General features: G+C 49.5%; 6 protein-coding genes and 3 long non-coding RNA genes across 43 annotated transcripts; 4 read left to right on the top strand and 5 right to left on the bottom strand.

Moving 5' to 3' along the window:
* Positions 1–70,932: 70,932 nt before the first annotated feature.
* CASTOR2 (cytosolic arginine sensor for mTORC1 subunit 2) lies at positions 70,933–154,659 on the top strand. Of its 3 annotated transcripts, XM_003481005.5 has the most exons (9): positions 70,970–71,362; positions 130,121–130,191; positions 139,008–139,201; positions 139,864–139,996; positions 140,489–140,612; positions 141,365–141,475; positions 141,887–141,969; positions 149,006–149,100; positions 149,180–154,659. In XM_003481005.5, exons 1-9 carry the CDS (start codon positions 71,250–71,252, stop codon positions 149,243–149,245), a joined length of 990 nt encoding a protein of 329 aa, XP_003481053.1. In that variant the 5' UTR covers positions 70,970–71,249; the 3' UTR covers positions 149,246–154,659. The 3 variants fall into 3 exon arrangements, with proteins under 3 accessions (XP_084873077.1, XP_003481053.1, XP_084873076.1); XM_085016950.1 differs by lacking the exons at positions 149,006–149,100; positions 149,180–154,659 and adding an exon at positions 144,173–147,410 and having other exon boundaries at positions 71,016–71,362; positions 141,887–142,229; XM_085016951.1 differs by lacking the exons at positions 130,121–130,191; positions 139,008–139,201; positions 139,864–139,996; ... (3 more) ...; positions 149,006–149,100; positions 149,180–154,659 and adding an exon at positions 75,856–76,654 and having other exon boundaries at positions 70,933–71,362.
* A 7,599-nt stretch (positions 154,660–162,258) lies between these two features.
* On the bottom strand, positions 162,259–213,225 carry RCC1L (RCC1 like). Of its 7 annotated transcripts, XM_085016924.1 has the most exons (14): positions 213,006–213,225; positions 211,745–212,243; positions 206,109–206,271; positions 196,060–196,262; positions 184,542–184,671; positions 182,629–182,757; positions 181,985–182,051; positions 181,319–181,370; positions 179,605–179,689; positions 175,579–175,760; positions 172,712–172,799; positions 171,728–171,901; positions 167,970–168,055; positions 162,259–163,122 (listed from the first exon to the last, which is right to left on the bottom strand). In XM_085016924.1, the coding sequence occupies exons 5-14, from the start codon at positions 184,594–184,596 to the stop codon at positions 163,045–163,047; spliced, it is 996 nt and encodes a 331-aa protein (XP_084873050.1). In that variant the 5' UTR covers positions 184,597–184,671; positions 196,060–196,262; positions 206,109–206,271; positions 211,745–212,243; positions 213,006–213,225; the 3' UTR covers positions 162,259–163,044. The 7 variants fall into 7 exon arrangements, with proteins under 7 accessions (XP_084873050.1, XP_084873051.1, XP_084873049.1 ...); XM_085016925.1 differs by lacking the exons at positions 206,109–206,271; positions 213,006–213,225 and having other exon boundaries at positions 211,745–212,014; XM_085016923.1 differs by lacking the exons at positions 206,109–206,271; positions 211,745–212,243; positions 213,006–213,225 and adding an exon at positions 197,873–197,987 and having other exon boundaries at positions 196,060–196,492.
* Positions 212,810–268,662, top strand: LOC100620992 (general transcription factor II-I repeat domain-containing protein 2). 4 transcript variants are annotated; one of them, XM_003354512.5, is made up of 16 exons: positions 212,810–212,997; positions 226,572–226,675; positions 228,197–228,335; positions 239,107–239,226; positions 240,652–240,835; positions 241,003–241,031; positions 243,062–243,116; positions 243,705–243,748; positions 247,540–247,617; positions 257,412–257,468; positions 258,638–258,700; positions 260,389–260,466; positions 261,323–261,406; positions 262,595–262,778; positions 263,109–263,137; positions 266,853–268,662. In XM_003354512.5, exons 2-16 carry the CDS (start codon positions 226,577–226,579, stop codon positions 268,454–268,456), a joined length of 2,847 nt encoding a protein of 948 aa, XP_003354560.3. In that variant the 5' UTR covers positions 212,810–212,997; positions 226,572–226,576; the 3' UTR covers positions 268,457–268,662. The 4 variants fall into 4 exon arrangements, with proteins under 4 accessions (XP_003354560.3, XP_084873025.1, XP_084873026.1 ...); XM_085016899.1 differs by having other exon boundaries at positions 241,003–242,445; positions 242,485–243,116; XM_085016900.1 differs by lacking the exon at positions 241,003–241,031 and adding an exon at positions 241,043–241,328 and having other exon boundaries at positions 240,652–240,934; positions 242,973–243,116.
* On the bottom strand, positions 235,464–265,674 carry LOC102167472 (uncharacterized). 2 transcript variants are annotated; one of them, XR_014840347.1, is made up of 7 exons: positions 265,539–265,674; positions 264,948–265,061; positions 263,214–263,377; positions 246,773–247,206; positions 245,136–245,339; positions 241,934–242,071; positions 235,626–237,179 (listed from the first exon to the last, which is right to left on the bottom strand). It is a non-coding gene; the product is annotated as an uncharacterized LOC102167472 (long non-coding RNA). The 2 variants fall into 2 exon arrangements; XR_002342329.2 differs by lacking the exons at positions 263,214–263,377; positions 264,948–265,061 and having other exon boundaries at positions 235,464–237,179.
* Positions 268,663–271,911: 3,249 nt separating the features above from the next.
* LOC146404394 (uncharacterized) lies at positions 271,912–278,203 on the top strand. Its single transcript, XR_014840346.1, has 2 exons — positions 271,912–274,814; positions 274,990–278,203. It is a non-coding gene; the product is annotated as an uncharacterized LOC146404394 (long non-coding RNA).
* NCF1 (neutrophil cytosolic factor 1) lies at positions 276,392–290,451 on the bottom strand. Of its 2 annotated transcripts, NM_001113220.1 has the most exon segments (11): positions 276,392–276,516; positions 276,764–276,909; positions 277,494–277,601; positions 279,068–279,185; positions 279,911–280,018; positions 280,496–280,618; positions 282,454–282,509; positions 283,535–283,700; positions 283,822–283,897; positions 286,065–286,145; positions 290,350–290,421. In NM_001113220.1, coding segments are annotated over 11 exon segments (1,179 nt in total).
* An 8,911-nt stretch (positions 290,452–299,362) lies between these two features.
* On the bottom strand, positions 299,363–404,683 carry GTF2I (general transcription factor IIi). Of its 9 annotated transcripts, none has more exons than XM_005661989.4 (35): positions 404,323–404,683; positions 385,179–385,282; positions 379,354–379,492; positions 377,028–377,162; positions 374,940–375,123; positions 374,745–374,773; positions 369,164–369,218; positions 368,681–368,724; positions 360,344–360,421; positions 352,617–352,676; positions 350,181–350,237; positions 348,226–348,288; positions 338,797–338,907; positions 336,890–336,955; positions 333,040–333,223; positions 329,598–329,656; positions 328,790–328,861; positions 323,392–323,575; positions 322,014–322,072; positions 318,641–318,712; positions 317,244–317,427; positions 316,563–316,621; positions 316,137–316,211; positions 311,268–311,369; positions 310,480–310,545; positions 309,814–309,997; positions 308,186–308,244; positions 307,767–307,847; positions 307,256–307,339; positions 306,906–307,089; positions 306,042–306,070; positions 303,630–303,671; positions 302,088–302,129; positions 301,228–301,303; positions 299,363–300,514 (listed from the first exon to the last, which is right to left on the bottom strand). In XM_005661989.4, the coding sequence occupies exons 2-34, from the start codon at positions 385,275–385,277 to the stop codon at positions 301,245–301,247; spliced, it is 3,000 nt and encodes a 999-aa protein (XP_005662046.1). In that variant the 5' UTR covers positions 385,278–385,282; positions 404,323–404,683; the 3' UTR covers positions 299,363–300,514; positions 301,228–301,244. The 9 variants fall into 9 exon arrangements, 7 of the variants coding, with proteins under 7 accessions (XP_005662046.1, XP_005662047.1, XP_005662049.1 ...); XM_005661990.4 differs by having other exon boundaries at positions 352,617–352,673; XM_005661992.4 differs by lacking the exon at positions 348,226–348,288.
* LOC102167397 (uncharacterized) lies at positions 404,072–407,638 on the top strand. The gene is made up of 2 exons (XR_302120.4): positions 404,072–404,450; positions 404,720–407,638. It is a non-coding gene; the product is annotated as an uncharacterized LOC102167397 (long non-coding RNA).
* Positions 407,639–455,995: 48,357 nt separating this feature from the next.
* GTF2IRD1 (GTF2I repeat domain containing 1) lies at positions 455,996–573,042 on the bottom strand. Of its 14 annotated transcripts, none has more exons than XM_021086348.2 (29): positions 572,706–572,807; positions 543,460–543,586; positions 542,997–543,198; positions 538,311–538,439; positions 534,841–534,982; positions 531,984–532,139; positions 530,059–530,242; positions 528,994–529,304; positions 527,637–527,726; positions 525,751–525,834; positions 520,662–520,845; positions 515,627–515,652; positions 514,282–514,390; positions 513,538–513,575; positions 512,980–513,060; positions 512,286–512,375; positions 507,716–507,763; positions 506,737–506,802; positions 505,492–505,675; positions 497,550–497,599; positions 497,266–497,322; positions 495,719–495,802; positions 490,114–490,297; positions 489,544–489,572; positions 466,679–466,756; positions 463,833–464,025; positions 460,015–460,052; positions 457,693–457,829; positions 455,996–456,237 (listed from the first exon to the last, which is right to left on the bottom strand). In XM_021086348.2, exons 4-29 carry the CDS (start codon positions 538,431–538,433, stop codon positions 456,169–456,171), a joined length of 2,835 nt encoding a protein of 944 aa, XP_020942007.2. In that variant the 5' UTR covers positions 538,434–538,439; positions 542,997–543,198; positions 543,460–543,586; positions 572,706–572,807; the 3' UTR covers positions 455,996–456,168. The 14 variants fall into 14 exon arrangements, 12 of the variants coding, with proteins under 12 accessions (XP_020942007.2, XP_084872974.1, XP_084872977.1 ...); XM_085016848.1 differs by lacking the exon at positions 572,706–572,807 and adding an exon at positions 561,885–562,046; XM_085016851.1 differs by lacking the exon at positions 497,266–497,322.
* Between the last annotated feature and the right edge of the window lie 327 nt (positions 573,043–573,369).

Raw genomic sequence — 573,369 nt, 5'->3', positions numbered from 1 at the left:
AACAAACTGAAGCCTGAGAGGTGAAACCAGCAGAGAATACACACTGGGTTTGGCTAAATCTCAAATCATCAAGCTGAAACACCCTACCCAGTTTCCGTTGTCCCCTGGGGCTGGGCCTCCACCAGTCACCACTTCCGGTCCAGGGGCCAAACTTTCACTCTACTTTCTGCTAAGTGTCCTCACACAGGCACTGAAGTCCTTTTGACCAACAGCCAAGCACACCTGGCAGTGTTTCTTCCTTGCTTTGGCCACTAGGACACTTAGGGCCAGTTAGCAGTGCCTGCCCTTGGCTCCCACCTTAGTAAAACTATCCAACTTTATAGTTTGTACCCCTGCCAATTATAATTTTCATTCTCACTCTTTCTCTTCTCCTTTTATTCTCTCTTTATCCTGATTCATTCTTCTCTTTAATTTTATTTTAGTGGGTTGTTTTTGTTTTCTAAGCTGCCTCGGACATTTTCGTTTGTTTTGTTGGAGTTGTTGGTTTTTTTCGTTTTTTGTTTTAGGTTTTTAGGGATGCAGGTGTGGCATATGGAAGTTCCCAGGTCAGGGGTCAAATTGGAGCTGCAGCTGCTGGCTGCCACAGCCACAGCAACGCCAGATCTAAGCCCCATCAGTGACCTAAACTGCAGCTCTTGGCAACGCCGCAGGCTTTAAGCCATTGAGCAAGGCCAGGAATCAAACCCACATCCTCATGGATACTAGTCAGGTTCTTAACCCACTGAGCCACAGTGGGAACTCCCAACTGCCTCAGACATTTTTGGAAGAAGATGGGGACCATGTAAACCAGTAACTAAGGAGGAGCTAAGAATAGCAGCCAGCCTGCACGGAGCCTTCACCATGAGATGGCACTAAACTAAGCCCTTCTCTTTTCAGCCACTAATTCCTTTGCTCTTCACAAGGCCTATTCCACAAACATAACAGAAGACTTGGGGTTAGATCTATTTTATAGGCCCAAAAGCATAGGCTACAGCATTGAACCACGATCAGACAGTGCATGACAGGCCCTGGGCTTACCCAGGGGCAGGCAGCTCCAAGGCAGGCTCTGGGCCATCTGGAGGAACTGCCAACTCCCCCCCTCCCGCAGGCGCGTGGAAGCAACAGCAGCTCTTGAGTTCCGACCTCTTGCCTGCCCTGTTTATGGAGACGACTTCTGAGAAACCATTTCCCATGTTCTCAGAACAGATAGTTGCAAGAAGAGGTAATGAAAGTATGGAGCTCGCAAATGTCACATTAGCGATAGAAGGAAGTACGCTGGTGAGAATCAGTCGCTGCAAAATTAATCACCCCGAGTGAGCGTATTAACATTTATAATCACAAGTGTCTTGCAGATCAGGTCTGCAGCAAACTGATTTAGCTGTAACCTGTTTGCCACACCATCATGTTTGCATTATCCAAGCGGCATGCTACAGGCTTGCCTCTGGCAGGCCGGGCTCTCCTAGTCTTGCTGGTGTGAAATGCTAGGCTCTAGCAGCCTCCAGAAGCCCCTTTTGCACCAGTCTCTGCACTTATGGGCTCCTGCCCTCCACACTCCACACCAGCCAGGTATGGACAGGGCTGGGGACTACTGAGAAAGATCTGGAACCCAGGCCTTCTGCGCTGTCTAACTGGGAGCCAGGAGATGGTGTTCCACTCATCCCAGACAAGCGAAAGCTCCTAAACCCCTAAGGAAATGTCAAGTGCCTTCCAAGTGCCCAGCTCCATCTTTCCCACAGAGCCAGCTTCCCTCCCCTCCAAACCCATGAAGCCCCCGAGGGACTGGTTGCAAATAACAGAATCTGCCTGGGGACTTACTGAGTTTGCAGGTGCCCTCCCACGCTCTTCCAGAAGGCCCGCCCCACCTCTGTCTCACACACACATATGCCTGTGCCTGTGTTCACACATGCACAGGGCATACACACACACACACGTACACGTGCATGCACACGCCACACACACATGCACACTGCATACACACATCACCCACACGCCCTTCCCCTTTGATGCCCTCCCAGGAGGTGGACCATCCATCCACAAAGACCCTGGAAAGTACTAATTACTAAAGATACTAATTACTAACTGATCTGCCCAAATTCACATGAAGAGCTCAGGCAATGTGGAAACCCGATCGAGCCCTGGAAGACGCGCACAGAAAATATACATAGGTCACGGCTACACCGCGCCAGAAGCCATTCTCATTGGCCCACGGAATCCTTAGCTGGAAATAGGTCCAAAAATAAACAGCGCTGGTGGGAGAGAGTCCCAGATAGGTTCAGATCCCTTCCAGCTGGTGTGCAGATGTGAGCAGCGGACGAGCCAACAGAAAGGGGGCTCCTTTACTCCAGAGTGGACTGCGATTCTGGAACAGGAGGAGGAGGGCCTTTGCTATTGTCCAGGCCAACTGGCTCCTTTTACAGCTGAGGAAACAGGCTCAGAGGCCTGCGGTGCACTGTCTGCAGCCTGGCAGGCTGTGTCTCCCTGCAGCCCCACCGGCCTGGGGCCTCCCCCACACCCAGGATACCAGACTTCAGAGGACTTCCAGAAGCTTCTTCCAATCGGGGGGCCCACCTCACCCTTCCCCTGCTCCCAGTAAATCCCTCACCCTTCCCCTCCTCCCAGGATATCCCAGCCCCGAGCCTGACAGCCTCACAGAAGCAGGGACGGAGGGAGGACTCAAGGAGGTGGAGTCCTGACGTGGGCAGTTTGCACCCACCTCCAGGCCTTGGTTTCTCTTCTGTAAAATGGGAGGGTTGGATAAGTCCCTTCCAGCCCTCCTGCTCCCTGGCCCCGAACACTCCAGGGAGCCCGCAGAACCAGGATGCTCAGGAACTTGGCCCTGTGCTGCCTTTACACCCCTCTTTTCCAGGACCGGCTTCCCCCCCAGCCTGCTCCCACCTCAGCAGAAAAGCCCAGAAACTATCCCAGTTTCTCGCATCATGGGGAAAAAAAGCAAGAGTTGTTCACGACGAAGGATAAAAACCGATTCTGGAGAAGGCAGTGCTGAACCCAAGAGACGGGCAGGGAAGCTGAGCCCAAGCCTAAAGCTGGGTCATGTGACCCACAGCTCAGCGCCCTCCCGGGGTCACCCGGCTGCCCCAGGGGAGCATCCCCTCGGGGATGGGATGACCCCACATTCAGCTTCTCCTGCCAGTGGCTCAGCGGCCTGGCACTGTGTCTCTGGCACACACAGGGTCCTGAATGCCTTGTGTGGGAGACACCGCTATGTGCCGAATCTTCGCCAAGTCTCAGTTGCCCCTCGGCGCCATTCCTGCCCCAGCAGTGACCCTCCGCATGGCCTGAGACCACCTTCAAGGGGCACCATCCCCTGTGTCTCAGCAGCCCCACTCCCCTCTTGCCTCCTCACAGGGGCTCCCTCTTGCCACGTGGCACAGGATACTGGAGAGCCAGACCTTCTCCAGCCCCACACACGTGACACCTGGAAGGAAGGACAGTGCGTGTCCCCTCCTGACCCACAACTTTCCAGGGAAAGGGCAGAATCCCCACCCAGCACGTGGAGCCCTGGTCCCCTCCTCAGGGCATCTCCCCCATCCCCACTGCAATCGACACCCCACAGTCCTGAGTCACTGCTGTCACCACCAGGCTCTTGCACAGGCAGTGTCCTCCTCCAGGAATGTCCCCTCTGCCTCTAGAAAGCCTTCCCGTCCCCAGTATGAGCCGGCTGCTCTCCCCCTGGGTCCCCATAGCCCTGAGCATGCACTGTCTCAGCATGTTATTTGGTGACCGCTGGCTTCTCTGGGTCCCTGCAGGACCATGAGACCCTCTTCCAGGCTGAGGGCCCCACCGAGGACAGGGACCCTGTCCTCAGTGCCCTGCACAGAGCCTGGGCCAAGATCGTGTCCTTAGTGTTATCAGGGTCACGGCTGTCACACCTCAAGAGAAGAGGAAGAACTTGGCACTTCCTCGCATACAATGTGTTTTGCCCATTTTTCTCCTGCTCATCTCCAGGCCAAGGGAAAGCATTTCCAAACCATTTTCCAGGGACAAGGGGAAGGTTCTGCCCTCAGAAAGGAAGAGCCATCCAAGTCAAAGATTCCCTCGAAGCAAGTGATGACTGAAGTTATCACCCAAACAGGGACACACCTGAGAGGGAAGGGGCCACACAGGGACAGCAGCAGCTGTCCAGACACAGGCACCGGCCTGAGCAAACCTGCCTATGCAGAAGTCCCACCACAAAGCCAGCTGAGAGGGTGGGCCCCCCACTGGGGCTGGCAAGTCACCCAGAGCAAACCTGGCCGCCAGGGTCCTTGCCTAGGTGGAAGTGACACGGATCAGAACCCATACCCTGTTCTCCAGGCATCTCCACGTCGTAGCCAGAAGGGACAGTCTCACCCACAGAGCTGCTTTCTGGAAGGAAAGGAGGTCACCCAGGAGCACTGAGGCCTCACTGTGGGAGGCAAAGGATTTCTGGAGGCCAGCCGTCTCAAAACGAGGCTCTGAGGTCCTGCAGGCGTGAGGGAACCAGGCCCTCTGCAGGCGGATCTCAGCCCGGACACCTGCCTGTGAGGAGCCCTGGTGTCCTCAGGCTGGAATGGTGGCCCTGCAAGGTCCCTCCAGGAACATCTGCTTACACACAGTGTGAACCTATGACCATGAGACCCCATCAGCCTCAGTAGTTTAGAAGGAATGTGCCGTCACCATGTGAAAGACACTGAATACACTGGTGCATTTATCGGTCTACTGTTTAACGTCGGCTCTCCTCCCGGCTACAAACTCCTTAGGAGCTGATCCTGTGTCCGTCCTGTTTACTGCTGGGCTACCAACACCTAGAAGGGTGCCTGGCACACAGTAGGCCCTCAAGGGCTGAATACACAGGCAGACTCAGGGCTGCTAGGCTGTTCTGGCAGAGTGGGGCAGACAGATAGCGAGTCTTTCTAGAACAGAAAGAAACAGACACCACCTCCCCATCTACCCTTCCAAGCTGGTCTGCTGGGGTGGGGGCGGGGTGGAGACACAGGAGGAACGGGAAGGGCCTGGGTCTCCGACATCCTCCCCACCGGCTCCTCGAGCCCTGGAATCCAGACCTGGGAGCTGAGCCTTCATGACGAGGGCAGGCAGCGGGAGGAGGGCTCTGGAGGGGCCCCATCCAGGAGCACACAGACCAAAGAACCACCGCCCTTCCCTCCACCCGCCACACAGCAACGCCCCTGCAGAGTGGGGCACTTATTCTTTGGACCGTGGATGTGCCATAAAGACCTGTGCCTTCCAAAGCACACACTCCGAGCTGAGGCAGGACGTGTCACTCTGGCCCCCTGTGCTTTGGGATCCCAAATGCTCATTGTTCCCTTGACGACCAGGACCTGAGCCTTGACATGTGCCAGGCCTATGCTCTGCAGTCCGCCTGTGCAACCCCCTTTAATCCTCCCCCGTATGCTGGCCATGGGCACTGAAGCAAGGGTGGCAGGGCCAGCTGCCCAGACTACCAGCCAAAACAGGGCCAGGTGGGAAGCAGCAGGGGCTGCCCAGCTCAGGGTCCCTGGCAGGGGTAGGGGTACCGCCAGGTGTGTGGCTGCCCAGCTAAAAAGAGAGCCAGCCAAGCCCTCGTTCCTGCCGCACCACCAACCACCAAAGTCCATGCATGCTGGGGCCTCCTCTGGCTGCAGACAGGCCTGTGCACAGGAGCCTGCAAACATCTTACACGAAGCAAGGGAGACACCTGGTGGCTGTCACAAGTGCTCCCGCTCAGGCCTACAGTGCCCATCGGCCTGGACTCTCCCAGGTCCTCTGCCCCCCTGGGCACCCGGCTAGCCCGGTGGGCCCACCCCCTCCTTGAGGTCAGCTGTCTTCCCAGAGCATCAGGGATCCTGCCTTGCAGAGGGGACCTCAGCCCTGGACGCCTGCCCCCGTGAGCCCTAGGGGCCTCCCGCTGAAATGTGGCCCTGCCCAGGGGCAGAGGGACTAGTTAAATAAGATAAATCAACCTCTGGTTCATAGAATTTCCCCCGGCAGGGACCCCTCAGAAGCCTTGCTTAGGGCCCAGGAGGCCTACACACCCCTCTGTCCAGACTTCCACCACCTTCTCTGCAATTGCAGCTGGAGGACCAGCTCCCCTGAAGCCTCCCGGGGCCCCCGCCCCGCCCCCCAGAAACACATCTCCCTGCAGGCACCACGCCCTCCAGCTGAATCGAGGGACTCGGGTCAGATAAGGACTTGGTTCTTCATCTTCAACCGGCTTAGAACTTTCTTAACGTTTCTCTTAGCATTGTCAGAAACTGGGAATTTTTTTTCAATGAATGGTTTTGAAAGCATCGATTGACTGACTGGTGGGTTCTGCAGAAGAAGTTTTATTTAGATATAGGGGATTTTTTAATTGTGGCAAAACGCTCATGACATACAATTTACCATCTTAACCCTTTTTAAGTGCACAGTTCAGTGGCACTCAGTACACCGTCAACCATCTCCACCATCCATCGCCAGGATGTTTCGTTGTCCCCAGCTGAAACTCTGTCCCCATTAAACATGAGCTCCCATTCCTCTCCCCAGCCCTGGGCAACCAGCCCTGCCCTTTCTGTCTCTGGATTGGACTGTAGAAACCAGGAATGAATTGGCAGTTTTCTACATTTTGCGTGGATCTCTCTCCTCCACTCTGAGAGGGAATGGGGGGGTGACCCCCTCACACCAACATGCTTCATTTCCAGCACCAGCAATGCCCGGCCCACAGAAAGGGGCCACACGGGGAGCTAGTCTATCCCTGCTTCTCACCTTCTCTGAGCCTCTGCGGGGTCCCCATCGGTGGAGAAGACAGTCAGGACCAAGACCAGAACCAGCGAGGAAACATGAACCAGCCTTGATGCCAAGGTTTGCATAACTTCACCACTGGGACGCTGCTCTTTGAAAACATCCAGGGAGCCACGAGGGGGTATCTGGTCGGGGAGACCTGAGGGGCTTCCCTGAGGAAGTGACATTTCGACCAAGACTTCCAGAAAGAGGACGGGCATGGGAGGAAGGTGGGAGAGCAGAGGAAATGAGAGGTTTCAGCCATGAGGCTGCCCCCGGTGTGAGCTCCCCGGACAGTGAGCAAGTTGGGTCTCCTTAGTGGTTTTCAAACCATGCTGCACACTATCTGAAAGCAACTACAGAGGAGCCACGGGCCGCAGTGCTCGAGGCAAAGGAAGGGCCACAGACGGGGGTGGGGGGGCTCCAGACCCCACCCCGCTCCCGCGCTGCTTCCTCCAGAGCATCTCCATGCACCCTGGGAGCCCATGTAAGAACTATAAGGAGGGGCAACGAACGTCGACAGCCTCCTTTGCCTCCAGCTGCCACCCTGACCACACTCCGTGCAATAAGTTCCTCTTCCGGCCCTCCAAGGACTTCCTGGAGGATTCCAGGGTGTGCCCGACACTTCCAGGCATTAATCACATACCACCGGCAACACCTGTCTTTTCTGCTTCCCCAGAGCCTTGAAGTGGCCTCCATGCCCTGGAGCTCTGGCCCCTCTGCTGCGTCGGGGGCGGAGAGGAGAGACGGTGAGAGGAAGGAGGAGGAGGTGCCTGGGAACGGCTGCCCAGGTTGGAGAGCCCTGCCCTGCCCTGGCCTGGGTCGGCTGTGGGGGGCCTGCAGAGATGGCCCTGCAAAGCGTGTCCAGGATGAGGGTGGTCTCAGCCGCAGGAGGCCAGCCCCGCCTCGGAGGCTGCACCCAGCAAGGGGCAGCTCCTCTCACGTCACAGGCCAAGGGGTGGGGGCCGTCCTCCTCCGATGGGGAGGACACCCTCTGGATGTTACTCCCACAGAAGAAAAGAGGGAGAAAGCAGGCACCCTGGTCTTCACTGCCTTGGCCCAGAAGTGACAGTCACTTGGCCAGAACTTGTCAATGCCCCAACGCCACTTGGAGGGATTATCGGAACCGGCTTGAGGGCTGCTGAGTGAATCCTAACTGCATTTGCCCAGTGTGCATGGTTTTCTTGGGGTGCAGATCCTCACACAGTCTCCTCCATCCTTGGGGACCCCCCACCCCCCCTGCTTAGAGAGGGACAGCCAGTGGGCTATGCTCCCAGCCCCTTTCTGGGTGTGATGGCCTCTGGCCTCAGACTCCTTCCCCCATGGAGCTACAGAAATCCTGAGGTCTTCTCCCAGGGCTGCAAAGAACTGGGGTCAGGGGTGGTTAGAGAAGAGTCGGGGTGTCTCCAGCCAGGCTGGCACCTGCAGAATTCTCCAGACCACCAACAGACCACAGTCATGCCAAACTCTCCCTACAAGCCCGTGGGCCCACTGCATGCCAGTCTGATGGTGAGGCCCGAGCACATGTGCTGACTCAACAGCCTAGCAAGAACGGGGGCAGCGAGTCAACCAAAAGACCCTCCCAACCTCCTCCAGAGACTCCTTCCCACTCTCTCACTTGCTCAGGGGGCAGGGGAAGGAAATGCCACAGGAGAAGCCGGGAAAGCTCTTGACCTCAAATCCTCCTCCTCCCTCTCCATCATCAGATGCCACAGTCCCTGGGAGGCACGGACAGCAAATTACTCTTTGGCTCAGAGGGGCTGGGTGGCCCCAGAATTTCTAGCTCTCTGTGCAAGGGAGGCTACCCAATAGCTTTCTGCCCTGGTCAAAGCCTTCCATCAGGGTGAAAACATTCTGGAGGCCAATAATGGTGATGATTTCACAACCTTATGAATATACGAAAAACCACGGAGTTGTACACTGTAAAGCGGTGAATTTTGTGGTTTGTGAATTCTACCTCAATTTTTTTTTTAGTAAGGGAGGAAAAGAGCTCTCATCAGAAAAAAAGGATTCCAAGTATGAAAAGAACACAAAATCACTAGATGGCTGATGTCCAGGGCCCTGCCCCCAGGGCAGCCTGTACTCTGGGGCCCAGGGACAGCCTCCTGAGAGCTGGGGTTCTCTGGGTTATTAATGGGGAACCATTGCCACCTAGTGTTCACCTAGTGGATAAACAGCAAGAAAATGAGGCCAGTGGAGGAGAGGAGGGCTGGAGAGAGGCTGAGACACCCCATCCTGCCCAGGAACAGTCCCACCTTCCCTCCTCCCAGAATCACACACCAGCGGGGGCAGTTGTTCAAAAAGAGCCAATGCCCCATCCCTGCGTTAATAAAATTTGAAAAGTAAAATTTGAAAATGCGTTATACTAACAAAATGGGGGGTGCTCAAGGTCCAGAGGGCCCCTGGACCAGCTGTGAGCCCCCAGATCACTCCCTGGCCCTCAAGTAAAAATCAAGGGGGTGGTCCCATCAGGAGATACACACAGTGCCTACATGGCCAGGTGAGGGGCTGACACCCTGGGGCGCCTGCCCCATCGGGGGTACCCACCAAGCCAGCTCCAGCAGGATCCCAGGCCCAGGGGCCCAGAACACAGCTCTTTGTTCATGGGAGAATCCACAAGTCGAGACGACATCTAAAATCTCTCAGGGTTTTATTTGCAACTGGTTCCATTTTATTAAAAGACTATGAGCAGAAGACACAACATCACCTATGAATTACTCCTGCAAGAGATGCAATAACCTGTCTGGGAAAGATCAGACGAACCCATATTAAGGGACATTATACAAAATAACTGGTTTGTGCTTCTCAAAAACATCAAGGAGAAGAAAGACAAAGACTGAGTGATCATTCCAGATTTTAAAAAAAAAAAAAAAAAAAGGTGTTCCTGTTGTGGCGCAGCAGAAACGAATCCAACTAGGAACCATGAGGTTGCAGGTTCAATCCCTGGCCTCGCTCAGTGGGCTAAGGATCCGGTGTTGCCGTGGGCTGTGGTATAGGTCACAGATGCAGCTTGGATCTGGCATTGCTGTGGCTCTGGCATAGGTCGGCAGCAACAGCTTCGATTAGACCCCTAGCTGGGGAAACTCCATATGCCGCAGGTGCGGCCCCAAAAACCAGAAAAAAAAAAAAAAGTAATGAGACAGGACAACTAAATGCAGTGCATGGTCTTGGATTAAATACTAGACGCAGCAGAGGGAAAAGGACTGCCAGAAAGGATGGTATTGGAACAACTGGCAAAATGCAAATATGTCTGTAAATTAAACAATAGGATTGTATCAGAATTGAGTTGCATGAGGGCACTTTGGTAGGGAATGTCTGAAATACTAGGGGTAAAGGGTATGATGTCTACAACTAACTCTCAGTGAAGGGGAAAAATATGTTATAATGAAAGCGAGAGGTGGCAAAATATTAAGAGGTGGTCTTCAGACTGTTATTGCAAGGCTTGGTCTTTGTACAGTTGTTGCATACTTTGTACTACTGTTGTTACATTGTTGTTTATGTGTTTGTTCGGAATTACTTCAGTGTTTCTTAAGAGGTAAGATCTAGCCAAGGACCACCCGTTTCTAGCGTCAGGGGTTGGATGCCTCCCAGGGGCCTGCAGCTCTGACGCAGGGTGGAATGGGTGGTGCTGGCAAAGCCCAGGTGCGGGAAAAGCCTCTGCCGGCAGCTCAGCTCACCCGCGTCTCTGTTCATCTCTGTTCCCTCCCTTCTCTCCGCCGGAGGTCAGCCTCCTTCTGTCCTTTTCAGATTCACTAGCAGGGCCTGGAGGACGAGAGCAGGGACAGTCTCAGACCACCATCAGCTGTGGTTCCAGTCGCATTCCAGTCCCAGCAGTGTCCCCCAAGTCCCTGGGTGACTTCGGTGATTGGCTCAGCCTCTCTGAGCCCCGGTTTCCATAGTGATAAGATGTAACAGCAGCTATGACAAGATGTCATCCAGGGATGAGGGGCAGGAGCTGGGGCCGGGCAGGGAGGACCTTGGAGGAGCCGGCTCTCCCAGGAGCCTACATGGAGAGCAGGGTAGCTGGAGAGGGGCGCCTTGGTTGCCTCAGTAGGATGTGTTGGCTCAGAAGATAATGCTGACTAAGCATGCACCTCCCTCACTCCCCAGGCTATCTTCTCATTATCTGCCATGCTGTACTCACCCCAAATCTCCTTGGCTTCCAAGACCCAAAAATCTACACGCTCAACTCCACGGGTTTCCTTTGGCTGCACTGTTTCAAAAGCATCTGAATGTGGCCAGTGAGTTCCTTACAGGCCCACCCTTCCTCGCCTCCTGTACCAGCCACTTGTTCACACTTCCTGCTGGCACGGAGGCCACTAGAGCTGGGGTCCCCGCTCTAAGTTCTTGCACTTCAGTTTTCAGTGCCCCAAGCTAGAAACCAGGTCAGCCCAAGAAGCTCTCCCCACACCCCATCAATCTCTCAACTATTCCCCAGTCCAGTTTTCTTCTGCATCTGCACCATCCTTGTGCAAATCTTTCACAACCATCTCAGCACCACCCTTCTGGCTTCCCGCCTCCAAGCTGCCTTCCAAGGGCTGACAGCATGGTCCATCTAAAAGCACGTGTCTGACACTGTCCTTCTTTCCCTTAGAAATGCTCACACTTCTCCTGGCGCTGGCTTCCCCACCACCCCCCACAGGGTGCTCCAAACATCTCATTATAGGACGGAGGAAAAGACTACCAACTCTTTTTACATTTGTATCTCACTCCTTATTAATTGCTTTTGGGGGTATTTTATGTTGAGGGATATGTGTATAACTTAGAGACTCACACCATGGCTCACGGCAATGCCAGATCCTTAACCCACCGAGCAAGGCCAGGGATCGAACCTGCGTCCTCATGGATGCTAGTTCGTTACCGCTGAGCCACCATGGAAATTCCCAAGGATACTTTTCAAAGTGGCTTCAGTCCACCATGGAAAATAGTTTGTGACATAGACTATCAACACCAATGCCCATCCATGCATGTTGACGCTTGCATGCAAACATGCTAAGCATGTCATTTCTGCTTGGCTTCCATTTTATACCTTAACCTGTGGGCCAGATAGAAGACAAACAAACAAACAATAAAAGATAATTTTCAAATTTAATTTTAAATGATTTTTTTTAAGTAGTGACGCATAGGGAAGTCTGGGGAGGGGCTTTATGTGCCTCTATCACTCCCCCCCCCTTTTTTTTTTGTCTTTTAGGGCCACACCCGCAGCATTTGGAGGTTCCCAGGCTAGGGGTCCAATCAGAGCTACAGCTGCTGACCTACACCACAGCCAGTAACTTGGGATCCAGGCCCCGTGTGCGACCTACACCACAGCTCATGGCAATGCCAGATCCTCAACCCACTGAGCAAGGCCAGGGATCGAACCCGCAACCTCATGGTTCCTAGTTGGATTCGTTTCCACTGCACCATGACGGGAACTCCCTAAATGATTTATTAATTTTTCCTTTTCCCACAGACAACACACAAATATAGCCTGATTCAAAGACCCAGTGTGGGGCCACCCCTAGTGCTAGCTGAAGGGAACAGTGCTAGCTGAATGCCTGAGGGCATTCCAGGAGGATTCTCCTCTCTGGCTCTTGCCCATCCCCAGCTGGGCTTCCTTAGTTCAGACTCCAGCCTGGGGGCTCCCATGCCCTGTTCTGAGAGGTAGGGGTGCTGCCCAGATGGAGGCCAGAGGCCTGGAGCAGCGTGAATGCCAGTGTCAATTTTCCTTTTTCTTCAGCATATATTGTATGCGGCCACTGCACCTGGGTCTGTGCAGTTTCTGATGTTACAGCTCTGCTCAGGCATTGGGACTTGCAGGGAGGACACCAGTGACTCTGGGTGGGCCTCCCGGGGCAGGAAGGACAAGGTTCTGCCCTTATCTCATCACTTCAGCTCTGTGGCCAACCTGGTAAGAACCATTCGAGCAAGATGTGTCCATTTGCCCATCTACAGGGATGGACCCGTATCCCAGAGCACAGAGACTCCAGAGACAGATGGAAAGACAGACATATGCCTACACAAACTAGCCCTACCCGTCGTGGCACAGCAGAAATGAATCTGACTAGGAATCATGAGGTTGCGGGTTCAACACCTGATCTTGCTCAGTGGGTTAAGAATCCGGCATTGCCGTGAGCTGTGGTGTAGGTCACAGACGCAGCTGGGATCTGGCATTGCTATGGCTGTGGTGTAGGCTGGCAGCTGTAGCTCCAATTAGATCCCTAGCCTGGGAACCTTCATGTGCTGTGGATGCAGCCCTAAAATGCACCCCCCCCCAAAAAAAAAGTCCTACCCAGCAAATGTCCACCCTAAGAAGGAGGTTCTACTTATCCCCATCTTACAGATGAGGCAAGTGGGGACAGAGAGAGGTTGCATAACTAGCCCAAGGTCACACAGGCTCAGCAAGTCTGCTTATCACCTCCCAAGTGATGCCCCCTCCTTCAGGAGGCAGGATGTCATCGACCCCTGACGCCTCCTCCCTCACTCAGCCAAGGATCTGGGAAGCGCCATTCTTCCCAGGAGGAGGCCACAGCATGAGATGGTCCCCAAAGATCTTATAAGGTACTTTATGACCAGATGAGACTATTCCCACCTTATACCTGGGACACAGTTTACACCCAAAACTTAAGCCCTTGATTTCTGGAGCTCAGGGGAAAAATATCTCCCAATCCAGCCCAGAATTCAGTCTGAGCCCAGAAGTCATCTCTGCCCAGGAAAGAGATCACAAGAGTACAGCCAAGTCCCACTCCCTGCCCAACCCAGCCCAAGACCAGATCAGGAGCCAGCTCATCCAAAGGCATGCAGGACCAGTCCACCCGGTCCTGCCAGGCCAGAGCCATCCAGCGTAGCCCACAAGAAGCCCAGAGCTCAGCCTGGCCCGTCAACCAGCCCATCCCAAGAGCTCAAGAAGCTTGGTAGAGAGCTTTCCAGAGCCCAGCCCTACGCTTAGCACAGCCCACGGACGAGTTCAGCCAAGAGTCAGAGCCCAAGGCCAGGCCAGCCATAAAACCTGAGCTCAGCTCTTGATCTTAGCCACTGCCTAGCAGGCAACATGTTCACCCCAGCCTGGAGCCACCACCTCCTCCTAGGACCCACAGCAGCTCAAAGCCTCCTCAATGCCTTTGCTGTGCAGCCCAGCCCAAAGGCTCCCCTGGGCAACCTAACAAAATACCCTAGCAGAAACTAGCCAGCCTGGCCCATATAGCATTGGGGCCTCCCTTCAGGAGTCAAGCCGGAGGCCTGGGTCCCTGGGGGAGAGCCAGCGGAGCAGAGCTCCCTCCAGGCTTCCCCTGTCACTCTACCAGCAGGCTGCACCATGGTGGTGCCACACACTATCAAAGCAGAGTGGCTGTGCCCCTTCCTCCCCAAGGTTGTGCAAGTTCCTGAAAAGAGCTAAGAATAGCAGAGACATCCAAGAAGACCAAATCTTAGACTCTGGAGGTTGTTTTCCTTCTTTCTTTTTTTTTCTTTTTTTTTTTTTTTTTGTCTTTTTGCTTTTTCTAGGGCCGCTCCAGCAGCATATGGAGGTTCCCGGGCTAGGGGTCTAATCGGAGCTGTAGCCACCAGCCTACACCACAGCCACAGCAACGCGAGATCCGAGCCGCGTCTGCAACCTACACCACAACTCACAGCAACGCCCTATCCTTTAACCCACTGAGCAAGGCCAGGGACCAAACCTGCAACCTCATGGTTCCTAGTCGGATTCATTAACCACTGAGCCACGACGGGAACTCCTGGAGGTTGTTTTCTCAGTAAGGACTGGATGTCCAGCAGCTTCATTGGGTGGGGAACAGCCGAGGGAGAGGAAGTCTTGCATCTCAGAATCATCGCAAGAATCTTGCTTCAGAGACCCTTGACTCATCACTGCTATAGCTAAAGCTCTGAGACCCCAAAGCCCAGAATGACTTGAGAAGGTTGAAAGGCCCAACCAACTGGCTTTAAGAAATGCCACCAGTGACCACACTGTTGAGTTCCTCCTCCTAAATCTGGGGAGTAGATGGTTAACAGGACTGCATCTGGAGCCAGAGCACCTGAATTTGAGTCCTAGCTCTTCTCCTTCTACTTGTGTGCCCTTGGACCAGTGTCCCAACCTCTCTGTGCTCTCATTCTCTCTTTTGTTTTTTGTTTTTTGGGGTTTTTTTTTTTTTCATAGGCTCATTCTCTCCTTTGTAAGGTGGGAATAATCAGTATCTCCCTCTAGGAGTGCAATTCAAGGTATTTTATGGCCGGTGTTGCCCAGTCGCCAACCATGCAGGACAAACCTGTGCTGGGGCATGGCCCCCACAGTGGTTTTGCTGGGCCAGGGGTTGACCATTCTGGTGGTGGACTGTGGAAAGTCCAAAGGCCAGGATAGCTGGGGCCACATGACCCCGATGTGAATGGAGGTATCCAACACAGAGGCCGGGTCAGCTATGACTACCACACTCATCCCTAAGCCAAAATTAGGTGTTGTCTCTGATGCACAAGGAAGTAGTATTAGCATGAGTTTACAGTTGAGCAAAATCAAGGCTCAAAGAGGATAAAGACTCCAAGAAGAGGTGAGGTCAGGAGGTGAACACACATCTATCCAACTCCATGTTGACTATGGAACATGAGAACAGGGCCAAGACTAGTTGCCAGGAAAGAGGGGATTTTTCTCATGCTGTAAGGTGAGGGGCAGAGACAGGTACTGACCTATATGAAAGGAATTCACCAAGGAAGGATCCAGGTCCCTCTGAGGTAGAAGGGAGTCCCTGTACCAGAGAGGGTGAGTGACCCCATTCAGCTCATGTGAGAGGACATATGGGAACTTTCTCTCCATGTGTCCCCTCTGGCCTGGACAGCCTTGCCCAAAAGCCCTCAACTTCCTGGCTTCTGAGTGCTTTCAGGATCTGGAGACAAGTGGCCGCCACTAGCCCTAAGGGAAAGGCCAGGGGCAAGGCTGAGAGCCTTAGAGGCACAGGACAAAGCTTCCAGAAGCCACAGGGGAAGCAGCATGCTGGGGGCAGGACCTGAAAGCTGGCAGCAGTGATCAGGGTTGGCCCTGATGTGGAGGCTGACATGACAAGAGCAGCAGGCTCCATAAAAAGAAAACATTTGATGTGGTTGGAAAAGGGAGAGAAGGGGAATTAATGTCAGTAACATGCTTAGAACAGCGCCTGGCACCTGGTAAACATGCTCAATGATAGTTGGAGGTAGAGGTGGAGATGCCAGAGATGGTGGATCAGTGAGGGTTCTCAAGAGAAGCAGAATCAATAGCATGTGTATACACAGAGATTTATTTTAAGGAATTGGCTCACACGATTGTGGGGGCTGCCAACTTCAAAGACTGAAGTATGGGCCAGCAGGCTAGAGACCCAAAGAAGACCCCAGACCCCAGCAGGCTGGCTGCTGCAAAATTCTCTCTTGCTCAGGGGGGGTGGGGGGGGATGTGTCTTTCTGTTTCAAGTGATTGGGTGAAGCCCACCCACCTTAGGGAGGGCAATCTGCTTTCCTTGAAAAAATTTAAATGTGACTCTCATCCAAAAGTACCCTCACAGAAACATCCAGAATGTCTAACCACACATCTGGTCACTGTGGCCTGCCAAGTGGACACAAGAAACTAACCATCACAGATAGACATGAAAAAAATGGGTGTGGAAGGCAGAATAATGGCCCCCCACCAAATAGGTCCACATCCTAATCCCCAGGACCCAATGAATTTGTTACCTTACACGGCAAAAGGGACTCTGCAGATGTGATTAAGATTATGGGCCTTGAGATGGGAGATTATCCTGAATTATCTGGATCAGCCCACTGGAATCGCATGAGTCCTTTCAAGCAGAAAGCTTTCCTGGCTGAGTCAGAGAGACTCTAAGTAAGAAAGATTCAATCTGCCATTGTTGATTTTGGAGATGGAAGAAGAGGGTCGTGAGCCAAGAAATATGGGGCAGCAGCTAGGAGCTGGGAATAGCCCTAGGTCTCAAGGATCTGAATTCTGCCAACAACCCAAATAAGTAAGGAAACAGATTCTCCCCTAGAACCTCCAGAAAAGAACACGGCTTGCTGATACCTTGATTTTAGTCTGAAGAGACCAATTCCAAATTCCTGACCCAAAAAACTATATGATAATAAATGTGCATTGTTTAAGCAACAAAATTTAGGATGCGCTATTGTGAGAGCAGTGGAGAACTAATACAGTGAAGATACAGAGACAGGTGATAGAGGTGGAGGCTAGAAACATTAACAATATGCACACCCCTGAGATTTGCCCTTCAAATGTCCTAGGACCTGGTTCCTTGGGACTTGCTCAGACTCCCTTGAAAGCCATGGTCACAGAAATTCCAGATCAAGAGTTGTCCTCAGTAGAGGAAAGGACAGCCTCAGCAATCCCCACCAAAGAAAGGATAGAAAGATAATCATATTTGGCAGGTGCCAATTATACGTCAGTGCTGGGTTCTTTGCCCATGTTCTGTCATTTTATTTAGAGGGTTCCTGTAAATAAAATGATTTAGGCATTCTTGTGTGCATTTTATAAATGAAGAAAGAAAAAGCCACTTGCCCCAGGTTACACAGCAGGGCTAGAGTTCAGGGTCTACCAGGACTTTCCATGGCCTAAGATCTGCAACAGAGACTAGGGAACTACAGGGAAGGGCAGTGCTGCTGCTTGCACTGACAGAAGCAATGGACACAGCTGCCTGGAGCCCAGGTGGTGGAACAGAAGCACAGAAAAAGCTGTGGGTCTCCTGGGTTCCACCACGGGGTGAGAGCTATGGGCTCAACTGTAAAACTAAAACTAAATAAATAAATAAATAAACCTCGCATGTTAAAGTCCTAACCCCTCATACCTCAGAATATGACCATATTTAGAGAGAAGTTGTTTAAAGAGATAAAACGAGGTAATCAGCATGTGCCTAATCCTTCAGGACAGGTGTCCTTACAAGAAAAGGAAATCTGGACATAGATACACACAGAGGGATAAACATGTGAAGCCACAGGGAGAAGGCAGCTACCTGCAAGCCAGAGAGGCCCCAAAAGAAACCAACCCTGCCCACACCTTGATCTCAGACTTCTAGCCACCAGAACTGGGAGAATATAAAATTCTATGGCTTAAGTCTCCCAGTCTACGGTACTTTATAAAGACAGCCCGAGCAGATGAATGCAGTGAGGATGGCTTAGGGTCAAGGACCCCTGACTTTGCTGCCCACATCCCCAGAGAGTCCCTGAGGCTGGTGTGGCCAGAGGAACAGGGCACTATTTTAAGTGGCTTGTCTGGAATAAACACATCCCTTCAGAGTGTCCTCGTTCATTGCTACCTCCATGAGAATACATGAAATTAGCATGCAGCAGCTGTGACACTGCTCATCCAGCCTCTAAACAAATAGGCCTAGCACATGTCAGGACTTTCATGGGGGCAAGAGTGATGGAGAAATGAAGAGAAATTGGTATTTTGGGGCATGCTTGATACATTTTAATTTGTACTCAGCATCCACTTGCAGTATCTTGTATACTTCCGCATCCCCTCATTCAAAGGGAGAGAAAGCTAAAATCTATATTCCCCAGGGCTCCCTAGCTGCAAAGGTTCTGGATATAACTGAGGGTCAGCCAATGAGACCCAAATGCATGAGATATGCAAGATGGAAGAGAGGCAAGAAGAAGTTTCAACAACCTGGCACACAGGCTCCAAGAACAAAGGCTTTGTACCATGTCTGGACACCAAGCATCACTGTCTCCCACAGCCTCCTGACCCTGAAGAAGCAGCTGCCTGACCTCAGAGAGATCACAGCTGCAGTGGCAGCCCCTCAGTCTCCTTCCTCCAGCCCTTCCAACATTTTTATAAGTATTTAATAACTGTATTAAATGCCTTTCTGTTTGAAATACCCAGAGCATGGAAAGACCAATCAACCACAGTGAGAAAAACGGCTGTGAGGCCCCTCAGTCTGAATGAAATACTTGGGATGATGTTCAGACCAGAAATAAATGTGACTTTGGGCTTGGTGCCATTTGCTGAACAAATAGAATCCTTCAGAACCCCCTGGAAAATACCAGGAGAGGAAAGGAAGTGCAGAGAAAATAATTTTTCATTGTCTTTTCTGAAGGGACATAAAACATTTCAGAAGGTTAAAGCTTTGCCTAAAGAGGAAAGGGGAAAAAAAAAAAAAAAAAACTCTAGTTCTTGTCTAAAACACATTTATCGAGCACTTACTGGTTAGGCCATAAATATTTATTGAGTACTATGTGCTGAATTTGGTTCTAGGACAATTACAAAAATTATGTTAGAGATAAAATACCCTATTACTCATTTTAGAGTTTTTCCTTCAGATGTTTTTTGTTATGTGGCTTGAATACATACAATACATACCTAATATTTTCCCAAAGTGCTAACAAGCCCTTCAATACTATAAATTAAGTAATTCTTCTCTCACTATTTGTGATCTCTGCTTTAGCATACGCTTTGTTCTACTAAACAACTGGCTCTAATTTGAGTTTAACTATTGGGTCCAAAATGTTTCATAGCTTCCAACGCTCTTCTTTTCTTATGCGGAAGGAAAACCAGAACAGAGGCAGCATTGCTAAGAGAGCTCTCTACAGCAGAGCCGGGAGGCCACCAAGGAAGGGCAAGGCCATGTAGGCATATCTCAGCCTGGTTGGATTCTGATGTTCTGACCGCTGGACAATGGCATCCAGAAGATCTGCCAGAAACTCAAGATACTTATCAGACCCTTATCCTAAAATCACTCGTGATAGCCTATCTACATATCAGACCCCTGCCCTAAAATAGCTCTTGATTCCTTAAGGACAAATATTTCCTGACTGAGAAAATATGACTCAGAAAATGTGTCAGAGTCGATCACAGTTCTCACTGAGCAACTTTAACAACCCGGTAGTTTTTGGTCTTTATCAGCCCCTGCCTCTTTCTCTTCTCCAGAACACTCGGTTTTCCCCGAATCTGGGTCTGCTGAATTGCAATTCTTATGCCCCCAAATAAAGCTCTTTGTTCTTTGCAGCCTGAGATTTCTTACTGCTTGATGCTTAAAAATATTATTTTATGGTCTAGCCTTTTTGTTCATTCTATTAGTCAGCTTTTGCTAGATGGTGCTACAATAACAAATAGTCCCAGTGGCTTACAATTGCAAAGGTCAGCTAGGGTGGTTCCTGTCACACCTCCATGAGTCTTTGCCGCCCAGGCCCCAGGCTGAAGAAGCAGCCCTCCTTCCCACAGTGCTAGGCTCAGAGTAGAGGGAAAGAAGTAAAAGGGTATTAGGGACTCACAACACCTTATAAAGCTTCTGTTCACACACCATTGGCCAAAGCAAGTCACATGACCAGGCCCAATGTCGATGGATATGGGATGTATCCATAGGAAGGCAAGCAAGCCACATGGCAATGGACAGGATGTATGGTTCTCTTACAGAAAGAGGAAATGCTTCACTGGGAACAAAAATACAATCCACCAGCTTCCTCCAGGTGAATTGTAACATTCTTTTGCTAAAAATCCACTAAGAATGGAGTTTCTGTCATGGCACAGTAGTTAACAAATTCGACTAGAAACCATGAGGTTGCAGGTTTGATCCCTGGCCTTGCTCAGTGGGTTAAGGATCCCGCATTGCTGTGGCTGTGGTGTAGGCCGGTGGCTACAGCTCCAATTCAACCCCTAGCCTGGGAACCTCCATATACTGCGGGAGAGGCCCTAAAAAAGACATAAATAAATAAATAAATAAATAAAAATCCACTAAGAATGCCTTTGGAATTTTTAATTTACGTGACATTGGATATATAATGTACAGCTTATTGACTATAGATAATAATATTGTATATTTGAAAGTTGCTAAGCAGAGCTCCTGTCATGGCTCAGTGGTTAACAAATCCGACTAGGAACCATGAGGTTGCGGGTTCGATCCCTGGCCTTGCTCAGTGGGTTAAGGATTGGGTGTTGCCGTGAGCTGTGGTATAGGTTGCAGATATGGCTCGGATCTGGCATTGCTGTGTCTGTGCTGCAGGCCAGTGGCTACAACTCTGATTGGACCCCTAGCCTGGGAACCTCCATATGTTGTAGGTTCGGCCCTAGAAAAAGACAAAAAGACGAAAAAAAAAAAAATGTTGCTAAGAGAGTAACATCACCAGAAAAAAATGTCATTATTCATGGTGACAGATGTCAACCAGATTTATTGTGGTGATTATTTTGCAATATATACAAATATTGAATCATTACGTCGTACACCTAAAACCAATATAATGTTGTATTCAATTATATCTCCATTTTAAAAATGCATTTACATTTATTTAAATTTACATGATATTAAGTATTTACACTAATTGAAAATAATATACTTCTCTTTTTTTCTTTGCCGTACCCACAGCATGAGGAAGTTCCCAGGCCAGGAATTAAACCTCTGCCACAGCAGTGACTCAAGCCACAGCAGTGACAATACCAGATCCTTAACCCAGCAGGGAATTCTTAAAATAATATAGTTCTTATATTAATCTACCAACCAGAAACATGGCATTTCCCCCCATTCATTCATGACCTGTGGTCTTTTCATAAATATCCTGCCTCTCACATTCCGTGTGTGCGTGTGTGTGTTTGAAACCACCATAAACACTGTCGTTTCCCCATGTAGATTAAAGAGCTAAATATAAAAATATCATATAATAGAACTAAAAAAATAAAACTGAGTAATTATCACTTCTTTGATGGCATTATTACTTTTTAAGCTTTGGAGTAATAGAAGAAATCACAGATGAAAAGAACATCAGTGTAAAACACATAAAAGACGTGAAAGTACTACAATTAAAATTAAAAGGGAGCTACATAATTGCTTGAAATATGACCAATAAAGTGTTCATTTCCAAATCTTAAGCATATGTTTATTGGTGGGCAGTTCACTGGGGAAAGGAACGTTCCTCAAAAGAGAAAATTCAATTCTCAGAAAAGGGAATGCCTATTTTAAATGGTTCAGCCTCACAGCAATCAAAGATATGCAAATTAAGCTAACCACAAAAAAATCATGTATTCATTGCAAATGAGCTCAAGAACCTTTTTCATTATAGTATCCAATGTTAGTGAGGTTGCAGTAAAAAAAAAAAAAAAAAAGACTCTAGTGTATTCTTGCTGGAACAATGTACATGAGAACTGCTTGAAATCCCTTTGCAAAAAATATTTTGACAATGCACCTGGAGAGCCTCAAAAAATGCTCATGCCCTTTGACCCAACGATCCCACTTCTAGGAACCCGATCTCAGGAAATTATTCAAAAGAAGAAAAGAGGCTAATTTAACATATTCACTGTAGGAAGTTCCCTTGTGGCACAGCTGCTTAAGGATCCCACGATGTTGCAGCTGAGGCACAGGTAGCAACTGCGATACAGGTTTGATCCCTGGCCTGGGAACTTCCGCAGGCCTCGGGCACAGGAAAAAAATAAAATTCACTGCAATTTTATTTGTAGAATATGAAATAGCAATATAGTATTGTGAACAAAGTAGAGAGTTTGGTTTCAAAAAGATGGACTCAAATTCTGTTTAGCCTTAGCCTCCTTCCTCCATTATCTATGGTCTCATAAACTGCTAGAAGGACTGAATGAAACACATATACCTAACTGTTATGTAACTGAATATAAAAGGACAGTTTTATCATTTCTATCATCCAAATGAAGACTTTGGAACAGCCCACACCAGCAACCACAGGAAGAATGTTCTGTGAATTAGGGTCCATCCACCCCGTGGAGAAGGGTGCAGCCGTTAGGGACCGTAACTATGAAGATACTGGCGCAAACGGAAAACATTCCTGATTTTTTTCAGGCAGAAAACAAAGAGATGTTATAGCAATGTAAACACCGCACACGTGAACGAGAACAAGGAAGAAAGATGGGGGGCAGGGGGATGAAGATGGCTTCCACATTAGGGTGGTAGATTATCAGCAGTCTGCTTTTTTTTAATATCTCTTATTATCACTATGATTAGTTTGTGCAACGAATACAAGCCGGGCATGGGGAGAATTGCCACTGAATGACATCGCATGCCTCCTCTCTTCTTCTGAGACGACTGTGTGCTGATTCATTGCCTTTCCTGTGGATGGGGTGGATTATGGGACTAGCTTTCCTGCCCTCACCCCAACCCTGGTCCCCTAGAGGAGCATCTGCTAGATCGTCATGTGTTCCATTTCATTTGATTGGAAAACTTTTTTCTGAGCTACTACTTAAGACCAAGTTCTTCAATGAAGAAAGAGGCGAACGGGGCATGTATATTGGTAGGGGTCCAATCTTGCCGCCCCCACCAGGAGTGGAGAAGGGGGTCCATAGGGTCAAGAGGGGAGTGGAGCCTTCACAGAAGGAAGGCAGGATGGCCAGGCTGAGATATGGGTGAAACTTTGCCATGGGGAGTTCCCGTCGTGGCGCAGTGGTTAACGAATCCGACTAGGAATCATGAGGTTGCGGGTTCGGTCCCTGCCCTTGCTCAGTGGGTTAACGATCCGGCGTTGCTGTGAGCTGTGGTGTAGGTCGCAGATGCGGCTCGGATTCTGCATTGCTGTGACTCCTGCGTAGGCCGGTGGCTACAGCTCCGATTCAACCCCTAGCCTGGGAACCTCCATATGCCACGGGAGCGGCCCAAGAAATAGCAACAACAACAACAACAACAACCAAAAAACAAAAAACAAAAAACAAAAAAAAAATTTGCCATGGGTGTCAGAGCCCAGCAAGGGTGGGGGCTCAGTAACTATTTACTGGATTGAATGGAACTGAGGGAGCCTCATTCCTGTCTCCACCCTTTCCTAGTCCAGCCTAAGGTCAAGGATAAGTCCCAGTCCTCCTGAAGAGCCCTTCACCTTTCTCCCAAGGGACCTCTTCACCCCTAAGACCAAACCAGGCTTCTGCTCTTGGCAAGTGTGCTAGAAAAAGGCCCTACCAGTCTCCTAAAGACCTCCAGGTTTTTTTTTGTTTGTTTGTTTGTTTGTCTTTTTTGCCATTTCTTGGGCCGCTCCCTCGGCATATGGAGGTTCCCAGGCTAAGGGTCTAATAGGAGCTGTAGCTGCCCAGCCTACGCCAGAGCCACAGCAACGCAGGATCGGAGCCGCATCTGCGACCTACACCATAGCTCACGGCAACACCGGATCCTCAACCCACTGAGCAAGGCCAGGGATCAAACCTGCAACCTCATGGTTCCTAGTCGGATTCGTTAACCACTGAGCCACAACAGGAACTCCAACTTCCAGGTCTTTGATCTCTGCTAGACAAAAATTCTAGACCTGGGGAATGCTTCTTTGTCTTTCTTTATGGCCTTTGTTTTAAAGTCTATTTTGTCTGATATGAGTATTGCAACTCCTGCTTTCCTGTCTTGCCCATTGGCATGAAATATTTTTTCCCATCCCCTCACTTTCAACCTCTATGTGTCATTTGCCCTAAAGGTGAGTTTCTTGTGGACAGGAGATTGAAGGTTTTTGCTTTTTTATCCCATCTGCCACTCTGTGTCTTTTGATTGGAGCATTCATTCCATTGACATTTAAGGTGATTATTGATAGATATGTATTTATTGCCATTTTAAACTTTGTTTTCCAGTTGATTCTGTGTTTCTCTTTTCTTCCTTTCTTTTTTTGGTTGGATGATTTCCATTTATTTTATGACTGAGTACTTTTCAGTTTTCGTGAATGTAATGTTTGGTTTTGATTTGTTGTTGCCCTGTTTTTTAAGTATGTTAACCCATTCCTATATCTGCTAGCTTTAGCCTGATAGTCATATAGGCTCAAACACATCATTAAAATTAAAAAAAAGATCTATATTTTCTTACTTTCCTTCCCCACATTGTATGATTTTGAAGTCTTTTTTTTTTCTTTTTTTAACATCTTCATGTTTAGATCTCTATGCTGGCTTATTTAAGGGACTGCTTTCCAATTGTGGTTTCTTCCATCCTAATTCTTCCTCTTTTTTTTTTTTTAATTTAGAGCAGCCCTTTCAGTATTTCTTTTAGAATGGGTTTAATATTGCTGTACTCTTTTAGCTTTTGTTCGTTGGAGAAATTCTTTATTTCCCCGTCTAGTTTAAATGATATTCTTGCTGGATAGAGTATTCTGGGTTGCACATTTTTTCCTTCCAGCACTTTAAATACATCTTGCCACTCCCTTCTGGCCTATAGTGTTTCTGTAGAGAAATCAGCTGATAGCCTTATGGGGGTTCCCTTATAATTAAGGCTTTGCTTTTCTCTTGCTGCCTCTGGAATCCTCTCTTTAACTTTTGCCATTCTTATTATAATATGTCTTGGTGTGGGCATGTTTGGGTTCAACTTGTTTAGGGCCCTCTGTGCTTCTTGTATCTTGATATCAGTATCCGTTAGATTTGGAAAGTTTTCAGCCATAATTTCCTCAAATATATTTTCAATCCCCTTCTCTTTTTTTTCTTCTTCTGGAATTCCTATTATGCATAGATTGGCCCACTTTATATTATCCCATCAGACCTGGGGAATACTGACAAAGAACACTCACCAATTGGTAAAGTCATTTGTTGAAAAAAGGCAGGTGTGGGGGAGGGGCCCCATAAAGAAACAAGAAATGATCACATTTGGGCTCAGATTTCATCAACCCCTTTTACAAAAAGATGCTAAAATAGGGGAAGATGCTAAAATTGCAGGGTGTCTGCCTGGTCTCCTCTGTCATTCATCTTCTGCAGAGGCTGAGGATACATCGCCCCACTCCGGTTTGTGTGAAGGCCCCACTGCAATCAATAACGGCTTATTTTTCTTAATATTTTCAAGCAGTGCCTCTTGAGAAGCCGTTAAACAATTTGTTTGGCCAATCAGTGGACATTTTCCAGCCCGCTTTGGGAGAGGCGCTATCCTCTCCCCTACACACTGTATGGAAATGCTTGCATGGGGATCAGCTTTTAAAAAAAACAAAACAAAAATTCCTCCGCACAGCTAGGCAGGCAATAGGTTTCCCATCCTTGACATTGTTATTCATCTTGATGCTTCAAGCCACATCACGTCACAAGGTCAAGTCAGGGAGCAGTCAGGCTCCAATGGGAAGACAGGCTACCAGGGTCCCTCACACCTGGTGGCCTCAAGACTTATTCCTCAACTGCCTGTGTTTTGTGCCAGAGCCAAGCTCCTGACTCTCCTACTCGAAAATGCACCCCACATGCTCACATCCACAGGTGCACCTCTGCAAGTCATTGATGTGTGACTCTGTATTTTACCTACAATGCTTTATTCATCCAGGAATGCATTTTGTGAGACATGGGGCATGTCAGCCATGTGCAGAGTCAAAGGAGGGAATGGGTGAAACCAAAAAAACTGTTTAGAAGATTCGGTGCGTAGGGAGGTAGCAAACATGGTGTCCTTGCTCCCATCTTGGGCACAAGGGACACCTGGGGACCAAATGGCACATGGAACTAAAGTCCATCCACCCATTTCTCTATCAGGGGAGAAGCATTGGTTGGAAAAGTGACATAAGAGTCCATAGAACTGGAACTATATGGGAGTTCCCATCATGGCAGAGTGGAAAAGAATCCAACTAGGAACCATGAGGTTGTGGGTTCGATCCCTGCCCTTGCTCAGTGGGTTAAGGATCCGGCATTGCTGTGAGCTGTGATGTAGGTTGAAGACACAGCTCGGTTCTGGTATTGCTGTGGCTGTGTGTAGGCCGGCAGCTGAAGCTCTGATTAGACTCCTAACCTGGGAACCTCCATATGCTGCAGGTGCAGTCCTGAAAAGACAAAATGGGAAAAAGAAAAAAAAAAAAGAACTGGAACTATATCTAATCATTTGTGATGGAACATGATGGAGGATAATGTGAAAAAAAATGCATATAAATGTATAACTGGGTTGCTTTGCTGTACAGCAGAAATCGACAGAACATTATAAATCAACCATAACAAAGAGATTTTAAAAAAAAGAAAAATAGGAGTTCCTGTCACGGCGCAGTGGAAATGAATCCGGCTAGGAACCATGAGGTTGTGGGTTCAATCCCTGGCCTTGCTCAGTGGGTTAAGGATCTGGCGTTGCCGTGAGCTGTGGTGTAGGTAACAGACATGGCTTGAACCTGGCGTTGCTGTGGCTGTGGCGTAGGCTGGCGGCTACAGCTCCGATTAGACTTCTAGCCTGGGAACCTCCACATGCCATGGTGTGGCCCTGAAAAGACAAAAAAAAAAAATTAAAAATTAAAATAATAAAAAAAGAAAAATAAGATTCAAGAGAACTGGACCCTTCTTGGCTCTCTCCAGGGGTCTGAAATGATTCCTCGGGCTGGAACGTCTTTTCCCATAAGAACAAAGCTGGGGGTCAGAGTGAAGTTGGCTCCACAGGGCAGGTTCCATTGGTGACATAAACAAAAGGTCCAGTTCCAACTGGCTACTGCCGTGTAACAAACAACCCCCAACTCAGTGGCTTAAAACATCTTTTTTTCCCCTAATGAATCTGCCATGTGTGCAGGACTTGGCCAGGGTGCCTCGCCTCTGCTTCGCTCAGTGTAGCAAAAGGGCTGGGACCACCACTGCCAAATCCTGATTCCAGCCTCTTCCTGATGACGAGTTACTTTTCTGGCCTTCTTGGGTTCTGGGAGATATGTCCACAATTTTAGAACAAATTCCAGTTTTCTGGTATAAAAGGAGATTTCCCAACTCCAGTGGAGACCGATCCCATAGGGTCTCAAGGTAAATGTCCTTCACATGTCATACAAAGTGAATAGTGCCCCCTGGAGGTGTGCAACAGAGGCCCTGGAGATGGCCAGACCTAACATCTGGCCTGATCACCCCTCTTGACAAATGACGGAAACAGAGACTTGGACTCCAGTCCACCCAGTGACTTGGAAATTACTGAGATCCCCTCTGGGGTCCAGCCATCCACTTGTCAAAAGAAGAGCTGCTGGGGGGTGTGGCCTGAACGTCCCTTCCAGCCCTGGTGCTCGTGATCCCGGTGTTCATTTGGAGACAGTGTCCTGGTGACAATGCTGGGTGCCCTTATCTCAGGAAGGATTCCATTGAGTTCCCTTGTTAGAAAACCTGTTGGCCTTCTCACGGGGTGTGTGGGTTGAAAGTACCTCTGCAGCAGGATGCTGAGGTTCCCTCTCTGCCCCCATTCTTTCCAACTCCCCTGGGAGCAACAGGATGGAATGGGGACATTTAATAACAGCCTCCCCAGGCTCATTTTTCAATCCCCACTTAGAGGTGGCCTTAGGGTTAGGGCTGGGGTTAGGGTTGGGGCTAAGGTTAGGGTTATGGCTACTTTTAGGATTGAGGCTAGGGTTAAGGATAGGCCTAGGCTAAAGTAGGCTAGAATTAGGTTGGCACTAAGGCCAGGACTCAGGCTAGGTTTAGGTTTATCATCAGGGTTCGTCTTAGAGTTGTGGTTAGGGTTAGTATAGGACTCATGATAGGTTTAAGGTTACGTACAGGCTGAATCTTAGGATTACACACAGGCTCTATGACGCTCCCTTTGCTTCTACCCATCTCACTACCTTCCTAGTCTCTTCTGCACGTCTCTTCTTCTTCCCAGTGTTTCTGGAGCCTCCATCCACCCCGTTGGCTTTGTTAAAAGCCTCTACCCTGTGTTGTGCCTTTGTACAAATTAGAAATAGTGGCTCCCATTCAAGTTCCTTCACTTCCTTCTGTCTTCCAGAAAAATGTCTTGTCTAGTTTACTGGCTTCTCTCTTTAGAAATTATTTACTTACAGCTAAATACACAGATCTTCAATTTACAATCCCATTATTTCCAACAAATTCACATACGCAGGTAACCTGCACCTCTATCAAGACCCAGAATATCCCACCACCCTTACGCCAGAAGCAACCATTGATCTGATTCCCATCACTCTCTACTGGTCTCACCTGTTCTTAGAACTTAAATCATATATTGCATAGCTTTGGTGTAAGGTTTCTTTTAAACAGCAACAGTTTTTCAGATTTATTCATGTCGTTGCACTGACTTTTTTTTTTTTTTTTTTTTTTTTGTCTTTTTGCCATCTCCTGTGCCACTCCCGTGTCATATGGAGGTTTCCAGGCTAGGGGTCCAATCGGAGCTGTAGCCACCAGCCTACACCAGAGCCACAGCAACGTGGGATCCAAGCCGCATCTGCAACCCATAACACAGCTCACAGCAATGCCAGATCCTTAACCCACTGAGCAAGGCCACGGATTGAACCCGAAACCTCATGGTTCCTAGTCGGATTCGTTAACTGCTGAGCCACAACGGGAACTCTACACTGTAATGACTTTTTTAGTACAAGGCTGATATTCTGATTTTTTACTGTGCAACACTTTATCGCTATGTGGCTAAGGCTTGTCACAGTAAATGCACAGATCTAGCCCGGCTACCGTGTTCGCTCTGACCTCGGCCCCCATGTAAAGGGCTCCTCTGAACAATCTTGAGTTTCAGATGTTGCCTGCTCTCAAATTTGCTTTGATTGACTATAAGGGGGACCCATCATTTATTCCAACCATAGTTGGTGAGAAGAAACCAGATGTCAGCTCCTTCCGCCTGTCCAATTTGCACCAAGAGAAAGTGGAACAGGACTTGACAGGGAAAGGCGGGGAGAGAGCTCTTTGGCAGGATGGCTGGGGTATAGTATCTTTCTGGAAGCCTAGAATTTGACCAGAGACGGTTTGGCATGATGGAGTGACTGGCCAATTTGGAGCTGGGGGAAAACACGTTTGCGACCCAGCGTGGTCACGTGGCTTCACAACATTAGGCTAATCACTTAACCTCAACTCGTCCACAAAATGTGGAGAACACTCTTGCCGTAAGAATAATGACTGGTGTTTGGATATTGCCACAGAGCGCAAATGAGACACTGAGAAATTGCAGGTACCTGGTAAAAGTTAGATAAATGTAATCACTGGTGTATTATCTACTATGAAGTGCTTGTTAAAGCCTCTGCGCATGGCCTGCAGGGACTCAGACAGACTGCACTGTCACTATTCAGGAATCCTGCAAGTTGGCCTCACAGAATGATTCACCCACAGCCCTTCCCTAGTCTGCACTGTCAGCCCAAGTGGGTTCTCCAAACCTGGCCCCACTGCAGACCTGCCCACTAGAATCTCCAGGCTCTGGCCCACAGCCTGTTGTTTTTAAGTTTCCCAAGTGATTCTGATGTCCCATCTTGGGGCAGCACTATGGAACCTTGCTCCTTATTAGGAGAGTCACTCCCCAGAGGAGAGATGCCCCCGGGGTCTGCTCACTGATTAGTGCCTCTCATTACCTTCCACAGGTGGACTGACTCCTGGAGGCCAGATGGTGGACACCACCCCACAGTGGTGCAGGGGGTCCCACCATTGCGGAGAAGAAATGCTGTGACAAAGGCATCAGTTCTCACCAAATATGCCACATGTGCCCCTGTGTTTCCCAGCCTCACCTACAGATAAGTTGAAAGGAGGTAAATGGTTTTGACCAATGGGCTGTGAGTAAAAATGACCCATGTCGCTTCCAAGTCAAGGCAGCTGAAGCTAGTGTGCCACATCCACCCCTCCCTTCTCCTTCCACAGAGAGCACAGAGATGACGTGTCCTCAATGACAGCTCCCTCAGCCTGGATCCCTGAGTGTCTTTATGGAGCAAAGGCTCCTGTCAGCTCTCACTGGAGGTGTAATAGGACTGAGGAATAAAACTTTGTTGTCCAAGCCACTGAGCTTCAAGGCTCTTTTGTGGCAGCAGTTAGCAATAATCGTCCTGACCAATACAACTACATATCAAGCAGTTTCTATTCACAGTATCCCCCAACCCCTTACCCATGGGGAAACATTCCAAGATCCCCAGTGGATGCTGAATCTGCAGATAATACCAAACCCTATATATAATATATTTTCCTATGAATACAGACCTATGATAAAGTTTAATTTATAAATGAGGCACAGTGAGAAAACATCTGAATTGCCAGTATCATGACTCTTGAGCATTGGAACCATGATTAACAAAAGCCCTGTGATAGATACCACGGCAGACGATCCAATAACTCAGACAGCTACTAAGGGACTAACAGGCAGGATATGCTGGACAAAAGGATGATTCATATCCCAGGCAGGACAGAGCAGATGGCGTGAGATTCCATCTCACGCTACTCAGAATGGCGTGCAACTTAAAACTTATGAATTGTTTATTTTTGGAATTTTCCATTTAATATTTTCATGCTGCAGTTGACTGCCAGTCACTGAAACCACAGGGAATGAAACCACAGAAAAGGAGGAGAAGACGATACTTCCCAATATCTCCCAGAAACTGAAATGCTCTGCTTCAAAAAACTAAATAGAACTACCACACATTCCAGCAATTCCACTCCTGGGTATTAATCTGAAGAAAATGAAGAAAACTAAAACACTAATTCAAAAAGACACATGAGGTGAGTTCCCTTCGTGGCTCAGCGGAAATGAATCTGACTAGTGTCCATGAGGATGCAGGTTTGATATCTAGCCTCCCTCAGTGGGTTAGGAATCTGCCATTGCCTTGAGCTGTGGTGTAGGTCGCAGACGCGGCTCGGATCCTGTGGCTGTGGCTGGCAGCTAAGCTCCAATTCAACCCCTAGCCTGGGAACCTCCATATGCCATAGGTGCAGCCCTAAAAACGCAAAAAAAAAAAAAAAAAAAAGACACATGACCCCAAATGTTCACTGTAGTGCTATTTACAATAGCCAAAATATACAAGCAACCTAAGTGTCCTCAACAGAGAAATGGATAAAGAAGATGTGGTATGTATGTGTGTGTGTGCATATATACATATATAGTGGAATACTACTCAGCCATAAAAAAGAATACAATTCTGCAATTTGCAACACCATAGATGGACCTAGAGGGTATCACGCTTAGTGAAATAAGTCAGTTATCACTAATATGTGGAATCTAAAAAAATGCAACAAACTACTGAATATAATAAAACAGAAACAGACTCATAGATATAGAGAACAAAGTAGTGGTTACCAGTGGGGATAGGGAAGAGGGAAAGAGAAAGATAGGGGTAGGGGACTAAGAGATACAAACCACTATGTGTAAAATAAATAAGCCACAAGAATATATTATACAGCACAAAGAATATAGCCAATATTTTGTAACTTTAAATGGAGTATGATCTATAAAAATATTCAATCACTACATTGTACACCTGAAACTAATATAATATAGTAAATCAACTACAGTTTAATTTAAAAAAAAATACAGCATCCCCCTCCTTGAGAGTTCCCAGCAGTAACCAACACAACTTGTATCCATGAGGATGCAGATTCAATCCCTGGCCTTGCTCAGTGAATTAAGGATCCAGTGTTGCAGTGAGCTGCAGTGTAGGTCACAGATATGGCTTGGATTTGGTGTTGCTGTGACTGTGGTGTAGGCCAGCAGCTGCAGCTCCAATTCGACCCCTAGCCTGGGAACTTCCATATGCCACAGGTGTGGCTCCAAAAAGCAAAAGAAAGAAGGAAGCGGAGTTCCCATCGTGGCACAGTGGTTAACAAATCCAACTAGGAACCATGAGGTTGCGGGTTCAGTCCCTGGCCTCGCTCAGTGGGATCCCGCATTGCTGTGGCTGTGGTGTTGGCCGGCAGCTACAGCTCTGATTGGACCCCTAGCCTGGAACCTCTATATGCCGCGGGAAAGGCAAAAAAGACAAAAAAAAAAAAAAAAAAAAGAAAGAAAGAAAGAAGGAAGGAAGGAAGGGAGGAAGAATATAGCGCCCCCCAAAAGGACGAAATTGAAATGCTCTGAATGTTAGCAGAAGAAACTGAGGAGGTTTAGCCGCCTCGATAACCACCAGCAAGAATTCCCAAGTAAATAACCAAAAGCTCTGGAATGGCTGTGAAAAAAAGGTCATCTGAACACTCAACATCAGCAATTTTTAGGACACCTCCCTGCCTAGGACCCCGTAGATGTTAACGGCAGCTCAAAATCAAGCAACTGGCTGCCCGTTCAGTCTGGGGACTGCACCTAATAAACATTTTATGGACCGGTTCAATTGCGGAGCGATGCAGGCAATTAACTTCCATCGTGGTTTTATTGTGGAAAGATGTTGCAAGCTTGGGCCATGAAAGTAGAGCCATGCATCAGTTCAGGAAACAGGGCTGCCAAAGCCCAGTGGGGTCCATCGTCAGAGCAGGTGCAGAGCTCAGATGGGCTGCTCGTGGCTAATGAGCCGCTCTCGATCTCGCCCACGGTCAGCTGGCACTGAGCCAGAAGCTTCATTCTCCTAGCAAAGCTCCTGGAAAATGCTGGACTGAACCAGCCCCCCACATAATATGGGGTGATACTGAATCACCCCAGAGGGATACATTGGGTATAAAAATCTGGTATGTCAGCCTCGCTGGCCTAATCCTGTGCCTACTACAGACTCACTTGCTATGACTGCTGATGTAATGTCACACCAGACATCTGTGGGGGAACATCTATTAGAGATTGGGAGAGGAGAGAGGGAGAGAGAAATAGGACTTGGGCCACTGAGAGGCCAAAAGAGGGGTAAGAAGAGGGCAGGCTGACTGATGCCCTCTCTTCAGTCCAGAGGAATTTGCATAGTGCCATGTTTCCCCAGCAACAGGCTCTGATTGGTCCCCATCTGTCCAGCAGCTGATCTGGGTCCTGACCAGTCTGTTCTCAGTCCCCCTGCTGGGCAGAAACATGCAGATGAGGCTGGGAAATCCAGCTCAGGCTCTCCCTGGCCTCTTGAGGCCCCAGGAGCAGAGCAGATCTGTAGAGGCTCTGGATATTGAAGAGGCTCATGCCCAATCTACTTCACAATTCACAACGATACAGTGCTCTGGGGAATCACACTAACCTGCATTAATACTAGAATTCAAATAGATTTTTCCTTGATTTTCTGATTGCAAAATTCTGGGTAAGGCTGTCAAAAGTGAGCTCTTCTCTGCCTCTTCATGTGTGTGCCTTTAGGGGAGCATAAGAGTGCTCATCTGGGTGTGAGTGAGGGAGTGTGTGTGTGTGTGTGGAGGGGGGGTTCTGCCTTGTTGGGCTCCTAAATCTGTTGCCTCACCCCTGCAGGCCTCCTCTCTGCCAAAGTATCTCCCCCTGTGGGGGGCCCCAGACAGGCTCTGACACCCCAGGGAAATCAGGTAAAGCCATGGTTTGAGGATGTGGCTGGAGGGCCAGGAAAGCCTGCAGGGCAGATGCCTGCAGGGGGTAGGGGAGGAGTAGAGGAGTGGGGCATGGAGGCAGAAGCTGGATATGAGGGGGGAGGTCCCGAGGTCTATCAAGTGATGGCACTTCCCTGGATGCCGGTCCACCCCTGTCGGGCCCAACGGCACAGGTGGGCTTAGACCAAGGGCCCAGAGCCACCACCAGTGTTACTTCCACCACTCCATCACCGTAATGAACTCCCACTCTATGCCAGATGGTTTGCCTACATTGCCTACTACAATTCCTAAGTGCTCTTGTCCCCAATTTTACAGATGAGAACTGGAAGCTCAGAGAGGTTAAGTGACTTTGCCAGAGCCACACAGCTAGTAGGTGGGAGGAGCCAGGATTCAAACTTAGCACTTGAAGGTGCTCTTTCTGCTAAGTCACACTCCCTCCAGGGAATAACAAGTCAGGGATCAGAGTGGCAGGACTGTAGAGAAGCCAGAGCCAGACGTCTGGAGGTAAGTGATTTCAGGAACAGTGTAGCAGCTGGACAGTATCAGCAAGGACTCTCTCTCTCTTTTTTTTTTTTTTTTTCTTTTTTTTTTTTTGTCTTTTGTCTTTTTAGGGCCACACCCCCGGCATATGGAGGTTCCCAGGCTAGGGATCTAATTGGAGCTGTTGCTGCCAGCCTAGCCTAGAGCCACAGCAATGCCAGATCTGAGCCACGTCTGTGACCTACACCATAGCTCACAGCAACACCAGATCCTTAACCCACAGAGCGAGGCCAGGGATCGAACCTGCAACTTCATGGTTCCTAGTTGGATTCGTTTCCACTATGCCATGACAGGAACTCCTCTCTCTCTCTCTCTCTTTTAACTCCACCACATAGTAAAGAATCTAACCTTGTCCAAAGAGATCTTGATATTGCCCTCAGTTTCTGGAAATTAATCTCTAATAGGAGAGTTTTCATTTACCTGAGGGCTTCAGGCCAACACAGGCAGTAACAATGGGATTTAGGGTGGGGACTTTGGGTCACAGGGTATCTGTTGACCTCCATAGGGGCTGGAGATTGCAGACTGATATCAACTTCAATTATGCCTACATGATGGAGCCTTGACAAAAACTCATGGACACTAAGGCTTGGGTGAGCATCCAAGGTTGGCAATACTCTGTATGTGCCGACACACATCGATGCTGGGAAAGTAACACTGTCCTGACTCCACAGGAAAAGGACAATTAGATGTTCTGTGTATGAAACCCTCCTGGTCTCAGCCCCATTTATCTCTTATTGGCTGATGTTAATCTGTATCTTTTCACTGTAATAAACCATAATTGTGAGTACAACAGCTTTCAGTGAGGTCTGATGAATTATCAAAGCTGAGGATGATTTGGGAGTTCCCTCTGTGGTGCAGTGGGTTAAGAATCTGACTGCAGTGCCTCAGGTCACTGTGGAGGCATGGGTTTGATCCCTGGCACAGTGCAGTGGGTTAATGGATCCTGTGTTGACATAGCAGCTGCAGCACAGGTCACAGATGCCCCTGAGATTCAATCCCTGGCCTGGGAACCTCCATATGCTACAGGTGTTGCCATAAAAGAGAAAGCTGAGGGTGATTTGGGGGAACCCCCTCAAATATGCAGTTAGTGTCAGAAGTAAGGGTGCTCATGAATGGACAGTTCCCTCTAAATTTACAGATTTTCACATCTACCATCCTCATTACACTGGCTTTTAATCCCAGACTAATTACCTCAGGGTCACAAGATGGCTGCTGCTGCAGATGCCATCACATCCTTACACAACCAGATGAGAGGGGTGAGACAGGAAAGGTCTCATAAACACCTCTTCTTTACCAGAGAGAAAAATCTCTCCATGAAGTCCCAATACACCTCCCCTTACTTATCACTACTCTTAACTGGATCACATGGCACCTCTACATGCAAGGGAGGCTGGCGAAGCAAACGTCTGCAATTTTCACCTTCTATTATGGAAGAGAGTCAAGGAGGAAAGAAGAGGGAAGGTGAAGGATGTTGGTAGGCAACCAACAGCATCTGCCATCAGAAGTTACTAGTGTTTGGTGCTGCTTGTAGCCAGAGGAAGGAGGTCACTGAGAGAGGGTACACAGCGGGAAGAGGAGAGAGCTGAGGACTGAGACTTAACAACTAATGCATGAGAATCAACAAAGGAGCCACTGCACCAGAGAGGAAAAGAACCATCAGAGAAGTAAAAGGAAGCTGGTAGTGAGTGGTGAGCATATAGCAAGAGAGAGAAGAATTTCTAGAAGGATAAAATGGCCCTTGGGATCAAGTGCTGCTGAGAGGTCTTAGAATGGAAAGCCTCAGTAGGTTCAGCTAGAAGGAAGATTTTAATGGATATATATGTGTCTGCATGGCGGATTCACTTTGCTGTACACCTGAAACTAACACAACATTGTAAGTCAACTACACTCCAATAAAATGTATTTTTTAAATATATATATACAAATTTTTTTTAAAAAGAGGGAGGCTTTTCAGAACCTCAGCGAGGATGCCCTGAGGGCAGGGAGGGAGCAAATGCTGGGCTTCTCTGGGCTGAGGAGTGTCTGGGAAGCACGTCACAGGGAGCCATGCACAGAGACAACCCCCCCAGGTCCACGCTTAGGGAGGAAGGAAAAAGAGGCAGTAGCTTGAGTGAAACCTGGGAGGAAGGGGGGATTTCATTATCTAATGTGGGAGGTGTTTGAGACTGTTCGAATGATGGGGAAGGGTGAGTAGAGTGTGGGAGGTTTTGACAAAACAGGAGGGAAACCACATATGCTTCTAAAACCCACTCCAAGAAAACCTTGAAATATTCAGGAATCCACTTGATTATTTATCAGACATTTACTTTTCATAGATCTTGCCTTCTCCGAGGCACAGAGCAGCCCTAGGTCTTAACCACTCTGCAGCTGGATGCTGGTCTGTCTCCAAGAGAAAGCTAGAAACACCTTCGCAATTTTTCACAGGCACTGAAGGTGAAGCCCCAGGGCTGAAGGGTTCCATAAAGGTATTTAAATGGGGACGGGGGTCCCTGTGTCACAGGCTTTTTAAACCAGCACAACCCACCCCTCATATCTCATGCAAGAGCAAGCACCACTGAGCCTCACATACATAAGCCGGTTCAGCCAAGACCCTCCCCAATTACTCCTTCCGTGTTCCAGCTCAGCCCATGTCCTCTGGGCTTTGACCCTTCATCCACAGCCCTGCCGTGCCCCTGCCTCGGGACCCTCTGGACTTGATCTCTGCAGGCTCCCACGTGCCCCCATGACTCCCCATGTCCACTCCTCTGATTCTGTTCTCACCGGAGTCCTCGCTGACCTGTGCTGCACTGAGAGGACCAGCTGTTCCTCAGCTTTCAGCCCCCCAAGTGGACCCTGGTCCCTGGCCAGTGCCAGCAGGTCCAGCGATGCCTGCCCTGTGCCCCTTGACCCACCTGTTAGAGAGACAGAGAAAGGCAGGTGGTGTGTAACAGAGCCCACCTCTCCCCAGCTCCAAGGTGGGCCCCAGAAAAAGCTCCTTTGCCTGCTGAATAATGAAGTGATTTGGGAAGTACATGCATACCGGGGAGGGCGTGGCAGGTTTGATTGATCTTCCCAACAGCACGGAGATGCGATCAAGTGAGGCATGGGTCCTCCAGAGCCCACAGCCTGGGTTCAAATCCAGCCTCCTCTACTTCATACTCAGCAAAGCTACTTAACCTCTAGCTTTCTTATCTGTAAAATGGGGATAATAATAGAACTGGCCTCCCAAACTTGCCTCAGTGATCAAATGAGACATATCTATATTTTACTTCAATTAAGTGAAATTAAATTAATGTAAACGATGTATATTTTGGAGTTCCTGTCATGGCTCAGTGGTTAATGCATCCGACTAGGAACCATGAGGTTGCAGGTTCGATCCCTGGCCTTACTCAGTGGGTTAAGGATCCAGCGTTGCCGTGAGCTGTGATGTAGGTCGCAGACATGGCTCAGATCCCATGTTGCTGTGGTTGTGGTGTAGGCCGGCAGCTACAGCTCTGATTGGACCCCTAGCCTGGGAACCTCCATATGCCACGGGAGCAGCTCTAGAAAAGGCAAAAAGACAAAACAAAACAAAAAAAAGATATATATTTTAACAATGCCATTACATAGTAGCAAGAGCTCAGTAAAAGCGAGTCATGATTATTGAAAGTATCGCTGAGCATTTACATATCACTGTATTTAATCCTCATAATAACCCTATGAGAGGATCTCCATTCTTATCTGCATTTCACAGAGAGGAAACTGAGACACAGAGAGGTTAAGTGCTTTGTCCAAAGTCACACAGGTAGGAGGTGACGGGACAGGTCTCAATTAGGTAACTGACTTCAGACTACATCACTAACCCCTTCATCATTCCACCTGTCACCAAGCACCAGTCATGACGAGATGCCCCTGAACTAGTCCCACATGACACAAGCACAATGCCTACTCCTCGCCTCCAGAAGCTATGATCCCCTGGATCAACAAAACTCATAAATTCACCAAACATCAGAGCATCTCAGAAATCATTCACTCTAAAGGCTTTGAGGAAGGAGGTCTTCCCATTTTAACAGGGTCTTCAAGGATGAGTCTTTGAGAAGTTTCTGGTCAGAAAAGGTGAGAAAACATTCCAAGCAGAGTGAATCCCATCTGCAAAGGTTCAGAGATGTGGAATCCACGAGGAAGAGTCAGCTGTGAGGCACGGAATCCCTTAAGCTTACACTTAAGCAACAGGGACATAATTTAAGAAGCCTACATGGAGTTCTCGTCGTGGCGCAGTGGTTAACGAATCCGACTAGGAACCATGGGGTTGCAGGTTCGATCCCTGGCCTTGCCGTGAGCTGTGGTGTAGGTTGCAGATGCGGCTCGGATCCTGCATTGCTGTGGCTCTGGCATAGGCCAGCAGCTGCAGCTCCGATTCGACCCCTATCCTGGGAACCTCCATATGCCGCAGGAGTGGCTCAAGAAAAAGGCAAAAAGACAAAAAAAAAAAAAAAAAAAAGAAGAAGAAGAAGAAGAAGCCTGGGTGTAGAAGATTTCAGACTAGGAGAAGCCGGTTGGTGACATCATCAATGCCCCAGGATCTTTCTGTCTCCCCCTCAGCCTGGGACTTTCTGTCCTTCAACGCTTGACCTCCTGGTTCCAAGATGGCTGCCACAGCTCCAAACATCATGTCCTCACACAACTGTTTCAGAAGTAGGAAGCAAGAGGCAGGCAGAGCCTACTAGAGATTTCCTTACATGAGTTTCTCCTTTTATTAGGAAAGAAAATCCTTTTCCAGAAGCCCCAGCCAACTTTCTTTGACATTGGCCAGCACTGTGTTAAATTTCAACCTTAGACCGATCACCGGCAAAGAGAAATGAGATTGCCATGGCTGATTCGGACCAACTATAAATCATCTCTAGGGCCTGGAGGGGCTCCCAGGTTCCCCGAGCACTTTGTGGCCTCTTGATTCTGGGGCCCCTTAGTAAGAGGATGGTCAGTTGAGCAGGGCAGAAGTGATGCTAGCTCTCCAGAACATTCAAGCTGCAGCCCTGAGCTGCCAATGTAAACAGTCTGACTGCCCTGAGGCCACCAGACGACAAGGAAGCCTGGAATAACCCTGTGATGTGCCTACATGAAGAGCCATTCCCAGAGAGCCCCTGGCTGCCCCAGCTGTCCCCGTCCCCCATTTCTGCCCCTCCCACCCCCACCCCCTCCTGCTCCCCCACCTGCCTGAAACAGCATGAGAGACTTGTCTTGCCCAGCCAAGCATTTCCAGATTTCCTGACTCAAACAAGTCATGACAGGCACAAGGTTTGGGGTGATCCACTTTGTTCCACTCCATTTTGGGGTGGTTTGGTCAAGCAGCAAAAGAGATAACAGAACACTCCTCAAGGTCATACGGTGGCCAAGCTGTGATTTGAACATGACCTCGCCCTGCTTCTCAGATTCACAAGCAGGAGAGGAGAAATCCCTCTTTGAAATGCCAGAAAGAATTTTCACATCATTATGGATCATGGGGTCATGTGCCTCAGAGGGAGAAAAAAAGCCCTGTTAGGGAAAGGGGGGCAGGGGGAAGGGGTCAGCGGGGAGACAAAGGAGGACGCACCCAGGAGGCGGCTGACTCGCCACGAGACGCTGTGAAGGGCTGCGTGGCTTTGGAATAAAAAGTAGGTTAATAAAGCTGATCAATGCGAGGTGGGTCTGAATGCATTACCCCATGAAGTATGGCTGCTTTAATGAAGGGAGAGGCTGAGAGAGAGGCGGGGAGGAGTCCTGCAGTCAGGCCCCAAGCTCTGGGTCAGTGTCCAAGCGACCGTTGTCTTTGGAGGAAACCAGGGCAGGGTCAAGGCGTTAATGATCCATGCCTTCTGCTGGGGAGGCTCCACATGCTGCCAAGTCAATGGTGGCGGGGGTGCAGGGGCGGGGGGGGTGCGGTAGCAGGTCTCATTGGGAGAAGGGGGACAGGGCCAGGCTTGCAGGCTGTGCCATGACAGAAGGCACATTGATCACTCTCCCATGATAAAGGAGAGTCCCTGGAGGTTACAACCTGCTGAGGGCTGAGGAGTTTGTGAGCTCCCCATGAAGCCAGCCCCCTGGAGGGCAAAGGACAGATAAGGGAGGTGGTGGGGGGAGTGTCCCCCAGCATGCTGAAGCCGCCCCCATCTCACCCCTGGCCTCAGCTTTCTGCTTTTTCCTTCGGGTCTCAGACTCAGCCTTTCTGGGAAGGCTGGGGGCCAGCCAGCTAGAGCACTGCCCTCTGCAAGCCCCAGCAAGCTTCGGCAGCACTGAACAAGCGGGTGACCATGGAATCCAGCCCACACTCAAGCCCTGGATTCAGTATGGATTTGGGGGGGGGGCTCTTTATGATTGTTTTAGTGTCTGTATCAATTTCCAGTTGCTGCTATAACAAATTATAACAAACTTTATGATTTAAAACAACACACTTGGGAGTTCCCATTGTGGCTCAGCAGGTTGAGAACCTGACACAGTGTCCGTGAGGATGCGGGTTTGATCCCTAGCCTCGCTCAGTCGGTTAAGGATCTGATGTTGCCACAAGCTTCAGCATAGCTCCCCAGTGCAGCTCAGATCCTGCGTTGCTGTGGCTGTGACATAGGCCGGCAGCTGTGGCTTCAAATCGAGCCCTAGCCCAGGAATTTCCATATGCCACAGGTAAGGCCTTAAAAAGAAAAAGAAAACATTAGAAGGGAAAACAGATAAACAAATGCTCGTACCCAAATGCCCATAGAAGCACTATTCACAATAGCCGAAAAGGGGAGACAATGCAGACGGCCATCAACTGATGATGGGATTGACAAAATGCCATACAATGAAATATTATTTAGCCATAAAAAGGAATGAATTCTGATATGCGGTACAACTGAACCTCAAAGCATTATGCTAAGAGAAAGAGGCCAGATCTAAAAGGTCACAGACTATGACTCCTTTTATACGAAGTGTCCCGAATAGGGACATCCATAGAAACACAAAGCAGATTAGCGGTTGCCAGGGGCTAGCAGGAGAGGGGAGTGAGGGCTTAGTTTTGGGGATGATAAAAATATTTTGGAAATTGACAGAACACTGCAAACCAGGTATAATGGGAAAAAAATAAAAATCATTTAAAATTTAAAAAAGAGGAGTTCCCGTTGTGGCGCAGTGGTTAACGAATCCGACTAGGAACCATGAGGTTGCGGGTTCAATCCCTGGCCTCGCTCAGTGGGTTAAGGATCCAGCATTGCCGTGAGCTGTGGTGTAGGTCGCAGACGCGGCTCGGATCCCATGTTGCTGTGGCTGTGGTGTAGGCGGGTGGCGGCTACAGCTCCAATTCGACCCCTAGCTGGGAACCTCCATATGCCGAGGGATTGGCCCAAGAAAATAGCAAAAATACAAAAAATAAAATAAAAATAAAATAAATAAAAAAGAAAATTTAAAAAAGAAAATTAAAAAAAGAAAATATTTTGGAACCAGATAGAGCTGGTGGTTGCACAACGTTGTGAATGCACTAAATGCCCTTGAACTCTTCACTTGAATATGGCTAAATTTATGTTCCATGAACTTGGCCTCAATAAAAATAAATATAGACATAATCTTTTTTTATTATTATTAAATCTTAGAGTTCTGGAGGTCAGAAGTCCAAAATTAGTCTCATTGGGCTCAAGGCAAGGTGTTGGCAGGGCTGGTTCCTTCTGGAGGCTCAGGAGGTTGCAGGCGGTGGGGGGGGGGGGGCCCTCCATTTCTTTATCTCCTTTCAGCTTCTAGGGGGCACCTGTTTTCCTCAGCCCGTCCTCCACCTTCACATCCTGCAGTCTAACAATGTCCCTCTCCCTCCACTTCGCATCACCTTCTCTTGACTTTGACCCTCTCACCTGCCTCTTGGAAGGACCCTCATGATTACACGGGACCCACCTGAATAATCCTCGGGAACGTCTCCATCGCCCGGTCCTTAACTCAATCACGTTTGCAAACCCTTCTGCCATGGAAGGTGACAGTCACAGACCCCAGGGATTCGGAGGTGGTTATCTTTTTTCCTGGTCTTTTCAGGGCCACACTTGCAGCACATGGAGGTTCCCAGGCTAGGGGTCTAATCCGAGCAGCAACCGCTGGCCTACACCACAGCCACCGCAACACCAGATCCAAGCCACATCTGCAACCCACACCACAGCTCACAGCAATGCCGGATCCCTGACCCATGGAGCGAGACCAGGGATCGAACCCACGTCCTTACGGATACCAGTTCGGTTCATTACCAGAGACACAACGGGAACTCCAGGAAGTGGTTATCTTTAGGAGGCCATTACTCTGCCGCCCATGCAGTCAGAGTGTTGTTTCCTTGCTGCTTAGATTCCCCAGGAGCAGAGCCCCTGCCTGTCTTTGGGCACCAGCCTATGCCAGCTTTGTCCCAGCCGGCAGTCTGGTCCCTCTTTCCAAGGCACCAAGGTGAGGCCTGAAGGGCCAGGTGGGAACTGCTTGGTCTCCCTGCAGGGCCCAAGGTGTTTCAGAATTCAAACTGGTTTTCATTTTAGAAATATAATACAGTACCCATATCACCGGGGGCAGAGTGCCCCCGGCAGGGTCTAGGATTGCCTCCCATGACCTATAATACATTGACGGTCCTGCAGGAAAAGGCATGAATAGCCACACGATGCAGGACACAGAGGACTACAAACGGCCTCACGTCAGTCCCACTTAGGTGGCCCTGCCTGATGCGTGAGAAGAAAACATCATGGTGAAAGAGCTCTCTGGGCTTCAGAGCTGACAAGGGATTTTAGGCCTGTAATGGATGTTTTGGGGGAGATGTGACGAAAAATGGCAGCAGGAGAGGGGAGTTCACAGAATAGCTGCTCAAAGAAGACAAAGGAAGCCTCTCTGTGCAACCGCTGTGGAAAACAGCATGGAGGTCCTCCACAAATTAAAAATTAGAGCTACCATAAGATGCAGTAATTCCACTTCTGGGTATTTATCCACAGGGAGTGAAAACAGGACACCAAAGAAATATCTGCCCTGCCGTGTTCATGGCGGCATTATTCACCATGGCCAAGACGTGGAAACGACCTAAGTGCCCACGGCGGATACACGGATAAAGAACATATGGTGGCGTTCCCGTCGTGGCACAGCAGAAACCAGTCTGACTGGGAACCATGAGGTTGCGGGTTCGATCCCTGGCCTTGCTCAGTGGGTTAAGTATCCAGCGTTGCCGTGAGCTGTGGTGTAGGTTGCAGATGCAGCTGAGGTGTAGGCCGGCAGCAACGGCTTCAATTCGACCCCTAGCCTGGGAACCTCCATATGCCACGGGTGCAGCCCTAAAAAAGCCAAAAAAAAGAAGAAGAAGAAGAAGAAGATCTGGAATATACATATGATGGAATATCATTCAGCCATGAAACAGAAGGAAACCCTGCCACCGTGACCACATGGATGGAACCTGAGGGGACTGTGCTGAGTGAAATGTCAACAGAGACAAATACTACAAAGTACCACTTACAGCTAAAAAAGAAAATCTTGAAAAATAAAAAGTCAAACGCATAGATACAGAGAGTAGAAAAGTGGTTGCCAGGGGAAGAGAGGTGTGGGAAATAGGGAGAGGTTGGTAAAAGGGTACAAATTTTCACCCATAAGATGAATAAGGTCTGCGGATCTAATGTATAATATGGTGATTACTGCTGATACTTAAAATTCACTAAGAGAACAGAACTTCAATGTTCTCACCAAAAAAAAAAAAAAAAGATAAATATGAGATAATAGGTGTGTTAATTAATGGATGGTGGGAATCCTTTCACAATGCAGTATTTATATCAAATCACTACAATGTATACTTTAAATATCTTAAGATTTTATTTGCCAATTAAGCTTTAATGAAGCTGCAGGGGGGAGAGGCCTCTCTGTTGGTTCTATCATGTTCTAGCTCAAAGGTGGGTTCTGGGGACCATCTCTGCCTCCCGGGTCCCCAGCCCATCCCAAGGAGTCTCCCCATGACCCATCTGGCACCTGCAGTGGAGGCTGCAGACTCAGGAGGTCTGGCCAGTGATGTGGGGCCACAGAACCCTGCCCACCAAGGCCACTGCCCTCCTGTGCACTGGCGCCTGGCCCTAGGCAGCGAGAAAGTCCCTCCTCTGCCTCCATCTCCCACAGACCCTCTCTGTCCCCATCTGGGTAGCTGAGCCCCTCTCATGCCACCTCTCAATCATCTGGTCAGCGTCTGGGTGTAGGCCTGGCCTCTGAGGAGCTGCCTGAGCCCAGGGAGCCCGAGCAAATCTGAGTCAAATGCTGAGACACAATCAGACCGGAGCCCAGACAGGTCAGGTAGAATCTACTGTGGCCCCCCCCTCACCTCCCAAGCCAACCTGGGGACAGACTGGGGGCAGTGCTGACTGGATTCTAACACAAGGACATTAGCAAAAATCTGAAAACACCATTGCATCCAGGCTGTGTGATATTTTGCCTCTAAAAATTAAAAAGTCAGCAAGAGATAATTCACTGGACTGTATTAAAAGTCAGAGAGCGTGGGAATTGGGGGGGGTTTCTGTGTAGAGTCTGATGTAGACACTTTAAAAACACTGTGTGGTCTTAAGCAAGTCCTTTTACTTCTCTTGCCTCCATTTGCACATCTTTAAAATGGGGGCAACGATGCCCCCCTCCCCGAGCTGTGCAAGGATTAAATGAAACACTGAGTGTGAAGGACACACTCGGCGCCCACCCCTCTATGCCACTGCTAACCCCCAAGCAGGAACCCAGGTGCCCCGGGAGGGGTGGGGGGCACCTTTTAAGGCTCTGAAATCTTGTAGCTCTTTTCGGCCTCAAAGCCTTTATGCGACCTCTCCCCGGCTGCTTCCTACAGGCCAGGTCTCTGCTCTAAGGCATCTGCATCAGCGAAGGCTTCTCTGACTCCAACTTGATTGGGCTCCCCACCACGGTCACCCCCCATCACAGTCACCCCCACCACAGTCACCCCTCTGACTACAATTCCCTAGCCTGGGTACCTCCATGTGCCGCAAGTGCCACCGCTGTAAAAAGACAATAAGTAAGTAAATATTTGGAGTTTTATGGCCATATGGTCTCTGTCACAACTGCTCACCTCTGCTACTGACATGCAAAGGCAGACACAGACAACACACAAGCAAGTGAGCATGGCTGTGTCCCGACACTGTTTTATTTACAAAAACAGGCAGAGGCCGGGGCTTGGCCCACGGGCTACTGTTTGCCAGTCCGGATCCAGGTATCGGGTCGAGGCGTGACATCATCCCCAAGGAGTGGATTCCCAAGATCCAGGCGTGCGGAGGAACGACGGGAAAAGAGGGAGGCAAGAGGAGAAGGGATGTAGGGAGTCAGAGAGGTGCGACAAAGATCTAAACATGCCTTAAATACACATCCGGGCACGGGCCTTGGGTCTGCTCCCAAGCATTTCCACTTGGTCTTTTGGCCAGCTTCTTTTCTGGTACCCTAAATCTTATTTTAGAACAACGTTAGTATGAAACACGAAGGTACGATTTGATTTACAGAAACTTATTTTACAGTCAGCTCTGTTAAGAGCCACGGTAGAATTGAATTTCCAACCACCTTCAAAATCAATCAGTGTCTGAATTCCTCCCATTGAACCCCTCTCAGGGATGGTCGAAGTGCACTTGAACAGGTAGCGGCAGGAAACTTGCATCCTCGCAGTCGGGTGCTTGCCTTTCACTGGGCCATTTCCCTGCATCTTTTTTTTTTTTTTTTTTTGTCTTTTTGTCTTTTCTAGGGCCACACCCATGGCATATGGAGGTTCCCAGGTTAGGGGTCTAATCAGAGCTGTAGCCGCCAGCCTACACCAGAGCCACAGTAATGCGAGATCCCAGCCGCGTCTGCAACCTACACCACAGCTCACGGCAACACCAGATCCTTAACCCACTGAGCAAGGCCAGGCATCGAACCTGCAACCTCATGGTTCCTAGTCGGATTTGTTAACCACTGTGCCACGACAGGAACTCCGCTGCATATTTTATAGATTGATGCCAGTTTGATGCTCTGTGGCCTGTGTTTTTTGGCATGATAAAGGAGTATCTTCAAAGCCTGAAAGACCTTCTCCGACTACCCAAAAGTTTACTCCTCCCACTGTTAGAAACATCTCAGGAACATCAGGCAAACCCTGGCTCGGGTAGCTTGAACTGACCTTCGGTGGCTAGACACTAAGACGTTCTCAAGCCCATCCATAAAAGAGATCAGTGATCAATATTTCCAAATTCCTGTCTGGAAATTACAGGAGTTGCCCATGAGAGCAGCAATCTTAGTGTTTCCCCAAGCATTTAAGCAGAGGCAGGAGAAGCATCTGTTAGAGGTGGTGTGCAGTGCACGCCTATCCTGAGTAATAAGTTTGTATTAGTCTGTACCACTTAATCACTACTGCGTAACAAAGTACCCCCAAAACTTGGTGGCTTAACCAACAATCAACATTGATTCTCTCTCAGGTCCTAAAGGACAAGAATCTGAAAGTGCACTTTTATGCAGAAACGTAAAAATACAACAAACTAGTGAATATAACAAAAAAAAAAAAAATAGAAGCAGATCACAAACCAGCAGTTACCAGTGGGGAGAGAGAAGGAAATATAAGGATGGGGGAGTGGGAGGCACAAAGTATAGGGCATAAGATAGGCTCAAGGAGGTATTATGCAACATCGGAATACAGCCAATATTTTGCAATAATTATGTACGGAAAGCAACCCTGAAATTGCATTAAAATGTTTTTAAAGTATTTCCAATTTTTTTAAAAGAATTTGAGGAGTTCCCATCGTGGCTCCGCAGTTAACGAACCCAACTAGCATCCATGAGGACGGAGGTTCGATCCCTGGCCTTGCTCAGTGGGTTAAGGATCTGGCGTTGCCGTGAGCTGTGGTGTAGGTCACAGACGAAGCTCAGATCCCATGTGGCTGTGGCTGTGGTGTAGGCAGTGGCTATAGCTCCAATTCGACCCCTAGCCTGGGAACCTCCATACACTGCAGGTGCAGCCCTAAAAAGACCAAAAAAAAAAAAAGAATTTGAAAAAGGTGCTGGTGGGAGTTTCTGGTATGAAGGGGCAATCAAGTTGTCAGCTGGGCCTGTCATCATCTGAAAGCTTGAGTAGGGCCAAAGGACCGGCCTGGCAAGTTGGTGCCAGGCTTTGGCAAAAGGCCTTGGATCCTTCCACCATGGACATGGTCACAGGACAGTTTGCATGTCTTCACAACACAGGAACTGGCTTCACCCAGAGCAAATATCCAACATGAAAATAACCAAGGTTTTTTAATTGACCTAGACTCAGAAATTACACCAGGGTCACTTTTATAGTATTCTACTGGTCACCCAGGCCAGCCATGAGCCTGCGTGGGGGAGACAACACAAGGACATGACATGAAGGTGTCCAGTCCCCATCCAGTATGCCAGGAGCCTGGAAGTCCTCAGTCCCATTCCTACAAGAAAAGTGTATGCATTCCTGAATAACATCATGTCAGACTTAGGTGCATAAAATCCCATCGTACACACTCTTTTGTGTCGTATTTCTTTGCCTCATCATCATGTTTGTAGGATTCATACATATTGCTGCATGTAGCAGTGGTTTGGGTTTTTTTTTTCGTTCCATGGGAAGAATACAGCACAATGCATTTGCCTGTCCTCCCGCTGATGGACACTTGAGTCCTTTTGGGGACCACTACGAGCATCCCTGTGATGCACACACGCGTCTCTCTACAACACGCACCAGGAGCAGAGTTGCTGGGTGTGTGCAGGGCCAGCTCTAGTGCTGGTCTCCCTAGAGTTTGTACCCCTTCCATTCCTACCAACACAGAGGAGAGATTCCTTGGCTCCATGTTGTCAATACTTAGTTCCAGTGAGATGGACCTTTCTGAAAATGTGCATCAGATGAGCTTCACTCTCTTGCTTCAAGACCATTTTACTTGCAATAAAATCCAAATATTCGACCCTGGGCCTCTGGGCCCCGACTCCCTCTCCACCCCTACCCATGACCACCAGGGAGGCGCTTACCACCTACTATGATTGAGACACATCAGCCTCGTTTCTGTTCCCAAAATTACTAAGCTCAAGTTGGGGAACAGATGAGGCTGGGGAAGGGGGCCAGGCTTGGAAGTTGCTCCAGGAACTTGTTCGAATGTCTTTTACACAAGATATTACCCACCCCCCAGGGAGTCCCAGGCTCCATCCCCTTGAAATGTGGGCATCTCCTTAGCACAGGTTCTATGAATTCTCCTTATAGCACGGCCCTCAAATTTAAGTCAACCATGTCACCAGTAACAGATCAGCCCCAACTCTGATGCAGGAAGAAAACCTGCTGCTCAGAGAAGAAAAGAAAAATAAGGAATAATTGAGCGTATTGATGAAGCCAGAGCAGAAAAAAACAGAGTGAACAAACATGCTAGTCAGGAAGCTTTAAAAGCAGAACCTGGAGTTCCCACTGTGGCTCAGCAGGTTACAAACCCAACTAGTGTCCATGAGAAAGTGGGTTCGATCCCTGGCCTTGCTCACTGTGTTAAGGATCCAGCATTGCCGTGAGTTGTGGTGTAGGTCGCAGATGAGGCTCAGATCCCATGTTGCTGTGGCTGTGGTGTGGGCTGGCTGCTGCAGCTCCGATTCGACCCCCAGCCTGCGAACATCCATATGCCGTAGGAGCAGCCCTAAAAAAAAAAAAAAAAAAAAAAAAGATGGTATCTGCAGAATTGATACGGGAGATGTGGCATTTCCAAAGACAGCCACAGTGATCTTCCCATTCCATATGCCCTTCCCCCATGTGGCCTTGCCACTCCCCTGTCAAAGGCAGGGGGCAGAGGGGCAGGGGTTGTCCAGGTCCCCGCCCCTTGAATCTCATAGGGTTTGTGAGTGCTTCTACCAACACAATTGGTGGAAGTGACTATAACTCTCCAGGTTTAGTCAGAAAGAGCCATACAGCCTCCATCAGGCTTTCTTGGGATGCTCACCCTGGAGGAAGCTAGCTGCTATGTAAGACATCAACCACCCAGAAGCTGCCACACTGGAGAGGCCACCTGGAGCAGCCAACAGCCAGTGAGCATCAACTGGAGGCCACATGCGTGTGCCATCTTGGATGGCCAGCAAAGTTGCACCTTTGGATGCCTGTGCTCCAAGCTAGCAGTGACCTTAACCAAGCAGGAGACCCCAAGCAAGAACTGCCCAGCCTAGCATTTTCCCAATTCCTGACCTACAAAATAGCAAGCAAAATAAAATAGTTATTTTAAGCTGCTCCATTTAGGGGTAATTTGTTATGCAGCTGTAATAATGAGAACCAAGAGAGAAGGAGAAGTTACGGCGGCCTGGGAGGCATGGAGAGGAGGGAGCGTTGGCCACGGCAACTTGGAGGACATGGAAGGAGAAGGAGATGGAGAGGAAGGTAAAGAAGATGAAAATGATGTGAGGATAGGGAGAAGAGAGAGGACAGATACGACGCCGCTGGAGTCCAACCTTTCTTTTCCGACTAGCCTTTCTCATTTCCTCCGGGCCCTAACAGCAAGCGGATGATCTGCTCTTTTCTCTTATTCATCCCCTGGCACTCCTGAATTCTCTCTTCTGATCTCCTTACACCTTGATACACTATTTCTTTGGGGCAGGGAGGTGGGAAGTCATTTTATGTTCCAACTCTCTTTTTATCCCTTCCTTTCTCAGCAAAACCCTTACAGAATGCATACACCCCAGTGCTCAATGGGAGAAAAAGATAACGTGCACTCCTGTGGCCCTGGAGGCCTCCAGGTACCTGCGGGGAGGCAGGCAGAGCCCCAGCATTCTTCTTTCTTTCCCTGCAACTACATCCATGGGAATATGAACACGGAACAAATACCAGCGCTTAGAGCTCTACTCTTTCTGTGCAAAATAAGAAAAGCAAGATGCAAGAAAAATCAGCAAAAGGTGGTTTGAGATGTTTGGGAGGGTTAAGTGGGCATGTTGACAACATAGCTTCTTCGTGGGTGACGCTGAACGGATGTTCTCGCTGTTGAAACTGTCGCTTTAAAAATAAAATCCTCTCCTAATGATGACTGGAGCCCTGCCACTTGACAGAGAATCAGCAGAACGTAAAAGATCTTATTTGGAAATGACATCCTGCATTGTAATTTTTGTTCTGTTTTATTTTTAAATTTTCTTTTTATGACATGTCTACGATGGGTTTTAAAATATTCCAGCCAAGGAGAAGAGGGGATGGGGAGAAGAGATGAAGCAGGATTGGCAATACGGTGATCAGGACTTCAGCTGGATGATGGGTCTGTGGGGGTTCGTTGTACTATTTGCTCCACTTTTGTAAATGCTTAACATTTTTCCATTATAAAAAGTTTGTTGTTTTTCTTTTTGTTTCACTGGAAAGGGAAAAAAAAAAAGATATTCTGTTTAAACTGTGCACGTTGCCTTGTTACAATAAACCCAACGTGTACACAAAGATTTCCACGCCTCTCTCTCAGAACATATTCTACTTCAGACCTTCTCTCTCTGATTCACTTAATAAATATATTGTCAAACTTAGTGTCTCTAAATCTAGCCCAGTTCTGCCCTGCGCACATTGCGGGGCCAATATGGATTGACCCAATACCGCCTCTCAGAGAGTGTAATTCACCAACAATTATGTCATCAATACACCTCTGGGGACACCACATTGCTCAACATTGAGGCTTGATTTTTTCTTCTATTTTGCTGATGTTTTTTTAGGTTTTTATTTTTTTTTTCTATTATAGTTGGATTTACATCATTCTGTCCATTTCTGCTGTACAGCAAAGTGACCCACTCACACAGATATACCTCTACATTCTTTTTCTCATATTATCCTCCATCATGTTCCATCACCAGTGACTAGATAGAGTTCCCTGTGCTCTACAGCAGAGTCCTTGGTTTTTATATTTAATTTTTATCTCGAACTGCTTTTTTTTTTCTTTTAAGGACCATTATATCCACAGAGATGCGCAGATGCACTGCCACTAGATGGGTCTTCAGCACGCTAACGCCCAGGGATAATCAGGGTGTTTGTTGGCAGGTCTTCCTCTATAAACCATGTCTGGGGAGATAAAGAGGCTCTCAAGAGCAAGGAGTCAGTGTTGGTGAAAGAATTTGGGTAGAGATGGAGTTCCCGTCGTGGCGCAGTGGTTAACGAATCCGACTAGGAACCATGAGGTTGCGGCGCAGTGGTTAACGAATCCGACTAGGAACCATGAGGTTGCGGGTTCGGTCCCTGCCCTTTCTCAGTGGGTTAAGGATCCGGCGTTGCCGTGAGCTGTGGTGTAGGTTGCAGACGCGGCTCGGATCCTGCGTTGCTGTGGCTCTGGCGTAGGCTGGCAGCTACAGCTCCGATTCGACCCCTATCCTGGGAACCTCCATATGCCGTGGGAGTGGCCCAAGAAATGGCAAAAAGACCAAAAAAAAAAAAAAAAAAAAAAAGAATTTGGGTAGAGAGTACTTTCTTTCCTTTATTTAGGTGCCAACTATCAAGCACAAAGCAAAGCCAAATGGACGTCATTCCCATGACCTAGTTGAGGTGACGGCCCTGCTTGGGCTGCTACATGCCGTTGTGCATACACGAAACATTTTAAGGAAGGTGCTACCAAGGGCATAAGCTTTGCAAGCTATACAGTTAAGAAGCTGAAGTTCAATGCCACTTGACTTTTTCTTTTTAGGGCTGCACCTGTGGCATATGGAAGTTCCCAGGCTAGGGGTCGAACTGGAGCTGCAGCCATTGGCCTATGTCACAGCCATAGCCACGCCAGATCCAAGCTACACTGCAGGTTGTGGCAACACCGGATCCTGAACCCATTGAGCGAGGCCAAGGATCGAATGGGCGTCTTCATGGACACTAGTCAGGTTCTTAGCCTTAACTCTGAGTCACAACAGGAACTCTCCACTTGATGTTTTTGGAGATGTGTTTTAACACCAGTTAGTTGTGGACTGTTATGGGCTTGGTCATATCGCCACCCCCCCCCCCGCCCCCAAATTCACACATTGAAGACCTAACCCTCAGTAACGTGTATTGTATTTGGAGACAGCCTTTAAAGGATGACTAAGTTAAATGAGCCCTTAGGGTGGGCCTGAGCCTAGTAGGATTGGTGCCCTTGAAAGAAGAGGAAATTAAGACACAGATGCACACACAGAAGAGACCATGTGAGGGCACAGGGGGGTGATGACCATCTACAAGCCAAAGAGAGAGGCCTCTGGAGAAACCAACCCTGCCAACACCTTGATTTTGGACTTCCAGCCTCCAGAACTGTGAGGGAATACATTTTTTGTTGTTAAGCTCCCCCGTCTATGGCTTTGTTACAGCAGCCTGAACAGACTAATACAAAGGCAAAGGCTTTTGATGTATAAAATGTAATAAACATGGATTATATGAAATGTCTTTCCAGGACTGAAAATATTTTCTCTAATAATCTGTTGATATAAAATATTGCATTGAGGAGTTCCCGTCGTGGCGCAGTGGTTAACGAATCCAACTAGGAACCATGAGGTTGCGGGTTCGATCCCTGCCCTTGCTCAGTGGGTTAACGATCCGGCGTTGCCGTGAGCTGTGGTGTAGGTCGCAGACACGGCTCGGATCCCGCGTTGCTGAGGCTCTGGCGTAGGCCGGTGGCTACAGCTCCGATTCGACCCCTAGCCTGGGAACCTCCATATGCCGCGGGAGCGGCCCAAGAAATAGCAACAATAACAACAACAACAACAGCAAAAAAAAAAAAGACAAAAAGACAAAAAAAAAAATTAAAAAAAAATATTGCATTGATTAACTTCTTGAACCATATCTGCATTCTTATATAATAAACCCTATCTGCTAATAGTGAATTATTGTTGACACATTGCTAAATTGTATTTGTTACTGTTTGGAAATTTTGCATCTGTATGAATATGTGGAATGGGTATATATTTTTCTTTCTTGATAATATAAAGTTTTGCTATTTAAGTCACTACGACTTCACATAATAAATTGGGGAGTTGTTCATCCTTTGCTTTGCCTTGGAATATCTGAAGTAACTAAAATTATGTATTATTTAAAGCTTAAATAAAGCTTTCTCATGAAACAAAATAATAATAACACAAGACTAGTCCATCAAAAGATAGAACAATGTAACAAAACCTACTTAAATGATAGAATGGAATTTCTCTACCTGGATCAGGAATTTTTGAAATATTGGAAAATATTTTAAATAAAGAAAAGGGAATCCTTTCATCCAATAAAGGAAAAAATGTTTGTTTTGTGTGTGTGTGTGTGTGTTTTTAAGACAGCAAATACACTCTGCTTTAGCACTTGAGGGCGCTCTGGGGTTTTCTATATCCCTTGTCACTGTCTGAATTGCCTTATTTATCTCGCTTTTTCAGTCACCATGACAGCAGGGCCTTTGGCTGTCTTGTCCACTGTTGAAATCCCAGCACCTCCACAGGCAGTGAGTTGGCTCTCAATAAATATTTGTCTGATGAATGAACCAGGCCAGTGTTCCTCTCATTCAGGAGCTGCTAGTCACATGGAGCTATTTATATTTAAATTAATTTACATTTAATTAAAAAAAATTTTAACTGGCCACCATCCAAGAGGGCCTGGCCACATGCACTCAAGCAGCCAGCATATTGGGCAGCTCAGACCTCGAGCATTTCCATGACTGCAGAAAGTTCTTCCAGGCAACACTGTCCTCTGGGGTTGGGATGTGGGGCTCACAGCAGCAGAAGCTCTCAGCGTGAGCTGGGAGGCAGAGTGATGGATAAGGCTGTTACCAATACCAGGAATGATCACGGCCACCTCTCACAGAGCACTTGCCCTCTGCCAGGGACGGGGTTGGATGCATTAGAAATATTTTCACTGTCCTTTGCAACAACTCCGCAGGGCACCTGCTAACACCCCATCAATGATAAGGAAACTGAGTCTCCTAGTAGATGACCAAGGGCAAGGGGCTAGTCCCCATTCAAGGGCTGGCAGGAGTTGGAGTGGGGCATCAGGGGTCCAGCCAAGGCAGCTGACCTCTGGGAGGAACAACAGCCCCGGTGGGGCCCTAGAGCATCATATGGGAAACCAAAGCAGGGGTTGCACCTGTCAGTGGGGTACATGGCAAGGGAAGTGGGGCCTCACACAGTGGGCCCACCAGTGCCCAGGGCTCACCTACTCACTGGGTACCAGGCATTAGAGGCCATGAGACCAACGCCAGCCCTACCTGCTGGAGAAGCCGAGGTTGCTGATCCTTGCTCTGCCCTGACCAGGACTGGGCCCAGCACACCCACCCCCAGTGAGGAGGCCTCGGTGGCCCTGGATAAACATAACAGAATAGTCAGAGTGACAGGGCACCCTTGAGGGCCCAAGGCAGCAATGCCTGGGCTGTTCCTGCTGCCACACTTCACGGTTGGTTTGTAAAGTGCCTGGGGCAGGCAGCCTCCTGGAAGCAGAGCAGGCAGTGGGCCTGGATTCCATGAGCCTCAGTATCTCTGAAGCCAAGGGCCTCTATCTGATGGTAGAGCCACCTTGCTCTGACCTCGAGGGTATGCTCTGAGTTGTCACCCAAAGCAGCCCAGGGGCTGGAAGAGCAAAGCACAAAACAACCACCGAGGAGGCATCATGGGTGTCAGCCTTCGGCAATATCAGCAGTCCATTGCAGGAGCTCCACGCCACACAGAGCTCGGACTCCTGGCACCTCCCCCTTCCACAGGGGTGGGGAGTGGGGTCGGGGGCCATGCCATTCTTGAGAAGCTCCCTTGGACTGGTCCTCACCCTTCTCCCAGGCTCTGGGAAGCCAAGCAGAAAGGCAGAGGCTCTTTATTGTGCCAGACAAGACTGCTGTCAAGGGACTGCAAATCTGCTTGAGGTGCTATATGTCTGTTTTTAGAACAAGAATGTCACATCAGCAGGAACCAGTGGCCAGAGATGGAGGTGGGGGCAGAGCAAAAGAGATTACCGTCTGTCTCAGAGCTTTGGGTCTGCTGCCCACGTATCTAGGGCACATTTGCACAGCGCAGAGAGCTACTCGCCCTCCTCAGCCTTCTCAGGCTGCTCTGTGCCCAGCATTGTTGGGTCCTTTCCCTGTGTTAAGTCACAGTGTACCCACAGCAAGGTGACAGGCAAGTAGCATTGCCTCTGCTTTGCAGTTAGTGGAACGGGAGCTCCAGCTACTGGGTTAGGCTGAGAGGGTGCCCCAGCTTCCCCATCCCAGGGCCAGGATCCAGCATCTACAGCTCTTTGCTAAAACTTGGCCCAGCCTCTGAGTCTGCTCTGCCAGGGGACGGCAGGGGCACATGATGGGGAATGAAATGTCCCAGGGGCTGCCCTTCACCAGTGACCCATGGGAGTTGGTACGTACACACATGAGCAACCTCTCCCCACAGGTGGCACAGTTCCGAGGCCCTGCATCTACCCTGCGCCCTGGAGGTGCCCACTGGATTCGGCTCAGCTGCCTCTGTGGGGGCCGGCTTGACAGCATCCCTGTGCAGGCCGCCTTCCCTTCCCCATCTCGCTTCTCCTCACCCTGCTTGGGTTCCTGGACAACCTGCACTTGAGTCCTTGTCTCAGGGCCTGCTTCTGAAGGAACTCAAACTAAGCAAATGAGGAGGGAAAAAGCTGAGAACCAGTGGGGCTACTTGCAGCCACCTCACTGTATAGCCTGGGTGGAGGTGGTCCAGGAGTGGGGGAGCCAGGCTAGTCACTGGAATGTGTGGCCCAGCAGCACAGTCTCCAGAGAGAGAAGCTGCTCAAACTGATGCTGGTGTAGGATTCTATTCCGGGTAGCCTGTCCAGACTAGAGCAGGACCTGAAGATGTGTAATCAGGGTCCAGCCCTGGCAAAGGGGTCTGGCCAGGCCTGGGGGCTGAACCAGGGCTTGGAATAGAGGGATAAGCATGGTGTTCATCTTGGCTGAGGCGGAAGCCCAGAAGGATCCTTCAACACACCCAGTGGGTCAAAGGAGAGGCTAGTGCTGGGTGGAGATAGGGTTCTTGAGGCCCATAGGACCTCCGACCCACACAAGACCCCACCCCTGGAAGCCAGTCTAAAATGGCTCAGACAGAGAGCAGATTTATTCTGTGCAGGAAGGTCTCACCAGGACAAGGATAAGCAAGACAAGGATTGTACCCAAACCTCCATGCCCTCCTAGTGGCAGCTGGGCCCTGGATTCCCTCATCACCACCAGCCTAATCCTGTGCAATCCATCACTGCCCAGCTTGTGTCCTAAATATCTTGTCATTCACCCTCTCTCTCCATCCCCACTGCCACCTGCTGGTCCCAGCGACCACCACACTTTCACCCAGACTTCAGTAGCCTCTAGGCTGGTCTCCCCACTCCTGCCTTTGCCCTTCTCCTGTCCTCTGCTCCATAAGACAGCCAGAAAGATCTGCCAGTGGATCAAGTCTTGGCTTAAAGGCTTTTGGTGGCTTCCGATTTCTAACGCTCTCTTGCTCTTTGTGTCACGTACCTTCTCATCCTGGGACCTTTACAAACCCTGCTCCCTCTGCCTGGAGGAATCGCCCCTACTTGTCCTTGCTCTGTTCCTAGGTGACATTCTTCCACCTTTTGTATCGCAACTCAAACACCATTTTTTTTTTTTTTTTTTTTTTTTGCTTTTTAGGGCCACATCTGTGGCGTATGGAGGTTCCCAGCCTAGGAGTCTAATTGGAGCTATAGCTGCCAGCCTACACCACAACCATAGCAACACCAGGTCCAAGCTGCATCTGGGACCCACACCACAGCCCACAGTTTTATAGTTTTATACTTCAAAATATGCATGTGCATATGTATGAATGTATACATATGTAGCCCACAGAAGACAGAAAGGAAACAAAAGATAAATTAAGAAAAAAATATACATACAACATGGCAAATCAACTGTATGTCAATAAAATTATTTAAAAAATATATAACAAGGTGGTATAATAAGTCCAAAGATATTATTATTCACAATATATGTTATTTGAACAATACAAATAAATTTAATTATATGTATGATGTAGAAGGAAAGAAAGGAATACTGTATCACCTAACATATTGAGAAGCGAATAAATTGAAAATATTCATAATTTTCACACACATTAAAAATGAATAATATTAATCATTTATTAAGTCATAAAGAGAGCGCTGACAAATTTTTTTAAAAGATGTTTATCATCTAGACCACATTCTCCAACCACAACTTAATTTAAATGGGATTCAAGAATTAAGGATTTTTTTTAAAACTTTGGAAATCTAAAACTTCATCCTAAATACCTCCTGGATAAAAGAGGAAACTGTCCTTAAAAGTATAAATGTTTTGTAACAAAGTCACAGTTACAGTAGCACTTGTATAATGCAACTAAAATAGTTTTTAGAGGTAAATGTTTAGCTTTATATTCATGAATTTAAAAATCAAGATTAAAATAAATAAGTTATGTGATCAAATAAAGGAACTATTAAAAAAAAAAAAAAGGATACCAGAGCAAACATAAAGAAAATACAAAGAAGAAAACAACAAAAATAGGTCAGAAATAATGAGCTAGGAAACAAAGAAGAAATAGTAAGGAATTAAAAAAAAAAAAAAAAAAACCTTGTAGCAGAGATTTCCTCTGCTCCCCACTTTCCATTCTCGTTTTCCTACAATGTAACAGAATCTTTAGGAGCTGCACAGGCACCCAGTAACCTTTGCAGCCAGATGTAAAACATGGAAGTGGGTGCAAGTACCGGGTCATATCTCTAGAATGAAGTGGTGTGCACTCCCTTCCCCTCTCTCTCTTCCAGATGGTTGGGATGCAGGCATGAAGGCAGGGTGTGTTGAGGATGGTGGAGGAACAAGCTACAAAGAACCTGGACCTTCAATGACTTCCATAAAAGTTGGGACTTCATGTGAGATAGTGTGTTAGTTTGCTCCGGCCGCCATACTAAAATAGTTACAGTCTGGGTGGCTTGAACAATGGAAACCTATTATCCCATAGTTCTGGCTTACAGATGGCCCCCCTTCTCTCTATATCTTCACATAGACTTTTCTCTGGGCGGACTCATGTCTAGTGTCTCCCTGTGTCCAATTTCCTCTTCTTATGAGGACATCGGTCAGATAGGATTAGGGCCCATCCACCAGAATGGCGCCTCATTTTAACTTAATCACCTCTTTAAAGGAGCTATATGCAAATACAGTCACATTCAAAGGGCTTCGGCAGGTGAATTTGCAGGGAGTGAGGGCTGGGGAACACAATTCAGAACATAAAAGGTAACAATGCATGCCTTAAGTCCTTAATAATCTTATGTTTCTGTTGTAGCAGTCAAATTTATATCCTATCCAGATACAAAACCAAAAGCTGGCTCTTTGGGTGGGGTGGGATACTGAAATAAGGATACCACTAATTAGCCTATGCAAGAAGAAGGAGTGTGGGGGGGGTGGAGACGACCAGATATGCAAAGTAAATAATGAAAAGGAAGCTATTCACTCAAACAGTAACTACATTAGTAAGTAAGTTTAAACAATCCGGAAGTGGACCTCCACCATCCCAAGCTCAGATAAGTTTAGAGGCAAATTTTCTGAAAATTCTGAGGACGAGAAAATAGATACTTTTTATAAAAATGTTTCAAAGACAGAAAAAGAATGCAAGCCACCTATTTCATTTTATGAAGCCAATATAGCCTTGATGGCAAAAACAGACAATGATCATTTTTAATAGGCCATTATAGATTCCTTATATACTTATGAACATGAATTTTATTATTTTTTATTATTTTTTTTTATTTTTTATTTTTTTTTGTCTTTTTGCTATTTCTTGGGCCACTCCCGTGGCACATGGAGGTTCCCAGGCTAGGCGTCGAATCGTAACCATAGCCACCGGCCTATGCCACAGCCACAGCAACGCATCGGAGCCACATCTGCAACCTACACCACAGCTCACGGCGACGCCGGATCCTTAACCCATGGAGCAAGGCCAGAGATCGAACCCGCAACCTCATGGTTCCTAGTCAGATTCGTTAACCACTGAGCCACGATGGGAACTCCAGGCCATTATAGATTCATTATATACTTATGAACATGGATTTTAAAATCTTAAAACATCAGCAAAATTAACTTAGCAACAAATTCAATTTCAGTGAAAAAAATATACATGTAAAATAATAGTTACTGGACAGGTGGGATCTAGCTTCTGAATAATAAGTAAATCTATTAATGTAATATGCCATGTTACAGGATTAAATGAAAAAAAGAGCAAATGATCATCTCAATAGCTGCAGGAAAAGCATCTGATAAAATTCTATATTCATTCATACTATCAAAAAGATTTTTAAAAAGTAATCCAGAAATAGAATATAATGTCACTGATGTGATAAAGAGTATTTGTTCAAAACTTACTGTGTATATTACACTTAAGTGTAAAATTTTAGAGGCAATTCAATTGGGACAATAACGGGTATCCTCTATCACTTCTTCCTTTCAGCATTAAAGTACCCAGCTAATGAAATAAGGCAAGTAAAAAAAAAAAAAAATAAAAAGGCATTAACTGAAAAGAAAAAGTATAACTATATACACAGAAAATCCAAAAGAAGGAGTTGCCATCGTAACTCAGTGGTTACGAACCCAACTAGTATCCATGAGGAAGCAGGTTTGATCCCTGGCCTTGTTCAGTGGGTTAAGGATCCACCATTGCCGTGAGCTATGGTGTAGGCCGGAAGCTACAGCTCCATTTCGATCTCTAGCCTGGGAATTTCCACATGCCTCAGGTGCATCCCTAAAAAGACAAAAAGAAAAGAAAAGAAAATCCAAAAGAATCTAGACATAAATCTTGTCATCAGCAAGACTGCTGTACATGAAACTGACATATAAAATTCATAAACATTTCTATGCACCACTAATAACTAGAATATATTATTTTAAAATTCTGTTTACCATAGCAAAAAATAAAAGACGCTTTTTGGTTTAATACTTTTAGTCTAGTTTATTGAGATATAATTTGCATACAGTAAATTTTCATCTTTAGGGTACAGTTCTGTGAGTTATGGTAAATGCATACCGTTGTGTGGTCACCATTACAATTAAGATATAGAATAGTTGTATCCCTCTAAAAAAATTTCTTGGCTCCCCTTGGTAGGCATCAAACCCCTTCCTCCCACTTCCGGCTCTGGCAATCACACAGTGTGTAGCCTTGTGAGTTTGGCTTCATCCACTTAGCACAGCATGTGTGAGGTTCATCCACGTTATCGAGTGTATCAACAGGTTTTGGGTTTTTTTTTTTTTCTTTTAAGGACCATACGTGTAGCACATGGAAGTTCCCAAGCTAGGGGTTGTATCAGAGTTGCGACTGCCAGCCCATGGCAATGCTGGATCCTTAACCCACTGAGCAAGACCAGGGATCAAACCTGCATCTTCATGGATACCAGTCGGATTCATTACCACTAAGCTACAATGAGAACTCCATCAAAAGTTTTTTATTGCTGGAGTTCCTATCATGGCTCAGTGGAAACAAATCCGACTAGGAACCATGAGGTTGTGGGTTTGACCCCTGCCCTCAATCAGTGGGTTAAGGAGCTGGCATTGCCGTGAGCTGTGGTGTAGGCTGGCAGCCACATCTCTGATTCGACCCCCAGCCTGGGAACCTCCATGTGCCTCAGGTGCAGCCCTAAAAAGACAAAAAAAAAAAAAAAAAAGTTTTTTATTGCTGAATGGTATTCCACCGTATGGATATACCAATTTATTCATCCGTTCATCAGTTACAATGGATTTGGTTTATTTCCAGCAAGAACAATTATGAATAAATCTGCTGTAAACATTTGGGAGTCGGTTTGTGTGGGAACATGCATTTTCATTTCTTCTGGGTAAACACCTGGGAGTGGGATTGCTGCGTCACATGGTAAATATATGTTTACTTTTATAAGAAGCTGGCCAAACCATTTTCCGAATTTTCTGTATCATTTTGTAGGAGATCTAGTTGCTCTGCACCTTCACCAGCACTTGGTAGTGTCAAGTTTGTTTTCTAAGTTATTGTAATAGGTAAGAAATAATATACCATTATGGCTTTAAATTGCATTTTTCTGATAGTTAATGATGCTCAAAATCCTCTCATGTGCTCATTTGCCATCCATATATTTTCTTGCCTGCAGGGTTTGTTCAATTTTTTTGATCATTTTTAATTAAGCTATTTGTTTTCTCGTTATTGAATTTTCAGGATTCTTTAAAGTCTGGATACAAGTGCTTTATCATGTAAATATTTTCTCCCAGTCTGTAGCTTGTCTTCCTATTTTCATAAGAATGTCTCTTGAAAATAAGATTTTTTTAATTTTGATGAAAACTAATTTAGCATGTTTTTCTTTTACAGCTCATGGATCTAGAAGCTATAACTAAGAACCTGAAGTCACAGAGGTTTTTCTCCTGTTTCCTTCTGGGAGTATTTTAATTTTAGGTTTTGCTTTTAGGTCGATGATCTATTTCTGAGTTAATTTTTGCATAAGTTGTGAGGTATAGGTAATCAAGGTTCTTTACTGTTTCTTGCTTCCTTGCTGTTCCATCAATATTTGTTGAAATGATTATCCTTTCTCTATTGAACTGCCTTTGCACCTTTGCCAAAAATCAACTGGCTATATATGTTTGGAGTTGTCTCCAGTTTATGTTTCAAAACGTGAAAGACAGGATAATTTTTTTTTTCAAGATATCTCAGCCATTCTAGTGGATGTGTGGTTGTCACTGATGCAGTCCGCCTGGAAACAGACTCAGAGATGGAGTTTGCATGCAGGATGTTTACTAAGACGTGTCCTTGAGATCTACACCTGTTGTCAGAAAGGAAGCAGGTACAAACAGAGGGAGAAGGTGAGCCCCCACTCACCCCGGAGGGAGCACTAAAGCTGGAATGGCCCAAGTTGGCCAAAACAGCCCAAGGGGACACATAGAGTGGGGACACCAATCCACGGAAGGTGGCTTGAGAGATGTACCTTTGCATTCAATCACAGTAAGGATAAGCCCGGGGTTTTAATTTGCATCTCCCTGCTACTAACAAGGTTGAGTACCTTTTCACATGCTCCTCAGCCATCTGAACATACATCTTTTTTTTTCGGGGAATCTGGGAGAATGACGAAGTGTCTTAGATCCTTAGTGAAACAGAAGGGGGCCCCTCTGGAGCATCGGCCACCACACACAGCACAAGGAAGCAGCCCCCAGGGTAGCAGAAAGCCAGAGAGACATGTATCTAAACCTCGGTCTTCCACTTCCTAGCTGAATTCCCTGGGAAGAGTGATTCAGCTTCTCAAGTTCCAGTTTCCACCCTCGTAAAATAAGTGAGATTGTGATTGGGGTGGCGGATAGGAAGGACATGGAGGAGATGTTCTGGCTGTAAGGAACACTCTGGCCCTCCAGGATTTAAGGACGGCCAATCAATTCCAGAGGACAAGTTGCCCCAAGCATCAGTTAGAGAGAGGGACCCAAGAGGTTCCCAGGAAGAGGCTCAACCTGAGAGAAAGGAAATGTAATTTCCAAGTGGATGGAGCCAGATCAGTCCTTTGGGTTGACCCTGGGCTCAGTCCTATGGCTCCAGGTCTGAGTCTCAAGGAAGGAGAATACAAAAGAAAACTGGAGAAACACCGTGCCTATTGTCGATCACAATGAAAAAATAAATAAACCATCCAAATTTGGTGGCTTCAAACAACAGCAAACATTTATTCTTCTCATGAATCCATTGTGGGCAAGGCTCAGGGGGGAGCTCCTCTCTGCTCCAGGTGGCACTGGCTAAGGTGGCTGACTGAGGCTGAACCATCCACTTTTCAAGAGGGTGCACTCACATGGCAGAAAGATGGGTGCAAGCTGTAAGCAAGGAACCTCAGCTCCTCTTCCTGTGCTATTTGGGCTCCCTCATGGCCCTGTGGCCGGGTCCTCTGAACAAGCAACCCAAGCAAACCAGTGGAAGCTGCATCACTCTTTATGATCCGCTGTGTCCTTTTGGCCACAGTCACAAGTCCATCCAGAACCAAGAAGAAGGAGTATCAGAGTCACACTGTATGAAAACCATAGGATGGAAGACGTCACGGCTACCATTTTTCAGAGAATATGGTCTGGGGGGAGCTCCTTCCCTAAGAGGTCTACACAGTACTGAGAGCTGACAGTGCACATTTTGTAGCCCTGTGACCATGGACAGCGAGCCTGAAGGGACAAGTGAGGAGAGGCAACTCCCTTTTAGGGTGATGGGGGTGGCTCAGAGGCCTGGCCTACAGCCAAGCCAACCTTCATCTTGGGGAGGACCTCAGCCTCCCAAGGAGCTAGGGCCACAGCAGGGGAGAAGGAGGCCGGCAGCAGAAAGCTTGAAAGCAGCCATCCCAGCTTGAGAGTCAATCACAGGAGGAGGAAAATGAGGCAGAAGAATGTTCGTGAGTACTAGTGAGACACCTTCTGGGGCTCTAGGAAATAAATAGTAAAATCTTTGAAAGGCAAAGAGGTCCCATTAGAGCAGGAAAGAAATAAGCCAGAGGAATACTTTTTTTTTTTTTTTTTTTTTGGCTGTTTGTGTTTTCTTGAGCCGCTCCCACGGCCTATGGAGGTTCCCAGGCTAGGGGGCTAATCGGAGCTGTAGCTGGCCTACGCCAGAGCTCACAGCAACGCCGGATCCTTAACCCACTGAGCAAGGCCAGGGATTGAACCTGCAACCTCATGGTTCCTAGTCGGATTCATTAACCAATGCGCCACGACAGGAACTCCCAGAGGAATACTTTTTATTACCATTGATATTGCCCCATTTTTACTTCCAGACTAGAGAAAGATAACTTCGACGAGGTAACAAGTATCAGGTGCCCATCACATAGCTTAAGACACGGTAGGACCTCAGCAAATGCTCTTTTGAACAGTCTGATCTGTTCCCCACCCATAACAAGCCTTGATCATTTTATAGGGGAGAAAAGATAAGATTAATGTTTTCTTAGGAGGTCTACCACCCCGGGGGCCCTGTGGGAGATCGCCAGCAGATAATGCCTATGCAGTTGATACAAAGTTCCCCAGGCTCCCCCACCTGGAGTGGGATCTGGCATTGCAGCATCTGCACCCAGGCCCCATCTGAAGGGCTAGGGAGCTCCTTTCAGGGCCAGGACCATGGGGACCAGAACAGAGTCAGGGCCCAGAGCTAACCTAGACCAGGCAAAAGGTTTTCCCAAAGAGGATGACAGAACTAGTTTCCTACGACTGCTGTAACAAACGAGCACACAGTTGGCGGCTTAAAACAACAGAAATTTATTCTCACACAGGTCTGGAAGGCAGAAATACAAAATCTGTATTACCCAGCAGAAATCAAGGTATCATCAAGGCTGTGCTCCCTTCAGAAGTTCCAAGAGAGAATCCTGGTGGCTGGATTCTGATGGTGGCCAGCATTCTTGGCTTGTGGCCACAGTACTTCAACCTCTGCCTTTGTGGTCACATCAGCTTCTCCTCTTCCATCTGTGCCAAATATCCCTCTGTCTCTCTCTTGTAAAGATACCATGAGTATATTGGACTCACCTGGCTAATCCAGGCTACACTTCCCATCTCATTCGCTTTTTCTTTTTCTTTCTTTTCTTTTTTCTTTTTTTTTTACTTTTTTTTTTTTTTTTTTTTTTTTTTTTTTTTAGGGTTACATGTGCAGCCTATGGAAGTTGCCAGGCTAGGGGTCAAATCAGAGCTATAGCTGCCAGCCTACACCACAGCCACAGCAACATGGGAGCCGAGCCACATCCGCAAACTGTACCCCAGCTCACGGCAACACAAGATCCTTAATGCACTGAGCAGGGCCAGGGATCAAACCCAAGTTCTCAAGGATACTAGTTGGGTTCATTACCACTGAACCACAATGGGAACTCTGCAAAGACCCCTTTTCCATAGAAGGTACAGTTTACAGGGTCCAGGGATTAGCACAAGGGTATCTTTCAGGGCCGTTATCAGCCAACGCAAGAATAGACATGGGGTGCGTGTGCATGATGATCAGGAGGGGGGCTAAAGTCGGAGCAAGCGGAGCAGGGTAGAGACGTATGTGTTCAGAGTGAAGGGAGGACGGAGATGTCAGCGGGAGCCAATCGGGGGTCAGGAACCAAGCAGACAAGAGCAGGTCAGGAAGCCAGGCTGGAGTGAGACCAAGAGTGCAAGTCCTGGCTGGTCCCCCCCAGGCAGGAAGCAGAGGACAAATGCCAGAATCCTACAATAAGGGGAAGGTGGGGATGAGCAGAGGGAAGCCACCGGAGCAGCGCTGGAAGGAGAGTAAAACATCCATCTACACTGACCTTTGGGCAAATGAGAAAACACACCCCTTACTGGGATGCTTTACTGCCATGCTTGGAAAATTATCATAATACACTGATATTGTCAGAATGAGCAACTCTATTGCTTCGGGGTTGGGGGAGAGACTATTGTAATTAACGCAAATCTAAGGAGGCCCCCTTAGGTATACCTAGAGCCTACTCCACCATGTGTGTTGGAATACACATGCCCACAAGAGGGTGAGAACCAGGGCAAGTGAAGTGGAGGAGCTCCCAGGTCCAAAAGGGAGGCTTGGGCAAGGTGCAGGGATAGGCTCTGATGCTGCCCACGGCTGGGCTTTTACAGCCATCCATCTACCTTCTATTTGTCTGATAGACAAAGGCTGGCTCCACTGAAACAGTCAGGATGGGACAGGCAGACGAGCAGGGGGTAAAGGCCTTGAAGGTTCTTTTATTTGGTGCTGTTGCTGTGATTCTAAGGCAGAGTCGTGGACATAAGCATTCCCCAGGACCAAAGGCCAGCACGGTCTCCTCTTGGGTGTCAGGGCTGTTTGACCACCCAATGACAACTGCCATTTATGGAGCATCTACCCAGGCCAGGCACTGCCCACTTAGCCACATCACCCTTAATCCTTACCACAGCCCTGCCGCATCAGTGCTATCATTCATCTCCCCTCTACAGATGATGACACCGAGGCTTCAACAGAGTAAGCAACTTGCTTGGGGCTACACAGGAAGGAAGCTGCAAGGCCGGGATTGACCCTGGGCTGCCTGGGGCTCCGTGCCGCCTCCCACCAGGAGACGGGCAGTCCCAGGCCAGGTGCACTTGGCCTCCTGAGCCTGGGTCCAGCCTTCCATCTCCTCGGGCCTGACCCACTCACTCTGTTTGGGAGTTGAACAGTAAATTAAAGGGCTTCATTATCTCATTTGAGAGTGGAATAAAAACCCTTTGGAAAGGCAGGTGCATTAAGTGCAATCAAGTTCTGAAAGGTTCTCCGTCGCTGGAAGGAACATCCTCTGATAAATTGCTCTTTTCACCGTGATGTGGCTAATATCTCCTGAGCAGTCCCAGCAGTGCCCACTGCAGATGTTCCTGCATCTTCACAAAGGATTTTAAAGAGACCAGATTCCTTCCTAAGAGAGCAAGTCACTTTTGCAATGTCCAAAAAGATGTCCTGGGTACAGCCCCCTCTCCTGTGACCTGCCGAGAAGGAACTCAGGGGCTGCTTTGGATCTGCTGTCACTCAGGGCCCCCAGGCCACCCCCACTGGCCAGCCACCACCTGCATTGATCCTGAGTCATCGCACAAGTCTTGAGTGAACAAGGCCCACATCATCCCAGCCCTCCCTCCCCTGTGCTTACAATCCAAACGAGGCTGGGTGTTAGTTCTGCAGGACTCAGCTACGGTTTTCCTGTCCCAATGACTTAATGACCAACATCTCACCACCTTCCTGGGAGGCAGCCCTCCAGACATTAGCATTTTAGGGATCAAGAAAGTGATGCACAATTTGTCCCAAATCCTACCTTTAAAATCTCAGGCCCTGATGCTCTCCAGAATCAGTTCCCAGGCTATCAAACAGCTGCAGTAAGGCCGGCCTGGGGCACAAATGAAATAACAGCAACAATTCATGCCTATCAGGCTCTTCCCCTTGGCCAGGCCTGTACTCAGCACCTACACATACCACCTTGAGTTCTTAAGGCAACCCCAATTTACAGATGAGGAAACTGAGGCACCAGGATGTGTGAATGGTAAGGGTGTTGAGGCCCCTCAGCCTCTTATCTTTCACTGTGTCAATCTTTTGCCCCCCCCCCTTTTCTTTTTTCTTTTTTTTGGCTTTTTAGGATGCACCTGTGGCATATGGAAGTTCCCACACTAGAGGGTGAAAAGGACCTACAGCTGCTGGCCTACACCACAGCCACAGCCACAGCCCCACTAGATACGAGGCGCATCTGCAACCTACACAGCAGCTCATGGCAACGCCGGATGCTTAACCTTTTGAGCGGGGCCAGGGATTGAATCTGCATCCTCATGGATACTGGTCGGGTTCTTTGCTGAGCCACAATGGAACGCCCAACCTTTTGCTTCTTAACCCGGACAGATTACAGGAGGAAGAGGAGATGGCCTGAGGCGGGTAAGGTGATGAGGTAAGGTTTATGCAGACTGGGTTGGCCCAAGCCTGTGAACATTTAGGTGGATGTAACCCACCACTGGGAAGTTAGAAAGGTGAATCAGGGCTTCGGAAACATGTTCTGAGCTAGAATTGTCAAATTGAGGGCTGTCAACGCGTTAGAAGCCAGGGATTAAGTCCACCCATAGAGTGAGAGAAGATGAGGGTTGAGGGAATGTATCAGGCACGGACTTCTGCACAATAAACCCTTCCAAATCTTAGCAGCTAAACACAGCTACAGCTGACCCTTGAGTAAGGTGAGGATTAGGGATACTGACTCTCTGCCCAATCAAAAATCTGCTTATAATTTCTAGTTGGCCTTCCATATATGTGGTTCCTCCATATATACAGGTCCATCCACAGAGTCCACCAACCATGGATCACATACCACTGCCTTATTCACTACTGGAAAAAAATGAGCGTATAAGTGAGTGTACCCGAGCAATTTTAACATGTGTTGTTCAAGGGTCAGCTGTGTTTTGCTAATCCTCTATAAACTGGTGGGGCCGTTCCTCTTCTGGTTTCACCTGACTCATTTGTGTGGCTGCATTCTTCTGGACCATGAGCTAGAAGGTCCCAAATCAGCTCACTCACATGTCAAGTTGATGCCAGCGGTCAGCAGGGCGCTGGGTTCAGCTGAAACACTTGGGCCTCTCTTTCCATGTGCTCTTTCATTTGGGCTTCTCTGCACTGGCCTCAGGGCAGCATCCTAAGTGGGCAGTCTCAGTGCACAGGACTTCACACATTTGCTACCAAGCTAAGACCTCATGGGCCAAAGAGAGTCACGTGGCCAAACCCAAAGTCAGTGTGGGTGGGATGCCTCGCCAGGAGGCATGATGTGCCGGCAGCCACTGCTGTAAAAATGCATTATGGGAAGAAGCACCATGAGGGTTTCCATTCATTTTAGGGTTGGGCAGAGAAGAAACCAAAGATGCAGAACCAGAAGAACCAGCAAAGAACCAGAAGAACACAACACGAAGGAATCAAGAGAAGAATGAATTCCATAGGAACGTGCCTAGCCAGGACTTGCACGACCTTGAGAGTGAATGTCTCACCCAAGCCCCAGTCTGAAACCATCCTCTGGATTGGGCAACCTAGAGGTCATTTTCCTCATTATCCCAGCATTCATTTCAGGAGTCAGTATCACGAAAATCTTAAGCACCAAATACAGCTCAGCGAAAGCAATTCTGGAACTCCAACCAACATGGTCTAAATTTGCAAACTTTACAAGAGTCTGGCTTGATTAACTAGAAAGTCTGGTGGTTTCAAATGTTTTTGACCAAGACACACAGAAAGAAATACCTTGGCATTGAGATCCAGGGCATGCTCACAGAAGCACACATGCCTGCACACAGGTACATATGTGGCCAAAATGAAAGTTTCCTGAAACATAGAAAAGATCACAGTAACCTACCCACACTATGTGCAAAGCTCTGTATCATTTCCTATTGGCTTTTCCTTATTTATTTTTATGCTTTTGTCTTTTTAGGGCCACACCCGAGGCATGTGGAGGTTTCCAGGCTAGGGGTCAAATCAGAGCTGAAGCTGCCAGCCACAGCCAGAGCCACAGCAAAGCAGGATCCAAGCTGAGTCTGTGACCTACACCACAGCTCATGGCAATGCTGGATCCTTAACCCACTGAGCGAGGCCAGGGATCGAACCTGCATCTTCATGGACGCTAGTCAGATTCGTTTCTGCTGAGCCACAACGGGAACTTCAACATATTTATTTTTTAATGCTAGTCATGCCCTGCTAAATTGATTTCACCATCCTCTCATGGGTCATAGCCTGCAAACTGAAAGACAGTGACTCAGCCATCCAGAGCAGAAGTCAGAAAACTGACCAAATCCTGCCTGTAGCCTTATTTGATTTTACCTGTTTTTTGTTTGTGTTGGGTTTTGTTTTTTTTGTTTGTTTGTTTGTTTTTGGCTTTAGCCTATGGTAGTTCCCAGGCTAGGGGTCGAATTGGAGCTGCAGCTGTCAGCCTGTGCTACAGCCACAGCAAATCAGGAACCGAGCCATGTCTGCAACCTACATCACAGCTCACGCCAACGCCAGATCCTTAACCCACTGAGCGAGGCCAGGGTCGAACCCACGTCGTCATGGATCCTAGCCACTGAGCCATGAAGGGTCCACTGGTTTTGTTTTGTTTTAATTTAAATGAATTTTATGCCTTCCAGCTGGCCTCCCTTCTTCTCTACCATTCCAAGTGTCTGAAACCCAACTGCTTCACACATCTTCACACTTGCCTGGCCTCTGAATGCATTTCTGTTGGGGCCTTCTAGGTCTCTAGATTCTAAAAGAGCAGAAGTTGCATTTATGTGTTCCATGAACATTCAAAGTGTGTTTCTCACCTGCCAGGCACATTTCAGGCACCCGGAGTACAGCAGAGAAGAGACACGTCACTGACTTCATGGAGTTGAGATTCTAGAAGACGGAGACAAAGGAAACAGAAAAGGATGTTCGTATCAGATGGCGATAAATTCTTTAGCGAAAATAAAGTGGGAAGGAGATCAGTATGCTCGAAGAGCTGCCTGATTGCAGGCTTCAAACCCCTTTGTGGAAGTGAGGCCTGATGGGTCCCTAACAGAGGAGGGCTTGGAGAGGAATATGGGAGAGGAGCATGGCCAGAATCTTCCTCAAAATGAGAGTTCCCAGGCAGTCCCAGCAGGTAAACCTGACTGATCACATCCCCAAATTACTCTGCCAAAGAGCAAAGCGCTGGTAACTTTAACCTAGAAAATTTCAAAACCAGTCAGCCATTAAGGGGGAAGCCCTTCGGATGCATTTTCAGACGCCTCTAATTCGCAGTCCCCATCACGCTCCTCTCACTCCTCTCCCGCCGGATAAACGGCCACCTCATTAGCTCTGCACGCATGACCCTCTTGACCAGACTCCTGGCTACTGGGCCCGCCTTATCTCTTGCCTCTCCTCCCTCACATTTTCCGCTTCAGCAAAGCCAAATACAGCACCGTGGGGACTTTCACGCTTCTGTGCCTTTGGACACGAAGTTCCTTCTGCCTGGAAGGCCGCTGGCCTCCGTCGCCGCGCGCCCCCTCCCCCTCCTGAGCGAGCTCCCATTCATCCTTCAGAACCCATTCTGCAGGGCCCCTCCTCCAGGAAACCCCCTGAGGCCCCAACTCTGTCCCCGGTACTCCTCTATTTTGCTTCTCAGCACTGTAATTACCGGTTTCTCCAAATCTCTCCCCTCCCAGACTCGGGCCTCTTCTAGCCAGGGAGTTGTGTGGGCCACTCGTTTTGCACCCAAAAGCGCCTAGTCCCGAGCTCTGAGTGACAGAGCTTACACCCAAGCTTAGGCTGGCTCCAACGGCCCCCGTTTCTGCCCTCCGTCTCCCCAGTGGCCCCGCGGGGGCTCGCGCTCGAACATTTTCCCCCGCACCCGGCAGGCCACTCGTGCGGCAGCCCAGCCCCTGACATCAGCTGCCGCGGGCGCCTGGGCTCCGCGACTACAAGTCCCGGCACGCCCCGCGGCGGCCGCGCATGCCCAACGGGCCGGCGTTTGAGTGGCAAGTTGTTTGTTACAGCGAACACCAGCTGCTCTCCGCGCCGGGCGCCGCGCGCCGCTGCTCCGCCAGCGCTGCCGCCCTCGCCCGCCGCCCGCCAGCCCGCCGTCCGCCGCCCGCGGCCCCTCGCGGTTTGGCGGGTCTCCTCTTTGTCCGCCCCGGCCCGTCCGGCGCCGAGCTCCCGGTCCCCGGGCCGGTTGCCCGCGGCGCTCGGTGCCGGCTGGGCGCGCAGGGGGCGGGGGCCGCGACTCGCCCCCCGCGGATGAGCAGCCGCGGAGCGCGGGCGGACGATGGAACTCCACATCCTGGAGCACCGGCTGCAAGTTGCCAGCGTCGCCAAGGAGAGTATCCCGCTCTTCACCTACGGCCTGATCAAACTTGCCTTCCTGTCCTCCAAGACCAGGTGAGCGCGCGGGGACGCGACGCCGGCCGGGGAGAGACAAAGAGGCGCACCCGGGCGGCTGTCCTCGGCGCCGCGGCTCGGAAAACAACTTCCAGCCCCGGGGAGCGCCCCCGCCCCATCGCTCTCCTTGTGTTTGACGAAGCCACCCAATCTTCCCTCCAACAGGGTCCTTCCACCCCGACCCCACCCCCAAGATGCACCCTTGCCGCTGTCTCCCCCATCTCAGCCTCCTCTCATCCTCTCCCCAAGATTCAGAAGCCGGGTAGGCAGCTGTGACGAATCTGTGAATGAATGAATGAACGAACGAATGAATGAATGAAAAACAGGTGTGGAAACGCGGCAGTGTAAAATAACAAACTAACGCCCCCCATCCCCCAATCCCTCGGTTGGGCCGGCCCGCGTCGCCAGGGCGGGGGGAAGGGATTCTGCTGAGCGCGGCTACCCAAAGCTGAAAATCATAAAATCATTAGTGGGTGTTTATCTCCAGGTGCCTGCGATGATTGCAAACGACGCGGGGGGCTAGGGGAGGGCAGAGGAGGGGGCTGCGGCTGAGGTTCGCTGTGGTTTTTTTTCTTAGGGGTCCAGGAAGGTTGGGGGGGGTGCCGAACCATGGGAGAAGGAGGAGCAGGCATGTTTATGGCTCTGCCTTGAGGCTGGGCTTGGATGCTGCAGGGGGAAAAATAGTTGAAGGTCTTGGGAGGTTGAAGAAAAAAGAAGGAGGAAAAAAAAAAAAAAACAAGTTGGATTTTTCCAGTGCCGTGTCGGGGTCCGACTTTGTGAGTCTCGGTGGGTGCTTGGATTAGGATGTGTTTTTGGTTTTGGCTTTTAAAGAGCTGGAGCCCGGTGGAGTGTGAGTGCGAGCTAGCTGCTGTAACTTAAATCCCTTGTTTGTCCACCATTGTGACTATTTTAAAGGATGAAGTTGTTGCTGCTTGGGTTGGGGGGAGGCAGTGGTTAAGGTGGAGGTAGTTCTCCTTCTCAGCAAAATGAATGAATAAATTACAGGTCAAGGTTAAGGTTAAAATGACTGGCCCCCTAGGCTGCCCTCTTGGGCACTGAGCTCAGGGGAGGTCCAAGGATGTAGGGAAATAATTCAATCGGAGCGTCTTATCTGCCTGTGAAAGTTCTTGCCTGGAAATCTCATTTTGATGTGTGTGTGTCTGAGCAGGCAGCTCCGTCCCACCATTGTTTGTGAGACCCAAGAGAGAGCTAGTAGCATCTTGTTTACTTTCTTCTCTGGCTTCTCAGTGGGGTATGGAGGGTTGAAATCCTCACCTTCTTTGGGCCCTGGCTCCTTTTATTGCAAAGGTAATTATTAAACAGGTCATTTGAAAACAAAAGCCAACAGCTCAGATTCTGAACCTCTCCCCCCGCCCCCACCACTGGCCTCCTCAGAGCCCCCTGCCTCCCTGTCCTCTCTGGCTGTTGACACCACCCATCCTGCATCTACCTGCCCTCTGCTCCCCACCCCCTGTCCTATCTTGAGAGTCCAGGGCTGGAGGTAAGAGAAAATGGCCTTGTTTTTCCAACCCTTGGCTCTCAGCCCCAGGCAGCCCCCCGGCTGATTTCTCCGCTACCATTCCAACCACCGAGATGATGACTCAGGCTGCTGCTGTGCGGGGCCTGGGTGCTGGGAGGAGGGGGCATCTGGGGGCTTCTTAGAAAGGCTGTGAAGGGCCACTCCCTTTTGCCTTTGTAAAGGGACTGGCCCTCTTCCAGCCGCCACCCCCAGAGTCCAGCTTGGAGGATTCAAGAGATAGGCCTCTGGGGTGGGGGGGGGGCGAGCCCCTGCTGACCTGTCTGACCACAGAAACCCACCCTCAGTGGGTCCTGCTTCTCCCTCTGCTTGCAAGAGGCAGCTGCTCTGAGGCCCAGGTGACCAGTCTAGTCTCAAGATGACTCAGAGGTCAAAGGTCATCTCCATGTCTCCAGGGTCTGGCTCTGGAAAGTGCTGAGCACATTGGTCAAATGGCCAAAGGCCTGCCTCCCTCCCTCCCCATCATTCTGGGCCAGAACACTGGCTTCAGGTTGTAACTAGCCCCCTTATTGCCTGTGTGACTGTGGCAAGGTCCCTTTGCTCCTCTGGCTCTCACTTTGTCTGTCAGTAATGAAGACAGCACCACTTGGCCCACTAGGTTTCACAGAGCTGCTGGATGTAGCATGGAATGATGGTGGAAATTGGCTTTTCTGCAAATAATAAGGGGCGGTGGGTTGTGGATATCTTATTTAAGTGAGTTTTCAATGATCAGTCATCCAGGTAGAACTTTTGGTCCTTTGTGATTCTTTCAGCAATACCTGCCCCCAAGTGGTGGCCCATGGCCTTATCATTTTTGGTCAGTGTGCAGGGTTTTTTGCAGGGTTTTGATTGCTCCCTGTGGGGGTGATCCTTGGCTTGGCATTTGAGACCTTTGGGAATCTGGATCCAGAATCTTCATCTTTAGTCACTCTCTGGCAAATACTCTATGACCCACAATTTACTTCCCTTCACAACCTCCCTGCTGTAGTATTTTCAGCTCTGCCTGGAACCTCCTCCCCCCAACCCCCCACTAGTAAATTCCTCGTCAACCTCAAGGTCTAGTGCTGTCACCCGAAGCTTTCCTGAACCCCCCTTCCCTCCACCCCCGGCAGACTTAGTCACTTCCTCCCTCTCGTGTCTACCTGGGTGGAGGCTTGGGGAGGGATGTGGTGTCAGTAGATACCCATTCGGTGTGGGGATGCAGCTGGGTTCAAGAGATGCTGAGGGAGTTCCCGTCGTGGCGCAGTGGTTAACGAACCCGACTAGGAACCATGAGGTTGCGGGTTCGATCCCTGCCCTTGCTCAGTGGGTTAACGATCCGGCGTTGCCGTGAGCTGTGGTGTAGGTTGCAGATGCGGCTCGGATCCAGCGTTGCTCTGGCTCTGGCGTAGCCCGGTGGATGCAGTTCCGATTAGACCCCTAGCCTGGGAACCTCCATATGCCGCGGGAGCGGCCCAAGAAATAGCAAAAAGACGAAAAAATAAAAATAAAATAAAAAATAAAAATAAATAAAAAATTTAAAAAAAAAAAAAGAGAGAGATGCTGAGATACCCTGCCTCTTCCTCTGCAAAGCTCAGAGCCTGGTAGGAAAAAAGGAAGAGGTGATCACCAGACAGCAGGGAAGGGAATGTCTCAGGGGTAACAGAAGGATCTGGGGGGCTGCCTAAGGGAGCCTGAGGGGCTTCCTGTAGGAGGTGGCACTGCATCTTAGGGCTTTAAAATAGGAATTAGCTAGATCCTGGCCTGGGATTCTGTACAACTCTGTGAATTAGGTTTTACACCTGCTTTGCAGTGAAGGAATCTGAGGCTCAAATGTTAAGTGACTTATTCAAGGTCAGACTATAAGTGGTAGAGTCAGGAGTCGAATCAGCATCGTTCTGGCCCAAGCTGAGAGATTTGCTCTTACAGGTTCCAGTGACACCCACATTCAACAGTTAGGTCCAGCCCTTGGGTGTGCAGCGTGCTCTTCTAAAGCTTTAGGAGCAGAGGATGGAACCTGTAGGCTTTCTGCATCCCTTCTGCCCTGCCTCTGTGGGGCTTCTCTTCTGCCAGGAATGCTTGTGCCTCATCACCGCCCATCTGGACTCCCCTGAACCTTTCATCACTTCTCACCTTTTGTTCATAACTGTATATCGTGTGCTCGTTTTATTCTCCCACCACCTAGATTATAGAGCTTACTCTCAGGAAACTTTTTGTGCATCTTTTTACCCTCTCCCCCCCCACCCCCAAACCCCCCTTCCAGTATCAGAGATGATGGAGCTACCATTGATTCAACCGTCTGTTCCAAAGAGGTGAAGGCGGCAAGTTTGAGAAGTGGTTTGCTCAAGGTCACACAGCTGGAAGGAAACAGATTGGGATTTGAACCAGGTCCGTTCTCCACTGTGCTTAGCACATTGCTTTGTAGGCACTTAGTAACTGCCTGTTTGATGGATGTCCGACTTGTGCAGAGTGACCCAGATTCCAGCCAGAGCCTCTTCTCAGTGCCTTGGGGGCTGGAAGAGGCTCGGCAGGCAGAATCACACGTGGAGAAACAAGGCCCAGTGCCCCTGCTCCGACTCCGGGCAGGATCTGGGTGTGGCTGGAACAGGGGGCAGGAGGCGGGCTGAGTACACTAATTCTAGGCACCAAGTTGGATGGGGAGACCCTGGGGGAGCAAAATCCAGGCTGTTCGCAGAACTTCCCTTTAGCCCTTGGATAACCTGCACTTGTGTAGCCCGGCTGAGGGCCTGCTGCAGCCCACCACACCACTCCAGTCTCATCTCTCACGGCTCCCAGCCACACAAAGTACTTCTTCCCCGTGCATACACACCTTACAGTGTCTCTAGCCTCAGGCCTTTGTCTGTCTGCCTGGAATGTTACTCTTTGCCCTACCCTCTTTGACCACCTGCTCCTTTTAGATTCCATTTTACCCTCACCTCCTCTGGGACGTCTTCCCTGGGTGCAGAGCTGAGCTCAGTCAGACCTTTCCTCTCTGCAGATGGGCTTTATCTCAAGAAGATGTACTGTGACCAACCTTGGAATATCAGCAGGATCCTTTGGGCTGCAAACAAGCTGGCTCAAACAGCAAGAAGTGTGAACTTTGCACGATAAGAGGTCATGAGTCAAACTGCTCAAGGGTTGTTAACTTAAAGGCTTGATGTCATCAAGGACTCAGTCTTTCTCTTTGACCCCATGGAACGGCTGGGTCAGGTCCAGGCATTATGAGCAGTGGTAGGAATGGGTTGCAGAAGACCCAGTGGACAGAAAGGGCTCTTGCCTCCAGGGTGTCGCTCTCTGAGAAAACCTTTCCAAGAACACACCTCCCTCCTATGCAGACCTCTTCATCTCATTGGTCAGAACTGGGTCACATGAGCATCCCTCCACCAATCACCAGCCTAAGAAATGAGACCATCACGGACCAATCGGGATCTACCACTGCAGCTGGGGCCAGCTGCCTGGGGTCTTGTGGACACTGGGAGGTGGGACTCCTCAGGGGCTTTAATTTGCTAAGATCCCAGAAGGCACAACTGGGAGTAATTAATAAGTGTATGGTTAAAAACAACAATGACAATAATAGCTGACACTTACAAAGCATGTACTAGAGTCCAGGCACCATACATCTATTAGTTCCTTACCACAACGCTCTAAAAGTGGAGCAGGATTGCCCCCACTTTTCAGATAAGGAAACCGAGGGACTTGAGTGCCCAGGGACACAAAGAAGTGTCAGAGCTGGAATTTGGACCCAGGGACTCTGGTCGTAGAACCTGTCTTGAGACAACTCAGCCAGGTCTAAAATCACACATGTTTGGATCCCACCCCACCCCCCGCGCCCCGGGGCCATTTAGCAGAGGTGTCATTGAGAGGCCATAGCAGTGAAGCGGGGGTAGAGGCAAGATTATTATCCTGAAATGCACGTTCAGGTGTCAGGAGGCTGTAGCACCCTCTTTTTCTGCCTGTTAAATGCTCATATCTAGAAAGTCCATCTCATTTGACTGGCAGAAAAAAAAACCCACCTAAGTAATATGAAGTAAGTGCCTGCTCACAGAAACCCACACGCCTGCCTGGGCCAGATCTGCTGTCTGCAAGTTTCGGGTATGGTTTGGCCTGCAGTCATTCATCCGTGATCCATTGGTGCTGCCTCTGGGAAATCTTGCCAACAAGGCCTTCGTAAGCACTAAAGACTTAAAGAGGCATTTAGAGGAGAAAAGCTCAAAATTGCAAAAAGTCCATCCAGAGACAGCTGTTTTCCTGAGTGCATTGGACTGGGGCCACTGTTTGATTGCAATAGGGCAAGGTAGGTAGGCTGGCAGGGGAGTGAGAGCCTCGGACCTGGCACCTGGGGTGCAATCCCAGCACCCCTACATCCTGGCAGTGTGACATTAGGCAAAATGCTTGACCTGTCTGTGCGCTCCGTTTCTAAAACAGGGCTAGTGGGCATGCCGACTGCCTAGGTTGTGGTGAGGCCTTAGAGATACAAACCTTGACAAGCACTTCAAAAAGAGCCTGGGCCCCTGAAACCTCCAGTGTTAGCCGAGGGAGCACATGCCCTTTAAGCTGTTCTGTGGAGGGTTAGAAGGAGACGTTCTCAGGTCCTTAGGCGCGCACAGTCTCACTCTGATTCAGGAAGTGGAGATTCTGTCACTGCCCTCCGGGATCCTGGTCGAGGACCCCAGGCCTTTAGGACCTTGGAAAGGAGCAGCCAAAATGCTGTAACATCCCAGAGCTGCAAGCAGGTAAGGCTTCCTAGAGGAGGCGGCACTGTGAGCTGAGCCTGGGTGGAATGGGAAGCTGTCAGAAGGTGAAGGTGCTGGGGATGAAGGAAGACAGGCTGGGCAGGGTGCAGTAGTGGGTGGGCATGGATGGATCCAGGGAGGGGTGCAGTGGGGCGAATCCAGGGTCAGCGCCAGAGCTATCTCCCACGGGGGCCCGGGGCAGCCGTGGACTGCTGCTGCCCCGGGGAAAGAAGCCGGCTTCACCGCAGCTCCCAAGCACCAGGTATGGAAAGCACAGGGTTGTCCTGGCCTTGCCTCACACCCAACCCCTTGGCCTGGTGCACCCCTCCTCGCCCAAGCCCACTGCCTCTGCCATGGCCAATCCTTATTACCCACCTGCCTCCAGGGCAGTGCAAACGGTCAGCACCGCCAGCACCCTCGGGGCAGGAGGAAGGCTGAAGCAAAGGCCTGGAAAGAGAAGGCTGTATGCAGAGCACAGGCTGGGAATGGTGGCTGGTGTGACCACAGCGTGGGGTTGGTGCAAATTGGCAGGATTTGTTCATACAGAAACCCTGCAGTGTGCACCTACTGCGTGCAGGGCCCCATGGGAGACACAAACGGCGCTTCTGTGCAGTGGGAAGAAAAGGTGTGTTCTCTGCCAAAGGTAGAGGGTGTGAGGCCCAGAGGCCCAGAAGGAGGGGACAGCTAGTACCGGGGTGGGGGGTGAGGGGCTGAATGGAGGCCCCGTGGCCCCACCAGAGGTCCGTGTCATGGCTCACGTGGAATCCCTGACATAACTGCCTTGCTCAAAACCTGCCTCGGATCGCCCTCTGATCCTCCTCCACTCTCCTTGTCTGGCATCGTGACTGTTCCTTGGTCCGACTTCTGTCCTCTCTGGCTTTGCCCCATCTCTGCACCACCCATGCCCTAGTGTTAGAGTAACTGTGCTGGTTTTTAAATATCCCAAATTCTTGAACACTCTTCCCTTCAAAAGTTAGCGCTCCCTTGCCTTTAAGGATGGAGTCTGGATTAGTGACTGTGTGCTAAGGAGCAGAAGGGGGAGAAGCAGTGCTGCAGGGCTTCTGAGGCTCGGGGCATAAAGGGATAGCTTCTGCCTGAAGCCAGCTGCCACGTTGTAAGGACCCTCGGGCATCCCCGTGGAAAGGCCCGCAGTGGAGTGGAGCTGAGGCCTCCCACCAGCAGCCAGCCTGTGCGGGACCACCGTGAGGACACATCTTCCCACCCCAGGCAAGCCTTCCAGGAACCGCAGCCCCAGCCAGCTCCGGGGCTGCCATTTCCTAAAAGACCTTCAGCCAGAAGTGCCCTGTTGAGCCCCGCCCAAATTCCAAGCCCTTAGGCGCTGTGAGAGTTAAGAAAAGTTTGTTGTTGTTTCAAGCGACTAGGTTTTCGCAGTAATTTGTCATGCAGAAGGTAACTGATACAGTGACTATGTAATTTATCATCCAAATGGGGACACTTCTGAGAATAACAGGGAGCACTAAAAATAATTAACCCTGACAACAGGGCAAACCAGAGGTGAGTGTCCTAGCTTTTGTCCAGCCAGACAGCTCTTAAAGCTCCCCCTGCGGCTGGGTGAGTGGCTTCCTGGGGTCACCTGGGCTTCCCGGGGGAGGTTGGGAGGGCTGGTCCCCCTCTGTCCTCCCTCCAGGTGCGCATCCAGCTTCAGGGCCAGTGCCCTGGTCTTTCGGGGGTGGAGCGAGGCCGTCGGAAAGGCCCGAGGTCGTCTCTCCTGTATCTTCGCGAAGCTGCCAAGTTTTCTTTCTTCTAACAGACTTCTGGTCTGAGGAACTAGGTCTGAGTAACCCAGCCTGATCCCACCAGTGCTGAAGCAGGTTTTGGTTGTCCAAGGCCCAGGGCTGCACCTCGGCAGAAGCAGACAGGCCCACCAGCATCTCCCCCAGCTGCCAGTTCACCCAGCCCCTCAGCCACTCAGTTTGTCATCTGCTAAGGGGAGTCATCGTTGTCATCCCCCCCCCACCGCATACTTTACACACTTCCAGGCCTGAAATATAACAGGTGGGACACACTCTGACCTCTGATCTAGGCTTAAAAGCTTGGGGTCTTATCTGCCCCCCCGCCATGTTCATGGCAGCATCGTTCACAACAACCAAAAGGGGTGGCAACCCAAGTGCCCATCGACAGATGAATGGATAAGCAAAGTGTGGTCTGTTCATCGAATAAAATACCCTTCAGCCTTAAAAAGGAAGTCCTGACACCTGCTACCACGTGGATCCGCCTTGAAGACGTTATGCTAAGTGAAATCAGCCAGTCACAAAAAGACCAGTGCTGTGCCATTCCGTTTCCACGAGGTGCCTGGAGAGGTCAGATGGATCAAGAAGAAGGTCGAGGGGGTGGCTGCCAGGGGCTGGCAGGGAAGCACCGGGGAGCTGCACTCAGGGGGTATAGAGTTTCCGTTGTGCAAGATGAAAAGTTCTGGAGATGGTTACACAACAACACGAATGTACTTCTGACCTGTACACTTCAAAATGATTGATGAATATGATACGGTGTATGTTTTGTGAAAAGGGGGTGGAGCGGCGATACGAGCCTGGCGAGCGTGCAGTGGATGGTAGTGAGCCAGGGCCCTGTGGGCAGCAGAGTCACCCCGAGGGAAGGCGCTAGGACCCAGAGAGACAGCTGCTCTGAGGACGTCTCTTGTTGACTCATTTCATCCTCACAACAGCCCTGAGCGTGTAAGTTAAAATTACTGGCCCCATTTCACAGATGGAGAAACCGAGGCACCGATCATCTCTTATGCCGCAAATGAAGAGTAAGCGTTCACACACCATACAATTCACCCTCTTCACGTTGACAGCTCAAGAGCGTCTTGTCTGTTCAGAGTTCTACAGGCATCACCACTTATGCCAGAACACGTTCATCATCGCCCCCAAAGAAACCATGCCCTGTAAGCCGTCATTCCCTGGCCCTGGCGGCGCGCACCTGCTTTCTGTCTCTAGGGATTTGCCTGTGCTGGACGTTTCGTATGAATGGCAGCGTGAGCTGTGTGGTTCTTTGGGATGTCCTCTTTCACTGCGCATCTTGTTTTCAAGGTTCCTCTGTGTGGTGGCAGGTGTGTGTCCGTGCAGGACGAGGTCGTGTTCCGTTGTGCACATAGACCCCCATTTTGTTTATTCAGCCATTGACGGGCGTCGGGGTGGTTTCCGCCGTTTAGCTGGGGTGAAGGTCACTGCCGTGAACCTCCGTGTGCGGACGTTGGTGTCAGTGGATGTTTTTGTCTCTCCGGCGGGGCTCCAGGGGTCGACGTGCTGCCTCACATGGTAACTCTGGGTTTACCGTTTTGAGGACCTGCCAGGCTGCTTTCCACAGCAGCTGTGCCGGCTCACATATCTGAGGAGTCGGGATTTGAACCCAGGGTCTCCGGCGGCAGAGTCCAGGTCGTAAACCACCACACTCGCTCAGCGTGGGTACGAGCCTGGACTCCCTCACCGGTTGACAGTAACCGTAGTCTGAGTTACTGAACCTCTGGGAGACTCGGTTTCTTTGTGGGCAAACAGGCTTAGGGTGGATGGAGAGCCCGGGTACAGCGCCTGGCCACACACAGCAGGCTTCCCTCACGGTCCTCCTGGCGCCGAGCACACCAGAATTTGGTGTAACCTAAGCAGGTGCATCTGGGAGTGAAGGCCAGGAAGCATCATGTGTAGGTTCCGTGGCTCTTGGGGGGTCAGGGTGGGGGTGGTGCTTGGAGACGGCTCCCAGGTGCCTCCTGCTTCTCACCTGTCTGCAATGACTGGTTGCTGGAGTGATGGGCTCCGATAGGGTAAGGTGGTGCCCAGGTGGCCACACCTGGAGGAGGGGGCGGGAGTGGGAGGGAGGGTAGGCTCCCTCCCCAAGCCAGCCTAGGCTGTGGCCCCTTGATCTGAGCTGGGGCTGCCAGGAAGGGGAGGCCTCCTTCAGCTCCTGCGCAGGTCCGGGACCCTGGACTGTAGCAAGGTGCTTACGTTCAAGGTAGGGTGAGTTTTCCCTCCAGGCTGGGCCCCTGGACACTCACCTGGACTTTCCTCTCCACCTTCAGGCCCTCTGCACAGGGCCTGCCTTGCCTCTGAGCCCCTCCCCGTCCCAGGGTCCCAGGATTTACTCCCTTGAGCAGGAAAGGCAGGGGGTGGAAATTTGTTCTCAAAGTTCAGTCTCATTCCTGCAGAGCTCAAAAGTCACTGAGGCAGTGACCGATAGGATGGGTTTAGAACAACGAAGCTTAGCCTCAGAGATCTTTCTTGAAGCCTGAGGCATGCCAGGCTGCGCTGGGCGTTTCTCTCCTTTCCTTGCCCATTCCTTTCCCGTGCGAAGGAGGGCTCGCCTGCCCCAGCCGACAGGGAAGACAGCTGCTCGTAGCTGGCCCCAAGTCACGCAGCAGACACCTGGCAGATTGGGGTTCAGGCCCGTGCGAAAGCCCGTTTCTCAGGAGGTGTGCACCTTTGTAAGAGTCAAGAAAATATTTTTAATTTTTTTTCTTTTTTTTAAAGTTTTATAGACATGTCACTAATTTACAAGGTCGTGGTAGGTTCTGCTGTACAAGAAAATGACCCAGTCACATACACGGATCCATTCTCTCTGATTCTTCTCCCACACAGATGACCAATACTGGGTAGGGTTCTCTGTGCTATGGGGCAGAGGCAGGTCTCCGTTGGCCAATCATTCCAGATACCTCAGTGTGCATGTGCCAGTCCCTATCCCCCAGGCCATCCCTCCCACCCCAAGAAAACATTTTTCATGCAAAGATCAGGTCTGTGATCTTGGGCAAGTTGTTGAGAGCCTCAGAGGAGGCTCAGTTTCTGCATCTCTAAAATGGGCACCATGACGTCGAGCTCTTTGGGTTATGCTGAGGATTAAATTGGAGATTTTACGTGAAGGATTTAGGCATCCGACACACAATGAGTTATTTGTATGAATTCAGCGGATATTCATTGAAGACCAAAGAGCCCCGGGCTGGACTGCCCACCTCGGCAAGGGGGTAGGGGTGGCCTTTGTCCCCACGGCGCTGATGGTCTGTTCTGTTGGGGAAACACTGGCAGGGCCGAGCTGGGGGCTGCACAATGGAAGGTCTCATTCTCATTTTTATTTCATGAGGGGTGTTTTTTTCAGATTGAGGGAGCTGTGGGGACTGACCGACTGGCCCAAGGGCTCGGGGAGGGGGAGGCCAGCAGGAGAGGGGGGCGGTCTGCAGGCACAGGGACCAGGGGACCTTTGGGGTTAGGCAGGCGGCCCGATGTAAGAGCAGCTTGTCTGAACCCTGAGCGCTGGTGTCAGAGTTCCCGTTGTGACTCTGCGGGTTAAGGACCAGACATTGTACCTGTGAGGATGTGGGTTCAATCCCTGGCCTCGCTCAGTGGGTTAAGGATTCAGTGTTGCTGTGAGCTGCAGTGTAGGTCGCAGATGCAGCTCAGATCCTGCCTTGCTGTGGTATACCTGGGCAGCTGTAGCTCCCATTCGACCCCTGGCCCCCCTGGCCCTGGCCCGGGGAAATTCCATATGCTGGAGGTGTAGCCATCAAAAGAAGAAGAAAAAAAAAAGAGTGCTGGTGTCCTTTTCAAGGCATGAGCTCTCTACTCCCAGCAACGTCCTGGGAGCTGTTCTCTCTCTGCACCCTGCATCCAGCAGCTCTGCCTGGCTGATGCTCAGACTCCCAGACTTGGCATGTCCCACACAGTCCTCATCTCCCACCCGGACCTGCCCTCACCCTCCTCTGCAGCCGTACATCCCTCCATCCAGCCCATCTCCTGGCCCTTTCTCGGGGGGAGGGTTTCTCTAACCCCCTTCTCTGCACCCCCCACTGTCTCCCCGGGCCCCTTTCATTCAAGCCCCCTCACCTGACCCTGTAACCCTCCCGTCCCCTCTAGGCCCTTTCTTGGCAGGAGGGCAGCTTTGATTTGCACGGAAATCTAATCCCATCCCCGCACATGTGTGAACGGCTCTGGGCTGGAGTCCAGGCCCTGAGCGAGCCCCCGAGGCTGTACCCTCTGGACTCAGCCTCCCCGCCTCCCTGAGCTCTTTCCTGCCTTCTCTTCTTTCCTGCTTTGTCCTTGCTACCCCTCCCCTGCGTGCCCCACCCGCTTCTCTGCCCAGGACAACCTCTCCTTTGCCCAGACCTTCCCGCCATCCAGTGCCCCCACTCCTCCAAATTCAAGCTGTGCAGCCTCCACCTGGCGCTTCCCCTCTCTGAGCCCTATGGTTCTTGCCATAAGATGGTGGGTGAGCGACATAGGGCAAGGCAGTCGAGGTTTATGCAGCCGGGAAGGTTTGACCCAAGTGAGCCTGGGTGCAGATGAAGGAGTGGGGGGCCGGCTGGGTTTACAACCTTAGGTGGGCTCGGGCATGGTGAGGAGGGGTCCTCTAAGTCCATTTTCCTCCCTCCTGCAGGGAATGGCCCTTCTCACCATTCAGGGCACAGAGAAGGTGTCTATAGCCTGCTTTCTGTGGGCGAGTTTAAAAGTGGCCTCAGGATAGGGACAGAGTTGTTACCCCAACTTTGGGGAATGAGCCATAGAAGTAGGAAGAACCCCCGCCCCAGCCCCATGCTTTGCAAGGGTTAGGATGTGGAGTCTGCAGTGGGATCTGCATCGCCGACACGGGGGTGGGGGGTGGGGGGTGGGGGTGAGGGGAGAGGTTTCACAAGGGTCCTTGGACTCCACCCTCCTCCAGCTGCCTCGGAGTGAGACCCGCTCTCAGGGACCAGAGCTGGGACCGGTCTCCCCTTCCCACGGCTTGGCCCCAGGCAGGAGAACTACCCGGTGGCACTGCACCCACCCAGGCTGGATGCCCCCGGGCTGAGCGGCCTCTGGGGATGCACAGTCCATGTCATCCCATAGAGCCAGGTCAATGAGGGCCCCAGGGGGCAGCCCAGGTGTACCGAGAACCTGCTCCTAGGCAGTGAAATCACATTTCCTTTTTTATCTGCTCTTTTCTAAATACTCTTTAGAGTAGTTCTATTCAGAGTGACTCCCCCCCCCCTCCACTTTCCCTCCCGCCGCTTCCCTCCCCCAGCTCTTCAGTCCAAATCCACCTGGTTTTTAAGGGCCTCCGGTTGTCAGTTTCCGTTGAAAAAACACAGAAGGCGCTTGCACTGGGTCTGAGGGCTGCTCCAAGGATTAAATGAGATCCTACAGATCAAGTGCTTAGATCGGAGCCTGGTTCAGGCGCCGAGGGCCCAGAGGGTCACGGGGCTGGAGGCAGTGGTGGTCATGAGACCCCCTCAGTGCTCCTGTACTGCCGGCCTCGCTGGCACATCAGCTGTGCTGCTGAAATGCCCCATGAAAAATCAAACCATCGGAAGGTTGCCCTGTGTTAATGCCCAGCCGGGACCCCTGAGTCCTCGAGCAGAATGAAGGTTCGTGCATCACACACACCCCTGACCCCTACCCTGCACATACACCTCTGCCCTGTGAGGGCAGGTTTCCTCTGAAGCTGTGTTCCTTCTCCCGCCCAAGGCAGAGACAGGCCAAGAAGGGGCCCCCGGGGAGCAGTGCAGGCCAGTGTGTGGCCTGGGAAGCTTGTGCCACCAGCCTCGGAGGGCTTGTCCCTTACCCCCAGGGAATCGGGCTCAGGGGGAAGCAGAGGCTGCACAGTGGAGATGGTTTGTTCTTTCTCTCTGGGCTTTCCTTACACTTGACCTGGACCCTCAGCCCTTGAGGCTTTCTCCATCCCTGCTGGTTCCCAAGTATGTCCTGACACCCATCCCGTGCCACGTGCTGGCGCTTTGCAGACTTGGACCCGGGACTGGTTGTGGACGGCGCGGTGTGGGAGACAGCACCCCACGCTCTCGGTTACACGTGTCTGGGGAGAGGAAGGTCCTCGAGGCCCAGGTGCAGGAGAGGAAGTACAGTCGAGTCCACGTGTGTTGGGGAGAGCTTCCCAGAGAGGTGACATGGAGCCAGGCCTGAAGCATTAAGGTAGGGAAGGGACTTCCGAGGAAGAACAGCATGTGCTAAAGCGCAGAGGTCTGGCCCACGGAGCCCATGGTGAGCTGGAGCAGCGTGGGGGCTAGAGAGGGCCCTTGTTGTGAGGAGAGGGCGGGGGTCTCTCCAGCCTTCTTGGTCAGGATCTGGTCACGGGCGTAATCCCAGAGCCAGAGAAGGCTCACGCGGGAAGGAAGGGCCAGCAAGGAAGAGGACAGCTGGAGGAAGTGCCCAGAGAAGTGGAAACGGGAATGAGAGCGCGTGGTATAGAAAATGGGGCCTACTGAAATTCCACTTCTGGGAAAAGACCTGGAAGCAGGGTCTCGAATACTTGTACACTCGTGTTCATAGTAGCTTTATTCACAATCGCTAAGCAGAAACAACCCGTCTCCTTCCACTGATGAATGGATAAGCAAAGTGTGGTGGGTGCCTACAGTGGAATATCATTCGGCCTTAAAAAGGAGGGACAGTCTCACACCTGCTACAACAGGGATGAACCTCGAGGATGTTATGCTGAGTGATATACACCAGTCACAAAGGATAAATACTGATTCCACTTATAAAATTTCGTGGCGACAGAAAGTAGAGTGTTGACTGACAGAGACTGGTGATGGGGGAATGGGGAGTGATGGTTTTCTGGGCCCAGTTTTAGTTTTACAAAATGAAAAGGGTTATGGGGATGGATGGTAGTGATGGTTGCACAACAATGTGAATGTATTTGATACCATTGCTTTCGTTACTTATTTATTCATTTTGTCGTTTTAGGGCCACACCTGCAGCATGTGGAGTTTTCCAAGGTAGGGTTGAATCGGAGCTGTACGTGCCGGCCTCCACCACAGCCACAGCCACGCCAGATCCAAGCCGAATCTGTGACCTGCACCACAGTGCACGGCAGTGTGGGATCATTAACCCACTGAGCGAGGCCAGGGATTGAACCTGCATCCTCATGGATCCCAGTCAGATTTGTTTCTGCTGAGCCACGACAGGAACTCCATTAAAACCACTGCTTTAGAGTGAGATAGCTGGCTTCAGGGATAGCAGTGTGTTATATTTGGTTAAGATGGAGTTCCCGGAGTTCCCGTCGTGGCGCAGTGGTTAACAAATCCGACTAGGAACCATGAGGTGGCGGGTTCGGTCCCTGCCCTTGCTCAGTGGGTTAAGGATCCGGCGTTGCCGTGAGCTGTGGTGTAGGTTGCAGACACGGCTCGGATCCTGCGTTGCCGTGGCTCTGGCGTAGGCTGGCGGCTACAGCTCCGATTTGACCCCTAGCCAGGGAACCTCCATATGCCGCGGGAGCGGCCCAAGAAACAGCAAAAAGACCAAAAGACGGAGTTCCCGTTGGGGCTCAGCAGGTTAAGAACCCAACTAGTATCCATGGGGATGCGGGTTCAATCCCTTGCCTCGCTCAGTGGGTTAAGGATCCAGCATTGACGAGAGCTGCGGTGTAGCTCACAGATGCAGCTTGGATCCGGCATTGCCGTGGCTCTTGTGTAGGACGGCGGCTGCAGCTCCTGTTGGACCCCTGGTCCATGGAACTTCCATATGCTGTGGGTGGGGCCCTTAAAAAAAAAGGAAAAAAAATGGTTAGGATTGTAAATTTCTTGTGTATTTTAATACAAGCAAATGTACACTCAACAACAACAACAGATCTAGGCTCGTGAGAATGAGGAGAAAGTTGAGGCACAGGGGTGGTGCAGGGATTGGGGGCAGGATAAAAAGGATTGTCCGGGAGAAGGAGCATATATCCTCGAGTCTTGACACAGCTGAGTTGGACCCCTCCCTGTGCCCCCTGTCCTTGTCAGCTTGGGCTGCAGTAACAAAATACCGCTGCCTGGGCGGCTTGAAACAACACAAATTTATTTCTCCGTCTTGGACGTTGGAAATCTCACGGTCCGGGAGCCGATGGACTCACTTCCTGGTGGGGGCTCTCTTCCTGGCTTGGAGACAGCTGCCTTCTCCCTCTGTCCTCACGGGGTCTTTCCTCGGTGCACACAAAGGACAGAGAGGCAAGCACTTCCTCTTCCTCTTCCAGGGCACTAACCCCAGCGTAGAACCCCATTCCTATGACCTTGCCCAACCCTAACCACCTCCCAGAGGCCCCACCTCCAAATACCATCCCCTTGGGCATTAGGGCTTCAGTGCATGAATTTATGGAGGACTCAGATATTCAGTCACATGCCCTGTTTGGAGGTAGTTCACATCAGTAAGTCTCAGTTTTCGTATCCGGAAAGTGCTGCTGAGCCTCAGAGTGCTGTAGGAGTCTCGTGTGCTCCTGGGGGTCCATCACCCGGCCTCCAGGTGTTGCTCAGCAGGCATTGGCTGTCACCGGCGAGGCTTCCCTCAGCACCTGCTGTTCTCCATAACCCTTGGGTATCTCCAGACAGTCTGGGGCCCTGGGAGATGCTCATTTCCCCCCCGTCCAGGCTGTGATTTGGGCCTCTGACTGCGCCTGGTGCTCTAGTCTCTTAAGTGGGATGGGGGGTGGGGGGCACAGACCAGGTCTCGGGAAGGCTTGGGTGGCTGTTTGTCTTCCTGTTGAGGCTCAGATGTTGGGACGCCTCCCCCATCTTCATGTACCTACCCCTGCAGGGCCCCGGCTTACTATGCGGGAGGGGTGGGACCCAGCGGCTTCTGTGGGGAGCCCTGCATGGAGAGAAGGCAGAACTCCAGGGTCTGCTTTAGGGTGACAGGTCACCTGGCCTCTTAGGTGGGTCAGGGTCAGCCACCCCTCCCCTGAAGAGATGCTTGCAGCTGGGTGAAAGGCTGCACCCCAGCCCGGGAGAGGCAGGAAGCCCCATCATCCTCTGATTCTCCTCTGTCCTCCTGGCCTCAGGCTGTGTCTGGGCTGTGCCCTGGGTCCAGGGCAGGAAGGAGGAGAGAATTGTGACTGCCAGGGCCATGGCACAGGTCAACAGCAGGGCTGGGGTTTGACCCCCAGGGACCATCTGGCTCCCGACACCATGCCCCTGAACACAGCACCCCCTCCTTCCACCTTCTCAGTGCCCCCTTGGCACCCCACTCTGAGCTGGCTCCCCCGCCTTGGCAGTTCACCCCAGTCCTGCTGCCTCCTTACCGCTGGGTTTTTTTTTTTTTTCTTATTTATAAGTTTTGAGTAGATGATAAATTCAGTCTATTAGAATTCCAAAGATACACAAAGGTGCCCAGTAAAAGCTCCCTCCCACAGTTGTTCTTCAGCCACCCCATTCCCGCCCCCACAGACAAAATTAGCGGAGATCTTGGTGATATTTCCTGGGTATGTATACACATGTGTGTATGTATATCCATATATGCAAGTATGCATATGCGCCATTTTCCATCTTTTTTTTTTTTGCATGAATTGATATTAAACCATGCTCACTCCAGCTGAGAAAACCACAGTGCAGAACAGCGAAAGTTCATCCTAGCAGTGATTCGCATCTCCCGCCGCCCCGCCAATGGTTTTTTTTTTTTTTCCGCATCCTTCATTTTAACTGTTGCACAGCCTCCCAAGAAACAGGCGACCATCATATCTTTAAACTGTCTCCCACCAGTTGGGATATTTGTTCCCGACTTTTTTTGTCCCTGTTATTAACGCTATAACATGTAACTCGGGGCAGAGGCCTTACTGTGCTTGCAGGCAACGCCTAGAGGTAGAACCCTGGGTCAGAGTGTGTGTGTTGGAAGAGTCCTCCCATGGTGCCTGCGGAGAAGGGGAGAAGGGTTCCCGCTGACATTCCTGTCTGGGTGTCATCAGACAGCCTGGTAGGTGAAGGACCCCTTTATGTCACCTTCCCTTCTGGGGGTGCGTGTTTATGCACCTCCATGTGAGCCCTGAGGCATTTGCTTGTCTTCTTCTTTGGGGCTCTTTGTCACCCTTCATTCTATCCCCCAGCCAGCTTGCAGGCCCCCAGTGGGCTGTGGCAGGGTCTTAACCTTTCACCTCCAGAGCACCCAGCCTATAGTTAAAGCCCTGATTTTATTTACTCTTGTATCTGAGCGTTTGCCCATCCCTTTCGCCAGCTCCCCTACGGCCCCCCCTCCCATGCAGGTGAAGTCACCTGTCTGCCAGGCCCTGGGGTCCAGGTAACCAGACCCACACTCAACCATGCCCAGTGTGCCCAGCCCTCAAACCCAGGTCCCCGCCTCCAGGGACTGCCCCCTCCCAGGTCCAGAGCTCTCTCACCTCCACGAATGTTGGAAGCTCTCACAGCATCTCAGGCCTTCCCACCTTCCTGCCAGCTTTAGCTCATGGGGAGACTCCAGGCTCTGGGACCAGCTGGGCCTGGGTGTCCCCTCCCCTGAGGACTGGGCTGAGAGGGAAAATAACAAACCTTCCCACCCCAGGGTGATGGCTGGGCAGCTTCTGGCCCCTGTAACCCTCAGAGGACTCTGGAAGCTTCTCCCTGCTGCTGCCAAAGATGTTTATCCCTGAGGTCACTCACATCTTGTGTGGGCAGGAGGCTGGCACCACAGAGGCCCACTGCTCATGCTTACTGGTCACACACGGCATATTCTCCCCACTTCGCTCACAGCCTTTGGGGTAGTGTTGACTTCTCCAAGCCTCAGTCTCTTCATCTGCAAAATGGGATGATAGCGCTGACTTGGCCAGCTCATCAGAAATGCATTTTTACATGGCTATGTTCTGATTCCTTTCTTTTTCTAATGTCGCTGTCTCCCTTACTTTGTCTGTCTCTAACTTTGGCAGCTTGGACGTGGCCCGGGGATATTGGCCACGGCCAAATGAAAATTTTAATAGAAGTGAAATGTTTGGCCCAGAGTCTATAGAAAGCCCTTGGGGCCTGGCCCTCCTCACCGTGGGTCAGGGCCCCTGGACTGTCATTAAGCTGCTCTTGGGCAGCTCAGAGACGTAAGGACAGTTAACAAACCCAGCAAAACAAAGCGCTGTGTCCTCTAGGAGGCGTTGGCGGGAAGGTTGGGTGGTGGGGAGCCGACAGTGGGTGTCTGTGTTGATTTCTGGCCCCAGTCCTGACTTCAGGAAGTTGATGCCACTCTCAGCTGGGAGTGCAGGACATGACAGCTTGGGGTGGGGCTTTGTTCGCAGGCGTGTCTCAGCCATAGCTGGACCCCCAGGCCTGTGCACAAGCACTTTGGAAGGAACAGGAGCTGATGACCCCAGTCCAGTCAGCCCTGCTGCTGACTGAGGCCACCCTGGACTGGGGGAGCCTGGGGCTCACTGGGGAGAGCAGACTGGCCGGAGGGTCTCTGCCCCAAGGCAGGGGGGTACAGGGCAGGAGGTTGGGAACAGAAGGGTCCCTTCCTGCCCTCTGCTGCCCCAGCCTGATGTTGGAGTGTAAGCAGCAGTGCTATCTCTGGTGGAAAATGTTAGCACACGCCGAATACCTAGTTCCCAGCCACTCTTGGCTGGACCCAGCCTGATGTCTTTAGTTCAGCTCTTTTATTTCATGGATTTGGAACTGAGTCCCTAAAGCAAAGGACCAGCCAAGGTACATGGCTGTCCACTGATCCCGCGGGTGCAGACAGGCTGTGGGTCCCCTACTCCCTGCTCCATCAGCCTCCTTCCTCTCAGCTCTGGGGCCCTTCTGTACTGTTCTCCATGGATTTATGTTCATTTCAGCCCTTTCCCCATCATCTCGGGTCATTTGTCCAGTTGCTTCACAGGTCTTTAAAGGTGTCTTTAAGGGTTTGTGGACTGCATATTTGTGCCTCTCCAAAACTGTGCTTAAGCCCTAACCCTCATTGGGAATGGATTTGGAGATGGGTCTTTAGGAGTCACTTAAGGTTAAGTGAGGTCATATGGGTGGGGCCCCGATCCTATAAGATGAGAGTCCTTTTAAGAGAAGAGATGCCAGAGAGCTCGTTTGCTTTCTGTCCGCTTTCTCTCCACGTGCTTGCAGAAGGAAGGCCATTGTCAAACCCCTGCCCACCCCTTCAATCTGTTTCCAGCCTCCAGAACTGTGAGAAAATAAACTTCTGTTGTTTAAGGTCCCCAGTGCCTGGTACTTGGTTCCAGCATCTGGCTATTGTGGCCCTCCTGGGCCCCGAGAGTGAGGACCGGCAGATAGTGCCCTGACAAGACTGTCTGGAGCCTCCAGGTGCCCAATATGGTAGCTGGAGGGTGAAGAGAAAGGCAAGCAGGTCAGGCACTCGTGGGCGCAGTAGCGGTTTTCCTGCCCTTTTTTCCTGGCTCAAGGTCAAGCCCATTAAAAGAGCCAAGTGTCAGTGCTAAACATTTTCTCCCCTGAGCCAAGTGCACAACAAGGGGGCTTTTCCAGGGAAGGGGGCTGGTAACCTGGAGACCCCGCCTCATGCCGGCAGCTAACCCTTCACTCTGGAGGACCTCAGTGAGATTCCAGATAGCATGGAATCCCAGCCTGGAATGGTCCCAGTGCCAATGGCTGCAGCCAAAATCCTGGAGCTGCCAGCCAAGGAGGGAACCTGGGTTTTGTTTCAGGTGGAGGCTGCTTGCATTTGAGTGAGTGATGGGTAGGAAAGTTCTAGAACTGCGCTATCCAAATGGGTAGCCTCTGGCCACACGTGGCTCCGTTCAGATTCATTAAAATTAAATAAAATTAAAATCAATTCTTCAGCCTCACTGGCCTCATTTCAAAGTGCTCCATCGCCACACGTGGCTCATGGCTTCCCAACGGGATAGCGCAGGTGGCAACCGTTTCCATCATTCCAGGAAGCGCTCCTGGACAGCACTGTCCTAGAAGGTTTGTTTGGACTCTGTGAGAGAGAATGTCAGGCTCATTTTGGTGATGACACCGCAGCCATTCTCACACTTAGCTCTGCTTCACCTTTCTGCTCTGGTGCCACCACCTCCAGGGTGCCCTCCGTGAGCCCCAGCCCCCCAGCATCTCCCCACATGCTCTTTTCTGCTTGTTCCCTGCATCACCCCCTTTAGGCAAACGCGCCATCACGCGTGCCGTCCCTGGCAAGGGCAGGACTGGGCCCCGAGGAACCGCAGTGGACAGGGCAGCGGCTTGGTGGAGCTGGGGCTCCCATTCTTCCTTCTGAAGCAGGCTCTGTGCTCTGACTCCGGAAGTGACAGGGCGCCGTCCCAGAGCACAGGGAGGCGCAGAGCATGCCCGGGTCACCCAGCCTGCTGGGCGTCAAGGTGCCCCTCCCCAGGCCCCTGGACTTGGGCCCTGGGGAATTCCAGAAGGAGCCAGGCCACAGCCCAGTTGGAGCGGGGAGCAGCCGAGGCTCCCGGGTCAGCGTCCAAAGCTGGCAGGTGGTCACGGACTGCTGTGGCTTTACCTGGTTTACGTCTTGCTTAGCCTACTCCTGACCCCACCTCAGGCAGCTGAGGAGACTCTCGAGAGTCCCAAGGGCCCTTTGCTCAGGCCCCCCCCCACCGGCACTCTAGGCACCGATCCCTTGACACCCCTTCATCCAGGAAATCGCCCCTACATCTTAAGACATTTGAGAGCTTCATGGGGCCTGGGAAGGGAAACTGGGAGAGCTATAGGCCAGACGTGTTTTCTTTGGCCCACCTGGTATGTTTTTTGAAAAAATACACCAACATTTAAATATTGAAAGAGATGGCAAAAATCTGGATTTCCCGCTTTTCTGGAAAAATTGGAAGATTTTGCCACCCAGAGCCCACGTATAGCAGTTTATCGAAGCCAAGGGGCAGCTGCCCCTCTTTGGGCGGGGAGGGAGGCCCCTACCACACCCCTCTCCAGGCCGCCTCAGTCCCTTCTGCTGCCCATTGTCCCTGCCCCCACCCCCACTGAGACCAGGGCCCAGGCCCATTTGTCATCATGCTGTGACGGGTCTGTTTCTTGGGTGCAGAAAAATATGTCTCTGCTCCTCTTTCCTAAAAGTGCTTAGGAAGAAAAGGAGGCGGGGGGGGGGGAGGGGGGGAGGCGCGTGCCTCTTGGTGCCGGGGAAGAACAAGAGCGTTTCTGGGTGTTGAGCATGCAGAGTGGGTCTGACCTCTGCTCCTCTTCACCCGAATGTCTTGCAGACCTTTGAGCTCTATTCTAGACAGTTCTTTCTGTTTTTAGTTTTTTTTTTGCTTGTCGGGCCCACACCTGCAGCATATGGAGGTTCCCAGGCAAGGGGTCGAATTGGAGCTGCAGCTGCCAGCCTATGCCACAGCCACAGCCACGCAGGATCCGAGCCATGTCTGCGACCTCCACCCCAGCTCACAGCAACCCTGGATCGTTGACCCACTGAGCGAGGTCAGGGCTCAAACATGCATGCCCTTGGGTGCTGGTTGTGTTCGTTACCACTGAGCCATGCCGGGAACGCCTTGGCACGTTTCTAAGCTTCCTTGACTGGGTCCTCCTCCCATCTTCTCTTTGGTTTCTCGTCCCTGGGATCCTTGCAGAAACACGTGTGTGTCTGTGTCTGACTCCCTGCCTTCAGAGAACTCAGCCAGATAGTCGGCAGCAGCTGAGCGAGCCTCCTGGAGGGGTGGGGGGGGGGCTCTCCTGACTGTCCCCCCAAGGCTCCTACCTGGAGGGGCGCAGGGGCTGGGGTCTGACATGGCCAGGCTCCCAGGCTTTGCTTTCTGGGTCCTGCATCCCCTGAGCATCTCCCCACTTCTGCCCCTGGGCATGCAGCATGAGCCCAGCTCCCCCACCTAAGAGAAGATGGGACTCCAGCAGGCACAGAGGGTGGGGTGTTGGCTTCTCCGCGCAGCCCCCCACCGTGAGCTGCTTAAGACATAGACCCTCCAGCAGTTCCCATGGTGGCACAGTGGGATTGGCAGTGTCTTGGGAGCACTGGCACACAGGTTCAATCCCCAGCCCAGCACAGTGGGTTAAGGAACTGGTGTTGCCCCAGCTGTGGCTTGGATCTGATCCGTGGCCTGGGAGCTCCATATGCTGAGGGGTTGCAAAAAAAAAAAAAAAAAAAAAAAAAAAAAAAAAAACGTAGATCCTCCAGTATTTCAAATCCTTTTTTTAAACGTGGACCTCGGTGCACAGAATGCAGTTACTCATCATCCTTGTTCTGCAGCATACTTATCCATCCTACCTTTCAGTTCACCTTTGTTTATTGTTTGAATCCCACTGCAACCGTGACTTTGATGGTACCCACTCTCCACCCATGCTTATCTTTCCCTTGACTCTTAGAACCAGTTTTGTCCTGTGTGTACATCTGACAAGGGTATCTGGCTATGTGTTATCTTCTGGGACGTGGCTTTTTCCCACTCAACGTTGTATTACAAAGTATAGATGATATATTCGACGTCTCTGCGGCTGTAGACAATGGGACCACAGGGCTGTAGAGTGTTTCTTTTCCGTGAGTGAAGGGTCTTTTCTTTATGGTCGCTTGTGTATGCTGCTTCCCCTGCCTGGCTCTCTCCCCAAGCCCTTCCCGAGCACCCCAACCTTAGGAACCTATGCCATTACTCCTTTTTTTTTTTGTCTTTTCTAGGGCTGCACCTGCGGCATATGGAGGTTCCCAGGCTAGGGGTCTAATCGGAGTTGTAGCCACTGGTCTTACACCACAGCCACAGCAACGCCAGATCCGAGCCGTGTCTGTGACCTACACCACAGCTCACAACAACGCCAGATCCTTAACCGACTGAGCGAGGCCAGGGATCGAACCCGCAACCTCATGGTGCCTAGTCGGATTCGTTAACCACTGCGCCACAAGGGGAACTCCCACCATTACTCCTTTTTAAAACCTTTCCTTGTGTCATGGCCCTTAATGCCATCAAACTATGCTTCCTGTGCTTGTTTCTGCCTTGACCCCACCCCAGCAGGGGCCCTTCCCCATCTCAGCAGGTGCTTGAACACCCTGCCTCAGGACCCAGCTCATGGAGAGGGCAGAGCTCAGGCACGCCTGGGTGGGCTGAGGTGTGCAGAAGAGTTCTCTGGGGGCAAACTTGAGCTGCTTTTGTGGAATTACGGGAATTGGGGGCAGAGGGAGCCAGCCAGGACATCTTTTTTGAATAAGGATGTTTATAGCAGCTTTATTCATAATAGCCGCAAACTGGAAACCATCAAATTTCATCGACAAGAAAAAGGATAAATTAAAATATATTATAATGCATTACAAGTATATATAAAAACATGTATATATATTCCACCATAAAAGCAACTACAAATGATATAAAACAGATGACTCTCAAAAACAATACATTGAACAAATTGTGTTTTGCCAGACACAAAACAGTACACACTATACGATTTCATGGCTGTTAAGTACCCACACCAGCAAGCAATCTGTGATGCTAGAAACTGGAGCAAGGGTTGCCCCTGGGTGGTCATGGGGACCCACAGAAAAGGGACAGAGACTTCCTGCAGTGATGGGAAAAGTCAGTATCTTGATTGGGGTGGTGCTTAGATGGGAGTGTATACATTGATCAAAACTCATCTAACTGTGCACCCCAAATCTGCACATTTTATTATGGTAAATATGCCACAGTTTAAAAAAAAAGTTTTGGTTTGGGTTAAAAAAAAAGTCATCAGTAAGAAATGATGATCCAAGCCCAGGCCGGAGCTCACTGAGAGCATTTCTCGCCTAAAAGGTTGAACGGGATTCAGGAGTTGGTTGCGCAAAGACAGTGTCACCAAGGGGACGCTGCAGAATCCTTTCTCCTCATCCATCTTCACCTCCTCACACCTTTGTCCTGAGGGCCCCCGAGGGCTACTTGGTGTGTGGACCATGTGGCCACCTCCAAGCAAACCACTTGGCCCACCTGCTCGACTGTAACAAGAGAAGACCCAAGGTAGACAGGGAGAAAGGCAAGTTCTTGAACTTTGGGCCTCCACCCAGCCTGCCCCCCTTTCTGGGACTTTTCTTCTCTGTCTGTCTCGCTCCTTTTTTGGAGGGGGAGCGGGCATGCCCACAGCATGCAGAGGTTCCGGTGCCAGGGATCCAACATGAGCCGCAACAGTGACAACGCTGAGTCCTTAGCCACTAGGCCACCAGGGAACTCCCAAGGCTTTGAGTAGCAGCTGCGTGCATGGAGTGTGCCCAGTGTATACATGCATGACTCAGTGAATTCCCATGGACTGACCACGCCTGGGGAGCCAGCTCCCAAGAAAAACCCATAGAGCACGTTCTCAGGATCCTGGACGTCTCCCCGCTCCTGTTCACTACCCTGACTTCTGTCACCTCTCTGTGACTCTGCCCTTTTGTTTTTTAATTGAAGTGGTTTTTGTTTGTTTGTTTGTTTTTGTCTTTTTGCCATTTCTTGGGCAGCTCCCACAGCATATGGAGGTTCCCAGGCTAGGGGTCTAATCGGAGCTGCAGCCACCGGCCTACGCCAGAGCCACAGCAACGCGGAATCCAAGCTGCGTCTGCAACCTACACCAGAGCTCACGGCAACGCGGGATCCTTAACCCACTGAGCGAGGCCAGGGATCGAACCTGCACCCTCATGGTTCCTAGTCGGATTTGTTAACCACTGAGCCACGACGGGAACTCCTTAATTGAAGTGTCGTTGATTTACAACTTTGTGTTGATTTCTGCTTTACAGCAGAGTGATTCAGTTATACACACACACACATACATACTTTTTTGTATGCATATTCTTTTCCATTACGGTTTATCATAGGATATTGAATATAGTTCTCTGTGCTATACAATAGGACCTTATTGTTAACCCCCTCCACGCATGCTAGCTTACATCTCCTACCCCGAACCCCCCACACCACCCATCCCTCCCCCAACCCCTTCCCCTTGGGAACCACAAGTCTGTTCTCCTTGTACATGAGTCTGTTTCTGTTTTGTAGATAGGTTCATTTGTGCCATACTTTTTTTTTTTTTTCTTTTTAGGGCCGCACCTCCAGCATATGGAAGTTCCCAGGCTAGAGGTCAAATAGGAGCTATAGCTGCCAGCCTACACCACAGCTACAGCCATGCTGGATCCCAGCCGCATCTGCAACCTACACCATAGCTCATGGCAGCACTGGATCCTTAACCCACTGAGCGAGGCCAGGGATCAAACCCGCATCCTCATGGATACTAGTCGGGTTCATTACCACTGAGCCACAATGGGAACTCGCATTTGTGCCATATTTTAGATTGCATATATAAGTAGTATCATATGGTATTTGTCTTTGTGACTTAACTCACTCAGTATGATAATCTCTAGGTCTAATCTTTGTTGCTGCAAAAGGCATCATTTCAATCTTTTTTATGGCTGAGTAGTATTCCATTGTATGTATGTGCCACATCTTTATCCATTCATCTGTTGATGAACATTTAGGTTGTTTCCAAGTCTTGGCTATTGTGAATCGTGCTGCTATGAACGTAGCGGTGCATATATATTTTTGAATAATTTTGTCTGGATATATGCCCAGGAATGGGATTGGTGGATCATATGGTAACAGTGTCCTTAATTTTCTGAGCAACCTCTATACTGTTTTCCACAGTGGCTGTACCAATTTACATTCCCACCGAAATTATAAGAGGGTTCCCTTTTTTCCACACTCTCTCCTGCCTTTGTTGTTTGTAGACTTTTTGTTGTCGTCGTTGTTATTTGTAGACTTTTTAATGATGGCCGGTTTGAAGTGGTACCCCATTGTGGTTTTGATGTGCATCTCTCTAATAATTACAACGTTGAGCATTTGTGTGTGTGTGCTTATTGGCCATTTGTATTTCCTCTTTGGAGAAATGTCTTTTTAGGACTTCTGCCTATTTTTTGATTGGTTTTTGTTGTTGTTGTTGTTGTCACTGAGTTGTATTGGAGCTTTTTGTATATTTTGGAAATTAAGCCCCTGTCCGTTGCAATGTTTGCAAGTATTTTCTCCGATTCTGTAGATTGTCTTTTCATTTTGTTTATAGTTTCCTTTGCTGCGGAAAAGCTTGCTAGTTTGACTAGGTCCCATTTGTTGATTTCTGTTTTCTATTGCTTTGGGGTGACCTAAGGAAACATTGTTTTATGTCAGAGACTATTTTGCCTATGATCTCTTCTAGGAGATTTATGGTGTCTTATATTTATAAGTCTTTAAGTCATTTTGAATTTATTTTTGTGTATAGTGAGAGGGTGTGTTCTAATTTCATTGATTTACATGTGGCTGTCCAACTTTCTCAACACTACTTGCTCAAGAGACTCTATTTTCCCAATTGTATATTCTTGCCTCCTTTGTCAAAGATTAATTAACCGTAGGCGCATGGGTTTATTTCTGGGCTCTCTGTTCTGTTCCATTGATCCATATGTCTGTTTTGTGCCAATACCATGCTGTTTTAATTATTGTAGCTTTGTAGTATTGTCTGAAGTCTGGGAGGGTTATGCCTCCTGCTTTATTCTTTTTCTTCAGCATTGCTTTGGCAATTATGAGTCTTTTATGGTTCCACATAAATTTTAGGATTATTTATTCTAGTTCTGTGAAAATTCATGGACAGTGTGATAGGGATTGCATTAAATCTGTAGATTGCTTTGGGTAGTATGGCCATTTTAACAGTATTAATTTTTCCAATCCAGGAACATGGACCATCTTTCCATTTATTTGAATCATCTTCAATTTCCTTTATTAATGCTTTGTAGTTCTCAATCTATAAGCCTTTCACCTCTTTGGTCAGGTTTATTCCTAAGTATTTTATTTTCGTGGGTGCAATTTTAAAAGGCATTTTTTTTAACATTCCCTTTCTGATATTTCATTTTTAGTGTATAGAAATGGGACCAATTTCTGTATGTTAATCTTGTATCCTGTTACCTTGCTGAATTCATTTATCAGTTCTAGTAGTTTTTGTGTGGTGTCTTCAGGGTTCATCTATATATAGTATGTCGTCTGCAGAGAATGACAATTTTACCTCTTCCCTTCCAATTTGAATACTTTTTATTTCTTTTTTCTTGTCTGATTGCTATGACTAGGACTTCCAATACTATATTGAATAAAAGAAGTGAGAACAAGCATCCTTACCTTGTTCTGGATTTTATCAGGAAAGCTTTCAGCTTTTCACTGTTGAATATTTTATTGGCTATGGGTTTGTCCTAGATAGCTTTTATTGTGTTGAGATGTGCTCCCTCTGTATGCACTTTAGTAAGAGTTTTTTCATGAATGGATATTGAATTTTGTCAGATGCATTTGCTGCATCTGGTGAGATGATGGTGTGGGTTTTTCTTCCTGTCTTTGGTGTATGTGGGGGATAACACTGACTGAACCATCCATGTGAACTAGGGATGAATCCACCTTGGTTGTGGTATATGATCCTTTTTATGTGTTGTTGGATTCAGTTTTACTAATATTTTGTTCAGAGTTTTTGCATCTGTTTTCATCAAAGCTATTGGCCTGTAATTTTCTTTTTTGGCAGTTTGTTTTAATAGCAGGATAATGGCAGCTTCATAGAATGTTGTTGGGAGTGTTACTTCCTCTTTAGTTTTTTGGAAGAGTTTTGAGATGGATCAGTATATAACTTCTTTGTATGTTTGGTAGAATTCACCTGTGAAAGCACCTGAACCTGTACTTTGTTTGTAGGGGGTTTTTTTGGTTTTTGTTTTGTTCTGTTATTTCTTTTTTGGCCTCCCTGCAGCATATGGAGTTCCTGGGTCAGGGGTTCAGATCTGAGCCACAGTTGCAACCAATGTCACAACTGTTGCAATACCAGATTCTTAACCCACTGTGCTATGCTGTGCATGCTGCATCCCTGCACTCCAGAGGCAATGCCAATCCTGTTGTGCCACAGTGGAAACTCATGCAAGGAGGTTTTTTTTGTGTTTTTTTTTTTAATTTTTTATTACTCAAATGAATTGATCACATCTGTAGTTGGATAATGATCATAACAATCTGATTTCACAGGATTTCCATCCCACAGCCCAGGCACATCCCCCCACCCCCCAAACAGTCTCCTCTGGAGACCATAAGTTTTTCAATGTCTGTGAGTCAGTATCTGTTCTGCAAAGAAGTTTAGTCTGTCCTTTTTTCAGATTCCACATGTCAGTGAAAGCATGTGATGTTGGTGTCTCATTGTACAGCTGACTTCACTTAGCGTGATAGTTTCTAGGTCCATCCATGTTGCTAAAAATGCCAGTATTTCGTTCTTTTTAATGGCTGAGTAATATTCCATTGTGTGTATGTACCACATCTTCTGGATCCACTCCTCTGTCAATGGACATTTAGGTTATTTCCATGTCTTGGCTGTTGTAAATAGTTCTGCAGTGAACATCGGAGTACATGTGTCTTTGCGAGTCGTGGTTTTCTCTGGGTAGATGCCCAGGAGTGGAATTGCTGGATCAAATGGTAGTTCTATGTTTAGTTTTCTGAGGAATCTCCATACTGCTTTCCACAGTGGTTGCACCAATTTACAATCCCCACCAACAGTGTCATAGGGTTCCTTTTTCTCCACACCCTCTCCAGCACTTATTGTTTGTAAACTTTTTGATGATGGCCCTTCTGGCTGGTGTAAGGTGGTACCTCAGAGTGCTTTTGATTTGCATCTCTCTAATAATGAGTGATGTTGAACATCTTTTCATGTGTTTCTTGGCCATCTGTATGTCTTCTTTGGAGAACTGTCTGTTTAGATCTTCTGCCCATTTTTTAATAGGCTTGTTTGTTTTTTTGGTATGGAGCTGCAGAAGGTGTTTATAAATTTTGGCGATTAATTCCTTGTCAGTCGATTCATTTGCAAAGATTGTCTCCCATTCTGTGGGTTGTCTTTTTGTGTTGTTTAGGGTTTCCTTTGCTGTGCAGAAACTTTGAAGTTTGAGTAGGTCCCATTTGTTTGTTTTTGTTTTTGTTGTCAGTACTCTGATAGGTGGACCGTTGCTGTGGTTTATGTCCGAGAGTGTTTGGCCTGTTTTCCTCTAGGAGTTTTATAGTGTCTGGTCTTACATCTAGGTCTTTAATCAATTTTGAGTTTATTTTTGTGTATGGTGTTAGGGAGTGTTCTAAGGAGTTTTTTTAATTACAGGTTCTATTTCACTTCTAGTGATTGATCTGTTCAAGCTATCTATTTCTTTTTTTTCTTTTCTTTTTTTTTTTTTTTTTGTCTTTTTGCTTTTTCTAGGGCCGCTCCCACGGCATATGGAGGTTCCCAGGCTAGGGGTCTAATTGGAGCTGTAGCCACTGGCCTACGCCACAGCTCAGGGCAACGCGGGATCCGAGCCGCGTCTGCAACCTACACCACAGCTAGTGGCAACGCCGGATCCTTAACCCAGTGAGCAAGGCCAGGGATTGAACCTGCAACCTCATAGTTCCTAGTCGGATTCGTTAACCACTGCGCCACGACGGGAATTCCTCAAGTTATCTATTTCTAATTGTTCAGTTTCAGTGGGCTGTACATTTTCTAGAAGTTTGTCCATTTCTTCTAGGTTGTCACATTTGTTGGCATATAATCGTTCATAGTATTCCCTTATGGTCTTTGGTTTTTCTGCAGGGTTGATTGTTATGTTTCCTTTTTCATTTCTTATTTTGTGTATTTGGACTCTTTCTCTTTTCTTCTTGGTGAGCCTGGCCAGAGGTTTGTCAGTCTTGTTTACCCTTTCAAAGAACTAGCTCTTGGCTTTATTCATTTTTTTGATTGTTTTTTAATCTCTATTTTATTTATTTCCTCTCTGATCTTTATTATTCCTGCCTTCTGCTGACTGTAGGTTTTGTTCTTTTTCTAATTCTTTTAAGTGGTAAGTTAGGTTGATTATTGTAGATGTTTCTTATTTTTTAGAAAGGCCTTTATGACTATGAACTTCCCTCTGAGAACTGCTTTTTCTGCATCCCATAGGTTTTGTATGGTTGTGTTTTCATTATCTTTTATCTCAAGGTATTTTTATTAAATTTTCTTTTTGATTTCATCATTGACCCATTGGTTTTTTAATAGCATGTTATTTAGTCTCCAGGTAATCACTTCTCCTTTTTCTGTGGCTGATTTCTAGTTTCATGCCATTGTGGGCAGAAAAGACACTTGAGATAATTTCTATGCCCTTAAATTTGTTGAAGCTTTTTTTTGGTGCCCTAGTATGTGGTCAGACCTAGAGAATATTTCATGTGCACCTGAAAAGAATGTGTATTCTGAGTTTTTTGGATGTAATGTCTTGAAAATAATCGATTAAATCTAACTTTTCTATTGTGTCATTTAGGATCTCTGTTGCCTTATTGATTTTCTGTCTAGAAGATAACATCCATTGATGTGGATGAGGTGTTAAAAATCTCCTGTTACTGTATTCCCATTAATTTCTCCCTTTACGTTTGTTAATATTTTATATATTTGGGTGCTCCTAGTTTAGGTGCATATATATTAATGAGTATAAAATTCTCTTCTTTGTATTGATCCTTTTATCATTATATAGTGTTCTTCTTTATATTTCTTTATGGCCTCTGTTTTGAAGTCTGTTTTGTCTGATATAAGTATTACTTGTCATTTTCTGTTTGCATGAAATATTTTTCCATCCCCTCACTTTCAATCTGTGGGTGTTCTTTGCCCTATAGTGGGTTTCTTGTAGGCAACATATTGTAGGCTCTTGTTTGTTTTATCCATCCTGCCACTCTGTGTCTTTTAATTGGAGCATTTAGTCCCTTGACATTTAGGTAATTACTGATATGTATGTATGGCCATTTTATTTTTTTTTGTCTTTTTGCTATTTCTTTGGGCCGCTCCTGCGGCATATGGAGGTTCCCAGGCTAGGGGTCGAATCAGAGCTGTAGCCACCGGCCTACGCCAGAGTCACAGCAATGTGGGATCCGAGCCATGTCTGCAACCTACACCACAGCTCACGGCAACGCTGGATCGTTAACCCACTGAGCAAGGGCAGGGACCGAACCCGCAACCTCATGGTTCCTAGTTGGTTTCGTTAACCACTGCGCCACCACGGGAACTCCTGTATGGCCATTTTAAACCTTGTTTTCTCATTGATTTTATATTTTTTCTTTGTCCCTTTTTGTTTTTCCTTTTGTGGTTTGATGATTTTCTTTTGTATTACACTTCTATTCTTTTATTGTTGTGAAGCTATTATATGTATTTTATCTGTGGTTACCCTGTTTTTCAAGTATGTTAACCCCTCCCTCTATCAACTTGCCTTAGATTGGTAGTCATACAGGCTCAAAAACATTCTAGGGGGGGAAAATATCTACATTTTCTTACTCTCCTAGTCCACATTTCATGATTTTGATGTCTTCTTTTACATCTTCATTTTCATCCTTTTGCTGTTCATTGTGGTTATCATCACTTTTAAAAATTTTTTTTAATTTTTAAAAAAATCTGTACTGGCATATGTGACTTGCTTTACAATTGCGATTTTTCTCTTTCCTGTAGATGATTACCTCTTTTCTACTTAGAGAAGACCTTTCAATATTTCCCTTAGGGAGTTCCCTGGTGGCTCAGCAGGTTAAGGACTCGGCATTGTCATTGCTATGGCACAGGTTCTGTCCCTGGCCCAGGAACTTCCACATGCCAAGGTTGTAGCCAGGAAAAAAAAAAAAAAGGGAAGAAAAAATTATTCTTTTAGCATAGGTTTATTATTGCTCAATTCTTTTTTTTTTTTTTTTTTTTTTTTTCCTTTTTTGGGCTGCACTCACGGTGTGTGGAGGTTCCCAGGCCAGGGATTGAACCCAAGCCACAACTTCAACCTGTGCTACAACTGCAGCAATGCCAGATCTTTAACCCACTGTGCCAGGCCAGGGATCAAACCCACTGCACCATAGCGGGAACTCCTAGTATTTCTGTATTCTTTTAGTTCTTGCTTGTCTGAGAAATTCTTTCACTCTCTTTCTATTACAAATGGCAGTCTTGCTGGGTAGAGTATCCTAGGTTGCAAGTTTTTCCTTTCAGAACTTTGAATATACCTTGCCACACCCTTCTGGCCTGCAGTATTTCTGCAGAGAAATCAGCTCCTAGCCTTCTAGGGCTTCCCTTGTCATTAACTCTTCGATTTTTCTCTTGCTACCTTTAGAATCCTCTCTTCAACTTTTGCCATTTTTACTATAACATGTCTTAGTGTGGGTCACTTTGGGGCCCTCTCTGCTTCCTGTATCTGTTTACTTCTTTAGGTTTGAGGAGTTTTCAGCCATAATTTCTTCAAATGTATTTTCGATTCCCTTTTCTCTTTCTTCCCCCCTCTGGAATCCCTATTATGCACAGATTGGCATGCTTTATATTATCCTATAGGTCTCTTATATTTCTTTCAGTTTTCCTTTTTGTTTGGCTTTCTAGCTGCTGTTCTGATTGGGTGAGTTCCATTATTCCATCTTCCAGGTCACTTATTTATTCCTCTGTGTTATTCATTCCACTTTTCATTGCCTTTAGCTCAGCTTTCATCTTAGCAAATGAGTTTCCTAATTTTTCTTGGTTCCTCTTTATAGTTTTTAGTTCCTTTTTACAGTACTCTGCATTTCTGTCGGTAGCCTTTCTTAATTCCTTCAGTATTTTCATTATCTCCTTTTTGGACATTGTTGATTAGACCAAAGAGATCTGGTTCATTCTTCTTTCATGGGAATTCTCTTGGTCTTTTAACTGGGAGTGGTTCCTCTGCTTCCTCATTTTGCTTGTATTTCTCTTATTCAATGAGTTGAGGAGAAATAATTGTCTGCTCTGGTCTTGGAGGGCTATTTATATGTGGGAGCAAACCTGTATAACTTGTGTGGGTTTAGTGTTTGTGGTGTGAGATCTGTTTTTAGTATGGACGCCTGTCGCCTCTTTCCTCAGCATGTGCCAGCCATTATCCCCTTGATAGTAGGCATGCGGATGTGGCGGCTGGTACCTGGTCCTGAGGTTCTCAGCAGCAGTGGTGGTTCACATGCGCCCCTGAAACATAAGATGGGAACAGAGGCAGCTCACAACGGTTACTGGAGTCCAGGTGGGTGGCAGTGATGCACGACTGCTCCTGAGGCCTGGCAGTGGCTTGTGACTGCTTCTGTAGCCTGGCAGTGCCCAGCGACCACTTTTGATGCCCAGGAGGGCAGCAGTGGTGCCTTGCACCCACTCCTGGAGTCCAAAAGGGTGGTGGCAGCAGCAGCAGCAGTAACAGCTCATGACAACTCCTGGTGCTTGTATAGACAGTGTCCTGCCGCCTGAAAGCACTTGCAGGGAACAGGGCTGTGATGGCAGGGCCCACCACGCCCCTGGCCTGGCACACCCCCAAGCAGTGGGGGCTGTCGCACTAGACCCCGGTCCCTTAAGGCTGTCACTGCACAGCCAACCCCAGCCCTCTCTCCGGGTCTTATCTCCAAAGCCCAGGCTTCAGCCACCAGCCCCCTACACCTGCCTGCACCAGCAAATGCATGTCTTAGGCTTGGGAGCGTAGGGCGGTGGCACAGACCGTCTCTGCTGGTCTGGCTCCATTCTGGCTGCTGCAAACTGGTTGCTGTGTTCTCTGAGGCTCTGAAGTCCCTTTCGGTCCCGTCTGGTCTCCCTGAAGGTGAGGGGACTTCCTAGGATGCAAGAATCTTTCTTCTTTCATTCACAGCTCCCTCCTGGGGGTGCCAGGCCTGCCCTAGTTCCTTTCTCCCTTTCTTTCTTTTTTCTTTTGTCCCATCCAGTTACGTGGAGATTTTCTTGTGCTTTCAGAAGCCTGAGGTCCTCTGCCTGCAGATGTTCTATGAGAATCGTTCCACGTGGAGGTGTATTTTGGGTGTATTTGTGGGAGAGGGTGAGCTCCACGTCCTACTACTTCCCATCTTGATCCAATGTCCTGCCCATTTTTGAAGCATTTTCCGTACCCAGGCTGGGACAGTCCCAGGCGAACCAAGAAGTTCTCGCCTTCCATCCCCTTCCTTCTGGCATTTCATTGAACAGCTATTGTTGGAACTGTTGCCAAAACTCAGCCTCTGGGCTGAGGAGAAATGCAGAGATAGAGTTTTGGGTGAAGGCGAAAAAGATAGCTTTGTTGCTTTGTCAGGCAGAGGGGGCCCCAGCAGGCTAAGGCCTTGAAGACTGTGCCCGCCTTGGAAGGGATTAGGAGGTGGCTTTACAGTGTGGGGAGTGGAAAAAAGGGCCACAGATAAGGAGTGGGGTAGAAGCAAGCGTGCATCGTCTTTCAAAACTGGTGTTTTGTGGCCCCCAGGACTGGTCCTGGTGGTCCTCCTCCTTCCCGAAATGAAGAATGCTTCTTAATCAGGAGTTCCTCCCTTTGTTGGGGGTTTTAGTTCTGCAGAAAGGCTCCACGATATTCTGTATATTCCTTGAGGAGGAGCCAGGACCTGCCCTAAGGCTGCACTGCTGGCTCTTGACGGCTCCTCCCTGGTCTCTGCATCCCCTCCCTTCCCTGATGAGCAGCTGCCCTTTGGAACGCAGGGAAGGTCACGGAGGCCCAGGCTTATTCCCTAAAAACAAGAAATGGAGGACACGGAAAGGTCTGTGTGCCTAGGAGCCCACAGGGCACTACCTGGGTTACAGAACCAGCTTAAACCCGCAGTCCTGGCTGCTGACATTCTGGAAGGCAGTGGTCCCTGTGACTTAGGAAGCGGCTTGCTCCATGGGGTCAAACAGGCATTTTCAGTTTGGTCTTAGAAGGCCCAGAAGTGCTGTGCCCACGGCTACCTGCGGGAGTTGGCAGCATAAAGATGGCAGAGTAGGTATGAGGCAGCCCCAGGAGCGGCAGGCAGAGCCTCCCTAAGTAGACACTACCCCGCAGGTCAGCGCTCTCCCAGGCTGAGCCCCCAGAACAAGCTGGCTGATGTGCCATGCTCAAGCCCCTGATTAGGCAGCTGGCTGGCTGCCTCTCCTGGCCGGGAAGGCCCAGGTATCCAGCGAGGGAAGCTGGCCCCCTGGGCACTTTTTCGAGCTTCCCGGGTGTGTTCAGTGTGCAGTCAAGGCTGAGAACCAGTGCTTTAAGCAAACAACTGGGTTTTGTGCCACGTTTTGGCCCGTAAGCACTGTTCCTCCTGTGGGACGAGGTGATGGTCCTCTTGCCGCAACTCAGCCTCTGCTCACCTGTGCCAAATAGACACTCCGAGACAGGGTTTTGGGCAAGGAGAAAAAAATCGCTTTATTGCTTTGTCAGGCAAAGGAGGGTCACAGCGAGCTAATGCCTTAAAGACCCCCGCCCCCTTAGGAGAGATTGGGAGGTAGTTTTATAGTTTTGGGAAAAACCTGCAGATACAGATCAGGGTTGAGGCCAGCTTGCATTGTTTTCAAAGCTGGCGGTCTTCTTTCCAGAATAAAGAATGCTTCTTAACATCGTCCTTGCATTGGGGGTTTTAGTTCTGCAGAAGAACTCAAAAGATACCAGGACCTGCCCCCAGGCTGCGCTACTCTTTCTGGACGCACCTCCCTGGTCTCTGCCTCGCCTCCCTTCCCTGATCAGCAACTGCTTGAACCTGCTCTCTGCAACTCAGGGAAGGTCATGGAGGCTGAAGTTTATTCCCCAAAAACAAGAAATGGGGGACACAGAAAGGCTGTGTGCCCAGGAGCCCCCACGGTCCTGCTCAGTTTCAGTCCTTCTGGGCTCTTTTCCTGCCATTTTCCCAGCTGGAGCGAATATTCCTGGGTTCCTGATGGGCAAAATTAAGACTGACCAGGTGGCCGTTATAAGGAGGCCACACTGATAAAGCTTTCTAGAAATAAGCTTCCTCAGGTTCAAACAAATTGCCTCGCAAAAGAGTGAGCTCCCCGTCCCTGGGGGTATGCAAATAGAGGCTGGATGGCCAGGATTCCATTACCAAAAGAGGCAGTTCACAGTGGCCTTCCTATGCCCCACCTTTCTGTCTGGGTGACTCTAGGAAGACCCCCCCCACACCTTGTGCTTTTAATGGGGAACCTGTGCAAACTGCTCCAAACTCTTTGCAAATCTCTTTGCTGATCTATCAGATTCGTAAATCTGAGCTCTCAGAGTGGGTCTGCTAGACGACTTTACCTGGAAATGGCCCTCCCCCTCTCCCAGGCCTTCTCCCGCTCCTGGTTTAAGGTCCACAGGACTCTGAATGGCCAGGGCTCATTGCCCAGGATGCCCAGGAGAGGCCGGGTGAGGGCCTCACTCTGCCGGGTTAGGAATCCGAGAGTAAACAGATCAAGTTCCCCAGTTCCTGGTATCAGCCGGGCTGCCCATAACACGGCCACAGCCATTGAAAATGAGAATGGTCTGAGATGACTCAGCCTCTCGGCCCCAGGGTAGGGCACCCCCAACTTGGCTCTGCCGGGTGGTCGGCCGTTGGCCACACCCAAGGGGAGTTGCAGTGGGTTCTAGCAACTGGTGTGCAGTTCCATTTCGTCCCTTTGGGGCTGAGGGCATGTGCTGTGACCTCAGTTGTCTGCTAGGTCGCTGTCCTCAAGTTTCCTCATCTGTGAAATGGGCATCAACACTTCCTCTCTCAGCAAGTGGATGCAAAAAATGAGTCTGAGACCGTTCCAGCCGGTGGTGGGGGCGAAGTACGAGTCTGAGGCTTGGGGAGAAAGCCTGGGCCGCCATGGCTGCGACCCTGGAAGGGAGAGCATTGAGGGGAGGGTGTGATGTGAGGAGAGCCTCTGACATGGGGGCGGCTCAGAAGAGAAGACACTGCAGGAAGCAAAAGAGGAGCGTCGACGTCCCAAGACCCTACCTGGGAGTTCCCGTCGTGGCGCAGTGGTTAACGAATCCGACTAGGAACCATGAGGTTGCGGGTTCGATCCCTGCCCTTGCTCAGTGGGTTAAGGATCCAGTGTTGCCGTGAGTTGTGGGGTGGGTCGCAGACACGGCTCGGATCCTGCGTTGCTGTGGCTCTGGCGTAGGCTGGTGGCTGCAGCTCCGATTCAACCCCAAGCCTGGGAAACTCCATATGCCGCGGGAGCAGCCCAAGAAGTGGCAGAAAGACAAAAAAAAAAAAAAAAAAAAGACCCTACCTGCTGGCGCCTAGGGCAAGGCTGTGGCCAGTCGCGTAAGGTGCAGCCAATAGGTCAAGGCCAGGAGGACGTGAGGGAAGAAGCTGTTAGCGCTGCTGGCGGAGGTCACTGGTAAGCTGGGCACGACCCTATGGAGGGTTGAGGCCAGCAGTGGCCGAGTGCTGGTGCTGGTGGAGGGAAGAAAGTGATGGGCATGAGGGAGCCTTTTTTTAGGATGGAGGAAACTTGAGCCTGTTTGTCACCAAGACAAGGAAGACCTGAGATAGATTCCTGAGAGAGAGGCACTTAGGAGAACCGAGACGTACAGGCGGCCCCCTGGGGCACTGTTTTTCTGAGGCCAAGAGAAGGGATGAGATGGATGGAAAGACAGAGAGGTTTTGAGAGGGGGCCCTCACTGGTCAGCCTGAATCTTAGGAAACCAGAGGTGGAGCTTGGGGTGCAGAGTCCAGGGAGCTGGTGCAGGAGGGGAGGAGGGACTGGGTCGCTGCTGCCAGGCCCTGGGGGATTTCTACCATGCAAGTCGCTGCTGAGCTGGGCAGCGCTGACGGGGGTCATCTAAGGATGGGGTCAGCCAAGGGGGCCGCCCAGGACACCCTGTCCCCAAGCCGCGGCAGGCGGTACAGAATTGGAGTGGCTTCAGGAGCTAGGAGAGGCACTGGAGTGACCCGGGAGCAAGGGCATCACAGAGTTGCCAGGCAACAGGACAGCAACTCCATCCAGGCAGCGCCTCAGCGTGGCTCCAAAGTCCTGTAACAGCAAAGCCTCTATAGACCATTGGTTCCCAATTAATAGTGTCAGGGGCTGGGGGATGAGGTTCCCGGATTGCTTGAGGGTCGAATCTTTTGATTATCGTTTTCAGCCTGCTGACCAAAAGCTGTTAGCATCCTCGGAGAGGGTGTGTCTGTCTGTGTCTCTGTGTGTTCTCAGCTGTGGTATGAGCACAGGGAAGGCTGAACGAGTTTCTGGTTATGTCGGGGAGAAAACTAGGGGAATATCAGGGCCATTATCCAAACCGAAAGGAAAGAAACCAGTGCTGTTTGAGCAACTGTTGGTGCCTGGTGGGGGGTTTTTTGTTTTTTGTTTATCTACAAATGGATGCCGACCCCCTGCCCCAGCCCTTTGATGGTTGGGGTACCCCCCTCTTTAGGAGAGAGGACACAGGCTTGGGGCAATGTCAATGTCTGGGGCCACCAGGGCTGGCACTGTAACTGGGACGCAGAGCAGAGCATTTGCCTGATATCCACGGCACCCTCAGAGGAGCAGATAGAGGCTGGACTACGGGGACCACATTGGGAAGCAAAAATATACATCTGTTGAGCCGAGGTGAGCCCCCCAGTCACTGACCAGCCAAAGCCAAGTTGAATAACCCAGATGGGGGTGAGCTGTAGCCTGGGGTCCAGTCTGACCCATCCATCCTGCAACTCCTGCCTGATTCTGCCTCCTGGACCCCTTCAAGCCACCTCCTCTGGGTTCCTCTTTAGCTGCCTTTCCTGCACCTTTTTGTAGCCTAATGGCTTCCCCGGCTCCTGTTCTGTGGCTGAGTCCCTTCTGCCAGACCCCAGTCCCCTTCACTGCTGCCTAAACTTCCACCGGATCCAGGTTCCTTAAGAACAGTGTCTGCCCGAGTTCCTGTCCTGGCTCAGAGGAAACGAGTCTGACTAGTATCCATGAGGATGCAGGTTCCATCCCTGGCCTTACTCAGTGGGTTAAGGATCTGGCGTTGTCGTGAGCTGTGGTGTAGGTCACAGACGCAGCTTGGATCTGGCGTGGCTGGGACTGTGGTGTAGACCAGTGGCTACAGCTCTGACTCGACCCCCTAGCCTGGGAACCTCCATATGCCGCAGGTGCGGCCCTAAAAAGACAATAAATAAATAAACAAGCAAAAAAAACAGTGTCTGCCTTTAGGACTCGCCTGCAGCCCCTCACCCTCACCCCAGTGGTCTCAACTCAGATCCAGAACCCTCACCCATGGTGTGTCCTTGCATGGCCCGCCTTTATTCGTCTAACTAGTTAATGTTAGTAGTGCCAAGCCAGAGCAAAAGTAGGATGGAGACCGTACTGTCCATGTCACCAGAAGTCTCCTGTGCCCATCCCCAACCCCAAGTACTGTGTTCTTAATTCCCTGGCTCCCTTTACATGTGGTTATATTGCAACTCCGGAGTCTTAAAGGTGTTAGGGTTTTTTGGTTTTCACTGTAGCTGCTTTTTTTTAATTTTTAATTTTTTCTATTATAGTTGATTTACAATGTTGTCAATGCCTGCTGTACAGCAGAGTGACCCAGTTACACATGTATATACCTTCTTTGTCTCTCATTGTCCTCCATCATGTTGCATCACAAGTGATTGGATGTAGTTCCCAGTGCTATACAGTAGGACCTCATTGCCTGTCCACTCCAGATACAATAGTTTGCATCTGCTAATCCCAAACACCCAATCCATCCCACTCCCTCCCCGCCTGGAAAACACAAGTCTGTCCTCCATGTCCATGATCTGTTTCTGTTTGGTAGATAGATTATTTGTGCCCTATTTTAGACTCCACGTGTAAGTGATACCATGTGGTGTTTGCCTTTCTCTTTCTATCTGACTTCACCCAGTATGAGGGTCTCTAGTTCCATACATGTTGCTGCAAATGGCATTGTTTTATCCTTTTTTATGGCTGAGTAGTATTCCATTGTATGTGTATAACACATCTTCTTAATCCATTCATCTGTCATGGGCATTTAGGTTGTTTCCATGTCTTGGCTGTTGTGAATAGTGCTGCAATGAACATAGGGTGCGTATATCTTTTTCAGTGAAAGTTTTGTCCAGATATATGCCTAGGAGTGGCATTGCTGGGTCATACAGTAGTTCTGTATTTAGTTTTCTGAGGTATTTCTATACCATTCTCCATAGTGCTTGTACCAATTTACATTCCCACCAACAGTGAAGGAGGGTTCCCTATTCTCCACATCCCCTCCAGCATTTGTTGTTTGTTAACTTGTTAGTGATGGCCACAAACTCGTGTGAGGTGGTACCTCATTGTAGTTTTAATTTGCATCTCTCTGATAATTAGTGATGTTGAGCATTTCTTCCTGTGTCTGCTGGCCATCTTTATGTCTTCTTTGGAGAAATGTCTATTCAGCTTTTCTGCCCATTTTTCACTTGGGTGGTTTGTTTTTTTGTTGTTGAGTTGTATGAGTTGTTTATATATTTTGAAAAGTAAACCTTTGTCAGTTGAATCATTTGCAAAGATTTTTTTCTCATTCTGTGGGTGGTCTTTTCATTTTTTTAATGGTTTCCTTTGCTGTGCAGAAGCTTTTGAGTTTAATTAGGTCCCATTGGTTTCTTTGTGTCTTTATTGTCATTATTCCAGGATGTGGGTCAAACAAGATGTTGCTGTGATTTATGTCAAAGAACATTTTTTTTTTTTTTTGGTCTTTTTGCCATTTCTTGGGCCGCTCCCGTGGCATATGGAGGTTCCCAGGCTAGAGGTCGAATCAGAGCTGTAGCCACCAGCCTACGCTAGAGCCACAGCAACGCGGGATCCGAGCCGCGTCTGCGACCTACACCACAGCTCACAGCAACGCCAGATCCTTAACCCACTGAGCAAGGGCAGGGATCGAACCCGCAACCTCATGGTTCCTAGTCGGATTCGTTAACCACTGAGACACAACAGGAACTCCTCAAAGAACATCCTGCTGGAGTTCCCATTCGACCCCTAGTTTGAGAACCTCCATATGCCGTGGGAGCGGCCCAAGAAATGGCAAAAAGACCAAAAAAAACCCCAAAACAAAACAAAGAATATTCTGCCTATGTTTTCCTCTAGGAGTTTTATAGATTCTGGCCTTACATTTAGGTCTTTAATCTCTTTTGAGTTTATTTTTGTGTATGGTCTTAGAAAATGTTCTAATATCATTCTCTTGCATGCAGTTGTCCAGTTTTCCCCGCACCATTTATTGAAGAGACTGTCTTTCCTCCACTTTATGTTCTTGCCTCCTTTGTCATTAAATTAGTTGACCACAGGTGCTTGGGTTTATTTCTGGGCTGTCTGTCCTGTTCCATTGATCTGTATTTCTGGTTTTGTTCCAGTACCACACTGTTTTGATAATTGTAGCTTTGTAGTAGAGTCTGAAGTCGGGGAGCCTGATTCTTCCAGTTTTTTCTTTTCAATATCGCTTTGGCTATTCGAGGTCTTTTGTGTTTCTGTACAAGTTTTAAAATATTTTGTTCTGTAAAGAATGTCATTGGTAATTTGATAGGGATTGCATTGAATCTGTAGATTGCCTTAGGTAGTATTGTCGTTCTATATATATATATATTTTTTTTTTTTTTGGTCTTTTTTAAGGGCCACACCAAGGCATATGGAGGTTCCCAGGCTAGGGATCGAATCAGGAGCTGTAGCTGCTGGCCTATGCCACAGCCACAGCAACGCAGGATCTGACCTGTGTCTGCGACCTACACCATAGTTCACAGCAACACCGGATCCTTAACCCACTGAGCAAGGCCAGGGATTGAACCTGCATCCTCATGGATGCTAGTCAGATTCATTTCCGCTGAGCCACGGTGGGAACTCCTTGCATCTTACAGTTTTTAGAGTACAAGTCTTTTGTCTCTTTAGATGGGTTTATTCTTTAGGTATTTCATTCTTTTTGATGTGATGGTAAATGGTATGGTTTCCCTAATTTTCTCTTTCTGATCTTTCGCTGTCAGTATGTAGAAATGCAATCAATTTCTATGTATTAATTTTGTATCTTGCAACTTTACCAAATTCATCAATGTGCTGTAATACTTTTCTAGTAGTGTCTTTAGGATTTTCTAGGTATCGTATCATGTCATCTGCAAATAGTGATAGTTATACTTCTTTTTTCCAATTTGGATTCCTTTGTTTTTCTTCTGATTGCCGTAGCTAGGACTTCCAAAATGATGTTGAATAACATTGGTGAAAGTGGACCTCCTTGTCTTATTCCTGATCTTAGTGGAAATACTTTAAGTTTTTCAACTTTGAGAATGATGTTAGCTGTGGGTTTCTCATAAACAGCTTTTTTGGTCTTTTTTAGGGCTGCCCCCACAGCATATGGAAGTTCCCAGGCTAGGGGTCAAATCGGAGCTGCAGTGGCTGGTCTGCACCACAACCACAGCAACATGGGATCTGAGCCACATACATGACCTACACCACAGTTCACGGTAACGCTGGATCCTTAACGCACTGCGAGAGGCCGGGGATTGAACCCACGTCCTCATGGATGCTAGTTGGGTTCATTACCTCTGAACCATGATGGGAACTCCCATAAACAGCTTTTATTATATTGAGGTAGTTACCCTCTGTGCCCACTCTCTGGAAAGTTTTTATTAGGAATAGGTGTTGAATTTTGTCGAAAGCATTTTCTGCATCTCTTGAGAGGATCATAGGGTTTTTGTTTTTCAGTTTGTTAATGTGATATATTTGCAGATATTGCAGAATCCTTGCATTCCTGGGATAAATCCTACTTGATCATGGTGTGTGATCTTTTTAGTATGTATTTGTATGCAGTTTGCTAGTATTTCGTTGAGGGTTTTTGCATCTATGTTCATCAGTGATATAGACCCGTACATTTGTTTTGAGACGTCTTTGTCTGGTTTTGGTATTAAGATGATGGTGGCTTCATAGCATGAGCTTGGGAGTGTTCTTTCTCTGCAGTTTTTTGGAAAAGTTTCAGAAGAAGAGGTGCTAACTCTTCTCTGAATGTTTGGGAGAACTCAGCTAAGAAGCTATCAGCTGAGTTTTCTGAAGTTTTTTATCACATTTTCAATTTCAGCACTTTTGATTGGTCTATTCATATTTTCTCTTTCTTTCTGGTTCAGTCTCAGTAGGTTGTACCTTTGTAAGCATCTGTCCATTTCTTCTAGGTTGTCCATTTTATTGGCATGTGGTTACTCCTAGTAGTCTCTCCTGACCCTTTGTGTTTCTGTAGTGTTGGTTGTAACTTTGCCTGTTTCATTTCTAATTTTATTGATTTGAACCCTCTGCCTTTTTTTCTTGGTGAGTCTGGCTAAAGGTTTATCAATTTTGTTGATCTTTTCAAAGAACCAACTTTTGGTTTCATTGACCTTCTCAATTGTTCGTTTTGTCTCTGTGTTATTAATTTCTGCTCTCATCTTTATGATTTCTTTCCTCTACTAATTTGGGGCTTTGTCTGCTGTTCTCTAGATTAAGGTGTAAGGTTAGGTTGTTTAAGTTTTTTCCTTTTTTCCTGAGATAACGATTGTATCGCTATAAACTTCCTCTCAGCACTGCTTTTGCTTGTAGTTGCATTTAACTCTGCAAGAGGAATATCATGCCGTACATAACAGTTGGGGACTTATTTTTCTGTCCACGATGATGTTGCTGAGACTCGTCCGCAGTTTTGCACGTCCCCGGAGAGTGTTCATTCTGACAGCTGGCTAATAGACTTGTGTCATCATTCCTCTCCTCTCGGGGTGATGGGCATTTGGGTTGCAGCCAGGTGTTTGTTACCGAGAACGGGCTGTTATCAGTTCTCTCCTGTGTCTCTGGTTACCCACGTGGAAGGGGGTGGATAACTCCCAGGGGAAGAGCTGAGTCATAGGGAATGTGTCGCAGGCCCCACCTGCCCCCGGGCTGCCCCCCACCTTAGAGACCTCACAGGACTGGAACTGCCTTCACATGAGTGTCCGTTTTCCCAGCTGTGAAGTGGGAGCCATCACTGACACCTCACGTTCGTTCAGGGAGCACTGATGGCGCACAGACTCAGCCCGCAACCAGGTGCAGGTGTCTCGCCAGCAGAGACAGCCCGGGAAGTGAGTCATCTCAGCGCTGCAGTGGATGTGGTCATCGCTGGGGAGGTGAGGGGCAGGTGGGGTACGGGTGCCCTGGAACGGCGGTCGGGGGGCCTCTGGCCCGCCTGGGGGACCTGGCCCGGGCTCTTGGGCCGCTGAAGGAGACGTGGCCGTACTGCTGGTGAGGGTCGTGGTGGACACCACAAGGAATGGGGAGATCCGAAGTCGGGCAAGGCCAAGAGCTGCCTCCCACATCCACTTCCGCCTCAGTCCCCAGGCCAGTGCACTTCCTCAAGGGACTGCACCTGCTTAGAAGGGCTCCTTAAATCCTCAACAGCCCTGCAAGAGCAGCGTCTCCAAACCTCTCCCTCACATAAGGAACCGGGGGCGATTTGAGGACCAGTGAGTTGCTCCATCCTCACCTTGGGTAGGTGGTCAGAGCCTGGATGCCCACGTAGGCCCCTTTCCATCTCAGTCCCCCCAAGGAAGAAGGGAGCCACCAGCCAGCACCTCACCTGTACCCTGCCCTCGGGCGTGTCTTCAGAAGCTGGAAGCTGGCCTTCCACGGACAGTGTTCCTACTCCAGCTCCTATTCCAGCGTGAGAACCTTTCCAGCTGCCCTAGCACTGGGACGGCCTTAAGGAAGAGCCAGTCTGAAGCTCTCTGTGGCTTGTGGCGCTCAGCCCACAGCCCCTCACCAGCTCCGGTCTCCGTGGAGGAAAGGCCCAAGAGGTGGGGCCAGATTCAGATGTAAATTCTGCCAGTTCAGGGCCGCCTCTGCCTGCAGGCCTCTCTCCTGGTGCCTCTGACCAGCTCGCTGGCCATGGGAGATGCTGGCTCCCTGCCTAGGCAGGTGTCTCACCAACCTCATTAGCCCCAATTTGATGAATATTGTTTCCTGGCTGCAAAGAGACCCACGCCCACCACCACCACCGGGCTGGTCCAAGCCCTCGTCACCCCTCACTGGCCTCCTTGAAGACAGGTGTCCTCCTTAGAGGTCTCACTGCCCTGCTCAGACCTGACAGAGGCTGCAGGCACATCCCTCCCCCATTAGCCTGACATCACCTGTCATTTCCCCTCCCCCACCTCACGGCCACTCTGGCCTCTGTCATTCCTAGCATGTCCACACCTGAGGGCTTTGGGACAGCAGCACACCTGCTCTCCCACCTTCTGTGGGGACCATCCCTGCTCTTTTTTTTTTTAATTGTGGACAAATGTATGTAATATAAAATACACCGTTTTAACTATTCGTAAGTGTCTTTCGCAGTGGTGTTCAATACTTGCATTTATATTCTGCAACCATCACCGCTGTCCACCTCCAGAAATTTTCATCATGTCAAATGGAAACTACACCATCTAACAACTGCTCCCGTTCCTCCTCCTCCCAGCCCCTGGCAACCACTCCCTGCTCTGTTTTAAATTGCAAATCCACCTTTTTTATTGGCTCTGAAGACCACACCACCGTCTGACTCACTATTATATGTATCTAACCCCCATGGCAGTTCTAATTGTCCAGTTATCTAAGGTGTGCCTCCAGCACCTGAAGCAGTGCCTATATGCTTTAAAGACACTTAACAAGTTTGTTGAATGACTGAGTGATCTAGTTCCCTGCATTAGGCTGTTGCCTGGGTCTCAGGGGCTTTCTCCAGACCTTACCCATTTCTTCTGCCCTATCCAGCCCCTTTTCCCAGTCCTGCCTGCACATGTCACCCTAGAATTTTCTAATGCTGTTACTCACACTCTCTGATTCTCCTGGCCACCCAAGGCATAAGCAGATATTTTTCCATCTTATCAGAAAAAAATGTTGTTCAGGATCGCCCTTCAAATCACAGCACCAACACAGGGCTTTTTTTTTCTAAATAAACGTGAAAAGGCAGCTTTTAGTTGTTAAAGATGGTAGAAATGAAATGTAAGTAACACAGGAGACATATTGAAGACCCAGGAGAAGCCGATGAAAAGGCCATGGCTGGTTAAGAGAAAAAAGCCTGGCACACACCCTCCACCTGCTTGTCCTTTGGGAAGAAGAGCCCGGGAAAGCGTGAGGCCAGCGCATCTGTCACTCTCCGTGTGGTTCAAGGTTCCCGTGCGCCAGTGCAGAGAAGCACTGAGGCGGGTGGTCCCCCAAGTGAGTCAGACCCTGGCCTCTCCATCTTCTTGCTGCAAAGATGTGGCTAAACCTCCCTCATTCCAGACTGAATGGACTACCCTTGATGCATGGCTTTCCGGGGTTGGTACTGAAATTCAACATGGGTACTCAGAGGTCCTGCCTGAACAAAGGAATAACGGCTTACAAACAGGTACTTGGAACCTAGTGGAAGCCTGTTCTCAGGCCTGTTTGCAGGGCCCGTCCAGTGTGTGTGAAGACTCTGAGCTCATTTCATAGCCTGGCTGACCAGGCTCTCATTGCAAAGGACCAGCCTAGTTCTTGTTCCGACTGGCACAGGGACCCTGCAGAATATGGGCCCCTGTAGAATATGGGCCCCAGTGCCAGATGGGCTCTGGCCCACAACACTAGCTCCCATCTCCTGGAGGCCGAGGGCTTCTACACAAGATTCCACAGAAAAGCACCTTCTGCTGAACTCTGACTAGGTAAGGAGGTTTTTGTGGCATCTGGAGATGAAGAGCGCGCAGGGCAGCTTTGGCAGGGCCATCACCAGGCCAGCGGGTGGATGGAGGGGGCCAGATGGATGCTGATAGGTGCCCCCACCCACAGGTGGCGCTGCGTCAGGCCACTTCCCTGGCTCCCCCGGTCTGGACGTTCCCTGTGCTCAGGCATGCCAAGTGAGGTCTCGGCATGGTGTGTCAGGGAGCTGGGAGCAGGTTCAGCTCCAACAGATCCACTGGGAAGTTCAGGCTGAGTCGGTCTCTTCCATCAGAAACCATCAGCCCCTTGCCAGCCACCTGATGGGAGCAGCGCTGCTGGGAAGATGAATGGAAACCTTTCAGCCGAAGCTGGTTGCTTGGGGTCACTGTGTAAGAACCAGGCGTTTCAAAGAATTGGAGACTCCGTGCTCCACCTGGGAGTGGCTTACTCCATCCTCTCCATCGAGGCAGCATCACCCTTGCAGTCTGCCTGCCTGCGGCTCAGCCTCCCAGACACTGACCTTCACCGCCTCCCGAGCCAGCCCATCAGCCCATTTGGCTTTGGAGCTTTTCTCACCAAGAGGGCAAGCCAGCCTCCCCTCCCCGCCCCCCACCCTTTAGCTGTCTCTGCCTGCCAAGGAGGAAAAAAAGCCAACAAATTGAGTGCTTACTGTAGTCATGCTGGGTATTTATTCTTCAATAGTAAGAGGAATCTATGAAGTAGATGCTGTTACCATCCTCACTGTACACATGAGAAAACTGAGGCACAGAGAGGTTAAGTAACTTGCCTGAAGTCGTACAGCTGTAAGCAGCAGCATTGCTTCCATTCCTATGGTCCACGACAGCCACAGATACATAAAGGTGGCACCTGGAGTCTTCTTCCAGGCTGAAGGGGGTACAGTCTAAAGTCCCCTCAGTCCCTCTGGGCATGCTCCATGTGGGCCATGAGGCTCTGAACAAATACGGACTTTCTGACGTGTCCTCCAGTACGGTCCAGCACCTGTGCTCTGTTCAGAGTTCAAGGACACGTTGGACTTGCATGATTCTCGGGCTGTGTCCAAAACCATAGTGAACCAAGGGCTTTTCCCAGAGCAGCTGTTCCCCAGTCTCCCTCCTTCATTGATCAGTTTTGTGCCCTATCTGCCTACTTGCTTCTCCAGGACAAGCCACACACAGTTGCACAGGTTGTGCACTGCCCAACTCTAAGGACACTCATCACACAAACTGAGATGAATGAGCTTCAGAGTTGATGCAACACCTGCTCAGCCACCTGGATGGAAGATCTGTCTTAGGTTCTTGTTGGAACTGGTTGGGGCTTTTGACTGCCCTGGAAGGTCATTTTCCAGACAATGGTTCTGGGATTGTCTCTCCATGCCTTGTTGCCAGGCCTCTTGAGGTCTACCTTGCAGTAGAGCGGGCAGGGTTCCATATGGCCCGGGCCTAAGCTGGAACTGAATGGAAACTAGTCCACCTCGAACCTGTCCCTCATTGTCCAGAGAAATGAAACAGCCCAGGGCTCATCACCCCCGGGTGCCAAGTCGAGCCTGGAACCTAGGTCTCAACTCCAGGACCTCAGTTCTCTTCCGACTCTCCCAGGCTGCTCTCTCTGTCCCTGTTATTTTATCCTGTTCCTAAGCACATGAGGGCATCCAGAGGGCAAACCCTTCTCCTCGGGTTTCCTGACAGCACTTGGCAGCAGGCCAGCTGACTGCTGGGTTTTGGTCCTCTCTCCAGCTCCCTATAAGTAAGGAGAGGCCACAAGTACTGGAGGCCCAGCATCTGGGGTGCAAATCTAGCCACGACTCATTAGGAAGCATGGAGTTAGGACTAGAGACTTGAGCATCTCTAGTCCCAACGAGAGGTACGTCAAGGCAGTGCCACACAAGGGCAAGCAGAGTTTATTTTGATTGGAACTTCTTTTAGACATGTGGCCATAGTCTGTTCTTTTGCTCATCAGACAAGTGTTGATTCTCTGGCCAGCCAGTGTCAGGTACAAGGTGTATGTACAGAGAACCTACCATCCTCGCCTGTGAAAGCTCATGGTCCACTAGGGGAAAACAAGAATGACTTGTCATAGATGGTGGAAAGCACTCAGGACCGTCATGTGCAGTTGTGCAGGTTGCACACTGCCCAACTCTAAGAGCATACTTCACATGCACTGCACTGGGAGATGAAGGAACTATCCCCTAGAGGTATGATTTCGCAGCCCAGCTGTGCACGGTGGCCTTAACGTCCTCTCACAGACCTACTGTCCAAGGAGTGCAACCTTGGAGGTGGGAAGTGAGAGAGGAGACGTCGTTGGTGCCAACCAGAAAAGGTGTCACCCCAAAGAAGGTGCTTAAACTAGAGTCTTAAAGGATGAGGAGCACATCTCCAACCAGAGAGGAGGGAGGGAGTTCCCGTCGTGGCTCAGTGGTTAACGAATCCGAGTAGGAACCATGAGGTTGCGGGTTCGGTCCCTGCCCTTGCTCAGTGGGTTAAGGATCCGGCGTTGCCCTGAGCTGTGGTGTAGGTTGCAGAGGCGGCTCGGATCCCGCGTTGCTGTGGCTCTGGCGTAGGCCTCTGGCTACAGCTCCAATTCGACCCCTAGCCTGGGAACCTCCGTATGCCGAGGGAGCGGCCCAAGAAATAGCAAAAAGACAAAAAAAAAAAAAAAAAAAAAAAAAAAAAAAAAGAGGAGGAGGGAAAAGTGTGCTGGGCAGGGGAAAGAACATTTGCCCAACTTTGGGGCATAGGAGTGGGGGGGGCGAGACGAGGGGAGGCTGGTTCAGGCTTGCAGGCAAGCGTTGACAGGGAGGGAGTGCTGGAGAGGGGAAAACAGACCTCAGAGGTCGGGCGGGGTGAGCGCCGAGACACGTGGGTTATGAGGGAGTAATGTTAGGAGCTCAGGAGGCCAGCTCCCGAGTGGGGTGAGCAGAGCAGGAGCTGCAGGCCCCTCAGCTGACTGGCCCTCCCAGAGGGCGCATTCCAAGATGGATGTGCAACAGCTGGCACTCGCCCCCGGAGACAGGTCACATCAACAGCATATTTATACCCCATTTAGGCAGAGACCTTCGTCGCCTTCTGCCAGTGTTTGTGCCCTCGGGGTAGTTTAGATGGTCTATTTCTGGAGCGTCCCTCACTACAGAGAGGGCACCGGGAGCAAGGGCCACCTCCGTTTGTTTGCCTTCTCTGGGCTCTCAGATGAGGAGGTGGCTGCTCCCTCGCCCAGGGAATGGAGTACCCACTCGTGGCAGTCTGGTGACTTGTGGGGGCTTTCGAGGCTCTTTCAGAACACACAGGGGTCCCCAGGACAGGGCTAGGCCAGATCAGCAGTGGCCACTCACAAGGGTGATAATTTGCCGTTGTCCCCCAGCAGTGATAGATTTCATTCATCCAGGCAATAGTTGCAAATTGGATATGGGACAGAGAGATAATTTGACAACCAAAGAGCTGGAGGGAAATTGAAGTGTGTGCTGCTGGTTGAGCAGAATGTTAGGGGTGGGGGAGGGGAAGTCCACTTGGTTTACGACTGGCACGAGCATTTTCCTTGAAGCCCGGTTCGTTGAGATATAATTTGCATGTACAGTTAAAGTCACCTTTTTTAGGGGACAGTTCTTCAGGTTTTGACCGATGTATATCATCTTGGATGCCAAACACTCCCTTCACCCCAAAAGGTTCCCCAGGGGCCCTCAAAAGTCAACCCCAGCCCAGCCCCTGGGACCCACGAATCTGTTCTCTGTCTCTACAGATTTGCCTCTTCCAGAATGTCGTAGAAATGGAACCATATAGTGTGTCACCTTTTGAGTCTGGCTTTCACTTAGCAAACGCGCTCGAGGCTCTGATGCACGTTGTCGCAAGAGTCCGTGACTGCCTCGCCTTCATGGCTGACCCGCACTGCGCAGTGTAGCTGTGCTGCAGTTTATCCATTCCTCCAGCTGAAAGGACAATGTTTGGGTGGTTTCCAGTTGGGGGGGCTTACAAATAAAAGCTGTAAACCCTTGCATACAGGCCTTTGTGTGGCCATATGCTTTCATTTCTCTTGGGTAAATACCCAGGAGGAGGACTGTGTGTGCTCATGTATGTTTCACTCTATAAAAAACTGGCAAACGGTCTTGCAAACCCTGTACCATTTTGCCCTCCTGCCACGTCTAGTCGTTCTCACTCCTTGCGAAAAATTTAAAGACGATAGCGAAAGGGGTGCTTCCGGGGTTGTTTTGTTCTAGCCGCCCCCATACCCTGCGATATTATATCCACTCCAGGGCTCCTTTCCCAGTTTAATCTTCATTGAAGGGCTGTTCGGGCTCTCGTCGGGGTTACTTGCCGGGCCTCCTGTCACGGCTTCCTGGGGTGGATGGGTTTACACTTTGGGCATGGAGCCCCAGCCAGGCCTCACACGAGGTCAGTGATGCCAGGTAAATAAATGACCCTGGGCAGTTTCCTGCACCTGCTGCCTGTGCATGCCATCTCTCCATACAGCTGCCCCCCGGGCTGTCCCGGGGGCCATTCTGGCTGGATGAGGGATGGGGAGACAGGCATTGAGGGGTGGTAACCTCCCTCACCTGGTGATGGGAAGCCTGGAAGCCCAGCCCCAGGGCTGTCTAGACATGGAGCCCAGCATGCCTGCCAGGTACCAAGAGCACGCATCAGGCTGAAACCAGCAGGGACGGAATACAGACAGACGGAGTGATCACTGGACCCTTGGCCTTGGGAAACTGATGGTGGCATTTGCAGGGAAAGATGAGCAACTTAGACCCCAGGCTAAGCAGTATTATCAAAGGTGACTTGTGGTCGTTAAGGATCAGTGCCCCAAAGTGGCACAGATGGGCACACACCTCTCTTGTACAAGGAAGAAAAGCACCCTCAAGGCTGGGCTGTTACTCAGGTGATGTGAATTCGGTCTTTTTTTTTTTTTTTTTTTGGCCTCACCAACAGCATGTGGAAGTCCCTGGGCCAGGGGTTGAATCCATGCCACAGTTGGGGCAACACCAAATCCTTAACCCCCCTGAATTAGTCTTTTTTTTTTTTCTTCTTTTAATGATGAAACAACTTTTTTGTTTCGTCATATTTCTTTTTTAATTTTTCATTATAGTTGATTTACAGTCTTCTGTCAATTTCTGCTGTACAACAAAGTGAACCAGTTACGCATATATATACCTTCTTTGTCTCACATTGTCTTCCAGCATATTCCATCACAAGTGATTAGGCAAAGTTCCCTGTGCTATACAGCAGGCCCTCATTGCTTAGCCACTCCAAATTGCAGTAGTTTGCATCTACAAACCCCAAACTCCCAGCCACTCTGCCTTGGCACCTACAAATCTGTTCTCCATGTCCATGAGTTTGTTTGTTTTTTCTGTAGGTAGGAGCATTTGAGCCATATATTAGATTCCAGGTATGTGATACCATGTTATTTGTTTTTCTCTTTCTGACTTACTTCACTTAGTAAGAGAGTCTCTAGTTCCATCCATGTTGCTACACATGGCATTATTTTGTTCTTTTTATGGCTGAGTAATATTCCATTGTATATATGTACCACATTTTAATCCAGTCATCTTTCACTGGACATTCAAGTTGTTTCCATGTCTTGGCTATTGTGAATAGTGCTGCAGTGAACATAAGCGTGCATATATCTTTTTCAAGTTTTGTTCAGATATATGCCCAGGAGTGGGATGGCTGGATCATGTGGTAGTTCTATATTTAGTTTTCTGAGGCACCTCTACACTGTTTTTTGTTTGTTTGTTTCGTCTTTTGTCTTTTTTAGGGCCGCACCCGCAGCATATGGAAGTTCCCAGGCTAGGGGTCTAATCGGAGCTGCAGATGCTGGGCTATGCCAGAGCCACAACTACGCCAGATCCGAATTGTGTCTGCAACCTACACCACAGCTCACAGCAACACCGGATCCTTAACCCACTGAGAAAGGCCAGGGATCGAACCCACAACCTCACAGTTCCTGGTCACATTCATTAACCGCTGAGCCACGACAGGAACTCCTATGGTATTGTGTTTTATGTTCAAGTCTTTAAGCCATTTTGAGTTTATTTTTGTGTGTAGTGTAAGGGTGCGTTCTAGTTTTGTCGACTGACTTAGAGCTGTCCAGTTTTCCCAGCACCACTTGCTGAAGAGACTCTCTTTTTCCCATTTTATATTCTTGCCTCCTTTGTCAAAGATTAATTGACTGTAGATTTCTGGGTTCTCTATTCTGTTCCATCGGTCTATATGTGTGTTTTTGTACCAGTACCACACTGTCTTGATTTCTGTAGCTTTGTAGTATTGTCTGAAGTCTGAGAGAGTTACGCCTCCTGCTTGGTTTTCGTTCCTAGGGGTTGCTTTGGCAATTCTGAGTCTTTTATGGTTCCATATAAATTTTTGGATTGTTCTAGTTCTGTGAAAAATGTCATGGTTAATTTGATAGGTATTACATTGAATCTGTAGATTGTTTTGCATAGTATGGCCATTTTAATGATATTAATTGTTTTAATCCAGGAGCATGGAGTATCTTTCCATTTCTTTGAGTCCTCTCTAATAATTTCCTTGATTGATGTTTTGTAGTTCTCGGCATATAAATTTTTCACCTCGTTGGTCAAGTTTATTCCTAGGTATTTAATTTAGGGGGTGCAATTTTAAAAGGTATTTATTTTTAATATTCCTTTTCTAATATTTCATTGTTGGTATACAGAAATGCAACTGATTTCTGACTGTCAATCTTGTATCCTGCTGCTTTGCTGAATTCGTTGATCAGTTCAGTTAGCTTTTGTGTGGAGTCCTTAGGTTTTCTCTGTGTAGTATCATGTCATCTGCATAGAGTGACAGTTTTACCTCTTCTCTTCCAATTTGGATGCCTTTTATTTCTTTTATTTGTCTGATGGCTGCGGCTAGGACTTTCAATACCATGTTGAATAAAGTGGTGAGAGTGAGCACCCCTGACTTGTTCCAGATTTTAGCGGGAAGGCTTTCAGCTTTTCTCCATTGAGTGTTATATTGGCTGTGGGTTTGTCATAAATGGTTTTTATTATGTCAAGGTATGTTCCCTGTATACCCATAAGAGTTTTTATCGTGAATGGATGGTGGACTTTGTCACATGCTTTTTCTGCATCTGTTGAGATAACTTTTCTTTTGTTAATGTGGTGTATGACGTTGATTGATTTGCATGTGTTGAACCATCCTCGTGAACTTGGGATGAATCCCATTTGGTGGTCATGTGTGATCTTTTTTGTATGTTGTTGGATTCAGTTGGCTAAAATTTTGTTGAGGATCTTTGTGTATATACTCATCAGACATTGGCCTATAGAGTTCCCTTTGTGGCTCAGCGGAAATGAATCTGACTAGTATCCATGGGGATGCAGGTTTGATCTCTGGCCTCGCTCAGTGGGCTAAAGATCTGGTGTTGCTGTGACCTGTGGTGTAGGTCACAGATGCAGCTCGGATCTGCTGTTGCTATGGCTGTGGTGTAGGCCAGCAGCTAAGCTCTGATTCGATCCCGAGCCTGGGAACTTCCATGTGCCACTGGCTATGACTCTAAAAAGACCAAAAAATAAAATAAAAAGATAATGGCCTATAGTTTTCTTTTCTGGTAGTATCTTTGTCTGGTTTGGGGGTTAACAGTGATGGTGGCTTCATAGAATGTCTTTGGGATTATTCCTTCTTCTTCAACCTTTTGGAAAAGTCGAAGGAGGATGGGTATAAGTTCTTTGTATTTTTGGTAGAATTAACCTGTGAAGCCAGCTGGTCCTGGACTTCTGTTTGTAGGGAGTGTTTTTATTACATATTCCGTTTCATTTCTAGTGATCGGTTTGTTCAGTTGATCTCATTCTTCTCGATTCAGTTTTGGCAGGCTCTGTGTCTCTAGAAAGTTGCCCATTTATTCTGCATTGTCCAGTTTGTTGGCATGTGATTGTTCATAGGATTTTCTTATGTGTTTATTTATTTGTATTTCTGAAGTATCCATTGAGATTTCTCCTTTTTCACTTCCTATTTTGTTTACTTGCGTTCTTTCTCTCCCCTTCGTGGTAAGTCTGGCCAGAAGTTTGTCAATTTTGTTTAACCTTTCAAAGAACCAGCTCTTGGTTTTATTGATTTTTTTTTTCCTATAATTTTTTTGAATCTATTTTATTGATTTTCTCTGTGATCTTTATGATTTCTTTCCTTCTCCTGACTTTAGATTTTGTTTGTTCTTCTTTTTCTAATTCTTCTGGGTGGCAGGTTAAGTTGACGATTTGAGGTTTTTCTTCTTTTTTGAGGAAGGCCTGTATCGCTATGAACTTCCTTCTAAGAACTGCTTTTGCCAAGCCCATAGATTTCGAATGGTTGTGTTTTCATTATCATTTGTCTCAAGGTATTTTATTTTAATTTCCCTTTTGATTTCCCATTAACCCATTGTTTTTTGAGTAGCATGTTGTAGTCTCCATGTAGTCAGTTTTTTCTCATTTCTTTTCCTGTGATTGATTTCTAGTTTCATGCCATTGTGATCAGAGAAGATACTTGAAATATCTTCCATACGCTTAAATTTGTTGAGGTTAGTTTTGTGCCCCAGTATGTGGTCAGTCCTTGAGAATGTTCCATGAGCACTTGAAAAGAATGTATATCATGATTTTTTAAAGATGTAATGTCCTGAAAATATCAATTAAATCTAACTTTTCTATTGTGTCATTTAGGATCTCTGTTGCCTTATTGATTTTCTGTCTGTAGGATCTGTCCATTGATGTGAGTGGGGTGTTAAAGTCTCCTACTATGATTGTATTCCCATCAATTTCTCCTTTTATGTCTGTTAGTATTTGTTGTACTATTTGCGTGCTTCTATATTAGGGGCATATATATTGACAAGTGTAATATCTTCTTCCTGAATTGATCCTTTATTAATCCATTAAGTAGTGTCCTTAGTCATTCTTTATGGCCTTCATTTTAAAGTCTATTTTGTCTGATAAGAATATTGCAACTGTCTTTTCCATTCACATGAAATACCTTTTTCCATCTCCTCACTTTCAATTTATGTGTCCTTTGCCCTAAGGTGAGTCTCTTGTAGGCAGCATATTGTATGTAGCATGTTGTAGTTCTTATTTTTTTTTATCCAATCTGCCACTCTTTTGTCTTTTGATGGCACATTCAGTCCATTGACATTTAAGGTAATTAACTCTTTGTTTTTTCTCTTGCTGCCTTTAGAATCCTCTCCTTATCTTTTAATTTTTGCTATGTATATTATAATGTGTCTTGGTGGGGGCCTATGGATTCAACTTGTTTGGGGTCCTCTGTGCTTCCTGTATCTTGATATCTGCTTGCTTTAGATTTGGGAAGTTTTCAGACATAATTTCTTTTTTTTTTTTTTTTTGTCTTTTCGCCATTTCTTGGGCCGCTCCCTCGGCATATGGAGGTTCCCAGGCTAGGGGTTGAGTCAGAGCTGTAGCCACTGGCCTCCACCAGAGCCACAGCAACATGGGATCCAAGCCACGTCTGCACTCTACACCACAGCTCACGGCAACGCCAGATCCTCAACCCACTGAGCAAGGCCAGGGATCGAACCTGCCACCTCATGGTTCCTAGTCAGATTCATTAACCACTGAGCCATGTCGGGAACTCCCAGACATAATTTCTTCAAATATATCTTCAATCCCCTTTTTCTTCTCCTTCTGGAATTCCTATTGTGTGTAGCTTGGCCTGCTTTACGTTATCCCATAGATCTCTTCTGTTGCTTTCGTGTTTGCTCATTTGGTTTTCTGTCTGCTGATTGGGTGATTTCCATTACTCCATCTTCCAAGTCACTGATTCGTTCCTCTGCATCATTCATTCTGCTCTTTAGTGCCTTTAGCTCAGTTCGTGCCTCTGCCAAGGAATTTTCCAATTTTTCTTGTCTCTTCCTTGTGTTTTCTACTTCCTTTCGGAAGTAATTGGCATGACTGTTCATATCTGCTCTTAATTCCTTCACATTCACTTTTAATTCCTTCCGTATTTTCACCATCTCCTTCTTGAACTCCATGTCTGTTAGACTGCAGAGGTCTGCTTCATTGTTGGCGCCTTCAAGTGAATTTTCTTGTTCTTTGAACTGGGAATGGTTCTTCTCATTTTGCTTATCTTTTTCTCATGCTGTGAGTTTAGGTACAACAACTACCGCAGTCTTGGAGGGCTATCTATATGCACAAGTGCCCCTGGGTATTTTGTGAGGGCTTAGTTACTTTTTTTTGACATTTGGGCTGCTTTTTTGGATGTTTGCTCTCTCTTTCCTCAGTGTGTGCAGGCTGTTATCCCCTCGATACAGTGCCGTGTGTGCTTCTGTGCTTCTAGGAAGATGGAGGCAGTGGGCAGGGCTAGTAGCCAGTTAGTAGCCAGTGCCTGGTTGCTGGGCCCTTGACAGTGGGAATGTGGCACAGGCTGCTCCTGGTTGCAGGGCTCTGGGCAGTTGCAGTGACCCTCAGGCAGGTGTAGGTGGCACCTGGAGCATTCGACAGCGGCAGCAGCAGGGTGTGTGTGTGTGTGTTCCCAGGGGAGTGAGAGCAACAACGGGTAGTGCTTGGTTGCAGTGCCCTCCTCTGTGCTGACCTCTGAGGTGCCTGGGGCACAGATCCCTAGTGGTGGCAGGCTATGCCCACCTCTGGAGCCTGAGTCTCAGCACCCAGACCCTGCCCAAGCATCTCAGGCTGTGGTGTCCGGGGCAGGGGAGGGAGGTGGTCTGTGTGGCTCTCACTCTGCTTTGCCCCCCTCAGTCTAGCTGCGGTGCTTTTCTCTGAGGCGTTGAGGTCCCTCTGTCTTGGCTGATCTCCTGGTCAGTTAGGTGGCTTTGCAGGGTGTGGGTTTCTTTCCTCTTTGACAGCTCCCTCTCAGGAGTGCTGGTCCTATCCCAATTCTTCTTCTTTTTTTTTTTTTCCCAGTCCTTTTTTGGGGCCTCACTTGGGGCATATGAAGTTCCCAGGCTAGGGGTTGAATCGGAGCTGTTGCTGCCGCCTACCCCAGAGCCACAGCAATGCTGGATCCGAGCCACGTCTGCAACCTGCACCACAGCTCAGGGCAATGCCGAGTCCTTAACCCACAGAGCGAGGCCAGGGATCGAACCCGTAACCTCATGGTTCCTAGTCGGATTCGTTTCTGCTGCGCCATGAAGGGAACTCCCCGATTCCTTTTTATCTGTCTTTTTTTCTCCTTTTGTTCTAGCCAGTTATGTGGAGGGTTTCTTGCCCTTTTTGGAGGTTTAAGGTCTACCCGTGTTCAGTAGATGTTCTGTGTCAGTTGTTCAACATGTAGACAGGTTTTTTGGATGTGTTTGTGAGAGAACATGACTGCCACATCTTACTCCTCTGGCATCTTGATCTCGCCTCTGAATTAGGCTCTTTAAGTGACAGCTCGTGGGGAGGGGGAACCAAGACACAGATGGGCAAGGACACAACAACAGAGACCCAGAGGCCAGAACTGAGGGCGCGGGGCACAGAAAAGGCAGTTCCTCTTGCGGATCCCTTTCCAGAGCTGCCTGGAACCTGGCCGGCTCAGGGGTCCCCAAAGATTGGGGGGTGCAGAAGGGACACACTCAGCGTCTCTGGGCCTCTCTGAGGCCTCCTGAGTCAGAGCTGGGCAAGTGGAAGGGGAGATGAACAGCCCCCGAGCAGCCTGGGGCCAAGCTCTGGGTAAACCCAGGCATCTCCCCTGGGTCACAGGCGGGTGGCTGCTGCGTCCACTGGACTTACAATGTCCTGTGTCTGTCTGTCTGTCCGCCAGGTGCAAGTTCTTCAGTCTGACCGAGACCCCGGAGGATTACACCATCATTGTCGATGAGGAGGGCTTCTTGGGTAAGTGCTTCTCCCGTGAGGGGTTTGGCTGGACGCTGGCCTGCAGCCCCCTTATTTCTCTTCCCCCCTGCTGGCAGGTTCGAAAGTCAGCAGAGCTTCCTGCTCTCCCCGTGTCCTGACCCATCCCCTCCCTTTCTGCTCCGGAGACTTTTCCCCCAGGAGAGACCCCAGAGCTGAAAGGGGGCCATGCTCACCGCACTGGGAGCCGGGACGGCAGGGGCCTGTTCTCTGAAGCACCTGCTGGGAGGGAGGCCCCGCAAAACCCCCTCAGGCCTTGTTCATGGGAGCAGGCCCCGAACCGCCATCCTTTTATGCTTTTCCTTTTCTTGCTTCAGTTTTTAGCTAGAGATGTAGTTCCCGTCCCGTAGAATTCATCGTTTTTAAATGTACCGCAGTTCAGAGGCCTTTGATGTTCACAGGGTTGGGTGGCCGTCACCATTACCTATTTCCCACACGTTTCCAGCACCCCGGAAAAGACACCCCCCTCCCTGCCCCTCCCCAACATCCTTTTAGCTTTATTCTTCGTTAAAGTTCATTGTCCTGTTTGTCCTGCTCGAAAGTAACAGTGAACGTCCCTGGGTGCCGAGTGCTGGACAATCCGTGTTACCTGATGCGGAAGGGCCGTGGTTGGTTCTGTGATTATCAAAGAGAAGCTGCAAGGGGGGGGGGGGGAGCCTCATGTGTCCAGATTCACCAGCAAGGGAGCTGGACCCCCTGCCCAGAGCTGGTGGTCATGCGGGACCGCTAAGCCACAGCCTGCCAAACCTGCGGAGGATGCAAAAATCTGACATTGTTTAAAACCCTCGTCCCACCCCCAGGACAACCTCTAGTCGCTTTTTCATGATTTTCCTTCTAACTTTTCTCAGGTGGTCTCTTTACAGAAATATTTTCACTCAACAACTTAGAATTTCCTGTATCCCAAGCCTTGCAGCAGCATCCTGCTTCCTTGCCATGTCCCCCATAGTTGGCATTGAAGTTGTTTTAATTGTCCTCCAGTGAGAAATTTATAAAGTCTGTAAACATTTATCCTTATACAGGTGGGTTTCCAAAACGGGGTCTGAGATAGGGCATTGTGGGGTCAGGAGTTGACTGTTTTATGGTTCTTAACTCAGGCTGCTGCTGCAACAGCCATCTGTTGAAAGCGTCTTTACTGGGGAGAAGGTGAATCCCCAGAAAGCAGCTCCCACAGCTCTGGGCCGTCATCCTTACACGCACATGGTCCAGGGCACCAAGCTTGTATGGGGGGGCCGGGCCCAGCCCCCCCCACATCCCAAGGGGCACTGTGTCCCTCCCTGCCTCCAAGGAGCAAGCTCTGTGGCCAGAGCAGGGACCGAGCAGACCCGACGGGAGGCCCTGCCCCATCATCAAAGGCGCCCATGGAGTCACTCACTCACTCATTCATCAGACTTTTCTGCGCACAGAAGCCACAGGTGGGAATTTTGCTTTAAGTACAAAGCACAGTCCCATGAGGAGTGTCTGCTCAGGCAGCCCAAGCACGTGTGTTTCCTTATGGGCACTCAGGCCTTTACGTAGAACGACTGGGAATCAAGGCCTCTGGGATGTAGAAGGAACACCACAGGGAGTTCCCTGGTGGCCTAGTGGTTAAGGACCCAGCATTATCACCGTGGTGGCGCAGGGTCAGTCCTTTGTCTGGGGGACTTGTCCATACCATGGGCCTGGCAGACAAAAAAGAACACCGCCGATTATCTGTTCTCTGGGAATAGATACTCTCTAACCTGCCTCCCCAGAGGAGACTAATTCTCTTTCTCTACCTCTTGAGGCAGCAAATGAGAAAACACCTTGGGAGGGAGAGAGGGAAGCTGCAGGACCTGGCCTGCTGGTTTTGCAGGCCTTGGAGGCTGTGTTTGGGCCTTGGGCTGCCTAGCAGCTGATTATTCTGAGGCGGGGGTGGAGGGGGTGGCGGGCAGTGTTTCCTGAGCCCCTGCTCTGTGTGGGCATCTTGCTGGGCCCTGGAGATGGGGCTGGAATGAGCGAGACCACCTCTAACTCCGTGAGCCTCAGGGCCTGTCCGCTCAGTTTACCATTAACTGTCGGGCTGTCACTGCGGTCGGGGCGTGCAGGGAGGGTTGGATGCTATAGAGCGAGTCACAGAGGACACTCTGCCGTGGAGGAGACCCCACAGGAGAGGCCCTTGAAGGCAAGACCAGAGAGCCAAGACTTGACCCTGCGTCAACGGAGATTAACGTTTCACCAGCCCTGATGGTGCTTCGGTCTGCAGACGCTGTGCATAGTGCTGGGAACGACTCTTATTTAGATGCAGAAACGGAAGCATAGGCGTGTGATGCAGCCTGCCCGGGGCCTCACCGCCGGGGTCACGTATGGGTCCTGGGCAGGGTAAGGCAGGGCAGACCAGGAGGTATAGGGACCCAGCCTCAGACCCTGCGGTGCCTGGCACCATTAAAAATGACCTCGGAGCTTCTGTTTCTCCCTGAGCCTTTCCGCTGGGGAGGAACAGAGCCGATGACTAACTCTTTGATCCAGGGCAGGTGGTACATGGGAAGGAGGTTTAAATTATTAGCCCAGGCGCGGCCCAACCACTGGCTGTCATTAATGCTGTGACTTCTGAGTCAGGGTCTCCCTCCCTTCCGGGCAGTGATTCCTGGTCAGCACCCCAGGCTGCTGGGATGTTCCCTATTACCCGAGAAACGACCAAGTATGTTTGTTGAAATAGTAAATCTCGGGAGTTCCTGTCATGGCCTAGCAGGTTAGGAACCCGACCTAGTGTCTGTGAGGGTGCAGGTTCGATCCCTGGCCTTGCTCAGTGGGTTAAGGATCCAGCGTTTCCGTGAGCTGTGGTGTAGGTCGCAGACGCAGCTCGGATCTGGCGTGGCGGAGGCTCTGGTGTAGGCCGGTGGCTGCAGTTCCAATGCGACCCAAACCTGGCATCTCTCTCCTAGCTTCCATATTCCAGGGGTACGGCCATTAAAAAAAAAAATTAAAAATTAAGTAGTAAGTCTCTCTGATTCACCCTATAGAGCTACAGGGGGCAGAAAATAAGACTCTCATTCACCTGCTGCTCTCATTGTTAACTGGAGCTCGGCAGAGATGCATCATCTCTGGGGGTCCTTCCCGTGGCCTGAAGGGGGCCAGGCCCAGGGCAGTCTGCTCTCAGACGGCAGGATTTGGGGTGATGTGGGGGCGCAGTGAGAAGCAGCGATGGTGAGTACCACTGTCCTGCCTCAGCTCCGGGGAGGGGGATTCTCTCAGGAGCCTCCTGGTCAGAAAGGGAGGCTGGTCGTGTGGCTGCCCCAGGGGTGCCCGGGAGGGATGCTGGCCGTGCTGGTCTCTATGAAGGATGGTGCCCCGTGTGCCAGCTTTGCCAGTCTTGCTTCTCACCCCAGGGCCTCCCTTGACCGCTGTAACGTCAGCCAGGGTGCCTTGGTTGTTCGCTGGCAGAACCTCCAGCGTGAAGTTTTTGGGGCTGAAACCAGCGGCTGTCTGCAGTTCGCTGTGTCTGTAAGATGCTAGACCCTTCCTGGGAGGGGGGGACGATTGTCAGAGATGTTAACCAGACAGCTCCTTGTTCACTGTGGGATTTTAGAGGTTCCTGTCTCAAACGGATGCTCTGTGTCTGTGTGGCAGACAGAAGGGACGGGCCTGTGCATTTGAGCTTTTATATATTTAATGAGCACTTCCGTTTGCAACGCCAGGTGTTAGGAGGGACCCAAGGTAACAGCAGTAGCCACACCCCGGCTCTGCGTAGGGGGCAGTTAGAAGAATCCACTGCACATCGGGGACCCCACCCCTCACTGTCTCTTTAAGTGTGTCAGTGTGATCTGTAGCACTCTTGAGGCTCAGAGGGCCGTGCTTAGTCAGAAGATGGAAGAAGTAACTCCTCGCTTTACCCAGGGCTTAAGAGGGGGGCACCCAGGTTCAATCCAGCCTCCGATAGCTTCTGGGCAAGTTGCTTAGCAACTGCGGCCTCTGGGACCCCATCCCTGACGTGGGATCGCCTCCCTTCTTCTCAGTTCCGTAAGGCATGCGTGTGGCCATGTGACACCCACCAGGGGATTGCTGCATCCACCAGGGCAACCAGTGCAGTGCCTGTCGGCGCTCCTGGCGCCTCCCTCCTAGCTCTAAGCTCTAATTTCCTGTTTCAGGAAGCCAGGGGGCAGAGTAGGCCCCCAGGTGAGGGTCCTCCAGGTCAGTGAAGGAGCTCAGATCCTGGGCAGGGCTAGGTCTTACTGTCCCCTGAAGCCAACCCTCTTGCCTAGAGCTGAGATTACCTCCCCTAGGATGGGGAGAGGCAGGAGGGCAGCAGGGGAGGAGGTGTGGGCTTTGAGAATGGAGCGCCACTGTGGGGGTGCCCCTGGAGAGCCCCCCCATCCTCTCGTGGCAGAGTCTTCTCGTGAGATCCCCCCCATTCTGCACCCACACAGGTGGATATTGTGCAGCATTTTGGCCCGTAGTGAGTATGCTTCCTAGTATTCCACCCACATAATTTCCCACCGACAGGTAGCCTTCCAAAGTGGGCTTTCCCGATACTTTTTGTATTTTGACAGTTTTCAAACCTACATGACGTTGAAAGCCTGCAGTTAACCTCCCTGGTCCCTCCACCTGGAACTAGACTTGCCAGCCCATCACCTTTGAGGACACCTGTTTTCACATCCTGTCCGTAAACAGCACACACATACATTTATTATTTACTGGACCATTTGAAACTAAGACCTCAGGACAGCTTACCCGAGCACCTCAGAACTTATCAGCTGAGAATAAAAGCCCCCCTTATACCTACGGAATGAGACCTAATTCCATCATTAATCTAACATCATCTTTACATTCTGATCTTCTTAATGATTGGAAGACGTTTTCGATAGCTGGAAAACAGGTTTCTTTAGCAGATGTATAGTATTCTATCATGGATGAACTGCCATTCGTCTGTCCAGCCTGGCATTGACTCGTAGGGAGCTCCCAGGTCTTTGTTTTAAATCCTTTTTGGTTGAACACTCATACCCTTGACTCTTCATCTCATGAGTAACTACTCTTTATGGTGAAATGGCACGTTTTAAACTCTTGATGCATTTCCCCTGACTTCGCTCCAGAAACCAGCAAAACTCCCACCAGCAGCATCATAACAGAAAGGCCGTGGCTTTCATCAACGCTCAGACGCCAGGCACTTAACTAAGCGCTTGATGGGGATTATCTCGTGTAATCCTCCAAGCGTCTTCTGGAGTCGATCCTGGTTTCATCAGCCCGCATTCGAAAACTAAGAAACCGGGGGGCGGTGATTCCGCCGAGGATCACCCAGCCGGGATGAACTGCCGGACCCCAGGACCCTTGACCCTGCTGCGCGGGGGCGGCAGGAGGAGACTCTGTGCAGAGGGCGTGGCCACGTAGCCCCGGGGACCACAGGTCCTGCAGCCAGAAACGGTGACTCCTTGGAGGGGTCGGGGGCTCTCAGCGACAGAGCCTCCTCCTTTGTGTCTGGGAGGTGGCAGGTGTCCTCAGCGACCCACCAGGGGGCGTCCTCAGTTCTCAGAGGCTATTTTTAGGGCCTTGGGCGATAGGCAGTAGCAGAAGTGATAATCCCTGTCAGTGTTGGAACAGGTCCACTTTTCCTCTAGGGAAGGGCAAGCTGGCTCCAGACGGAGCCAGGGCACTGTCACTGTCTGAGCCCGAAGCCTGTGTTCTCTGCCACCACCCCCACATGCCTGCCGAGGACCCCGATGCTAAAGATCAGGCCCAACTAGATGACTGTATGGTGGCACGCAGGCGGGGGACGGAGGGCAGGGCCGAGGCCGAGAGGGGCCACCTGCCAGATGAAGGCCTTACAGGACCAGTGGGCCCCTGGGGTCAGAATGGGGACAGTGAGACCCCAGCTGCCCGGACGTCCCCACCTTACCGTTCTAAACCAAGTGCCACCAGAGGGGTTTTCTTGACACCACAGTGCAAGCTGGTGGCAAAGCGGGTCTAGAAGGCATGCCACAGTGCCAGAAGGAGGCGTCCGCATTTTCCACACTGTGACTTTGAGCCAGTCGGCGTCCCTCTCTGGGCCACAGTTTCCTAGTCTGATGTGGGGGAGGGGCTGGCTTCTCCGAGCCAGGCCTCTAAGCAGATGGACAGCTTTCTGCCCAGTGCCCACTGGGGGGGACTGAGAATTCAGGGAAGTGGGCGATGTCTGGGGACGGCCCTGAGCCCTTGGCCCGATCCTGGGAAGCCGGGTGTCGGAGCGCTGGGTGACGTCCACAGCCCCCCGCCCCCGGGGTCTGGCAGTGTGACCGCGCCCGGACCAGAGACTGAGCTGGGGGCACGGGCTGAACAGATAAGTTAGATGCATGGGAACAGGGGCCTGGGCAGAGTAGAGAGGCAGGGACAGTCACCCTTGTCCCTCCTCCTCCATTCATTTGGAGCCTCCGTGTGCCAGGCGCTGAGAAGAGCAGAAAACAGCTGAGCAAGGCCCTCACCCGAGGGGAGCTGTGCTAGTGGCGCCAAGTGTAGACTTGAACTAGCCACTCGGCTCACGCAGCTATGGGAGTTTCAATGAACCAAAATCAAATTAAACTTCTTAATTAAAGCTGTGTTTCTTCTGTGGCACTAACCCCATTTCAAGGGCTCCGCAGCTGCGTGGGGTGGGGCACTGCTGCTTGGGTCCATCAGCCTAGAAGGCCGGTTCCGACGGCACTGGTTCCATCATGACCTTGGCTTTTACTCCAAAGGACGTGCGAGGCCGTCGCATGGTTTTAAGTTGTGGGGAATGTGCATTAGGCCGGCAGCAGGCAGGTCCGTCGATGCGGACACAGTCCTGTTGCATGCGCGTGTGGTGACGTGAAGGGACCCTCCAGAATTTTCCCAAGGAGGCTTTCGGGGTTCTGTCCTCCCTCATGAAAAGGGGCATTTACACATTTTGTCATTAAATATATTTATTAATGTTTTATGTATTAAAACATTTAACACGGGAGTTCCCGTCGTGGCGCAGTGGTTAACAAATCCGACTAGGAACCATGAGGTTGCGGGTTCGGTCCCTGCCCTTGCTCAGTGGGTTAACGATCCGGCGTTGCCGTGAGCTGTGGTGTAGGTTGTAGATGCGGCTCGGATCCTGCGCTGCTGTGGCTCTGGCGTAGGCCAGTGGCTACAGCTCCAATTCAACCCCTAGCATGGGATCCTCCATATGCCGTGGGAGCGGCCCAAAGAAATAGCAAAAAGACCAAAAAAAATTAACACTATTAAAACTGGTACTTTAGGTGATGGGAGCAGCAGGGCATGGGTGGCTCCTGGGACAGTGTTTGCTTAAGATGGCAGGGTGAGGGGCTCACAGCGCTGCCCCCAGGACGTCCCCTCCCTGACCCGGTTCAGACCCCTTAGAGTGTCAGAATTGAGCTGAGACTCCGGGTTGTGGGGAGCGTGGTTCCCCTGGTGGTCCTGGGGACCCCCTGGCCGACAGGTGGAGGTCTGGATGTGGAAACCAGGGCCCTTTAAAGCCTTGCCTCCTCTCCTTCCCAAGCCCTTTCCTTCTCCAGGAAGCCGCCCGCCTCCCCAGCCAGCCTGGCCAGGACTGGCCCTTCTCAGCCAGCAGGGCCAATGGGCTCCCTGGGCTGTGGTCGCCCCAATGACTGTAGCTGGGCACAGTCATGATCATCACAGCCCCCCTAACGTGCCAGTGGCCCAGCCCCTGTTTGTAGCTCCCACCCCCGCTTCCCGTGTGCCCAGCACAGAGCGTAGGGTCTGGTTATAAGTCAGACCTGGGTTTGCATCCTGGCTCTGTCACTCCCAAAGGGGTCTTGGGCCCGTCTCCAGCCCCTCAGAGCTGGTTTGTAACACGAATGGTGGGAATAGCAGTCCTGATAGGGGCGGGTTTGAGCAGATGACTCTGATGTGTGGAGAGTCCCGTGCGCAGCCTCTGCTCCATTCCATGGCTGCCTGTCTACGTGGCCACACACACGTGTGTGTACCGTGTCCTGGCGGTCTCTCTGCGGGGCAGGGTGCAATGGGTGGCCTTCATGAGCCAGTCAAGGGCAATGGCTACCACTTTGAACCTCCCCCACCCTGCCTCTGCTGGTGCCAACTCCCAGGATCCCCAGGCTCTCAGGTGGGACTTGGGTGACAGTTGTTGCCCACTGGAAGGTGGCTGCCCCAGGAACCCCCCTGGAGCTCGAGCGCTTCCAGAGGAGCCCAAAGTGCAGGTCTGATTGAAGCAGGGAGAGAAATCCCAGGCCCCCACCCTGTCCTCTGGCCTCCCCTCCACCTCTAACCCTCCACCACTACCAGGAGGTTCCTTGGACCCCAGTTTGAAAACTGAGACCTATTCCCCTGGTATGAGGTGGTGATGGCTGCACTGACCCCGAGAAGGGTGGTGAGAACCAGAAATACCAAAAGTCTTCCTGGGGGAGGAGTTCCCGTCATGGCTCAGCAGAAACAAATCCGACTAGGAACCACGAGGTTGCAGGTTCAATCCCTGACCTCGCTCAATGGGTTAAGGATCTGGTGTTGCTGTGAGCTGTGGAGTGGGCCGGCAGCTGCAGCTCGCATTGGACCCCTAGCCTGGGAACATCCATGTGCCTCAGGTATGGGCCTAAAAAGACACAAGACCCCCCCCCAAAAAAAAAAAGTCTTCCTGGGGAGACTGAGGCCCAGCACAGTTAACCGCTTGTCCCCAGGGTTCCCACCCTGCTAAGCTGCCCGGCACCTCCAGAGTCTCTGAGAACCTTCCCTGCCGGTCCTCCCTGGATGGGACTTTTGAGGCCGATCCCATCCTCCTCGGACAGATGAGGACGCTGAGGCCCAGGGGGCGGGCTGGCTGAGGTCACCCAACCAGGGTCCATCAGTCACAGACCTGCCTTCTCTGTCCTCCCCCGCAGAGCTGCCCTCCTCAGAACACCTGAGCGTGGCCGACGCCACCTGGCTGGCCCTCAACGTGGTGTCAGGAGGTGGCAGCTTCTCCAGCTCCCAGCCCATCGGTGTGACCAAGATCGCCAAGTCCGTCATCGCCCCGCTGGCCGACCAGAACATCTCCGTGTTCATGCTGTCCACGTACCAGACGGACTTCATCCTGGTAAAGCCGCAGCCAGGGCCTTGGGCCGCGCGGGCACCCCCAGACGCAGCTTGCAAAGTTTATTCTGTCCCCCCCCCCCCCCCCCCCCGCTTTCCGATCAGCTCAGAGGCCAAGGGGACCTTGGGGTCCTCAGTCCAGCCCCACCCCACTGCTTGCCCTTTGCATGGCTCATGTTGGTTTGCGCTGGACGCCAGGAGTGGGCTGGGGCCGTGTGTGGGCCGGGCACCCTCCCAGCTGGACCTCCGGCTCCCCGATCCCATACCCTTCGCCTGGGGCAGCAAGTGTGTCTGGTCATGGAACAGATGGCAATTCCTGGACACCGTGTCACTCGTGCACTTCTCCCATGGGGCACGGCCACTTGGAGAGCTTGGGCCTGGGAGGAGCAGGGACAGGCCTGGGCACCAAAGTTAAAAGGGAGGGGGTCGTGGACCTGCACCTCCTGACCCTCAACACGGCATCTTCTCCCCTCTGCATCCTCCCTGCTGCCGCTAAGGAGTCCCGTGCCTGTTGGCCCAGGCTCCTGTCCCCAGCCAGGACATCAAGAGGCAAAGATGAGGAAGCTGGTTCTGGGGACAGGATCTTAGTGTGCAGGGGCTGGTGCCCCCAGGCCCACTCCATCCAGCAGCCAGGGGACACTCACGTCCTTGACTTCCCGTCCCCAGGTGCGTGAGCGGGACCTGCCCTTTGTCACCCACACCTTGTCGTCGGAGTTCACCATCCTGCGGGTCGTCAATGGCGAGACCGTGGCAGCTGAGAACCTCGGCATCACCAACGGCTTCGTGAAGCCCAAGTTGGGTGAGCTGGGGGAGAGGAGCTTTGTGCAGAGAAAGTCCTGCTCCAGGGCAGCCCCGTTCTCAGAGCACTGGTCGAGGGCCGGGCAGAGCACAGTACAGCAGTCCCGATCAGACCCTGCTTCTGCATCTGGCAAAGGCAGTGGATGTGGATGCCCTCAGCCATGGCCAGAGGCCCCTCCTGACCTGGCCCAGCGTTGTCAGGGCGGGCCTCCTAGAGGCAGTGACTCAAGCTGAAGCTTGAGCACAAGCGGGAGCTAAGCCAGGTGGTGAAGGTTGGGAAGGGCACACAGCCTGGCATGTGCAAAGGCCCAGGGGCCTGGGGGTGAGCCTAGAGAACACGGAGAGCTGGAGGTGGCGCAGGAGACTGGAGGCCTGCAGCCAGGCCTCCCCATGCAACTGCCCACTGGCCCCAGCCCTCTCCTCCCTGGGCCCTCCACCAGCCCCTGGCTTCTCTCCTCCAGCCTCAGCACCTGTTGTCTTTGTGTCCTCACAGTCCAGAGGCCCGTCATCCACCCGCTGTCCAGCCCGAGCAACAGGTTCTGTGTCACCAGCCTGGACCCCGACACGCTGCCTGCTGTTGCCACGCTCCTTATGGACGTCATGTTCTACTCCAACGGGTAGGACCCCTTCCCCTTGGGGTGAGGGACTGCACAGGGGCTGAGGAGAGGCGCTGCTCTTCCCAGGAGCCCCAGGCCGTGGGGCAGACACAGACGAGCCCCTTGGGAGCTGGTCTGAGGGCGGAGGCACAGACGCAGCCTGGGAGCTGGTTTGAGAAGGGCGACATCCATCCTTCCTAAAACTCGATGAAGCCCCAGGCCCACACGTAGATGCGGTAAACACCCACGCCCCTGTGCGCCAAGGGCGAAGGGCAAGCCCAGTCACTCGAAAAGCCCAGTCACTTGAAAAGCCAAGAACTTGGGTTTTTTTCACTGGGTGGACGACAGCTTTGCATTTTTCCTCAGGACAGATTTTAAGTTTAGGCCAACACCAAGTTGGGTGGGAGCCAGGGGCCAGCAGCCTGGCAGTGACCACTGACCATGCCCTGAGATGTGGGCCCACAGAGGGACAGAGAAACCCTGCCCAGGACGGGGCAAGTGTAGCCTGCGCCAAGGGCCGCCTGGGCCTCCAGCGCTGTGAAGTGCGGTGCTCACCTCTGCGAATGCCATGGCGTCAATCATCCCATCTCACAGATGCAGAGGCCTCTCGCTCAGGGTCCCCCAGCAAGGCAGAATCAGAGCCAGGGCTTCCGTGCTCTTCCTGACCCACCCCCCACCCTCCCCGAGGCCAGTGGGCAGGCCAGGCGGGCGAGGTGGGGGTCGGGGTACAGTGGGGCCCCACGCTGCCCCTCACCAGCTCCCTCGGCCCCCAGAGTGAAGGACCCCATGGCGGCCGGCGACGACTGCGGCCACATCCGCTTCTTTTCCTTCTCCCTCATCGAGGGCTACATCTCCCTGGTGATGGACGTGCAGACCCAGCAGAGGTGAGCGGGGCCCCGGGGGGGGGGCTTTCGCACTTGGTCCTAGAGCGTCCCCGCCGCAGCCCTTCATCGCAGGTGACAGGCCGCTCAGAGACCTGGGCCCCGGCCATCCAGCGCTGTTTGTCCCTCAGCACCCCTGGCTGGCACTGGGGAGGGGCATGCTGGCCAGCCTGAGCCAAGGGGGCAGTTGTTCCAAAGCCCAGTCCCAGCCTTGCCTTCCTGCCCCCAGACGAGGAAGGTGCAGAGCATGTGGGCCGAGGGCTGGGGAGGGTCCTTGGGCGCCTGAGCTGGGGCCGGCCACCCCCTCACACTGACCCCCCCATTGGTGCCCCAAGGGTAGGGACGCTCCAGGGAGGGCAGGTGGAGGGACCGTCGTTCCCGTCCGGGCTTTAACATCTCTTGCTCCCTTTGAAGGTTTCCTAGTAACTTGTTGTTCACAAGCGCATCTGGAGAGCTCTGGAAGATGGTGCGGATCGGAGGACAGCCCCTGGGATTTGGTGAGGCCCCTGGGGCCCCACACTGGGCAGGGGGAGCAGGGCCAGCCATGCCAAGTGCAGTGCATCTGTACACTGGGGATAGACAGGTCCTCACTGCCTGTCATCCCCTGACCAGTGAGCGACAGGAAGCACTGGCTTCCGGAGTCTGGCGGAGCAGCTTCTTAATCCCCTACTCAAAAATTATAACCTGCTCATTATTAGAATTCGGGAGGCATTCCTATTGTGGCTCATCCTACTAGTGGAGTTCCCATCATGGCTCAGTGGTTAACAAATCTGACTAGGAACCATGAGGTTGCGGGTTCAATCCCTGGCCTTGCTCAGTGGGTCAGGGATCCAGCATTGCCGTGAGCTGTGGTGTAGGCTGCAGACTTGGCTCAGATCCCACATTGCTGTGGCTGTGGTGTAGGCCAGTGGCTACAGCTCCGATTAGACCCCTAGCCTGGGAACCTCCATATGCGGTGGGTGCGGCCCTAGAAAAGACCAAAAAAAAAAACCGACTCATATTCATGAGGATGCGGGTCCAATCCCTGGCCCCACTCAGTGATCCGGCTTTGCCGTGAGCTGTGGTGTAGATTGCAGTGGCTGTAGCATAGGCCAGCACCTGCGGATTCAACATCTAGCCTGGGAACTTCCATCTACCACAGGTGCAACCCTAAGAAGTTGGGGTGGGGGGAGAGAATTTTGGAGACATGGTAAAAATTGAAGAGGAAAAAAAATCATTCCTTGGTCCCACCGTTGACAGGTAGTAACCATTATTATTTTTAATGAGTTTCATTAACATAATTGCTGAACACCTTACAGTAAAATGCAGACCTCTCACCTTTTCTGCCCCGGGAAAAAAGCACTTTTCTCTTTGTAAGCACAATGGCCTGATCCCACTGTGTTGAGAAAATTCACAAGAATTCCTCTCTGTTTCCACAATTGTCCATGCAGCATCTGATTTTGTTTGTTTTTTTTTCCTAGGGCCACACCCATGGCGTATGGAAGTTCCCAAGCTAGGGGTCAAATCAGACCCTCAGCCACCAGCCATAGCCACAGCCACAGCCACGCCAGATCCAAGCTATGCCACAGCTTGCAGCAACTCCGGGTCCTTAATCCACTGAATGAGGCGAGGGATCGAATCTGCATCCTCATAGATGTTAGTCAGATACATAGCCTGCTGAGCCACAGCAGGAAGTCCAAGTGTCTGTTTTGTAGGCAGTTTTTCCCATCAGCATTTTCCAGGGGGCACAGGTAGGGCTCAGACTCCTCAATTAGAAGGGCTTCAGGGCTCAAATTCTCCCAATACTGAGTGTAGGCTGAACTTTGCCTTTTTTTTTTCTTTCAGAAATTTTTTTATTACTCAATTTTATTACATTTATAGTTGTACAACAATCATCACAACCAAATTATAGCATTTCCATCCCAAACCCCCAGCTCATCCCCCCACCCCCCAGCCTGTCTCATTTGGAAACCATAAGTTTTTCAAAGTCTGTGAGTCCGTGTCCATTCTGCAAAGAAGTTCATTGTGTCCTTTTTTAAGATTCTGCATGTAAGTGACAGCATGTGATGTTGGTGTCTCACTATCTGACTTACCATGATAATTTCTAAGTCCATCCATGTTGCGGCAAATGCTGTTATCCCTTTCCTTTTAATGGCTGAGTAATAGTCCATTGTGTATGTGTAACCACATCTTCTTGATCCACTTCTTTGTCGATGGACATCTCAGTTGCTTCCCTGTCTTGGCTATTGTATATAGTGCTGCAGTGAACATAGGAGTACATGTATCTTTTCAAGTTATGGTTTTCTCTGGATAGATGCCCAGGAGTGGGATTGCTGGATCAAATGGTAGTTCTATTTTTAGTTTTCTGAGGCATCTCCCTACTGTTTTCCACAGTGATTACACCAGTTTACATTCCCACCGACAGTGTCATAGGGTTCCTTTTTCTCCACCCCCTCTCCAGCACTTATTGTTTGTAGACTTTCTTTTTTTTTTTTTTTTTTTTTTTTTGTCTTTTTGCCATTTCTTTGGGGCGCTCCCACGGCATATGGAGGTTCCCAGGCTAGGGGTCCAATCGGAGCTGTAGCCTCCGGCCTACGCCAGAGCCACAGCAACGCAGGATCCAAGCCACGTCTGCAACCTACACCACAGCTCATGGCAACGCCGGATCGTTAACCCACTGAGCAAGGGCAGGGACCGAACCCGCAACCTCATGGTTCCTAGTCGGATTGGTTAACCACTGCACCACAACGGGAACTCCTGTTTGTAGACTTTCTGATGATGGCCATTCTGGCTGATGTAAGGTGGTACCTCAAAGTGGTTTCGATTTGCATGTCCCTAATAATGAGTGATGTCAAACATCTTTTCATGTGTTTTTTGGCCATCTGTATGTCTTCTTTTGAGAACTGTCTGTTTAGATCTTGTCGATTTTTTGATGGGGTTGTTTGGTTTTTTGGTATTGGGCTGCAGAAGATGTTTATAAATTTTGGAGATTAATCTCTTGTCAGTCACTTCATTTGCAAATTTTTTCTCCCATTCTGTGGGTTGTCTTTGTTTTGTTTAGGGTTTCCTTTCCTGTGCAGAAACTTTTAAGTTTAATTAGGTCCCATTTGTTTATTTTTGTTTTTATTGTCGTTACTCTAGGAGGTGGATCTGAGAAGATATTGCTATGGTTTTTGTTGGAGAGTGTTTGGCCTATGCTTTCCTCTAAGAGTTTTTAGTATCTGGTCTTATATTTAGGTCTTTAATCCATTTTGAGTTTATTTTTGTGTATGGTGTTAGGAAGTGTTCTAATTTCATTCTTTTACATGTGACTGCCCAATTTTCCCAATACCACTTATTGAAGGGGCTGTCTTTTCTCCATTGTATATTCGTGCCTCCTTTGTCATAGATTAGTTGACTGTAGGTGCATGGATTTAATTCTGGGTTTTCTATCCTGTTCCACTGATGTATATTTCTGTCTTTGGGCTAGTGCCACATGGTTTTGATGATTGTAGCTTTGTAGTATAGTCTGAAGTCAGGGAGCCTGATTCCTCCAGCTCCATTTTTCTTTTTTAAGATGTCTTTGGCTATTTTGGGTCTTCTGTGCTCCCAAACAAACATTAAAATATTTTTGTTTGGGTTCTGTGAAAAATGTCCTTGGTAGTTTGATAGGGATTGCATTAAATCTGTAAATTGCCTTGGGTAGTATAGTCATTTTGATAATACTGATTCTTCTAATCCAAGAGCATGGTATGTCTTTCCATCTGTTTGTGTCATCTTTGATATCTTTTATCAGTGGCTTAATAATTTTCGGAATAGAGGTCTTTTGTATCTTTAGGTAAGTTTATTCCTAAGTATTTTATTCTTTTTGATGAGATAGTAAATGGGATTGTTTCCCTAATTTCTCTTTCTGCTCTTTTGTTGTTAGTATATAGAAATGCTGTCAATTTCCATGTATTAATTTTGTATCCTGTAACTTTGCCAAATTCGTGGATGAGCTCTAACAGTTTTCTGGTAGTGTTTTTAGGATTCTCTAGGATCATGTCATCTGCAATAGTGATAGTTTTACTTCTTCCTTTCCAATTTGGATTCCTTTTATTTCTTTTTCTGCTCTGATTGCTGTGGCTAGGACGTCCAAAACTATGTTGACTAGTAGTGGTGAGAGCGGACATCCTTGTCTTATTCCTGATCTCAGCAAGAATTCTTTCAGCTTTTTACCATCAAGAATGATGTTAGCTGTGGGTTTGTCATATATGGCCTTTGTTATGTTGAGGTAGTTTCCCTCTATACCCACTTTCTGAAGTGTTGTATCAGAAATGGGTGTTGGATTTTGTCAGAGGCTTTTTCTGCCTCTATTGAGAGGATCATATGGTTTTTATCCTTCAGTTTATTAATGAGGTGCGAACTTTGTCTTGATTGGAAATGACTTCCTCTGGCTAGACTTGTCAGACCCCAGAACTTAATCAGAAGAGGCTCCTGATAAATCATAAGATGGTTGTTTCTGGGGAGCACCCCTCGGCCAGCCCTGCTGGGATCAGTAAACCCTGATTTCCCATAGACAGAGTGCAGAATGTTCCAGATAAAGCTCAGACTGTTCCAAGGGCTGTCAGGTCAGTCCTGTGGCCAGTGGGTCTGTGAGGGAGTCAGGTTCTGCTACCTGCCTGTGCCTTTGTGGATAAGCTCACAGAGGGATGGTAATTCAGAACTGGATAGCAGCTCTAACGCTCCTTTGCATCCAGCCAAAGCCAGAGCCGTCCTCTGGGCAGGAGAGTGAGCTGCTCTCTGGACTACTGAGAAATGTACACTGATGGCTCCTGGTCCAACCCCGCACTCCAGCCTGTCTCTGGGGGCCACCTTCTCTGCAGACCCCAGCATTTCTCCTGCCCATGTTTGCTGCTCAGGGCAGGGCCGTGGGGATGCGGGGACTCAGTGGCCTAGAGGCAAGTACTCCAGTGAAGGAGGCTGAAGGAAACCACGGTGGCCTTGGGCGAGTTGCTTACCCTCTGAACCTAAGTTTCCTGATCACACAGGTAGTAGTAGATGCAGCTTCAGGGTTGTGCCGAGCCCTCCATGACCTGTCGGTTACACCAAGTGCTCAGCAAGCAGCAGTTGCTGTCACTGGCCCATGTGAGGGTGCCTAAGGCTTGGAGAAGGTTGAGGAGTGGAAGGCTTCCCAGAGGAGGTGGCTCTGGGGGTGACCGTGGATATCCACCCAGCCGATGGGGCAGCGAGGACAGTACCAGCAAGGGGGCATGACACAGCAGCGCCTCTGAACAGCAGAAACAGTGGGGAAAGAAACAGCTCGCCAGGTGATCACAAGCAGAGGCGCGGGCTCCTGACGCCAGACCAAGGGGTCTGTCACCGTTTCTTCCTGAAGGTAGAGGGGACTTCGGGGCAGAGGGGGTTCAGCCAGGCATCTTTGAGGAGGAGACTCGGGCAAGAGGCAGGAAGATGTGCAGCTCAGCTTGTCTTTTTCGCCCCAGCTTGGGTTCAGAGTTGACCACGATACACTCAGTGTAATAATATTACAGAGAAAAAGAAAGTCAGGCCGAAGAGAGAATCGAAGCGGGGGAGTAGATGACACGAATCATCTCACCATTGAACGCTGCCCTGGGCCCTTTCGAGTGGCCTTGTGGGCAGGCGACAGGGGAAGCAGTGTGAGAAGCAGCTCTGTGGACCTAGCAGGTGGCAGCGGGCTCTACCTTCTCAGGATGGGAAGGTTTCTGCACCAGGCTCGTAGCGATAAAGAGCCCTGCAAGGAAAATAACTTACTGGGAATCTGAATGCTTCTAGACTGGTGGATTCCTTGTGCTTTTGGCCACAGTTGGCCATAAATATGGTTTCCATCACAACCCAGCAGACATGTACAGAAACAACTCTAGGGTTTCGCAAAACTGAACTTGCCCTAGTGCCATGCCCTGCTGTTTGCCCTTTGCTTTTTTTTTTTTTTTTTTTTTTTTTTGCTTTTTAGGGCCACACCCCAGCGTATGGAGGTTCCCAAGCTAGGGGTCGCATCGGAGCTGTAGCCACCGGCCTACACCACAGCTCACAGCAACGCCGGAACCTTAACCCACTGAGCGAGGCCAGGGATCAAACCCGAAACCTCATGGTTCCTACTTGGATTCGTTAACCACTGAGCCACGATGGGAGCTCCTGCCCTTTACTTTTCTGTTGTTATTTTATAAAACACTGGTCTCCAACCTTCTAAATTGATGTCCTGGAGTTCCCATTGTACCTCAGCGGCAGTAAGTCTGACTAGCATCCATGAGGACGCAGATTCGATCCCTGGCCTCGCTCTGTGGGTTAAGGATCAGGCGTTGTCGTGGCTGTGGTGAAGGCCAGCAGCTGTAGCTCCGATGTGACCCCTAGCCTGGGAACCTCCATATACCGCAGGTACGGCCCCCAAAAGACAAAAAATAAAAAATAAAATCGATGTCCCAAATGGGTCACCCACGGTTTGAAAGGCACCATTGTAGACAGTCATCTCCTACCTGCTGCTTTTTAGAGGAGTAAAAATGAATGAGTCTGTAGCTATAGGCTCTTAGGACACAACCGGTTTCCACCACGGAGTAGCACTGTCACCAGAAGTACAACCACCAAAAGGGTCCAGCCAGGAGCCCCAGGGGACCAAGCAGAAAGCAGCGCTTGAGCGCTTCAGGGTCACTGCCCAGATCCCAGTGTGGGCGGACAAGCAGGACCAGCGCCAGGGAGAGACGGGGGAGAAGGGATGCTGGGAGTGACGACGGTGAGGGCAGGGGACGGATGGAGCCCAGGTCGATGCCCCAGCTCTGGCCTCAGACTCCCGTGGGGAGCTGGTGGCCAGGTCTGGACTCTCCCTCCTGGTCAGGACAGGGTTGGGGAAATGCATCATCGCCAGAATCAGCACAGTAGCTCTGCGGGATTGCGCTGATGGAGAGCAGTGGCCCTCAGATCCCGGAGAGCCTCCCCAGAGGAGGCAGCTTTGCACGGTGCCTTCAAATCGGGGAGGACCATCCCCAGGCAACCCCGAAGCCACCTTACTGGCCAAGGTTTGGGGGAGGCCAGAAAGCGCCCCTGCTTTGGAGATCGAGAGAGAGAAATCACATTCCTTGGGATGAGATGCCTGCCAGTGCCTCTGGGACAGGCAGGCACCGTGACCCAGTGGGGACTCCGATGAGGAAACTGAGGCTCAGAGAGAGGAAGGCACTTGGCCACTTCATCTGGCTAGAGGAGAGTCAGGGCGACAGAAAAGAGGGCTTGAACCCATGTCCTCTTCACGCCCACGCTGCCGCCAGCCCTGCCTTAGAGAACTTGGCGATGGCGGGGAGGAGGAATCAACCTACAAGGCTTGGAAATGGGGTGATGACAGACAGAACCAGGTTCCATGGAGCCCCGAGGACGGGGAGCTTGTTGCTGGCCAAGCCTGGAGATGCTGCTTGGTGGGGGGCCCTTGCACGGAGCCTTCAGCGGATAGAATGGGGCGTCTCTGGGAAGGTACAGGTGCAGAGCAGGCACTGCCTGCAGAGGGAGCAGAGAAGCCGAGGGCGCACTGGGTGACGGGGAGGGGACTGAGACGGTCCCTGGCTCTGTCCCCAGACGAGTGTGGCATCGTGGCCCAGATCTCCGAGCCTTTGGCTGCTGCCGACATCCCCGCCTACTACATCAGCACCTTCAAGTTCGACCATGCCCTGGTGAGTGTCCAGCACCGACCCTGGGGCAGGGGAGGCCGCTTCCGGCGGCTCACAGGTGTTTGCTTGCTGCCCTTCGCAGGTTCCAGAAGAAAACATCAACGGCGTCATCAGTGCCCTGAAAGTCAGCCAAGCAGAGAAGCATTAGAAGGGCCTCTTCCGCTCCTCCCTGTGCGCCCCCTGGCCTGGGCCCGGCCCCGCCCTAAAGACTTTGTTGCAGTATTTCTCACCAGACTAGAAAATCGGCCCCGGGCCCCCAAAGAAGGGGTGTCTAGGAGACGCTCCCGATGGCTGACCCCACCAGCCCCGAGGCCCAAGCCAAGGCCTCCCCGTGCCCTCCTGCCTTCCCGGAGCCCCCAGACCCTCCGGAGAAGCTCCCCTGGCCTCCTCCCCCCACCCTCACCCCCACCCCCACCCCCACCCCAGGAAACACTGTCTGCGGTCCAGGGAGCCTGTGAGCTGACCCACCTTGTCATCTGCCAGAGGGACCTGGCGCCTTCTCCAGGACACTGGGGTACCGATTCTTGTGTCATCTGGGGGGGGGGGCTGCGTGGGGCCGAGGTCACGGAGCCCGGGAGGGTCCTCGTGAGGATGGGGGCTCTGGGTACTGGTCGCTGGTCTCTGGTTCCATCGGCTCCGGGCTGGTTCCTGCAGAGTGGAGGCCAGTGGGCAGCCCTCTCGTCACGTGCTGGTGAGGCTCTGAGGGAGCATGGGGGCGGGGGGCCTGAGCTGGAGGGACCCCCGGCCACCCAGAACCTTGCCTGCCAACCACAGGGCCTGCGCCCTGACTCCCAGCCAGACTGCCAAGAGGGCCCTGTCCAGACCATCCCCATCACAAGCACCTAGTCCTGGGGAGAGGGGGTCCCCAGGAGACCCACCAGCCTGGAGTACGAGCTCCTGTCCCCTCTCCTTTTCCCCTGGACCCTCCCCAGGCTGACGGAGCCTCGGTTTTTCCCAAGTGGGGGTGGCCCTGGCATCCCAGGCCTGGGGTTTCTTAGGTGACCCCCACCTCCCCAGCAGTTGACTAGACCAGCACAGGGCTCCCCTGTCACCCTGCCCCACTTTGGGGGGACCGTGGAAGGCCTCTGCCCCCAACTCACCCGCCTACCCCAGCTGGGGGACCGTGGCGCTCACGAGTACTTGACCTGGGAGGCAGCTTGTCTGAGCCTTAACAGAGAGAAACCGAATCTTGTTTTAGTTTCTTATCTACTGTATTTGCACCCGGGCTGCAGTCAGCAGGAGTTTCAGGGGACAGGGCTGCTGACGCTTTCGGGGACCCAGAGCTCAGCATCACTTGGTTGGCAACCTGTGGCTCCAGGGACAAGCGTGCGAGTGGGAGCCCCTTCCCGAGGCCTTGGCCCTCCTTTTGGAGTGGGATGCTGGGAGCAGAGGCTGGTTATAGACAGGGCTCCCCAGGGCCCCCCCAGAGGCTGCCCGGCCAGCCCCGTGGATGGGCGCAAGCAGAGTGGTTCCATCTGAGCATCAGAAGGGACCCAGGGGCCACGGGGAGGTGGACATCCAGGTGGCAGCCCAGCCTTCACTCCTATCTGTGCCTCCTCTCCCGCTGGGGGTGTCTTCCGAGTGAGCAGGACCTGAGGGACCCGCCTCGGTGCCTGGGCAGCAGGTGACACATGCTGTCCCTGAGAAGCCCAGAGGAGAAGGGGCATTCTTTTGGCCAAGCCCCACCTGCCCCTCTTCTCCAAGCCGCCTGGGGGAGCTGTGCGCTGGACCCTCACAGAGGTTCAGGGCCCAAGCACTGATTCGGAACCCATGGTTTTTGGTTTTTAAGTTAATTCATTTTGCACAAAACTCCCAAACAACCAAAACATGTCAAGTGTTTGCTGGTGGCAGAATGCAGGGGGGCCGCCTGGGCAGGGCAGCACGGCAAGCCCCAAGTCCCCTCTCTGCCCGTGGAAGGCCTCGGGTTTTCCGTAGTGCACCTCTCCCAGCCCCTTCCTGTCCATTCCCCTCGCCGTGTCACCTCTCTGCCCCGTCGAGCAAGTGTGTCGGCCCCTTGACCCCCCCAGAAACGTGTGCTCCCCCTCCCCCTAGGACGTATATTGTACACACCTATAAATAGTTGTGTTTTATGTTGATATAGATATATACTGTAAATAGCATATATACTTGAGCAATATATATGTTAATATATACTGCGTGAGTGCACACGTGTGCGTGTGTGTGTGTGTGTGTGGACGTGAGGGCCTTCGCTCCGCTGTGTCTGCCGTGCACACAGGCACGTTTTGAGCCACCGTGTATTTTTAATTCAAGTATATAGGCAATACGATTATTAGAGACGCCGGCTGGCTCCTGGGCCCTGACTTGAGAGAAAAACTAAACCAGCAGCCCAGGACCTGAGCCCTGGGGCGGGTTCCGGGAGTCCCTACCCCCTCCTCCCCCAGTCTCCCCCAAACGCTGGATTCGGCCCCTTCCCATGGGCAGGGCCCCTGGACACGCTTATCTTATTTGGGGGGCAGTGGAACAGAGGGAGGAGCCGCTGGGTCAGAACACCCCCTGGCCGGAGCTCTCAGGTGGCAGCCGGCCGCCTTGCCATCCAGGCCCACTCCCCACCCCGGCCCCGACCCCCACCCCACCCCGACCCCAACCCCTGACTTCTTTGACCTGCAGGGGTGGGAACCGCAGGCTCTCTCTCTCCCCAGGTCTCCTCCTGGGGACCGTCCCCGTCTGAGAAAAGGACGGATGCCCTTGGTGTGGTTCGCAGGAGGGGTTGGCACAGGGACACCATGGGCTGGCTACACAAGCGTGTGTCCAGCTGACGAGGCGGGAGCCGGAAACCCGCTCCCTCCCCTTCCCAGCCCCCACCCTCCTGCCGTGTGTGGAAGCAGGGCGCAGGGGTTTGGTCCCCACAACCTGGGGCAAGAGTGAATGGTTTTCCTAGTGGCTCGCTGCCCCATCTCAGCTTGGCTGGGTGCAGGGGACCCCAGACCCACAGAGGAGGGAGGGCGCGCTCGGCTCTGTCTGAGGGGTGAGCAGGTGGCCCTGGAGTAAGAAGAGCGCAAACCGTCCCAACGCCACCCTCTTGTCCCTCGCCCACCCGTGCCTGTGCACTGCTGGGCGCTTGAGCGCGGGCAGAGGACACGGGGAGCCAGGTCTGCCCGCTTAGCCCCCACCCCCAATTATAAAAATCTGCCTCTTTGGTTCAGCCCTCAACATGGGCTCCCCTGGTTCCTAAGAAACCCTTTTCTCCCTGAGCCCCGGTCCTGACCCAGCAAAGAGTTGGGCAGTGCCTGCTCTGTACCTCTGTCTCTAAAGCCCCCAGGAGGTAGCACGCACACCAGTGCCCTCAGCCCTGGGCACACTTCCAAGCAGGAGAGGCACGCAGACCTTCCTTCCCAGGATTCAGGGGTCCAGAGCCCCTCAAGCACCAGCATTCTCCCCCTCCCACCAACTCCTGGCCCCAGGTGGGGAGGGAGGGAGCCAGGTGATCTGGAGTGGCTGCTGTGGCCTCCCTGTGCAGGTGGCATGGGCCTCGGTGGCCAGTGTGTTACACAGAGGATGCATGGTCGGTTGGGGCTTGTTCCTTCTGAGGTGACAGAGGACGCCACGGAGGTGAGGGGAGACAGCTTGGGGAGATGGGAAGGGCCAGGCTCCTACCCCAAGCCCAGGGCACCGTTTGCCTGATAATCAGAGATGGACCTGCATCCCCCCCACACACACCAGCCCCCTCTGGCCACAGTTCCCAGCCCCCCCGGGCCACCTTTCTGAGCCTCTGGATCTGGATGTGGGGACAGCTGGGAGCCTCCCAGGGTGTCCCACTCCAGCCCCTTGACTGAGGCATTTGATGCCCCTTCCTGTGTGAAAGCAGTGGGGTTTGGGGAGAAAGCACCCCCAATATATCTGCCCACCGTAAGCCAGGACTGGGGAGCAGCAGGCCAGTCACTGCTGTCGCGGGCCCTGAGAAGCGGAGCGGGTCTTCGGCCTGGTGAGCGGAGCTTCGGGGAGGATGACGGCATCCCCAGTGCTGGAAAGACAAGGACCCGAGCTTTTCAGGTTTCCCAGTGCCGAGGCCGGGGCTGGGCCTGGAGGGGGCGTGGCCTCTATTCAAAGAGGCCACCTGGGAGGGGAGTGGCCGAGGTGGTGGCCCGTGGTCAGACCTGCAGACGCGGGCTGTGGAAGAGTGGCCGGGGCACGTCACGGTGGGGGGGAGTTTGAGGCTGGGAATAGCTCGATACCTTTCCTACATCTAGGAGCCCATCCCGGCTCTTTTTCTTTTCTCTTTTTTTGCCTTTTCAGGGATGCACTCTCAGTGTTCTTTTCTTTCTTTCATTTTCAAATTAGAGGCGGCAGAAGGATGTTCCCTTAACCCCTTTCCCCCCGGGCTACCAGGGTGCGCCCCGTGGCCTCCAGCTTTGAAACCCTTGTCCTCCCAGGAAGCCTGCTTTCTTGGGAAGGGAAGGCGGAAGCTGTTGGCGGAGGCAGCCTGCCGTCCTGGGGGCTGAAGGCACCAGGAGTGGCCTGGAGCAGGGGTAGTCGCATTGGACCTGACCTGGCCCGTGGGCAGCCTGGCCCGTGGGTAGCCTGGTGGGGAGGGAGCCTGTGGCTCTTGGTTCGAGTTGAGGGGAGGTGGTGAGAGCGCAGAGTGCTGGAGTCAGGACAGTGTTCTGGGCGTGACCACACGCGTGTAGACGTGAGCATGAGCGTGTGCTGTGTACACATGAGTGTGCATGTGAGCCCACACGAGCAGAGTCCAGATCCGAGTGAGGGGACTGGCTCATTCAGTATTTTGAGGCCTCGGAACCTTCTTACCCGGGGGCCACACGCTGCCCGGCCCCCCCTCGACCCTGTTAAAACTGTTCTGGCGAGGAGGGCAGGCAGAGCTGTTCCTAAGGAGCTCTGATCCACTCTGCAGGGGGCCCGGCGGTCCACGCAGCCAGCCCCAAGGGGCAGACCTGCTGGGCCAGCTCTTCAGAAGCAGCCGGTCCTGAAGAAGCTACTTGCAGGGAGTGGTTTTGGGCACCGGGGCCCCTCGCCTGCTGGGGCTGGTCCACAAAGAGCGTCCAGCAACGTTGGCAGCGAGGGTGGATGAGAAACAGACCAAGCCCAGTACGTTTTCCCGTCTGTCGCTTCACTTTGCCTGTTCAGAGCACATGGTCCGGGAAGAACTGGTCGAGGTTGGTTCCAAAACCGGGGGCGGGGTTGGGGGACGAACAGCAGCAAAACCCCGAGCCCTCCTCTGCTCTTTGCCAAAATCATTTCCGTTATCCTGAGCTGGGTGGGGGGAGTGGACGTTGGCTGCACAGCAGGGCTCGGGGGCCTCTGCCCTGCCCAGGGCCACATCTTGGGGGTCTGGCCCTCCCCGGCACACCCGGGTCACCAGCAGCAGCAGCGGCACTTAGATCCATCCCAAGTCTGGGCGAGGGGAGGGCCGTGCAGCCTGCGCCCGGGGGCCCCTTGCTTTCTTTCCTTCTTGAAGAAACACAAACCCCGCAAGATTCATGTACTGTATGACGGAGAGATAAAAAAGTACCTGATGTTCCCCCCAAAAGACAGTATATTTTGTACTTTGTAAAGTGTTCATTAAAACGGAGGGAAGAAAAACGATGCTGGCTGTCGGCTGTCTGATTTTTGCGCTGACCCGGGGCTCTTGTCATCTTCCTCCCGGCTCCGTACTGTGGTTGGGGGACCACAGGCCAGAAGCGGGGAGGAGGCAGAGCAAGGATCTGAGCGAGAACCGTCAGAGCCAGAGGGCTGTGTCAGCTACCTGGGGCCGTGTAACAAGTTGCCCCAGAACTTAAGGCTTAAAATGTGTCCTGGTTTGTGGGGTTTGGAATTCGGGCGCAGTTGGAGCAGTTCTGGCTCCGTCTCCAGAGGCTGCAGTCATCGGAAACCTTGGCTGGGACGGGAGGGTTTTCTCAAGGTGTTCAATCCACACGGTTGGGAAATAGGGCCCGGCTCTTGAGCGTCCTTGTGGTAGGCTGCCTGGCTGCCCCCCGAGCAAGGGATTCAAGGGCCAAAGTAGAACCTAAAAAAATAAGTTTTCCTTCTAGCCCCAGAATTCATGTACCATCACCTCCGTCATAGTCTGTCGTCGCGCAGCCCAGCTCTGATTTGACGCCAGAAGAGACCTCACGAGGGTGGAACACCAGCAGGTCCAGGTAACTCGCGGCCCATCTTGAGAACTGGCGGCTCCACTCACCATTCCTCCCCGCATCTCTGGCAGAGGTGAACCTGGGGTCCAGGGGCCCCTGGAGCAGGGCAGGGTCTTGCTGGTGGGGGGAGGATCAGGGGCTGGAGCCCTGCTGTGGGTGTCACACCCCCAGGAAGGTTTTGTTTTTTTTTTTTGGTCTTTCTGGGGTCTCACCTACAGCATATGGAGGTTCCCAGACTAGGGGTCAAGTTGGAGCTACAGCCACAGCAACGCGGGATGCAAGCTGCATCTGCAGCCTACACCACAGCTCACGGCAACGCCAGATCCTTAACCCACTGAGCGAGACCAGGGATCGAACCCTCGTCCTCATCGATCCTAGTCGGGTTCATTACTCCTGAGCCACAACGGGAACTTCATCCCAGGAAGGATTTCTTGTCGATGCCTCCAGTCAAGACACCCTGGGGCAGGAGGGAGGGCACTGTGCTTGGTGTCCCTCCCACAAGCAGTGCTGGGCGCCAGACAAGAAAGAGGCCTGAGAGCAGCCCAGCAGTCCTGGGCTTGGGACACCCTTCACCCTGTCCCCCTCTGGTTTCCAGGGAGGCCAGGGCTCTGCCTACATGGGGCCCCACCAACCCTTATCCCCTCACCCCTGCCTCACAGGCACTGCAGCCCTGGAGATGGAAGGGAATGAAAATGGGAGCTCAAACACTCACCAACCTGTGTGCAAGAAAGTTCTGGCTGCTATGAAGGCATTTCTTTCTGGGCTGCAGACCTGGCACCCCCTTGGCACCTCAGATATCCCACTGGAGCCATAACATCCATGGGGACTTTTTTTTTTTTTTCCTTTTTAGGGCTGAACCTGCAGCATATGGAGGTTCCCAGCCTAAGGGTCAAATCGGAGCTGCAGCTGTCAGCCTACACCAAAACCACAGCAACACAGAACCTAAGCTGTGTCTGCGACCTACACCACGGCTCACGGCAATGCCGGATATTTTAACCCACTGAGCAAGGCCAGGGATCGAACCCGCATCATGGATTCTAGTAAGGCTCTTAACCCGCTAAGCTGCAATGGGAGCTCCCTTGGGGACTCTTGAGTGCTCAGAACTCTCAAAAGAGTGGCAGAGGCCTCCTTTCCCCACTGCTCACTCACATTCAGTGTCTCTAGGGGGTCCAGACCTTGTGCTGGAGACCCAAGTAGCCCCTGCCCCGAGTTCTTCCAGGAGGTTTAAAGATAGGGAAACAGGTTATTCCAGGGAGTGCAGTGCCGGGCTCGACCACCAGGGGATGCTGTGCCCTAGGGCCACGACCACTGTCCAAGAAGCCAGGTCATTAAGATTGACCCTGGTAAGACAGGGGGACCCATGCAGGGGGCCTAGAGGGAATCGGAGCTGGAATGGAGAAGCACAGTGAGGGAGGGAGGACATGGACGAGGCTGGTAGGAGATGAGGCTGAAGTTCAAGGTGGGTGCTCAGGCCGCCTGGGGCCTCACACTGCTACAGACCCTGAGGACCTCGTGCGCAAGACCCGACTTGGCGTCTGAATGGTGAGTCTGGGCTATTGAACACGGCTGATAGAAGGAGGAAAGGGGGACCAGCAGGTTCCTGGCTTCGTTTCCCTGATCGACACAAGGGCCTGCCCAGCACAGTCAGGAAGGGCAGGGGCCACGGTGGGTGGAGGGGGACAGGCCAGCGCCCCTCCCCCAGCCAGGGCATAATTCCTCCTGCGAGCAGCTTTGGCTGCATCGTGGCAGGGTTCTCACCCCCTGGAGTGGGGGGTGCAGGGCAGTTACCTGAGCCAGGACTCCGCCCTGTGGAGTCTGACTCAACTCATGTCAGCTTCAGTGTAGTTGTCAAAGCTCTTAAAAAAGGAACAAAAAGCACGAAAGGACACAGAAGGAAGGAGCAACCTCTGTGGTCACTGTGCCCCCCCGCCCCACCCCAGTTTGACATGTGACATTCAGCTCGGGGCAGGGGCGGGGGATGCGGGAGCTCCTGATCGTGGAAACCCGGCTCCAAAGGGAGTGATGGTGAGATGGTGGCGATGGTTGAGCTGCATAGACAATGGGCTGCAACCACTGAAGTGTACAAATGGATTTACGGTATGTGACTCGTCTCAATTTAGAAAAAAAAATGAACGCGGTAGAGAAGCCAACAAGGTGTGAATGCACAGCGTGAAGGGCGGCCAAGTGAGCGTGAGTTATCCTGCCAGCCCTTGACTGACAGCTGCAGCAACGCCAGATCCGAGCCACGCCTGCAGCCTACGCCGCAGCTCATGGCAACGCTGGACCCTTAACGCACTGATGGAGGCCAGGGATTGAACCCGCCTCCTCATGGAAATGAGTCAGGTTCTAAACCTGCTGAGCCACAGCAGGGATTCTGCCCTTGAGTGTTGAGAGAGAGCCCTGTAAACACCGTGGAGGGTGAGTAGCACAAAGGGAAGGCCACGGAGGCCTTGACCTTGCAGAGCCTGGTCACAGAGCACCGTGTCTGAGATGTTTTTCCAGGAGCTGTCGACCTGGCCTGGACCAGTGGGCAGCTCTGGCGGTCACCAGCTAGAGGGCCATCCATCTCCCCGCACTGATAAGCACCGGGCACTGAGAAGGGCCTGATGTAGAAAGAACTGTGGAGAAGCAGGCAGATCGCCCCTCACGGGCCCGTAGGAAGCAGCCCAAGGTGTGTTCCAGGAAAGAAATTGTCAACGTCTGGAAACTTAGGGTTACAGTGTGCTGCAGAATCCGGGACGCAAGTGACAAAACTTAAGACTTTTTTGAAGGACCCAGCAGTCCCACTCCTAGGTATCCACCCAAGACAACTAAAACCATCTTCACACCCAAACTAGAATGGGAATGGTCCCCCCAGATCAAACGCTGGGCCAGTGCAAAACATGAACCTGAATGTTTTGGCCTTATTCACAGCAGCCAAAACAGCAGAATCAACCCAAATGCCCATCAACCTATGAGTAAATAAAAGAAAAAATGTATACCGGGGAGTTCCCCTTGTGGAGCAGCGGTTAACGAACCAGACTAGTATCCATGAGGACAAGGGTTCAATCCCTGGCCTTGACTCAGTGGGTTAAGGATCCGGTGTTGCTGTGGCTGTGGTGTAGGCTGGTAGGTGTAGCTCCGGTTCAACCCCTAGCCTGGGAACTTCCACATGCTGCGAGTGCAGCCCTAAAAAGCAAAAATAAATAAATAAAGTGTATCAGAAACAAAGCTGTCCTCAGATGATGCTGGCACACAGCTGAGGCGGAGAAAGCCAGGCATAAGGGGTGGAATCTGCCAAAGGCCAGAGTTCCCATGGAGCACAGCGCCTCCTCTGGCTGCCCCGTGGGGCCGTGGCCTCATCCTGCTTCCTTCCATTTGGAGGCCGGACTGATGGGGGCAGGCAGCCCCCCAGGCACCTGCCGCGGTGAGTGCATCCTCCTCAGGGCTGCATCCCCAGCCCGGGCAGCCCTGGCATGGTGTGCGCTCAGGAACGCTTCCCAATCAGCCTCCGCTTGCTCAGTGTTCCTCCAGCAGGAGGAGGGGCCGCTGCAGCTGCGGAGCAGCTCAAGGTCAGTGTTTGCCTCAAATGGGGCATTTCCTTTTTTCTTGAATTGAAGTATAATTGATTTAAAATATTGTTACTGTCAGGTGTATGGGGAAGTGATTCGGTGACTTTTTTTTTTTTTTTCGGATGATTTTCCGTCCTAGGTCATTGTAACGTAGTGAAAATAATTCTATGCTATGCAGTGAATCCTGGTCGCTTAGCTATTTTATGTGTAGTATTTGTATCTGTTCATCTCATACTCCTGACTTACCCTCCCTCCTCTCTTTGCCCTTTGGTAACCATAAGTTTGTCTTCTGTCTGTGAGTCTGTTTTGTGTATAGATTCACTTGTGCTATTTTTTACACTCTGCGTATAAGTGGTATCATATTTGCCTCATACTTCACTTAGTCCGATAATCTCTAGGTCCATCCTTGTTACTGCAGTTGGCAGTGGTTCATTCTTTTTTATGGCAGAGTAATATTCCTCTGTGTGTGTGTGTGTGTGTGTGTGTGTTTATACCATATCTTCTGAAAAACAACCATCTGTTGTTGGGCACTTGGGTTATTTTCATGTCTTGGCTATAATGCTATGAACATTGGGGTGCATGTATCTTCTCAAATTAGTATTTTTGTTGCTGGATAGGTCCCCAGGAGTGGAATTGCGAGATCATATGGGTAGTTCTAGTTCTATTTTAGTGTTTTAAGGAACCTCCAGACTGTTTTCCATGGTGGCTGCCCCAATTTACATTCCCACCAACAGTGTGGGAGGGTCCCCTTTTCTCCACACCCTCTGCAGCAGGTGTTATTTGGGGGCTTTTGGGATGATGGCCGAATGACTGAGGTAAAGTGATGCCTCACTGGGTTGGATTTGTATTTCTCTAGTCATTAGCGATGCTGAGCATCTTTTCATGTTCCTGTTGGCTATCTATATGTCTTCTTTGGAGAAATGTCTGTTTAGTTCTTCTGCTCATTTTTTGATTTTTAGAGGGAGTTGTATGAGCTGCTTTTAAATTTGGGGTATTGGAGTTCCTGTCATGGCTCAGCGGAAACAAATCTGACTAGCATCCATGAGGACGCAGGTTCTATCCCTGGCCTCTCTCAGTGGGTTAAGAATGCAGCGTTGTCATGAGCTGTGGTGTAAGGTCACAGACTTGGTTCTGGCATTGCTGTGAGGGTAGCTGGGTACTGCATCCTGGGAGAAAGGCAGGTGTGCAGTTTTGGGGGGAGGGGATACGTCCCTGGGGGACAGTCCTGGCACTGGGCGGGTGCTGGGGCAATGGCTGCCTTGCAGAGCCAGGCCCGTGCTGAGTGCTGCCCCAAGGCCATCTCAGAGGCTCTGTCTGTACGTCACACCACATGGTTAGGCCAAGGCAGCCGATCAGCTAATACAGCGACTGCAGAAAGACGGGCCCTCAGGATGGGTTGAGTCGCTCTCGTTGCTGGTCAGGAGGCGCTGAGATGGGGCGCCCAGCAGGAGAACCGCCGAGCTTGCGCTCTGTGCCAGGTCAGCAGGGCACCGTCTGCCGGGCACTCAGCCAGAACGTCACCTGCTGTGCCAAGTCAGCACTGTCTCGACTGCGTGGTTCTGAGCATCTGTCACACAGAACACAGTAAGTGCATAACAAGTGTTTCCAAAATCGTGGAAATAGAGGCCGACCACATATTCCAGGGCCAGGCGTGGCTGGGACAGGATCCTGAGTGGCTCAGGGCTGACGGCCAGGAGTGGCTTTTGGCCGAGCAAGGCTTTGCGCCGAGAGCTGCGTGGGGCGTGGGCTGCCCGGGGCTCGGGCGGACGCGGAGACCCCAGCGCCTGGGAAGCAAAACTGTCCACCGCGGGGACGGTGGTGGAACCCCTACGCTGCCCGCGGGCTCCGCGCTGGCCCCAGGTACACGAATGGGCGGTCTGGGTGCACGGGGCCCTCGAGTGGGAGCTGGCCCGGGGCCACTTGCTTCCTTCAGGGCGTCGCCACCTGCTGGCTGATGAGGTGAGAGGGGCTCGCAGGCCGCAGACGCCGACTCTTCGCAGGACCAGGAGGCAGCACAGCAGCCGAGCCGACGGCTTAGAAGGCCTGTCTGTTAAATGCCAGTAGAGGCTGGGGACACGGGGACGAGAGCTGAGAAAGGACACAGAGAGGACAGCCGTAGGAAGGACCCCCAGATGCCAGGAACCCCGCTCCCCACGAAGGCCATAGTCGTGTCGGGGGCAGACCAGACCCCACGGGTGACACTGGACTTTAAGACAAATCCGAGGCCACCCCCTAACATATTCTGTCGCTGTGTCTGAGCTGGAGGCAGCTACTGAATCTGAATCTTGGTCGCCACTTGAGGGGAGGCTACGGAGCACCCCCCTTTGCAGAGACCCTCCATCCCCCCCTATCATCTGAGCACCCCTGGGGGCCGCGGCCTGCCCTTCAGGGGCATCGGCCTCTGAAAGGCAGAGTGTGCTTTTCTCCTTTTGACTGCAGCTGCAACACATGCACGTCCCTGGGCCAGGGCTCAAACCCTCACCCCAGCAGTGACCCAAGCCCCTGCCGTGACCACACCGGATCCTTAACCGGCTGCACTGCCAGAGCCTGGCAGTCAGCACGGGCGCTCGGGCGTGTATCTCACGGAGGGCGGGTTACTCTTTTCCATCGCGGGGTGACGTGGCCCTCAGCCCAGCTGGGGGCTTCAGGAAGAGCGACGGGTGGTTTTCCATTTCGAGTGTATAGCAAGGCTGCCGTAGTAAACACAAGAACTGGGTCCCCTCCCAGAGCTGGGAGGGCACGAACCCAGGCCAGGGGTCCCAGGGCCACTGCCCCAGACACGACCAAGCCGGTTCCCGTGGCCCAAGGGCACAGCGAAGACGTCTGCTCGGTGGCTGTTCCACTTTAAACCACCCTCCTGGCGTCGCCTGTCCCCGCGCCTTTTTCCCCACAGCCCACCCAACTATCTGAGGTACTTTGCTTGCGGATGGCCTGTCTTGCCTTTTTTTTTTTTTTTTTTAATTTAATGTCTTTTGAGGGCCGCACTTGTGGCCTATGGAGGGTCCCAGGCCAGGGGTTGAATCAGAGCTGCAGCTGCTGGCCTGCGTCCCAGCCGCAGGGGTCAAGCCTGTGTCCTCATGGGTACCAGCAGGGTTCCTTACTGCTGAGCCACAGTGGAACTCCGTTTTGCCTCCTTGAATATATACGCATGAGACCTGCCTGTGGGGATATCTCGTCCGCACGGGGTCCAATGTGAGCAGCAGTCCGGGCCTGCTCAGAGCAGCACCACAGTAAGTGTGGGTGGCACGAAGGAAGAAAAGGCAGGGGATGAGGACAGACCACCAGCAAGGTCCTGGTTTCCACAGGATCACCTGCTCTTCGGCCTCGTGTTCTTCCAGGTGCGCTGTGCGAACAGACTGTTCAGAAAAGTTCTCAAGCAGGACTGTTTTCGAAAGTATTTTTCACTGGCTTCCAGTTGCCTCTTGCCCAAAAGCCTTGGTTTTTTGAAAGCTCATCTCTAAATGATCAGGTAAAATAAAAAGACCTCCAGTTCTTGAAAATGAAAAGGCAAAAAGAAAAATAGACTTTATTCCAAAAGAGATTTTTAAAAGATGTTTTTAAAGAAAAAGACAAGGTTACGGTACCCAGGGGTTTTTCACCATTTCTGAATCTTTCTCCTCCAAAGCTGGCGCTCCAGCCAGGCTTTGGCAGGATGTGTTCAGAGCCCTCGGCCCCCAGTAACTTGGGCTCCATCTCCTTCCCCAGGCGGCTTCTCACATCTAAGCCAGGCAGGAAGGATGGCTACAAAGTTGGGGCAGCCATGGGCCCGCAGGATCCTGGGCTGGTGCCCACTGGCATTTCCAGGAAGAACCCCAGTGCAATGAAGGGGTGTCCCAGCAGCGAGCAGGTGGGGGCAGCTGAGTGGAAACAGCTGAGCGGACGAGGGCCTCCAGGAAAGCCCCCAGCCCAAGCCCACCGCCCCCTGCGTCAGGCTGGGGCTCGCACCGATACCCTCGCACAACTGCCCAGACTCCAGCGAGAGCCCCGCCGTGCCCAGGGCAACAGAAGCTCTCCTGAGCGCTACACTCTGCCAGGCACCTTTTAAGAGGCAGGAACGTGGCCTGCTGCGAAAGGTAAGCTTTTTCTCAGACCAGATGTAGCACCAGAAACCGTTGTGCAGTCCCTACGAGGAGCCAAGGTGAGCATCCCGAGTGCAGTGCGGCCACCCCTCCTGCGACAGGCAGCAGGAGAGCGCGCACGCTGCATGGGGCCCCGCAGCCGCCTCTGCTGAACTGTCCCAGTGGTCCTGAGGCCGGGGCTGGGCTCAAGCGGGTCAGAGAGGCGGCTCAGACGAATGACTTGGCCAGAGTCACCATGTGATCCACACCACACGCCACGTCCACGGGCTCCCCGGGCATCGTCACCTGAAAACAAGACCCAGCACACCGTGAGGGAAGGCGGCCTGCCCTGCCCTTGGGTAATGGGGGGCTTGCACCCACCCGGCAGGTCCGCAGAGGGGCTGTCCCAGCTCCCCACCCAGGAAACAGGACACAGCACAAGGCGCTCTGGGCACAGGCACAACCTGGTGCACTGTCCCTGGACGTGCATGTCCCACAGAGGCTGCTCCTCTCCCAGTCTGACTCCCAGAGGTCAGCACTGTGCCCGGGCCAGCTGCTCCGGGGCCTTGTCTGGCAGGCACCTGCATGGCACTCTGACCCGTCCTGCCTTTGGGATCCCCTTGGGGAAGGAGGCCCCCGGCCCTGTGTCCTCACCCGCTTTACGCAGGCCAGTGCTACCCGTGCGCCCTCAAGGGGGGCATTTACTGCATCTCAGAAGATGCTAGAGGCCTGGCTGGCAGCCCTGCCGTCACTGCCACCCACACTGCCACTTGGTCACGGGCGGGCCCCACCTCCCAAGCGACAGGCAGACGGCCTTGTATGGCTCAGCCGAGTGGCCTTTCAGGTGACTCTCCCTGTCCCAGAGTCAGGCCTTGGAGACAGACAGACACACACACTGCCCAGCTCCATGGTGCCCCCAGCTGCTGCGGGTCCACAGAGCCACCCAGGTCTTCAGGAGAGAGACACTGCTTTCTCCTGTTGTTGCACTGTTAGCGTTAAATTACTATTAGGGCTTTGAATAGGGGATAGTCGCATGGCTATAAAATGACATTCTGGAGTTCCCGTCGTGGCTCAGTGGTTAACGGACCTGACTAGCATCCGTGACCTTACTTGGTGGGTCGGGGATCCGGCGTTGCCATGGGCTGTGGCGTAGGTCGCAGACGTGCCTCGGACGCCACACTGCTGTGGCTGTGGTGCAGGCCGGCAGCTGTAGCTCCCATTGGACCCCTAGCCTGGGTACCTCCACGTGCCACGGGTACGGCCCTAAAAAGACAACACACACACACACACACACACAATGACATTCTGTAAAAAGGAACAAAAAAGGTGTTAAACACCTTGGACACCACCCCTGTCATCAGCTGCCCCGCTGCCCACGCTCCCCCTGAACTGGAAACGACTTTTAACTACTTTCTTGTCTCTCCAGAGTCTGGGTGCAGAAGGCCGGGGTGTGCGGAGCGTCTTCTCGGGGGGCGAGTCCTAAGACAGAGCCGCCGCCAGGACGCCGGTGCTGCCCCGCGGACCGGATCCGAATCCTGCCATCCCTCTGAGGGGCCACACTCCGAGGGGCCACGTGACAGCCTGCGGAGTGTACTTGAGCGGAAGAGGGGCAAGGCCGCGTCCAGATGGCCTGGCCTAAGAGCCCGGAGGAGCAGCGCGGCCGCTGGGAGACCGGCCCATTAAGGGCTCCTGGCCACGAGGCAGCGGATGCGAACCAAGCCGCGCTCCTGACGCCTCTTCAAACAAACGCCTCTCACACAACCTGTCACCGAGATGGCTGAGCAAACACGCAGCGGCGCCCCCAGCTCGCCGCAAGGGCCCGGAGCGGCAGAAGGCGCGCCAGGCTGGCCCTGGACGCAGAGGAAAACGTGCTGCCCGGGGCCCGGCGGCTCAGCGCCCAGCAACCGCCCGCGCCCCTTCCCCGGGAGACCGCCGCGCCCCGCGCCCCCACCCCGCGGCCGAGGGCTGCCCTTCGGCCCCTCTGTCCTTGCTCCCCAAGGGCTGGGCCCTTAGGGCCCCCAGCAGAGGGGACCCCGTGGTCCCAGCGGCCTCTCTGGGGAGCGGCAGGCGGCTGCCGAGGCCCCAGCTCCCCCTGGCGAGCCCACCCTCAGCCTCAGCCTCTGACCTGAGTCCAAGAGAAGGCTGCCCCCGGCTCCCTTTTAGTTTTGTCCTCGTCAAGGTGAAAAGGGGTTTCTATTCTCAACCAGTTGACTCACGTTATTACTGCAAAGGCAAACAGTTCCACAAACGGAACCATACTTGGCCCGAGTGACTGAAAAGGGAGCTGAATCAGCGTGGGGACATCTCTGCACAAGGACAAGCTCCTGAAACACGCCCACCAGGGGAAGGACAGAGGAAGGCTGAGGAGGAGCACTGGGCCAGCTGTGACCAGGCCACCGACTCGCCGCGTCCCCTACTCTGCTGCATGCCGAGCCCCCCACGGCACACCCGCTCCTGGGGCGTCGGAACCGCTGAGGGCCAAGGCCCTCCAGATCGCTGTCTAAGCAAGAGGCCCAGAAGTCACAAGATCCCCAGCCCGACCTGACCCAGGCCCAACCAGAGGAGCAGAGTCCACACACGGAGTCCCACGTTCGCGTCGCAGCCCAGCCCACGGAGTGGCTAAGAGGCAGCCCAGTGGCTTGGACGCCTGAACCACATCCTGGGTGGTTCTGAGGATAGAGATGCTACAAGGCGCTGGCGGCGGCTGCCATATCCGCCTCTGGAAAAGTGAGTGCACGGGCCGGGCAGGGTGTGGGGGTGAAGGGGTTGCGGGCCCTCGAAAGCTCCCCTGAGCAGCCCGTGCCCAGGCCTGTGGGTGCCACCGGGCAGAGGGTCCCCCTCTGCCCACACCCTCCTCTCCATCACCAGGGAGGCAGGCCCTCGCAGAGGAGGGGGCACATGGTGACAAGAGCATCGTCTAAGCCCGAATCTTGGCCCTGCTTCTTACTAGGTGTGGGACCTTGAAATCAGCAAACCTCTCTGAGCATGAGCGTGGATGGAGCAGGAAGACATCCCGGGAAGCTTCCAGAAGGAGGCGTGGTCTAAACATCACCTCCTGGGCCTACAACCCAGCAGAAAAGCCCAGCCTCTGTAAGTCTAATAACAATGAGTTAGGAGTTCCCGTCACGGCTCAGTGGAAACGAACCCGGCTCGTATCCATGAGGACGGGGGTTCGATCCCTGGCCTCACCCAGTGGGTTGAAGATCCAGCATTGCCATGTACTAAGGGGTAGGTCACAGACGCGGCTCGGATCCCACGTTGCTGTGGTGTAGGCCGGCAGCTGTAGCTCCAATGTGACCTCTAGCCTGGGAACCTCCATAGGCCGTGAGTGGGGCCCTAAAAAGACAAAAAAAAAAAAAAAAAAAAGAAAAAGGAAAAAAAAAGAATAACTGGTTAGAACAACTATCAGAGCTACAAGTAAGGTTTTATTCTTCTTTCCTGGGATACTTTTTAAATGCTGTAACATACCCCATAATGAAGATGAATAAGAAAATACAGTTTTTTAAGGAATAAAAGTCACCTATACTCTTTAAGTGAGACACAGAATGGACTGAAAAAAGGTTCAGCTTCCTTAATCTAACCTTTAAGGAATCCAGTCTAGGGGATCAAAAACCTGGGTCTTGCCACCACCGCTCTCCCCGAGCCCCAGCCTTGCATCTTCAAGCTGCATGAAAGGGCAGGAGAGGGACCTCAGCGCCATGCTCCCAGGCCCTCTCCCACACCGCGTCCTCCCAACCCCGACCGAAAGGTGACAGGAGACCAGGAGCTGCAGACACCGAGGGCTCCAGACAGCGGTGTGGCAAGAAAGCAGCCATCGCAGGAACATGAGGGCACAGAGGCCGGGAACCACGTTCCAGAGGGACGCTTGGCAAAGAAGTCAGCACCGCAGGTCCAGCCTTTAGTCCAAGGGCGTCCCCCTCCACACCCCCCGGACCTGCTGCTCCACCCCAGAGGCCAGGCTCGCCCCAGGCAAGCCCCACCCCATTGCAAACCGTAATTCACGGTTGATCTCTGCTCTACTGCAGCGGAAATGCAGGCACGAAGGAGCCCCTCGTCACCACGGTCATTATCCACAACCCAGGTGCCTGCCTGTTTCCCGAGCTCCCCCCTCCGAAGTCCCCTGGATGGGGCTGGAGAGAGGCCACAGAGGTGTTCCCAGGAGAAGCGGGACCCGAGCTGCTCCTGTTCACGTTCCCCACACTGCCTGCCTGCCTTTCCTCCCACGCCGGGGGCTCCAGGCCCAGGGCACAAGCAGGTCAGCACTGACCAGACTGGGGACAACGCAGGGGTGCAGTGATTTTTTCCTAAGAAGGTTCGTCTCCCTTTCGACCTGTTCTCTTAGAGAAGAAGTGACCACTTTTATCCAGGAGCCGGGAAGCCGGCAGCCCAGGGGAGGGAAGGGGAACAGCCCCTAAAATACGAAGACGCCTCGAAACGTTTTCTGAGGAATTCTGACCAACAAATTTCCCTGTTTGTTTAAAACTTACCCATTTCTCTTGCATTTTTGCATATGTCTCTAAAAAATGCTTTACAGAACTTCAAAACACACCATTGAAATCTTCAAAGGAGACAGGCACACGCCCGCGCACAGGCCCCCGCCTCCTCCCGGCCTCTCTGGATGGACGGCAACACACGAACCCCGCACTGCTGGCTGCCTCTAGGCCGAGAGCTGGGAGACCCATTTCTCCCCATGCATTTTGTACCACGGCCATATGTTCTATATTCAAAAAAACAGCCTTTTTTTAAAGAAGAAGAACGTAAAGAATGGACTTAACAAAGATAAACTACAACTTTAGAAGGACTCTTCCTTCCCCTTCCATTGTGAAATGAGCCTTTTTTGAACAAGTCCACCCTCCCCATAAGAAGGACCTTTCTGTTTTCACTCTGGTGGCCGTGGCAAGGCCGTCTAAATACGAACCATCCTGCTTTCTCTGAAAGGCGCTGCACAACATTCCCCTCCGCAGGCCTCTGAAAACAACCTTCTCCTGCTCTCAGAGCCTCACAGGACCCGGCCTGTGGCTCGCCCCTCCCGGAGGCTCCCCGGTGCCAGCGGCTGGAGGCATCTGACTGGCACCCGGGCCTGGAGGCAGGGACCCCTGCTGGCCCGCGGCGCTGTGGACACGCACCCCCCACCCCGCCGAGCGCAGCCTTACCCTCCACGGGAAGTACTGGTCCTCCAGACGACCGATTCCCAGGCACCCTCGGATGTTCTTCCCCCACACAAACAGCTCTCCTCTGTCTGCAAGGAAAGGACAACAGGAGCTGAGTTGGGGCCAAGGCCAAGAGCACCTCTCCAAGAAGGAGGGTCACAAGAATAGGCTTTCCAGAATCAGGTACAAAAAGATGAATGTCAAACTTGAGTTTCTACCAGGCATTAATGCCTTCTTTTGAAGGGATAGGTAGCCAGTGCCCTCCTCACGGCAAAAATATGTCCCAGCCCAGAGTCCTGCTGTGTCCTTCTCGGGGGAGATGAGCACACACCCGGAGGCAGGCCCAGGGGCTCCTGCCCACACCCGCCTCTGCTCGGCCCTCAACACCCTCCGTGGACCAATTATGTCCTGTCAACCCTGTCCCACAAATCCTGACTCCTGAGAAGTAGGACAATGTGTCATTGCGTGTCTGGGGCTCCACATCTCGGGAGCACACGGCGGGATGCGCCGTGACGGGGGCGCCTCCGGGGGCCGGCTCTACGTCCGTGTGCTGGGGGCTGGGACTGACATGCATGTTCCCGGCCTCATGGGGCTGGAGCGAGTCAAAGAGCAAAACATACATTTTCAGCTTCTGTAAAAAATGCATGAAGGAAAGGGACAGGCCAGAGACGGAATCTGGACAGGGCTCTGGGACGACCAGCCTCCGGGATGGACCCCCGGACTGGGCAGGGCCCTCAGGCTGGAATTCCGTCCAAACCAGCCTGGAGTACCCGCGGCCCAGAGGCCCCATTCGCCAGCCCCCACTTGGCAAAAGGCTGTGGTCGTGGGAAGTAGAAGACCCAGAGAAAGCAGGACTCAAAATCACCAGGTCATCAGGGAGCGAATCCTCTGGGGACGAGCTGTCAGGGCCCTCTGGTCTGACCACTGCCCTGGGTCTTTCAACCTCAGACGTTAGGAGTTTAGTAGCAGAGTTTGGCTGTGGCTCCCTAACCTGTAAGCAGATCTGCTCAGGGTCAACCAACCAATTCCAAGCTGGCCCCAGGCAAACATTAGGCCCACAGGCAGGGCAGAGACCCAGGCTCCGAGGCTCTTTCTACCCGGGAGCCGGCTGGTGAGTCTTGGGAGAAGTCTAGGTGGGGATTCATTTCTGCGTGGCCACACACGTGCCACACAGCATGACAGCAAACAAGGGACTCTATCTATATGGATCTCCAAATATGTGTTTTGCACCCAATTTAAGCCTTCAAACAGTCTGGAAATAGGTAACTGTTACCTCCAGCAATGCGCCCACACTGACTATTATGGGCTACACCAAAGTAGCTTTAAAACGCTCACTTGGCATAAGCAAAACATTCTCTGACATCAACCATACAAATGTTTTCTTAGGTCAGTCTCCCAAGGCAACGCAAATAAAAACAAAAATAAACCCATGGGACCTAACCAAACTGACAAGCTTTTCCACAGCAAAGGAAAAAATTAAAAAAGGACAACCTTTGGAATGGTAGAAAATAGTTGCAAATGATGCAACCAACAAGGGCTTAACCTCCAAAATAAACAATTCATACACCTCAACAGCAAAAAAAAAAAACCAACAAAAAAAAAAACCCAACTGAAAAATGGGCAAAAGACCTAAACAGACATTTCTCTAAAGACGACATACAACAGGCCAACAGACCCATGAAAAAATGCTCAACATCACTAATTAGAGAAATGCAAATCAAAACTTAAATGAGGTACCACTTCACACCAGTCAAATGGCCATCATTAGTAAGTCTACAAATAACAAATACTGAAGAGGAGAAAAGGGAACCCCCCTGCACTGTTGGTGGGAATGTAAATTGTACAACCACTATGGAGATCAGTGTGGAGGTTCCTCAGAAAACTAAACAGAACTACCATGTGATCCAACAATCCCACTCCTGGGCATACATCCAGACAAAACTTCCACTCAAAAAGATCCATGCACCCCTATGTTCACTGCAGCATTATTCACATTAGCCAAGACATGGAAACAACCTAAATGTCCAACAACAGATGAATGTGTTAAGAAGATGTGGTATGTATACATAATGGAATACTACTCAGCCATAAAAAAAGAACAAAACAAGGCCATTTGCAGCAACATGCATGGAACTAGAGATTCTCATACTAAGTGCAGTCAGAAAAATACCATATGATACCACTTATGTCTAGAATCTAAAATATGGCACAAATGAACCTATCTACAGAACCAAAACAAACTCATGGACATAAACAACAGATTTGTGGCCGCCAAGAGGGAAGGAGTGGGATGGCTGGGAGTTTGAGGTTAGCAGATGCAAACTATTGCATTTGGAGTGGGTAAGCAATGAGGTCCTGCTGTACAGCACAGGGAACTGTATCCCATCACTTGTGATGGAATATGATGGAAAATATCAGGAAAAAAAGAATATATATACGTCTATAACTGGGTCACTTTGCTGTCAACAGAAACTGAAAGGAAATCAACTAATAAAAAAAATTTAAAAAAGCTCCCTCGACCCAGACGCATTTGCAGATGAAGAGGCTGGGCCTGCGTGAGGGGTGATGGGGGGTCCTCAGCCCAGTGATCACCGCACCACTCGGTCCCTCAGCACACAGAACGCCACCCTCCACCGCCGCAGTGGCTGCCGTCAGAAGCCCCCAGATGTGAAAAGCAGACGGTGACTGGGTGGTGGTGAGGCCTCAGGTGCCAACGGTGGAACGGACCTCACATGAGCACGAGGCCGAACCGAATGCACTGTCCCAGCCCAGGTGTTTAAAAAGCAGGAGTTCCTGTCGTGGCGTAGTGGTTAACGAATCCGACTAGGAACCATGAGGTTGCGGGTTCGGTCCCTGCCCTTGCTCAGTGGGTTAACGATCTGGCGTTGCTGGGAGCTGTGGTGTAGGTTGCAGACACGGCTCAGATCCCGCGTTGCTGTGGCTCTGGCGTAGGCCGTTGGCTACAGCTCCAATTGGACCCCTAGCCTGGGAACCTCCATATGCCGCGGGAGCGGCCCAAAGAAATAGCAAAAAGACAAAAAAATAAATAAATAAAAAGCAGTTACTTGCCATGAGAGGAAAAGATCTTTAAATCACAGGGAAATAGCAAATCTACCTGAGACTCACAAAAGGACATTACTTTAGTTCCGTCTCACTATTCAAGTCAACTCAAGAGCAGCGCACTGAGCCGGCGGCCACGGTGGTGGACGACAGACGGAATCGCAGGCGCAGGCGACCAGATGCTGCGCAGCCTTGTGATGCGCAGACCTCTGAACAGGCCTCTGCGCGGCCTCCTCTCTGATCACTCTCTGACCCGCACCCTGGAGAAACCAGGCAGACCCACACCCCCACACGCACACCCGCCCCGGCTGCAGGACGGTCTCACAAACGCGCCTCTGGCCGCCCACGTTCCCGGCTGGAGGGCTGGGCTGGGCCGGGACCGGGATTAAGCACCACCCCCCGCGGCCGTGCCCAACCGCTGGCTTCCCCAGCACCCCTGCCTCCTGGAGGGTCCCCTCTCCCACCACCGACTGTCCCCTCAAGAAGAGCCACTGTGACGTTAGCCTGACCACAAACCCGATGAACCAAAAACAAACCTCAGGGATGAAGAGACGACACATATGATACAACCTCAAACCAAACAACTGCTGCCCTAGCTGCCTCTTCAATTGTCCCCACAAGGGCGCCCCGCCGCTGGCCCGACAGAAGCAGAGCGCGGCCCACGGGTTTCAGCTCTGGGGCGCACAGGCTGGGTCACTCACCGGTCAGGGCGGCGAAGTGGCTGAGTCCACAGCGAATTCGGGAAACGCGGACTTCGGGGTTGAGCTCCGTCAACCCAAAGAGTGTGGGTGGGATCATTTCTGGAAGAGCAGTTTCCACCAGGTTTGGTCCTTTCCCAAGAATTCCGTAGCCCCAGACGAAAACATGTCCTTCTCCTGCGTTACAGCGAGCACAGCGGTCAGGGGGGCAGCCAGAGTGCAGCCCTCCCACCCCCCAGAAATTCAAAGCGCACCGCCGAGACGCACGACAGCCACACAGACTGTTTCTTTCCTTCTTGCTTGGCCACAGCATGCTGACAGAGGTTTAATTTAAAATAATGTTTCTTTGCTCCTCTTTCAAATTCTTGCTTGTGGCGTACGTCTAGCCGACTAACCAATCCCAGCGGACAAACGTCCCACCTCTTGAGGGTACTGGACGGACCAGCCCGTTCATCTGCCACCACCTCCTCGTGAACCCAGGAGAGCCTCAGACGGGCAGTTTTCCCCAGCAGCTCTCCGTCTCACACGGCTCAGAAGACCAAGCCAAGTACATACGCAACTGCTGGCCAGACTCTAAAGCTAACTGTGATGTTCAGGTTATAAAAAAGGGGATACTCAGCCGTGTGCCCAACGTTTAATCCCAGGGACACGGATCTCGGCGGCTGAACCCTAAGACTGTTCTCCTGGCGGCCTGCGGTTTCCTGGCACAGCCGCACTGGAGAAGGCAGGGCTGGAGTCTCAGGCCAGGCTAACAGAGGGGAGAAAGCAGACGGTGCTCTGCTCCCGGGGTCTGCGACAGGAGGGCTGAGCTCCGGGCTGGCTCGCTGTCCGTCAAGCACGTTGCCCTCACCCGCTATGAACTGGACTCCACCTAACTGCATCTTCCCACCGCCGCTGAGGCTGCAGCCTGGGAATCCAGCAGACACCCACCCTTCCTCCTCCAGCCACCCACAGCTGCCCAAGGGCTGCCTTGCCGGAGGGGCTCACCATTTAACACAGCACAGCCAGTGCCCCCACACGCGGCCTGCTTCACCTGCCCCACCCCCGAGAAGGGCAGGCGCCGGGGCACGTTCACCTGAATCAAAGGAAGGGGCCACACTGTTAGGAAGACAGACCAGCGAGAACTCCAACCGTCCTGTGGCACAAACAGAGCAGATGAGTCCAGTGCATTCCCTCTCCACAAATCCCTCCTGAACGGCACACACGTTCTAGGCATCAAAGCGGGTGCTGGGAACACGAGGGGGAGGAGGGCACCCAGTCCTGCTCTAGAGTTTCGTCTAGTGACGGCACCTGTCAGCCAAAACGGACACAAGGTGAATGTGCGCTGAAGGCGATCAAGAGAGTCCAGGGGTCTCTGGGCGTGAATGTCAGGAAGCTGCCCTCGTGTGTGGGGAGGAGCAGTGGGCCAGGGAGGAGAGGAGGAAATCCCGACCCCAATCCCAAGGAGGAGAGAAGGAAACCCCAAGCCGGGGAGACAGCACGTGCGAAGGGAGCGAGCCGGGTGTGGACGCTGAGTTTAAACGAGGGCAGAGTGGCTGCAGCAGGGGACGAGGGGGGATATTTACAAGATGCTGGTGGGCAGAGGGGAACCAGATCACGTAGGATGCTGTTCAGCTCAGCGTGAGGCGTGGGAGGGTCAGGGAGTGGAGAATGAAGTGCGGCCAACTTAGCTTTCCAGCAGGATTTGGTCTTGGCACCTCTGCTGAGGAAAAACTTTGGAAAGCTAGATTGTGAGTGCTTCCATGACAGCCACAAATCTCAACAGGGTCGCCTGCAAATGGAGACAGCTGGAAGCTAACAACCTCTAGGCTGACCCCAAAGGAAGGAGGGGCTTGCCACTCCTAGATGGCGCTGGCCCGGCCCCTGCCGCCTGGCTCGCAGGGCTCCTTCTCCCGCTGGGCTCGGGCACAGAGCCCTTGGCAGAGGCTGAGACGCTCCAGCAGAGAGCCACTGGGAACACACCACTGCCCTCACTGCCGAGATGGCCTGGGCCACGGGAAGAACCATGGTGACCTGTGCCCTCGTGTGTGGGGCTGGACCTTGCCTCTGAAGAAGAGAATTCCAGCAGCAGTGAGGGGAAGGCACAGCCAGGATTAACTTCCACCTGGCTGACACGCTCTCTGGGCTGAAGCCAGCCGACTGCTGTGAGCCGCACAGGGAGAAGCCTGCACGGCAGGAACCGGGAAGGCTTGGCCAAGAGTCAGCAAGGAACCGGGCCCCTGTCCAACAGTCCACGGGGACCTGCAGCCTGCGGCCAACCACTGCAGGGGGCCGGGGGGCAGAGCCCTCTCAAGGTGAACCCCAAGATGGCACCAGCCTGACGCTCAAGAGCCGGAAGACTCGGCTAGATTCCTGACCCATTGGTGTTGGCGTCATTTGTTATACAGCATAGATAACAGTGACATGACCCTGGATCTGCTCCCACAGGGAAGCAGTGGGAGACACTGATCTCAGGCCTGAACACTTTATTTGCTGTTTATCTAAATGGAAACAATGAATCATTTAAATGACAGTGTTTTCATCTTTGTTTTGGCTACTAGAGAGCTCAGAATCAAATCTGCAACCACTCCTAGCCACTGTTTCAGACCATAGAGTGTATTTTTTTAATCCAATTAGCTGATCTTTATCCCTTTGTGCAAATTTCTGTATCAATATGTATCTAAAACCTTTCTGTATGTTGTCATAAGGTCAATGTTAAGTCCTTATTATTTAGATACTTACTGAAACTTTTATGGATGTGATGTCTAGGATTTGCTTCAAAATAATGCAGGACAGAGAAGAGGAGGGAATTACAGATGCAATAAAAGTGGCCATTCGGTGTATCGGGGATTTTTGTACGAGGCAGAGGAGGGTCAAAAAAATGTTCCAGGAGTTCCCGTCGTGGCGCAGTGGTTAACGAATCCGACTAGGAACCATGAGGTTGCGGGTTTGGTCCCTGCCCTTGCTCAGTGGGTTAACGATCCGGCGTTGCCGTGAGCTGTGGTGTAGGTTGCAGACGCGGCTCGGATCCCGAGTTGCTGTGGCTCTGGCATAGGCTGGTGGCTACAGCTCCGATTCGACCCCTAGCCTGGGAACCTCCATATGCCGTGGGAGCAGCCCAAAGAAATAGCAAAAAAAAAGACAAAAAAAAAAAAAAAAGTTCCAGAATTAGACAGTGGTGATAGTTGCACAGCCTTGTTAATATACTAAAACTCACTAAGTCAAACAGTTTAAGATGGTAAATTATCTATTTTTTTTGAACGGGCCATGAGTTAGTAACTGTTGAACATGAGTGATGGCTACACAGAGATTAATTATGCGGTGAACTCTACTTTGTGCTTATGTTTGGACTCTTCCTTAATAAAATGTTTACAATCCTACTCTACTGGATTTTGGTGGCTCCCTGCAGTGAGAAGGAGGGGCTGTGATGGGCAGAGGCCACAGGCAGAGCGGCTGGTCCTCTACTGCCTGATTTGGGGGGGGGGGGTCACATAGGTGTCATCAAGTTGCACACTCAGACGTGTGCTTTGGGGCCACACGTGCTAGACCACAACCAAAAGCACAGTGATAACACCCCCGGCACTTACATAAAGCCTCACATCCCCTTCAGAACAAGACAGGGTACACAGACATACCCAGAACACTGCTCTAAACCGGGACTGCCTCATCGAAGCATTGCCAGCGACAGCTTCGGAACCTAAGCTTTCTTCCCAGGCGCCAATGAGCTCACCAAGACCTCGCCCCTTGAGGAGGCAGGTCAGCACCGGTGAGGCCCCCACGGCCCTCGACACATCGCGCCTGCTGAGCAACCTCTTCTCAATGTTCTTAATGCCCTTCCCAAACCCCCCCGGCGCCAGGCTGAGGTGACCTCGTACCTGGGTGGAGTCCGTGACAGAGGCCAGCTGCAGGTACTCGGAGTTGCCCCAGCCGAAAAGGCTGCCATCGGCCGACACTGCCAGGCAGCAGTCACCGTACGTGGCCACCTGGACGACGTTCACTCCGGCAAGGTCTCCACCCAGCTTGGTGGGTGCGCTGGTGATATTGTAGTGGCCCAGACCTGCCACGACACGATGGAAAACTGTGACTTAGGTTTAATCATCGATCCGTTTGCCAAACCCTCGCACTGACTGTGCGCCAGACACCGTTTTCAGCATTTCCGAATCCTTGTCTCTTCCTCTACGTGCTACGCAACTTCCTTCTCCCGCTCGCTAGGAGGAAGACACTTCACAGCAACTGTTCATATTTAAATCCCTGGATATCTTCTAAGTCTGACACAAATTAGAAAGCTTTTCAAGATGAAACGTCACCACAAGACGACCCCGTCAGACCTTCCGTATCATATACAGGCAGACCTCAGAGTAATGGTGCAGCGCAGCTGGCAGCATGTTTTAACAAACTGAAGATCTGTGGCAACCCTGTTTCGTCAAGTCATGGTTAGCATCTGGGGGGCAATAAAGTTTGGGGTTTGATGGCCACACCCGTGGCATATGGAAGCTCCCGGAGCAGAGACTGAATCAAAGCAACAGCTGCGACTTACGCCGCAGTCACAGTTTAAGCAATGCCAGATCCTGTGATCCACTGCGCCGACTGGGGACCAAACCCACACCTCCACAGCCACCCAAGCCTCTGCAGTCAGCCCCTTAATCCACTGCACCACAGTGGGAACTCCAATAAACTGTTTTGGGAGTGGTTGTGTTTTGTTGTTTTTTGGGGTTGTTTTTTTGCCTTTTCTAGGGCCGCTCCCACAGCATATGGAGGTTCCCAGGCTAGGGGTCGAATCGGAGCTGTAGCTGCCGGCCTACACCAGAGCCACAGCAACTCGGGATCCGAGCCGCGTCTGCAACCTACACCACAGCTCACGGCAATGCTGGATCCTTAACCCACTGAGCAAGGCCTGGGATCGAACCCACAACCTCATGGTTCCTAGTCAGATTCGTTAACCACTGAGCCATGACAGGAACTCCTGTGTTTTTGTTTTGGGGAGGGTTTTTTTTTTTTTTTTTTAATGACCACAACTGCAGCATACAGAAGTTCCCAGGCGAGGGGTCAAATCAGAGCTACAACTGCAGGCCACAGCCACAGCCACACGCGATCCGAGCTGCATCTGCAACCTATGCCTCAACTTGCAGCAATGCCAGATCCTTAACCTACTGAGCGAGCTTCCAGGAGACAATGTCAGGTCCTTGACCCACTCAATAGGAATTCCCAGTATTTTTTCATTAAAGTATGTACATTATTTTTTTTCTTGACATAATCTATTGAATGCTTAAGAGACTACAGAATAGTACAAACATAACTTTCACATGCACTGGGAAACCAATACTGCAACAAGCGATTCCTGATGCACTGTTTGGTTTGCTGGAAAATAAAGGAAACCTCTAAGGGCCCATCACACCTCAATCCCCACCCCATCTCCCCAAAACAAATGGAAACTGGCAAACTAGTGTGGTCAACAGTGAGCAGGGCTTTGCCCACAGGATCAGTGTTACCACCAGCACTAGACGGAGGGAAGCCCCTGGGGAGCAGACTGAGGTGGGACATTGAAACGCAGACTCCTGCTCACACCAGGCCTCCCCGAAGGGGCCCAAAGCAGGCTCAGTCTGGCAGCACCCCTTGGCAACAGGCAAAAGCAAAGCCTACATATCTTTTGTATATACCATAATGCAAACATAAAAAAGATTTTTTAAAAGCAATTCAAAATGTTGAAGGGTCATGCAAGAAAGGATTAGGCTACTGAAATAGAAACTGCTTTAGGGAGCTCCCGTGGTGGCTCATCAGGTTAAGAACCCTACTAATAGCCATGAAGATGCGGGTTCCATCCCTGGTCTTGCTCGGGGTGGGGGGGGGGTGTTAAGGATCCAGCATTGTCACAAGTCACAGCATAGGTCACAGATGTGGCTCAGATCTGGTGTTGCTGTGGCTGTGGTGTAGGCTGGCAGCTGCAGGTCTGATTTGACTCCTAGCCTGGGAACCTCCATGTGCTGTGGGTGCGGCCCTAAAAAGACCGAAAAAAGAAAGAAAAAGAAACTTCTTTAGACAGAATGGTCGGGGGGCAGGGAGCCTTGACTGAAGGGACAACCCCACGCTGAGGCCTAGAGGATAAAAAGGAGAACAAAGAAGAGCATTCCAGGCCAAGGAACAGCATGTGCAAAGGCCCCGTGGCGTACAGAAGGGCAGGCTCCAAACGGACCACAGAGGGCCTGTGGGGCTGGACTCAGCCTGGCAAGTAAGGGCAGTGAGCTGGGGGAGGCAGGGGCGTGGAACAGCGAGCTTCTGGAAGCTGTTAACCATGGTTATCTCCTGGGAGTGGGATTCACTTTTCACCTTATTCCTAGTCAATGCTGTCAGAATGTTTTGTCAACCGTTTTATTCTTTTCTATAAAAAGCTATTTTTAAGTTATCCATACCAAGATTCCAGAAAATAAAAACAAGCTTCAACTTCATAATTACTACAGAAATGCACATTTTAAAAACTGGCATAGTAATTACATTAGCACACTTAAATGGACAATACTCACTAGAGTGGTTAAGATTAAACTGGTACTTCTATACATTGCTGATGGCAGTAGAAACTAATTTTTTTTTTTTTTTTAGGGCTGCACCCATGGCATACGGAGGTTCCCCAGGCTAGGGGTCGAATCGGAGCTGCAGCTGCTGGCCTACACCACAGCCACAGCAACACCAGATCCAAGCCGAGTCTGCAACCTACCCCACAGCTCACGGCAAGGACTGGATCCTTAAGCCACTGAGCGAGGCCAGGGATTGAACCCGCATCCTCATGGATACTAGTCAGGTTTGATACCGCTGAGCCACAATGGGAACTCCTAAACCAGTAAAATTTTTGAAAGCAATTTAACAACACATTCTGAAAACAGTAAAAATATTCTAGTCCTCTGGCCCACTCTAGGGAACTTATCCTAGGGCAATAATCCAAATGAAAGAAAAGGCTAGATATGTATACACGACAAATGTCCTCTTTCTAACAGTCACTGAACCCCCCAAAAAGTATGTCTCCTGACAACAGGAGGAGTCAGTAATGACCTGATAAAATGGTTAAATTATTGATTTACCTAATGGTAAACTAGTTTCAATTCTGTTATCATATAAATATTAAAAACTAACTAAAAATTATACCAAATGGAAAAATGTTTCATGTAAACTTAATGATAAAACAAGTATATAAAGGGTTCCCTCATGGCACAGTGGGTTTAGTATCCGCATTGTCACTGCAGTGGCCCAGGTTGCTGCTGTGGCTCGGGTTCAATCCTTGGCCCGGGAATTTTCCATGCTGCAGGCGTGGCAAAAAAAAAAAAAAAAAAAAAAAAAAAAACAATAACCAACCAACCAAGCATGTAAAATCATACCTCTGCCATCATTACCATATAAAAGATGTTCATACATGAACAAGGACGGAGAAAAAACAGGAATCAAGGAACAAAAATGATGTGTCTGGTGGCAGGACTGCAGGGATTTATATATAAGGCCGAAGTCTTAAATTTAAGGTCCTCCCTCCAGACAAATATCAGACGCAAAAAGAGAAAACAGACAAGGCTGATAAAGATTATCCCTCATGCCTCCCTCCCTCAATCACGTTCTTCTCACATCAGTTAGAATCAAGCTCCCTTTAGGTGCCATTTGTCTCTTAAAAGACTCAGACTTGGCGTTCCCTGGTAGCCTAGCAGTTAAGGATCAGGCTCAGGTTCGATCCCTGGCCTGGAAAAACAAAATCCCTCAGCCTCTGCTGAGGGGGCCTCCCACCTCTATCAACGTGGGGAGCCGGGGGTGAGAGGAATGGACGGGACAGAAGACTGTCCCCAGGGAGTGACAGGAAAGGGAAGAATTGGAGGACGGCAGGGGTTCCAGCCATCCTGCACGATCCACAGAGGGGGCGGGAACACTACCTGTCTGCCCATCCGCGCCCCAGCCACAAGAGTACACTTCTCCTTTATCCGTGAGGAACAGACTATGGTCTTGACCACAGGCGACCTATCACACAAACAGAGGTGAGGCTGGTCAGACGGAATCCTCAGTGTCCGATCAAAGTGCCCAAAGCAGGCCACCATTCCCACCACTCCTGAGCGCCGAGGGGGGCCGGGCCGCCAGGGTGCCCCCACTTCGCCTCCACCTCTGACTCTCACCCAGCGCAGCCCAGCTCGTGTCTTCCGCTCCCCTGAAACTGCTCTTGCTGAGCAAACCCGGGAGCTTCGCCACCTGAGGAACCCCTCCCGCCTCCGTAAGCCTCTCACCCAACCCTGGCCTCTGACAGCACCCTGTCTTTGTGGCTGCTCAGTCTCCACTTTGGACCCTTCGGTCTGGAATCCTCCTCCAAGGTCTGCCCTCTCCCCTCCTCACTCTGCACCCCCACGGCACTGCCTGTCATCTCCACGCTGTCACCTCCAGTCTCAACAATGCTACCGTGGCCCAGAGCTGTGTTCTAACTGCCTGATGAAAAGCACCATTCATGAACATTCCTTGGGCCAGGCTCCATGCCAAGTCAACGACCAAGGCAACCAGGTGAAAAACGAAGTCTCAGAGAAGTTTGGTAACTGGCCCAAAGTCACCCAGTTCATATCTGGAGAAGCAAAGACTTGTACTCATGTCCATGTGGCTTTGAAGCCTGTATAAGAGGCCCTCCACTCCACAGCCACCTTAAAAACATATCCCTCTCCACCTCGTCCTCACTCCCCCTGCTCGGGAGCCACCTGGGCCGAGAACATCAGCAAACACCCACAGGCCTGTGGAGTCACACTCGGCTCCCTCTGGCTCCCTCCCCGCCCACCTAATCAAGCCTCAAATCCCCCTAATCAAGCCTCAAATCCCCCAGTTCTCCTTACACGTCGCCCCACCTGTCTATTCTGCCCACTGGCCTTCATCATCTCCTCCCCCAGCTCTATTCTGCGGCCAAAGTTATCTTTTCAGACAGATCATGACCTGGCTGTCAGTCAGCCTGCTCAGGTCCTTTGACAGCCTCCAACCATCATGAAGCCAAAGGCTAAACTCCTCAGCAGGCGGACAAGGCCCTGCACGTTCTCACTGACCTGTTGCCAGCCTGCTCCACACCGCCCCCTGCAGGCAGGCGCACCAAACCCCAGCCACACTTCAGCTGCTCCTCCGCTGTAAAACCTTTCCCACCACCCACCCCTGGTCCAGGCGGAAGGCTCCTTGGCCACCTCCGCATAAGCCGTCTTGCCTTCCAGTCCACCCCTGGTAGACGCAACAATTCTCCTGGTGCTGTCATATAAGCAGCTTCTGTATACACTCATTTATGTATTTTAGTATTTAAGTATCTATCAAATGCCAGGCCCTGCACCAAGGACGGGAATAAAGCGGTCAGCAAGATGAAGCAGGCTGGAACACACAGCGCCTGAGTTAGACTCTGATAGGGCTAGTTTTTATAACCTGCCTCTCCCACTAGTGTTACCTGGCCTCCCCATTCTTACTCAACTGTGCATCCCCTCAAGAGAGCGTAAGTCCTGGCCAGGGAATAACATTTGCTAAAATAATTCACGGAGTCAGAAAAATCCCCCTAACAATTTGCCATCCCCCTACCCAACATTCACCCTTTTAAAACAGCCCCAGTGGCAGGACCAGTGGTTCTCAGCCCATGTCTCTTACCTGGACCACCTGTCCATCGAAGTCCTGCATCCTATGGACTTTGTGACTTTCACTACAGCCAGGAGCAATTTGGGAAGGAAGCAAAAAATAAGGTCATAGTGAGCACCGTGCGATTCCGGCCCCTCCCCTGTCATCCCGACGGGCAGCCCCCCACCTCCCCCTGCCCCACACACACATACACAGAATAACGTTAGGGAAATTCTCGAGGTCAACTATAACACAGAGGTAGGTCTGGACACGAAAGTTAAAAAAAAAAAAACAAAACAAAAAAGAAACTAAAAACTAAACTAAATTGGAGTTCCGCTGTGGCACAGGGGTTAAGGATCTGGCATTGTCGGTGAAGCAGCCCGAGTCACTGCTGTGGCTCAGGTTCAACCATTGGCCTAGAGGAAATTTTTTTAAAGACTAGAGGAATTTTTAAGTTTCTCAATTCAGTGAAAATAACAAACTACACCAAAGAAGTTCCATGCATCACAGTCAATGCTCCCTCCTGCCCCCCAATCTGCACCAGAAAGATGCTCTCCACAGCCTTCGGGTGAGTTCTCACTACTCCTCAAGCATGAGGAGCCTCTGTACTGCTCTCTGGGCCCCTCACACAGTCACCGCCCAGGACGTGTCTAACGCTGGACACCACGTGAGCGAGGGGTGGTCCTTTCGGGAGCTCACCTGTAAATTTCGTTTTCCACCACCTTTCTTCCGCACTGCCCGTACGAGTTGTTCCCCATGCTGAAGACTAAAGAATAACACTGCCAGTCAAATCAGTCCTGCAGGTTCGGGGAAGGCCTGGGCACCCCTATGCCCGGTGCCTGCCCCTAGGCTGCCCCCACGGCCAAGTTCTCTCCTGAAAGAGTTCCTGACACCACCCTCCGCCCTGCCTACCAAGCAGGTGGAAACTCGGGAGTCGAGTTGACCCTCCCCTGGAAAGCGCTCTCCTGGAGGGGCTGGGGTGAGCCGGGAGCCTGGACTGTGAACCCCCCCACTGGAAGAAGTCTTAGCCAACGGGCTGCTTTCAGTACAAGACAAAGAGCTGCCTACACACAGCCCGGCTTGGTGGCAAAGGGAGCAGGAGGCAGGGATGAGGCTGCTCGGAGTGCACAGGTGCGTCCCTAACCAGAGATTTTCCGAAAACTGCAGAGAACACCGAGGAGTCATCAGCAAGGTCTGCTCAGCACAGATCTCTCGAGCCAATCGACTCATCTGCTCAGAAATGCTCCACTAATTGGATGTGTGGCTCAGTCGAACAAGCCACTTCGGGCCCAAGGGCTGGAAAGCGGTCCCGCCCTCCCATCAACCCCGAACCCGTCCATCACCTCCTTCGCCGTCTGTCAGGACGAGAGAGTGGGCTCTGCCGCAGGACACCTGCAGCACCTGCGTCTCCTGAGGTCTGTGCAGAGGCAGTGGGACAGGCGAGGGCTCCAGGACATACTCGTATCCCCTGGCTGCAAGGAAAACAAGCAGGTTCACAGCACATCACGCTGCCTGAGAGTCAGAGAGCACAGTGTCCACGCCACCGTCAGAGATCAGAACCATTTGCTCAGGACACAGAAGTCAGGGCAGAGCCAAGACGAGAACTCCGGCTCCCATGCCCGGCCCACGGCCTCCGTCACAGGTCAGGTAATGGAAAAACAAACTCGGTCTCCCATGTTACCTAACACCTTGGGAATATTTAAGGAAAGGAAAAGCATTTTCTTCCTGCGATACCTACTCAAATTGCCCAGTGAGGTGAAGAACAGCCTATTTATTCTGTGTGATGCCAGTGAGATTAAAAGGGAGGAAATACGTCTGCCCATTTGTACTCAGCGGTGACTGACAGAATTTTCAGACAGAGCTTTTGTTCAGCAGGAAAGAACTGAATAACCACAACATGATGCAGTTCTAGGCGAAATGGCACACTGGGCAATGCTGTCGGCATGTACAGCCTCATTAGCTGCAAATGCAAAGTACTTTAAACCTTTTTTTTTTTTTTTTCTTTTTGGCCGAGCCCAGTGGCAAGAGGAAGTTCCCAAACCAGGGACTGAACCCAAGTCGCACCAGTGACAACACCAGATCCTTAAGCACTAGGCCACTGAGGAACTCCCACACAGTACTTTAAAATACTGAAGGAGTTCCCGTCGTGGCGCAGTGGTTAATGAATCCGACCAGGAACGATGAGGTTTCGGGTTCCATCCCTGGCCTTGCTCAGTGGGTTAAGGATCCCGCATTGCTGTGGCTGTGGTGTAGGCCGGTGGCTACAGCTCCGATTTGACCCTTAGCCTGGGAATCTCCATATGCTGCGGGAGTGGCCCTAGAAAAGGCAAAAAGACAAAAAAATAAATAAATAAATAAATAAGAAATAAAAAAAGAAATAAAAACCTAACGATACTGGAGGTCTGCTGTGACTCTGCAGGTTAAGGATGTGGCACCATCACTAGTGCGGCTCAGGTCGCTGCTGTGGCACAAGTTCATGCCCTGGCCCAGGAACTTGCATATGCCACAGTTGCAGCCAAAAAAGACAATTTGTTTCCTATTGTACTTATAATGTTGACTGCCTAGTATGTACTTTTTAAAAATGCTACTATAAATCATTTTTAATATTTTTACAATTCAGGTTTCAAATATTTGGACTCAAGCCTCTAGCTTAAGGATTTCACTGAATTTTTTTTCCCTAGACCATATTCTAGGCACTTTAGACTATTTCAAGTGCTCTCCAAGGGAGGGCAGAAAGATGACCTCTTCAGGGCCAGAAAAAACACACACCTTTATCTATCAGCAAATGCCCCTTTGCCTCAAGGTTCAATGTTATTACCAAATAGGCTAAAAATAATCTGGTCTGGAGAGTTTTGAACAACACCCCTTCAAAGACTCCACCTATTCTGTTTTTATGGTTTGGTTTATGAAATCATGTTCTGGAAAATCAAAGGGTTGCTTTCCCAGACCCATCACAGCAGAGAGGAACCAAGGTGAGAGTGCTCATTCTTGGAGTTCCCGTCGTGGCTCAGCGGAAACAAATCTGACTAGCATCCACGAGGATGCAGGTTCGATCCCTGGCCTCGCTCAGTGGGTTGGGGATCCGGTGTTGCCGTGAGTTGTGGTGTAGGTCGCAGATGCAGCTTGGATCCCGAGTTGCTGTGGCTGTGGTGCAGGCCACCAGCTGTAGCTCCGACTTGACCCCTAGCCTGGGAACCTGCATATGCCACTGCCAGTGTGGCCCTTAAAAAAAAAGAGAGAGAGAGAGAATGCTCACTCTTATCTTTCCGGCTCCTGTGAAATCCAAGCTGAGAATCTTTGTTGAGTCCCATGCCCCAAACTTTCGTCACGTCCCTGGTTTTAGACGACAGCAATGTGAATCCATAGCCACAGGCAGCAGATGAAATCTGAAAAAAAAAGTACCCATACAGCATTAACTGATTTGGGATAGCAAGCTTTCCCAGCGATAAGTAACAGGTTGTTTTTTGGGTGTTTTTTTTTTTTTTTTTTTTTTTTTTGGTCTTTTTGCCTTTTCTGGGGCCACTCCCGCAGCATATACAGGTTCCCAGGCTAGGGGGTCTAATCGGAGCTGTAGCCACCGGCCTATACCACAGCCACAGAAACGCGGAATCTGAACCGAGTCTGTGACCTACACCACAGCTCACAGCAACGCGGGATCCTTAACCCACTGAGCAAGGCCAGAGATCGAACCCACAACCTCATGGTTCCTAGTCGGATTCGTTAACCACTGCGCCACGACGGGAACTCCAACAGGTCGTTTATCCATTCCAAGAACACACACTATTAGCAGAGCCAGCATTTACTAGACGTTTACTATGTGCTAAGGGCTTGGTATGTGCGATCCCATGTAATAATCTCCATAATCACAAATGGCCCAGGTATCAAATCGTCCCCATTTACCAAGACAGAGTCTCACCCAGTAGTTAAGGCGAGGATTCCCTGAGCCTGAATCTTGACAAGACCACACAGTTTACAACTGGTAGACTCTTAGCAGCTGCCTGACCTGAGACAGAGCCTAACGCCTCTGTGTCTGCCTCTCTCTACACAACGCAGAGAGAATGACAGTGTCTCTCCTTACTGGGTAGCTGTGAGAACAACATGAATTAATACAAAGCCCCTGAAGTCACCAGTACCTGACAAAACCTAAGAGCTACATCGTGTACGTATCATTACTATTTGCGGTAGTCACAGTATTTGGTAGCTGAGAAAATCGAAGCGCCTAGAGATGAAGTAACTTGCCTGATGCAGTCACACAGCTGGAAGCGGACACTGTCCGGCTGCACAGTCCCTGCTCAGGACCCTTAGGTCACACCGTTACAGTCTCAGACCAGCATCGCCACAAAGAATCGGCCTGAGGAGTTCCCATTGTGGCGCAGTGGTTAACGAATCCAACTAGGAACCATGAGGTTGCGGGTTCGGTCCCTGCCCTTGCTCAGTGGGTTAACGATCTGGCGTTGCCGTGAGCTGTGGTGTAGGTTGCAGATGCAGCTCGGATCCTGCGTTGCTGTGGCTCTGGCGTAGGACAGTGGCTGCAGCTCCGATTCGACCCCTAGCCTGGGAACGTCCATATGCCGCGGGAGCGGCCCAAGAAATAGCAAAAAAAGACAAAAAAAAAAAAAAAAAAGAATCAGTCTGACGGCTACCACGACTGTAACCCATTAACCGGGCCTCGGCTGGGTGCTCCACCCACACTGGCATCAATCCTCGCCCTCACGGATCAGATAAAGAAACACGCTTCAGAGGGGCTGGAAGCAAACCAAAGGCTGCCTGGCTTTAGGGTCAAGCCACTTTCCCCGACACCCAGAGGGGCCACCTTCCCAGTCGGCCTGAAATGGTCCTGGTTTACAGGCCTGCTGGCCCAGGGTGCACTCTCAAGTAAACAATGACAAATTAGGAGTTCCCGCCGTGGTGCAGTGGTTAATGAATCCGACTAGGAACCACGAGGTTGCGGGTTCAATCCCTGCCCTTGCTCAGTGGGTTAACGATCCGGCGTTGCCGTGAGCTGTGGTGTAGGTCTCAGATGCGGCTCGGATCCCACGCTGCTGTGGCTCTGGCGTAGGCTGGCGGCTACAGCTCCGATTAGACCCCTAGCCTGGGAATCTCCCTATGTCGCAGGAGTGGCCCAAGAAGTGGCAAAAAGACAAAAAAAAAAAAACAAACAAAAAAAAAAACCAACAATGACAAATTGCACAGTCACCCTAATGACCCCCCACCATCTCTTTTGCTGTTCACAGTTTACCAAAGGCCCATGTAGTCCATCTCAGAGACCATCCGTAAATCTAACCTAATCCTGACAAAAATGCCAGCTTACCACGCATAATGAACAAATGTGACGGCTGTTGTTTGTTTTTAACTCTAGCATTCCTTGAAGAAAGCTAAATATTTCTTTTAAATTAGAGGATTTGGAGTTTCCATCATGGCTCAGCGGTTAGCAAACCCGACTGGCATCCATGGGGACGAGGGTTCAATCCCTGTTCTTGCTCAGTGGGTTGAGGATCAGGCGTTGCCGTGAGCTGTGGTGTATGTAGGTCGAAGACGCAGCAAGGATGCCGTGTTGCTGTGGCTGTGGTGTAGGCCGGCAGCTATGGCTCGGATTTGACCCCTAGCCTGGGAACCTTCAGGTACCGTGGGTGTGGCCCTAAAAAGACAAAAGACAATCAATCAATCAATCAGTCTGATGACTTAAGTCATGCAAAAGTCATACATCCCTAATTTGGCCTTGTGACATTTTCTTTCATACCATTCACGTGGAACGTATATGCCTGCATCCTTGTACGAGTCAAAACATCTCAGTTCTCTGGCCTTCTGGAACAGCTACAGCTCCACACAAATGACCTACTGGGGATGTAGCCAGCCCCTCCCACACAGCAGGAATCACAGAAAAGAATTGAGTCCACAGCTGATTCCCAGCACAAAACCATTATTCTCATTGCTGGTGTTGTCTGTTTTGTGAAGCACCTACTGTATTATTAAATCTGCTGATATGTGAAAAGGCTTTGAACAATACCTGACAGAGTCAGCCTTCAATAATGCTTGTTACAGTCATGTGCCAGGAGGAGACTTTCCAGCAATGGTGGAGTGAAGAGGTTAGCGAAACAAGTATAAAACTGGACAAAATAGCGGGGAGAATCAATCGATGGCAAATAACGGAGAAATTACTCATGAAGTATCACTAACCGCAAGCAAGAATACCAGGGGGCTTGCAGACTCCTTGTCCTGGGCTGCTCCATCTACCCCAGCTTGGTCAGCACAGAAGTTAGAAAAGGGCTGCCCGTGAAAACCATCAGCTTTGTTTTCAGGAAGGACAGACTTAATTTAAGATAGAGGGTGGAGTTCCCTTTGTGGCTCGGTGGTTCATGAACTCAACTAGGATCCATGAGGATGTGGGTTCAACCCCTGGTCTCACTCAGTGGGTTGAGGATCCAGCACTGCCATGAGCTATGCAGGTCGCAGACGTGGCTCAGATCCTGCATTGCTGTGGCTGTGCTGTAGGCCAGTGGCTGCAGCTCTGATTGGACCCCCAGCCTGGGAACCTCCATATGCCATGGGTGTGGCCCTGAGGTGGGGGGAGATAGAGGGTGAAAACTCATGCCCCACAGCAAACTCAGCAGGAAACAAACAAGGAAGATCTACAACTGGGCAAGCCTGACATTGTACTCCTGACTGGGGCGAGAGGAGAAGCAGACGAGCCAGAATTGAATGGGAACTTCCTAGAAATGCAAGGGTCCTGGGAGGCTCTCCACGCTTGCATGGCTGACTGGGAAACCGCAGGAGGGAAGTAAGGAGACCTGAGCTCCCAGTACAAAGTAAAGCTGAGGCAGACTTGAGATCAGGCTAAACTTTGAGTGTGTTCTCCAACCCGTACACAGAATCAAAGGCAGAAAGATTATAAGCTCAAGGTGTTTGAGCACAATCTCTGCCCACATCATTAGCTGACACCACGAAGACAGGCCGATAAAGGGCACCCCTCAAGAAGCTTGACTAAAAGAAGAGGGCAGTGGATAGAGGAGGAGAGAGGTGAGCCAAACAAAAACCCAAGCAAAGACATCGGTGGCCAGGCAAACACGGGAGACTAATACATAAAAGTTACCAAAAGAGATCAAAAATACTCAGGGGGTGGCATCAGAATCCAAGGCTGTTATATCCAAAAACCCAGTTTTCGGAGTTCCCATTGTGATACAGTGGAAATGAATCCGACTAGGAACCATGAGGTTACAGATTTGATCTCTGGCCTCACTTAGTAGGTTAAGGATCCGGCGTTGCCATAAGCTGTGGTGCAGGTCACAGACACAGCTTGGATCTGGCATTGCTGTGGCTGTGGTGTAGGCCGGTGGCTCCAACTCTGATTCGACCCCTAGCCTGGGAACCTCCATATGCCACGGGTGCTGCCCTAAAAAAGACAAAAAAAAACAAAAAACAAAACAACAGTTTTCAATCAACAAGTATAAGACATGCAAAGAAACAAGAAAGTGTGACCTATACTGAGGAGGGAAAACAGCCAACAGAAACTAAGTGGACCCAGGCTGCATTTTTATCAAAAATTCCAAGAACTATCATTCAAAGAATATATCAAAACCATGTCTAAAGGACGAGAGGAAAATATGACCCAACAAATGACCCAGCAAATATGGAATCAGAAGACAGAAATTAAAACAATAAAGCCTAAATGGAAATTGTAGAGTTGTAAAGTATAAAAACCAAATTTTAACATTCACTTTATAGGCTCAAGAGCAGATTTGAGATGGTAGAAGAATCAGTTAAGTTGAAGAAATATCAACAGAAACTCTTCATTCTGAAAGACAGGAAAAAAAAAACTGGACAAAAAAAAAGAACAATGCCTCAGAGACTTGCAACACAACATCAAGTTTATCAACATCTACATAATAGGAATCCCAGAAGGGCAAGAGAGAAAGAAAAAGGCAGAAAAAAAAATACTTAAAGAAATAATGGCAGTGGAGTTCCCATCGTGGCACAGTGGTTAACGAATCCGACTAGGAACCATGAGGTTGCGGGTTCGGTCCCTGGCCTCACTCAGTGCGTTAAGGATCCGGCGTTGCTGTGAGCTGTGGTGTAGGTCACAGACGTGGTTCGGATCCCACGTTGCTGTGGCTGTGGTGTAGGCCGGTGGCTACAGCTCCGATTCAACCCCTAGCCTGGGAATCTCCATATGCCGTGGGAGTGACCCTAGAAAAGGCAAAAAGACAAAAAAAAAAAAAAAAAAAAAAAGAAATAATGGCAGAAAACTTACCTAATTTGACCTAAAAAAAAAAATAAAAAAGACAAATCTACAGATTACAGTTGCTCAACCAATCAGAGTTCAACTTTTGAAAGACAAAGAGTAAATGTTACAAGTATCAAAGGAAAACGGGCTCATCAAGCACAAGGAGACAACAGTAAGATTAACCGAAAACTTCTGAAAAAGAAACAATGGAGACCAGAAACCAGAGAGTGACAGGGTCAAAGTGCTGAAAGGCAAAAACTGTCAACTAAGAATTAACTCTACATAGCAGAACTGTCATTTTCTTTAAAAAATGGAGATTAAAAAATAAATAAATAAAAAAATGGAGATGAAATCAAGACATTCCCAAACAAAGCTTGAGAGAATCCACTGTTGGCAGACCTCATTATTTTAACAAGTACTGAAGAAATCCCTCAGGCTGAAAGGAAGTAACAGCAAATACTAAGTAACTCAAGGTCACAAGAGATGAAGAAATAAATACAAAAACCAGTGAAAGCAACAAATACAAAACCCCAGATAAATATATCTTTCCTCTTTTCATCTCAAATGATTTAAAAGACAGCTGCATAAAATAATTACTATAAAATTGTATTGATGGGCCTAAAACGTATAAATGTGTAATGTCTACTACGATAATCACACAAAGGAGAGCAAAGGAAACAGAGCGATGCTGGCACAAAGTTCCTATAGTTTTTTTTTTTCAGAATTAGGGCAACATGATTAACCTAAAAAAGATTTTGATAAATTAAGATATATTATATTCCCAAAATCAAACACTAAAAAAACAAAAAACAAAACCCTCCAAAAATGTAATCAAATACCCAAAAAAAGAATTTAAAGGATCCACTAGAAAAATACCTATTTTGTGCACAGGAAGAACAGAGAACCAAAAAAGACTTACAGACACAAATAGCACAGTGGCGGATGTAATCCAGTCGTTATTAGTCATTACATTAAAAGGACATGGACTGAGGGAAAATGGCAGAGCAACAGAACACTGGCCAACACGGACGTGTCAGAATCGACTCTTCCCGAACTCTGGAAATTTACCAAAGGCTTAAAGCAATCTGGGGAATGTTTACTCAAGAAAAGCAGCTGCATCTCAGTAAGAATATGAAGCTTTATAGCATTTTAACTTGATCTATTCCCATCCACCTCTCCTCAGCTCCTGAAAACCAAGAGTTCACAATTATGGTAAAAAACCAGCAGTCTGGAAGCCACTGGAGCAGGCAGAACAGGACTGGAGCAACTTCAAAGCCGTACTCCCAGAGAGTTCTCATTTGATCTGTCTGATGGGTCCCTCAAAGACCCCATTCACAGGGCTCTATTTATCTGACCTGACCCAGCCATCACCCAGTACAAACAGCCTCTTCCCCAGGGGTGTGTGTTGAAAAGAGTCAGAGGCTAAGAATGAACCTTGCAGCTGCCTGAGGTGGTAGCTAACAGTGGGGACAAACAGTAAGTTAACCAAGAAGCTATCAACCAACTTGACCTGACACCTACAGAACACTCCACCCAAATAACAGCAAAACACACATACTTTTCAAACACACATGGAACATTCTCCAGCAAAGACCATATGCTGGGCCATGAAATAAAGTCTCAATACATTTAAAAAGACTGAAATTGAAGTATGTTCTCTAACCACAAGAGAATTAAATTGGAAATCAATAGATTAAGAAATTATGGGAGTTCCTTTGTGGCACAGTGGGTTAAGGACCTGGCATTGTCACCGCAGCGGCTCGGGTTGGGTTGCCGCAATGGTGTGGGAATTTCCACGTGCTGCAGGGGAAGGGAGGGAGAGAGGGAGGAAGGAAGGCGAGCAGGCAGGTAGAACAGGCCTGGAGCATCTTCAAAGCCCCACTCCCAGAGAATTCTTACTTCCTCTGTCTGGAAGGAAAGAAAGAAGCGGTGACAAACAAATATTTGGAAACTAAACACTTCTAAATAATTCATGGGTTAAAAAATAAATCACAAAGAAAAGTGATAAATATTGTAAGGTGAATGAAGACCAAAATACAACATATCAAAATTTATGTGCTGCAGCTCAACAGTGTTTAATGAGAAAATTATAGCTATCAACATCTACACTACAAAAGAAGAAAGACCTCACCAATAGCCTAACCTTTCACCTTAAGAAACTAGGAAAAAAAGAGCAAACTAAACCCAAAGCAGAGAAAGAAAATATAAATCCAACTGGAAATCAATGAAACAGAAAACAGAAAAATAAAATGGATTAAACCAAATGTTGGTTCTTTCAAAAGATTAACAAAGTTCACAAATCTTGAGCCAGACTGACCAAGGTAAGAGAGAAAAAATACAAATGACCAAAATCAGAATTTAGATTATAAGCAAATACTGTAAACAACTTTATGCCAACAAATTAGATAACTGGCATGAAATGAACAAATTCCCAGAAAGATAAAAGCACCAAAGCAGACTCAAAAAGAAATAGAAAAATTTAATATACCTATAACAAGTTTTCAAAAATTGAATTAGTAATTAAAGAAACTCTTCCTACAAAGGAAGACCCAGGTCCAGATGACTTAACTTCACTGGTGAACTCTACCAAACATTAAAATAAGAAATAACACGAATTCTTCACAAACATTTCCATAAACTCATTTTATGAGGTCACTAATAGCCTGATACCAAAACCAGACATCGCAAGAAGAAGAAAAAAAATCTTCAGCAAAATATTAGCAAGCCAAATCTAGCAACACGCAAAAGGGATTATTCACCATAACCAAGTGGAATTTATCCCAGGAATGCAAGGTTGGTTTAATATCCAAAGATCAACTAATGTATTATACCTATTAATAAAGGACAAAAAAATTCATGATCACCTAAATAGACACAGAAAGAGCACTTGACAAAATATAATGCCTATTCATGATTTTTAAAAAGAAACAAAACTCTCAACAAAGCACAACAAGAAAAGAACTTCAACTTGATAAAAGGCATCTATTAAAAACATGGAGTTCCGGTCATGGCTCAGTGGCTAACGAATCCGACTAGGAATCATGAGATTGCGGGTTCAATCCCTGGCCTTGCTCAGTGGGTCAAGGATCCAGCGTTGCCGTGAGCTGTGGTGTAGGTTGCAGACTCGGCTCAAATCTTGCTTGCTGTGGCTCTGGCATAGGCCAGCGGCTATGGCTCCGATTCGACTCCTGGCCTGGGGACCTCCATATGCCACAGGAGCGGCCCAAGAAATGGCAAAAAGACAAAAAAAGAAACTTAACAGCTAACATCATAATTTAATGGTGAAAGACTAAATACTATCTCGCTAATATCAGTAACAAGGCAAGGATACTGTGCAATTCAATTCAATGCTGTACACTCAGCAGTGCTATCAGGCAAGAAAAAGTTTCAATGGAAACGAAAATATAAAACTGTCTCTATTCACAGACAACCAGACGACATGATCCTGTATGTAGAATATCCTAAAGAATACACAAAAATCTATATAACTAATAAGCCAGTTCGATAAAGTCACAAAATATAAGGTCAATATACAATAACTAACTATTTCTATGTAAAAGCTATGAACACTTCAAAAATGAAAGAATGCAATTCTATTCAAAAGAGCAACCAAAAAGAATAAAATGCTTAGGAATAAATTTAACAGATGTGTAAGATCTGTACACCGTAAACTACAAAAAACATAGTTGAGAGAAATTAAAGACCTAATTGTCTTTTTTTTTTTTTTGTCTTTTCTAGGGCCAAACCCACGGCATATAGAGGTTCCCAGGCTAGGGGTCTAGTCGGAGCTGTAGCCGCCGGCCTACACCACAGCCACAGCCACGGATCCAAGCCACATCTGCGAGCTATACCACAGCTCACAGCTCACAGCAACGCCAGATTTTCAACCCACTGAGCAAGGCCAGGGATGGAACCTGCAACCTCATGGTTCCTAGTCAGATTTGTTAACCACTAAGCCACAACAGGAACTCCTTAAAAACCTAATTAAATGGGGAGACATTACATGTTCATAGATTAGAAGACACAAAATTGCTTAGATGGCATTTGTGTCCAAATCAACGTATAGATTCAATGTAATCGCTATCAAAATCTCAGTAGGTACTGTCGCAGAAATTAACAAGCTAGTCCTAAAATTTATATGGAAAAGCAAAACACCCAGAAGAGCCAAAATTTACCTTTCGCAATTTCAAAACTAGTTATAAAGCTACAGTAATCAAGAGTGTACTTTTAGCATAATGAGAAACATATAGATCAATGGATCAGAATTGAGAGTTCCAGAATAAATCCTTACATTTACAGTCATACTGATTTTCACAAAGGTGCCAAGACAATTCAGTAAGGAAATAATTTCAACTAATGATAATACTAGCCACATTCTACTCTCACTTCCACAGCACCCAAAAGTCAACTCGAATGACTAGCTTGTTAACCTAAATATAAGAACGAAAACTATGACGTTCCTAGACAATACCTTAGGAAAATTATCTTTGTAATCTTAGATTAGGCAAAGATTTCTCAGATATACCAAATATACGATTCACAGTAGAAAAACTTAACTGAATTTCATTAAAATTAAAAGCTTATGCTCTCCCAAGGGCAGTATTAAGAAATGAAAAAGAAAATCCATAGATTGGCAGAAAATATTTCCACCTTATATATATATATATATATAATATATATATATATATATATGACAAGGTACCTAATCCAGAATACATAAATAACTCTTACAACTCAAAATGAAGAAATCAAAACAACTTTTCAATCATCTGGAGCTTAAATTCCCTGTTTTTCTCGATCTACCCTTTTCATTAAAAAATCACTGGATATCCTTGAAAGAGAAGTCAGAAGCCAAACCGATCAAATTTGCTTCTTTTTCACCACCCATCAAGATGTCCACAACCACCCGAGGCAAGAATCTATCCTAAGCATCCATTTTTGCACTAATGGGTGCTGGCTGCCGAGACAAACTCCCGTCCCGCAACGATTCTTTGCATCACCTTTTCAAAACTGAGTAAACTCAGGGGCCTTCATCCTTCCCCTCATTCCTGTAAGCGCTCTAGTTTCCTTTCCAAGTAGTTCATCGACTCCAGCCAGCCACGTTTTCTCCGACCTCATAAAATCGTCTTTCCTAAAATCAGAACTTCTGCTGGAGCCTGGCCCGAGGGCGAATCCTAGTATACAAACTTCAACCAGCTGCGGGGCCACGGACCTTCCTCTCAACCTCTCTGAGCCTCCCTTTCCTCGCCCATAACTGTGCCACAAACCCGACTCCTGGGGTGATGCGCAAATGAGAGACAAAACACCTAGGACATTTCGCCACTCCCTCAACTTGGCAGCGCCCTAGGGCCTCCCCCCGCCCGCAGCCCGGTCGAGGATCTTTCTCCCCGAAGTCCGTCCACCCGTCGCCAAGTGCCTCGAGAGACGGCGGCGGAGACCCGAGGAGGAAACGGAGGAAGGGAGGGAGCTGCAGAGCGCACCTTTTGGTCCAGCTCCAGGCGGTAAGGTACACACTGGATCCTGCGGCGCGGCCGCAAGCCGGCGTGAGGATGGGGCCCAGAGCTGGGCAGCACGAAGGTGGGCACGCCCAGCGCCCCCGAGAAGCTGAAGCCCCACACGAAGATGCGGTCGGCGCGGGCCGCACGCTCGCCCACGTACTGGAACACCGGCGCCTCCGCCTCGGCCTCGGCCGCCTCGCGCCGACTCCGAGAGCGCCCGGCCGCCGTCCAGTGCCCGCGCCCCAGCCGCAGCCCCAGCCCCAGCCCCCGCCCGCTCAGCCAGTTCCCCAGCCGAGCCCTCGCCGCCAGCGCCACCAGCGCCATCCTCCGCTTCACGTTTCAGCCGCTCCTGGGCGCTGCCATATTGGTGACCCTTGACCCCAAGCCCCGGCGGAAGAACCCAGGGTCACGTTTACGAATGGGTGAAGGCAAAGACGCTGAGGGTAGCCAATGGCTCAAGGAGGCGAGAGGGCTGGGCGGAGCCTGTTAGTCCCCGATCCTGAGTGAGTCGACCTGGGGAACCCTTCCCGGCCCTGCCCACTTAGTTTGCAACTTTTCGCGGTGCTGCAGCAGCCCGCAGCCGGCCTGAACTCACTCTCCTTGCCGCACAGCGCACGTTTGCGGAGCACGCTGCTGGCTCTGGTGGGCACTTTCATTTTGCTTTTTTGGCAGTCGGCAGGAGTAAAATTTAAGGGGTTGCCTACTCTGTACGACTCCAGCGTAGTGCTCGCCCCCTACCCACGGTCCCTCGTCATTTCTTACCTGGCCGTGTTGCCTCTGTTCCCGCTCTCCCGCCGCTGGGTCAGTGCTGCAATCCCTGCTGTTTTCCACAGCATCACCTCTGCCCCTCAGCCCGTCACTCCCCTTAAGTCAGGTGGCTCTGCCTGTTAAACAGCTTAACAATAACCCACAACCTTCGGACCAACTCAGGGGGCTCTGCTTGTAATTTCTAAACCCCAGGGATTTTTCAGGTTTCCTCACGTTGCACACAGTGCCTCGAATGCCCTCCCCACTGCCCTCCTCTCACCGCAGATGCCTAGCAAATTCCTACTCACCTTCAAGGATCCAGCTGGAGCACCTTCTTCAAGGTTTCATAACGGCAGATTGTCCTCACCGGTTTAGTACTAGAGTTTAGCATGCAACGGAGGACGCCCTCATGAGCGATTTGGGAGTCTGAGCACCTGGGTTCCTGTGCTGGCTCTGCTACTGACCTGCTCCCTGATGTTAGGAGGTTGTCTCCCTTCTCTGGATCTCATCTCTAAAATGAGGAGGTTAAAAAAAAAGAAATGAAGTTTAAAAATAAATGAGCTGTGGAGTTCCCATTGTGGCTCAGTGGGTTAAGAACCCGACTAGTGTCCATGAGGATGCGGATGCTGTCCCTGGCCTCGATTAGTGGGGTTAAAGGATCCAGCATTGTCGTCAGCTGCGGTGTAGGTCACAGACGTGTCTTGGATCTGGTGTTGCTGTGGCTGTGGTGTAGGCCAGTGGCTACAGCTCCAATTCGACCTCTAGCCTGGGAACTTCCCTATGCTGCAGGTGCAGCTTAAAAAAGAAAAAGGAGGAGTTTCCGTCGTGGCGCAGTGGTTAACGAATCCGACTAGGAACCATGAGATTGCAGGTTCAATCCCTGGCCTTGCTCAGTGGGTTAACGATCCGGCGTTGCCGTGAGCTGTGGTGTAGGTTGCAGACTCGGCTCGGATCCCGAGTTGCTGTGGCTCTGGCGTAGGCCGGTGGCTGCAGCTCCGATTCGACCCCTAGCCTGGGAACCTCCATATGCTGCAGGAGCGGCCCAAGAAATAGCAAAAAGACAAAAAAAAAAAAAAAAGGAAAAGGAAAAAATAGAAGCAATGTTTGAATTTCGTGGCCTGTAGGTGCTCTTGCAGCCCATTATGATCCATGACAGTCATTCCCAAATATTAACCCCAAATGCTGAGAGCAAACTATCTCTTTTAGATTTTCCTTCTCTTGCCTCCTTTTCTCTCCTCTTTGCTTCATAGCTGTGACAACTCTAATAATAGCTAGTTATTTTGCCCGCAAAAGTGAGTTTATTCAGGAGTAGGAAGAGAAATTGCAGCTTGGGAAGCATAAGCTACGGCAGACCACAGGCAAATCCAGAAAACAAGAAAAGGGAACTTGCTTTTATAGGGAAAAGAGGATAATTGGGAGGGGCTATGATAACCAAAGAATCCATTGGAGAAAGCTGGAAGCCCAAAGTATGGAGGCTTCTCATTGGATGACCTGCTAAAGCAAAGGCACCTTCCTGTCCCAGATGTAGGCATTTGTCTCCTGTTTCGAGTGATTGAAGCCGCATGGTGGGGCTTGAGAGCGCCCTCTACAGGCCTTTCCCAACTCCGACGTTAGCTGTCAATTTCACAACACCTACATTGGATTAGATGGGCAAAAAAAAGTTTAACCTTAACTATGTACAACTTTTTAATTTGTCAATTTTACCTCCATGAAGCTGAAAGGAAAAAAAGGAAGAGGGATGAAACCTTCAACTATTACTGTTGAATATGTGTTTCTCTCAATCCATTTCTCTCTTCAATTTTGTTACTTTTTTCTTCCTGTATTTTGTGGCTCTTATTCTAGGTGAATATGCAGTTATGAATGTTTCATCTTCCTAAAGGCAACGCTGTTATCATTTTTAAGTTCCTCTTTTTCCCTTGTAACATTTTTTTAGAAGTTCCATTTGCCTTATAGTAGTATATGCATTCCAGCTTGCTTGCTTGCTTGCTTGCTTTTTTATCTTTTTAGAGCCGCACCCATGGCATATGGAGGTTTGCAGACCAGGATCTGAATTGGAGCTGTAGCCGCTGGCCTACACCACAGCCATAGCAACTCCAGTTCTGAGCCGCATCTGAGACCTACACCACAACTTATGGCAATGCCGGATCCTTAACTCACTGAGTGAGGCCGGGAATTGAACCTGCGTCCTCACGGTTACTAGTCAGATTCGTTTCCACTGAGCCAAGATGGGAACTCCTCATTCGAGCTTTCTTATTGTTACTGTTTACATGATATATATTTGCCCTCTTTTTACCTTCACTCTGTATCTATAAATTAATTTTTTTTTTATTTTTTTGGCCGCGCCTGTGGCATGCAAAAGTTCCCAGGCTAGGAGGTGAATATGAGCCACAGCTGTGACCTACACCACCAATGGAGCAATGCTGGATCCTTCACTCACTGGCCACAAGGGAACTTCCGATACCTGTAAATTTAGATGAGCAAGGATTTTATTAGGGGAAATACCTCTGGAAGAGAAAAGCGGGGAGGGGGTGCTGGGAAAGCTGGGAGAGCCATCAGGCACGATGCAAGTCTGGGTCTAAATGAGGGAGGAAAAGAGGGACGTCTGCATCCATGTGTCCACACTGCTGTCTGGTCCACAGAAGGCTGGGGAAGGTCTCTGGGGAGTCCTGGAGCCCACGATGACCACCTGAGGAATCCACGCCTCCCGGGAACAGGTGTGCCTCAGGGTCTACCCCTGCCTCCTTCAGCCCAAGGGAAGCCTGCCCTCAGTGCTGACAGAGGGTCACCTGGGTTAATTACATGCCCTGTAGTGGGAGGCCTGGGAGGAGCAGTCTCATGACTACCCCACCTTACCCGTCAGAGTTCCCCCTTCGTCCCCTGTAAAAGAGCCCCACAGAATGGTAAAACATCAACCACAAGTCGCCACAGCACAGTACAAACACGTTTCCCAGACTGAAGACAAGGCAGGTGCCAGGACCATGAAGTCGTTTGAATTGGTCTTGGGGGTAACATTAATACTGGCTTAGTTCCAGGTGTGGAATTAATTCAAGAAGCTCATCTACGGAGTTCCCGTCGTGGCGCAGTGGTTAACGAATCCGACTAGGAACCATGAGGTTGCAGGTTCCGTCCCTGACCTTGCTCAGTGGGTTAAGGATCCGGCGTTGCCCTGAGCTGTGGTGTAGGTCAGACGCGGTTGGATCCCGCGTTGCTGTGGCTCTGGTGTAGGCCGGTGGCTACAGCTCCAATTAGACCTCTAGTCTGGGAACCTCCATATGCCGCGCGAGCGGCTCAAGAAATGGCAAAAAGCCAAAAAAAAAAAAAAAAAAAAAAAAAAAAAGAAGCTCATCGAGGGACTTCCCTTCGTGGCTCAGCGGTTAACGAACCCGACTAGGATCCATGAGGAAGGCGCCTTTACTTTAGCAGCCCAACCAATGAGAAGCCGCTATACTTTGGGCTCCCAGCTTCTCCAGTGGACTCTTTAGTTATCACAGCCCATCCTATGATCCCCTTTCCCTTATAATAGCAAGTTCCCTTTTCTTGCTTTCTGGATTTGCCTGTGCTCTGCCAAAGCTGTGCTTTCCAAATGGCAGTTCCTTTGCTATTGCTGAATAAACCCACTTCTGCTGGCAAAAGAATAACTGGCTGTTATTGATGTTGACAGGGTCTACCTCTAAGAAGATACAAACTAACATTCCAGGAAAACTCTGGATCAAGGCTCGAAGAAATGAAAGAGTGGGCCAGCAGACAGGCTGGGTGGGGGGTTCTAGGCATGGGGCGCAGCAAGTACGAAGGCCCAGAGGTGAGAGACTGCTTGCTGTATGTGCTACGCACGGACCCAGTCAGCTTAAGCCAAAAGAAGAAAAAGTAAGCTACAAATCTGGAGTTCCCACTGTGGCTTAGCAGGTGAAGGATCCGACTAGTATCCATGAGGATGTGGGTTCGACCCCTGCCCTCACTCAGTGGGTTAAGGATCTGGCATTGCAAGCCGCAGAGAAGTTCACAGATGTGGCTTGGATCTGGCGTTGCTGGGGCTGCGGTTGTAGGCCGGCAGCTGCAGCTCCAATTCGACCCCTAGTCTGGGAACCTTCATATGCCACAGGTGCAGCCCTAAAACAGAAAAAAAAAAAAATAGAAAGCAGCTTAAGCCAACCCAAAATAGTCCCGCATAACAGGTTTTGCATAAATGACAACCCCCCAAAATTTTGCCTTGGTAATGGTTAACTAAGGTCCCACAATTTCATTGCCAGTTTATAATCAAAGTGAGTCTCAAGCCAAATTTTATCACACCAAGAGACGTTTACTTAAAAAGATTCATTAGGAAGGGGAATAAAACAACTCATAATACCTATTCTGTAAATTCACAAAAGTCCTAGCTGTCCTTTTAGATACAGAACCAGTGCATAAAAGATTTCCTCAAGACAAATAGAACATCGCAGAAACAGAATTTTTGTCTCCCTGGTAAAGGCAGTCAGCATTAGGCTTAACCGAACTGCTTGAAGATCTCTAAGATTGAAGGCCTCACTGAATTTTCATACCTTGTTCATGCAAGGCAGGGATTGTCTAAGAAATCTGCTCTCTGGAGTTCCCGCTGTGGCTCAGTGGTAACGAACCCGACTAATATCCATGAGGATTCGGGCTCAGTCCCTGGCCTCGCTCAGTGGGCTGAGGATCCAGCACTGCCATGAGCTGTGGTGTAGGTCGCAGATGTGGCTCTGATCCCCTGTTGCTATGGCTCTAGCATAGGCCGGCAGCTGCAGCTCTGATTTGAGCCCTAGCCTGGGACAGATGGAGCTCTAGAAAGGAAAGAAAGAAAGAGAAGAAGGAAGAGAGGGAGGGAGGGAGGAAGAAAGAGAAAGAAGGAAGGAGGGAGCGAGAAAGAAGTCTGCTTTCCAAGTTTGACTGCCACTCATTTCACAAAGGAAAACCCATGTCACCCATGCTGCAATGCCAATGTCGTCAGATATCAGTGCACATCTCACTGAGGCCCTCTCAGCTCCCAATCCACCCTTCATCGCCTGCTTTGCAAAAACAAAGATGTGCCTTTACACGTTTTTCCTGGAGAGAGACAGCAGGAGAAAGAGGCATTCGTTGCTGGTTCCGGGTGCATGCAGGGCTACTCCAGCACCCCGCTCCCGCAGGTGGGGGCCAGCAGCACAGAGCAGCCACCAGCTTCCTCCAGCAGCCCCTCAGGCAATGTCATAGCCCAGCGGCCACTGGAGCACCTTCCCAAGAAATATTTTCCTTGCCCCCCCAAAAAAAGTGGATTTCTGTGATGCTCCCGTGCACTCCGCCAGTGCAGCACTCAGTGACCCTGCCATTCAGTGAGCCATGGCTGAGCCTTTCCCAACAAGGTCTAGGTCTCAGCTCCGGGGGTGGCCTCTTTTTGGGGCACCCTGTCTCAGCCCTAGGGCTGGGGGCTGCTCCCTCTAGCTACTGTGCCTCTGTTCTTTAGGTTTCCTTATACCAGCCAAACCCTTCTTACTCCAATCCCAGTTACATTAAAAATTCTTCCTGTTGGAGTTCCTGTCGTGGTGCGGCAGAAACAAATCCGACTAGGAACCATGAGGTTGCGGGTTCGGTCCCTGGCCTCGATCAGCGGGTTAAGGATCCAGTGTTGCCGTGAGCTGTGGTGTAGGTTGCAGATGAGGCTCGGATCTGGCGTTGCTGTGGCTGTGGTGCAGGCTGGCAGCTGGAGCTCTGATTCGACTCCTAGCCTGGGAACCTCCATGTGCTGCAGATGCGGCCCTAAAAAGACAAAAATCAAAAAAAAAAAAAAAAAAAAAACCTCTTCCTGTGAAACTTTCCCCATTTAAATTGCAGGGTGGTTTCTGCCTCCTCATTGGGCTTTGAATGATCCACCAAGTAACAAACCACTCATTTCACTAAATCCATTTCTAACACTCGTTAAGCTAATTAGCAAATCTTCCAGTGCTGATGGAAGGGGAGATGCCTGGAGGCTCAGGGGAGCTGCCTCTGGTGTGTGGCTACTCCGATGAAATGCTAACTGACCTCCAGGAGTGTGTTTGGGACAGGACACGGGACACAGGACACGGGATCCCACCCCCAGCACGCGCACGCGCGCGCGCACACACACACACACACACACACACACACACACACACACACACAGAGGGCGGGGTGCTTGGAGGCGAGAGAGGAGGTGGACAGAGTAGGAGAGGAGATTGGAAAGATGGTGGGAGAAGGGTTGCCTTTGGCCTTTTGGCCACTATAAAGTTTGGAGCTTTTACCTGAACCCGTGACTCTATAGATGAGTACGGAGTAGGAATGTCAAGTGTCGCCATCACCCCTCTCGGCCTTGGTCTGACACCTCTGACCTGGGAGGATGAGCAGCTCCACACAGGCTTCCACTCTCTTCAAGCTTCTTTCCCATGTCCATGCCGGGCATTTAAAAATTTCTTCCCAAGGAGTTCCCGCTGTGGTGCAGTGGAATCCGGTGTTGCCACAGCTGTGGCATAGGTCACAGCTGCGGCTCAGATTCAATAACTGGCCCAGGAACTTCCTTATGCCGTGGGCATGGCCTAAAATAAAGTAAAACTTCTACTCAAAACTCCAGAGATGCCTCAGACACAGAAAGGAGCGCCCAAGATCCCCCCCCCTTCCAAGGCACTAATGTCTTAGAAGCAACTTTCAACCAATAGGTTTAGGCATCGATGGGTAAAGGTTACCACAGAGGTCCATTCAGGCAGGCCCCTCTGTGCATGTTTTACAGTTACTCGCAGAATCAGGAAACCCACTGACCACAAGAGCAGCCTGAATAGCACCCCTTATACCTGGTCTGGGTAAAGCTCTAAGCTTGTGGGACAAATACAAGCTAAGACAACCAGCACCTGTAGTGGGTGGTGAGCGCCCCTGGCTTGTTGTAGCAGCAAGATTGCTAAGGCTCTTCTTACCTGTGGTGGAGGGATGGGGTACAGGTAGACTCGGAGCCGTGGGTTAAGCTGCACATCTAAGACACGAATAGCATGGGGTTAATAGTAATTGCAAGTTTGTGGGGTTAGCTGGCTTTGTTAAGTGTGTAGGAGGCCTTGAAGAAAGACTGACAGGTTTAGGTCAGGCAACTATTTGCTCGGTGCATGCTGGGAAAACCAGCAGGGCTTGCCCATGCCGTTTATGAAGACTTCCATGTCCTGCGGTCCCAAAGGAGCCAGAAGCGTGGGATTCTGGGGTGACAGAGCTACAGAAGAGGACGGATGTACAGACTTCGGGCAGGTCTCCCAGCCCGAAGTCAAACTCTGATAGCAAAGGGGTGGGAACTTGAGATGGGGACGGGGCCCTGGTCAGGTAAGTCGGTGCTCGGTAGCGCCACCTACTGACAAATTCTATTTCAACCCCACGGTGACAGACTGTCACTCAGAATACAGAGGCGGTATCTTGCCTTTTGTAGTTGTCCCCTAAACATTTATCAAAATAATGTCAGAACGTGGTCTAAGGAGTCCTAATAAAGTATGGTCTGAGAATATTATACCTGAGACTCTCACAACAGGGAGCGCACCCCCAACTAATATCCAGGCCAGCAGAAGTGGCCCCCTCTCCCTTGGCAGAGGGGAACAGCCTCCCCTGGCCGAGATGCCAGGCTAAGACTCCACCTGAGTGGATGCCTCACAGGATGACGCTCATCCTCTCAAGGTGCGACCCGCCAAGGTGCCACCTGTGGTAGGAGGAACCTGCTCACTCCTGACAGAACTGTAGTCCCGGGCTCAGCAGGATAGGGGAACACATGTGGGTTCATGCATATCGTTAAGGTGCTGGACCAGAGGGGCGCAATCAGAGAAAGGAGGGAGGGTGTTTGCTGACACAGGGACAGCGTCTTCAGGACTTTTATTTTTATTTATTATTATTATTATTATTATTTGTCTTTTTGCCATTTTCTTGGGCTGCTCCCATGGCATATGGAGGTTCCCAGGCTAGGGTCTAATCGGAGCTGTAGTTGCCAGTTTATGGCAGAGCCACAGCCACACAGGATCCGAGCTGTGTCTGCAACCTACACCATAGCTCACAGCAACACCGGATCCTTGACCCACTGAGCAAGGCCAGGGATCGAACCTGCAACCTCATGGTTCCTAGTCGGATTCGTTAACCACTGAGCCACGACGGGAACTCCCTTCAGGACTTTCAACATCCTGGCAAAGTGCCGGATCTAACATGCGGCTGGGATGGCCCCGTGAAGTTCACATGTGACAACAGCGTCAGTAAATGAGGTGGAGATGCTGGACCTCCCTGGAAGGGAGGAGAGTCAGAAGGCAGGGGAGGTGGGATGGTAGAGCAGATGAACCCACCCTGGGAGGGCCCAGCAGACTCTTCCTGCACTAAGGTAGTAAGAGATGCCCTGGCGAGGAAGCTCTAGCATCTCTGAGAAGCTCAAGAGTGACTAGGTGTGTGTAGCAGTAACAGAGGCTGCTCTGAGACTAGACTCCTGAAGGCAAGAAAAGAGAGAACATTCCGTCTTCCTCAGCCATTTGGTTCTACTAGCCATTCAACCGGCTGGAAGAGGCTCACACACATCAGAAAGGGCCCTTTTCGGCACTCAGTCCACCGGTACAAATGCAGATCGCTTCCAGAAACACTTTCACAGGCACGCCCAGAATTTTTTTTTTTTAAAGGGCCGAACCCTCGGCATATGGAAGTTCCCAGGCCAGGGGTCAAATCGGAGCTGCGGCAACTGGCCTATACCACAGCCACAGCAACACGGGATCCCAGCCATGTCTGTGACCTACACCACAGCTCATGGCAATGCCGGATCCCTGACCCACTGAGGGAGGCCAGGGATCAAACCCGCACCCTCATGGATACTAGTCGGATTCTTTTCCACTGAGCCACAATGGGAACTCCCACTCAGTAACTTCTAACCACCTCTGGGCATCCTGTGACTCAGCTGAATTGACACCTAAAATCAAACACTATGATTATTAATATAGTTATGATGTATTTTTATATGTATGAAATGCATACATAATTTTCAACCATTCTTTCACAAGCAGGATTATCAGGATTGTGCTTTTATCTAGTGTATGACCTTCTCTTTTATTTTTTGGTTTTAAACATCTGTTCTTTTACAAACTGAAGTGCTTGAAGTGCTGGGAGGTAGTAAGCTTTTAAATAATCTTTAATTGCCAGAGTTAAAAAAAAAAACTGATGAACCTCTGTGGGGCTCCTGAATTGCTAGAATTTCTTGAATTTTTCTTTTAAGGGATACCTAGAACCATGGGTCTGAGATTCAGGAACAAAGGGCACGGGGACAAACGCTGCAATATGAACCACAGCCACTGGGTGGCGATGCTTGCCCATCAATTGCGTGGCTCCTGCCAACAGCATGAGGCTGAAACAGCCTCCAAAGTTTTGGCTAAAGGAGACCAGACTTACTGTCACAACTGGGCTTTTATATTTTACTATCAAAGCCTGACTGGTTTTATATGCTGGTTTTATGCTGGCAAATAAGTTACATTTTTGTCCAAACTGCTGTTCAGGGGAGTTATCCTTGTGGCGCAGCGGAAAGGAATCCAACTAGTATCTGTGAGGATGCAGGTTCAATCTCTGGCCTCACTCCGTGGGTTGGGAATCCCGAGTTGCTGTGGCTGTGGCTGTGGCATAGGCTGGAAGCCGTATCTCTGATTCGACCCCTCGCCTGGGAACTTCCATATGCCACAGGTGTGGGTGGCCCTAAAAGGCAAGACAAAAAAACAAAATACATTGCTATTAGGAAAACATGGTTCTACAGCAAAACATGAGCTTTCTGAAAGCATTAAAATGTCTGTTGCTAGCCAAGCTAAATGTTCCTACCTACACATTTTCTTGTAGATGTTCTCATTTCTATGTTACTTGGGGTAACTGAAATTGTCTAGTTTGGGAAAGAGTGAACTTAGGAGTTCCTGTAGTGGCTCAGTGGTCGACAAAACCCCACTAGCACCCATGAGGACATGGGTTCGATCCCTGGCCTTGCTCAGCAGGTTAAGGATCCTGTGTTGCTGTGGCTGTGGCGTAGGCTGGCGGCTGTAGCTCTGATTCAACCCCTAACCTGGGAACCTCTGTATGTTGCAAGTGTGGCCCTAAAAAGACCAAAAAAAAAAAAAAAAAGTGAACTTAGTCTAATATATCTAAATTTTTATTATTTTAAGTATACAATTCAATGACATTTACCTTTGCAAAAAAAAAAATTCAACATAGCTAAGACTAAAGTCTATCTTTACCACAGCACCACATATATCTGCTACCATGGGAAAAATATTATTTTTTGTTATGTGTGTTTTTAAAAAATCAGAATAATATGTATTTCGTTCTGAAACCTCATTTTTTCACTAAAACTATATTGGAGATATTATATAACAATGTTTGGACTTACCCCATTCCTTCCCACTCTTGGATATTCCTGTGAATAAACTACATCTTATTTAACCATTCTTCTTTTGATGGACATTTGGGTTGTTTCCATTTTTTTCCGTTGCAGTGAATATTCTTATGCATGTTCCTTCTGCACTTATTTGAAGGTATCTCCTGGATAGAAACTGATAAACAGAACTACTGGGTCATAGAAAATGTTCATTTAAAAAAATTAATAGATGTTTTCAATTTGTTTTCCTACACCACAGCCACAGCCACGTAGGATCCGAGCCACACCTGTGATCTACACCACAGCTCGCAGCAAGGCTGGAGCCTTAACCCACTGCGCGAGGCCAGGGATGGAACCCGCAACCTCAGGATTCCTAGTCAGATTCGTTTCCACTGTGCCACAGTGGGAACTCCTTGATACAAACTTTTAAAATGTCTGTCAATCTGACACCTAAAGCATTTCTCATTATTGACTCACTGTACTTCTGTAATCTCTAGAAGGTTGAACATCTATAGTTACCAGCATTTCATGTTTCCTTTACTGAGAATTGTTCATCCATTCATACCCTTAACCCCATTTCTACTGGGTTGTCTTCTTATAGATGTAAATTATATATTCTGCTTAGAAACTCTTACAATTTTGTACCAATTTCTTTCATTTAGCTGAATGACCCAGTCATACAAATATACACTTTCTTTTTCACATTCTTTTCCATCAGGGTCTATCCCAGGACATTGGCTACTTTCCTGTGCGACACAGTAGGACCTTGTTGCTTATCCTTTTTTCTTAATTTATGCTGTCTTTCGTCCAAAAAAAAAGATTTTTTTGGCCACACATACAGCATGTGGAAGTTCCCCAGCCAGGTATCAAACCTGTGCCACAGAAGGGACCCAAGCCACTGAAGTGACAACAGCAGATCCTTGACCCGCTACACCACAGGAGAATGCCTGTCCTACAAAATTTTATTTTGATGCAGTCAGTTTTATTAATTTTATTATTTGGAGCTTTTGCTTTCTGTGTCTACGAAGATTACTACCCAAGATAATAAAGACATGCTATAACATTTTAAAAACAATCTAATACTTTTATTTTTTAAGGTAGATTTAGAGTTGATTTTTTTAAATGGCATGACACCAGATTGTACTTTTTTTTTTTTTTTTGCTTTTTAGGGCCGCACCCTTGGCATGTGGAAGTTCCCAGGCTAGGGGTTGAATCGGAGCTACAGCTGCCAGTCTACACCACAGCCACAGCAACACAGGGCCCAAGCTGAGTCTGTGACCTACACCACAGCTCACAGCAACACCGGGTCCTTAACCCACTGAGCGAGGGATCGAACCCGCAACCTCATGGTTCCTAGTTGGATTCATTTCTGCTGCACCACGATGGGAACTCCAGATTGTATGTTTCTTGATATTTTTTCAGAGATATCTGATTGTCCCCAGATTATAGGCTATTAGCAGACTTGATCGGAAGATGTGAAATGCCATTAAATTTCCAAATACATAGGTCAGTTTCTGCATTCAATTTTTATTTCTACCGATTTGTTCTTGAACTCATATGACACCTGCTATAGCTTTATAATATGATTTGATTTTTATTCAATCAAATCTCTACATTGTTCTTTTACAAAACTGTCTTTGCGATTCATAACATTTACTCTCATATAAATTTTAAAATCATCTTGCCAAGTTGCATTAAAAAAAAATCCCAGTGGGATTTTTTTTTATATTGGAGTAGCATTATATTCATGAGATAATTGAGAGAAATTAACTAGAAGAAATGACATTTTACAGTCTTGAGTCTTCCCGTGTCACACAAACGTGGTAGACTCACGTAGTACCAGTGCCTTCTGCCATCTGCTGCCTTCATCCCTCTGCTTGCTTGTGGGTAAATTTTTCTTTTAGTTTTCCTTTTTCCTTTTCTTTCTTTTTTTTTTTTTTTTTTTTTGGTCTTTTTAGGGCCGCTCCTGCGGCATATGGAGGTTCCCAAGCTAGGGGTCGAATCGGAGCCGTAGCCACCGGCCTATGCCAGAGCCACAGCAACGCGGGATCCAAGCCACATCTGCAACCTACACCACAGCTCACGGCAACGACAGATCCTTAACCCACTGAGCAAGGGCAGGGACCAAACCCGCAACCTCATGGTTCCTAGTCGGATTCGTTAACCACTGTGCCACGACGGGAACTCCCTAATTTACGTAAAATAAACTGCCTTCCTTTAAACTATATAGTTTGATGAATTCTGAAACACGTACTCACTTGTGTGAGCACCGTCGCAATTGAGATACAGCCTAACTCCTTCCACACCGAAAGCATCCTCTTGTCTGCTGTGGTCGATCCCTTTCTCCACCCTGGTGCTGGGAAACTGACATGTTTTCTGCCATTCTGAAATAGTGTGCACTTCCTAAAAGTATACACATGAATGATCATAGAATATGGGCTCTTCTGTGTGTGTCTTCATTAACTAAGCAGGATGATTTGGAGATTCCAGGGACTCATAATTCACTTTTCTTTTTTTTTTTTTTTTTTAACTGCTGAGGACTATTCCATCACACCAATGTGCCATAATTTGTCTAATGACCCACCTCTGGACTGACATCTGGCCTTTTTTCTGCATTCAGATACTATGAATAAAGCCATTCAGAACATTTGTGTACAAGTCTTTGTATTTACATATATTCCTTTTATCTTGGGAAAAAAAAGTTCATTAAGAATACTGTAACCTGAGGAGTTCCCGTCGTGGCTTAGTGGTTAACGAATCCGACTAGGAACCATGGGGTTGTGGGTTTGATCCCTGGCCTTGCCCAGTGGGTTGGGGATCCGGTGTTGCCGTGAGCTGTGGTGTAGGTTGCAGACGTGGCTCGGATCCTGCGTTGCTGTGGCCCTGGTGTAAGCCAGCAGCTGTAGCTCCGATTAGACCCCTAGCCTGGGAACCTCCATATGCCAAGGGTGCAGCCATGGAAAATGCAAAAAGACAAAAAAAAAAAAAAAAAAAAGGGAAAAAGAAAGAATACTGACATCTGTCTTCATGAGGGATATTGGCCTGGGCCTTTCTTTTCTTGTGATGTCTGTCTGGTTTTAATATTATGGCAACGCTGTCCTCAGACAATGAGTTAGAATGTATTTCCTTCTCTTGAACTTTTGCCAAGAGTTTGTGTAGATTTATTCTTACCTTAAAATTTTGTAGAAATTACAAGTGAAGCCATCTGGGCCTAGGATTTTCTTTATGGGAAGATTTTTAATTAAATTTCAAGTTATTTAATAGATATAGAGCTATTCAGGAGTTTCCGTCGTGGCTCAGTGGTTAATGAATCCGACTAGGAACCATGAGGTTACAGGTTCGATCCCTGGCCTTGCTCAGTGGGTTAACGATCCAGCGTTGCCATGAGCTGTGGTGTAGGTCACAGACGCTGCTCGGATCCTGTGTTGCTATGGCTCTGGGCATAGGCCGGCAGCTACAGCTCTGATGAGACCCCTAGCCTGGGAACCTCCATATGCCACGGGAGTGGCCCTAGAAATGGCAAAAAGACAAAAAAAAAAAAAAAAAGGATATAGATCTATTCAAATTATCTATTTCCCTTGAGGAAGCTTTGGCAAGTTGTATCTTTCCAGGATTTTGTCCATTTCTTTTAAATGGGTAAATTCAGTGCCAGAAACTTGCTCATAATTTTTCCTCATCATCATGTATTTTGCTTGTTGGTTTCTCAGCCACATCAGGCAAGAGGATAAATCCAATACGTGTTACTTCATCTTGGCCAGAAGCGTAAGTCAGGATGGGGTGAGAGGGACAGTTTTGAGCAGAGGAGTGAAATGAGTTACAAATCAGAGAATTCTTCTGATTGCCGTGTTAAGAATAGCCTGAAGAGGATTAAGGCAGAATTAGGACGATCGAGTGGGAGGTACTGCCAGAGATGGTGTTGGCTTGGACGAGTGTGGTGGTGGTGAGACAGTGGCGGAGTCTGGGTAGCGCTGGAACTGACTGGATTGTCTGATGCCTGTGGGCCACGGGAGAAGGAACGGATGCTTCCAGGGCTGGGGCCTGGGTACGGGAAGAGTTTCATTAACTGAGAAGCAGGAGGACCTGGGCAGAGGGCAGGACATGTTCTGTTTGAGACACATACTCATCCCCCAAGTGAATATCTCAAAGCAGGCAGGTGCTTATACAGACTGGGAGTGGGGGGACCTGGCTGGGCTGAAAATGGGCATACTTGACAGTCAAAACCCTTACCCATGGGATTTAAGGCCCCAAGACTGGATGAGGTTTTCTAGGGAATGAGAGCAGCTGAGAAAGAGACCAAGACTAAATCCCGATACGGCACTATGGAAAGGTTGGGGGTGGGTGGGAAGAAGGACCTGCCACAGAGTAAGAAAAGCAGTCAGAAGAAGAGGCAGAACAGCAGTCCGGAATGGTATCTGACAAATCCAGATGTGTTTCAAAGAGGATGTGGTGACTGGCTGTCAAACGCCGATCAAGTGATTCACAGACTGAAAAATGACTGCCGCCAGGTGGTGGTCCCTTGTGACCGTGGAAAAGACTTTAGTGGAGTTATGGGGGTTTAATGGAACGGATTCAAGAGAGAGGAAGAGGTGGTACATATACCCAACTCTTGCTGTCAATCAGTCGTTCTTTCAAACCAATAACAAAATGTGTATTTTCAGTTTTTTCTTTTTCTTTTTTCTTTTTCTTTTTTTTTGCTTTTTAGAGCTGCATATGGAAATTCTCAGGCTAGGGGTCAAACTGGAGCTACAGCTGCTGACCTACACCCCAGCCACTGCAACACAGGATCTGGGGCTGGTCTGTGAAATACACCACAGCTCACCACAACATCGGATTTCTGACACACTGAGCGAGGCCAGAGATTGAACCCATGTCCTCGTGAATACTAGTCCGACTTGTTTCTACTGAGCCACAACAGGAACGCCTGTATTTTCACACTTTTAACAAATGGTTCAAAACACCAAAATTCTTCCTATACAAGATTTTAAAGCAGATTAGAAAGTTGTTTCCAGGAGTTTCCGCTGTGGCACAATGGGATCGGCAGCATCTCTGCAGTGCCAGGACGCAGGTTAGATATCCAGCCTGGCATACTGGGTTAAGCCTGGCATCCAGTGTTGCCCCAGCTTCGGCGTAGGTTACAGGTGTGGTTCAGATATGATCCCTGGCCTGGGAATTCCAAATGCCATGGGGTGGCCAAAAAAGAAAAAAAAGAAAGAAAATTGTTTCCAGGTTACTTTTTTTTTTTTTTTTTTGTCTTTTTGGCCATTTCTCGGGCCGCTCCCACAGCATATGGAGGGTCCCAGGCTAGGGGTCGAATCGGAGCTGTAGCCACCGGCCAACGCCAGAGCCACAGCCACGTGGGACCTGAGCCATGTCTGCAACCTACACCACAGCTCACGGCGATACCGGATCCCCAACCCACTGGGCAAGGCCAGGGATCAAACCCACAACCCCATGGTTCCTAGTCGGATTCATTAACCACTGAGCCACGATGGGAACTCCCCTCCAGGTTACATTTTTAAGTATGAGAGTTTTACACTCCCATTGTTTTGGGCAACAACAAAAGTCAATCCTTATTATTTGCTAATTTCATATTTGTGAATTCACCTACTCACTATAATTTATAGGTAAATTTAAAAAGCAATACTCACCTTCCTTTCCCCGATCTTGCAGACACAGCAGTGGCAAAAACAAGTTGTTCTGCCTGCCCTACATGTTCCCAGCTGAAGTAGAATGAGGTGACACTCGTTTCAGGTCTAACATAGGAAACGAGTATCCTGTTCTGGGTCTATTTAATGTTCATTTTCCACATTTTGTGCTTCCATGCGTGTGTGTGTGTGTGTGTGATTTTGCTGTTTAAAATGGTCATCAAATATAGTACTTAAGTGCTACCTGTGTTTCTAAGCGCAAGAAGGCTATGATGTGCCTTATGTAGAAAATACTAGTGTTAGCTACGCTTCCTTTCAGACATGAGTTACAATCAGTGCTGCTGCCTATGAGTTCAAACAATGTATCAACTCAAATATACACTGAGTTCCCAGGTGGTTCAGAGGGTTAAGGGTCCCCACGTTGTCACTGCTGTGGCTCTGATTACTCCTATGGTAGGGGTTGGATCCCCGGCCCAGAAACTTCTGCTAGCTGCGAGCATGGCTGAAAAAGAAGTAAGGCACACTACGTTAAATCTGAGCAACAGGTAAATATTTCTATTATCTTATTCTCCTTTTGGTATATTTAAAATAAATCTGTAACTTAAGTTTGATTAGATAACACTATAGTCATATTCAACTGTTTGCTGGAACGCCAGCACCACCTGATGGACAGCTCATGATTGGTTGGCAATGCCAATGACCCCATCAAAAGGTCAGTTAACAAATAACTCCAGGGCTTTAAGGCAGATTCACCGATCACTGGAATTGTGACCTCACCGCTTTAAAGCTACAAACTGCAATTTAATGAGTATCATATTAAATAACAGCAAGAGAGTATGTCCATGTTTGAGGGCGGTATCACGGCGTGAGACCAGACACCTGCAGCCACTCATCAAAGGCCGGGGATGGATGAGCACGGCTGGCCTAGAGCAGAAGGGGACTGAGAGCCTTCCAGCAAACTGTGCAGCGAACTGGATTTCATGGCACCGGAAACGGCAACTCCCACTTGGGGCGCTGCGGACACACGAGTCAAGGCTGCCTTCCAGGAAGCCAAAAAAAAAAAAAAAAAAAAAAAAAAGGGAAAAGAAAGAGAAAAAGGAGGGATAGTGGAGCGCAGGGCTTCGGCCGCCACCCACACGCAGCGTCCTCGCCTCATCGCGGTCACGGCCGCCGCCCTCGGCCCCCCGCCACTCCCGGGTGGCCCAGCCCTCGGACCCCGCGACCGGCAGGGCGCTGCCCGCCGGCGGGGACCTCAGGTGCGTACCCCGCCCCTGCCGCAGCCGCCATTAAGAGCGGGTGCTTTGCTTGGAACTCTCTACTCGCGGGCGTGGCGGAGGGTAGGTTGCCCTCCGAAGCGCGCGGCTGCAGCCCCCTTCCCCGCCCGCCCGACGGGGCCCGGAACCGGCTCCCCACGGGCAGGGCCCGCGGAGTGGGGGTGGGGCGGGAAAGCCCCGGCGCGGGGGCCGCGGTCGCACGCACAGAACGCGCATCACTCTCCCTTCTGATTGGCTGAGCGAAAGCGGTGGGGGCGGGGGCTGCCGGTTCTGGGCTCTCTGGGTCCCGGAGTGCGTGAGGTCAAGCTCCGGCTGGCGTACTTGGGAGTACACCGCTGCGTGCGGGCGAGCCTGATTGGTTAATTGGGGGGGCGGGGCGGGGCGGGGCGGCCGCTGTTGCCTAGTAACCGCGCCCTGCTCCACCGCAACGACTGGCCCACCCGCTGGGTTTTGTCCTGGGTGGGCTCAGTCGGGCACCCAGTAGCGGCCTGTCTGTGGGCATAAAACTAATTCAGAGGCCGGACGATGAGCTTCTGGCCCTAGATTAGAATCCCTCAGATTATGATTTAGAGATAAAAGAGAAAAAAAGACTTGCGGGACTATATTTCCCACCTTTCAAACAAAATAACAGCTTTATTGAAAAATGCCATGAAATCCACACTTGCAAAGTGTATAATCCAGCGGATTTTTTGTTTATTCACAGAGTTGCGCGACCATGACCACTAATGCCAGAATGTTTTCATCACCCAAAAAGAAAATCCATTTCCGTTAGGCAGTCATTTTCTTTTCCCATCCCAGCCCTGGACACAGCGAAGTATTTTCTGTCCGATGGCTCTGCCTATTCCAGCATTTCCTAAGCTCAGAATCATCAAAGGGAGTCTCTTGGATCTGGCTTCTTTGCTTCCTTCTTATGGCTGAATAATAATCCATTCAATGGGTATACCCCATTTCCATTTTCCCTCAATTGATGAATGTTTTTGGATTTTTACCACTTTTTGGCTATTATGAATACCGCTGTGAACATCCGTGTTCACTTTTTTTGCGTGGATGGTTTGTTTTGAGCTCCTAGATACATACCAAGGAGTGGAACTCCTGAGCCAAAAATATCACGTTTTAGTTTTGTGCTGGTAATTTGAAGTAAACAGATGTTTAGATATAAGATTGGAAATTGGCACAGTGGATATTGCTCACGGCTGCAGCTGAAGAACTGAGCAACCCTTCTCTTTTCTTCCCTCTGGAGAGGGAGGCTTGATCTGTGTGCCTTCAGAAGACACAGGGCTTGGCGCCAGGCTACTGCAGATGTGAATCCATTTGGGGCGGTTTAGCGACCCCACCCCCGTTTGCTGCCGGGAGCTCTGGGTCTTTGCCCACACCTGCTGCCTGGGCAGTCTCTTCCCTTATTCCCAGGTTGTTGACCCAGGACCCTGGACACTTTTGGGATTGTCTGGCTTTCCTTTTGCTTTTATTAGCTGCTATTCTGCTGTGTCTGTGGAAGTCTGTCTTACTTGAAACCCAGAATGTGGATTTTTTCCTAGTTTTCCCCTTGGCTTGCCTGCTGGCAGTGTATGTCTTGACACAGCAGGTGCTCATTACATTTAAAAACATTTTAGGAGTTCCTGTTGTGGCACAGTGGGAACGAATCTGACTGGTATCCATGAGGATGCAGGTTCAATCAGTGGCCTCGCTAAGTGGATGGGGGATCCGGTATTGTGGTGAGCTGTGGTGTAGGTTTCAGATGACCCAGTGTGGCTGTGGCTGTGGCTGTGGCAGGCAGCTGTAGCTCCAATTCGACCTCTAGCCTGGGAACTTCCATATGCCACAGGTTCAGCCCTAAAAACCAAAAAAAAAAAAAAAAAATTAAATTTGGCTGAAGTCCTTGATTATTACATTTTTTTTTCCTGCAACCACGACATGCAGAAGTTCCCTGGCCAGAGACTGAACCAATGCCACAGCAGTGACAATGCTAGATTCTTAAGCACTAGCCCTCCAGGGAACTCATTTATTAATCGTTTAAATTTGACTTTTTTTTTTCTGCTTTTTGACATTGAAAATACATATTGTTATTTCTAGTTCTCTTCCATACTCCCTGGTCAATCCAGAAGAAGAGTACCTGTTGTCTTAAAATTTGTTATTCTTTTTTTAGAATTTTTTTTCACTTTGAGTTATACTGACATGTTACATTGTATTGGTTTTAGGAATACAACCTAGCGATTTGATATATGCATGTTTTGTGAAATGATTACCACAATAAGTTTAGTCAATATCCGTCACCTTATATAGTTACATTTTTTTACTTCGTGGTAAGATCTCTGTCACAGCAACTTTCAAATGTAGTGCAGTACTATTAGCTATAGTCACGCTATACAGCACATCCCCAGGGCTTATTTTTTTATAACTGGGAATTCTTACTTTTTGACCTTTTGTACATTTCTGTTGAATGACGACTAAGTACGCTTGGGTTTGGAGTTTCCATTCACTGTAAGTCTGGGCTGAGGTGGCACCTTGGGAACTTGCTAATTAAAATCAAAGCCTCGGGGACCCTGGGGGAAAAATTAACTTTGGAAAGAACATCTAGAAACAGTTTAAAACAGAGCAGGACTCTATTTTAAGATTCCAGAGGTTTGATACAGCGAGTGGATGACATTCCAAATGATGAAAACTGTACGTGGTAGGTGGAAATGAATTCTAGACCAAGGATGGGCAGACTTACTTTGTGAAGGGTCAGATAATAAATACTTGCAGTTCTGAGGCCACATGGTCTCTGTCACATGCACGCAACCCTGCCTTTTCAGGAAAGTGGCCAAAGACAAGATGTAAACCAATGGGTGAGGCTGTGTTCCAATAAAATTTTATTTACAGAAGTAGGTCTGGATTTGATCTTTGCTTTTCATTCACAAAATATAACATTGAAAAGAAGAGCAAGTCCTCAAAGATTGCTGAGAAAACGGAGATCGGAGAGTTGTTTTGGTTTACATCTCCAGTTTTTAAAAAGCAAAAAGTTAAGCACTATATAAAATCTGTGATCTAAATGAACACAGCTGATGCCTTCCATCAGAATAGAGACGTTCATCCTGCTATAGGCTTTGGGGGTTTGAACTCTGCGACGCAGGCTCTCATTGTCAAGGATCTGTAGCTTTATTAGAATGTAATGAGGTTTTTTTTTTCCCCTCAGGGAAATGTTCTCAGGGTGGGAAACCACATGATTAGCTTATGATCATGGTTCATTAGTTTGGATGTTCTATTAATGCAAAGCGTGTTCTAAATCATAAAATACAGAAGACAAAGTGGAGTTCCTGGCGTGGCGCAGTGGAAACAATTCTGACTAGGAACCGTGGGGTTGCAGGTTCAATCCCTGGCCTCGCTCAGTGGGTTAAGGATCCGGTGTTGCTGTGAGCTGTGATGTAGGTCGCAGATAAGGCTCAGATCCTGCATTGCTGTGGCTGTGGTGTAGGCAATCAGCTGTAGCTCTGATTTGACCCCTAGCCTGGGAACCTCCATATGCCGTGAGTGTGGCCCTAAAAAGAAAAAAAGAAGACAAAGTGCCTGCCTCCATTTGTTAAGGGTGCAAATAGGAGTTCCCTGGTGGTGCAATGGGTTAAGGATCAACACTGCAGTAGCTCGGGTTGCTACTGTGGCCCAGGAACTAGGGATGCCGTGGGTGTGGCCAAAAAAGGATGCAAACAGAGCAATAATTATAAAACACTCATTTTAAAAATTATTGCTGGTAGGACAGTTTATGCCAACTGATAATACCGTTTTTGTTTCCACTTATTTCATTGACTTATTTTATTCTCTGTTAAAAAGCAGAGTTTGGGCATCACAGTCCTCTGGCTATAGCAGATGTTGATCAAGCAATTTCCTTTTTTGTTTTTTTTTTTTGGCTACACCTGTAGCATGAATGAAGTTCCCAGGCCAGATATCAAACCCGTGCCACATCAGTGAGCCAGGCCACTACAGTGACCACCTGGATCCTTAACCCGATGCACCACAAGGGAATTCTGCAATTTACTTGTGTGTGTGTGTGTGTGTGTGTGTGTGTGTGTGTGTGTGTGTGTGTGTCTTTTTAGGACTGCACCTGTGGCATATGGAAGTTTCCAGGCTAGGGGTCAAATCAAAGCTACAGCTGCTGGCCTTATACCACAGCCACAGCAACTCGGGATCCCAGCCGTGTCTGCAACCTACACCAGAGCTCACAGCAACGCCGGATCCTTAACCCACTGAGCAAGGCCAGGGATCGAACCTGCATCCTCATGGATACTAGTCAGATTTGTTTCCACTGTGCCACAACAGGAACTCCATACTTTTGTGTTTTAGAGGAAAACTTTGGAGAAACTTTCTCTGTGGAAAGAATTGTGGGAAATCACAGTGAAACCAGCCATACATATGTTTAAAGGAGACCTCAACTATGGTTAAGTTATCAGCCTTCCAACGTAAGAGCATCTGACTTAGCTATGAGCATAAGCTAGGAGCCTGGAATATGTAAGTCCCTTCCGTGGGACCAGATCTCTGGTGGCTTTTCAGTGTGAGCATCTCACAAAACCGTGTCTGGTTCCAGTGTTTACAAATGCATGTCTGTCATTCGCCATGGCCCCTACCCTACTTCACGGGATGATTACTGGAAGAATTAATCATTAATGACCCATGTCGTTACTGCAGGGGAAAAACTGGCTCTGCAGGACTTAGCAAGAGGTCACAGAGAGGTCACAGTCAAGCCAGTATTCATGTCATCCACATGAGAGTCATCAAACGGTGGCTTTGAGGGTTCCAGTAGCTGCTAGGTGACCAGCCACATATGTTGTAAGGATTTAGAGAGACTGACACGTGTTAAAGTTATGGCTGGAAGACATGAACTCCAAAAACGTATCAATGGCAAAATTCTAAGAAAAAAGGAAGGGAGTTGCCGTTGTGGCTCAGCAGCAACCAACCCAACTAGTATCCATGAGGACACAGGTTCGATCCCTAGCCTCGCTCAGTGGGTGAAGGATCCGGTGTTGTTATGAGCTGTGCTGTAGGTGGCAGACACAGCTCGGATCTGCTGTGGCTGTGGCTGTGGTGTAGGCCAGCGGCTACAGCTCCGATTTGACCCCTCGCCTGGAAACTTCTATATTTAGGGCCATGGGTGCAGCCCTAAAAAGACCCAACCCCCCCCCCAAAAAAAAGAAAAAAAGGAAACCACCACCAAAGAGGGGGTGGAATTGTATAGATAACACAGAGCTAGCCAAGTCTGGTGGCAGATTGCAGAACTGCTTACCTGAAAAAATGCACAGCATCAGCAACTGCTGATAAAAAGCTAGAAAAGTCTCTCCCCTAAACAAAGAAATCATAGAAGAAAAATGTTCTCTCTGGGAAAGATATTTACTGCTTCCTTGGATAATGTTGACTGTACTTTTTTTTCATATGGAGGTTCCCAGGCTAGGGTTGAATTGGAGCTACAGCTGCTGGCCTATGCCACAGCCACAGCAACGCAGGATCCAAGCTGCGTCTTTGACCTATACCACAGCTCATGGCAACGCCAGATCCTTAATCCACTGAGCAAGGCCAGGGATCAAACCTGCAACCTCATGGTTCCTAGTCAGACTCATTTCCGCTGCACCACGATGGGAACTCCTTCGTCACCATTTTAAATAACAATAATGTATTAAAGAGCTTTGGTTTATCTTTCAAACAGTGCAATTTTACCCACATTAATCCTTTTTAAAATCAAATATTTGCTTTATTTTCGATAAAAATGGAACACATATTCAGTACATGTAAAGCTAATTTAAAAATCTCTATGAGGAGTTCCTGTTGTGCATTTTTGTATGCTGCAGGCACAGCCAAAAAAAGAAAAGAAAAGTTGCTCGTATAAAAACTTACTTTTTATGACCATTGAAATTATGAACCTGTAGCCACATCACCCCCAAATTCCTACAGTGTGTATTTCCTATAAACAAGAATACATTTCCTTATGACTGCAATTTTACAAAGTAAAATTAACCTTGATCCATTACAATACTAAGACCTCATTACGTTTTATCAGTTTTCTCTGTAGTGTTCACTATAGCAAAGGTACAGTACTTGCAAATTACACATAAAAAATTTGTTTCCAGAAACTTTAAAGAATTCTATAAACTCAATAGTATAAAATAAGAATCTAGTTTTCAGTCTAGTTTTTTGAATAGGCATATGACTAAAGAAGATGTATGGATGGCAGGTAAGCACAGGGGAAGATGCGTAGCATCATTAGCTATTAGGAAAATGCAGACTGACACTGCAGAATGATATTACTACCCACTGAGTTGTGGGTTTTTAAATTTTTTAATTTTTTTATTACGGTAGAGTTGATTTAAAATGTTCTGTCAATTTTTGCTAAAGTGACCCAGTCATACATATATATATATATACACACATTCTTTTTCATATGGAAGTTCCCAGGCTAGGGGTCAAATTGGAGCCACAGCCATGGCAATGCCAGATCTGAACTGCATCTGTGACTTACGCGGCAGCTTATGGCAACGCTGAATCCTTCACCCACTGAGCAAGGACAGGGATCGAATCTACATCAGGTTCTTCACCCACTGAACCACAGCAGGAACTCCCTACCCACCTATTTGAATGGCTAACTTTTTTTTAAAGCTGATAATTCGATGTGTTGACAAGGATGCAGAGCAACTGGAATTCTGATATATTAGTAGTAGGAATATCAAATGGTTCCTCTACTTTAGAAAACAGTTTGGTTTCTCACAAAGCTAAAAAAAAAATGCATAAGCTATATGACCCAGGAGTTCCACTGTGGTGCAGCGGAAATTAATGTGGCTAGCATCCGTGAGGATTCGGGTTTGATCCCTGGCCTCGCTTAGTGGGTTGGGAATCTGGCACCGCCATGAGCTGTGGTGTATGTCACAGACGAGGCTCAGATCTGGCACTGCTGTGTCTGTGACCCCTAGCCTGGGAACGTCCATATGCCGTGGAGCAGCCCTAAAAGCGCCCCCCCCCAAAAAAAAAGAGAGGGAGAAAAATGATTTTAAAAAAAGCCTATACCTGAATGATCATAGTGGCTTTATCCAAAATTACCAAAAAACTTTTAACGACCCAAAAGTTCTTTAACTGGCAAAAGGATAAAGACACTGCATTACAGCCATTCAATGGAATGTTCAGTGATACAAAAAATAAACTATTGAGACACCCAACAACACAGCATAGGATTCCACATATATGACATTCAGGAAGAGGCAAAACTAGGGGGACAGGAAACAGAGCAGTTATTGCCAGAGGTTGGGGTGAAGGGTTTGGATGGACCACTGAGAGGCACAGAGCAATTTGGGGGTGATGGAACTGTTCTGTACCTCGATTTGAGTGGTGGCTACATGTCTTTATATTGGTTAAAATGTACAGAGCTGTACCTGTAAAGGGTAAACTTCAAGAGCTCCCTTGTGGTGCAGCGGGTTAAAGATCCCGCGTTGTCTCTGCTGCTGCTGTGGTATGGGTTCAGTCCCAAGATAAGAATACAAACAGATAAAAGGTTGAATTTTACTATATGTAAATTATACTTTAAAACCATTTTAAGGACACACAATGCCATGTTCAAGGGATGTTTTTCCGCATCGTGACCCACCCACATGTAATCATGTTACAACGCATCTTCCAGGCTCTTGAGCGGGAATGGGACACTATTAATAATTTACCTGCATGGCAGGTGCACCAGGACTGTCCTGGCCCAGGAGGCGTGGTCACTCTCCTCATGGGGCACCTACTCCTGAGATCCTTTATCTAAGCTCCCTGTGCTCTTTGCTTGGTTTGTCTGCTTCTCCACTGCGTTCCCAGCCCCTGCTCCGGCTTGAATCATCTCTGCATCCTGAGCAGGCTTCCTCCCCATTCTGTGTGCTTGCCTAGGCAAAATTTTTCCCTTAGAGGGTATGTGAGTATTAAAGTGGATGATCAGAAGTACTCGGGCACACAGTATGTGTTCAGTGAGTGTTAATTTCCTTGCTCTCCATCTAACTTCTCTTTGATTTCATTTGATTTTTTGATAGGGTTTTTTTTGTAGATAAAATTCACCTACCATATAATTCACCCATTTAAAGTGTACAATTCATGGAGTTCCTGTCGTGGCACAGCGGAAATGAATCCGACTAGGAGCCATGAGGTTGCAGGTTTGATCCCTGGCCTCGCTCAGTGGGTTAAGGATCCAGCGTTGCCATAAGCTGTGGTGTAGGTCGCAGATGCGGCTCGGATCCTGCATTGCTGTGGCTCTGGTGGAGGCCAGCAGCTACAGCTCCAATTCGACCCCTAGCCTGGGAACCTCCATGTGCTGCGGTGCGGCCCTCAAAAGACCAAAAAAAAAAAAAAAATTAAAAATTGCATTTAAAAAATAATAATAAAGTGTACAAAACAGTGGTATATGCACCGAGTGGGGCAATTATCACCCCTGTCAAGTTTAGAATATTTCATCACCCCAGTAGGAACCCTGTACCCTTGGCCGCCTTGCCTCCCAGCCCTAAGCAACCACTAATCTATTTTCTGTCTCTAGAGATTTCTCTATTCTGGACATTTCACATGGATCGATTCTCTAAGATGTGGTTCCCTTGACTTTAAAATGAGAGGTCTCATGAAAGGTTAGAAGTGAAAAGACCCTTCATAATAAGTGACTGATTTACTGTCTCTGTTCATAGAAGAGGAACCTGAGAGCAGCCCACTGGGGTCTCTGAGCTGGGCGGTGGTCTGGGGAACCCACAAGCTGGCTTTCCTGGCTTCCGGTTCTGGGAGGACCAGCCTGTCATGCTCTGTAAGGTTGTGTCCCCAGCCTGGTCTGGTCTGGGGTGTCCTCTGGTGTTCACTGTTTTATTTTGTTTTGTTTTAGGGCCGCACCTGCGGCATATGGACATTCCCAGGCTAAGGGTCAAATCAGAGCCAAAGCTGACGACCTACACACGGCTCACGGCAATGATGGATCCTTAACCTACAGGGATTGAACCTGTGTCCTCATGGATACTAGTCTGGTTCATTACCACTGTGGGAACTCCTGGTGTTCACCGTTCAGGCCTCTGTGCAATGGCAGTTTCTCTCTGGCAAAGGGAGGCGAGGACGCACTCACCGAGTTAGGGGTGCAGGGAATGTTCCATGAGCAGTCTTGCCTAAGGACTATCCAGGGAAATGGCCTCTTGGAGCAAAGAACAACCCGGCGAATTTCTGTTGTAATCCAGATGCAGCCATTTCTAGACAGCAAAAAGCCCCAAACCAAATGCATCCTTCTCCATCAAGCCTAACTGGACTTGGTCAGCTCCAGGGTTCTTCCCATGGAAAAGTACTAAGATGCTCCTGAAAAGTTCTGGTAATGATACAGCACCTCTCGCCTGTGGCATCCCCATGGGCTGTTGGTGTGGTGTCTATCCCATTTCTTTTTGTCTTTCTAGGGCTGCTCCTGCAGCATATGGAGGTTTCTAGGCTAGGGGTCCAATTGGAGCTACAGCTGCCGGCCTACACCACAGCCACAGCAACGTCAGATCCGAGCCTCGTCTGCAACTTACACCACAGCTCATGGCAACACTGGATCCTTAACCTGCGAGGCCAGGAATTGACCTGCAACCCCATGGTTCCAAGTCAGATTCGTTTCCATTGCGCCGCCACGGGAACTCCCGTCTCATTTTTTCGCACACACTGAATATGACTGACATCGTAACAGGTCCACGGCCCACGAAGATGAGAAATGGAAACAGCAGCAGACAGGAAATTGTTCTTGTGTTATGTTCTAGTTTTGCATGGACAAGTCACTGAGTTTGTAACATAAGAATACACCTGTTCCTTTTTTCATATAGGAATGAACATATTCTTTGGAGAAGGAGGGGCACACCAGAGCCATATGGAGGTTCCCAGGCTAGGGGTCAAATCAGAGCTGCAGCTGCCGGCCTACGCAAGAGCCCCAGCAGCATGGGATCCCAGCCACGTCTGCAACCTACACCACAGTTCATGGCAATGCCAGATCCTTAAGCCACTAAGCAAGGCCAGGGATTGAACCTGCATCCTCATAGATCCTAGTTGGGTTCATTACCACTGAGCCACAATGGGAACTCCATGAATGAACATATTCTGAGCTCCCAAAGTAACAAGGAGAGAACATAACCTAAGTGAATATTCTGATACATGGGAAAAATAGCTAAAAAGACCAAAAAAAAAAGAAAAATAACCTGCCTTTGCTATTTCATACTTTTCGCTATGTATTTCCTCTGCCTGATGTCCTAAGGGATGATCATGGAATCCAGAACACGAGAGGAAAGCGTGTTTAAGGCCTAACACGTGTCCTTGCCGGGTGTTGCTTGCTGCTGTGTCTGACTCCAGCTTTGTTGCTGGAACAGAGTCCTTGCTATGACAAACCATATTCACCAACTTCTCTTTGGTCTCAAACATGGGTGTGATAACAGGAAGGGCTTGATTTTAAGACAACTATTTCAAAGCTTCAAATCGGGGCGTTCCCTAATGGTCTGCTGGTCAGCACTTGGTGCTTTTTCATCACGTGGCCCAGGGTCAATCCCCGGCCTGGCAATTGAGAACCCACCTCATGCCGCTGCATGCCACCACCAAAAATAAATAAATAAAATAAAGTAAATTAAAACTTCAGGAGTTCCCATCGTAGCTCATCGGAAATGAATCTCACTAGCACCCATGAGGACACAGGTTCAATCCCTGGCATAGCTTAGTGGATTAAGGATCCGGCTTTGCCATGAGCTGTGGTGTAGGCTGTAGATGTGGCTCAGATCCCACGTTGCTGTGGCTGTGGTATAGGCTGGCAGCTATGCCTCTGATTCGACTCCTCGCCTGGGAACCTCCATATGCTGCGGGTGCGGCCCTAAAAAAAAAAGCAAAAAAAAAAAAAAGTAAATTAAAGCTTCAGGAGTTCCCATCGTGGCGCAGTGGTTAACGAATCCGACTAGGAACCATGAAGTTGTGGGTTTGGTCCCTGCCTTTGCTCAGTGGGTTAATGATCCGGCGTTGCCGTGAGCTGTAGGTCGCAGACGCAGCTCAGATCCCGCGTGGCTGTGGCTCTGGCGTAGGCCAGTGGCTACAGCTCCAATTCGACCCCTAGCCTGGGAACCTCCATATGCCGCAGAAGCGGCCCAAAAAATAGCAAAAAGACAAAAAAAAAAAAAAAAAAAAAAAAAAACCTTCAGATCAGGGAGCTCCCATCATGGCTCAGCAGAAACGAATCTGATTAGAATCCATGAGGACACAGGTTCGATCCCTGGCCTCGCTCGGTGGGCTAAGGATCCAGCATTGTGGTTGGGATCTGGTGTTGGTGTGGCTGTGGTGTGGGCCAGTGGCTACAGCTCCAATTCAGCCCCTGGCCTGGGAGCTTCCATATGCTGTGAGTGTGGCCCGAAAAAGACCAAAAAAAAAAATTTCTTTTTCAGATTAAAGTGTATTTCCTTACCTGTTCACGGCCAGGTCATACCCAAGCTACAGCAGTGACAGTGCTGGATCCTTAATGAATGTGCCTGGTATGACATCATGCTCTGACATTCTGTTGCGTAATAGGGAGAGTTATAAGAAAATTTTAGCTCCAACCATTTGCATCCTTGTGGCTCTGCACATGTCCATCTATGATCTTTCTCGGGAAGATTACGGCTCTAATTTAGAGATCTGAGGCTCCTCAGGAGTCTTCAGAAAATTCAGGTAGATACATAGCTACATTTCTAGAATTCCTTTGCAGCCTGCTAGGTCCACTCAGATTGGCTAGGCAGGCTGTGGTTAAAACTACCACCAGGAGTTCCCGTTGTGGCGCAGTGGTTAACGAATCCGACTAGAAACCATGAGGTTGCAGGTTCGATCCCTGCCCTTGCTCAGTGGGTTAAGGATCCGGCACTGCCGTGAGCTGTGGTGTAGGTCGCAGATGTGGCTCGGATCCCGCGTTGCTGTGGCTCTGGCGTGGGCCAGTGACTACAGCTCCGATTAGACCCCTAGCCTGGGAGCCTCCATATGCCGCAGAAGCGGCCCTAGAAAAGGCAAAAAGACAAGAGAAAAAAAAAAAAAACTACCACCAGATCTCGGTGCATTCAAGGAGCAAGGATTGATTCCTTGCACTAGAGGTCTCTTGATGAGGTGCCTGTGGGTCTGTTCTAGAGTTTCCTCAATCTGGAACCAACCATAAAGAATGTCACAGATCCACTGAAGAGGAAGGGGGGAGTGTGCTGGAAACCTCTGCGTGGAAGTGATGTCATTTCCCCGCTGTCATTGGCCAACACAAGGCAGGTGGCCGCACGCCTTCAAGGGGGCAAGAAATCAAACCTCAGGCTCTGAAAGAAACGTCTGCAAATACTTCTGAACAGGCTTTATAGGATCAGCATACTTCACCCCTTCGATGTAGGATTCCTCCTACATACATATTTATATTTGTCTGTTTATCTTTTGCTTACAAATATAAATAAGCCAGCTATCGCAGGGGCAGGACACAATGACACGTATTTGCTTTACAAGGACTGAACCAGAGCCACAGCAGTGACAATGCCGGATCCTTAACCACAAGGCCACCAGGGAACTCCAAATGCTCTATTTCAAGGAACTCTCTTTATGGTGTTGGAGAAATTTTTTCAAAGAAACTTTTTCATGCTCACTTGATTTCATGCTTACTTGGTGAAAATTAGAATGAGCTTCCATGCAGGAGAAGTCCTAGGAGAGGAAGGAAGGGTTTTTTTTTCTTCCCATCTGTAGTACACAAACCCCCTTCTCTCCTGGGAGTTCCCTGGTGGCTCATCAGGTTGAGGACCTGTCGTCCCTGCTGTGGCATGGGTTTGATCCCTGGTCTGGGGAATTTCCACATGCTACAGGCACAGCCAAAAAAAAAAAAAAAATATATATATATATATATATATATATATAAAAAAAACAAACCAAAACAACACCACCAGAAAACACCACTTCTCTCCTTTTCCTGTGTGTGTGGACCAGAAGGTGGTATCAGGCATGGCCATGCAGAAATCTAACAAAACAACACTGGATCAATAAGGGACATTACCATCCCGTCCTCTGCATCTGGGAAATAGTTAACAATAGTTAACATGCCTCGCCAGCTTAATATTTGAATTTACTTTATGAGAAGGCAGCATCTAGGTTAAATGGAAAATACACTATGCAAAGTTAGTGCTGCTATACGGAGATCTTAGGCAAATCACTTACTGTCTTTAGTGTCTGGGTTTTTTGTTTTTTTGTTTTTTTTTTTGTCGTCTTGCCATTTCTTGGGCTGCTCCCGCAGCATATGGAGGTTCCCAGGCTAGGGGTCGAATCAGAGCTGTAGCCACCAGTCTACGCCAGAGCCACAGCAACGTGGGATCCGAGCCATGTCTGCGACCTACACCACAGCTCACGGCAACACCGGATCCTTAACCCACTGAGCAAGAGCAGGGATCGAACCCGCAACCTCATGGTCCCTAGTCGGATTCGTTAACTACTGCGCCACGACGGGAACTCCTAGTGTCTAGTTTCTTCAAAGTTAGAGGATGTTTTGAACCAGCTGGGAGGACCTCACAGCTCCAGGAGCCGGACACTGAAGTTCCCCCACTCACGTTCTTAACGCTCCTCTCTCCTAGGGATCATGGCCCAAGTCGCAATGTCCACCCTGCCCGTCGAAAACGAGGAGTCCTCGGACAGCAGGATGGTGGTGACATTCCTCGTGTCTGCGCTGGAGTCCATGGTGAGGTGGCCTTGCAGGTTGATAACAATGTCACGTGGTTGGATCACTGCCAAAATAACAGAAGCGTCACCAGTGCTTTTGACTTCGGTGCTACAACGCTCAACTCCAGTGTTACGTGCTATCAGTGTATGCAGAGCCTTTTATATAGAGGATGATGGGCTTGGCAGAGTTAAGAAATCTCTTCTCAGGAAGTTCCTGTTGTGGCCCAGAGGGTTGAGAACCTGACGAATATCCATGCAGATGCAAGTTCGATCCCTGGCCTCAATCAGTGGGTTAAGGATCTGGCACTGCCATGAGTGCGCTGTGGGGTAGGTCGCACACGAGGCTTGGATCCCAAGTTGTTGTGGCTGTGGTGTAGGCCAGCAGCTGTAGCTCCGATTAGACCCCTAGCCTGGGAACTTCCGTAAGCCACGGGTGTGGTCTTAAAAAGCAAAATAAATACATAAATAGTTAAAAATAAATAAAAGGATATAATTCAAGGACAGTCAGATGGAAGAGATGTACAGGAAAAGTCTGGAATTTCCATGCCCTCTCCAAGGGTACAGTCTTCCCAAATCTTCACAGGTTCACCAACTCAAGCCCATCCTTTTGGGGTTGTATGGAGGCCTCATTACACAGGCATAAGCCATTGGCCATAGATTCAACCTCCAACCCCTTAGCTTCGTGGCCAGAACAGTGGAAGACAAACAAATATATATATATTTTAAATATACATTTCTTATTATAAACCACAAACATCACAAGTAGTTAATGAAAATGTTCTTCTCCAGGTTTTATTTTATTTCTTTGTCTTTTTATTTTATTTTTTTGGCATTTTCCACGGCTGCACCCTTGGCCTATGGAGGTTCCCAGGCTGGGGCTCTAATCGGAGCTGTAGCTGCTGGTCTACACCGCAGCCTCAGCAACACGGGATCCCAGCCTCATCTGCAACCTGCACCACAGCTCATGGCAACGCTGGATCCTTAATCCACTGAGCGAGGCCAGGAATCGAACCCGAAACCTCATGGTTCCTAGTCAGATTGTTTCCTCTGCGCCAGGATGGGAACTCTGGTTTTATGATATTAATGGTATTTGCCTGATATACATATTTTTTTCAAAGTGAAAGCAAACAATTCACTTGTGCTAAATGGATGGGAATAACGCGTTCAGGATATTAAACTTGTTTGTACACTGCACTTGCTTTTGTGGGCAAAATAAACAGTTTTCAATGCTAATGTGCTATTTTTCCCTAAACCTCTTTTCTGCAAGGAATCAAGTGTCTTGTGGCCATTATGCCAAGATATTCCTACAATGTTCATTTCAAATAGCATTTTCTAATCGTATTTTGCACCGTTCAGATATTTGTTTTGCTTGATACATTTGTTTTGGGTTTTTTCTTGGGGGTTTTTCTCATTCTAAAGAAGTCCTTGCTTTCGTATCAACTTTGTGGATTCTTCCTTAAGACGGACCTCTCAAGCCCCACAAAATCTGGATCTGCCCTCGTAGAGAACGTTTCATTCCTTTTTTTCCCCCCTATTTCAGTGTAAAGAGCTGGCCAAGTCCAAAGCAGAGGTGGCCTGCATCGCAATGTATGAGGCAGACGTGTTTGTCGTGGGCACGGAGAAGGGACGTGCTTTTGTGAACGCCAGGACGGATCTGCAGAAGGATTTTGCAAAATACTGTAAGTGCTAAGGATTTTTATCCTTTGTATCACGAATCTTAACATAGTTGCAGGCAAGACTTATGGAATGTTTGCTTCTAACACGTCAGAAGCATTATCCTAAAAATGATTCTGACCCATCCCTGTGGACTTAACACCGAGTCCAAGAAACACGGTTCGTGTATGCTGCACTGAGTCCTCATCAGGGCTCTGGTTCTGTAGAATAAATTGGAAAAACGCACCGAGCAAATTCCTAATTTAATCCCTAAAATAAACCCACAATGAAAAAAAATATTCTTCTCTTACCCTTTCCTAAAGGAAAGGGAAAAACTCCTTCAGGGCCCACTCGTAGTTGTGTGTTTTTGTTTTGTTTTGGTTTTCAGTTAGTAACCATTGCACTCTTTTCTCTTGTTCTTTCTTTAAAAAACTCTGGCACTTTCAGAGGCTTCGGTGTGCCAACATGAGTTTACAAGGAGCATTAGTGAGCGTATGCAGCCATTGGTGAGGGAAACGAGCCTAGTGTGTTAAAACCTGCACGTTGCAGAGTGATCACTCTACCCCTGTACCCTACACTGCCAGTCTTTAAATGAGCAATTCCCGGAGTTCCCGTCGTGGCTCAGGGGTTAACGAATCAGACTAGGAACCATGAGGTTGCGGATTTGATCCCTGGCCTTGCTCAGTGGGTTAAGGATCTGGTGTTGCTGTGAGCTGTGGTGTAGGTCATAGACACAGCTCAGATCCTACATTACTGTGGCTGTGGTGTAGGCCAGTGGCTACAGCTCTGATTTGACCCCTAGCTTGGGAACTTCCATATGCCACGGGAGCGGCCCTTGAAATGGCAAAAAGACAATAAATAAATAACAAATCAATCAATAAATAAGCAATTCTGTATTCCCTGAAACCAAGAAAGGGAAAAAAAAAAAAAGTTTATCAGAGGGTATACTGGCATACGTGTGTGTGTGTGTGTGTGTATAGCTTCTCCAAGGGTTGGCAAAGGGGATACATATATATGTGTGTGTATATATATGTACACACACTCTCTCTATATATATTCTCTACACACACACACACACACACAACCTCTCTATATGTACACAGCTGACCCTGGAACAACATGGACTTGGAACTGCACAGGTTCATATATGTATGGATTTTTTTTCTTTCTTTTCAGTGCTCCCAATTTTATTTTTATTTAATGCTAAAAGTTAAAGAATAAAAAAGATACCGTACACCTGACAAATGACAGGTTGTAGGTAATATTTCCATGGTGTGATTTTACAATGGAATAACGTTGATATCTGAAATTACACTCACTGCAGTTGACATGAGTTTCATCATATATACAAAAAGTATCCCCTTCAACTAAAAAAAAAAAAAAGGAAAGATTAAAAGGTGGCACACTTTTTTTTTTTAGGGCCGCACTGGAGGCATATGGAAGTTCCCAGGCTAGGGGCTGAATCAGAGCTACAGCTGCTGGCCTACACCACAGCCACATCAGATCCGAGTCACGTCTGCACGTACACCACAGCTCACAGCAACCCCAGATCTTTAACCCACTGAGCAAGGCCAGGGATCGAACCCACATCCTCATGGATACTAGCTAGAGTCGGTTCCACTGAGCCATGACGGAACTCCAGTGACACACTTTAAAATGCTTGGCCAAGGAAAGGTATACAGTAAAAGCTGTAAACCATGTCTACGTTCTCATAACTTTTAATGTGAGGCCACATGAAAGACATACGTCTTTTAAATTCTATAAATTGTTAAAGCAAAAAAGGGCACGCTTCAACACCCCATCCCCTAATATTTTGAGTATTAACAGCACAGCAGAACTATTAGGATCTGGGAGTTCCCGTCGTGGCACAGTGGTTAACGAATCTGACTAGGAACCATGAGGGTGCAGGTTCGATCCCTGGCCTCGCTCAGTGGGTTAAGGATCCGGTGTTGCCATGAGCTGTGGTGTGGGTTGCAGACGTGGCTCAGATCCCGAGTTACTGTGGCTGTGGTGTAGGCCGGCGGCTACAGCTCCAATTCGACCTCTAGCCTGGGAACCTCTATATGCCAAGGGAGAGGCCATAGAAAAGGCAAAAAGACAAAAAAAAAAAAAGAGAGAGAGAGAAATATTAGGATCTGAAGTCTGATGCTGCCCATGTACAGCAAGTAGCTTTCTGACATCTCTATCCAGCTGGGCAGAATCTCTGCAATATGATCAGGTACAACAAAGGATCCAACCCATGTCCCCGTGCTAACTTTGTAACCTAAGAGAATGCCAGAAAAATAGCCTAGAGCAACACTCTCCAGCTGCAAGCCTTCTGCAAAGGCGACCCAAAGGCCAGGTGGGCTCTTATTTAAAAGAGTATCCTGGAGTTCCCGTCGTGGCACAGTGGCTAACGAATCCGACTAGGAACCATGAGGTTGCGGGTTCGGTCCCTGCCCTTGCTCAGTGGGTTAACGATCCGGCGTTGCCGTGAGCTGTGGTGTAGGTTGCAGACGCGGCTCGGATCCCGTGTTGCTGTGGCTCTGGCGTAGGCCGGTGGCTACAGCTCCGATTCAACCCCTAGCCTGGGAACCTCCATATGCCGCGGGAGCGGCCCAAGAAATAGCAACAACAACAACAAAAGACAAAAAGACAAAAAAATAAAATAAAATAAAATAAAAGAGTATCCGCAACACACAGCCCTTTAAAGCAGTTCATATTCTCCCTCTTCAACACCAGTGCAGAGAAGCCAGAGGCTGTCTTTTCCACAGCTGGACAGACTTCTTCAAAACAGCAGGATGGTTCTTGACAAATCTTGTTGGAAAGCCTAGCGTTAAGACTGCAACACACTCAGACAGCTACCACACATTAGCTCAAGTGACTGATCAACTTGTAACATCTACAAAGTCAAATTCCAGCTTACACTACAGTGCCTGGATGCACATTTATACAATAGACCATAATAGTTGAATTCTTGGAATTCCCTTTGTGGCTCGGGGTTTAAGGCACCCACCTAGGATCCAGGAGGATGCCAGTTTGACCTCTGGCCTCGCTCAGTGGGTTAAGGATCTGGGGTTGCTGTGAGCTGTGGTGTAGGCTGGCAGCTGTAGCTCCAATTTGACCCCTAGCCTGGGAACCTCCATATGCTGTGGGTGTGGCCCTAAAAAGACACACACATACAAAAAATATAGTTAGGTCTTTTTTGTAAAAACCAGTCTGATTCTTTTTTTTTTTTTTTTTTTGTCTTTTGTCTTTTGTCTTTTTTGTTGTTGTTATTGTTGTTATTGTTGCTATTTCTTGGGCCGCTCCCGCGGCATATGGAGGTTCCCAGGCTAGGGGTTGAATCGGAGCTGCAGCCACCGGCCTACGCCAGAGCCACAGCAACACGGGATCCGAGCCGCGTCTGCAACCTACACCACAGCTCACGGCAACGCCGGATCGTTAACCCACTGAGCAAGAGCGGGGATCGAACCCGCAACCTCATGGTTCCTAGTCGGATTCGTTAACCACTGCGCCACGACGGGAACTCCATAAAAACCAGTCTGATTCTTAACCCACTGAGGGAGGCCAGGGATTGGATCTACATCCTCACATAGACAACATCGGGTCCTTAACCCACTGAGCCCCAGTGGGAACTCCTAGTGTGTTCTCATTTTCTTCTCGCACTATTACTTGTCTCTCTCTATTCTTTCAGCTCATTGATGATCTCTATGTTAAATTCTTTGTCAGGTGGTTCATAGATCTACATTTCTTTAGGACTGGTGGCTGGAATTTCAGCTCGTTCCTTTGACCCTCAGTCCGGCTCGATGTTCTAGAACCTCTCAAACCTTTTTTTTTTTTTTTTTTTTTTTTTTGTCTTTTTGCCATTTCTTGGCAAAAAGCATATGGAGGTTCCCAGGCTAGGGGTCAAATCGGAGCTGTAGCTACCCGGCCTACACCACAGCCACAGCAATGCGGGATTCGACCCACGTCTGCGACACCACAGCTCACAGCAATGCCGGGTCGTTAACCCACTGAGCAAGACCAGGGATCGAACCTGCAACATCATGGTTCCTAGTCGGATTTGTTAACCACTGAGCCACGATGGGAACTTCAAGAACCTCTCAAACCTTTTTGAACCTCTTTCTCCCCCTAGTGTCTGCCCACAGAATTGCAGCTCTGAGTTAAGTAAGAGCAATCTGTTCCTCCAGCAACCCCTAGAAAGCCAGAATGTTGGCCACACAGTCCACTCTTTTGTTTCCATTCCAAAGGAGAAGCCCCCGTCTGGGGGTCCCTCCCAGCTGCTCTGCACTAAGACATGTGGAGGAAGAAGCACAACTAAGCCCACCAAACACTGGGAATCTTCCTAGCCCCATGTTGGCATCCCTTCTTGGTTTTCCCATGATTTGGTTGCCATAGCTTCTCAACTGGTTTCTGAAGTTCTCTCAAGAGGTGCTCTGGTCCTTCCATTCATTTGCTGTAATTGTGGAGGCAGGACGGCCTGTTGCTTCTTAGTCTGTCATCTTGCCAACATCACTGTCCTTGCTTTCGTTCTTCAAGAATATTAAAAAAAAATTTTTTATTGGCGTTCCCATTGTAGTGCAGCGGAAAAGAATCCGACTAGGAACCATGAAGTTGCAGGCTCGATCCCTGGCCTGTCTTAGTGGGTTAAGGATCTGGCACTGCCAGGAGCTGTGGTGTAGGTCACAGATGCGGCTCGGATCTGGCGTTGCTGTGGCTGTGGGGTAGGCTGGAGCTGTAGCTCCGATTCGACCCCTAGCCTGGGAACCTCCATACACCTTGAGTGTGGCCCTAAAAAGAAAAAAATACATATACATTGAAGTATAGTTGACTTACAAAGTTGTATTAGTTTCAAGTGTACAGCAAAGTGATTCAGTTATATGTACATATATACATACTTTTTCAGATTTTTTTCCATTACAGGTTGTTACAAGATATTGAATATAGTTCCCTGTGCCATACAGTAAGTCCTTGTTGCATCATGAAGAATAGTTTTACTCGATACGGCAAATAAATAGCTTGAGGAATTCCTGTTGTGGCTCAGTGGTAATGAACTTGACTAGTATCCATGAAGACACTGGTTTGATCCCTGGCCTCATTCAGTTGGTGAGGGATCCGGTGTTGCCATGAGCTGTAGTGTAGGTTGCAGATAAGGCTCAGATCCCGAGTTGCAGGGGCGTACGTCCGCAGCTGCAGCTCTGACTCAACCCCTGGCCTGGGAACTTCCATATGCCGTGGGTACGGCCTTAAAAAGCAAAAAAGAAAAGAAAGGAGGAAAGAAAATAGCTTAAGAGGCTTTTTTTCCTTCCAGTTCTTTAAAAGTTTCATTCCATTGTCTCCTGGCTGCCACTATTTTAGATACAAAGTCAGGTTAAAATTCTTTTTTTGGGGGGGTTCTTTTTAGGACCACACCCAAGGCATGTGGAGATTCCCAGGCTAGGGGTCCATTGGAGCTGTCGCTGCCAACCTATGCCAGAGCCAAAGCCACGCCAGATCCAAGCTGCATCTGCGACCCACACCACAGTTCATGGCAACGCCAGATCCTTAACCCACTGAGCAAGGCCAGGGATTGAACCCACAACCTCAGGGTTCCTAGTTGGATTCGTTTCCGCTGCACCACGATGGGAACTCCCCAGGATTCTTAATTTTGTGCCTCTGAAAGTCATGTATCTTTCTCTAGCTCCATCTAACCTTTGATTTTCATCCGTGTGTTCATGAAGAGCCTATTTGCGGCCTTGTTTTCACCCTGCGTGGCTGTGGAGCTTACTGAACCTGCAGGCCGACGTCTTCATCAGCGCTGGCCATGCTGGCCGTCGTCTCTTCAAATGTCTAGTCTGACCCCTTCGCTCCTTCATTTACACAGAGAAGAAAACATGCTGGGGTCTGACAGGCCAGGAAGACTCTGTCCCCTTTTCCCACCTTTGCTTTTTTGTATTCAAGCTTCCGATCGCCCGTGTTAAGGCCGTCTGGTGAGATTTTCAGTCCTAATCATTTTCCATTTCTAAAATTCCATTTTCGTCTTTCTTCCTTTTTTGGTGAGCGTTTTCATTTCTCTGTTGGAATGCCCCTTATATTCCCTTGCTGGGTTCTCCGCCCCATAAAGTCTTTCATGTATTTATAGCCGTTAAGTCTGGTCATTTCAACATCTGGGTTATTTACAGTTCTGCTGCTTTTTTTTTTTTTTTCGTCTTTTTAGGGCTGTGCCTCTGGCATAGGGAGGTTCCCAGGCGAGGGGTCCAACTGGAGCTGCAGCTGCCAGCCTACACCACAGCCACAGCCACACGGGATCCTTAACCCGCTGAATGAGGCCAGGGATCGAACCCGAGTCCTCATGGATACTAGTCAGGTTCATTGCCACTGAGCCATGATGGGAACTCCTGGGGTTCTGCTTCTACAGATTTTCTCTCTCTCTCTCTCTCCCTCAGTCGTGGATCACAGGTTCCTGCTTCTTCACCTTTCTCATTTTTGACTATATACTGGGAATGATAATGTAAAAATCTGCTACATAAAGCTGCCTTTTGTTCTGCCAGCAGTCAGATTAATGGCAGGTCGCCGGTCCCCACGTGGACGGGTCTGTTTGGTGCCGCCCTTTACCCCTTCGCCTCACAAGGAGTTTAACAAGCTTCCTGAACTTGGCGGAACCTGGATCCTAAACCCTGTCCTTCTGGCACCACACAGCTGTTTGGATGTCTGCTCAGCACCTGAGCCTCCAAATGTTGCTTTCCCTAAAGCCTCACCCTGAGCTTGCGCAATTTAGGGGCCGGTCCAGAATCTGAGGGAAGTTTCTGTGATGACACTGGGTCTCCCACCTCTGGGACTCACTCCTTTTCCAGGATTCGCCCTCCACGTCCAGCCCCAGCGGCCGTCCTGATACGGGGCATCGGTTTCCTTGTTCGGCTTAGACCGTGGCTTTTGGGTTAAGCCCTATTTCTCCCCAAGTCCCACAGGAAGTGAGGCGCTCCCACGGGGGAAAAACCGGGTTGGTATGATGCTCCCGCCCTGTGTGTGCTTCCTTTCTTTCGAGGATGACGGTCTGTCTTGTTTTTTGCCTCCAATGCTTTCAAGCGGGGGGATCTCATTAACATTTTGTCCAGAGTTTCTCACTGGGACTGGCACATGCATTCCACATTGGAATACAACATGTGGCTCTTGAATATGTGATGGGTTCTATCTTTTGTTGGTTCGTTTGTTTTTTATTTTTTTGGCCACACCCACGGCATGTGAAAGTTCCTGGGCCAGGGATCGAACTTGTGCCACAGCAGTGACAAGGCCAGATCCTTTAACCACGAGCCCAGCAGGGAACTCTGTCTTTTTTTTTTCCCCCTTGAATGGAATTTTTTTCTTTTTAAAGCATTGTGTTAGTTTCAAGTGTACAGTGCAGTGATTCAGATATATATATCAGATATATAGATATAATGATTCAGATACATATAGATAGGTGGATAGAGACAGGTAGATATTCTTTTTTAGATTATTTTCCGTTATATGTTATTACCAGATACTGAGTATAGCTCCCTGTGCTATACAGTGGGTCCTTGCTGTTTACCTGTTTTATACATGCAGTATGTATATGTTAATCCCCAACTCCCAATTTAACTCTCTCCACCCCCGTGGGGGTTGTTTCTTTAGACGTTGTCTCGGAAGTAAGGAAAAATGACCGTAAACTTGCATCAAAACCACATTTATCTTCCATCTGAACTTAGAAACCAGCTCCCTGTGGAATAAGTGTTTATGCATGAATTGAATCTGCAGAACAGCAGGAATTCAGAATCAACCGAAGTGTTATAGGTGCTTTTACCCGTCAAACAAGACGGAGTGAGCCAGGGACGGGCTAGCTTTTTCTGGAACAGCAGATAGTAAGTACGTTAGTCTCTGTGAGTCATGACAGCCCCGCAGAGCCCCTCAGCTTGCTTTTGTAGGGTGAAACCAGCAACAGGCAACACACATATTACGTGTACATCAGACAGAGAAAGACAAACACCCTATGCTATCACTTATATGTGGAATGTACACTATGACACCAGTGAACTTAGCTATAAAGCAGAAACAGACTCACGGACAGAGAGAACAGCCTTGCGGTTGCCAGGGGGTGGCGGGAGGTGGAAGAGGGCTGGATTGAGAGTCTGGGATTAGTCGATGCAAACGGTTACCTAGAGAGAAGGAACACAGAACAGGGTCCTTCTGTAGAGCACGGGGAGCTATAGTCCTAAGGGAGACGCGTATGAAGAGGGATTGTATCTGTGCATCATGCAGCTACTTTCCTGTAGAGCAGAGATTAACACAGTATTATGAATCATCTATAGTTCAATCAAATAAATTGTCTAAAAGAAAGAAAGAGGCCGCACATCAGTGAATGTACCTGGGCCGTAAAAAGTTATTTAGGCTGCTGAAATTTGAATTTAGTGTTTAGTGTTATTCTGAACTTAGTTAACCATTTCCAAATCGAAAACACCCTTCTTTGCTCCCAGACCATACAGAGACAGGCCGTGGGCAGGACGTGGCATAAACCTCCCCGGTTTACTCACCCCTGGAGTAGGCCTGCAGGTAACAGGATCCATACCCTCCGTCTAGTCCCCTCTCACTTTACCTGCGCGCCGCAATTGTGTGAACGGCCAAACACACGTAGGTTTTCACCTGCTTCCTTGTTTTAGCCAAATCGGTTCTGTTCCGTTTTGTTTTGTTTGGCCTTTTAGGGCCACATGCACAGCATATGGCAGGTCCCAGGCGAGGGGTCGCATCAGAGCTACAGCTGCAGGTCTCCGCCACAGCCACAGCCACAGCCGCATAGGGGCCAAGCCGCATGACTGAGGCCGGGGGGTGGATCCCGCATCCTCATGACTATGAGTCAGATTTGTTTCTGCTGCGCCACAGTGATGACGACATTGGTTCTGAAATGGAAACAGGCACAGGGATTGCTTGGCACAACTGTTTACACAAGGCTATATGTTCTGTACGTCCTGGATGTCTGAGCATTTTCAGGTGGCATTTTGTCTGTCCACGATATTTGCCTTACCTTTGACCTGAGAACGTAACCCCATCATATGAGCCTCTCTGGCCCAAGAAGCTGCTTTAACCATTTTCAAGTTCTGGCCTGTCCTCCGAGTCCACCCTTCCCTGTCCTGCCTTGTGATGCTGGAGCGGGGCCCCGTGAACAGCGCTTCCTCGGCACCTGGCACAGGGCCCACCTTGGAGGCTCAGGAGGTCCCTGGAGGAAGAAGGCGCTTCCCTTGCCATTTCCAGTAGGTTCTCACTTGCTTGCACCTGCAGCACGGGGTGACCAACAGCAGCTGGGGCTCTCAGGGGTCACCCCTGGCACACACAACGTCCAGTCAGCTGCCCCGGCCAGCTTCCCAGCCTCTCACAGAAGTCCCGGAAAGTTCCAGAAGAATCGGGAGAATCTCAGGAGTACCACGCCCACAGGCAGTCTCGCAGGGAGTCAGTTCCCCCAGTGCCTGAGAAGGGGGCCTTCCAGAAAGTTCTGCTGGCCTCACCCCACAGGTGGTTTCCAGACGACTATCCCCACCCCAGGGACCAGCTTCCTTGCAACAACTAGGGGTTGAATCACAGCCACAACAACTCGGGATCCAAGCCACGTCTGCGACCTACACCCCAGCTCACGGCAACGCTGGATCCTTAACCCACTGAGCGGGGCCGGGGATGGAACCCGAGTCTTCATGGAAAGTAGTCGGATCCATTTCTGCTGCACCACCACGGGAACTCCACGACAGCTCATCCTACCGGCAGTTTCCTCTGGCGCCTCCAGAGGGCGGGTCCCTGGTGGCCAGCCCCAGCTTGCGGCACCCCTGCATTTCCTGCCTGCTCCCCAGAGGCGGGGTGGGGTGGGGTGGGTGCCTTCCAGAATTAGTTCCTCCCTCAGCCCTCGCAGTAGCTGCTGCTCCTCTGCCTGTTACTCGTGTAGTCTTTACCCCTTAGCGGTTCATCGCTGTCACTAATCCCGCTATCAAACTTTGCATGTTCAAATCAATCCTGACTGACCCTGATTAAAACAATCCTTCAGGAGTTCCCATCGTGGCGCAGTGGTGAACGAATCCGACTAGGAACCATGAGGTGGCGGGTTCGATCCCTGCCCTTGCTCAGCAGGTTAACGATCCGCCGTTGCCGTGAGCTGTGGTGTAGGTTGCAGACGTGGCTCGGATCCCGAGTTGCTGTGGCTCTGGTGTAGGCCGATGGCTATGGCTCTGATTGGACCCCTAGCCTGGGAACCTCCATATGCCGCGGGAGTGGCCCAAGAAATAGCAAAAAGACAAAAAAAAAAAATCATTAAAAAAATAAAGCAATCCTTCAAAACTCTGGGAGTAGTAGCAGCTGACTGGGGGGCTGGTCTTGGACTTGAACTTGGGCAAGGGTCTTCCTACACAGCGATGGTCACTTGCAGACTGGGCAGCAAATAATTTCCTGGTATCGTTTCCTTTGAACTACTGCTATTTCCTTGGCTGTTGAGTTACTGTTTATCAACAGGTTCATTTCAGAGGTGATCACCAAGTTATTTTATCCTGTTCATCGTGAATACGCTGTTGGTTTTCGTTGGCTTTGGCCTCACCCTCGGCATGCAGAAGTTCCTGGGCCAGGGTTCAAAGCTGTGACAACGCTGGATCCTTAACCTGCTGTGCCACCAGGGAACTCCCAATACTCTGCTGTTATTGTTTTTTTTTTTAATTAAAAAATCTTGTCTTACGTCTATTCTCCCCCCGCTCCCCGCCGCCTTTTCCCTTCCTGTACCAGAAGCATGGACATTAAAGACACATACAGTACAGCTACTTGGATGCTGACTTTACACTGCTCACTCGTTGACAGGTGTTGCCGAAGGGCTGCCCGAGGTGAAACCCCCCCATCCTGTCAACGGGATGCAGATCGACTCAGGGGAAACGGAAATACTCAGAAAAGCCGTGGAGGACTATTTCTGCTTTTGTTACGGTAAAGCTCACTTTAGAGATTCATTCTCTGAACAGTCCACCCTGGAAGTGGGGGGGGGGGCAGTATTAGAGATCATTTTATCAGCATGACTGTCTAGACCGGCTCTGACATTGGAAAAATCCACATTCGCAGCAAGCACAGAGCCAGTTCAGGACCAGATCACGTCTTAGGGAAAACAACTCGGTCTCTTCCCATCCATCAAAACCTCCAGATTCATCGGCCTTCAGTCTTTGCGGAGCCCCCTCCCCACAGCTAAGCAGTTATTAAAGACATTTGTGGTTGGTTCACTCACCAGCCTCATCCTCACTGGTCCCCCTACCTACCCACATCTTTTCACAGGCACGGAGCAGGGATTTAAACAAAAAAACAAAACAAAAAAACCTACGCGGTGCTTGGAAGGTAGATAGTAAGAAACTCTACAGGTGTTGCACCAGTGAGATGAACACTTAGCATCTTGGGGCCTTGACCATCATTCCTGGACAGGTGTGCCCACCTGTCACCTGCGGGTCCCTGTAAGAGATGGATTTGGGGGACCCCCGGCAGAAAGAATCTTAGGGTGTCAGGCTCTGCCTCCCTATGGGAAATGGGGCTCCTGCACCTCGGGGCTGACCAGCCAGTGCAGAGACTGACACAGCCCCGGTGGTGACATGAGGCCACCTGGGCACCACTTTCTACGTAGAAGTTGGCCTGATCTGTACGGTGTGACACAGGGACAGTTAAGTAACCCTGAGTAACCTCAGGGTGCTCCCTGCAGCCCTGGGTGCATGAAGGCAAGTACCCCACATTGTGCAACCTCTGAGAATGGAGAAAAGGACCTACTATTTTCTTTCCTCTTTTTGGAAATGGATTTTTTGGTTAATTTACTTTTTGAAATACAGTTGACTTATGGTATTATATTAGTTTCAGGTCCACAACATGGTGGTTCAGGTTTTTTGTTTGTCCGTTTTTTGCTTTTTAGGGCCACACTCGCAGCATATGGAAGTTCCCAGGCTAAAGGGCTGAATCAGAGCTGCAGCTGCTGCCCCATGCCACAGCCACAGCAACGCCAGATCCGAGCTGCATCTGTGACCTACACCACAGCTCAGGGCAACGCTGGGTCCTTAACCCACGGAGCGAGGCCAGGAATTGAACCTGCATCCTCATGGATACCTGTCAGATTCTTTTTAACTCCCTGGTTCAGTATTTTTATAGATTGTATACCCTATTATTTTATCTTATGTGAAGACTTAAAAACAGTTTATACTTTTTCTTTTGGCCCTTTGGTTGGGAATTTTATTAACCTGAGCTATAAAGGAATAGGACACTTTAAGCTGGTAAAATATCTCCAGAGCCAAATGTCACCAGTTGTGTTTATGACACCGAATGAAACTGACCCGCAGGGTTTTATGCTCGGACCGTTTAAAGATGCTCCGCCTCTTCTTCCAGGTAAAGCCCTGGGGACGACGGCGATGGTGCCTGTTCCGTATGAGAAGCTGCTGAAGGACCAGGCAGCCGTGGTGGTGCAGGGGCTCCCAGAAGGGGTCCCCTTTCAACACCCTGAGAACTACGACCTTGCAACCCTGAAGTGGATTTTGGAGAACAAAGCGGGGATTTCGTTCACCATCAATAGGTGACAGGCTGCATCCCTGCCTAACAGTTGGTTCATTTGGAGATAAACTGACAGCTTAACTTCAGTTAGTTAATTCAGTCCTGTTACATTTAGAAGTTGGTTATTCAGATGTTTAAACTGTCCGTCTTGTGTGTTCACACTGGGTAACAGTACTGGTTTTCTTGCAGGCCTTTCCTAGGTTCAGTGAATCCACCAGGTAAGTGATAGTTTCTTTATTTTTATTTTCATTTCTTGCATTTTAGGGCTGCACCTGCGGCATATGGAAATTCCTGGGCTAGGGGGCGAATCGGAGCTGCAGCTGCCGGCCTACAGCACAGCCACAGCAATAGTGGTACCAAGCCGCATCTGCAACCTACACCATAGCTCACGGCCACGTCAGATCCATAACCCGCTGAGCAAGGGCAGGGGTCGAACCCAGGTCCTCATGGATGCTAGTTGGACTCATTTCCACTGAGCCACAAGGGAAACTCCCAGTGACAACTTCTCATGTTCGGTGACTGCCCTTTGCTGCTCAACCAAGCCTGCTTTTCTTTTTTTTTTAGTTACTCAATGAATTTTATTACATTTATACTTGTACAACAATCGCCACAACCCAATTTTACAGCATTTCCATCCCAAACCCCCAGTGCATCCCCCCACCCCCCCAACCTCTCTCCTTTGGAAACCGTAAGTTTTTCAAAGTCTGTGAGTCCGTATCTGTTCTGCATAGAAGTTCATTATGTCCCTTTTTAAGATTTCACATGAAGTGATAGCATTTGATGTTGGTGTCTCACTGCCTGACTAACTTCACTTAGCATGATAATTTCTAGGTCCATCCATGTTACTGCAATGCCGTTCGTTCTTTCCTCTTAATGGCTGAGTAATATTCCATTGTGTATATGTACCACATCCTCTTTATCTGCTCCTCTTTTCTTAATTACAGTGTAAGTCTGGCACATTCTGAAGCTTGTTTGTGCTTTGCCTTTCCTGTTTGAGAAGATCATCTCTCTGACATTTCTGGCAGGGGGCAGTGGTGACGTTTGCCGAGATGCCACCCCCCCTCCCACCTTCCGTGCAGACCATCCTCTGTGTCCAGCCCGTGGGGGGCAGGAGACCTACCTTGGCCCTCTTGCACAGGAGTGTGAGGACGCTGGGCTGCCTTCCTGGCCTTTAACCACCAGCCGTGGGCCGGGCACTGTGGGGCTCAAGAGCGGGTCTGGGCTGTGTGACCGTTCCTGTGCTTCTGAGCCACATGGTCTGGGAGAAGGAAGGAAAGAGACCATTCAGAGACCCAGGGGTGACCCAGGGTGCCCTCAGGATGGTGGAGGAAACCCCTGAGAGTCCCTGGGAAGAGGGTAGAATTGTATGATCAAAAGAGCTTCCTGGAGGAAATGGCCCCCAAGAAAAGCAGGGTCTCAACACTCAGCTCCCCCAGGAAGCCCACGCCTGTGGTCAGGCAGAAAGCTATGTGCAGGGTGTTTGAGACCAGGTTTGGGAACCCAGGACCCCTCATAATCTCCTTAACATATAATGATGAAGGAACTGAAAAAAAAAAAGTGATTTTACCGGGAGCATTTAGAGATCCACCTATGCCCCCTTCTTATTCTCCCAGATTATTATTCTGGAACGTGGTTGGACATCTTGGGCCATAGCTGTTCCCCAGAGACCAGGTCTAAAGAGGGTGCAGGGCTGAGCCTATGCAGGTGCAGAAACCAAGTGGCCGGGGGTCTCGCCAACCACGAGGCCCACCTAGGGGTACAGAGGGTGATGAGACACGTGTCTGTCTCTGGAGCAGCTGTGAGCTCCTGGAGTCCCCTGGCTCATGTTAACGGAGGGAATGGAGGATAGGGGGTGGCAGGTGACCAGGTGACTGTTGTCCCAGGTGGCTTGTACTGCCGGCTGCTATTATCATTCTCTACAAGGAACCTTGTTGTGTGATAGGCCCTGTTCTAAGCACTTTGCATGTATCAGTCATTCCCCACCCAACAACTGCTTTCAGACAAGGAAACTGAGGCCTGCGGAGGCTTCAGAGCTGGAGGTCACTCAGGCCCAGTCTGATTCTTGGCCCCCATCCTGCCCACACAGACGGCCCAAGCCGGGGCCTGCTTTGCGTCAGTCTCTCCTCGAGGGCTGGTCCATGATGACCTAGAGACGGGAGTTCTGTTCTGTGTTTGCTTCCCCTTTGAGTGTTGTCAGTGTTTCAAGGTGCAGACAGGCGCTAATGTGTGTTTTTTAATTCTTGCATAGGGGGACCAGGGGTGGTGACAGATGCTGTGAGATCTGTGACATCACCAACTGAAAGGTAAGGGATAGATACCAAAAATAAGCCCACATCTAACTGCAAAGTGTTCATTTTCAAACTATGGAATGTCTTCTGTATATTGTTACATACTCTTTTTTTTTGGGGGGGGGTCCAGTTTTTTAGGGCCACCCCTGCAGCATATGGAAGTTCCCGGGCTAGGGGTTGAATTGGAGCTGCAGCCACTGGCCTACGCCACAACCACAGCAACGAGGGATCCGAGCCACATCCTCAACCTATGCCACAGCTTGCGGCAACACTGGATCCTTAACCCACTGAGCAAAGCCAAGGATTGAACCTGCATCCTCATGGAGACTAGTCAGGTTCTTAACCACTGAGTCACAACAGGAACTCCTGTTGCATAGTCTTTCTTTGAAAGGATGTTTGGGATTATGAGACCATTCCATTGACACCTTTAATTTTGTAGCAGATTATTAACAGAGTTCAAGTTGAGGTAGCTGTGCATTCAGTGTGGTGGGAGTGGAGCTATGACGACATGAAGGTCTGGGGAGTGGTCCAGAGAGTGTGTCCCGATGCCTGTGGGTGGTCCTCACCCTGCTGGTCTTGACCAGCCTTCCCTTCTCCTTTCAGTTGTGTCCCCATCAACGTGAAGACAGAACCCATGGAAGATTCCGGTATGTACACTGATACTTGTAGAATCAAGTGTTTTAACCACTTTCTTTTGTTTTTCTTAAAAATAGGACTTTCAATAAACTAGGAATAGAAGGGAACTTTCTCAACTTGATTAAAAAAAATCTACAAAAAAACTTACAGCTAACGTCATATTTAATGGTGAGAAACTAGAATCTTTCCACTAAGATCAGGAATAAAGCAAAGATGTCTCCTCTCATCATTCCCTTCCAACATCATACAGAAAGTCCTAGCTAATGTAATAAGACAAGAAAAGGAAAAAAGAAGTATAGGAATGGAGAATGATCAAATAAAACTCTTTGTTCAGGTGACAGTTTCCATGCCGGAAACCTCCCCCCTCCAAAAAAAAAATGGAGACTAGGGCATTAATTAACCTCAACTGGGGCCTTATTTGCAGAATAATCATGTTTTACTCAAATATCCAGAAAAAAGAGCCTTCTAATTCAGTAAACACTAGGTACCAAGATGTTATTTAGATATAATTAATATTTTCTACAAATGTATATAAATTAGAAATGAGTAAAAATTCTTGAATATACATTTGGAATTATGATTAATTTACAAATAGTTTTCCTTTTTTGGACATATTTTACTGCCTTTTGCACTCTCTCATGTCTTTTTTTTTTTTTTGTCTTTTTGCCATTTCTTGGGCCACTCCCATGGCATGTGGAGGTTCCCAGGCTAGGGGTCGAATCAGAGCTGTAGCTGCCAGCCTACGTCAGAGCCAGAGCAATGCAGGATCCAAGCTGCGTCTGTGACCTACACCACAGCTCACGGCAACGCCAGATCCTTAACCCACTGAGCAAGGGCAGGGACCGAACCCGCAACCTCATGGTTCCTAGTCGGATTTGTTAACCACTGTGCCACCACGGGAACTCCTGCACTCTCTCATTTCTAAATGTTCTATAATCAACATGCACTTCTATGACAATCCATATTGGAAAGAAAATCCCTCTTTGATGGATGAGAGTAACTGATACCCTTCCCTGCCTCTCCTCACTCCTATATTAAGAAGAGAGAGAAATGGCATTAGCTAGAGGGAAAAGGTTAAAGATAGAAAAAAACTTTTTAAAACTCAAATGTTTAGTCAAGGGATGGGAAAATACTGAAAGCATTAAAATTGGAATGGTTAGAAAACCTAAAATAAACAGGTACATAAGACTAAAACTAAAACTCAAACCTAAAAAAAAAAAAAAAAAAAGAAGTGAATCCAAGCTGGCTATACGAGGATGAACTAAGAAATTACTAATGATGAGAAAAGCACTGTGAAACAGTTCAAAATACAAAGTTAAAATTAAATCTAAGGTAATCCAAAAGAAAAAACAATTCAGCATTAAGAAGAAAAGATCAAAAGGCAAAGAGAGACTTTACCTCCAGTGAAACGGAGGTAAGAGCAGCATCGTTGCTGAAGGTGTCAGGTGTGGTCTATACTCAGCTGCCTCCCAGGTCCCTGGATCCCTGGAGCAGGAATGGACCAGTCTCAGAGCCTGACTCCTCCTGGGTCAAATCCCCTGGGTCTCTCCTGGCCACATGTCAACAGGTGCTTGGTAGATGCTCCACCTTAAATGTCAGAGTCTGAAAAAACATGAGTCCATTGTAGTTATTCTAGGTAAAACCAACACAAGTCGACGGAAAGGAGCCGAGTATTTCAGCTAACAGACTTCACCTGTGGCATCTTCGTCATCCCACTCAGACACAATGCGTTTCATACACTTGCCCTTTTAATCAGAGCCTTGGATGTGTTTCCAAGCTCAGATACATTTTGCCGGGTCTCCGTGGGTCCCAGACAATTTCAAACCCCCAAGCCACAGCCTCCTCTCAGACACTGGGAGAACATATGGGGTGGGAGCCAGGGGCTGTCCCTTCTCCCCAGGGGCCTGTTCTTGGATCCGAAGCCTCACCGCCTCCCTCTGCTTCCTCACCAGCTGTTGGGTGGATGGGTGTCTCCCAGGTGCCTTAAGATAGGCCTCTTTTGTTAGGACCTCTCTTTGGAGATGTGGTTTCCTTTCAATAAGAATACACTCCCTAAGAAGTGACTTTCCACTCTGGGTTTCCTAAGAATTGCTTCCAGCTGCCCGCAGGCTTCTGAAAGCTGACCATCCATCCGCCTTACTGCCTGTGATGTCTGTACAGCCCTTGCCACACAGAGCGAGTGTTGAAATGGTTTCGACTTTTGAATCCCCCTGCCCCCCTCTTATTTTGAGAAAATAAGCACTTCATTAGCATTTCAAAGACGTTCTGTATTCTGCCCCGTCAAATCTGCTTCCAATTGCCAACATTTCAGAGTGTTTCTTTGACAGCCCAGCTGTCACTTGTTTATCAAGTGTTTGTTGGTAGAGTCATTAGTGCCTAATCGACTTGGGACTCATGCTTTAAAGTTTTACCATAAATTACAAAAATTATACGCATTTGAAATTTTTTAAAGTCAGAGGAATAGTAAGTACAACTCCTTTTCGCTTTCACGCTCCCCTCTCAAAACTCCATCTCTCTACACCTCAAATTTCACCATTTTAAGGCAAAGCGCTCTTATGAAAATTTCTTCAGATCACTTACAAACACATAAATAGCTTTTTTTGGAAATGCTTAAGTAGAGTGCCATGGATGAACTCTCCTTTAATCTTTCCATCAGACCTCCTGTGCCACTTTGGAAAAATGTCCTCAACTTCCTCTCCCATGTCACTGATATGGCCACTGGCTGTGTCCACTCTGTGCCTCCGTTTTTCTAACAAGTTTTTCTTTTTGATAATCAGATCCTTTAATATCCAAACTCACTTAATATCCAAATATGCTAACAGAACTATTAAAATTTTTAGAAGATGCCCCCCTCCCCAAACTTATCAATTAAGGCTGAACAGTGAAATCCCAGCCTGGGTCACACTTTCTGTTGTTGCTGCTATTAACAGTCATGGGTCAATGACGTGGATGCTTCACTCTCAGTTATCTACTGCTGTGTAAAAAAAAGCACCCCCAAACGTAGTGGCTTCAAACACTGATTTAGTCTTTCTTACCGTTCTGTGTGTTGGCCAGGCCTTCCTTCTGGCCCAGACTGGCTTCGCTCCTGGGGCTGAGGCCTCGGCCGGGAAAGGCGGGCTCCTTTCTCCTTGTGGTCTCAGATCTCCAGGAGGCTCGCTCAGGCTCGTTCTCAGGGCCACTCTGCCCCCAGAACAGCAGGCCCGGGTGCAGGAGCAAGGCTCAAGCCTCTGGCTGGATCCCATTGGTCCAAGCAAGTCACATGGCCAGGCGCAGCTTTAAAAGCTGGAGATTTCCACTTCCAGAAACTTGGAGTGGGGAAGTCACATTGCAAACAGGTGTATATGCTGGGATGGGAGACATTTGTGGCTAAGCTTCACCGTCTACCGCACCTTTCCCTGATAAAGCCCTTGGGTTTTACTAAGGCGGTGGTTTTAAATCCATTCTGTTGTCGTAGGTGAATGAAGACCATCTGTGACGAAAAGAATCGTTACAATATTTCATGCAAATACATGCCCACATTTAGCCACCCTGCAAGGGAAAATGTCCCCCAACTGGAAACTAGCCCTCTTTCTTCTCATCTTCTGTTCCTCCCTCCCTTCATCCCTCTCTCCTTCTTTCCTCTTTTGTGGATTCTATATTTTATACGGAGAAACCATTTGTTCGTAGTGCATGAGTTCCTTTGCTGATTGCCATGTTGCTGTGTTAACCCAAACAGAACCTGGAAAAAATATTAGCCAGTCACCTCTCTCTGTTGGTGGGTTTAGCCTAACATGTAATTTTATAATTTCCATTGCATTCAAAGGCATTTCACTGAAAGCAGCAGCTGTGTCAGTCAAGAAAGAATCAGAAGATCCTAATTACTATCAGTATAATATGCAAGGTAATACCATTTTATAATCTTCTTCTTCTTCTTCCCAAAGTCATCTGCGATGGAAAATTTTAATTAGCACCCATCTTTAAAAGCAGGAAAAGATGAATACAAATCCATGTACACTGACCTAGGATCTAGCCTAGTGTGCTTAGGGTAAACAATTTTACAGTCCCCAGATAGATGGTATTTAGCCTAAATCCATATGACCCTAGGCAAACATGAACATTTCAGACTGCATTTGATTTGAGTTTGTCTATGAAATATTCTGTGTTCTAAAATAGTCTCTCCTTAATCCTCTTCTGTCCAGTTTGTCCCCTGAGATGTTGAAAAAACATTAACAGTTTAAAAAGAAGTGGAGATAAGATAAGTGCTTGTTCTCTTTTTTTTTTTTTTTTTGCTTTTTTAGAGCCGCACCCAGGGCATATGGAAGTTCACAGGCTAGGGGTAGAATCAGAGCTACAGCCACTGGCCTACACCACAGCCATACCACATCTGAGCTGTGTCTGCGACCTATACCACATCTCACGGCCACACCGGATCCCCCACCCACTGGCCGAGGCCAGAGATGGAACCCGTAACCTGATGGTTCCTAGTCAGGTTCTTTTTTGATGCACCACGACGGGAACTCCCTGACGGCCTGTTTTTAGTAGCAGTTGCTTCAATGACAGAGTTCAGGTTCAACTGGGAGCAGGAGACAATTGTTAGCAAATACACACACTTTGCACCGTGGCCCAGGTGGGGTGGTCGTGCAGTTAGCTGGCTTGGTCCTGTACCCAAACACTTAGACTCCTGCTGGACCCCAGCGTGACATCAGTTTGATGATGTGGTACCGTCGTCACTGCGACGCTGTGCGGCGTTCAGATCCTTGCTCCACCTTCGCTCTCCGCTGTGAACGGAGGCCGAGGGCCGGGCGATTTGCAGTTACATCCTCAAACACCATCAGACTGCAAATGCTTCCTACCAAATCTTGGGAATTTTCCTGCAGCATTAGTACACAGCTCTGTTTTACTAGAAAACCTTTTGCAGAAAAATCTGAAGGCAGGCGTTCTCCTGTGGTGCAGTGGGTTTAAGAATGCAGTGTTGTCACTACAGCAGCTTGGGTGGCTGCTCTGGTGAGGGTTCGATCCCTGGTCCAGGAACTTCCACATGCCCCAGGCATGGCTGAAAACAAAAAAAATCTAAAGGCAGAGACCAGGTCTGTTGTAATTGCTCTGTCCTGAGCCAACCCCACCATCCCAGCCCCACTCCCACCTCCTTGTGGCCAATCTCCTTTCCTCTGGGCAGAGGAGCCCTTTTCAATCCATCCGATCCCCCACTTTACCCCGCTCATTTCTTCTTTGAAAACTGGGCTCTGTCCACCTGACCCCAACCCCCCCTCCTCCCGCCATGGTCTGTGGCTCCTTATCACCGTAGAGTCCCAGCTTTCTTCCACATTCCATTCCTTCTGCTCTTCTGACCTCCCTCATTTCATCTGCCTCCCCCACCATCACCCCCCTCGATTCCGCTTGGTCTGTGATTTCCTGAACGTGCCCTGAAGCCGCCTTCCAGGGGCTCGTGTAAAAGCTGATCCCTCCCTGTGACTCCGTTCCTGCCCTGCAGATTCATGAATGCCCCCTTCTTTCTGGGCATGGTCAGAATCTCAGCTCCTGCCGGGAGCCTCCAGCATTTAGCATGACCTGCTGTGTCCCAGTCCTGCTTTCGCTGAGGACTCCCCCAGCTAGTGGCCACTCTGGGCAGGAAACACAGCCTCTTACTCCCAACCAGGGCTTTCTACACACCAGGCTCTTGCAGGTGCTTGAACTGAGCGTGACCCTCACAAACAAGAGTCATAACATCTGTTTCTAAATTACTACGTTTAGGGGGGCTCTTGGTTTTTGTTTTTTTGGGGGTCTGGGAGGGGGACGCACCTGCAGCATGTGGAAGTTCCCAGGCCAGGGATGGAACCCACACCACAGTGGCAACCTGAGCCTTGGCAGTGACAACGCCAATCCTTAACCCCTGTGCCACAAGAGAACTCCTAAATTTCTGTTGTTCTGCACAAGTACTTATAATTAAATCATGCCTTGACTTTCAAGAATATTTTTTTGAACTTTAACAATTTTGGTATTGATCAAATTGTGTCCAGTCAGATAGGATACTTACAGATTCTGTTCCAAAGCCAGCAGTGAAATAAATAAATGGTTAGATCTATTTTTATTTATTATTTATCTAAAAAATAAATGATTAGATCTGTAATCGTTCTAATTTTTCAGAAAGAAGTACATTATTTGAAGAAAATCATTTAAGTTAAATGTGTGAATTTATCATCTGTCTCCTGCTTGGCTTAGAAATGACAGAGCTATTCAGGAGATGTTTGTAGGAGTTCCTGTCCTGATGCAGTGGTTAATGAATCCTGACTAGGAACTATGAGGTTGCAGGTTCGACCCCTGGCCTTGCTCAGTGGGTTAAGGATCTGGCATTGCCATGAGCTTGGTGTAGGTTGCAGACGTGGCTCAGATCTCTCGTTGCTGTGGCTCTGGCGTAGGCTGGTGGCTACAGCTCTGATTAGACCCCTAGCCTGGGAACCTCCATATGCCACAGGAAGCGGCTCTAGAAAAGGCAAAAAAAGACCCCCCCCAAAAAAAGAGAGAGAGATGTTTGTAAAAAAAACAGGAAAGAAAGAAAAGAAAAGGAGTTCCCGTCGTGGCACAGCAGAATGATTCTGTCTAGGAACCATGAGGTTGTGGGTTCGATCCCTGGCCTCGCCCAGCGGGTTAAGGATTCAGTGTTGCTGTGAGCTGTGGTGTAGATTGCAAATGCAGCTCGGATCTGGCAATGCTGTGGCCCTGGCATAGGCCGGCAGCAACAGCTCCAATTAGACCCCTAGCCTGGGAACCTCCATATGCCGTGGGTGCAGCCCTGAAAAGACCAAAAAAAAAAAAAAAAAAAAAAAAGATGTTTGTAGAACAGCTTGCTTTCTTTCCTCCCCCACCCCCTTTTCAGCTGCACCCAAGGCTTATGGAAGTTCCTGCGCCAGGGATCAATCCAAGCGGAACTTGCAACCTACACCACAGCTGCAGCTGCAGCAACGCTGAATCCTTAACCCACTGCACCGGATCGGGAATTGAACGAGCAACACCACAGAGACAAACCAGATCATTAATCCACCGTGCCACAGCGGAAACTCCATCAGCTTCCTTCTTGAAACCAAAAAGTTCCAAATTGTCTGACATCATGACCTATATTCCATAGCACTGAATGCTTTTGTAGCCATTTAGGTTAGAGACTCACATGCTGAAGTACTGCTGTCTTTCTGTATCCTTTAAGGAAGGGAGATATTTTTAAATTCAAAAAGACAACCTTGTGACCCACTCAGAACAGCAACTGGCCCTTGGGAAGCCCCCAGGGAAGTCAATTACGGCCCTGCCAGTGCTCAGAAGCACCTCGACGTATATGTGACAATCTGATTCCCCATCCCCTCCCAACCAGGACCACAGATCTCTCCGAAGACCCCTGACACGCATGTGCACGTAACATTTTGGCCCACATGAAGCCCTCAGAAGCCCCACAGGTCTTCTGCATGTGCAGGGACCCCCATGGCCAGGGCCCCTGGAAGTGAAGAGCACACAGTACAAGCTCTGCTGAGATATACTTGACATTGATGGATGCAAGAGTATCAGTAACCACTCCGTTTTCCTCCCGGCGGACACTGCACGATGCAGGGGAGGAGCGTTCCAGGCCGAGGGAACTCGGATGCAAAAACCCCGAGATCAAGGCACTAACACAGTCCTCCTCGTATCACACCCCTCCTGCGCGGACTCCTCCGCGTGCCTTTCCCACATTTAATGCCCCTCACACTGATTACCGTGAGCCAGCTGGATAACGCAGCAGCATCTTTTCGGCAGGGTAGCGGCTGAGCACGCTTCAGCCCATCTGCGAACGAGCCGCCCCTTGCCACGTAACAGTGATATCCTCACAGGTTTTGGTTATTTTGGGGGGACCACCGGCCTACTGCAAATCCTGAACAGTTGTACGCCCACAAATGAAGCAACCTAGAGGAAATGGACAGACTACTGAAACTGACCGAAGATACAACACAAAATGTGAAGTCACATAACAAGTGTAGCATGTGAATGAGTCACCAAAACACTTCCGGCCAGAGTTCCCTTGTGGTGCAAGGTTAAGGATCCAGCGTGGTCCCTTCGAGGCTGGGGTCACTGCTGTGGCTCGGGTTTGATCCCTGGTGGCCTGGGAATGTCACATGCCACGGGTGTGGCCAAAAAAAAAAAAAATCCTCAATAAATGAATCCAGGAACATCTACCGAGGATTATACATGGTGACGCTGCACCCCCACCCCGGCCTGCAAGCCTTTGTAGTTGCCCTGCCATGAGACAGAAAAAAGAACCCAGATACCATGATAGAAAAGGCGGTGGTTTGTTGGACAGGTGAATTTTACATACCTGAAGCAAGATCCCGGTGTGACAGCCCCACCCTGGGTAGCAGGTGGCCCAAGACATAATAACAACAACCCTCACACACAGAGACGGAGGCTACCATTGATGCGGGAATTGACATCGGGTTGGCCAACCAGTTCCCAGGGAAACCAGCCGGGGGCAGGCATGTCACTGATGAAGCCCTTTAAATAAGAAGATCGGAGGTGTTCCCGTCGTGGCTCAGTGGTTAACAAATCCGACTAGGAACTGTGAGGTTGTGGGTTCGATCCCTGGCCTTGCTCAGTGGGTTAAGGATCCGGCATTGCCGTGAGCTGTGATACAGGCTGCAGATGTGGCTTGGATCCCGACTTGCTGCGGCTCTGGCGTAGGCCGGTGGCTACAGCTCTGATTAGACCCCTAGCCTGGGAACCTCCATATGCTGTGGGAGTGGCCCAAGAAATGGCAAAAAAAAAAAAGATCAGATAGTCACGTGGGTGCAGCAGAGAGTGGTTGAGCAGGGGATGTACAGAGAGCCAGAGAACAACCCTCCTGAATGGCCTGACCGTACAGTGACCAAGTGCGATCGATCCTACTTGGTTCAACCTACGGAAATCAACCAAGGGAATAACAACATGAGGCATAAAAGACAAAAAGCACAGGGATTTTTCCCATAGATGTAGGAAAAAGGCATTTGACAAAATACTACCCCCTCTCATGACAAAACAAAACTGCTCAACAAACTAGGAATTGAAGGGAACTTTCTCAACATAATTAAGAGCATCTACCAAAAAAAAACCTCTGTAGAGTTCATGTTATACTTGATGATGAAAAGACTGAAGGCTTTCCCCTTAAGACCAGAAACAAGACAAGGATGGCTGTTTGTGTCCCTTCTTTTCAACTTTGTACAGGAGGTTCTAGGTGGGGCAGGTAGGTAAGATAACAAAAGGCCTCTCAATTGGGAAGGAAGATGCAAAACTGTCTCTTTTTGCAGATGGCAGGATCCTGTATACAGAACCCCAAGGGATATAAAAACACAAATTAGAGCTAATAAAGGACTTCAGCAACGTTGCAGGATGCCAGGTCAATATACAAAAATCAACTGTATTTCCATATGTTAGCAATGAGCAATCAAAAAGTGTACTCAAAAAAATTCCACTTGCTATAGCATCAAAAAGAATACTTGGAAAAAAAAAAAAAAAGAAAAGAAAATACTGGGGAATACATTTAACCAAAGAAGTGTAAGACGTATACACTGAAAACTACAAGAGAGTGTTGAAAGCCATTAAAGAAGAAACAAATGGAAAGACATCGAGTATTTGTGGACTGGAGAAACTTCCCTAAGATTCATGTGGAAATGCAACGGACCCCAAATAGCCCAAACAGTCTTGAAAAATAGCAAAGTTGGAAGGTGTGTACTTCCTGATTTCAAAACCTACTACAAAGCTATAATTATCTATGCATTTCCCTATTTGTGGTGCCTCATATAAGTGGAATCATACAGTATTTGTCCTTTTGTGACTTCCTTATTTCACTAAGCATAAGGTAGCAAGGTTCATCCATGTCGTAGCGGATGTCTGAATTTCATTGCCACTCACTTATTTTTGCCTTTTTTACTTTACGGGATGACTATGAATGCACACCTCTAGCCAAATTTGATGACGAAATCTGTAAGCAGGTCCTTCAAAAACTGATCCTTTGAGGAGTTCCCTTGTGGTGCAGTAGGTTAAGGATCTAGCATTGTCACTGCATCAGCTTGGGTCACTACTGTGGCTGGGTTCGATCTCTGGCCCAGGATTTTCCACCTGCCTCAGATGCAGCCAAAAAAAAAAAAAAAGGCAAAACAAAAACAAAAGGTGATCCTTAAAAGAATTCCTCATTTGAAGTATTTCAAAGGTCTTACTTCTTCATGTCCACTTTCCAGAGCATGTCAGAATTTTAAAGTTAACCTACATTGAATTTCCTGGATGTGATATTTAGTTCTGGATTTTTTTGACGTTTTGAAATGAAAAGGAGGAAAAGAAATGCATTGGCCTAACTTCTGGGTTGGTTGTCTCTTTTTTTTTCTTTTTAAATGTAAATTTGATCTTGCTTAGACTCAAACCTAACAAGAGACAGTTTGTTTTTAAATTATTGAAGTTCCCATCAGGCTCAGTGGAAACCAACCTGACTAGTATACATGAGGACGCAGACAGGACTCAGGGCTCGCATTGCTGTGGCTGTGGTGGAGGCAGGCAGCTACAGCTCCAATTCAACCCCTAGCCTGGGAACCTCCATATGCCGCGGGTGAGGCCCTAAAAAGACAAAAAAAAATTATCTACCTTAGCTTCTGTTGGGTGAAGTCATATAATGAGACTCAACATGGGTACATGACTTGCTTTTATATTTAAGTGATTTGATTTTTGTCTCGTTTGTGGCTGGGCTGACAGCCTGACCACTTTGAGGATGCAGTGCTGGAGTTACTTCTAGAAATGACCCAAAGATGGCCTCTGTATGTTGGCCTCAAGGCGGTTTATTTCCTCTTTTTTTTTTTTTGCTTTCTAGGGCCATACCCGTGACATATGGAGGTTCCCCGGCTGGAGGTCGAATCAGAGCTACAGCTACCGGCCTACACCACAGCCACAGCAATGCCGGATCTTTAACCCATGGAGCGAGGCCAGGGATTGAACCTGTGTCCTCATGGATACTAACTAGTCAGATTCGTTTCTGCTGAGCCTCGGCAGGAACTCTGGGTGTATGTCTTCACAGCGGGATGAGACCAATCAGCTCAAAAGCCTGCCTGCACCGAATTCCAGGTGCCTGTGCTTGGGCTACACCGGGTACACGGCATCCTGGAGGCAGTATTCCAGCTGAGAATGCAAACCGCTGAATCTCACCTAAGGACACCAGACAAACTCAAAATGAGGAACATTCTAGGGGGGAGGTGGGGGGTGGTTTCAGTTCTTGAGAAATGGCAATGCCATAAAAAATGAAGACAGGCTACGAGAACTATTCCAGATCAAAGGAGATTAAAAGGATGTGACAACGAAAAAGAAGACCTGACCCCCAACTGGATCCCATCCTGAAAGGGAAAAGCTCTAAAGGAGATTTGGGCAACTGACAAAATTGAAGTAGGAATGGTAAAAGGCATGAAGGGATTGTCTTGCGTGTTAAATTCTGTGACTTTATACTGCGATCGTATGAGAGAATACCCCTATTCTACGAAAACAGTCAGCAAAGTGTTTAGAGATACAGGTGCATTTTGTATGTACTTTTCCTCAAATGCTTCAGAAAAAGAAGTAGGGAGCTCCCGTTGTGGCTGAGCAGAAACAAACCTGACTAGTATCCATGAAGATGTGGGTTCAATCCCTGGCCTCGCTCAGTGGCTTAAGGATCTGGCGTTGCCGTAAGCTGTGGGGTAGGGCACAGATGCAGCTCGGATCCCGGGTTGCTGTGGCTGTGGTGTAGACCGGCAGCTGTAGTTCTGATTCAACTCCTAGCCTGGGAACCTCCATACGCCGCGGGTTCCACACTAAAAAGAAAAAAAGAAAGAAAAGAAAAAAGCATGTGGAGCTACATCTATGTCTCTCTAGAGAGAGAGGGAGGGAGAGACAAAGATTACAAACAGGGGACGTTGTTCACGTTATGTTATCTGAGTCAAGCGTGGATGGAGCTGCTTTGTATAAAAAGTTTCTTTTGCAACTTTTCTATAAGCTTAAAACTATTTCCAAGTATAAAGTCATTTTTTTTTCCTTTGTGGCAGAGCCTGCAGCATGGAGAAGTTCCCAGGCCAGGGATCAAACCCAAGCCACAGCAGTGAAAATATCAGATCCTTAACCCACTGAGCCACAAGGGAACTCCGTCCAAATATAGAGGGGTTTTTTTAGGCCTGCACCTGTGGCATATGGAGGTTCCCAGGCTAGGGGTCTAATCAGAGCTACAGCCGCCAGCCTACACCACAGCCACAGCAACACAGGATCCCAGTGAGATCTGTGACCTACACCACAGCTCACGGCAACACCAGATCCCTAAGCCACTGAGGGAGGCCAGGGATTGAACCTGCGTCCTCATGGATGCAAGTCAGATTTGTTTCTGTTGATCCACGACGGGAATTCCAAATATAAATTTTAAAAAAAAATGCATTTATGAAGAGTTCCTGTCGTGACTCAGTGGAAGCGAATCCGACTAGGAAACATGAGGTTGCAGGTTTGATCCCTGGCCTTGCTCAGTGGGTTAGGGAACCGCATTGCCATGAGTTGTGGTGTGGGTCTCAGACACGGCTCGGATCCTGCATTGCTGTAGCTGTGGTGTAGGCCAGAGACTACAGCTCCGATTAGACCCCTAGCCTGGGAACTCCATGTACCACAGGTGCAGCCCTAAAAAGCAAAAATAAACAAGTAAATAAATACATTTATGAGACAATTGAGGAAATGTGAACAATGACTAGCTATGAGATGATGACAAAGAATATATATATTTTTTTTGGCTCCCTATCAGCAGCATGTGAAAGTCCCTGGGACAGGGATCAAACCCCTAACAAGGCTAGATCCTTAACCTGCTTCGCCACAAGAGAACTCCAATAAAGAATAATTGTTAATTTAGGGGGCGATGCTAAGGGAAAAGAGGTGTTCCACCCTGAATTCTGGGATTTACTTTAAACTACTGGTGGGGATGGGGCGGGCACAGATAAAACTGGAAAAACACTGCTTTTCTATGTTTGAAATTCCTCCAAAGCACAGATAAAATAACAAAGAAAAAACAACTAATAAAAGGATCATTTTTGTGAATTTGATTTCAAAGAATCAAAGTATTTCATGTATATTCCTGTACACATCTTGGATTCTTTGCATTTTTTTTATTTAAAATTTTTTATTTTTTTAATTTATTCATATTTATATTGTATTTATTTATGTAGCTTTTTAGGGCCACACCCGAGGCATATAGAGGTTCCCAGGCTAGGGGTCGAATCGGAGCTGTAGCTGCCAGTCTACGCCACAGCCACAGCAATGCCAGATCCGAGTTGTGTCTGTGACCTACACCACAGCTCACGGCAACGCCGGATCCTCAACCCACTGAGTGAAGCCAGGCATGGAACCTGCAACCTCATGGTTTCTACTCAGATTCTGCAGGAACTCCTTTTTTGTTTGTTTTTGTTTTTTTACCCCACCTGCAGCATATGGCGCTCCAGGCCACGGATCAGATCCGAGCTGCAGCTGTGAACTAAGTCTCAGCTATGGCGATGTTGGATCCCTAACCCACTGTGCCAGGCTGGGAATTGAACCTGTGTCCCGGCGCTCTCAAAATGCTGTGGATCCCGTTGCACCACAGCAGGAGCTCCTTTTGCATTGTTTTAAATGTCTTCTTTTAATATTTATATTTCTGCCTTTTTAATACATTGTTTGCTTTCCTTTCAGACAGCCATCATTCCTCTGCAAGCAATGAAGTAATAGAAATGGAGTTACCAATGGAAGGTTAGAAAAATGAGGCATTCCCCCCCCCCCCATTTAGTTTACCGCATTTTACAAATAATGCACTTTTTGTGTGTGTCTTATTAGGGCCACAACCATGGCATAGGCGGCATATGTATGGAAGTTCCCAGGCTAGGGGTTGAATTGGGGCTGCAGCCGCCAGCCTACACCACAGCCACAGCAATGTGGGATCTGAGCCTCATCTGTGACCTACACCATAGCACATGGCAACACCAGATTCCCAATCCACTGAGCAAGGCCAGGGATGGAAACTGCATCCTCATGGATCCTAGTCAGGTTCATTACCACTCAGCCACGATGGGAACTCCTAGTCTTTCTTTTTTTACTAACGATTAATGTAAGCTTGGACAGTTCTGTCTAAAATGAGCCAGAGTTAGGTGAGGTAATCTAGCCAGGCTTTTGTCTATATGAAGAACTTAATGCATATGTCTTAATTCTTGCTTGCTAGAAAACTCAATTATATCTCTATGTAATACTAGATGCAGAATCACTTGGGGGCTGCTGGCAGGGTAAGAGGGGCGCTATTAACCAAAGCAAGTGGCTTTTTAAAATCCTGATAATTCCTGGAGTTCCCACTGTGGGTCAGCGGAAATGAACCCGACTAGATACCATGAGGATTCCGGCTGGCTCCCTGGCCTCGCTCAGTGGGTTAAGGATCTGGCGTTGCCGTGAGCTGTGGTGTAGGTCGCAGACGAGGCTCAGATCCTGCGTTGCTACGACTGGGGTGTAGGCTGGCAGCTGCAGCTCCGATTCGACCCCTGCCCTGGGAACTTCCACTTGCCTTGGGTGCGGCCCTAAAAAGCCAAAAATCAATCAGTCAGTCAGTCAATCCTAGTCATTCCTAATGACAAACAGAAAACGCTATGACCACATGAATCCCATTAGCTCAAGTAGAAGGATATTCTGTGTCCCTTACGGTGGGTAATGTCATGTTATTTGATAATATCTGAGCGTTTATCTCCCCTTATTCCTTATAAGATGATCCTTTATTAGCCTATTATCCCTTTTAAAATTAAAATTACCTTTATGTCTATTAAATATGAAAGGTATTTAAAATGCCAGGATGAGGTGACGTTTTGGTATAGCAGTCAAATGTTGGAACATGAGAAGGTATAATCATGAAGGTCATTTTAGAAACTTCTCTTTTCAAGAGTCTACTCAGCCTGTCCCTTCAGAAACGAGTGAGGACGCTGAAGCCGAGGTGAAAATCGAAGGTTGGTTGTCAGATGCCCACTTCCAAGTACAGTTTTCATATTTTCCTGAAAGGACGACTGTGGGGAAAAGACTGAAATCCCTATGTGTGTGTTTGTGTAACCAGAGCAGCCAGTACTCCCAGCAAGTCCCCAGTGCCCTAGGCTTTTCAGACAACAGAATTAAGCCGAGCCAATTAGCCCAGGGTCAGGGTGGAGCCAGACTGTGCCGGTCCAGGAAGGAAAGAATGAAACAGAGAATGGGGTGGGGGGGCGGGTACAGATACGTATCCTTTTTTTTTTTTTTTTTTTGTCTTTTTGCCATTTCTTGGGCCGCTCCTGCAGCATATGGAGGTTCCCAGGCTAGGGGTCGAATTGGAGCTGTAGTCACCAGCCTACGCCAGAGCCACAGCAGTGCAGGATGCTAGCCGCATCTGCAACCTACACCACAGCTCACGGCAACGCCAGATCGTTAACCCACTGAGCAAGGGCAGGAACCGAACCCGCAACCTCATGGTTCCTAGTCGGATTCGTTAACCACTGCGCCACGACGGGAACTCTCAGATACGTATCCTTAACCCCTGTGCCACAAGGGAACGTCCCAGGTCTTGCTCTTTAGTTCATTTTATTTTTTTGGCTTTTTGAGCTGAACCTGTAGCAGGATGCAAGTTCCCAGGCCAGGGGTCTAATCAGAGTTGTAGCCACTGGCCTACATCACAGCCACAGCAACGCCCGATCCGAGCCGTGTCTGTGACCTACACCACAGCTCATGGCAACGCCGGATCCTTAACCCACTGAGCGAGACCAGGTTTCGAACCTGCACGCTCATGGATACTAGCTGGATCTGTTTCCCCCACACCCGCCACAACAGGAATTACGGTCTTGCTCTTTAGATGTAAACTCCCATTCACAGAACACACGGGCTGAACTTTGAGTCCCTCAAAAAGGACTCAACAGGCTCATTTACATATTTCACAGAATTTAAGTGAGCATTGTGTCCATCATTTGACCAGAAATCGTGATAACGTCAACTGTGCTTTTCCTATTTAACCCTGTTTGAGCCTTTCCTTGACTGTTCAATCACTTATAGGATCTCCGCTTCTAAAGTGTCCTCACGGACACATTTGTATGTCTTAGTCCTCCCTCCTCTTTAAAGTGAGAGTAACAACAAAGGAAACATATATACAGTGTCTTTTGAGAGCCGCACCCAGGCATATGGAGGTTCCCAGGCTAGAGGTCCAATCAAGCTACAGTGCCTGCCTACACCACAGCCATAGCAACACAGGATCTGAGCCCCATCTGCGACCCAACACCACAGCTCACGGCAACACCAGATCCTTAACCACTAAGTGAGGCCAGGGATCGAACCTCAACCCCAGGGTTCCTAGCCGGATTTGTTAACCACTGAACCACAATGGGAACTCCCCAAGGAAATACATTTTTAACCCTTCTTTCTAAATCAAATTAGACTGAAATATCAAGGGCTATGAGCAAAATTAAAGCCACGGTGCCCTTTCCCTTTTGAGAGGGACATCAAACTGCAGAGACCCAAATATCAATTAGTGCCAAGCTAGATCATTATTCTACAGCTGCATGTTCCCTGAAGCTTTAAAACTTCAGTCTGGCCTTCTCATCAAAGTGGTGCTTTGATATTTTTAGAGGAGACATAGCCTAATTTCCCATAAGGTCTAAATTTCAATTTCTCTTTTAAGGAAACACCAATTCATCCACTCTTACCAATTCTGCAGTGGGTGTTGAAGATCTTAACATTGTCCAGGTGACAGTCCCAGGTATGGAATTCTCTCTGGCTTTATCATCATTTAGATTATCGTTTGCATTTTGTTATATTTTAACCATCTTGTGACATGGGTGAGTCTCTTGGAGCTATTTTTATGCTAAGTTCACCCTGGCAACTAAAGAAGACAATTCAGGAATATAAGATATGCTGCCAATGGCCACCCACCAGATATCTTGCTATATCAGACATTGTTAATCAGATATATTGCTTCTCACAGCTGTGCTACCTCTGAATTGGAACTGGCCCCAAAGGTCAATTGTGTCTGTTCTCCATCAGTTAATTCTTTTCTGAATACATGTATGTAAACTATATCTGGAGAGAGAGAAAAGAATCTAAGAGCATAGATCCTACAGAGAAGGAAACTTAAGAGCTGAGATAGGGAAGGGAGGGACTCATTTCATGATGTACTGTTTTATGTTTCTTTAATTTTGAACCACGTAATGGCTTTAGTTCTTCAACACTGAACAGAATAAACATTTTAAGTAGTAAAAAAATTTCCCCTCTAATCCTAGTACATCCTATTCCTTTTACTTGCCATATTGCACAGGCTCGTATCTCTATTAGAATGCTAAAGAGTACAGGTGAGAGTGGACACCCTTATCTTACATGATATTGAAGAAGTTCCCTGATGTAGTATGTTTTGTATTTACACAGAATCATAACTTGGAAAATTCTCTGTCATCTATAATGCCTTAAATTTATGAATTTCTAAAAATGCTGAATTATGGCTGAAAGTAAACTGAATGTAACGTGCATTCTTATGTGCTAACAGGCATTTCCTCCAATAGTTTTTCCTGAGGGTAAATACATGAATAAACCTGGTTGCTTGTTTTTAAATTATTTTTTAGATAACGAGAAGGAAAAATTATCAAGCATTGAAAAAATAAAACAACTAAGAGAACAGGTCAATGACCTCTTCAGCCGAAAATTTGGTATGTTTGTATATTTTTACATATCCCAATTTTATATATTTGAAAGATTTTTTTTCGAATTGATTGCTTTAAGAAATTGATCTTTCTGTGAGGGCACTCTGATCAAAATTAGTGTGTATTTTTACTAAGGAAGAGCTTTTACATGGAGACGCTAATTACATAATAATAATAGCTATCTCCAGCAAATAATTATGTTGAATACCCCAAACTAATAAAATGTTACATGTCAGCTATATCTCAATTGAAAATATTTAAAAAATTTAAAATATTTAAAAAATAATAATAGCTATCTCTGACTTACTGACCTCTCACTATGGCTCAGTGTTGTTTTTAGTGTGTGATGTGATTCACCCTTTAATACTCACAAAAACATTTTCAGTAGATACTATGATCATTTATTTTGTAATCTTTTCTTTTTTTTTTTTTTTTTTTTTTTGTCTTTTTTTTGCTATTTCTTGGGCCGCTCCCGCGGCATATGGAGGTTCCCAGGCTAGGGGTCGAATCGGAGCTGTAGCCTCTGGCCTACGCCAGAGCCACAGCAACGTGGGATCCGAGCCGCGTCTGCAACCTACACCACAGCTCACGGCAACGCCAGATCATTAACTCACTGAGCAAGGGCAAGGACCGAACCCGCAACCTCATGGTTCCTAGTCGGATTCGTTAACCACTGCGCCACGAAGGGAACTCCTATCTTTTCTTTTCTATTCTAGTCTAGTCTAGTCTAGTCTAACGGGGACAACTGTGGCATGTGAAGTTCCCAGGCTAGGGGTCAAATCAGACCTGCAGCTGCCAGCCTACACCACAGCCACCACGACTCAGGATCCAATCCACCTCTGTGACCTACACCACAGCTTGCGACAATGCCGAATCCTTAACCCACTGAGCAAGGCCAGGGATCAAACCCACATCCTCATGGATACTACTCAGGTTCTTAACCCACCAAGCCACAACGGGAACTCCAATAATCCCTTTTAATGAGGAAAGAAACGGAATCTGCTATACTACCCGGTACCAGTTTTAAAATCAAGAAAATTATTCATATTTCCTAGCATCACTGAAAAATAAAGTGCTCAGCCATGTTGTCACTTGATGTGCATGATTTTAAAATCTTGACATCTAAGATGACGCACGGTTTGGGAAGAGCAAGTGACGGACTCAGCCAGTTTTATACTGTCTGTCTCATCACAGGTGAGGCGATCGGAGTGGATTTCCCTGTGAAGGTTCCCTACCGGAAAATCACCTTCAACCCCGGCTGTGTGGTCATTGATGGCATGCCCCCAGGGGTGGTATTCAAAGCCCCCGGCTACCTAGAAATCAGCTCCATGCGGAGGATCCTGGATGCCGCAGAATTTATCAAATTCACAGTCATCAGGCACGTGAGCGTTCCCGGCTTGGCCAGGACAATGACCTGCAGATTGTCACTTGCCCAAGGTGGGCAAGCCAGGGGCACAGGGATTCCCACCCCGGGAGGCAGGCATCCAAGGTCCCTGCAGTCAGCTGCTGTGTCACACCGCCTGTCATCCTCAGTTCACCGTATCCTGCTTTGGGAGCCTGTGTCCGCGCTCCTGTTTCGTGGCGATGGTGGGCAGCCTGTCTTAGTTTAGCCTAGTGTTGACGCTCCCAAAAGTTTGTCAAATAGAGCTAAAGGGACAAGAGAGGAAAAGTGACTTTGTTGCCCTCACCAATGTCTCTTTCTCTTCAGACCACTTCCGGGACTCGAGCTCAGCAATGGTGAGTATCCTGGAGGCGAGAAGGTGGTGCCAGCCCCGCTGTGCGGTCGGTGTGAGCGGTCTCACCAGACACTCACCTCGAGGTCCTTGCTTCCTGAGCCTTGGGTCTCAGTGCAAAGCACGGCACTTGTGTTTTTTCTGCTTCCTCTTCTTCTTTTCTCCCTTTCTTTTTTTAGGGCATACGGAAGTTCCCAGGCTAGAGGTCGAATCAGAGCTGCCGCATCCGCAACCTACGCCACAGCTTGTGGCAACACCAGATCCTTAACCCACTGAGCAAGGCCAAGGATGAAACCTGCATCCTCAAGGACCTTGGTAGGGTCCTTAACCTGCTGAGCTACAACAGGAACTCCCTTTCCTGCTGCTGCTGCTGCTGCTTCTTTTTTTTTTTTTTTTTTTCCTTTGTCTTTTTAGGGCCGCACCTGCAGCATAGGGAGGTTCCCAGGCTAGGGGTCCAATCGGAGCTGTAGCCGCTGGCCTACACCACAGCTGCAGCAACACCAGATCCGAACCGTGTCTGCACCAAAGCTCACAGCAATGCTGTCGGGCTCATTCCCACGACGGGAACCTCCCTTTCCTGCTTCTTAGAAAGCCCTTTAATTCTGTTTGAGTTTTCTTAGCCAGGCTTTTTCTCCTCGTATAACAGTGCGATGGAGCTTGCTGTGTGTAATGATACAGCAAAGTCTCATTCAACAGCCCTTTATGGCTGAGGCTTTATCATAATACTGAACTACTACTCTCTGCCTCAGCTGGCCCATAGTACCTGCCTGGCCACCCCAGTCCCCTGCCTCAGGATCTCCCACCCCTCACCTCCCCACCGTTCAGAACCAACAGGGGTACCGCCTGGCACAGCAGGGCTCCCAGAACCCCCTCCAGTGCTGAGGTTGACTTCTGTTCTGATGGAGCAATACATCCCAGCCACTCTGCTTGTTAAAGAATTTTAATGTCTCCCCTAGAGTCCTTGCAAGCAAGTCAAAATCCTGTTGGGTATCAAAGCAGAAGATGTAACCAACAAGGACCTCCTGTATAGCACAGGGAACTACTCAGTATCTTATGATAATCTATAATGGAAAAGAATCTAATAAAGAATATGGGAGTTCCCGTCGTGGTGCAGTGGTTAACGAATCCGACTAGGAACCATGAGGTTGCCGGTTCGGTCTCTGCCCTTGCTCAGTGGGTTAATGATCCGGCGTTGCCGTGAGCTGTGGTGTAGGTTGCAGACGTGGCTCGGATCCCGCATTGCTGTGGCTGTGGTGTAGGCCAGCAGCTACAGCTCCGATTGGACCCCTAGCCTGGGAACCTCCATGTGCCTCGGGAGCAGCCCAAGCAAAAAAAAAAAAAAAAAGAAAAGAAAAAGAATATATATATAAATATAAAAACTGAATCATTTTGCCGTACACCTGAAACTAACACAACATTGCAAACCAAATATATTGCAATTAAAAAAAAAAGTTTTTAGGAGTTCCCGTCGTGGCGCAGTGGTTAACGAATCCGACTAGGAACCATGAGGTTGCCGGTTCGGTCCCTGCCCTTGCTCAGTGGGTTAACGATCCGGCATTGCCGTGAGCTGTGGTGTAGGTTGCAGACGCGGCTCGGATCCCGAGTTGCTGTGCCTCTGGCGTAGGCCGGTGGCTACAGCTCCGATTTGACCCCTAGCCTGGGAACCTCCATATGCCGCGGGAGCGGCCCAAGAAATAGCAACAACAACAACAACAACAAAAGACAAAAAGACAAAAGACAAAAAAAAAAAAAAAAAAAGTTTTTAAAGTATCTCTAGCGCTCACTTCGGTAGCATATTTACTGAGAAGAAGTACCTCCTGGAGTTCTCTTGGGGTGCCAGTGGGTTGAGGATCCAGCATTGTCACCGCAGTGGCTTGGGTCACTGCTGTGGCTAAGGTTTGATCCCTGGCCTGGAAACTTCCACATGCCTTGGTCAAAGCCAAAAAAAAAAAGTTAAGAAAAAAGGTACCTCTAGAAAGAAAGAAAAAAGCAGACGATGTAGAGATGGTCCCAAGATTTTGAGTCACTAGAGAACCTCATTTAAACATTGGAAACTAAAGCGTTCTTTTAAAATGCACATTATTATTCCTAAACTCATCTGGTTGCCAAATGGCTTTTTACATTTTTAATAGCTTTATTATGGCATAATTTACATACCATACTATTTACTTGTGTAAACTCTACACAATCCCATGATTTTTAGTAAATATATGGAGTTTTGCAACTATCACCACGATCTATTACCAGAAATTTCCATCATCCCCCCAACAGGGTCCTCCTACCCATTTTTAGTCTTTTCCCATTCCCAGCCCTAACCCCAGGCAACCACTAAATTGGCTTCTGTCTGTGCCTACATTTTCTCAAAGTGAATTTTTATACCTCTGTTCCCTTGAAGTCAAGCTCACCTGCATCGTGGGCAGTTTCTTTCCATTTAAACCAGGTTGTATGAGGTTCTGTGGCTCTCATCAGTGTCTTTCAGGGCTCACAGCAGGTAAATCATGCGCCCTCTGTGCTCAAACCCTGCTGTTATTTCAAAGTTCTCTTGAAAATCAAATAAAAAAAGGATATGTTAAAATGCAGATAGGCTTTCAAATCACTCCTACTTAAACCAGGTGGAGCAAACACAGCCACTTGCTGAACCTCACCAAAGATGTCTCATCTACTTTTATTTTTTTGTTTGTTTGTTTGTTTTTGTCTGTTTGTTTTTTGTCTTTTTGCTATTTCTTGGGCCGCTCCCACGGCATATGGAGGTTCCCAGGCTAGGGGTCCATTCGGAGCTGTAGCCGCCAGCCTACACCAGAGCCACAGCAATGCGGGATCCGAGCCGCGTCTGCAACCTACACCACAGCTCACGGCAATGCCGGATCGTTAACCCACTGAGCAAGGGCAGGGACTGAACCGGCAACCTCATGGTTCCTAGTCGGATTCGTTAACCACTGCGCCACGACGGGAACTCCTCATCTACTTTTAAAAAGGGGACTGAGGAGTTCCAGCTGTGGCATCACCAGATCAGAGCCTCTGGAGCACTAGGGTGCAGGTTTAATCCCCAGCCTGGCACAGTGGGTTAAGGATCCGGCATTGCCACAAGCTGTGGCTTAGGTCACAACTGCTGCTCCGATCTGATCCCGTGGCAGGGGAACCCTGTGTACTGCAAGGCCACAAAAAAATGAAAAATAAATTAAAAAAAAAAAAAGAATCAGAATTGAAGCCAATGTTGGAAAACCAGGGACTTTTTCATAAAAATTCATTTCCGAGTTTACTTTAGAAACCTGAAGATCTGGCCAGGAAGGGGCACGTTCCCTCTGGCAGCAGTTTGCTGCCCCTGGGTGTCCTGCTTCCCTCTCTGGAGGGCGGGTCACTCTCCAGGTAACCACTAACCATACCCCCCCCCACCCTCGCCACCCACATTTTCCCTTGCATTTGTCATCCTGCTCTTACTGGTGGTTTTCTTTTTTCTTTCTTTTTCTTTGCCTCCCCGCGGCATATGGAGTTCCCGGGGCCAGGGATCAGATCGGAGCCGCCACTGCGACCCACGCTGCAGCTGTGGCCACGCCGGATCGTTAACCCACTGTCCGGGGCCGGGGAATCGAACCTGCGTCCCAGGGCTCCCAAGACACCGCCCGATCCTGTTGCGCCAGAGCGGGGACTCCTGGCTGATGTTTTTTCTAATCCTTTAGACAAACGTGAACTCTTTCTTGTCTCCCTGTCTCTATCGAAAGTGGGCAAGAGAAAGATAGACCAAGAGGGCCGTGTCTTTCAAGAAAAGTGGGAGCGAGCCTATTTCTTCGTGGAAGTGCAGAACATCCCTACGTGTCTGATATGCAAACAGAGCATGTCGGTGTCCAAGGAATACAACCTGCGACGCCACTATCAAACCAACCACAGCAAGCACTACGACCAGTACACCGAGCGCATGCGCGACGAGAAGCTCCGCGAGCTCAAGAAGGGGCTCAGAAAGTACCTCTTAGGGTCCTCGGACCTGGTGAGTCCCGAGCGAAAACAAGGCTTGGCCAACGCGAGTCCCAGGGAAAAAGCTGCCGTCCAGCCTGTAGAAGATGTGGCCGGGAACTTATGGGAGAAGTTACGTGAGAAGATCAGATCCTTTGTGGCCTATTCCATCGCCATCGACGAGATCACAGACATCAATAACACCACCCAGCTGGCCATATTCATCCGAGGCGTCGATGAGAATTTCGACGTCTCCGAAGAGCTTTTGGACACGGTGCCCATGACCGGCACAAAGTCTGCAAATGAGATCTTTCTGCGTGTGGAGAAAAGTCTTAAAAAGTTTAATATCGACTGGGCGAAACTGGTAAGCGTGGCCTCCACCGGCACCCCCGCCATGGTCGATGCCAACGACGGGCTTGTCACAAAACTGAAGTCCAAGGTGGCGACGGTTTGCAAGGGCTCCGACCTGAAGTCCGTTTGTTGCATTATTCACCCGGAATCGCTCTGCGCTCAGAAGCTGAAGATGGACCACATCATGAGCGTGGTCGTCAACGCCGTGAACTGGATCTGCTCCCGCGGACTGAACCACCGTGAGTTCACCACTTTGCTCTACGAGCTGGACAGCCAGTACGGCAGCCTTCTCTACTACACCGAGATCAAGTGGCTCAGCCGAGGGCTGGTGCTGAAGAGGTTCTTCGAATCGCTGGAAGAAATCGATTCCTTCATGTCCTCCAGAGGCAAGCCCCTGCCTCAGCTGAGCTCTGCGGATTGGATCAAAGACCTGGCCTTCCTGGTGGACATGACCATGCATCTGAACACGCTGAACCTCTCGCTCCAAGGACACTCCCAAATCGTGACGCAGATGTACGACCTGATTCGGGCCTTTCTGGCCAAGCTGTGCCTTTGGGAAACTCATCTGGCCAGGAATAACCTGGCGCACTTTCCCACCCTGAAATCGGTGTCCAGAAATGAAAGCGACGGCCTCAACTATATCCCCAACATCGTGGCGCTCAAGGCCGAGTTCCAGAAAAGGCTGTCCGATTTCAAACTCTACGAAAGGGAACTGACCCTGTTCAGCTCCCCCTTCTCCGTGAAGATCGAGAGCGTTCAGGAAGCGCTGCAGATGGAGGTGATTGACCTGCAGTGCAACACGGTCCTGAAAACCAAATACGACAAGGTCGGAATACCGGAGTTCTACAAATACCTCTGGAGCAGCTACCCCAAGTACAGAACCCACTGCGCCAAGATCCTGTCCATGTTTGGCAGCACCTACGTTTGCGAGCAGCTCTTCTCCATCATGAAACTGAGTAAGACGGAATACTGCTCCCAGTTAAAGGACTCCCGGTGGGATTCCGTCCTCCACATCGCCACGTGACCTCGCCCCCGCAGGGTGCCTGGGCCCCGGAAGCCTAGACGCCACTAGGGCCGCAGGTTGTCAGATGAGCAAATGAGTTCTTACATTTTTCTGGCGTTCCGTTTTTTTCCACCTTGACTTGGAAATACCATTTGCGGTATCAGACCTGTTTGTATGACATTTTGTGCTTCCCCACGGCCCAGTAAAAATCAAGAAAGTTTCTCGTATTTCTGGTCGTTGAGTCTTCTTATGCGTGGCCTCTTTCCCTCTTGGCACTGGGACTGCATCCTGAAGTTTAAATCAATCCACAGAAATGGGGGCCCATGCGCCCCGAGGGTGTATGTACCCGCGCATTTATGTGCATCGCAGCCGGAGGCACTGCACGTGCTTCCAAGTTGAAAGAAAATCACTTTAGAGACATCTTCCCGTCCCGTGGCGTCCGTGCATTTCCTGTCTGCACCTCCACACGAATCCAAAAAGGTAGGACTTAAAATGGAAAATCCTCGGAGTTCCCTGGTGGCCTAGCAGTTAGAGATCTGGCATTGTCACTGCTGGGGCTTGGGGTCCAATCCCTGACCCAGGAACTTCTGCCTGCTGTGGGTGCAGTCAAAAAAAAAAAAAAAAAAAAGGAAGGAAAATCTTCAAAACAAATATAGGCTTTCAGGGGCTTTCAAAGATTAACGTGAGGATTGAAGGCTTTCTTTTAAACTTTATTTTGAAATAATTTCAAATGTATAGAAAAGGTGCAGAAATGAAAATAGCATGAAGAAGACTTACTGCCCTTTGGCCAGACTCTCATATTATTACATTTTGGCCCTGTTTATCATTTGTTTGCTCTCCTCTCACCCCATGTGTAAGTGTGTGTGTGTGTGTGTGTGTGTACAACTTTGCCTATAGGTGCGTGTAAATGAATGTCTATGACTATCTATAATTTGTGTATAAATGCGTGTGCATAGCTTTTTTTCTGAGCCTTTTGAGGGAAAGTTACATACCTCTTTTAACCCTAGATTTTCAAGAGCGTATTTTCTAAGAAGGAGGATTTTCCATGATATGGTGAAAAGCAAATACAGTTAAGGGCCCAGTGATTTTTCTCAAGGCTCTCTTAACCCTTTGATGGTCAAAGAATTCTCTTGAGAGGCACCTGTCCCAGTGCATCCTTCTCTTACCTCTAAGCCACCAGCCTTGTCCAGCCTCACATGCTGCTTCCCACACAGGAAAAGAAGCTCTCCAGGCCACCCATGGCCTTCAGGAAAAGCTGCATCTTGTACAAGATTTTTTTTTTTCCCTTTTTGGCCATCCCGTAGCACATGGAGCTCCCAGGCCAGGGATCAAATCTGAGCCATAGTCGTAACCTAAGTGACACTTCGGCAACGCTCGATCCTTAACCCACTGAGCGAGGCCAGGGATTGATCCTGCATCCCGGTGCTCCCAAGACACTGCCAATCCCATCATGCCACACCAGGAACTCCCTTTTACAACATTTGCAGCTCCAGTGTGTACCCTAGTGTCTTCGCATTTGGAGAAAGGACTTGGAGGCAGTGGGCTGGCCGCAGAGCTGGGGGGCAGCAAGGAGCTGTTCATCAGGGAATAATTGCTTTCTGGTACAACCTCCGAACTGGGCAGGGTCTTGGTGAATAATCAGAGGTGCCCCCTCCCTGTAGCTAAATCACAGTTCTCTGTGTGTGTGAGAAACTGACTGTTGTTCTTCACTGAATATTTACAGCTGTTAGCCAAGACCGCCCCTGTTTCTCTGGGAGTAAAAACTGGGTAGATGACCAACTTCCTGTGCCTACTCCGTGCCTTAACAATGGCCCCAGGACTGCTATTTTCAACTGAATCTAGAAAGATCAATTATATTCTCCTGTTTATATCTGCCAGTTTCTTTTTTTTCTTTTTTCTTGTCTTTATTTTTTTCTTTCTTTCTTTTTTTTTTGTTACGCCTGCAGCATGGGAAAGTTCCTGAGCCAGGGATAGAACCCATGCCACAGCAGTGACAATGCCAGATCCTTAACCTGCTGAGCTGCCAGGGAACTCCATTTATTTTCCAGGGTTTTTTGGGTTTTTTTTTAGTTTTTATAATGATTTATATTTTTTCCATTATAGCTGGTTTACAGTGTTCTGTTATTTTCCAGGTTTTTTTTAAATTTTTTTTTTTAACTTTTTATCCAGGAGTTCCTGTCGTGGCTCAGAGGAAACGAATCTGACTAGGATCCATGAGGACTAGGGCTCAATCCCTGGCCTTGCTCAGTGGATTAAGGATGTGGCATTGCCGTGAGCTGTGGTGTAGGTTGCAGACGTGGATGGGATCTGACTTTGCTGTGGCTGTGGCCCAGGCTGGCAGCTACAGCTCTGATTCAGCTGCTAGCTTAAGAGCCTCCATATGCTGAAGGGCAGCCCCAAAAAGACAAAAAAAAAAAAATTAAAAACGTTTTTATCCAATTTATTTAAACTAAGCCAAATAAATAATAGTTCACCCGTTTCTCCCACCCTTCCCCAACCCCTGCCTCTTGCAACTGCCAATCTATTCTCTGTATTTAAGAGCTTGGTTATTTTTTAGTTTTTATTTTTTAAGATTCCACATATAAGAGACAGAGTACAGTATTTGTCTTTCTCTGGCTTATTTCACTTAGCATACTGCCCTCAAAGTTCATCCATTGTGTTATAAGGGGCAAGATTTTATTTTTTTCAGGGCTAAATAATATTCCACTGTATATTTATGCCATTTTTTGTTTGTTTTGGGGGGTTTTGTTTTTGTTTTTGTTTTTTGCTCTTTAGGGCCATACCCACAGCATATGGAGATTCCCAGGCTGGGGTCCAAACGGAGCTACAGCTGCTGGCCTATACCACAGCCACAACAATGCAGGATCCAGGTGTGTCTGCACCCCACAATGCAGTTCATGGCAATGCCAGATCCCCTGGCCCACTGAGCGAGGCCCAGGATCAAACCCACGTCCTCATGGATGCTAGTCGGATTCGTTTTCACTGAGCCACAACAGGAACTCCCTATGCCATAATTTCTTCGCCCATACATCTGTTGATGGATGCTTAAGTCGTTTCCATATGTTTACTGTTGTAAATGATGCTGCAGGGAACATGAGGGGAAGATGATCTTTTCAAATTGGTGTTTTCGCTGTCTTCAGGTAATAGCCAGCGTCGAACTGCTGCATCATACGGTAGTTCTAGTTTTAATTTTTTGAGGCACCTCCAGAGTGTTTTCCATGGTGGCTGCACCAATTTACATTCCCACCAACAGTGTGGGAGGGTCCCCTTTTCTCCACATCGTTGTCAATACTTGTGCTTTCTTGCCTTTTTGATAATAGCTATATAACAGGTATGAGGTGGTATCTCATCAAGGTTTTGATTTGCATTTCCCTGCATGAATGATGTTCAGCATCTTTTCACGAACGAGTTGGTCATCTCTCTGTCTGCTTTGGAAAAATGTCTGTTCAGTTCATCGATTTTTAACTGGGTTGCTTGGGGGTTTTCTGAATATCGAGTTACATGAGTTCTTCAGATATTTTGGCTATTAGCCCCTTATCCGATATATGCTTTGCGGTTATTTTCTCCCATTCAATAGGCTGCCTTTTCATCTTATTGTTTCATCTTGCTGTGCACAAGTTTTTTGGTTTGATGTAGTCCCACTTGTTTATTTTTGTTTTCGTTGTTTTTGCTTTTGGTGTAGATTCAGAACATCAATCGCCAAGACCCATGTGTTTTCTTCTAGAAGTTTTATGGTTTCAGGTCTTACAGTCAAGTCTTAATCCATGTGTGTGTGCGTGTGCGTGCGCATGTGTGAGCGCACATGTGTATGGTATAAGATAGTGGTCCAGTTTCACTCTTTTCCATGTGGCTGTCCAGTTTCCCAGGCATCATTTATTGAAAACTGTTCTTTCCTCATTATATATCCTTGGCCCCTTTGTTGTAAATTAACTGACCATGTATGTGGGGGTTTATTTCTGGGCTCTCTGGTCTGTTCCATTGCATCTGTTTTAATGCCAATATCATACTGTTTTAATTACTGTACTTTGTAGCATAGTTTGAGATTGGGGCATGTGATGCCTCCATCTTTATTCCTTTTTCTCAGGATGGCTTTGGCTCTTTGGGGTCTTTTGTGGTTCCATACAAATTTCAGGATTGTTTGATCTATTTCTGTGACAAATCCCATTAGAATTTTGATAGGGATGGCACTGAATCTGTATATTGCTTTGGGTAGTATGGCCGTTTTAACAAGATACTTCTCTTTCAGTTTCTTTCATTAATGTCTCATCGTTTTCAGTATACAATTCTTTCACCTGCTTGGTTAAATTTATTCTAGGTATTTTCTTGTTTTGATGCAATTGTAAACGGCATTGTCCTCTGATAGTTTCTCTTTCTTACAGTTGGTTGTAACTGTCAAGGAACAAGAGATGTTTGTGTAAACTGATTTTGTATCCTCCAACTTGAATACATTTGTTTATTAGGATTAAGAGGGTTTTTGGAGTGGGGGGGTTACACCCATGGCAGGTGAAAGTTCCAGGGCTAGGAATCAAACCCATGCCACAGCAGTGGCACAACACTGGATCCTTAACCCCAGTACTAAGAGTTTTTGATAGAGTCTTTAGGGTTTTCTATATATGTCATGTCATCTTCTTCCTTTTTTTTTTTTTTTTTTTTTTGTCTTTTTGTTTTTTCTAGGGCCGCACCCATGGCACATGAAGGTTCCCAGGCTAGGGGTCTATTCAGAGCTGTAGCCGCCAGCCTGCACCACAGCTCATGGCAATGCCGGCTCATCAACCCGCCGAGCGAGGACAGGGATCGAACCGGCAACCTTATGATTCCTAGTCGGATGCGTTAACCACTGAGCCACGACGGGAACTCCTCTTCTTCCTTTCTAATTTGGATGTCCTTGATTGCCTTTCTCTCCCCCCGCCCCAAATTCTCTGGCTAAGACTTCTGATACTATGTTGAGCAAAAGTGGTGTGAGAGCAGGCATCCTAGTCTTGCTCCTAATCTTAGAGGAAAAGCTTTTAGCTTGTCACCATTGAATACGACATGAGTTATGGGCTTGTCACATAAGGCCTTTACTGTGTCGTGGTAAGTTCCCTCTATGCTCACTTTGTTGCCAGTTTTTATCATAAACGAGTGTTGCATTTTGTCACATACTTTTTCGGCATCTATTGAGCTGATCATATGTTTTTATCCTTCAGTTGGTTAATATAGTGTATCATTGACTCGTTTGTGGATGTTGAACCATCAACTGCATCCCTGGGATAAATCCCACTTGATCATGGTGTGTAATCCTTTGAAGGTATTGTTGAACTCTGTTTGCTCATACTTTTTTTGTTTTGTTTTGTTTTGGTTTGGTTTTTTTTTTGATGTTTGCATCTATGTTCATCAGGAATACTGGCCTTAATTTTCTTTTTTCATGGCATCCTTTCCTGGTCTTGCTATCACGCTATTGCTGGCCTCATAAAATGCGTTTGAAAGAGGTCCTCTCTCTTTGGTTTTTTGAAAGAGTTTGAGGTTCGTATTAATTCTTCTTTGAATAGTTGGTAGAATTCACCTGTAAGGATGTCTGGTCCTGGACTTTTGTTTGTGGGAGGTTTTTGCATCACTGATTCAGTCTCCTTGCTCGTCATCGGTTTGTTCAGATTTTCTTTTTCATCATGATTCGGTGTTGGTAGGTTGTGTGTTTCTAGCAATTTATCCATTTCTTCTCGGTTGGCCAACTTATGCATTTTTTTTCTAGTTTGGCATATAATTGCTCATAGCAATCATTTGTAATCCTTTATACTTCTGTGGTATCAGTTATAACATCTCCTCTTTTATTCCTGATTTTATGTGAGTCCACTGTCTTTTTTTCTTGGTGAGTCTAGCTAGAACTTTGTCGGTTTTCTTTATCTTTTCAAATAACCAGCTCTTAGTTTCCTTGACCTTTTCTGTTGTCTTTTCTATATTTATTTCTGCCCCAATTATTTTTGGGTTTTTTTTTTGGTTTTTGTTTTGTTTTGTTTTTGCTCTTTAGGGCTGCACCTGTGGCATATGGAGGTTCCCAGGCTAGAGGTCAAATGAGAGCTACAGCTGCTGGACTGCACCACAGTCACAGCAACACGGCATCGCCGACCCACTGAGCAAGGCCAGGGATCGAACCTGCATCCTCATGGACACTAGTCAGATTTGTTTCCGCTGAGCCACGACGGGAACTCCTCTACTCTAATTTTTGTTACTTCCTTTCTTCTAACTTTGGGCTTCATTTGCTCTTCTTTTTCTAATTTCTTAGGGTGTAGATTTAGCTTGAGATTTTTCTTATTTAAGTAGGCATTTATTGCTATGAACTTCCAAGAACTACTTTGCATCTCATAAATTTTGATGTTACATTTCCATTTTCATTTGTATCACAGTATTTTTTTTTTTCCCACTGTACAGCAAGGGGGTCAGGTTATCCTTACATGTATACATTACAATTACATTTTTCCCCCACCCTTTCTTCTGTTGCAACATGAGTATCTAGACATAGTTCTCAATGCTATTCAGCAGGATCTCCTTGTAAATCTATTCTAAGTTGTGTATCACAGTATTTTTTTAAATTTCTCTTTTGATTTCTTCTTTGGCCCATTGGTTGCTCATAATTTGTTTAATCTCCACATGTTTGTGAGTCTTTCTTCATGTAATTAATTTCTAGTTTCATACCATCAGGGTGAAAAGAATGCTTGCTATGACTTCAAATCCTCTTAAATTTATTAAGCCTTGTTTTGTGATCTAATTTATGATCTTGCTTGGAAAATGTTCCATATGTATTTGAAGAGAATTTGTACTCTGTTGCTTTTGGATACAGTGTTCTTTAAATAGCTGTTAAGTCCATCTGATCTAACATGTGTTTTAAGATGAAATTTCTGTATTGATTTTCTTTCTGGATGACCGATCCACTGATATAAGTGGGGTATTAAAGTCCCCCACTCTTGTTGTAATGCTACTTTTCCCTTTGGGTGTGTTAATACTTGCTTTATATATGTTATTACTCCTATGGGTTTTTTTGTTTTTGTTTTTTTTTCTTTTTAGGGCTGCACCCGTGGCATATGAAAGTTCCCAGGCTAGGGGTCGAATCAGAACTGCAGCTGCCAGCCTGCACCACAGCCACAGCAACTTGGGATCTGAGCTACATTTGTGACCTTCGCTGCAGCTTGCAGCAACAGTGGATCCTTAACCCACTGAGCGAGGCCAAAGATCTAACCTGCATCCTCATGGATACTAGCCAGATTCTTAACCTGCTGAGTCACAACAGGAACTCTGTGCTCCTATGTTGGGTGCAGAAATATTTACAAATGTTATATCCTCTAACTGGAGTGACCCTTTTAGTATTATGGGATGCTTTTGGCTCTTATTACAGTCTTTGTTATAAAGTCTATTCTAAGTAGAGCCACTCCAGCTTTCTTTCAGTTTCCATTTGCATGAAGTATCTTTTTCCATCCCTTCACTTTGTTTCCGTTATGTCCTTACATCTAAAGCGTGTCTCCCTATACTTAAGTTAGAATTTTTGGGGCAGTTAAGGTGCACACACAAGGTCACCTGTCCCACACCTCTCAAATGTGCACTGTGCCCACTCTTCTTCTGCAGTGAGGCTGGAGTTCAAGCAGACAGTTTGTCCAAACGGCCAGAGGAGGCTGGGGTTTCCTCTTGCACTTGGTCTTATGCAAACTTAGTCTTGGCCAAGGCCGGGGAAGTACACAACCAGACCTCAGTTCTTGCAACTTCCCCCAGCAGAGCTTACAGCCTTCCGTTCTAATTCTAGAAATACCAAGTGTGTTGCCCAGCCCACTGCATGACTTCGAAGCATGGGTACACTCCAAGCAACATTTATTCAGGACGGGCGAATAGCCAGATGGGGTAGGGCCAGGGTCTCCCCTCTGCTGCCAAACCTCAGGCTCTATACATGTATATACAGGGAGGGGCTGGAGGTGGGGAGAGCACCACGCAGCCTCAGACAGCGGATGCCAGCTTCCGCTTGGTGCTCTCGCTGCAGCGGTGCAGGATGAGGTCGGCGCTGGGCCTCGGGGGCACGGCTGGTTGCGGCTTGGGGCGCTCGGTCTTGGGCTGCTCCTTTTCTGCCGGTGGACAGTGCCAGGTGAGGCCCGTCCTGCCCTTTGCCCTGCCCCACCTGTTCAGCCCTGCCTCTCTTAACACTTCAGGCCACCCCTCACCCTCAAGGACTCACTCCCAATTATCCAGCCCCACCCCTGACCCGGTCTCTCATCACCCCCATTGAAGCTGGCCAGCTCCCTCCTCTCCTGGTACCGCCCTGGCCCCGCCCCCAGGCTCAAGCCCCGCCTCCAGACCCCTCCCCACACTCACGCAATGGATTCCCCGCTCTCTGAGGCCCCGAGCGCGGCTGACGCTGGCGCTGCTGCAGAAAACGAACGCTATTGCGCCGATAGGCGTCCTGGCTGATGCGCTTCCGCGACCGCTGGTGGATGCTGTGCGCGTTGTGGATGGAGGACCTGGGCCCAGAAGGACAGGGACTTTGGTCAGCGCCTGGCATTCTTGCCCCTCCCGTGTCCCTGCCCGAGAGGACTCTCATGGCCCCCTCTGGGGTCCAACGATTAGCCCAAGAAAGTGGGGAGCGGCAGGGGGAGATGGGGTGGGTGAGAACGGAGGGGAGGGGTAGGGTAAGCGTTCGGTAGGGCCGGGGCCTGAAGGCGACCGCCCTGCACCTCGCAGACCCCTGCCCTAATACAGAGCCCAGGTCTACTTCCAAAAGCCCTCGCCAGCCTTCAGTCCGCCCCCGCCACAGGAAGCCCTGCAGACTGCCACAGCCCTCACAGGCCAGCCCAGCGACTCCAGGACACTTTCACCTCCACCTCGCATCCCTGCTTTCCTATTGCCCTGTGCCAGCCTCGCCTTGGGGTAGGGCGTGCCAGCCTCTATCCAGTGAGGGTGCTGCCTCCCACTGCAGGCTGGGCGCCCCTGACCCACGTCCCCTGCCCCAGCGCTGGGGGCCTGGACCCCCAGAGGGAGACAGCCGTGATTCACCCTCCGCAGTCCCGCCCAGCCCGCCCCACTGTTCCAAGGGACACCCGCTCACCTCCGGGGCGGTGCTCCACGGCTCTTGATCTTGCTTTGGGCCTCGGCTACGTCCTGTCCTGCCTTCTGCAGGTACATGGATGGGAAGTAACCTGTGATGTCTTCTTTCCTGCAACAGAGGCCGCCCTTTGAGGCCTACGCGGTGGAGGGGATGAGGGTGGGGCCTCAGACCTGGGGCCAAGGCTCCCTCTAAACAGCTGGGGTCAAGGCAACTGGGAGGTTGCCAACAGGGCAACCCACACCAGGCCTGCACCTGTGTGCCTCCGTTTCCTCATCTCTGCCACACAGGCCTTCCCAGTTGTGACACTGGGAGGGAAAGAAAGCCCATCCATTTCCCCAGGGACGTGTGTTTGCTATAAAACATCTGCAATTTTGTATATGTCCGTTTTTTCTTTTATGGTGATTGCCTGCTGTGTCCTAAGAAAGCACTGCCTACCTCCAAGTCACCAAGTCCCCTACGCTTTCTTCCAAAAGCTTCTTAGATTTGGTGCTTGGTAAAAATCTGTAATCTGTCCCAAAGTTGTATGGTGTGAGGCAAGGGTCTAGTTTCTTTCTTTTCTTTTCTTTTTTTTTTTTTCCCCCCTTCTCCATAGAGATATCCAGTTGTTCTAACACACACTTTGTTGAAAAGATTTTTCTTTGTATTCTCACTAATACATTTGGTCGTAAAATACAACAGCCTTGGCATAATACACACTCCACTCAGTAAAACTCTGATTCTTCTTAGCTGCCAGAAAAATCACAAATATTTTCTCAGGGGTACATGATGGGGGTTAACCGAATTTGGGTCTAAAAGGTTGAGAAGTCCTGCTTCAGAGCCCCCAGCCCAGACCCAGGTTGATGGGGTTGTTGTGGCCACAGTCCCGCTGGGGTCAAAGATGGGCCCTGTGACTCAGGACACTGAAAGCGTGTGCAAGACCCTGGGATTCTGCTTCCTCCAGAACAGGGGGAGGAATTCGTGTTCCCACATCCACTTGGAGGAGTAAATGGATGTAAATTACAAAGAAGGATTTAAAAGTAAAAAGGGGAGTTCCCTTCGTGGCCTAGTGGTTAATGACTCCAACTAGGAACCATGAGGTTGCAGGTTCAATCCCTGGCCTTGCTCAGTGGGTTGGGGATCCAAGATGTGGCTTGGATCCTGCGTTGCTGTGGCTCTGGCATAGGCTGGTGGCTACGGCTCCAATTAGACCCCTAGCCTGGGAACCGCCATATGCCGTGGAAACGGCCCTAGAAAAGGCAAAAAGACCAAAAAAAAAAAAAAAAAAAAGTAAAAAGGATGACAGGGTTTGCTCTATCAGCCAGCAAATAGAAACAGTACAACAATTAATTGTGTTGCCAGAAGGAATAACAGACAGACTGATCAGAGGACATGACCCCAAGTCACAAAGGAAAAATGTACCCACTCAGACAAAGGCATGGAGCCCGTAGATACAAGGAATTATTATGAGTCCTCACTAAAATGGATACAGCCCAGAGAAAGGCGGCGAGGTCAGCAGTGAGTCCGCACAGGTCCAGCCCCAGGCCAGGCTGACTCTTGGGGCAGGTGTGGTGAGAGGGAGGGCACAGCTCTCCTACCTGACGACCCACCAGCCATCCAGGAGCTTATGAATGACCTCGATGGTCTCCCCCTGCTCCAAGGACACCTCGTCCTCCAAGAGGGCAGTGTAGGATTTGATGGTGACGTAGGGCTCACCTGGAGGGGGGAGGGGCAGAGTGTGAAAGTCTACCTAGCATGGGGCCCTCCTCTCTGGGCCTGGGGCTTCCTCCAGCTTTCCCCCCCTCCTCATGCAGGGCCCCTGGACTTCTGCCCTCTGCCCACTCTACCCAGGGGAGCCCACCCATTCCCACCCACCACCACCTACAGCAGAGACCTGGCCAGGCAGGAGGTGTAGCCGTCCAGTGACACCTGAGCTATTCACCTCTAGCCCACTGTTGGCATGTGGAACTGCCATCCCCTATCTTTTCCAGTTTTTAAAAAGGAACCATAAATCCATATAAAATTATAAAATCTATTCACATATGAGCAAACAATACTGATTTTTTTCCAACTCTCCATGGACCACATCCAGCCTGGGAGCTCCCAGTTTCTCCCTTCTGGTCAGCCAGGATGCCTCCAGGCAGCCCTCCTTTCTGAGCCTCAGGTGGGCTCATCATGCAGTTTCGCAGGGGACCTGGCCCCAGGCTGGCAGGCCCCCCCCCCCGCAACGTGTCCCAGGGTGACCTCATCACCCCACTCACCTCTGTGGTACCCTCTCATCTCCCCTGTCCTGACCAAGGGCCCCGCCTCCTACCCCAGCCTAGACAATGGGGTCTCAGCCTGACTCGCCCTGTGCCCAGCCCACCGGAGGGTCTGACCCCAAGGCAGTCACTTCTGGCTTCTCTATAGTCCCACCCCTGCAGCAGAGGAGGGCGGGGCACCTTCATAGTTGGGCTCTGGATCCTCTGATTCATCAGGACTGTCCAGGGGCTCCAAGTAGGATGCCGGAACCCAGCCACGCTTTGTCTTCATTTGGCAGAACCACCAGCCTGTGCCGGGGATGCGGGGCAATGAGTCAGGGCGGGTCTGGAGCCTCCCTCGGCCATCGGTGGGGGTGGGGGAGGGGGGGGTCAGGATGCAGAGCCACAGGCATCCAACCCTGGGATTCAGAGACGTCACCTTCCCCACTCTCCACACCGAAATCCCACGCCCTGGTACACACAGGGGTCACAGAACTACAGTTCAGAACTCACTTCACACACATCGTGATGACAAGTTCACCGGCCCACCTGGGTCTAGTGCACAGTCACAGGCCAGATGTGTGCAGACCCCCACAGCTGCCTGGGGCACACTCTCAAGAGAGGGTAACTTGCCGTGTGGCCAGGACTGCCAGGGCCCCCAAAGGAGCCAAAGTCCCTCCGAGGGCCAGGCAGGGAGGATGCTGGGGCTGCCTGGGCGGGGGCAGAGCCTTGGAGGGGGCTGGTGGTTGGGGAGGGAGGTCCAGGCAGGACGGCGGGGGGGCTGACCATTCTCGTTCTTCTCCACGACATCCACCACGTCGCCCGTGGCCAGAGTCATCTCGGAACGTGAGTTCTTCTCGTAGCTGGCGATGGCGCGGTACGTCTGCAGGATGATGGGGCCTGTGATGTCTGGGGTGAGGGGCAGGGTAAGCGGATGCTGTGGCTGTCTCCTCCTGGCAGGTGTGGGATCCAGGTCTGGGCCACCAGAACAGGCCCTGGCCTCCCCTCCCACCCTGCTCCAGGCGCACCAGGGGCGGACACACCCTGCGTCCTGGAGAGCAGCAGAGACGAGCTGGTCTTCACAGCTCTGCACTTATTGAGCACCTAGTGTGTTCCAGACACACATTCTCTTTCTCATTTGATGAGGTTAGTGAGCAGCCCTTCTTAACACGCACACGAATCACCCAGGGATCTCGCTACGACACAGGTGCTGATTCCACAGGTCTCTGGTGGGGCCTGAGAGTCTGCATTTCTTTCTCTTTTTCTTTTCTTTTTAGGGCCGCATCTGCGGCATATGGAAATTCCTAGGCTAGGGGTCGAATTGTAGCTGCAGCTGCCAGCCTACACCACAGCTATAGAAATGTCAGATCCTTAACCCACTGAGCGAGGCCAGGGATCGAACCCGCATCCCCATGGATACTAGTCAGGTTCATAACCTGCTGAGCCACGATGGGAAGAGACCCTGGGGGGCTGCAGGCACAGAGGAAAGGCCATGTGAGGACACAGCAAGAAGACAGCCATGTGCAAGCCAAGAGGACAGGCCCACACCTTGGTCTCAGACTCCTGGCCTCCAGAAAAATGAGAAAACGCATTTCTACTGATGAAGCTGCCCGGTCTGGGGCGCTTTGTTACAGCAGCCTAAGCTAAGACACGGCTGGTCCCACTGACTGCTTGAAATCCTGCTCCACATTTAGTAGCTGTATATACTTGTGCAAGAGTCTTAACCTAAGGAGTTCCCGTCGTGGCGCAGTGGTTAATGAACCGGATGAGGAACCATAGGGTTGCAGGTTCAATCTCTGGCCTTGCTCAGTGGGTTAAGGATCCAGCGTTGCCATGAGCTGTGGTGTGGGTCGCAGATGCGGCTCGGATCCTGCGTTGCTGTGGCTCTGGTGTAGGCCGGTGGCTACAGCTCCAATTCGACCCCTAGCCTGGGAACCTCCATATGCCGAGGGAAGCGGACCTAGAAAAGGCAAAAAGACAAAAAAAAAAAAAAAAAGAGTCTCAACCTAAATCAAGCCTCAGTGTGCCCAGCTGAGGATCAAAGAGGTTAATGGCACAGTGGTACCTACATCCTAGTGTTATAGAGATGACGGCATGAGTTGATACATGGAAAACACTGAAAATAGTGTCTGGCAAAGCTAAGTGCCTGATAAATGTTAGCGTTGTTAACAATTACTGTGCAATAAAGATTAGATATTATCATGCCCCTTGAGTCGCCCCTAAAGGCCACTTTTGCCCTCAAATCTGTTCATTCATTCAACCAGGACATCCCCCAGGCTGTTGGGAACCAGGGTCCGTGTTGGGTGCTGCAGCCATGGAGGTGAGCTCCCTTCACAGTCCGGTGATTCGCAAAGACCCCACACTCTTCCTTTTTTCTTTTTAGGGCTGCACCTGCCACATATGGAGGGTCCCAGGTAAGGGGTCAAATTGGAGCTGCAGCTGACAGCCACAGCCACAGCAATCCCAGATGTGAGCTGCATGCTTGTGGCAACGCCGGATCCTTAACCCGCTGAGCGAGGCCAGGGATCGAACCCACATCCTCACAGATACTAGTTGGGTTCTTAACCCACTGAGCCACAACGGGAACTTCCAAAGGTCCCGATTCTTCAGTGCAGCTACCAAGACCATTTCACAGCCCCTCTCACCTCCTGCTCTCCTCCCTGCACCCCCCCAAGCTCAAGGTCCCTGATCCCGTCAACAGCCTCTTAGGGTGACCCGCACTCGGCTGCCTGCCAGCCTCTCACCTGCAATGTTATTCTTGCCATCTCTGGCCATCAGGTATGTCTCGGGCTTTTTCACCCTGCAGGAGAGAACAGTGGGCTCTTGCTGCTCAGCGGCCTCCTGGGAACGGGATGCTCTGAGGAGACCTACAGACCGTCCCGGGAATGTTCCTAACGGGAACGTGGGAAGTGGGGGCCACCGCAGAGAGAAGGTAGCACCCGGATGGGGGTGGGGGGCCTTGGGAGGAACAGGAGCTCGCCTGTGGGGCAGAGGAGGAGCCCCCCTTTCCCCCTGCCCCCCACTGCAGGTGCAAAGGAGAAGGCTCCCGGGCCTGTCCCTTCAGCTGGAGCCTCAGGAGAGAAGCAGCAGGGGGTGGACCCACGGGAGCCGCCCTGCCCGGGATCGGGGTGTGTTCAGGGCCTATTCGCACTGGCTGGGGCACTGCCGTGTATCTGGCTGGCTGTGGGTCTGTCTATGGGAGCCCCTGTCATCCAGGCCTCCCCGGGCACTCAGTGACCAGGGAGGGACAGAGAGAAGGGTTTCGGCAGCCTGCCTGGAGCCAGAAAGCACATTCCCTCGAGATGTCCCTCAGCCTTTCGGGTGCCCTGCATACAGGAGACCCCCGGGGTGACGGCAGGCAGAGAATGAGGTGACAGAGGAGGGGCAGGCAGCTGAGATGTGCTCAGGAATCAACAGACCCTTCACATCCTCTCGGGGGCTCCGCACTTCACAGTTTGTAAACATGCTCCATGGGACCCGCGACTGCATCTGGCCCTCCCGACTCCACCACAGGTGTGGAAACCACTTTGAGGAGGCTCCAGGCCCCACCGCCAAGCAGCCGAGTCAGGAAAAGGACCTAGGACTTGGGACCCCCAGCCCACGCCCAGCACCGCGAGGCTCAGGGTCCAGGTGGAAACTTGGCAGGGAGGCAGGGAGGTTCCAGGTCACGTGGGCCCGTGTTGGAATCCTGCGTCCTCTGCTTTCCCGCTGTGTGACTTGGGGCAAGTCGCTTGCCCTCTCTGAACTTCAGGCTCTGGGTGTGTCACCAGGGGAAAGTCCCGCCCCCTCCAGGCCAGGGTCCGACTACCCTCTCCCGCCACTCACTGGCTGTCCGCGGGGAGCTTGAGGTCGTCGGGACGCACTTTGAAGAAGTTGAGGAAGTGGGGGCAGCGGGAGATCTTGACAGGCAGGCTCATGAGCGCGCTGCAGTATTCACTGAGGGTGCCCTGGCGGCTCTCGGCCACCCGCTGCCCATCAAACCACCTCGGGGCTGGCCGGGCCGGGGAGGGGCGCAGAGAACCAGTGAGCACATCAGGTCAAGTCCAGAGGGGGTGGGCGCAGAGGAGCCAGGACCGGGGAGCCCGCCCAGGTGACTCGGCCCCCCTCCTCACCTGGCAGGTGGGGGATGATCCTGTTCTCCGGGGTGATGTCCCCGGCCTCGATGGGAAACATCTGCTTTAAGGTTTTCTAGACAGAAAAGCAGATGTGAGGGAGTCTTTTTTTCATCACAGCTCTGTAAAAGCGCAACCTGAATACCCTTTGAATCGACTGGGCTAGAAGCTTCTGGCGGCATCCTGGTTTCTTTCTCTCCCACCTCACATCCAAGCCGCCAGCAAATCCTTTTGGTTCTGCTCCCCAAATGTATTCGGAATCTGATCGTTCTCGCCACACCCTCTGCCACCACCCTGGTCTGAGTTGCCACCAGGTCTGATTCCTACCACCTTCTTAGGTCACTCCCCTCTCCCGCCTCGTCTGCCCTCAACCCAGTGTCCAGAGGAAGCCTCCTCTGCTTTTTTTTTTTTTTTTTCCTTATTGGTTGCACCTGTGATGTGTGGAAGTTCCCAGGCCAGGGATCAGACCCAAGCCACAGCAGTGACAATGCTGCATCCTTAACCTGCTGCACCACCAGCAAACTCCACTTTTTAAATGAATTAATTTTTTTTTTTTAGAGGGAGCCTCTGTAAGTTGCATCTCTGCTCAGAATCCTCCTTGCCCCTCAGCTCACTCAGAATGGAAACCAAGGAGTTCCCACTGTGGCACAGTGGAAACGAATCTGACTAGTATCCATGAGGATGGGGGTTCGATCCCTGGTCTCACTCAGTGGGTTAAGGATCTGGTGTTGCTAGGAGCTGTGGTGTAGGTTACAGATGTGGCTCGGAGGCTGCATGGCTGTGGCAGCTCCAATTTTACCCCTAGCCTGGGAACCTCCATATGCTGAGGGTGTGGCCCTAAAAAGCAAAAAAAAAAAAAAAAAAAAAAAGAGAGAGAAATGGAAGCCAAAGGTTCCATGGGAGTCTATAAGGTGCTACACAACCTGCCTCTGCCTGCCCTGCTCACCTCCCCTGCCACCTCTCTTCCCGTGTTCAAAGACAAAAAAAACAAACAAACAAAAAAAAAAAAAACAAGGTAACCTAGTGACAGCAATAAGAGGCAAAAGGCACGCCAAGGTCTTCTATACTCTGTGGAAAATGCACACTCCACACAACTGTATGTTGTTCCTGGACTCTGTGTGTGTGTGTGTGTGTGTGTGTGTCCCCAGAGTAGGAGCTGGGACTGGATATAGGATGAAACAAGCCCTCCACTGCTTTTGTAATGTTTTGTCTGTCTGTTTTGTCTTTTTAGGGCTGCATCTGCGGCATATGGAGGGTCCCAGGCTCGGGGCAAAGTGGGGCTGTAGCCACCAGCCTACGCCACAGCCGCAGCAATGCCAGATCCGAGCCGTGTCTTTGACCTTGATAGGAAACATCTGCTTTAAGATTTTTCTAGACAGGAGTTCCTGTTGTGGCTCAGTGGTTAACGAATCCTATTAGGAACTATGAGGTTGCAGGTTCACTTCCTGGCCTTACTCAGGGGGTTAAGGATCCAGCATTGCCGTGAGCTGTGGTGTAGGTCACAGATACGGCTCGAATGCCACGTTGCTGTGGCTGTGGTGTAAGCCGGTGGCTACAGCTCCAATTCACCCCTAGCCTGGGAACCTCCATATGCCATGGGTGCGGCCCTAAAAAATACAAAAAGATGAAAAAAAAAAAAAAAAAGATCTTCTAGACAGAAAAGCAGATGTGAAGGAGTCTTTTTCTTATCACACCACAACTCACGGCAACACCGGATCCTTAGCCCACTGAGCGAGGCCAGACATCGAACCTGAAACTGCACGGATACTAGTCAGGTTTGTTACCGCTGACCTTTATAGGAACTCCTTTTGTAATGTTTTATCTCCTTTATGTGAAAAAAGGCCTTGCAGCAATGGCCCAGCGACATCCGTTGTGATTCAGGTGCTGGCTGTGTTAAGGCTGGTGATAGTTTTATTTGCAGTAATCTGAATTTCACTTTATTTTGCCTGTGGCCGAAGCATGCAGAAGTTCGGGGGCCAGGAACTGAGCCTGCAGCACAGCAGTGACCCAAGCCACAGCAGGGACAACGCCAGATCCTTAACCCACTGAGCCACCAGGGAACTCCAGCATTTCCCTTTAAATTTCTCACACAGGAGAAGCGCAGGAACCCCCATACTTCCCTGCCTGTGGACTGGACCTGGGGGGGACCCATCTGGCTTGTGAGGCTCCTCCATCCACCTGCCTCCATCTCGGAGGGGCTGGGTGGGGCGCCCCCCTGCCCCCGCCCTGGCTCAGGCACTCACGTGGAATTCGTAGATCTCAGTGAAGCGCCGGTAGACCAGCTTCTCAGACAGGTCCTGCCACTTCACCAGGAACATGTAGACCTGGGGATGGTGGGAACGTCGTTCAGCCGTGCGCCTGGGCAGCCCCCCCACCCCCTGGTGGAAGCCACAGGCCTGGGGATAGGAGGGGAGAGCCCTCTTTGGGGTAAGCTGGGCCACAGAAAGGGTCCCCGGGCTGCTGCCTCCGGCCTTAGGACCCCAGGGCAAGACGGTCAGCTTCTCTCAAATGAAATCAAATTCCTCATCAGCAAATTGCAGTCAAAATAGGACCGGACTGCTAGGGCTGGTGTGAATGTTAAGAGGAGGTAAGATGCCGAAAGGGCTGGGCTCAGACAACGCAAGAGCTCAGTGAGCCATGTGGTTCCATTCATGTGAAATGTCCAGAAGATGCAAATCCACAGAGACGGAAAGTAGACTAGTGGTTGCCAGGGGCTGGGCTGGGCTGGGGGGAGCTGGGGGGAGGAGTGACTGCCAATAGGTATGGAGTTTCTTTTGGGTAGTGATGAAAATCTAAAATCAATTGTAGTGATGGTTGTGCAACTCCATGGCTATACTAAAAACCACTGAATTGTGTGTGGCACAGAGGTGAATTATATGGTACAGGGATCATAGCTCAATAAAGCCATTATTAAAAAGGCACTCGGTAAGAAAAAGCACGCCTCCGACAATAGTTAGGGGAATACTATGCAGCCGTGAAAAAGAACAGGTTACTGATACATGCAACCATGTGGATGAATCTCAAAAGCATTATCCTGAGGGAAAGACGCCAGACATGAAAGGCTACATATGGTTCCGTATCTATGATGTTCTCAAGCAAGCAAGAGCAACTAACTAATTTAAGGAGGAAAAATGAGGACAGTGGTTGCCTCTGGGGATGGGGAGGAAAGACTGGGGTGAGATGGGGTGACTCTTGATGAGACTTTGGATCACATAGGGACAAGCACCGTCAAAACTCTGCAAATGTATCTCTAAGATTTATGGGTTTCGTTTAACATCAAAAAAGGAAACAACTATAAACAAATGCTGACCTCTAGTTGGTGACATGCATGCGGAAGTACTTAGGGCAAAGTGACTGGCAATTGCAATTTGCCTTGAAATGCACCAAAAATAAGATGGGTTGATGGGTGGACAGATGGATGGACGAATACATGAGAAAGCCAGGACTAGATAAAATGTTAATGTGGCATCTAGCTGGGGAGCCTATGACTGGTTGGGTGTTTTGCTTTGTCTTGAAAAATTCTTTCAACTTTGCTGTATTTTTCAAATTTCTCAAAATAAAATCTTAGGGAATAAAAACAATAGGATGAAGATGCCAAAAACATTCTGAAAATTAGATTATAGTGATAGCTGGACAACTTTAAACATACCATTGTATACTTTAAAAGGATGAACTTGCTAATATCTTACATATTTAGAAATAAAATTAAATCAGCAAGGATTTTTTTTTTTTTTGGTGGGGGCATCTGTGGCATGTAGAAGTTCCTGGGCTAGGGAAGGTGTCCACGTCTCAGCAGCAATCCACGCCATTGCCCAGTCCCTTAAGCCACTGAGCCATCAGGGAACTCCAACAAGGATTTTTTTTTTTTTTTTTTTGCTTTTAGGGCTGCACATGCGACATAACAGAAGTTCCCGGGCTAGGGGTGGAATCAGAGCTGCAACTGCCAGCCTAAACCACAGCCACAACAACAACCGGATCCAAGCTGCATCTGTGACCTACACCACAGCTCACAGCAATGCCCCCTGAGCAAGGCCAGGGGTCGAACCTGCATCCTCATAGATACTAGTCGGGTTGCTAACCTGCTGAGCCACCATGGCAACTCCCAGAATTTTTTTTTTTTTTAATTTTAAAGTTGGAAACAAACAGAAATGCATGAATTTAACTATATATAAAATGGGTAGGGAGTTCCCTGGTGGCCTAGTGGTTAAGGATCCAGCATTGTCATTGCTGTGACTCTGGTTACAGCTGTGGCGTGGGTTCGATGCCCTCTGCATGCTGCAAGTGCAGCCAAAAAAATTACAAATAACCTAAACATTAAAGAAAAATGGAAAAGACTCTAGTAGCTTTTAGTTAGAGTATTTTCACTACTACTCTCAGCCTAAAAAGACTAAAAAAAAAAACAGTAAAGAAAACCTGAATTTGATTTCATAGGTGAGTAGGTTTATTGTTAATTGTGGGGTGGGTATAGCTATGCTGAAACAAGTGCATATGGACATGAACAGAGGAGTAAATATATTGCTCCTGTTGAGAGCCAGGGTTCTCACAGTGAAATAAAGGAGCTGCAAATATAAAATGCTGAGAGGCAACAAAGATATGAAATGGCTATTCCCCTCAGTCTGTCCACGGAAAGGGCAGCCATGAGCCATGACACCTCAGCGGCAATGAGCACAATTAGTGTCCATATCTTGGTTTCTAATATCATGGCCACTAAAAAGAACCAGGGCTCTTAAAATGGTGGAGTCTGGGCTGGGGCTGGGAGGGTCCAGGAGAGGCTGGACCATCTTGTGCCACAAGAATGTGCTCAAAGAATGACAGGCTCTACGGTTAGCGAACCCAACTAGTATCCTGAGAATGCAGGTTCGATCCCTGGCCTCGCTCAGTGGGTTAAGGCTCCGGCGTTGCCATGAGCGGTGGTGTAGGTGGCAGACGCAGCTCTGATCCCACATTGCTGTGGCTGTGGTGTAGGCTGGCAGCTACAGCTTTGATTGGACCCCCTAGCCTGGGAACCACCTATGCCTCGGGTGTGGCCCTGAAAAAAAGACAAAAAGACCAAAAAAAAAAAAAAAAAAGAATGAGACAGAGTAGGTTAAAAATAAATAAATAAATACATAAATAAATAAAAAACACAGAGGCCAGCCTGGGACAACCTGCGCATCAAAGTAAGTAATGACAGAAATGAATTATAACCCAGTAAATAAACTAGGAATCTGTGGATCCCCTACTGACATAAATAAAGGAAGAAAGGAACGCCCTTAGAGTAAAATGTTAATTGATAAATGTGGAAGGACAGCTGGTGTTTAAAAACCATTATTTGGCAATCCTTAGAGTAATCTGATTCAGGCAAGAGTCCTCCCTGTACTGTAACCATCAGGATATTCACCTATTCACAAAGGCTGCCCACAGGCGGGTTAGTTAGTCATTACAAAGGGGAAAAGGGTCCCTCTCCCGCAGAGACACGGGGAGGACAGGTCCAGGACTTAGGGATCTGAGTTAACACTACCAGTGTGAGAACAAATCAAAATCGCCTGGCGGGCTCCTGCATTTCCAGCATCTAACCTGTGTCTGATTCTTGGTTAAAGAATCAGACACAGGCAAGCCGAGGAGCGTTCTACAGAATAACTGGCCCCATCTCTTCAAAGGGTCCAGATGAAAAGGATAAAGACTGATTAAGCCTGACCCAGATGAAAAACAGCAAAGAGACAATTCAGATGCCACAGATGATCCTGGATTGCATTCTGGACCCCCCCCCCCCCGCAAAAATGTTCTACAGAGGGACAACTAGGACAATTGGTGGGATCCAAACAGTGTCTGCGGGCGGCACAGCAGTGTTCTTTCGTGTTACTCTCCTCATTTTGATACCTTTGGTTATGTACGACAAGGTCCTTGATTTTAAGAAATACAAGTTCTCCAAGTAACTCCCAAATGATTGAGAAAATGTATATTCAGCGGGGGTGGGGGTGGGGGGGTGGTCAGACAGACAGATGGAGGGGAAGAAACAGAGACAGGAAACGTGGGTGAAGGAGGATTGGGGTGATTTGTATTTGGGGGGCAATATTCCTGTAATTTTGAAATTATTTCAAAATTAAAAGTTAAAGAGGAAAGGTTGGGAAGGAGAGGGCCTTTGGGGCCGGCATGTCCCCCAGGGCAGGAGTGGGGAAATCTTCTGACACCCCGTGGTGGTGCCACCCCAGGGACGGGCCGAGACTCTAGATCACCTCCTGCCCGCCCTCCCGAGGACCCCCTCCCAGAGAGGCTGCAGGGACACTTGGGGGGCGCGGAGAGGGTTCGGGGAACAGGGAGCGGGATGGGTGGGCCAGGGCCAGGTCGCCGGCCCCGCACAGGGGGTGGCGGCGCGCATCTTTTGCGGGGCGCACGTGCACTGCCGCCCGGGAAGGGGCGGACTGAGACCCAGAGACGGGGAGCCTCGGCCCCGACCCGGCGCCTTCGCCCCTCCGCCGCCCGCGTCTCGGGCTCGTGGCCCCGGCGCGGCGTGGGGACCCGCACCTGCGCCCCGCGCCAGGTACTCACGTAGTGCTGGCTGGGGACGAAGCGCTTTTCGAAGCCCAGGAGGGCGATGTGGCGGATGAAGGGGTCCCCCATGGCTGGGCTGCGCGCCGGCCGCCTCTGCTCCCGGCCACTCAGGGCTGGGCCTTAAATAGGTTGGAAAGAGGAAGTCGCCTGTGTCGCGGCGGGGCGCGGGGGCCGGAGGGGGCAGGGAGCGTGCAGATACGGCTTTGCTTCTTTCGGTTTCTGGGCTTCCTCGGGCTCCCGCGGGGGGACGTGGGCAGCCACACGCACGCAGGGGTGCGGGGACATGCCCGGCCTTCCCTCCCCGCGGCCGACGCTCTCCTCGTGGCTCCTCCGGCCCAGCCTCGTCGGCCCCCCTGTTCCGGAAACACGCCCCGCCGCTCCCACCTCAGGGCCTTTGCACAAGCCGCTGCACCTGGCCCACCTCCCCGCACCGGAAACTCCCAGCCTCATCTGCTACAGGTTTCTGCTCCAAGGCTTCCTCCTCGGAGAGGCCTTCCTTGACAACTTCACATCAAATGGCCAAACCCCATGCGGCTCCCACCCCTCGTTCCTGTTTTGATTCGGAGTACTCAGCACTATTTTATTTTTTACAGTATCTTCCATTACCAGACTGTGAGGCCCCTGAGAGGAGGGTCTGGCCTGTTTTGTCAAAGGCTCCGGCCCCAGCCCCTGGCACGCCCCTGGCAGGCGGTGGGCCCTCTGTAAATATTCACCTGGTAACTACCTCATTCACAGAAGGACCAAGTGGAGGACTCCTCCAGGGGAGGGTGTTCGAACCTCAGGGGCACAGCCTGGGGTGAGCGAGTGCGGCCCGGGGCCTTCGCCACGGCGCAGACTTTGAGACCCGAGTTCAACTCCTGATCAAAGGATGGCGCCTCAGAACCGCTTCGGTTCCCTCCTGAGGGAAATGGGGCCCCCAGCTCTGCCCAGAAGGGGACTTAGGATGCAGGTGTGAGGAGGGGAGCAGCATGTGGGGGGAGAGGATGGGGCCTCCCGCGCACTAAAGCCTGGGGACTCGGCCAAGGAGATGGAGGCCTGGGGCGGCTCAGGTTGTAGAGCTGATTCAGCTGATTCGGCTGATTCGAGGTCACACAGCAAGTGGTCTCAGACCAGGGCAGTTTGGCTGTAGGCTCAAACGGGCAGGACCAGTGTGTGGCCCAGATGCTTAGATTCTAAGATGGAGAGAGGAGGGAAAGGCCATCAGCACAGGCAGCCCCTGAGAGCCACACGTCCTCCTGGACCACTGGGGGTGAAGCTGGGAGGAGGGGTTTTATCCAGGGAACATGGAATAGACGACTCTGCTCTGAAAGATGTGCTTGGCCAGTCCTCCGCCAGTTACCGCCGCTCCCAGCTTACGCCTGCGTCACCAGCCCTGCAAGTCCTTCCTCTGATCATTTACGCCTCTAGGATCTTCTAGCACAGAAGGCTGCACTACTCAGCAATGGGAGGGAACGGCCACATACGACATGGGGGAACTTTCCAGACACAAAGCAGGGGGCACAGGTTGGGGGGGGGTTTGGTGGTGGTGAGAAGGCGCAAAACACACCTTCTGCAGGATGCTGTTGACACCAAGCTCAAAAATCGCCCAAGCCAGTCTTTAGGGAGCCAGGGAGCCTCCGGGGCTGGGAGGGGGGCCAGTGCAGAGGCCCCGGGAGGCAGGATTCCTGCGCTGCCCTTTTCTGCGACTGTTGTACCTCAGGAGCAAACTGAAAGCAAAGCCTCGATTGCGTCGGATCCCAGGATGGACGGCGGGCCTCACTGGACTCCGCGAGTGGCTCCCGCAGCACAAGGTCCATGGCTCCTGGCTGAGCAGCTGTCTTTTAATTATTCACTAAGTGCGCCCTCCCTGAGGGACGCTCAGCTTGTCCCTGGGCTCCCGTGTCCCACCAGGTGGTGCCGCCTTCAGGTCCCCACACGGACCCCAGCTGCACACCTGGGCAGGAGGGCAGAGGAGGCGGCTGGTGGGGCTGCAGTGGAACCCCTCCCGGCGCTGGGTCAGGTCGAGGCCACCGCACTTCCCTTCTTCTCAGCGGCCTTTCCGCTCTTGTGTAAGCGCCTGGCCGGGCTGCTGGTCCTGTGGCCCCAGCTGCGACCCAGCGGCTGAGTGGTCAGCTGCCACCTTTGCACTTCCCTCCGTGATCGCTGCAAACCTCGCCTTGCTTCACCCCGCTCCCGCCCCCCAGACAGGGGGCTGCTGAAGCACGAAGTGGTGGGAGTTCCCGTCCTGGCTCAGTGGAAACGAATCTGACGAGCATCCATAAGGAGGCAGGTTCGATCCCTGGCCTCCCTCAATGGGTTAAGGATCCGGCATTGCTGTGAGCAGTGGTGTAAGTCGCAGATGCGGCTCGGATCTTGTGTTGCTGTGGCTGTGGGGTAGGGCGGCAGCCACAGCTCTGATTAGACCCCTAACCTGGGAACCTCCATATGCCGTGGATGCAGCCCTAAAAAATTAAAAAAAAAAACAAAAAAACAAAAAAACAAAAAAAAAACCAGCAAAAAACCCCACAAAGGATGAGGTGGTAAGAACTCGTGTTCACTGTAAGCTGGCTCATGGCCTTTGTCAGGATGGGACCGGCTTTACTTTAATGCCTGGAGGAAACAATGACCAAATGATAACTTTTTTTACAAGTTTGTGTCTCCTCCACCCAGGAAAAAACCCTTTGATTTATGAATTACCTCCGTTTTTGCTAATTTAAAAAAAAATTTTAGAACTTTCAAATTGTGCAATTATAGACAATTGCAGAAAAATAAAGGATTTAATGAAATATTATTATAAAGTCGATAGCTAGCTATCCAGCCTATGGGGATTAGAACAATCCCGAGCTCCCAGACCCTCCCACCCCACCCCACTTCCCATGGAGCACTCACTACCTGCAGACTTAGCCTGGGTCAGGAGGGCTTCAGATTTCTGATCACATCTTATCCTCATCATGAGACTATCGGGTAGGCACTGTTATTTCCCCCACTTTATAGAAGGGAAAACTGAGGCACAGAGAGGTAAGCGGGCGGTCACCACCCGTAAGCAAAACGCTGGGTCCTAACCTCCGCAGGGTGGACCCTGGGCCCATGCTTTTAACGGTCTGCCGGCCCCGCTCCTCAGCCTTGAGGAGCCTGGGACTCAGCGATGACTAAGGGCACAAAGCAGGGCTTCCCGGTCTGCCCCAAAGCCCCGGGCCTCTTTTCAGATGCCACCTTCCCACTCTCAGGCCTTCCCCAGATGGACTGGGCTGGGCAGTTCCTCAAGGAAATCCCCAGGGCTGGGCCACGGAGCCAGGCTCTGGGGACAGGGGTTTGGCATGAGAGCCCGAGGCCCCGGGCGGCCCCTCCAGGACCTGCTTGTCAGGAGAGGAACTTAGGGCCTCAGGATCAGATCAGAGCAGCCCTCCCTATGGGCCTCTTCCTTCCCAAGTCCAAACTGAGTCCCTGCCGCCCCCGCCTTGGGCTAGAACAACCTAGGTGCTCGTACCAGGCCCAAGACAAGGCCCCCTGGGCCAGCCACAGCCCCACTTCTCACCCCCGAGCCGCTGCTGCCCGGTAGGCAGAGGGGCCGCCTGGCTGTGTGGGGCGGGACTCCGAAGGCAGGCAGGTGTTTCCAGGTGGAAGTGCAGACCACAGCCGCTGCTTCCTGAGGGAGCCCAGGCCTTCCTTTCTCAGCAAATCAGAGCGGGAACGGGCTCTGGCTGGGTCGGCGAAGGACGGTGAGGTCTCATCAGAAGGCAACCAGGAGCCTGCGCTCGGGAGGGGGCCTAGGTCACACCCGAGTCACCGCTTGGGAATCACACCCTGGGCGTTACTCCTTCCCTGGGCCTGATGACCCTAGGGTCCAGCTCTTGGCCTGGGGACACAGGAGGGAGGGCTGTAGCTGCAGATCATCAGAGGACACACCTGAGCCTTTGGTCTGCAGGCGGCCACGGCCAGCAGGAGGACTGTGGCCCGGTGGCCTGGGGCCCCGCTCACACAGACGCACTCACACTGGCTTGTGTGCTCCTTGGCAAGTTAACTCAAGCCCTGAGCCTCAGTTTTGTCACCTGTACGATGGCATCAGCAACCGGACCTACGCTGGCCTGCTGTGAGGATTTAGGGAGGGCCAAGGCAGTTTCTTGCTGTTTAAACTGAGGCTCTGACGAGGGAGAAGTCACAGGAGGGAGAGCTGCTGCTGCAGGAGCAACCTGTGGGACGCGCGCGTGGTGTGGCCCCTTGTCTCGGGGAAGGGTCAGCCGTGGCTCTGCTGGGGTCCCGGGGGGGTGCTGGAGGCCTTCCCAGGCCAGATGGGTGAGGTCAGAACCAGACATCCAGGGGCTGTCCGGCATCTCTGCACTCCGTCTGGCAGTTTGATACCAAGTGGGCCCTTCCCAAATCCATAAGCGGGTCCCTGCAAGCCGGTCCCACTTCAACGCCAGAAGCCTCCCACTGACCCCCAGGGGCCTGTGCCCTTCCTCCCGCCCCACGTCCTCACTGGGGCCAGATGTGTCATGCGGTGGTGAAAGTTATTTGAAGCTCATCAACCAACCAACCAACCAAGGCTAAATCCAGCAGCAGGCTGCCACCGCAAGGGAGTTTATGGGTTTGAACTCGAGCTGCTTTCAGTAATGAAGAAATCCCACCCTCAGTCACGGGGCTGGGCAGCCATTTCCACATCTCTCCAGCCCCGAGACGTGCAGGAAAGCCAGCGTGGGACTTGCCAAGGGCTGAGGACTTCTGCCACCTCCAAGGGGGTGCGGGACAGTGAAGACGCACAGGCTCGGGTGGGGCGGGGGCACAGGTGGTTTACAGAAGCGTCTGGCAGCACATACTGTTTTGCACCTACTACCAGGCGCAACGATGCCAACTCTCTTGGGATAGAAAACCAGGGTCAACCCTGGCTCTGGCTTCTGACCACATGCCTGCTTTGATCCTGCCTTCCCAGAACCTCAACTTGCAGCCTCCCAAGACCTTTCCCTAGAGACTTTAGGTCGCTCATACAGGGTGTGAAAGCTTTAGTCTAAATTACAGGGCGTGCAGGTGGGGACATCTCTCACCAGGTCCCCCGGCCACTACCAAGCATGTGGTCTTTGGTAAGGGTCATCACTGCTCCCTAGACCTTGAGGGACTGGGCTTCAAAGGAGCAGCCTCATCACACATGAAGTTGATGCTTTAAAAAAAAAAAAAAAAGAGTTCCTGTCACGGCTCAGCGTTAACAAACCCAACTAGCATCCATAAGGACATGGGTTTGATCCCTGGCATCGCTCAGTGGGTTAAGGATCCAGCGTTGCCGAGAGCTGTGGTGTACGTCGCAGACATGGCTTGGATCTGGCGTTGCTGTGGCTGTGGCGTAGGCCAGGGACTATATAGCTCCAATTCAACCCCTAGCTTGGGAAACTCCATATGCCGCAAATGTGACCCTAAAAAGACAAAAACAAAAACAAAAAAGCCCGTCTTCTGAGAAGGAAATCGGGCAGGAAGTACCATTACAAATGGGTATTGTATCATAGCTTCTTTCAGAGCTGACTTTGCTGACACTTCCTCAAAATAAAACCACAAGGTTTGGTTTGGTTTGGTTTGGGGGTGGGATGGACATGACATACAAGACAGTTGGGGGTGGGATGGGATGGGAGACACGACATACAAGATGGTTGTTGACTGAACTTCCCACAAGCTCTGCTGGTTTCCGCTCACTGTGATTTGCCAACAGGCCACCGTACACTGAGGGACTCGTGATGTCTCAATCTGGCTACAAGCTGCTTTCAAATCTAACCCCCTCCCTTTTTTTTTAATGGCCACACCCATAGCATATGTTAGTTCCTGGGCCAGAGATCGAATCCAAGTCACAGCTGCAATGCCAGATCCTTTAACCCACTGTGCCAGGCCAGGGATCGAACCTGCACCTTTGCAGTGACTGGAACCACTGCAGTTGGATTCTCAATCCACTGGGCCACAGTGGGAACTCCTCAAAGCTAATCTTTGAGCCAAGAAGGCTAGCAGCCTCCATGCAATGTACAAAAGCTAATCATCCCTTAGTGCAAACCGGAGTAAAACAGAACCCAAACTGCAGAGGCTGAGGGAGAGCTGCTCTGCTCAGAGTCCAACCAGAAGGCCGAACGGCCTCACTCGTGCTCATTCTACTGGACCACAGGGCTGAGCAGAACAGGGAGCAGTTGCTACACTGAAGGAGGCTCAGGTGGCCTCCATTCCCCACGTCCCGCCTCTCCTTCTCCCCTATCACAGGGGAACTAGGGCATTCAGGGGAGAACCACGCCTCTCCACGTTCAGCGTCCAGAAAGGGGGCTTCCATTTAGGAAGGGGGCAGCCAACGGTGACATCGAGAGGCCCTTGGTGCATAACAAGGATCTCTCCACTCACGGAGAAGCCACCCAGGGCGTTGAGTTTGTGTCGAGCAGGGCCTGAAGTGTGGACACTGGAAAGGTCTCATCACATCACCTTCCTCGTCCATGGACCTTTTGGTCCTTTACGGGAAGGAGAAAAACAGCTGAAATGTGGCTGGAAGGATGCTCAGATAGCCAGCTGACTGCATAAGGGAACTGGCTGCCCGCTGTAGCAGACAGCACCACAGCCCCGGGCCAAGTCCGGCCGGCTCCTCCCAGAGGTGAGACTGCGGCCACTACTTGATTCCAAGGCAACTTGGGCACAGGACGTCAACGCTCAGTCCACTCAACCTCGCTTCATGCACCTTTATGTGATTCAGACCAAAGAAAAGATAAAGGGCTCTAAAGACGTGCTAACTGCTAAAAGGGCTAAGCTTCTGCACACCGAAGGGCCTGAGGAGCAGTAGGGAGGACAAAGGCTGCTCAGCTCTCCCCACCCGCCCCCAAAGCCCAGGGCTTGGAGCCCGGGTGAGCACGCGGCCACCACTACCTTCAGAGGTAAAACTCAATCCTGCAATTCCTCTAGTTTTACCATTTCTGTTGGAAATTTATTCAAGGTGAAAGCTGTCCAGAAGCAGAGGCTGGATTTGGTCATACAGCCCACACTCCAGTGAGTCACTCCACTGTATTTGCTGGTGAAACACAGTTTAGCCATCAAACGATCACGGCATCAGGGCGCTGTCTCCGAAACACCACGCACATTAGAATTACTCATGAGAGCTATCTGAGCTCTAGTTTTTCAGTCCGGTCCTTACTGATCTGATAAAGCCCTCGGGGACCAAGTTTTACACCCCTCACCCTGCAAAGCATCAGCTATTCATCGACTGGCACTGCTTATTCACTAACATGGGTTGCCGAAGGCTTGTCCTGAGACAGTTCCTGGGCTCTGAATGAGCAAACCAGTTGACATTCCACACACTTTTTTTTCCAGCTTTTTAGGGCTGCAGGTATGGCACATGGAAGTTCTTGGGCCAGGGGTTCAACTGGAATTGCAGCTGCAGGCCTATGCCACAGCAAGGCCAGATCCGCACCCCATCTGTGACCTTAACCCACCCAGTGAGGCCAGCGATCAAGCCTATATCCTTCCTCATGGTTACTAGTCAGGTTTGCTCCTGCTGAGCCATGACGGGAACTCCCCATTTTAAATAAGCTGATGGCCCTAAAACCAGGGCTAATTTTATTTATTTATTTATTTATTTGTCTTTTTGCTATTTCTTGGGCCGCTCCCGCGACACATGGAGGTTCCCAGGCTAGGGCTTGAATCGGAACTGTAGCCACCGGCCTATGCCAGAGCCACAGCAACGCAGGATCCAAGCCGCGTCTGCAACCTACACCACAGCTCACGGCAATGCCGGATCGTTAACCCACAGAGCAAGGGCAGGGACCAAACCTGCAACCTCATGTTCCTAGTCGGATTCGTTAACCACTGCAGGCAAGGAGGCACTTTAGCAAGGCATCAACTTGCCAGGAAACGATGCAAGATTTACTAAGAGACACCCGACTGTGGAAGCAGAGACTGAAGGAGCCTTTGGGAGGCGACAGTATATAAATAAAAGTGACTTACTCTACCTCCAAGCCCCTCCTGTCACAGACAGATGCAGGGACAGCCCCCCTTGCCTGAGGGTCCCCATTTCTTTCTTTTCCTTTTTAGGGCCGCATCCATGGAACATGGAGGTTTCCAGACTAGGGGTCCCATTGGAGTTGTAGCTGCCAGCTTACGCCACAGCCACAGCAATCGGGATCCAAGCCGCATGTGTGACCTACACCACAGCTCATGGCAACAGTGGATCCCTAACCCACTTAGTGAGGCCAGGGAATCAAACTTGAGGCCTCATGGCTCCCAGTTGGGTTTACTAACCGCTGAGCCACAAGGGAACTCCTGAGATTTGCCATTTCTTAGAGGAACCAACAATCCTGTTTAGCTTAGAGATGAGGGCACAAGAGGACTGGACAGCAGGCCCTAGACGGGCACAGGTTACCAGGAGGAGGACACGGCACTGACTGTGCTGCCATCTAGAGAACAGAAACTGATGTACTTGCTAGATGTGAGAAACTTACTTAAAAAAAGAAAAAGAAAAAAAAAAAAAGGTAATATATATAAAAACAATGTATGTGTATGCATATGTATATACACAGTTCTTACACCGGATGTGAATCGTTACACTGACTGGGAAAACAGTTACCTGCACACGCTGAACTCCTTCGAAAAGCAGCCTTTGGAGGCAGGTGTGTCTCCAGAGACTGGGAGGGGAACAGAGCTGGGGATACCTTCTCCGAGCGCCTGTCTCCTCCGGGCCGCAGCTTTCCCTGCGGTCACACTTGTAAGGGTGCAGGAGAGGCAGAGCGCTGTTTTTAGGGAGCAGAAAAGAACCTGGGGCCAGTGCGGTTCTGACGTGGGAGGGATTCCGACCTCAATAATCGTCACACGCAGGCTACATCCAGCTGGCACATCACCAGTGAAAAGCTGGGGGCTCCGGCCCAGCCCAGACGACGGGCACAGAGGTCTCCGACAACCCCCGGACAAGGGTGGCCCCACCAGGAACCAAGCCTCTGGACGGGGCCGGCCTAACCTCACCGTGTGTTGCGCCTACCGCCGAGCCACCCCGGGTTTCCCCAGACAGTCATGAAAACACCTTCGAAAGAATGAATTAGTGTGTGAAAGGCATGGATGGATTTTATTTATTACCCTATATCTACAATTTAATTTGAGGTAAAATATAAGCAACACATAAAAATGCCTATTTCTGCTACCATGTAATAGAATTCTCCATTGTGAATATTGCGATAAAGCTAATGAACACTCTAGGCCATCACATACTCTAGCTTTTCATATAGCTGGTATTTTACAAGTCTTACTGTTTGTGAAATCTCAACACATGTAAGATTCTCCTACAAACGGCGCAGAATATCAGAGGGTGCGTCATGAGCGAACTGACCCCTCACTCCCCACACTGGAGCCTCACTGTCAGAAGGAGAATCTGCAAAGTCGTGAAGGTGATGAAACCCCCTTGAGTCTGTCTGATCCAAGCTGGACCAGTGTTCCGAAGGAGTCCCCGCAACGGGCTGCGGGAGAGTGAGGCTTTAGTGTCGTTCAGCTTTTGCCCAAACACTCCTACCTGGTCTGAAACGGCTGGTACACCATGCGTTTGATTTAGATGCAAAGGAAACGTGGATGGAAGAGGTTCGCCGGGTTCCATCGACAAGCCACACGCTGAGATACTGACCTCTTACTGGCTGTCAGGTGATCCAGACGGTTGGTTGTTTAATTATGATAAAAAACATACGAACCATGATAGAGAGCTTAGGAAAAGGTTTAGTCAAATATACAGATACTAACTGTTCACTCAGTCATCAAGGAGAGTCGTGAACAAAAGGATCATTTAAATGATTTTTCAAATAGAAAAACTAAGGAACTGAACTATCACAGGTGTTCTCTTCACTGCAGAAGCTGAGATGTTCCAGGAGGAGATAGCGTCCCTTGACTGGAAAAGAAACACCACAGCGGAAGGCTCTGCCGAATACGTACAAAATCTCATGAGGTTCATCCCTGTCATTTTCCCTGTCGTTTTTCCAGCACTGCTGTAAAATCCTTATAATACATCCAAAGTAAACCAGCCATTCCAAATCTACAGTCACTCTGCTCTTTAATTCAATTCACAGAACTGCTGAAAAAGTAGACATTTCTATCTAAAAGTAGAAAAAAAGGTTTGTATAGAAGGTATTTCTGTTATACAAGTATATTACACAGCTCGGGGCAGTAACAGGTCCGAAAAGCTCTTCTCACCCACTGATACTGTAAGCTACAAGAGGAGAGAAAACACACAAGCAGGAAAACAGGTTAATCTGATTATAGGAATTTATGATTCACTAACATCACAACTTAATGACCACTTACATCCATGACTGACAGGACATGACAACAAAGGGGGCTCTGTATAAAAACACTGGATTGCTGGGTACAGATGAGAGCTAACTGTATCCTCTATCACAGAAACACTCAGCAGCTGGGGCCCAGTGAGGCTGAATGCGGCATGAACACCAAGCTTCCCGGCCTCCCGGTCTAGAGCTGGCCCCTTGAGCGATAACCTGACCAAGTTTGAGAAGTCTGGAATAATCAGGCCTGGACCTTAATTGCGCAGGAAACACAATGGATTGTGTGGCTCAGCCAGACTCTGCAAATACTCTTACTATGCTTAGGGGGGAAAGTCAGTCTGGTGATACTGACTCACACTGAATTCCAGCAGCAAGGACAAGACAACGTTCAGATCGAAAACAAAACCTAACCGTTTACATTGGAGGCAAAGTGCTTTAACATCTTTGCCTATAGGTATATACTGATCGGAGGAAACTGCTTCGGCTTGAATCTTCTAGCTCAATCTACCCAGCATGCTTATACATGGTTCTCATCTGCTCTGAAGGCTGGGCCACAATTTATGGCGGAAGCAGGGAAAACACTTCCGCTTACGACTATGCAGGTGGGTTCATGGCACCCTGGACACAGAAGCTGATTTACCCTAGGAGGGAAGAGGTCTACCACGTAGGGTCTGGTTCTTGCTTGATTTGGGAGTTTCCATCAGTCTCCTTTATTTCTATCAAGAGAAACAAAAGGGAACCGCTTAAATGCACTATTCATGCAAATCTGCTCAGTAATAAATCTACTCAAACCAAACTATTCATTAAAATGACTTAATAAGATACTAAAAATAAGATTTTCAGAGAAAACATCCAAGTTCTAAATTTTAGAAGTTCCCTGAAACTCCTGAAAATTTGAAGGATCTGGCATTGTCACTGCTACGGCTCAGGTCACTGCTATGGCATGGGTTTGATTCCTGGCCCGGGAACTTCCCTAGGCCCCAGGTATGGCAAGAGTTCCCGCTGTGGCCCAGTAGTTAAGGACTGGACATTGTCTGTGTAAAGATGTTAGTTTGATCCCTGGCCTCCCTCAGTGGGTTAAGGGTCCAGCATTGCCACAAATGGTGGCACAGGTCAGAGATGCAGCTCAGACCCAGTATTGCCGTAGAAAGAAAACAAAGAAGACAAACAACAACAAAAAAGTTCTACCTTTGTTACATATATTTTCCAAGTAACAAACATTAATTATTTACGTAAAGGATTCACACTAGCTCTATCTAGGTTATATAGGAGTCATTTAACTCTTTCAGAATTCATTAAAATTCTTCGGGAAAATGGAGAAGAACCCATGCATCACCTCCAAACACAATGCCTCTGGGGACAAATTACAGATCCAATTCACCCAGAAACAAGGGAACAGAACAACTTCACACCGAGTTCTAATTAAGCAGTTTTAAAAACACAATTCATTCTCTGCCTTTAGGCACTCCAGTTTTTGACAATGAGACTACTCCTTTTTACCTTCTGTTGCAGGAACCTCCAACTGGCTTGGTTCAGATGATTCTGAAGAGAAACATATGAAGATTTTATTTTAATACTGTTCAAAAGTTGCTTTCATCTATTTACAGATCACAAAAGGAGAAAGCTCTCCAGACACTGTACACAAAGCCCAAGTCAAGGGTGAAAACACTCACAGCTCCTTGGGATGCATCAAGCACACCATGACTCGTTTCTGCTTTTCTGAGGTGTGTTCGGCGAGCTTACACAATCAGTACACAGCTCTACTATGAAAGCATGAAGTTCCTTCTCTGTTTTGCCCCTTCCTTCTGTGGGCTTCCAAATAAGTCTTTCATTACTTTCTTTCTTTTTTTTGCTTTTTAGGGCCGGACTAATGGCACACAGAGGTTCCTGGGCTAGGGGGTCAAATCAGAGCTATAGCCGCTAGCCTACACCACAGCCACAGCAACACCAGATCTGAGCTGCAGCTGCAACCTATACCACAGCTCCTGGCAACGCCGGATCCTTAACCCACTGAGCAAGGCCAGGGATCAAACCCACAACCTCATGGGTCTTAGTCGGATTTGTTTCCACTGCACCACAACAGGAATGCCAAGTCTTTCGTTATTTTCAATGAATTACAAAGCAGGCCTAAACACCTGTTCCTAAGGAATTTTAAAAATCACAACACTCTGTCTGGGAAAAGCATCTTAAGACCTGGAAACCAGCGACTTCAGAACAGTTCACGAGCCATTCTACTGATCCTAGACTTGAGCTGCAACAGCCGCAGCTCCCAGCTAATCCGAATTCAGACTGGCCCCCATCTTGAATCGGTTCTTTTCCAATCCTGTTGCTGTTGGTCCTGAAGTCTTGTTTTTTATAAGCGGACAAGACTGCTTGGTGTCTTATCTGAGGTCAGCAACCAAGGGCCCGACTCCTGAGACTCCTCAGCTTTTACCCTGCAGGGCGTGTCCCCATAAAGAGATAGTTACATGACCCCTTAAGTTTTGCTGGTATGTTATGCTGTTTCACCTTACACCCTTAAACCTCTTAGAATTTACCAATGTCAGTGAATTTAATAAAAATAGTCTTCTACCCGTAAAAAAAAAAAAAAAAAAAAAAAAAAAAAAAAAAAAAATCACAACAAATACATTTTCACCCAACACAATTTGACTTACTGCAGCTATTAGGAACAAATGGCATACGTTGTGTTTATGCAACCCCCCCAAAAAAAACTGGTATAAAAAAGACCCAAGTTAAAAGATGACCTTGTCACCCCACAAAACTGCATTCTACGCCGTTGATCTCAGGGTGCCGGGCCTGGGACAGCAGGAACAAACGGCACGTGGTCCAGCTCCCCACGAGGACCGCGGCCTGAGCTTATACAAGCTTTCAGACAAAGGAGTCCAAGAAGCCAAGTCTCTGTGTGCACATGTGTGTGCACATGTGTGTGAAGGAACTGGCTTTCCTTCAAGTTAGGCAAACACTGAGAGGCGACACAATTTATGTGACCTGTTTTACTGAATTAAGTAGGAATGTTTCTATATTTTACCCTGTTTAATTTACCTTGGATCACTGGGCCTTCTGATTCATTCTGATCAACCAACTCTGAAAAGAAAGCAGATTCATTTCAGTAACAATGTAATGATATGCTGCTGCATTTGAAAAGCACTCTTACATACATTCTCTATTCTGATGCTTCGAATTGTTGTAACAGGTACTATTTTTCTTATGACAAGACGGGAACAAGCATTAAAAGTTCTGGTGTGTCCCATCAAAGTAATTATTTCATAGTAATTACCATAAAATTCTGTAAAAGACTACTGCACAAGGAAAGAAACAAAACTGAACATTTTAAACATAAGGTAGGAGTTCCCACTGTGCCTCAGCGGTACTGAACCTGAAGAGTATCCATGAGGACTCAGGTTTGATCCCTGGCCTCACTCGGCGGGTTAAGGATTGCTGTGGCTGTGGTATAGGCTCCCATCTGCAGCTCCGACTCAACCCCTAGCCTGGGAACTTCCATATGCCACACATGTGGCCCTAAAAAGAAGTAAATAAATAAATAACAATAAAATAAACATAAAGTAAAGGGGCAAGGGAGCTTAAAATGCACTAGCTTTTGAAACTAAAAATTACACAGAAGGCAGATGAAATGGGGTCAGTAAAAAGTTTTCTCAGCAGTTCCCTGGTGGCCCAGCGAGTTAAGGATCCAGCAGCATCACTGTGGTGGCATGGGTTCGATCCCTGGCTCAGGAACTTCTATATGCCACACCTGCAGCCAAAAAAACCCCAAAAAAAACAAAAAAAAAAAGGACTTCTTTCATTACTGACATCACCATATACTAACATACGTGGTCAAGACAGAGTAAAATAAAAACAGAATTGATTAAAAAAGAACTCATGGCTTGGGGGAACAAACAAATGAGCACATTTTGACAGTGAAACTCAAAACTTGGAAGCAGAAGAGACGAAACCAAATCCCACGATACTGAAGAGCGATGGCCAAAGAATAGCACCTGCGTGTGAAGCAGAACAGGATGGTGGGAACAGGGAAAATAACCTCGAGATTCCTCAAGTCGGGGGCAAACCCACAACTCACAAGGTTTAGCTGCTCCGTGGTCACTGACAACTCCTGAACACTTTCCCAAAGAATACAGCACAAAACTGAATGCTCAACACCGATTAAAGAGTCAGAATAACACCAGTCGGAAAACAGACTGAAGTGGGAATGGTATTATATTAGTTAAGGATGAGCCTCACTTTGGGAAATTTTCAGTAATAAAGTTAACTGAAAAACATAAAAGATACACGCTCAATGAAGTTTTGCTAAAATCAAACAAAAAAACCACGGTTTAAAATGATATGGGAGGGAGTTCCCGTCGTGGCGCAGTGGTTAACAAATCCGACTAGGAACCATGAGGTTGCGGGTTCGATCCCTGGCCTTGCTTGGTGGGTTAAGGATCTGGCGTTGCCGTGGCTGTGGTGTAGATGGCAGACACAGCTCAGATCCTGCGTTGCCGTGGCTCTGGTGTAGGCTGGCGGCTACAGCTCCAATTCGACCCCTAGCCTGGGGACCGCCATATGCCGCAGGAGCGGCCCAAGAAATAGCAAAAAAAAAAAAAAAAAGATATGGGAGTTCCTGCTGTGGCTCAGCAGATTAAGAACTGACTAGTATCCACCAGGGTGCTGGCGTGATCCCTGGCTTTGCTCAGGGCGTTGCCACAAGCTGCAGCTCAGATCTAGCACTGCTGTGGCTGTGGCTCCAATTAGAGCCCAGCCCGGGAACCCCCACATGCCGAGGCTGCAGCCCCAAAAAGGAACCCGGAAGAACACTACTAGTTCTTCATGCTACAGTGTCTGAGAGCCCGGGAACTGACAGATATTCTGACTAAATATTAACAGGAGCACCCTACATCACATTAAAGGACCTACTTTTCCCAAAAGAGTAGTGAAGGTAGTAACAGCAGTAAAGCCAGTAATAAATACAGATTGTGCTCACTGAGCTCACACCATGGGCCAGGCACCATTCTAGGGCAGGAGGCAACAAAATCATCCCAAATGAGGGAGTGTGTATTTCAGGCTTTGCAGGTCAGTCTCTGCTCCAAAGTCTCAACTCTGCCCTAGGAAATGCGTCTGGTAGAGCTGGAATAACACGTTATTTACACACGCGGCGTCCCTGTTTTAATTTTAAAGGCTGGACGTATAACGTGCCATTTAAAATGCTCTAAACTCCCTAAAGGTGCACTAATATCATTACCATGTTATGAATACGTAACTGAGAGTTAAAAAGTGAAGCAACTCACCCAGTTTTATATCTAGAAAGAGCTTAGTGCTCTGGAGGCTAGGACAACAGCTGCGAATGATTAATGCTGTAGGTGAGGTACCCTCTGGTGTGAGCACACGGAAACACACACACACACACCCTTTTCAAACCCCAGAAGAGAAATAAATGAAAGACTTTTAAGAAATACTCACGGTTATTAATCACAAGTCCTGGAAATGGTCTAAAGAGAGAAACAAATTGTGTAAAGTTGTGGGTTTTTAAAAAATCTAGAAGAATTTGCATGTATACTCAGTTTATTCAACTAACCCATGTCACTTACATGCTATCACGAGAAAGCTATCCACTAATGTTTAATCTTATACTTTTAATCTATACACACATGACACATTATTAGAAAATGCTACACCTAAGATGGTGGAAAAACACAAAATAGGAACAAGAAAGGGGAACAGCCTGGAGAATGAACACTGGTTAAGCAGGACAGCAATATGGAATTTTTCGGGAAAGGGTCCTGAGAAATGATGAGGAAAAGCCTTGGGAGGGTAAGGCGTGACCTATTTCTGAGTGCGGGTTCTAGGCAGCTTACGCTACACTGGCAACTTGACCATAAGCGGTAGGTTCAGCGACAGCTAAGTTCTGGGAGACAGAAGCCAAGAGTAATGGGCATCTGGGACTTCTGCTGAGGCGGAGGGAAAAGGGACACCTGTAACGCCTGCTGTAATAAGCACCTATCAGGGGTTGTGCTTCTCACAGCAGCGTTAGAGGCAAGGTGTAACCACCCCTCCTACCCGTGGGTAAGGAGCTGACACTCTCAAAGGGAACAAGTACAACCTCAATGGGCAGACAGGAACAAGCGACTTAGCACTGAGTCCCGCCGGACCTGAGGCCTGTGGAAAGACGCCTGAGGCAGGGGCTAGCAACATTTCTCTGAAAAGGGCCAGAGAGTAAACATTTCCAGCTTTGTAGACCACACTCTGCCCTACAGTGTTAAAGATGACTCAGCCTCAATGATCCGCAGGTTCATTCTTATGACCAAACAGGGAGCCCTCACTTACCTAATGACCGTGAATTTAATGAACTCAGCCGAATCTAAGATCCTTCTCATGGAGCTGATCTCCAGATAGCTGGGGGCTTTGAATGACACTCCGGGAGGCATGCCGTCAACCACCACACAGCCAGGGTTAATTGTGATTTTCCTGTAGGGAACTTTCACAGGGAAACCCATACCAATCGCTTCACCTATAAAGAGACAGACAGTGGAAAAACAGAGATTAACCTAGTACCCTTAGGAAGTGGTTAAGAAGCAGATTACAACTATGTGAGCGTAAACTACTATTAAGATCTCATGGAGACAACAGCTCCTTGCTTATTATTGCAAGCTGTAGTACGCAAATACAAAACTTACCAAATTTTCGACTGAAGAGGTCGTTAACCTGTTCTCGTAGCTGTCTCGCTTTTTCCACTTTTGACAGTCTTTCATTATCATCATCTACAAAAGGTTAAGAGACAACTGTAACTTAATAATGCAGTTTTAATACCAGGTACATTTTTAGGTGCTTTGTCCAACTTCACTTTGGGCTTTTGGAATGTTTTAAAAAATGAATGAAGGCTGAAATGGTTTAACCAAACAACTTAATAGTAACACCAAATTGAAAATATGACATTATTCCAATTATAAAGAGCCTCATATGCCATTTTATACAAATCTGTAGAACAACACACTAGGCATCTGGGTAGTCTATGGGTTTTCGCTCAGGCCAAGTCTACTAAGTGCCTAGAACCATCCAGAGGTAAACTGACAGGGCGATGCGCCAGGTTAGCAGTTCCTGCAGGGGCTGGGGAGGAGCACACACGACGGGCAGTACAGGCAACATCCACGAAGCCCCCAAACTAGGATAAAGGGAGAGAAAACATACCTGGAATTGTCACCTGAATGATGTTAAGATCTTCAACTCCTGATGCAGTAGTATTAACATTGGGGGATGAATTTATTTTTCCTACAAACAGAAACTTGAGATTAGAATATATGCAAAATGTAATTAAACCTTACGATTCAGACGACAAAAGGTAGTTCCTTTTCATGAATTATTTTGTTACTCTGTGCTATTAGGTTTCTCGAAAGACAGTTTTCCACTTCTTTTCTCTTCCCTGTGCTGCTCTGCAGAGCATGAGCATATAAAGACCCTTAGTTATTAAAGAGCTAAAAACTCTAACTAGCACAACCCCCAATCTGAATGAACGTTCTTATCTAAATAGCTGCTCTTTAAATAATTTTTTAAACCAATGTTGCAAGGTAAGTAACAACAGCATAGTTTTTTTTTAGCAAAATGCTTACTTGGAGGGCTCTTAGAGGAGGAGGTGCTCTCCTTAATTGCTGTCTCAAACATTTCAGGCCTAAAAACAAGAGAAACAACATTTGTGTTAATACTCCAATAGTAAAACATTAAAAACCTGAACAAGTGAAAGATTTAAAAAGCTAGTAACTCTCTCTCTATATATACACATTCTCGGTAATACAAGGACAGAAGTAGCATGGATATGTAATAAAATGAGAGTTCCCTGGTGGCCTAGCAGTTAAGGATCTGGCATTGTCGCTACTGTAGCACGGGTTCAATGCCTGGTCTAAGAACTTCTGTATGTCGTGAGGGCAGCCAAAAAAGTAATAAAATTAAAAATGCACAAAAGGAATTCTCATCACGGCTCAGTGGTAACGAACCAACTAGCATCCATGAGGACGTGAGTGGGTTCACGCCCTGGCCTTGTTCAGTGGGTTAAGAGCTGTAGTGTGGGTTGCAAACATGGTCTGGATCCCACATTGCTGTGGTGTAGGCCAGCAGCTACAGCTACAATTTGACCCCTAGCCTGGGAACTTCCATATGCCGAGGGTACGGCCCTGAAAGAAGGAAGGAGGGAAGGAAGAAAGGAAGGAAGGAAGGAGGGAAGGAAAGAAAGAAAGAAAGAGAGAGAAAACAAGCAAGCAAGCAAGCACAAAAGGCCAATTCTAAAGTTTAAACTTATCTTGGAAAGATTCAACACTAGACTTAAGAAGGACACAGGCAGAGCCCAGGATGCAGGTAGCACAAAAACATATGACAAGCTGTGAAAACATGAGCACAAGTCTCTCTCTTAGGAAGCAGAAGCAGGGACCTTAGCTTTTAAGACTGGCTGCAAGTGCACAAAGTGGCCATTATGTTTGGCAATGTCAGCTTTGACTATTTGACCGCATCCTTGCGGGACTCAAGGACATGAAACAAAATCTCTTTCCATTAACTTGAAATAATTTTTGGACATTGATACATTTTTGTTTTTGTTTTTGCTTTTTTTTTAGGGCCGCACCTGTGGCACATGGAGATTCCCAGGCTAGGGGCTGAATCAGAGCTGTAACTGCCAGCCTACACCAGAGCCACAGCACGAGAGATCCAAGCCGCATCTGTGACCTACAGCATAGCTCACAGCAACGCTGAATCCTTAACCCACTGAGCAAGGCCAAGGATTGAACCCACAACCTCGTGGTTCCTAGTCAGATCGTTTCTGCTGTGCCACAACGGAAACTCCTGATACTATTTTTTAAAATCACAATTTATTTCCTCTAATTCAACTATGTTGGCAGAATTCATAGATCTCCAAGCAAACAGGAGAGACATTTAAAATATTTGGTAAACTGGAAAATTCAAGAGCTTTATAAAATTGAAGCACCACTTAGATGCCAGCAGCATCAAACATTAAAAATATGACTATGGATAGATTTAACAAAATCAAATTGGTACCTTCTGATAAGTTAGAACCCTCCTTTCCTCTCTGCACCAATTATAGAAAATTTAAATCATATACCAAAGTACAGCTTAAAGAGCTTCTTTGCCTCTAGGGTTATTCTGGCTGGGCCCTGAAGCTGAATTCATGTGTATTTCCCAGCAGCAAACCATAGCAAGTCCGGGCCAATCTCATTTCCTCTTATTTCCTTACTTTTTAATGATGAACTTAATTTTGGCTTTGTTTCGGAGGATCTTCTCCAGCCGTGGAATGCCAAAAGTAGATGGTCGTCGGAATGGTACGCCCTCGGGTAAGCCCTCCACATAAAAATCTTCTGGGAAAGACTCAAATAACGCAAACGGCACTTTCACAGCTTGCTTAAGGCCAAGAGCTTCACCTAAAACAAAAAACAAAAAAAACCCCACAAAAAACAAGAAAACATTTATTGTTTCTCACATTTATAACTTTGTAAAAAAAAAAAAAAAAAAAAAAAAAAAAAATCCTTCTTTAAAAATGCCTTCCCCCCATTTTAGGGCTGCACTCAAGGCACACAGGAGTTCCCAGGCTAAGAGTCGAATTGGAGCTGCAGCTGCAGGCCTATGCCACAGTCACAGCAACTCGGGATCCGAGCTGAGTCTGCAACCTACATCACAGCTCACAGCAACGCTGGACCCTTAACCCACTGAGCGAGGTCAAGGATTGAACACGCAACCTCATGGTTTCTACTTGGCTTTGTTTCTGCTGTGACACAACGGGAACTCCAAAACCCACACTTCTGATGATTATACTTCAATGCTGAACATTTTACTATCTCACATTTTTCTGTTTTTATAAAAAGCTACCTCATATTTTAATAATAGTTTTTCAAAAGAAACTTACCGCATTTTTCATTGAAAAGATTTTCAACTTTCTGTTTTAGGTCCGTGATTTTGGCATTCCAGGCCTCTACATGTGGAAACACAAGAGCAATGACGATGTTAGTAACAGTTACTAGCTAATATCCCAGGGCAGGAACTTTTCATCTGATTTGACTGTGCACCTTTAAGAAGTACAAAGTAGGAGTTCGCTATGGCACAACGGGTTAAGAATCTGGCATTGCTACAGCCATGGCACAGGTCGCAGCGGCTGCAGCCATTAAAAAAAAAAAAAGGTAACCAAATAAAAAATACATAGGTTTCTAAATACGGTTAAGTCTTGCTAACTGCTGTAATTCCATGCTTTATTCAACTGTTTTATTATGTTAGTAATATGTTGGTTGCAAAGAAAGAGAGAGAAAAAAAAAAGAGAAAGAAAGAGAAAGAAAATGAAAAAACTTCCCCCCAAACAATTACAGTATCTATTACATGCCAGATATGATTCTACTCTTTAAATGATCTGGTTTTTAAAATCTACATAACTCTATGGAACAGGAAGTAATGTTACCCTCGCTTTGTAGATAAGGTGGTTGAGGCACCGAGAGGTTAAGCAGCTTGCCCATGGTCACCGAATTACAAAATACTGGAGCCTGATCTGAACTCAGTCTGGCTCTATAGTCTGTGCCTTTAATTGCTAATATATACTAACTCACCAAATTAAAAAAAAAATTTAAAGAGTAAAAGAAAGTATTTTTTTAATTAATTCCATTTATTTAAAAAAATGAAATCAAGAAAAATAAAACACATATTTACCAAAGGAAAACTCTCTTCCTCGAGGCTTGAAGGGAACATTAGAACCATTAGTCTGGGTGGGGGTTCGAACAGCTGAGGTTTGAGGGTTGCTGTTATTAGGGCCTAAAGAAGAATTAAAGAAACAAACAAAAAAATATAATCAGCACGTTTGTTAATAATGCCTGGGCGCTGCTTGTGGTTTCTCTAGGATATGCCCTTCAAGTCCAACCTGTACTGGGAAACAACAGGAGTTCAACTCCCACAAGCCCGCTGCAGGTCAGCCCTGCAGACCTCCGCCCTTTTCCTAATCCCACCCCTACATCAGGCGCTTCCCCCAACAGCTCTCGAGCTGATCCAAGGTACTGTTAGCTCACTGCATGATTCATCATACCATTTTGAAGCGACTGTGTTTGCTTTTATGTTTTTCTTTCAACATTTAGACTAGAAACACAGTTTTAGATAAAATTATATTAGCTCCGCTATGAAAGGTTTCCTTCAGATTCCCTAGCGGACTCTGTCTGACATGCCCTTTCTTTGAATTCTTAGTACAATATAGAAACAATGTTAGGGGTTATCAGTTGTTTTCCATTAAAAGAAAGGCTGGCAATGGCCTCAGAATCCTATAAAATGTCAAGAGTCAACATTCTAGTCTTTAATTTCAAACTCTGGAATAAAACAAACAAACAAACAAAAAAATCACAGCTTCCTTCAACAGCAGAATGATGAAAGCCAAGTATTTCTGGACCAGTTGGATCTCGCAGAGCAGCCTGGTTGAACTGGCAGATATAATAACCATACATGGAGTTCCCGTCATCAGTCAGTGGTAAACAAACCCGACTAGGAACCACGAGGACACAGGTTCGATCCCTGGCCTTGCTTCGTGGGTTAAGGATCCGGCATTGCCATGAGTTGTGGTATAGGTTGCAGATGTAGCTTGGATCCCACATTGCTGTGGCTGTGGTGTAGGCTGGTGGCTACAGCTCCGATATGACCCCTAGCCTGGGAACTTCCATATGCCGTGGGTGCAGCCCTGAAGAGACAAAAAAAACCCCCACAGAATCAAAAACCCAAATAACCATACAGAAGAATTAGTACGCCCCATCACCAAAGTTCTTTTTTAAAAATATATTTATCAATTTATTGTGAAATCTTTAAAATAGACAAGCTTTTTAGAGGTCCCCTTAATTATAGACTTATTGTCACCCAGTTTCTCCTATACCCTGTCTCTTGGGATAGACCATGATGGAATATGAGAAAAATAATGTAAATAATAATTATATATATATATGTATATATATATATGAATGATTGGGTCACTATGCTATAAAGCAGAAATCAACACAACACTGTCAATCAACTACACTCTAATAAAAAACTTAAAAAGCAGAATCTTCATATTGACTTACATCAGATCTGTGATTTAACATTAAATAACTTCAAATAAACTCTTAGGCATAACTCCAACGTATGAAATCTATGAAAGTGGATCTGCCCTTGATGTAACTTGTAACCATCTTAGCTTTTTCCGTGTCTCCTCAAGTATATCCCAGGTCCTCCACAGAATAGAGACGATACACTCTATGGATTATCAACGAGCTTCAAAATGTATTGAGCAGTCATTTGGCCACAAATAGCTGGTCTGAAAGTGCAGCTTCCATTACTAGTCTAATAGGTCCCCTAACTGAGTGCTAGGAAATATATTTATTAAACTTCAAGCCCAGCTACTGCTGAGGATGAACTGGTTGTTACTTTATAGAAAGGCAATGACTGCAATAAGTCACTGAGAGGTGTCATATAGATGACAGGCCATCCATCCATCCATCCATCGGCCCATCAATATTGTTAAAAAGAGTCGACATTCCTAACTGGCTATAGCACAACGTATAAACTTCTTAGAGGACTGTAATTAACCAAGCTCACTGGTTTATTATTCTCATGTGTCTTATGGATGTGTCTTATTGCTGCCCACGCATTTTACAGGCACTCCTGTCACTGTGGCAGATCAGGCTTTCTGGGGAGTCTTTGTCTTCAGGCAAGGGACAGGACACTCTCCAGTCTTCCTGGGGCACAGTGTGTGAAGAGGCTGCCAAGATCACCCAGTCAGCATCTCATGTTTGTACTCCATGTTCATGATGCCATCTTTACACAGCACCAGGACAAGACAGGAAGAAAGGCGTGATCAGCTGACAGAATTAAGCGAGTGGAGTATCTACTTCCTATTCCAAAATCAATAAACTGGCAGTCTGGCTTATGCTGAAGAGAAGTAACACTACACATCTACCAGAACATCTAAATTAACAAAGAATGACAATATCCGAGTACTGTAATTATGTGCAGCAACCAGAATTCTCACACATTCCTGACAGGAGTGTACAGCAACAGAATCATCCTGCCAAACTATTTAGAAAGTTAAAAGCCCAGGAATTCCATTCTGAAACATCTACTCAGGAGAAGGAAAGCATATGCTAGGTTTTGGACACAAATGTTCACATAGCATCTTGACTACACAAAGACTGTATATAAACCCAAATATCCAGTGGAAAATACAGAAACGAAGTCTAGTGAATTCATATAAAGACGTAATACTCAGTAATAAAAATACTGAACTATGCAACAAGAATGAATCTAACAACGCTGTGCTGAGCAAAGGAAGCCAACCGTGAAAAGAATATATGTGGCATGATTCACATGAAATTCGAGAACAGGCAAAGGTATTCTATCTCGACAAAAAGCGCATCAGTGGTCGCCTGTAGCCTGGCCTGCAGAGGAGTGACTGCTGGGGAGCGCGGGGGAGCGTCTGCTTTAGAGGCAGACGTTTTCCATCTGCTGACTAAAATGCTGCTCCAGATTATCTTTCGAACCTCAAACGGTACAATTACAACAGGGCACTTTATCACATATAAAGTACACTTAATAAACTTAATTTTCAGGTAATACAAAAATTCCATTTTTAAGGATGATATATTATTTATAAGAAAGTATTAGTAAGGTACGATAAACCCCCAAATCCTCCTTTCTATATCACGAGTCTTGACAAAAAGAATTGGACTGGACCCAGCTCTCTACTACTTAAACCACCTTGAAACACTATTTATGGTATTTCAAAAGTATAAATTAAAGTTGGGGTCTAGTTACAGCACTGGTTAAGCAAAAGAAAGCTACTATGGGACAAAGCCCTATATGGCTTGGATACGACAAAAGAAAGCTCTTCTCTGCTAATCTGAAGGCAGGTCAAAACCATTCTTCCTTTTACCCCATCACTGACCTTTTCCCGGCATGCTCACAGCATTATTCATCAACGGCCGAAAAGCAGATACAAACCAAGTGCCCCTTTTCTTTTGAACCAGAAACCAAAAACACAGAGGGGAGGGGAGGTGTGCCAAGTGATGTTAAGACAGTACTTTTTTCAATTTAGAAACACAGGAGTTCCCGTCGTGGCGCAGTGGTTAACGAATCCAACTAGGAACCATGAGGTTTCAGGTTCGGTCCCTGCCCTTGCTCAGTGGGTTAACGATCCGGCATTGCCGTGAGCTGTGGTGTAGGTCGCAGACACGGCTCGGATCCCGCGTTGCTGAGGCTCTGGCGTAGGCCGGTGGCTACAGCTCCGATTCGACCCCTAGCCTGAGAACCTCCGTATGCCTCGGGAGCGGCCCAAAGAAATAGCAAAAAAAAAAAAAAAAAAAAAAAAAGTCAATTTAGAAACACAGTGTCTGGCGTAACAAATAGGTTTATTACCCACTGTAAAGAGCACGCCCGTACTGTCCTACTTGCTGATTCCCATGCAAAGCAAGAAAAGCTAAATATTTTCATTTCCATATGAAATCATTCTAGTTAGTACATTTATTTGTATTTAGTGATCAAACCTTTAAAAAAAAAAAAGGCAGAGAATTAAAAAACACATGTCCACGCAAAAACCTGCACATGAATGTTCTCCAACTGATGAAAAGATAAAGAAAATGTGGTATATCTACACAATGGAATATTATTCACCAAAAAAAGGGACACCCATGAGCATGGATATTATCACAAATACAGAAAACAGGAGTTCTCTGGTGACCTAGTGGTTAGGGGTTTGGTCTTGTCACTGCTGTGGCTCAGGTTCAATCCCTGGCCCAGGAACTTCTGCACGCCCCCAAAGAAGGGGCAGAAAATAACAAGTGCTAGTTAGGCTAGAAAGAAATTTCATGTCCTAATTGAAATGATCAATTAGAAACATTTAGAAATATAGTTTTATCACAGCTAGCTTTTCATACCCAAAACTAGTTTTGCAAAAACTCATTTGCATAAAAATATAAATAATAGGAGTTCCAGTCATGGCTCAGTGGTTAACAAACCCAACTAGTATCCATGAGGACATGGGTTCGATCCCTGGCCTCACTCAGTGGGTTAAGAATCCAGTGTTGGAGTTCCCGTCGTGGCGCAGTGGTTAATGAATCCAACTAGGAACCATGAGGTTGCGGGTTCGGTCCCTGCCCTTGCTCAGTGGGTTAACGATCCGGCGTTGCCGTGAGCTGTGGTGTAGGTTGCAGACGCGGCTCGGATCCCGCGTTGCTGTGGCTCTGGCGTAGGCTGGTGGCTACAGCTCCGATTCAACCCCTAGCCTGGGAATCTCCATATGCCGCGGGAGCGGCCCAAGAAATAGCAACAACAACAACAACAACAACAAGACAAAAAAAAAAAAAAAAGAATCCAGTGTTGCCGTGAGCTGAGGTGTAGGTTGCAGATGAAACTTGGATCTGGCGTTGCTGTGGTAGCCTGGCAACCTCCATATGCTTCAGGTGTGGCCCTAAAATGACAAAAAGACTTTTTTTCTACATAAAAAAGTGAAAAAGCAACAGATAGATGTACTGCACTGGAGAGAGGACAGAAATGGGCCCAGAACAACCTCACCTTCCACAGTGACCTCAATCTCAGGAACTTTCGAATTACTCCCAGGGCTTCGTGGTCTTTTTGGGGACTGCAAAGCTATAAAGTAAGCACACAAATTATTTTTGCGTATTGTTAGACAAACAAACAGAAGGAGATGCTTTATAAAAGCAGTGTATTAAAATTCACATAGTTTAGTTCTTTCCAAAGAAAGGTGTAATCCTCAACTCGAGTCTCAACAGAGCTGGGGAAACATGAATGAGGGGACGAACTGCAGCCTGAAGCTGCCACGGAAACTTCTGCTTTTAAAAAGCAGAGAGAGAAAGGGGGATCCGTTAAATAAAATACCTTACAAAGCAAACAGCAAACCAAAAGCCCGAAAAAGGCATCTGCTAATGGTTCAGGATGTTTTAATGCACTGAAGTATTATAAAGAAAAACAATCTCTTACCTTTAGTGTTTATTTTACTAGCCATTCCAGGAGGCAAGTAGGAAATAACTAGTTCAGGTCTAGAGAGAAAACCAAGAAACATTACAGTGGCCAGTGTCATCCTGGTCTTCACAACCAGTAAAAACTGTAATGACCAATGTTTATTATAAAGGTGACCACAAAATAACTACAATGCAACAGTAATTTCTATCATTATGAACCGAAAAATTCACTTTTCCTTCCCACAACTACCTGCTAAATGATTTTTATGAAAAGCAAATGACTTCTTTCATGAACGTGAAAATTAACTAACACTAGGTTTAGCTTCAACTACCAAAATGCTGCAGACATGTACATGAGAAACCCAACTGTTGAAACTCAGCTGCCCTTAGGTTTAATCAGGAATAACAGAGCACATGAAAGTCAGCATTTTGATCCTTCCAACAAGTATCTACAAATACTAAGAGACATCACAGCATGTCTCACACACTTGAAAACCACCACTGTGACGCAGGTGTTACAACCCTCCTCGTGCTGAAGAAGAAAAGCAGGTACAGGCTAAAGGGCTGAAGGCAGTGGACACTTGGAGAGCTAACACTTTTCCATCAGGGATCCCAAAGCCCTAACGGGAACATGTAGCTAGGAAAAAATTTAAATAGTGTTAAAACTTAACTGTTTTAATTCCAGACAAAGAGAACTTACTTTTTAACAACAAACTTGATTTTATTACTTCCACGGACAATCCTCTCAAGTCGTGGGATTCCAAACCAGGTAGGGCTTCGGAAGGGAATTCCTTCTGGCAAGCCCTCCACATACAGGAACTCGGGGTTTGATTCAAACACAGGGTATGGTACTTTCACTGCCTCTGTAAGTCCAAGAGCTTGAGCTGAAAGTGTAAGAGAACATAAATAGTGGGAGCTAAAATTTGCACAGTCTTTAGCTTTTGTCTGATAGCATTCTCTTTTTATTTTTTTAAAAAATTACGGTATAATGCACAGATAACATCAGTTTCAGGTGTGGGGCATAATGATCTGATATTTGTATATACTGCCAAATGATCACTATAGTGAACATCTGAGCACTCTCAAATATTTTATGCAAGAGTTCCCAACAATCTAGCAATTTCTACTTAATAAATAAGGTAGGTATTTCCCGTAGAGTCTGTGAAATTGAAGAAAAAGCCTAAAAATGTTTTTAAGAGGAACACTTTAACACCTGGAATCAAAAGGAAAATTAGTCAGAGTTCCCGTCGTAGCTCAGTGGAAACGAATCTGTCTAGCATCCATGAGGATGCAGGTTTGACCCCTGACTTCGCTCAGTGGGTTAAGGATCCAGCATTGCTGTGAGCTGTGGTGTAGGTCACAGATGTGGCTCGGATCCTGAGATGCTGTGGGTATGGCGTAGGCCGGTGGCTACAGCTTTGATTTAGCCCCTAGGCTGGGAACCTCCATGTGCTGTAGGTACGGCCCTAAAAAGACTGGAAAAAAAAGAAAAAAAAGAAAAAAAAAAGGAAAAAGAAAAAGACAGTCAGTCAAAATTACCTCTGTGTTCTGGGCAAAAATGAACTACAGCCACTTCCACTGAAATGGCACCTACCCAGCCCTTGTGTTATCGTCTAGGTGCAAGTGTGCTGTTTAAGAGAGTAGAGGTGTGTACGATGCATCTGGGGAGAACTGGTCAAGCTAGAGAGACGAGAAGCAGAGTGTGGGACGCAAACGCCAATTCCCGTTACTAGAGTGCCCACCACAAGGCCCCAGGACGCTGCTCCCACTCCCACTCCTCACTTCCTTCTCCAAGCCTGACCCACCCAATCACCTGAAACACTCTTGCTGAGCCTCCTCAGAATCATCAAGACAGTGTTCCAGGAAAGTTCTGTCAACACATTCAAGTTGAAACAGATGATGAATCCTGTTTGCCAATCGGCGTTAGCCGCATTAGACATACGGACAGAGGGACTGAGAATTAGCCCAGTTCCTCCCTTCCTCTCCCACCGTGACACAGAAGGCTGAATCCAGGAGAAACACCTGCTGTAGTGGGCATTCGGAACACTGCCTTTGACTACTGTTTTTCAATTAAGACATAATCACTGCTTTACTTACCAAATTTCAAATTAAAAATCTCTTCCACTTGCTTCCGGAGCTTAGTAATTCTGACATTCCAATCTTCTTTGACTAGAAAGCAAAAACAAATCTAATTAACAAGGTCCCTTATGGGTGCTGACACAAAATTAGACTGGATGCTATTCTTTCCAGTAATGCTATTTAAACAAGAGAGCAATAACTGACATATAACATTGTAGTAGTTTTAGGTGCACAATCCAGAGACTTTGGAGTCAGAGGGAAGAGAATGATTTCCTGCACTTGCCAAATATCAGAAGTCGTACAGAGAGACAGAATTTATTTTTATTATTATTATTATTTTTTTTTTTTTGTCTTTTTGCTATTTCTTTGGGCCGCTCCCACGACATATGGAGGTTCCCAGGCTAGGGGTCGAATCGGAGCTGTAGCCACCGGCCTACGCCAGAGCCACAGCAACGCGGGATCCGAGCCGCGTCTGTGACCTACACCACAGCTCACGGCAACGCTGGATCTTTAACCCACTGAGCAAAGCCAGGGATCGAACCCGCAACCTCATGGTTCCCAGTCGGATTTGTTAACCACTGCGCCACTGACGGGAACTCTGGAAGACAGAATTCAAATGTAAGTTTTCACACTAAATACAGAAGAACTTGTTCATGAAACCAATGTGCCCTGGAGGTACATCAAGGAACCCTGCCAAGCATGGGAGGACCAGGTGCCTAAGACTCAGGCCCCTTGTACTGGGTTCAGCCAGAACAGGACTTGCCTTCATACAGGCCTGCCTGCCTGCCTGCCTGCCCTCCTCTCTCCCTCCCTCCATTTATTATTTATTTACTTACTTACTTTTTAGGGCCACACCCTCAGCATGTGGAGGTTCAAATCAGAGCCACAGCTGCTGGCCTACACCACAGCCACAGCAACACCGGATCTGAGCCGTGTCTGTGACCTACACCATAGCTCACGGCAACGCCGGATCCTCAACCCGCTGAGCAAGGGTAGGGATCAAACCCACAACTTCATGGTTCCAATGCCTGTGCCACAATGGGAACTCGAGGCATTCCTTTTTTTAACTGAACAGATATGTGCCTACAGATTCACAAAGGAAAACTTCCCTAATCCCAGCAAGAAATAAATGATACAGCGGTTAGGGAGATGCCACTCAACACTATCACATCTACAATTCGGTTTATTTTCTTACTCTTATTTATAAAAGAACATCCCCTTTAAAATATAACAAAAATGAGGGAAAGAATAAGCTATTCTAAAAGACATCTATGTGCCACTTTCTTGGACAGAAAATCAGGGCTCGTGTGCTGGAGCTGAGCTGCGAGGACGCAGGTGGACCCAAAGACAGTGCAGGGAGGGCGGAGGCTCTGGCCAGCGAAGGAGGGACAGGCAGAGCAAGCGCAAGGCGCAGAGAGAGCAAGAATCCCGACGCGGAGGTCATCCGCGTCCGCCGGCAAGGCGGCAAGACGTGCTGGACGAGTTCTCAAGACACGGCCGAAGGTTGGCTGGGGGCCTCACAATGTCTTTCAGCATTCTTGTACTTTACTGCAACCGCGGAAGTACTTTCAAACTTTTTTTTAAGAAGAAAATGTAGCATCTCAAGAGTTGAATATTATACCTCAGCCATTCAACCAGAGGAAGTAAGTCTGGCACAAACCAAGTTTGAGTATTACTGTAACACTATCTTGGCTCTCCTCCTCCTCCTGAGGCTCCACGTCCTTCTCCTGCATTCGCTCCTCTAATGCAGAGGGACCTCTGCACCATCCCACGCAAGGACAGAGCACCGCCTTATTCTTCCCCTTCAAACTCAATTACCTGGTTAGTTCCAGAACGTTCTCACATGTGACATCTACCCAAACTGACAGCAAAGTGAACCCGCATGGTGTATCTGAGCACACAGCTGGTACCTAAGGGTCAAGTACACGTCTCTGATGGCCGTGACTAACACGACTCTTTGACAGGTATTCTAGGACTTCCACTGGCCCGGCAAAGACTAACGTGTGGGTCACTGGCAGACCAAGGAGTTTTGTTGGAATGAAGGAAAACTTCTGATTCTGTCTAAGGTCTACTATGAATGGTCGAAGACCAAGTACTGCTAATGACTGGGATAATGGAGCGTCTTTTGATAACAGGACTCTAATCAGGTTCTTTTCTACTAGGCGAGATGTCAAATAGAGCTGCTGCAACCTCAGCATCTGTCATTTAGAAAAGCAAGGCCTTGTGAATAATGACTGAGGTCTAAATCTGCATGCGGGCAACTGAGCACTTAAAATGTGGCTGCGGCAATTAAGGCATGCTATGTGACACACACACAACAGAGTTTCAAATAAAGAACATAAACCAGGAGTTCCCGTCGTGGCGCAGTGGTTAATGAATCCGACTAGGAACCATGAGGTTGTGGGTTCGGTCCCTGCCCTTGCTCAGTGGGTTAAGGATCCGGCGTTGCCGTGAGCTGTGGTGTAGGTTGCAGACGCGGCTCGGATCCTGCGTTGCTGTGGCTCTGGCGTTGGCCGGTGGCTACAGCTCCGATTCGACCCCTAGCCTGGGAACCTCCATATGCCGCGGGAGCAGCCCAAGAAATACCAAAAAAAAAAAAAAAAAAAAGGAAGAAAAAAGAAAAAAGAACATAGAAAAATGGAACGCAGGCATTCCCCCTGTGGCTCGGGTCACTGCTGAGATGCAGTTTTGATCCCTGGGGTGGCACAGTGGGTTAAGGATCCAGCATTGTCGCAACTGTGGCTCGGACCCAATCCGTGGTCCCTGGAACTTCCTTAACGCTGAGGGTGCAGCCAAAAGAAAAAAAAGTAATTTAACTCATCATGTATTTATTTGTTTTGACTATAGGATGCAACACGGATCTAGCTACTAAAAAGTTTAAAAGGACATAAATGGCTACATTTGTGTTGCACATTTTATTTCCACTAAGCACCACTGGTCTAAATACAAAGCTCCAGTTTCCCTAAAACTGTGTTCACATTGATTGATAAATGAAGGCGTTGCCTGTATTGCGCTTCCACGGAAGATTTTCTGGGTGGAAGAAAGAAGAATTCTGTGGCTTTAAAAGACAAGTAAAAGCTTAAAAACTACACGTTTAAGCTTTTAAAAAGGAATTTCATGGAGTTCCTGTCGTGGCTCAGCAGTTAACAAACTGGACTAGCATCCAGGAGGACGAGGATCCTATCCCTGGCCTCGCTTAGTGGATTAAGGATCCGGCGTTGCCGTGAGCTGTGGTGTAGGTCGTAGACACACCTTATCTTGTGTGGCTGTGGCAGAGGCTGGCAGCTACGGCTCTGATTCAACCCCTAGCTTGGAAACCTCCATATGCCGCAAGTGCCGCCCTAAAAAGCCAAAAAAAAAAGAGAGAGAGAGAATTTCACAACTCTCTTACCTGGTGTATTTGTTCTCGGCTGAGTGACTTCAGTAGTGCTGTGAGTCAGAAGTTCTGGTCTGTAAAAATACAATTGATATGAGGATGAGAGCGCTAGGACCACCCTGACTCCCAATATGGTTCATTCGGCCTCATTTCCACAGGAAAAGTCATTTTGCTGGCTCTAGATTTTGAAAATAGCAATTGACTAAGATTCTGGTTGGGACCCCCAGTCCTCAAAGGCACTTTAAGCTTGTGCAAAACAGTTGCTTTCTGCCCCAAATCGGTTCAACCTGTTTCTAAATCTCAGACAAAGCAGAGCCCATTACAGCTAGATAAAGCTGGCCATGTCATCCTCAAGCTTGTCCCAACAATCAAGCCTACAGATGCACAACCCCAAGCAGTAAGCAAATTCCACCCCAATTCTTCTGTAGTGAAGACAATAGAGGAATTTCCGTTGTGGCACAGTGGGTTATGAACCCAACTAGTATCCAGGAGGATGCGGGTGCAATCTCTGGCCTTGCTCAGTGGGTTAATGATCCGGCATTGCCATGAGTTGTGGTGAAGGCTGGCAGCTGTAGCTCCGATCTGACCCCTGGCCTGGGAACCTCCATATGCCACAGATGCGGCCATTAAAAAAAAGGAAAAAAAAAAAAAAAAAAAAAGATAGTGGAGTTCCTGCTGTGGTGCAGTGGGTTAAGAGTTCAACTTCAGCAGCTCTGGTCACTGTGGAGGTGTGGGTTTGATCCCCAGCCTGGCACAGTGTTGCCACGGAAGAAGCAGTGTAGGTCAAAACTGCAGGATGAATTCAATCCCAGGCCTGGGAACTCCACGTACCCCGGCTGGGCCATCTCAGTCTGTCCGTCCCACTGCGCTCTCAAGGGCGTCACTCCTCCACACAGAGCGCTGGGGCTGCGACTGACACCTCCCTGCCCTTACTGGACTGACTTCCTTTATTTGACACCCCTTGCCTGCATTCTCTACGCACAAGTGACCAACCTGCCTGCCACCCTTGCCTTCTCTCCCAAAGCACTCTGTGACACTTGACTGCATTAATCCATCAGACCTCCCAAGGACAGGGCTCCTGCTGGGCTAAACTGTAACTGGCATCTGGTACAACGCAGACATTTCCTCAAAAAAGGCCTCTCTGAGTTCCTCTGTGGCATAGTGGGTTAAGGATCCGGGTTGTCACTGCAGCGGCTTGGGTTGCCATGGCACGGGTTCCCTCTCTACCCCAGGGACGTGCCACGGATGCAACAACAACAAAAAAGAATCTAAATGTATTACTTTTAAATATGGAGAGTAAGTCCAATTGTGAGCCAAAAAGGCCCACTTTTATGACATTACGTGTTTCTCGAGGATGACATTAAAATTTGTTTCTGCAAAATCATAAGCCTACCTTTTAATAACAAATTTAATTCGATTGCCCACTTGAATGATTTTTTCCAGCCTTGGGATTCCATACCACGAGGGACTTCTAAAAGGAATGTTTTCTGGCAGTCCTTCCACGTAGAGATCGTTGGGATGTGCTTCAAATTTCTGGTAAGGTACAGCCTTGGCTTCGGTGCTCCCTAAGGCTTCGGCTTTACAAAAGAAAAGCAATTCAGAAGGCTGGAGGCTAAGTTCCTGTTGAAGTCATATTTCAATTCAATTCATAGCAAAGTACACATCAACTTTTTAAAAAACAAAGCATACTCTGAAAACATCTATACTAACTACTGAAATAGACTTAATACAGCAAATGCAAACATTAAATGACCTACGATCAAGAAGTAGCTTTTGGAGTTCTCGTTGCGGCACAGCAAAAACAAACCCAACGAGTATCCATGAGGATGTGGGTTCAATCCCTGGCCTTGCGGTGAGCTGTGGTGTTGTAAGGTCGCAGACGCAGTTCAGATCCCATGTGGCTGTGGCACAGGTTGGCAGCTGTAGCTCTGATGCGACCCCTAGCCTGGAAACTTTCCTATGCCGGAGTACAGCCCTAAAAGCGAAAACAAAAACAAAAACCACTATCTTTGAGAATAAATAAGGAGAAGAAAATCAGGATCAACAATAAAGAATGCAACTTAAATGCTACTTTTTCAAGTCTCTAGATGCAGGCTTCTGCTACTTAAATGTTTTATGAGTGTAATAATCCTTTTTTATTGGCTTTTGCACACTAACATTCCAGGCTATACTTTTATCTGTACTATGACCATGAGATTAACGTCCCTTACCCCTTAAACCTCATGAGCGTACTATTTTAAAAGAAAATAATTCATGGAATGCGAAATAAAAATAGTAAGCAGAGACTGGCTTAGATTGAAAGAGACCTATCAAGAACCTTGTTTACTGTTAAATCTGGATTCAAAGCAAAAACTTTAGACGTATTTTTCAGGTGAATAAGAAAACAAAATGAAGGCTTGTGTAAGAGTATTAATTCTGTCAAATGTGATGATGACACTGTGACGGTGTTTACAAATGTCAACACTGTTGACGGACGGACGTGCACTGAACGAGTGAAATGGCACAATGCCTGTGACCTGCTCTATAACACTCCTGCAAGGGAACACAAGCGCAAGGATGAACAAGACGTGGAAAACCTTAATGGTCGTTGAATACAAAAAATGGGTATGTGGGAATGCATCGTAATATTCTGCTAATTTTGAATAGGTTTGGAATTGAAATTTTAAAATATAAAAATATGGGAGTTCCTGTCGTGGTACAGCGGAAACGAATCCAACTAGGATCCATGAGATTGCGGGTTCGATCCCTGGCCTTGCTCAGTGGGTTAAGGATCTGGCATTGCTGTGGCTCTGTCGTAGGCCGGCAGCTACAGCTCTGATTAGACCCCTAGCCTGGGAACCTCCGTATGCCGAGGGTGCGGCCCTAAAAGGACAAAAGACCAAAAAAAAAAAAAAAGGTAAAAATATGATTACCAATCCCTCCTCTGAAGCCACATCCAAACAGAACTGAAACAATAAAGATCCAAACAATTTACAAAATATCAGCATTTACAAATGTTTCTTGTATTCTGTGTGTTCACATTTAAATATTTTACAATCTGATGGTTTAAAAAAGAATGGCTCCTTGAAAGATTAATTTGCATTTCTTAGATGCTCAGTGTGACTTTCTTCTCAAATTCAGAGCCCTTTTGTCGTAATTTCTTCCTTCCATGAAGCACCACATCTGATAAGTATTAGAATCTCTTTGATATAAGTAAGGAATGCGAGTTTGAAAAACCAGACATAATGGAATTTAGACCATAGTTGTTGAAAGAAGTATTTCCTTAAAAAATACGGTAGAAGCAATCACACCCACACGTGTGTGTAATACTCTCTTAAATATAACAAAAAAACCACATAATCCTAATTTTAATAAACTTTCTCTAAGATAAAAAAGAACCCGTTGTTGGAACTGATAGAAAAATAGCACCTAGTTACAGAAAAGGGGAGGCCAACATAGTTCGACCTGAGCTGTTCACGCTACTAAGGAGGCCTCCCCATGTTAAGTAACCATCCTCTTCCCCTTATTCGGCTTAATTTTTTCTGACCACTTAACACTTTCTAATGTAATATGTATTGACATGTTGCTTTACTCTGCATCCTTCCCTAACTTATAAAAGAAGTCCTCCTAGGGGAAAGCTCTCTCTTCCGTACCGCTGAGTTCTTAGCACCTGACACACAAGGGTTAACAGGTGCCAAATGATGCATTATGGGACTAATGCAGTATAACTTTTAAGACTTGTACTGTTTGATACTATAGAGAATCTTATGTTTCTTCTTTCCCTTTCAGAAACCTTAAAGAAAGCAACCATTCTTCTGGCTTCTGTCTCTTTAAATAAGTGCAGTTCCAGGCGACACACACAGGGCCACAAGCAGGATTTTGTTGTTTGTAATGTAATAAGACATAAACTCTTACCTAGCCTCTTGTCTCTGATACAATGCAGAAGTATTTTCTACTGGCCGATTTTTCTTTGAGTAAAGCTACTACCTCCTTCTCTTTCCACGGAGGAAAAGTCAGCTTGCTGGCTAGCAGCAATGATCAAATAGAATTGGCTGTTTAAACCAGGCTCAACTTCTAGAACTAAATGTGAGGCCGGAAGTTTAAACCCGTTCATGTCAATGCTTATCATCATATGTCACCTACTCATGAATTATGACACTATGGTGGCATCTCTAATGATACATAATGTTCAGAATCTTATTTTACTAAATGCCTTGGAAATATAATGATTTTTAAAGTGGTGAAAACCCTTTAGTTTATTGTTCATTAGCTGATTTCTGACTTCATGTATGAGGAGATAAATTTTAACTAAGGTCCTATATTCATGATGGGTGATATTGATGAGATATTGATGAGGAAAAACTTATATTCTGAAATTTCCCCAATGCTTTAAATTCTTAGGGAGTTAAATGGTTTAGTAAGTAAAATGTAAGTACATGGATTCTGAAAATAAGAAACAATTAAATGATCTAAGTTTGTAACTGCACTTGAGTTGCACCTAAAAGCTGGTTTACTGGGTCTAAGTTACAGGGCCACATGCAACAAAGGCTGGAGAGGGTGTGGAGAAAAGGGAACCCTCCTACACTGCTGGTGGGAATGTAAGTTAGTGCAACTACTATGGAGAACAGTAGGGAGTTTGCTCAGAAAACTAAAAACAGAATCAGCACATGATCCAGCAATCTGACTCTTGGTCATATACTCAGACAAAGCAATGAACTGGGAGCTGGGGGAGAGCAGATGCAAACTGTCACATTTACAAGGGACAGGCAACCAACATATATTGTAGAGCACAAGGAGCCACGTCCAACTTCCTGGGGTACACCACGACGGAAAGGACTACTGAAGAACGTACACATGTGTACATCTAAGCCGCTTTGCTATCCAACAGAAATTAGCACAACACTGTAAATCACTTACACGTAGAAAGACCGGGGCCATACAGTACTTTTGGAAACCATGTGAGGAACAGGAATCCTCACACAGAAGACTGGATTTTTTGTGGCAAAACTCACATCGTTTCTTTCACAAAACTGCGAGAAGCCCTACATTCTCTTTACTGTGGCACGTCTATCCTTCCTTTGGTCTTCTCAGTGTTTTAATTCAATGAGGCCCAATGGATGCTACAGTTTCAGGGCCAAGGATCAAAAACCCCTGCGCTAGCAGCCACTCAAGCCGCTGCACTGACAACACTGGCTCCTTAACCTATTTAGCCACACAGGAACTGCAAGACTCAGTACATTTTTTTCTTTTTTTTTTTTTCTGCTTTCTTGGCTGCACACACATGGAAGTTCCTGAGCCAGGGAGCTAAAGTGAACAAGTAGGCAAGTGGGACAGGGAACAAAGCGACATTACAAGAAAGGAAGGGTAGCCGAGATCAGGGGCTGTGGAGTTTATTCTGGCACAAAGGGGAGCCAGAGAGCACACGCAGTGAGTGGCAAGTCCCACTTCATATTTTTAATGAGATTGAATCTGGCTGCCTTGGGACACTGGCTTTGACTACACTGACAAAGCACAGTGAAGAAGAAGGAAGTGAGTTTGCAGTATTTTGCTGTTGCTGTTTTGGTTTGGTTTTTGGCCATGGTCACTCAGGGACAACACTGGATCCTTAACCCACGGCCCCACAAGGGAACTCCTGCAATACATTTTAAATGTAGAGTCAGCAGGAGGCCTTGGGGAAATGAAGAACCCAAGCCTGACTGCTAGGGGTTTGGCTTGGACAACTGAGTAGAACGTGATGCCGCTCAGTGGGCTGGGAAAGGAACACGCTGTAGAGACTCATGGGGGATTTATTCACTTAGGACGCGTGCGGTCTACAGAGCTCTCCAATAGGTGCATGGACACAAAGGGGTGGCGGGAGAAAGGCATGAGGAATATAGCCAACACTCCCCTCTGACAGACAGGGTGGACTACTATGGAGAAGGCAAGATGAGAGAAGAGGGCTTCAGTCTGAGCCGTGGAGGAGCACGCCACGGTTTAAAGAATGAACCCGAGGGAGGTGCCGGTGAGAAAGCAAAGAAGACCGAGTCAGCAAGAGAGTCAGTAACCACTGGAAGTTTCCATAAAAATAGTTTAAAATGCTTAAGAAAAAAAATAAGACAACTACTTTGAATGTTGCCAAAAAGCAGGACAAAGTAAGGGTGTTCCTTGTGGAAACAAAAGCAGTTGCAGTGATAAACCAAATCTGAGTATTCTAAGTGTTTATAGATGCAAGCACAGCAAGCACCACAAATAAGATAACCCAGGCACAGCCACCACTGTGAAGGGCTATGAGGGAGTTCCCGTAGTGGAGAAGAATCTGACTAGGAACCGAGGTTGCGGGTTTGATCCCTGGCCTTGCTCAGTGGGTTAAGGATCTGGCGTTGCCGTGAGCTGGGATGTAGGTCGCAGACGTGGCTCGGATCCCGAGTTGCTGTGGCTCTGGCGTAGGCCGGCGGCTGCAGCTCCAATTTGACCCCTACCTGGGAACCTCCATATGCCACGGGTATGGCTCTAAAAAGACAAAAAAGAAAAAAGAAAAAAAAGAAAAAAAGAAATGAAATGAAAAGAAAAGCTATGAGGACAAAAGGATCCCTGAACTGTGCAATGCCCTGTGCTAAATAACCTGTACAGTCTGAACAACTTACTCAGTAACAAGTACACGGGGGTTCATTACAGCAGTGTCTCCTCTTCTGAATGGGTTTAAAAGATTTCAAAATAAGTTAAAAAAAAAAAAATACTAGAGATGAGTCATTCATTGTATTTACTTTCTTAAAGCAAAATCTGGAAAAAATATTCTCTAATATACTTTAGAGAGAGGGAAAATTAAGACTTACCAAATTTTTTGCAGAAAAGTTGATCTACCATCTTTCGTAATTTCGTGATTCTGGCATACCACTCTTCCTTTACTGCAAGAGTAACATACACAAATTCTCTAATTTGATGACAGTAATACATTATTAAATATTAGAAATTATTAAATAGCTAGTATTGTTTTCCTGTTCTAACTAAAATCATCTCTAAGGATTTTCAGAATCCTTGTTTATTAAAACAGAGCTAACACTGAATAAAAAGAGTAAAAAGCACACAAAACAATGACAAAAATGAAATTTTACAATTTAGGAGTGATTTTACACAGATACTCTGAAGTGTCATCATAAAAGCCAGGAAATAGAATTCATTTTACTCAAGAGCAGCTAGCAGGCGATTTTTGAGGTAAGTCTGGGGCTACGATAATGCTGGCAATCCTTCTATTTCACCAACTCTAAGTGACGCAATTTCTATTTAAATCCCCCCCTGCCAAAAGCAAGTAAGGAGAACAAATCACAACTGTATTTCCCTCAAAACACATCTAACAAACAAACGATGCCTAGGGCTATGTGCATTAAGAAGTCTTATTTAAGCCCTGGGCACAGTAACGGATGATAATTCCACTAATATAGACTATATTCCATATATTATATATTTCAAAAGCAGAACAAACACGGTCCTTTTATAATCTAACCAGAAATGTGATATCTACATTGATTTATAAAGGCTTAGTAGGAAGAAAACGAGTTTATTTTTCTAGAGAATACTGGACAATATTCCTTGTATATCACGTTCTGAATTGACATATAATTTGACATAAGACTGGAAACCTACCTCCTGAAGCTGGCTTATCAAGCTGTAAGTCTTCACGAGTTGAATTCAAAAGTTCATGTCTGAAAGATGAGAAAAATTACTAAATACTTACTAGAAAATATTTCAGTTAAATGAGTAGTACTTATTTCATCTTCAGTCATGCAGGCCAGTTTTTTTTTTTGTTTTTTTTTTTTTTCCTTTTAGGGCCACCCCTGCAGCACATGGATGTTCCCAGGAGAGGGGCTGAATTGGAGCTACAGCTGCCAGCCTACACCACAGCCACAGCAATGCAGGATGCGAGCTCCATCTGCGACCTGTGCCACAGGTCATGGCAACACCAGATCCTTAACCCACTAAGCCAGGACAGGGATCGAACCCACATCCTTATGGTGACTAGTCGGATTCATTTCCACTGCACCACAACGGGAACTCACCAAGGCCAGTTTTTAAAAGACGACCTAGACTCCTGAGCACAATTAAATCCTAATTTCTCAAGATTTCCAGAGTATTAAACCAAATGATAATGGTATATTGTTTCATGAGGTGCTTCATGGAATGTGTGTATACACACACAAGCATTAACTTTTATAAATCAAATCAAAGATATTTCAGAAGAGCACAACACCAAAGGAAGCAAACCACACAAACTTTAAATGAGACTCTTCCATCTTGCATTAAAGACCACCTTACTTCAACATGTCTATAATGTGGTTATACAAATCTTAAATATATTCCAAAAATAATACTTGCAGGGCAAGATAAATGTTTTTGAATTTTCCAAATATATGAAACACCCCTTAAAACGTAACTCATCGATCACAGAATTTACATAATCTAACTTTAAAAAGTTATATACACAGACCCAACATCATTCTATTTTGCTGCAATGGCCTCAAGTAACAGGGAGAGGGGAGGAGAGCGCAATCACAGAGAAGCAAGACCCCATCACCCCAAACCTCAGAAATGCTGGAAACTAACACAAGATTCAGTCAATGGTACAAGCACTTTTTGAACAATATTAAGGAGATGTGAAGTTAAACATTTGCTAACATGTGGAATTACCCTTCTAAATAAACAAGATGGTTTATGTTTATCAGGACTAACCACAGTAACCTCTGAGGAAAGACTTAAAAAGTCCCTTCCAAATGTGGAAGATGGCTTCCCATAAAGCAATGCATCAAAACAGCAGGAGTACCTTGTGATTAGCTTGCACGAGCATTTAAATATCCAAACATAAGAGTTGTATACGCTTTAAGACTAGCAGCTATGAGGAAAATCGACAAAATAATTTTTTAAATATTGTTATAAACGTCACACTTCTAATAAATTAAAAAGCAAGCACTATAAGAAAACAATAGTACAAAAAAGTTCCTAAAACCACATGCTTATTAATATATCAGTATGTAGGAGGAAGAAGCACTTGTTTATGGTTGCGGACTAAGACCAGGGTTTTATAACAAGCCCTTTTTGTCTACCACTCAACTTCATAAGAGACTACTCCCCAGCCTCTTCTTGGATGGAATCTTTTACTTTCTTTTTCTTCTTTGGCCAAAAAATCTGAGCCACAGTTTTGAAACAAGGAGCAGCTGGGGCCATGCCAGAACTTTGACCCATGTGCCAGGCGTGGAATCGAACCTGCGTCCCCGCACTCCAAAGTTGCCACATGGGAACCTGAATGCTGGAATCTTTATTTGCTGTACACATGTTTGGCCGGCTACAGAATTCAAGGATCAAATCATTCTTCCTTCACACTTGGAAAGAATGGCCTAATAGTGTTACAACTTCCAAGGGTATAATCAGTGTGATTTTCATTCACGGAGGTCACGGTCTTATTCTCTGGAATCTAATGATTTCTTACGTCATCTGGAGGGCACAGAAACTTTATGAAATGTGACTCAGCACACCTCTTTGTTTTCCTCTCATGTATCCTGCTCCACACATTTTTTAGGCTTGAAAAATAACTGCTACTCATTTTCTATACTTTTTTTTCCCCTATACTTTTCACTTTAGATGTCACTAGATAAGGACTGAAACATCCTTATTTACATCTCAGAGATGCAATGTTCTTTACAATTTATAGGACTAACAATCTTTTAGCCTTTCAATTAAATATTTCAGTTTAGCAATTATATTTCTTAATTTCATAGACAACTATTCTCCAATTGTTCCCATTTAAAAACAAATCCAACACTTGACTCATGAATCTAATAAAAAGTCTCCATATATCTACATTTCCTGAAATAGGTTGCTCTTATTTTTTAAAACCTTTTACTTTAAGAGAAATTTTATTTAGTTAGAAAATGCGATAATATGTGATGTGGCTCCCATTTTTAAATGGAAGCATTCACACATGTCATTTCAACTGCCGCTTTCAGTTCATTTAACCACGCCTGCCCGTGGCACAGGAAAATCCCCAGGCCAGGGTCACTTGAACCACAGCAGAGACAATGCTGGATAATTTCCCTTGTAGGTCACCAGGGAACTCCCGGTACTTTTTTGCTTTTTAGGGCTGCAGGTACAGCCTAAGGAAGTTTCCAGGCTAGGGGTCAAATCAGAGCTACCTACAGCTGCTGGCCTACACCACAGCCACAGCTATAGCAACAAAGGATCCGAACCACGTCTGCGACCTATACCACAGCTCATGACAACGCCAGGTCCTTAACCCAACAAGCGAGGCCAAGGGTCGAACCCGTATCCTCATGGATACTGGCTGGACTCGTTTCTGCTGAGCCAGAAATGGGAACTCTAAGACACTGTTATATTAATAATTACTTTAATATTTCCTCAGCAGTCTTAGCAAACAATGCCTGTATGAAAATCAGGTACGCGAGGGAGTTCATGCTGTGATGCAAAGGGAACACGGCAACTCTACATTGTTGGGAGGCAGTTCAATCCCCAATCTAGCATAGTGGGTTAAGGACCCAGCATTGCTGAAATGGTGGCTCAGATTTGGTCCCAGCCTAGGAACTCCATAGGGCCAAAAAAAGGGAAGAAAGATATAAAAAGAAAGAAAGAAAATCAGTTATGGATAGGTGTTCATGTTCCAAAAGCCAAATCTAGCATAACTTACATAGATGCACTGAAAAATAGAAAACAACACATAATAACTCAAACTCGATTTAGTTATAGCCCTACTGGTTAATGAATATTTGTACAGTATAAAAAGACGCACTGGGAGTTCCGATTATGGCTCAGCCATAACGACCCCGACTAGTATCCACGACGATGCGGGTTCGAGCCCTGGTCTCACTCAGTGGGTCAAGGATCCGGTGTTGCCATGAGCTGTGGTGCAGGTCACAGATGCAGCGAGGATGTAGCATTGCTATGGCTGCGGTGCAGGCTGGCAGCTGCAGCTCCAATGTGACCCTGGGAACCTCCATGTGCTGCAGGTACACTCCTAAAAAAAAAAAATTTAAAAAGGCACCAATCAAGAAAACAGACAAAAAAAGTCCAAGCGTCTTACTTCTTAATCACGAAACGAATCCTTTCCTTTGCAAGTAATATCCTCTCAAGGCGAGGAATCCCGTAGGTGGATGGTCTTCTGAAAGGGATTCCTTCAGGAAGTCCTTCCACGTAAAGGTCTTCCACGTGGGACTGGAAAAGAGGGTACGGGATCGTCACAGGACCTTTGGCTTTTATAGCTTGAGCTTTAGGGATAAAAAGAGAAAGGAAAAATCATGAAATGACAAGCATTAAGCATAGTTTATAGAAAAGAATCATACGAACCCAGACAAATGTCCAGTTAATATCAGCTAATACATACAGCATGTGATGAAAGAGATACTATTCATGTAAAAAGGACTTTTGAATAAAATAACTAAAGGAGATTTTTCTGAACTATAAAAATTCTAAGATTTATGTATCTGAGAATAAAATACAAGAGCTGCAAACACTCAAAAGTATGGGGAATCCTAAGAATCAAATATAACAAGTAGACTTTGATAATTTTATTAAACAGATTTCAAAAGGTTGGTTTTTCTATTTTTTTAAAAAAAAAAAGTCCACTGTCATTTTCTTCTCTTTTCTTCCCTCTCCGCCTCCCCTCCTTCCTGTCTTTTTAGGGCAGCACCTGTGCCATATGGCAGTTTCCAGGCCAGAGGCAGCATTGGAGCTGTAGCTGCTGACCTACCAATGCCAGATCCTTAATCTACTGAGCAAGACCAGGGATCAAACCCTCATCCTCACGGATACTAGTTGGGTTTGTTACCACTGACCCACAGAAACTCCTCCACTGTCATTTTCTTTCTTTCTGTTTTTTTGGCCTCACCTGTGGCAGGTGGAAGTTCCCAGGTCAGGGATCAAACTCCGAGGGGCTGCAGTGACAACACTGAATTCTTAACCCACTGTGCCACAAGAGAATTTAGATTTGCTAAACAAATGGGATATTTAAATGTCACTGGGTATCAAGTGGCATAATGTTTTTAGCTGTGATAATGGAACTCAGATTTAAAAAATGCCTTCCTGGAGTTTCCTTTGTGGCTCAGCAGTTAACGAACCTGACTAGCATCCATGAGAACAGGGGTTCGACCCCTGGCCTCGCTCAGTGGGTTAAGGATCCAGCGTTGCCATGAGGTTAGTGTAGGTTGCCACCGCGGCTCAGTTCCCGTGTTACTGTGGCTGCAGCTCTGATTTAACCCCCGGCCTGGGAACCTCCATGTGCCGAGGGTGTGGCCCTAAAAAAAAAAAAGAATGCCTTCCTCTCACCATTTCGGCTTTGTGCAATGAAGACTTGTGAGAGGTGAAATGACATGATGTCTGACACATCACAGTTTTAAAATGTTTGTGCCACAAGAGCAGATGACACGGGAAAGCACAAAAAAGAAAACCCTGTAATACTAAAACACTGTTCAACGTGGGTGACCAGACACACTAGAGGGTGTTTGGAAATAGGAATTTCATAAAAGATTTTCTAAAGCATCAGTTTACATTCACCTACAACACAAGCACATTTTTAGGTAGCATTAAAAAGCGCGCAGTAAACTTTTCAATACCAAGTAAAACAATGCCAATTTTTCTTTGACTGCATAGCAAACATGTAACACTACTCCTTCACAGTCGTCGCGCGCCCATAATCGACGCAGCCCAGGCGTATAAACTGCTTTCCAGCGAGGTGAGGAGCAGCATGGGGGCTGCCAACATCGCCAAAAAGGTCCCAAAGCAAAAGGGACTACGGGGACCTCCCTCAGGCCCCGCTCCCTCAGGAAGCGCCCCTCAGAAGAGTTCCACTCTTTGGCTGGTACTTTATGTTAACTTTTAATTACTAAACATTAATCTCTGTACTAAAGTTTCAAATGCACCATATCACACATTAATTCTGAGATAGATTTAATTTCCTTTGTTGACATATATTTGAAAATCATTTTCACACATAACAATGAAATATCTTCCTGAAGGCAATTACCATAAAGATGCTTTGAAAGTGTAAAATGTGAATATTGTTATTATAATCTCATGATTAGTCAACATTCTCTTAATACAAATTAATCAAATACATCACCAATGCAACAGAAGTAAAACAGGGAATTTCCACTGTGGCGCAGCAGAAACGAATCCGACTAGTATCCATGGGGATGTGGGTTAGACCCCCGGCGTCCCTGGGAGGGAGTCCGGCACTGCCCTGAGCTGTGGTGTAGGTTGCAGATGTGGCTCAGATCCCACATGGCTGTGGTTGTGGTGTGGTGTGGGCCAGAGGCTACCGTTCCAATTCAACCCCTAGCCTGGGACCCTCCATATGCCATGAGTTTGGCCCTTAAAAAAAGAAAAAGTAAAATGTACTTCTGCCTTTCTTTCTGAGAAGCACTGATGCTGATAAAATTGATGTGAAAAATAAATTACTTTTACTCATAATAGTACTAAATTAAATATATAATGTCAAAAACATAAACAGCAAGCATTTATTATGCTTTCACACTCCAGGTATTGTAGGAAGCCCTTCACAAGCACAAGCTCATGTCTGTCATCAAACCTTCGCAATAGGCCTACAGTTCTGTAGGTCTAGGCCTTTCCCTAGTGAGGAGAGCACGGCTCTGAGAGAATAAAGAGACACGGCCAGACAGTCTGTCCCCACAGCCCGTAATCTTAGCACCACGATCTACTGTTTCCAGGTACAACATGTTATGAGTTTTGCTTTGAAATGGTCCACTTAAAGTCACCTGCAAAAGACTCTGACTACTGAGAAGTGGGAAAAATACAAAGAGAACCTTAAGGAAATAACCGAAAACATAAAAGGAAAAGTTACTGAATTCCTCATTAAATTTACTCTAATTTTATATCTTCACTGAGGGGTAAGTTATCATCCATGAGCGAAAACCATTTGTTTCAAGCTTATTAAAGTAAATAATTCCGGAGTTCCCGTCGTGGTGCAGTGGTTAACGAATCAGACTAGGAACCACGAGGTTGCAGGTTCGATCCTTGGCCCTTCTCAGTGGGTTAAGGATCCGGTGTTGCTGTGAGCTGTGGTGTAGGTTGCAGATGCGGCTCGGATCCCACGTTGCTGTGGCTCTGGTGTAGGCCGGCGGCAACAGCTCCGATTCAATCCCTAGCCTGGGAACCTCCATATGCCGTGGGAATGGCCCTAGAAAAGGCAAAAAGGCCAAATAATAATAATAATAATAATAATAATAATAATAATTAATTAAATTAATTAAATAAAATAAATAGTCCCAATTTGGTTTATCATTTAAAAACATCACTTCCAGAAATTTGGTGATGCAGGAGAGCACTAAAGAAATTATATTTTCAAGTTAAAAGTCAGTGTGTTAGACAATTTTACAGCTTGCCAGTTGTTTGCAAAGTAAAAACTTCTTGAAACAAAAAAAAAAGGAAAACATTTTTAAACCATTGCTATTTTTAGTTGAGCATTTGATATATACCATCGAGTGATACTGCATCTTTTTTCTTTGACCACTCACTATGTAAAGGAAGCTACAGTACAGAATACTAAAATAACAGGAAAAGAGGATTTAAGATCTAACAAACTCAGATATATGTCAAGATAATAGGGAAAATGAGATGAACACTAGATTTAATACATCGGATTAAGAAAGATTATTGCTTAAGAAAATAATCTTCAATTAAATCTCCAAGACCTAAGATTTTGCATTGAATATATATGTAAAACTCTCAAAGCTTTATATTAATCGACAGACAAAATTTCTCACATTTGGACCGACACTATCCACCACATTTTCAGGGACAGATCTGTAAGGAGGCACAAACAGGTAGAATGAGACTTGCTCACATTAGATGAGCAGTATTTCCATTGTTAAAATGCACACGAACAAAATATTACAAGATTTTGAGGTCAGACTTACCATACTTTCTTTCAAACAGCTCTTCGACTTGTTTACGTAGATCAGTAATTCGAGCATTCCATTTCTCTGAAAATTGAGAGAAAGTTAAACCTCAGTGATAAATCCCTGTTTGGGGGCACTAATATGTTCTTAAGATGACCCAACATATTATATAATCACTTATTTTCTACATAATATATCCTAATATTTAATAATCCACCTCTGTAATTTTTCTGCTTTCCGTAGCACTTCCTCTTTTTTTGTAGTTCTTAGAATTGCTACAATAAGAGATTGATTATAAGGCCTCAAGTATTTAAATTTTATTTTTAAAACACTTTAGGAGTTCCCTTGTGGCACAGAAGGTTAAGGATCCAGGGTTGTCAGTGCAGTGGCTTAAGTCGATGCTGTGGCTTGGGTTTGATCCCTGGCCCAGGAACTTCCACCTGCAGTCAAAAAGAAAAGAGAAAAAAGAAAAACAAACCCAAAAATCCACCCCCCCAAAAGCCAAAAACAAAAAACCAAAGCATGCTTCATACTGAGTACCTCTTTTTAGCCTTGAAAATTCTGAAAAACAGGAGGGGAGAAGATACTTGTCCAATTAAAGACACAAAGTGGAAGCACAAAAGAGAGGTCTCAGAGATTGTTGAGGAAATCTTACACATATCTAAGTTGTATGGAAACAAAACTTTATATATAGCATACTTTATAGAATAGCATGCTAAAGAATATACATAAATTTACTAAGTATATAAATTCATGTCTAGTAATCATGACTAAGACAAGTTAAAATATTTAAGTGCTATCTAAAAGATGTATAGGGCTTGCGTTTCAGCTGTGGCTACGGTGAGTTAAGGACCAACACTGTCTCTGTGAGGATGCAGGTTCAATCCCTGGCCTCACTCAGTGGGCTAATATTTGGTGTTGCTACAAGATGCAGCATATGTTGCAGATATGGGTCAGATCTGGTGCTGCTGGACCTGTGGCGTAGGCCTCAGCTGCAGCTCTGATTCAACCCCTGGCCTGAGAACTTCTATTGGCCACAGGCATGGCTGGTAGATTAAAAATCATTTTTTAAATAAATATTTAGGAGATCGTGCTGTGTCACAATGGGATCGTCTTGGGAGCACTGGGACATAGTTTATATCCGTGGCCCAGCACAGTGGGTTAAGGATGGGGTGATGCCACAGCTTCGGCTTATGCTGCAACTACGACTAGGATCTGATCCCTGGCCTAGGAACTCAATATGCCACAGAGCAGCCAAAAAGGAAAAAAAATAATAAAAAACAAATACAAAACGTCAAAAATTTTTTTAATTTAAGAATAAATAAATAAAATTGTACAGAGCTAAAATATGGATCACAAACACAATCTGCCACTAATCGTTTACTCAGTCCCTTCAGAAGGCTGCATCGCCCACGGGGGTTTGGTTATACACTAGAGGCTGGTAGTTACACAAAGCAAGAAAAACTAAAATGACTAACACTGACACTGTTTCAAGTCTACTAATTACAATTCATAAGCGAAGACACCGTGTCTTTTGCTCTGGTACTCCCGAACCATGCAAAAGCAATGTCTGTGGAGTTACTTCAACCTGCCTGGGTTTTCCTCAGGTTAAGGTTAGAGATACCGCCTCCTACTCCAAGAAGGCTGTAACTCAGTAACATAAACAGTTTAAAATAAGGAGTTCCCGTCATGGCTCAGTGGTTACTGAACCAGACTGGCATCCATGATGATGCAGGTTCGACCCCTGGCCTCGCTCAGTGGGTTAAGGATCTGACGTTGCTGTGGCTGTGGTGAAGGCGGTAGCTGTAGCTCCAATTCGACCCCTAGCTTGGGAACCTCCATATGCTGCAGGTGCAGCCCTTAAACAAACAAACAACAGACAAAAAGTTTAGACTTAAGAGGACTGTACTGAATTGAGAACCTACCGAAGTTGAACTCCCTCACTTTGCGTTTTCCAGCATTGGCAGGTTCTGTGACTGGCGGCTGGGGCGGTTCATTGCTCTTTGGTCTCTTGGTAGGTGGAGAATAATCATCATCTTGAAAAAGAAAACTATCATCACTGGAGGAACAGTCTAAGTGAGTGACAGCCACCGCCTGTAAAACTCTCAACGTTCCAAAGACATGGGGGGATTTAAACACGGTAGGATCAGCCGCTGCTATTTCCATACTGCCATTTCAGCACGTTTCTCCCCATTACATGTCTAGGTTTCCTATTCTTTTGGGAGGTACTCAAGTAAATAATCCTCATTTTCCTTCGTCTCCTTTTTTCCATTTTTCAGTTTGAATTAATTTGAATTAAGTCATTATCAATTTCCCCTTCACCACACTCTCAGAGAGCTGTCTAGAATTATAGCGGATTTTAAATTTTTCAAAAAAAAGGCTTTAATGGAGACAGCTACCAACAACTGTACAAATATGTAAGAGGGAGAAATTACAGCTTGAATGGAAAAATATTTAAGCTTATACAAAATTCAAGCATACACGAAGGAGGCTGAACAACTAGATGTCAAACACTTTTAACAAACAGAACTAAAATAAGATCACAGTATTTGTGAAACGGGTTATTTGTTGATTTCATTCAAAACAAAAACTACATATGTACAATGTGAGCAATCGGATGTTTAAGCACAGAATGTAGACTACCCAAGACATCTGTAGTAAGAGCTCATGCTAACATCTTTGTGGCGATGCCTATGACTCAACTCTGCTCACACTTCAACACATCTAGTGCTAGAATTAAGGACACAGGATCAAATAAGAAAAGCTATTCCTGCCGTCTTCCATCCCCGAAAATATCAGATGGTACACTGCTAAGATTTTTGCTCAAACACTGCCTGTACATTATCAAAAAAGACCATTTTAAGAAATCTGTACTTAAATGTGGGATCAAGAAAACAATCACTGAGTGAAGGGCAAAAGTGGGAACAAAAAGATACCATTCAAATGTAAGTAATTATCCTTTTTCAGTCGAATTCTCATTCTTATTTTATAGCTAAAGAGGATCAGAGACTGTTAATGTGACTTAATCACACCACACCCTAGATAGTACAGCTGTCTAGGTTATGGGTAAAAGTTTTTTCAGTTAAACTAACAGGTTAACTCTCAAAAAATAACAAAAGGAGTATCTGCCATGGTGCAACAGGTTAAGAATCTGACTGCAAACAGCTCAGGCCACTGCAAAGGTGGGGGTTCAAGCCCCAGCCCAGCACAGTGGTGTAAAGTATCTGGTGTTGCTTACACCTGTAGCTCAGGTTTCAATTCCTGGCCCAGGAGCTTCCATGTGACATGGATGTGGCCATTTAAGAAGGAAGGAAGGAAGGAAGAAAGAAAGAAACCCAAATTCAGCCTAATACACAATTTTGCTTTGGACAGCATGGGTTTTAAATATACTTTGTACGTTAACTGAGGGAAAAACTGAAGCCTAAAATGCTTAAATCTCACTCTCATCACACATCAGAGAACACAGTCATTGCTGCTCTTGTTCACTGACTGTGTTCTTCCTCTCCAGATTGTGCGGGCAGGTGGAAGGTTGGTTTCAGGACCACTGTGGGTACCAACCCCACGGATGCTCAAGTCACTTACATAAACAGGCATGTTATTCACATATAACCTTTGAATATCTTCCCTTATACTTTAAGTTATCTCTAGGCTACAATGTAAATGCACACAGTTGCTCGGCCTTTGGGAAGATCAACTTTTGCTTTCTGTTTTGGTTGCACCCAGAGCATGTGGAAGTTCCCAGGCCAGGGATCAAACCAGTGCCAACGGCAGTAATAACACAGGATCATTAACCGGCTAGGCTAGCAGGGAACTCCAAGTTTTGCTTTTGAGAATTTTCTAAAATTTCTGCTCAAATATTTTCAACCCACAGTTGGTTAAATCAGCAGAGGCTCAAATGCAGTATCAACAAATATTCTGGTAACCTGAAAGCATTTACTGACTAGGCTAACCAATAGAAGAAAGGTATCGACGTCACCAATACCAGATTAGAACCCACTTTATGTGCTGGCAAATATAAAAACGATACTTTAGGGGATGCAATTTCAGGAAAAAGTTATATAAACAACTTAGGACACTACAGAAAACAATTTAAAAATAGCAAATTGCTAGTAAAATAAAACTTGACTATGTCATTGGGGCTCATAATTATTAAATTACTACAAGGATTATAAATGGTCAAAAGATTCTACAATAGGTTACTAGAGAATTAGATTCAAACTAACAAGATACATTTTGAAAACATTAGGTTTCACTAATGTTTAGCTTTCAATTACGAAAACAGACTGAAAAAAGTCTGTCTTTTATAATCTGCAAAAGGATTTTTAGAAGAGTATTTTTATGCTAGTTTTGCAAAGGGTAAAATGAAATATACTCATTTCATCTATGAATATTATTAAAGCATTTTATTTTATTTTCGTCTTTTTAGGGCCACACCCATGGCATATGGAGGTTCCCAGGCTAGGAGTTGAACTGGAGCTATAGTCGCTGGCCTACACCACAGCCACAGCAATGCGAGACCTGAGTCCTGTCTGCGACATGGCAGTGCCAGATCCTTAACTCTGTAAGCAAGGCCAGGGACTGAACTCACATCCTCATGGATATTAGTTGGGTTCCTTTTTCCTCTGAGCCACAATGGGAACGCCCAGTATTAGTGTTTCTTTAGAAACACTGAGCTGTGACCTTTAAAAGAAAAGTATTTGGGGAGTTCCCACTGTGGTGCAGTGGGTTAAGGATCCAGCTGTTGCCACAGCCATGGCTGGGATTTGATTCCTGGCCTGGGAAGTTCTGTGTGCAACAGTACGGCAATAAATTAAAAAAAAGAAAAGAAAAGGTATTTTCCTGTTAGGCTAATGTCACCTAAGTATTTCTGTAAAGATTATCATTTAATCTCATTGTCATATAATCTCATTGTATTATATAAAATGAAAACTGAAAGAGTATAAAATAATAAAGAAAATAGAGCTTTAGGATGGTAATGAAAAAGCAGTGCTCTCCTGGATTAACCTCAATTAGAATCAGAATGGTTTGAAATTGAGGCCAAAGACAAAGAGCAAGACAGCTTTTCTTTAGTGTCCAAGACCTCATTTCTTCAATGAAATTAACTTACGTTAAAACAAAGGCATTTAATAGTATAAACATTACATAAAAGTAACCTCATCAACCATAAGTAGAAAGGAGAAAATCTAGAAGAGTGTTGGGGTTTTTTTTGTCTTTTTAGGGCTGCACCTGCGGCATATGGAGATTCCCAGGCTAGGGGTCAAATAGGAGCTACAGCTGCCGGCCCACACGACAGCCGCAGCAATGCTGGATCCGAGCCACCTCCTGTGACCTACACCACAGCTCAGGGCAACGAGGGATCCTTAACCCACTCATCGAGGCCAGGGATCGAACCCGAAATCTCATGGATCCTAGTCAGATTCGTCTCTGCTGCGCCACAACGGGAACTCCTAGAAAAGTGTTTTTTAACAAGACAATAATTTAACAAAGATGATAAAATATTAAGAAGTGGTATCACATTTCTCTCCAGGGACAAATAATGAAGTTCAATGTGAACAAAATGAACTTAATTATTTATGGAAACACCACAATATTCTAGTAAAAAACTAACTTGTTTCATATATTATGACCTAATCTTAAGTGTCTCAATTCATACGAAACACAAAATTAAGAATAGCTACGAACTTAACCATACCTTCTATTTTTTTCCTCCACTCTTTGTGGCAAAAACTGATTTTGAAAGAATATGAGAAAATGTTACTCCTGCCCTCAAAATCCCTTTCATAGATGATGAGTTATTTCTCTGTGGCAGAAACCCATCTGCCTCTCATCGGTCCAGGTAGATGGTGTTTCAACCACTTTCATGTAAAAAGACAGGTATCTCTAGATGCTTCAAATCGAAGCCCAAACTAAAAATATTTACATCATCAAAACTAAAAGCTTAGAGGGAATTCCCTGGTACTGTAGTGGTTAGGACTCAAAGCTTTCACCACTGCGGCCCAGGTTCAATCGCTGGTCTGGACATGAAGTGGACAAAAAAGAAAAACAGACAAAGAAGAAGAAAAAAGAAAAAGATCTAAAACCTTATAAAATGAATTTCAAGATACTTTAATGTGCAAAAACTGCTACTCAGTCAGGAATATGTCATCGCTATGTCTCAGGACTAAAAACAAGACTCTCACACACTGAAAAAAGGCAGCAAAGACCCTAACTCAAAACTCCTATTGAGAAAATTGTTTTCCTTTTTTCAATGTACTTACAAATATGCCTATAGATAATACAGACCTCAGAGCTAAACTGTGTTACTGAATCCATGTAATTTTTGATGAATGCATAAACAAGTATATAAAAACTTTTTTGATATTCTTCAAAATAATCAAATTGGTAATGCTTTATCAAATAATCCAACATCTATTCAAAGTAGAAGAAAAGAAACAAATTAAAACAAACCAGGCAATGTTTCCTTTGAAATTACTCAGAGCCATTAATCACCGTACACATTTCAAATTAATGGATGGCACTTTTCACTCATGGATCTGGTCCTAACTCCTCCAAAAGTCTAATTCTGTTTTTTTTTTTTTTTTTGTCTTTTCAGGGCCGCATCCATAGCATATGGAGGTTCCCAGGCTAGGGGTCGAATTGGAGCTGTAGCCACTGGCCTACACCACAGCCACAGCAATGCGGGATCCAGATCTGAGCTGCATCTATGACCTATACCACAGTTCACAGCAACGATGGATCCTTAACCCACTGAGCGAGGCCAGGGATCGAACCTACATCCTCATGGATGCTAGTCGGATTCGTTTCTGCTGAGCCACAATGGGAACTCCCAAAAGTCTAATTTTTACAAGATAATTGGATGCTCAACAAACGATGTTTGTTAGCCTCTACAGAATTAAAAACACAAAATATTCGAATGATAACTTAATTGCAGAAACTCTAGGAACACTCCAGTAACATGTAAAAGATAAGCATAAACAACTGTCTTATAAGCATAAGACAAACAGCGAAGCCTATTGTTCTATCTTCAGAAACACCCAGACTTCAATCGCTCCTTATCCGTACTACCGCCATATAGTTCTAAAGCACCGCCCTCCCTGCGCCAGCTAAGTGCAATAGCTTTGCTTCTACTATGGCCTGTTCTCAGTCTTTAGAGCAGCTCTGTTTCTTCAAAAAGGAGGACAGAACTTGAAGTTTCCACCGCAGAGCAAGGGGATCAGGGGCTTCTCTGCAGCACCAGGACGCAGGTTTGACCCCTGGCCCAGCACAGTCAAATAAAAGATCCAGTGTTGCCACAGCTGCAACTGTGGCTCAGATCTGATCCCTGGCCCCAGGCCCAGAAATTCCATATGCCTCAGGGTGGCCAAAAAAGAAGAAGAAAAGACAGAATTTATCACTGCTTTATATAAAACCCTTCAATGGACTTGCCTATCGTGTTCACTCCTAAATCCTTAGTACCCAGTACCGTCCCCAGCACATACAAGGTTCTTTTAAAAAGAACTATTATAAAAGAATAGTTTTTTTTTTCCTTCCTTTTTTGGCTGCCTGGCAGCTTTCGGAGTTCCTGGTCCAGGGATCAGATCCGAGCCGCAGTGGTGACCTAGCAGCAATGCCAGATCCTTACTGACTGTGCCTGGCCAGGGAGCGAACCCATTGTGCCACAGCGGGAACTCCTGAATAGCAGTTCTTAATCATGCCTTGCAGCCAAATTTATGAATGGCCTTAGCATAAAAAAAGATACCATCAGAGGATGAAATCCAACTACTGGAGCTCTAAAGCAGTATTATCTGAAGTGTAATCCACATGCTGTATGTGGTACTGTGAGTCAAATTCGGGCAGAATTGCAGTCCTGTGTGTAAACATTTATGTATATTTTTAATTTTATTTAGGAAAGAAAATTTAAGAGTTCAAAAAAGTTTTACCTGAGATGTAAAATTAACCTTCTTAATCTATTTAAAATGAAATGAAAGATGAAATAAGTTAAGAAATGATAGGGAAACAATGCCTTAAATGTGAACTGCACTACAAGGAGGCCTTTTTTTAAAGGAAAACACTTTCCATTATTGACACACCCATGACAGCGAGACAACCAACAATTCTGAGGTAAGATTTTCTCTGCACTTATCAAAGGTATGCATATGACAAAAACATGACAACGATCCGACTTTACCCCAAAATGTAGTCACGAGGTTTAGGAAGTTAAGGCACGCACAGGAATATCACTCTAAGGCGCACCTCCCAGACCCAGTCACAAAAGTTACACACGTGCACCACCGACTCCAATCAAGAACAAGCGGATCATCACAGATGCAGAGCACACCTCGGCTCAACAGACCGTTTCCTGCACTCACCTAATAAATTAGACCCTTTATAACCTCGCATAACTGCAAATAAGCGTATCAAGGTTAGGAGTTCCCATTGTGGCTCAGTGGTAATGAACCTGACTAGCATCCACGAGGACATGGCATTGAGCCCCGGCTCTCTCCAGTGCATTACGGATTTTGCATGGCCATGAACTGCGGTGTAGGTCTCAGACTCCACTCGGATCTGGCATTGCTATGGCTGTGGTGTAGGCTCCAGCTGCAGCTCCCAAGCAACCCCTAGCCTGGGCACTTCCATATGCCACAGGTGTGGCCCTAATATTAAAACAAACAAACAAACAAAAAAAAAAAACGACATCAGGGTTAAAGTATTATGGGAAGTCAGAAGTTCCCTAGTGATTAGAACTCAGTGCCTTCACTGTTGTGCCTCAGGTTCGATCCCTGACCTGGGAGGTGAAATCGCACATCAAGCTCCTATACTCTGTGGTCAAAAAAAAAAAAAGTATTATTGTGGAAAATCTTACAAACTTTCTTGATGACCAAGTTCTTTTCTTTTCTCTTTCATAAAATTTTGGGATATGCAGAAAGATACAACAGGAGAAACGACAAGTCACCCCCTGCTAAAGTAAGCAGGATTATCTTATTTCCTTCCAAGCACAAGAATTTTCCTAAACAAAACTACCGTAGTTCTCTAGATAGGCTTTTCTTTTTAAAGGTGCCTTGTTCATGAAAGGCAGTCTTTTGTCAGATCTCACATTTAAAAAAAAAAAAAAAATTGGAGTTCCTGCTGTGGTGCAGCAGAAACGAATCTCACTAGTATCCATGAGGATGCAGGTTTGATTCTTGGCCTCGCTCAATACGTTAAGGATCCAGTGTTGCTGTGAGCTGTGGTGTAGGCCAGCAACCGTAGCTCCGATTTGACCACTAGCCTGGGAACCTCCATATGCCATGGGTGTGGCCCTAAAAAGCAAAAACAAAAAACAAAAAACAAAACTCCACATCATTTCAATTCCTATTCCTACCATTTTGCAATTTTTCCAGAAAAACAAACAAACAAACAATATACTTATCAAAAAGAAGTGTATGTGAATTCTCATTTGACCTTTCTTGTTAGTATCAGATTTACACATTTTGCCTTCCTTAACCTAAGGATAAAAAATAAGTAGCAACTTAATTAGAGTTGGTATATAGTTTATTCATGAACACATATCCCATGGAAAATGCTACCCTGAAAAGTAATTACTTTTCACAGACCTGGTATTTCATTGGTCTTCTGAACATAAAAGAAGCAGACTAAGGAGCCAAATCTTACTTGTTGACAAACTTGGATGATAAATCCGACTTTTGGTACTATGCCTTAGTTTAAAAGAAATGGGATTTATCACTCTCTCCCAAGAGTGAAAGCTGGAAACGACTGACATGTTTCAGGCTTATAAGCAATTTATTTCATTATTATGTTGACATGTCTTTAAAGATCTCATGCTATTAAAAGCACAGTATTTATTTTCTAAATAATTCTAGTAGAGCCTTTATCTGCCTTAAGATTGGATAAATCAAGGTAGTTATTAGTCCTATTTAAAAGTTTTGTGCTAATAGTTTTAATCATCATCTATTTTTCTTATCTCTAAGACGAAGGACAAAGTTTATAACCTAAATGTTAATTAACAATAATTACAGATTAATTAGGATCAATTACAAATGAGTGTATATAATATATTTATAAATTTCCATCTCACAGTTAATGAATTTTATAATTTAAAAACAGATTCAATTATTAAATGCTAGGCTAGAAACAACTCAAAGTTGTTTTTAGGTTAGTAGAATTATGTTAATGATAAAACAGGTATATTAAATAAACTAGCACATACAAAATATGAGGAAATTTCTGGTATTGGGTGAAAACTTCCAGTCAACTTACAATTTAGAAGCAATGAAGACAAACATTTTGAGTAGTTTAAAAGTAGCCAAACACCATAAATAACCAAGCAGACACCAGTAGGAAATAGGTAACAATGACTTAAAAAAAATGCAAAAAAAAAGAGGACAGAGATAGCAAACCAAGAAAGGTTATGCAGCAGTTAAAAAAATAATAATGAAGTACCAAGATTTGAAGTTACAAGGAAAAAAATGAGAAATGTGATATATGTGTATTTGAACTGTTTGTTAAAACACTGTATGCTGCAAACATCTATGTATGTTTGCAAAACTAAATATATATGTGTGGGTATATAAACATCAAATTACTTTTAAGGGTATACATTTACCACTAAATATAGGGACTTTGGAGCAGGGAGTTGTAGAAATAAAAACTTTTATTTTTCCCTTAGAAAAGAATTACTTTGAAAGGAAAAAATGTATAGTGTGAGATAACTAAAAAGGAAAAAAACCCAATACATATTTAATAATGCTTAAGTATGAAGCATGATCCTGTTAGTAATAGTATTAGCTGAATCTTTAAATACTTCAGAACAAGCTGCTTCCTCGACATTCAAGTACTTACTACCTTTGACAGAAACAAAAACAAAACAGGCTTGAAGCAACTGTAACGATATGCGGAAATGAGCTGATTTCTGCAGCTGCTGCTTCCGAAGTTCTGAAGGACAAGCTATAGGCTGGCCTCGGAGGGCATTCTGGGGGGAGCTCACTTGAGAAAGTGACTGAACTATAGACACGTTCTCCTCCACGCTCCTGCAGGAGACACCAGAGAGTCAGGGCTGCACAGAGGTCTCTTCCGTCACAGCCCGGGAGCAGGCTGCAACGTGCAGCCTGGTCAGAGCCTCCGTTTAACGCTCTCCTCCCAAGGCTGGCGCACCGCCCCCCTCGGGGCGCCCTCTCTCGTCTAAGCCCCCAGCACCGGGCCACTGGGCCTGCGGGTGGGAGGCGGGCTGCTGTGGTCACACACACACATATATGCTGCCGTCTTTTCTCACAAGTTTCCTTAAAAATGAATGAAATGCATACTTCGCAATGGGAATGTGACAAGTAGTTTTATGACCAGAAGTAAACTTTTGGAATCAAGGCTTTTAGATGACTAACCTTCAATAGTCACCTCAACTTCGGGGTCCTCACTTGTTTCTGAAGGGACATGTTGAGTAGAATCTTGAAAAAAATAAAATTCTAAAATGACATTCATTATAAAGCACTTTCTATTATGTTCCAACATTTTACTGACTTGATATTCCAAAAGCAGCCTACTATAAAACTTTACTGGCATTTTAATTCGTCTCATACTTATTAAATTAAAATGTGACCCCTTCAATTATAAATAGGGATGAGAGAAAACAAAAAGGAGAGAAACCCTGGAAAACTATCAGACAATACCAAGTTACCTGCATGAATGGACTCAAAATGCTTGTACTTTTAGAGAAATAAGATTATAATGAAGCCGTTCTTATTTTCCTTCCGTAACTAGAAGATGCTAGGAGAAAAACAAAGGCTTTCTTTTTTCATTCTTCTTTTAAACTATTTCTCTTCTTCTTTCATAAATGCTAGAAGTGGTTTATATCGTTAAATGAAACCACGGTCAATTTTTTGCAGTGGGGACTTTCATACCAAGAAAGTGACTATAACAAATGGACACAGGACTATCCCCTAACTTTATATGTAATATACTTTACAAAATTAAATATTTAATATTTGTGTTACTACACAAAACAAAGGTACATCAGAATGTTAGTGCTGGAAGCTCAGCTAGAGAGTCTCTTCATCAACTCTCTTCATTTTGCAAAGGTTGAAAGATTAATTGATTTGCCAAAGATTATATTTATTTGTTAGTACAGAAATAAAGACCAGAACCCAAGTTCAATTCGACTCTACCAACAATAAAATTTCCTCAAAAACAAAGCAGTTCAAAGCCTGATATCTAATTCACACTGCCTGATGAACCCCTGGTACCATTTGTCTTGTAAATACTGCCTGTCCAAAACAGAGGCTTTTGTTACAGAGGAAATATCTAATTACCTCCACACAGTAAAATAAAAGGAAAAAAGTTAATCTACACAATCACCTATTTTTTAAAAATCTCAAAAAGAAATGCAAAATATTATTTAAAATGAGCATTTCAATTTTTCTGAAAGAACTGCATTCCAATTAGAATACCCTAATTCTAAAACTGAATTTGGAAAAATCAGCCAAGATTCCAGGGACCTTCAGAACTTCTTCCACTTGAAGAGGATAAAAGATTAAATTACTCATCTAAAAAAATAAAATAAAATAAGCAAACATAAGGAATAAAAAGGTGCAGCATAGACGCCCTTTTTATTCTTAGAAAAAAAAATAAACAGCATGACCAGTTTACATGAGAAATAATAAATAATTCTAAAACAAGATTTGGTGACTTTACCAGTTATTTTCCTTGGGAGAAACCTACAAAAATTCTTTTGGACTATCTAAAAGATGTAGAAATAGGAAGCCATTCTGCGTAGTTAGGAATTTAACTCAAGGTTCCAATAACTAAAAAAGCTGTACCACAGAGGTGAATACTCGTTCATTCCTACAACCAAAGGAGGATGGCTGGCTGGAAGAGAAAGCAGTCCTCGGGGTGGCTGTGGGTATAAAAATGAGCAGGCATCCTTCCTTCATTAATCTTATGTAGGATCTATTACCCTACCTCAAAAAATGGTGGCATTGAACAGTATTTTTAAAATTAAATACGAACATAGCCAGTAATAATTTTAAGTATCAAAACGATCCTTTCTTAAAAAAGATTTTAAATATGGCTCAAGATGACCAAGAAAAAATGGGCAGCATTTTGCATCAGGACGAGTTTTACTTACCACTTCAGTTTTCATCCCCATGTGCCTTATTATTCAGTACAATGAAAGAGGTATATTACATCTTAGGACTAAAACAAAAAAAACCTTGTGTCTAATAAGGCATACCGAAACAATCGTTTTCTATTTCCAAATACGGTGTTTTAAGGATAACATTCTCGAAAGTACAGAACATAATATAAATAGAGCCAAGTAGAAATCCCTGTAAATATTTCTAACCTTCTGCTGGTACTTCCATTTCTGTTCCTTCATTGCCCTCTGAAGAATGATGGCTTCCTAAAAAGAAAATAAACCATATATAATAACCAATAAAGACTTAAATGGAAAGAAAAGAAACTAGGTATCAATGCAAATAATGACATGAATACAAACTGATTCTTTAACTTCTAAGCAGTTAATTCAATGTCACTTAATTCAGAAAAAAACATGTACTACTTCTTTATGGAAGCTCAAAAATTATTTTAACATGTAAATATACAGAGTAAACCTAAGCAGATTTGGGGATTTAATATCAGTTACTGTAACTACGCAATATAATTACTGATGTTGAGAAATAGAACAATACATTTCAAAGTGCCATGCTCATCTGTCAATGACGCACACACAAAAACACACATCAGAGTAAATTCTTTCTTTGCCCACAGACTCTATCAAGTCTAGATAAACAAGTTCTGGTTTGGCTGTGAAATGTTTCCTGCTTTCCATTTTTACTATGGTGGAAGCTATGGAAACTCAACCCCCATTATTTAATCAAAAGTTGTACTTAAAGGAAACTTGTAAGTTAAAACTTAAGATACTACCTTTAGTCTCAAAAGCATTTTAATTCAGGTAATATAATCTGCCTGCTTCTAAAAACTGGAACATAAAGCAATGTATCAGGTTAGGCAGTCACAAGGTAAAACAGGCTCAACCTACTAGAGCAGAAGCTTTACTTGTAAACAGGAAAGACGTAATCTAAAACCCTAGAGAGCCAATTAAGTAAGTGCCCAAACTGCCCCCAAAATATTCATCCTCTGTCCTTAAGTGTCTGAGCAACCAACATGGAAAACATCGAAAAATCACTGCCTCTGAGTATAAACAGAAGTCTATGACCTATAAGTAAGTCACAAAGGGGTAAGGAAGCAAAATCAGGTCTGTTGTCATCCACTGATGACTACACTATACTAAAGGTACAAGCCCGAGATACCGGTTTTAAATACATTTTACCTTGATTTTGTTTTTAGCCAGATCCAGGGCATATGGAAATTTCCAGGCCAGGGACCACACTGGAGCCTCAGCTGTGATCTACGCCACACCTGCGGCAACACCAGACCCTTAGCCACTGCACCCGGAACTGGGATCAAACCAATGGAGCCACAGAAACAAGGCCGGATCTTAACCCACTGCGCCCAAGCACTCACTCCTTATCTTGATCTTTAAAGAGCACTGACTGTAGTTTCAAAAGCTGTCATTCAGTGCCTAGAACTTGAATTGAAAGTGCCAGGTTAAGATCCAATATACTTGATTTTCAATACCTGACTTTATGATGCTATAAATTATCTCGGGATTCTTTTCCACTTATTTCAATTTTGAAAACTCACCTGAGCTCAAAATACTACATAAACCTATAAATTTATAGCTACGAATTTTTCTTTAACTTCTTCATATACTTTCTCAACACATAGCCCTCTCCCCCGTTAAGGATTAAATTCAAATTTATGGAGCAGTGGGCTCTTGAACGGTAATGCCGAAGCAAATAAAAATGTGAGGTCAAAACAATGAAGGACAGAAGAGGCCAGTACTTAAAAAGACTAGGTAAGAGTAAGAACAATAAGGTGACTGTTCCACCTGGTCAGCACATTACAAGAGTGTTTGTAAACAATGGTTCTACATGTTCTTTTAAAATATGAAATAAGCAACCACGTTTACATTAAAAGCAGAGCTAGGAGCTCCCACTATGGTGCAACAGGATCAGCAGTGTCTTGGGAGCACTGGGATGCGAGTTCGATCCCTGGCCCGGCACAGTGAGTTAAGGATCCAGCATTGCTACAGCTGCGGCTTACTTTGCAACTGCAGCTCGGATCTGATCCCTGGCCTGGGAGCAACATGTGCTGTGGGGTGGCACAAAAAAAAAAAAAAAAAAAAAAAAAAAGGAAAGCTCAAGAAAATAAATCTTATGTGCTAAAAGCTAGAACAGACAGAAGTGAAAGCCATCATTAATAGCCTGTGATCATCAAAGACACTATACAGAAATTCCCAAAAAAGGTATTAAATCAATAAACTTAGGGATTTACAAGTGATATCTTACAATCTTTCTAAAAATGAAGTATCAACATGACCTTATTTTTACATTACTAACTATGCAATATAAGCCTTATTTCTGACTATTCTGAGATAAGGTATAAATGTGTACTTTACCTTAAATATGAAAGTGTGTCATGTACCCATTTCGAGATTCATTACTAGATTCACAAAAGGGAAAATCGGTTTTGAAAAATTGTTGCTTGTGAAGTTCATTTATGTTTTTATTTTAAAAAAAAGGCCAATACATTTCTTTTTCCTTTTCCACTTAGAAAAGTAATAATACAGATATAAATACAAAAACACAGTCTGTTCAATATAAAGAAACATTAAATAAGAAAAGCAGGTGGGAAAATGGAAGTGAGAAAGTTATACCTTGCAAAGACTTCGAAAGGGGGAGTTTGTCATCAACATCATCAGTTTCAGAAGGGCCTGCTTGGGGATACAAAGATAAGACTTCAAAAGTAATCCCCAAAATATATTTTGGGTCACTTCAGCAAACAAATTTGGGTGAGAGATATGGAAGAATACAGCCTTTTCATGAACCAAAAAAAGGCAAAAAAAAAAACAAAAAAAACTGACAAAATGAGTGGTGCCAATTTATGGTCTTAGTGAATGGAAAAAGTATGTTCAGACAAAGTCATATAAAGACAGTCAAAAGAAATTTTTAAAAATGACTAGACATGAAGTGAATGAAATGATATGTCTAAAATGGTGGATATGGGTTTTTTAAACAGTAAAATGCTCATAACAGCAAACTGCAACTTTTACTTCATACAGATTATAAGTGTAGGTATATCTTCCAAGGTGCATTTGTTTCTTCTGTGACAAATATCTGCTTAATATTTTATTATACTAAAGAAAGACGCAAAATCATATTCTTATATCTTCCTTAGAATCTCTAAAATCATGCAATTAAACTACCAATAAAGCTTAAATCACCACTGAAATACAAACATGACAAACTAACAATTCAGAAACCTCCTTCACAGCAGATCCATATATATTTAAATCATTTAACATGGGTTTTCCCAATTATTAACATATAGAATATTTGGAGTTAATTAAACATTCACAAAATGCTATAGAGGTTTTGACAACACACTTGCATTTATTTATCAAGATTTTAGGAGTTCCCGTCCTGGCGCAGTGGTTAACAAATCCAACTAGGTTGAGGGTTTGATCCCTGGCCTTGCTCAGTGGGTTAAGGATCCGGCGTTGCCATGAGGTGTAGGTTCCAGACACGACTCAGATCCTGAGTTGCTCTGGCTCTGGCATAGGCCAGAGGCTACATCTCCGATTAGACCCCTAGCCTGGGAACCTCCATATGCCGCGGGAAGAGGCCCTAGAAAAGGCAAAAAGACAAAAAGATTTTAGTGAAAATAAGAGATTTAAGAGAGAATAAAAATTGTTTTCTTTTTTTAAATTTTTATTTTATTTATTTATTTATTTTTAGGGCCACATCTGCAGCATATGAAGGTTCCCAGGCTAGGGGTCCAGTAAGAGCTGTAGCTGCCAGCCTATGCCAGGGCCACAGCAATGCTGGATCCTTAATCTACTGAGCAAAGCCAGGGATTGAACTCCAACCTCATGGTTCCTAGTCGGATTCATTAACCACTGAGCCATGACAGAACTCCCAAAAGTCAATTTATGTCAAGACTCATATTTTGTAAATAAACAATTATTTGGCTAGGTACAGAGATCCTGGTATACACCAATTATCTTATGTCTGTCTATAAACTGCAGAGTTCAAATACGCCACCGTTTATAAACAGTCAACATTTGTTAAAATCTCCCACATGACTGCATTTATAAATTTATCACAACTGCATCAATTCTTAACTTCTACCTTCTTTGTTGTTGGTTTTTTTTTTTTTTTTAGGGCTGCACCTGTGGCATTCAGAGCTACAGCTGCTGGCCTATACCACAGCAACATCAGATTCGAGCTGCCTCTGCAACCTACACCACAGCTCACGACAACGCTGGATCCTTAACCCACTGAGCAAGGGCAGGGATGGAACCCGCCACCTCAGGGTTCCTAGTCGGATTCATTTCCCATTTCCACTGTGCCACGACATGAATTCCTCTTTATTTCTACTTTTGAGGCTACGTTCTTAGGTATATACAAATCAATGATCATCTGATCAACTCAATGACTTAGCATATAAACGATAGAGTCTTATCCCCTTTTTCAGCTAAGCCTAAGACACACAGAGGTTCCAAGGCCAGGCACTGAATAAGGAAGTTTCTGGGCCACGGATTGAATCCCTGCCTCCACAGTGACCCAGCCAATGTAGGGCCTCAAATTAATGTTACTAAACTTGGTTTCAATTGGTTACTATTTGCCCAGCACACCTTCATGTACCGCCCTCCTGCTAAATTATCTACACTGTTTAATTTCACCCAGGTACGCTTTCATGGCACATTACTTAGGTTTTATTCATCCTGAGATGGACAACACACTTCACCCTCACACTCGACACTCTAGTGGTGTACACCAGTCACCGTAGACAAATCACACTTTCCCAGTGCTCACATCCGAGCACCTCTGAGGAAAATGGACAGGCACACAGAGATGTGTCCAAGCCTAGTTCGGAATACCAAAAGTTTTGGATGAAAACAAAAATGACTTTAAGAGGAAAAATGGACAAATGAACTGCAGTGTGATCACACACGTAACTACCACCATGATAAAGCATGCATGTGACAAAATAGGTAAATCTTGAAAATCTGTTTGTTTGTTTTTATGGCCACATCTGAGGCCTACGGAAGTTACCAGGGCAGGGACTGAATCTGAGCTGAAGCTTCGACCTAACGCCGCAACTGCAGCAACACCAGATCCTTCAACCCACTGCACCAGGCCGGGGATCAAACCCATGCCTCCACAGCACCCCAAGCTGCTGTAGCCAGATTCTTAACTCACTGCACCACAGCAGGAACTCCTTGAAAACCTGTACTGATTAACGACACATAAGAACATACATGAAACAACACACACATTATACCATTTGTGTCAAGCTTAAAAACTGAGACAATATCCAAGCATAAAATGTACTGCATGGACACACATACAAAGGCACTGCTGTGGGAATATATATGCTTTTAAAGTATAAAATCATTATCAGGAAGGATAACCTCAATTTCAAAATGGTTAACTCAGGAGGAATAGAGAAAAAATTAGGAACTGGGTAGACCTAAAGAAGGGTGTCACCATGTTACCTAAGTGAACATGTTATATATCATGTAAGATTTGATAAACTTGGGCAAATGTACGTGTCTGTAGGCTTTAAATATTTTATATTTTAAAGGCAAGAAATACAGCCAACTATCTGAATCTATGCATTCAAAACGGCAGATTTATCCAATCATGGACCAAAAATACTTAGAACCAAAAAAAATTCCAGAAAGTTCCCAAATGTAACTTGAATTTGTAGCATTTACACTATGTTAAATATTTAAGTAATCTAAAGACAATTTATCTAACATATGGGGAGGATATTTGTAAGTTATATGCAAATACTACACCATTTTATATAGTATTTTTGATTGTCTGTGGGTTTTGATACTGGGGGAGGCGGGTGTTGGTTGGGGGAAAGCCCTGAAACCAGCCCCCTGTGGATACTGAAGGTGACTGTATAACACGGCAATGCAAACAGACAATCTGTATGTACACGCAACAATATGCCTCAAAAATTTTATGATTGATAGAAGTCTGATATAAACAGAAGCTTCTCAAGCTTAGCAATATTGACATTTGGATCAAATAGTTAGTTTATTGCTAAGCTTGAGAAGCCCTGAGCTAGAATGACCAATAAAAATCAAAAATAAAAAAACAAGTACATAAATCAATAACTAAATGACTGACCTCACAAACATTAAAAAAAGAAAACTTAAGTCAAAGTAGACAAATTCCTTAAGATACAAACCACCAGCACTCAATCAAGAAGAAACAGATACACTAATAGAATGACCTATAACTATTAAAAGAAACTTTTAAAAAGTAGAGAAACAGTGGAAATGAATCTGACTAGCATCCATGAGGACACAGGTTTGATTCCTGGCTTCACTCAACGGGTTAAGGATCCGGCGTTATGGTGAGCTGTGGTGTAGGTCACAGACATGCTCAGATCCCGAAGTGCTATGGCTGTGGCGCAGGCCGGCAGCTTCAACTCCGATTCGACCCCTAACCTGGAAACCTCCATGTGCTGTGGGTACAGCCCTAAAATCACTAAAGACAATAAAAGGGGAGGGGAAACAAGAGTTCCTGCTGTGCTGGGTGGGTTAAGAAGCCAACATAGTGTCCATGAGAATGTGGATTTGATCCTTGGCCTTGCTCAGTGGGTTAGGTATCCAGCAGTGCCACAAGCTGCTGCGTAGGTCACAGATGAGGCTCAGATCCAGCATTGCTGTGGCTGTGGCACGAGCCTGGGAACTTGCATTTGCCACAGGTGTGGTCATAAAAAGGAAAAAAAAAAAAAAAAAAAAAAAAACTTCCATTAGAGAAACCTCAAGGTCCAGGTGTCTTCATTGATACATCTGACCAAAACTACCTCATGATGGAGTACGATCAATTCTACAAAAAAATAGATTACTTCCCAAATCACTTAAGACAGTACTACCAAAACCAAATAAAGGCATGTACAAGAAAATTCTGACTAATAACTCTTAAGAATATTCAACGACATATAAAAAGAATATTATTCCCGATCAACATTTGAAAATTAATGCTGATGACCATTCCATTTTAACAGACTACACAAAATAATACAGTCATTTCAAGAGACACAAAAGAGGCCTTTCACAAAATTCATCATCTAGTCCCCATTTGGCAAACTCTGAACTGAAGAAAATGTCTTCAATCCGATGAAGGGCATCTACAAAAAACCCACACCTATCATAGAGAAAAAGAAAACAGTTTTCCTTCTAAAACTGTGAACAAGGTACGGAAGCCTGCTCACACTATTACTCAACATAGCACTAGGAGGGCCTAGCTGCAACTAACACAAGAAAACTAAGTGAAGAAATAATACTGTCTACTTAAGAAAATCCAAAATATTTTTCCAAAGAGTTGCTGTATGAGTAATGAATTTTAACTTGGTCACAAGATACAAGATCAGTATATAAAATTCAAATGTAGTTCCAAGATATTAGGAAGGAATACTTAGAGGGTGAACCTGTAAAAGAACAGTATACCATTTATAACAACGCTGAAAAACACTCAGTACTTAAGATATAAACCTTATGCAATAAGTACAAGATCTGTATACTGAAAACGAAGCACTGATTAAAGTAATCAAGGAAGAGCTCAACAGATATGCTCATGAATTGGAAGATTCAATGTTAAGATTTTCAACCTAGGAGTTTCCCGTAGTGGCTTAGTGGAAACAAATCTTACTAGTATCCATGAGGAGGGAGGTTCAATCCCTGGCCTTGCTCAGTGGGTTAAGAATCCAGCGTTGCCTGTGAGCTGTGGTGTAGGTCGCAAACACGGCTCAGATCTGGTGTTGCTGTGGCTATGGTGTAGGTTGGCAGCTACAGCTCTGATTCGACCCCTAGCCTGGGAACCTCCATATGCCAGAGGCGCAGCCCTAAAAGACCAAAAAAAAATAAAAAATAAAAAAAAATAAAAAAAATAAAATTTCAACCTAAATTATAATCTCCATCAAAATCCCCACAAGGTTTTTTGAACGAATCAATTTTTTAAATTTATATGAAAAGGAGCTAAAATAGGCAAAATAATATTGAAAAAGAAGAACAATTCTGGTGGACTGACAATCTGATTTTAAGACATACTATATAAACTATAATACTCAAGACAATGTAATTTTGACAAAAGGATATACATAGAGATCAGAATAACAAAATGTACCCAAGAAAACGGACAGATGTAAAGGTAATGCAATAGCACAAGACCAGTCGAAAACAAAAGGTGCTAGAAAAACCTGATATCCATACATGTAAGTTTGAACACGGCGTTTTGCACACTACACAAAAATTAGGTCTAAATCAATCACATACCTAAATGTAAAACTATAAAAACTTTTACAAAACAGAGAAGAAAAGTCTTTGTGATGTTGGGTCCAGCCAAGATTCTTAGCTATAAAACTTATGCACAATTGATACAAGGGGAAAAAAATCAGTAAGACGGACATCGTCAAATTAATCTAGTTGCATATCACATCACAGAGAATTTTTATTTAGAAATACAAAAATAAATGCCAAAGCTCAATTATTAAGAAAAATATTGAAATTGCATGTACTATATGTATCTCTTAGCCTAGATGAAAAACTAATTGCCTGGCTCCCCAGCCTCTTCAACTGAACTTATAATATTATCATTTCTGGCAAACTTCTCACTCTACAAACATCTAATTCTTATTACTCAGGCATTACCTTAAATCACTCATACTCTCTTATTCCAAAGGTGGACAAAAAAAGTTTCCATAAACATGACTGATAACAGCAAAGCTAAAAAGGTAATACTAAAGATTTAAGGCAGACTTTTTATTTTAAAAATTAAATGTGTTAAAAATATTTTATTAAGCAATATTAATTAAATATATGTACACATATTAGAGTCAGGTACCAAGAACTGTTATAAAGGCTAAATATTTTAACTTTTTAATTAAAAATTCTCAGAATTATCTCAACTTTCTGACCATGCAAATTACTAACGTCACAAGCAAGAAAACACTCAACGCTAACAGGTAAAAATTACAAAATTCACAAGGACACAATTTAATTTATATACATACAGACATTCACATGATTGCAAACCAGAACAAATTTCTTCTTAACTTTGGTAATACTCCAGAACGGATAAAGCCTTATTCTTTTAAATGAAGTAAACCTATTAAGCAAATGCAACTTAAAACCGGAAGGAGGCATCATAAGACACCCACTTAGAGCAGCTAAAAATAACAACGCAAACTGTACAAGTGCTGACATAGATGTGGAGCAACCAGAACCACTGTAACTGCCGATGAAAATGTAAAACAATGTAAAAGCACAATGGAGAACAGTTTGATGATTTCTTCAACAAAAGTTATATACCTACCACAGATCCCAGCTATTCGAGTTCTAGGAATCTACTCAAGAGAAATGAAGGCATATTTCCACACAAATGTTCATAGTAGCTTTATTGTTAATAGCCCCAAACTGGAAACAACCAAAATGTCCATCAACAGACGGAGGGACAAATAAATTGTAGTATAGCCATAAAATGGAATAACACTCAGCAATAAAATGGAATTAGCTCTTGATATATGCAACACTACGGATGGATGAATTTCAAAAGAATTATGTGAAATTTAGAAAGCCACAGCTGCCCAACCCAAGAAAACCGTACATACTTCATGGTGATTCCATTTTATGTAAATTTCTTTAAAATGCAAACTAATCTAAAACGACAGAAAATATATCAGTGGTTGGCTGAGGAAGACACTGAATTACTAAGGGACTTGAGGAAACTCGGGGGGGTATGGACATTTCATCATCCTGATTGCAGTGAAGATGGTTTTATGGGCATATACATGAACTGATCAGATCACATTAGTTCAAATGTTTAGTGTACTTTATGCAACTATAAAAACTAAACTCACCATACACTACAGAGGTTGCTCTAAACTAAAGCCCCTCGATGCATAAAAGCAAACTGCATTGTGAAACTATGACCTTTAATTCTTTCCTAATAATCAAGCAAATGTACAAAACAACTAAAACTTATTAATGTCTTATCTTTCATAGATTTTTAACATAATAAAAATGTGAATATAGTTATTTTTGTTGCACAAATAGAACTCTCCGAGGATCAAAAGATCTCTCATGCCATGCAAATAACTCTGGAAATTAGAATTGAATTCTAAATTGTGCCACAACTTTCTCTTGTCCTTTTAAGACTACTACTAATGGTTATTTAACATTTTCCCCATAGTTTATTTTATTGCCCCATTTTTTAAAATCTATTTTATTTCAGTAATAAACTATAAGCGTACATACTATTTAAGGACCAATCAATGAAACTATTAATATCAACGCATCTAAGGAACTCACATTACTTTTAACCACCAATAACTTCCGGAAAGAAAAACCATTTCAAGTACCTTGAATGTTATATTGATAGTAATCAGGATCTTCTGATTCTTCCTTTACTGTCACAGCTGCCATTTCCAGAGAAATACCTGTAAAGTAAATCGAATTATATAATTACACATCAGGGCATCCAGCTAGTGTAAGGAAATCCCTTTGGCTCTCCTATTAAGACAGGATAATTCATACATATTTTATGGGCTTCCAAAAGACGAGTTTCCTAGGTGGGAGGTGGACAAAAATCACCTAAAACCCAACCTAGACAAAGGTTTAACTACTACTGCTCTTCTGGGATTACTAATGTTAAACTCGTTCTGTCAAGCTTTTATCTTTGCAATTAAAGGTAATTAGTCACATTCTATTTTCACTCAATATTAAAAATACTTTCACAAACAACTGAAAAATTACCTATAAACATCAATTTTATTGTCTCAATATTCAAGAGTGAAGATGGCATACTTTTAACCATTTTAATACTAAGATACATTGATTTTATTAAGAATTTCTTAAAGAATTTGTTAAGAATCTTCTTTCTTAAAACTTTTTATTTTGCTTCTTCTTTTTAATGGCCACAGCTGCATCACATGCCAAGTTCCCAGGCTAGGGGTCAAATCGGAGCCGCAGCTGCCAGCCTACACCACAGCTACAGCAACGCCAAATCCTTAACCCACTGAGCAGAGCCAGAGATCGAACCCGCATCCTCATGGATACTAGCCAGGTTCTTAACACACTGAGCAACAATGGGAACTCCTCTTTCTTAAAACATTTAACTGAAGTGTAATTATGATGTATGCAACATTTGTTGGGTTTTTTTTTAACCAGAGGCTTGTGCTTTTTAGAGACATCAGTTAAATGAAGAATATAAACATTCTGAAAACATCTGGTTGCCATGATTCTCACTGTGACAAAGTAAATCCTTCAGAAAAGGGGGGAAAAAAAAATCTTGGGGGGAAGAGTGGAACTGAAGATATGGGCAGAATCAAGAAGCCTAAAAAACTAGCTCTATCACATAAATAATACCTTCGATAAGAGGATAAATAAAAATCAACCGCCACCTGATACGAAAGGAAAAAAAAAAAAAACCCATCATCTCTGTTATTTTTGGCAAACACACATTACATGAACCTAATCACGCAGAAATATTAGATATTTTATTCAAAAGTGTCATGGTCACAGATGACAAGAAAAGACTGAGAAATCTGAAGACATCATTAATTTAAAAAAACCCACAAAACTTGAAAAGGGTTTGAGAATTAGTTAAGAGTAATTTAACTTCCTTGTTTTCTGATGATTATACTGTGCTAATGTGAGACAATACTACTTTCTTGTAAGAATCACATACAAACTAGTTAAAAGGAAAGAGGTCCTTATGTTATAAATGCAGATATTTTATTAGTTTGCAACAATTTCAAAACTAATATCTTTCCATTAAAAATTTAAGAGGTTACACTATTATTCATTTATTTCATCACATTTAGCTTTTCTCCAACTAACAAGCAGTCTGTCGTATGGATAGTTGCCTATCAGTGGATACAGACCTATTGCCTCACTCTTTTTAATGACATGAAATCCACTGATAGAGCCGCAAAGTGAAATGCTGTTTTTGCAAAGCAAAAATGAGTCGATGAACATGTGCATTTTCAAACCAGAGATATTACCAAAGTATCCTCTATAAGACACCAATAATTTATACACACATCAAAAATTTTTAGGAGGAGCTGCCTGGTGCCCTAGTGCTTAAGGATCTGGCATCGTCATTGCTGCGGTGCAGGTTCAACCCCCAGCCCAGGAACTTCCACATGACACAGGAGCAGCCAAAATAATAAAAAAAATTTAAAAAGAGTTTTTAAATCTGTTTACATAGTTTACTGAGACTGGACATGAGCAGAATTTAATGTCGGCCAATCTGAAAAGTGTGAAACTTGTCTTTCTTAGATTTTCATGCCCATTTCGTTACCTAGACTGAGCATTTTCTCTTGAATATTTGGTCGTTTATTTTCTGAAATAGCTCTTCCTAAGTAAAATAAAACAATCTTTTGTCATTTGTCTTGCAAAGAGCCATTTGCTGTGTCTTACACATCCCCTGACACGCTCTGGCTGATATTGCTACACCTATTTTTAGAATTTTTCCTTAGTCAAAATGAAAATTTTTTTGGCCTCTTTTGTGGGGATTGAAGCTGCACCACGGCAGTGACAACACTGGATCCCTAACCCACTAAGCCACCAGGTAACTCCCTTAGTCAAATTTTATGGCTTAGAAAGCTTTAAGGATTATTAATTTTTTAAATTGCTTTTAATTCATTTTTATTATATGCGGAATTTTTTTTAACACTTCTTGAAGAACAATAAGATTACAGCTGTTTTGTTTTCAGTGGTTTTCAGGTTGATTCTCTTCCGTTGTATAAGCATAATCCTATCGTCTATAAAGGTGAACGGTGCGCTCCATGTGCTCACACCTATACCTCCTACATGTCATGGTCTGGACATCCTGAGCACTGGGTAAGAAACAGGAAAACGTGCTAGAGCCCTGTGAGCTGTGCTTCCTGTGGCTCACTATTAAACACAGTGAAGGGCTTGCCATTTACACTTACACATAATGTTCCAGGCAATCACGTTAAGGAATTCTGCTGCCTTTCGGCATCCATCCAGATGAGATACTATTTCCAATTAGCTCAATAACATAAGGAAGTGAATCAAAAGATTCTCTATATGGAGGTCCCGTCATGGCACAGTGGTTAACAAATCCAATCAGCATCCCTGAGGATGCAGGTTCAATCCCTGGCCCCGCTCAGTGGGTAAAGGATCCAGCATTGCCGTGAGCTGTGGCGTAGGTTGCAAACATGGCTTGGATCTGGCATTGCTGTGGCTGTGGCGTAGGCCGGCATACCCATAGCACAGGAGCTTCAATATGACATGGGTGTGGCCCTAAAAAGCAAAACTGAATAAATAAAGTTAAATTGAAGAAAATAAACCAATAAAATAAGTAAAATGTCCAAGGCCATGCCCAGTTCTAAAAGAAGCTAAGTAGTAAAAATCAATTTACCTTTATGATAAAGGTGGGAAAAGGAAAGAAGTATTAGAACTAAGTATTAAAATAATTATATCCTAATTTTCCATATGTTAATAGCCAATATAAAAACCAAACCTTAAAAGTACATGAAACAGGGAGTTCCCGTCGTGGCAATGGGGAAACAAATCCAACTAGTAACCATGAGGTTCCGGTTCGACCCCGGCCTCGCTCAGTGGGTTAAGGATCCAGTGCTGCTGTGAGCTGTGGCGTAGGTCACAGACATGGCTCTGATCTGGCGTTGCTGTGGCGTGGTGTAGGCCGGCAGCTGTAGCTGCAATTTGACCTATAGCTGGGAACTTCCATATGCCACACATGCAGCCCTAGAAGCAAAAAAAAAAAAAGAAAGAAAAGCACAAGTGATAAAAGAAAAACTTAGAAAACCGGAGTAGTCAAAATTAAAACTTCTGTAAGTGAGAAAGAGAAGGACAAACACCACTTATATGTAGAATCTAAAATATGGCACAGGAGTTCCTGTCGTGGCTCAGTGGTTAACGAATCCGACTAGGAACCATGAGGTTGCGGGCTCCATCGCTGGCCTTGCTCAGTGGGTTGGTTAAAGGATCCAGCGTTGCCGTGAGCTGTGGTGTAGGTCGCAGACGCGGCTCGGATCCCCCATTGCTGTGGCTCTGGTGTAGGCCGGTGGCTACAGCTCCGATTAGACCCCTAGCCTGGGAACCTCCATATGCCGCGGGAGCGGCCCCAGAAAGGGCAAAAAGACAAAAATAAATAAATAAATAAATAAAATACGGCACAAATAAACCTACCTATAAACAGAAACACACTAAGACACAGAGAACAGACTTGTGATGAGGGAAGAGGGAAGGAGTGGGATGACTGGGAGTCTAGGGTTAAAAGATGCAAACTATTACATTTAGAATGGATAAGCAATGAGGTCCTGCTGTAGAGCACAGGGAACTATATCCAAACTCTCGTGATAGACCATGATGGAAGATGAGAAAAGGGATATATTGGAGTTCCAGTCGTGGTGCAGCAGAAATGAATCCAACAAGGAACCATGAGGTTGCAGGTTCAATCCCTGGCCTAGCTCTGTGGGTTAAGGATCCAGCGTTGCCGTGAGCTGTGGTGTAGGCTGCAGACTCAGCTTGGGTCTGGCGTTGCTATGGCTCTGGTGTAGGCCAGCAGCAATAGCTCCTAAGTTAGCGCCCTAGCCTGGGAACCTCCATTTACCTCGGATTCGGCCCTAAAAAAAAAAGAAAACAAGAAAAGGAATGTATCAAAACCACTAGGAGATACCACCTTACACTAGCCAGAGCAGCCGTCATCAAAAAGTCTACAAACAATAAGCGCTGGAGAGGGTCTGGAGAAAAAGGAACACTATTACACCACTGGTGGGAATGCAAATTGGTGCACCACTGTGGAAAACAGTAAGGAGATTCCTCAGAAAACTAAAAAGAGAATTACTATTTGATCCAGCAATCCTACTCCTGGGCATCTATCCAGAGAAAACCATGACTCGAAAAGACACATGTAACTCCAATGTTCATTGCAGCACTATCTGCAATAGCCAAGACATGGAAACAACCTAAATGTCCATCGACAAGAGTGGATCAAGAACATGTGGTACATATACACGATGGAGTATTTATTACTCAACCATTAAAAGGAAAGAAATAACGACATCTGCAGCAATACGGATGGACCTAGAAATTATCATGCTAAGTGAAGTTAGTCAGGCAGTGAGACAACAACATCATATGCTGTCACTTACATGAGGATGTAAAAAAAGGACACAATGAACTTCTTTGCAGAACAGATATGGACTCTCAGACCTTGAAAAACTTATGGTTTCCAAATGAGACAGGTTGGGGGTGGGGGGATACACTGAGGATTTGGGATGGAAATGCTATAAAATTTGGTTGTGATTATTGTTGTGCACCTATAAATGTAACAGAATTCATTAAGTAATTTTTAAAAAGGAATGTCTATGTATGTATAACTAGGTCATTTTTTGTTCTATAGCAAAAATTGGCAAAACACTGTAAGTCAACTACGCTTTAATTAAAAAATACAAAAAAATTTTAAAACTTCTAGGCTTCAAAGGACATCAGCAAAAAGACCCACAGACTAAAAGAATGTATTGACACAACCTTTTTTCTTCTGGCCATACCTACAGCATTAAGTATGTTCTCAGGACAGGGATTGCAGCTGCAACGCAACCTGTGCCACAACTGCAGCAACACCGGATCCTTAATCCAATGCGCCAGGGCAGAAACTGCCACAAAATCTTATTTCTGATAAAAGACTTGTATCCAGGAGTTCCCATCGTGGCTCAGTGGTTAACAAATCCGACTAGGAACCATGAGGTTGCAGGTTCGATCCCTGGCCTTACTCAGTGGGTTAAGGATCCAGCATTGCCATGAGCTGTGGTGTAGGTCGCAGACGTAGCTCGGAACCCCCGTTGCTGTGGCTCTGGTGGAGGCCGGTGGCTACAGCTCCAATTCGACCCCTAGCCTGGGAACCTCCATATGCCGCAGGAGTGGCCCAAGAAGATGGCAAAAAGACTTGTATCCATAATATATAAGGAACTCTTTAAGGCAAGGAAGGAAGGGACGGAGGAGGAGGAAAGAAGGAAGGACAGCCCAACTAAAACATGGGCAAAAGATTTTAAAGGATATTTCATCAATGATACGTGGATGGCTAATGAGCACATACAAAGATGTTCAACGTCATTAGAAAAATGTGATTAAAAGCATGATAGACATGTAAAAAGACCAGTCATGGCCTGATCTAAGGGTGGAAAGAGAGATGAACAGGCATAGAGAGAGCATGGAGGAGTTTTAGGGCGGTGAAACTACACTGTATGGTCCTCTAATGGTGGAGACGTGTCATTATACATCATATGTTTGTCTGAACTCTGATGTAAACTCAAGGACTTCGGGTGAATATGGTTCATCAACTATAACAAGTGTAGCACTCTGATGCCTGTGTTAATAGTAGGGGAGGCTGTGCATGTTGGGGGAGGGAAGTAGAAGGTATATGGAACACTGCTTTCTGCCCAATTTTGCTGTGAAACTAAAGATGCACTAAACATAAAACGCCTATTTAAAAGCATAAAAGGAGTTCCTGTTGTGGCTCAGCAGGTTAAGAACCCGACTACAATCTATGAGGATGCAGATTTGATCCCTGGCCTCACTCAGTAGGTTAAAGGATCCAGCATCGCCACAAGCTGTGACACTGGTCGCGGATGGCACTTGGATCTGGCATTGCTATGGCTGTGGCGTAGGCTGGCAGCTACAGCTCCAACTCAGCTCCTAGCCTGGGAACCTCTATATGCCACAGATGCGGCCATAAAAAGACTAAATACATGAATAAATGAATAAATAAAAGCAAAAGAAAGGAAGGAAAGAGGGAGGGATGGGAAAAGAAGAAAAACCACTTGAATTGCAATAAACAAGAAAGACAGACAAAAACAAGTGTTGATCAAGCTATGGAAAAACTGAAACCCTCATACACAGCTGCAAAGAACATAAAATGATGCAATCACTTAGGAAAACAATTTGTTAGTTGCCTAAAAGTTAAGCAAAGAGAGAGTTACCAAAGACTCTCAATTCACTGCTATGTATCTACCCAAAGAAAATGAGGACACATAACCACAGACATGTATATGGATATTCACGTTATTGGTTTTTTTTGTTGTTGTTGTTGTTTTGTCTTTTTGCAATTTCTTGGGCCGCTCCCGCGGCATATGGGGGTTCCCAGGCTAGGGGTCCATTCGGAGCTGTAGCCGCCAGCCTACACCAGGGCCACAGCAATGCGGGATCCGAACCTCGTCTGCAACCTACACCACAGCTCACAGCAAGCCGGATCCTTAACCCACTGAGCAAGGGCAGGGACCGAACCCACAACCTCATGGTTCCTAGTCGGATTCGTTAACCACTGAGCCACGACGGGAACTCCTCACGTTATTGAAAACAGCCAAAAAGTGGAAATAACTCAAATGTCCGTCAAATGGCAAATGAATAAAGAAAAGGTAGCAATCCATACAACGGAATAGTATTCATATATGTTCCATTTATAGATGCTACAACTTTTCTGAAGATGGGCCTCAAATCATGATGAATAAAAGAAGCAAAACACCACATATTGTATGATTCTGCTTATATGAAAGGTTCAGATAAGACAATCCTATAAAACCTGAAAACAGATTAGTGATGGGAATAGAAAGTGACTACAAATGGGTACCAGGTTTCTGAGGTGATGGAAATGCTCTAAAACTTGGCTGTGGTGATCATTACAAAACTCTATCTATTTACTAAACATCACTGAATTTCACATTAAGACAGGAAAATTCTTTATTATAATTTCAGTAAAAAGCCTATGAAATAACAATATAAGCATGACACTTAAAAACAAAGAATTAAACACCAAAAACAGCTTAGAGTTTCCTTGTAGAGTAACAAAATGGGACTGCAAAGGGAAAAAGGAGAATCAAAAGGATATTACATTGACTTTTTTATGTTGACTTTTATTAAAAAATAATGTAGAACTAGATGACATTTATTATTATTCCCGTGCAATTGAAAAAACTAATAAATTTTGTTTACAGGAGTTGCCATTGTGGCTCAGCAGTAAGAAACCTGACTAGTACCCAAGAGGATGCAGGTTCAATCCCTGGCCCTACTCAGGGGTTAAGGATCCAGTGTTGCCATTAAGCTGCAATGTAGGTCGCAGACAAAGCTCGGATCTGGTGTGGCTGTGGCTGTGGCATAGGCTGGCAGCTACAGTGCTGATCTGACCCCTAGCCTGGAAACTTCCATATGCCGTGTGGGTGCAGCCCTAATAAGGAAAAAAAAATTTTGTCTACAAACATATAATTGGAAATGAATTTCTAGTAATTTATCAAACGAATTACTATCTTTTGTGGTATTAGTATCATATGGTATGTATCATTAGGAAACAATTCACCACTGGAATAAATTTGTTCTACTTCTCACCAAAACACTAAGTAATGAGTCAAAATATAACCGTATACATTACAGAAAAGGCTTCATTTCAGTTTCACGATTGGTTGTAACAGCACTAGTACAGGAGTTCTCAATGTGTACAGTGAGTTAAGAACCTGACTTTGGCGGCTCGGGTCACTGCAGAGGCACAGGTTCAATCCCTGGCTCAGCACAGTGGGTTAAAGGAATTGGCACTGCTGCACAGTGGTGTAGGTTGCAGCTGTGGCTTGGACTCAACTCTCTGGCTGGGAACGTCCATATGCTGCAGGTGTGGCCATTAAAATAAATGAATAAATAAAGGCACTACTAGTACGTACCAGAATCTTCTGTGGGTTCAGTTTTCACTTTGATGGGGCCACAACTGCAAGGAAAAGAAGCTCTGATGAAGCTCTGCCTTATGAGGGCCACTCACAGAGTAAGCATTCAAACGGCCTGGATTCCAACAAATAAACTCACTCACCTGATCAAGCTCAATGCACAAGTGACTTGCTTAAGATATTTATTCTGACAAAAATATGACCTGTCAATTTAATTTAGTACTTTTAATTCCAATCAACCTTTTCTGAGGTGGGGAAGGAGTACAACAAAACAAGAGACTAGAAAATTCCATTGTATAAAGAACCTTCCATCACGTCAGCTTCACTCAGGAAATATTACCATTCAAAACTAATCACATCAAAAAGTGCATTTTCATAGGACCCCCACATGATTCGATTTTTGCTATTCTAATACCCGAATGATCTCAACACTAAACTTGATGAGGGGTGGAGGTTCATTAGTGCTAATGAAACACGCGTTACCTTCCACCTGGAGAGAGCATTGACCTTTCAGTATCTGTTACCATCACACGACCACCTATGTACAAAAAAAAAAAATTAGATTTAGATTTTGCCAATGCTTTAAGTACAACTAACATTTCCAAAGTTCCTAAATACAGAATGAAGTGGGGGAAGGGAGTTCACAGCTCAGGGTCTTTAGAATTGAGTGCTGTGTTAGTTTAAAAGAGTGTCCTGGAGTTCCCGTCGTGGCTCAGTGGTTAACGAATCCGACTAGGAACCATGAGGTTGCGGGTTTGATCCCTGGCCTTGCTTGGTGGGTTAAGGATCCAGCGTTGCTGTGAACTGTGATGAAGGTTGCAGATGCGGCTTGGATCTGGCGTTGCTGTGGGGCTGTGGCGTAGGCCGGCGGCTACAGCTCCAAATGGACCCCTAGCCTGGGAATCTCCATGTGCCGCGGAAGCAGCCCTAGAAAAGGCAAAAAGACCAAAAAAATAAAAAATAAAAAAAATAAAAATAAATAAAGAATGTCTTTTGAGGAGTTCCCATCGTGGCTCAGTGGTTAATGAATCCGACTAGGAACCATGAGGGTGCATGTTTGATCCCAGGCCTCTTTCAGTGGATTAAGGATCTGCCGTTGCCATGAGCTGTAGCGTAGGCTGCAGATGCAGCTCGGATCCCAAGTTGCTGTGTCTCTGGCTGGCAGCTATAGCTCCAATTAGACCCCTGGCCTGGGAACCTCCATATGCCGCGGGTGTGGCCCTAAAAAGACACAGCATTGTGGCTGTGGCGTAGGCATCTGCAACTCCAATTCAACCGTTAGCCTGGGAATTTCCATATGCCTCGGATAGGGCCATAAAGAGAAAAAAAAAATTTAAAAATATGTTTTTAAAAACTTTCGTTCTTCCACATAAGACAATTAGGGATGATGATCATCTAATAGCCTTTACATCCTCACCCATGAGAACCCTTTTTTTTTGTCTTTTGAGGCCCACACCCACAGCATATGGAGGTTCTCAGGCTAGGGGTTGAATTGGAGCTGTAGCCACCGGCCTACGCCAGAGCCACAGCAACACCAGATCTGAGCCATGTGTGCATCCCACGCCACAGCTCACGGCAACACCGGATCTTTAACCCACTGAGAGAGCCCAGGGATCAAACCCACAAACTCATGGTTCCTAGTCAGATTTGTTTCTGCTGAGCCACGACAGGAACTCCAAGAACCCTCCCTTTAATGAAAAAGATTTTTTTCTTTTGGCCACACCTGCGGCATGCAAAAGGTCTCAGGGCAGGGGTTGAACTGGCACCACAGCAGGGGTTGAACTGGCACCACAGCAGCTGCCCAAGCGGCCAAAGTGACAATGACAGATCCTTAACTCACTGAGCTGCCAGAGAACTCAAAAAAAGACCTAATTTTTATCAGTGAAACAAATACAGCACATAGTATTACTCTAATAATGAAGAATAAGACTAGATCTGGCTCAGAAGAACTGGAAAACAGTGATTGTAACAGTTACAGGGTTCTTTTCGGGGTGGTAAGATGGGTGATAGCTGTATGTCTTGTAACTATACTAAAATCCACTGTTTGAAAAAATGAAAAAAGAAAGAAGTTCCCTGGTGGCTGAGCAGCTAGCCATCCAGCATTGTCACTGCAGCAGCCCGTGTTGCTTTTGTGGCGCAGTTTCCATCCCTGGCCCAGGGAACTTCCACATGCCGCAGGTGTGGGCCACAACAAATCGAAACAAAACAAAACCTTGCACTCAAAAATTCACACTGTCTCTGTAACAGCCAATAAATGGAAACCCAAATTTTCATGGGCAAATTGTAGTTTATCTATCCAGAAGAATACTATCAACGAAATAAATAAAAAACATCAATACGTGAAGCACAAATAAATTGCAAAAGAAGAAGCCAAACAAACAGAAAAAGGAGTATACAATTTAAGATTCCATTTTTAAGAAACCTAGAAAATGTAAACAAACCTGTACTGAAAACACGATGAGCGGTTGCCTGGGGACGAGTTAGGGGGGAAAAAAGGAGGAATTACCAAGGGTATGAGTAGTGGGGGTGAAAAGATGTGAGGATGTGATGATCCTGACTGTAGTGATGGTTTTCTCAGTGTATCTAGGTCATAACTCGGCACAGCTGCCGGCCTACAGCACAGCCACAGCAACTTGGGATCCAAGCTGCGTCTTCAACCTACACCGCAACTCAAGGCAACGACGGATCCTTAACCCACTGAGTGAGGCCAGGGATCTGAACCCTCGTCCTCATGGATACTAGTTGGATTCATGACCGCTGAGCCACGACAGGAACTCCTTTTAATGCTTTAAATATGTGTACTTTATTGTATGTCATTCCTATCTCAAAAAAGCTATTTTTGGTTGTTGTTGGTTTTGGTTTGTAGGCTTTTGGGGGGCACATCTATGGCATACGGACATTCCCAGGCTAGGGATAGAATCCAAGCTGTTATTTTTTATTTATTTATTTATTTTGTTTTTAAACCACCTTTTCTAAGGCCACTCCCACGGCATATGGAGTTCCCAGGCTAGGGGTCTAATCGGAGCTGTAGCCACCGGCCTACACCACAGCCATAGCAACGTGGGATCCGAGCCAAATCAGCAACCTACACCACAGCTCAGGGCAACGCCAGATCCTTAACACACTGAGTAAGGCCAGGCATCGAACCCACAACCTCATGGTTCCTAGTCAGATTCATTAACCACTGAGCCACAACAGGGAACTCCCAAGCTGTTATTTTTTAAACCGAAAAATACAATCCCAACTTTTCCATTATTTTGAAAGTTGGTATGGCAAAAAAAGCTGAGTCATACAAACCCACCCACATGGACAATTCTCTCTCTCTCTTTTTTTTTTGTCTTTTTGCCTTTTCTAGGGCTGCTCCCATGGCATATGGAGGTTCCCAGGCTAGAAGTCTAATGGGAGATGTAGCTGCCGGCCTACGCCAGAGCCACGGCATCACAGGATCTGAGCCACGTCTTCGACCTACACCACAGCTCACAGCAACGACGGATCCTTAACCCACTGAGCAAGGCCAGGGATCGAATCCACAACCTCATGGTTCCTAGTCGGATTCGTTAACCACTGAGCCAAAACGGGAACTCCGAACAATTCGTTATTACAAAACACCCTACAGAAGAATGCTTGGAGTTGCTGGTAGCCTAGCAGGGTAAAAACTCAGCATTGTCACTGCTGTAGCTCAGCTCACTGCTGCAGCACAGGTTCGATCCCTTGCCCAGGAACTTCTGCATGTGCAACTAAAACAAAATTTTGAATAAATAAAATATAAACAGCAAGCTAAAGCTAATCTAGGATACTTCAGGGGAAAAAAATTATAAGCAAGAAAAAGTCAATTTGAACTTAAACATGACAAATAAATCCATTCTTTCTCAATCTTTAAAAAGGTATAGGTACAAAAACCAACAGCTAACGTCATAACGGAACAGAATGGCCTGTATGCCTTCCTCCTAATATCAGGAATAAAGCAATGTCTGCCATGGATGCTTCTACTTAGAAATGTATTGGACATCCTTTCCAGAGCAAGGCATGGCTCAGCAGAAACAAATGTGACTGGTATCCATAGGATGCAGATTTGATCCCTGGCCTTGCTCATGGGTTACGGATCCGGCATTGCCGTGAGCTGTGGTGTAGGTCGCAGACATGGCTGGGATCTGGCATTGCTGTGGCTGTGGCGTAGACCAGTGGCTACAGCTCCAATTCGACCATTAGCCTCAGAGCCTCTATATGCCATGGGTGGGGCCCTAAAAAACATAAAAAAAATTATTCATAATCTAAATGTCTACCAAGTGTTGAAGAGATAAAAAGGTGGTTTATTCATACAGTAGAATACTTACTATTCATCAATAAAAAGGTAAAAAATTTATACCCTCACAATCTGAATGAATCTCAACTGAATTATGCTGAGTGAAAACAGTAATCACAAAAGAATCTAGTATATATACTATGTATTTCATTCATATAACATTGATGAAATAACAGTGACGGGGATAACAAAAGTATTCTAAGATTAAAATTTCTATAGGGAGTTCCCCGGTGATATAGCAGGTTAAGGACCTAGAGTCACTGCTGTGGCTCAGGTCCCTGCTGTGGTGCTGATCTGGGAATCTGCACATGCCACAGGCATAGCCAAAAAGAAAAAAAGAAAAGTAATGTGGAAAAGAAAAAAAAAACAACAGTTGTAAAATTGGTTTTCGTAAACTTACCAAAAATCACTGGACTGTATATTTAAAATGGGTTAACCTTTGGGCACATCAACTATACCTCAATAAGGCTTTGAAAAAAATTAATCTTTTCATCATGGTGAGAATAACAAAGATTACTTAATAGAAAACAGCATATTTGGGTGTCTGTACTTTATTTTGTCCTTTCATGTTTATGTTGTTAAGAAGTTGCCAACGACAATGGTTATTTATTTTTAAAAGTCTCAAATAAACCTGGCTCCAAAGGGTACTAGTCTTCTAAATTTCCCTTTTCCCTTCAAACAGAATGGCTAGACTTCCCGGAAGCAAGTCCTACTGACATCCCCCTCATCTTTCAAGGGCCCATCTTATTTCTTTCTTTTCTTTTTTTTTTTTTTTTTTAAGGGCCACACCCAAGGCAAATGGAGATTCCCAGGCCAGGGGTCCAATCAGAGCTGTAGGCACCAGCCTACACCTCAGCCACAACAACACCAGATCCGAGCCGTGTCTGTGATCTACACCACAGCCCATGGCAACGCCAGATCCTTAACCCACTGGGCAAGGCCAGGGATCGAACCCACATCCTCATGGATACTAGTTGGGTTGGTTACTCGCTGAGCCACGACGGGAACTCCCAGGAGCCCATCTTCAAGCCCCCTTCCTCAACACTCTCCTGGGCTTCCCCCAACAGACCTCCCACCCATTCCTACAGCAGTACACTGTGCTCTTGTTATGAGGACGTTATGGACGGTTCATCCCATTAGACTCCTTTGCACTAAAAAGCCTTCATGTTTGTATAAGGCTGTGTTTCCCCTCCTCACCGAATCTCATGCCCAGTATCACCATGCCTCCTCAATGAGCATTATATACATTAAATCAGACTCATATTTCTGGGAAATGAGGCAGATCCAATATATGACCTTTGACAATGCAGACACAAAACTTTAAATACACCCTGAAGCAAGTAGCTGAGCTGAAAATAAAAAACAAGTCCTCTCACTGGTTTATATAAATGCTCCATTCTAAAACATCTTACATCACATTCTCAAAGAAAATAAAGGGAGAAATCATAAAAATGTATGAAGGAGTTCCCATTTTGGCTCAACTAGATCCATGAGGACACGGGTTCGATCCTCAGCCTCGCTAAGTGGGTTAAGGATCTTGCGTTGCCATGAGCTGTGGTGTAGGTCACAGAGGTGGCTCAGATCCCTCGTTGCTGAGGCTGCAGTGTACATCAGCAGCTGTAGCTCCAATTCAATCCCTAGCCTGGGAACCTCCCCATACCATTGGTGCAGCCCTAAAAAGACAAAAAAAAAAAAAATTATTAAATTAGACACAACAGGTTTAGGAATGCATCCACTTATGCAAGCAATACAGTCACTTACCTAGGTGCTTCTTTGGCTCCAGGAAAGGTCTGCATTAAAACAAAACAAAGAACTACACGTGAATACACAAAATCAAATCATCATTAAGCAAATTTAAACGACTTCTATAGTAAATAAGAATTTTTAAAATACATTAAGCGGAGTATTAATTTTATGCAAATAAACTGTTGAAGGAAAGAGGTAAAAGTACTTCACCTCTTAATGATGAATGAAATCCCTGCCTTGTTCTCCAAAATCCACTTCAGGGTAGCAAGATCATAGTTCTCAGGATGTTTAAAGGCAACTCCTTCTGGAAGCCCCTGTACCACCACAGCTGACTGATCTCGTAGCATCTTTTCATATGGAACAGGTACAACTGTTGATTTGCCTAAAGCTTTCCCTGGGGTTAAGGAACAGGGATGAAGTAGAAAGAGAATGACCATTACATGGGAAGATTTAAAAAACTAAACCATCATGAAGTTATCGTCACTAAATAAATGGCACCCGTGTTTTTTGTAATATCTAATCTCAAAACCACATTAATACCACAGGCCCTATCACCATGTTAGTAGAGGTCTAAGCTCAAAATGAAACCAAAAAGCCAAAAAGTATCTAAAATATTTATATAAAACCCACACAGAAAGAAAGGAACAATGGCCCCTGCTTGGTACAACACAATCTTTTCATATACAACTCAGCCTCAAAACATGGAAGCTTGACAAATGTTACCATAAAATGTAAGGCAATTTCTGGCTAATATTCTCACTAAAAATTTATTAGAGAAACACAACCTACTTCACCAATAAATATATGCTGTCAGCTACCTGTGTGTATCAGAAAATAAGCCCACACAAGCTAGAAACCGCATTGCCTAGAGTTAAATTGGACCTACAACCTCAGCGTGTAACTTATATCCTCCCCATCTCTACCTTTTTCTTTAAAAGAGGTTTGTTTACCAAACAACTGGATTAACAAAAGGTGGGTTTTGCAGGGGCTTGGTGAGATCAGCACACACATCAAAAATAAACAGGAGGAGTTCCCGTGGTGGCGCAGTGGTTAACGAATCCGACTAGGAACCATGAGGTTGCGGGTTCGGTCTCTGCCCTTGCTCAGTGGGTTAAGGATCTGGCGTTGCCGTGAGCTGTAGTGTAGGTTGCAGACGTGGCTCGGATCCCGCGTTGCTGTGGCTCTGGTATAGGCCGGTGGCTACAGCGCAGATTGGACCCCTAACCTGGGAACCTCCATATGCTGCGGGAGCGGCCCAAGAAATAGCAAAAAGACTAAATAAATAAATAAATAAATAAACAGGAGATCCCCTGTGCACAGTCAGTTAAGGTCCCTCATTGTCACTGCTATGGCCTGGGTTCGACCCCTGGCCCAGGAATTTCCACATACTGTAAGCACAGCCAAAAAAAAAAAGAAAGAAAGAAAGAAAAAAAAAAAAACACCCCAAAACAAAACCCAGCCCTTTTTAGGTGATCATGACGTGTTGCTATAGTTTCTCTAGTGGAGGATGTTGCTATGGGAGGCCATGCACATGTGGGGACAGGAGGTATAATGAAAATCTCTGTACACTCCTCTGGATTTTGCTGTGGACTTAAAACTGCTTTTTTTTTTTTTTTTTCTTCTTTTTTTGGCTGCGCCCTCATCATGCGGAAGCTCCCAGGTCAGGGAACAAACCAGCACCACAGCAGTGACACAAGCCACTGCAATGACAATACCAGATGCAGCACAAGAGAAGTCTTTTTCTTTACCATTGTTTTTAAAAAAAAAAAAAACAAAAACAAAAAAACCTCTGATAACTATGTTTGTTTCCAGGTTCCTACAAACTGGAAAGTCACTTCCTTAAAATCTACTACATAATAAAAGGAAGAGGAAAGTCACTTCATGCATAACATTAACCCAACATTTGGGAATTAATCCATTCAACTGTGAAAGTGTGTTCTATGATTGTTAGGTCAATTGCGTAATTTTCCTTTAAAAGTCAACTACATGGAATCCCCGTTGCGGCTCAGTGGTTAACGAAGCTGACTAGTAACCATAAGGTTGCGGGTTTGATCCCTGGCCTCCCTCAGTGGGTTAAGGATCGGGCGTTGCCGTGAGCTGTGGTGTAAGTCGCAGACAAGGCTTGGATCCCACGTTGCTGTGGCTGTGGCATAGGCCGGTGGCTACAGCTCCAATTTGACCCCTAGCCTGGGAGCCTCCATATGCTGTGGGTGTGGCCCCCCCAAAAAAGGACAAAAAGACAAAAAAAAAGTCAACTATGTAAAACAGCTTTTAGAAAATTCAAGTTCATGATCCTACCATAGCAAAAGCAGAAATAGTCCTCAACTGTTTTTCTGAGTGTTTCAATCTCTACAGCATCTACACTCATCCGATTTGCCTGGGTTGTAGATTTCATTTTATGCATCTCTGCAGCCTTTTCTTCTTCTTCAACACCTGCAAAACATTAACGATATAAAAGGTCTATACCCATTATCTTAATATTTGACTTCTTTTTTTTTTTTTTTTGGCTTCTTAGGGCCACTCCTATGTCTATTAAAGTTCCCAGGCTAGGGGCCAAATTAGAACTACAGCCGCAGGCCTACACCACAGCCATAAAAATGCAGGATCTCAGCCACATCTATGCCACAAATCCTTAACCCACTGAGCAAGGCCAGGGTTCGAATCTGCACCTTCACTGATACTAGCTGAGTTTGTAACCCACTGAGCCACAACAGAAATGCCAATATTTGCCTTTTACTAAGAATATTTTTCCTGGAGGTCCCGTCGTGGCACAGTGGTTAACGAATCCGACTAGGAACCATGAGGTTGCGGGTTCGATCCCTGGCCTTCTTGCTCAATGGGTTAAGGATCTGGCGTTGCCATGAGCTGTGGTGTAGCTCCCAGACGCAGCTCACATCCCTTGTTGCTGTGGCTCTGGCGTAGGCTGGCAGCTACAGCTCCGATTCAACCCCTAGCCTAGGAACCTCCATATGCCAAGGGAGCGGCCCAAGAAATAGCAAAAGGACAAAAAAAAAAAAAAAAAAAAAGAGTATTTTTCCTAATGCCAACATTTATGATTTGACAGAAAGGAAAAGAAGGAGGAAGAACTTTAAAATCCTAAAAGACAAAAAGCAAAACAAAATCCTTAGAAGATATATATGACTTCAGTGGAAATGATAAGAAACGGTGATCATCTCTGAAATTAAAAGTATCTATAACTAAAAAACTCTACAAAGTGAAAATTAGGTACTAATATTTTTAAAATGAAAAGACACCTTAAGAGTAAGCTCACGAGTTCCCAACATGGCTCAGTGGTTAACAACCCGACTAGCATCCATGAGGACGCCGGTTTGATACCTGGCCTCGCTCAGTGGGTTAAGGATCTAGCGTTGGCGTTAAGCTGTGATGTAGGTCACAGACGCAGCTCAGATCCCACATTGCTGTGGCTGTGGTGCAGGCCAGTGGCTATAGCTCCGATTAGACCCCTAGCCTGGGAACTCGATGTGCTGCCGATGCAGCTCTAAAAGACAATTACAAAAAAAAAAAGAGAGAGAGAGAGAAACCTCAAACTTAAATATGGGAAGATCATCCCCTGCCACACACAAAAAAAATTCTGGTTGTAAAGTCTATCACCATAGCCACTAGGCCCTTCTGGCTACTGACACTTGAAATGTGACCAGTCCAAATTAAGATGTGTTGTTTAAGTTTGCAATTACACTGGATTTTAAAGAGTTAGCATTAAGAAAAATAGTATGCAAAATACCCCATTAAAATTTTTATATTGGAGTTCCCGTCGTGGCGCAGTGGTTAACGAATCCGACTAGGAACCATGAGGTTGCGGGTTCGGTCCCTGCCCTTGCTCAGTGGGTTAACGATCCGGCGTTGCCATGAGCTGTGGTGTAGGTTGCAGACTCGGCTCGGATCCCGCGTTGCTGTGGCTCTGGCGTAGGCCAGTGGCTACAGCTCCGATTTGACCCCTAGCCTGGGAATCTCCATATGCCGTGGAAGCGGCCCAAGAAATAGCAAAAAGACAAAAAAAAAAAACAAAAAAACAAACAAACAAACAAACAAAAAAAAAAACAAAACTGTGATATTGTGAAACGATCCTAGTTATTAACACTTTCCAGGAGATTTCTCTACTGCATTTGCTCCACTATCAAATAAACGCACTCCCTGGATAAACTCCTCATTGGAAGCTCACAAACTCTCTGAAGACTGAGGATAAGAGACTCCAAAGAGGGAATCAAGGAGACGGGTTTAACTCCGCTTCATGCTTACTCAAATTTAATGCACAGGCAAAGATTTGTTTGTCAAAACACCAAACATCTCTCAAGAAAAGAACTGCTTAGCTAAGTAAAAAATGTTAATCAATTTACAATTTCTCTACCTTCTCCCTCATATGTTTCACTATCCACAGTGATACCAAGCAAGGAGTCCAGTACCATAACCATTTACCATTCTTCTTAGGCCCGTCAGTAATTCCTCTTCTACGTTACCATGTCAGCGATCCAGTTTGAGCATTCTGAAATGTCTCCATGACACTTCGGAAAATCTTTTTTATGTATAAATCTCAGTCTACTTTACAAGAAAATACTACGCTATCCATAAATATTTAGGTTTAATATTTATAAAATGCAACACTTACAATATTTTACAAAATCCTTCTGAAAATCCTTTCTGGTGTTGACAAAAGCACGTCCTCTTTCGGTTCCAACGACAAATACATCTGTTTCATACACTGCAATGCAGGCCACTTCAGCTTTGGACTTGGCCAGTTCTTTACACTAAAATACACAAACATCAAAACTTTGATTATACACACATCTTTAAAAGCACTGTTTCTGCTGATTGACTACAAAAGCTTATCACTTAACTCGCCTAAATACCTAATCTGAAATGGGGTGAAGTTGCTAGTTTCTGGCCTTTTCCGTCTTTTCTAGGGCAGCACTGGTGGCACATGGTGGTTCCCAGGCTACACCACAGCTACACCACAGCTCACGGCCTAGTAGGACTCGTTAGCTACTTCTCTTTTTAAATTGTTTTTAATGGAGTTCCCTTCATGTCTCAGTGGTTAACAAATCTGACTAGGAACCATGAAGTTGAGGGTTCGATCCCTGGCCTCAATCAGTGGGTTAACGATCCGGCGTTGCCGTGAGCTGTGGTGTAGGCCGCAGACACGGCTCGGATCCTGCGTTGCTGTGACTCTGGTGTAGGCTGGAGGCTACAGCTCCGATTCGACCCCTAGCCTGGGAACCTCCATATGCCGCGGGAGCAGCCCTAGAAAATGGTAAAAAGACCCAAAAAAATAAATAAATAAATAAATAATAGTTTTTAACCATGATTTTAAACAAAAGAAATCACCAAACTTGTAAGAAAAAGGGCAAAAATCCTTCATAATCTGTTATAGGTCAAATACCCAGGGGCAAAGATCCAGCGTTGGGCAAACGGGCTTACTGGCGAGCACTCGCAGTAACTGCGGTGCAGGGAGCAGAATCCTGCAGGGGGAAATGCATCTCGGCTCTGGAGTCGAGACAGGCCTCCCCAGGGAGAGACCTCAGGCAAGGGGACCTCTAACACTCACAGAGGCTGGGGTAAAGGGGTCTCTGGAGTCGAGACAGGCCTCCCCAGGGAGAGACCTCAGGCAAGGGGACCTCTAACACTCACAGAGGCTGGGGTAAAGGGGTCTGGAAGCCACCTTATAGCTCCCATCACATAATTGCAGCTTCCGAATTTATCTCCATATGTACAGACCAGGGAAATCCCATTTAGATGAGTATACTTTAACTAAGTAAATCCCTAGGAGATTAAATATTTTCTAAAATCTTATAATAGATACTATTCCACTTTAGGGATAAAAAGGAATTCATTCAGTGCAAACCCCATTGAAAATGCTGGTGATTCCAATTATCACTCCTAAAAAAACACGCTGAAATAATAATCTCGGAATAAAATATTTATGTGTATCTTAAATGACTGTCTCAGAAGAGTCAAACATGACCCACAACCACAACAAAAAAATGGACTCTGAAGGTAAACACTTTCAAGGTTCTCAACACCTACTGAAAACTGCTTTCTAAGAAGGTTCTCTCACCTGACACCCATCCCATGTGGACATGTAGAAGAGCTAAGTCACACGATTCCAAAACCACTTTCTTTGGTTTTTTTTTTTGTCTTTTTGCTATTTCTTGGGCCGCTCCTGCGGCATATGGAGGTTCCCAGGCTAGGGGTCTAATCAGAGCTGTGGCCGCCAGCCTACGCCAGAGCCACAGCAACACAGGATCCAAGCCACGTCTGCAACCTACACCACAGCTCACGGCAACGCCGGATCGTTAACCCACTGAGCAAGGGCAGGGACCGAACCCGCAACCTCATGGTTCCTAGTCGGATTCGTTAACCACTGCGCCACGACGGGAACTCCCCAAAACCACTTTCAAGGGGTACTTTCGTATAATCAATAATCTGATGATTAGTATTAAGACTCAAGAATACTGTACCTTAGACAGTTTTCTGTAAATTAATCTATCTTTTGCTTATTTTCTTCTACATTAATATGTTTCTCTATTAATGCATCAAAGTACCTCACTGATTTTAGGCACAGAAAAGGTGTTTATGGAATTAAACATACAATTACATATATTTTCTTCTAGCTTTTTACTTTATCTTAATATGACTATTTTTTTATCTCTACTCATCTAGAATTTAATGCGACAACTCAATAAAGACTTTTTCCCCGGTATCATTTGTTGAAAACTACAGCTTCCTTCGTTTTTGATTTGTACAATAACCACCTCTAATTTCTTAAATGGAAATTACTTACATAATATTGCTTTAAGACAACAGCTTGAACAAATAATTTTGTACCTACTGTGATGATCAGAAATCTTCTGAACTGTAATAAAGCCACAGTAGAGAACTTGCAACCCAGAGGTGAGCCAACAACTGTTCCCAGCATGAACAATGCTGCACTAATTTTGTTCTAGTGCATTTCGGAGAGCTGTCCCACGGCTGCTCACCCATAAGGAACTATTATTTACTTACCTTGCCATAAATGAGGGTGCATTCTTGCTGCACTATCCACACTCTTAGTTGGAAAACCCTGTCACCAAAGGCAGTATTTATGAAACAACAAAGCAAGATTCATGCACTGTCTAAGGATTAGGTCAAAGAAATCTATGGGCCGAAGGAAGAAGGATGTAGCCAATCTATACACATATAACCACACTTCAGAGTACACACCTGGGAGCCTGAGGGCAGACAATCTTATTTCTGCTGGTGAAGAGAAAATAAAAGCTGCCAGAGGGGTACCCTTGGTGGCACAGTGGGTTAAGAATCTGGTATTGAAGTTCCTGTCGTGGCACAGTGGTTAACGAATCCGACTAGGAACCATGAGGTCGCGGGCTCCATCCCTGGCTTCACTCAGTAGGTTAAGGATCTGGCATTGCCGTGAGCTGTGGTGTAGGTCACAGATGCAGCTCAGATCCCGAGTGGCTGTGGTGTAGGCCAGCAGCAACAGCTCTGATTAGACCCCTATCCTGGGAACCTCCATATGCCGTGGGTACGGCCCTAGAAAATACACACACACACACACACACACACACACACACACACAAAAAGAATCTGGTGTTGTCACTGCTATGATTCAGACTCAATCCCTGGCCCCGGAACTTCTACATGCCGAAGGTACAGCCGGAAAAAAAAAAAAAAAAAAAAAGCTGCCAAAGCTGAGAAAGCTATGAAGGAAAATTATAACCATACAGACATTCCAGGTACTATGTGACCCACTGTCATTCTACATAGAAAGTATACTATTACAGAAAATTACTTAATATCAATAAAATAGGATTTCACCTCTAAATTATTTAACATGACAGCCACAATTTTGGCTGTGATGTGACATTCAGAAAATAACATCCCACTCTTGGGCATCTATCCGGACAAAGCTCTACTTAAAAGAGACACATGCACCCGCATGTTCATTGCAGCCCTATTCACAATAGCCAGGACATGGAAACAATCCAAATGTCCATCGACAGATGATTGGATTCGGAAGATGTGGTATATATACACAATGGAATACTACTCAGCCATAAAAAAGGATGACATAATGCCATTTGCAGCAACGTGGATGGAACTAGAGAATCTCATCCTGAGTGAAATGAGCCAGAAAGACAAAGACAAATACCATATGATATCACTTATAACTGGAATCTAATATCCAGCACAAATGAACATCTCCTCAGAAAAGAAAATCATGGACTTGGAGAAGAGACTTGTGGTTGCCTGATGGAAGGGGGAGGGAGTGGGAGGGATCGGGAGCTTGGGCTTATCAGACACAACCTAGAATAGATTTATAAGGAGATCCTGCTGAATAGCATTGAGAACTATGTCTAGATACTCATGTCGCAACAGAAGAAAGGGTGGGGGAAAAAACTGTAACTGCAATGTATACATCTAAGGATGACCTGACCCCCTTGCTGTACAGTGGGAAAATAATAAAAAAATAAATAAATAAAAATAAAAAAATAAAAAAAATAAAATAAAATAAATAAAATAACAGTATATAGCCACTATTTAAAAATTTCACTCTTTAAGGAGATAATTTTTTTTAAACACTTTTACAGTGCACCCGAAGCATATGGAAGCTCCCAGGCCAGGGATCAAATCCACCCAGGACCTGTGTTAACACCAGATCTTTAACCCACTGCACTGGGCCAGGGATCCAGTGGGCAACGCCCCATTGCACCACAGCAGGAATTCCTAAATTCTTATATAGTAGGAAAAAGGGGGGGAAAAATGCCCTAATGGAAAAACAAAAAAGAACCCATGGACTATGTGAAAATGAGACCTGTGAGGTTAAACGTTATACAATACTAGTGAATGCTTAAAATACACAGCCTCCTCCTGGTCCGAATATTTAATTTCACTGTGTCAAAAAATACCTAAGTCTGGGAGTTCCTGTCGTGGCGCAGTGGTTAACGAATCCGACTAGGAACCATGAGGTTGTGGGTTCGGTCCCTGCCCTTGCTCAGTGGGTTAACGATCCGGCGTTGCCGTGAGCTGTGGTGTAGGTTGCAGACGCGGCTCGGATCCCGAGTTGCTGTGGCTCTGGCGTAGGCCGGTGGCTACAGCTCCGATTCAACCCCTAGCCTGGGAACCTCCATATGCCGCGGGAGCGGCCCAAGAAATAGCAACAACAACAACAAAAAAAAAAAAAAAAAAAGACAAAAAGACAAAAAAAAAAAAAAAAAAAAAATACCTAAGTCTGATGTTTCTTCAATCTATGAACTCATATATACATTCATAAAAATGTAAGAAAACTGTACTACTACCATGATGGTAATATAACAACAGAGCAAAAGAACAACACTTAATATTTTGCAGTTTTGTGTATATATATATTTTTTAGAGCTAACACATTGCATATTTGGTAGAAGGTCACAGAATAGAGAGAGCTTTGAATGTGAATGCATAGCATAATAATAATGATAAAGACGAGATATAAAACAGTGAATATGCTCTTATGGCCCAAAACTGTGATCATGTTCTTTACACAGACACAGTAAGACACCAACACTACACTATAATACACAAACTCATTCTGTAACTTCAGAAAAAAAAAATCCTGCATTGTAAATTTCAAATATTACACTTAGGAGTTCCTGTTGTGGCTCAGCAGTTAGCGAACCTGACTAGCATCCATGAGGATGTGGGTTCGATCCCTGGCCTCGTTCAGTGGGTTAAGGATCCGGCGTAGCTATGAGCTGTGGTGTAGGTCACAGGCATGGCTCGGATCTGGCGTTGCTGCAGCTGTGGCATAGGCCTGAGGCTACAGCTATGATTCTACCCCTAGCCTGGGAACCTCCATATGCTGCAAGTGCGCCCCTAAAGAGACAAAAAGACAAAAAAAAAAAATCAAATATTACACTTAAATTCAAACTTAACCCTTGCAAAACAAGGGGTTGCTTAAGATATTGGGAGATAAAAAATAGAAATTAAATGTAAAGAATTACACATTCTCTTAAGTTACAAACATTCTGAAACATGGTATGCAATTTGATTTAAAAGGCTTAAATTCCAAAGCTATCATTCATGCAAAAGAATCTATTTATTAAAAATAAAAGACAGTGTATGAATTCCAAAAATAAGTCAATCTCATTCACAAGCCCAATCTTTTTTTTTAAGTGCTGCACCCGCGACATATGGAAGTTCCCAGGCTATGGGTTGAATCAGAGATGCAGCTGCCGGCCTGCGCCACAGCCACGGCAACACCTGATCCGAGCCACATATGCGACCTACACCACAGCTCATGGCAACGCTGGATCCTTAACCCCCTGAGCGAGGCCAGGGATCAAACCCGCAGCCTCACAGATACTAGTCAAGGTCGTTACTGCTGAGCCACAATGGGAACTCCGCAAAAGCCCAATCATATCCAAATATGGAGAAGTTTACAGAATTGCAAAGCCACCTCACCATGGATTCCAGGGCAGACATGAGGAACGTCACCACCATCCTGCTCTCCGAGGACTCCTCATCTTCAACAGGCAGCGTGGACATCGCGACTTGGGCCATGATCCCTAGGAGAGAGGAGCATTAAGAACGTGAGTGGGGGAAATTCAGTGTCCTGCTCAACACACATTTAAAGCTTTTAGGGTCCTCAACAAATTGCCAAATTTATAGTTTTTTGGCATAAGAGAATAAAATAAGACTCAAAATTCAAGTATTCTCTTTGCCCCGACTCCTATTATCCTGTAAGATAGAGAATCTACCCCCCAGCCTTCCATCTAGTTTTGTCTCCACAAAATTAGGTCAGCATCACCTCCCAAAATAAATTCAGATGTCACCCAGAACCAGTGAAAAAACTTCCCAAGTGAGAGGAAAAGGTAACGCACTTCACAATCCAGGGACAGTTTATCGCAGGTCAGCACAGAAACAGGTGCAAACCCGCCTTCCCCCATGTGCACACAGATTACTGATCAAAGTGGGATCAGCAGACTGAGGCTAGGTGAAGAGAATTTCTTCTTTCTTACTATAAAGGAAATAGATTGCAAAACAAGTAACATCAAAGACTCCTTCGTAATACATGTTCTTTAGAAAACACTGTCTGGGAGTTCCCGTCGTGGCGCAGTGGTTAATGAATCCGACTAGGAACCATGAGGTTGCGGGTTCGGTCCCTGCCCTTGCTCAGTGGGTTAAGGATCAGGCGTTGCTGGGAGCTGTGGTGTAGGTTGCAGACCCGGCTCGGATCCCGCATTGCTGTGGCTCTGGCATAGGCCGGTGGCTACAGCTCCGATTTGCCCCCTAGCCTGGGAACCTCCATATGCCACAGGAGCGGCCCAAGAAATGGCAAAAACAAAAAAAGAAAAAGAAAAAAGAAAACATTGTCTGAGGGGTTCTCTTGTGGCGCAGCAAGTTAAGGATTGGGTGTTGTCACTGCTGTGGCACAGGTTGGATCCCTGGCCTGAAAATTTCCACACATCAGGGGCATGGCCAAAAATAAAAAAAAGCAAAAACACACCTCATAAAAACATTCTAGGAGTTTCCATTGTGGCACAGTGGGTTAAGGATCCAACTGCAGTGGCTTGGATCACTGTGGATGTACAGCTTCCATCCCCCATCCAGCAGTGGGTTACAGATCCAGCATTGCTGCAGCTGTGGCACAGAGTGCACCTGTAGCTTGGATTCAGTGCCTGTCCAGGGAACTTCCACATGCCACAGGTGTAGGCCAAAAAAAAGGGAAGGTCTATAAAAAATATTGAATCACTGTGTTCTGCGACTGAAATTAACATTATACCATAAATCAACTATATTTCAATTTAAGAAAAGAGGCTGGAGTTCCCTTTGTGGCACATCGGAAACAAAGCTGACTAGTATCCATGACGATGAAGGTTCCATCCCTGGCCTTGATCAGTAGGTCAAGAATCCGGCATTGCTATGAGCTGTGGTGCAGGTGGCAGACACAGCTCAGATCCGGTGTTGCTGTGGCTGTGGTGTAGGCGAGCAGCTGTAGCTCCAATTTGACCCATAGCCTGGGATCTTCTTTTTTTTCCCCCGAATCTACGGCCCTAAATAAAAAGCAAATAAATAAATGAATAGGCCGATCTATTTCCCTATCATTAAAAACTGTGACCTAGTGACCTAGTATCCCCATCTGTTAACATCTAAAAAGTAACTGCAAGGCTAGATTTGGGCATCAAAAGATAAGGAAGCAGAGCTTCAGAGTTCTCTTGTGGCACAGAGGGTTAAGGATCCGGCACTGCCACTGCAGCAACTTGGGGCTGCTATGGCACAGATTAGATCCCAGGCCCAGGAACTTTCTCAGGCCAGGGGTACAACAAAAAAAAAGAAAAGAACACTCAGAAGCTCCCCAATTAAAGAGGCCATGAGAAGTTGCTGCTGTGGTGCAACGGGATCAGCAGCATCTTGGGAGCACTGGGACACAGGTTTGATCCCCAGCCAGGCACAGTGGGTTAAGGATGTGGTGTTGCTGCAGCTGTGGCTTAGGTTACAACTGCAGCTCAGATCTAATCCCTGGCCTAGGAACTCCATCTGCCTCAGGACAGCAAAAAAAAGAAGACGTCATGAAACACAAAATTTAAAGTCACTAAAATGGGAAAGTTAGTTCTTTGGAACAAAAAGGAAAATGCCAAAATGATCATGTCCTCCACAAAACAGGAAATACAAAAATGGTGGATCCCTTTCAATCTTTTTAACACAGAAGAAAAATTCAACTAAAATAAGTAATAAATAAGTAAATGAATATGAGGCCTAGGAGTGTTGCCAGAACTCAGCCTCTGTTCACAGATTTTTGGGCAAAGGAGGCCCTAAAGACAGTGCCCTCCTTTGGGCGACAAGAGGAAGTGACCTTAAAGTCTGCGAGTGGAAACAGGGCCACAGATAAGGAGGAGGGAAGGTGCAAGCTTGTTTTCTTCTTCGAAGCTATTATTTAGTGGCCTCAGGACTGGTTCTGATGGTCCCAGAGATGGACAGTGACCTTCATCAAATAGTTAACCTCCTCCATTTGTTGAGGTTTTAGTTCTGCAAAAAGAGTTCAGGGATGTGTATCCCTTCAGAGGGAAACAAGAGCCTGCCCCAAGCCTCCATTATTGATTGCTTAACTTATTTTTTTATCTTTTTAGGGCTGCACCCAGGGCATATGGAGGTTCCCAGGCTAGGGGTCAAATCAGAGCAGCAGCTGCCAGCCTACACCACAGCCACAGCAATGCCAAATCTGAACCGTATCTGCAACCTACACCACAGCTCACGGCAAGGCCAGATCCTTAACCCACAGGGCGAGGCCAGGGATCGAAGCTTCATCCTCATAGGATACTAGTCAGATTTGTTTCTGCTGAGCCACAAGCGGAACTCCTAACAGTCTTTATTTTCAAGAACAATTTATGAATAAGCCAAAGCTATTCTTACACTGCAAAGTTACAAATACCCAAGTAAACAGAATTTTTACTGTTTTATTTAATTATACAGCTTAAAGTATGCACTGACTCCATACGCATACACTTCATAGCTCAAGGAACACAAGAGGTTAGAGTTCCATCTATTCCCTCTCTCCAGGCCTCACTTCTTCTTGAGCAAATGGGTTTCTTTCCAAGACAAAGATGACGCCACAAGTACCTTTAAGCTTATCACACTGTGATCCCAGCGGCAACAGACTATTTTCCTGATACTTTTTGACAAAAATTCTGTCACCTCACCAGCCTGAGCCTACCCTGAGCCTAGCCTGAGCTCAAGCTCACTATCTGGAAAACACTCTGATTAGCAGTCTAGCCAGAACCACGTGGAATAAGAAGGTAAGCAGCTACTCCGAAAGCAAAGCAGGACACTTATCAGGAGAGAAGGGTTGGTGAGGTGTGCCAGAACACACACAAGAACACCTACCAGAGTCCACTCTATCTTCTTTCCCACTTTTTCAATTTCCCTAAACCTTGGATTTTGACTTTCTTTTTCAGCCTTGCCCCTGGAATGCCCAGGCCAGGGACTGAACCTGAGCCACAGCAGTGACAACAATGAATCCTTAACCACTAGGCCACCAGGGAACTCCCAATTCTGAATATTTTCTGACTTCATCTTGTATTTTCCTGATTAGATTTTGATTCTCCTTTCTAAGTTTCAAACCTGAACTTAATTGACTTACTGCTATTTATCTTTTTTTTTCCCTTGCTTTTTAGGGCCACAACTGTGGCAAATGGAGGTTCCCAGGCTAGGGGTCAAATCAAAGCTACAACTGCTGGCCTACGCCACAGCCACAGCAATGCAGGCTCCTTAACCCACAGAGCTAGGCCAGGGATCAAACCTGCAACCTCGTGGTTCCTAGATGGATTCGTTTCAGCTGCGCCACGATGGGAACTCCTACTATTTATCTTTTTACCTTTTATCCTTTTGGCTATTGTTTTACAGAAGTAATGCCTTCTTTTATGTCCCTGAAAAAGACTCGAGCCAGTCTTTACAATCTTATGTTTCTTCACGGAGATCCATTTCAGGGATTAGGTTTATCTATGTCCTTACTGTACTGATCTGTTCTCAAAATAAACCAACAATTAACTACATGTAAGTGTTTTCATTTGACCATACTTTTGCTTTTTAGTTACTGATCCTTGTCATTAATGCTAAATAGCAAAATAATTTTTAAAATTTTATAGCGAGTCAAACAGAGCTCTGAAACATTTTCATATAGGCCATCATCACTCTAATGAAAAAAAAAGCCCTAAGATTCTCAATATTTTTTATTACGTTGATTGCTAAAATACTACTAAATTGTCAAGGAGTTCCCATTGTGGCTCAGTAGTAAGGAATCTGACTAATATCCATGTGTATGCAGGTTTGATCCCTCGCCTCAATCAGTGGGTTTGGGTTAAGGATTTGGCAGACAGGGCTCAGATATGGCATTGCTACGGCATAGGCCAGTGGCTGTAGCTCCAACTCGACCCCTAGCCTGGGAACTTCCATACACCACAGGTGTTTTTAACCCTAAAAAGACAAAAATATAAATTAATTAAAATAAATGTAAAAAAGAAAAAAAAAGATTAGCTGCCTTGATAAGATCATATAAAAAGTTAATTTATATCAAGGGACTAGAATTATATCTCCAAACTCCAAATTACATATTTCATGCACAATAATAATGAAAGAAGGACGGGTTTTTTTAAAAAAAGTAAATAACTACACATTGATTAGAACTGTACAACGGGGCAATCTTCTCATGAGGCAGTAAATTAACTCCACTCATATGCAAACTAAAGCAAAACTATACTACCATTTTTGTCCAAAAAGCAAATATGGTGGACACTGAAGAATCTATCAGTACATCGACATCAGTAACACTTTCTGAAAATAATAAGGGATACTGTTCAAAGGAAAAAATACGAATGAGTTACAGACCAACTGTCTTTTGTCATAAAACACTACTAACAGGCACTGCTAGGCACACATATCTGCATTAACAGTGACAGACAGCCGTGAGAGCTGTTCAAGCAAAAGTTTATCTTAGCAAAACTTTATTAAAATTCCAAGATCCAAGATCCAGGCTCAACTAGGAGGAAATGGATTTGAACTGATTGAGGCACCAGGTCCACTAATTTATTGTCTTCTCAAAATTTTTCTACAGATTGCTTAGGTTATCTGTTATTTTTATATATAATAAGCAGCTAAGATCCACCTGTACATTTACTTAAGTGTGATGAAATAAACTTCAAGACTACAAATATCAGTAACTTTACTAACCTAATGTTTTATACTAGAGCCATATTCACTAAACCCCAGGTACTTGGATCGATTAAAATTGAGAAAATACTCAAAATTAGCTAAAATATTCACCACTAGGATATTGGCCATGGAAGACGACAGACAGTATTTAGGCCAGGTGATGTATCCAAGTATTCAACAGGCTTAAGAGTTTTAAAAAGAGAGAGAGAGAGAGCTAAAGAGAGAGGGGGAAATATTTTAACCAGAAAAATCTTCCACCCAAACAAGTTTTTGACCTCCACTCCCAAAAATGCAGCGTGGCTTTCCTGCGCTGTGCATGCTTTCTCGGCACCAGCATTTAAGATCTGTGAGCTCTTCCTTGGCCTTTTATTCCCCCCAGTGCCTTTTCAGTTGTTTCCATCCTTTGAGATCTAGTTCCAGGGTTTCTTTGTATATGAGTTGAGTTAAAACTCAAATTTACTTCTTTTTTTTTTTTTGGCAGTGTCCATGGCATATGGAAATTCCTGGGCCAGGGACTGAATCCCCACCACAACAGCAACCTGAGGCAATGCAGTGACAACACTGGACATGCAACCGCTGAGCCACAAGAGAACTCCCCCAATTCTTTTTTATTAAGAGCCACTAAAGCCAAGTTTCAAAAAAACTAATGACTAAAGGCACCACCATAGCCTTAGTTATACACACCAACAGAAGCATCTTTAGGAGTTCCCTTGTGTCACAGTGGATCAAGAATGTGGTGTTGTAAACGCAGTGGCTAGAGAGTCACTTCTGTGGAGTGGGTTTGATCACTGGCCTGGGAACTTCCTCACATCCCACGGAGCCAAAAACAAAAAACAAACACAAATCCCTGGAGCTGCAGAGGCACAAGTTCGATGCCTGGCTCAGCACAGTGCTTAAAGGATCTGGTGTTGCCACAGCTGTGGCATAGGTAACCCAGGAACGTCCATATGCCTCAGGAGTGGCCAAAAAAAGGGGAAAACAATTCATCACCTAAAATGTTATACATTTTGTCATAAAATGGTGCCTAAAATAAATGGAAAGGACCTAACAGTTGTCAGCTGGCTTTATCCTAAACAAGATTCAGTCCCATTACAATTAGTTTGGGTTATCGTGTAACATCATATTCCGGCAATCTTTTAAGCTGCCTAAATCCTTCTACCTCTGAAACTGGTTAATACCTAATACCTCCATTTTGTACCAACAATTAATAAATACTAAAAGCTAAAGAATCTGTTTTCTCAGGAAATTTATTCATCCTTAAAATGTCATTACACATTTAGCAAAATCAGTTTTGATTGTGAAAGTAGAATTTATAAGTATCTTAACACTTTTTCAACATATTACCACTTGTTCTAGTCATATCCACTTAGTAGTTTCTATAGAAACTATGTCTAAGATAATTCACTGACCTATTAGTTTATCTTCTGAATGATCCCAAGAAATTAACTTAGTAACTTTTTTTTGGTCTTTTTGCCTTTTCTAGGGCCACATCCGCAGCATACGGAGGTTCCCAGGCTAGGGGTCTAATTGGAGCTGTAGCCGCCGGCCTACACCACAGCTCACAGCAACGCCGGATCCTTAACCCACTGAGCAAGGGCAGGGATCGAACCCGCAACCTCATGGTTCCTAGTCAGATTCGTTAACCACTGTGCCACAGCGGGAACTCCTCACATGTCACCGTCTTAAACATACTAAGTTAGGAGTTCCCATCGTGGCGCAGTGGTTAACAAATCCAATAGGAACCATAAGGTTTCGGGTTCAATCCCTGGCCTCGCTCAGTGGGTTAACGATCTGGCGTTGCCGTGAGCTGTGGTGTAGGTCACAGATGCAGCTCGGATCCCGTGTTAATGTGGCTGTGGTGTAGGCCAGCAGCTACAGCTCTGATTAGACCCCTAGCCTGGGAGCATATGCCACGGGAGCAGCCCTAGAAAAGGCAAAGAGACAAAAAAAAAAGAGAGAGGGTGACATGTGAACAACTGATAACAGAAAAACAATGTAAACTGACCAAGATCACAGATTAAAAAGAATCTAATCCATACCTGATTGTTAATTCCAAGTTCTTTCAAACCACATACATTATAAGATAGAATCCAATTTTTAATATTTTTAAATTCCACTATACACAAGATCTAAATTTCAGAAAAATTGTTTTTAAGGAGTCGGATAACACCTCTGAAGCAATTTTTAAGTCCAAGCACTAAACTTCATCCCTAAAAAATTAAAAGTAACAGTGTCACAGGACAAATAAACTTCACACCCATCCAACAAAACACAATGACATTCCTGCCCAAAATGCACTGGGCAAACCCAAATAAACCAGTATTTTATGAAATGACTGCCCTGTAACCCTCAAAAAGGTCAAGGGCATGAACATCAAAGAATAGGGAACTGTTCTAAAGTGACGTATATACAGTTTTTCTTTTTTGGGCTGCACCCACAGCTTGAAAGTTTCCAGGCCCGGGATTAGACCCAATTCACTTCAGAGACAACACCAGAACCTTAACCCACTGGGCCATAGGGGAACTCCATGAAATGAAGTATATTAGACAGGACAACTGGGAGAAAAGCACAAGGCTGGATTAGACCCTTTTGCTACAGAGTGACATTTGGCAAAACCTGAATGTGCTTTCTGGGTGAAGGATAATCAGTGGGAAATTTTTGTTCACTCTTCTTGTAACTACTTTGTAAAGTTCATGCGCTAATTAAAATTTTTCCTTGGAGTTCCCCTCGTGGCGCAGTGGTTAACGAATCCGACTAGGAACCATGAGGTTGCGGGTTTGATCCCTGGCCTCGCTCAGTGGGTTAAGGATCAGGCGTTGCCGGGAGCTGTGGTTTACGTCGCAGATGCGGCTCGGATCCCTTGCTGCTGTGGCTCTGGCGTAGGCCGGCAGCAACAGCTCTGATTAGACCCCTGGCCTGGGAACCTCTATATGCCATATGCCGCTGGTGCGGCCCTAAAAAGACAAAAGACAAAAGAAAAAAAAAAAAGATTAATTTTTAAGGGCATTCCCATTGTGGCTCAGTGAGTTAAGAACCCAACTAGTATCCATGAGGATATGGGTTTGATCCTTGGCCTCGCTCAGTGGGTTAAAGATTTGGCATTGCCACAGGCTGCTGCATAGGTCACAGATGGGACTTGGATCTGGTGTTGCTGTGGTATAGGCTGGCTGCTGCAACTCCAATTCGACTCCTAGCCCAGGAACTTCCATATGCCGCAGGTGCAGGTGCAGCCCTCACCCACTCCCCCACCCCCCACTCCGCCAGAAAAAGACTGATTTTTTTAAGCCAAGGCTTTTAAGTGTTAGGGTTTTTTGGTTTTTTTGTTTTGTTTTTGTTTCTTGCAGTGCCCAAGGCATACAGAAGTTCCCAGGCTAGGCATCAAAAGCACGCCACAGTTGAAACCAGAGTCACAGCAATGACAACCCAGGATTCTTATAACCCACTGAGCCACAAGGAAACTCTAAGGCTTTTAAGCTTTTACAGCACGCTATGCTTATATTTTAAGATATACTTCTTCATTTCCTTTTTTTTTTTTTTTTGTCTTTTTGCTATTTTTTTGGGCCACTTCTGTGGCATATGGAGGTTCCCAGGCTAGGGGTCTAATCAGAGCTGTAGCCGCTGGCCTACGCCAGAGCCACAGCAACGCGGGATCCCAGCCGCGTCTGCAACCTACACCACAGCTCAGGGCAACGCCAGGTCGTTAACCCACTGAGCAGGGGCAGGGATCGAACCCGCAACCTCATGGTTCCTAGTCAGATTCGTTAACCGCTGCGCCACGACGGGAACTCCACTTCTTCATTTCTTTTCGCTGAAATAAAGCTGGTAATTATCATCAGTAAAAACCAAGTGATCTCTCAAGAAAAAAAGCACATTTGAAAGGTCAAGATTTGAGGTGACAGGCAACTGTTTTTCTGGTTTTGTTTTGGTCTTTTTAGGGCTGCACCCACAGCATATAGAAGTTCCCAGGCTAGAGGTAAAATTAGAGCTGCAGCTGCTGGCCTACACCACAGCCACAGCAATGCCAGATCCAAGGAGCATCTGTGACCTTCACAGCAGCTTTTGGCAACACAGGATTCTTAAACCCACTGATCACCAGTATCCTCATGGATATTAGTCGGGTTCTTAACCCACTGAGAACTCCCAACAACTGTTACTTTTATACTTAAAACTTACCCTCTCCATTTTCAGAAAAAATGTGAAGAGAGCTAACAAAGACGGCTAAATTTTACTTTTTAAAAAGCCAGGTGAGGAGTTTCTGTCGTGGCGCAGTGGTTAACAAACCCAACCAGAAACCATGAGGTTGTGGGTTCGATCCGTGGCCTCACTCAGTGGGTTAAGGATCCCTCGTTGCTGTGAGCTGTGGTGTAGGTCGCAGACGCGGCTCGGATCCTACGTTGCTGTGGCTGTGGTGTAGGCCGGTGGCTACAACTCCGATTAGACTCCTAGCCTGGGAACCTCCATATGCCAAGGGTGTGGCCCTAGAAAAGACAAAAAAAAAAAAAAAAAAGCCAGGTAAGTAGTTCCCATTAGGGCTCAGCAGTAACAAACCTGACTAGTAACCATGATACTGCAGGTTCAAGCCGTAGCCTTGCTCAGTGGGTCAGGGATCTGGCATTGCCATGAGCTATGGTGTAGGCCGGCAGCTGTAGCTCCGACTGGACCCCTAGCCTGGGAACCTCCATATGCCATGGGTGCACAGTCCTAAAAAGCAAGAAAATAAAATAAAATAAAATAACTTAAGAGTTCCCGCTGTGGCACAGCAGAAACAACCTAACTAGTAACCATGAGGTTGTGAGTTCAATCCCTGGCTCAGCTGGGTTAAGGATCCAGCATTGCCTAGAGCTCTGGTGTAGTTCTGCATTGCTGTGGCTGTGGTGTAGCCTGGCAGCTATAGCTTTGATTCAACCCCTAGCCTAGGAATTTCCATATGCTGAGGGTGTAGCCCTCAAAAAAAATTAAAGTGTCAAAACATCACTGCTTTATTCCATTTTTTAAATTTTCCCCAGGTTTTTTGAGATATAATTAACATATAACATCATGTAAATTTAAAGTAAACAGCTAATCACTTCTTTGAAATGTAATATACACACCCTTTTTATTCCTTTTCTGTTTTTCAGCTGCACCCTCAGCATATGGAGGTTCTCAGGCCAGGGATCAAATCCCAGCTGCAGCTGCAACCTGCACCACAGCTGCAGTAATGCCAGTCCTTAACCCACTGCACCAGGCCAGGATCAAACCTGCACCTCCACAGCAACCCAAAGGCACTGTAGCTGAATCCTTAATCCACTGTACCACAGTGGGAACTCCAAAATGTATACCTTTTAAAGCATATGTCCACAAGCATGAAAATTTGCTTATACCAAATCTACTCAAAGATTACGTTTCACCATTAAAATTAAAACATCACCTTGCTCCAAATACTTAAAAAAAAAAAAAATAGACTGTATATACAAACTGAAGTTACGAGTCTTGACCCTAACACTTTCAACAAACAACAGAATTGAGGAGTTCCCACTGTGACAGAACAAGACTGGCAGCATCTTGGGAGCGGTGAGTACAGTTTCCATCCCCGCCCCCAGCAGCTGTTTAGGGATGGATCCAGCATTGGTACAGCTGAGGCACAGACCACAGCTGCGACTTGGATCTGATCCCTGGCTCAGAACTCCGTATGCAGCAGGGAGACCAAAAATGAAGGAAATAAAACAGACAATAGAATTTGCCCATACTAGTATTTTCCCAGAAAGAGACTGTGTTTTGAGGGCCTCACACAATACCTAACCCACCCACAAGGCCTTAAATATGTTGGATAAATGGATAAATGAGTACTGTTCCAAATGTAATAAGGGATTTCTTCGTTTCCAAACCTTAACATATAGACAAAGAACAGTGAACAATAGCTGAAACATTCATTTTATTATTTTTTACAAAAATGTTTTTCCTATAGGTAAAACTAATTTTTTTTTTTTCCTTGGGCCGCTCCAGCGGCATATGGAGGTTCCCAGGGTAGGGGTGGAATCAGAGCTGTAGCCGTCGGCCTGCGCCAGAGCCACAGCAACGCAAGATAAGAGCCGCATCTGCAACCTACACCGCAGCTCATGGCAACGCCGGATCCTTAACCCACTGAGCAAGGGCAGGGATCGAACCCACAACCTCATGGTTCCTAGTCGGATTCGTTAACCACTGCGCCACGACGGGAACTCCAAAAACTAATTTTTTTTAATTATAAAATAAGTAAATTCAAAAATGAGTATCTATGGAAGTTCCTATTGGGGTTCACTCAAGGAACCTGGCTGGTAGCCATGAGGATTCAGGCTGGATCCCTGGCCTCGCTCAGTGGGTTGGGGATCTGGCGTTGCCACAAGCTACGGTGTAGGTCACAGACATGGCTCAGATCTGGTGTTGCTGTGGCTGTGGCATGGGCCAATGGCTATAGCTCTGATTTGACCCCAGGCCTGGGAGCTTCCATGTGTCACAGGTGCGGCCCTGAAAAACAAAAACAAAAACAAACACAAACAAAAAAACAAAACCTGAGTATCTAGGTGGGTAAAGTGATTATGCCATTGTTTCATAACAAACCCTAAGAAAAAGTACTCTGGGAATTTCCTGGTGACCTAGTGGGGGGTTAAGGATCCAGCATTGTCATTACTGTAGCTTAAGTCACTGCTGCGGTGTGTGTGTTCAATCCCTGGCTCAGGAACTTCTGCATGCCATGGGTACCACCAGAAAAGAAAAAAAGAGAGAAAGAGAGAGAGAAAGTAATGACCCAGCAATCCCACTAAGTATAAACACAAAAAAAAACCTGACAACAGGGACTCAAAATACTTGTACACCCATGTTCATGTTGCAATTCTGTAATGCCCAATTAGGTATAAACAATCTAAATGTCCATCAACGGATGAATGGGAAAAAAAAATGCAGTACTCTTCAGCCATAAAAAAGGAATGAAGTTCTGATGCATGCTACCACATAGATGACCCTTGAAAATATTACTCCAGGTGAAATAACCAGGACACAATAGGAGTATTGTATGATTCCACTTACATGAAATATCTAAAGTAGGCAAATAAATAGAGATATAAAGTAAATTAGGGATTACCAAGGACTAAGGGGAGGAAGAAATGGGAAATTATCAATGGGTTTCTATTTGGGGTCATGAGAACGATTTTGCAAATAGTGGTGATGGTTGTACAACATTGTGAATGTAAGTAATCACTGAATTTTAAAGGCTTAACATTCTTAAAATGGCAACAACAAAAAAGGGGAGGGGTGAGAAAGAATAGCAGGAAAACATGAAGCTAATGAATCTCCTTGTACTCCTTTAACCAATTTCCAACTAATTCCAATACTAGGGTCAATTTCTCCGTGCTCTCCTTACACATAAAGCGGGCACTATACATATAATTCAGCAATACCACTCCTGGGCATATACTCATACAAAACTATAATTTGAAAAGATATACCCACCCCTATGTTCACAGCAGCAATATTTAAAATAGCCAAGAAATGAAAATAAGCTAAATGTTCATTCAGAGATGAATGGATAAAGATATGGGACACACACACAGGAATATCACTCAGCCATGAAAAAGCATGAAATAATACCATTTGCAGCAACATGCATGGACCCAGAGACAATAGTACTAAGAAAAAGACAAATACCACATGATATCACTTACATGTGGACTCTAAAGACAGACATGAACATATCTACAAAGCAGAAAGAGACTCACAGACATAGAGAAAAGACTTTTGGTTGCCAAGGGGGAGGGAGTGTGGGAGGGAAGGATTAGGAGTTTGGGATCAGCAGATGCAAACTATCACACATACGATGGATAAACAGCAAGGTCCTACTGTACAGCATAGGGAACTATAGCCAAGATCCTAGGGTAAGCCATAACGGAAAAGAATATGAAAAAGAATATATGTGTATAACTGAGTCACTTTGCTGTACAGCAGAAATTAACCCAACACTGTAAGTTAACTACACATCAATACAATTTAGAAATAAATAAATAAATAAGGTGGGCATTGTACATGCTGTCATCCTCCTTTGTCAAACCATCACCTCAATAAAGTAATCTAACCTAAGTGTTTTAAAGTCTGGGGCCACAGAGTTCCCCAGTGGTCTAGTGGTTGGGATTCGGTGCTGCCACTACTGCAGCCCAGGTTCAATCCCTGGTCTAGGAACCTATACCCCACATCAAGCTGCTGTACACCACTGGTACACCACAGCCAACCTAAGATTCTGAAATAAAGAAATATTTTTAAAAAACAAAATAGGGAGTTCCCGTTGTGGCGCAATGATGAACAAATCTGACTAGGAACCATGAGGTTGCCAATTCGATCCCTGCCCTTGCTCGGTGGATTAAGGATCTGGCGTTGCTGTAAGCTGTGGTATAGGTCGTAGATATGGCTCGGATCCCACGTTGCTGTGGATCTGGCGTAGGCTGGTGGCTACAGCTCCGACTTGACCCCTGCCTGGGAGCCCCCATATGCTGCAGGAGCAGCCCTAGAAAAGGCAAAAAAAAGACAAAAAAAAATTTTTTTTTAAAATAGGAGTTCCCGTCGTGGCGCAGTGGTTAACGAATCCAACTAGGAACCATGAGGTTGCGGGTTCAGTCCCTGCCCTTGCTCAGTGGATTAACGATCCGGCGTTGCCATGAGCTGTGGTGTAGGTTGCAGACGCGGTTTGGATCCTGCTGTGGCTCTGGCGTAGGCCGGTGGCTACAGCTCCGATTGGACCCCTAGCCTGGGAACCTCCATATGCCGCGGGAGTGGCCCAAGAAATAGCAAAATAAATAAATAAATAAATAACAAAATAAAATCTGAGGCCAAGAACACATTTTAATTTTAGTTCCATAGCAATACTTCATTTTCTTTAAGCCAGTTTTGGTCTGAATATCCAATCTACACAAAACTCTATTCACATTTATGTTACAGTCAACACTAAGATCTTTTTCTAAACATAAATTCTTTCTTCTTTTTTTTTTCATAGAGCCATACCTGCAGCATATGAAAGTTCCCAAGACAGAGGTCAAATGAGAGCTGCAGCTGCCAGTCTTACGCCAAGGTAACATGAGATCTGAAATGCATCTGTGACCGAGGCCACACCTTGCAGGAACAGTGATCCCCAACACACTGACCGAGGCCAGGGATTGAACCTGCGTCCTCAGAGACAATGCTGGATCCTTAACCCATTGACTCACAACAGTTACTCCATAACAAATTCTTAAAAACAAACAACATATAAGCAAAGTTTTCTCAGGTTTCATTAATCCAACTGTCAATTTCTAATAAAACACTTATGTGAGACCACAAATAACTAAGCTTTTCCTACCTTCTTTAATTGCCCTATATAAAAAGCAAAGAAACTGCACTTAGCCCTCAACTCATTTATTAGTTTCTATTGCAAATACATCAACATCCCCAGTGGGGAAAGAAGATACCACCTCTAAAACTTATATAATAGCTGAAAGCTGAAGACAGAAAATAGATGGAGTGACTTTATGTGCTGGATAACTATTTTTCAATTATAAGTTCACACTTTACAAGGTAGACATTAATCTCCATCACAGATATTCACAAGCTGTCTACTCACCAGGGCTCATTCTAACCAGATAACCCAAACAGGACCAAACACTTCACTATTCACTGCCTCTGCAATTATACCAGAATACAACCATATACAGTACTTTAAGAAGGAAAAAAAATTATTTCCTTTGCCATACTACAAAGAGAATAATAATCTAATAGTCACAAGAGGAAAAAATCCCAGAAGAACAGGTCCTTGCTCTCACATAATTTATATTCTCCAGTTTGTGGAGATTAACCTTGTAGTTAGGATTCCAAGGACTGGTATTACTCATAAAAATTTTATTTTCTTAGAAAATTCAATTTCTCTAAAGTACTAAACATAGTATTTGATTTTTTAATTCACCCGATCATCACAACAACCCTAAAAGAGAAACAGGTTCTATCATCATCAACCCCATTTTCTTAAATAGGGAAACTGAGGAACAAAGATGTCAAGTGAAATGTCCAAGGTAACACAACCAGGGTGTGGCAGGAGCTAGCATTTGAATCCAGGAGTCTGATTTCAAAACCTTTGTCTATACCTACTAAACCATACTCCCTCTCTCAATTATAAATTCATGTTGCCTCTTACACTTTTTTTTTCTTTTGGCCACAGCATGTGGAAGTTCCTGGGCCAGGGATCAAACCCAAACCACTGCAGTGACAACACTGGTCCCTTAACACCTGCAGCACAAGAGAACACCTCAAGTTACACTTTTTAAATAAACTAATTTTTTAAAAATCCTCTATAGTTTTTAACCAAGTTACAACCAAGAACATGGTCAATCCTCCATCAACTCTGACAATCCATGACTATACGGAACTTTCCCTTACTTTCCCACTAGGCTAAAGTGGGAAAAAGCAGAGTAGTGCCAGAAACAGGCCTGAGATACGAAGACAAGAACTGTGGAAACAAAAAGGGAAAAGGAAAACAAATACAGGAAAACTGCATCGGTCAGTGTTCCAGTAAAGGAAAGACAAGGAAGAAGCAAAATAGTAAAGGAAGAAAGAAGAATGAAAAATGAAGATTATTAAGATGATATCTCTCAGCACTTCTGATTTATCCACATAATTTTTTTCTGGTACACATACATCCTCTAAAATACTAATTCTTAATTTTACTCCCCCAGGCCTCAGCTACACTCTGGTTAACTGAATAATCTTCATATTGCTATGCTACCATTTAAGCTCACAGATTACAAGGAAACTCTACTTTCCAATTATAATGAACAATTAATTGTTTCCTACTTTCTTTCAGTCAGTAACAATGATCCAAATAAATGTAGATAACTTTGGAAGAAATATGGTACCAATGACCTTTGGTAGATTGCTATTAATAAAATCCTTGGCAATTATCTTTCAGATAGATTACCTCTAATGCATTTCAGAAAAGTGAAATAGCATTCTCAGAGTACAACTTCCCAAACAATTCTTCAAAAAAGGCTTTCCTTAGGCATACATAAAAAGTATTTAATCAGCATCTGTTAGAGCCAGTAGTTAAGACAATTTCATGTTAATTACACCACAGCAGTTATGAAGAGGATTCCGGTATTTTAAAAATTCATGTTTTCAAAGAAGAATGAAACAATGATAGAACTGAATTAGGTGCGATGCAATGTAAATAGCTAATCACCAGAAAACAGAAAAAGTGAAGTAGCTTTTAGTAGTTTTTCAGTGTTTGATTTATGGATCCTTTAGACAATAATAACCTGGAGCAGGGTCTTTTACATTTTATGTTTGGGATCGTACCATCGATCCGTGGATCATCAAAAAAAAGACATTATTGTATATTAATCCCAGTCCTCCTACCTAAATGAGATTTACTTTCCCCAGAGAGCACTCTAGTACACTAAAAAATGAAAAATCTTTCTCACCGAGACTTGTGCCCCAAGAAAAAGAACCCAAAAGCCTACATTTTAACAAAACAAATCTTTGTAGTCATATTCTTAAGTCAACCAAATCACTGGTACATGGAACTTGGGGGGTTGGGGGAGATGGGGAGCTCCAGGGGATCTGCCTGCCTCCTCCTGGCCCAAATGCCTGGGTTCCAAGCCCAGGCACTACCAACTGTTCTGAGTCCCAGACTTTAGACTCTGTGGTGCAAATAGGATGCTTCAAGCATCTGTGGAAGGAGACAACTGCCTGTGCCATGAATAACATGAATGAAAGAGAGTGAAAAAAGGCCAAAATTATTTAATTTCTAATTGTATTCGTACTTAAATCCATGGCTCTTTTTTAAACTGGAGACATTAAACTTTTAATTTGGTAACCACAGCTAACAAAAATTCTTAACTCTGGATCAGTTTTCCAAGCAATCCACAGTAAGCAATCCAAATTACTTTTGGTTAAGATCTAGTTTTAAAGTAATGAAAAACAAGCACCTAGAATAAACTTCCCTCACTTAATTTCATACCACAGTGAATAGTTCTCAAAGTCCTTGGAGCAGAAGCAGCTGCAGCAGCACCTGGGAACTGGTTAGAAGAGCAAAGTATTCCACCCCATCCCAGGCCTCCAAAATCAGAAGGTCCGGGGTGGGGTCCAGCAACGCTGTTTTAACAAGCCCTCCAGGGGAGGCTGAAGTTTGCTTGGGTTTTGAGAACCACTGGTTTAAGGGTTAACAGTCAGAATGCCTAAATTCAAACCTTGGAGTAATGGTTTACTTGCTGGGTAACCAAGAGGTCACTAGGCTTATTCCTCACCTACAGAATGGAGTTACAGCGTTATGACTATCAAATAAGAAAAACATACTTTCTTAAAAGCGATGTCAGGCACATAACTCAATCGTTTGCCATCGCTAACATAAGCAAAGCACTCTGGCGATGGCAGACTGGAAGGGGGAGAAGGACAAAGGCGGAAAAGGCTTAATTAATCCCGACCCCTCCAGGAGTGTGTGACTAGATCAGCACGTGCACACAAGCAGAACCAAACACAATCCAAGAGAAAATAAAGAGGCCCGCCCAAGGGAGGCAAACAAGTTGACTGTAAGAAGCAACGAATTGTGACCCAACATTAAGAGAGGCTTTAAAGAAGTGATTGCATATAAGCGAGAAAGACATCCACAGCCTCAAGAGAAGAAAAACTCATTCCATCCTACAGGTGTGCGCTAAGATTCCCAAGAGGCAGGCGAAACTAAAGTGCAAGGCAGTAGAAATGCAGCGGATGGAAAACAGACAAAGCAAAAATATTCAGTAAGAAATAAAATCGGCCAAGCCAAATCCTAGCGCTGGGCGCGGGGGCGGGCAGAGGACCGACACCACCCGGCCTCCCCAGGGCACCGCAAAGCACACTCTCATTTGCAAACTAACTTCCCCTTTCCTGAACACACCGAGACTACTTTTAGGCACAGTGGCCCATCAAGCCATTGTCTGCAGCAAAGTTGAATGCCTGGAGGTGAAAAGTCTGCCCTGAGCCCCGCATTCAGAAGAGTGAGCACTAACTCCAACTGGACCCAACAACGGAACACTTTCAGATTCAAATTAGCCCAAAACTGTAAAGTTAAAAAGAAAAAAAAAAAAAAAACCTCGACTCTTTAAAAGACAAAAACTGAATAAGCACAAGTGGAGGAGCAGGAGGAAGGGGAAAGAGGGCAGTGTTTTGTCTTCCCCTGAACCCCCGTCTGGGTGCTGGCCAAACCCAGATGGCTTATTTTCATGGCCTGCAGGCTGAGGTTTTCCTTCCGGTCATTGTGTTTATTTCCCCCAAAGAGCAGGCCCCGCGGGGCAGGCGCGCCGGCCGGGCCGGGACAAAGCCCACTCCCGGCTCCACCTGGGCGCGGGCAGGGCAGCGGCGGGGAGGGGCGGCAGCGGGGAGCAGCGGCGTTCCACGGCCCGCCCGCCGGCCGCAGTTACCAGGCAGCGCGGCACCGCCCCCACCGCCCGCCGGCCAATCCGGCGCGTCTGCTGCCCAGGCGCACGAGCCCCGGAGACACCAGGCCGAGCGCGACCCCACGGCTCGGGCCTGGCACCGCGCGCGCACCCGCACCGCCTGAGCCGGCCAATCAGGGGCCGGGCATGCGCAGCCCTCAGGCTCGCTCGCGCGCGGGCCTCACGCGTGAGGACCCCCCCCCAAGCCGAGCCGGCGCGCGCACCCCTCCCCCACGCGCCCAGGCGCGCGCGTGCAACTGTCGTCCCCCGCGACCGCGTCTGCTCCTGCCCCACCCCCAACGCCGACGGGTTGGGGGTGGGGGGGGCCAGTGGCCCCAACACCGGCGCCGGCAATGCCCAGACCCCTGTCGGTGCAGGCCCTGGAGGGGGCGAGTCTCAAATAAAGGCTCTGCTCGCGATGGCAACCAGGGCGGGGAACTGGGGATGAGGCGACAGGGACTCACCCGAGTGCAGCCGCCTCCAGGCAGCGCCGGGGTCAGGGGTGCCGAAGGGAAGCGAGCGTGGGCCGCGCGCAAACTGCGACCGCAGCGGAGCAGCCTCGGGCTGAGACGGGCTAGCGAGCGGGCAGGAGGTGAGAGGGCGAGGGGCCCAAGCGTCTCGGTCGAGCTCCTGTCACCGCCGCATGGCCGCCCGGGCAGGGCCTCGCTCAGCTCCTAGATCCGCTCACAGGGGACTGAGGGAGAGGCCGGGGTAACCGCGGCAGACGGGCGGCCACGGTTAGAGAGCGCGTGCGGGGAAGCGGGGGGGCGATCGGTGGCCCCTTTTCTCTGCTCTCCCAGCTCCTCTCTCACCCTCCTCCTCCTCTTTTTTTTTTTTTTTTTTTTTTTTTGTTCCTCGAAGGCGCGCTGCGCGTGCGCACCCGCAGTGCCGCCCAGCGGGAGTTGTAGTCCCTGATTCGTCCCCACCAACGCGACGGCGGGAGCGCTGGACTACGAATCCCAGGAAGCCTCGCGCCGGCAAGCCCGGAGCCGGAGGACGCGGCGAGCGCGGCGCCCGGCCCTCTCGGGCAAGGACTGTCAATGGAGGCGCGGGTGGTGGGAGCGAGAACATGGCTGCACCTGGGGCCTGCGCGGCCGCCCGAGTGGGGGAGGGGAGCTGGGGCGCAGGGGTGAAAATCCAGGCCGCGGGGAGCTTCATCCTGTTTGCTGACGCGCTCCAGCCGGCCTCAGCCACCGTTCAAGGCTCGCACTCACTCTTGCCCCCGAGATTCCCTGCAAATTGAGAGGTCGGAACACTGCAAAGGCCGGGGCTCCCCAGGCCGGCATGCCTCCTCCCAGGCTCAGCCAAGGGACTTCTCCGCCCTGCACCACCCTCCAGGACACAAAGAACTGTTAGTTTTGAAAGCTTGCCTCAAAAGGGGCTATTGCCCCAACTTTGGACGGGCGAGGGAAGAGCACCCTTCTGTTTTTGTTTACCCCACCCTTAGGCTTTGCTCACTTTTTCTTAACATTTAGAAGGGAAGTTAAGGAGGAAAAGCCAAGGAGGGGAGCAGAAAACGTGATTTGCAGCCCGTTGTGTTCTGTCAACCGCTAAGCCGTCCCCTCCCCCCGGTAATTTTTTTGCATCTCAACTTTGATTAGCTCGTGAATTTCGAAAATGGTGAGACGCTAGTGTACGCTCAAGTTAGAAGTTTTTAAAACTCGGGCCCAGAGATTTTAGATGTTTCTTTAAAGCACAAAATCGAGTGATTTTGCGATGTTTTTTTCCCACCGGCGATCTGGGCCACGCCGGCCATCATCCCCCTCCCCCTCCTCCTCGGTAGGTGGCGACCACGGCGCTTTCTCCAGCCTTTGTCGCTCGCGAGAAAACTTTCCGAGCTGCAAGTCTTTTGATGTAGGTCCAAAACCTTTCCTTTGAACTTGGGTTCGCGGATTGGCGTTCCCCGTCTTCTTTCTTCCGTAGACCGCACCCTTTCCTCATCTAGAAGTTCCACGGTGGGTTTCTTTAAAATAGATGGAGAATTTAAAGATCTCTCCGAAGCAATCTGATGACAGAAGACTCGCGTACGTTTTTTCCGATTTCCCCTGCAATCTTCTACGGTCATGTCGTTTCTTCCCTAATTTGATTATGACTCTCCTTTGTCAAGTCTCCACAGCGTTAATTCAGTTTTTCATAAGAGCAGTTTTCTTTTTGCACTCATATTTCATTATCATTTCGGAATATTCGATTAAATTCTGTCTTCCCATTACCAAGCACAACTGACATATTAGGAACAAACGTTAACTCTTGAGAAGCCTACAACTTAGCTGGTGAGATCAGCCATCCTACCAGCTGCAAACATTCAGGTGCTGTGAACATTAGTGAGTATGTTTTATGGAGGAACTGGAGTCTTGACCCGTTTCTTGGGAAGACTGGGGAGGTTGGGATGCACTGGCCGTGAAGGAGAAACAGAATTGCCTTGGAAGGATACTGGAAAGTGAAGGCAAAAGTTCACTTAGGGTTACCCTGGTCGTCATCAAAACCTTAATTTAGGAGATAGTCCCTTCCTTTTTTATGAATTCGGCAGGTCGGTATGAAATTCCGCTGCTGCTTCATGAACAACTGCAGCCTCCAAGTTTGAAGCACTTCCTAAAATGTACCACATCCTAAAGCTGTTCCTAAAACTTTAGCTGGCTTGGAACTGCTTCCAGACAGAAAGCTGGCCCTTTGGGGACAATGAACAGGGCGTGGAGCAGTGAATGGTGTAGGAACACAGCATGTGGAGGCCAAGCTTTTTTCTCCGCATAAGGTTGTTTGACAGGTGTAACCCTCAAATTCTTGTCTTACAATCATAAAATATGCATTTTCCGTTTTCCCTGAGGCCTGGCTCACCACCTTAGTTGTTATTGGTACCCTTGTGGCCATTCATTAGCCAACTTCTCCCTCACCTCATTGGTGCAGATGCTGTGTTGATTGTGAGCCAGAGTTCCAAGCCATTTTGGATACCAACTCAGCACAAGCAGTTATTTTTCCAGCACAGGATCAAACTGCTGTATTTTGGGTTGAGCAACAAATGAAAGAAAAAAAAAAATTACTGATTTGTACTTTGGGACAATTCCATCCTCCTTTGTTTAAATCACACTGGACTTAAATTTGTTCAGAATCACATGCAACACAAGACGAGTACCAAGATTGGGAATTCAGCTCTTGGCTCATGCCCACTTAGAACGTAAGTGCACAAAGGCCAACAGCTGGCAGAATCTTGCATGTTATTCAAGTATTTCTCTCTTTTTAATGTTTAGCCCAGTAACCTAGTGGATGCAGTCCTGCAGATGATGTCTGAATAACATGACACTCCAGCCTACTGCAGCGTCAGTATAGAGTAGTCTCTCCTTATCTCTGAGATACAACCAAGACCCCCAGCAGCTGCCTGAAACCAAAGAGAGCACTCTACCCTCCATATAATATACTATGCATACATACCTATGATAAAATGTAATTTATACATTAGGCAAAGTAAGAGATGAATGACAGAAAATGTATAACTCTTGGAGTTCCCGGGGCTCAGCAGTTAACAAACCCGACCAGTATCCACGAGGACGAGGGTTTGATCCCTGGCCTTGCTCAGTGGGTTAAGGATCCAGCGTAAGCTGTGGTGTAGGTCGCAGACGCAGCTTGGATCTGGTGTTGCTGTGGCTGTGGTGTAGGCCGGCAGCTATTACCCCAATTCAACCCCTAGCCTGAGGACCTCCGTATGCCTCGGATACAGCTTTATAAAGACGAAAGACAATATATATATATATATAACTCTATACTGCAATAAAAGTTATGTGAATATGATCTCTCTCTTTCTCAAAATATCTTATTGTACCGTACTCACCCTTCTGGTGATGACATGAGGTGCCAGGTAGCACCAGAGTTCTATGCCCTGGTACCTCCTTTGCACTTTTAGGCATGTAGTTCCTATTGGACATCTTCCAGAAGAGCCCAGTTTCATCACAACTGACGGCTTGCTTTGGACAGCATCCTTTCTCAGTCAACTTCAACTCTGCTGGAAATGTGGGAGCAGCTTCTTCTTTGGCAGGCGCAGTCTTTCCAGTCATTTTTATATTTTTCATTCCAAACCTATTCCTGAATCTGTGTAACCAGCCCTTACTCGCAGTAAACGGCTTGATGTCACTGGCTTCCGGGCATCCCTTGCTGAAATCTTCATACAGGCTCAGTGCTTTCTGGCGCAACACATTGCTGTCGATGGGAACGCATTTTCTGTTCATATCCTCCACCCACAAATTTAATGCCTCTTCCATCTTAACCATGCACTTATCACGCACTGTGGCGGTAACTTTTGCGGTTTGAGGCGCCACAGCAAAACTTGCACGAATCTCTTTCTCCTTCTTCACAATTTCACGGATAGAGGATTCGTTCTTACCGTAGATCTTAGCAACCTCAGCATAAGATTTTTTTTCTTTTCTTACTAAGTCAAGAACTTTCACTTTTTCAATTAAAGGAAGCACTTTGCGGCTTCTCTTAGGCATCTTGGAACTGCCAGCATCACTACGCCTTTGCTTTGGGGCCATTGTTAAGTAAAATAGGGTTACTTGAGCGCAAGATACCACAGCAGTCGATCTGATAACCCAGACGCCTGCTAAGTGACTATGGGCAGGATACACCGGACAAAGGGATGATTCACGACCCAGGCAGGACGGAGCGGGTGGGTGTGAAATGTAAAACTTATGAATTGTTTATTTCTGGAATTTTCCATTTGCATTCCGCCCTCCTTATCCGCGGGTTCTGCATCTGCATCTGCGGATTCAACAAACCGTGGATGGAAAATATTCCAAAACAAACAAACAAAAAAATGCCAGAAACTTTCAAAAAGCAAACCCTGAATTTGCTGGCAGGGTGCCCAGCAACCATTTACATAGCATTTACATTGTATTTACACCTATTTCCATAGCATTTACATTGTATTAGGTGTTATCACCTAGAGATGATTCAAAGTATGAGGGAGGCTGTGTGTAGGTTGTATGCATATACTGTACCATTTTGCATAAGAGACTTGAGCATCTGCAGATTTTGGCATCTAGGGGATGAAAGGGGAAGGTTCTGGAGCCAATCCCCCCAAAGGACGGCTGTAATATTTTCCAACTGCCAGTAACTGAAACCGTGGAAAGTGAAACCACAGATAAGGGGGGGCTATTGTGGTGTGGGAGACAAAAGCCAACCAGAGGGGCCTCAGCCAGGCCAGAGATGGATCTAAACCAAGCGTGATCTCGTCTGCCAACTTAAATGCATCTTTACACAGTCTCTGAGCACATATAGCCTTGTTGACTGCTTTTTTTTTTTCTTTTTATGGCTGCACCAGCAGTTTGCGGGCTGGGGGTCATATCAGAGCTGCAGCTGTAGCCTACACCAGAGTCACAGCAATGCCAGATCCGAGCTGCATCTGTGACTTATGCTGCAGCTGGTGGCCACTCGGGGTCCTTAACCCACTCGATGAGGCTAAAGATCTAACCCGTATCCTCACAGACACTATGTCAGGTTCTTAACCTGCTGAGCCACAATGGGAACTCCTTAATTGCTTTTAAAAAGCCAATGATATGGCAATGTTTGGATGTCTTCAACAGTCCTGAAGAACAGTGGATTTTTTTTGGGGGGGGCACTCCCATGGCATGCAGAGGTTCCTGGGCCAGGGATCAAACCCATGCCATAGCAGCAACATGGACCATAGCAGTGACAATGAAAGATCCTTAACCTTAGAGCCACCAGGGAACTTCTAGCCTTCGATTTTTACTTTAAAAAAAAATTGGGGGGAGTCCCCATCGTGGCGCAGCGGTTAACAAATCTGACTAGGAACCATGAGGTTGCGGGTTCGGTCCCTGCCCTTGCTCAGTGGGTTAAGGATCTGGCGTTGCCGTGAGCTGTGGTGTAGGTCGCAGACATGGCTCAGATCCCACGTTGCTATGGATCTGGCGTAGGCTGGCAGCTACAGCTCCGATTCGACCCCTAGCCTGGGAACCTCCATATACCGTGGGAACGGCCCAAGAAATGGCAAAAAGACCAAAAAAAAAAAAAAAAAAAAATTGGGGGCCACGCTCACAGCATATGGAAGTTCCTGGGCCAGGGATCAAACCCGTGCCACAGTTGCATCCTGTGCCACAGCTGCTGCATGTCAGATCCCTGGCCCACTGTGCCATGGGGGAACTTTCTAGTCTTTACATCTTTAGCTTCTGCTCAGGTATCTGACCTCTTGGAGATAATTCCAAGGATACTTTTTTTTTTTGACTGCACTAATAGCATGTGCAAGTTCCCAGGCCAGGGATCAAACCCCAGCCACAGCAGCAACCCGAACCAGTGCAATGACAATACCTGATCCTTAACCCACTGTGCCACAAGGGAACTCCCAAAAGGTGCTTTTTATTATTTATTTTTTTATGTTCAGTTGATTTATTTTGCTTTTTTTTTTTAATGCTTATAAAACACTGTTTTTGAACAGTTTTTTTTATTTGGACAATTTGAATATTTCAAATCTTGGATAAATTACCTCTTAGAGAAATCTTCCAAAAGAGGGAAAAAATCCTAAATCCAAGTCATAATTTTTTCATAATAATAATGTAAATGTGATCTAAATATATCTTCTAACTCTTGCTATGCCTTTTGTACAAACATCTGACCTATGCAGTAAATCCATTTATTTTTCTTTTTTTTTTTTCTTTTTTTGTTTTTTTGCCATTTCTTTGGGCCGCTCCCGCGGCATATGGAGGTTCCCAGGTTAGGGGTCGAATCTGAGCTGTAGCCACCAGCCTACGCCAGAGCCACAGCAACACAGGATCCGAGCCATGTCTGTGACCCACACCACAGCTCACGGCAACGCCGGATCGTTAACCCACTGAGCAAGGGCAGGGATCGAACCTGCAACCTCATGGTTCCAAGTCAGATTCATTAACCACTGCGCCACAACGGGAACTCCTTTTTTTTTTTTTCATTTTTGAAAGCTGTATTGAAGTCTGGTTGATTTACAATGTTGTGATACATACAGCAGAGAGATTCAGTTATACAGGTACAACACCCAATCTTTTTCAGGTTCTTTTCCCATGCCGACGATCACAGAATACTGGGTAGAGTTCTCTCTGCTATACAGCAGGTCCCCATTGGCCAATCATTCCATATACCACCGTGTGCATATGCCAATCCCAAAGCCCCAGTCCATCCCTCCCCCAGTAAATCTAAACATCATGTAGCACGAATTGAAATAAACAGTTTTATTTTTTGGTTTAAAAGGATTTAGATGAATGTTATCTTCTATTTAGTATTATGTTAATATTGCTGTAATATTCATTTTAAAAATGTAAAATCTCCATAGTATTTTCTCTTGCCTCCCTCAGGGATTTGGGGGAATCAGGTGACATGTAAATGAAAATACTTTATAAACTCTTGGTTAATTATTATATAAATATCATGGTATAATTCAGCATTCAAAATTATCTTGAGATATAAACAAAATGTCCATGTTTCTCTTCTTTCTTTTTTTTGGCCTCACCCATGGCTTGTGGAAGTTCCTGGGCCAGGGATTGAAGCTTTGCCACAGCAGCCACCCAAATGAATTCCCAAGTTTCTTCTACAATTAAAGAATTTTTTGGAGTTCCCATCGTGGCTCAGTGGTTAACGAATCCGACTAGGAACCATGAGGTTGCAGGTTCGATCCTGGCCTTGCTCAGTGGGTTAAGGATCTGGGGTTGCTGTGAGCGGTAGTGTAGACTGGAGACAAGGTTCTGATCCCCAGTTGCTATGGCTGTGGTGTAGGCAGGCGGCTGCACCTCTGATTCGACCCCTAGCCTGGGAACCTCCATATGCCATGGTTGTGGCCCTAAAAAGACAAAAAAAAAAAAAAATTAAACTCTTTTTATTCTAAGAATCAAGACAATGGAGTTCTTGTAGTGCAGCAGATTAAGGAGCCAGTGTGGGTTCCATCCCTGGCCAGGGGAACTTCCACATGCCCTGGGCATTGCCAAAAAAAAAAAAAAAAAAAAAAAGAGAGAGAAGAAAATATATTTATAGATACTAACACAACATGGGATAAAAGCAGATTTGTTATCACATCTGACTGATCAGGTGATACATCTAATAACTAGTATCATCAGCGGCACATCCTTTTGGAATGTATTTCTGCCAAGAATATTACAGAATACTCAGAAACCTTGGAGTGAAAATTGAATCAAGGAAAGTTATTTCCCAATAAAATATACAACCAATAGCCTTGCAACATATCTTTCATAAAATCAAGAAAAGGAAAAAGAAAAGAAACAAAAAAAGGAAAATCTAGAGGTTTTTTTTTGCCACACTTGTGGCATATGAAAGTCCCCAGGCCAGGGATCAAACCCGGGTGTCGCACAGAAAAAAAGCCACATCACAGCAGCAACCTGAGCCACTGCAGTGAAAATGCCAAATTCTTAATCCACTGTGCCACAAGGGAACTCCGGAAAATCTAGATTTAATGCTGAAAACAAATAGCCCTCTTTTTCTCTTTTTGTTTCCAATATCAGCTTCACATCCAGGTGCTTGATTCTTATCTTTGCATTTACCAAGCAGCATTTAACCCTCTCCTGGACTTCGTGTTTATTACAATTAAGATAAATACATTGAGACAGTTTTCATCTAAAAATTAAGGGATTTTTCTTTTTTTGTCTTTCTCTCATTTTAGGGCTGCACTGAAGCACATGGATGTTCCCAGGCTAGGGGTCCAATCAGAGCTGTAGCCACCAGCCTATGCCACAGCCACAGCCACGCCAGATCCAAGCCGCATCTGCGACCTACACCACAGCTCACAGCAATGCTGTATCCTTAACCCACTGAGCAAGGCCCGGGATCGAACCTGCGTCCTCCTGGATGCCAGTCAGGTTTGTTAACTGCTGAGCCACGGCGAGAACTTCCAAAAAAAATAAAGGGAATTTTTGAATGAGGATGGGGGAGGGGGAGAAGCCGAAAGTAATGATGCTGCTCAAATGTGACGTTAGCCTATCATCAGCGCGTCAGGTACTATTTTCCACTGTTTTCCCAGCAGTGGGAAGCAATGCTAGTCATGCTCTCTCCTTCTGGGAATCTAAGGAGAGGGGTCGGCCAGGCTCTGGCTCGTCCTAGGGGCCTCGACTTCACTCATTCCAACAAACTGTGCGGTCCAATCCCAAATGAACTCAGATGGACCCCAAAGCAAGCAACAGGAAAAAAGCTGCACACCTATTAAATCCAGAGAGGTTAAGTTACTTGGCCAATGATACACAGATGGCAAAATCCAGACTCTAATCCAAATCGGCCTGTATCCAAATCTGAATTTTTTGGGGGGCGGGGGTAGTAAGTCTGAATTCTTTTTATTTTTCTTTTGCTTTCTTTTTATTTTATTTTTTTAGGGCTGCACCTGCAGCATATTCCGGTTCCTGGCCTAGAGAACCTGGTCACGTCACCACTAGATCCGAGCCGAGTCTGAGACCTACACTGCAGCTTTGGGCGATGACAGATCCTTAATGCAACTAAGTGAGGGCCGGGATCACAAAGCCACAGCAGGGACAACACTGGATCCTTAACCCACTGTACCACCAGGGAATTCCTCTGCGAATTCTTGGTAGCAAAGAATTAGCATATAAAAGGATCGCGCACCCTCCCTTGTTCATCAGGCCGTATTCACAGTAGCCAAGATGTGGAAACAACCTAAATGTATTAATTGACAGATAAATGGATAGAGATAATGTGATCCCTTGTATCCATATGTATGGAATGGAATAGCATTCAGCCTTGTGTGTGTGTGTGTCTTTTTAAGGCTGCACCTGCAGCACATGGAAGTTCCCAGGCTAGGGGTAGAATCGGAACTGTAGCTGCTGGCCTGCACCACAGCCACAGCAACACAGGATCCAAATGGTATCTGCGACCTATACCACAGCTCACAGCAACGCCAGATCCTTAACCCACTGAGCAAGGCCAGGGATCGAACCTTCATCCTCATGATTCCTAGTCGGATTTGTTACCCACTGCGTCACGACGGGAACTCCTCTCTTATGCTTTTTAATGGAAGTTTTATGTTAGCTTTTACTTTAGGTAATTTGTTTCCACTGAGCCATGGCGGGAACTCCACATTCAGCATTTAAGAAGAAAGAAATTCTGAAATATGCATCGACATGGATGCACCTTGAAGACATTATGGTAAGAGAAATAAGCCAGTCACAGAAAAGAACAGATACTGCATGATATGCAGGATTTAAAATAGCCAGACTCCTAGAATCAAAGAGTGGACTGGTGGTTGTCAGGGGCTGGGGAAAAGGGAAAATGGGAGTTATTAATCAACAGTTATTAATCAATGAGTTAATCTCATTAACTCCTCAATTAATGAGGAGTACCCTTGTTAAGGAACTGGGTTAAGGATCCAGTGTTTTCACTGCAGCAGCTTGGGTCGCTGTTGTGGCTCTGGTTCAGTCCCTGGCACAGGAACTTCCACGTGCCATAGGTGTGGCCAAAAATTTTTTAAAAAAACAGGCATACGAGGCGGTCCCATCGTGGCTCAGTGGTTAATGAATCCGACTAGGCACCATGAGGTTGCGGGTTTGATCCCTGGCCTTGCTCGGTGGGTTAAGGATCCGGTGTTGCCGTGAGCTGTGGTGTGGGTTGCAGACGCCGCTCGGATCCCGAGTTGCTGTGGCTCTGGTGTAGGCCTGTGGCTACAGCCCGATTAGATCCCTAGCCTGGGAACCTCCATATTCCACAGGAGCGGCCCTAGAAAAGGCAAAAAAAGGCGCACACACACACACACACAAAAACAGGCATACAAAAAGTTTCTAGAAATCTGCTGTACAATGTTGTACCTATTGCACCTAACTAATGTATACTTAAAAAAATTTTAAGAGCAAAGATCTCATGTCAGGTGTTCTTACCACAATAAAAATTTTAAATGGCTTTTTAAATGTTTTTTTAAAAAATCCACACACCTAAAATTTTGATACACATCGGGAGTTTGTCCTCCAGAAATGCTGTACCACTATACATACACAGTATGAAAATGCCCGTTTGTTCCACAACTGCCCAAGTTCAGTGGAAAGTAATTTTTTTAGGGGTTCTAAAGTGCCTACACCACAGCCACAGCAACGCCAGATCCGAGCCACATCTGTGACCTACACAGATGGATCAACGCTGGATCCTCAACCTACTGATCGAGGCCAGGAATCGAACCTGCAACCTCATGGTTCCTAGGTGGATTCGTTTCTGCTTCGTCACAACAGGAACTCCCTGAAATTTCATCTTTACATGGTCCAAGTTATCCATTTTTTTCTCCATATCTTTGGTATTATAAGTCAAAAGTGAGAAAAGCTTCCCCTACCCACCCACACACACACACACACACAGAGCCATGTATGTGTAAACACACACACATATATTCTCCCCAGAGCAAGATTTCTCCATTTCTCTGTGTGTCTCTTTCATCTTCTCCCTCCTTTGCTTGGTCTGTCTGGGACATTCATTGCATCGTCCAGGTGGGCTGGCTCGCCTGGAGGCATCCTTTCCAGCGCCTCCAGGGTCTCCTGCCAGGCGGTGGTTTTCCAGACCAGACAAAGTCTTCCCTCCCTTCCCATCTGCGGCCTCTAGCAATCGCGCCGGTTCTGAGCATTCCAGGAAATCTCAGAAGCAGGTGGCCAAGGATCATTTCTCAGAGTACCCTGGGATGTACCCTGGGCCACGGTTCAAAGCTGCACCAAAACTTGGGTCCTGGGTAAAGAGGTGGGAGAAAGGGCCAAGGACCCCACTGAATCCTGCCCCATCTCTCCGGCAGGTGCCAACCAGCAGGGAAATCCCCACCTAGGCAGGGATTTCCCGCGCCATATAATTTGCAGACAGAACATAAACAGCTTAGAACAAAACCCCTTTTCCATCGGACACTTCTGTTTCTCATTATCAACTGCGGATGAATGCCTAGGTAGTCTGGTTTTACAGTTCAGTCTGCTGCCAGCCTGCCCCGTAGGGGTTAGCCTCCTCTATCCTCATCTGAGGCCTGTTGAGCCACAGAGCATCCTTACCTAAGGAGTGAAAAAGTTCTCCCTTCAATGTGCCCTTTCCATCTTTGTAAGTAGTTAAAGAGAAAGCTTCAATTTGGTATGGATTTTTTTTTTAATTTTTATACCAGCCACAACTGCAGCATATGGAAGTTCTCTGGCTAGGGGTCAAATTGGAGTCACAGCCATGGCAACGCTGGATTGCAGCCAAATCTGAGACCTACCCCCAACCTTTGGGCAATGCTGGCTCACCCACTGAGTGAGGCCGGGAATCGAACTCATATCCTCATGGATACTAGACGGGTTCTTTTTTTTTTTTTTTTTTTTGTCTTTTTAGGGCCACACCCGCAGCATGGATACTAGTCCTCATGGATACTAATCCTCATGGATACTAGTCGGGTCTTTAACCCACTGCTGAGCCACAATGGAACTCCTTCTTTTTGTTTTATTGTAGTAAAATAAATATAACATAAAATTAACCATTTCAAGTGTGGAATTCAATGGTATTACATAAATTCATAAGATTGTATAACCATCACCACCATCTCCAGAAGTTACACCCAAAAAACTGTATCCAGGGAGTTCCCGTCGTGGCGCAGTGGTTAACGAATCCGATTAGGAACCATGAGGTTGCGGGTTCGGTCCCTGCCCTTGCTCAGTGGGTTGACGATCCGGCGTTGCCATGAGCTGTGGTGTAGGTTGCAGACACGGCTCGGATCCCGCATTGCTGTGGCTCTGGCCTGGGCCGGTGGCTACAGCTCCGATTCAACCCCTAGCCTGGGAACCTCCATATGCCGCGGGAGCGGCCCAAGAAATAGCAAAAAGACAAAAAAAAAAAACAAAAAAACTGTATCCATTAAGCAACTAACCCCTCACTCTGCTCTCTCTCCCTGCTCCTGGTAACCTCTATTCTACTTTCAATCTCTTGGAATTTGCCTATTCTAGATACTTGATGAAAGTGGAATCGTACGACATTTGTCCTTGTGTGATTGCTTATTTCATTTAGCGTGTTTTCAAGATTACATGCTCTTCTATGTATCAGAAATTCATTCCTTTTTACGGCTGAGTGATATTCCATTGTATGGATATACTACGTCTGCTTTATCTATTCATCAGTTGGGTCATTTCCACCTATTGTGAATAATGCTGCTGCGAATATTCATGTACAGTATCTGAGTCCCTGTTTTCATTTCCTTGATTTAAAAAAAATCTTTTTTTGTCTTTTTAGGGCCCCATCTGTGGCAAATGGTAGTTCCCAGGCTATGGGTCAAATGAGAGCTGTAGCTGCCAGCCTACACCACAGCCACAGCAACACCAGATCCAAGCCACGTCTGCGATCTACACCACCACTCACAGCAACGAGGATCCTTAACCCACTGATCAAGGCCAGGGATTGAACTTTTGTCCTCAGAGATGCTAGTCAGATTCATTACCGCTGAGCCACGATGGGAACTCCTAAATTTTTTTCTTATAGTTGATTTACAAGGTTTCATTTCATTTCTTTTCTTTTCTTTTCCTTTTTTTCTCTTTTTAGGGCCCCACCTGTGGCATATGGAGGTTCCCAGGCTAGGGGTCGAATTGGAGCTTCAGCTGCCAGTCTACACCACAGCCACAGCAACGCCAGATCCTTATCCCACTGAGCGAGGCCAGGGATCGAACCCATACCCTCATGAATCCTAGTCAGGTTCATTAACTGCTGAGCCATGAAGGGAACTCCTCTTTTCTTTAATTTATTTTTTATTTTTTTGGTTTTTAGCACCACACTCACAGCATATGGAGGTTCCCAGACTAGGGGTCGAATCAGAGCTACCACCACCGGCCTACACCAGAGCCACAGCAACGCCAGATCCAAGCCATGTCTGCGACCTACACCACAGCTCATGGCAACGTTGGATCCTCAACTCATTGACTGAGGCCAGGGATCGAACCCAAAACCTCAGGGTTCCTAGTCGGATTCGTTTCCACTGAGCCACGACAGGCTCTGGCGTAGGCTGGCAGCTACAGCTCCAATTGGACCCCTAGCCTGGGAAACTCATTTACCTACCATTTACCTACCTCATTTTCCAGTGCTTTTATTATCATAGTTAAGAAACTGCTGCTAAATCCCAGGTCGTGAAGATAGTTCCCTGTCTTTTCTTGGAAGAGTTTTACAGTTTTAGCTCTTTTAAATTTAGATCTGACTAATGACATTTCTCACAGAACTAGAACGAAATACTTTAAAATTTCCATGGAAACATGAACGAGCTCAAATAGCCAAAGCAATCTTGAAAAAGAAAAAATGAAACTGGAGAAATGAGGCTCCCTGAATTCAGACCATGCTACAAAGCTACAGCAATCAAGCAGTATGGTACTGGCACCAAAAGAGAGATTTAGACCAGCAGAACTGGATAGAAAGCCTAGAAATAAAGCCAAGCACCTATGGTCAACTAATCTATGACAAAGGAGGCAAAAACATACACTGGAGGAAAGACAGTGTCTACAATAAGTGGTGCGGGGAAAACTGGACAGCCCCATGTCAAAGAATGAAATTAGAACATTCTCTAACCCCAGACACAAAAATAAACTCAAAATGGATTAAGGATCTAAATTACGCCCAGATACTATAAAACTCCTAGAGGAAAACCTGGGCAGAACACTCTTTGACAAAATTGCAGCAATATCTTTTTTGACCCACCTCCTAGAATAATGAAAATAAACACAAAAATAAACAAACAGGACCTACTTGAATTTAAAAGCTTTTGCACAGCAAAGGAAATCATCAAAAAACAAACAAAAAAAACCATAATGACAATCCACAGAATAGGAGAAAATCTTCGCAAACCGACGAGGAAATATTCTGCAAAGCAGTCAATTATCTCATGCAGCTTTATATCAAAAAATAATAATACAGGGGAATTCCTGTTGCGGTACGGTGGAAACGAATCCAACTAGGAACCATGAGGTTGCAGGTTTGTCACTGCTGCATCAGCTCAGGCTGCTGTTGGGGTATGGGTTCCGTCTCTGGCCCAGGCACTTCCACATGCCATGGACACGGCCAAAAAAAAAAAAAAAAAAAAAAATCTACAAACAATAAATGGTGGAGGAGTTCCCATTGTGGCACAGCAGAAACGAATCCCACTAGGATACAGGTTCAGTCCCTGGCCTCGCTCAGTGGGTTAAGGATCCGGCGTTGCTGTGAGCTGTGGTATAGATGGCAGTCTCGGCTCGGATCCGACGTTGCTGTGGTTGTGGCTGTGGTGTAGGCTGGCGGCTGTAGCTCTGAATAGACCCCTAGCTTGGGAACCTCCATATGCTGTGGGTGTGGCCCTAAAAAGACAAAAGCAAAAAAAAACAAAAACAAAAACAAAAAAAACAGTGAATAAATGCAGGGGTGGAGAAAAGGGAACCCTCCTGTACTGTTGGTGGGAATGTAAATTCGTGCAACCTCTATGGAGGACAGTATGGAGTTTGCTCCAAAAACTAAGGCTAAAACTACCCTGTGATCCAGCAATCTCACTCCTGGACATATATCCAGAGGACACCATAATTTGAAAAGATACATGCACCTCTATGTGCATTGCAGCACTATTTGCAATAGACAATACATGGAAGCAACCTCAATGTCCATCTACAGAGGTCCGGAGAAAGAAGATGTGCTCCATATCCACACAATGGAATTTTTGGGGGGGTCACACGTGTGACATGCAGAAGGTCTCAGGCCAGGGATCGAACCTGCGCCATAGCAGCGACCTAAGCTGCTACAGTGACAACAGCAGTTCCTTAACCTGCTTCACCACAGGAAAACTCCTGGAAGGGCATTTCCAATGAGCATCATTGGTGTTGGAATAGTGCTAGCTCCTTAGTTTAAAGAAGTGGCTGGTTTGGGGTCTCTGGGACCTAAAAATGTCCCTGCAACTCATTCCCTGGCCAACATGGCATTCTTTTTTTTTTTTTTTTGGTCTTTTCCAGGGCTGCTTCCATGGCATGTGGAGGTTCCAGGCTAGGGGTCGAATCGGAGCTGTAGCTGCCGGCCTACACCACAGCCACAGCAACGCCGGATCCTTAACCCACTGAGCAAGGCCAGGGATGGAACCCGAAACCTCATGGTTCCTAGTCAGATTCATTAACCACTGAGCCACGACGGGAACTCCCAAAATGGCATTCTTGTGTATGTTCACCTAGTCACATTTAGCACCTAAATATTGTTTGTTTGTTTGTTTTCTTTCTATGGCTGCTCCTGTGGCATGTGGAAGTTCCCAGGCTAGGGGTCCAATTGGAGCTGCAGCTGCCAGCCTGTGCCACAGCCACAGCAACACTAGATCCGAGCCGCACTGCTGCAATGCCAGATCCTTAACCCACTGAGCAAGGCCAGGGATCGAACCTGCATCCTCACAGAGTCAATATCAGGTTCTTAACCTTCTGAGCCACAACAGGAACTCCTAAATATTGTTTACTGAACCACAAAACAAGAACTCAGAAAGTGTGAAGCAGGAAATGAAAAATGGGGAAAATTTTATTTCCATATATCATGTACTTTTTAAGGTATTTCTTTATTAAACAGAAATGTGGAGTTCCCGTCGTGGCGCAGTGGTTAACGAATCCGACTAGGAACCATGAGGTTGCGGGTTCGGTCCCTGCCCTTGCTCAGTGGGTTGACGATCCGGCGTTGCCGTGAGCTGTGGTGTAGGTTGCAGACACGGCTCAGATCCCGTGTTGCTGTGGCTCTGGCGTAGGCTGGTGGCTACAGCTCCGATTCAACCCCTAGCCTGGGAACCTCCATATGCCACGGGAGCGGCCCAAGAAATAGCAACAACAACAACAACCAAAAGACAAAAAAATAAAATAAAATAAAAAAATAATAATAATAATAAAAAAAATGTAAGAACAAATTAAAACAGTGAAAAAAAGAAAAAAGGAACAGTGGTATTGGGCAAAGTCCTAAGAAATCAGTTTGGACAGATACAGGTAATCTTACAGATTACTCTAGGATGATGTTCCAAAATGTTGACGAAATTAAATGAAACCATTCATTCACTGAAGTCAAATTAAAAACTGAAAGCATATTTTGTGTTATTGTCATTCCTTCTCGGTTTTCAAAAGACAAAGGGCATTTGGATGAGAATTCCTCATTTTATCTGGAAAAAGTGCTAAAAAAATTTTTTTTGTCTTTTTAGGGCTGCACACATGGCATATGGAGGTTCCAAGAGTAGGGGTGGAATCAGAGCTGCAGCCACTGGCCAACAGCAATGCAGGATCCGACCCGCAACTGCGACCTACACCACAGCTCACGGCAGTGCCGAATCCTTAACCCACTGAGCAAGGCCAGGGACTGAAACTGCGTCCTCGTAGATACTAGTCAGATTCGTTTCCACTGAGCCACTCCTGAAATGCCTGAAAAAAATTTATTTTTTTGTCATTTCTAGGGCCACTCCTGCGGCATATGGAGGTTCCCAGGCTAGGGGTCGAATTGGAGCTATAGCTGCTGGCCTACACCACAGCCACAGCAACTCGGAATCTGAGCCACATCTGCGACCTACACCACAGCTCATGGCAATGCTGGATCCTTAACCCACTGAGCAAGGCCAGGGATCGAACCTGCAACTTCACGGTTCCTAGTCGGATTCATTAACCACTGAGCCACGACGGGAACTCCAAGAAATGCCTAAAATTTGATTTTAACACACCCCCCCCCCCCCTTTTGGCTGCTCCTGAGGCATGTGGAAGTTCCTGGGCCAGGGATGCAATATGAGCCACTGGCTTAGGCCACAGGGCCAGGGATCGAACCAGTCATGACACAGACACAAGCTGGATCATTAACGTACTGCGTGAAAGCAGGAAATCCTTTCTCTTTCTCTTTCTTTTCGGCCATGCCTGGGGCATGTGGACGTTCCTAGGCCAGGGATGGAACCTGCACCACAGCGATGACAGCACCAGATCCTTAACGTGCTACACCACCAGGGAACTCCCACATAGATTTAATTCTCCTAAAAACATAAAGCAAAATATAAGTACTAATTTCTAAATTGCCTTGTTCTGGGTGGGACCATGAAGGTCAAACCTTTAGCACACTTTTATCTGTCTCATCAACGAATTGGAAAGGAGGAGAAAACAAGTCACCATCGGCCCCAAAGAAAACGTTTTAACTTTGCTTTGAAGTAAAGTGGAATGACCTCTGAGCTATTTCCTGACATACTGCGGACAAACATAGGAAATGAAAGATTTTTTTTTAGAAATCTGACGAGGAAAGTCCACTGTCTCGAAATCAAGTTTCAGCAAAATGAAATGGAGAAAACAGATACACACCAAAGAGCTGGACATTCACTACCTTTCAGTGCTGCTCAAGGCACCAGCAGAACCATTATGTTTATCAAGTGACAAGGACAGTTTTGTCTGGCCCCTTCCATGTGTGGCAGCCACCTGCTCGGAGCGCAAATCCTAGCAAAAATGCACGAACTGCTGGCATAAACCTAGTTCATAAAACCAACTAGCGTTTTCATGATAAAAGATAAAACACAGCTATCACTGTAAACCCACCAAAGAACCAGAAATCCGTTGCCCAGACGAAGCCCTTAGAATCATCGCTGGCTGCCTGGGAGAGGGGGTGTGCAAATGTTACATGGGTTAGGTCCCTCCAGTGGAAGGTGGGGCACAAAGTGGAAACAGGGCACTTGCTGCACATGCTGGTACAGAAGCAAAGAGGAGGAAAGGCAGTTTGTATTTGTTCATTCATGTTTCCATCCAGTATTTGTTTCTACTCCTTGTGCACTTTCCTCCTCTTTGAGCTTCATTCCTTGACCCACTGTCTGAGTCCAGGATGGTACCTCACACACACAGTAGGCATTTGGTGTTTGTTGACTGACTGAGTGAAGGTAAAAAGCATAGGCTTTGAAGCCTTAAAGTTAATTCTGCCACATCCTGCCTCTGAGATCTTTAGCATCATTGCCTAAATTCTCTGAGCTGCATTTTCCTCATCTGCATGCTGGACGGAATAACATCTATTTCTTTCTTTTCTTTCTTTCTTTCTTTGTTTTTAGGGTCACACCAGTGGCATAAGGAGGGGTCGAATCAGAGCTGTTGCTGCTGGCCTACACCACAGCCACAGCAACGTCAGATCCAAGCCATGTCTGCGACATACACCACAGCTCATGGCAACACTGGATCCTTAATCCACTGAGTGAGGCCAGGGATCAAACCCAAAACCTCATGATTTCTAGTTGGATTCGTTTCTGCTGAGCCACGATGGGAACTCCATTTTTATTATTTATATTTTGGCCACACCCATGGCATATGGACGTTCCAGGCCAGGGATTAAATCCTAGCTGCAGTTGTGACCTACTCCACAGCTGCAACAATACCAGACCTTTAAACCACTGCACCAGGCCAGGGATAGAACCCACAGAGCTGCAGAGACAGTGCTGGATCCTTAACCTGTTGCACCTTAAAGGGAACTCCTTGGTCTATTTTTTTTTTTTTTTTTTTTTGCTTTTTAGGGCCACACCCATGGCATATGGAGGTTCCCAGGCTAGGGGCCAAATTGGAGCTACAGCTGCCGGCCTACACCACAGCCATAGCAACGCCAGATCTGAGCCATGTCTGCGACCATACCATAGCTCACAGCAACGCCAAATCCTTAACCCGCTGAATGAGGCCAGGGATCGAACCTGAGTCCTCATGGATGCTAGTTGGGTTCGTTAACCACTGAGCCCCTGTGGGAACTCCCTCTTTCTTTCTTTCTTTTTTTTTTTTTTTTTTTTTTTTTTTTTCTTGTCCACACCCAGACTGGTGGAGATTCCTGGGCCAGAGATTGAACCTGTCCCACCACGTCAACCCAAGCAGCCACTTGGATCCTTAACCCACTGCAGTGCAGGGGAACTCCCAATATGGCGTTATCCTTGGTCTCAGGGAATCTAGAGACTTGTGGGAGGACAGTGCGGTAAACAGGTTAACACACAGTGTGACAAGTGCTCTGTCACGAGAGCCCAGAGAAGGTGGGGATGGGACCCTTGCGTCAGGCTTTGAAGGATGCATGGAACTTTCTAGCAAAGAAGATGGAGAGTGAGGAGTCTCGAAGGCATAAATAAAAGCATGGCAAAAGTGCACAAGTGTCAACGTGCCCAACTCACAGAGGCGGCAGCAAATAGTTGGTGCTGGCTGGGGCTCAGGGCCAGGAGCTGACCAGGCTGCACAGAGACTCCGATTACAATCGGCTTTCTGTACCACCTAAGACGTCTGGGCTGGACACGTTGGTCAGGATGCCTGTCATTCCAGCTTCCAATTCCAAGTGCAAGTGAGCCACCCACTCAGGGTAGCTAGACGACGCGGCTTTAAACAAACAACAAAACCTTCATTCAAGTATTTTTTTTATGCAGAATCAAATGATGCCTTTTCGTGTGTCTCGTTAAATGAGTTTTGACAAATGTGTTTACCCAAGGAACCCCCTGCCACCATCGAGATAGAACACATTTCCATCACTCTAAAAAGTTCCCTCCTGGGAGTTCCCTGATGGCCAAGCGGTTAAGGCTTCAGCATTGTTACCACTGTGGCTCAGGTTTGATCCCTGGCCGGAGAACTGCCCTGGGCCCCAGGCATGGCTGAAAAAAAAAAAAATGTTCTCTCCTGTTGCGTGAATTAATTTCCTTCCCCCAACTGCAGGCTGGGCTGAAGCAGATATGCTCTCTGTCCCTGGTTTGCCTGTTAGAGAATTTCCTAAAAATGGGCGCATCCAGTCTGTAGTTTCTGGGTCAGGCTTATTTCCCTCACTCAGCCTAATATTTTGGAGATTAATTCATGTTACTGCATGTGTTAGTAATCCAGTCCTCTTTAACGCTGGGGACTAGTCCTTTGCATGGATGTGCCGCCAACTGTTCACCCACGACGGACGTCTGGGTTGTCTGCTGTTTGGGGGTCTCACGTTCGTCTGTCTTTGCGTGGACATGTTTTCACTTCTCTTGGAGGAGCGGCTGGAAGTGGAGTTGTTGGGTATGAAGGTAAACGCGCCTTTAACTTTTAAGAAACTGGACTGCCCATTGTGGCTCAGTGGGTTATGAACGCCACTAGTATCCATGGGGCTTGGGGTTTGATCCCTGGCCTCTTCCAGTGGGTTAAGGATCCCACGTTGCTGTGGCTGTGGCTGTGGCCGGCAGCTGCAGATCCCATTTGACCCTTAGCCCGGGAACCTCCATGTGCTGCAGGTATGGCCCTGAAAAAAAAAAAAAGGAAAATAAAATTTTTTTTAAAAGAAACTTTTAAGAAACTGCAGAAGAATTTGAGGGAGAAGCGAAGTAAAAGGGGTGGGGGGTGGATAGAGAGCAGGAGAGAGGAGCAGCCCTCAGGCCGGTGTGGGAATAAAGATGAGAAAGCAGCCAAGGGGTATGTGGGAGGGGGAGGGGCACGGGCAGGGGAGCCCCTCATCCCTCATCTGTGCCCACATCTGTGTCCTGCCCACCTCCCTTGGCTGCACAGGCATCCTGAGAAGCCCCATCTCCTCCCAAGGCCTAAACCACGTGGAATATTACGTGGGACCTGAGAAGCCCCCATGAAAGAGCCAGCACAGGTGCAGCCAGGAGTCCCCGGAAGCCTGAGGCCGCGTGCTGGGTGGGGGCCCAGGCGGCCTGGACCCCTGGGAGCAGGCCTTGGTGGGCAGGCGGGGTGGGATGGCCTGGGGTGTGGGGAGGAGGGCTGAGTGGAGAGGCGGAGCATGGCCGGTCTTCCCAAGGCCCTGGGCTCCAGGATGGAGGCCCAGAGGCTCCAGGAGGCACCTCAGCAGTGAGCTCATCTGTCAGGCCCTGGGAGTGCTCCAGGAGGCAAAACTATCCAGAGAAATCGCAGGGCGGCAGAGGGAGAGGGAATGAATAATGGTCCAGAGCCCTCAGGGAGGGCCTCTCTGCACCCACAGTCCTGGTGCTCCTCCTTAGCACCCTGCAAAGTCCACAGGCCAAGCAGGGCACCCGGGACTCTGGCATTGAGGAACCACCCCGGCTGCTGGGCTCTGCGAGATAACCGCCCCCAGCCACCCCGTTGCCAGCAGAGCGGAGGGCAACGCCTTCCATGCCTGAGCGAAGCTTCCAGAATGTTTGGTAAAGGAAGAACACAGTGGTTTCAGCGGGGAGACAGAAGTGTTCCTAATGGGCTTCCTGTTACCGTCCTCAGGCCGCCTGCTGCTGGCTTTCTTCTGGATCCCATCTGCCTTGACCCTGGGCCAAGTTGGCCGGGGAGGTGCTGATAACAGGGGGAGGGCCTCCAAGCCAAACCTGCAGAACCAGATGAGGCTCTTGCGAAATTCCCAGGCTAGAGCTCTGAGCCCCAAGGCCTCTTCTCACACCTGGCCCTGCTGTTCCTCTTGCAACTGGTTTGTCATCCACTTTGAGTTCCAGGTTCTCCTGAGCATCCTCTCTGCAGGTCCATTCTTGTGTAACTCCGAAGACTTTGACCCGTCCCAGCTGCCGCAAGCACACCTTTCTTTTCTGCTCACTCAGGTGAAACACCTGGGGTGGCAACTTTGTATACCGGGCCCTGGGGGGAGGGGCCCTGCAGGTGGACTTTGTCCCAAGCTCGGTGCTCAGGGAAGCGTGCGTTTTACATCCTTACTCATACCGTTCAGTTTTGCAGATCTTGGCTTTCGGGCTGTGAATTTGATGTACGACTAAAAACATTTGCTCACGCAAAAAGACACATGCTGTGGGATTCCACTTGTATGCAGTAGCGTCACCACCTACTTAGAGACAAAATGTAAGGGTGGTTGCCAGGGGCTGAGAGGTGGGGGAACAGAGGAAATGTTTAATGGGTACAGAGTTTCAGTTTTGCTAGATGAAAACAGTTCTGGGTGCACAGAAGAGAGTTAACGCAACTGAACTGTACATTGAAAGATGGTTACCATGGTAGGTTTCAGGTTATGTGCATTCCACCACAATGAAAAAACAACTTGCTTGGCCTATAGAACATCATGAATATTTTATGGCTTTGTAAGACCCAAGAGTGGATGGCTTTACGTGTAAGGATAGTTGTCAAATAGAAGCATTAGGAAGATAGAGCGCTGGGGGGTGGCGGGGGGGAGCAAAACGGGTGAAGGGGTGAAGAGGCCCAGCTCTCCAGCCCTAAAACAAATAAGCCACAGGGAGGTGATACGCAGCATAAGGAACAGAGTCAATAATATTTTTGCGTATGTGTCTTGTTAGGGCCACACCCACAACATATAGAGGTGCCCAGGCTAGGGGTCCCATCGGAGCTAGAGCTGCTGGCCTACACCACAGCCACAGCAGCACCAGATCTGAGCCGCATCGTCAAGCTGCACCACATCGTCAACCTGCACCACAGCTCACGGCAACCCCGGATCCTTAACCCACTGAGTGAGGCCAGGGATCAACCCATGACCTCAGGGATACCAGTGGGATTTGTTACTGCTGAGCCACGATGGGAACTCCTTTTGTCTTTTTTGGTAATATTTTAATAGCTTTGTTTGGGGACAGATGGTTACTAGAGTTCTTGTGGTGATCGCGATTTGCATGACATATGCAAATGTCAGATCACTATGTAGTACACCGGAAACTAACACAATAGTGTCCATTAATGATAAGTCAATAGCAAGAACAAGAAAGAAGAAGTTAGGATGGGCCATGGATGTGGTTCGAATGATGTAACGAAGACACCTACAGCGATGCACTATGGCCACATCCCAGCAGATGGGTGGCCCCTTAGAGAAATGCCTGGACCCCGGCAGCCTGAATTTTGCTTTTGGCCAAAAGTTGCTGCCCTACCTTGGGATCCAAGGCTGCAAGACAGAGTTTATTTTAAAGAGAGGAACTTCTGCCCACATTTATTTTCTACCGAGACATGTCAGGACCACGTTTTACAAGAAGGGCCTTGTTTCATTTGCTATTATTTCTGGAGAGGAAAGTTATATGAAATTATGTTGGTTTTATTACAGAATAGTTTTTTTTTTCTTAATTTAAGACTTTGAGAAATTACGCGTTCCATTCAAACGTATGCATGATGTAGGATCTCAGTTCCCAGACCAGGGACTGAATCTGAGCTGAAGCGGTGAAAGTGCCAAATCCTAACCACTAGACCACCAGGGAACTCCCTGGAGCATTCGTATTTGAAGACTCTTTATTCATGAATGCCTCTGGCTAAAAAGTAACCCCAAACGGCTAATATTATTATTAGAGAGGCCTAATAAACTTGATCACAACAAGTACTTAAAATTAGTAGAAAAAACCCAAAAGTGTCTAAATTTAAGCATCATTTTAAAGGAAGAGACGGAGAATGGACGAAGGTGTTGAAATAATGTATCAGGGTAGTCATCGAGTGCCTTTGGTGGTTTGGACATTAATTTCAGAAGTAGCCCTATAATTACATTAAATTAAAGATCTCTGAAATTATAGGCCACAGATCCACTTTCGGTGGTGAATAAGTCTATAAAGATGCGAGTTAAAATGCTGCTCTAGGACCAGAATGAAAGGATGTCCATTTAACTCAGTGAGGTCAGGCCGCCTGTAGCCCCCAAGGGATCTGTTAGGTTGCATTTGAAGCAGCTGTTTAACAGATTCATTTAAGCAAAAGCTTCAGTTTCTTGGCTGGCAGGGTCCTCCACCAGGAGACCATGTGACCACGCAGGGTAAAGCCAGTCCCTTCATGGACATTCGGGCGGTTAGGAAGTGGCTGCTTCAGGCCACACCCCACCCCGGAAAGATTGAGACAATTGTCCTGAGCTGGAGAGAGAGCTCCCTGGTGACTCTGATGTGCAGCCAGGGACAAAATCCAGCCGAGAATTGACTGACAAGAGGGTGACAACTTTTTTTTTTTTTCCTGTATTTTTAGGGCCGCTCCTGGGGCATATGGAGGTTCCCAGGCTAGGGATCGAATCAGAGCTGCAGCTGCCGGCCTACACCACAGCCACAGCAACGTGGGATCCGAGCCGCATCTGTGACCTACACCACAGCTCATAGCAACACCAGATCCTTAACCCCCTGAGCGAGGCCAGGGATCGGACCCTCATTCTCTCATAGATGCCAGTCGGGTTCTTAACCTGATGATCTACAGCAGGAACTCCAAGAGGATGACTTTGATTTTACTTTCATTGGCTGTCCCACCGTATAGGAGACCAGCAAAGAAAAAAACGCTGGTGGGTAAAAATATTTTGGTGACCTGATAAATGTCTGCTCTAACTCCAGCTAGGGCACATGAGAGCTTTTTTAAAAGTGTTTTCAGGAGTTTCGGCATGGCTCAGTGGTTAACGAATCGACTAGGAACCATGAGGTTGTGGGTTGGATCCCTGGCCCCTCTCAGTGGGTTAAGGATCTGGTGTTGCCATGAGCTGTGGTGTAGGTCGCAGATGCGGCTCGGATCCTGCGTTGCTGTGGCTGTGGTGTAGGCCGGTGGCTACAGTTCCAATTGGACCCCTAGCCTGGGAACCTTCTATGCCTCGGGTGTGGCCCTAAAAAAGCAAAAAGACAGAAAAAAAAGGGGGGGGGTTTCAAGGTTGTTCTCTGCTTTGCACCCTTTAATCCTGGGAATAGGTATTGCTGTCATTATGTTTACGGTTGAAAAAAAAAACCCAACTGGTTTGGAGAGATCAGGTGAAGGCCCAGCTGGCAAGAGGAGGAGCCAGGGCTCAGACTGGCCTAATCCATCTGCCTCTTTGTTCTGAGGCTGAAACAATTCTCTTCTGTAAGAGCGCATCCAGTCCACTTTGTGTTCTCTGCTGCAATACAGCCAGCTTGCTTCTTTTCTCACTCTTTTTCTTACAGTGTAAATTGAGATGAGTGTGATTTCTGAGAAACACAGAAATGAACAGGGCAAGCCAGCCTGAGTGCCAAACCTGAAGGGACACACCGGGTCGGCCTTGAAGCAGGAAATACTTCCAGATGCCAAAACCCCTTCCCGCCTGCTTTCCTTTGTTCGGCAGTGAGAAAATTAAAGACTGCCTTCCAGTCGCTGCGATGGAAACTGAGTTGTTGCATCTTTGGTTAGATGCTTTGGAAATGACCTTGAAAGGGAGAAGAACCTCCATTTGTGAGCGTTGGGAGAAAAGTCAAGAAAAGCACGACAGTTGGAAACAGTTTCCATTTTTAAATGGGACAGATTGTACATCACAAATTTTATTTCAAGATGGGCAATTGCACACCACAAATTTTATTTCAAGATGGGCAAAACTCAAGTGTAGGAAAGAGATCTCTTCGGGGGCAACATTTTAAAAAACTTTTCCAGCAAGACCATTTTCGACAACTACTTGAAGAACTGCTGCCACCTCATGGAAAATTTTTATAAACTTCCCGTTTAGGCAAGAACCCATGTTTCCTCTTTGCCAGGGTCTTCTGCTGCTGGGGGATGTGCCCTTGGACCAAAACCCCGGGCAATCTTTGGCCTGCACACTGCAGCTTTCATATCGTTGTAAGTTACTTGGAAAATGGTTACCATATGATAGAAACAACGGAATTAGACAGCAAGTACTATTTTTTTTTTTCTTTTTATGGCTGCACCTGTCACAAGTGGAAGTTCCCGGCTAGGCGTTGAATTGCAACTGCAGCTGCCAGCCTTCACCCCAACCACACCAGATCTGAGTTGCATCTTGGATCTGTGGTGTAGCTGCGGCAACTCTGGATCCTTAACCCACTGAGTGAGGCCAGGGGTTGAACCTGCATCCTCATGGATACTAGTCGGGTTCTTAACCCTTTGAGCCACAATGGGAAATCCCGATAATACTTATTTTTAAAATATTTCAAGGAGATCCCGTTGTGGCTTACGGGGTTATGAACCCAACTAGTATCCATGGGGATGTGGGTTCAATCCCTGGCCTCGCTCAGTGGGTTAAGGATCCACTGTTGCTGTGGCTGTGACGTAGGCCAGCAGCTGCAGCTCTGATTCAACCCCTAGCCCGGGAACTTCCTCATGCTGAAGGTTCAACCCTAAAAAGCGAAAGATAAATAAATAAATAAAATATTTTAAATGGAACTGGGGGGGCCATGCCCACAGCATGTGAAAGTTCCTGGGCCAGGGATGGAACCTGTGCCACAACAATGGCCAGAACTGCTGCAAGGACAATGCCAGATCCTTAAACCACGGTGCCACAAGAAAACCCCTAAATGCACTTTCTTTTTTAATTAAAATTTTTTTTTTCTCTTTTGGTCACCCTGCGACATATGGAGTTCCCAGGCCAGGGATCAGATCTGAGCTGCAGTTGCAGCCTATGCTGCAGTGGCAGCAACACCAGATCCTTAACCCACTGTGATGGGGACGGAAACTGTATCCTAGTGCCGCAGAGATGCTGCTGATCCCATTGCACCACAGCGGGAACTCCTAATTCAATTTTTTTTAATAGTTTTGTTTTTTTTTTTCTTTTGTCCTTTTAGGGCCGTACCCATGGCATATGGAGGTTCCCAGGCTAGGGATCTAATCAGAGCTGTAGCCACCAGCCTACGCCACAGCCACAGCAACGCCAGATCGGAGCTGCGTCTGCGACCTGTACCACAGCTCATAGCAACGTTGAATCCTCAACCCACTGAGCAAGGCCAGGGATTGAACCCGAAACCTCATGGTTCCTAGTTGGATTCATTTCCGCCACGCCACGACGGAACTCCAATAGTTCTTTTTTAAATACAGAAGGGTTATTTCAGCGGTAACTGAAATGAGCAGAGAGGCCCTGATGATGAACTATGTTCTCTGTAGCTCTTGGTCTTTATTATTTTAAGGAGATCACCTCTGGAACAAACAGGCGGGTGCTGGCCAAGCCACTTCACACCTGCCTGGTTTCCCACAAACCCGAAATGACCTTCCCACCACTGAGCGGCAGTGAATTCTTTTTTTCAAGGCTTAGCTAAGGAATGGCCTGCCAGGAAACATCCTTCAGCTCATCCAGGCAGAGTGGGTTGCTTGGGGGGAACCTGTGCCCATTGCTAGGGTGGTATGTTACCAAATTTACCACTGAAGCACTGTATTCACTTTACTGTAACAGTTTTGCAGACAGAATGAATGGTGCAAGAACTAAGAGCTCCCACTCTGGGTTCAAATCCTGGCTCTGCCTATTACTAGCTGTGTGGCCCTGGGAAAGTTTTCTCTGTTGCAAAAGCGAGATAATAATAGTCTTACCTCAAAGCATTAATATAAACTTTCAATGAGCCAGCCCCTCTCCCGCCCCGACCCCAGTCAGGGGCTTATTGCAGGGCCTGGCACAGACAGAGCCCCCTGGAAGTGGGCAGTGTCATGGCCTCTGTCCACAATGTAATTCCCCACGCACACATGAAAACGCCCAGGCCAGGGATCGAACCTGCACCATAGCAGTGACCCAAGGCACGTCAGTGACAATACCAGATCCTCAACCCACTGGCCCCAAGAGAACTCCTAATTCCTCCATTTAGAACAAAGGGAGTCAAGCAGTGCTCAGCTTTCAACATCTCAACTGAAGATGTTGAAAAAGCTCGTTTTCCACACAAATATGCGACAATAATGATCTCGGAGGGCATGTGCGCGGGCAGGGCCAGAGTGCTCTTGCCACTGCCCTGGCACGTTTCAGCTCCACAGTCTGTGTCCAGTTCCAGCTTGTCTGCCTTATACCAGGCTTCGGAGACAGCAGGCTCCAGGCAGCCTTGGGCACGCAAAGCTGACAGCAGCTAATGCACAGCCCAGAACAGAACCAGCGACATGCACACGAGGGTAACGCATCTGAGTGAGAAGCCCAGGTTTGGAAGTCAGGGTTCCTTTCCTCACCTCCTAATATTTTTATTTATTTATTTATTTTGGTCTTTTTAGGGCCATGCCCAAGGGATATGGAGGTTCCCAGGTTAGGGATCAAACTCGAGCTGGAGCTGCCAGCCTACACCACAGCCACACCAACACCAGATCTGAGCCACGTCCACAACCTACACCACAGCTCACAGTAACGCCGGATCCGGATCCTTAATCCACCGAGCAAGGGCAGGGATCAAACCCACGTCCTCGTGGATACTAGTTGGGTTTGTTAACCACTGAGCCATGATGGGAACTCCCCCAATATCTTCAATATCCCCTTTAATTATTGTGTTTATTTCCCAGGGCTGCTGTGATAAAGATACACTGCCTTAAAAAGATCTGAAGCTTATTGTCTCATTGTTGTAGAGGCCAGAAGTCCAAGATAAAGGTGCAGCAGGGTTGGTTCCTTCTAAGGGTGGGGTGGGTGCATTTGCTCCAGGTCTCTCTCCTCGCTGCTGGTGGTTCACCCATTCATTTTTGCAATTCTTTTGCTTTCATGTGGCATCGTCCCTGTGCCTCTTCACACTGTCTTTCCAACATGCTTGTCTGTTTCTGTGTCCAAATTTCCCCCTTTTCAAAGGACAGCAGTCATATTGGACCAGGGCCCATCCTAATGACAGCATTTTACCTTAACGACCTCTGTGAAGGCCCTGTTTCCCAAAAAAGTCACATTCTAAGGTACTGGGGATGAAGATTTCAACATATCTTTTTTTTTTTTTTTTTCTTTTTAGGGCCACACCTGTGGCATATGGAAGGTCCCAGGCTAAGGGTCAAATCAGAGCTGCAGCTGCTGGCCTACACCACAGCCACAGCAACACCAGGTCTGAGCCACATCTGCAAACTACGCCAACAGCTTGCAGCAATGCCGGATCTTTAACCGGCAATCAGGGAGGCCGGGGATCAAACCTGCATCCTCACAGAAACTATGTTGGGTTCTTCACCCACTGAGCCACAGTGGGAAGCCTCAACATACTTTTTTTGGAAGGATACAATCCAACCCACGAGAGCTATGGAGAAGATTGGAAGAGGTTAGTGCCAGAGGATTAGTAGAACTGCCCTATTCTTTTTTTTTTTTTTTTTTTTTTTTTGTCTTTTTGCCATTTCTTGGGCCACTCCCGTGGCATATGGAAGTTCCCAGGCTAGGGGTTGAATCAGAGCTGTAGCCACCAGCCTACACCACAGCCACAGCAATGCAGGATCCGAGGCGCATCTGCAACCTACACCACAGCTCATGGCAACGACGGATCCCTAACCCACTGAGCAAGGCCAGGGATCGAACCCGCAATCTCATGGTTCCTGGTCGGATTCGTTAACCACTGCGCCATGACGGGACCTCCAGAACTGCCCTATTCTTAAGCTTTGTGAGTGAAGTTGAGGTTGATGTGATCCAGCATTTTGGTCTGGGGACTGCTATTTTTTCCCCAATTTTATTGAGCTATAATTGACACAGTGTCCTGTGTAGGTTCAAGGTGTATAGTGTAATGACTTGATTCCATATATTGCAAAATATTATTTGGTTTTGAAAGAGCACAGGGACCAGCACGGGTGTTCATCGTGGGGTTATTTATATGGTCAAAGAGAGGAAATATCTAAATGTCCCGCAGGAGGAAAATGGTTAAGCAGCTGATGGAGGTGACTGTGATGACAACCAACATTCTTCATGGCTTACCCTGTGCCAAACCCTGGACCAGCGACATCACGTGAAAAGTACCATGTAAGCGTACGTTGCTGTTTTGCAACCTGACAAAGAACATCTACCAAAACCCCCACAGCTAACATCAGACTTAATGGTCAGAGATTAAAAAAACTAAAAATCACGAACAAGATGACGACATTGCTATTTAACTTTTTGTAGGAAACATTCAAGCCAGGACAATTAAGCAAGAAGAAGAAATAAAAGACATCCGGATTGGAACGAAAGCACTAAATCACTTCTACTTGCAGATGACATGATCACGTGTATATAAAACTTAAGGAACTTGTTACACACACACACACACACACACACAAAGTATTAGACCAAATAAATGGGCTTAGCAAGGTGGCAGGATACAGGACTAATATACAAAAAAAATTGCATTTCAATCCAAAAATGAAATTAAGAAAGTAATTCTACTTATATCAACCACAAAAAATACAATATTTAGGAATAAAACTTTTTTTTTTTTGGTCTTTTCTAGGGCCACACCCTGGACATATGGAGGCTCCCAGGCTAGGAGTCTAATCGGAGCTGTAGCCACCAGCCTTCGCCAGAGCCACAGCAACGCGGGATCTGAACCGCATCTGTGACCTACACCACAGCTCATGGCAACTCGGGATCCTTAACCCAATGAGCGAAGCCAGGGATTGAACCCTCGTCCTCCTGGATCCTAGTCAGATTCGTTAACCACTGAGCCATGACAGGAACTCCAGGAATAAAACTTTTAAAAGCAATGGAAGACTTGGACACTGAAGACTACAAAACATTAAAGAAATTAAGGAAGACCTCAGGGAGTTCCCGTCACGGTGCAACAGAAATTAATCCAACTAGGAATCCAACTAAAGTTGTGGGTTCGATTCCTGGCCTTGCTCAGTGGGTTGAGGATCCAGCGTTGCCATGAGCTGTAGTGTAGGTTGCAGACGCGGCTCGGATCTGGTGTTGCTGTGGCTGTGGCGTAGGCAGGCAGCTATAGCTCTGATTGGACGCTTAGCCTGGGAACGTCCATATGCCTTGAGTGCAGCCCTAAAGAGTCAAAAAAAAAAAAAAAAAAGGAAGACCTCAATTAAAGACATCCCATGTTCATAGGATGTTATTAAGATGATAATACTCCCCAGATTGATTTATAAATTCCAAGCGATTTCTATCAAAATCCTAACTAACTTTTTTGGACAGAAATTAAGAAACTGATCCTAAGATTTTATGCAAATGTAAGGGACCCAAAATAGCCAAAATAATCCTGAAAAAGGAGAACAAAGTTGGAGGACTCACTACTTTCTGATTTCAAAACTTCTATAATAGAGTGCAGTACTGGTGTGAGGGTAGGTACATGTATCAGTGGGATGGCATTGAGAGCCCAGAAATAAATTCTCAATTCTGATCAGTTGATCTTTGACAAGTGTTCCAAGACCAACCAGTGGGAAACATTTATGTTGTCAACAAATGGGACTGTACGGTTGTATATATGCATGCAAAAAAAAAAAAAAAAAAAAAAAAAAGAGTTACCATTGTGGCTCAGTGGAAACGAATCTGACTAGCACCCAGGAGGACACAGGTTCGATCCCTGGCCTTGCTCAGTGGGTTAAGGATCTGGTGTTGCCATGAGCTGTGGTGTAGGTCACAGACATGACTCGGATCCTGTGTTGCTGTGGCTGTGGTACAGGCCAGTGGCTACAGCTCTGATTCGACCCCTAGCCTGAGATGTGGCCCTAAAAATGACCAAAAAAAAAAAAAAAAAAAAAAAAACCCACAAAAACTAAAAGCCTATTTCACAACAAAAATTAATACCAAATTAATTTTTTTATACAAAAATTAATTCCAAATGGGACTTGGACCTCAATGTAAGAGCTAACACTATAATGGTCTCAGGAGAAAAGAGTAAATCTTTGTGATGTTGGGTTAGGCAGTGATTTTTTAGATATGACAGCTAAACCATAAGCAACCAAAGAAAATATCGATAAGTTGGTAGCCAGGCACTGGGGGAACACAGTCCCCAGTTGTTCCCCTGCCTCCTGGTATTCACGTCCCTGTGCGGCCCCTCATGTTCTAGGGATGCTCTGTGTGATCAGCAGCACAAGGCAGCAGAGGGATGATTGTAGAGTATTAAAAAACAAAAACAAAACAAAACCAAAAAAACCCTGTGGCTTCTGTCTCAGGTGCTCATTTTCTCTCTGGAATCACTCTTTCTGGGGGAAGCACTGTGCTGTGTAGTCAGCAGTCCTAAGGAGAGGCCCGTGGGCTGGGAAACTGAAGCTGCTGGCCAAGAGTCATTCAGAAAACGGAGGTCTTGCGTTCCTGTCGTGGCTCAGAGGTAATGAATCTGACTAGTACCCATGAGGACCTGGGTTTGATCCCTGGTGTCGCCCAATGGATTAAGGATCTGGCATTGCCATGAGCTGTGGCGTAGGTCGCAGATCTGGCGTTGCTGTGGCTATGGTGCAGGCCAGTAGTTGTAGCTCTAATTCCACCCCTAGCCTGGGAACCTCCCCATACCATGCAGGCCCTAAAAAGACAAAAAAAGAAAGGGAGGGAGGGAGGGAGGGGTAGAGAGCAAAAGGAAGGAAGAGAACTGAGGTCTGCCGGCAGCCGTGGGAGTAAGATGGGGCACATCTCCTGCCCCAGCTGAACCTTCAGATGACTGCAGTCCAACCACACTGGAGTGCAGGCTCCTAGGAGACTTTGAACCAGAAACACTCATCTAAGCTGCTCTTAGATTTCTGACTCTCAGAATCAACATTAGGTAATAAACATTTGTTATTTTGTTATTTTAAATTGTTATCATTATTTTTTTGGTCTTTTTGTCTTTTTAGGGCTGTACCCACAGCACATAGAGGTTCCCAGGCTAGGGGTCAGATTGGAGCTACAGCCACAACCACAGCAACACGGGATCTGAACCGCATCTGTGACCTACACCACAGCTCATGGCAACACCCAGATCCTTAACCCACTGAGCAAGGCCAGGGATCGAACCTGTGTCCTCATGGATACTAGTCAGATTCATTTCCACTGAGCCATGACGGAACTCTGTCTCCTCAATATTAATTCTCTCCTTCTTCCTTAGTCACAAGTCATGTACCCAGCTGAAAAAAAATCACTCTTGATTTCTCAGCTTCTCTTGCAGCTAGGCATAACCCATGACATATTTCTGGCTGATGAGAACCGTAAGCAGAAATCTACAGGAAAGAACTTCTGAGAACACTACTGTTTTTCTTGGAGCACGTATTATGCTTTTCATTGGTGCCTGTTATCTTCTGCTGTCCCTCATCTGCTGGCCTGGAACCCGGACTCAGTGGCTGGAGGGCAGAGCCAGCTTGTGACCAGGGGACCAAGTCACACTCTCGGGATGCGGGGAACAAAAAGAGATGGCGCATGTGCTGCCTCAGCCACAGCAGCTAACAAAACATATTTCTTGGAAGTTCCCTTGTGGTATAAGGACCTGGTGTTGCTGCAACGTGGCACAGGTCACAACTGTGGCATGGCTGGATCCCTAGCCTGGGATTTTCCACATGCTGCCTGTGAGGCCAACACCCCCCACCCAAATTTCTTTTTGTTTTGTTTTTTCTAGGGCTGCAATTGCAGCATATGGAGTTTCCCAGGCTAGGGGGCAAATCGGAGCTGTAGCCACCGGCCTACACCACAGCCACAGCAACCCAGGATCCCAGCCGTGTCTGTGAACTACACCACAGCTCATGGCAACGCCAGGTCCCTAACCCACTGAGCGAGGCCAGGGATTGAACCCACAACCTCATGGTTCCTAGTCGGATTCGTTAACCACTGAGCCACAATGGGAACTCCTTTAATTTTTTTTTTTCACATTTCTTATTTAAGGTGCTGAATGTGGTCCTAATTACCATAGGGTCCATTTTCATTTACAAGGGAAAATATAGGAGAAAAATTATGAGAGGGTATGAGTGTGTGCTAATTACATGAGTATAAAGATCTTTTCTTTCTTTCTTTCTTTTTTTGTCTTTTTAGGGCCACACCTACAGCATATAGAGGTTCCCAGGCTAGGGGTCGAATCGGAGCTGTAGCTGCTGGCCTACACCAGATCCGAGCAGCATCTTCAACCTACACCACAGCTCACAGCAGTGCCAAATCCTTAACCCACTGAGCGAGGCCAGGGATCAAACCTGCATCCTCATGGTTACTAGGCAGATTCCTTTTCCACTGAGCCATGGCGGGAACTCTAAGTGTATAAAGATCCTGAAGGGACACAGGTGTCACCATGAACAGTGACATCAACAGCAAGGGATAAGGTTGGAGACCAAAGAGAGATTATGAAGTTTCAATTGGTTGATATTGTTACATCAAACATTTGTTACATCAAACATTTGTTAATTTCAGTTGGTTGATTTGTTACATCAAACATTTGTTAATTTCAATTGGTTGATATCGTTGCATCAAACATTTGTTAATTTCACGATAAAATAATGTTCTAAAACCATATAATAAATAAGAGAGGAAGAAAGAAAAAGGGTACAGCACCTTTCCGGAATTACCTTTTAGCACTCAGGCAGCTCAGGTTCAAGGCAGGCTGGGCCCCAGTGATTGGGCAGGTACTATGCTGAGGGTTGGGGTTCGGGGGAGCCACACGTGGGGACACTGAGGAAATGGAAGAGTCAGAAGAGCAGTTTGAGCCCACACCAGCAGCTTCAGTGTGTTCTGCAGGCCTTGGCGTGGAGGGTGGGGCCCCAGTCTATCAGCTTAACAAGGCAGGCCTCAGGAGATCGGAGCCCCACCTGGAGACAGGAGGCCAGAGAAGCAGGTGCAGCCTGGCAGAGAAGGGGAGTGGCCAGGGGAAGCTGGAGTCCGGGACCAGCGGATGCAAGTAGGGGCCCTAACCTTGCTGGCTGTCAAGAGCAGGGTTCAGTTACCGCTCCTGCTCTGCGGGCCTGGGTCTGTGGCTGGACCCCATGGGACAGGCAGCTGAGCGGGGCTGCAGCGCCTGTGAGCTAAGATTCAATCACAAACAAAATCAAGCAGCTGACTGTGCTTATCCTCTGTTCTCAGCGACCTTTCACTTCCTGGAGCCTTCATGGCCCCCACTCTGTGCCACTGTGGGGTGGGGGCTGGGGGCCACAGTGCTGCTGTCCCGGACCCACCTCCCTGCTCCAGTTTCCTCTCTTGGGGCAGCCAGGGGCTTCCGGTTCTCTGCTGTCTGAGCAGCTTCCTCATTTATCTCTCGACATTTTGCAGCAGGTGTCTGGATTGCTTCTGTTCTTAGAAACACAGACAGGCTGAGAGCAAGCAGAGCGCCTCTGGGATTGTTCAAAGTGTGCGTCAAGGAAGGCAGCTGCGTGCGCTGGGGTGCAGCTAGGTTCTGGGGGAGCCAGTGGAGGGAGGCCACCACTTTCCCGAACTGGCCCTGACTGCTTTGCCTTTCCAGCCTCCCCCACCCAAAGGCCCCCTTCTCTTGGCAGAGAACAGAGTCTGGCTCCTAAGGCAGGTGTGCCAAAAAAATATAGGAAGCCCCACTCAATTTGAATTTCAGATCAACAGCAAATAATAATAGGGCGTTCCCGTTGTGGCTCGGCAGAAATGAATCTGGTTAGTATCCATGAGGACACTGGTTCGATCCCTGACCTCGCTCAGTGGGTTAAGGATCTGGCGTTGCCGTGAGCTGTGGTGTAGGTTGCAGACTTCGCTTGGATCCCGTGTTGCTGTGGCTGTGGCGTAGGCAGGCAGCTATTACCCCAATTCGACCCCTAGCCTGGGAACTTCCATATGCCACAGGTATGGCCCTAAAAAGACAAAAACCAAACAGATAATAATTATTGTTATTATTTTTTAGGGCCGCACTGGAGGCATATGGAATTTCCCAGATTAGGGGTTGAATCAGAGCTGCAGTTGCCTGCCTACACCACAGCCACGGCAGCTTGGGATCTAAGCTGCATCTGCGACTTACTCTGCAGCTCTTGGCAATGCCGGATCCTTAACCCACTGAGCAAGGCCAGGGATTGAACCCACATCCTCCTGGATGGAACCCTCATCCTCATTTCTTCTGAGCCACAACGGGAACTCCATAAATGATTATTTTCCGTGGAAGTTCTGTCTCAACTATTGGATGGTTTATGCGTACACTAAAGAATTATTTGGTGGTGATCGGAAAGTCACCTTTAACTGCGCGCCCTATATTTTTATTTGCTACATCAGGCAACCCGATCCTAAGATGGCTCGGCTTTCAAAGTTCAAATCAGATTTTCCAGACGGGAAAGAGAACAAAAGAAAAAAAAAAAAAAAAAAAAACACCCTGTGAAGAGAGCATGCGGGTGACTCAAGGGCCATCCCTCCCCAGGGTCTGAGGGCAGAGGGAGCCGGTGCCCCAGGAGAGGGGCCGGGGCCGGGAGGGGGCACCTGGGTCCAATCTTGGCTCAGCCACCAACTTCCTGTGGGTCACCCCAGCAGGGGCTGGGCCTCCCTGGGCTCCCAAGCTGGCGTCTGTGGCCTCGAGCACCCGTTCATTCATCACCCTGGTCCCGAGAACCCCCTTCATGTATCAGATTCAGGCCTGAGAAGAAAGCAGGACTCCTGGGCCCTGGAGCAAATGGGCGGCTGGTGGCTTATGGAGGATACAGACACGAGCAAGGGTCTCGATGCTCCAGGGAGCCAGAATTTCCTCTGCCCTCCTCCAGACAGAGAGGTACTCAGACCCCACTGGGCCCTGAACCTGCCCTCTTCCTGGTGCCAGTGGCCACTCAGGGATCTGCAGGGATTGCCTCCCAGTGGCACGGCCGTCATGGCACTTAGAGTGCCCGGCGGTGGCTGAGTACTGCCATCATTGGCAAAAGCCCTCTGTGCAGCCAGGGAGTTTCAAGATGCTCCATGGGGGCTGGCTTTCTCTGGTCCAGCAAAGATGGATTGGATCCAGACAAGCTTGGCAGAGTTCCCCTGTGGCTCAGCGGGTTAAGGTTCTGGTGTTGTCACTGCAGTGGGCTCAGGTCACTGCTGTGGCATAGGTTCAATTCCTGACACAGGACTTCCTCGTGCCCTGGGTGCGGACATTACAATTTTTTTTTAAATGAAAGTAATTTTTATCCTAGTGAAATACTGATAACATTTCCTATTTAGGTGTATAACTCCGTGGCATTAAATACACTCACAATGATAGGTAACCATCACTACTACTTCCAGAATTTTTCATCATTTAAAACAGATACTCTGGGAGTTCCCGTCGTGGCGCAGTGGAAACGAATCCAACTAGGAACCATGAGGTGGCGGGTTCGATGCCTGGCCTCACTCAGTGGGTTAAGGATCCAGTGTTGCCGTGAGCTGGGGTGTAGGTTGCAGACAAGGCTCAGATCTGGCGTTGCTGTGGCTGTGGTATAGGTTGGGAGCTGTAGCTCTGATTAGACCCCTAGCCTGGGAACTTCCATATGCTGCAGGTGCGGACCTAAAAAAGGACAAAAGACAAAAAAACCAAAAACAACCCCCGCCAAAAAACCCAGATACTCTGTATCCATTAAACCATCGTTCTGCATTCTTTCCTCCCCTCGTTGCTCTTGCTAACCTCTGATCTCTCTTCTGTCTCTATGCACTTGCTTGTCCAAATACCTTTTATAAATGGAACCATATAGCATTTTCCCTTTTGCGTCTGGCTTCTTTCACTCAGCATGGTTTCAAAGTTCATCCCTGCTGCAGCAGATATCAAAACTTCACTTATTTTATTTTATTTTTTGGCCACACCTGTGGCATGTGTAAGTTCCTGGGCCAGGGATGGAACCCACATCACAGCAACGACCCGAGCCACTGCAATGAGAATACCAGAACCTTAACTCCCTGTGCCACAAGAGAACGCCAGGACGTCACCTACTTTTCTGGCTAAAACACATTCCGTTCTGTGGATATAATACATTTTGCTTGTCAGTTCATCTGTTGGTGGATCTGGGGTTGTTTTCACCTTTTGGCTCTTGTGAACACTGCTGCAGTGGAGTACGAATGTCTGTTGAGTCCCTGCTTTCAGTTCCTTCGGGTCATGCCTTAGAGTGGAACTGCTGGGTAAAAATGAAACATTCTGCTGTGTTTCTCCTTGGCTACAACACACTAGCTACAGCTCTCCTTACTAAACCCGTGCGGGTTTCCCCACACCAAGCAATTTTCAGACACCAGCTGAGTGGGTCTATAGCCTAACTCAATTTTGATGTTATCTACCCAGAGATTAAGGTGAAGGGCTCAGTGAGACAGTGAGACACAGACATCACAGGCTATCACTTATACGGGGAATCTAAAAAAAAGGATACAAGGAACTTCTTTGCAGAACAGAAACGGACTCACAGTCTTTGAAACAGAAACAGACTCATGGTCTCACCAAAGGCGATGGGTTGGGGGTGAGGGGGTAGGGATGGACTGGGGCCTTTGGGATGGAAAGGTTTTAAAATTAGGTTGTGATGATGGTTGTACAACTATAAATATAGTAAGAATCATTGAATTTTAAAAAATGGAAAGAAAAAACATAAAACTGCTGCAATAGCTCATGGAGTTGTGATGAGAAAAAAAAAAAAAGGAAAAGTTAAGGGCTCAATCCTGAAGGCCTGACCCCACTCCGGAAGCCAATCCTAAATCCGGGCTGCCCCCTGCGCTTCTGAAGGACCAGCGATACATCGGAGGTTTCCAGAACCCTCTCCTTGTCTAACAGATGCGTGACCCACAGAACTCAGGCTAACGGTTTACTGACTGCCTAGATTTCCAGTTTATGACCAAGGACGTTAAAGCAAATGCATGAACAGCCAGATGAAGAGGGGGCAGAGGGCCTGGGCCAGAAGGGTCCAGGGCACAGGGGTGTCTGTCCCAGGGCAGTCTGAGGGGCACCACACGCCTGACACAAGGAGGCCTTCTGGTTCCTTCACAAGGAAGGGCGTGGAACCTGTACCCTAGGGAATTTTCTGAAGGCTTCTTTGTGTGAGCAAGACGGATCCAATCACTGGCCACTGATGAGTAATTTAATCCCATCCATCAACTTTCCCTCCGGCGGCCGTTCAGGGGGTGGGGCGGACAGTTCCCACCCCCTAAGCACTAGGTTTCCCCTGGCGACCAGCCTCCTTCCGCAGGGGCGTCCTGAAAGTCACCGCGTTAACAGAACCGCAGGTGTGTGTCAAGCGCTTCTTTTGAATAACAAAAGCACCTTTGTGACTCCGAGCACTTGGGCAATCCCAAGCGTTTTATTTTACTTTTTTCTTTTAGAGCCACACCTGCAGCATAGAGAGGTTCCCAGGCTAGGGGTTGGATCAGAGCTGCAACCACCGGCCTACGCCACACCCACAGCAGCACCAAATCTGAGCCACAGCTTCAACCTACACGAAAGCTCCCAGCAACGCTGGATCCTTAACCCAAGGAGTGAGGCCAGGGATCAAACCCACCACATCCTCGTGGGTATTAGTCAGGTTCTTAACTCGCTGAGCCACAATGGGAACTGCCAAGGGTTTTAGAGTCTGGTACCAGGAAGACAGGTCAAGACCAAAACATATATTTTTTTTTATCATATCACAATATCACACTGGTCAGATCATTCCATGTTTAACTTTTTGAGAAACTGCCAGTTTTTCACCATTTCACACGCCCACCAGCAAAGCAGAATGGTTCCAGTTTCCCCCATCTTTGCCAACCCTTGTTTTTTTCTGTTTTATTTTATTTTTTATTTTTTTGCCTTTTGTCTTTTTAGGGCCGCACCCACGGCATATGGAGGTTCCAGGCTAGGGGTCGAAATGGAGCTGTAGCTGCCAGCCTACACCACAGCCACAGAAATGCCAGATCCAAGCCACAGCTCACGGCAACGCCAGATCCTTAACCCACTGAGCGAGGCCAGGGATCGAACCCACAACCTCATGGTTCCTAGTCAGATTCATTTCCACTGCGCCACGACAGGACCTCCTTTCTGTTTTATTTTTTATAATAGCCTCCCTAGGGGGATCTCACTGTGGTTTTGACTTGCGCGTCCCCAGTGACTCCCGATGGTGAGCATCTTTTCACGTATTACCTGGTTATCGGGATATCTTCTTTTTTTTTTTTTTATTATTATTATTTTTTTTATTTTCCCACTGTACAGCAAGGGGGTCAGGTTATCCTTACATGTATACATTGCAATTACAGTTTTTCCCCCACCCTTTCTTCTGTTGCAACATGAGTATCTAGACATAGTTCTGGGATATCTTCTTAGGCGAGATGTCCAGTAACTTCCTTGGCCCTTTTTTACTTTGGTCACCTGTGTTTTCTGTTGTGTTGTGTTTAGTTCTTTAGATTCTCCACACAGCAACCAGAGTGAGTTTTTAATTTAATTTTTTTTTTTTTGTCTTTTTTTTTGCCATTTCTCGGGCCGCTCCCACGGCACATGGAGTCTCCCAGGCTAGGGGTCCAATCGGAGCTGTAGCCACCGGCCTACACCAGAGCCACAGCAACGCGGGATCCGAGATGCATCCACAACCCGCACCACAGCTCACGGCAACGCCGGATCCTTAACCACTGAGCAAGGGCAGGGATCGAACCCGCAACCCCATGGTTCCTAGTCGGACTCGCCAACCACCACCGCGCCACGACGGGAACGCCCAGTTTTTAATTTTAATTTTTGGCCACACCTGCAGCATGCAGAAGTTCTGGGGTCAGGGACTGAATCTGTGCCACAGCTGCCACCCGAGTCACAGTAGTGACAACGCAGGATTCTTCACCTGCGGCGCCACCAAGGAACTCCAGGGTGGTTTTTTTTGCGGGGAGGGGGTGTGGAGGGGGCACACCCACAGTCTGTGGAAGTTCCTGGGCCAGAGATGGAACCTGAGCCACAGCAGTAATAATGCTGAATCCTTAACCACTAGGCCACCAGGGACTCCCCGGAGTGTGTTTTGTTTTTTTTTTAAACATAAATTGAATTGTGCTGCTTCTGAAACCAAGCAGGGCTGTGGGGGCTCCTGGGCACACAGCCGTTCTGTGTCCCCCATTTCTTGTTTTTGGGGAATAAACTTCAGCCTCTATGACCTTCCCTGAGTTGCACAGAGCAGGTTCAAGCAGTTGCTGATCAGGGAAGGGAGGCGAGGCAGAGACCAGGGAGGTGTGTCCAGAAAGAGTAGCAGCCTGGGGGCAGGTCCTGGTTCCTTCTCAAGGAACATAGATAACATATTTACAAATGGAAGATGTTAATGAAGCACTTTTTTTTTTTTTTTTTTTTTCTGCTTCTTAGGCCCTCACCTGCGGCATATGGAGGTTCCCAGGCTAGGGGTCCAATCAGAGCTGCAGCTGCCGGCCTACACCACAGCCACAGCAATGCTGGATTCGAGCTACATCTGCGACCTACACCACAGCTCACGGCAACGCCGGATCTTTAACCCGCTGAGCTCAGGGCCAGGGATCGAACCTGCAACCTCACGGTTCCTAGTCGGATTCGTTAACCACTGAGCCAGGACGGCAACTCTCAAAGCAATCTTTGCTCTGGAAAGAAAACCAGCACCAGACCACTGAACACCAGCTTTGAAAACAATGCAAGCTGGCCTCTGCCCCGATCCTTATCTGTGGCCCTATTTTTCACTCCCAAACTATAAAACCACTTCCCAATCTCGCCTAAGGGGGAGGGGTGGTCTTTAAGGCATTAGCCCGCTGTGACCCTCCTTTGCCTGGCAAAGCAATACTCTCGTCTGCGAGTTTCTGTTTGGCTCCAGGAAGCAGAGGCTGAGTTCCAGCAACGCTGCCCCAACGAAAACTCTTCTGTGAATGACGTCCTGCCTCTCCAGCCCCCGCCACCACGTGCCACCATCACAGAAAGAAGCCCTCCTCCTCCCTGTCCCCACCTCGGGGCTCCCATGCTCTGTCCCGTGTCTGGGGGCCCTGGCTTTCCTCCTGCCTTTGGTTTGGCTGACTCCTCCTGAGCCTCATCTTCATCCTCGTCTCTTCTCGGCAGCGCCCCCGGCCCTGGTGCCCCCACCTTGTCCATTTCCTTCAGCTCTGGTCTTCATTTGCAGTTACACGTTGGTGGCTGACTTGCTTCTGGGCCCTCAGAAGCAGAGGCGTGGGGTCCCAGCCAATGGACCGTCTGTCTCTCCAAGGGGCTCATGGCCTTTCTGGAAGGCACGGGACACTGCTGCCTCCTGGCCCTGATGGCCAAGCCAAGAGGCTCAAACAGCTACTGAAAACACAGCCTGTGACTCTCCCACCCTCTGCAATCCCTGCCCCTTTTCCAGATTCGCTTCAAACCATGCTCTTCACTGGGATCCAGGGAACCAGATGCTCAGTCTCCGAAGAGGACTCAAGGTCCAGGAGAGGAGGAAGCCCCTCAGCCAAGTACGGGAGCCCTCTCCGAGTCCGAGGATCGCCTCGTCTGAGAGCAGAGGCGGGCAGCAAGAAAGGACGGAGAGGGATAAGGGAGCAGAAGCAAAGGGAGTCGTAGCCTGTGGCGGCAGGGCAGGTGGGAGACAAGTGGGGTGCGCTCTTGCGGAAGGATCGAGGGCTAGAGACCCCCGAACAGCGAGGCTTCCACAACCCAGCGAATGGAAGCCAATATACCATAGAGCTGACAAGGGGTTAATATCCAAAAGGTATAAAGAAGTCACACAACTCAATAGCAAACAGCAAACAATCTGATCAAAAAAAAAAAAGGCGGAGCATCTCAACATTTTCCCAAAGACATACAGGTGGCCAACAGGTACGTGAAAAGGTGCTCAAGATCACGGGTCATCAGGAAATGCAAGGCAAACTGTGAGAGGGAGTTCCCCGCTGGTGGCCAAGCAGGTTAAGGAGCCAGCACTGTCAGTGCCGTGGCTCAGGTCTTGGGGGTGGCGTGGGTTCAATCCCTGGCCTGGGAATTTTTGTGCTGCCAAAAAAAATACCCCAAACAACAAGCCACACCTGTTAGAATGGCTGTTATCAAAAAGACAACAAATGGCACATGCTGGCAAGGATGTGGACAAAAGGGAACCCTTATGTACCATTGTGGGAACGTAAATTAGCACAAGGACTATGGAAGACAGTACAGAGAGTCCTAAAAATTAAAAATAGAACCGATCCAGTGATTCCACTTCTGGGTATTTAGCCAAAGGAAACACAGACACTAACTTGAAGAGAAATCTACAACCCTGCGTCCACTCCAGCATCAGTCACAACAGCCAAGACACGGACGTGACCTAAGTGCCCATCGATGGATGACTAGATAAAGAAGACGGGGTACCTACACACAACGGCGTGTCACTCAGCCATAAAAAAAGAATGAAATCTGGCCACTTGCGACAGATATGGATAAACCTTGAGGATATTCCGCTGAGCGAAAGAAACCAAAGACAAATACCGTATGATTTCACTTATATGTGGAATCTAAAAACACAGACGAACAGGAGCTCCCGTTGTGGCTCAGCAGTTAACAAACCTGACTAGCATCCCTGAGGACGCGGGTTCAATCCCTAGCCTCGCTCAGTGGGTTAAGGATCTGGCGTTGCTGTGGCTGGGGTGTAGGCCGGCCCCGATTCGCCCCGTAGCCTGGGAACCTCCATATGTCGCGGGTATGGCCCTAAAAAGATAAATAAATAAGAGAAGAACAAACCAACAAACAGAACCTATGGATCCAGAGGACAGACTGGTAGTTGCTAGAGGCAGCCAGGTGGAAGATGGATGAAGTGGGCTGAGGTGGTCCAGAGCTACAAACTCCTAGTTATAACATAAGTTAAGTCGCGGGGATGGAATGTACACTGTGGTGGGAAAAGCAACCCCAGAACAAAAAATGAGGCTTCAAGAGGAAGCGCAGATTCCTGAGCAAGGAAGGCCTCTTGCATCTCAGGCTTCATTCAGGACTACGGGACGTCCTGGAAGACGACAGAGAAGAAAAGGACCTTCTTTTTCCTGGAGGATATTTAGGAGATATTAGGAGCTGGAGTTTAATTTTTTTTTAATTTTTTTTTTATCGTTATTTCCCCCAGGAGCTGGAGTTTGAGGCCGTGTGTTCAATAAGCTCTTTTCAGGGGACAATGGCACATTGTGTGGCATTTTCCGAAAGCACCTGCTGGGCCGGGACCGCCTAAGGAGGCGGCACACAGAAGCCCTTCCTGCTGGACCACAGAGCAGGGCAGACCCTTGCCAAGCAAAGGAAAAGGGACGGGCCAGCCAGGCTGAAGGCCCTAGGCAGGGGCGTGGAGGTGTGAGAGGCTCTAGAATGTTCTGAGAACAGTGAGGACATGGTTTGGCTGGAGCCCAAAGCACACTGGGAGAGACAGAGGAATTGTTGGGGGCTGGGCCCCAGGGCCAGACGGAGGCGGGAGGACTTCCTCCTGGGGCCCCGGAGGCCAGCAGAGCGGCGGCGGAGGGGGCTCCCCTCTGCAGCACCTTCTCACAGGCCAAGCTCAATTACCTGCAAGCCAAGCATGGTGCCATAATTGGGAAGCGTGACAATGCCTCTCACGGACAGGTTTTTTTTTTTTTTTTTTTTTTCTTTTCATTTTTGAAAGTTTTATTGCATCTAGTTGATTGACAATGTTGTGAGACTCTCTGCTGTACAATAAACTGATACAGTTCTACATGGACACACAGCCATTCTGTTTCAGATGCTTCGCCCACATAGATGATCACAGAATATCGGGTAGAGTACCCTGTGCGATACAGCAAGTCTAATGAACAGATTTAAAAAACAATACGGAAAAAAAAAAGGGGAGTTCCCGTCGTGGTACAGTGGTTAACGAATCTGACTAGGAACCATGAGGTTTCGGGTTCGGTCCCTGCCCTTGCTCAGTGGGTTAAGGATCTGGCGTTGCCGTGAGCTGTGGTGTAGGTTGCAGACACGGCTCAGATCCCACGTTGCTGTGGCTCTGGCGTAGGCCGGTGGCTAAAGCTCCGATTCGACCCCTAGCCTGGGAACCTCCGTATGCCGCGGGAGCGGCCCAAAGAAATAGCAAAAAGACAAAAAAAAAATAAATAAATAAAATAAAAAACAATACGTGTGTGTCGGCAGTTTCCATTGTTGCTCAGTGGAAACAAACCTGACTGGTATCCATGAAGATGCAGGTTCGATCCCTGGCCTCGCTCAGTGGGTTAAGGATTCATGTTGCCGAAAGCTGTGGTGTAGGTCACAGACGCATCTAGGATCTGGCACTGTGGTGGCTGTGGTGTAGGCTGGCAGCTGCAGCTCCGACTCAACCCCTAGCCTGGGAAGTTCCATATGCCGAACCTTCAGCCTTAAAAAGCAAAAAAAAAAAAAAAGGAAAGTGTGCATATGTGGGAATGTGTATATGAGTGTGTGCATGAGTATGTGAGTGTGTATACATGTGAGTGTATGTGGTTGTATACGGACCTCTAGTCCTTCCAGCTTGGGCCTCTTGTTCCTGTCCCTTTCCTGTGGACTGAGAGTATCCTAGCAACTTTTCTGGGCAGAGCTTGAAGTGGCTGTGTATCCCTTTTTTGTCTAATATTCTCAATATATTCTGCTACATTTTATTGTGATACCACCATGTGTTAAGTACTGGATTGTTTTTTTGTTGTTGTTGCTCTTGTTGTTTTCAAGCTAATCCTGTTCTTTGTTTTTGAAAAATTTGGAGTTCCGTCGTGGCTCAGTAGTTAATGAACCCGACTAGGAACCATAAGGTTATAGGTTCGATCCCTGGCCTTGCTCAGTGGGTTAAGGATTGGGTGTTGCCGTGCACTGTGCTGGGTGCAGGTTGCAGACTCGGTTCAGATCCAGCATTGCTGTGGCTGTGGTGTAGGCCGGTGGCTACAGCTCTGATTAGACCCCTAGCCTGGGAACTTTCATATGCTGTGGGTGCGGCCCTAAAAAGACAAAAGAAAAAAAAGGCAGGAAAAACAAACAAACAAAAAAAATTAAAAGATTTTACTTATTTTAATAATGATTTTTATTTTTTCCATTATAGCTGGTTTACAGTGTTCTGTCAATTTTCTACTGTACAGCAAGGTGACCCAGTCACACACACATGTATACATTTTTTTCTCACATGCTCATGCTCCATCGTAAGTGACTAGATATAGTTCCCGCTGCTATACAGCAGTAAAAAAAACTTTAAATTGAAGGGTGGTTAATTCACAATATTGTGTTAGTTTTGAGTGTACAGCAAAGTGATTCAGTTATTCATATATACATTCTTTCTCAGATTGTTTTCCATTATAGGTTTTATTTTGTTTTGTTTTCAAGGGCTGCATCCACAGCATATGGAGATTCCAGGCTAGGAGTTGAATCACAGCTGTAGCCGCCAGCGTCCACCACGGTCACAGCAACACAGGATCTGAGCCTCATCTGTGACCTCGTCTGTGACCACAGCTCCAGCAAGGCCAGATCCTTAACCTACTAAGGGAGGCCGGGGATCAAACCTGCATCCTCATGGATACAGCCACAATGGGCACTCTCCATTACAGGTTATTACAGGATGCTGAACATAGGTCCCCACGCTTTTTTATGTACCTCTGTTCTTCTTCAAACAAGGAGGACACCAGAAGAGAACTCTTCCCAGCGGGAGGCTGCCCACTGCCTTTCCGTCCTTTGCTGCGCCTGGAGCAGGGAGAGGCAGCTGCACGCAGGAGCCACCCTGGGGCAGGGCTTGGTGGCCAGAATTCTCTGAGTCAGGCAGCCCTAGCTTTGAGTTCTGGCTGGGTGCTCAATTTTTCCTGGTTGTGTAACCCGGGATATAGCCCTTGATCTTTTTGAACCTCAAATTCCTCATGGGTAAGAGGAAGAAAGACTATTTACTTTGCAGGGCTGCGAGGATTAGCAGTGCACACAAAAGGTCTTGCCCAATGGCCCTGACATGGGAGACGGTTAGGGTAGCGTAGTCGTTTGACCATCATCTGCACTAGTGTAAGCAAGGTGGAGAGTCACGGGTCCCTCTGGTAATACCCAGTGTTTATCCTGGCTCCCAGTTCCTGCATCTTAGGCGGGCTGTTTCAGGGACATTGATGTTGAAACATCAGGCTTCTGGAGTCCAAACACTTGACCAGAAATCAAGCAAGCAGGCTTTAATGGTGGAAAAAAATGGGCAGAGGCACCTGTCATGATTGCCCACGGATGGATTCGTGGGTGGGGGGACGGGTATGCAGTGGGCGCCAGGCTACTGGAATCACCAGGAAGGAGGATTTTTTTTTTTTTTTTTTTTTGTCTTTTTGCCATTTCTTGGGCCACACCCGCGGCATATGGAGGTTCCCAGGCTAGCAGTCTAATTGGAGCTGTAGCTGCCGGCCTACACCACAGTAACGCCGGATCCGAGCCACAGGTCGGCGACCTACACCACAGCTCATGGCAACACCAGATCCTTAACCCACTGAGTGAGGCCAGGGATCGAACCCGCATCCTCATGGATGCTAGCTGGGTTCGCTAAACGCTGAGCCACGAAGGGAACTCTGGAAGGAGGATTTAGAGTTAAGGAAAGACGCACCTTCTCCTCCTTTCTGTGGAGTCTGCTGTAGTAATAACAGGACCTTCTTGCCTGCCTTCTTATGGCCACACCTGCGACATGTGGAAGTTCCTGGGCTGGGCGTCAAATGGAAGCTGCAGCTGCCCGCCTGTGTCACAGCCACAGCAACGGGGGATCCGAGCCGCGCCTGCGACCTACACCACAGCTCAGGGCAACACCAGATCCTTAACCCACTGAGGGAGGCCAGGGATCGAACCTGCAACCTCACAGACACTATGTCGGGTTCTTAACCAGCTGAGTCACAGCAAGAACGCCTACCTATTTATTTCTTAAAAAATTTGGGCTGCGCCCATGGCATCTGAACATTCCCAGGAAGGGATTGAACCCAAGCCATAGTAGCCCCTCAAGCCACTGCTGTAACAATGCCGGATGCGTAACCCACTGAGCCACAAGGGGACTCCTAAACATGATTTTTTAAAAAGGAAATGAAATTTTAAAGTTATGAGGAGGAGGGCATCTGCTTTCAACTGAGTGGTCTGGAGATGCCTCTGATGAGGGGACATTTCAGGGAAAGGTAAAACAAGAAGGCGCCGCCATGTGAGTTGGGAAGAACGGGAGACTGTTTTGAGGAAATGAAAGGACCCCCAACCGCATGAGGCAGAAAGGTGGAGACGGCCCGCCCAGGAGATGAGATCAGGGAAGCACGAGACAGAGGCCAAACCACACAGAGAGTCTTGGGGGATGTTGGGATCTTGTTTGAATCCACACCTCAACTTCCACCCATATTCCCACTTCTGCATCCTCCAACCTCCATCACCCCAGAAACGCTGCCAACAAGAACTGCCCCTCCAGAGACCACCAGCCAACAGCCCTGCTCCCCCTCTGTCTTCGTGCCTAGTTTCCGAAAATCCTTAGTCCCATTTCCCCAAAGCACATTCACCTGTCACAAAGGCACTGCCTGAGGGTTAAAAGAGGCACTAACATCCATTTCCATCTTTTCTTTCTCCTTCTTTGCCTGGACCACGTGGGAGGGAGGAGACCCTGTACTCTGGAGGTCAGCAGACGACCCTCAACAAAGCTTTGATGCTTTTAAAATGCACCTGTCTATGTGTATCTATATCTGAAAGGGTTGTTGTGAAGCCCCTGCCAGTAGAGCTCAGGGGCAGGGAGGCAGCTGGGCAGGTGAGGGAGGCTCCCTGCAGGGGAACAGGTGCTCCAGAGCTGCTGCCCCCCCACCCCCCGCCTCACCCTCGCTTTGTCCCGGCTCTGATTATTGCTTTATTACTGTTTTCAGTCAAATATAATTCTGGCATTTTCTATAATCTTGATCTTTTCATTGATACCAGATTTCTATACAAAGATTTGTATATAAAATGATTATGTACCCACCAGAATACATTCCCCGGCAATTAGAACGTTTAAGATGCAGCTCCTAACATTCCTTCTGCACATTCCTCATTTATTACTTTTGAAAGTGTTTTGTGATTTTTTTTTTCTTTTGGGTGCATGTGTTTACAAATCCAATAACAATTCTCATTTAGAGTTGCAAAACACGAAGCCAATTTTGAACCCAGACAGATGGCAGCTAAATGAAGTTTAATTAAAGAATGAGTGCTTTGAATCACATCACTTTAAAAAGTACAGTACACTGAGATTCTGGAGAGGTTGCATAAACAGCATCTGGGCTCTTGTGCAGAAGGCAGGGTGTGCTGGGGAAGACATACTTAGGAAGGCAGCCCAGGGGATCTGGGGGCGCTGGGAGGGCACAGCGTGGGCCACGCAAGCAGGCAGTGGGGGCGAGGGGGAAAGTCGAGGGAGGGATGGGTGGCCAGCGGTGGCCGCGTACAACCTCCGTATTCAGCCCAGACACCCCTCCCAAAGTCCAGGGCTCCCTGGACCGGAGAGGAAACAGACACAGGCTACCTCTTGGTTCAAAAGCTTTGACTAGGGAGAGGGGGGGATCCCTCAGGCTTTTATGGAATGAGGTCAGGACCAAGGCGCGAGGGTTTGGCTGCACCAACCCACCTATGTGCACGCGTCCGAGGATGACAGATGCAGAGGCTCTACAGTCCGCGGAGATTCGGGGTTCGCACGCCGGTCCCCAGGCCCCGGGGGGTCCCCGCCTCTCCGCGCAGCCGCCGCCGCCGGGCACCGTCTCGTGCAGTGCAGGAGCCACTTCCGGCTCTGGCCGCAGATCTGAGCGCGGGGGCGGGGACGCCCGGGCCGGTCTAGACAACCCGGAGGCGCCAGCCGGGCGGCGGGGGCGCCAGGTGGGCACAAGCCCCAGGGCGGCCGCGGCCAGGCCGGTGCCCAGGCTGCAGTCGCTCGCTGTTTGGTGGCTGCGTGGGGAAGAAAGAGGAAGGAGCAGCGGGATGACAGGCAGAGGAGCGAGACGGACCCGGAGGGCTGAGGCGTTGGCACGGCACTCTGCTGCGGGGCGGGGGGGTGGGGGTGGGGGTTAATCCAGGGAGAAACAGGATAAGATGGGGGAAGGCTGGGTGCCAGGGGAGGGGGGAGGAAAGCAAGGTGGCAGCTGCAATGCTGCCCTTGATCTCCTAGGCGGCTTATGCCTTGAGGGCGGTGGTCAACTCAGGGGGTCGCCCCTCCCCTGATCCTAGAGATTAAAGACTGGCTGGGCTCAGGGCCAGGGGCCTGAGAATGCCATGGAGAGCCCTGACAGATCCTGGGCTACTGGGATGTGGGCAGGAGGTGGTGGTACTAGCAGAGAGAAGGAAGGGGTGGGTGTGGCAGGCCAAGTCTGTGGTTTCTGGCTGGCATCTTTCCAGTGGGAAGCAGAGTCTGGAAGGCTGGGACAGGGCCTCGCCTCCCATCTCTGGGCACCGAGCTGACCTGGAGGGCTGGCAGAAGCTGCTGGACTATTTGGATCGTGTACTTCGCTGACTCAGGACTCAGTTCCTCCAAGCAGTGTGGCCTCCTGCTGGGGCCTTGGCTGGACCCCACCGTCACCCTGACTGCTCCCAGCCCCAGCACTGGCATCCAGCTGACCTCCAAGTCCTGTTGGCTGACCTCCTTGTTATCCTCCACCTGGCCCAAACCACCGCCGGCTCTGCTAGCACAGCGTCAAGAGCCTCCCACGCGGCCTGCAGCTTTCTCTCTCCTCTGCCGTCAGTCACCTTTCGGCAGGAAGACAGCTCCTTCCACAATGCAGATCTGGCCAAGGGTCACCCTTGCTACTCTGTGCTGTGGCTCTCGCCCCCATCCCCCAGCCCCTCTGCCCGGCCCACGAGCTCTTCCACCAGGACCTGTGAGAGTAAGGATGCAACTCAGTTCCAGAGCACAAGGCTGGGCCGGCAGGACCCGGGCTGCATTTGTGCCCCGACCCCGTTCACCCCTTCAGTGCTACACCCTGTGCAGGGCACAGTCTGCTGACTGCCCCGACCTGCCTCTCCACCTCACCTCTAGCCGCTGTCTGCACGTCCTTCTGCTCCAGCGACTCCTTCTCGTTCCTGGAGGCCCAGGTTCAGTCATGTGCAGCTCCCTCAGAACACCGTCCTGCCCCAGTCCTCCCCACTGTGTCCTGCCAGCTCCTTGTTTTCTTGTCTTTCTATGGCCGCATGTGCAGCTTATGGAAGTTCCTGGGCCAGGGGTCAAATTGGAGCTGCAGCTGTGGTCTACACCACAGCCACAGCAACACCGGATCCTCAACCCACTGAGCGAGGCCAGGGACTGAACCCACATCCTCGCGGACACTCTGTCCGGTTCTTAACCTGCTGAGCCACAACGGGAACTCCTGTCCTGCCAACTCCTAAGGTGACCTGCAAGTCTTAACTACAAGGACCATTTCCTGACTCTGCAGTAAGTAGAGTCGCCCTGCCCTGTGCTCCCAGGGAGTCTTGCCCTTCCTCGTCAGGACACTCGGCCCCCATACCTGTCTCCCCCACTGGAACTGAGTGAGGGGCCACAGTGTGCCAGACCCGGACGAATGCCAGGCCTTTCTGCTTCTGGTCCCATCCTTTCCTCCTGCCACCAAAGTGGTCCTTCTGAGAGGCAGCTGAGCCCCATCACTCTGCTTAAATACCCTGAGCTCCAGCAAAACCCCAACGACCCCTCCAGGCCCAAGCCCAAGCCCCTTCTCCAGGATGCCATCCCTTCAGCTATGGAGATTCCGTACTTAGCATGCGTAATATTTTTGACTTCACCTGAGTTACTGGGACCAAGACCAGGTGGCCCCACCCTACCACGTGCTCCCTGAGGCCAGGCGGCTGGCCTGGCACTTTGCCTTCCGCGCTGCCCCATCCTGAGGCCATGTGACCCCCAGAGTAGAGACGTGAATGGAGCCTGTACCCAGGGCCCAGCGGTCAGGGCCACCGCCTCTGCTTTGGCAAGGAAGGAGCGCCCGGGCAGGCCACCTGAGCTGAGTCTCCCAACCTTGTTCCAGTGACGGCGGCAGCAGCCAGAGTCCGAAAGAGAACACACAACAGTTAAGAACAAAGGCGTTCGGTTTGTTTTTTTTTTTTTTTTTTTACTTATTTAAAAAGGCCTTGGTGGCAGGAATATAGTGTAAAAATCATTGGAAAAACTAAAAGGCATTGATACATATCCGAATATACACTTTGTACATAAATTACATTTCCTTTAGTCTTTCTGAGTGAGGTCCTGATTCAGCACTGAGGTCTAGTAGTTCAGAGGTCCCGGGAGCTGCACGTTCAGGCCGGCGTAGTCCACCATGTACATTGGCCATTGCTAGAGAGAGGGGGACAGGGCGTCCGGGTTAGGACTCCAGGTGACACGGAGGGCGCTCCAGAACACGCAGCGCTGCTTTCTGAAGGGCTCCTCCGACGCTGTCTATTGTGAGGCTGCGCAGGGCCCAGAGAGGGGATGGGACCTGTCCAAAGTCACTCAGGTCGCAGTGGCCATGGGGCCTGGGCTGGAGCCTTCTGACTGGTTCCCCCTGTGTCCCGAGGGCTAACCATGCAGACCAGTTTCGGGGGCCGGAGGGACTGGGGAGTGGCTCAGAAACCTCTAGAAACTGAGCCCCTCTGGGCCTCAAGCTCTAAAGCAGCTGTCAGGAGAGCTGTTCTGTCTAGACTGTGGGAGGGGCTGGGGACCCCCTGTGAGCATGGAGACAGGGACAAAGGCAAAGCCTGAGCTTTGGAGTTTTCCAGGAAGGGGTTCAAGGATAAAGACATCCTAAAATCATTTCCAACTGTGTTCCAATATCCTCCACATTTGGACTCAGGAATTTAAAAATTTTTTTATTTTTATTTTTTGGTTTTTAGGGCTGCATGCGTGGCATATGGAGGTTCCCGGGCTAGGGATGAGGCGGAGCTACAGCTGCCGGCCTACACCACAGCCACAGCCACGTGGGAGCTGAGTCGTGTCTGCGACCTATACCACAGCTCATGGCAACACTGGATCCTTAACCACTGAGCGAGGCCAGGGATTGAACCTGCAACCTCATGGTTACTAATCAAGATTTGTTTCTACTGAGCCACGACAGGAACTCCGGGAATTTTTTTTTTCTTTTTGGCTGCACCTGTGGCTAGCGGAAGTTGCTGGGCTGGGGCTTGAACCCGCACCACAACAGTGACTGAAGCCACAGCAGTGACAGTGTTGGATCCTCAACCTGCTACACCACCAGGGAACTCCTGGACTTGGATTTGAAAGCTACTATTTTGAAATCAGAAAAAAACCATTAGGCATGTGCTGCTAATGAGGTTTTGCTCTTGAGCGGGACGGAAAAAACCAGCCACGTGGCAGAACCAGTGGGGCTTCGGAGGTGGGGTCTCCACGCACCAGCTGTGAGACTGCAGAGTCAGTTGGCCTCGGACCCTCATTTTCCTTGTCTACATACTGTGGGTAACACCCACACCGCACAGGGCTGTGGCCCAGGCATGTGATGTGAGCAGAGATTAGCTTAGCATCTGTCTGCCCCGGGAACCTGGTGGTCTGCTCGGCATCTTCGGAGCAGGGAGGTCAGGTCTTTTCCTCCCCCAGCCCTTGCCCGGGGGGCACTGCGAGCATCTGATGGGAGGGGAGGGACTAGCTCATGGGTGGGGCAGGCAGACGTGTCTGCCCACCCCACGCAGGGCCAGCGTCTCCCCGAACCCCAGACCCACGCCCCCGCATGGACAACCCTGCCCCAGTGCCGGGTGAGGGCCAGAGAGAGCGGTCAGGTCCAGGGCGGGACAGCTTTACCACGAGTGAGATCTGATTGGTGGACGCCACCGACTCCGGGTTCGAGGAGGAGGAAGAGGAAGACGAGGAGGAAGAGGAGACGGAGTTCCCTTCAGAGACCCGCTTTCTCTTGCGCTTGGGAACGCTGCTGTCTTTGGCTGGCGGGAGAAAGGGTTGCTGACGTCAGAGCCCCTGTGTCTCTGCCTCCCAAACCCCCTGGGAAAAGCCCTGTTCTCAGGGGTTTTTTTGTTTTTTGGTTTTTTTTTGTCTTTTTTCCAGGGCCGCACCCGCAGCATATGGAGGTTCCCAGGCTAGGGCTCGAATCAGAGCTGTAGCTGCTGGTCTACGCCAGAGCCACAGCAACGCCAGATCCGAGCCGCGTCTGCGACCTACACCACAGCTCACGGCAATGTGGGATCCTTAACCCACTGAGCGAGGCCAGGGATCGAACCGGAACCTCATGGTTCCTCGTCAGATTTGTCAACCACTGAGCTACAATGGGAACTCCTGTTTTTTTTTTTTTTTTTTTTTTTTTCCTTTTAGGGCTGCACCTGCAGCATACAGAAGTTCCCAGGCTGGGAGTCAAATCGGGGCCGCAGTTGCCAGCCTACACCACAGCCACAGCAATGGCAACACCAGATCCAAGCCTCCTCTGTGATCTATGCTGCAGCTCGCACAAAGCCAGATCCTTAACCCACTGAGCGAAGCCAGAGACTGAACCCGTATCCTCATGGACCCATGAGTTCTTAACCCGTTGAACCACAGTGAGAATTCCTTGTTCTCGGGTTTGAAGTCCCCTTCTCTGCATTCAAGGCTCCTGACCCACCAGTGGCTGAGGCCTGTCTCTCCAGTCTCCTTTCCTAATCAAGCCCCGAGCCCCAGTTGCCTACCCTTCCTGCTCTCACTCGCCTGTCTGCTTTGCTAACACTACGGCTACCCCCCCAGACAGGCCTCCCCAGCAGGCTCTCCTCAGGCCCAGGGTCTCTTTATACCCTCCCAGACCACCCAGCCTGCGGGGTCCTGGCCTCGCCAGAACTCCCCAGACCTAGAGCCACACAGCCTTGGGCTTTGGGAAGAGTCACCTAACGGCATTGCACCTTCATTTTGTCATGAATAAAATGCATTTACAGGGACAGCGTGCCTGGCACCCTGTTACATACTCAAGAAACTGAGAGCTGGTATGAATGCTGTTGCTGCTGTTACTGTCCATGTGGGCTGACCCAGATATGACGATGCTGGGACAGGTCACAGGTACTAGTGGTCCAGAGCTGGAAGTCCAAAGTTCAAACTCCACCACTGCCACGTACTCGCTGTGTGACCTTGGGAAACTGATTAACCTCTCTGAGCCAAAAGGAGAAAAACTGTGTGATGTGAGACCCAAAGGAGATGATGAAAGAGCTGAGCACAAGCCCAGCGCAGAGCAGACTCAGCAGGGGTGGTATTGCTGCTGAATGAAATTCGTGTGAAGACGTAAGACTTATCACAACGATCTGCAGCCGTGTGCTACATCAGTGGGGACTGGGGTTTGACTGCGAGCAGGACAGGTTACAGAAGAGCAACCTGACACAGCCTACCGGAAGGGTCTTTTTTTTTTTTTTTTTAGGGCTACACCTGCGGCACATGGAGGTTCCCAGGTTAGGGGCTGAATTGGAGCTGCAGCTGTCCGGCCTACACCACAGCCACAGCAACGTGGGATCCGAGCCGCATATGCGACCTAGACCACCGCTCATGGCAGCAACAGATCCTTAAGCCACTGAGAGGGGCCAGGATTGAACCACAAAGGGAACACCTAGGTCAGCGTTTCTTAATCAGAGGTGCAACCCCCCCCTCCAGTCCCCAGGGGTCCACCCTCAAGTCCTGCAGCACAGTGGCTTAGTCAGAACCCCAGCGTCTCCCAGGTTCCTGTGCTCTGAAAAGTTCTAGATAACAGGGTCTGGTGCCAGTATTGTCCTGCAAATGCAGGCAGAATTGGGGGGGGCCCAGCCAGTCTCCGCATACCTGCCTACCTCATCCCTGCTGGTCACATGTCCCCCCCTTCCCAAACCCCAGGTGGCTTCCACTGTCCTATCGGATGTCCCCTCTCCTCCTGGCTCCAGCCCGTCCCTCGTCGTCTCTAGCTGATCTGACATGCTCAGCCCTCTGGCAGGGCCCCCTCTGAAGGGCACCTGCAGGCTTTCTGGGCCTCTCGATGGAGGTCTCAGGCTCCCCGGAAGGTACTGAGCAGGGGTGGCTACACTTTCCTCTGAGTGGGCAGCCACCTATTATGTACCACCTGGGCCAGATCTGTCCATAGATTCTGGTCCCCGGGAGGCAGAAGGGTGACCTTTTGAGCCTGTGACTTACCTGTCACCTTGGCGTCATTGCAGATTTCTGCAAAAGGTCTGAAAAAGAGAGAATGAAGTGGCCGTGAGAAAATGAGGTGTCTTCATGAGATGAGAGGCTGCCACCACTGCTGGAACACCAGCCAGGCAAGACCCGGATGAAAACGGACAATCGCCAACCTGCTGCTGTCAGTGCCGGGCCTGTTTTCCTCAGGACTGAGAAGATGCTGTCTGACCAAGCGACCAAGGACCCAGGGATCCTAGAAGGGTGTATCTAGGAGGTTTCCATGTAGCACAGAGGGTTAAGGATCCAGTGTAGTCGCCGCAGTGGCTCGAGTCACTGCTGTGGCAGAGGTTTGATCCCTGGCCTGGGAATGTCTACATGCTGTTGGCGTGGGCAAAACAGAACAAAACAGAAGTGTGTGCCTGGATTTATGGAAATGGATGTCTGAGACAGAAGGGTATTTTTTCTTTTCCTTTTTTTGCTGCCTCGAAGCATATGGAGTTTCAGCAATGCTGGATCCTTTAACTCACTGTGCTGGGCTGGGGATTGAACCTGCATCCTGGAGCTGCAGAGATGCCACTGATCCTGTTGCACCACAACGGGAACTCCAGTACTTTTATTTTTGGCTTTTGGCTTTTTAGGGCCCCACCCTGTGGCATACGGAGGTTCCCAAACTAGGGGATCGCAAACTAGGGGTCGAATCGAAGCTCTAGCTGCTGGCCTCCACCACAGCAACACAGGATCCGAGCCACACGTCTGCGACCTACACCACAGCTCACGGCAATGCCAGATCCTTAACCCACTGAGCGAACCAGGGATCGAACCTGCATCCCCATGCATACGGGTCAGATTCGTTTCCACTGAGCCATGACGTGAACTCCCGGGAACTCCAGTATTTTTAAAATGGCTCTTTTACTTTATTTTCTGGCTGCACCCATGGTATGCGGTAGTTCCCGGGCCAGAGACTGAACCCGTGCCACAGCAGCCACCCAAGCCTCAGCAGGGGCAATACTGATCCTTAACTTCTGCACCACAGAGGGAACTCTTCTTTTATTTTTTATTATTTTACTTGCAGCATTTTTATGTGAACCTCCCCCCAAATGAGATGGAACCTGTGTCCATCAGGAGAGGATGTCACGGCCCATCTAGGCCGTCACTAAAGGGAGTCATCACGGGCAGGGATGATGGTCAAAGCCCGCGGGGCGGACAGAGGAAAAAGCAAGTTTTACATACTGTCTGCAGAGAAATACCGTTGGATCTCAGCTTCACTTTTCAAAATGTATATCTAATTGGCATTAAAAGGAAATGCGGAAGGCAAACGCCAGAGTGCCTCTGGAGGTTCTTTTTCTTGGAGGCATGCCTGTGTGGGGGGCATTTTCTCTTATTTTCCAGAAGTTAATTCAGGGAGTGGGCTGCAGGTACGAAGGGAGGGAAACCTCTACTTTTTGTTTGGGACCCTGCGAAATAGTATGATTTTTTGACATGTGAAAATATTATTTACATTTTATTTACATTTTAAAAGATGGAGGATAAAACTGAAAAAAGAGGTGGAGAGGAAAAAGAAAGAAATGTACCATCAGGGTTAACGCTGAATAGTATCTTCTTTTTCCGTACCTTTCTGTATTTCCCAACTTTGCTGTGTACATTTTTAATCCAAAAATAATCAAATAAACTATTGTATTTACAAAAAAAAAAACAACAAAAAAAAACAAAACCACTAGGGAATTCCCATTGTGGTGCGGCGGAAACGAATCCAACTAGGAACCAAGAGGTTGTGGGTTTGATCCCTGGCCTTGCTCAGTGGGTTAAGGATCCAGCGTTGTGGTGAGCTGTGGTGTAGGCAGAAGACGCGGCTCAGATCCCACGTTGCTGTGGCTCTGGTGTAGGCCCGTGGCTACAGCTCCGATCAGAACCCTAGTCTGGGAACCTCCATGTGCAGCAGGTGTGGACTTAAAAAGACAAAAGACAAAAACAACAACAATAACAACAACAAAAAAGCACTCTAAGGATATATGATAAAATATGGACTGTGGTTACTCTGGGTGGTGGGGGTAATGAATTATTGGGTTTTTTTTTTTCATTTTTTGGCCACTTCATGGGACATGGAGTGCCCGGGCCAGGGATCTGATCTGAGCCATAGTTGCAACCTGAGCCACAGCTGCAGCAGTGCCGGATCCCTAACCCACTGTGTCAGGCTGGGGATCGAACCTGCATCCCAGCGCTCCCAAGACACTGCCCATCTCGTTGTGCCACACCGAGAACGCCTGTCTTTTTTTCCCCTAAATATAGTAAAATGGATAAAAATGAGTGGTATAGTCAAAAAAAGTCAGATTTAATCAAAATTGAAAAAAATAGTTCTCTCATGGCAGAGAGTTAAGGATCCAGCACTGTCACTGAGGCTCGTGGCACAGGTTTGATCCCTGGCCTGGGAATTTCCATGTGCTTCAGACGGGGCCAACAATAAAAAAATTTAAAAAAATAAGCAAATACCCATGAATGCTTCAGATGAAAGGGGTTAGAATCAGGACACCTGGTGCTGCAAATTGAAAGCTCGTGGCCCTGCAAAATTCAAACACTGAAACCTCCTCCCCGCAGTGTGGGGGTTTCTGTTGGGAGGTGATGAGGCCAGGAGGGTGGCGCCCTCATGAACAGGACTAGGGCCCTTTGAAAGAGGCCCCAGGGGGCCTCCTGGTCCCTTGCGCCATGTGAGGACTCGGCGAGAAGTGGGCCACCCTTGAACCAGGAACACGGCCTCACCAGACCCCCAATGTGCCGGCGCCCCTTGGACTTCCCAGCCGCCACAACTGCGAGAAATCCGTTTCCACTGTTAAGCCCCCCGGCCTGTGATGCTCTGCTCCAGCAGCCTGAGTGCACTGGGACCCGGGTCTGGAGCCCAGCTGACCCACTGTGACCTAGACCATCCTTTTCCTCACTCTGGTATATGTTTCCTTTTTTTTGTGTGTGTGTGTGTGTGTGTCTTTTTGCCATTTCTTGGGCTGCTCCCGCGGCATATAGAGGTTCCCAGGCTAGGGGTCAAATCTGAGCTACAGCTGCCGGCCTACACCACAGCCACAGCAACGTGGATCCCAGCCGTGTCTGCAACCTACACCACAGCTCACGGCCACACCGGATCCTTAACCTGCTGAGCAAGGCCAGGGATCGAACCTGCAACCTCGTGGTTCCTAGTCGGGTTTGTTAACCACTGAGCCATGAAGGGAACTCCCCCCATTTTTTTTTTTTTTTGGCTGTGCCTGAGGCATATGAAAGTTCCTGGGTCAGGGATCGGACCCAAGCCAGAGCAGAGCAGTAACCAGAGCCACAGCGCTCACAATGCCGGACTCTTTGCTTGCTGAACCACCAGGGGACGCCTCAGTTTCCTCATCCTTAAGAGGAGCGTGCTGGAGTTCCCGTTGTGGCTCAGCGGTAACAAACCCAACTAAGGATCCAGGAGGACGAGGGTTCAATCCCTGACCTCGCTCAGTGGGTGAAGGATCTGGTGTTGCCATGAGCTGTGGTGTAGGTCGCAGACGAGGCTCAGGTCTGGCATTGCTGTGGCTGTGGCTGTGGCGTACGCTGGCAGCTGCAGCTCCGATTCTGCCCCTCGCCTGGGAACCTCCATATGCCACAGGTGCGGCCCTAAAAAGCAAAAAAAAAAAAAAAAAAAGAGGAGAGTGTTCAGCTGGCCTGTCTCCTGGATTCTGTGCAAGTGAAAGGGCCCCCCTCCCTCCTTTTCTCTCTCTCCAACGCTTGGGTGGGCGTGCTTTGGGGGTTCCCCCCCCCAGATCCCCGCAGCACCCTCCTCCACGGCCCCGCCCCCAGCTGCTGGGGACACTCACTGGAGCTGGTTGATGATGACCATGCGGACATGCTCGCGGGCCCTCAGGATCTTCTCCAGCCGGTGTATGTCATACGTGTTGGGGTTCCGGAAAGGGATGTCATCAGGCAGGCCCGTGACCTCGACGGCGTCGGGGCTGTCTCGGATCAGTTTGTAAGGGACCAGCACAGGCCGGTTCAGGCCCAGGGCCTCACCTAGAGGGCACGGGGGTCAGGGCAAGGGACCCTGTCAAAGCCAAGCTCTCTGGGGGAAGGGCGGGGATGCAGCCCCACGCAGCAGCCACCACACCACAGAGAGCTCACACGTCAACACACACATCCCTTAAAAAAAACATCCAGTTAGCAAAACTAAAAATCCCACACCCAACACTGACAGCGAAACAGGTACTTTTACACCTGCCCAGTGTGCACACCCGGACCTCCCACTAACATTGTGTCAGGGAAAGTAAGTCCTGGAGTTCCCTGGTGGCTCAGTGGGTTAAGGATCCGGCATTGTCACTGCTGTGGCTTAGGTCATTGCTAGAATGCAGGTTTGATCCCTGGCCTGGGAGCTTTCACATGCCTCCAGTGTGGCCAAAAAAAAAAAAAAAAAAACCACACCTGGGAATTCCTGTTGTGGCGCGGCAGAAACGAATGCAACTAGTGTCCATGAGGTTGTGGGTTCGATCCCTGGCCTTGCTCAGTGGGTTAAGGATCCGGCATTGCTGTGAGCTGTGGTGAAGGTTGTAGATGCAGCTCAGATCTGGCGTTGCTGCCCGGCAGCTGCAGCTCCGATTAGACCCCTAGCCTGAGAACCTCCATATGCCGCAGGTGCGGCCCTAAAAAAAACAAAAAAAGGTCCTTACTTAAGTATTTATGGATGAAATGACATGATGTCTCAGATTCCTTTTTTCCTCTTATGGTCACACCCCATGTCATATGGAAGTTCCCAGGCTGGGGGTCAAACCTGCACCTCCACAGTGACTGGAGCTGCTGCAGCCAGATTTTTTTTTTTTTTTTTTAAGTATAGTTGATTTATAACATTGTGCCAATTTCTGCTGTGGTCGAATTCTTTTTTTTTGGGGCCGCATCTGTGGCATATGGAAGTTCCCAGGCTAGGGGTCGAATCGGAGCAGCAGCGGCCAACCTACGCCACAGCCGCAGCAACTGGGGATCTGAGCTACATCTGTGACCTACACCGCAGCTCACAGCGACGCCAGATCCTTAACCCACTGAGCGAGACCAGGGATTGAAGCTACATCCTCAGGGATACTAGTCAGGTTCATAATCTGCTGGGCCACAACGGGAACTCCCTTAGGTTTGTTTTAAAATACTAAAACTATCAAAGCGAGCCTGAGGAAATGGATGAAATAAAATTGGCAAAATGCTGGTAAGTGCAGAAGCGGGGCGGGGGATGGTTGCATGGTGCGTCACTGCCTTGTTCTCTCTGGTTTTGTATGTTTGAAAACTGACTCCAAAATAAGAAGTGAAAAAGACACCGCAAACCACGAGCAGAGTTCCTGTTAGTCTCAAAATGAACCCCCCGCCTGCCCGCCTCTCCTCCCTCATTGGGATCCGCCTCCCACCAGCTCCCGTGCCTGGTCCCAGGCCCTCCTGCCTTCGCCCTGCTCCCTGAGCGGTTCCCTCCGCCTGGCAAACTTCTCTCTGATGTTTGTCCCCTCCTGACATTCAAGTCCTGGTGAAAACGTCCCTGGAGTTCCTGCTGTGGTGCAGTGGGTTAAGGATCAGAGTCAGTCCCTGGCCCAGGAACTTCCACATGCCATGGGTGCTCCTAACAAACAAAACAAACTAGGAGTTCCCGTCGTGGCACAGTGGTTAACGAATCTGACGAGGAACCATGAGGTTGCGGGTTTGGTCCCTGGCCTTGCTCAGTGGGTTAAGGATCCAGCATTGCTGTGAGCGGTGGTGTAGGTCGCAGATGTGGCTCGGATCCCGCGTTGCTGTGGCTCTGGCGTAGGCCGGTGGCTACAGCTCTGATTTGACCCCCAGCCTGGGAACCTCCATATGCCGCAGGTGCAGCCCTAGAAAAGGCAAAACGAACAAAAACGAAAAGAAAAACAAAAACAAACCAAAAAAACAAAACTCAAAAGTCCCTTCCTGCAAGGAGCCTTCTTGTTCACTGGTCCAGACGGGCTGTGACGACTCCCGTCTTAGCCGCAGCCTCCTCCCCCCACTTCTCCATTGGCCTGTTTTCCTGTCACCCTCTGCAATTCTTCTCTTTTTCCTACTGTCTTCTCTGCTACAGTACGAAGTGGAGATGATACTAATACATTCATCGCAAAGGACATGTAGAGCGAGCACCTGGTACCGCCTGGTTCTCAGTCATCTAGAAAACGCTCAACCCGTGGTAACAGTATTAGCAACTGCACCATCCTGGCTTCCGCCCTGGCACCTGGATGCCTTCTGCACAGGACCTGGCACCTCTCATTATTCCACCGCCAATTCCTCCCCCTACACTGAGGCCCCTGACGGCAGGGTCAGACCTCCCCCCCGCCTGGAATCTCAGGGCTGAGAGACAGCTGGGCAGACAAGCGTCTGCATGAACAAGCACTTGGCTGTGGGCCACGGCCTTTGCCACACAGCCCAGCGCTAGAGGAGCAGAAATGCTGACTGCCGTCCTTGCCGTGTGCACTGCGGATCGGGGGTTTTTCTCCTTTCTTGGATGGGAGAATGAGGGGTCAGCTCCCGACCGTCATGGGCAGGGCCACTATGTCCCCAGGGAGCGGGCAGGCCAGCTGGGGGCATCTGGAGGCCAGGCTGGCTGCGGAGGGCAGGGGTCTCCTCTCCCCAAGGAAGGCAGCCCCCCACCCCCCCGCCACGACCCTGCCCTCCCCCGAGACGCACTGACCGTATTTCTCGTTGAAAAGCTCCTTCACCTGCTCCCGGAGGATCACCTTCTCCCCGAGTCTGTTGGCATCATCTTCATCTGCGAGAGGAAGACAAGGGGGCACAAGGGTCAGTGTGGCCTCTGCCAGCGGACACGCTTCTTCTCCCACGTGGCGGCCCAGACCCTCACCTGCGGGAACAGGCTCTCCAGGGCCCGCCCACGCCCCTGTGGTGGTTCTGGCCTCAGCTGTCTGTATATCCATCCACTCATCCCACATTCTCTGAACAGCTTCCCCAGCACAGGCCCCACGGCAGGCCCGGAGCACCCCGGGGGAGAGGGGGACCGTGAGCTTCCTCCCCGGGACTCAGAGCCTGGCGGGGATGGTACCCGGTCATAGCGCCCACCCAGCAGTACAGCCTGGACCGGGGCACCTACCCCGTCTATGCAAGTCTGGGGAGGCCCCTGGGAGAGCAGAATGCTCAAGGGACCTCCTGGGAAGCGAGTGACAGATGGGGTGTGGGTGGGAAAAGACCCCAGATGTAGGACTGGCCCAAACGAGGGCACCGAAGGGTGAAAGGTCACGGTATGCTGGGTGCGGCTAGAGCAGGTGGTGGTGTCAGGGGAGGGGCGGGGACGGGTCCAGCGTGGCGTGTGCCAGCCTGATCAAGCTGGGTTATCAGGAACTACGCTGGCTGCCTCACCCACCAAGAACCCAAGGCCTGTGACCGGGGAGACAGGCACATTTTGAGGGTGTAGGGGCTGCACACACTTCCTGCTTGGACCCTGTGCTCCCCTCGGCCCTCTCCTGGGCCTTGAAGAGCAGCTGGGGTCAGTGGAGCCCCAGACACGGGGCCTGGCTGGGCCAGGAGAAGCGGGGAGTGAATGGGACGGAGAAGGTCTGGGCACCTGCGGGCCTGTGCCCCGCGTTGCGGGGTAGCTGGAGTTCCGGGAAGGGCCCTGCCTGGGCGCCCTCGAAGAGATCCCACTGGCTGGGTCTCTGCGGCGGGGCGTGGGGAGCAGACTGGGAGCAGGCAGGGAGCCAGGGCCTGGGGGCTGAGGCAGGAAAACCACTCCCGTTTTAATCTGGAAGGTCTCACACAACCCGGTTCCATTTAGGAGGCCAACTCGGGGACCGCGTCTGTCTCCCAGGCCGGGGCTCTGTGCCTCTGGGACTCTCTGCCATCCCGGCCTGCACATCACAGCCCAGCCGGGGGCCCGGCCTCCCCACGCACCACTGGGGAAGGAGCCTCCCAGCCCAGTCACCTCCCCACTACCTGACACCCCTCCTCCTTGAGCGGCTGCCCAGGGCCACCCAGTCCCCCTGTAACCCACACTCCTGCCGTTGGGCTCTAGACCAGCTCTTCAGCCTCGACCAGCCAGCCGCCCAGGAGCCCACGAGACACGGCAAACGTCCAGCATCCCTGATAACATCCTCCTCCTGCACCCCCATCTCTGCCACACCAAGACCCCAAACTCAGCACTCTCGGGACCCTCTCTCTTGCCGCGTGCCCCCCCAACAGCCCTGCCGGTGGCCTTCAGGACCCCGGATGTGGCAAGAATCACCCTGCCCCTTCTCCAGCTCTGCAGACAACCATGACAGAGCCCCGGGGGCCAGGGCCACCTCGAGCCTGCAGGGAGGTGGAGGGTATTTTCTATCTATCTATCCCCTTGTCACCAGGGAATCGCCCTGGTGGCCGGGTGTCTGCACAGGCGAGGCAGCACAACAGGCCAGGGAACACACACCTGGGATTCACCCAGCCTGTGCCGGACGCTCTGCTGGCAGCTTTCCCAGACACGCTCATAGCCGGGCCTCACCACAGCCAAGGACACAAAGGTTCAGGGAGCTTAAGTCACCTGCCCAAGGCTAAGTCACCTGAGGCCTGGCACTGAGCTGGGAGAATCCAGTGATAGCTCAGGTCCTGGGCCTGGGAGTCTGCCCTCAGGGAGCACGCCTGTGTCTCTGTGGCTGCTCCCTGACTTCTCCCCCAACTCTTTATTTTTACTTAATCTGGAGCAAGGGGGTTGCATTTTTCTGAAAGGACAAGTTTTCGCTTTTTTTAAAAATCTTTTTAGGGCCGCACCCGCAGCACAGGGACGTTCCCAGGCTAGGGGTCGAATCAGAGCTACAGCTGCCGGCCTACACCACAGCTACAGCAACACCAGATCCAAGCCCCCGTCTGCAACCTACACCACAGCTCACAGCAACGCTGCATCCTTAACCCACTGAGCGAGGCCAGGGATCGAACCTGCAACCTCATGGTTCCTAGTCAGATTTGTTTCCGCTGAACCACAATGGGAACTCCAGAAAGGACAAGTTTTTGAATGAAATAGACCAGGTTAACCTGCCGGGGGCTGGAGGAGAGAGCCGCTGTTCCTCCGCAGAGGAAATTAGAGGCAGCTCCTCTGGCGATAGGCATGGGCAAAGGAGTGACCTGCTTCCTGGGAGGTGAACTTGAAGTGCAGGTGAAGACGCCCTGTATTCCTGCTCCAGCCCCAGGCCTCCAGCGTGATGCAGGGAGGGAGGGCAACATGCCTGGGATCAATCTGAACACTTGGGTAAGGCTCAGAGGTGCTCGGCCAGAGAGGATCTCCTGACATGAGTCGTGGCCACTGTCCCCAGCTGGCCCCTGTCCCCAGCTGGCCCCGAGTCCCGGTGAGCCCCGGACGTGGGGGAGGAAAGCCTTGCTTCCTGCTGGCCTGCCTGGCCCGGCCCAGGGGGCCTCTTGGCAGGCTGCGGGCGGGTCACGGGACTCCTTCCAGACAGAGCCAGGCTCCTGCCGCCACCGTCACACACCCACAGTCTGGAGAGGGGGCAGCCAGGCCTGTGGTTCCCATGGGGCTCCCCAAGGACGGAGGTGGGAAGAGGCCGTCCGAGTCTAGACCAGGGCAGGGCGGGCCCCAGCCACCATCACCTCGGAGTCTGGTTTGCTTGTGGTCAAAACAAGGATCAGGAAACAGCCTCAGAGAACAGGAGACCGTGGGGAGGGGGTGAGGCATAGTCCCCGAGGCCCTTGGAGCTTCCGCCTTAAACCCAGTTTTCTTTCCCAGGCTCTGAGGTGCAGCCCCGTTGGCAGGAGGTAAGACCGCAGGCTCTGAAGTCTGCCTGCCTGGTTTCCAATCTTGGCTCTGCTATTAGCTCATGACCTTGGGCAACCAATGAATTTCTTCGTTTGGAAAGAAGCAACAAGGACCACACCATGGAGCTGCCGTGAGAAGGAGGTGAGGACGTGGTTATATAAGGGCGAGTTATTGCTCCTCTTCTCGGGGGGCGGGGGGGGGGGGCTCTGTCTGAACTTCTCTGAACCCAGGCTGGCTGTAAGGACACCAAGGATTGCAATCGTTTCAGAAAGGTCTCCATCTGGAGATGTCACAAGGCTCAATATGGAGTGTGTGTGTCCTCAGTGAACCTGGTTGACCGTCTGCATATAGTGGGGAGAGAGGGTGTCCCCAGGGCCAGGGCCAGGGCCCTTCCTGAGTGCCAGAATGCAAGGCAATCTTTTCTTTTCTTTTTTTTTTGCTTTTTAGGGCCATACCTACAGCATACAGAGGTTCCCAGGCTAGGGCTCAAACTGGAGCTACAGTTGCCGGCCTACACCACAGCCACGGCAATGCTGGATCCGAGCCGTGTTTGTGATCTACACCACAGCTCACAGCAGTGCTGGATCCTTAACCCGCTGAGCGAGGCCAGGGATCAAACCTGCATCCTCATGGATCCTAGTCAGGTTCGTTAACCACTGAGCCAGGAAGGGAATGCCAAGTCAATCTTGATTATAACCCTAATGCTGTGTGGTGTTTGGAAAATCACTCAACCTCTCTGGGACTCAGTTTCCAGAACCCTCAAATGGGAATCCTGGCCTGTTGAGAGGGATTCAATGATATCACATATAAAAAAGTTTAAGGTTGGAGTTCCCTTGTGGCACAGCAGGTTAAGGATTCGGCACTGTCACTGCAGTGGCTTGGGTAGCAGTTGTCATGAAGGTTTGATTCCTGGCATGGGAACTTCCACATGCTGTGGGTGCGGCCACAAAAAAAAAAAAAAAAATTTAGGTCTTACACCATCAAAGTCAAGTTATCATTGATGTTATTACCAGACCAATGTCTCGATTATCTCACAGAGTCTCAGGAAGTGAAATCTTACATGGGAAATTCTTCCAGATAATGGAAGTTTATTCTCTTAAATCCCTGGGTTTGCTTTACTCATTCGGGAGAGAATATTTTCGACAACACATCAAGAACTCCTTTCTTTTTTAAAAAAATGTTATGGCCGCATTCGCAGCAGAGGGGAGTTCGTGGGCCTGGAACTTCCTGCAGCAACGCGGGATCTTTTAACCCACGGCCCTGGGCCAGGGACCAAACCTGCGCCTCTGCAGAAACCCAAGTTGTTGCAGTCAGATTCTTCATGCGGGAACTCTGAGTACTCCCTTTTTTTTTTTTTTTTTTGTCTTTTTTTTTTTAGAGCCACACCCGGGGCATATGGAGGTTCCCAGGCTAGGGGTCTAATTGGAGCTGTTGCTGCCGGCCTCCACCAGAGCCACAGCAACGCCAGATCCGAGCCACATCTGCGACCTACACCACAGCTCAGGGCAATGCCGGATCCCCAATCCACTGAGCGAGGCCAGGGATCAAACCCACAACCTCATGGTTCCTGGTTGGATTCGTTTCCACTGCGCCACGATGCCACGACGGGAACTGGCCCGAGCACTCCGTTTTTATAAAGCACACCGCTGGGGGAAGGGGAAGGTCATCCTCACGACCTGACCTCAGTGCCGTCCAGAAAGTGCTGTTGAACTTGTCCAGGCAGCAGCGACCTGTCCCCCACTGAGAGCTGGCATTTCTCCCACCTCTTCCTGCTTTTTCCAGTTTCCTGCCCACCCCCCCACCTATTGTTGGCAGCTCTCATCTCGTGGTTTCTAATCTGCTGTCTGTTAGCCTGAGGAGTAACTGAATTCTGCCTGGGGAAAGAAAGCAGCCAAGCTTATTAACCCCAGCTCTGTACACAGCTTTAGGCCAATTGGCTCGGGGGGACGCCTGGGGTGGCCCCACAGCCCTCGTCAGGGGCAAAGTACAAGAGCCCCGAGCAGAGCAGCCTGGCCTTTCCGAGCTCAAGCTGATGAATCTATACTGCTAATCATGATCCAAACTGGCACAGAAGCAGCTGGGAGTGAGGGAGGCAGCGCGGAGGGAGAGACCAGGTCTCCTGGGACGAGTGGAATTGCTGTTTCTCCTCCCCCCTCGCCAGGCTTGAACTGCCTGCGATCCAGGCATAAAAGCCCCAGGCAGGCCTGGTCCACGAGAGAACATAGGGTGGATATATTCCCCGGCACCCCATCTTGGCAGAATCAGGGGCTGCTGGGAGACGGTCAGGGTTGGGGGTCGGGGAGACAAGTCCCTCCCTGAGGCCCCGTGGCTTGTAGAACTTTCGCCAGGATGAACGGGTACACCCGGCTCCCCCCTTAACCCTTCCAGGACCCACATGTAGGTGCAGCAGGAATTGCATCATCTCCATTTTAGAGATGGAGAAACTGAGGCTCAGAGAGGGGCTGGCCATGCTGCAGTGGGGTGGAAGCCCTCCCCAGGCCTGTGATCTCTTGCACCCAAGAGAAACTTTTGTACGTGTGCCAAAGAAGACAGGCTCAAGCTTGCCCACAGCACTCGGGGAATGGCAGGACCACGGAGGGAAGCTGGGGGCGCCAGAGCAGGAGAACGGACGAATTAACTGTGGCGTAGTCAACGCAATGGGATATGACAGGGCCCCAAAAGCAAATAACTACGGCCACACAGTCCAACATTCTGCTGTTTTGTTTTTTCTTTTTAGGGCTGCACGGGTGGCTGTATGCGTTCTACACCACAGTTCACGGCAACACTGGATTCTTAACCCACTGAGCAAGGCCAGGGATCAAAGCTGCATCCTCACGGATACTAGTCGGGTTCGTTTCTGCTGAGCCACAAGGGGAACTCCAATGTTTAGTGACAGAAGCGAGTCCTAAGCTAACTGCAATAGGGTATCTTGGTTATGGAAGCTGAACAAAGTAGGAGTTCCCATCGTGGTTCAGCGGAAACGAATCTGACTAGCATCCATGAGGACACAGGTTTGATCCCTGGCTTTGCTCACTGGGTTAAGGATCCGGTGTTGCCATGAGTTGTGGTATACATTGCAAATGCGCCTGTGGCTGTGGTGGAGGCCAGTGGCTACAGCTCCAATTCACGCCTAGCCTGGGAACCTCCATATGCCACGGGTGCAGCCTTAAAAAGACAAAAAAACCCAAAAGTTTAGAAAAGGAGTTCCCTGGTGGTGCAGGGGGCTAAGGCTTGGGTGTTGTCACAGCTGTGGCTCAGAGAACTTCTGCACCCTGCAGGTGCAGCCAAAAAACCCCTAACAAAACAGCGAAATGGAATAATTTTGGTTTAGGCAAATATTATATGCAACAGACATATTTTAAAAAGTCAATCTGTGAGCAGTGATTAAATCCTGGGGATAACAGCTGTCAAAGATGTTTTGGGGGAATTTGAACACACTGTGTAGAGGATGATAGGGAGTAAGTTGCCTGTGACAGTGGCATTGTGGATATGCAAACGAAGGAGCTGTGGGCTGAAATATTTAGGCATGAAGAGTCAAGGTGTCTGCAACTCACTTCAAATGGAGAAAGAGACGAGACGGAGAGAAAGGGTGCGTGAGTGAGAAAGACAGGAAGGGAGGGAACCTGGCTAAGAATGAATAAATCCAGGAGATCCCTCTGTGGAGCAGTAGATTAAGAATCTGATTACAGCAGCTCGAGTCGCTGTGGAGGTGTGGGTTTGATCCCTGGTTCGGTGCAGTGGGTGGGCTAAAGGATCCAGTGTTGCTGCAGCTGTGGCATAGGTCACACCTGCAGCTTCGATGGTTTTTTTTTTTTTTCTTTTTCTTTTTTTTGTCTTTTTAGGGCCTCACTCGTGGCCTACGGAAGTTTCCAGGGTCAAATCAGAGCTGCAGCTGCCGGCCTATGTATGCCACAGCTACAGCAACGCCAGATGTGAGCCTCGTCTGAGACCTATACTGCAGCTTGCATCAACGATCCATCAGATGGATCCTTGGCTTTTTTGCCTTTTTTTTTTTTAAGTCTTTTTCTAGGGCCACACCCGAGGCATATGGAGGTTCCCAGGCTAGGGGTCTAATTGGAGCTGTAGCCGCCGGCCTACGCCACAGTCACGGCAACGCCGGATCCTTAACCCGCTGAGCAAGGCCAGGGAATGAACCCGAAACCTCATGGTTCCTAGTTGGATTCATTAACCACTGAGCCACGACAGGAACTCCCATCAGATGGATCCTTTAATCCAGAGTGAGACCAGGGATTGAACTGGTGTCCTCATAGATACTAGGCAGATTCTCAACCTGCTGAGTCACAACGGGAACTCCCTGTGGCTCAGATTTAATCCCCGGCCTGGGAACTTCCAAACACTGTGGGTGCAGCCAAAAAAAAGAATAAATGGGTCCAGAGAAAGGATATATAGGCAGCATTATACTACTCTTTCTCTTTTATTCCCTGCAGTTTTGCAATTTTGGGGGGCAAAACCAAGAGAATGACACACATAAAATTCAGAATATTTGTTTTGGGAACAGAGACAGGCAGGATGAGGGAGAGCCCATGGGTGGGTGTGCATTACGGGTACTGTTCTGACTCTTAGGTGGGTGGTGGTTCGCAGGCGTTCACTGTAGTATTTGTGAACAAGAGAACGAGCCAACGAGGACAATGAATGAGAGAACAAAAACAAATGAATGCCAAGCGCAATGGGCACAGCCACTATGGAAAACAGTCTAGAGGTTCCTCAGAAAACTAAAAATAGAATTATTATATGATCTAGTAATCCCACTCCTGGGCATATATCCGGACAAAATTATAGTTCAAAAAGATACATGCACCCCTATGTTCAAAGCAGCAGTATTCACAATAGCTTGTGAATAGATGGAAACCATGGAAACCACCTAAATGTCTATCAACACGTGAATGAATGAAGTCTGTATATATATGTGTGTGTGTATGTATGTGTGTATATATATATATATATATATATATATAAAATGGAATACTACTCAGCCATAAAAAAGAATGAAATGTCATTCAAAGCAATATGGCTGCAACTAGAAAGTCTCATATTAAGTAAGTCAGAAAGAGAAGGACAAATACCACATGAGATCACTTCTATGGGAATCTAAAATATAGCACAGATGAACCCATCTATAACACAGAAACAGACTCACAGAGAACAGACTTGTGGTTGCCAAGAGTTGGGGGGAGTGGTGTGGACGGGGAGTTGGGGTTAGTAGATGCAAACTATTCCATTTAGAATGGATAAGCAACGAGGTCCTACTGTACAGCACAGGGAACTGTATCTAATCTCCCAGAACAGACCATGACGAAAGATAATATTAAAAAAAAAAAGAATGTGTAGGAGTTTCTGCTGTGGCACAGCAGGTTAAGGATTTGGCATTGCCGCAGCTGTGGTGTAGGTCCCAGCTGTGGCTCAGATTTGCTCCCTGGCCTAGGAACTTCCAAATGTGTGAATCCAGCTGATAGAAGAGAGAGAGAGGAAAAAAAGGACATTAATGAAAAAACTGAAGAAATCTAAATAAAGCCTGTCATTTAGTTAATTACATGGCACCAACCAATTTCTTAGGTTTGAAAATTTGCCTGGGCTGTGCAAGATGTTACTTACCATCCTACGTGGGTCAGGCAGTGTTTGGGAACTCTGAGCGATCTTTGCAACTCTTTGTAAATTAAAAGTTATTTCAGAATAAAAAGTTACAGCCATCCATCAATTGACCACTCGCTTATTTTTTAGCTTTTTAGCTGTGCCCACAGCATGCGATAGTTTCCAAGCCAGGGATCAAACCTGCGCCACAGCAGTGACCATGCGACCACGCCGGATCCTTAACCTGCTGCGCCACCAGGGACCCCGGATCTCTTGATCTTAACATGCGGGGACTGAAGGCAGAGTAGGTCGTGAGCCCAGGACTACGATGCAGCTGATCAGTGCATGGCCCACTGGGAAGGGGCAGTGGGAGGGAAGAAAGCAAGCCTTGTCCCGAGTTCCCTCAGGCTGGGATCTGTGCCCTCATCCCTTCGTTGGGACGGGATGTGGGTGGTGGGCAGACCACAACCTGCCCGGGCAGATGATAGATTCCTCCCTGGAGCCAGCTGTCTGACCCCCAGCTGACCCTCTGCACATGAGAGCCTGGAACAAAGGCCAGTAGAGGGCTGTCTGGCTGGGGGCCTCCCCGTGGGGGCTACCAGGTCCTTTCGCTGCCCTCCCGGTTGCCAGACACTGGGAGGCAAATCCTCCATCTGCTGATTACACGCCTGCACCGGAGATGGTGCCTGGGGACTCACACGGTGATGCTCTCTCTCTACCCTCACAAGCCAGGTGTTAGGATCCCCATTGTACAGATGAGGAAACTGAGGCTCAGAGGAGTCGAGGTGCCTGTTCACAGCCACCAAGGCCACATGGTTTGCAATGGGTGGCCCTAAGACGCAAACCCAGGTCTCTCTGACCGCAGTGGTAGCTTTCCCAGCTGAAAGCGGCACAGCACCTCCACAGGGGCCTTTCTCACAAAGTCTCCCGCAGCCCCAAGGCTCAAACCTGCAAGCCTGGCTGGGCAGAGCAAGTGCCAAGCTTTCTTGAGGGGGTCTGTCCTGGATGGACAATCCTGGAACCAGACACACCCAGGACCCTCCCAAGGGAAACTGCCTCCATCCCTCTCCTCTCCCGTCCCTCCTCCGCGGTCCCAGCTACATACACGCCAGGGACAGCACTGATCCAAGGCTGCCAAGGCCTGGGCTGAACTGTGGCCATGACTGGTACGCAGGTACCAGGATGCCAGGCATTAAACAAATATGATAAGTGGGGCATCAGTGCCCGGCTTGGGGAAGGTGGGCAGACAGAGGCAGCTGGATCCACAGGCGAGGGCTCTGCTGCCACGGGCTGGGGAGGTGGGTTTTGAGGCTACGATCCCCACGCTGTGCAACGAACTCTGCAGCCAACGACCTGAGGACACCTGCTCCCTGTGGGCTGAGCCTGCTCTCTTTTCATGTGTTCAGCACGAGAGCTCCCGAGCCACAGTCACGCCCGACACATCGCAGGTGCCCGATAAACAGCTGCCTGAGAAATGAAGCTCCCACGTGCCAGGCACTCTTCTCAGAGGCGTTGACGTAATCCTTCTGACAACGCTATGAGGTCGGTCCTAGGGGTGTCTCCATCCTACAGGCGAGGAGACTGAGGCACCCAGCGGCTAGAGGGTGAACAGGAGCTGCAGCTGCCGGCCACAGCCACAGCCACGCCAGATCCAAGCCGCACCTGCGACCTACACCACAGGGTATGGCAACACCGGATCCTTAACCCACTGAGCGAGGCCAGGGATTGAACCTGCATCTTCATGGATGCTAGTCCGGTTTGTTTCTGCTGAGCCACAACGGGACTCCCATTCGTATCTTTTTATTTTTTTGCTTTTTAGGGCCGCACCGACAGCCTATGGAAGTTCCCAGGCTAGGGGTCTAATCAGAGCTACAGCTGCCGGCCTACACCACAGCCACAGCAACACTGGATCCTTAACCCACTGAGCAAGGCCAGGAACTGAACCCACATCCTCATGGACACTCTATCGGGTTCTTAACCCACTGAGCCACAATGGGAACTCCATCTTAAGGCTTTAAATACCAGCAATATGCTTGTGATTCCTCAAATTATACCTCGAGCCTGGACACTCCCCTGAGCCCCTCCTAGGACATCAGACCTAACACACCAGACCTGCCCGAAACTCCCCCTCCCGCCCTCGCCCCCGAGCTGGCTTCTCCCACATCTTCCTTGTCTCGGTTACCTCCCAGCACCTTCCAGAAGCTCAGTCCAAATCCTTGAGGTCAAACTCGACTCCTCTGCCAGCCCACAGCAGCACATTCTGTTGGTTTCAGCCACAGACTCCGCGCAGAGTCAAGGACTCACCACTGGGGCTGCCACCACCGCCTCGCCAGCCCTGCTATGACCACCTCCTTATCCCACCCCCACTGCCGCCCCTGTGTGAAGGATCCTGTCAGACCCCAGACTGCACCCAGACTCTCCTGCTCAGAAGCCTGCACTGGCTCCCAGCTCCCTGGGAACGAGGGTCAGTGTCCTGATCCAGCCCCGACCGTGGGCCGTCGCTCCCATTTCTTTTTTCCTTTTTTTTGTGTGTGTCTTTCTGTCTTTTTTTTTTAGGGCCACACCTGCAGCATCAGCATGTGGAGGCTAGGGGGCCACAGCAACACCAGGTCCGAGCCACGCCTGCGACCTACACCACAGCTCACCGCAACACCAGATCCTTAACCCACTGGGGGCGGCCAGGGATCGAACCCGCAACCCCATGGGTCCCAATCGCATTCGTTAACTACTGAGCCATGACGGGAACTCCTCTCCCACTTCGACCTCATCTCCTGATCTCCTACCACGTCATCGTCTGCCACCCCACCCAGCCTCCCCCCACCGCCAGGGGCCTCAGGACCTTTATGCTCGGACCTTTAGGTCCAAGGCGCTTCCCTAGGCCCCCTGGCTCGCTACCGCCCCCTTCAGGCCTCTGCTCGCAGGCCTTCCCTGGCCACCTCACAGCTGCAGATGTGACTCTAAAAATAAACACAGCCTCTGCCATGTGCCTCTCAGCACCCACGTCTCCATCCTTTGCACACTGTCTGCTCCCCGGCGCTCACATCAAAAGCCCGGCCGGCGCCTCCCAACGGTTCCCATACTAAGTCAGTGGCCCTGAGCTCCCACTCCTGAAGGGGTCCTGCTGCAGGCCGTGCTGTCCACCCCCGGCCTGGGGGCTCCAGAGGCCGCATGTCCCCTCCCCCTGGCCACCACCACGAGCTCTCTTTTGCCAGGAGGCTGGAAAGATCCAGTCCACCCAGGAAACCACAGGCGCTGAGCTCTACTTAGCACCCCACCCCCAGGCCTCCCCTTTTGCGGCTCAAAGACGCATTTATCAGCCTGCGAGAGCTTCTGTTCAGCACGCGGTGCCGGCTGACCCTGAGGGCTGATCTCATTCCAGCCCAAATAAAGGCGCTGGTTGTTCCTGTCAGCTTGGGTGGTCCCAGCTGGGGAACTAATCTGGGCAGGGTTTTCTGGAATGTTGCAGAGAAGTTTGAAGCCCCCCGCTACCCGCTCCCTTGTGGGGCTGGGGGAGCCCCTTGTCTAACAGCCGCTGGGAACCTCGAGGTACCTCTCCCCCACCTGGCAGGGCCGGGACCACCGACCAGCCCAAGGGCAGGATGGGGTGCCACCAACCCAGCGGAGCCCCCACAGGCCAGGAAAGGGTGGGGCCTCCCTGCCATCTCATTGTTCCATCGCCCACTGGCCGCCCTGCCTGGAAGAAAGGAGGCAGGCGGCCAATTCCGGGCCTGGCAGCCGGGCGTCTGCCCACAAAGGCCTCCACGCCCCGCCCAGCAGATGCCAGCTCTTCCCGAGAAGGCAGAAGGGAGATCATTACTGGAGCCTAATTAACAAAGAAAAGCAGAGATAATTAAGTGGAGAAACATGTGGCTGGCGCTGGAATTGTGATTGCTTTAGAAACTTGAGAAAAGGATGCTTTTATTTTGAGCTCTCAAGAGCGTGGCTGAGTCGGAAGGGTGGAGGGCGGCGGGGCCAGCGCGAGGGGCGGGGGCGGGGCGGGAGGGCCTGGAGGGTGACCCTGCTCCACGTGACCTTGAAGCCCAGAGACAGCATTAGCTGATTCAAGATCAAGGACAGTGGGCGTTCTCCTGCGGCCCAGTGGGTTAAGGATCCTGTGCTGTCACTGCAGTGGTTGGGTCGCTGCTGTGGCTCAGCGTTTGATCCCTGGCCTGGGAAGTTCCACAGGGCATGGGTGCGGCCAAAAAAAGAAAAAAAATTAAATTAAATTAAGAAATACAAAAATTAAGAAAGGCAAATTCTAAAAAAGAAAAAAAAAGAAAAAAAAAGAAAAGAGCAAAGACAGTAAGTTAACTTATCGAAGATCACCCAGCTCCCGAGGGGCCTGTGGGGGACTTTTCCCTGCTGGTTTTCAGTCCCTCGCCCCACCCCCCAATGCCCTCTGCTAAGGTCGACCCCAGGCCTGGCCTAGGTCCCCTTCTCCAAGAAGCCCACGCCTCACAGCACTGACAGGGGAGACCTAGCAGAGGCCCAATGGGGACAATGACAAGAGGTGCCATCCCATTTGGGGCTGGGGCCATTCTCTGTCTGCAAATGGGATCGTGGCCCTCTGCTCAAGTTTCTCAAACTGGGCCGCAGACAAGGCTGGGGGTGGCAGCAGGTAAGGTGGGATGATTTATTTTCTCAGCATAATATAATGTGACATAGTTCCTTAAATTAAAGCTCCAGTGAGAGTTTATGGGGTGGGGCCTTCTGAGATAAAGTTGGGGCCCAGCAGGGCTTGCGGGTGCTTGGGCTCTGGCCGTGGGGTCATCAATGAAAGAGTCTGCCAAGGCCGGGTCTGCACAGTCCAATCCACGCCACAAAGCCAGGCCTTCCAGGCCCACCACGCTCCGGCCTGGCCACCCGCCCCCTGGCCCTCCCACACACGGCAGCCATGGGTTCCTCCTCTCCTTGCCTTGGTGCTGCACCCCACAACAGCCCTGGCGGGGCTGGGGGCTTTTCCCCTTTGCAAGTGGGGAAAGTGAGGGCCAGGAAGGCAAACCGGATTTGCTGGTCACACAGGAAGCTGGCAGCTCTGCTCTGTCTGCAGAGCTGGAGCCCCTGCTCTGGGTAGGGAGTTGGGTGGAGGGGGCCCTGGCTGCTCCCCAGACAGTTTCCTCAAGCTGGCAGGGAGGGCTACACCGCTGGGATCCAAAGAACCAAACCAGGAGTTCCCTTGTGGCTGAGTGGGTTAAGGATCTGCTTAGTGTGTCACTGCTGTGGCTCAGGTTTGATCCCTGGCCCTGGGAACTTCCACAGGCCCCGGGCTTGGCTCAAGCAAAACAAAACAAAACAAAGAACCAAACCAAAAGGAGAGGAACCTTGTCTCTGGCCAGAAGGGACCTGGGGCGGGGCAGGGCAGCGGTGGGGACGCCTGGAGCAAGGCTGCAGAGGGAAGTGGGTGGGTGGCTGGGGAGGCTCCTCCCTGGTTCTAAAGGGCTGGGGGGAGTTCCTGTCGTGGCTCAGCAGAAACAAATCTGACCAGAATCCATGAGAACGCAGGTTCGATCCCTGGCCTGGCTCAGTGGGTTAAGGATCTGGTGTTGCTGTGAGCTGTGGTGTAGGTTGCAGATGTGGCTGGGACCTGGCGTTGCTGTGGCTGTGGTGTAGGCCGGCGGCTACAGCTAAAATTTGACCCCTAGCCTGGGAACCTCCATATGCCGTGAGTGCTGCCCTGAAGAGCAAAATTAATTAATGAATTAATTTAAAAAAATAAAGGGCTGGGGCTCCAGGCAGGCATAGGATGCACAAGCCAAAGGTAGCTGCAGCTGGCAGAGCCCTTCTTGCTGTCTCCTGCAGCCTCTCGGGTGAGTGGCTTCTTGGATGTGTCTAACAACGGGGAACTCACTACCTAACAAGGCTTTTTATTTTTTATTTTTTTTAAACCACCACTGTTGGAGAACAGTTCTAGAATGTTCATTTTCTGGATCCCTCTGGCGTTGCCCAGGACTCTACTCTGCTCTCCCCTTGGAGATTTGCAAACAGCTGCCTGACTCAGCTCTTCTTCCAGGCAAATCCCTTCACCTCCTTTCTCCAGGCTCCACCTCGCCTCCTCTGTTCCTTCACAGGCTCCTGTCCCTCAAGGTCCCTTGGAGGTCACTGTGCTCGGGAGCTCTGCCCTGGGCCCTCTGTGCTAAATAAACTCCACATTTGCCACAGTGGTGGCTGCAGCTGCCACCTCCGCCCAGGACACACCCAGCCCCAGTGCCACCCTGCAGGTTCTTGGCACTACTCAGGTCCTGCCAACGTGCTCCTGGGGAGAGACACCACCATCACCCTTCTGGAACCTTCTGCCCTCTCCCTCTCCTCCCACCCCACTGCCCCCTCTAGACCCTCACTCCACCCACCTCTGGATCCTGCAGGCCCCAGTGCCCCAGTTTTGCCTTCTCCCACCCACCTGGGTGGGTAGAAGTGAGGTTACCATGGTAACTGTAAGACAATACAAATCCCACCCTATCATTTCCTTGACTGAAAAAGCCTCCAGCGCTATCCCGGGAAAGCTTGAGTCACCAGGGTTTAAGTCAAGGCCTTGCAGGATTCCAGCGCCCTTCTCTCAGTGGCTTTTCCCCCTTTGCCCAGGCGCCAGAACCGGGTATGTGGACTTGGGCCCTGGGCTGACTACCCGACTGCCTCCTCCGGCCTCAGTGTGCTCAGCGGCAAAGTGGGAATGAAACCAGCATCTACCTCCGGGGCTTGCTGTGAAGATGCCACGAGGCTGTGGGTGAAATGCCCAGGGCCCAGCATGCCATGGGCACTCGGCGAAGACCGGATATGGATGGTCATTTCTTTTTTTTTTTTTTTTCCTTGTTTTGGTCTTTTTGCCTTTTCTTGGGTCACTCCGGCACATGGAGGTTCCCAGGCTAGGGATCTAATCAGAGCTGTAGCCGCCAGCCTACGCCAGAGCCACAGCAACGCGGGATCCGAGCCGCGTCTGTGACCCACTCCACAGCTCACGGTAACGTCGGATCCTTAACCCACTGAGCAAGGCCAGGGATCGAACCCGGAACCTCATGGTTTCTACTCGGATTCGTTAACCACTGCGCCACGAGGGGAACTCCTAGATGTCACTTCAAGGCTCCCTGCCTGCGCAGGTGCCGCCCCTGGGCCTGGAACTCCCCCCAGCCTGCCCACTCCGCCTGAGGACCCTCAGCTCCTGGGGAGCTTTCCCAGACTCCCAGATGTGGGGCGGGAGTGGGGGGGAAACAACATTGAACCTGTACCACGGGGCTCAGAAAAGCCACACTGTTGCCATCATACTTCCTGGGGATCAACCTGTTGACAGAAAGGCCAAGCCCCTGACCCTCTGGTCTCCACCTCCTCCAGCCACTTGGCTCTTCCACAGTGTCCAGGGCACACATCCTTCTGGGTTCTTTCCCATCTTTAAGCCCTCCCTCTAGCACCTTCCTTTTTTTTTTTTTTTAGGGCCACACCCACGGCATATGGAGGTTCCCAGGCTAGGGGTCTAATCAGAGCTACAGCTACCAGCCTAAACCACAGCCACAGCAACACAGAATCCAAGCCCCCCCACGAGCCACACCACAGCTCACGGCAACGCCGGATCCTTAACCTACTGAGTGAGGCCCAGGATTGAACCTGCGTCCTCATGGATGCTAGTCGGGTTTGTTTCCACTGAGCCACAACAGGAACTCCCCCTCTAGGGCCTTCTGGACTCCAACCTAAAGTCCTCTTCTGCAGTCACCCTTCCTATGTCCCCCCTGTCCCCCTGTGGGCGGAGGGGCCCTGGCACACGCTCTCAGCACCCCATCCCCCCCTTCTCAGGGGGCTGCCCCCCTTCTGGCCGTTCTCCCCACCCTCTCGCCCCCACATCACTCATTTCTCTAAAATCACACCAGCACCATCCGCACCTCCGGACCCTCCCTCGTCCCATTTCACCCTGCAGTTCTCACCCCATTTCTCCTCTGCCCCAAAGGTGAATTCCACTCCTTCTCTCTTTTTACTCCTGATCCCAAGATTCTACTCAGGTCCCCTCTCCTCCCCGAAAATCAGCCCCTAGGCTGCTCCATCCTTCTGGACCCCAGACGGCAGTGGAGCCAGGTCACCATGCTTCTCCTTCAACAGCTTCTCACTCAGCTCCTGGGACGTCACACCCTCTGGGCGTTCACTTATCTCTCATCTCCCCAGGGCTCATCCTCAGACTCCTCCTGACTGTCCACACTGTGCCTCGCTGTGACCCAGTTACAGGACCACAATACGTGAAACACAGAAGGGCTCCGGCTGTATGTCTCCAGTGGGACTGCCTCTGGTTTGGAGACCTAGCTGCCTCCTCAACCTGTCTCCTTGGCTGTCCAGTTTACCCACCACTCAGAGCCTACCCCTGTTGCCCCTCCAGCTGCTTGGACAAACTCCTGATGCCATCCTTGGTCTCTTTCTTTCCTCACATCTACCACCAGCAATCCTGTTGGCCCAATTTTCAAAATATGTCCAGGACCCCAGGGCCTTTGCACTGACCAACTTTTCACAACCTAGATTTCGACATGGCTCACACTCTCTCTTCATACAGCCCTTAACTCCTGGTGGCCTCTCTAAAATTACCCTTGTGACAATCCTAACTCTGCTGTATCTCCAAGGCACTTGTCACTATCGAATATATTATTTGTTCTTATTTCTCTGTCTCCCCTAACTAGAAAATAAGCACCACAATGATAGGGATTTCTTTCTATTTTGTAGTCCCAGATCTTGCTTGGTATAGAGCAGGCAGTCAATAATTTTGTTTGTACAAATAAATGAACTCCAAGGATCGTGAGCCTAGAGGGTTAGACAAGCCAAATCAATGTTATAGATGCTGATAGCCAGAAGGGGGCAGCAAAGACCCATGCAGTGTGGATGAAAGGTCAGTGGGGTGGGGAGAGCCAGGGCAAAAGCTGTGTGATCTCCATCAAGACACTTAACCTCTCTGAGCCTGTTTCCTCTGGTTAAGATTGGTTTTGGGGGGAGATCAAATGTGCTAGCAGGGGAAAGCTTGGCAATTGGCAAATCATAAGCACGATAGGGATATTAGCTGCCCACAGTTTGAGGAGTTGCCCCAATGTCCACAGCTTGGAGACAGGGCTGTTATGTAAGTATGACGCACCCTGATGAGGGAACATTATAAAGTGTTTTTGTTTGGGGTTTTTTTTTTTGGGCCGTGCCTGAGGCATGCAGAAGTTCCCAGGCCGGGGATCGAACCCACACCATAGCAGTGACAGCACTAGATCCTTAATGGCTAGGTCACCAGGGAACCTCATAAAGGGTTTTACAGACATGGGAAAAATGCTTATGTTTTAAGTGTGTGTATGTAAATTTATAGAAAGAGCAAGGAGATATTCAATTAATGAGCTTGGGGGAAAATTTGGAAGAAATGTATCATCATAAAAAAGAAAAGCCATCTGGGCAGTTAGATTTCTGTATTTTCTAAATCTCCACCATGGGTATATATCCACCCGACCTACCAGAATGTTGTGCAGCTGTTGTTACACCAGCTACCTGGGCGGAGGGCCTTCCTTCCTTCGTCACGAGGGATCCTTCCCAGCTTTATCCTGAACAGCCCCCTTTGCTGCCCTGGGGCCTCGGGCCCCTCTGGATGTGAAGAGAGACCCACCTCGACTTGGGCACAGACTGTCCCCAGCCCCCTGCCTCTCTGGCCCCTCTTGGTCTCCCATTTTAACTCAGCGCCGCTACAGGTGGGGGGTAAGGCGGGGAGCAGGCTGGCCAGGTGGCAATGGTTTACACCGCTCCCAGGCCCCTCGGATCGAGGCTGGTCTATTTGGCCTCTTGAAGGCAGGCCTGGGCCTTGTTCTAGTACAAGTGGGGGGCCACCACCCTCTGGTCTCAGGTCCTCATCAAACTCCCTCTGGCCAGCAGGCCCACCCCCCAGGGATCCCGTGAAGGCCTTGGCCCACTGCTGCCCTGACCCGGAGCCTGTATCCCACCCACCGTCCTCCTAGGCTTGGTCTAAGCCCATCTTCCTCTCTAGCCAGGCACCTGTCCACTGCTCAGCATGAGCAGGAGAGGCTACCAGACACCAGTGGGGAAACTGAGGCCCTGAGGGCAGATGTGACCTAACTGGTTGGGACGACACCAAAGGCCCTCTGGGGTCACCTCTTTTGACCCAGAATAAAACCAGCACAGCAAGGGCCATACCCTCGCCCCACTTTGGGCTGGCCCACTGTTCCAGGCTGAGTTGCGAAAGCCCCAGATTTAATGACCAATTTAGCTTCAAAGCATACTTTCCTTCTTTAGAATTCCCCTTCTTGGCATGGTTCTCTTAGGAAAGGCTTCTAGGGGAGCCTTCGATAAATGACCTAGAAAATCTCAGAGCGATTCTTAACAGGGCCCCCCCCACCCCCCCAAGCCTCCTGTTCCGAGCGCCCTCCTCCCTCCTTGCTGCCTTCGCCTCTCCATCACCTCCTGCCACCCTCCCGCCGGCCCAGCCTTCCCCAGGCACGGGGCTGCTCCCAAGCAAGCCCGCTGCAGTGTGGCAGCGGCTGCAAGGGTGGGCCGCCCAGAGGTTCTAGGTCCTGGGGGAGCCTCGATGGATAAAACCAGGGGCATCTCTCTAACCACCTGAGCAGACAGTTGGATGTCTTGTGGGTGCCAGTCGGGCACGTGACATTCCAGACGTGAAGGGCTCCCCCTACTTCCAACTTCTGGGTGCTAGGAATCCTTCCAGAACTTGGACTCAAGCCTGGGGCAAACAGGGAACCTAAATGGACTGAGATTCAATTTCTGCCACTTTTTAATGGGGCTTCAAGTAGAATCTAGCCTGATTTTGGAAGAATAAAAAATACTTTAGGAGTTCTCTTGTAGTGCGGTTTACTGGCAATTGGTGTAGCAGCTTGGTTCGCTGCTGTGCTGTGGCGTGGGTTTGATCCCTGGCCCAGGAACTTCCATATGCTATGGGTGCAGCCGGAAAAAAAAAAGTTTACATGTCCCACATTTCTGAGTTTGTAGACAAAAGTCCACCTTCTCCCCCTTTTTTTCTTTTGTCTTTTTAAGGCTGCACCTGTGGCATATGGAAGTTCCCAGGCCAGGGGTCGAATCGAAGCTGCAACTGCCAGCCTACACCACAGCCATGGCCAATGTGGGATCCGAGCCACATCAGCAACCTACAACCACAGCTCACGGCAACGCCGGATCCTCAACCCACTGAGGCCAGGGATTGAACCCACATCCTCATGGATACTAGTCGGGTTCTTAACCCGCTGAGCCGTAACGGTAACTCCCATCCCCTATTTTTCAAAGAGGAAAGAAAAAGGAGTAAGTCTCCAAGTTGTCACTGTGCCCAGGAGAAGGCCTGCTGCTTTGCTCTGGCACACCACACCCTCCTTGCCGCTCTAGCTCCAGCCATCGGTGCCCCAGCCATGTGCGCCAGATAGCCCCTCTGCGCCCTGTGTCAGCATCAAACCCCATTCTGCTCACCTCCATGGCCCAGCTTAAGGTCACCTCCTCCAGGAAGCCTTCCAGGACCCCAGGAATAACAATAACAACTGCCATGCCCATTGGCTGAGCCCTTCCTGTCCCGTCTGGTCCAGGGCAGAGGTCTTTACAAACATCTCTCTCAAGCATCAGCAGGGGGAAGCCATCCTCCACTTGCCACCACTGCCCATCATCATTCACTCACATCACTTGGGGAGGCAGCTAAGCCCACCTCCACCTCCCCGAGGAGGAAGTGGAGGCTTGGAGATGCGGATACTGAGCCCAGAGTCACATGGTTAGTAAGAGGGCTCAGGGGGGTTTAACCTGGGTCTGAGCACCAGCCTGTGTGTCCCCATGGCCCCCACACCGCCTCAGCCACTCTCCCAAAGCAGATGATCTGTGGCCCCTCCACGGGCCCGGGGCACCTGTCTCCCCGTACAGCCCACCTTCCTCCAGGCTATGGCACCTGCTAACACCCCGCCTTCCTGATCTGACCTCCTGCTCCAATTCACCTTGAACCCCAGGATTTAATGACTAATTCAGCTGGCCCATATGTCGGGTTTGGCGACAGTGTGATAGACGGTTTGGGAACGGCTCTTTCTAGGGCAGGAGCAGCACCCAGCGATCTCTGGGGAACCCTCAGTGGCCCCTGTGAAACTGGACACCTTCCCAGCCCAGCGTGACAAGCGGCCTGAGTAAGCAAAGAGCTGGCCGGGCAGCCCGTCTGTCCCGGCCCCTCCAGGCTGACACTCAGGCCCGGGTGCCAATGCCTGGGAAGGTGCTGGCTGTTCCATCCTGAGGGCTGGCGCCAGGGCTGTGTTCCCATCTCCTCTTCCAGGCAGCCTGCCATCCTCTCCCACACCACATTTCCAAGGGCTCTCTCTGCACACACAGGAGCCAAAGGCAGGGCTGCAGGGTGGGCGGACCGGCAGAGAAATGGGGGGCAGGCGGGTCTGAGAATCCCAGGGCTGAGATTCAAGAAACTGCTCAAGCGGGAAGAGGAGCTGCCGAGCCCCCCGGCTGGAGGGTGAGCTGTGTCAGGGGAAGAAGTTGCCCTGAGAATGGGGTGAAGGCTGCGGGCCGCCTCTCCGACCCCAGGGTTTCTCCCCAAAGCCTGACGCTTGGTTATTCGGTGGCTGCTCTACGTTACATGCCGCCCGCCTGCAGCCAGTGGGCCCCCTGCCGGAGCCAATACCTCCTTCACTACAGGCAAGTCACTGAAGTTCTCTCGCCCTCCGTTTCTTCGTAAAAAGAGGACAGTAAAAGGTGACAGGGCAAAGCACTGACCCCAGCACATATCAGGTGTCATAAATGTCTTTTTCTTGCTTGCTTTTGCAAACCCATTTAAAGAAGCATACGTGTCCTGCTCCCCAAGGCATCTGGGCCTGCACTTCCCCGCCGGCTTCCTGGGGAAGCACTCACTTCCCCCTCTGTCATCAGCCCCGGCCCCGATGGCCCCCACCTGCTCCAGATCACAGGCCACTTGCTGGTCACATCTCTGAAACGTGAGCTCAGTTTCCCCCTGTTAAGTCAGGCTCTCGTGCCTCCATCACAGGTCAGATGAGTAAAGGAGAAGCCGCCCCAGTTCACTGCTGTAACCATGGTACTGCCTGGCCCTGCGAGGAACGGCCTCCAGAAACACGTGTGGAATGAACCCATGTGAAGCTGTCACCACAGGGGCGACACTTGGGGCTCTCTTGGCAAGGTTTCCTCGGGGCCACCACTGCAGCACGCTGCTGCTGTCACCTCCACCATCATCACCTTACGAACGTCATCGGATCGCGTTTGCACCTCTGAGAGTTCTAGAAACACACCTCTAGACCCTGCTGCCTACCCAGCTGAACGCCTGTCTCTCCTTCCCTCTCCTCCCAGCTCTGCAAGTCCCGCCGGCCTGAGGCCCAATCACAGCCTCCTTCCCCACGCCCCCCTTCCTCCCCACACCCCCTCCACCCCCCTCCCTGGGGTCCCTGTAGCCGTCTGGCAGCTGCCACATCACTACAGGCTCAGGTGGGCCCTGGCCCCCTCCAGTCTGCCCCTTCTAAAGGAGCCCGCCGAGCCAGGCCTGGGCACAGGGAGTGAAAAGCTCTACACAGCGGGGTCAGCGGGCACAGAGGAGGGGGAGGAGTGATGTGGCCGTGACTGGGACTGTGACATTGGGTTCCCGTACTGCGGGCCTTCTGCTCCCAGCACAGCCTCCCCAAGGGCATGGGGCTGGCAGAGGCTCCTGATCGGGGAGGGGCAAGGCGGCAGCCCCCCCCCGCCCAAGCCCCTGTCTCTCCGCACACGGGCTCTGGGGTCGGTGGATGTCCCCCTCCCCACTCGCCACAGGGACAGCCTCTGCTCTTCAGGGTGTGGGAGGGCCAGGACACAGCCCAGGGGGAGGAAGTGGGGTATGGATGCCTTGGAAGGGGGTCAGGAGAGGCATCTTACAAAGTGGGTTGGATTCTCGGTACACCTTATCGCCAGGCCAGCAAGTTCCCACGCAGACACCCCTCCTGAGGTTAGAAGCCCCTTGCCATCAACCTCGGCTCACCAAGGCCCCTTCATCAGGGAAAGTGTGGGGCACGGACCCAGCCAGGCCCCTCCCTCCTGAATCCCAGCTGGGTGAAGTTTAAAAGTCGCCTGTGCCACCCTGCCAACCCGTTCTCTGTTGTGGGAACGGGGAACAGAAGGGCAGGGGCCTGGCTCCTGTTCCAGGGCATGGAATCTGTGCCCCCTGGTAAACTCCGTGCCAGTCTCTGGCCCCCAGCACCGTGGCAGGGCCCCCCACACCAAGCGGCCCCCCTCTAGCCAGTGCCTCTTACCAGGCTTTGGGATGAGTCCTTGAAAAGGCCTGGAAAAGAAACAGAGATGAGTGTGTCGGGGGAGGGCCTGGGAGCTTGTTAGGAATGCGGGGGCCCACCCCAGACCTGCGGAGTCAGAATCGGCCTTTTACCAGGCTGGTGCACGCGTGCGTGGGACCCTGGGGCAATGCAGGGGGCCCCTGTGCCCAAGAGCAAGGTCTCCCGCCGGCTCCACCCTGCTGGCTCGGAGAACTGGGGCACATCATCCGTCTCGGTGTCCTCAGTTCTGAGAGGGCCAAACGCCGCTCCCAGGGGGCTACGGGTGCAGCAAGCAGGAGCTGCGGCAGCCAGAAGGGGCCCCTGAGGGCTGCGCATGTTATGGTGGCCAGAGGGCTGGGGGCAGCTGGTCTCAGCTCTGTGAGGCCCCCTACACCCCGGCGGGCCTTCAGCCTCCCTTCCTCCAACCCCCGGGGACCCAGGAGGGTGCTGGGAGAGCCGCCTAGTCCAGTAGGGAGCACAGGACCACCCGGAGGCAAGGCCAAGGGTCGGTGGTGCCAGCCCCTCCCGTGCTGGCCTCCGTCCCCTGACTACCTGGTGACGGTGAACTTGATCTTGTCAGCCACTGCGAGGATCCTCTCCAGGTTCTGGGAGCCAAAGGTGCAGGGCTTCCGGAACGGGATTCCGGGGGGCAGCCCCTCAATGATCACCGAGCCCGGGTTACTCTTGATCCGCTTGTAGGGGACCTGGACCGGGTACTTGATGCCCAAGGCTTCCCCTGTGGACGAGAGGGACAGAGGAAGTGTCATCCGGAGCCAGGGCGTGTCTCAGGCTGTGCACACGAGGGCTGCCATGTGGCACTGCAGAGAGGCGCGATCAGCGGGGGACCAGGAGGCAGGGGGTGTGTTGTGCAGAGGGCCGTGGGGACCAGGAGTGTGGGTCTGTACCCAGGCCGGGCTGAGAAGGGGCCAGGGCACATGTGGCTTATGGCTGCTGGGGAAAGACAGGGGCTACTGTGTGTCAGTCTCATGGCCTAAGAATCTGAAAGCCATCTCCAGGATGGTACCTCATGGGCACAGCTGGCCCTACAATGCCTGCCCCTCCACCTCCATCTTCCCCTGGTTCAGGACCAGCCTGGCATCTGGGAGCAAGGGAGCCAGCCAGGGTGCGGCTCAGACCGCAGGGCCCTCTTTCCGTATCCAGGGCCTGGCCTCATTCCTGTCACCAACCCTTTGCACAGGGCTGTGACACGTCCGCCCCAGTAACTATATTTTGTCTCAGCAGGGGGCACTCCCGAGCCCACTGCTGATCCCTGCCTGGAGGCCTGCTGCCTGCTGCTGTGAGTGTCCATGGCTAATTGAGGTGGGGAGCACCATGGGAGCCCCCTCCTGGACCAAGGGCCAGACACCTTGAGGCGCTTGTTGGAAGCATCATGTTCCAGTGGTGCAGGACATGCCTTTATGAAGACGTGCTGCAGACATCTCCGCACTAGGAGGAATCTCGCACTAGGAGAGAGCTGAGCTTTTTCTGGGCAATAAACTAATGTTTATCTCATGGACACTGGCAATAGTATAGAAGGCCTCATTTCCCTTTTCACTCTGGCTCCTAGGAAACTCCGAGCCTGGTGCACACCCTGCTTCTCCCAAGTACAGAATTTCTGAGTCTTTGTGCCAGTGCTTCAGCTTGTTTGTTTGGTTTTACTGACTGATTGATTGCTTTTTAGGGTCACACCTGAGGCATATGGAAGTTTCCAGGTTAGGAGTCGAATTGGAACTGTAGCTGCCGGCCTACACCACAGCCACAGCAATGCAGAATCTGCATCACATCTGCAACCTACACCACAGCTCACAGCAATGCTGGATCCTTAACCCACTGAGTGAGGCCAGGGATCAAACCCGCATCCTCATGGATTCTAGTCAGGTTCACAACCTGCTGAGTCACAATGAGAGCTCCTGTTTCGTTTTATTTAATGGAAATATAATTCATGTACCATAAAATTTACCCTTTTATCTTTTTTTTTAAAATGTCCACACCTGCAGCATGTGGAAGTTCCCAGACTGGGGACTGAACCTGTGCCTCTGCAGTGACCCAAGTCACTGTAGTCGGATTCAAAACCCACAGCAGGAACTCCAAAATCTACCATCTTAAAGCATACAATCCAACAGTTTTAAGTGTCCCTACAGGGTTGTGAAACCATCACACGGACTCCAGAACGTTTTCTTTTTCTTTCTTTTTTGTCTTTTTAGGGCCGCAATGGCGGCATATGGAGGTTCCCAGGCTAGGGGTCAAATCGGAGCTGTAGCCACCGGCCTCCACCAGAGCCACAGCAACGCCAGATCCGAGCCGCATCTGCAGCCTACACCACAGCTCACGGCAACGCCGGATCCTTAACCCACTGAGCAAGGCCAGGGATTGAACCCACAACCTCATGGTTCCTAGTTGGATTTGCACCACGACGGAACTCCCAGAACATTTTCTTTCTTTTTTGGCCGAACCTGCAGCATGCGGAAGTTCCCTAGGCCAGGGATCGAACCCATGCCACAGCTGTGACAAAGTTAGATCCTTAACCTGCTGTGCTGCAAGAGAACTCCCAGAACATTTTCATCGCTCTAAACAGAAACCCCAGGAGTTCCTGTTGTGGCACAATGGGATTGGCAATGTCTTGGGAGACCTGGGGCTCAGGTTCAATCCCTGGCCTGGCCCAGTGGATCCAGCGCCCGTGCAGTTGAGGCGTAGGTGGCAACTACGGCTTGTATCTGATCCCTGGCCCGGAAGCTCCATATGCCACGGGGCGCCCAAAAAAGGGGAAAAAAAAAGAAAGGCCACACCAACTAGCAGTCGTGCCCCAGTCCTTCCCTCCACGCCCTGGCAACGACACTAATCCACTTTCTGTTTCTGGGGATTTCCAGCCCGTTTTAAATTCTTTCCCCTGACTCTGCTGCTGCTTTGCAGTTCACAGCTGACTGCGGAGAGATCCTTTTTGAAATGAAAAAAAAAAAAAAAAAAAAAAAATCAGACAGAAATGAACCTAAACCCATAATCCAGGAATGGGGGCACTGCCATCTTTACTTTCTCACTTCTCGCCTCTAAAAGGGCTCTTGTTACAATGACTGATGCCGCCATGTTGCCAAACATGGATATCTGCCCTCTTTTGGCAAAAATCCAACACAGACGACCACTCCCCACTCCCTGACGCCACCCTCTGGTGTCCATGATGCCTCGCTTCCCCAGTTTCCCGTTCCTGGACCCTCCTCCCCTTCCTGGACTTGACCTCCAAACACAGGGCTCCTTGGCCTTCTGCATGGGTCCTCTTTGCACTCCCAGGGGTATCTCCTCTACTCCCATGCTCTAATTTCTGCACCAAATCCAGACCCCCCCTCCCAAACAACAGCTCTGTCTTTCTACTCACCCCCTAAAAACTCAACACATCCAAATGGAACCCATCATTTCCCCCTCCAAACTCCCCGCCACAGTGAGGGCACTGCCCCTTTGCCCTGGCTGGCAGTTTGGTGTCCAGTTGTCTCTGGCAGGTCCTGTGCTCCCCCCCACCTCCCCCTTGTCATGGTGACAGGTTCAGGTTCAGGTAACCCAGGTTCAGGTAACCCAGGCTTAAGTCAATGACAATTGACTTAGGTCAATGAGCATGTGACATTTCTCTGCCATGGGGATTGGGTAAAGAAGGACATATGACTCAATGAGGACTGATGAGAAGAAACAGGCGGAGGGCTCAGGGAATTCCAGGAAAGAAACTATTTAGCTCCCTTGAAAATGCCCACGGAAAAGTCAGCTAGCTCTCTCCCTTCCTTCTGGAGGGTGTGGATGGGATATCTGGACCTGCTATGGCCATTCTGTTAGCAGGCGGGAAGTCAACCTAAAAAAATGCTGACACCATGGAAGACATCAAGGACATCCCTGAGCTGCTGGATCTAGCTGATCCTGAAGGCCACCCTACTGCTCAATTTCCTGAGCTATGGCCAATGGCACTGCCCAAAAACAGCTGCACCAATCGTTTTCCCATCTCACAGGTCCTCTTACAGCATAACACTCACTGACACCCCCCCATAAACGATGCGGTCGATGCCCCCTTCTCTTGTACTTGGGTGGGATTTTGTATCTGCTTTAACCAGTAGACAACCTCTGAGGTTGGGTCAGACACGGCGACACAGCTTCTACCTGGCTCCTTGAAGACACTCGGGAGCCCTGACCAGCAAGGAGGAAATCTACCTACCCTGGAGTTGCTGCACTGGAAAGCCCACGTGGGAGAGTCACACAGAAATCCAGAAAGATGCCCGAGGGGCCCACTGTGCCAAGCACCAGCTGTTTCCCCAGCCCTGGTGTCCCATGTGTGAGTGAGCCCAGCCGCCTTCTGCCTGAAACCTCTGCATGACAGACCCAGCGCCAGAGCTGCCCAGCTCAGCTGGTCCCAAATTTCTGACTTGCTGACACCGTCAGAGATAATACATGGCCATGGTTATTTCAGGCAACTACCTTTTGGGGTGATCTGTTCTGCAGTCAAAGTACCTGAACCAAGAGGCAATTAACCCCCTTAATGGTGGAAGCCAGTTTGAGTTTATTTTTTTTACTTGAGGCCAAAAAGCATCCTAACTGATAAAGCTTGTTTCTCTCAAGCCAAGATGCAACCGGATGCCTCCACTCCCTCCGCTGCCCCTGCCCATTTGGCACCAGCGATTCTCCCTCTGAGGTACATCTTGACTTCATCGTCTAGTTTCCTGCAGCTTCCCAGCCAGGGCCTGCCTGAGCCATCCCCACTCTCGCCTCAACTACTGTTCCAGCCTCTGAGCTGGTCCCCTGGCTACTCACAGGCACTCACTCTCCTCACTACTTTTTTTTTTTTTTTGGCCGTGCCTGTGGCATGCAGAAGTTCCTTGGCCAGGGATAGAACCCTTGCCACAGCAGCAACCCAAGACACTGCAGTGACAATGCTGGATCCTTAACCCACTGAGCCACGGGGGAACTCCTGGAAGACAACTTTAAAAGGGCAAAGCAGAGTTCCTGTTGTGGCACAGCGGAAACGAATCTGACTAGGAACCATGGGGTTGTAGGTTTAACCCCTGGCCTTCATTTGGTGGGTTAAGGATCTGTCGTTGTCGCGAGCTGTGATGTAGGTGGAAGATGCGGCTTGGATCTGGCGTTGCTGTGGGGCTGTGGTGCAGGTCGGCGGCTACAGCTCTGATTCGACCTCTAGCCTGGGAACCTCCATATGCCGCAGTTGCTGCCCTAAAAAAGACAAGAGACAAAATATATATATATATATATATATATATATATAAACAGATAAAATAATAAAAGAAAAGGGCAAAGCTACTTCCTTTACTTCAATCCCCCCAACAAAACACAAACTCGCTGTCATGGTTCCCTCCAAGGCCCTGGACAGCTGCTCTGTCTCGAGCCAGCTCCGTAGGGCCGTCTTCTCCCCAGGGCCTTCCTCATGCTTTTGCTTTTGCCTCCTTCCTAGGACAAGCCTCAGGGCCTTTGCACATGCCATTTCCTCAGCCCTTCCTTCACACTCTGACTGATTAACTGATTAACTTCACTCGGTTTTTCTTCAAAGAACCTTCCCCTGGTCCCCAATCTAAGGAAAGCTATTTTGTCTTGAACAGCCTGCTCTTTCCTGCATAATCGTGGAACAACGCCTCACTGTTACTGGACTCTGGGTAGAGGTGTTCGAGGCGGATGTCCCATCGCTGGTCCACAGGGCCTGTGAAAGCGGGGACTGTGTGTTTTCTTCACTGCTGTCTCCCCAGGGCCTGGCACATAGTAAGTGCTCAAGAAATATTTCAGTGGAGTTCCCGTCGTGGCTCAGTGGTAACGAACCCGACTAGTATCCATGAGGACTCAGGTTCGATCCCTGGCCTCACTCAGTGGGTTAAGGATCCGATGTTGTCGTGAGCTGTGGTGTAGGTCGCAGATGCGACTTGGATCCTGCATTGCTATGGCTCTGCAGCTGCAGTTCTGATTTAACCCCTAGCCTAGGAACATCCATATGCTATAGGTGCAGCCCTAAAAAGACCACAAAAAGGAAAAAAAGAAAAAAGAAAGAAAGAAAGAAAGAAAGATCTGTTAGCAAGGATGTGGTCTTTTCAAAGGGGACCACAGCCCGAACCGGGCCGTTCCTGCTTTTCTCCCTGCCCAGCCAGCTTCCCTCCCGCCTGGGCGCCCCGGCCTCTCCCAGCCTCACCGTATTTCTTATTGAACAGATCCTGGACTTGCTCCCGCAGCGTGTTGGCGATGTCGATCCGGGAGAGTCTGGCGTCGTAATTTTCTGCAAGGCGAAGAACAATTACGGATTTGGGCTGTTCAATGAAGAGGCACTCAGTGACTTCCAAGGAATGCGATTTTCTAATTAGGGGCAACTCCTCCTCGGGCAATTATCTGCTCCTTGGAGTGGGCCCCTCGGAGTCCTCCAGCTCTAACGTCTTGATGGAGATGGGGGTTTTTTTCCGGAAGGACGCACACTGTTGCGACAACAGTGATGAGTCGGAAATTAATTGTTGACATTTGAAAAACCACACCAAACCAACCTGGAGGTGAGAGGCTCTGTGAAGGGGAGCGGCTTCCCGGCCCCTGGCGGGTGGGGCAGTGGGGAGGGGGGAGCCGGCCTGGCAGCTCCCCACGGTCACTCACTCACCCAGAGGGGATGTGTTAAGGAGCCGGCGTGTCAGCACCTGCCACAAGGCGCCTGACCTTGGGGAGATGAGAGCCTGGCACTGCCTTGTGGGAAGAGAGCGATGAGTGGGGGGAGGGAGGGGATGGATCTCTGGGCAGCTGGACCCCAGTCTCCTAAGAGGGCTGGGGGTGCAGAGCCGTGGGGTGAGGTGGGAACACAACCTCACCCTCCCCATCATAGAAAGTTCCAGCTGCCCGGGAAGGAGCGAGAGGCGAGGCAGTAAGCAGGTGCCCCTCTGGGATCTGGGTCCTATCTCCCTGGACGCCGCCACCCCCCGGCGCTGGCCTTTCCTGTCACTGGTCTGGCAGTAATGACCCAGGGCCACCTGGGGAACACCTGCCCTTGACGAAGCACAGCCACAGCCCTGCGCTGCCCAGGGAATGCTGTTCTCAGCCACCTGCAGCCCCCCTGATGCTCCACTTGATCCTTTTTTTTTGCTCTTTAGGGCCCTCCCTGTGGCATATGGAGGTTCCCAGGCTAGGAGTCGAATCAGAGCTGCAGGTGCCAGTCTACACCACAGCTCACGGCAGCGCCAGATCCTTGACCTGCTGAGCGAGGCCAGGGACTGAACCCACAACCTCATGGATTCCAGTTAGGTTCATTACTGCTGCGCCACAACGGGAACTCCCTGCTTCTGGTTCCTGCCTCATTCCTCTACCCAAGCTCTCCCCCATCTTCCAGGCCCCCCCTCCACACTCACTTCCTCCCCGCCACCTTCTTAGCCCTCCTCTCCTCGGATTTCAAAGCGCTATGAAGAGCCTGGCTGACTGCCTCATTCAATGAGGGCAGGTCAGCTGCCACCCCAGATGGCCAGCAGGCTGGCTCCTGTGCCCTGTACTCTGTCCTCCCCAGCCCCCCAGCGCCCCCATCAGGAGCCTCTCACTCACAGCTGGCCAACTACAGCCCTGCCCGGCTGCCTGCCTCATCTGCCTGCTTTGCTCAGACCCCCAGGGCCCCGAGGTTGGCAGCCAGCCCCTCCCACCCCCAGCCTGGCCCTCCAAGCCAGGTCAGGGTCATGGCACTGGGACAGCAGACCCCATCCTGAGCTTCAACCTTACCTTGAAAGCCCTGCCTCTTCAGGCTCTCGTCCACAAGAGGGTCCCCGGAATCCCTCTCTGGGGGCGGGGGGAGGGGGAGAGAAGCCAGGGTGAGCAGGCAGCTCCTGGGACCCAGGACAGAGGCGGTGTCTGGTGTGGGCGGGCAAACCCGGTGGGGAGGGTGGTGGGGGATGCCAGGGGACACGGGACCAAGTTGGAGGAAGCAGGAGGAGGCGTGGTGGCAGAAGCCTGGGGCCCCTCCCCCGCCCGGCCAGCACCTCCGCCCATGACCCCAAGCAGGGTACCTTGGGTGTCTGTGAGGGGCTCTTTGACTCCTTCCGTGAGCAGCTCAGGCCTGCAAAACACAAGTGGGGCCATCACCGAGGTCCCTCCAGGCCTCCCGGTATGGCTCAGCTCTCCCCTCCCTGGGCCTCAGTCTGCACATCTGTACAATGGGTGCTCCTAGCTCTGGACAGTCCAGGTCTAGGGTCCCCGTCCCCCAGGCAGCTGTCCTGCCAGACCCACGTGCTGGGCTCTGAAGATCTAGCAGTGAGCCAGACCAGCCTAGTCCTGGTGATTCCAGGATGCTGTTTACCTGCCACCGGCCAGGGTCAGAGCGTGTGGTCTGGGGGGCTTCCCACAGAGCTGGTTTGAAGTGCAGAAGCGGTCAGGGCTGATGATGTGGCAAGATCTTGGAGGGGTAGGCAAGGTTTGAGGTTTCTGGCTGACACTATTTCACTCTGGAGTTAGGGGCCTTGGGGACCAGGCTCGGCTCTGCACTGATGTCTGTTACCGCCACAGACAGCAGAGGCCGTCCCGGACATTAGGTGACCAGCCTGGTGGCCCCGAGGCAGGTAGTGTTTCCATCATCCCATTTGCAGGATGAGGAGACTGAGGCCTCAGGAAGTAAGGGGCCCGAGACCACAGAGCAAGAGAGGCAGAGTTCAAACTAGGGCCCTCCTCCTTGCCAGCCCGCAGCCTGCAGCCTCTCCCCACCTCCCAGGCCTGCTTCCTCATCTGAAGTAGAGTAAGAACACTGCCCTGGCTTAAGCAGAGGGAGGGGGTCTTACAAATCCAAGTCTGAGGAGGAAGCAGGACCAGGGCCCTGCTCCGTGCCCGTGGGGAAATCCATACATTTTCTGGGCTTCGGTTTCCCCACGAGGAGAAGGCAGAGAGGAAGCAATGGGGGTCGGGGGTCGGGGGTGTCTAGATGCAGACCCAGGCCTTGTCCAGCTCCCGAGACTGTGATCCAGGGCAGGGCTATGCCTCCTGCCTGACCCTATGAGCCCACCTCTGGCTTGGGCACAGACGCCTGCTGCCAGGACAGAGTGTAAATCCTCACCCACTGGCTGCCTGAAGCAGGGGGTGGCATCCTGAGTCTGGCCTTTGGCCTCACTCCCAGGCAGGGTCTCCTCTGGGCCACTGCCCGCCCTGTGACGGAGAGCTCATCACCTCTCCAGGCAGCCCACCCACAGACCCCTCCTCACACCGAGCCCGGGTCCGGCTCCCTGCCCTTCAGGAGATTGGAAGGGGTGGTTCTGCTAGCTGCCACCCTGCACCACACCCAGCCAGCCCGACTTCCCCAGTGCCCTCAACCTGCCATAGAGCCCAGATCCCCTACCACCCAGACAGGCCTGCTCTAGCCGGACAAGCCTGCCCTGAACACTGGGCATTTACGATCAGTGCTGCATGATAAAGCCTGGCTGGTCTTCGAGCCACCTGCTATCAGACAGACCTCCTGACCTCTAGGGAGGTGGGGGGCTGGAGACTGAGTTCAACCCCTGGGCCAGGAATCCAAGCAAGCCCAGCAATGAATCCCAGTACAACTGAGGTCGGTGGCGCTGTCTGGATCGTAAGCACACGCCTGTGCTGGAGGGCGACGGGCTCTGATTTCACAGGAGGAAGGGATGGAAGCTCTGTGTCTGGTTCCTCCCAGACCTTTCTGTCTCTTCATTTGGCTGGTCCCGATTTGTATCCTTTACACAAAACTGTCTTTGTAATACAATGCTTTCCTAGGTTCTCGAAGTCGTGCTAGCTAATTACTGAACCCACGGAGGGGGTTTTGGGAACGCCCGAATCTGCAGCCAGTTGCTCAGGAGCGGCGGTGGCCCAGGGACCTCGGAACTTGGAGCTGGTATTGGAAGTGAGGGTGGCCTTGCTGGGGATGGTGGCCTGCATCTGAGGGGTCTGCGAACTCGGAGTGGTCAGCGCCAGAACTGCGCTGCAGCGCTTCCGTCAGACAGAACCCTCTGCCTCTCCTTCCCTGGACCATCCATGTAAATCCAGCCTTGGTTTTAAATTTCCCAAGCATTGTCACTGTAGTTTCTTTCTTAGGGTTGCACCTGAGACATACGTTCCCAGGCTAGGGGTCAAAGAGGTGCTACCAGCCTACACCACAGCCCCAGCCATGCCAGGTCCAAGCCACATCTGTAACCCATGCCGAAGCTCACTGCAATGCTGGATCCTTAACCCACTGAGCAAGGCCAGGGATCGAACCTACATCCTCATGGATACTAGTTGGGTTCTTAACCCACTGAGCCACAATAGGAATGCTTGCTTTTTTTTTTTTTTTAATATAGTTGATCTACCATATTGTGTCAGTTTCAGTGTATAGCCAAGTGTATATATATTCTTTTTTCAATTTTTTTCCATCAGTTTATTATAAAATACTGGATCCAGTTTCCCGGGCTATACTGTGAATCCTTGTTGTTTATGCATTTGGTATAGGGTAGTGTGCATAATCTCACACTCCCGATCTATCCCTCCCCCGCTTCCCCTTCAGTAACCATAAGTTTGTTTTCTATGTCTGTGCAGCTGTTTCTGTTTTGTAAATAAGTTCATTTGCATCATTTTTTTTAGATTCCACATATAAGTGAGATCCTATAATATCTGACTTTCTCTGTCTAACTTTAACCTCACTTAGTATGACAACCAAAGATTTTTTTTTCCCTTTGTTTGTCTGGACTGCACGCATGGCATGCAGAAGTTCCTGGGCCAGGGATCGAACGCACACCAGAGCAGCGACCTAAGCCACTGCAGTGACAACGCCAGATCCTTAACCCGTTGTGCCACAGCGGAACTCCAACCAAGCAGTTTCTTAATTTTTTTTTTTTTTTTTTTTTGTCCTTTTGCCATTTCTTGGGCCGCTCCCTTGGCACATGGAGGATCCCAGGCTCGGGGTCGAATCGGAGCTGTAGCCGCCGGCCTCCGCCTCAGCCCCACAGCAATGCCAGATCCAAGCCGCATCTTCCACCTACATCACAGCTCACAGCAATGCCAGATCCTTAACCCACTGAGCAAAGCCAGGGATCAAACCCACAACCTCATAGTTCCCAGTCGGATTCATTAACCACTGAGCCACGACGGGAACTCCGAGGGTTTTTTAATTTTGGAGAATTCGATGAAAGCACAGGACCCTCTCTCCAGAAGAATGCACAAAGAAAATGAAAATTCTGGGTACATGTTTGTTTAAGAATCTGGGTTAAGACTGTTTTGTTTTGTTTTTTGTTTTTTAAACATTAACTTTATTTTTTAATATTTTTTAAGGCCACACCTGAGGCATATGGAGGTTCCCAGGCTCGGGGTTGAATGGAGCTATAGCTGCCGGCCTATACCACAGCCACAGCAATGCCAGATCCTTAACCCACTGAGTGAGGCCAGGGATTGAACCTGCGTCCTCGTGGATGTTAGTCAGATTAGTTTCCACTGAGCCACGACGGGAACTCCAAGCCTGTTTTTTGATCAAAGGTTTAGGAAGTATGATTTGATTTTGTGCTGGCTCTAATCAATTGGCAGTGGTTCTCTGGAGTATTATTTGGAGGGACTTGGGAGTCAAGTTTAAGTGCAAAGCAAGCAATCGGTGATATTGCCTCCAAGCGATGGCTTCTTACATGTATTTTATGGGCTGAACTGTGTCCTCTCCAAATTTCTTCTCTTTTTTTTTCTTTCTTTCTTTTTCTTTTTTGCTTTTTAGGGCTGCACCTGAGGCATATGGAGGTTTCCAGCTAGGGGTCGAAACAGCTATAGGTGCCGGTCTATATCACAGCCCCAGCAACTCCGGATCCGAGCCTTGTCTGCGACCTACACCAAAGCTCACGGCAACACCAGATCCCTGACCCACTGAGCGAGGCCAGGGATTGAACCCACATTCTCATACATACTAATTGGATTTGTTTCCACTGTACCACCATGGGAACTCCTCTCCAGATTTCTTATGTTGAAGCCCTAACCTCCAGAACATGACAGCATTTGACGATAAGGTCTTTAAAGAGACAATTAAGTTAAAATGAGGATATCGGGGTGGCCCTAATCCAATTTGACTAGTGTCCTCCCAAAGGGAGGAGATGAGGTCATGCAGACAGCGGTCCCAGGGGTGTGTGCACGCCAGGAAAGATCCGGGGAGACCGAGCAGGCAGGTCGTCAGCTGCCAGCCAGGGGGAGGAACCTCAGGGGAAACAAACCCTGCCCACACCATGATCTTGAACGTCCAGCCCCCAGAACCGCAAGGAAAGGGTTCTATTGTTGAAGCCTCCAGTCTGTAGGACGTTGTTACGGCAGCCCTGGCAAACTAATACACAGACACATACAAACACACATACAGGCATAACACACACACAAACACACTTGCGATTTACTGAGATGTCATTCACATGCCCCAAAATTCACCCTCCCCCTTTTTGTGGCTGCACCTGTGGCATGGGGACGTTCCTGGGCCACAGAAAGGACCCATGCCACAGCACTGACAACACTGAGCCTTAACCCGTTGCACCACAAGGGAACTCTGAAATGCATTCCTTTAAGGGGTACCTATTGATGGGTTTCAGTAGAGCCACAAAGTTGTTTATGCAGCAACGGTTAATTCCAGAATGCTGACATCACCCCAAAAATGTATCCTTCTTTAAGATTTACGAAAACTGACAACTTTTCACTAGTATTCCCAAGAGTACTATTGGTTACTTTTAATTTTTACTTTTTAAATTTTATTTTATTTTTTGGTCTTTTTAGGGCTGCACTTGCAGCACATGGAAGTTCCCAGGCTAGGGGGCTGAATTGGAGCTGTAGCCACCGGCCTACACCACAGCCACAGCAATTCGGGATCCCAGCCCTGTCTGTGACCTACACCACAGCTCACAGCAACAACGGATCCTTAACCTACTGAGCAAGGCCAGGGATTGAACCTGTGTCCTCATGGACATTAGTCAGATTCATTTCCAGTGAGCCATGATGGGAACTCCCAATCTCTCTCAAAATCACCTAGGCCACAGCAGTGACAACACTGGATCATTAAACACTAGGCTATTAGGGAACTCCTAAAATTGATTTTTTTTTTTTTTAAAAAAATGAACTCCTGATACAGGCAACCAAAAGGATGCATCTCAAAAGCTGAGTGAAAGAAGCCAGACCCAATAAAATACAATTATGATGCCATTTATACAACATTCTGGAAAAGGTAAAAGGACAGAATATTGATCAGCAGTTGCCTGGGGCTTGTGTGGTCAAAAGGGAGACACAGCAAGCTTTGGGAGTGATGGAACTGTTTTGCATCTTCATGGTGATGTGACTGTATGAGTTTGCCAAAAATCGAAGAGCTGCGGGGAGCTCCCTTGTGGCACAGTGGGGTAAGGACCTAGCACTGTCACTGTAGTGGCTCCACTTGCTGCTGTGGCTCAGGCTTGGCCTGGGAACTTTCACATGCCAAAAAAACTAAAGAGCAGTACATTTCAAAAGGGTGAGTTTTACTGAATGGAAATCAAACTTCAACAAACTCAACACTAAAAAACCCCAACCCATCTTGATCGAACAGCTATGATGTGCCAGGCCCTTTACTAAGCCTTGACCTCCATGGTCACCGCATAAACAGTACAGTGAGCCCCACGGAACACCCTCAGCAACCTGCTCAAAGTCACAGAGTAACAGGAGGAGCTGCCCTCCGCCCCAGGAGACTGTGAGCTACCCCAGTGCCTCCAGGCCTCGGCTTGAGGGGATGAACGGGGCAAGCAGCCCTCGTGTGTTACGCCCCTCCTGAAAAGTGACAGCTCCCAGAGTTCTGTCTCCACCTTGACCTCTCCCCTTGGTCTGAGTCCTGTAACCCACCTGCCATCCCTCCCTGGAAGGCACCCACATACCTCAAACATAACACACATCAGACCTAGCTCTTGACCTTGGCCTCTGTGCACATCACCTGCATCTCAAAAGATGACACCGCTGCCATGGCATCTATGGAGCCCCCAACCTTGAGTCATTCAGGCCCCTCTTTCTCTCACACCCCACATGCCATGTATCAGCTACCAGCACCATCATCAAAATACTGTCTGCAACTGACAGCTTTTCACCATTCCACCCCCCCTTACCAAGTCCAAGAGGCCACTGTGTCCCCCCTGGGCCAGGTACAGCTTCCTCGCTGGTCCCTGTTTCTGCCTCTGCCCACCCTCTTCAAAATCTTCCAGTGAGTTCTCATGAAACTTGAAATAAAATCCAAACTCTTCAAGCTGGCCCAGGACCCTGTATGCTCCAGCTCCTGCTCTCTCCTGGTCCTCAGCATTCACACCCGCCCCTCACGCACTCTGCACCAGTCGCACAAAGGCATGTCTCTGCCTCAGGGCCTTTGCATCTGCTGTTCCCTCTGCTTCAATGCTCTTCCACCAGATATCCACAAGGCTTGCTTCATTAGGTCTCTACTTCAATGTCTCCTCCATAGACAGGTTCCTCCTGCCCCTCTTTGCCCCTTTAACCTCATGATTTTATTTATTCACTTATTTTTTTTTAATTTTAATTTTTTCCATTATAGTTGGTTTACAGTGTTCTTGTCAATTTCCACTGTACAGCAACGTGACCCAGTCTCACATACATGTACACCTTCTTTTTCCCACATTAGCCTCCATCATGTTCCATCATAAGTGACTGGATACAGTTCCCTGTGCTGTACAGCAGGATCTCATTGCTTATCCACTCCAAAGGCAATAGTTTGCATCTGGTAACCCCAGAGTCCTAGTCCACCAGACTCCCTCCCCCTCCCCATCTAGTGATTTGAGAGATAAATGCACTAGAGCATTTATCTCTACCTGATTCTGCCTTGTGATTTTATTCGGTGCGATCAGACAACTGAAGGGCAGGACTCAGTGGCGCTCGCTGCTGCATCACTCCTGGCACAAGGTGGGCACTCAAGATGTATTTGTGGGAGGGAGGAACCACGTATCCACTGCTGGCATCTCCTGGAGCACCACCCTTTCTGCTTCTCTTGATGCAAACCAGGCCTCATGAGCGACCCTGCCCCGCGCCCCGTCACTGGCCTGCCACTCTAGGCGTATTTGTTTTTGTTTTCTTTTTACATTCGCACCTGCAGCATATGGACGTTCCCAGGCTAGGGGTCGAATTTGAGCTGCAGCTGCTGCCCTACCCCACAGCAAGACCACACGGGATCCACGCCACATCTCTGACCTGCACCACAGTTTGCAGCAACACCCAATCCTTAACCCACTGAATGAAGGACAGAGATCGAACCCGCATCACTGACACTAGTCAGGTTCTTAACCTGCTGAGCCACAACGGGAACCCCTCTAGGCATGAAGAACACTGCGAGGCTCCCAATTTAGGGGCCAGTTACTCCCCTGGGGAGAACAAACCCTTAAGAGTCTCCTCTTTCTTGTCACTTTTAACCAAACTAAGCCTAAATTTACAGTAACACACAGATGCAAAAAACAAAAAACAGGTCACCCAAGGTCCTCCGTCATCTTTTAAAAATACAGTAGCTGCCTCCATTCCCTCCAAAAGGCCTTTCTATCTGAGCTGGGCACACAGGCTGGATATGCTGGAGCACCCTGGGTTCTTGCAAACCAAAAGCAGATGCCGTCGGAAACAGAAGAGACCTGAAACGCCAAAGCCTGATTTTTTAATCCTGAGGTCAGAGGGTATTGTCCCCAGCCTGGATGTCCCATGGCCCAGGATACAAACACACCTGACCAGAGGATGCTCAGAACTCCCCAGGAGATCAAGCCCGTGGGCATATTCCCATTTTACACCTGGGCAAACTGGGATCAGGTCTCTTGAGACTGAGAGGGCATCCGTCTGGTTGCTTCCAGTCCTTTGGGCCTGGGCTGGACCTGGGCAACCTCGTACCTGCCCAGTGGAAGCCAAACCTCACCCAATGCCCTCCCGTTCCCCAGTCTGAACAGGGAGATGGCTACTTGGCGCTGCTGCTGGGTGCCAGGCAAGCCTGGCAGGGCTGCCGGGGACCCGGCCTGGCCTTACCTCTTGATGACAAACTGGATGCTGTTGCTGGCCTCCAGGATCTTGCGGAGCTTGGCGATCCCGAAGCAGTTGGGCCTGCGGAGGGAGATGCCTTCAGGCAGCCCCACCACAAACAGCTCCTCTGGGTACATCAGGAACTTGGAGTAGGGCACCTTGACAGGCTCCGAGATGCCAATGGCCTTGGCTGCAGAGACACGGCTGCTGTAGGGCCACCCGACCTACGGGGCCACGAGCCTCAACTCCCACCTCCCATGTCTGCATGGGGGGCCGCAGGTGCCAGAGCCCTTGTGAAACCCGGCTCTTGGATGAACCCTCCCGACCGTCCAGAGAGGTAAGTACTGTTAGCCCCCGTCTGCGGGCTCGAGACCCGGAATCCAGAGAGGATGTGACCTGTCTCAAGTCCCAGAGCTGGGAGATGTGAGCCTGAGTCAGCGGGACCCCCAAACCTAGGCTCAGTCTACGGTCCAACAAAGTCCGTGGTTTTGTAGGAAAAAAACCACTGACGGCTGGTGGGGCCTGGCACTGACTCCAGCCAAGTCCACTTGTTCCCATACTGCCAGAAAGGCCCGCCAGAGGTCCCCTGTGCCACCATAAATAACCCTAAATCCTCTGCAGGGCCCAATACCATGCCTTGGGCACAGATCTGAGTCCCAGGCCAGGCACTGCCACTCACTAGCTGTGGGGCCTTGGACCAGCTACGGCACTTCCCCAGGCCTTGTTTTCCCTCATCTGTAAAATGGGAGAACTGGTGGGAAGCTCCCCCCCCAGTGCCCGGCCAGCCACGGGGGCGGAACCAAGAGCAGCTTCTGCCCGGCCTCCCAGCCTCGTCCCTGGTCTTTCTAGTGGGAAAGACCTCGAAGGTGTCCTCCAGAGGACCCTGAGTGAGGGTGGTGGGGACTGAGGGGCAGGTACAGCAGAGTGGCCTCTCCCAGCTGGGGCTGAGGCAGACGGCACGTGTGAGCATGCTGACCGAGGCGGCGGGGTGCTGCATTTCAGAAGGCGGGCTTCTCTGGCAGTGCCTGGCTCCCCGGGCAGGGTGCCTGGAGCCCAGAAGGTGGCTGGGCAGCTGTCCCTGCAATGCCCCAGCCCCTACCCAGTGGGTCCCAGCCCTTCTGGCCCCTCCCTCCCCCATCGCTGTTCAGGGAGCTGCTGGGATGGGGGCGCCAGTCAGGCCTAAAGTCCCTTGGAAGAACGGCAGCTGGAGGGAGGTCGGGCCGGCCAGACCCTGCCCGGCTCCTCGCTCACCGTAGCGCGTGTTGAAAAGCAGCTCCACCTGCTTCCGCAGAGGCCGGATGACGTCACCGTGACTGTCTGGAAGGCAAAGGGCAGCTTGCTGAGCTTCCCTGGGGGCGTGGGGACCCAGCTTCTCACTCAGATCCCAGTTCTGCTTTTCACCGAGAAGGACCCGAGAAGGCACCTCGGGATGGGGAAGGGTGGTGGTGGCAGGTAACCTTTTTCCTCCGAAGTGGCACGCCCGCACACAGGGCCACAATTCCTGGGCTCAAATACCTGCTTGTGAAAGCGGGTCTAGGGCATCACCAGGCCTGAGTGGCAGGTTTCGCGATCTAAGAATGACCATGGGCCTTTCGATATGAAAGTCACTCTAGCCCAGCAGTGACTTATCCAGTGCATGAGTACTAAGCCTCCCAACTGAGTACGCTGCCACCAAGTGGCAGTGGATATTTGCTAAGAGGTCATAGATTCCCACCCTCCCACCCCTGTATCCTCTGCCAAGCTGGGTTTGGGACTGGGAAAGTGACATTTCTCTCCTTTGACGCCACTCATTCCATTCCAGGGGTGGAAACAGACCCACCTCACCTTGGTCTCCCTGCCTGTTCTACTCCCATGCTCTGCAGGGCGGGACTGAGCAGTGTTCCTAAGACTGAACACGTCTGTCGGACACAAAGCCCATTTTGTGCTTTCAGGCCTGATGATGACTTGCTCAGGAAGACTAGGCTCAGATTTCAGCCTCAGAACCTTTCTGGAAAGCAGGGCGTATGTGAAAACAAAGTAAGAAAGCCCTGCAATTTCCTCTGCCAGAAAGAACTGCTCGGGCCCTGACCATGTACCCCCTAGCTCTAGAAGACGGGTTTATAGACCTTCTCCCAACTCAGGCAGCCCACAGGACTGCCACCCCCAAAGTGGGTGCTGGGGAGAGACAAATGGGAGCCTTGGGATGGGGGAGGGGAGGAGACATGGGGGTGAATGGGGAGCAGCGCCTCACCCTCCACAGGCCTCTCCTCAGGCCGCGGGTCCTCGCTGGGGCCTTTATCTGAAAGAGAAAAGGATGCCAGGCAGCCACGTTCATCACCTCCTGCACTGTGCACCCCAAAGTCGGGCCAGACGGGTGGGGAACGGCAGGCCCAGACTCAGGAGCGTAGGAACCTACTCTAGTGCAGTAGGTTAAGGACCCAGTGTTGTCACTGCTGTGGCAGAGGTTTGATCCCTGGCCCAAGAACTTCCACATGTCAAGAGCATGGCCAAAAAAAATGTATTAAAAAAAAAAAAAAAAAGGAGTTCCCACTGTAGCTCAGTGGGCTAAGGACCCAACATAGTCTCCATGAAAATGCAGGTTTGATCCCTGGCCTTGCTCAGTGGGTTAAGGACCGGTGCTGCTGCAAGCTGTAGTGTAGGTCACAGATGTGGTTTGGATCCCGCCGTGTTGCTGTGGCTGTGGTATGAGCCGGCGGCTGCAGCTCCAATGCAAAAAACCTCAAAGCTCCCCTAGCCTGGGAACTTTCATATGCAGCAGGTGTGGCCGTAAAATTAATAAATTAAAAATAAAATAAACGTTCACCAGCACTGATGTAGGGAATGAAAAAAAAAATCAATCTCTTAACCTGACATAGCTAATTTTTGGATATTTTTCTTCCCTCAAACCAGTGATTACGTTGTCAACATGGTCGTAAACAACTCAATCAGTTTTGTGTCTTCAAGACTCTTCCTTGTTGCTTATTTTTAGCGGCTGCGTAAGAGTCCACCAGGAGGGTACTGTTGACGGTTCCGTGACAGAAGGACCGGTTCCAGTTCTTCCTGGTCCTTGTTAACGCTGCCACGAACATCTCTGGGCAGGAAACGTCATCCACATTTCAGACAGTTTCCTTCGACTGGGTTCCTGGATGTCCGGGCCGGGGTGGTGGTGGTGGTGGTGGGTTGCTCATTTTTACAGCTCTTCAAACAGACCAATTTCTCTAAAAAGCCATTGGCCCGTCTGCATTCCTACCAGCACCATGCATGCCTAGTTGCCAAGTGCTCAGCAAAAGTTCTGTCCAGTCAAAAGGTGCAAGAGACGTTGCTTTGCTAAGTCCCCGTTTCCCTGTGGCTGCACTTGTTTGTTTGCTGTCTCTCTCTCTTTTTTTTCCCCACTTTTTCAGGGCCGAGGCATATGGAGGATCCCAGGCTAGGGGTTGAACTGGAACTGCAGCTGCTAGCCTACAACCACAGCCACAGCAACGCCAGATCCAAGCTGCATCTTTGACCTGTACCACAGCTCATGGCAATGTGAGCAAGGCCAGGGATTGAACCTACGAGGCCAGGAATCGAACCTGCGTCCTCATGGATGCTAGTCACGTTCGTTTCTGCTGAGCCACGACGGGAACTCCTCGGCCTGAGATCCTGACGTCATCCGAGTCCTCTCATTCCTACGGATGACCCCTTCTGATGGCTCACAGTTGTCCATGTGGAAATCCGTTCCAGAACTGTGCCTGGGACTAACACGCTGGCCACCATTTGCAATTTGGGCAAACCCTCTTCTCCAAGTCTATCTTCTGTTGTCAGCTCCTTCTCCATCCACTGACTTCCCACCTCCTAAGGATGGTGGATCTTTTTTTTTTTTTCCTTTCTTTTTGGCTGTACCCATAGCATATGGAAGCTCCCAGGCCAGGAATTGAACCTGTGCCACAGCAATGACAATGCCAGATCCTTAATCCACTGTGCTACCAGGGAGCTCCCTGGATGGTGGATCTTAGGTGTTATCTGTCCTGGATTAGACTCATTTTTTTTTTTTTTTAAGGGCCACACCCACAGCATATGGAGCTAGGGGTCGTATTGGAGCTACAGCTGCCGGCCTACGCCACAGCCACAGCAATGCCAGATCCAAGCCTCGTCTGCGACCTACACCACAGCTCACGGCAACTTGGGATCCTTAACCCACTGAGTGAGGCCAGGGATCACACCCACAACCTCATGGTTCCTAGTTGGATTCATTTCCACTGTGCCACGACGGGAACTCCTGGGATGAGACCCACGGGAAGCTGCAGGTTACGCGCATGCCCAGCAGCTCTGCAGACCCTTTTCATCTGGCCTCATAGACCTGGACCCCCGGGTCCTCCTCACTCTCTTCTGTTTCCAGGCCATCCTCCCGACAGAGAAGAGAGAAGCAGACGAGAAGCAGAGACGTTCTGCCTTTCTTCTGTCACCAATTAACATGGCATCATCCATCCGGGCCTGTAGGAAACCTGCTTCTTTATCTTTCCAGTCACGTGCTCATTTCTTGGGGAGGGGAAATTTTTAAAAGTGCAGTCAAACATTCACACTATTAGAATAAACATGCATGGACCCACTAGCTGGAAACTGAATAAATGTTAGCATTTTGTCATATTCACACACGATTTTTTTTTTTTTTGCACCCAATTTTTGGGATAAAACATTAGCAATACTGTTTTTATGTTTCCAAATTTAGAGAAATGCTATATTGTCCATATCCATCTGCACTTGCTTTTCACACTGAACATGACATTTTGAGATTGCTTTGCACCGTTCTTTAAAAAACCATGCTTTTGCACAGTCTCCGTAAGCAATACCCACCCCTCCCCTCCTAATCAAGCCCACACTAGGCAGCACACCCGAGAGAAACAAACGCCAGCCTTCTTCCCGCCCCGGCCCGGCATCCCTGGTTACAGCATTTTCCAAACCCAAATCATTTACGTACTAATATCCATATCTGCAGAACTTCTATATTATCATTTACACACTATTTGTCTTTAAAATGATTCACTTCTTTGTTGTTGTTGTTTTTAGGGCCACGCCCACAGCATATGGAAGTTTCCAGGCTAGGGGTCCAATCAGAGCTGCAGCTGCTGGCCTACCCCACAGCCACAGCAACACCAGATCCAAGCTGCATCTGCCACCCACACTGCAGCTCATGGCAACGCCAGATCCTTAACCCATTGAGCAAGGCCAGGGATCGAACCCTCGTCCTCATGGATGCTAGTCAGGTTCGTTTCTGCTGAGCCCTGACGGGAATTCAGAAAATGATTCACTTTTTAAAAGTATTACCTACGTATAATGATACTTATTTCTTTTCTTTCTTTTTTTCTCTTCTGGCTGCACTTGTGGCCTATGATAAGCTCCCAGACCAGCGATCAAATCCAAGCCAGAGTGGAGACCTGCGCCACAGTTTCGGCGATGCTGGATCCTTAACCCACTGTGCCGGGCTAGGGATCAAACTGCCATCTCCACAGAGACCAGCCGGATCACTAACCCACTGGGCCACAGCAGGACCTCCCCTTCTTTCTTTTCTTTCTTTCTTTCTTTTTTTTTTTTGGTCGTTTTGCCTTTTCTAGGGCTGCCCCCGTGGCATATGGAGGTTCCCAGGCTAGGGGTCAAATCGGAGCTGTAGCTGCCAGCCTACACCATAGCTCATGGCAACGCCGGATCCTTAACCCACTGAGCAAAGCCAGGGATCAAACCCGCAACCTCATGGTTCCTAGTCGGATTCGTTAACCGCTGCGCCCCGATGGGAACTCTGTCCGCTTATTTTTTACCTATAACAACATCTGTTGAAAATGGATGCAAAAGGGCTGGGCATGTGAGCTGCATTCAACTATCCTTTTCAACTCTGTGTGGTTTTGAACATTTCCAACGTAAAGTTTAAAAAACGAAACACACAGAACCCCACCCCATCCCTGCTGCTATCCACCTGCACAACCACTCCACTTGATTAAATTATTACTAGAGTCTGTTTCTGACTTTGTCCCCAGCCTTCCGCAGTCTGTTCTCAGCCTCAAGGTCAGAATACTGTTAAAATGTCCCCCATTCGCACCAGCGCCCCACTAGTTTCTGTCTCCTCAGAGTCATGTCCCCAATCCTTCCTGGCATGTATGCAACCCTGCATAGCCCACCCCGCCACCTCCTGTCCCCCACCTCACTCCACTCTAGCCACCCTGCCTCCCTGCTCTTCCTTGGACATACTGAGCACAGCCCACCTCAGGGCCTTTGCACATGCTGCTCCCTCTGCCTGGGAAGTTCTGTCCTGATGGCCACATGGCTTCCGCCCGCATGGCCCTCAGGTCTTTGCTCCAATGTCACTTTCTCAGTGAGGTCCTCTCTGACCACTCAAATCCTGTAATAACCACCCGCTCCTGTCCCTGACTCTTCCCCTCCTGCTTCTGTGTCTCCCACAGCACTTACCACCATCTGACTTCCTATTTTTTTTTTTTTTAATTGGCTGGCTTACTATGTGCCTCCCTGCACTGGGATGGGAGTCCACAAGGGGACTTCAGTCTACTGGGTTCACTGCTCTGTTCCCAGTACCATGCACGGGACCTGGTACCTAGTAGGTGCTCAATAAATAGTTGTTGAATAAATGAACAAGTTTATCCAAATGGGAGCTCCTGAGAAAGACACAGTAACCAGACCTCATATAACTCAAGGCCCGTTTTGCATTTTCAGAAAGGAACTCAGCCTGGGTTAAGGAGTCAGATATACACTGGCTTTCCTCTAAGAGGGGCGGGGGGGTAGGGGGGGCACTCAATGCCAAGAAAAGTCTGGGGGCTTCCTGGCCCATTTCTTACCAGTCAGCATCTCCATCCCGTATCCAGAATCTTCCGAGGGCAGATGTCCAGGCATGGAGTCTGTCATTTCCTCGGAGGTTGGGGAAGGGTCTGGAGGCAAAACTCCGAATGACGACAGCATCTTCTGTCCGTCCCACCCCACTGGGGTCCCTCAGGGACCCCAGCACAGGGACCCAGAGAGTCAGACAGGGAAGCCGCACCCGGGACTCAGAAAGGACAGCTGTGCTGGAGGCCAGTGGGGACCAGAGGGGCCTGGAGCTCTTGGCTACCACATACTGCGCCTCTAGAGGCCAAGAACACAAGCCTCTCCACAGATATGGAAACTGAGGCTCAGAGGGTTCCAGGTCGGAGTCCAGCTCAGATCTTCTTACTCTGCAGATCTTTTATTCTCCCCCCTCTGCCTCCCAGATCCCGGGGGGCCCGAGCCAGAAAGGGGAAGGCTGGGGACACTTTCAGGAAGGTGGGAGATGGGACGGGACCCCAGCACGGAGGGCAGACCCGGCTGCAGAGAGCACACGCAGTGCTGCACCCTTTCACGATCAGACCAGAGAAACGGCGCCCTGGAGACAGAGCAGGACAGCCCAGGGCAGGGGCGGGGACATGGGGGTTGTGGCAGGTCCAGGGGCTCTGCCCTGCCTGGGGAGCTGCTCCATCTCTGCCCAGTCAGGTGGGGGGCAGCAGAGTCAGCCCTTACCTGGCACAGTGACCTGAATGATATCCAGGTCCTCTGGCTCAATTTTGATGGGTCTCAGCCCACTCAGCTCCCCAGAGGTTCCTGCGAGGGGGAAACGAGGGATCCGGTCAGGTGTGGGTGTGAGCCTGGCAGGGCAGGGCAAGTCATTCCAGAACATTCTCCTGTCTGTGACTTGTTAGTAGTGCCAGGAAACGTCACATCAGCCCTGGTGCCTGGGCTATAGATGGACCACAATGTACAGACCTGGCAGGTGAGACCCACCTTGCCAAGGACACATGAAGAGGTGGTGATACCAGAAACCAGGTCTCCCAAGGACCCCCCAGAACCCCCCACATCCCATCTGCCCCTCCCTGGTCTGCTCAGCACCTCCCAGCGTGGCCTGGGGGGGCAGGGGGCCGGGGTGGGTAGAGGGATTCCTTAGTACCCCAGGCTCTTGGTCGGAGCCTGCCTCCTCCCCAGGGCTGCTGAGCGGGGCTGGGGGACGCCCTCCCACTGCATGCGCGGGCGCGCGCGCGCGCACACACACACACACACACATGGCAGGGCCCTGCTCCTCACCTGGCCCACAGTCCTCCGAGAGACCGCTTTTGTCTGACCTGTGGGGAGGAAGCCAGGACAGGACGTCGCATCAGCCCCAGCTCCACCCACCTCAAGCCATCAGGGGTCCATCCCGCCCCCCACACACCGTGCCACACCCCCCACAACAGGTCTCCTGGCTGCCCCTATCCTGGGGTGAACTTCTGGGTACCCACCCTCCCCACCAGCTGGGCGCTCCTGAGGCCTGGGCCTGGCCCGTCTAGGAGCCCCACAGCTTAGGACAGCGGGGGTTTGACCAGTGCTGGTTGTGGGGGGCGGTGGGAGCTAAGGGGACCACCAGCCCGGAAAGGGTAGGAAGGCTGGGAAGGAGGCTGGGCGGGGCCTGCGATGAGGTTCAATTCATTCACAGAACCCTGTTGGGAGAGACGGGGCTGGGTCAGCAGCCCCGGGGTCAAGGGCCCATCCCTGGTCCCCAGGAACCCGGAGCCTTGGCGGGGGTGGGGCTGGGGGTGCGCCAGTGACCAGGCCATGAGCCGAGGGCGGGTCTGAGATCAGGTAACGTGTGGCTAGATCCCAACAGGCGACAAGACCCCTCCAGGTGGGAGAATCCTGCAGAGGCTCTGGTCCCCTGAGCCCCCGGCCCGCTGAGTGCTGAGGCACGGGGGTGTCTGGAGGAGGGGGCCCCTGGCCAGCCCCAGGCCGGGCTCCTCCCCGCAGGTAACGCCACCTCGGCCCAGCTCGGCTGCAGCCGGGGCACGGCCTCACCGAGCGGTCCCCGCCGGGTCCGGGACGGCGGGACGGGAGGCCTCTGCAGAGGTGTCCTCTGGCGGGCTGGCTGGCTCCAGCTTCGTGGGGTCTTTGGTAAACTTGTTCCCTGGGGAAGGGAGTCGAGGAGGGCAGGGGGGTCAGGGCACAGGGCCTGCAGCCTCCTCCGCCCTCGGGGCACCGGCAGGGGCCTCTGTGGGAAGCTCCTGGGGGCGCCCCTCCGGTGTGGTTTGGCCTCTGCCCCGCCTTCCCGTGGCCTCCGTGTCCAGCCAAGCCAGGAAGGGCTCCTAGGGAGGGAAGCCTCCTGGGATGAGGAACAAGGGCCCTTGCGCCAGAGGACGCCAGGGATCTGAGCGGACCGGGTGGGAGGAGGGAAAAGCCAGAACGGCCTTCCTGACTCACACACGCTCCTGAGGCTGGAAGGGGAGGGAGCAGAGCTTCCCCCAGGGCTGAGCCACGGAACCAACCATTCTTTCGCTGAGTTGCCCCAGGAACCAGAGGATGGTGCTCTTATCACCCCCACTTCACAGATGTGGAAACTGAGGCCCATATGACCTTGCCCAAGGTCACAAAGCCAGGGTGGGGAGTTCCTGTTGTGGCGCAGTGGTTAACGAGTCCAACTAGGAACCATGAGGTTGCTGGTTCGGTCCCTACCCTTGCTCAGTGGGTTAAAGGATCCGGCATTGCCCTGAGCTGTGGTATAGGTTGCAGACGCGGCTCGGATCCCATGTTGCTGGGGCTGTGGTGTAGGCCAGCGGCTACAGCTCTGATTCGACCCCTAGCCTGGGAACCTCCATATGCCGCAGGAGCGACCCTAGAAAAGGCAAAAAGAAAAAGAAAACAAAAAAAAAACAAAAAAAAAACAAAGCCAGGGTGGGACCCAGATGCTCCCTTTGCTGCACCTGGCAGAGCCCCCCTCTTCTACCTGAGAGGTTGGTTGCCTACTGGTCACTGCCTGGGCTCTGGGGCCACACACGTGTTTGCAGCCAGGCCCCAGGGCTCGCTAGCTAGACTTCAAGGCAAAGAACAGAAGCCACTTTACAGGGCTGCTGAAAACTAAATTAAATTAGAATGAAATATGCCAGCAGCTTAGGAGAGCACCCTGACATGCTAGTAGTTAGGAAACGCTAACTTTATTCCTCCCCGACCAGGGCATCCCGTGTCTGCAGCGGATGTCTGGACAGTCTCTCCGCGCCTGGGAGCTGGGGGCCCTGTGTCCACCCAGGATGCAGAAGCCACATCCAGGGGCCCTCCCCGCCCCGGGGTCCGGTGTGACAGCAGCTCAAGCACTCTTGGGGCATCCATTCGGCAGCTTCAGAAGGGCCTAGAAGGTACCCACACGTACCTGTGAAAATTCGCTCATCAAACATCCTGGGGAGAGAGGAGAGACGGGCATGAGAGGGGAGCCGGCACCCAGGTCCCCTCAGTGACGGTCACTTGAGTCTCACATGCACGGCTACTGCTGCAGAGCTGGGCACCGGGCTGGCCACACGGAGGGCAGGAGAGGGTGGTCCAGAAAAGCCAGATACCCCAAATAGCCAGCGATCCCGAGCCACTTCTCCTCAGCCAGGGGACGCATCAGCCAGCCCATGGGGGTCCGGGAGTAGGGGGGCCTCCTGCAGCCTTGAGCTCTCCTTGGCCACAGCTGGTGGACAACTCACCAGGACTCCACAGCCTTTGACCCACCATCATCTGTGTCTCAGCGACAGGGGCAGGGATGGGCCCTGCTTCCAAGAAGCTCTCTGTCAATGGCACAAGCCAGGCCTGTCCCAGATTGTAGCCTTGCAGGGCGACATGTGGGACTCCTCAGGGGTGTCTCAGGGAGTCGGGGGTGGCGGGCTCAGGTGGGATGGTTAAGAGGTTGCCTAGGTAAAGGCACAGGGGAGGGCTGGAGGCGCTCAGGGGGCGGGAACCGGCCTTTGGTGCTGTGCTCAGGCCCGTCATCTCCCCGTGGGCAAGGGGGGAGCCCACGGCATGCACGGCACCATGCGCGACACTCCGTCATCACACAGGATGGATGGGAGGGGGGACGGCTGGGGGCCCAGGGCCACCTGGGGACTCCTGAGTCATCCTGATAAGACACCTGGAATTCTTATTCCAGGAAATCGAGGATGGGGTAAAGGTCGGTGAGGGAGCTGGGGTTACCTGGCCGCCTACCTCCAGGGCTGCTGTTCTTTCTGCTCTACTCCCAGCCCCCACCGGGTGGCCCCCCCATGTGTCGGGGAGCCTCAGGCCGCTGGTCTGGGGAGCCTGCAGAGAGCCAGATGAAGTAGCTGGATGAAGGGACAGGCTCTGGTCGCTAAAGTCAGGCTGCAGAGGTGACACGGGACAAGTGAAGTCCTGTTTGTCGGAGCCCCTTTTTCCCAGAGTTATTCCCTCTGGCTGCCTCTTGGCCTTGGGGGATCCAGACGGAGCGGGGGGCAGGCGGAGTGGGTGCCTCTCAGGATGAGAACAGGATGCCATGCTTGGGGTCTTGCTGCCCGGTGACTCCAGGCTCTGCTTTCGGTCGCCCCCTTGTCTTTGGACTCAGACAGCGACGGGTGCCTGCCAGCATTGATGGCAGGTTATGTTTACTTATCAAGGAGCACGGGGGAGGGGCCTGCGCCGTCCCCTAGGGGGGCTGCGGGTGGGGGAGAAAGTCTGTGTGGCTCCAGCTCAGTGACAGATGCCCTCACAGGCTGCCTGGCCCGGAAAGCCTGCCTGACGGGCGCTGATCAAGGGTCACCGTGCATGCTCCCAAGTGCCGGGGTCCCCCTCAGGTCCTTTTTGCCCTTAAGTCCTGCCTTAGGTAGAACTGACACATCCAGCCCTCATGTGTGAATACAGCCCTCATTCGGGGGCGTGTCCTGGGGGGAACCAGGGATTTGGGGGCCAGAGCTCAGCGTGAGCGGGGTCCCAGGGGCCAGGGAGCCCTCTTCTGCTAATAATAAGACCCCCAGGCCTTGTTGAGGGGCTTCTCCTTTGGGCAGGAAGGAACTCGGATCTCCCCAACCCCACAGACCCCTTGGCCGGGGCAGAAACTCCACCCCCTGGCTGCTCCCCCAGCCCACTTTCCTCTGGACTCGCTTCTGCTGGACCATCTCTGCTGGGAGCACCTCAAATGTCTCACTGGTGAGGCGGGGACGTGTAACACAGGGAAATGTGCTGGGCTCAGAACGGAGCAGCCTGTGTTCGAAGCACCTTGCTCACAGCCATTCAGTCTCCAACCACCACTGTGACAGGTGGATAACGGGCCCGATTTTATAGATGAGGAAAGTGAGGCACAGAACAGGTAAGGCACTTGCCCAAGGACACACAGCTGGGAAGTGGTAGGATTCAGACCCAGGCTGTCAGTGCTACCGCTTATACGTGGGGGGTGAGGTCAAGGAAAAGAACTGCTGTTTACTGAGCATCTATCACGTGCCAGGTGTGTTCTGTCTACTTCATTTCTGTTGAGAAAAACCTGAGACGGGGGCATCACTGTCCCGGTTTTCATTTTTTGGCTGCACCCACAGCACACAGAAGTTCTCATGCCAAGGACTGAACCTGTGCCACAGCTGTGACAATGCCAGATCTTTAAGCACTAGGCCACCAGGGAACTCCTCATTGTCCCTATTTTAACAAATAAGGAAACATGAGGCTCAGAAGAGAAGCACACAGCTCATGACTTCAAGCCCAGTCTGCCCGATGCCAAGCTTCCTCCTCCAGGAAGTCCCATAGGCTTGCTGCTCAGAGGCCACTCTGTCTACACCTGGAAACATGCTGTTGTCATGCTCCCTGAACTCAACACGGAAGTCACCATCCCCCATGACTGGCGGTAGCTGCTGGGGGCAGGGGGCGACGATGCCTTGAAGTCCTCTGTAGAGCCCAGGGCAGGGCTGGGCCTGCGGGAGGCGCTCAGCAAATACTGGTGAGGAATTAAGTGAGCTACAGTTTGGACCAAGGGAGATGAAAGTCAGTCACAGCGCGGACTCAAATACCAGGGTCAGGTAGGTAAGAGGACACCGGGAAGGCCCTCCTGCCTTCTGCTCCCCTAGCCCCTGCCTCGCTACCAAGAAGTCAACTGAAGGAAAAGGACTGAGGCAGAAGCCAGAGAGATTTCAGCGAGACAACAGGAGGCACTGCCAGACAGAGGGGAGACTGATTTCAATTCACCTCCAGAATGATTCAGCCCGGGGGACACCCCCCTCCCCATAGGCATCGTGAGGGCACAAGGGACGGCTTGGAGGTGGTCCCTCTGCTGTAAGTGACCAGCGTGATGGAGGGCTGCTGAGGGGCGCTGAAACTCACGGAACCACCTGCTGTGGAGGGGGAGAGTCTTTCCGAGTGAGGAGAGGGGAGGGCACCTGGACAGACAAGTCTGCCTCGAAAGGCACGGCCAAGACAGGTGGGAGGGAGGAGCTGCAGGCAGAGGCAAGGGCTTCGGGCTCAGAGGCAGGGGAACCAGGAGGGACAGGGGAGCGGCCCCAAGGCCATCACAGCGGCTGCCAGGGCGCCTGCGTGGTACGCTGGGAGCTGCTGCACTGGGGGTACACGGAGAGCCAGGGGAGGCGAAGGGTTCTGAGCAGGAGTCCCCGCATCAGAGCTGACTTTGAGTCCCCTCCCTGGCCCACCCACCTCCCGGCCACTCCCAGCCTCCTCCGCCGATGGCCCCTGCTCATCCACGCCCCAGCCTCTAACATGGGGATCCCAGGGGCCACCTGGACCCCCTTCTCTTCTCGCCGCTTTTTCCCACCTGCTCTGTGATCCCTTCCTGGCCCAAGATGCCAACGCTCAGATTTTTACCTCCAACCCCGACCTCCCTCCCGAGCTTCTGACATCTTAGCTCGGCCTCTGAAAATTCCATCTCCTAAGCGTCTCCAAGGTGAACTCACTCAGAAACACAGGGGACCCCGGCCTCCCCACTCCCCTCACATTCCGCCTGCCGGCCCACCCCATCGCAGCCCAGATTCTACCCCCAATCCAGCCACTCTTCTCCCTCCGCGCACCACGGCCGCAGTGGCTTCCGCGCCAGTCTTTCACCTCTGCTTCCTAGAGTTTGCTGCCCCCACCCCTGGCAGCCAGAGGGCCCAGCAGACCCCGGCTCTGGCATCCAGCAATCCTGCAGAGGCCTCTCCAAGGCTCTGGAATCACTCTTCGCTCTGAGTCAATCGCCACCCCTTTCCCCCTCAGGCATCTGGGCTGCTCACTAAGGACAGCCCTTCACCAGACTCTGCCCAGCTCGGACCTTCTCAACCTCCCAGCTCTGGCCCAGCCAGCAGGACCTTCTCACAGAGGCCCCCGGACTCCCCTCAACAGGCCCCCAGCACGTCCCTCTCCCGTTACCCTGTTTGTTTCCTAAGCTCTAAGAAACTGGACGGCACGAGTGCAGATCTGCACAAGCACTTTCATCCGTCCATCCACCCCCTGCACGGATACGGCTGGCCTCTGCCACATCCCGGGGACGGCGGGGGGCACTGGGGGTTCAGCAAAGAGCCACAAAGGCCTGGCTTATGGTCTAGGGGCAACAAAAAAGCAAGCAGGCACGTGAGTCCCTGCCCATGCTGGGAGCCCCCCCACCCCCAGAGCACCCGGACAGAGACCTGGGAAGGGTCTGCGGCGGTCAGGATGCTGGAGGAATGGCCTCTGGCCAGCCTCCATCTCTAACCGCTTAGGAGCAAGCATCCCAGGAAGTTGGGCTTTGCCTGGAGACACTGATGCTCGCTTGGTGGCAAGTCTCCCGCCGGAGTTGGGAGACAGGGGACTCGGGGGTGGGTGTCAGCAGGCATGGCGGGGAGGGCGGGGGATACAGACTGTGCGGGCTGCTGCAGTTCTGGAGCCCATCGTGCTGTGCCTTCTCCCACCCGCCCACGCACTGCTGCACAGGGAGACCGGCCACCTGGAGGACAGGGAAGGTGGACAAACTCTCAGCAGGCAGGGAGCCCCGTGGGAGGTGCGGAGGGGGAGAGGCCAGCCCAGCCCCACCTGAGCTCAGGCAGCTAAGTGCAAACAGCCTTAGGTCATCTTCAGGGGCAGGAAAGCATCCCTGGCTAAGAACTTGCTCGGGCCAGGAGCTGCGCCTCCATTTCTCCATTCAATCTTCAGAAGAGGCCGAAAGGAGGACGCCACACAGCTGTCAGGTTACAGAACCCCTTCGCTCCACCTTTGTCCCACTGTGGCCTCCCCGGGGCTCTGCCTCATGCCTGCTATTGCCCCAGGCCCAGCCCCAGCACCCTCGCACCTCAAGCCCAGGTCCGGCCCCAACACCCTGAACCCCACCCCAATACCTGGCACCCCAAGCCTAGGCCCAGCCCCGATAGCCCGGCACCTCAAGCCCAGGTCCAGCCCTGACAGCCCACCCTGACACCCCAAGCTCAGGTCCAGCCCCGACAGCCCAGCAGCCTAAGCCCAGGCCCCTGCACCTCTTAATGACGAAGTGGATGCTGTGCCGCTCCTCCAGGATCCGCTTCAGCTTGGGGACCCCGTAGGTGCAGGGGCGCTTGAAGGGGATCTTGTCCGGGATGCCCACAATCTCCACGGCCTCCGGGTCGCAGGCGATCTTCCTGTAGGGGACGGGGACCATGTGGTCCAGGCCCAGGGCTTCCGCTGGAAGGGCAACGGCAAGGCTGAACTGAACGCGGGATGGAGGCCGCGGGACATGCAGGGCCCCAGGGCCTGCTCATCACTGCCTCCCGCCTCCCAGGCACCACCCTGGCCACACGGAAGCCAGAGGGATCCTCCCCAAACGCCAGAAGCATCACTTCTCTCTTTAAAAACATGCCTGTGGGCTCTCATCTCACTCCGAGATGGCCAAAGTCCTACAAGGCTCTATGTGACTGCGACCCCCTCACCTCTGACCTTATCTCCGTCCTCTCGTGCCCCCGCTCGCTCCCTCTCTCTGGCCTCCTTGTTGCTTCCCCAACATCCCAGGCACACACCCAACCCCAGGGCCTTTGCACCTGCTCTTTCATCCACTGAGACCCTCTTCTCCCAGATCCCATACCCTTCCCCCCTCCCGCTCTATTCAAACGTCCTCTCAAATGTCACCTCGGGAGCCCATAACAGCCCCTTCAACCCCTTCTTAGTCCGGACCTGCTTTACGTTCCATTCCTCATTTATTATAACCTGACATCACAAATACATTCATCTGTGCATCAGTTCACTGTCTGGAACCTAAACAGGGCAGGACACAGAGGAGCCGCTCCCTGCACACTGGGGAGTGGGCGAGCGGCGGACGGAAGCTTCCCGGCTCAAGGTGGGCTCTTGGCGTGTTGCCTCTAGTCCGTGCCGGTGTGCCCTTTCCTCCAGGGAGGGGCCCGACACTCTGCACACTCAGTGACGTAAGTGAGACACCACTGAAAGCTGACAGCTTTGCCAACAGCAGTGTAGACAGAATCCGGGCTCAGGAAGTGGTTATCTGCTTTTTTCTTCCAAACCATTAGGTTTGGTGCTGTGCCATCTCAGTCATTCCCTCACACCCTGGCTCCGCCTTTTCATTCAGTCACTCACCAAGTCCTTCTTTTTTGTCTTTTTAGGGCTGCGCCTGCAGCATATGGAAGTTCCCAGGCTGGGGGTCGAATCAGAGCTGCACCTATGAGCCTACACCACAACTACAGCAATGCAGGATCCGAGCTGGGTCTGCCACCTACACCACAGCTCACGGCAACGCCGGATCCTTAACCCACTGAGCGAGGACAGGGATCGAACCCGCATCCTCACAGACACTAGTCGTATTCTTAATCCACTGCGCCACAGTGGGAACTTCTCACCACATACTTCTGAGCACCTACTGTGTGCTTGCTGGTACTTTCATGAGGCCCCGTTCTCCCCAAGCCTTGGGAGATGAGCTGGGCCGGGGGCCGAGTGTACACATCACTCTTGCCTGGTCACTCCAGCCTCTCCCAAGGGTCCTGCACCTCCCGGCTGTTCCTCAGGCCCCTCCCCATCCTGGCCTTGACCTCGGGCCACACCAGGCTTTGTCTGTGTCCAGACAAGTGCCAGCCCAGAGCTGGAATCCCCTGCAGCCGCGCCTGGACCAGGGCAGGGCAGAGTCGCCGGTTGGACCTCTCCCTGGGGCACCCCCAAGGCTGTTTCTCTGTTGCTGCGGCCCTGGTCTGCGTTGGCGGTGCTGGCAGCCAGATCCCACTGTGCAGCCACACTTAGCTCGCTGTCTAATTAAACCCTCGAAATCGCAACAGCTGTCAAAGCATTTCTTCCCTCCACCGCCGGCGTCACCAGCCAGCCCCAGCCCCAGCCCTTGAGTGACGGGTGCTTGGGTTCTGCGCGTCTACACAACTCCATCTCCCTGCGGCTACACCTGACTTGCTGGCCTGTCTTTTCAGTGGCAAGAAGATCCAGGGCACAGAGGCCCCGGCCCACCCGGCCTCTGGGCACTGCCTGCGGGGAAGGGGAGGACGAAGCCGTCATGCACGATCCTGGGACCTCCGTGTCATCTCAACCTCTTTCCAGGTGACGGAGACGCTGAGGCTTCCTGAAGGCTGGGGTCCCCCCATTTCTTTTTTTCTCTCTCTGCACTCCCAGCTCCATCGCTGGCCCATTTCACCCAGATCTGGTGGCTGAAACGGCAGAACTAGGAGCAGGATCTGCTTGGCCAGGGTCTGCAGCATGCCTCAGGCTGCCGAACAAGGTCCCCGCCCACCCCCAGGACCCCCAGCACGTGGCGGGAGAGGGAGGCTTCTCCCCAGGGCAGCTGAAGGGACAGCTCAGAGGAAGCTCTGGCCTGAGGAAGGCAGGATCTCCGCCACTCCAAGCCCGAAGCTCCTTGGACTTGGCCGTGGGGATGAGCCCCAGTGCTGATCTCCGGGAAAGACCCAGAATCCCAGAAACACCCACCATGTACAAGAGGCTGGAAAACCAGCAGCTGCCAGTCTGCTCCGGCAGAAGCCGCCCTGCACGGACAGAGCCGGCCCTCCCCTGCTCCCCTCGCCCTACTCCCCATCCGGCTCCCAGCCCCCTAGGGAGGAGAGAAGGTGCTGCCAGCCTGGCTCGGCCCCACCCCAGCCAGGAAGGCCCTCCGCCAAACCCACGCGCGTGCGCAGGCTTCCCCAGCCACAGGGTGGGTCAAACAACACCTCCTCCACGAAGCCACCCCTGACTCTCCAAGCCGTTGAGACCTCGCCTCTGAGCTGCCCTCCTTCCCAAGGGCCCCCACCCCTGCACCCTCAACACACTAGAATGTACCACCGTGTACGGCGCACTGATGCAGGCACCTCTTCAGGCACCTGCAGAAGCACCTTGAGACGAGAGTTGGCCTGAGTGCCTGGCACGCATGGCTGAGAAGTAAGCAAACTGGTAAACGTGTGAGAACCAAAACAAAAAGGGGGGGGTGGGGAAAGCAAGTGGGACTGTGACAGAGTCTTCAACTCCTAAAACCTGGTCACTGCCTGAGTGACAGGGTGAGAGGGGGTCTTTTGTGATTCCTAATGAGCCCCTTTCAACCCACCTGAGCTTATGCCAGTGAGGTAGCTCTGAGGGCAAAGGTGGGCCCCTAGGTAGGCTTCGGGATGGGTGCTGGTTGCCAGAGGAACCAAACCCGTGATTAGAAGCCTGGAGCTTCCCCTCGCCCTGTGGGAGTGAGAGGGGCTGGAGCCTGAGCTAATTGTTAGCGGCCAGTGGTTACATGAGTCACGCCGACTTTAGGGAACCTCTGCCAAAACTCTAAAAGAAGGGGTTCAGAGAGCTTCTGGGAGGAAGATCATGTACCAGGAAGGTGGTCTGTCCCAAAGGCCACGGGAACAGAAGCGCCTGTGCTCGAGACCCTCCCAGACCTCGCCCTAGGTACCTCTTCGTCTGGCCGTGCATCTGTATCCTCGATGATAAACGGGGCAACAGACGCAACGCGTTTCCCCAAGTTCCGGGAGCCGCTGCAGCAAAGGGCCGAACCCCAGGAGGGCGGCGTGGGAACCATGGGTGTGTAGCCAAGTCGGACAGAAGGGTGGGTTCCCTGGGGTCCCACCACATGGGACCGGCTTCTGAAGCGGGGGCAGTCTTAGGGGACTGAGCCCTTAACCAGCGGGGTCTTGTGTTAACTCTGGGCAGTTAGTGTCAGAGTTGAATCGAATTATAGGACCCCCAGCGGGTGGGAACAGAGAAGGAGGGTGGCTTGGCATGGAAAATTCGCACATCTGGTGTCAGAAGTGTTGTGAGTAGAGAAAGAGGGTTTTTTTGTTTCGTTTCGTTTTTTCATTTTTTTTGGATGCCCCGCGGTATATGGAATTCCTGGGCCAGGGATCAGATCCGAGCCACAGGAGCAGCTGAAGCCGCAGCTGCAGCCACACTGGATCCTGAACCCACTGTGCCAGGCCGGGTATGGAACCTGCATCTCAGTGCTCCCAAAACGCCACCAATCCCGTTGTATCACAGCGGGAACTCCAGTTTTTTGGTTTTGTTTTTAAAGCTAAGCAGGAAGGGAGGGAGGAAGGAAAAGGATGAGAAAAAAGAGATGAGAGAGAGAGGGAAGTAGAGGCCGGGAGAGAAGAGGGCAAGCCCGGCAGGTCTGACCTGGTCACGGTAAAAGGCCAGGGTCAGGGAGGGAGACTGCCAACTCCCGGGCGTCCGGCAAGCGGCCGTGGACTCCCAGGGCAGTGCTCTCCCCCAGCCCCTCCTGTGGTCCCATCCTGCCCAGTGGCTCCCCTCAGAGGGGCTGCACAATTCAGGTGGTGTTCCATGACGCCACACCCACATGCTGAGTGGTCTCGGGTACCTGCGGCATCTCCCCAGGGACTGAAAGTCACCCACCCTGGCCCAGGCCACACTGCAGGTGTAGGAGGCCGCGCGGGTTCCCAGGACCCAGGGTGGGAAGGGCTCCCAGGCCGGTGTGCCCCTGCTCTGCAGCCAAGCAGCGGCCGCTCTTTTCACCTGGCTGAAGCTCTGCCCCACGGGGGACACACCCCTGCCCCAGAGCATCTGTGGCCCGGAGTGTGGTGAGCGGACACCTGCCCCGAGCTCGGCTCAGTCCTGGGTGCTGGTGACACAGAGGGGCCAGAGCAGTCCTGGTCCTCATGGGGGCAGATACAGACAAGGCACATCGAGTGTGTGGCACGGAACAGAAAGACATCGGGGCTCTAAGGGCCCGGGTTAAGTCTTCAAGGACAGGTGGGCGTGTGCCTGCAAAACATGCAAAGGGCAAGCGGGGCGGGGGCACGGTTCGAGCAAAGGTAAGGAACGTGCAGGCAGGTGAGGCCGATGGCTGTTTTCTGGGCCCTCGGGACGGTCTTCTAGACGGGGAGCCTGCCCCCCGACCAGCCCGCCTGCCGACAGGTGACTCAAGGCCTGGGGCTCTGCCATCAGTCCCGCCCCCCCCCAGAGAATCTGCAAGGGAAATATTGACACAACCACCCCCAACCAGACAGGAGATGACATTCGTGTTGATGGCGCGCGGGTGCCAGCATATGGCTCCCGCTGTCGTGTTGGGGAACACGAGTGATTGCCACATAATGAGATGCTCAGCGCGCTGCTGGGGCCACGCCGCGGCCCGTGCCGCCCACTCACCATATCTGCTGTTAAACAGGATCTGCACGCACTCCCGGAGCGTGTTGATGTCCTCGGTTTCTTTTATGAAGGCGTCCCACTTCTCTATCAAAACACGGGAGGCACCAGTGAGGGGCCGTCGGCGCAGGGACTCCACGGCCTGGCTGCCTCTTGCCTCTCTGGCCACCCCCGCGAGCAGCGGATTTTGTGTGGGCTCAGCTGGACTACCCTGGGCCTCTCCTGAGCCTTGACCTTGAAAACCGAAGCCTCATGTCTCGTGCACCTGGGGTCTCACCCGGCTTTGGCTCCCATCGGCGTCCCTTGAACCCTCAGTCTTGGTGGCCTCTCCCATAAAATCAGTCTCTGCCTCCATCTAATAATAATAACTAGAGCAATGTTGGGTTCATTAAAATGATAATAATAGCATCGTTAGCAAGTGCTCATCTGTGCTAAAGACTTTATATAATAGAATAAAGAGCCTAGTTAATCCCTCAGGACAACGTGTAAACAGAGATGCTATTCCCATTTTGCTGACGGGAAAACTGAGGCTCAGAGAGGCTGAGTAACTTGCCTGCAATCACCCAGGTAGGACAGGGGTGAGAGCCTTTCTCGGCCTGTATCCCTTGCCCAGCATGGCCTCCCACAGTGCTGCTCCGCCTGGACATCCAGGTCCCCTCCCTGGCAGTGACGCACCTTCTTTAGCACGGTGAGGTCTCTATTCTGATCCCAGGAATCTAATTTTCTTTCTTTTTGTCTTTTTAGGGCCACACTTGTGACACATGGAAGTTCCCAGGCTAGGGGGTCAAATGGGAGCTGCCACTGCCAGCCTACACCATAGCCACAGCAACACCAGGTTTGAGCTGTGTCTGTGACCGACACCACAGTCCCAGCAACGCTGGATCCTTAACCCACTGAGCGAGGCCAGAGATCGAACCCGTGTCCTCACGGATACTAGTCAGGTTTGTTACGGCTGAGCCACGCACGACAGGAGCTGGCCCAGGAATCTAGGTTTCTTAAAGAACTTCTCATTGAAGGCGAGCTTGAGACCTCCACAAGGCAAAAAATGCTGTAAAGTCTTACTTCGCCTTTGGGTATAAGTGAAATATACCCAAATCTTCCTGTTCTCTGTACTCTGCAAGGTACCTTTTTTTTTTTTTTGGCCACGCCCATGACACACAGAAGTTCCTGGGCCAGGGATTGAACTCAAGCCGTGGCAGTGACTTAGGCTGCTGCAGTGATAACACCAGATCCTTAACCCACTGTACCACCAGGGTACTCCTGCGTGGTACTTTTAAAATCTATCCACATATTTTTTTGACACTCAGGCCCTCATGAGGTGAAATTTTTTTTTTTTTTTTTTTGCTTTTTAGGGCTGCACTTGCAGCATATGGAGGTTCCCAGGCTAGGGGTTGAATGAGAGCTACAACTACTAGCCTACACCACAGCCACAGCAATGCAGGATCTGAGCTGCGTCTATAACCTACGTCACAGCTCATGGCAATGCCAGATCCCCAATCACTGAGCAAAGCCGGGGATCGAACCCACATCCTCATGGATGCTAGCAGGACCCATTTCTGCTGGGCCACAACGGGAAGTGCACCCAGCCGACACCTTGATTCCAACCTCACGAGAGATGCTGGGCCAGATCCACCCGGCTAAGCTGCTCCCAAATTCCTGAGCCACAGAAACTGCAAGGTATCCCTATGCGTCACGTCAAGCGACGCGTGGGGGCAATTTGCTACGCAGCAGTGTGTAGCTGTGACGCTCTGGTTTCCCTCACAAGTCTCTGGTGCAGAGCTGTTCCTTCTTTCTCTCCCAAAGCCCTGGGGGCAACGTGGACATCAGCAAGCACCACCCCAGTCCTGGATCCCCACTCTGGTCAGGGTGCTGCACAGGCACCGTCCTACCTGACTTATCGTGGACGATGGAGAAGAGGATGCGCTTAGAGGCGTGGACGTTCTGGATGAGAGGACCGCCAGGCCCGGGGGGCTTCTGTCCTGGACAAGGGAGCAGAAAGGTACAGGTTCAAGGTGGGCCCCAAGAGGGGTCCCCCAGATGGGGCCTGAGTGCACAGACCAGATAACAGGCTCTGGGGGAACAGTCTCAGCCGCCAGGGAGAACCCGGGCTGAGCCCCGTGACCGTGAACTCAAGGCAAGTTCCCTGACCAGAGGCCTGAGACATTCTTAGCAGAGTCCACTGCCCGAACAGCAGAGGAGGGAAGGCAGGACGCCTGAGGTCACCCTTGACAGGTGGGGACACTTGCCCCATGCATAGAGGTCCCATCCCCCTGGTCAGCCCATATATGTATGGAGGGGAGAGGTGTCCCTTTTGCTCCTTCTCATAATAACAAAAATAGGTACAACTTACAGGCACCTACTATGTGCCAAGCTCTGGACTCGGTGCTTTAACAGCACAGTTCTCAAACTTGAGGACACATGAGAACCACGTGGCAGACTCGTCAATTTGCAGGCAGCTGGGCCCTGTGCCAAAGCTCCAGGTGCAACAGGACTATGGCTGGGCTGGAGAATGTGCATTCTTTCTTTCTTTCTTTTTTTTTTTTTTTTTGTCTCTTTAGGGCTGCACCTGCGATATATGGAAGTTCCCAGGCTAGGGATCAAATCAGAGCTACAGCTGCCAGCCTATGCCATAGCCATACCGGATCCGAGGCATGAATGCAATCTACACCACGGCTCACGGCAACACTGGATCCTTAACCCACTGAGTAAGGCCAGGGATCAAACCCATGTCTTCATGGAGCCTCATCAGATTCGTTTCCATTATGCCACAACAGGAGCTCCAGAGTGTGCATTTCTTACATGTTCTCATTTAATCTTAAGCCAGCAAGATAAGCACTACCGGCATCTCTGTTTTACAGACGAGGAAAGTGAGGCTCAGAGAGGTAGAGATTTGTCCCAAGGACACACACCACCATGTAGCAGGGCCAGGATATGGGCACAGGGTGTTTCCATGGCCAGCTGTTACTTTTCTTATGTTTCTAGTACCCTAATCCACGCCAGGTATGTAGTAGGTGCTCATTAAATGCATGGACTGATTAGCAATGTCTACCCCCTCCACAGACCTCCCTGGAAGTCCTCTCGGGCATCTCTTGGTCCCAGGCCCAGGGTACCATTCACAGATGACTGGAGGCAGGCCTGGGGTCTGGCTGGGTCTGAGCTAGGGCATCATCCGACCCGCCACGGCCCCTTGCTCCTACCTGAGCCCTAAGCACCCGACCTGCCCCGGGGCTCATGGCAGCAGCTTACCACAGCAGTCCGGGAAGTCTTGGGCACCAGGGGCCTTGGGCTCAGGCCCGGGCCGGCCGAGGCCCAGGTCGCTGGGGGCAAGCGGGCAGGCGGGCGTCTCTTGCTTGAGCTCCCTCACGGTGTGGTTGGGGAGCGCGGTGCTGTACAGGAAGCCAGCCATGGACGAGGAGGGGGCGGTGGGGGGCAGGTCCTGGGGTGGCCCCTTGGGGGCCTGGCCGTGCAGGCCACAGTCCCGAGACCCCTTGGCTATCAGGGAGACGCCGTTCAGCTCCACGAGGGCCTTCGAGTCCCGCCCGCCGTCCTCGAGCGGCCTGGGTGAAGGAGAGGATGCGTGACAGCTTCGTACACCTGTCCTGCCAGAGGCTTCTCCCCCCAGCGCCCCCTCTGGAGAGCATGACACTTTGGGAGGGGCAGGAGCTAGTCCCCATTTTACAGGTGGAGGGGGGCAGACCCCGGGCAGGGTTGGGACATGCCCAGGGCCACATGGCTGGGCCACCTGAGGCTCTGCCCCTCTGCTTGGTGCCTCATCTCAGCTGACGCTGATGGTCTCCCATCTCCTGTCGCATCTGGCTGCTCCAGGCTCGGGCACTGGCCACGGTGCCTGAGCACGGATGGGCGACTCAGGCTGGCTGCCCGGCTGCCCTGCCATCGGTACCCGACCCAGCCCAGCCTCCGCGACCTCCTGGCCCGTCAGTCCCTAATGGAACCCGAGCGGGTCCCCACGATGTGGCTTCCTGCCTCCACACTTTTGGGCGGGCTGCTCCTCATACCGTGGGTGCTGCTGGTGCTGCTTTGTCCCCAGCCAAGCCCCTGCAACACAGATGTCCCCTGGAAGACGTCCGTGACCCAGCACCTGGCTCGGGGCGGGCTCTGTGATTGAGTTTCTGCCTCGCCTCCGCCATCAGACTGGGAGCTATCACAACCAGGGTCCCCTAGCAGTTTCTGAAGTCCCCTCCCCTCTGGTTGGATCAGTGGCCTGGAGGGGGTGAGCCAGCATGGAAGCGGGGCACCCTCGCGGTCCGGCCCCCAGGCCCTCGGCCGCTCCCAGGCCGCTGCCTCGCTCACCTCTTGAGCTTGAAGCGGATGCGGTGGCTGTGCTCCAGGATGGCCATGAGGGCCTTGGGGTCATACTCGGCCGGCCTCCGGAAGGCCAGGCCCTCGGGCAGCCCCTGCACGGCCAGCAGCCCCGGCTCCCTGAGCAGCCTCTCGTAGGGCAGCGGCACCACGCTGGCCCGTCCCAGGGCCTCGCCTGTGGGGGGTCGAGGAGAGGGCCTAGAATGAGAGGGCAGCCAGGCTGGGGTGGGGCCGGGCGCGCCCCAGAGCTGACTCCCTGCAGGGCCGGGTCCCCGGGAAAAGGACCCCACAGGCCCCTTAACCGCACACCTCACGCAGACTATAGCCCTGCAGGGGTGAGTGGGATGGGCGAGGCCCCCTCGTCTGCATCTGAGGGCATCCGCCGAGGTGAGGGCATCCCTGCTTCCCCGCCGTGCTCTTCTCGGGCATCAGGGTGGAGGGGAAGCAGGGCCCGGGGCTGCAGGCACGAGGTGAGGAGAGAGGGGTGAGGGCGAGAACGTAGGCCAGAGATGGCGGGAAAAAGCCTTGGGAGGAAGGAGAGAGGATGAGAGAGCAGGGCAGGGGAGGAAGCGACGTGAAGAGGAAGAGACAGGCTGAGGTGATGGTGAGCACCCGAAAGGGGTGAGGGGAGACAGGGCCAAGGGACACTGCCGCCCCAACCTGGAGAAAGCGGCCCCTCTTGCCACAGCCACCTCTGACACCACCCGGGGTCGGCAAGGGGGGTCGGGGCAGAGTGAGCAGGGCGTGGACGGCTCTGGGCATGAGCTCTGCATCTGGCAAGGGTCCGCAATGGCCCAGCCAACCACACGTGACAAGTCCCCCCATCCCAGGTGGCCTGCGGGCCTGCCAGGTCCTCCAGGCCCCCACCCCTCTCGCCCTCCTTCTCCTGACATCGAAACAATGGCAGAAGTTTCCTCCCAGACCTTTGCTCCTCAGAACCAAAGGCCACAACACGGAAAGGGACACAGCAAGTCAGAACTTATGGGTGGGGCCCTCGGGGATGGACAGGACCTGGGGAGTATGAAGGCCACCACTGGGCCAGAGACTCTGCAACCTGATATTTCCTAAGGGAGGCCAGGCTTGCCCCGCCCCGCCCCCCTCTCACCCCACTGGAAGGACTTGGCTGGCCAGTTAGCTTTCACTCAGTCATTCAACAAACACCTTCTGAGGGTCAGCTGTTACTGGGCCCTGAATTACAGGCTAGGAATAGTAAAAAGGGCAGGCACAGTCCCTGCCCAGAGAGCAACTGGGCTAGTGAGGGGACAGGACACGGTGGGTGCCCAGAGGGGTCCTAGCCCCGTGCACAGCAGGGGGCTAGCTAGAGCTGAGCCTTAGACAGCAATGTGGTGTCCACCAGACACAGGAGGGGAAGGCCGGCCCCAAAGGCACAGCGGAGCAAAGACAGGGACATGTGAAATGAAGCCAGAGTGAGCAGGAGAACAGGACGTGGGTCAGCAAGGCTGGAAGGGTGGGTGGGGCCAGCCGGGTAGGGCTGACGCCATGCCCGGGGCAACGCGGAGCCCTCGAAGGCTGTGGACGGAAGATGCTGTGGTCGGACTTGTGCTTTGGGAAGATGCCTGGGTCACAGGGCAGGTGGGGGCAGCAGGGAGCTGGCCTGGAGGTGAGGGGACCAGGACAAGCCTGGGGCCATTTCCAGGTGGGAGGAGGCAGTGACCAGGGCCCAGCGCCAGGGCAGGGAGGACAGAGAGGGCCGTTCAGGAAACGGGGCTGGGACGGAAGATTCATGCCTGGGGTTGCAGAATGGGGCGGGGGGTGGTGGCTGGGCAAGGCCCCCATGCCTGGAGGTTTTACCCAGGGTCTGCAGTGGGGCAGGAGGGGGCCTCCTCCGCTGGGCAGGAGAGGGCCAGGGCTCCCACCCGCCTGGGGGCCCCAAATGGAATGAGGAAGGATCTTACTATAAAGAACATCAAACACCTCCTCTACCATCTTCCGCAGAAGGTACACGTCCGAGCCGTGCTCCAGGGCAGACCGTGGGATGTTCCGGCCACCACCCTCAGCCCGCGGCACCTTCTTCGGGTGCTCTGCCTCCGGCTCCTTCCATGGGGCCCCTCCTGTGGGACACAGAGCACGCGGGCCCACGGTGAGTACCCGTCTCACCACCTGCCCAGTGAGCGGGGATGTCCCTGCCCCCTGCTAAGCCCTGCAGCTGGGCGGCCCACACAGTGCAGAGGAATGAATGAACCAATGAAGAGTTAATGAGTGAGCGAGCCCTGCTCCAACCACCGGTCTAGAGCCAGGGCTGGTCATTTCCGAGTTCCTCGTGCCCAGCCTAGAGCACCCATCCCTGGTCACCTCGAACCTGCTGTGTGACCTCGGGCAAGTCCCTTCCCTCTCTGGGCCTCAAAGAGACCAACTGGCCAGGCTCAGAACACCCCTTCGTGTCTTTGTCAATTGAGGCCTTAGTTTTCTTTCTTTTTTGGGGGGGCCGCACCCACGGCATATGGAGGTTCCCAGGCTAGGGGTCCAATCAGAGCTGCAGTTGCTGGCCTACGCCACAGCCACAGCAACACCAGATCTGAGCCACGTCTGTGACCTACACCACAGCTCATGGCAACAATAGATCCTTAACCCACTGAGCAAGGCCAGGGGTCGAACCCGCAACCTCATGGTTTCTAGTCATATTCGTTTCCACTGTGCCATGACAGAAACTCCGAGGCCCTAGTTTTCAGCTCTGCCAAATGGGGAGACGATGTGGGGATCCCACCAGGAGGCCAAGGGGCTGCAAGGAGGCAGTTGCATGCCAGGCTGGGTCAGGGTGAGGGCCTGTGAGCGTCAGTGGATTCTTGGGTAGGGAAGATGCTAGAAACTGCATTGGAAAGGGGGATGAGAAGAGGGCCTGGGGGCCCCTTCCCAGCTTGGAGCCTGCTCTCCTTGGGGACCTGCGAAGCTTGAAATAAATAGCTTGCTATAAATAGCAGCTCTGCCTGGCTCTGGGAAGCCAGGTGCACCTTCCCCAGGCCCCAGCCTGGCTCCTAGCCTGGCCACCTAGGGCCACAGGACCCTGCCACTGCCCACCCTGACCCTGGCCCGGCCCCCCGCCCAACCTGGGAGCAGCTACAGGCTCTGAGGGCTGATCAGGAGACGGGGCTGGCTGGGTGAGAGGCTGGACCCTAGTAGCAGTATGCCCAGCCCCCAGGCACAGCCTTCCCAGAAATGGCTGATGTCAGGATCCAGGCCCAGGGGGTGATAGGGTGTGATGCAAATGCTAGAAACAGTGAGGAAAACACCAGCTGGCCTTTACGGAGGGGGAACTGAGCGCCAGGCATTGTTGTAAGTGCTCCCCACATATCGATTCGTTTCATCCTGAGATCCACCCACGAGAGGGTAGCACCGTCCTGCCCTTTCACAGATGAGGAGGCTGAGGCCCAGCAGGCAGCAGGTGGCAGTGCCAGGACGGGGTCTGACTCCAGGGCCTGCTCTTAACCCCAAAAGCTCTAAGTCTCAAATCGCGGGCTCGGATGCCCTGCCCAGGCTCTGACCCTGTATGATCTGACCCCCCCACCAAGGGGAAGCTGGCCCCCCTTGGGAGCTCACTCGGGAGCTCGGGTGCAAGCTGGGCACCAGGCGCGGATGGAAGTTTAGGGCCTAAGACACTATGGGTGTGGGGAGCAGCCACAGTGTGGGTGCTGGGGTGCAGGGGCACGAAGAGGGCCTGGGTCGGGAGGGACATGAGTCTGGAGGCTGGGGAGGCGTCTGCCAGGCAGAGGGTAGGGGTGAGGGCCTCCCAGGCGGGGGTGGGGAGCGGGTAGGGGCAAAGGCAGCTGTGAGCAGGGACACGCAGTACAGTCGGGGAACGAGCACTGCAGCACAGCACAGCCCGCCTGAGCACCAGGGATGCTGGAGCGGAGAATGCAGAGGCCTGGAGCCAGTTACCGGGGGGCCCTGACGGCCCAGGAGGCACGGAAGAGTTGGTGGCTTTGGAAGCACCCTCTGCCTCAGGGCTCCTGGCCCACAGCTCGGAGTGCTGGTCACTTCTGGGAGCGATCAGGACCCCTTGGCAGGGGATCTGGGGGTGCCCTGCTATGCCTCCCATTTTGAAGACATGGAGTAGAAGGAGCGAACCCCTCCTCCATCACTCATGGGCTGAGTGTCTCCCAGGGGTATGCTCCTGTACCTCATTTTCTCACTTCTAACCCGGTGGTGACTGTCTCCTGCCAGGAGTAGTTAACAACACCGCCACACGGCCCAGCCCTATTTAGCACAATCTCCCTAACTGCTCGCCTTTACAGAGCATTTCCTACGTGCTGGGCGTGTCCCCAAGTCACTTCATCCCCCCAGGCCATCAGGAAGCGGTTCCGAGATGCTGTGATCATAAGAGAGACAGTGCCAGCCTCGTAGGACTGAGGTCAGGACAAGTGAGTTAGCCCTGTAAAGGGCGCTGTACACAGCAGGCACTCAATAAGAACCAGCTGAACACGTGCTCTCGGCGCCTGCGTCAGGGACACACAGGAACAAGGCCCCAGCACTGGGCCTCAGTGTCCCCTTTTGTCCATGAGCAGCGGCAGGCGGCTGGGTCCGGCCCCCCCGGGGTCCGGTCAGCCAGTGTCTACGGCCGACGGGCTGCGGTGGGAGCCCAGCAAAAACTCTGGCCACCCGGGCAATGCCACATTGAGAAGCCTACACCGGCCCCTCCTGCCCCGTGCCTCCCCCAACACAGGATCGGCCGGGGTGGCTCCGGGGACCCAGCAACGGGCCGGAGCTCCTGCCCTCAGCGACCGCGGGGCCTGGTCCTCCGGAGCCCTGGGTACTCACGGCAGAACCTGAGGAAGTCTGACTGCAGCTCCTTGCGTGCGTTCAGGAACATTCTCCCCTTCTCTGTGCCGACCACGAAGGCGCTCTCATCGTGCACGGCGACACACGCCACCTCCGCGTTGAGCTTGGAGAGCGCCGAGCACTGCGGGGGGAGCAGAGGTGTGAGCTGGGGGAAGGTCCCCGCTCAGGACGCCCCGAGCAGCTGGGGCAGGTGGGAGGTGAGCTCCCAGGAGCCCGGGACCCCACCAGCAGCTCCAGGGAGCGATCACCCCCCCAACGTGTGGGTCTCAGAGTCTGCAGTGGGAATGAATGAATGACGCCCCTGAGCTTGGCCAAGGTCAGAGGGAAAAGACAAGGTCATGGGGGCCAGAGGGGGACAAAGGCACACACGGCTTCTGCCCCTCCCTCTCCCTGCTCTCCTGCTCTGGAGTAGGCTTCCTGTTCCCAGCTCCAGGGACGACCCTGTCCTGGGCTCTCTCCAAGTCCTGGATGAGGGGCTGGTACAGGCCCCCAGAGAACCGAGGCTCTGACAGATCCAGGCCTCGATCCCACATCGGCCTTTTTGCTGAAAGTCACGCCCTTCTTTGGGCCTCAGTTTCCAAATCTATAGAATGGGGGCCAGCAGCCCAGCTCCCTGGGTCGTGATGGGCTTGTGTGGGGATTCAATGGGAGCTGATTGGTAGGAAAAAAAATCTCAACTGGGCCATTGCCTACAGGCCAAGAGGGTATTTCTGCAGCCCCAGAGTTGAGATTGGCAGGCTCACTGCAAAGGAAACCCTAACACAGGGGCGGGGGCGGGGGTGGGGGGGCAGGTGTGACTATGACCGAGGAGACCAGCATCCCGGGCCTCCGACCTACGGCACCAGGAAGACCCTGCCTGCAAAGCTTGTGGCAGGCAGTCAGCCCCTGATAAATGCTGGGTGGTTTTCTTTTTTCTTTTTTTTGTCTTTTTGCTATTTCTTTGGGCCGCTCCCGCGGCATATGGAGGTTCCCAGGCTAGGGGTCTAATCGGAGCTGTAGCCACCAGCCTACGCCAGAGCCACACCAACGCAGGATCCAAGCCGTGTCTGCAACCTACACCACAGCTCACGGCAACGCCGGATCGTCAACCCACTGAGCAAGGGCAGGGACTGAACCCGCAACCTCATGGTTCCTAGTCGGATTCGTTAACCACTGCGCCACGACGGGAACTCCTGGTTTTCTTTTTGAGGGCCGCAGCCGTGGCATATGCAAGTTCCCAGGCTAGGAGCAGAATCAGAGCTGCAGCTGCCAACCTAGGCCACAGCAACGCCAGATCCGAGCTGCATCCGCAACCTATACCACGGCAGCTCGTGGCAACACCAGATCCTTAACCCACTTGAGCAAGGCCAGGGATTGAACCCATTTCCTCACGGACACTGTGTCGGGTTCTTAAGCCACTAAGCCACGGTGGGAACTTCTAAATGCTGGCTTTAATCTGAATTAGGGCTCTGTGGACGGTGCTCAAGAAGTCTGGCTTCTGGAGTTCCCGTCGTGGTGCAGTGGTTAACGAATCCGACTAGGAACCATGAGGTTGCGGGTTCGGTCCCTGCCCTTGCTCAGTGGGTTAAACGATCTGGCGTTGCCATGAGCTGTGGTGTAGGCTGCAGACGCGGCTCGGATCTCGCGTTGCTGTGGCTCTGGCGTAGGCCGGTGGCTACAGCTCCAATTAGACCCCTAGCCTGGGAACCTCCATATGCCGTGGGAGCGGCCCAAGAAATAGCAAAAAAAAAGACAAAAAAAAAAAAAAAAAAAAAGAAGTCTGGCTTCTGATCACAGTTCTGCTGCTGTGTGATCTGGGACACGAGGTTCCTTAACCTCTCTGGGCCATCATGCCTTTCGTGCCAGCTCCAGCTCGGAGCTGTTCTGGTGAGGAGGCTGGAGACATCTCAGGACCAGCCGACCTGTCCACTGGGATCTCCTCGGGGCGGGGGAACGGTGTCCATTGCCTGCTCTGCAAGATTCAAACAAAACCCTTTCCCCGAGGCAACACCACCTAACAAACCAACAAGACAAGAAGATTCAGCTGTTTCTGAGGAGTGGCCACCGGCGCTGGAGGAGAGCCTTCACTGTGTGGTCACTTCTCAGCTGAAAAGCCGAGGCCACCGCGAGGAGGGGACTCACCCAAAGGCACAGAGAATGGTGGTCAGGAGAAAAAGCCCAGAAAAGGGTCCGGGGGAGGAGGTGATGAGGGACAGCACTTTGGCCCCACCCACGACCCCCCAGGGTGCCTGAGGACCCTGGCCCGAGCCCTGGAGGATGCTGGAGTTTAATCACTGCCCAGCAAGTGCCACTGCCACCCACAAGGTCCCTCGGGACACCTATAAAGGCCTTGTCCCACAGCCGGGGGATCCTGTCTTGTTCATGCCACCAGGACAAAGACCGAGTCCCTGGCACCTCCAAGGAGCCTCTGAAACACCCTCTAGACCAGCACTGCCTCCTAGAATTCCTGCAATGATGGAAATGCTTCTGAGTCTACACTGTGTGACACTGCAGCCACCAGCTGCCATGTGGCCACCAAGCTCTTGAAATGAAGCTAGTACAACAGAGTAACTCCATTGTTTATTTAACTTTCAAGATTTACAATTTAGGTATCAATTGTCACATGTGGCTAGTGGCTGTGGCACTGCCTGTATCAACTGTACCTCCATCGCCATCAGGCTAACACTGCTGCAGGCACAGGGCTGAGCTCCTGGGGCCCCCTCCTCAGGAAGGCCGCCCCCCACTGGCCTCCCCAGGGTTGCCTACCACCTCTGTCCCAAACACCACTGAGGTAGCCCTTGAGCCACCTGCAGCAGGGACAGCCTGGAGGGAGGCCCTTGGGGAACTGTAGACTTTGTCCCTGGGGTCCTCTTGAAAAACTGATCATGCTGTGTGACATCAGGCAAGGTACTGTCCTCTCTGAAGTTCAACTTCACTGTCCTAAAATGCAGGGGTGCAGCTAACTGATGCCAGACAGACTTTCTTTTTTAAAAAAAAAAAAACACCTGCCTAACCCCCATCACAAAACTTGCCCAGGAAAAGGCTGGAGGGAAATGACATTATTATTTTCTCACGTGGGATAACCGGCTATAGGTTTGCGTATGGAGCCAGTGGCATCAAAGGAGTGACGCAGTTACAGCCCTCGCTTGAACCACGGGGACCACAGCTTTGTGACACATCACTGCCCACACACGCTCCTCCTGGTGACCCGCTGGGAGGGAGACCCGTGCCCACCCCAGCGACAGGACTGGGGTGATGAAATGGGGATGGGGCGAGGGGACACGGGATGAGGGGACGCGGGGCGTGGGCCAGGGCCAGCGGGACGTCACACACGCCTGATCTCACGCAAGCCTCCCGCCCCTGATGGAGGGCAGTGGGGCAGATGGGGACAGTGAGGCCCAGGTGGGCGAGGGCTCCTGGGAGCGGCAGTGGCTACGGCTGCCCCACTCCTCTGGGGGGCAGGGACTCACCATGGAATCTAAGGCAGACACGAGGCTGGTGATGATCTCGTCCTTGCGGGCAAAGGCGGAGTTCCAGCGGTCAGGCCCGCAGCCGTTGGCGGGGACGTCGCAGCGCTTTCCCAGCAAGGCCATGGTCGCCTGGGTGGAGGGAGGGAGGGAGGAGGCGGAGGTGGGCGCGGGCCGCGGGCCCCCCACTCGCCCCCGGCCCCCAGGGCCACCTCTACTTCCCAGGCGGGAAGAATCTGAGAAAGCTGGCCTTCTCTTCACCTAAGGGTCTAAATATACATGACGGAATTTTTTTCTCTTTTTAAGGCCACACCCGTGGCATGTGGAGGTTCCTAGGCTGCAGGTCTCATGGGAGTTACAGCTGCCGGCGTACACCGCAGCCGCAGCCACAGCCACGCAGGATCCAAGCTGCATCTGCGACCTACACCAGAGCTCACGGCAACGCCGGATCCTTAACCCACCGAGCGAGCCCAGGATCAAACCCGCATCCTCATGGATACTAGTCGGGTTCTTAACCTGCTGAGCCACAACAGGAACTGCTACATGATGGAATTTGAGCCTCGACAGGCATGGACACGCAGCAGTCTGCATCACGGCCCATATAGTTATGGGCACAGAGGGCACAATAACAGGGGTGTGCCCCAGGACCTGGCTCCCCAAGTCTGCATCCCCAGAGGCGAGCCCAGTACCCTGAACAGTCTGCCCGGCAGCCCTAGCTGCCAGCTCTCCCCACGGCCCTCCCTTGCTCACACACCCTCCATAGCTCCCTACTGCCCACATGAGCTCGACTCCCCAGCTTGGTATGCAGAGTTTCCAGACTCCTGTCCCTTGTCCCAACTTGCCCCCATATCCCACGCTCCGGGTCCTCTAAGTGTCACCATCCCCCAAACATACCAACACCTGTCATGGCTCCCCAGCTCTCGCCAATTCCATTCTGCCCTCCCTGGCCCCTCTGGCATCTACTGACTGACCCTTTAGCTCTTTTTTTTTGGCCACATCCATGGCATGCGGAAGTACCTGGGCCAGGGACTGAACCTGCACCACAGCTGTAATGAGAGCCACAGCAAAGATAAGGCTGGATCCCTAACCTGCTGAACCACAAGGGAACTCCCCACTGCCCCCTAAGCTTTTAACTGTCACCTCTGCTGGGAAGGCGCCCCCATCGCCCCACCTCCGACCCCTTCCCATCCCAGGCGAGTCAGGCATCCCCGAGCCCCCTCCATCACAGCTTTGAATCAAACCACACACTTCCTGGGGCAAGGCTGCTGCCCCAAAGCCAGGGAGGCTCGGTCTACCTCCTGGCCTCAGGACTGAGTCTCGGACGTGCAGAAAGATACTGCATGGAAGAGGCCCCTTCGTCTCAGACAAGGTTCCCCCAAGACAGGACTTTGCCCCTCGTCACAAGGCTCCTGGAGGACAGAGCTGTACCCTCCCCCTCGCTGGGGCACCCTCAGACAGGGCCCCATTCTGGGCTGCCCCAGGCAGGGAACAGGACCCCTGTCCCCACCCAGCCCCGCTCGATACAAAGGTCCATGATCCATCCTTCCTTTTCTTTTTCTTTTTCTTTTTTTAAGGGCTGTACCTGCAGCACATGGAAGTTCGCAGACCAGGAGTCAAACTGGAGCTGCAGCTGCTGGCCTATGCTACAGCCACAGCAACTCCAGATCCAAACTGCACATGGGACCTACACCACAGCTCATGGCACTCCAGAGCCTTAACCCACGGAGCGGGGCCAGGGATCGAGCCTGCATCCTCAAGGAGACGAGTCTGGTTTGTTGCCTCTGAGCCACAACGGGAACTTCTCCATGATCCATCCTGCACCTCCCTTTCTTGGTCCCGAGAAAGAGAGGTCCCGGAGGCGCACCCACAGATGCCCCAGTGCCAGTGCCTTCCTATGGGACAGCTGCCCCCTCACCAATCCAACCACACAGGACAGAGGGCAGAGACCGGGAGCAGCGGTTTCTCTTCCCTGTGCCTGGCCTCAGGTGGCCAGTTCCGGGGAGTGAGCAGGAGGGCTGCAGGGCTGCAGGCACCAGAGGGAGCCTTTGAACTCTGCTCTCTCTGCTTCCTGTGGGCAAAGGAGTCCTGCACAGAACTGGGGTTGGGGTCGGGGTCAGGGGCCCCCGGGCAGGTGACAGCTGGACCTGGCACCTGATACAGTGCCAGGCCCAGTGTCTTCTGCCACCAGAGCTGCCCCCTGGACCGTAAGCTCTATGAGGTCATGGGCCGGTCTGCCCATCACCGCTGCACCCCCAGGGCCCAGCTCAGTGTGGTTCCAACCATGGACTGTGGCCTTTTGGTGGGTGGTGTAACTGATGACACAGAACAGCAAATGTCAGAATTCGCCACACAGAACAAGGGGAGCAGTGTCCGGCGTCAGCGACAGCAACATTCAAAGCAATCGGGGGTGCACTGGTGCTTGGCTCTGCACTCTGTCCTGGCCCAAGTTGGCTATTTGGCTGTGGATAAATATTGATTTTTAACAAACTGGCCAAGTCGGCGGCTGCCCAAAATGTGCATGGGGGTCACGTCTAAATGTTTACAAAATGCATTTCTCTCCCAGGCTGCAATATTAGAAAAGCTTGAAATCCACAGCATTAAGGGATGCAGAGGGCCTGACAGGCCCTGGCTGGGACGTGGACCAGGAGGCAGGCCGTGGCCTTCTGTGGCACGGAGCCCAAACGCAGGTCTGCCCTGTGACCAGCTGAGAAGCTTGCCTGCCTGGGGCAGGTGACGTCTGGCTCCCCCACCCCACCCCACCCCCGCTGTCCCTTGAGCCATTCCCAGAAAGGCCTCAGGCTCCCAGCCTCCCAGCTGCTGGAACCCAAATCGAATCAGGGCAAAGCAGGAGGCACCAGCCAGCGCTCCAGCCCTGGCCTCCCGGTCGCCCCAGACGGCTGCTGGCTCCTTCCGGCAAAGGTCCTAATCCACTTAGGAAGAAACCAGGGACTCGGGCGGGAGGGGGGAAAGGGGCTGGGCTAAGGACCATCTTCCAACTTGTCCCGGCCACCTGGGCTCCCAGGACCCTCTGTCCTGAGCCGGAGCCCAAGAAGCCCAGCCCTGGGCAGGCAGGTGTGTTTGGGCAGGAGGCAAAGTGAGAGCAGGGCAGCTTCATGTGGCTGCAGCTGCAGCAGGTGGGACGGGGGCCAGAGCCATGGCCGTGAACCATGCACACAGTGAGACCCAGGACCTCAGCGGATCAACCCCCTAAACCCCGTTTCCTCGCCTGCAAGGTGGGGCTAGTTCTAATTGGAAAACGAGGGAGAAGAAAATCACCCAATAAAACCAACAAACTGCAGAGAACAGAGAGCGCGAAGTAGAACCGTTCGCCAGGAGGCAAGCGCCCAAGAATCCACAGGACAACGTCCCAGGGGCGCGAGGGGAGGGGATGGTGAGGACGGAGGCCACACACGTCACACACAGGCAAGTGAGGACACAGAGCTGGCGAGGCTGGAGGCAGCCAAGGGCTGCTCTGTGCCACCCCGGAGAGGATCCTGGGAGTGACATCACGAGCGACGGGAGGCAGAGCACAAGCAGTCAGGAAGCCCTCCGTGATCAGGGACTCCCACTCACCCCGGCTTCCCGGGTGGGCAAGGGCTGCGAGGGCCGAGAGGCAGGAGGGAGGTCGCGAGCATCCTTCCCCCAGACATTCCTCGAGGCCCCAGGGCCGCCCCACCCGGCATCCCTCCCAACCCAGCCACACGCCTCTGGTGCTGAGTGCTGCCCGGGTCCTGGGCCATCTCCCGAGCCCGTCCAGCCCCCTCCCTCACCGCAGGGCACTCTCCCGGCTTCGACAGCATCTGTATGTTGGTGACTCCATTTCTCTCTCCCAGAGCTGCACCCCCAAGATGCCACCACCTCCACGTCTCCTCCTCAGTGTCTCACAAGCATCCCAAATGGAACACGGCCCCTCACTCCCCGCTCGGATCCGCTCCTCTCCCGCCACCGGCTCAGATGCAGGCTGACACCTGCCTCACCCCAGGGTCCCTTCTGCCTCATCCCTGAAACGACCCGGGAGGGGCCCCGCTGGCACTAGCTGAGCTCCAGCATGCACCTGTCTGCGCACTGCTCGCCACCTCCCCGGCCAGGCCACCATCCTTGCTCACCCCCACTGTGGCAACGGCTCCCCGCTGGCCTCCCTGCCCCCACAGCCCCCTGCAAACAGCAGCCACGTCAGTCTCTCGTGGCTCTCCTGCTAACAAGCTTCCAAGGGGTTCCCGCTGTGGGTGCGACGTCACCTCCCCATGTGACCTGGGACCACGTGCCCTCTCCCCTCAGCATGGGGCTCTGGCACTGCCCCTTGCTGTCCCCCAAGCACACTGCATGCTCCCTTCTGGGGCCTCGGACTCGAGGGGAAGCTTCTGCCAGGTGCCATCTCCTCCCGCAGCCTCCCTCCTTCCTTCAACCTGGCAGCCGCTCAGCAGCCCCACTTCGTTTACTTCCTTTGTAGAGTCCGAAGCGACTTGTTCCCGTGCTTCCTACCAGAGTTCCCCACCTGGAACGTGGCTCCAGGGGGCAGAGGCCACGCCTGTCAGGTTTACCATATTCCCACTGCCTCAAACACCTGCTAGCATTTCCACGGACACTCAAGAAATGTTTGGGAAAAATTAATAACAAGTGTGATGTTCGGCCACGCTGGGTGGGAGCCAGGATGCCCACAAGCTATAAGCAAGGTGTCTGACAACTTACGGCTTGTGTGGCTCCCCAAAAAAAAAGCTGGAGAGAGCCACAGATATGCTCTGGGCATATCTGGATCTTGACACGTCCAGGAAGCGTCCAAGAGCTGACAGTGCAGGGGGCAAGGGTCAGACAGATGTCCTGGACAGGGGCTCCCCCAAGTGGGGTCCCAGGTCCCACAGCATCAGCGCCACCGTGAAGCTTGTCAGAACGTCTGGGGCGGAGAATCAGAGCGTCAGCGTGTGAGCCGCAGGCCTGCTACACCACCACTCCACCACAGAGACCTGCCCAGGGCCCCCAGCCAGCGGGTGGTGGGGCTGAGGTCTGTCCATCTGTCTCTCTGTCCCCCAGCCTGGTCCCTTCCTGTGGCCATGAGCTGTGAGGGTTGTAGTCCTGGCACTCACCAGAATGCAGGGAGCAGGAAGACCGGCTGGTCAGACCCACAGCTGACGCTCAGCAAAGCTGACCGACTCACCCCAGTTTGCCTGAGACCTTCCCGGGTTCAGCACAGAGACCTCTTAATTCCAGGCAAAGCAGGATGGTTGGTCTCCCCACGACACAGGGACCAGCAGGACCAGGAGCCCAATTCTCCTTCTTGGCCACTGAGAACAGGGACAGACACCAGGAAGGAAGGAAGACAAAGCCATGGACATTAGGTCCTGCCTTCTGGTCCAAAATATCCAACCTCACTTAATAAGAGATGAGAGAGAGGCTTTGGGGTGCCTCGGGGGAAGGGGACAAGGGGTGGGGTCTCCCAGGGGAGGAGGCAGGAACTGCTTCATCCAGGAGATCACAGGAGGGCAGGGGGCCACTCTCTTGATGTGTCTGAAGGTCACAGAGGAACCAGAGGGGACAACCTTCTTTTATGAAGACTCCAAAGGCAGAGCTGGGGCAGGGAGAGAGGATCCCGGGTCCCTGGTCTGCAGGGACACTGCGGTGTGACCTGCCCCATTACCTGGCTTTCCAGCAGCCCTGCCCATCCGTGAGCCACGGGCAGGTAGCCCAGTGGCTGCCAACACCTGCCGTTCCCACTGCCAGCTTCCTGGACCCCACCCCCGAGAAGCAGGTCCACGTCGGGCCCAGGACCCTGTGTCTTTCAATCCCCGGGGGATTATGACATGCAGTCTGGTCCGAGGCCTGGATGATCCCTGGGGAGGCTTCCAGCTCCAACATCCTGACCCCAGTTTTCCAAGCAGCTCAGCTTTTCCTGCCCGCCCGCCTCCCACACTTGCCAGGGATTCCTGACCCAGACAGCAGCAGCTTTGCTGGCTGCCGAGAGCTGGAGGCCGGCCCAGTGCCTGAGCCAAAGATGAGCTGAGCGCCTGGGTCCACGGCTGAGTCACAGCTGCCCCAACTCAAGGGAGGCACCCATGGGAGTCGGGCCCAGAAAGCCCACTCCAGCCGGCCCTGGGGCCGGGGCGAGGGTGAGACAGCTGGGGTGTCCAATCCTAAACAGCCCACACTGGTGCTCCAGGCCAGCTGGGGGGGCTGGAGGGGGACTGTCCTGGAACTTATCCTTGCTAGTGCCCATGACCTGGGCACTTGGAAGACAGGTGCTCACTCTGGCGGGTCCCTGACTCCCCCAGCTGGGCGTGGCCCCGCAGGAGTGGGTGAGCTGGTGGGGTGGGAGCTAGGGCAAGGGTAGGTAGGGAAAAATCAGGACTGCGGACAAACCTCCCAGCTCAGCCTGTTAAAAACACTCCTTTCCTGGAATTCCCAGTGGGGCTCAGTTGTAATGAGCCCGACTCGTATCTATGAAGATTCTGGTTCGATCCCTGGCCTCGCTCAGCGGGTTAAGGATCTGGCGTTGCTGCAGGCTGGGGTGTAGGTCACAAATGTGGCTTGGATCTGGCATTGCTGTGGCTGTGGTATAGGCCGGCAGCTGTAGCTCCAATGCAACCCCTAGCCTGGGAACCTCCATATGCCGCAGATATCGCCCTAAAACAAACCAACAAAACCCCCAAACCCGGCCCCCTTCCCTCACCCGCCATCCTAGATGGTCCCATTGTCCAAGGGTTCAACACCCCTATGCTGACACATGGATGCTCACTCACACGTCTGCCTCTTGAAGCACGTACCCTTTAATCTCTGCAGAGACTTGAGGGGTAGGGGTTCCCAGGTGAGCCGCTGGCCAGGGAAGACACCTGCCAGAGGTGGCCCTGGGCTCATTTCCTACAGGTCCAAGAAGGAGAAACACTGTGGCGCAGCAGAACAAATCCAACTAGTGACCATGAGGTTTTGGGTTCGCTCCCCAGCCTCGCTCAGTGGGTTAAGGATCCAGAGTTGCCGTGAGCTATGGGATAGGTCGCATTCAAGGCTCGGATCCCACATGGCTGTGGCTCTGGCGTAGGCCGGAAGCTACAGCTCCGATTCAACCCCTAGCCTAGGAACTTCCACATGCTGAGGGTGAGGCCTACACACGGCACAAGAGCAGCCCCGGACAGAGTGAGAGCAAGAGGCCTGGGTCCACCAGGCTGGGGAGGGTCCCTTGTCCCCACTGGTTTGGAGTTGAACCAAGAAACAAACCCGCTCTCCTGCAAGCAGCCTGTCTAGGGGGCAGCGAGCGAGGGGCCACCCCCAAGCCGGTGCCCTCTTCCCAAGTGCCGGCGTGTCCAGGTCCCCTCACATCGGGGACACGTGTTGGCCCCCCTCCTTCCCTTCCACACACATTTGTTGAACTCAGAGGCTTCACTGGCTGCGCCTCAGCCGCCCAGCGAGGCCACACGAGAACAGAACAGAGAGCACACCTCCACCTGGCCTTCAAATTGGGCCACGGTCCCAAGGGAGGGCTCTTAGGAGGGTGAGGGGGTGCAGCCCGCGACAGCTCGGCAGAAGCTGGAGGCCTGGCCACCTGTGCGGAGGCCCCAGAGGAGATGCTCCTCAGGCCTCCCTTCACTCCAATTCCTTCCCTTAATACCTCTTAGAGCTCATAGGGCCAGCATGAACCATGAAATGAGGACAGGCAGAGACCCTCTCTCAGGTGACAGGGCTTGAAAAGGGCTACCCCTCCTTTCACGTACGCAATGTCTGTTTATTTAGCTTTGGGGGAGTCAGAGTTTCCAAATAAGGTTTCTCTGAGTTGATGATTATTGAGAGGGTTTTGAAGGGTGAATAGGAGTTCTCTGGGAGCACGTGTGGATGGGTGGTACTGACATTTCTGTGGAGAAAGGTACAGGCAAGAAGCTTGGCTTAGAGACAGACAACTCTCACTCTGAGTAGGGGGAAGTGCTTGGTTGTACCCACTAAGTGTCAACCCTAAAATGAGAGCAGCTGCTCAGTGGCCTCTGCTGGAATGGGGTGGGGGGGGGAGGGACAGTGTACCTGACAAGCGCGTCTCTGACTCAGAGGTGAGTGTGAGCGCGAACAAGCCAGACATACCCACAAACATCACAGGTGCACACACAAATGTGCCAACACAATCCTATTGGGGCCGTCCTGGCTGGGAGACAGAGAAGGTGCCAACCCAGGTCCAGTGCCAGCAGCACCAGGCACACAGATCAACAGGACACAAACTTTGCCCTCAGGGGTCACCATCCTTTCCAGAGTCCCTGCCCCACTGTGAGTTGACCTGGCCCCTTCTCTTGACCCCACTGTCCCCCTTCTGGCGTCTAACACCCCAGCCGCGAGGCCCCTGGACACGCCTGTCCTCTGGCTTCTGGGCCTTTAGCACCTCTGTGCCCTTTGAAGAAGACACCCTCCCCTCTGCCTGGCTCTCTCTTAGCTGCTGTCAGGCATGTCGGTGCCCCCTGTCCTGACCCTCCAGGCTGGCCTGCTGCCCCTTGGCTGGGCACCCTCCTCTGGTCAGGATGCAGAGGTGTCCAGGCCCCCATGAGACCACTAGCTCCTGTGTACCCACCCCCGGGCCTGGCACACAGACTGGGCCTGGAAAGGCGTCCAAGGGGAGGGCTGTTTCTGCAAGACTGGAAGAATCACGAGACATGAACAAGGTGGGTGGGGAGGAGGGGGACACTCTGGACAGAAGGCAGCAAGGGCAAAGGCCCTGAGGCACTGGCAGGGCACTTGCAGCGCTTTCAGCACAGACCAGTCAGACTCTGGAACTGTCTGGTAGGAATCTCAGCCTTTACCTGCACTAAGAGGGTTCTGCTCCAACCCTGGTCCAAGGGACAAGCAGCCTGCAAGCCTAAGAGGACACCCCCGCCCAGAGCCTGCATATTCTGGGCACTCAGGCCCCAGCAACCCACTGGGCAAACTAATCCCCGTTCCGGGCCCCCAGGGAGCCTTTTCTCTGTGGTGTCCACCTGAGCGGCTTTAAACACAATTGCAAATTCTTTTTTTTTTAGGGCCGCACCCAAGGCACATGGAAGTTCCCAGGCTAGGGGTCGAATCGGAGTTACAGCTGCCAGCCTACACCACAGCCATAGCAATGCCAGATCTGAGCCGTGTCTGACCTACACCACAGCTCACGGCAGAGCCAGATCCTTAACCCACTAAGTGAGGCCAGGGACGGAACCCACGTCCTCATGGATCCTAGTTTGTAACCCACTGAGCCACAATGGGAACTTCCTGATGGCAAATTCTCCATCCAATGGTGACCGCCAAGGCCAGGTCCCAAAAGGTGCTTGGCTTTTCCTGGCATCTCATTCTCCTGGAGACCCTTGCTCAGAACTCTGGGCCGACACATAAGCAGTCTGGCTATCCTGAAGCCACTGTGCTGGAGGGGTCGAGTGGATCTCGGGGTGCCTGAGGAGCCCCAGCTCTTTCCCAGGCCAGGCAGCAGCCCCATAAGGAAGTCTTTGAGACGACCCCAACCCCGACCACCCTCTGACCGCAACTGTAGGTAAGACCCACCAATGGTAGCAAGAACCACCTAGCCGAGTCCAGTCAAGCCCCAAACTGTGGGAGATCCAAAGGAGAAACGACTGTTGATTGACACTGCTAAGTTTGGGGCTATTTGTTATACGCCAATAGGTAACTGATACACCCAAGGGCAGGCATCCCCAAGGGGCAGCTGTTTGAGAGGATGAATAGAACTTGGACACATGTTGGGGTGTCTGCCCAGTGTGGGGCAGAGCTGAGATGGGATGAGAAGGGAGAGGTCAGCCAGGAATTTCCATCTACCCCCCTTCGTCCTAGCTGGTACATATTCTGAGAGAGCCCGTCTTTAAGATGGCTGCTCAGGGGGAAAAAAAAAGAGTTCCTATTGTGGCTCAGCAGTAACAAACCTGACTAGTATCCCTGAGGATGCAGGTTCAATCTCTGGCCTCATTCAGTGGGTTAAGGATCCAGCGTTGCTGTGAGCTGTGGTGTAGGTCATAGATGTGACTCAGATCCTGAGGTGCTGTGGCTGTGGTGTAGGCCAGTAGCTGCAGCTCCGATTTGACCCCTAGACTGGGAACTTCCATATGCCATGGGTGTGGCCTTGAAAACCAAAAAAAAAAAAAAAAAAAAAAAAAAGGCTGGCTGCTCAGGAGTTCCCACTGCGGTGCAGCATGATTGGTGGCATTTATGGAGCACAGGGATGCAGCTTCGATCCCTAGCCTGGCACAGTGGGTTAAGGATCCCATGTTGCCACAGCTGTGGCACAGGTCACAACCTCAGCTCAGGTCTGATCCCTGGCCCAGGGAACTCCATGTGCTGTGTGGCAGCCAAAAAAGAAGAAGGGGGGAAAAAAAGAATGGCTGCTCAACATTACCCTTAGGGATTTGAGGTAAACAACAACAACAAAAGCCCCCCAAAGACATTCACGTCCTAATCCCTGGAGCCTGAAATGTCACCTTATATGGAAAAAAATCACTTTTGCAGATGTGATTAAGTTAATGGCCTTGAGATGGGGAGATGAGCCTGGATTATCCATGTAGGTCCTAAATGCAATTACATGTACCCTTATAAGGAGGCAGAAGGAGATGTGTCACACGCAGAAGGCCACGTGGAGACAGAGCTGGGAGAGCTGGCCTTGAGGACTGGAGTGATGTGGCCACAAGCCACAGAATGCCAGTGGCCACCAGAAGCCGGACGAGGCAAGGAAGATTCTTCCTGAGAGCCTCTGGAGGGAGGTTGGCCCTGCTGACACCTTGACCTTGGCCCAGTGGTACCGATGGTACTGATTCTGGTTCTGGCCTCCCCAATGGTGAGAGAATAACTTCCAGTTTGTTTGTTTGTTTTTTGCTTTTTAGGGCCACACCCACTTTCCCAGGCTCAGGGTCTAATCTGAGCTGTAGCCTCTGACCTTTGCCACAGACATAGCAACACGGGATCCGAGCCGCATCTGCGACCTACATACACCACAGCTCACAGCAACGCGGATCCTTAACCCACTGAGCAAGGCCAGGGATCGAACCCACAATCTCATGGTTCCTAATCAGATTTGTTTCTGCTGAGCCCCAATGGGAACTCCCCGGGTATCTTAAGGCACCAAGTTAGGAATGCCCCAGGAATGAATCCAGGCCCCTTTCACGCACCACATCCCCACCCCCAAAGCCTGGTCCATGTCCCCAACCTCCTGGACACGCCTTCCTCAGCTCAGACTTCTACAAAGCTAGGCCTGGGGTTTGCTGGAACGTTTCCGCATCTCTTCCCTATGGGAAACTCCAGGAGCCACCCCTGGAAAGAGCTGGACTTTTCCGGATGCCGGGGGAACGCCCCTGACTCAAGTCTCTCTGCCCAGGGTACCAGCTGGGCACCAGAGCCGGCGAAAAAACATACTATCACCACGCAAAACGCAAAGGCATGAGCACACGCCACCCAAACACAGCCCCCACACCATCCGCTGCCATATGCTTGTGTTTCTTGAAAAAGAAGCTTGAAAGAACAAACAAAAAAGAAATTTCTCCCCTCCTGAGGGGAGGGGGCATCCCTTCTCCCCAGCAGCCCTGTCTCCCGTCCCAGTTCCCCCATGGGGACCAACTTACCTGCAGCTCTGAGTGCCCCCCCGCCCCCTGCGACCGCCTCCCACCACTGTCCACTCATCCCTGCAGAACAAACAGGCCATGGCGCTACGTCCACTCCCGCGAGCCCAGGCTGGCTCCGAGCGGGGCAGCTGGAGGGGACCTGACACCGGCCACGGTGCAATAGAAGGCAGCCCAGATCTGTGGTCAAGACACCCAGACCCCAAGCCCATCTCTGACCCCAAGTCCTTTCCCTCCTGCCTGCCGACAGAGCCCCCGTTGTGTCCTGGCACCTAAAGGCCGTTGTTTGAGGCAATGAATCTTGGTGATGCCCTAAGGCTTAGATGGAGGCAAGTCTAATTCCTGACCCAGGACTGGTCTAAGGAGAAGCAGGGACCCACTTCTGGCCACTGACAACGAGCCTTCTAGGAAAGCTTTTCCTGCTCTCAGGGATCAAACGAGGATGTCTGGATGTTGGAATGTGATGCCAGCGGAGGACCATGAGAGGAGCTGGCGCGGGACGTAAAGCCATCCCGTAGAAGACGGCAGAGCAGACCTGTGAAAGGACCTGGACCCTGTGACCCACGGTCCGGGCTGGACACTGAAACAGTCTATGATCCCTAAATTGCTTTCAGTGGAAGTTTCTTTCCCTCACAGTGAAAAGCATCCTAGTTAAGTCAACCTCTACCAGCTGTAAAACCACCCACTCGTTTATACCTCCTGGTCTCGTTTATAACACTCCCTTTCCAGCTGGCAACTAGAGAGATGCCATCTCATTTGGTGACCGACCCACAACAAGAATCTAGGATTCAGTGGCTGGCACTGTAGCTGGTGCCCTCACCCTGCACTCAACCCTCGTCTCTCCTGCCCACAGAGCTGGCACTGGCTGCCCTACCCCTTCCACCAGCTGCCTGGTGGCCAGAAGTCCCTTTAGACCAGAAGGACCAAAAGCCACTTCCTCGGACAGAAAAGACTGGTCTCTCTGAAGTCCCAGAAGGCTGCCCCAGGGCTGGGCCGCCCGCCTCCAGATTCTTATTACAGGAGAAACCAAACCCCTCACTTCTTCAGTCTGTTTATCAAACTACTTGCAATGGAACACAATTCTCATGGAAACAGATTCCGTGGCAGGCATTTTCATCCAATTCAGATTCACTTCTGCTTCCAGGTTAGGCCACAATCTTCGCTTTACTGTCTTCTTTATATCATCTCCCTATATAGCTTATGTTTTTTTGTGGGGTTTCTTTTGTCTTTTATAGGGCCGCACCCAAGGCATATGGAAGTTCCCAGGATTGGGGTTGAATCAGAGCTGCAGCTGCCGGCCTACACCACAGCCACAGCACCGCAGGATCCGAGCCACATCTGTGAACTACACCACAGCTCCCGGCAACGCTGGATCCTTAACCCACTGAGAGAGGCCAGGGATCGAACCCACATCCTCATGGATGCTACTCGGGTTCGTGAACCACTGCACCATGATGAGAACTCCTATAGCTTTTTTTTTTTTTTTTTTGTCTTTTTGTCTTTTTGCCATTTTCTTGGGCCGCTCTCGCGGCATATGGAGGTTCCCAGGCTAGGGGTCCAATCGGAGCTGTAGCTGCCAGCCTACGCCAGAGCCACAGCAACGCGGGATCCGAGCCGCGTCTGCAACCTACACCACAGCTCACGGCAACACTGGATCCTTAACCCGCTGAGCAAGGCCAGGGATCGAACCCGCAATCTCACAGTTCCTAGTCGGGTTCGTTAACCACTGCGCCACGACGGGAACTCCAGCTTATGTTTTTTTAATGAGTCCTTCAAATCACTTTTGGAATAAGGTGGGATATAAGGGAAAATCAATCCAATAAACTTTCAAAAGCTCTGGTGGAGTTCCTGTTGTGGCTCAGTGGGTTAAGGACCCCACGTGGTCTCTGTGAAGATGCGGGTTCAATCCTTGGCCTCTCTCAGTGGATTAAGGATCCAGCACTGTCACAAGCTGCAGTATAGGTCGTAGATGTAGCTCAGATTTCCCTGTTGCTGTGGCTGTGGTGTAGGCTGGCAGCTGCAGCTCCGATTCAACCCCTTGCCCAAGAACCTCCATAAGCTACAGGTGCAGCCTTCAAAAAAAAAAAAGCCCTGATGCCAGGCGCTATTCAAGAAGAGAAAAGCCCTGCTTTCCAAGAAGCAAGTTATTTCACTCCCAAACCTTGCTCTCCTCATCTGTGAAACAGGGCAAATCAGACCCACCTCACTGCACTGTTGGGGGATTAAATCACGTTAGTTAAAATGGAATCTATTCTTAAAAATCTCAGTCTCCAAGACTTTCCTGATAGGGAGTTCCCACTATGGCTCAGTGGTAACGAACCCAACTAATATCCATGAGGATGTGGCTTCCACCCCTGGCCTCGCTCAGTGGGTTAAGGATCTGGTGCTGCCATGAGCTGCGCTGTAGGTCGCAGACGCAGCTCAGATCTGGCGTGGCTGTGGCTGTGGCCAGCAGCTGCACTGCAGGTCCAATTCGACCCCTAGCCTGGGAACTTCCTATGCCGCATGTGTCGCCCTAAAAAGCAAGACAAAACAAAACGAACAAAAACATAACACTCTCCTGATAAATATCATGGCCCCCTAATCCTTGCCATCGAGGAAAGTCTGTCCAAGCATCAAATCCATGTTTCTCCTGCCAAAGCTCCCACCGGCTTCCTGCCAGTGGGCACCTGGAAACACGGAGGATGTCCAGGGGAAGGTCCTTCTGCCATGACCTCACTCGCGAAGCCTCTTTCCTACGTGCCCCAGTTCCTGGCCCTCAGACAGTCAGACGTGGTAGAAGGTAACAGAACTGGCTTCCCACCCCTGGCAAGTATGCAAGGCCGGAAGAGGTCTCAGCAGGCTACTGGCTAGACCGACTCAAGCCCTGGAAAAGGGATCAAAAGAGTGACTTCTCAGATCCAGTCCAGCTGGAAGATCCTATCTTTTAGCAAATGTTGATAATAATAAAACAGTCTCCAGAGTTCCCATCACAGCTCAGCAGTTAACAAACCGGGCTAGCATCCATGAGGATGCGGGTTCGATCCCTGGCCTTGCTCAGTGGGTTAAGGATGTGGCGTTGCCATGAGCTGTGGTGTAGGTCGCAGATGCAGCTCGGATCCCGCGGTGCTGTGGCTGTGGTGTAGGCTGGCGGCTAAAGCTCTGATTGGACCCCTAGCCTGGGAACCTCCATATGCTGTGGGTACAGCCCTAAAAGGGCAAAAAGAAAAAAAATCTCCAAGAGACACCTGTACCTCTATGTCCACAGTAGCCTTATCCACAACTGCAAAAAGGTGGGAGCAAAGCAAATGCCCACGGACAGACAAGTGGATAAAGAAAGCGTGGTCTATGCACACAGTGGAATGTTACGCGGCCTTAAGAAGGAAAGAAATTCTGACATACGCTACAACATGGATGAGACTTGAGACTTGAGTGACATCAGCCAATCACGAAAGGATAAACACTGTGTGATTCCACCCGTAGGCAGTGCTGACGGCAGGCACATTCATAGAGACAGAAAGTCGAGTGGTGGGGGCCGGGGCTGGGAGAGGCGGGAGGGGGCGTCAGAGCTCAAGGGGCAGAGCTTCGGTTTGGGAGGATGACAGTTCTGGAGAGCTGCTGCGCAGGGAAGCGAACGTACCTCGCACCACTGAACCCAACACTTAGAGACAGTGCAGGTGGGCGATTTTACGTGATGTGTATTTTACCACAATTAAAAAGTAATAACAGGAGTTCCTGTTGTGGCGCAGTAGTTAACGAATCCGACTAGGAACCATGAGGTTGCGGGTTCGATCCCTGGCCTTGCTCAGTGGGTTAAGGATCTGGCGTTGCCGTGAGCTGTGGTGTCGGTTGCAGACTCGGCTTGGATCTCGCGTTGCTGTGGCTCTGGTGTAGGCCAGAGGCTACAGCTCCAATTCAACCCCTAGCCTGGGAACCTCCCTATGCCGCGGGAGTGGCCCAAAGAAATAGCAAAAAGACAAAAAAAAAAAAAAAAAGTAACAACAGGAGTTCCCATCGTGGCGCAGTGGTTAACGAATCTGACTAGGAACCATGAGGTTGTGGGTTCGATCCCTGGCCTTGCTCAGTGGGTTAAGGATCTGGCGTTGCCGTGAACTGTGGTGTAGATTGCAGATGAGGCTCAGATCCTCCATTGCTGTGACTCTGGCGTAGGCTGGCAGCTACAGCTCCGATTGGACCCCTAGCCTGGGAACCTCCATATGCTGTGGGAAGCAGCCCTAGAAAAGGCAAAAAGACAGGAAAAAAAAAAAAAAAGTAATAACAACGCTGGAGTTCCCGTTGTGGCACAGTGGAAACGAATCCAATTAGTATCCATGAGGATGCAGGTTCGATCCCTGGCCTCACTCAGTGGGTCAGGGATCACGGTGTTGCGTGAGCTGTGGTGTAGGCCGGCAACTGCGGCTCTGATTTGACTCGGAGCCTGGGGACTTCCATATGCTGCAGGCGTGGCCCTAAAAAGCAAAAACAAAAAAACATAAACCAAAATAATAACAATGCTCAGAGCAGCGGCTACGGTGTACAGCGCACTATCGAGTGGGCCCACGATGCCAGGTCTGGTGATGCACGTCACCTCCCAGATCTCGGATTTCAGGACTGGCTCCTGAAGCTCCACACTAAGCCCAGGTACATTCACGTCGAACTGGTCGAGCTTAGAGGGATACAGGCTTTGGCTCAACGCACAAAACACTTCCTCAGCAGGAGGGAAGCGGGAACATCGGGCAGCACCGTGGGCCCTGGACTCCTGGGGTTTTCAAGTGGAAGTTGCCCACTTATTAAGGCCTCTTAGGGAGGGTCTATGCATGGTTTTTTGGGGGGGTTTGGGTTTTTGCTTTTTAGGGCCGCACTCATGGCATATGGAAGTTCCCAGGCTAGAGGTCAAATCGAAGCTACAGCTGCTGGACTGCACCACAGCCACAGCCATGCCAGATCCAAGCTGTGTCTGCGACCTACACCACGGCTCAAGGCAACGCCAGATCCATAACCCACTGAGCAAGGCCAGGGATGGAACCCACACCCTCATGTATCCTAGTTGGGTTTGTTAACCACTGGGCCACAAAGGGAACTCCTATGCATGGTTTTCTTGCACACGCGCAGCATATGGAAGTTCCCGGGCCAGGGATTGAATCCAAGCCAAAGCTTCAACCTATGCCACAACTGTGGGAACAACGGATCCTTAACTCACTGTACCACAGTGGGAACTCCTATGCATGTTTTTTTACTTTTTATTATTTTTTTTGGCCGCGCCCACAGCACACGAAAGTTCCCAGGCTGGGGATCAAACCCAAGCCACAGAAATGACAACACTGGATCCTTAGCCACTAGGCCACAAGGGAACTCCTGTGCATGTTTTTTAAAGGAGAGACAGGCACCATTTGCAAGGCTCCTTCCATCAAGTCACCTGGCCTGGGGCTAAGTGGGCATCCAGGACAGGTCACATTCGCTTGATGCAGAAAGTGAGGCAAGTAAGGAAACAGAATAGCAAGAGCAAACTCAGACCACTTAAGAAAAGAAACTCTTAGTGCTTCTGAATGTCATGGCATTCAGAGCTGGCTGGACCCCCACCTGACCACCTCTGCATGCACCTGGGGAAACCAAGGCCCAGAGGGGAGGGGCTGTGCCCCAGATCCCTGCATCCCCAGCACAGGTTCACCCCAAAATACAGTGAGCTCTCCCATGAGCTTAAATGCTGTGCTGATGGCAGAGTCTTTCCTGTTCACTGCAGTTCAGGGCTTTTAGGGAAACACTTTATTTCACCCAAGCACATCCCGCACCCATAAATACACACGCCACACATATGCACAAGAGAAACAGCAGACAACCTGAGTGCCCGACGGGGGCTGAAAACAGCAACCTGCAGACCATCGACCTCATGGAAAAGCCTGGAACGGAGGGTCCAGACTCACGGTCTCAGCAGGCAGCACCCACGAGTGACCCTCTCCCTGCTACTGTTCTGCATTTTGCAAATAATCTGAGATAAGAAGTGTGACATTTGCAATTTGGAAAGAAATAATAGAGATCTTAATCTTAAAAAAAAAAAAAAAAATTCTTTGAAATAACCACTCCACAGGCTGCTCCCACCCCCACCCCCACCCCCGGGGACAGGACAGCTGCGCAGGCCTGGGCAAAGGGCAGACCTGGGGAAGCATGTGAATCCTGCCGCTTCCTGGGAAAGCCAGGGAGACCTCCCGCCTCCTCCTTGGAGCAGGAGCTGAGGCCTGGCTGTGGGAAGCCCCTTCTCAGCTGAGCCCTGGGTTCTAGAAGGCAGGGTTTTGCTCCTGCCAGGTGGAGCAGAGCTCTCCAGGACTAGGCTAGGGCCACGCCTGTGCTCTAGGCACTAAAACAACCAAAGGAACCCTCAAACCCAAGTTCTACCCCCTGAGGAGATGGGGCACGTGCTGGTGGCAGCATGGGGTGTCCAGGTCGCCCGCAGGCCTGTCCCAGCAGGAGGCGAGGCCCGGCTCCCACGGGCAGACAGCTCCCTGGGGTCAGGTTCCACTTGGATATTTAAAGCCCGGCTCCTGGCGGGCGGGCAGGGGCTGCCTCTGTCGGCGTGACCAGGATGAGAAATCGCAAGCCTGACTCAGGCCGCGTGCCTATGGCAACTGGCGGCGTGGCCTTGGAGATTAATCTCCAGGCTGCCAGCGGGCAGGGGCCTCTCCCGGCAGGGCCCCTGCTCCCTGTGGAGGCCCTGGGCCAGGGAACAGGATCAGGCCCACTCCCAGGATGAGGAGGGGGCACCCGGCTCTGCAGCAGGGCCCCGGCCAGGCTCAAATCACACACAAGTTCCCACGGCCACAGCCCCCGCCACACCCACCCCCAACGCACGTGCGGGGACATGGCCAGACACGCACACGCCAGAACCATCACACTTCATTCCACGGAGCACTGCGACAGACAGCAGGTGCTCCTGCCCTGGACAGAGTCCCAGACTGGGAGGAGACAGGACAACTACCATAAAACAGACTCTTGGAAAAAAGAGATTAAAACACAGGGCAACGCTTCTTAATGTGAGCGGCGGTTATTACATGGGCGCAGACACGGGTTAAAACTCATCACACTGGACCCTTATTTATGCATCTTACTCTAAGTAATTATACTTCCATCAAAGGTTAAAAATAAGTGACACAAGGAGTTCCCTCTGCGGCACAGTAGTAATGAACCTGACTGGTATCCATGAGGATGTAGGTTGGATCTCTGGCCTCAATCGGTGGGTTAAGGATCTGGTGTTGCTGTGGCTGTGGTCCAGGCCGGCAGCTGTAGCTCTGATTCAACCTCTAGCCTGAGAATTTCCATATGCCGCAGGTGCGGCCTAAAAAAGCAAAAAAAAAAAAGTGACATGTGAGCAGCACGGGATGGTGGGTGGGAAAATCAGGGAAGGCTCCTTGGAAGAGGTGACACCCAGGCTGAGTGTGGTGTCATGTTGTGCAAGAGCGGGAGTTTGCAGGGGAGGAGCAGAGCCAGGGGAGCAGCGCCCAGGCACCACTTGTCTATACAAGGGGGACAACTGCCCTGCCCCCTGCAGCTCCCACTCCTGGGAATAAAAAGCTGAGCAAATAACAGCAGGACCGTTTGAAGGACGGCCAAGTTACCGGCTGCCCAGGAAACCCAAGCAGCAGCCAGGGCCGCCCACGCAGCTCAGTCAAGCCAGAGCAGAGCCAGGGGTCAGGGGTGGGTGCGGGCCTGGTTCCACGTGGCGGGCACGTCCAGGTTGGGGCAGGAAGTGGCGGGTGAAGAGATGCTCGCAGCCACTGGGGCAGGTCGAGGACCTCAGAAGGTATCCTTTAGGGGACGGGAACCACCAATGGGTTTGGAGCGCGGGCAAGACAGGGTCAGGTAGGGGGTTGTGGCAGACAAACTACAGGGGGCAGGACTGGAGCTGGGGCTCTGGTAGTTACTAAGCTTCTGCAACAGCCCGGGCCGGGGATGGCTGGGCCTGAGGCGGACAGTGGCAGCGGGACGGAGGAGAGGGTGGATGTGACCATCGAGCAGAGCAGAGCTTTGGGACCAAGTGGACGGGGGTGTCCCGAGAAGGAGTGACACCCGGTTTCTGGTTCGGATGATGGAGCGGATGACGGCGCCCCTGGCTCAGCAGGGAACAGGGCAGGGAGGCTGGAGGAGAGCAGGCTGAGAGGCTGGGTCAGGGACCCCCAGGGTCATCAGCGGCTGGGAGCTTGGAGGCGGGGGGATCTGGGGTGAAGGGACAAGACTATGAGACGCGGGGTGGGGTAACAGCGAAGGCACAGGGGAGAGACTGCGGCGGGAGGAATGAGAACCTGGGGACAAGGGAGAGGCGGAGTCAGGGGAGGCGGGAAGGGGAGAGGGCAGAGGGCAGGAGGCTGGCCAAGAACCCAGAGGGACACAAGAACAAAGAAAGCAAACGGGGGCGGGGGGGCCAGGGGAGTGGATGCGGAGGGCTGAGGGGGGGCGGCAGGTGGAGGCGTGGGGTGTGGGAGCGGGAGGGGGCGGAGCGGGGGCTCCGGAGGCCTTCATCCTTCATGAGGGGAGAAGCCAGAGCCAGCGGCGCTGGGACGAGCCACACCCCTCCCTCACCTGCGCACCAGGCCTCCCGGGTCCAGATGGACCCAAAGCCTCTGAGGTCAGGACACAGGCCCAGGAGCCCTTATGCCCAGGTCCCCGCCAATCCAGGACCACCAAGAGTCCCCACCCACGGCCACCTCCTCCCAGCAGATGGGAAGGTGGCTAAAGGACATCAGGGGGCATGGTGGTCACTAGCGTCCCCCTAACAGGACGGGCGCACGTGGGGACAGGGGTTTTGTCCTGTTCACGGCTGTCCCCCAGAGCCACGGTGGGCAGCCCGTAACACCTGCTGGGTGGCTGAAAGGGAACGGGAAGTCTGAAAGTCAGGGAGATGGGAAATGAAGCTGAGCCCAGCTCCATCCTTGCCCCAGCACGACCCACCCCACTACCCCTGCAGCCAACCAGCCTGCGTCCCTCTGCTGCCCTGTCTGCCCCTCTTGGCAGGGGAAATGCCTGGGCATGGCGGGCAACCGACGCTGGGGTCGGGAGCCCACCCAGCTCCCGCCCACCTGGGACCTCCACCCCCACCCACTCTCCACGCATTCCCTCCTGCGCAAAACAGTGCCACCCATTCCGCCACCCTCAGCATCGTGAGGGCCCCGTGTGGGAGGACACGTGCTCAGTGTTTGGCTCAGGCCCAGAGATCACACAGGCTCGTGAAAGAAGTGGCCATGACACAGGTGACACCGATGGCACTGACGTCACCTGCTGAGCAGCTGTCTTCCCACGTCACCCTGCCTCATCTCCTCCAGGTCAGCTCGCCCGGGGCTCCTGACAGGCAGCACAGGGATACTCCTGTTCCCCTACATGCAGGGGGACCAGGGGACACGCAGGCCTGGTACTCAGTGGGGCGTCATGTGCACAGTGTGTCAACAGGCCCTGGTTCTCAGGCATCTGCAGAGCTTGGGGGCCAGGTGTCAGGAGGCGGCGGAGAGGAGCCGCACTGGGGCGGTGCCAGCCCCCAGGGCGATGGCATCTCCCGAGAGCCCCCTTGCCAGATGCAAACAGGCCTTCTCAGAAGGATGGGCAACGTGGACCAGGAGCACCAGGCCCTTTCTTGTTGGGAAAAAGGCTGGGCAGAAAAAGCTCACTGCTTGTGGGTGGGCTCATGCCGGGGTGCTGGGCGGGCTCACAGGCCCCCTGGGCCCCGCCCCCCCAGCACCCCAAACACTGAGCCACCAGGGGTGTATGCTGCAGGGGGCAAGGGTGCCGGGGCGAGAACCTGGCTTCTAGCTCCAGATGACAACCGCCCGCTCTGGACCTGTTTCCCATCTGTCAATCAAGAACTTGGGTGACAAGCTCTCAGCCCCAGAGGTGTGGACCACCGCGACTCCTCCCCTGGCGTCTGGCCCCTACCCCCGCCCTGATGTACTCCGGAGCATCCAGCATAGTCACCCCACCCCTCGCACCCCCTCTTCCTTTCCAGCCCATCCCAAGACCTCGATGCCCCCCAGCCCCCTCAGCTCTTGTTCTTGCTCCTTTAACCCCACGACCCCATTCGCTCAGGACCCTTTCCTCCTGCCCTCCCCATCCAGGGGTTCCCTCAGTCCCAGTCCTGGGTCTGCCCACCGCCCTGAGCTTCTTATCCATCTGAGAGATGCCGTGGACTCCCACTGACTGCGTGGTGTTTTCACCGCACCTGCTGAGACCTGGACCCAGAACTGGGCTGAATCAGGGCCAGTCCCCACCCCAGAGCTCCCAGGTGGGAAAAGAGAAAGAAACCAAAGGAGCTCCCTGGTGGCCTAGCAGTTAAGGGCTCAGCACTGTCACTGGCGCAGCTCGGGTTCCAGCCCTGGCATGGGAACTTTCACACACCTCGAGCGTGGCCAAAAAATAAATAAATAAAATAAATGGTGCCCCACCGAGAGAGGAGGCCGTCCCGTTCAGATGTCCATTCATCAGGCACTTGTCAACTGCACCTCACGCCTCCCCAGGTGCTCGTGCCCTCTGCTCATGCACCTGCACATACGTCAAAGCTGATACTTGCCGGTGCCCAAGTCCCATTCATTCCTTTCACACGTATTTAAGTAGCACTTGCAGACCTGCTGCATGCTCTAGGCAAAGAATTCCACTAGACGGGGCCACACAGTCCACCCTGTGGGGTCAGGGGTTGGTTGACATCAATGACCAGGTCCCTGGGGAATGACACGCATTCTTCATGGCTGGAGGCTCAGAGGCCCCCAAGCGCAGGTGCACACCTATCACGGCGTGGGTCCCGGGTCACGGCTTTCACACAGCATCACGTCTGAGGCCCCTGAACCCTGGGAGGGAGGCAGGATCTAGACCACCAGCCACCCTACGCTGGACAACCAGGGCCCCGTGTGTCAGGGATCTGCCCTCGATCACACAAGCACCCTGGGGGGGCCAGGACTCCCAGCCACGTTCCTGCTCCGTTCCCTGCCCCCCCCCCGGGCATCCTGGGGGTCGTGCACAGATACCACTTCCTTCTCCCAACACACCACCCCCACCCCACCATCACTTGGGCGAGGGGAGCCTGGCTACCTCGATCCACCAGGACCACAGGGCTCACCTAAGCCTCCAGCCAGGTGACATGATTCATCAAAGTGACCTGTGCCTGCCCTTCTCTTCCAACCCAGGGTCGGGGAGAGCCTGGAGGAGCCCTGCCCAGGCCACACCATCCCCTCCCAAGGGCCTGGGCACTGCTGATGGGGGAGCCCCCAGCTAAAGCCCACAAGAGACCTGAGTCCAGCTGAGGCTCTGCCACCCACCAGGGCTGTGTGACGCTGAGCCACCTGCTTCCCCTCTCTGGGCCTTGGTGTCCCCGCTTTCTCTGGTAAGGACATCCCTGGCACCCTGCTCCTTCCTCCCTCCCTCACAGAGCCCTGGTGGAAGGTGAAGGCCAGGCCCCAGTGGAACCTTCCTTTCTTTTTTTTTCTGTCTTTTTAGGGCCACACCCACGGCATATGGAGGTTTCCAGGCCAGGGGTCGAATCACAGCTGCAGCTGCTGGCCTACACCACAGCCACAGCAACGTGGGATCCAGATCCGAACCGCGTCTGCGACCTACACCACAGCTCACGGCAATGCTGGATTCTTAACCCACTGAGCGAGGCCCTGCGTCCTCATGGATGCTCATCGGGTCTGTTAACCACTGAGCCACAACGGGAACTCCCCCAGTGGAACCGTTCTACCCAAACCCCACCTTGGCCTCTGGCCTGGCTGAACCCCACTTTTTCACAAAGCCTCGGCCACACCACAGCCATCATGACCTGCAGCCGTGGGTGACCAGCCAGTGCTGTGCTGTGAGCACCCTTCTTTCATCCCCTGCAGCAACTCTCCAAGCACAGTGACTCTCCCCACTTGGCAGATGAGGACATGGATGCTCAGAAAGGCTGCGTAACTTCCCCAAGGCCACACAGCAGAAAGACTTAGGAGCCAGCTTCAAAGCAAAGCCTGCCAGAAGGAGCAATCGTGCAACTGACCCCCCTCACACCTCCCCTGGGCAGCCCCCCAAGCAGGCTCACTGCCCCATGACTTGCGTGCAAATATTTTCAGAAAGGCTGAGTGGCTCTCCCACGGTTCAACATTCCAAACTGTCTTCTCTGCCTCACTCCAGAGGGAGGGCTTCAGGACAGGGGCCAGGCTTTCTTCCTGGGGTCACAGCGAGGCCCAAGGTGGGCTTCCCAGAGGCACCGTGAGTCCTGACAACCAGAAGAGACCCACAGGTACAGAGATGTCATTTTCTGAGCCAAAAACAGGTTAGAGGAGCCTGGAGAAGGTCCTGTGCTCCCAAGATCATGGGCCTTCTGGGATGTTGGGCTGAGTTGTGGAGAAAGCAGAGGAGGATTCTGGAAGCTGCCAGTCCTCCATGTAGTCCCCAGACTCTGGGTCACCCAGGCGGCACCCCCATGTCTGCAGCAGCAGATGCCAAGCCAAAAAAATAAGAGTAAGGAGTCACTGATTTCAGCCCCCAAAGAAACTCTGTTACCTGAAATGAAAGTCACTCCTCTTCCAAAGTTCTGTCCCTGCAGAGGTGCAGGTGGTCAGGGAAGGGTCCTAGGCCTTGCCCCTGGCACCCCTAGGGCTCCTCCCATTGGGTTCCTGGCCGTCCAAGGCCTGCAGAGGGAGAACACCCTGACATTGTTCTGAACTGGCTCCCCAAGGTGGGCAGTGGGCACCTGGACATGCGCTGGGGGCAGCTCTGTGCCATGCCCACCCCGATCCCCCGGAAATCTCGAGAGCTCTCAGCACCATGAGGGTGGACGCGGCCCACGTGGGCAGTAACTTAACATGACACCAGACAGAAGCAGGGCCTGCATCACCGGGACTGGGTCCACCCCTCCCAGGAGCATCAGCACCCCAGATGCCCACCTGCCCCGCCCCCCACCGCAGGGCTCTAGGAGGCTCCTCTTAGGGGCATTTCCAATTTGACAGCCTCATTCTTCACACCCCAAGGACTGTGGCTGCTGGGATTTACCTGGATATGTAATGAGGCCTGAGGGTTCCCTGAGGTGACGCCATGGGCTCCCCAGGGCAGAAATCAGTGCCCCTTCTCCTGCCTGGTCCCAGCGGCCACCAGCCTACACTCCATTGCATCAACCACTCAGCAGCCTCCGGGCAGAATCCACAGCCACCATGTCCCGCTGCGGACGCTCCTCATCTAGGCGGGTTTCCCACGCACTGGTCACCGTCACTGCCCCACCACCCCCGAGCCACACGGTCGGCGCCCGCCACAACCTCCCACCGGCTGTGCCTCCTGGACAGGCAGCCCGGCGAGGCTCAGGACACCTGCAGGAGGGCAGGGAGCCCGGGACCAAGGGGCACGAGATGGGGTTTTGGATCCTGATCTTTCTAACTCTGGGACCTTAGCCACGTGCCCTTCCAGTCCTGGGCCTCAGCTCCCCCATCTGAAAAGGCAAAGAGGTCCCCGTCTTCTGAGGTCCCCTCCAGCTCTGAGTCTGTGGCACACACACACACACACACACACACCCGGAAGCCTGGGGATTTGGGGAGAGGGAAGGGTGCCCAAGGCTGGGGCAGGACCCCCACAGAAGCCCTGGGACCCAGCCCTGGGCAGAAGTCACATGAGCCTTCCTGAAAAACAGACCCCAACTGGTTGTCAGGGGACGTGTTCGTGCGCATGTGCGCCCACTTACTGGGTCAGGACTTGTTTGCAGTGATGAAATGGTCTGAAATTAGACCGTGGTGAACGCTGCACAACTTTGGGAATGTACAAAAACACACCCAAGTGTACCCTTTAAAGAAAATATTTTCGCTTGTTTTGTTTTTTATCTTTTTAGGGCCACGCCCGCAGCATATGGAGGTTCCCAAGCTAGGGGTCGAATCGGAGCCACAGCTGACGGCCTACAGCACAGCCACAGCAATGCCAGATCCGAGCCATGTCTGCAACCTACACCACAGCTCACGGCAACACCAAATCCTTAACCCACTGAGCGAGGCCAGGGATCAAATCTATGTCCTTATGGATACTGGTCGGGTTCGTTACCGCTGAGCCACAACAGGAACTCCAGAAAATAATTTCCAAACAAACTAAAAACCAACCCCAAAAGCCAACATGCGAGAGAGGACAAGAACAAAGTCCCTACAGACATCACCAGGCACCAAGGACCCACCCACAGGCATTTTTTGGTGGGGACTCATAACCCCCTCACGGCTGATGCCTCTGTAGCCAGGTTTCCTATCACCTGCAGCCAAATGCCCTCCTAACTGATGGATGTGTCCCCTGTGCCGCCCACCGGGACCAGAGGGGACTCAGCACACTGAGCAGTACTTGTCCAAGGATGGTGGTCAGAATGCAACTAAAAGTCAAGTTACTGGGCTGTCACTGCTGGCGGCCCCTGGAACAGACATGCACAGACACACACGTACACACACAAAAGTGTGTATATCATCTAAACAGCCCAGGGGATTAACCGCTCTGAGGCTTCACACGTGTGCTCTCTCCACACACACCAGCTGCCCTTGACAGAGGGGGACCTCCCCCCAAACTGGGTGGTCCAGGGAGACAAGGTGCCCCCCACTGCCACGGCCATCACCCACCACCCCCTGGAGGCCTCTGAGAGCCACAGCCAGGCTGGGAGAGGCAGCAACTGGGGAGGAGGCGGTGAGCCAATGAATGGGTATCAAAGGGTGGAAAAGCCCCCGGGGCCCCCCAGGCCTCCCCCCAAATGCCCCGACCCCCAGCTCGCTTCTAATTCATCAGCAAGTCTGCAGCGACAATCACGGGCAGGGAGCTGGGGGCGGGGACGTGGAGGGACGAGGCAGCCCAGCCCTGACCCACTGCCGGGTGACAGACAAGTCCAAGGCCAGTTGGGAACACAGGAGGGGAGGAGGGCTGTGCTTTAGGAAGGGGGGCGGCATCTAACTCAGGCTCGAGAGGCGCCTCCAGGAAGGCTCCCGGGCTTGCAAGAATTCGCCCAAAGCAAGAGACAACAGCACAGAGGGGAGCAAGACGCAGCGCCATATGTTCTGGAAACCAATGAAGCCCTGAATGGTGGGCACAGAACCAGGCAGGGCCAGGCCGTGCCCAGGCTGGCACACGGCAAGCAGAGGAAGGCCTTCACCTGGACCCCACACGAGGCCCCAGGCTGGCGGCCCCTGTGGAAGGCCTGGCCGCTCTTGGAGTGTCACTTCCCGTCTCCGGACCCCTTCTCGCACTGCCCACCCCTCTGCTGCCATGCCCACCCCAGCCTCCTCCTGGGTCCGAATCCCACCCGTTCTCCAGTCACCTGCTGCGGGCTGCTCTCGGCACAGTGGGGAGGGCGCTTGTCTCCAAAACCCAGTGGCAGCGTCCCTACCCCCAGGGTCGCCCAGCACCCAGGTAGGGTGGGGTATCCGGGCTGCCTGATCACCCACTCTGAGGGTCTGGGAGGTAGACCAGCCAAGGATACTAAGCACGTCTCCCCCTGGGGTCTTCACAGCTTGCAAAAACGGAAACTCGGGCACGGCACAGCGCATGCTCCGGGGGCAGAGCAGGTAAGAGCAGAGCCAGGAGTGACGGCGGCCAGTCTCTCTGGGCCAGCCTCTGGGATCACCACGCGACAAGTTGCGAAAACACTCAGCTGGCATAGGGACCAACTTCTTCCACCTGAACACGCAAATCCTCCCAAGAACCCTGCCAAGCAGGGATAACTATGTTCTTTTGTTCACATGAGGCTCAGAGAGGTAAAGCCACTTGCCCAAAGCCACACAGCAGGTCCATGGTAGAACTGAGACTCGAATCCATGACTATCTGGCTTCAAAGCCCCTGAGGATTAAAATGCAACCTGCTGAGAAGTCAGGAAGCTCTGAGGCAGCCAAAGGGGCCTGCCCCCAAGGAGGGGCCCTTGCCTCCGACCCAGGCAACCAAGAGCACCTCTGCCCTGGATGCGTGAGAACACAGCATCTCCGGCAGTGGCTGGCGGGCGGGCAATGGACCAGGATCAGAGGGAGGATGTGGTTGGCCCACCCGCCCAGAGGGCTGCACCCCAGCTGGAAGGCAGGGTCCACGTGGAGAACAGGGGCAACCAGCTCCTTCCCAAAGGCCCTACCTCTCCCAAGCGGGGCCCCTCTGCTGAAAGCCGCCACACCTGAAAAACCAGCTCCTGGATAAACATGAGACACCAGCCAGGCCCAGTCACAAGACCCCCTTGGAGTCTGCCAGGACCACCTTGGAGCTGAGTGGGTGGGCAGGTAGGCGGGCAGGGGTCCGGCATGCTCCAGGGAGCCACCCAGGGGCACCCAAGGGCCCTCGTGCACAGGGCTAGACTGCCACAGTCCTCCCACTGAATACAGCCCCAGGGTGGGACTCAGAGGTCCAGCCTTTGAGGACATGGGGAGGGGGCAATGGCGGGATGGACGGTGGAGATGTGGGGGCAGCCGGCTCATCAGGAAAAGTCCGTGACTTCCTTACACAAGAAGCAAAATTAAAACCCCCCAAATCTCTCAAGACACCCCGGCGGGCCATGCTGTGGCCACATGGCGTTCCCTTCCTTGGGAAGCCATGATCCCTGGGGGACCTGCAAGCTCTTATTGGGTCCCCCTTCCCCTCAGGTACCACAAGGTACTACTCTCCCCATTTTCCAGACCACCAAACTGAGGCCCAGGGGATTAGGCGGCCGTTCCAAGCCACACAGCAGGCAGGCAGCAGAGCTGGATCAGCCTGACCAGAAGCTTCCATGACCAACCAAAATCTCAATGCTGCTCACGGGAACATTCAGAAGGGCCACAGCCAGGGGAGGGGTGGAGGGTGTGGGGGCGCCTCGGGTGCTTGTCAACCAGCATTTGATTTCAAGCCCTAACAGGTAACTTGGAGAGAAGTGGCCCTACTCCAGCCAGAGGGGGACACGGGGAGCTGGAGGCCTGCATGTCCCCACCTCCCACCCCGGCGGGGCCTCGAGGAAGCCCAGCGGCTTGCAGGACCCCAGCCCTGCAAACCAGACGCCCCCTTCTTCCATTCACAGATGACCCCGGCGAAGCACAGAGATGCAGTGTCACTCACCCGAGGTCACACAGCCCCATCCTGTTTGACCCTAAGTCATGCTCCTGCCCGGCCTCCATCCACGCCCCTCCCTCCCCAGAGAAGTCTTGCCCTTGTTTTGGGGAAAACAGAATTTCTACCCCAAGTTATAGAACCAACACACAAGTGGAGACCCAGGACTCACCGCCAGGGACCACCCCCCCAGACTCCCTGGGGAGTGGGACACACAAAGACGGGTGGGACATCCCAGGGCAAGATAGCTCCCCTCCCCCCAGCCCACCCCCTGCCCCGAGAGCATCCGGTTGTTCCGAGGCCACCTGCAAGGCAGCAGCAGACTGCAGGCCTGAGGGCGGCTGCAGGCAGGTGTAATTTCATCGGGAGCTCCCTGTATACGTGAGTCACCAGAAACGGAGGATGAAATTCCAGCTCCGTGGACAGAAGTGTGAGGCGACCCTGGCTCTGTGGGGGTGGGGACGGGGAGCAGGTACCACCTTTGTGAACACAAGGCAAAGGCAGCCCCTCTGCTGGGTGGCCCTGAGCCGGAGGAGACCCTGATCTCCACCAGGAGAGCGGCAGAGCCCTGCGGCACATGCATGCTGTGGAATACTACTCAGCCACCAAAAGGAACCGGCCGGTGCCTGGACCACGCATTAGGCGGAGGGAAGAAGCAAGACGGAGGCTGCACACGGCATGACTGCATTTATGCGACGCTCTGGAGGGCACACTGCAGACTTGGGCGTTTTCCCAGATATTCCTCACCCCTCGTCAGTACATACGATAACACATAACACATGGGGTGAGCCCCTCCTCCGTGCAGGCCTGAGGCTGGATTTCAGATGCCCAGACCCGCAGACCTAGTGCCTCTCCAAGCTTCTCCCGGGCTTGTGGAGGGACAGACGGATGGATGGATGGATGAGGACTCCCACATGGGAATTTGGCCAGTAGCTAGAAAACGCAGCTTGAGACCCCACCAGCAAAGAGGCCTGGCCCCGTGCAAGTCTCCAGGAGAGAAGCAGCCTGAAGGGTCTCCGCCAGCTTCACGCCAGGGAGGGACACGGCCCTAGGTGTCCTCGGCTCACAGCTGGCCCTCCTCCCCCAACCACACAGCCTGGCTGGGCACCAATGAGCTGCCCAGGACCCCAAGCCCTCAAATGGGATGTGTCGCCTCCGCCTTCCCAGCCCAGCTCCCCTGCAGACCTGTACCGGAGTGACGTGCATACCCAAAGCCCCAAAGCCACAGCCCCACCCGGGGGCTCAGGCGGGACAAGGGGAACCACTGCTTTACACAGGAAAACACCGCACAAGACCCTACCCACCCCCTGGCCTCGGGCCCTCCTGCAACGTGCCAGGGGCCTCAGTGTGACGTGGGGCCAGGGTGGTAATTTCCAGCTACCACGCTGCTGTCCCACCCTGTGGCCCTCCAAAGGGAGAGCCTCTCAAACCTGTGACCAGTCAAACAAGGACCCTCCCCTACCAGGGGCCCCAGAGGCAGGATCTCCAAGCCTTGAAGGGGGAACATCAGCGAAACAGCGCCCCAGGACTCAGGTCTGCCTGTGCAGAGCCACACTTGGTGTCTGAGAGGGCGACCCCGCAACTCCCCTGCTCCTCCCAGATCTTTTTTTTTTTTTTGCTCTTTTTTTAAGGGCCACACCTGCAGCACATGGAGGTTCCAGTCTAGGGGTCGAATTGGAGCTAGAGCTGCCTGCCTGCAACAGCCACAGCAACAGGGGGTCCACGCTGTGTCTGCCACCTACACCACAGCTCACGGCAACGCCTGATCCCTAACCCACTGAGCGAGGCCAGGGATCGAACCCGCATCCTCATGTCCGGTTCTTAACCTGCTGAACCACCGTGGGAACTGCCTCCTAGATCTCTTAATACACCATACAGACCACAGTGGCACACCAAGACTGGGGATCCCAGAGCTCCCCGCACGGACCAGGCCTAATAGGGGATCTGGACCCTTGGACCCCAGACTGGAGAGGAAATCAGAATCACCACTGCCCGATTCACACTCACTCGAGACCATCCCCAGAGCCTCAGATGGAGTCCTAACCCCAACTCCAGGCCCCAGCCACACCCCGGGACCCTCCCCAGCCCCCCACAATCTCACTGCCCAGAGGCTGCAGCTGGAGGGTTACCAGATAAAATACGTCCCCTCTCCCAGTTGAGTCTGAACTTCAGGTAAAAAAAAAAAAAAAGAAATCCCTTTTCAATGTAATTTATAGCCCCAATACTGCGTGACCCGTTGCTCAGCTAAAATCCCAGTTTAACTGGACGTCCCTATTTTAACTGGCTAAATCTGGCAGCCCGGAGCAGGTGGTCCTGGAGGAGGGCGACAGGTGGGCACGCAAATAGCTCCGGGTCAGCCAGGCCCAGCTCGGGCCCAGGAGGAAGGGTGTCTGGAACGAGAGCTCGGTTCCCTGCCTGACACACCCCCACCGGGCACCCCAAGCCCGTGTCTGGACAAAGCACCGCCCCACCCAGCTCCTTCAGGGAATGAGCTCACCCCGAAGTGAAGTAGGGCCTGCTGCCCATCCTCCCCCAGGGCTCTCGGCCCCGTGGCTGTCATCAGCCAGGACAGCACTGAGTCTGAAGTGACAAAATATCAACCCCAGTGAGATGCCCCCGCAAATGAGGAACCTGGGTGCCCAGCAAGGCTGGCGTCCCCTCCATCCCAGAAGTCTCTGTTGTCACCCTGTCCTCAAAGGGGTGACATTCCATTATCTTCAACCCAGGTGTGTCCCTTCTCGGCTCCTACACAGTCTCCCACACAATCGAGCCCACATTCCAAACGCTGCCTGCGGATTCCTGCTGGGAATTCCCGTCCAGTGTCCACATCTTATGGGACAGCCTGTGCTCTTGGCCCTGGGTCCGCCTCTGCTCTCTGGGACGTGTGCTCTGCACGTCTGGTTCCCGGAGGCCCCCTGAGGCCTCCGTAGGGCCCCTGGAGCCCGGCACACCCTCCTGGCCTGTCCCAAGGAACCTGGCTGTGTCCCCGGATGCAGGGCATCAAAGAGTGAGATGCCCACAGATGGCCAAGGACCAAGAGAAGCCAGACGGATGACACTGGGGCCGGGGAAGACAGAGGCTGGAGTAGCACGGAGAGGCGCCTCCTGGAGGATGGGGGGCTGGAAGCTCGGGGGAAAGACCCTGGGATTCCTCCCTTTGTGGGGGACCTGCCCCAGAGGTGGGAATTTAGGGACGAGAGGAGAGAGTCTGCTTAGCAACTGGGACCCTCCAGCAGGACCTCATTCATTCACTCGCTCAATAAGTATCTGGGGATCCGCCCTGGGGCACCACAGAACCAAAAGCAAGCCCTGGTCCCTGCCCTGTCCTGTGTGCAACTGGGCCATGGAACTTTTTTTTTTGGCCACCCTTGCAGCATATGGAAGCTCCCGGGCCAGGGATGGAATCCGAGCCTCCACTGAGGCCAGTGCCACAGCCACAGCAATGCCAATCCTTAACCCACTGCACCAGGGATCGAACTGCCACAGAGACAACACTGGGCCTTAACCCACTGTGCCACACCGGGAACTCTTGAGACATGTAACTCTCAAGTGAGATCAATGTTGGGACAGAGGAAGGACAGGATGTCATGGGGACACAGAGGGAGCACTTTGGCCAGTCCCGGGGACGATTCTTGAATTCTAAGTCCTGACAGAGGAGAGGAAAAAGGCAAACTGTACAGCCCTCACCCTCATCCTACCAGGAGGCGCCTTGCAAGGCCGCCCGTGCCCCCTCGGCCGTGCAAAGGCCATTCAGAAAAACTACAGGATGGCAGGTTTCAAAGAGCGGCCGGAGCCAGAGGACACGAAGCAGAACCCGGGACAAGGATGGACCAGGAGACGTGGTCTGTGCTTCCAAGGTCACGCTTAGGACACGACAGCCCCAAGCTGCCACCCACCACGTCACCCTGAGCTCCTCGTCCGGGGTCTCCGACAAGCAGGCCATTACCAGACGGGGGACGCCCTGGCGGCCGGAGACAGGGAGGCCGCGAGAACAGCTGCCGCCGAGACCCCTGTCATTACGTCTGCCTTTCCGACTATTTCCAAGCATCAAACTCTGACAACTGGAATCGTGTCAGAAGGCGAGCCAGCTCAGGGAGACGGCCTGAACTGAACAAACAAGGCACGCTGCGAATAAATGACCCTTCCTCCAGCACCCAGAGAACAGCCCTCTTACGGAGGTGAAGCGTGCTCTTACAACACGATCTTCAAGACCCAGTTTCGCAACCTTTCTCCCCAAGTCCTCCCACATTGTGAATGAGAGGGCAATGAGTGGCCGCAGAGTGGCAACCCTGCCTCCTTTCCTCTGCTGGGGTCCTCTGGGACCCTCTGAGTCAGAGCTACAACTTTCTAGGTCACCCTCAGAGCAGGCTACAGAATGGGGTGTGGTCTTCAGCTTCCCGCATCCCAAAAGCAGGCTGGGGGTTCCGACATCCCGACCCCTTGGGGCCAGGTCGGCGCAGGTCCCCGTTCAGAAGAGGTCAGGAAGTACCTGCCACTCTCCTGTGCACCCCCGCCCTCCTGATGGCCACGGGGCCACCCCCATCCTTGCTGCCCTTGGGCCCAGCCCCTCCCTGCCAGCAGCCACCGGCCTCCCAGCCGCCACCACCTCCCACTCTGAATAAATAAATCATCGATGCCTGCCGATGCCCTTTGGGAATGACGCTGCTGAAATAAATGGGCTGCTCCAAGGCACCTCCTAAGCCCCGAGGCTCCGGCCAGGACCGAGGAGCCAGTCCTAGCCCCGGGACAACCAAACACGGGAGAGATGATGGCCACAGAGGTTGGAGCAGCTTCTGACCAGCCCTTCCTTCTGCTGTGAGCAGTAAGAGAAGCCCCCACAGATGCCCACTTCTCCAGAAGCTGTCCCGGCCTGCCCCGAGACACCCATACCACACTCCATCCAAGGCCAGCGCTTTCCCCACATGCCCAGCAGGAAGACCCCAACCTGCTGGGCTTGATCACTTGGGCTGTGATGGGGACACAGGAGCCTCCCAGCCCAGGTCCAGTCCTGGGAGCCTGGGTCACAGGGCCAGATTTCCAGGGCTCGAACCCCCTCCAGCAATGCCAGCAGGGCACAACGCCCAGCTGCAAGGTCCCCTGTGTCCTAGGAATCATCCCTGGCCGAGGGCTGGGGAGCCCAGGAGAGGTGTCAAGCCCATCATTCGCAGAGATTCAGGAGGGGGGCATCCAGCACTCTGCTGGCTGGCTACAGGGGCCTGCCCACACATCTGCAGGAACTCAGAGACCACCCACAGACAGGGCATCCCCAACTTGCTCCTCTGAAACCTCTGTGACCCCCCACTGCCATCCTCTGAGTCTCCTCCCTCCCACCCCACCAGGGGCTCATCTGCCACCAGTCAGACCAGCCCCCTCCCCGGGGACCCCAAGAGGCACCACTGTGCAGGGGCAGTACTGGCTGTCTGGGACTCGGGGGCCCGTGCTTGGGGGGCACCGGCCAGGACACCGGCCCGGCCCCAAAAAAGGTGGAGGTGGGGGGAGCCGGGGGGCGGGGGCCGCGGCCTTCCCAGCCCCCTCCGCTCCCACACTGGCGCCCGCCGCCGCCTGGGCAACACAACTGACCTCATTCGCCAACTGCAGCAGCCTGCGGGCGCCCCCCGCCTCCGGAGGGGCCGGGGCGGGGTGGGGGGGGGGTGACAGCTCGCGGCTCCCACCCGCTCCCGGCAGGTGGGGGCGGCCGGGCCCTCCCCCTCCCCGGGCCCGAATTATAATCCCAGTCACGTGCCTCCCCATGCACCCAAAAGCCGGACCCAGATTCTGTAACACCTTGAGGGGGAGGGGCGGGGGCCCCGGGGCTGGGAGGAGAGGGGAGCAGGGCCTCGGCGTCCGCCCCCCGCAAAAGTTTCTCCTACCTTGGAGGATCCCCAAGCGCTCCTGCCAGCGGCGCCCCGGCCCCGGCCCGCGGCCAGGACTCAGCCGCCTGCCGCTGCCTCCTTAATTAATCCGGGAGAATGGGGGAAGGAGAGGCAGAGGGAGGCGCGGAGCGGCGGAGGGGGCGGGCGGGAGGAGAGCGGGGCGCGGGGCGGGGAGGGGGCCCGGCGGGGGCTCTCGGGCCGGCCGGGGGGCTGGCGCTCGGCGGCCCCCACCCCCGGCGCGGGCTGCGGCGGAGGGCGGGGCGCGGCGCGGGGAGCGGAGCCGAGAGCGGGAGCGCAGGGAGGCTCTTTGTTCTGTAATCCCAGTAAGATTGCCAGCCATTCGCCCCGGCCCTAATCCCAGCCCCGCGCAACACCACCCTCCATTGGCTGCCATTTACATACGGGATTAGCCCGCCCGGCCCGCCCCGCGCCCCGGCCTGGGCACCGCGGGGGGAGCGCAGCGCCCCCGCCCCGAGCCCGCGCCGCCCCAGCGCCCGCCGCCAGGGGGGCCCGCGGGAGGGGCGGCCCCGGCGCCCCCTGGCTGTCCGTGCCGCCCCTCCGTCTCCCCGGCTCGGGCCCCGGGTGGATTAGAAAGCTGCCCCTCGGCCCGGGAGACCGGGACGCAGGAGCCGGGCCGCAGGGTCAAGGTCACTCAGCGGGC

Source organism: Sus scrofa, chromosome 3 (genome assembly GCF_054392235.1).
Source record: "Sus scrofa isolate SSC_HxYL_T2T_F1_AM1 chromosome 3, Sscrofa_HxYL_maternal_Yorkshire_Landrace_v2.0, whole genome shotgun sequence".
NCBI lineage: Eukaryota > Metazoa > Chordata > Mammalia > Artiodactyla > Suidae > Sus > Sus scrofa.
This window is presented reverse-complemented; position numbering and strand designations above follow the sequence as displayed.

Bases quoted from the DNA above. Each gene is read 5' to 3' on its own strand.
- CASTOR2 (XM_085016950.1), top strand. From the start codon at position 71,250: ATGGAACTCCACATCCTGGAGCACCGGCTGCAAGTTGCCAGCGTCGCC. The intron at 71,363-130,120 runs GTGAGCGCGCGG...TCTGTCCGCCAG, and splicing joins TTCCTGTCCTCCAAGACCAG to GTGCAAGTTCTTCAGTCTGA. The intron at 140,613-141,364 runs GTAGGACCCCTT...CTCGGCCCCCAG, and splicing joins GTCATGTTCTACTCCAACGG to AGTGAAGGACCCCATGGCGG.
- RCC1L (XM_085016920.1), bottom strand. From the start codon at position 195,328: ATGGCGCTGGTGGCGCTGGCGGCGAGGGCTCGGCTGGGGAACTGGCTG. The intron at 179,690-181,318 runs GTAAGAGACATG...TTTGTGTGATAG, and splicing joins TCGATGGACAGGTGGTCCAG to GTCGCCTGTGGTCAAGACCA. The intron at 163,123-167,969 runs GTAAGGCTGCGC...TCTTGTTTTCAG, and splicing joins ACCAGTACTTCCCGTGGAGG to GTGACGATGCCCGGGGAGCC.
- GTF2IRD1 (XM_021086347.2), bottom strand. From the start codon at position 538,433: ATGGCCTTGCTGGGAAAGCGCTGCGACGTCCCCGCCAACGGCTGCGGG. The intron at 534,983-538,310 runs GTGAGTCCCTGC...CTCCCCCCGCAG, and splicing joins TGTCTGCCTTAGATTCCATG to TGCTCGGCGCTCTCCAAGCT. The intron at 525,835-527,636 runs GTAGGACGGTGC...GTGTTTTGATAG, and splicing joins CATCGTCCACGATAAGTCAG to AGAAGTGGGACGCCTTCATA.
- NCF1 (XM_085015322.1), bottom strand. From the start codon at position 290,421: ATGGGGGACCCCTTCATCCGCCACATCGCCCTCCTGGGCTTCGAAAAG. The intron at 286,146-290,349 runs GTGAGTACCTGG...CACCATCCCCAG, and splicing joins TCGTCCCCAGCCAGCACTAC to GTCTACATGTTCCTGGTGAA. The intron at 283,898-286,064 runs GTGAGTGCCTGA...TTTTCTGTCTAG, and splicing joins CTGAGATCTACGAATTCCAC to AAAACCTTAAAGCAGATGTT.
- LOC100620992 (XM_003354512.5), top strand. From the start codon at position 226,577: ATGGCCCAAGTCGCAATGTCCACCCTGCCCGTCGAAAACGAGGAGTCC. The intron at 258,701-260,388 runs GTTGGTTGTCAG...TTCTCTTTTAAG, and splicing joins AGCCGAGGTGAAAATCGAAG to GAAACACCAATTCATCCACT. The intron at 261,407-262,594 runs GTATGTTTGTAT...GTCTCATCACAG, and splicing joins CCTCTTCAGCCGAAAATTTG to GTGAGGCGATCGGAGTGGAT.
- GTF2I (XM_005661989.4), bottom strand. From the start codon at position 385,277: ATGGCCCAAGTCGCGATGTCCACGCTGCCTGTTGAAGATGAGGAGTCC. The intron at 329,657-333,039 runs GTAAGACGCTTG...CTCATCTTTCAG, and splicing joins ATTCGTTTCGTGATTAAGAA to ACATGAACTTTTGAATTCAA. The intron at 308,245-309,813 runs GTAAGGAAATAA...TCTTGTTTTTAG, and splicing joins ATTAAGTTCATCATTAAAAA to GCCTGAAATGTTTGAGACAG.